Source organism: Lissotriton helveticus, chromosome 1_2, assembly GCF_964261635.1.
Source record: "Lissotriton helveticus chromosome 1_2, aLisHel1.1, whole genome shotgun sequence".
Classification (NCBI taxonomy): domain Eukaryota; kingdom Metazoa; phylum Chordata; class Amphibia; order Caudata; family Salamandridae; genus Lissotriton; species Lissotriton helveticus.
In genome coordinates, this window is record NC_136058.1 from 73,314,394 (window position 1) to 73,891,109 (window position 576,716).

General features: G+C 44.4%; 1 protein-coding gene and 1 pseudogene across 1 annotated transcript; both read left to right on the forward strand.

Moving 5' to 3' along the window:
- The first annotated feature begins 73,028 nt into the window (after nt 1-73,028).
- On the forward strand, nt 73,029-75,369 carry LOC144801687 (uncharacterized; annotated as a pseudogene).
- A 53,066-nt stretch (nt 75,370-128,435) lies between these two features.
- On the forward strand, nt 128,436-426,997 carry WLS (Wnt ligand secretion mediator). Its single transcript, XM_078668822.1, has 12 exons — nt 128,436-128,762; nt 230,538-230,810; nt 240,465-240,589; nt 252,589-252,750; nt 298,782-298,918; nt 304,236-304,404; nt 307,665-307,762; nt 334,620-334,683; nt 348,348-348,491; nt 387,745-387,828; nt 424,563-424,716; nt 425,489-426,997. The coding sequence occupies exons 1-12, from the start codon at nt 128,657-128,659 to the stop codon at nt 425,596-425,598; spliced, it is 1,626 nt and encodes a 541-aa protein (XP_078524948.1). The 5' UTR covers nt 128,436-128,656; the 3' UTR covers nt 425,599-426,997.
- The last annotated feature ends 149,719 nt before the right edge of the window (nt 426,998-576,716 follow it).

Below are 576,716 nucleotides of genomic sequence, written 5' to 3' on the forward strand. Positions count from 1 at the left end.
TCTGACCCAAATACAGCCATCCTTAGATACACTAATTGGCTGGATAACGCAATTTCTAAGAACCGGTCTTTTCCTTCGGCACCCTGGTTCACTGATTCGTTCAGGGAAAAAAAACAAAGATGTAGGAATTGTGAAAGACACTGGCGAAAATCCTACGCCAATGAACTAAAAGTTCGCTTTAAGGAAGAACTGGCCAAATATAAAATGATGATTGTGCAGGAAAAAAGAAAATTCTACACAACCCAAATTGAATTGGCCAAAAACTCAAGTAAACAACTATTTGAAGTAGTTAACAAGTTAGCTGGGCAACCACCTGTGGTCACCCCGGTTCCATCGCAATCCTTGTGCAACTCTTTAGCCGATTATTTCTATGAGAAAGTCAACACAATTTACTCGGAATTCTCAACTAATAAAAATCGCAATATACAGTTGTCTTACACAAATCCCCTACATCACTACTTCGCGCAATTCGACACATTTACTGAGCAACAAATTGCTGAGATAATGAATACCATAAAATCAGGATCAGCCACAGATCCTTGTCCACCGAAAGTGCTCGCTCCTGTTACGGATCTAATAGCCACAGTACTAGCGCAAATCTGTAACTCCATGTTTACAGCTGGAATTTACCCTAATTCACTGAAAAGTATTTTCCTTAAACCACTTTAAAAAAAAAACACCTGAATCCAGAGGACACTAAGAACTATAGGCCTATAGCTAGCAAACCTTTTCTGGCTTAGGTGGTGGAGAAGGCAATGAATTCACAACTTTCCGAATATATTGAGGATCACCAACTATTGGACGATACTCAATTTGGGTTCCGTAAATTACATGGTACTGAGACGGCTTTAATTAAAGCCTCTGAAGATATAAGAACTATCAGGGACAAGAGGCCTCGACAGCGTTTCACAAACTTAGATTGATTAAGAAAATTCTTCCATATCTCCCCGAAACGGCAGGAAAAACTTTGGTCAGCATTCTGGTAATGTCATCTTTGGATTATTGCAATGGGTTGTTTGCTAACGCACAAAGCAGGGTAATCAACAAACTGCAAACGGTTCAAAATGCAGCCGCCAGAATGTTGTCAGGGACCCCTAAATTTAAATCGGTATCTCACGTGATTAAAAACTACCATTGGCTGGCAGTAAGGAATCGCATAAAATTTAAGGCGTTATGCATTGCCTTTAAAGCCTCACGTAAATTAGGCCCCCAGTTCCTGATCAACCAGTTATCCTCATACTGCCCCAATAGACAACTTCGTTCTTCTGCTGCATACCAGCTACATGTACCACATACAAAGACTGTGTCCTGGGGAGACAGGCGTTTTGTTGTGACAGCTGCAAGATTGTGGAACACTCTGCCGTTGTAGATTCGTTCCTGCCAGTCATTGCTACACTTCCGCAAAATGATGAAAACATGTTTGTTTAACCAATAAGCTGGCCTCTGATTCTGCTTAGTCCACAGCGCATTTGTTGCGCTTTACAAATTTCAAAAATAAATAAATAATTAATTTAAATGGTGAATGTATAAGCATTAGATAGAACGGAGTTACACCTAAAGACTAATGAGGGCTACACAACAAAACGGGGTGGAACGAGTATATGTATGCTCATTGTAAACCTTTATAAAACACAACCGGCGCACTTTGGGGGTAATGTTTGACGAATTGACATGCAGAAACAATGATTAACACACTGTATAACAGTTATGGATTACTTAATGTTTGATGTGTATTTATTACGGCATGACACAATGTTAATGTAAGGGATAGTGATTGTTTTATTGTTTATTTTTTAGCAACCCCTGACGAAGGGCGCGAGTCGCCCGAAATGCATTGGGCCTTTTAATTCAATAAACGCTGCTTCATACGATGTTTGCTTCAATCGTGTTCTTTGAGAAGGTCCGGATGGACACTGAATGAGCATCAGAAACCTGAAAACATGGCAGTTCTCTTTCCGCGTGTGGACAGACAATACTATTGATTAAAATTGAGTGACAAAGAAGAGAATAATTGGAATATATTGGAATACTATGGTTAAAATAGTTGTTAGAGAATGAAAGCCAAGGGAGGCTTCATAAAAGCTGTGCGATTGTTTGGGGGTGAGAATTCGCCCCCCATTTGGAATGACTTTTGTACTCTGGCGCCATGTGGGCAGAGCGCCATTGCAATCTGCACGCAATCATGACATAAAAGGAAATAAAAGTATGTGTAAAGAAGAATACGGAGGTGTGCATCCCACTCTCACTAAAGAATGTATAAGTGTGGCATGTGAAATATTACCACAAGTTAAATCATGCTTCAATGCAAATGACAAGAGGTGTGTTCTCAAATATTTATTTATCTAGGGGAAATAAACTAGGTGTACAGTTTCCAAAACACTGTCCATGATGAAATTATAAGTAACAACTATGTTCGACCCTATCATTCATCCCTGTGGGTTTCAGGGTTTCCAGTCTATATATCCAATGGTTTTCTCTTTCCAATAAGAGTTTGTTGTTGTCCATTCCTTCTCTTTTTTGGACGATTTCCAATATTGTGAATCTCAGTTGACTGATATTATGAGATGCTTCCAAGAAGTGACTAGCTACCGTGGATTTCATCATTTTGTTGCGTGTGTTCGATTTGTGCTCATTTAATCTGGTTTGTATTTTCCGTTCAGTCTTCCCCATGTATCCTTGGCTGCAGAGGCATTTCAGAAGGTAAACCACATTCATGGTGTCGCAAGTCGCAGTCACTCTTAACTTGATTTTGTATCCTTTGCTAGGATGTGTGATCGAAGTACCTTTAATAATGTTAGTACAATGACTGCAATTACGGCATGGCATAGTGTCCCGGTATGTTTCTTCCATGTTCGAGTGCTTAGTTTTCAGTATCTTTCCCAAATTGTTTGCTCTTTGATAGGCAAAGATAGGTTCTTCGTTGAAGATGTTGTTAAATTCTTGTTCCTGTGATAATATAGACCAATGTCTTTTGATTATCTGTTTGAAAGTGTTGCTTTTACTTGAGTATTTAGACACAAGTACTACCCGAGTATTTTCTTTTTTAGGAGTTCTTTCCAATAAATCGTGTCTCTTCTTTTGTGCACATCTCAATATAGCCTGGTCTAATACATGTTGAGGGTACCCTCTTTTTTGGAATCTTTTTTCCATTTCAGAAATGCGAAGGTTAGTCTTTTCTGGTGAATATACAATCCTCTTTACTCGAAGCATTTGTGAATATGTAAGTTTTTTTTAGGGTCTCCTGGTGAAAACTGTGGTAATGCAGAAGGTTCTTTTGCTTTACGATATATGTCTGTTTCGAAACATGTTTCTTTTCTCGTATCTTCGACATCCAAGAAGGTGATCTTCGAGGCATGGATTTCACATGTGAATCGGATTCGTTCGTCCTTTTTATTCAACTCTTCGATGGCTTCCTGTAGAGTTAATTTGGTTCCTCTCCATATGATGAACACGTCATTGATGTATCTTAAAATGAGTTTGATGTTTGTTTTCCATGGTTCTTGTGTCAAGATATATTCTTCCTCAAATCTTTCCATGTAAAGATTTGCGTAGGCTGGTGCTGCCGGATTTCCTATGGAAGTTCCCGATTGTTGCAAGAAATGTTGTTCCTTCCATTTAAAATAACTGTGGAATAGGGTAAAACAAAGAAGTTCCATCAAGAAAACTTTCATTTCCATGTCCAATTCCGTTTGCAGTAATGCACATTCAATTGCTTCAATTCCTTCCTTTTGGGGTATGGAGGTATAGAGCGATTTGACATCCATAGTGCAGAGGAGGATAGGTTCATCTGGTGTTATTTTAATGTCCTTCAGTTTTTTAATGAAGTAAGTGGTGTCCTCAAGGTATGTTCTCATCCTCATCACACTGAGTTGTAGGTATTTGTCTAATAGTTGGCCAATCGGTTGGTGAATGCTTCCCCTAGTGGACACTATCGGCCGGAAAGGTGGTTTCAATCGATCTTTGTGAATCTTTGGGAGCATGTATATTGTAGGGCTTTTGAGGTGAGTTGTTGTCAGAAATTTCTTGATTCTGTCATTGATGACCCCTTTGTCATATGCATCATTCACTATCATTTGTAGTTGTTTAGCAAACTGTTCGGTTGGATTCATATCTAATGGTTGATAGACCATTTCATCTGACAAATGTAGTTTAACCTCATGTTCATAATGTGTAGTGTTATGGATCACTATGGCGACCACTTTGTCAGCCTTTTTGCATATGATGTTCGGGTTTTGCGCAATTCGTTGTAAAATACCCTTTTCTTTTTCTGTGAGGTTGTGCCGTCTCTTTTTTTTTTTGAGTAATTCAATTTCGATAACTCTATCTTAATAAGGTTTTCAAAGATGTCTAGTGTTTTTTGGCTGGTAGGTGCCATGTACGTGCTATGATGTGTTAGGCCGCGTAGTTTGTCTTCCATGGTCGATCCTCTATCTGCTATTACATTATCAAAGAAATGTCTAAGACGGAGTTTCCTCATAAGTTTGTATAGACTTATGTCTAAATCCAATATGTCAGTATCCGTTGTTGGTACATATGATATCCCTTTTTGTAAAGTTTCAAGTTCCACCCTGTTCAATTGTTCATCCGAAATATTGATCTCTAGGTTGTGGGAACTCAGTTCTTCTTGGTCTTGTCTTTTTTTAACCCGATGTTGTGCTCCTCGTGTTGGGTGTTTCCTTTTCTTTTTCTTTGGCTCCTCCTGGTTCTACCTTTTCTAAGTGGCCTGATTCTAAAAAAGGCTCCACTGTGTCCTGCTGTTGGATGTGACCTTGGGGTTGGCTTGAGGTTTGTGGGTGCTCTGAGGATATTGGGTGTCTCTGTGTTTTAGGTTTGTTATAATCTCTGGGCCGGTTTGATGTATCACTGCCTGATGATGATGTCTCAGTTTGTTGACTGTCAGGTCTGTTCTGTCGGCGGCGGGCATACACCTCTGCCCAGGTGTAAACCTCCCCGAGTTTGTAATCCACGTGTCACGGCGTAGTTTTCTGATTTTTCTATCATTAACCTCTTGTGAGTGTCTTGTAAGTTGTGAGTTAATGTCTTCTAATACCTTTGACCAGTCTTCTGAAGACATAGAATTGGTTAATTAATTAGTTACTGTGACTATCTCTTTAGACAGTTCCTCTAGGATATTGGATAATTCCTCTATAATTAAGAGAATGTGGTCTAAGGAGCATTTGCTGAGGATAGCATACCACTTATCCTTAAACTTTTGGGAATTCTTGCAAAGTGATGGTTTAAGTGCTATTCTTAGACCCCCTCGGAATGCGTTGTGCCCGATGGTATTTCACTAGTGTGCTTGCGTGCAGCCTCTGGTTAATCTCCCTTTTTGATAAATATAATAATTGTCTTATGTTTTGCTCTTTGTTTCTGTGTGAAGTTGGTTCTGAAGTGTCCTCATGAATTAGAGCATAAATTCTTGATGCTTCCTCATTTGAAAAGGCAAATGTATCCGCTCTTAGGTCAGTAATATTCGTGCAGTATACAGAACATAAGAGGGACCCTGAACCTAAAAAGGATAAAGGGGAACAACCCACCAGGGAAGTAATTAATTAGAACAACATTAAAGGGCAGTTCCCAATAATGTAAAGAACTAAAGAGTTCCAAAAATGCAAAATGCCCACAGAACAGCTAATAATATTAATTTATTTTTTTGTCATTTTAATTTATAAAAAATTCTTTCAAAAGTGCAAAGTACAAAAATATAATTCACGTGACATCAGCCAAGGAACAAGAAGAACAATAAAATGAGGTGCATACATCACTCACTCATACTCCCAAAAACATACTCACTCACAAACCATTCATGTTGACTCAAGCAACTAGACCCGCTAATCAACCAGACAAAAGAAGCGCCGACGCGCGTTTCGGAATGGTGCCACATTAGGGAATTCCTTCATCAGGGCGCAATTCATCACAGTAATTTAGGAAGGGCATTGAGTTCCAAGTATTCAGGTCAGTCAGATAAGCTCCCGTTCAGAATTTCTGGGCAGGCAAAAGCATATCAGACAGAGAAGTCCCCAGAAGGCTGGAACGAAGTAATAATGGGCGGACAGCCTTACCAAATGAGGTGTTCAATATCGGATACACAGGGGACTTTCAAAGAAGTCTGAATAGTCAGAGTCATATTCGTGCACCTAGCAAGAGGGCTTCTTAGACCTGCACTTTTAGGAAACATGTTTATCCAATTGTGCAGCATGAACCTACCCAAAACGGTGAGTAATCGCTACCAAGTTTACAAAAGTGATTCGTACAATGACAAAGATAGGATGGATCGGGCAGCCTGTGGATTCCTACTTCTACATGAATAGTGCCCTCACAACGATAATAAGGAAGGAGATATTCCCGTGCTTTAAAATAGAAATATGCAACTCAGGCAAGGCTCGATGCGGGCTCTTGCCACGCTCGACCACTGTCCCATAGAGAATGGCGAGCCAAAACAGATTAGAATTTCTTAACCTTGAACTTGGTGTGGAATAGCTGCCAGCCGCAAAATTCACCAAGAGACTTAAGCACGCAGTTTGAGGCACGCATGTCACCCCTAAAACCTGCTAAAATGCCATAGGTTAAGAAGGGGCACTTATGAAATATTTCAAAACTTTCATTCATGGTGCGTTAAACAAGCCTCTGAGACCCTCCCCTCGAGAGCCCGGGGTTATCATCCCTTCTCAAGACAACACTGAAATACTCTGGTATAACAGGGACTTTTTCAGCACAATTTCTGTTAACAATTGGCCTAAAAGCCACAGGTATTGGAGACAGTTAAAAAAAGAATGGTCATGCAGATTCACGTTTCATCATGTCACAAAATGTACAAATCATGTTTAGGTTTCGCTTACCTGACAGCCATTGGCTTGTTATTTAACTTTTTTTCTTTGAGATAATGTTATCATCCTCATTGATTTTTATTTGAGATCGATGCATTCCTCATTATTTTGCAGAGGTACTAATCCAGTCTCCCCTTCAGTTGCTGTATAGGTCCTTTTAATTTGCCTTAGCTCAATGACTAGTCCCTGCAGCACAGATGGCAAAGTACTGATCTAGACTAGGGAGGTAGGAACAGTTTTCCAATGCCCTTTGCTCTTCCCCTTGCCCAACTAACTAAATTATTTAATTCTTCTATCCTATTATCAGTGGCCACTATCTAAGTGTCCACAGTCTGTAGGAGTTCAACCTGAATTTCCATCTTGTTAGACTACAGTGCTGAAGCCAATGCCTTCTCATTCATAAGAGGACCCACCTCGGAACATGCTACTCAGGTGCTACTTAAAGTCAGTCGTGCAGGTAAGAGCAGTAGGGCAGGGGGAAGTCAACAGACGTCATAGGGAAATTAAAATAAAAAAAAATCGAAAGCCACTTACCTTGCGCTCGCCGCATCGGAGATTCGGTGAGCGCAAGGTAAGTAGTTTTATTTATTTTTTAATTGTATTTTCCCAATTCTGTCGTATATCGACTCTCCCCCCGCCCACCGCTCTTACCTGCACCGGCCGCGCCTGCTCACAGTGCTTAATATTCTTGTATCTAGGTTGCAATAAATCCATAAAATTATATTCTGTACAATTAGCAGCACCGCCCCAGGACTGTGTTGCTCCAGTTCTTATAAGGGTTTTTGCATGAGCAGAATAGGAGCTGGTAATGACCGCAATAGAGGGGCTTAAGGGCACAGTCCTACTTTGCTCTTTCAAAGTTAGCAGATGCAAAACAACCTTCTCCGCAAAACACAGTCCCTGTGTCACATAATTCTCTGATGTAAGACCAAATGGTGTTCTAGGATTCTCTCCATGAGGATGTTTCCTTTTCCTGCTAGTAGCCCTGAAAAAAAGAAGTCATTTTGTGTTGCAAACAAGGTGGCATTGCAGACAATGTCATTGGCTGTCTCAACTGTGGTGGGGACAAAAGGTGAAACTAAACTACATCTGATTTTCCTAGGTTTTTTAAAGCTCTCCCACAGTGATAAATCCTGTTTAAAGGTAAGTGTTACTCATGAAAATGTATAAACTGATAGCCTGGCTAGCCTCCTGACTTCAGGCCATCCAACCATATGGCATTATGGCAAGGCAGTTGTCACATTTTTTGCAAAACATGCGCTTTGGCACACCGTTTCACCACTCCAGAGTGCGATATTTTTAAATTGCTGAGGGACAATCAAAACAAGGCCTCTGGTTATGACTGTCACTATCTTATCTATCTGCACTGACTTGCACACCTCTGCATTGCATTGTCTGAATTAGTTAGACGTACCCAGAGCAGGAAAGACCCCAATAGCAGCAACACGGAAAGTGCATTTGTGCGCCACTCCGGAGCTGATGTTTTTCAAAATGCTGAGGGCCAAACAAAATGAGTCCTCTGGTGTCGACTCCACCCCCCTTGTCTGTCCTCACTGTCCCATCCATCTCAGCAGGAAATGGTCATGGTCATGAGGGGTTGTCATGCCTGCTGACATCCGTATTCTGGATGCGGCGGGGCGAAGCCTACCTAACATAAATCGGGCACTGATGGACAGGAAGCTACCTGGCGTTCTAATCATTCCCTGCCTGCAGCTTCCTGCCGTCAGTCAGTTTCACTTACCTTGCTTCTGGGTTCCCTCGTGCTGCTTTTATGTTCTGGGTGGTTCCTCATTGTGTCTCCCTCTCGGTGCGTTTTCTCGTGCGCTTCATTGGATTCCTCTCTCAAATGCTTCTGCCCCAAAGTCCGGGGTAACCTGCAAAACAAAAAAAGAAAATAAACATTTAAAGCATCAACGGTCTGCAATTCCAAGTCGGGGGCAATGCGCTCTATGCGCTCATATATTTGAATTGTGATATCTAAACAAAATACTTATCTGCTATTGCATCTTGTCTGTGGATTCTTTATCTTGAACTCAAGTCTCTGATGACCATACCTATGGACAAATGATATAATTAATGAATGTACTTGTTTCTGTTGGACAGAAATAAGTTTCACATTGTTCACTCATTAGTGCACTTATTTTAAGGCTTTATATTTTTTCCATTTTTGACCTTTTGACTTCTGTCTAGAACTGAAACACATGTAGGAATGCATGCACTCTCTTTTGCTTCATTGTCTAATTTTGTAGTCCGTAATTTTGAGTCTACTTATGACAAGAATAGTAAAACATGAGGTTTGCTTTACTAGAGGAATTACATGTGGTAATCTGACCAGTTACTCTTTAACTATATATACATGTACTCTCTTTTTTTGAGATATACCAAATCATCATTAGCTTTTTTCCTATTGATAATTGGAAGAGGGGAATTGTCCAGGTATATAGTTATGCATAAAGAAGCATATGTAGATTGACACTCATTTGGAATCACAACATCACTGATTCCCTCTTTCTCTTCTATTTTACATCTAAGAGGAGTCTTGACTAGCCCAGGTTGACACTTGCACAACAGCACAGTCTCCATGGGAAACTTGTTTTTTCTATTCCCTTCGCTCTTCGCCGTCGATCTTGGTTGGCTTTGACTACTGTTGGGCTACCTTGGTCAAAGGTGAAGATGGGAGCCAGCATTGTGGCTTCCTCTTGCTCCTGCGGAAAACAGGGTGAGGTTATGACAGAACACCAAGCGCACATCAAATTTCTGCCTGAGGGATATGGAAGCATGAGACGTTACCTTAGCAGCCCTTACACACATGATTGGTGACCTACAAAAGGAGACACAGGCACTAACACAGAGAGTTAACACATTACAACACATCAGTACGCTAATCTAACACCAGGGACCAGTATAGTGGCCTTGGGTTGCACGTTTCCCACGGTCACAACTTAAGGGGCTGAGACGACTCCGGGGGCTCCAGTAATATACGTTACTACTCCTCCTTCAATTCCTTTGGCACCACCCGAAAGGTTCACAGCGGATCTGTACAAATTGCATGTTTATAAACCAATGTCAATTTTATTTCATGTGCAAAGCATCTTGCTTTTCTACTGAGCAGTCAAAGGTAGCTTTTGTATTGCCGCCTGGTCCATTCCATTAGTGGAACGTAACAATCCTTTGCTGTATAATTATAATGCTTCCAAATCTGAGCTGAAGAGAATTTTTGATCGTCATTATTTTATGCAGCCAATAGATTCAGAATTACTGAATTTACTACAAGGTCTGATGACATACATTTCTAATTTCAACTGACTAGTCACAGAAGAAAGATAGCCAGAAGCAAAATGCAGTTCTTTGTTTTATAGAGGACTAAAAGATGAGTTGAAAGATCTTCTGAATCATAGACTTAATGAAAGGCGTAGAGATAGAGTGTGTTCAGATGCTAGGGTTTTCATGTACAAAGAAAGAAAACCAGAAAAGACTACAGAGGAACCAGAACCTATGCAAATAGGTAGTGTACAAGAACCCTTAAATGAAGAAGAGTGACAAAGACGTCATGATATGAAACTCTGTTTATATTGCAGAAGAAGAGTTATTCTCTACATGACTGTGCTTTGAAACCAAAGAAAAAAAGGGGAGTCGGGAATCTAGTGTCCCGAAGCCTACTGAGACAAGTGTTTCAGGTAGTTCTGCTCTAATAGGCTTAAAAACTTTGACACAGATCACTTCTTTAGAAGCTCCTCAGAAGTTTTTTTATTCACGCTCATATATCAAGGGAATAACATTCCACTGATATACACATCATGATTGATTCCGGTGCTACTGGGAATTTGTATGGATTTATTGTTGGCCAATCCCTTGCCCAAAGATATTGTAGGTGAAGTAAAAATAATTGATGGAAATGCCATCAAGTCCGTTCTTATCACTCATTCCACTATGGGTCTCTGTTTGATCATGCAGGATTTCCATAAGAAATTTGTGCAGTTTTATTTAATCCAAGCACCTCCGTTTCAGGCCTTACTGGGCATGGTGAACAACCATTACAACGCAACTATTACAACGACATACCATTACCACGCAACTATTACAACGCAAGTCATTACAACGACTTGCGCTGGGGGCGCTCTAGGATAGGGAATAGTTTAATTTACTATCCAACACCTTCCCTACTATGCACGGGGACTGGAGTTGGAATAGTAAATTAAACTATTCACTATCCAGCACCCCCCAACAGAAGTCGTTGTAACGACTTGCGTTGTAAAACTTGCGTGGTAAAGGCATGCGTTGTGAAAGCATGCGTTGTAATGACATACATCCCTGGGCATACCTTGGCTCACAAAACATAACCCAGATACTGATTGGGTTAAAAACACCATTACCTTCCGCTCTGATCTCTGTACTACACGTTGTAGGCAGACTACTGATGCTCAAAAGGAAGTACTGGCAACAGTGGATATCACTTCTCCAACTTTACCTTCCTTTTACCATGACCTTTCAGAAGTATTCAATAAAACAAAAGCTACCGCCCTTCCTCCTTACGGACCCTATGATTATTGGATTGACTTGGTGCCTGGGGCTCACATTCCTTGTAGCAGGATGTATGCCTCAACAGAGAAAGAAAATAAATATCTCCGAGAATATCTTGATGACATGCTCAGCATAGGTTTCATTTGGCCTTCATGTTCTCCAGTCTCCTCGCCTTTATTTTTGGTACCCAAGAAGGAAGGAGGTCTTTGTTTTTGCGTAGACTACAGAGCCCTCAACAATGTTACGATACAAAAATCATTATCCCTTACCTCTGATACATTCATTGCTCACTCAAGTTGAAAGTGCCAACATTTTCACCAAGCTAGACTTAAGAAGGGCATATCACATGGTGCAGGTTAAGTATAGTAAGTAAGGGGACGAATGGAAAACCGCCTTTTGTGCCAAATTTGGACTATATGAGCACCTAGTTATGCCCTTCGGCTTCAGTCATGCTGCAGCTGCCTGTCAATTCTTTATAAATGATGTTCTGAGAACAAATCTGGATATTTGTGTCATTGAATATTTTGATGACATCTTGATCTACTCCTCTTGTGTCTCAGACATAAAAACATGTCAAAGCTATTTTGGAAAGACTGAAGGAAAATAAGCTATTTGTCAAGTTAGAAAAATGTGAATTCTATGTCCATTCTGTCTCCTTTCTGGGGTATGTGTTATCAACACAGGAGGTAGCATGGACCCACAGAAAGTAATGGCTGTTACTCAAGGGAAATCTCCCCAGTCAGGTAAGCAAGTACAAAGCTTCCTGGGCTTTGCTAACTTTTAGCGTCACTTCATTAATGATTTTTCTACATTAGCTTCTCCCATGACTTGGTTGCTGCATAAGGTATGAAGTTCCAATGAACTGAGGAAGCACAAAGGCTTTTAAACAACTTAAGGCAGCTTTCACTAGCACTCCTATTCTACAACATCCAGACCGCACCCAACCTTTAATTCTAGCAGCAGATGCATCTCTGATTGCAGTGGGGGGAGTGTTATCAAAAAGAGATAAAGATTCTGGTACCTTGCACCCTGTTGCTATCTTTTCCCACATATTGAGTACTGCAGAAGTAAATTACTCAGCTGGGGATAGGGATTTGTTGTCTATAACAAAGTCCTTTGATGAGTGGCGTCATTTGTTGGATGCTCTACATACTGTTACTGACTTGACTGATAACAGAAATCTAAAATTTTTGAAGTCCGCATGTGCCTTGTATATGAGACAATTGCACTGGACGCAATTCTCTAATAATTTATATTTCGTTATTCAGTTCCAATCCGGTAGCGAACATGGAAAGGCCTATGCTTTCTCACGTTTGGGGTCTGCGATACTTGAACAACAAACAAACATCCACCCATAATTCTAGGTGATTGGCTTTATACTCAGAAGAACAGTTCACTCATGAAGTATTACAGGCACAGAAATCCAAAGAAGCAGAAGCCGTTGCTCACATACATGATGGACAAAAGGTACATATCCAGGGGGATTTGTTTATTTCCAATGTCCCATTGCAACAACAAAACTTAGAATTGTGTCACTCACATATACTCACAGGACATCTAGGTGAAAAGAAAACTATAGACCTGCTTAGGAGATACCACTGAACAGTACATACAGAAATGCCGCACGTGCACAAAGCAAAAGCTCTCATCAAGCACCCACAGGGTTATTAAGACCTTTATCCACTCCTCCTGCCCATCGGCATACTATTTCTATGGATTTTATTGTAGAATTGCCAAAAACCAAGCAAGGGTTTTCCACTGTTTTAGTTGTTGTGAATCTTTTGACCAAAATGTCCAATTTTATCCACATGAAAGGGTTACCTACCTCGAAAGAGCTGTCTACTGTTTTTTCTACAGCACACTGTATGCCTTCATGGCCTTCCATCTGTCATAATTTCCGACCGGGGTTCTCAATTTGTCTCTAAATTTTGGAGAGGGTTAGGTGACATGTTACAGATCGACATTTGTTTGTCGTCCGATCATCACCTGCAGACAGATAGCCAAACGGAAAGGGTGAATCAATGCCCTGAACAATTCCTACATTGCCAGTTATTGCACACTGCTGCTGATTGGGATATTTATTTGTGGGGTGCTGAATTAACTTTTAACAATGGCTTGCACAATTCTTTGAAATTTCACCTTTCTATTGTAATTATGATTTTCATCCTTGTCTTTTGCTCCTTCCTTCATCTCTCACACCTACAATTTCTGCTGCACAGGAATTAGTGGCTCACTTACACGACGAACGGGGGAACCTAGATAAAGGCATGGAAGTCTACAAGAAATATGCTGATCATCATCGTCGACCTGGTCCTGATTACACTATCGGGGACAGGGTATGGTTATCCACTGAAAAAACATTGCCTTGAAATGGTCAAGCAAACTCAAGCCCAGTTTCATTGGTCCCTACAAAATCATTAAAAAGAGCAGCCCTGTTGTGATGAAACTGGATTTGCCTTCTACATTGCAGATTCATCCAGTGTTTGACATCTCGCTGCTGAAACCTTTTGCGGCTGGTACTCGGTGTCCAGTGAAACCTTAGCCCGTGGTGGTGGATGATGGACCTGAGTTTGATGTGGATGCTATCCTGGACTCCAGAAGGGTTTGGTGTAGGCTACAATATCTCATTCATTGGAAGTGCTATGGTCCTGAAGACCGTACAAGGGAACCAGCAGTTCATCTCCGCGCCTCCTGTTTGCTACGGCTGTTCAATTGACGGTATCCTGACAAACCGTAGCTGATTGGAGGTGCTATTGGGGGGGTGTAATATTATGCCTGTCGCGATCCGTATTCCGGATGTGGTAGGGGCGGAGCACGCCTAACATTAATTAGGTGCTGACAGACAGGAAGCTGGCTGGCATTCTTGTTGTTCCCTGCCTGCAGCTTCCGCCGTCAGTTTCACTTACCTTGCTTCCAGGTTCCCTCAGCCTGCTTCAGCATTCTCGGGGGCTCCTCATCAGGTCTTCCTCGCAGTGTGTTTTCTCTTGCCCGCATTGTTGGATTCCTCGCTCTGATTTTTTTTGTTTACAGTTTTTATTGAGATTTGTATTTTCATGGTACATCATTGTATTACGCTGGTAACATACATAATGTCGCGTGAACTCAGGCAGCATATACATCAAAAAAAGAAACATACATTATGGAGCATCCATCTCATCGTGTGCCTCATAGGCCCAATTTGAAACATTCAAAGATTGTATATTCAGTGGGCTGAAGTCATCTTCGGTATGTCGATCAATGTCATGTGCCTGTGTGTGTGAGTTTCCGCGAGCGTGTGGGTTTATATAAAGTCCCCCACTCTGTCCCCGTCTATCACTTTGGTCGATGGCCATGTTTACGTTCCAATGTATAGTAGCCAATTTTGCTATGCTATTGGAGGAGCTTGAAACAATGAACTATGGGAGGGGTAGAGGGAACTGGGGGGGAGGGGCCTGAGGAGTTCACATTCAGAGGGCCGTGTAGTCGGTGTCTGTCGCGCGGATGGTGTCAGTTCGTCTACAAGATGTTTGTAGGTTTGGAATCGGAAGTGGGGGGCTGAGGATGGCTATGGTGGATTATGTCTCCTGCCGTAGGCCGGGGTGTTAATGTAGTGGGCCCTCTCTCTGGGCCGGATCTCCATCTGATATGGTTACTGGGGGTACATATTTGCTCTCACTATCGGGGACAGGGGCGGAGTCTGAAATTGGGATGGCGTAGCACCGGGTGAGTCGTCTTGTGTTGTCTGTCGCGTTAACTGAAACAGGAGTTGTGCCCATTCCATAGAGATAGGGTGTTTACAAATCCCTTTCACCTCCTCCTCCCGCAACAGTGTTTCCTCCACTGCCACCCACTTTTTAACTGCCCCTATCCAGGCTGCCTCAGGGGGACCTGCCGGCACCCTCCAATGCATGGCTATGCCTCGTTTCGCCAGGAGTATGGCTAAGGATGCAAACCTGCTCTGCACTGGATTCCTCGCTCTGATGCTACCACTCTTAGTACTGGATAACCTACAAAACATAAGAAGAAAAGAAACATTTAAAGCATTGATGCTCTGCACTTCCAAGCCGGGGCTAACGTGCTCTGTGTGCTCACACATTTGAATTGTGATATCTAAACAAATTTGTATCTGCTATTGCATTTTGCCTGGGGATTCTGTATCTTGTACTCTAGTCTCTAATGACCATACCTATGGACAAATGATGACGGTAATTGTTTCTAAGGGACAGAAATAAGTTTCACATAGTTTACTTATTAGTGCACTTATTTTAAGGTTATATCAGGCACATGCATCAAAGGATTTTGCGATCGCAAACGGTGCGAATCACAAAAATCCGCCATTTGCGATCGCAAAATCTGCTTTTGGAATGCATGAAGGGTCAAGGCCCTCGCAATTTTAGAATTTGCAAATATTTGCGAATTCTCAAATTGCGATTGCATTTAAGGAATCGCAATTTGCGATTCCTTAAATGCAATGCATGAAACTTTTAAAAATTGCGATTTCGCAATTAAGGGGAGCAAATTACCATGAGGTTGAACCTCATGGTAATTTGCGAAAACTTTGAAAAATGCACTTTTGTGCATTTTTCAAAGTTTCATGTTGTGCACACACATGCCCTAAGGGCATGTGTGTGCACAACATATGTGCACAGATTGATTTCAGGGGTGCAACAGGGTGTCCTTTGGACACCCCTGCACCCTTGAAATTGCATTCTCAATTTGCGATTCGCTAATTGCGAATCGCAAATTGAGAATGTCTCCCCATTGATTCCTATGGGCCTCCAGGCCCATAGGAATGAATGGGGAGAGATTCCTTAATTGCGAGTCGCAATTAAGGAATATTAAGAAATCGCAATTTTGTTGGCAATTTCTTGATGCATTGCATTTTGCAATTCCTTAATTGCGATTCCTTATTTTTCGCAATTAAGGAATCGCAAAATGCAATATTGATGCATGTGCCTGTATATTTTTTCAATTTTTGGCCTTTTGACTTATGACTAGAAATTAAATACATGTAGGAATGCATGCACTCTCTTTTTCTTCATTTGTTTCCTTTGTCTAATTTTCTAGTCAGTATTTTTGAGCCTTCTTACAAGAACAGTAAAACATGAGGTATGCTTTACTATAGGAAGTATATGTGCTAAATTCACCAGTTGCTCCTTTACTATATATACATGCACTCTCTTTTTTCCTTTAGATATAACAAATCAGCATTTTCTTTTTCCTACAGATAATTGTAAGAGGGGAATTGTCCAGGTATATATTTATGCATAAAGAGGCATATGTAAATTGACACTCACGTGAAATCACGATGTCATTGATTCCCCCTGTCTCTTGTATTTTACATTTATGAGGAGTCTTGGCTAGCCCGGGTAGACACTTGCACCACTGCACAGTCTCTGTGGGACACTTGTTCTTTCTCTTCCCTTCCCCTCTCCCCCCCCTTCCCCGTCGAACTTGGTTGGCTTTGACTATTATTGGGCTACATTGGTCGAGGGTGTAGTAGGGAGCTAGCATTGGGGCTTCCTCTCGCTGCTGAGGAAAACAAGGTGAGATTCTGACAGGTGTGCCGAGAACAGGTAACATCCAGAGCACAAGTAAGATTGCCACCTTTTCCAGAGAAAAATACTGGACATCTGATCACATTTTATCATTCTGCAAAGGCCCAGACATAATTATTTTTTTAAATCCTTGGTATTATTTTTTATTCTGCCTTTCAGTCTTTCTTTAATTTAATTATCAGTCAGAGATCATTAGAGCTGTTGTAGAACACATTTTAAAGTGCTCTCTTGTCACATTTACTGTTTAAATTATGTACTGGTTAAGGGAAAAAATACAGTCTTTAGGTGATATTTCTAATTATTGTATCGGCCAGGACATTAAAATACAGGTCATGCCGGAGTAAAACCGGCCAGGTGACCTCCCTAGTCACAAGCCCAGGGTGGACGTGGATAGGGGGAATCACGTCACTATTTTTAGAGCGAGGACCCTGTTCCCCTTACCGGAGAGTGAAGGAGGCTGCGAAGTGTCACCTTGTGCCCCAGCACTTGCAGCTGTTTCCATTTATAAGTTCTGTATGTGTGTATCCTGGCCATAAGGTGTATTTAAACCTCTGCCTTTCCCACTGGTAGCATCCCATTGTGAGAGAGGCCCAATGAGGGTTTATCTTTGTATATCTTATCTGATGAGTCACAGTGAACTTCACACCATTAAACATTATATGGCTTCATGAGCTGTAAATGTGTATGCTTTTTTTGCTGGCTAAAGAACAACAGCAGAAATCAAACATGAATTAACACCAGGGTTTAATGTTAAAAAATATAACCAACAGCTTGTATTTACCCCCTAAATGCGGTTTAAAAAGATTTTAAACCAAATCTCACACACCTGTTTAAAAACAGTGACCCTTTCATCCATTTAGGAGCTCAATTGCACATTGATATGTGCAAATCTACTTGCGATTTATAAAAAGTAAAACAAGCTAAATAATTATTGTTTCACTTTTCTGTGTAGTTACGTTTATTTTTTTTTGTAAATAAGGCCTGCTCAATTGTAAGTAATGCCTAATTCCATCTGAACCAAACTAGCCCATTGATGACAATTGTCATATTTTGGTCTATGAAAAAGATGCTATCATTACCCTAATTTCATTATATCAAGTGGCAGCATGACTGGGTGAATTCTTTCATTCCAACGCATGCTTATTTTCTCTAACAGTTTCAAAGAACAACCTCCACTTTTCACTGTGTTGGATTGTGGGATAATTGTAGGGAAATGGGTGGCAGTCTGCTCCAAAGAATGATGACTTCCTCTGCAAAGACTGTCTCAATTATTTTATGTTTTATAAAATGTTTCCCAATAGTCCGAACAACAACAATTGTGACAACGCTGATAGGATTCCATAAATAAACTATAATTTAACTTCTGTAACCCATAGCATCGGCCCATGAATCCGTACCTGGAAACCTAGTGGAATATGTCGACTATTAACTAAAAAGTAAATGCAATCCATTGCATCACTAATTAAAGGTACAATAGGAATAGAATCCGTCTTACCCATTTGTGATATGGTAGGCATGGCCACTGTTAAATGAACGATTCACTGGCCTCCAAATCGCAATGCTCCTTTTGGATTCATGTTGAAATTACTTAATGTCTCCAGTACCTTAAATATTTTTTTCTTGGACCATTTTCATCTTCTGACAGCAGGGCCAGCCGTGGGTAGCAACATGATGTGGAATGGACATATCTATATACATAGGGGCTGATTTAGATCTCGACGGATGGATTACTCCGTCATAATGGTGATGAATAACCCCTCTGTCGAAACATAAATCCCATAGGATATAATTGGATTTATAATTTGGCAGGCGGGATATCCGTCACTGTTGTGATGTAGTAGCCTGTCTGCTGAGGTCTAAATCAGAACCATCATTTCTAATTGGACCATGTTAAATAACATATATAATGGAGTTCTAAAATACTCTGACCAATCAATCAATCAAAGTAATTTGTACAACGTGCGGCTACCTCAGTAGAGACGTCCCGGCGCCCAAAGTAAGACTGAAGAACCAATCAGTCAATCAGGGGTTTGTAGAACACGACTACTCACCCAAAAGGGTCTCAAGGCGCTGATGGGGGTGGGGTGTGGGGGAGCATCCAGCTCCTGCATGTTCACGGTGATTCATCGAAGAGCCAGGTCTTGAGGTCCTTCAAGAACTTGGAGAGTGTTGGTGTCTGTAGTAGGTGGGGAGGTAGGGTGTTCCATGCCTTGACCGCGAGGAGGGAGAAGGAGCTTCCTCCTGTTCTGGTCTTCTTGATGCGTGGTACCATTGTAAGAGAGACCTGGGCTGAGGGAAGGGATCTTTGGGGTGCGTGGAACGAGAGGTGGGGGTTCATGTAGGCGGGCCCGGTGTTGTGGAGGGCTTGTGGACGTGAGTGAGAAGCTTGAAAGTGATTCTCTTCTCAACGGGGAGCCAGTGTAGAGTCTGTAGGTGTTGGCTGATGTGGCAGTTGCGCGGTAAGTCAAGGACTAGTCTGGCGGCGGTGTTCTGGAGTTCAAGGGTGGGGTTCTTGTTGATCCCAGCGTAGAGTGTGTTGCCGTAGTCCAGTCTGCAGCTGATGAGGGTGTGGATGATGGTTTTCCTGAGTTCGAGGGGAATCCAGTTGAAGAACAGGATCGGCCATTACTTTCTAAACTCGATTGAACAGCCAGGTTTCTTTCCTGGAACAGTGTTTGGACTCTGCCATGCGGACAGAGATGGGCTAGGTGTTCCAAAGCTTGGATGCCAGTACCGAGAAAGACCTGCCGCCTCGACAAACCTTATCAAACCTTGGGATTCACAGGAGTCTCAGGTGATTAGATATCAAGGCTTTCTCCTGATGGTACAGGCTTAGCCTATTCCTAAGGTATTGTGGACCTTTGCCCCTAATGGCTCTGAATGCAAATGTCAGGGCTTTGAACTCAAACCTTTTGGCAATGGAAGCAATGAAGCTGCTTCAAATGACGGGTGATGTGAGGACGAAAGGGGACCTGTCGATTCAGCCTGGCTGCCACATTGTGTATCATCTGAGGTTGGAAGGCCCAGATATAAGCTTTTAGCGTAATCCAAATGCGATGTCATCAACACATGGATTATGATCTTTCTGGTCTCTTCTGGAAGGAAAAACAATAGCTTTCTGACAGATCTTAGCTTCAAAAAAGCAGGATGATAAAATCTACCTAATTTGGGACACAAAGGAGAGGTGAGAGTCACAAATGATCCCTAAATATTTAGCTGAAGTTACCAGTCTCGGTGTGCGATTCAATTCAGAGGGCCACCAGAGGATAGATGGAGGGGGGCTACCAGACTGACTCAGTTTTGTCCTTATTCAGTTTCAAAAAGTTGGCGTCCGTCCAGTTTGCAATATCTTTTAAACACTCTTTGAAATTGAGAAAATTGCATCTGAATGTTCTCTAAACGAATACACATGTTGGTGTCATCTGCATGCGAAACAACCTATACTCCCGAGGTCTCAAATAAAGGATGAAAAGCCGTGGACTGAGAACAGAACCCTGTGGCACCTCACAAACCAAAGGTTTGGGCAAAGATGAAATTGGACGAAGGAAGACCTGTTGAGACCAATCTTCTAAAAAAAAGATATTATCCATGATAGCACCATACCTTGAAAGCAAACATTGCTTGGGCTACTCTGTTAAATGCTGCGGATAGATCAAGCATCACTATCATGGCGGTGGCACTGCCATCCAGAGGCCCTCTAACAATTTCAGACACTTCCAGTAGAGTGCTATCCATGCTGTAGCCAGCACAGAAGCCAGATTGAGTGTCATTAGTTTAAACAAAGGAAGACAAATGGCGATATACCAGCTTTTCTAAGATCTTCGCCAGTGCATGTAGCAATGAGATGGGTCTAAAATTGCTAAGCACCACAGGGTACGCATTGGGATTTTTTAGCAGCAGCAATAGGAATGCCGTTTTCCATAAAGCAGGAAAAATGCCATATTTCAAGGAGGCATTCCAGATCCTGTTGAGAACAGGATTTGCACTGAGGGCAGCCAGTTTAATAAATTAAGGTGGACAGGGATCATTTGGGAAACCAGAATTACATTTCAATACCTCCTCAAGTGAGTCCTTTTCAGGAATTAGGCAAAATTCCGATAGAGCAAATACTGGGCTATCGTACGATGGTAGTGTTATACAAGTAACTTGGTTGTTATTTGGGCAGGAACAGTTGGGGAATTAAAAAAGTTTGAAAAATATATTCATAATGCAATCAAATTATCATGGCAGAAACTAGGAAAGAGATTACCCAACAGAAATCCTGGAGACAGTCACAATTTGAATAGTCACGAAAGAAGATTCACAAAAAGTCCAAAAATTAAATATCAAAGAATGGGAAAGGATATTAAGGTATTTTGTTATTGATTATGTACAACACATATTTCCCTTTACTTACTAGAATACCCTTATTAAAAAATGTATGTGGGTCAGAAATCATATCCAATCAAAGTTTGGATCAGATTTATGAATCACTATCATATATCGATTTTTCATCTTAAACAGTAGCAATAATCACTTGTACTGCTGCACTTTGTCGAAAATCACCACACTACAGCACAAATATGATTTCAAGACTATGAAGCTGTATAACAACCCGCTGGAAGTGGAAATATGTCAGTTATCCTCCAGCATGATTGTTCGATCACTTTAATGGAAACCTTTAGCCCAATAGCCCTTAATGAGAAATTTGACTTGCTTTTCGTGAAGTTTAAAAATCATGAAAGAGTTTTGATTAGGTGAACAGCTGCAATCTGAATAGGGATGATTAAATTAATCTCGATATTGTCTTTTTTAATTTTTTTTTATTTTTTATTGTTTGCAGGCGTACAATGAATAAGTACAATAAAGCATGAATAATTAGTTTTAACATACATAGATTATTTCCATATAAAGCATAAACAAATGCAGTTAAATCATGAAGAGTTACTAGGAAGTAGATTAAAAGAAAAGAGGGCAAAGAAAAGGAAAGGAAGAAAATAGATGAGCAAGAAGATAATATCAGTTTCTTTTCAACACTAGTGCAAATTGTATAATTCGACCCATTTTCTGCACCCCTCCCCTATGTCACAAAAAAAAAAAAAAAAAAGGGGAAGGAGAAAAATAGGGTGAAACATTATCGATCTATAAAGGTACCCCAAATTTTTTCGTGCTTTTTCAATGTTTGTAAGCCCCTGATCTTTGCTAAAGCTGATTCCATTGAGTGTATCTCGGTTACCAGGGCCCACCAGTCCCAGACCTTAGGTGTTTCTGAGCTGATCCAAGCTCTGGCCAGCGTTAGCTTAGCACAGGACATTAATATCGTGGCTAATGCGGCTTGTGGAAAAGATACTGAGTATGTGTCTAACAAAACAGAAGTGGCCGTAAGTGTAGGCAGCTGGATATATTTCAGTTTAAGGATTTTTTCAATGTCATTCCAAAAAGTCTTAAGATTCGGACAGGAAAATAAGATATGTGCTAAGTCAGCTGCTTCGGTAGAGCATTTGGGGCATTTTGTATGATCGCTGTGGGTGTTATTAGGTGACCATTTAGTGATTCTTTCCGGGGTGTAGTATAGCATACAGGTTGTTCTAAATTGTTGTAATCTAAGACTTGATGATCGTACTCGTTTGTTGATGTTTATTAAAGAGTTCTCTATCTGTTTCGGTGTTATATTTGAGCCCAGCATTCTGCTCCATTTATCAGCCAGTTTAATACAATCATTTGGTTTAAATCCAGCAAGAAGCCTGTATGCTTTGCTTATTGTGGATTTATTTTTGGATGAGTAAAGACATGTCCAGATATCGCATTCAGTAACCTCCAATATTTGTTTTTTATTAATAAAGTAGTTGTGTATCTGTAGATGTTTATATCTCATATTTTCCGATAGATTATATAATAGCTTGAGGGTGTTAAAATCTAGAAAACCTTGTGTACCATATAAATCCCCTAGAACCGTGATACCTGATCTTAGCCAACAGCTAGTATTGCTGTCGTTAAAAATATTTGGTAGGCCCGGGTTGCCCCAAAGCGGGAGCTTGGGGTGAAAAAAGCTGGTGTTGCAAAAAGAAAGTATGTTACCCCAGATCTTTGTTAGGTCTCTTACAGTTTTAAATCTAACCCTTTTGTAGTAGTTGGGGTCGTTAGTTCGGAACAAAAACATATTCGAGTCGGATTTTAGCATAAAAGAGTGAAAAAACAAAGTCCTTCTTTCATTTAATAAGGAACGAAGGCGGATAACAAAAGCAGACAAGTATAATTTAAAATCAGGGAAATTAAGTCCGCCATGGTTCGTATTATTTTTCATAAGAGCCAGTGATCTTCTTGCCTTTTTATACCCCCAAATGAAACTGCTAAGTATTCCGTCAAGTTTTTTAAAAAATTGATTATTTAGCACTAGTGGTATAGACCGAAATAAGTATACGAATTTGGGCAAAACCTTCATCTTGATTAGGTTAATTCTGCCCGTTAAGTTCAGAGGTAATCTGTGCCATTTTTTTAACAATAGGCTAGTTGATTTAATTAATTCATTATAGTTTAAATTATTGATTTCTTGTAGTTTAGCCGTAATTTTAACCCCAAGATATGTGGCAGTGTGGCAGATCTCCGGCACAGCCACTGCTGGTGTATAATTAGCTATTACTTGTGTTTTTAGTAAATTGAGTTTATAACCCGCCACCTTGCCATATTTCCCGGCTTCTAATGCTATTCCCTTTAGTGCTTCTACGACATCTTCAGTATAAATCGCGATGTCATCTGCATATGCCGTTATTTTTAGTTCTTGTGTTCCTGATGTAAAGGGTACAATTTGATTTTGGAGTTGAAGGGCGGACAAAAAAGGCTCCAATGAAAGGGCAAATAAAAGAGGAGATAGGGGGCAGCCCTGACGGGTACCTCGTAAGATTGGAAAGTCTGATGATATCAGTCCCCCATAACTGATATATGCTGATGGTTTATCATACAGTGCTTGTATGCTCCGCAAAAATTGTCCTTTAAACCCTATCTTAGACAATATGCACCAGAGAAAGTCCCACCCCACTCGATCAAAAGCTTTTTCAGCATCTAATAAGATCATGCCAAGTGGGGTGGATTCTGTCTCTGCTACATCAAATGCAGTTATTGCCATATTAACATGTATAGTAGTATCCCTGCCAGTTATAAAACCATGTTGTTGTGGGTTAATGATTTGGGGCATAATAGGAGCCAATCTTAATGCTAAAATTTTAGCAAACATTTTTGCATCTGTATTTATTAAGGAGATGGGGCGATATGACCCTCTCTCTTCCTTTGGTTTATCTTTTTTCAAAAAGAATATTATTTTTGCCCTATTCCATGACTTAGGTGTCTTTCCTTCTAGGCCTACAAATCGTATGACTTTCAGCAATAATAGTTCAAGCTCTTCTAGGCAAAGTTTATATATTTCTATGGGTATAGTATCCTCACCCGCCGCTTTTCCTGCGGGTAATAAAGCTATCGCTAAATGCAATTCAGCCATTGTTATGTCTTCAGAGAGTAAGTCTATCTCTGGGCAATTCTGAGTATTCCCAGTATGCTCTTCCACATATTTATATATGTCGTCTAAGTTATGGTCCACTTCTGGGGTATATAGATTTCTATAGAAGTCGGCGAATTGTTCTAGAATGTCTTGAGGTTGGGTATAAATTTTATTGCCAGCCCCTCGTATGCTTGTAATAGTAGAGTTAGCTCTGTCCTCAGCGACTTTATAGGCCAAAATGTTCCCAATTTTATCGGCCCCCTCATATTGTGTTATTTTAAATTTATGCAAGCTATTTGTGCTTTTCTGAATAAATTTTGATTTCATTTTATTTTTAATTGAGCAGAGTTCAAGTCCAATTTCTATGCTTTTTGTTACATTATGCCGGAATGCTGATGATAGTTGTTCTTCTAAAGCAGTTATTTTTGCCAACAATTGGTCGTTATATTTTCTGTTTTCAAGGAGGGAGTGAGGATCTGCTGTGAGCGGGATCCAGGATGGCGGAGTGAGGATCTGCTGTGAGCAGCTCGTCCAGGGGCTCCTCTAACTATCCCTGCTGAGTGACTCGATATGGCGCTCATGACCGGGCGGTAGCGTTACAGGCGGTACATTTCGAAGAAGAGAACGGACAGCAAGTACAGAATCTAAGCGCGAAGGAGGGAAGCGAGACGCTCTGTCTGAAAACGCACCTTACAGCGCAGTCTATGAGGTTCATTGCGAGCCGCACTGCTGATGTTTACCGTCATTGCCGCTGCTGAACTTTTCCGGCGGACGATTTGCAGTCTGCTTAGGGAGTCCGGGCTCGGCTGGTCGGGGCTTTACCTTCGAATTGCGGACACCTGGTGGAGGAAAGGGATGTCTCCAAAGAGGTTCCCGCGGACTACACGAAACAGCAGACATCCAGCTGGAGACGCGGGTGCTGCGGGAGCTTTACCTCTCCTTCCGGCTGTGGCTGTGGCTCCCCCCTCGGCCGCACAAATACTTAAAATTAATGCCCAAACACCTGTAGTTTCCAGCACCCTAACGACTTCGGATATCCCAGGGATCGTCTCACTGGGGAATACACTTTCTACTGCTAAAGGAGGCACGGCGAAAGAAGGCAGTGTGGGGAAAAAAAGCGTAATCCGGCTACCTGCTATTGTCGAAGCGTCTACAGCTGCTCCTGTGCTGCCAGGTGATCAACTACAGGACAATATGGACCTAGACTCTGAGAACCAGGTACAGAACTCCCTTAACCTACCCCCTGACGTGCCCCTAAAAAAGCTAACCAGAGCGCTGCTAGGATGCTGACTAAAACTAAGCTATTGGCAACAGGAGGGGGAGCTGGGGGGGGAAACCCTATAAGCGCAAACCTGGGCCCAGAGACTGAGAACAGGAACGAGGCTGTCAGTGCAGAGGGGCTGAGCGACAGCACATCTATGTCTAAAAAATCAGCACATCCAGCGAATAATAAATTATCTGCCTCTATAAGGAAGGACAGAGCAGATGGGTCTCAGCTTAATCAGAGCATAGAAGGTCGGATCCTCTCTAGCGACACTATGGCTCCAACCCCCCTCGCCAAACTGAACACTGTTGCTTTGATGGATATGGCAGAGGCAGAGGCAGAAGCAGGGGTGGAATCTGAAGGGCAAGTGGAGGCAGGGGGGGTTGCGGATCAGACAGAGCAAGGCTCTTTCGAAGATATTGAAGATATTGGTGCAGAAACTGAAGATGAATTGGGAGAGAAGGGTGAAAAGGAGGTCTATCTGAACAACGTAATAAAAGCGCGTACCAGAAAAGGGCAAAAACAGAAAATAAAACCGAAAGCAAAGAAATGCGGCAAAGGTGGTGGTACATTAAACAAATATGCGATAAATAATTGTCAGACTTCGATTAAAGCTCTACAGAATCAAAGCCCATTAAGAAGATGGATCGAAGCAAAGGGACTAGTTAAAAATATGACTCAGAGACTCTCAGGGGGCAGCCCTATAGAATCCATACCTAACAAAGAGATTTTACCTGACAACGCTAGATCCTTTAATTTAGATTCCTGCCCTTCAGATACTACATTAAACTTACCATCTAGTACACTTAATACACTTTACACACCACCGCCCGTCTCTGCACCTTTGATGATGTCTGAATTCGAGCCTATTGCAGTATTACCTACAGAAGAAGCTGATATGGTACAACCTACTGCAAACTCTTTTGTAGTAACAGCTGCCCCCACCACCCTTCCTTCCTCAGAACCTTCTTCTTCTCATACTAATGTGGAGATAAATAGACATACAAATATCTCTAAACATAGCTTAAGTCAAGAATCAGCCGATCCCACCTCTCTAGATGTAATATTACAACTATTGAGCAACCAACGGGCAGAAGCACAGGAATACTATTTGCAACTAAGGGAAGACAATAGCAAAGTTCAATCTACTCTACAAGAACTTACTACTAAATTTAGGGGGTTCTCGCAAGATATAGAGGAACTACAACAACGGGTGGTCTCGCTGGAAGAAACTAATTTAGAGACAACATCTGCAACTGATAAACATGAAACTCAGCTTGCTATACTTCAACAAAAGGTTGAGGATTTGGAGAATCGCCAGAGACGCTCTAATCTTAAACTTTTTGGAGTGCCGGAGGGCGCAGAAGGCTCTGATCCGAGGGCGTATCTAGTAGGTCTATTCCAGAAAGCCTTCCCTGACTTAGCAGATTGGGACTGGGATTCACAAATCCAGCTAGCCCATCGCCTCCCTCTGATACAGAGAAATAGGGAGAGCCGATTCCCACGCCCCTTTCTAATCTTCTTTGGAAATTTCCTATTACGCCAGGCCATATGGCAGAGAGCCCGCCCTAATACTCCTGTAGCCATTGGAGAGTTTTCAATCTTTGCCCGCTCCGACCTCAGTAAAGAAACAATGGACAGACGATGGATGCTTCGAAAGTTAATAGATCCGATAAAATCTTGCGGAGGTCAGGCATTTCTCCAAGAACCAGTACGGCTCAAAGTTATTAAAGACGGCCACACACACTTCTTTCTTGAAGTCAAAGAGGCAGAGGCTTATCTAGCCAACATTGACATGGGCAAGAACAAGAATAAGAATAAGACTAAGAATTAGCCTAGTGCAATTTACTCACTTCATCTACTTTCTTTTTGTAGCCTAACAATTATTAGAAATTGCCAATATTTAGTATTTGGGCTGTAGGGGGGATGACTCAATTGACTCAATTTGCTCAAATCGACTAATTTTGCTTATTTTTTCTTCTTTTTTTTTGTAACTTTTTTGTAACTTTTAAGTAGTCAAATGTCAAATGCCCAGGTTATCTTCTGTATATACCCGACGACAAATTCTTAACAGTACAAGTAGGGGATGGTAGAGACCTCTCTGGGCGACTTGCCACGTAAGCTGCCCTTACAGCGGCAGCAGATGCAGAGGGATGGTTCTTCCCCGGCTGGGGTAAGAACTAGGGGGGTGGGGGGTGGGAAGGTGGGAGTCTCCGCACCATGGGGGGATGAGGGTGGGAGGGGAAAAACTATAAAAACTTGTTTGCAGGCTGAGGGGGATGAGGGGATGGTTACATACTATGAAGTCAGAATTTTTTTGTACATAAACAACATTAAGAATATGCCATATATGGGGCTATGTGGATATTATGAAATTTACTTTGGACAATTCAAGATATGCTTAAAATCTAAGGAATTAATCTTTTCATTTTTTAGATGTATGAAATAAAATGCTTAGCCTGGAACGTAGCCGGGCTTAATAGTAAGAACAAAAGATGCCTGGTTAAAGAGGAATTGAAAATGCATAACCCCCATATTATTTTATTATCTGAAACACACATTGCGGGGAAGGATAAAAAACTTCTTAAACATCTGGGGTATGACATCATAGTTTGCTCTGCTTTTGGACAATCTACAAGAGGGGTTGCTATACTCAAAGATATGCGATTCAGGGCCGAGACAATACAGACTTTTTGTGGCAAAGATGGCAGATGGGCAATAGCGCAGATAAGCTACGAAAATGTTAAATACGTGTTATGTGTGGTTTATGGTTGCAATATAGATGAGCCTAGCCTCTTCGACCATTTGAATGTTAAACTTTTGGGTTTGGAGGGAGAACTTATCATCATGGGGGATTTTAATTGCGTCATGGATTATAGAATTGATACAACCAGCTCTGGGCGATATCAAAGGATGCACAAAACTAGATCGTCTATCCTCGACTTATGCCGCGTACACAATATTAAAGACGTTTGGCGACATCTATATGCTAATAATCCTGGATATACATAGTATTCTGCCCCTCATAAAATATGCTCTAGGCTCGACATGGCATTAGCAAGCGAAAACATATTGAAAAACAGCTCTATGGCTTTATGTCCCCGAATATCATCTGACCATAATGCAATATTATTGATAATCAAAACAATAAATACTAGAACTATCCCCAGACCATTCTCCTTTCCGAGACATTTGATTTCAGATACATCCTTTATGACGCAATTAAAATCACACCTTATTGAATTTATAGGCATAAACATCAATTCAGCTTCACCCGATATGGTATGGGACGCCTGTAAGGCAAGTATTAGGGGCTTCACTCAGGCTTATATAATTAGGCAAAATTTTGAAAACAGGTAATCTCGATATTGTCAAGAAGAAAAACTTTGATTATAATAATGACAGAGTACTGAGGGTAGTGTACATCATGGAAACAGTGTGTGCAGTTGTGTGCACCTCACGGCACACGAGATTATGAAATTGTTCTACCAGGTAATTGTTTTGTTGGGACATGAATGACCTTTGCACAGTATACGGGTGGGTTCCCTTGCTCTGAGTGCCTGACTGGATGTGTGTCTGGAATCCTAACTTTTATTTTGATCCCACTGTCATTATAATCTAGGAGTGAGCACAAAGGCATGTCGCTGACTTTAAAAGGTACTGGACCTGTCCTGTGACCAGGAAGGGCGCACTAAACATGCCCTCATAATGCTCAGAGGACTACCGTCTCTGTCCTGAGTATATCACATAAAGCTGTGGTGGCAGCATAGCATGTTTTGAGATTGATAGTGTTACCAGAGATCCTGTGATCTGTGACACAAAGTGTGTGGCCAACAGCTCTCTCTTGCATTACGTTCTTCTGTTGTGTGAGTGCCCAGAACCTTGCACTGACATACTGCATCTATCTTCAGTGCCTGTGCATGTCGTTTGTGCACGCAGCACATATGCACTAAGATAACTCTCTGTGTGAGTAAGTTTGAGTAATGAAGCCTCTGGCATCTCAATAGCCAGAAGGGGAAGTAATATTCTGCCCCGCGTCTGCACGGAAGCACCAGGGCTGCCAATCCATGCTGGACTGAATCTAGGTGACTTCATGACAAAAGATGCACACTGTCCTTAGCAACTTCCAAGGATTGCCTCCAACTACTGCAAGCCCCCATCTGCGAGGCAAAGTCCAAGCCTCTGGATCTGTGGTGATCAGGCACAAGAGACAAAGGGCCATATGTATCAAGCAAATTCGCATTCGCAAAGGCCGAAATTCGCAGAATTTCAGCCTTTGCGAATGCAAATTTGCTAAATGGTATGTATAAAGCAAAATCTGGTGCAAAACAAGGAATCACAAAATTTGCGATTCCTTATTTTGCAATTGCATTTAATGAATCGCAAATTTTGCGATTCCTTAAATGCAATGTATGAAGCAAAAAAAATTGCAAAATGTCCTTAAGGAATCGCAAATTACCACCAACTTCTAGTTGGTGGTAAGTTGCGAATTCCTTGAAAAATGCACATTTTTGCATTTTTCAAAGTGCCATGTGACGCACATACATGCCCTTAGGGCATGTATATGCGCCACATGTGCACCCATGCATATTTCAGGGGTGCAAAGGGTGTCCTTTGGACACCCCTGCACCCTTGAAATTATTCTCAACTTGCGATTAGCAAATTGCGAATCGCAAAATGAGAATAACTTCCCATTCATTCCTATGGGCCTCCTGGCCCATAGAAATGAATGGGAAAGTATTCCTTAATTGCGATTCGCAATTTGCAAATCGCAATTAAGGAATTTTAAGAAATAGCAAAAAAATGCAATTTTGTACATACATACCTATTTGCGATTCTCAAATAGCGATTTCTTAAAAAACACTATTTGAGAATCGCAAATCAGGTTGATGATACATATGGCCCAAAGAGACTAACTTTCTACCCACCACACCACCAGGGGTAAGAACACACAATACACACAAACTAATTGCACATTTGACTTGTGAGGCAATCGGAAAAGCTATTGCTTTTATTAGATTGTCGACATTTTCCAAAATTGTCTCACTTTATAAATTGTATAAGGCATTTTAAAAAATCGAAATATCATTTGCAAAATCTTTATTTTAAATATGTTTGTAATAAAAATTTATATTTTATAAACTGTAGTGGTCAATTTACAGCAATACAAATGATGGCTTTTCTACTTTGTTCAAATGTGTGTCCTTGTTCTATTGACTGCATTATAAGGATATCAGAATGAATGCCTCTTGACCTTGTTTTGCGCTTGGGCTGCTGTGCTATTCATTTTGGAATTCCTTGATGAATTCTGCCTTTTTTGGCAGGCTGTGTTAATTCTGTTAACCGATATCAAGGTCGTGCTGCGCCTCGAAAATTGGATTAAATCTGCTTTTTTTTCTTTGCAGTAAGTCTCTGGCAGAGCCGCTGCCTAACTTCTTAATGCGAGTGCAGCTCTGCCAACCCAGGGAAAGGTCTGAAAAATTGATAACATGGTTTAAATTTAGAAGCATTTGCAAAGCAGCGCTCAATGCCACACTTAAGGCGGTTTGCAATCTATATTAGATTTCTCAGGTTCAAAGCCACGCCAGGAACAAAGAAAGCAGCGAAGGAACGAAAATAAAGTGTAAATTAAGCCCTCTAGTGCATTGTCTGTAACAAGCCAGATAGATGACCAATATACGTTTTATGATTGTGAATGAAGAGAAATGTTTATTGTGGCATTTTAAAGCGTTGCATAGTCCACCTGCCCCACCAATTGTTAAAGTTAAACGTTCATTCTGCATTTTTTAAACCACCTTTTTCATAAAGATGTATATGCACCTATTCCTTTTATGTAACGTTGTTTTCTCTTGTATCTAAAAGGGCATCACTGATTGTGGCCGAATATCAGGAAAAATTACTATCAGTGTGCTATTTTAATTTAAGCCCTTTTTGGGTCTTGCCTAGAGATAACATCAACTATTCACCATTCTCATCTTTAAAAAAATACAAAAATATGTAAATATGAAGAGGGGATTTTTGTGAATCCTTTTCTCTCATGGTCTATTCATGTGCTATCACATTTTCATTTTGCCCACCAGAGCATAGGGCATGAGGCAAAGGATCAGCCAGTGCTTAATTTGTGAAAGAATAGTGCCGGTGCCCAAGGCCCTGCTCAAAAGCCTTCTGTCATTCCTACTAAACACCGGCAAGCCCGAGTACCAATGCTACTTTGTCTTGAATCTACCTCACGCCTATCTAATCCACTATCATACACTCCCTGTCCCTTTATCTCCCTCCATCGTTCTTTTTGGTGATTTTTTTTTTGCTCAGGGGCAATGTGCAGTGAGGGAAAATAAGTTCCCGGTCTTAGAAATGAGTCCTGGAGGGCCCCTCTGGCAACCGCCGATTCAAATTAAGCACTGACAGCCCACATTGTCTACTGGTTGACTTGCACTATGAGTGATGAAAGTCTTCTTCATCATGGCTGCCTAAAAAGAAATGCCTTTTAGTGCCAGGGAGGGTGTTCCAGGAGTCCTGGGCCACTCCTTTATTTTGATATTTTTTACCATTTTTCGCACATGGTACTGTTTCGATTAAAAGATGGTTGCAAATGACAGGCATAATGTTTTGTATTTGAATTGGATTTGGTTAGTCCTGACAATATCATGGACGTCAATTCACCAAAATTCCAGGGGTAGTAGAAATGAAATCACAAGCCATATGACCCTCACTTTCACACTTCCATACACTCTCCATGTAAACACACTCTCACCCGGGAGCACACATTCAATAGACATTTAAAAGCATTTTGTTACTTACCTCAGCTCCAAGGGAGGTCATATTCCACCAAGTTGTACTCCATGTTGTATTACACAAATAGTGGCTAATGAAATATTATTCACTATTAGCGTAATAAAAAATGACTGAAAACAAAGTGAGTGGAGCCCCAACCAACCTATGTAAGGACAAGCTGTCACTGTATTTATGGCACTTATTTTGTCACCTCTAATGCCTTGCGTCACATAGGAAGGGCCAGGGGTCACAAGGGGCAAACAAGGGGCCCCATCTGCGACCCCTAAGTGACATCCATGGACAATATTGGCTTTGTCAATGCTCTTATCTATTTTTCTCATTATTCTTGGTTTTGCATATAACTACCAGTGACCATTGCAATTAATAGGGTGTAAGTTCACAAATCAAGGAGGGCAATGTGTGCATAGAGAGTTAGGGGCTCTTGAAAGAATATTGCCTTTTGACTTATTATTTTACTCCCAAGAGACTGTTGCAAGTGCTTAATTCCGTCTTCATTGCATTTTAGTACTCGTTGCTTAGGGCCATGGTATAGTATACACTTTGAGCCTAGAAGGGTCTTTCTGTGTCCCCATAGAGCCCCTTCAGGACACGATTCAGTCTCCTCCTGGCCCTAATCTCCTATTTTCGAAGCTAGGAATGGCCCTGATTTGGCCTATTACATCATGATCTTGATCACCAACTGGAGCTCCCCAATCTCTACAAATAAACTAAACTGTAGATGTTTCACCGTGAGTGCTTACAGCTTCCACCCCATTTGATCCCCAAGAACCTGGCCACTGTGAGGCCCACCAGCTCTATGAAGAGAAATAAAAATTGAGTGCTCAGATGCAGGTTAAGTTGCTCCCATTCAGATCTTCCACAATGCACCATCCACAGAAGGTCCAATTCACGCTTGTAAATTTAATTTGTATGCCATTATTACATGTATAAAGCCATGCTTCTGATTCACAACTCGCGGCATGTACGGAGTGTGAATGCCCTGTAAGTTTGGGAAAGCCCACAATTGTCATGGCTGATTTCCACCCTGGGAAAGGTTGGAGATTTCATTCTATGAAGGGTAGATGTAAATCTGTATCCACAGTGGGATAGGAAGAGAACAACTCCAGAATGGGTGGTGGTGCAGAGGAAGGGGTTTCTTCAAAGAGAAAATTGATTTATCTGTGGAGAATATAAAGGTACACAGTTTAATTGCACTTATACAAAGTGTCCCCTTTTGTACATGTATGTATAGATATATGGATGTTGAAATACCGTTGCATGTCAGCGTACACAAATTCGCAAACTTTTTTCAAGACTACTCCTGGAGACCTGTGACTTGCATACTCCAGACAACATTTGTGAATTAATAAAAATCGAAAATTGTCCGCAAATGTGAGTACATTTCCTATTGTTATTTTGAGCATCAGGTCCTAGGCTCTGCTTGAGCTTTTTTGACATCATGCAGAGGGATATGTCCTCCTGAAAGCACATCCTCATGAGTTCTTCAGTACAGGGGGCTTGGCGGAGACAGTCTTCTTCTGGCACTTTAGAGCATTATGGAGCCGTCCAAGACACAGTTCAGGCTGGATTCTTGGGAGTCTGTTTTCACAGTGAATTCTTTACATTCTCACACTGAATTCACCACGTAGGCAATTTGTGGCCATTTGCGATGTTTTGTATAGTTTGTCTCATTTAGCTGCGTGGCATTTGATGGCCAGTGGTACATTTTTTTGTTTTCAGGCATTACAGTGGATGCATTTAAAAATAAAATCATGTTAGACTTCTTTTCGATAATTTTTTGTCGCTGCAATGAACTTTATTCCGTTTATTATTACATTCTATTGTTCGTGGAAACTTTGTACTCGGCTTGTTAGCTCAATATATGCAGTTTCATAACTTTTGAAGAGACTGTTCAGCTATTGTGCGGTCTGTCTGTACCTGCCTGACATTTGGTGTGCGTTATAGTCAGGGCCACAGGAATTAGGTGGCAGGGAAGGAAAAAGTTATGCGACACGGTTGACTAAATTAACCGGAAAGAAAGGTAAAATATGCAGCGTAATGCTGCCCATTTGTTTTTTTTTTATAATTAATCTTTTTATTTAACAGTCTCGACATAAAGCTACAAATCACAGAATCATTTTGGTTTATAGTAGCATCAGGTAATACACAGTATTGCAACTCAGTTCATTGAAATTCACGGGGAGGGGGAGTCATCTTCAGCAGCATCACGTGGGGGTACACAAATATCCCCCCGATAGGCGTTCCAGGGGGCCCACACTTTAGACCATTTGCGGGGACAGCCCCGAGCCACATAGACTGTCTTCTCCCTCAACATACACCAGTCTAGATCCACTGTGAAATATTTCTCTAGGCAATCATGCATCCAAGTGTGACCCATTTCGTTGTTTAGGCAGTGAGGTCGGTAGGTTCCCAGATATTTAGGAGACACCTAGGTGCTTCCGGTTGAAGGTCTACCCCTACCACTTCACTCATGATCATATGAATATTGCGCCAATATTCTAGGATTTGGTCACAATGCCATGAGATGTGTATGAATGTGCCTAATTGTGTGCATCCTCTCCTACAAGAGCCGTCTGTCAGCCCACCCATGTGCATCAGTTGGGGACCGGTTATATAAGTTCTGTGAAGGATCTTTAGTTGCACCAGCAGAAGTCTTGATGGGATAGCAACTATCTTTGGAGAGGAGACCGCTTCTTGCCAGGTTTCATCATCTAATTCTATTCCGTCCTCCGTCCATTTGTCTCGTAGCCTGAGGAGAGAGTTGTCAATGTTATTGATAAGCTTCCGATATGTTAGGGAAATTGCCTTATCCGGTAGATAGCCATCCAGTAGCCTGTCCTCCAGTGGGGAAATGTCTGGTACATCAGAGTCCTCAGGGATAGCTGCTTGCAGCGAGTGTCTGATTTGTAAGTAGCGATAGTATTCTGAATCTGCCAGGGCATATTGAGATTGCAGAGTGCCAAAGGGTTTGCACACCAAAGGTCTTTGATATAGGAAATCCCTATCAGGTCCCATTTGTCAAATCCTTTTGAATTTCCCTTGTATCCTAGTTTTTGTGAGTCCCACAAAGGTGTGGCCATCGTCAATTTATTTTGCCAACCAATTGATTTAGTGGCCGAGTGCCAGATTTTGACCGTATGGGCTGTGGGTCCGGTGAGTGGATATTTATTAATGCTGCACATTTTTTGTTAGTATCAACTCATTCTTTTATTTTTACACATGTTAACACTTTCTGGGCAAATATTTCACGTCATTTCTACCATGTTGACACCCAAGCACAGAAATGAGGAACGGAGAGGTGATCAGTCAACCTTTGTGAAAGGTCTATCACTGCGCAGTGCGTGACAACTTGTGTTGCTGCTTTTTAGTAGATTTCGATCCATTTGATCTAGAAATTTTTTGGGGGAAATCTGCAGATTATGAAGCAGATAGTGGATTTTTCGGCAAGTCCAGAAAATCCAAAAATATGCGGAAAACTCTGAAAGACCCAGATTGAAGGCATGGGTGAAAGGGGTGGATGCCAGTGTGGATTCCACTCTAGTGCTACAGAAGTTCTAACCTTTCACCAATGTGTGCTGTCTTCCATGCTGAAGTGATCACCGGAGGAAGATGGAGTGGGCACAATGTCCCCTTGGCAGGGACCAACGAACATCCTTGAGCCATCCTTAGGCATCAGTAAGCCATGGCTCGGGAACTTTCCGGCGTACTCTCCATCACTGCAGCAAGTGACAGCTTGTTACCTGAATGCCCTTTTTGCTCTGTGTCCAGAGAGAGCCTCCAAGTCTTGGCAGGCCACAGGCTTCTGCTACACTTCTCTGCTCTCTCACGTTAGGACCTGCTCTTTCTTATTATCTTCCCTTGATTTTTCATAAATTTTCGCTTTTCATTCTCAGGGTCTCCGTGAGGGCCATATATAAAGATAGATCAATTGAAAAAATTTCACCTGACTAGCAAGCAATGTACCTAATGCCATTTTGTTGCACGAGCCTGATGTCCGTTCACATGTACTTTTCCTTGACTAATGCGTCAGCCTTTTTTAATTTCCATTATCTTCTCCGTTTCCTTTTGTTACTCATCTTTCTTTTTTATTTCCCACTGTCCTTTTACATGTACCCATGTTAATTGTTCTGTGAAGAAGCGGAGTGGGCTGCTCCAACGTACGCAACTCCAGCGTAAGACTATAAATAATTAGCCTACGCCTTGGGCGTGGTTCACTTCTGCTAAGAGAAAAGACTCTGCCACAGCAAAGGTCCTCACCCTGCCATGTGGCTGCCGCCATGACCACGTACCTCCTCGATACAGGCCCATTGCAAACTCAGCGCCACAGCACCGCATACTTATGTCTGGATCGACTACTGCCTTCGATCTACACTGCGGACAGCAGGGTTCACAACTTGAATTCAGCTTTGGATCTACACTACGCACAGCATTGAAGTTAGCCTTGATTTATGTAAGGCAGAGCCAATTGTACTCTATGTTCTCAGACTTTGTTAAAATAAGTGACAACAATTTTTCATCGATATCTGTGCTGAGTACTGCCTTCGATCTACAGTGCAGTCAGTAGAGTTCACATCTTGATACCAGTTTGGCATCAGCATTACATACAACATTGAATTCAGTCTCGATTTATTTAAGGCAGAGACAATTGTACTAAGTCCTCAGATTTTCTTAAAGTATGTGTCAAAAAGCATTCCTCGAAGTTTGTGTCGACTACTGCCTTACATCTACACTGCGGACTGCAGGGTTCACAACTTAAATTCAGCATTGCATCTTCACAATGGACAGCATTGAAGTTAGCCTTGATTTATGTAAGGCAGAGACAATTTTGTTAAAGATGCAACCAAAAACATTCTTCAATGTCTGTACTGACTACTGCCTTCAAATATACCCTGCGATCAACAGAGCTTACTACTTGATACCAGTTGCGCATCAGCACTACAGACAACATTGAATTCAGTCTCAATTTATTTAAGGCAGAGACAATTGTACTGTGTCCTCAGATTTTGTTAAAGTATGTGACAAAAAAGCATCCCTCGATGTCTGTGTCAACTACTGCCTTCGATCTACACTGCGGACAACAGGGTTCACAACTTGAATTCAGCCAGTAGGTAATACATATATATGTATGTATGTATGTGTGTATGTATATATATATATATATATATATATATATATATATTGAACAAGGAACTTCTGCAGCAGCAAGAAGATGAGGCCACACAGGGGAGTCTGTGGAGGTATCCTTTATTACAAATAGAACCAAAGTCCAGGCGAATGCATTTCGGCTCCGTTTGAGCCTTCCTCAGCGCGACGTGGTTCACAGCAGCATCAGGAAGAAGTAACCGGTGAGTATCCCGGGTCCCGACCTGCCAGGTGAAAAAGGAGTCCGCCCCCAGCAGCTAGAATTTCATTGGCCGCCGGTAACATGTGTCTCGCCCAAGTTATTGGGATTCCAGGAGCCCACCACTGGAAGTGGTATGAAAAACGGCAGTGTTTGGAGTAACTTTGCTTCACCTCGGGCACCGGATCACTGATCCCGCCCCTGTCCTATGGACTATCGTTTCTGAGTGGTTGGTGCAGTATAGGGGAGTGGAGGTGACCCTTGCAAGACATTCTATAGGTTTAAGCAGTCCGTGAACATTTGTTTCCATCTGATGCGGTGCTGGACCAGCGCACTGCATCCTGGTAGTGGTAGTCCAGATGCACTGGACGTCCTACCACATGTTACCGGTGGCCAATGAAATTCTAGCTGCTGGGGGCGGACTCCTTTTTCACCTGGCAGGTCGGGACCCGGGATACTCACCGGTTACTTCTTCCTGATGCTGCTGTGAACCACGTCGCGCTGAGGAAGGCTCAAACGGAGCCGAAATGCATTCGCCTGGACTTTGGTTCTATTTGTAATAAAGGATACCCCCACAGACTCCCCTGTGTGGCCTCATCTTCTTGCTGCTGCAGAAGTTCCTTGTTCATTAATTAGCGCGCATGCCAGTATCACGCTGAATGAGGCCCCTGCACCGGAAAGAGGCTCCTGGCAGCTGGGATCTGCTCTTTTGGAGATCGTGTATCGCCCAAGTTATTGGGATTCCAGGAGCCCACCACTGGAAGCGGTATGAAAAACGGCAGTGTTTGGAGTAACTTTGCTTCACCTCGGGCACCGGATCACTGATCCCGCCCCTGTCCTATGGACTATCGTTTCTGAGTGGTTGGTGCAGTATAGGGGAGTGGAGGTGGCCCTTGCAAGACATTCTATAGGTTTAAGCAGTCCGTGAACATTTGTTTCCATCTGATGCGGTGCTGGACCAGCGCACTGCATCCTGGTAGTGGTAGTCCAGATGCACTGGACGTCCTACTACATGTTACCGGCGGCCAATGAAATTCTAGCTGCTGGGGGCGGACTCCTTTTTCACCTGGCAGGTCGGGACCCGGGATACTCACCGGTTACTTCTTCCTGATGCTGCTGTGAACCACGTCGCGCTGAGGAAGGCTCAAACGGAGCCGAAATGCATTCGCCTGGACTTTGGTTCTATTTGTAATAAAGGATACCTCCACAGACTCCCCTGTGTGGCCTCATCTTCTTGCTGCTGCAGAAGTTCCTTGTTCATATATATATATATATATATTCACTGAAAAAACCATAGGTTATAGACCATATATAGTTAGGAATTAGCATTTACAAAACCTTGAAAATTCACTGAAAAAACCATAGGTTATAGACCATATATAGTTAGGAATTAGCATTTAAAAAACCTTATTTTACTCACACAAAACCATTGAAATTCCATATATAGTTAGTTGCACTAACTATATATCGCGCACCCGCAATCCACTGCTGATGATGTCACATATTACATCATTCATGACATGGTCAGTGACATCACTGATGACATCACTGATGACATCTCAAATGACATCACTGATGACATCACTGATGACAACATCCAGTGACTATGTTTCTGTAAAGTTAAAATATGTCTTACATATTGAAGAATGAGTGGATGTATAAGTGTCTGAATGAAGGTTTTAGTAGGTGCGTGATTGACTGTATGAGTGAGTGATTAAATGCGTCTTACTGAATGCACGGGTTAGTGACTAAACTGTCTGAAAGTGTGCATCAGTATGTCTGTTGTTGTGCAAGCTGCTGCATGTGTTGATCAGTAGCTATATAAGTAGCTATATGGGTTATTGATTGGTTGCACAAGTATTTGTATGGGAGACTGAGTGTGTGTATGGCTGGCTGGGAGGTGTGTGACTCTGTGCAGATCAATGTGTACTTGTATCAGTGATTCTATAAGAGAGTAACTATGTGTTAGTATATGTTTCAAAAATGTAAGGTGTTCTGTGTTTAACTGTATAGATGAGAAAATGGAAGTGTGATTGATTCTTTTCAGGACTGACTAGGTGTGTGAGTAACTCCATGGATGAGTGGCAGAGTGTGAGTGTCTGTATAGGTGTATGAGTGCATATGATAGTGTTGTAAAGATGAGTGATTGTATGTATGAATGATTGTATGAGTGAATGTGTGTGTAGACATAGGAATCAGTGAGTGCGTATGTAGTAACTAGTATTGGTGTGTCAATGGTTTCAAAAATGATACTCTCTATTTAACACTGGGTGTAACGGAGGTTATATTACAGTGTGAGGAGATGCATTGTATTATCACATGAATGATATCATCAGTGATGTGATCATTGATGTCAAGTGAGATGTCATCAGTGATGTCATTTGAGATGTCATCAGTGATGTCATCAGTGATGTCATTTGAGATGTCATCAGTGATGTCATCAGTGATGTCACTGACCATGTCATGAATGATGTAATATGTGACATCATCAGCAGTGGATTGCGGGTGCGCGATATATAGTTAGTGCAACTAACTATATATGGAATTTCAATGGTTTTGTGTGAGTAAAATAAGGTTTTTAAAATGCTAATTCCTAACTATATATGGTCTATAACCTGTGGTTTTTTCAGTGAATTTCATTGGTTTTTTAACAGCTAATATCTGTAGCTGTAAAATGTATTCTTCTTTAAATCCAAAAATATATTTTATATGTTTATTAATAACTTTTTTTTTAAATATTTTTTTTTCTTCGTTCCCGCTTCGCGAATCGGGAAGCTTCCCGTTAGCTGACCTTGATGCCGCGAAATAGACCGCGAGCCGGTAAACGTTTCTTTACCGCAACTGCCGTGTTAGAAAACAACATCGTGACGCCTCCCGTCCGCATGACGTTTCGCGTTGTCGCGTGATACGTCATATGACGTGCTACGTTAGCGAACTCGTACGCTTACCGAGTCGCAAAGCACAGGTTTCTGGAAGCAAACCGGGAGGCCCTGCAAAGCGCGTAACATACACACAGCAGGTCATGTGACTTGGTAATAACACTTTTCATTGGTTCATTTCACTTTCGGTTTCCTAATGATGTAAGACTAGGTCATATGATCTAAAATGAACACTTTTCATTGGTTGAGAACTATTTTTTTTCCCAAATGGTGAAAATCCCTCCTTCTTTCCTCACTCTGACTTTCATCATTGTGAGAGAAAGACCCTTTGTTACCAGTGAGCAATGGCTTCTTTACTAGCTTCAGCTGGTGCTTCCCCACCACCTCCACCACATCCAAGGAAGAGTGGACCACCTGCTAAAGTTATAATTCAGCAAGAAGACGAAGAAGAGGAACAGGACGACCTAGATAATCTCCCTATTATGGCCAGAAGATCTGTTGTACCGGAAGTAACGGGACCAGAGGGCAGGGAGATGGTGCCAAATATACAAACGAGATTTCGTGAAGTAAAACAAGTCTGCCTACATTGCAGTGGATTCATTTGCTACGCAGAAAGTAGCATCACTCTGATCAACAGAGCTATTGACAATCATGCTCATGTTTGTCCGAAACTCCCCAAACAATAAATTCTTTTTTTTTGTTTTCTTGCTCCTGTTGAGCCCTTTACAATGAATCGTTTTCGTTGCCCCTCCGAAAAAAAAACAAAAAAATTATAAAACTGTTCAGAAAAATTCAAAAAAAGTAAAAAAATGTTCAGAAAAATAATAAAAAAAATATAAAACAACAAAAACAATTTTAAAAAAAGTTCTTTTCAGAACTACCTCCCCGTTATTAAAAAATTGGTACAATATTTGCAACTGTGCCAACCTCTATTTCTCTTAGTTCGCTTCCCAGTTCGCTCCCCGGTACGCGAACCGGAAGCGAACCCAAAATTTTTTTTTTAAAAAAAGAACAGTAAGTATAAGGGAAGGAAACAGACACTTATGTTAAAAGAAAGACAGCTATAAGGGAGTAAACTAGAGATACTATTACCCGTAATCCACTGCTGATGATGTCACATATTACATCATTCATGACATGCTCAGTGACATCATCAGCAGAGGATTGCGGGTAACAGTATCCCTAGTTTATTCCCTATAGCTGTGTTTCTTTTAACATAACTGTCTGTTTCCTTCCCTTATACTTACTGTTCTTTTTAAAAAAAAATTTTTAGATCAGTCAGAAACAGTGAAAGTAATGAAATATAAAAGACTACGTAGAATATGAGGACTGTATGCAACAACTTTGACACTTACAGAAGCCTCACCTTCTCCATGCCTCCTACACAGTTCTACATGTACATCATAAATGCAAACAGAACAGAATTAATTATACATGTTAAATGGTTTATTTTTGCTGTTCTCAGAATGTATCAAATTTCACTAAAACAGTGACTTGAAGGTATTCATCATATAACAGCGGGGAAAAAAAAAACACAATCAAAATGATTGTGTTTAAAAAACCCATACAACATTAGAAATCAGAATTCAGAACTCCTTAAAGTTAACTTACTTTCCATGACGGCCAAGGATGTCCTATGAACAGCTTACACTCTGTTGTGCTGTTATTACTTTCAACCCGCCACTTTCTGAAAGAAAACCTCCATCGTTTTCAAAAACATGTTACATACAATAAATGACTTCTTGCTCTCTACCACAAGATTCCACAAGGCCAAATCTTGTCAGAGCCATGTATAACTCTTGGATTTCTTGTTAGCCAATCCCGTCTTTTCGCATTTCCACAACTTTCAGAATTAAAATGTTGAAGATCATTTACACAATCCTGGACTAGTAATATCTTCCCCTTCTTCCTCAATCATGTTCTACATTTCCTATCACACTGATACTGCTTACTATGAAGCAGACTTACACTACCTTTATGACTAGTACAATTATTTAATTCTCTACATCACTTTTAATCACAAAGCAATGTAAAACAGTAGACAGCATTGCAGACTTACATTCCCTCTACTCCATGTTTTGATTGGCTGCTTCAATTAGCTTATAAAAAGAAACAGTTTTTCTGAACTCATTCAAAGTGCACGTATTTCTCCATAAAGTCCAGTGTTATGGTAAGAAGTTATGTCTCTGTACTACACTTATCCTCAAGGCCAAATCGTGTAGGAGCCATGAGAACTTCTTGAAATTCCTCAGAGCACATCCCGAGATTCTTTCCCTAAAATTTTGGTTTTAAAAACACCAGGTAAGAGTTTTTAAGGTCAAACGGCAATTTTTTTTGAAAATTAAAACAGAATCATTGCAGAATGACCAGCCATTTCTACACTTTAAATAAGCTGTATAATGTCCTGATGTTATTGAAGGACCATCATGATATATAATTGCTACAGTTACAAAAGTCCTTCCTGATATTGACAACTGTGAAGCCACAACATTTTTAATTAAAGTTGTCAATTTTGTTCCATCAGGCCTACATTGTTGGAACATTAAAATGACATACTGGCCATATGTTCGTATAAATAATGTGGACATCATTTCAGATTTACATTGGCTACACTCCATGTTGTGATCAGCTGCTTTTACTAGCTTATTAAAAGAGACTGATTTACTGTCTGGCAAAGTTAAATATATAAATCTTTCTGAGTCTACACTAGTAGTACTTGATACCCTACAGTTCTCGCAGTCATGCTGCCATTGATAAGAAAGCCCAAACAGGTGATCTACATCTACACCTTCATCATGCAATACATCAAGCATGTACATTAAAAACTCCTGACAATCTTGCTGACTATTTTGAGAGAATTGTGTTTGGCCTGAACATCTGTCTAACAGATTTCGAATTTCAGACACACTTTCTATGTTTGTTCTATCAGTGCTACATTTCTCTAACACAGAATTTAACAAACTGCAAAATCTTTGATCAGAATTGACCACAATCTCTTCTTTTACATTTTCTAGAGAAAACAAAACATTAACTACTACATTAGCATAGCAGTTGACACCAGAACTGTTTTCAAATTGAAAACCAACAACATCTTCAACAGAATCCTTTTTGTTTCTGCTTGTAATTTCAGGTTCATCGACTTTTCGTCTTTTTGCTACAACCTCCCCAGTATTGGTCACATTTCTTCGTTTCCGGCCTACCACACGTTTCTCAAACAAAGGATACTGAGGCAAATGTGGCGCATACTCTCTTCTCAACTTATTGTATTCCTTAACACAATCTAGATCCGCACAAATGTTTGTGACATCACACTCAATCAAGTACAATCCCGATAAAGTCCTAACTCGTGACAATGCCACATATGCCATACCCTCCTTGAACACAGAACTGCCAATATTCACCAATGCACAGTCTACACTTAAACCTTGCGATTTATGAATTGTCACCGCATATGCCAAGCAAACAGGAAACTGCTTACGACGAACATATAAGTCTTTTACAAGCAAAAATCTAGCAGAACAACGAGCAATTAGCTGTACTTCCTCAATGCCATCAAATTTAATTTTTAAAAATTCAATTCCATCTCTATTTCTGTATTTCACAAAATCAACAACATTACCCATTGATCCATTTACCAGACCTCTTTCAACATGTAAATTCCTTCTTAAAATTATACGGCAGTTCAAGCACACATTCAGAGTCTTTTCAAAACCCGCAGTTTTAGATATACTCTTCTCTAATGAATCCAATTTTGTTTTCAGATTCTCAGACAAAATAATTGTTGATCCCATATGCTCTACTCTGTCAATAGCTTCCAATTTCACAATCTCTTGCTTTTCTAAATGCAACATTTTGTTGTTGAATTTGGCACATTCTGCAAGAGTTGGCATCAAACATATTCCAGATTTTTTCTCAGTAACTTTCTGAAAAATATTCTCAGGCACAACATCTTCGTCTGGATATAAATTTGTCAGTAATCGTGCATGTAAAGCTTCTTTCCCATGCTCGGTCACTTTTCCAATTCTAACATCTTGTAGAATAGTCTTGTAAACTTCATCCTTTGCCTGACGCATATTTTCATGCAGTTCAGCATAATTGAAGTTTAACCATATATTGACGTTGCCAATACTCCCTAAGCACTTCCTGGTATCTTCATGCGTGAGCATTTTGAACACAGGTTGCCCTTTCACTGGTGTCAGCTGCAGAAGATCTCCGAAAACAATGATGTGTTTGCCACCAAATAACACATCATACTCTGTTTTGAGAACTTCTTGCATTCTCAAATGCACAAAGGCAAGCATGACATTGGAAACCATGCTTACTTCGTCAATGATAAGAAGTTTCATTTTCCTCAAGACTCTTGAAACTTCAAAACAAGCATCTCCAGATAGCTTGTGATATTCTAATTTGTTGTCATGCTCCACTGGCAGCATCAGTAAACGATGTAAAGTAATCCCTTTAATGTTATGTGCTGCCAGTCCAGTTGGAGCGGTGACAACACAAGACAGCGATGACTCTGTCCTTTCCTGCAAATAACATGAAATTGCTTTAATAAGGAAACTTTTTCCAGTTCCCGCTTCTCCACTCACGTACAGTCGGACAGGCTTCAACGACGTACATGAGCACTCTTTCTTGTCATGACTTAATCCATGATAAATTTGCATGGTAAGTTCGTCATATATTTTCCTCTGCTCAACGTTGAGTTGTCTTTCCAACTCTTCTAAGTTAACCGCATCCTCCTGAGCATGTGCCATGGCTCTTTCCACTTCATTCATAGCAGTGGCAGCTTCATTTTCGATAAGAGGTCCTCCTAGTGGATCCTGACTCAATGAAGCAGAACTCTGACTGTCCTGAGAACTGTCTCTGGCAATCTCGGCTGCAATCGTTGCTTCCTGCTCAATTTCCACATTCAACATTTCTACATATTTGGGAAAAGCAGGACATTCTATGGTCTCCTTGGCAGCATTGAATGAGTCTTCGTAACAAAGGAAATCTCCAAGCAGTTCCTCTTCTGCACGCCAAGGCTTAAAAAGTTGCAAAAGTGCTAAATAGAAAAACTCCTTTTTTTCAGGAGATTCGCCACTCAATTTTCGATGGTTTATCAAGTGGCATTTTCTTTGCTTGACCAGACATCCCTCACTTCCTATTACAGCATACACTCCTTTCTCAGTATCTTCTTTGATGTTCCTCTTGAATATGTAATTTTGCAGAACCTCATACAGACAAACATTCTCGAGGTGACTGCTTCGATTTGGATAATATGTATCCAACATGTTGCTCTTCAAAATGTCGGTACTGTTTGGCTCCTTTTCCGCCAAATACTCAATTTCCCGCACAGGTTTCAGAACTCGATTACACGTTGCAGCAAGACCAACACTCGCCCAAACAATACTCCTGGACTTGGCATAGAGACTTGCTGAAGACAACCGGTCAGAACATTCGTAAGCTCCGATTTCTCGATGCGACAACATCTTCAGACTGAAACTGTACAACTTCTTGCTGAGGCTCTTTTCATGGGAAATGTCCTCCCACATATCCTTCAATTCTGTCTTCTCTTTTTTGGTGATGTAAGATGTCACATACCGAGCCACAGCCATACAGTTATCAGCCACAAACTGTATATCCATGTTAGCATTCCACATGGACAAAATCACCGGGTTGTAGTCGTTAATGTACTTAGACTCTTCGTTCCTCTTCAAATTGTATGTGTTTTTAGGTGATTTCTTCATCACATTATGTCGCAGCGAAGACATCAAACTGTTCACTCTTCCTTTAGAAATCACCGGTCGTGGAAAGCCGAAACGACATTTGGTGTAGAACTTGTCTTTGTTCCGGAATTTACGACGACAGTACTTTCCACATCGATGGCTTTGGAAACGTAGAACTTTTTCTCGTAGGCTTTTTTTCTCCTTTGCGTTTGGAACAGCACACGTAGAATACTGTTCTATGAAACTCATCACTGAGTCTTCTGCATCCGTTCCAAATTTAGGTGCATCCTTGATCCACAGCAACATATGTATATGAGGAGCACCTCTTGCTTGGTACTCCTTCCTCCAGAAGAAATCCAACACCTCTCCAAGAGGTGGATTCTTCTTATTCATGATGAAAGACATCATACCTTCAAATCTATGATTGAAGTACCTACATACATTGACTGGATCCAAAGAGCACAGTTCTCCGGGTGTCTTGAATTCGATGTTTTCTACGTTAGCATTTGCCTCTCGTAGAAATTCAAGTAAGTCTTCCCAGCCATACTCAGCACAGCTCAAAGTGAGGAACCATGTGGGAGTTCCTAAGTTCCTTAGCATACATTTTAAATCACCATGACGACGGTACCAGTACTCATTAGTACCACGCTGACACGCCATGAGATTAATCAGGTGAGAATCCAAAATACTGTCTTGGACATTGACTTTATCCATAAAGTCACTTGCCGAGATGTTTTGCATGTGTATACCACTTTTCAAGATGTGGTTCACTGCATATGACAGTCCAGACAGATCGCTTTCAAACAGGAGATGAAACAAATAAGGAATGCATTGTCGAAACCTAGGATCTCCTGCATACAATCGCAAAGTCCGGTATTCAGAAGCAGGAATTTGATGAGGTCGCTCATCATATCTTCCTCCCAGACCTGTTGGAAAAAGCTGTGGGAAACACCGAGCTTCCAAACTTTCCTCCCAAACACTAATGGGACTCCCTTTCGCTTGTTTCATTTGAAACAACTCAATAGCATTCCCCATGACTTCCTTGGAATGCAAAGGATGAACACTATAATGTTCATATATTTCTTCACTAGTACAGGGTTCTACTTTCTCAATTTGACCAGCACACAAATCGTTATCCTCTTCCTCACTTACTTCCTCTTCTGCAACATATACATTTTTATAGTACTTATTATATTTTTTCAAATACAATGTTGCCCTTTTGACTTTCCTAACATCTACTAAATCTTGCCATATTTTCTTATTCTTTGTCTGAACCCCATTAACTAAGATAACAAGAGGTTCCTCTTCCACTTTTTCTACTCCAATTGTGTTAATGTTTTTCTTCAAATCTAGAGGCAAATAAACAACTCTTCCCTTTAATCCTCTCTGTAAATCTGATGGAGGCAATTTCCCTGTCTTTGGCTCCATTCTTACAATAGCCTGAAAGGGATGGATACTTTGAATCAAAATAGATTCATAAGTATTTAAATCCTTCAATTCAGAAGGAATCTCAACCAATTCCAGATTATTATGAACTGCTCTAGCAGGCATCTGGTTTTGATTTAATTTGTTACAACAATAAGTACACACACGTTGATCCAATTCCAAATCAAAACAATTTTCTACCATCAAGTATGTTGTAAAATCCTTCCATTCACTATTATCCTTCCATTCACTATTATTTTCCCTTTCACTTTTTCCATATAAATCCACTAACTTAGTCTGATTCTTATAATAAGTGCGTCGACAACACACACAAGTGAAATTTGGCCTCTCACTTGATTTCACCTCAAACGTCGCAATTTCCCTCTGGAAATTATCTGTACTGGAAACCTGTACACTATCTTCCACATTACTCTCTTCTTCTTGGTCAATTTCAACATTCTCCTCTTTACTTCCAAAGTAACAAAACTCAATTTCTTCACATATATTCTTCACATCTATTTCAGAACCATGCAAAAGAGCAGCGCATAATTGTTTAAGCATAATTGCTGGACTCTTAGCATAATACAACATTCTAACTAATTTCCTCACTTTATTATGATGCACTGCTAGCATCCTGAAATGATGAAAAACACTCTGGCATACTCTCCTGGAAAGACAAGCCAGTGAATGACCATGCAAACCTATCACTTCTCTCACTCTGCAAGGATCTAATTCTTGCAACAACTTCATTTTCTGCTTCAAACTGTTCTTACTAAATGACCGTATAAAGTCACAAAGCAAATTGATGGAATCCTGTCGTACACTGCAAATACTACTACACTTCCAGGTGTACACAGGACCCTTAGGACGTCTCCCTAAAACCTCATTACCTAACACCTCTTCTATCTCTGTTGTCACAAGTTTTTCAACTGGACAACCATCTTTCACTTCATAAGCTCGACCACTGGTGTCAACTGCATGCACCAAATCATTATCCTGGAAATAACTCTCCTCATTAAAAAATGCCTCAGAGCTTGAACTATGCATCCATTCTCCAGAAAAAACTTCACAAAAATTACTACGATTAACTATTCTCTTCCATCTACTATTTCTTTTGAAATCATAAATTACCTTGTTTAGCTTCCGAATTCTATTGATTGTCAAAATAAATAACTTACGTTTAATTTCAAATGCCTGATCAATAACTTTCTCAACAATTTTTTTTCTCTTATAAAAAACCACTTTCTGCTGACCTTTCTTAATATTTTTTAACAAATTCCCAATTATCCTGTTGCGGAACATTCGTTTACGAATATCCCTAAACTCTTGTTTCCTTCTACTTTCATGCATAGAGTTATCTCTTACTCTAGCAGTAACATTTCTCATTGGCCTTTCCTTACCATTTGAATTCTGTCTCCTTTTCTGGACTGAAACATTTTCTGTAGTAATATTTTTTTTACTACACATATTTCTTATGACTGTTTTTCGACTCTTACCCGGTGCTTTCTTGGTGACTTGACAAATCTTTTTGTTAGAGGACTGCTGCATTCTTCCATGGTCCTGCTGTCTTTGACGTTTTGCAGCCTTTCTTACTCTTTCTTTGCTAGGCATCCTAAAATCTTGAAATAATCTGCAGTTGAATCTGTGGTAAAATATAATAAAAAATGTTATTAACCACTATTACCCAACAGTAAATTAATAACAGTCATCAAAAACTTAACACACTACTTAAGTATATAATATACTGAAGCCTATCTCCAATTTTTCACTGAACAGGACTCATCTCTTCTTAACCTTGGATAAACCTCACCTACTCTGTGTCCCCTGCACATAATTAAATGTAAAGGGGCAGATTTATATTAACTAGCACATCCCCAGGGATGCACCAGTTAACGTGCACCGCTGCTCTGCCACCCACGGTGTGCCGCATTTACAATCAGATAGGACAAAGCTACATCAAAACCCTGCGCCTGCTTGAAGCAGGCATAGATCTTGACGCAGGTAGGCTGAAAGCTAAAGCAACAACTAAGTATCGTGTGCAGAAGTTACAAAAAAGGAAAAATGGCGTTTAAACCAGTAATGAGCCCATGCTAACGTAACACAGTGTAAAAATATCCAGGATCTACATCAGTTTGGGGTTCACGAACCTGGCAGGTACAAGGCACTGAGGCTTTCCACCGTGCATGTCTCATCCCAAATCATATGTTGTTTGTGAATGAAACAATTTCCCAGACCAAATGCTTTGGATTGGCTACTTCTAAAAAATTAAACACCCCTACTATCCCGGAGTTAGAGGAATATGATGGTTGGAGTAATTTTACTCGTTGTCCATTAAAGATTTACAGGCCCTACTCCGTAATTCTTCCTTTAACATTTCCAGTATAAATCCAAAAGGTTCACTGCTTTGGCAACGTGCCTTATCCACGGTTTAATAACGCTGCCTTTTGCTTTATATAAGTTTTCAAATTGTATGAAATATATACCAATAGGTCGTTATTAACCTTTAGGTAGTGGTTTTCTTCATGAGGTCTGGTCGCTTCCATACACATACAGATTTTCAAAGATGATCAAGACCTTTATCTGAATGGAGAGGAATGCACTGAGACGCCAGATCATTCACTAATGTGTAGGCACATACAGTTACACGGTTCATGCAACAAACACCGACCAAATATGGCTTGCGTGTTGCAAGGCACGCCAGTTCCTGCTATCATCCCCACGTTCAAGTTCTTGGAAAATGGTAGTTATTTGATGCTCAATAATGAAGATTGTTCTGGGTTAATTAAAAGTATTCATTTTATCGTAACAGTAAATGAACGGGTTATTTGCTGCAGAAATGTTCTATTTCCTCCCACACATGAACATAGGGAGTTTTCAATCTGGTCACAAATACCAACCTTGGGAGCACATTTCAACAGCATGGCAAGAATAAGAGCTCTTTTGTCTCAGAGAGAGGTGGCCTTGAGTTCGGCCCGTGAAACTTTCGTGCTTCACATAGCGAACACCCGTACAGAGGTGCAGACCCTTTTAAATACAGATTCGACTTTGCATTTCAGCAAGATTACCCATTCATTTCCATGCAGCAGGAGGCCCATAGGAATGAAGGTGCAATTTGCGATTAGCAATTACCTCATCGCAAATTACGAATTTTTCCGACGGTGCAGGGGTGTCTCAAGAACACCCTGCTGCACCCCTGAAAAAAAAAATTGGGGTCATATGGCGCACATAAATTTTGAAAACATTCCTTTACCTCAAAAACGATTTTCAACTCATAATTTGAAAACACTGCACATGGGGAAATGACTTAAAATGTCCTTAAGACACATAAAAGCATTTTTTGATTGCCTTTGCAGCATGTTTCAGTCACCTTTAACATGCCTATGTAACGGAAACATTCAAAATCTAAATTTGCCATGCACAGGTGGGAGCATATTTACAAGCAATTTGCTCCACAGACAAACTTCTTACATTGAAATGGGAAAAATAACATCAGAGACTCTCAATTACCTTATAAAGAAGCAGACACCATTATGTCCTTCTCATCAATATTAAAACCATTGCTTTTTCTCAAAAATGATTTACAAGTCATAATTTGAAAACACTCCACAGCTCCTATGCACATAAAAGCCCTGTCAGTACTAATACTTCACATTTTCTCCAATTACAATTTCTCAAAGAAACAAAATCTATTTGATAAAAACACTTGAGACAAAGCAACATTTGAAAAACACAACTTTCTTCATAATTTTCTCCTTAAAGCACACTATTTTCTATCTAAATTAAAGAAATGTTTTCTCACCTTAGCAAATACTTTGAGTTTCAAAACAGTCTCAGAAACACACCAATTTGTCTTCAGCAGAGCAAAAGGTATGCACTCCAGAGTCTGCAGCTATCAAAAGCACAGAAATGCTGTAATTCCTCACACAGATCTCTCATGTCACCCAATCAAAACTCTTCCCTCACTTTTTTTCAAAGCAAAACCCTTCCCCCCTCTGCCCCCTCTCTGCTTTTTCTGCATAGCAACCACCTCTTGCAAGACCTCTCACACAACAATGTTGCAATTGAACTCTGAACTCTCAGTGCACCTGCATATCCAAAGCATTCTTTCATTTAATGATTTTTTCTTCGCCACTCAAAATACATCTTTCAACGAACTCATCCATGCACACTAACTTTCTGTTTTCAGCAATCAAAATCCACCAATCACTCCTACTGCTTCATTAACACAGAAACTCCTCAGTTTTTTTCATTTTACACTCTCATTTTTTCAACTGCCATTTCATTGCCACACTTCATCTGACTGCAGGAGAACCTTCTCTCGCCATGTTTTCTGTCTGGATTGTTGGACATAGCTACATCTATTGGGCTCAAAGGTACGCTGAAAACAGGAATTTACCTAACCTCAATTTACAAGATGTGGAAATTAAGTGGTTTGGCCACAGAGGATTAAAATGTCACCAATTGATACCATTGGTGAAAACCTTTATGCATTTGCCAAAACCTGACCTGTTAATTGTGCACTGTGGAGGTAATGATTTGGGCACTTTGACTGGGGTAGGTCTGGAAATGCTTTTAAAGGACACCTTTGAGCAATTGATGGCACTTTTTCCTCAGACTGCCTTGGTATATTCAAATATATGCCAAAGACAGAAATGGAGGTGGTCGAACCAATTTTGTCCACAAATTGAGAAATCGAGGAAGCATGTAAACAAATCTGTTTCAGCTTACATGAGAGACCATGGAATGGGCTCCCTGTACAACAATAACTTGCGTTACTACATGCAAGATATCTACAGAGCAGATGGAGTTCACTTCTCAGATGAGGGCAACAGAGTTTTCACTCTGAATTTAAGACTGTGCATTGGTACCTACTTATAAGTACCTAAATGTACCATAAACCCAAAAGCTCTTCTCAGAGCTACCCTACATCTGATCACTCACAATTATTATTTTACTCTAACTTTTTTCACTAATTTTCAAGAAAGTATGCTCCCCAGACCGCTTCCCGGTTCGCGAACCGGGCGCACTCCACGCAAAAAAACTAAAAAAACTGTATATTTTTTTTTTGCCCTGCGAGACCCTTTCAAAGCCTCCACATCAAACCTAGGGGGTCAGGGAGGATCTACTATGCCCCCTTATGGTCATTTGCCCCTTCGCTTTGGCCTCCTCTTGTCTCTCGATCCTACCGAGAGACAAGATGGCGGCCGCTACGGACTGTTTGGAATGTTTACAGACGCCGAAAAACCAATCAGCTTCGCAAACCTCCGTAACGCGAAAAGTACGAGAAGCGGAGCGCTGTTACAGATATATATATTTTTTTGAACGTTAATTTCTCAAAATCCACTAGAGCACATATATTGAGACCTAGCAAAGGCACATTGGGCTACCAGTCCCTACAATTTTGCCAAGTTTCGTGCAAATCCATTCAGCCGTTCGATTATTATTATTATTATTTTTTTTGCCCCGCGGGGCCCTTTTAAAACCTCCACATCAAACGTAGGGGGTCACCGACGATCTACTATTCCCCCTTATGGTCATTTGCCCCTTCGCTTTGGCCTCCTCTTGTCTCTTGATCCTACCGAGAGACAAGATGGCGGCCGCTACGGACTGTTTGGAATGTTTACAGACGCCGGAGAGCCAATCAGCTTCGCTTCGCAAAGCTCCGTAACGCGAAAAGTACGCGAAGCGGTGCGCTGTTACAGATATATATCTTTTTTTGAACGTTAATTTCTCAAAATCCACTAGAGCACATATATTGAGATCTAGCAAAGGCACATCGGGCTACCAGTCCCTACAATTTTGCCAACTTTCGTGCAAATCCATTCAGCTGTTCGATTATTATTATTTTTATTTTTTTTTGCCCCGCGTGGCCCTTTTAAAACCTCCACATCAAACCTAGGGGGTGAGCGACAATGTACTATGCCCCCTTATGGTCATTTGCCCCTTCGCTTCGGCCTCCTCTTGTCTCTCGATCCTACCGAGAGACAAGATGGCGGCCGCTACGGACTGTTTGGAATGTTGACAGACGCCGGAGAACCAATCAGCTTCGCTTCACAAAGCTCCGTTGCGCGAAAAGTCCGCGAACCAGAGCGCTGCCCGGTCCGCTGTTACAGATATATATCTTTTTTTAAACGTTAATTTCTCAAAATCCACTGGAGCACATATATTGAGACCTACAAAAGGCACATCGGGCTACCAGTCCCTACAATTTTGCCAAGTTTCGTGCAAATCCATTTAGCCGTTCGGGCTAAAAGTGAGGCCAACCGCCCTATGGAAAACTCAATGTTAAAAACACGTTTTGGGACCCCCCTTTTTTCTCGGCCCCCCCTTGACGAACCCCCCCAAAATTTTCAGGGGCTGCTCAGAAACAAAATGTGCCATTTTCCTGAAAATTTCAGCCAATTCCGTCCACAAACGCCAAAGTTATTAGACATAGAATTTTCAAAAAACCCATAGAGAAAAAATCCTAACTATATATACCTACTGGCGACCGCCAGTAGGTAATATATATATATATATATATATATATATATATATATATATATATATATATATATATATCAGGAAAAACTGTGCCAGTTGCTTGGAGCACACTCAAAATCAGGCGGGCTCCTTTTGATTTTAAAAGAGTCCTTTTTCGCAGCAGGTCAGCATGCCTCAAAATCCATTACAAATGCCCGACGCGTTTCGAAGCTAACTTGCTTCTTGTTCACAGGCTGTTGTGCAAATGAGGCGGAGATTACGTGTAGGAGCAATCAGTCCTTATTAATGCTTTTTCCGCCCCCTGGTGAGCTTGCTCAGGTGCATTAAGGAAAAGCCTTCTGGGACTTCGAGTTCCTGCTCGTGTATTGCTGTCTTTGGTGAAGTCTGCCTTTTTGCATCCATTTCATTTGGGAGACAAGCAGACCTCGTTCAGCTCTTTCCCTGTCATTCTGCCAATTGTTAGATTCCGGTATCTCAAGGCAGTTCACAACTGTTTCTGTGACGTTGCATTCCACGACCATTGGCAGGCCGTAAAACTTCAGGAAAAACTGTGCCTGTTTCTTGGAACACACTCAATAACATGTCGGGCTCCTTTTGATTTTAAAAGAGTCCTTTATTGCAGCAGGTCAGCATGCCTCAAAATCTATTACAAATGCCCGACGCGTTTCGAAGCTAACTTGTTTCTTGTTCACAGGGTGTTGTGCAAATGAGGCGGAGATTACGTGCAGGAGCAATCAGTCCTTATTAATGCTTTTTCTGCCCCCTAGTGGGCTTGCTCAGGTGCATTAAGGAAAAGCCTTCTGGGACTTCGAGTTCCTGCTCGTGTATTGCTGTCTTTGGTGAAGTCTGCCTTTTTGCATCCATTTCATTTGGGAGACAAGCAGACCTCGTTCAGCTCTTTCCCTGTCATTCTGCCAATTGTTAGATTCCAGTATCTCAAGGCAGCTCACAACTGTTTCTGTGACAGTGCATTCCACGACCATTGGCAGGCCGTAATACTTCAGGAAAAACTGTGCCAGTTGCTTGGAACGCACTCAATAACAGGTCGGGCTCCTTTTGATTTTAAGAGAGTCCTTTATTGCAGCAGGTCAGCATGCCTCAAAATCCATTACAAATGCCCGACGCGTTTCGAAGCTAACTTGCTTCTTGTTCAGGCTGTTGTGCAAATGAGGAGGAGATTACGTGCAGGAGAAACCAGTCCTTATTAATGCTTTTTCCGCCCCCTGGTGGGCTTGCTCTGGTGCATTAAGGAAAAGCCTTCTGGGACTTCGAGTTCCTGCTTGTGTATTGTAAGTTCCAGAATGCTTTTCCAAAATGCACCTGAGCAAGCCCACCAGGGGGGCGGGAAAAAGCAATTTTAATGACTGACGGCTCCAGCTCGTAATCACTGCCTCATTTGCATACCAGCCCGTGAACAAGAAGCATGTTAGCTTCGAAACGCGTCGGGCGTTTTTAATGGGAATTCAGGAATACTGACCTGCTGGAATAAAGGACGCTTTTAAAATACAGAGGAGTCCGGCTTGTCATTGTGTGCGTTCCAAGCAAGTGGCACACCCTTTTTTTGAAGTATTACAGCCAGTCCATGGTCGTGGAATTGCACCGTCACAGGAAGATTGTGAGCTGCCTTGAGATACCCGAACCTCAAACCGGCAGAATGACAAGACTGAACAGCTGAATTGGGTCCGTCTTTCTCCCAATACCCACTGGAGGGTGAGAAGCAAAATCAATTAAATGGATGCAAAAAAGCAGGCGGACCCAACCAGAGGGAGAAAACACACGAGTAGGAACTCGAAGTTCCAGAATGCTTTTCCACAATGCACCTGAGCAAGCCCACCAAGGAGTGGGAATAAGCAATTATAATGACTGACGGCTCCAGCTCGTAATCACTGCCTCATTTGCATACCATCCCGTGAACAAAAAGCATGTTAGCTTCGAAACGCGTCAGGCGTTTTTAATGGGAATTCAGGAATACTGACCTGCTGGAATAAAGGACGCTTTTAAAATACAGAGGAGTCCGGCTAGTCATTGTGTGCGTTCCAAGCAAGTGGCACACACTTTTTTTGAAGTATTACGGCCAGTCCATGGTCGTGGAATTGCACCGTCACAGGAAGAATGTGAGCTGCCTTGAGATACCCGAACCTCAAACCGGCAGAAAGACAGAACAGCTGAATTGGGTCCGTCTTTCTCCCAATACCCACTGGAGAGTGAGAAGCAAAATCAATGAAATGGATGCAAAAAAGCAGGCAGACCCAACCAGAGGGAGAAAACACACGAGTAGGAACTCGAAGTTCCAGAATGCTTTTCCACAATGCACCTGAGCAAGCCCACCAGGGGGCAGGAAAAAGCAATTATAATGACTGACGGCTCCAGCTCGTAATCACTGCCTCATTTGCATATAAGCCCGTGAACAAGAAGCATGTTAGCTTCAAAACGCGTCTGGCGTTTTTAATGGGAATTCAGGAATACTGACCTGCTGGAATAAAGGACGCTTTTAAAATACAGAGGAGTCCGGCTTGTTATTGTGTGCGTTCCAAGCAATACTCAGTTGACTAATCAATAACTAATATAGACTTTCACATAGCTAGTAACCAACTGTAGAATCAGTTTACACAACAACTGACAAAGTAAAACAGATATTCACACAGTTTAGTCACTATCCACTATATTTAGTGAGACATTATAAATTGGTCAAGTAAACAGTCAATTACACTGCTACTAAATCCTCCATCCAAATATTTATTTATATATATCCACTCATTCTTCAATGTAAATTGCTATATATATATAATGCATATTTAAATAACGAAGCAAACCACATTCACTGGATGATGTCATCAGTGATGTCATCAGTGATGTCATTTGAGATGTCATCAGTGATGTCACTGACCATGTCATGAATGATCTAATATGTGACATCATCAGCAGTGGATTACGGGTGCGCGAAATATAGTTAGTACAACTAACTATATAGGAGCAATTTCATTGGTTTTGTATGAGTAAAATGTCCAGCTAACTATAACACCTCTAAAACTTATAGTTTTTTGAGTGAATTTCAAAGGTTTTTTTTAAAACTAATTCCTAACTATAAAACTCCTGAAACCTATGGTTTTTTCAGTGAATTTCAAAGGTTTTTTTAAATGCTAATTCCTAACTATATAAGGCCTGAAACCTATGGTTTTTTCAGTGAATTTCAAAGGTTTTTTAAATGCTGATTCCTAACTATATAAGGCCTGAAACCTATGGTTTTTTCAGTGAATTTCAAAGGTTTTTTAAATGCTAATTCCTAACTATATAAGGCCTGAAACCTATGGTGTTTTCAGTGTTTTAAAAAAAAAATGATTGGTTAACTGGCTTATTAAGTGTATCTTAGTGAATACATATATTAGCGAGTAATGTTTAAATATTTAAATATATGCATGAGTGATGTAATATGTGACGTCATCAGCAGTGCATTGCAGACGTGCAAGTTATAGTGAGTCCAACTAACTATAATGTGGGAATTTCAATGGTTTTATGCGAGTAAAATTTCCAGCTAACTATAACTGGTGTGAAACCTATGGTTTTTTCAGTGAATTTCAAAGGTTTTTTAAATGCTAATTCCTAACTATAACTGGTGTGTAACCTATGGTTTTTTCTATATATATATAAAATTTCTATGGCAAAATGAAACCCCTCATTTTGTTCCTTTTCAAATTAAATGTATTAAGTGTTACCACTTTATTCCAATCAAGATGACTCCAGGTGTGCCATACTTTTGTCATAAGTAAGACTGTTAGCGTTCTAGTTGTTCTTTAGAACACTCTGGGACATTCTGTCTTTGGGCTATAGTTGGGCTACATCTGGCTGATATTTGGGCTACATTTGGGCTCTTTTGTCTCTGGTGGCCATCTTGGGAGACTGCATATCAGAATTTTTTTCATGAAAAATAAGAGGATTTGAGAAGTCACTCAAAATGTGCCCTAATTTTTCTTTCTTCAGCACTAATCATAATTTCTATGGCAAAATGAACCCCCTCATTTTGTTCCTTTGCAAATTAAATGTTTTAAGTGTTAACACTTTATTCCAATCATGATGACTTCAGGTGTGCCATACTTTTGTCATAAGTAAGACTGTTAGCGCTCTAGTTGTTCTTTAGAACACTCTGGGACATTCTGTCATTGGGCTATAGTTGGGCTACATCTGGCTGATATTTGGGCTACATTTGTTTTTTTTTGTCTCTGGTGGCCATCTTTGGGCTACATTGGGCTACATTGGGCTACATTTGGGCTCTAACATATATATACCCTAATGTAGCCCAATATATATTTTTTCAAAGTTAATTTTCATAAAAACCACTGGAGCACATATCTTGAGGCATAGCAAAGGCACATCGGGCTACCAGTCCCTACAATTTTGCCAAGTTTGGTGGAAAACCATTCAGCCGTTCTGGCTAAAAGTGAGTCCAACCGCCCTATGGAAATTAACATGGGGAAAACACGTTTTGGGACCCCCCTTTTATCTCGGCCCCCGCTTGACGAATCCCCCCCAAACTTTTAGGGAAGGAGCGGAGCGCCGCGAGGCAAAGTTAAGGAAAATTTCAGGAAGATTCCTCAATCGGTGCTAAAGTTATTCCCAATAGAATGTTGCAATTTCCCTATGGAAAACAATCCTAACTATATATACCTACTGGCTATCGCCAGTAGGTAATAAAATTTCTATGGCAAAATGAAACCCCTCATTTTGTTCCTTTTCAAATTAAATGTATTAAGTGTTATCACTTTATTCCAATCAAGATGACTTCAGGTGTGCCATACTTTTGTCATAAGTAAGACTGTTAGCGTTCTAGTTGTTCTTTAGAACACTCTGGGACATTCTGTCATTGGGCTATAGTTGGGCTACATCTGGCTGATATTTGGGCTACATTTGGGCTCTTTTGTCTCTGGTGGCCATCTTGGGAGACTGCATATCAGAATTGTTTTAATGAAATATAAGAGGATTTGAGAAGTCACTCAAAATGTGCCCTAATTTTTCTTTCTTCAGCACTAATCATAATTTCTATGGCAAAATGAACCCCCTCATTTTGTTCCGTTGCAAATTAAATGTTTTAAGTGTTAACACTTTATTCCAATCAAGATGTGGGTGTACTTGTAAAGCGCACTGTTACTCTACCCGAGTGTCCTGGCGCTGTAGACCGCTGGGGAGCCCGTCCTGGTTTTCCCAGTGAGATGGTCCCTTTCTGGGTATCTCCAAGGTGAAGCCAGGCATCCCCGGCGTCTGTGGGGGGCCGTTGTAGAGATGAGGCAAGCTTAATGCCCAGAGTTGCCGAGTGTGTTCCCTGGTTAGAGTAGGCACCGAGGCGAGAATTATCGAGTCCGTTTTGACCCTGGTCCACGACCCTGCCGCGTCAGGAATTGAACCCTGGTCCCGGGCCGTTCTCTGCTTACAGGTCTGCCACCTCTAACCAGTGAGCCACACCACTCTTCACTTCAGGTGTGCCATACTTTTGTCATAAGTAAGACTGTTAGCGCTCTAGTTGTTCTTTAGAACACTCTGGGACATTCTGTCATTGGGCTATAGTTGGGCTACATCTGGCTGATATTTGGGCTACATTTGTTTTTTTTGTCTCTGGTGGCCCTCTTTGGGCTACATTGGGCTACATTTGGGCTCTAACATATATATAGCCCAATGTAGCCCAATATATATTTTTTCAAAGTTAATTTTCGTAAAAACCACTGGAGCACATATCTTGAGATATAGCAAAGGCACATCGGGCTACCAGTCCGTACAATTTTGCCAAGTTTGGTGGAAAACCATTCAGCCGTTCGGGCTAAAAGTGAGTCCAACCGCCCTATGGAAATTAACATGGGGAAAACACGTTTTGGGACCCCCCTTTTATCTCGGCCCCCGCTTGACGAATCCCCCCCAAACTTTTAAGGAAGGAGCGGAGCGCCGCGAGGCAAAGTTAAGGAACGTTTCAGGAAGATTCCTCAACCGGCGCCAAAGTTATTCCCAATAGAATGTTGCGATTTCCCTATGGAAAACAATCCTAACTATATATACCTACTGGCTATCGCCAGTAGGTAATATATATATATATATATATATATATATATATATATATATATATATATATATATATATATATATATATTGAGTTAGAACTAGTGGATATATACATATATTGAAATCAGAGTTAAAATCTAATAATGTAATTATATAATACAATGATAAAATTGAAGAAATACATCTGTTTTATACCAGATTAATAATACTTTTATTTAATAGAATTTTAATGTAATATTTTACTCTACCATTCTGAACATATGAAACTGAAACATACCAGACTGAAAACTTACTTGGGATGTGAAATCCCCCGATGTAACTCCCAGAATGTGATGACTTCCCATATAGTGCAATTTGACGTAAATGTAACATGCCATAAATGACATAGGAGTTCTTCTGGGAGAAAACCAGTAAACACAATATTCATGGACTAGCATTGGTGGTAGAGGCAACCAGACTTTAGATGATTAAATGTGGAAACGGAGATGGTTATCACTCAAGAGAAATATAGTTGATGTTTTCCCTCACTTCTTATAAATAGATGTCTAATCAGGACAACACTGGAGCCTCACGGACATTTATCAAAACCAAAATGGTGAAGCTCTTTTATTTAATCATAAATTATTGAAGGACAATCATGGTAGTGAAGCCAGTGAAATCATCTCCCAGACCATGACTAGATGGAGTTTATTTCTCGCATCTTCATAAATAGAGCAACCACTTAATAACGAGCAAATGGCAGATGGTCATATCGGAGAAGTAATATCCTGATGGTTGATCAGACATCTTCATCTAGTCATAATGCTCCATACAACAATGTGTAGAAGAATCATCCAAAAGGTGGGAATAGCAAGCGCCATTTGATGCAGAGAAACGTTAGACAAACAATCGAATATTTTTTGGGAATGGCATGGATTTGACATTCTAGGAAGCTGCTAACCTATTCTTTTCATCAGTTCTACGGACCTGTGCATACAATTCATTGTGTTTTGTATTGGGCGCTTTCTTGACCATGCAACATATTCTTTCATACTCCAGCGGTTGCCACATGTGTATCTCTAGCTGGTGATGGCCACATTGAGTATATAGAATCCTTCCCGATGTGTACAGCACCCGAAATTAAGGCAGAATAAGAACTGAAACGACTTCATCATCTCAGCTATCTTTAAACTATGTCATTGTATCTTTCAGCCTGTGCATTCAGATATCGTTTGCCTTTTCAATTAATTTTCTTTTTATAGCATTTGTTATAAACCCTTTTGCTGCCACATTATGAAGGCAAATTTTCTATTGTACTTTATTTGTATGTTTTTATATTTATTCCAGGTATCACAAGGCAAACTGCACCTTGACACAAACTACCATGACACAAGACATGTGGGGCAACGTCCTCTTATAAAAGTAAGATGTGCTCTAGTCTCCTAAAGGTCAGCAGATTAGGCACGCGCCAAACTTACTGGAGAGGTCTCCCTCACTAGAATTTCTTTTATGTAATGTGCAGCACATAAGAGGGCAATCAGACTGCTGGATGTGGGGGCAGAGATTCATACACAACTCAGCTTTGCCAAGATCTTTTTCTTTAGTCATACTAATGAAGCGCAAATGCATTTTCTCTACTAGGAGTATGGCAAAAGGGGCACAAGTAGCGTGCCGGCACACATCCCCAAACTAGCAACTAGGCTTGGAAATGTTGGTACAGCCGGCCTCTTAAGCATTTACCTAGTTAGGTTCCAAATCTATCCGACCCTGTGATTACTTACATATTGTCTGATTTTCTCCATTGGATACCATGGTGCAACTCCTTTGAGTCATTTCAGGAAAAAAGTATAGGATTCTGAAGATCCTTTGGCGACCAATGCTGACTGCATCATAGAGAAGTGTGAGACTGGCTTTATTTTCATGAGACCAGGCACTAGCAGTGCTGTCTCATTCTGAATATATTACAAATGGTGGGTAAGATAGACTGGGAGCCCTGTGTACAATACAGTGCTGTTCTCCAGGTGCAACTTGATCACTAGTACAACAATCAGCTGATGTAAGCTGCTTTCTCTTGAATAGATGCCTTGAATCAAAGATCTAACCTGAATCTTTATGTTAGATCAATGTCCGAGATAATCCTAAGGGTTTTAACACGGTATCATACACAGTCTGAAAAGAAGGAGGGGCCAACGATGATTCAAAGCTATTTTGTAAATTTGGCATCTCTAGAAGTATAGATTTAGTTTTTCTAGCATTGATCTTGAGACCACTTTGCTGCAACTGCTCTAAAACCTCCTGACAGGGCTGTCTGAACAGCATTATAGGCCCCGGGGCAAAGCAGTGCACTGGGCCCTGCCAACACAATCATTCACAAAAATAAAAATGTTTAACAGAAAATTAGTGTTAAATTCTGGTCTGCATTGGGGCCCCCAGGCAACTGCCGGCGTGTCCATGCGTTAAGACTGCACTGCCTCCTGAATATTCGGAGCTGTCTTAAAACAACTATTATTTGAGCTGGTGACACACATACTTTTGGACATCATCAGCGTATGTACAGTTTCCACCTTGTAAATTAGTATCTTCTGCTTTGACAGGTCATTGACTTGTCATGATTTGGGCCACAATTGTGGTTGCAAACCATTGATACAATGAATTTTGAACTGGAAGGAGGAGGGGGACACCCCTTCCCTGCACATCTGCCTTCTGATTTTCAATGAACTGCAAAGTGAGCCTGCTAGTCGTAAAACCATTTTAGATTTGCAAAGTACCTTTTGTACATTGCGACTTGCTGCTTTGTGGTCGGAAACCATATGATTCTGCAAATGCAGGATTTGTGCCGGCAATCCAGTTTAGTATATGTGTACAAATAATAATCCATCTTATATTCAATAATGTTTTATATAAATGATGTACAGGAGAGGAAGGCCTTAAACTCAGTGTGGTCCATGATGCAATATACTGCTGCGAGGTGCTGCATTATTTTGTAACTTCCATGGCTGTGACCTGCAGTGGAGCAAGATTAGAGAGTGATCGTGCTCCACCAATAAAACTGGGTCATGTCTGCCAACTTTTCCACTACCACAGTTAGTGGTTGAGCAGTCATTGATTGACTGTCTATTATTTAACCATGGATGATATAGTGACTATCATGTTTCTGTCTCTTATATTTAGATCCTATAAGAAGTTAGGTACCCACTAGTGTCAATAAACCATCTAATGGATGTATGTCGTTACAACGCATGCTTTTTCCACGCATGCCTTTACAACGCAGGTTTTACAACGCAAGTCGTTACAACGACTTGCGTTGGGGGCGCTGGATAGTGGAATAGTTTAATTTACTATTCCAACTCCAGTCCCCGTGGATAGTAGGGAAGGTTTTGGATAGTAAATTAAACTATTCCCTATCCTACAGCGCCCTCCAGCGCAAGTCGTTGTAACGACTTGTGTTGTAATACCTGCGTTGTAAAGGTACTGCGTGGAAAAAGTTTTGTTGTAAAGGATGTTTACCCCATCCAATGGATGGCAGAGCCTCCAGCTCACACAGTGCCATTGTGTGTCACATCATATCTTCTCCCTTCTCGCGATCTGTTAGCGAAGCGCTGATATCACACAGTGGAACATGGTTGGTGTTCAGCTCTTGTCCAAGATCCATTTTAAGCTCCATAACTCCTGCCCACTCCTAAGGCTGTTGCCTGCAGTCTCAGATGCTTTTGTTTTTTCTTAAATGGGGAGGGTGATGGGAGGTTAGAAGTGCATCAGGCTGTGGTCAGTGCAAAGCCCTGCCCCTCAAATCCCCATCTCCTACTCTCGTATGGTGGAAAGTTGTTGCAAGTTGCCGGGTCTAGAATGCTATTTCTGGCAGCGTTGTGCTGTGTGATTGTACAAATGCAAAATAATGTGTAAATAATATTTGAAGTTGCCATACATCCAAGATTTTTCCCTGGTCATTAGTTATGGTAACAGGAGAACAACGACTTCTCCTGAAAAATCAGTTGGTAACTTTAAATCTATTATGCCACATTGAAGTCTGTCTACTATACATGACGGTTATGCGTCTCTTCGCAAGGTAAAACAGTTGCCTTACGATGGATGTCACCAGCAAGCCTCAGCACAGGGTACCACATTGCAGCTGGGAGCTGGAAATGTAATATTTTTGACGGGGGAGAGAAGAGATAGGGGACGATAAACCTTGCATCATTTTTGGAGATTCACTTGATTTCATTATAGTTAGTCCTTTCTCATGAGCCAAGATATTGGATTCAAACATGAAAACATTATTTTAAAAGCATTAGAATCTTAACGAATGTATGACCTAGAAAGTCTATGTTTACATGCCGTTGGGATAATAACGATGTAGGGCCTGGATGTTTGTTCCTGTTGATGGAGAGTGATCTAAAGGTTTTCAGTGTTTACAAATGTAATGTGCGAAAAGAAAAGGAACAGCCAAAAAAGCTCTGACTGAGGAGTAAAATTCTTTTGAAACCAGCAGACTAATAAAACCAGATATTTCCCTTTTCCTGGAATAGTCAAGAAACAAACAACACCCATTTCCTGTGTTATGCATCATGTCCTATCCTATTGTGCTTTGGATGAACACGGCGAGCCCATTAAGAAGACTAGACCGGATTAATTAGCAGAGAAGTGAACACAATTAACAAAAGTGTATTCGCAGGACTTCAAGAGCCCCCAGTCTCTGCGATACCGCCAATACTTGTAATCCCTACATAAACCCCCCCACGTGACTTAGAAGAGTCACTTACACTCGAACAGCAATTCTAGTAAATGTATTTATTACTTTAACAAGTTTAAATTAATGGTTAATTAACGATTGGCTCAGTTTAAAGCGCACAAAGACGAAAACTAATTGTAGTTGGCAATAAAATCAGGATCAATAAACTATCCTTCGCTCACTCGCCCATTAAAGATGAATAATATTTTAATACTAGCCAAGGAAACCCCTCCACTGTAGACTTGGTAATAAGACTTAACTGCCCATCCTCCGTAGAGCACTTACTAAGAGGAGTTTAAATAAGTAGTCTGGGAAGGAGTTGCAGATAATGACAGGTGCGTGACCAGTGACATGTCCTACACAGAAGCTGGAATGGTGCTCTGTGGGGAGGCATACTTCTCTTTCCTTCATTAAATTTGCTTTAATTTTGTGGAAGGCTTTGGATAAAGGCAGCAGAATGGGTTGTGCACGTAGAGTGATGGATTTGAAACAGCCTGTGGTTGTGTGGCTGGATATGGCAGTGATTGGAGAGTAGTAAAGAAGTGGAGACCATGTAAGAAGTCAACATGGAAGACAGAATGGTGGATATTTGTTTACAATCAAACTGAATCTGTGCAATAGAGCAGTGCTCTGCCAGGGAGGATGGCCAGAGCGTAGAACAGAGGCATGCACATGAGTATTCCAAGGGTCTAATTCCACTTTGCAATATCTGTCTGAAAGGTTTCAGGCTGACTTTCCCGTCTACCAAGTAAATTCACAACTGAGTTAGTGCAGTGTTGATAGTGGTTGCTGCTCTCTTCATATCTTGCAGGTCCTATTTAACTAGGAATATTGGGGACGGAAACCTGCAGAAACTGAAGGATCTTTTACATTAGGGCTATTTGAGGGGTGTTTTGACTGGCCACAGTAGAGCCATTTCACTTACATTGTAGGTTTAAGTGGCTGCCTCTACCCATGCTCGTATCGTCCTCTTATCTGTCATCACGCTTAATTTGCATTGTATTTATGGTCTTTTAGTAATTACAGTCCTTTTCTGTTTTGTTTCTTTATCAGAGGAGAGGCCAATAGTATTTAGCCCCCAACAGCGTAAAACAGCCCCTGCCTGCCAGTACAGATGTTGGAACACCAGCAGATTCTGCATGAGAAAGTTCTTGGCATTGACTTCACAAGTTGCATGGAACATCACATTACAAAATATTTAAGTACTGTCAGTACTGTATCAGCTTGTTAGAAACATAACTTTATCGAGGTCGTTTTTGAGCTATCGGAAGCTATTGACCATAATATGAACTTTCTTTCAATGCCACCCAATGTATGGAGAACACTGTCAATCCTCTGTGCACTTTTTGTTTACAAATCATTGTTGTACGGTGTGTTAGTCCAGTCGGTTGGATTTAAGCAAACCTGATAACGTCCAAGAATGTACAGATTTGTGAAATGCTTGTTGAGAATTAGATGGATGATGTCTGTCCGACATGGAGTACGATGACAACCCTGACATTTTGAACCCATCTATTGCTATGTTACAGTTTGTTGGCACTCACCAATGGTTCAGGTCAGTTACTTGGCTGGGATATGTTTAGGAATTCACTGGTCAGTGTGTGCATCAAGCTGATCATGATAGTGCATCATTTACTTTAGCATTGCATATAGGTCCATGGGGAAAATAGATGGTGGTTGGTAGTTGCCGGCTCCTCGGATGGTGGTGATCCAGCAGCAAAAGACGTATTAATTTTTGGATCATGGGATACATATTTTCTTCCAAGGCGGTACTGCCAAGCAGCCTTGCGACTAACAATAGACCTTTTACTTCTGGGATATGACAGAAAGATTCAACATGCCTTCCCAGGGGTCTTGTGAGTCGTAACCATACATATATTTCTGTTTCTCTGATATATTTTGACATTCTTAGGCAATATGTATGCCTTCATGAATTTTACTATTTTCAACTATCTTCCTTTTAACTTCCACTGGAGATGATTGGTTCTTTGAAAATGCTCATATTTTACAGTGTGTTTCACTTTTTTGCCCAAACCCATATCTCCTTGATGTTGACTTTGTTAGAGGATTTTTTGTCCAGATTTTCTGCAATAATGAGTATTATGGGGGTTTTGGTATTGGCTGCTCCTTGATTGCTGCTTCCAAGAATCGTCACTTAATCTTGGAAGAAAGTGAGCTGGATGATGCTCCGCGACTCAAAGACTAAATTTCAGTTAGTGAAAAACACTTATAGATATCTGTCTACTTGTATTCTTCACAATTTCATGAATACGTTACAAATTGCAGATGTAGTAGTCAACAGTGCATACAAGACTCCATTACCTTCAGTGCTCGCTGCATCATGTCCATACTTCATTAAATGCTTGGGATGCTTTTTTTATGGACATATTCTGCAATTAGAAAAAGAGAACACTAAGAATGAAATCAAGCAATTTAGGGGCTATACTGACAAGTTTGTGCACAACAGGAGGACATTGAAAACCAGTATTCAAGAATCCACATGGCTCTGGTTTTATATGTCCTACTTTATAACTTGGGCTCCCATTTGTTTGGTATTTTTTTAACATTTCTATCTATATTTATCCATATTTACTTCTGCCATCTTATAGGTATTTATACATATTTACTTTGTTGTTGGAGAATAAATAAAGTTGTAAAAAGGTATATTTCGCCATTTATTTAATTCATTAGCATGCACTCATACTTTGTGGTTTGTTTTAGCAAATGAAGCAGCCAAATATAACAAAACACTTTAAATACGGGTACATCCTAGTAATATACCACAAATATATGTTAACATATGTCTGTATTTAAGGAACTCTCATCCTTTTTCTAACATCATATGCTGTCTATCCGCTCATGTGTTTGGACCTCGGTTGATTATCAGATCGCCGTTTCCGCCGTTTCTGCCGTACGCGGTGAGGAGTACAGAATATGGAATAAACGGACGTTTGGGTGCATAGCACTTGGAATACTTGGAGATTAGGACGCTTTTATTTAACCCCTCCTCTAAACATTGGATAACTCGCCAATAAAGCCATAATGACAAGGATCACAGAATAAACACTGAATCTTGGATGATTGCCTATCTACATACAAGAACGTGGAATTTTATATTCCACTTTAGCCCTGAGGAAGCCCTTGAGGGTGTAACACTTTGTGGTTCAAGAATAAAGAAGATTTTCTACGAATACAAGTCTCCACAAAATATTTGTGTGATTTGTGTGCATACTGTATGCTGTTTAATATGTGCTTCTCTGAGCCAGTATAGGATATAGTTTGAGTTTAGTTCTTGTGGCAGTGGACCTACAGAGGTGGGCACAATTTAGATTGATCTGTGTGGATACTTACAGTGATAGAAGAGCAAGTGCGGCTGTAATTAAGTTCCCTCGCTGCCATTAGCCTTTTTTTAATATCTGCTCAGTTGTTGGCCTGCAATTCATGAAAGACAGCATGGAGAGTCACTCACAAGAATCCCAATTTTCTGTATCTGTCTACTTTTAAAAAGTAAAAACAGGAAACACGTGGTTGTCTGCCTGTAATTATCTTTATAAATCAGTCAAAACTGAAAACTGGAAGCCTTACTTATAACCTATTCATCTTTTTATATTATGCATATTGACTTTTAGTTGCATATCTTTGCAATGAATACATTTGACTTCCACCAGCCTTTGTACCAATGATTGCTTTAGAGTATGTCTCTTCCACCACCAAGCCCATTCAGTAGACAAAAGTAATTTCATATGACCTAAAACCATTCAAGTATCAGCTACTCAAATATTAAGAGCTCCAACCGTGTTACTGGGATTCACCAACAAATTAAGAAAGAAGAATAAAGATTCTCCAACTTCTGAGAAAGTTCTACAAATGTCTGGATTTGTGTACACGCGTATACTGTTACTGCTCTTAATCATGAGCTCGCCTACACAAATACGATTTGTTACAGTGCCATTTCTAGAAATAAAATCTGTAGGATAGGATACATTTAGATTGAAAAAGAAAATACATTTCAAGAGAGGAGAACTCAGAAACATGAAACAAAGTCACTCATAATATCCATCCTATATCTTGACAATATGGAATTAGACCAACACTTTAACACAAACAAAACAAGCAGTAAAAGTGGGGCTTTGGGAATAAGACATTGCAACTCAGAATTAAACACAGGAGACCTGTCATGGCAAGAAAGGGTATTATCATACTTAGAGATCAGATAGGAATTAAGCAATACATTTTCATGAACTTCCAAGTCTACACCTCCCCCTCCACCCCTTGTTATGAAGTGGTATATTCTTACCAGAGACCTGAGAGAGGACAGCAAAGTCCATTGTCTAGTGACCTCTTTGAGGAGGTGCAGAGAAAGTAACGGAATGAAGCAAATCATATAACTGAAGAGCAGAATTCAGCAGGACCCAAAGTTTAAAGCCAGAATAGTATCCTTATATGGGAACACAAACATTAAAAACAAATAAAGTTGTAGAATATAAGGTCTGTCTGGGATTAGATGTTCCTAACTAGGCAAAAACAGTTTAAGCCACTACTTAAGCTGACTCAATCATTGTTAACCTAGAAGTGTTTTGTTCTGTACAGTGTCCCATTTGGGAACCATTTCAATATGGGTGCCTTGAATATCTTTGAATGGCTTTTTTTCTGCCCTTTAACGTACACCTACACTCGGTTTGCCAGCCTGAAATAAGGACCTCAAATTCAGAGGCCCTGAACAGTGAGATCCTCATAACAGCTGTGACAGGGACTCAACTTCAAGATGTCACTATTCTATAATAGTGCTTTCGTGCCCAACTATAGGAGGTGTGTGGGGACCTTTCTGATGTTGGATTATGTTTGCTGACTTTGTGGCATATCCCTTCATCAGCTTCAGAATTTGCCTTTCATTCAAGAACTGTTTTGAGCGTGTTTATGGTTCCTTACATTTAGTCCATTTAGTCAAACCGAACATTCATATCTTGAATATTGGTTTCAATTATTTATTAATGAATGATATTTTAAGTAATGATCTCTACTTTTAAGATTGAAGCTGAAATGGTGGTTGGTGTATCATTCCCAATCGAAGATCATGTACATATAGAGAGAGTCACATTCTAAGCTACAATAAGCATAAATTAGAATGTGGTGGCCATATTTGAACACTACCATACTAAGGCACTTGTTAGACCTGTCAGCCTTATGATGGTCTTGCCCCAAATGGTTTGCCTACTTACCTCCACTTTTTACTGATTCTCTTTAGTGACCTTAGGACTTAGACCACTTTACCACTGCTGCCCAGTGCTAAAGTGCATGTGGTTCTCCCCGAAATATGGCTACATTTGATATATCCACAATTAGGAAATGTAATTTATCTGTAAGTCTCAAGTGGAGTGCACTACCTGTGCCCAGAGGCTGTAAATTAAAAGCTACTAGTGAGGCTGCAGCACTGATTGCGACACCCATACAAGCAGCCCATTAAGCATGTCTCAGACCTGCCATTGCATAGCCTATGTGTGCAGTTTTACTGACACTTCGACTTGGCATTTAAAACACTTTTCCAAACCTTAAACTCCTCTTTTATTACACATACATTTCCCTAAGGTATTCCCTAGGTAGCCCATAGGGCAGGGTCCTGTGTAAGTAAAAGGCAGGACATGTACTTCTAAGTTTTGCATGTCGGTTAGTGAAAACATCTAAAGTCGTTTTTCACTAATGTGAAGCCTTCTACTCTCATAGGCTAACATTGGGAATTGCTTATTACACGTTTAATTGGAATGGTAATGATAATTCCACTTTACTGGTAAAGTTGGATTTACCATTATTATTTTAGAAATGCAGTTTTAGAAAGTCGTCATTAGTTTTAGAAAGTTGTCATTTCTCTGCTCTTAAAGCTTTGTGTGACTGCAGCCTGTCTCCAATACATATGGGGTGGGTGACAACCTGACTTTGTGCATCCCCTTTAGACAGCCACACACAAAGGAAGATTAGGTGTGTCCGAGTGCCCTTCTGCATCCAGATGGCTGAGGGCCCCCCTGGAGTGAGTCTGGAGCCAGGGCTACAAAGAAAGGATCTCTGTGCACTTTAAAGACCCTTCTTTGAAGTCACCCCCACTTCAAAGGCACAACTGGGTTTAAGTACTGGGTCTCTGACCTCACCAACTCAGACACTTCTAGACCTGTAAAGAACGTCTTTTAGAAGAACTGCTGTACTGTTATAAGGACTGTCACTCTGCTGGACTGCTACTCTGGAAGAACTGATTTTCTGCTGTGCTGCCCTGCTGCTTTCCGATGCTGCTGAGAGGGAGCTGGACTCTGCCCAGAGTGGTCGCTAAGAACTTGTTAACTTACCTCCAGTTTCTACAATCTCAAGGATATCAAAGATTTTCCCCTGCAACCTACAAACAGCACCTGGGCTTTTCTGCTGTGAGTCCTACCCTGCCAAGTGGGGCCAAATCAGTCCTGGGCCCTTGGAGGTGGGTTTAAAGTTCTGCACCTGAAAAAATCCACACATGGATGACATTGTGCCAATATGAACCAACCCATCGTCCTCAACTCCAACACATCACCACTGCTGCACGGACTGTGCCCTCGCATACTTGATTTCTGTCTGCTCACTTCTTGCTGAGTTTGAAGACTGAACTGTTCTGCCATCATCTCTGGAGTGTCCTCTTTGCGATATCAGCTGAATTTCTTCAGGTGACCTGACTGAGGTTGGAATGCCACCATCTGCATTTGTATGGACTTTTCTTCAGAGGCAGAATTGTTTCATGACTGATTCTATTGTACTAAAGTGATGCCTTTGTCTGCAGAGTGACAATCTCCAATTTCTTGTAATTAGTTTAAATTGAATAGAAGTGACTTAATTTTGCTTTCTGAATGTATTATAAACTATATTCAATATTAATTAAGGTAGTTAAGGAACTAGGTTCAGGGTGCACATCACCGCAGAGGTGTTAGGCTTTAGACTAACAATTCACATTATATGTTGCAGGCGAGCCGATTATATTCACAGGCATATGGAGATGCAGAGTATCTATCCAAATCTAAAAGCTACATCATACACAATATTTGGAATTGCATGAGATAGTTCAGTTAAGAAGATTATGTAGTAAATATGGTTTGTCTAGTCCCTCAGGACCACAGTCGTAGCCATGGGGGCTGGTTATAGAGGGGAGAGGGTGGCAGGCACTCAAAAAAATAATGATTGCCCCCTTCATTATGCAACTGGCAGCATTCAAGGTAGAGTACTTTATAAATACTGAGAAATGTGTAATGTTTTTCAAAATCTCGTTATATTATATTGTTCCTTTTTTTAAAGATATTATTGGCAGGAACCACATCCCTATCCATCCCGAGACCATTTATATGCTTTAGTTATTCTTTGGTGCTAGTCCCCCCAAAACATCTATGGCCCTGTTTAGAACTCAAATCCATGAGATAAGTCCATTCGAAGTCCAAGACAGGGTCTATGCAGTGATGTGCATCTTTTCCAACTCCCCTTTTTTTTACTGTGTTCTGGCTTTTTATGTATTTATTTATTTATTTATTTATTTATTACATTTCTAAAGGGCGCTATCACCTAGAGAAGGCATCCTGGCGCTGGCAGACTCATATCGGAGGGGGGCCAAACTAATGACAGGCTAGGGCTTCGGGAAAAGCCATGTTTTTAAACTCCTCCTTAGAGTACAATGTGGGGGAGCAGCCTCGAAGTCCAGACATCTCTACAATTGAACTGTGAGTCTGACTTTCTCTCTCCTTCTCATGTAATTGTTCTTCAAAATTAAGGGAAGAAACAGAGATATTCCCTGACATGGTGGCAATTTTTTCTGTGGCTGCATATCTTACGTATGTTGATCACCTCATCTTATACCATTAGAAGATATAGTCTATAGGAATACAACTTTGTAGCTATATGTGTTAGGTATTATGTTTGCCTTTGTTTACTTTTGTGTTTTTTCTTAAACATATTAAAATATATTGTAAATGTTTTACATTTTTTGAACAAATTTTGTGTTTATATTTTCTCATACATAAACAGCGGGGATGAAAAAATGCAACCTTGTCCTGATTGGCATCAGCAAGACTAAAGGGCCACAGTTTGGACAGAAAAGACTGGCTCCAGGATGAATGCTGGTCTATTCTGGACATGAGGGAGAGAACGCTCGACACACTCAGGAAGTAGCACAATTGCTAACTCTAGCAGCCCATCGAGCCCTTATTGCATGGCAAGCCCACGGTCCCAGAATCATCAACGTGACCTTCCACACAAAGAAAAAGAAAACCAACATGATTGGTATTCAGTTCTATGTACCTACAAATGACAGCAACGGACAAGAAAAAGAACAGCTTTACACCAGACCTTCGTCCACCCTGGAGAAATACCTTGCTGATGGGGGACCTCAATGCAGAGATTGGAAGCAACAACACTGCATACAAAGAAGTCATGGGCAACCATGGCCTTGGTGAAAGGAACAAGAATGGTGAAAGGCTTACAGATCTCTGTGCCCTGAACAGTCTGGTGATAGGCGGTAGTGTATTCCCACACAAAAGAACACACAAGGCAACATGGCTGTCAGCAGAACACTCAAATGGGAATCAGATGATCGGACATGTCTGCATTGCCAAGAAGAAGCAGAGGTCCCGGCAGGATGTGAGAGTGATGAGAGGAGCAGACGTAGCATCAGACCATCACCTTAGCTTGGCTAGAATAAAGTTAAAGCTGAAGAAAGCATGGATGGAACCGACTGACCAACGCCAGCAATATAACACCACCCTCCTCAAAGATGCACAGACAAGGAGTGAATACTCATTCACCCTCAGTAACAAGTTTCAAATTCTGGAAGAACTAGAGCACAACAGAGACCCAGTAGAAAGTCATTGAGAGAATATCAAATAAACAGTGAGATCAACCTGCCAGGAAGTACTGGGTCTCAATGAACACCAGCATTAAGAATGGATCTCCACTAACCCTCTGAACAAAATCCAAGAAAGAAAGAAAAAGAAAGCTGTAGTCAACAACAGCAGAACAAGAGTAGAAAAAGTGAAAGCTCAAGGTGAATACACCAAAACCAACAAGGAAGCAAAGGAAAGCTTAAGAGCAGACAAGCTGAGATTCATCGATGTTCTTGCCACTGAAGCCCAGGGAGCAGCAAGCAATGGAAACTTGAAAAAACTCTACGACATCACAAGGAAGCCCTGTGACAGATACAGCAAGCCAGAAAGACCTGTTAAAGACACAGCTGGGAAGACAATCATGGGTAAAGGCCAACAAGGAAGATGATTCAAGCACTTTGAAGAACTGCTGAACCAGCCTGTGATGCAGTCTCCACCAGACATACATCAACCTGACAAGTACTTGCCAATTGACTGCAGCAGACCAACCAAGGAAGAAATACAGCAAGCCAGCAAACATCTGAGAAATGGGAAGGCAGCAGGACCTGACAACATTCCTGTAAAGGCACTGAAGGCAGACATTGAAACCTCAGTAGACATGCTATACCCCATGTTTGGAAGGATCTGGGAAGAGGAAAAGGTGCCATCAGACTGGAAGGTGGGATATCCCATAAATATCCCCAAGAAAATTGTTCAACAGAGTCACCCTCAACAGAATGAAGGAACAAGTCGATGCTCAGTTGCAAGATCAGCAAGCTGTGTTACTCAAAGATAGATCCTGCACAGGCCAGATAGCAACACTGTGCATCATCATTGAGCAGTCGAGGGAATGGAACTCCCCCCATGCCAACTTCATCGACTATGAGAAGGTATTTAACAGCGTGGACAAAGAGACCCTTTGGAATCTTCTCCTCCACTATGACATGCAGATAAACTTGTAAGAATCATCAGGAACTCTCACAAGGTAATGTGCTGTAGGATATTCCATGGAGGACAACTCACGGAATCCTTCCAAGTGAGGACCTTAGTCTGCCAGGGTTGTTTGCTTTTGCCTTTTCTCTTCCTTCTGGCCATAAACTGGATCATGAAGGTATCCACAGCATGGAGATGAAATGGCATTCAGTGGACACCTTGGACACTGCTCGACTACTTGGACTTTGAAGATCACCTGGCCCTACTCTCCCCTACCCATCTTCAGATGCAAGAGAAGACCGACAATGTGGCAGCCACATCAGCACAACTTGGTCTCAAAATCCACAGGGGAAAAAACACGATCTTGAAGGCTAACACAGCCAGCACAACTGCAGGCACTCTTGAATGCGATACACTGGAAGAGGTTGAGGCCTTCACCTACCGGGGCAGGGTTATAGACAAGCAGGGTAGCACAGGTGTTGATGTCAAGGCAAAAATTGGCAAAGCAAGGGCTGCCTTCATTCAGCTAAAGATCTGGAGATTCAATGACCTAACACTGCAAACAAAAACACCAATGTAAAATCAGTCTTTCGTATGGTGCAGAAGCATGAAAGACAACAGTGACCACCACCAACACAGCCCAGACCATCTTCAAGACCTGTCTGAGGAAAATCCTCCAGATCTGCTTGCCAAAGACCATCAGCAAAAACGACCTACAGTAGTAGAATTTTCTACTCCCTTCTGATTAGGAAATCATGAAAAGGCATTGGGGCTGGATAGGTCAAACCCTCCACAAGCCCACATCAAGCACCACTAGGCAAGCTCTGACCTGGAACCCTCAAGGAATAAGGAAAAGAGGAAGGTTAAGAAAGACCGTTCACCGAGACATTGAGGCTGACTGCAAAGAGATGTATTACACCTGGAGTCAAATTGCAAGAATAGAAAGAAAATGTCTGGAAAGAGATGACTGGAGAGTCCTGGTTGAAGGCCTATGCCCAAGAGGAGTATTAGGTATAAGTAAGTAAGTAAATAATAACTGAATTAGATCATTTCTTGTAGAAAGGTTTCAGACATTGGCAAGTCCCCATCTTACTTTGGAGAAGAAAAAGTGGACTTCAGAAGTCCCACAAGGCTCCCTCCTGTTTCTCTTCCTGTTCAACATGTACATGTAACTCCTTGCCATACTGCTTCAACAGAAGGATGTAAGTAGATGATCACTGGCACTTCATCAAAGCTCTTAGACTCTAACTGGCAACCCACTCACTCCAGGATTATTGTTCATAAGGTCATTCACCAAAAGGCCTCATGCTTTCTATCCACTAAATTCGAGCCACACTGCCCTGCCTGTGAGCTTCGCTATGCAAATTATCTTCTGCGTGTCCCACCTAAAGCAAGAACAGTAATGTTTGGAGATATATCTTTTCCATCGCTGAATCCAAACTTTGGGACTCTGACCATACAGCAAGCCAATCTGGTGTTTCTGGAAAATGCTAAACACTATGGGTTTTTAATCAGTATTTTTGTCATCTTTCTGAAATGTATTTTTCTCTCTCGATCCTGCATCTTAGAATAAACCTAGCATAGTTATTTTTTTTAGTGCTAATATGTTTCCCATACATGCACTTAAAAATACATTTACGTAACATAACAAGCCAGTGTATTATTTCAAAATGCAACTGACATATTTCACGGAATAAAGATGCTTTCCTAAGACAAAATTCATTAACTGATTAATATATCTGATTGCTTTACATCTTGGTACTGTTTATACCCAGGTCTGCTGACAAAATGTAATTAAAACAGTGTTCATGCTATATCTGCCTGTGTACTGAATTGTTATGTTAACAGTGGAAATGATTTGGGGTGATGATGATGGGGTTCCTCTAGACTTACTTAAAAGTAATCTTCAATGATGTGCACCTCTCCTACTTAATGTTTTTAAAGGGGTAAAAGTTGGCCACATTCCATCATCATGGAAGGAAGCAGTGGTAGTACCAATTTTAAAAAAAAGAAACAGGAATGACCCCACATGCTTCAGGCCAATTTCCTTAATAGATGCCACTTGTAAAGACATGGGGAGAGTGAATTTGGCCCGATTGGAGTCATGGGCAAATGCCTCTGGTTTGATAGCCAATACCCAATATGGTTTTAGAAAGGGGATGGGAACAAATGAACAGTGTCTTAATTTGTCCCTGAATATTGGCAAGTACATGAGGGCCAGGGGGATTTCGATTCACCTGGCCTTCATGAACTTGTCCAGTGCTTTTGACACTGTTAGTAGGGAGAAGCTATGGTTGTTGATGGGGGAAATGCTTTTTTTTGTGTTATAATTTTTTATTAGCATTTCATAAATACAGTACAATAAATATATGAAAACATTGTATATCTTAAAATACGTTATAGTAGAGAAAAAAAATGAATATATTTGGAAATATAAAAGCAAATGTATCAATACAAACATCATTAAATATTAAAAAGTGAATATAAAATAGTAAAGCATTAAACCATTAACTTGACAACAAATCAATAAAAGCAGAAAATGATAGAATGTCAAGCTAGTAAAACATAAGTTACATATTTCAATAAAAGAATTCATTTGGAATATTATAAGGGAATGCATTATAAAGAATACAGAATCACAACAGTAGTAAGTATAAATATGATAGTAAAAGGTTGACTATTTGAAGACAATACAGCATAGTCATAACTCAGTGAACTAACAGTGCTCAAAAGTAAATACAATATAATGAACAAAATAATCTAAGAAGTAAGGTTAGCAACAGGTATCTTTTACCTGCAGGAAAGGATCCCATACCTGTAAAAACAACTCAGTTTGATCTTGAATGTTATAAATGACTCTCTCATGTGAGGCAATTTGGATCATTGATGCTAGCCAAGTCTCTTGTGATGGTGGAGATGAAGATTTCCATTGTCTGAGTATACAAATTTTAGCAGTAGCTAATGTAGTGTGAACTAGACGTCATTGCGGTTTGGTATGGGTAGGGGAATCTGTAAATCATGCAGTAAAATTGTTGCTGGCGAGAGTGGTAAATGTAAGGGGACGGTGTTACGCAAAAATCAACCTATATATAACCAGTAAGGTTTCACCATGGGACAATATGTACAATGTCACTACCAGAGGCATTACATCTCCAACAATTAGTATGCGGTAATAGGCCTACTTTATGTAATTTTACCCGAGGTTGCATGAGTCTACTTCTGTAGCGGTTCGTTTTGGACCAGGAGGAGAGAAGACCAGGCTGATTGCCTCCACAGAGGGGGTTAACCAGGGTTGTATCCTGGTCCCCTTTCTATTTCTTATATATGCAAATGGTTTGAAGCATTCCTGATTAACCCCTTCGCTGCTAGGCCATTTCCCCCCTGTGCTAAGCCTTTTTTGGGCTATTTGGGGTAGTTCGCGCTTAGGCCCCTGTAACTGTTTGACCACATATGGTATCCACTCCAGATTTGCATTCTTTTCTTCCAACATCAAGGGGATTCTGAAGGTACCCAGAGTTTGTCGATTCCCCTGGAGGGGACCCAGAAATAAGCCAAAATACAGCTAAATTTTAGTTTTTTGGTGAAAATGGGAAAAAAGTGCTGCAAATGAAAGTGTCTGGGTTTTTCCCTGCAAATGGTATCAAAAAATAGTTTGTGGGGCTGAAATCAGAATTTTCCCAGCTTTTATGGAATGACAGAATTTTGTCGGAAAACCAACACTATTTACACAGTTTTGGCAATTTTCTGGGACATAGCCTATTTTTGCTATTTTTGTGCTCTCAACCTCCTTCCAGTTATTGGTAGAAATGGGTATGAAAGCAATAATGGATCCTGAAAAGCTATACATTTTTGAAAGGTAGACATAATTCTAAATTCAGCAAGGGGTCATTTGTGTAGATCTTTCAAGGTTTCTTAATAGAAATAACAGTTAAATAAAGTAGAAATAGAAAATTAGTTAAAAAAACAGCTTTTTGTGTCAACGTTTTCACTTGTAACTTCTTTTAATAATGATGACTCTTTGAAAGCAATATACAGTTACATCTGCGGGACTTTACTGGTTGTGGGGATATATAGGACTTGTAGGTTCACCAAGAACCCGGCAAACCAGAGCCAAAAACTGAGCAGCAACTTGCAATGGTTTTTTATTATGTAGCGGGTATATAGCAATTACTCTGGGAAAATGTATACATGGAAAAATTGGTATGGAAGACACCTATGTATTTCTGAAATGAGAACAAAATATAGAGTTTAGAAACAGTAGATATTTGCACATTTCCGAAATTGGAAACAGTCATACTAGCATGAGAATTATCGGTCCTTTTTCAAAATGACTTCTTTTTTACACATTGCATTTCATTTGAAAGGCAGAAATGCTTTGAAAGTCGAGAGGTAATAACAGTTGTTTTAAAAATCTGAATTACCCTAAGTCTCTCGATAAAAATGGTACCTCACTTGTGTGGGTAGGCATAGTGCCAATGACAGGAAAAAGGCTCAAAAAGCAACGTGAACACCCCACATTTTCACAATCAAAAATTACACTTTTTTTGCAATGTGCCTAGCTGTAGTTTTTGAACCCAAGGTCTGCTGGCACCTAGGGAAACCTAGCAAACCTATACATTTTTTCAAACTAGACACCCAGGGGAACACAGGATGGGGTGACTTGACTGGCTCTCACCAGGTTCTGTTACCCAGAATCCTTTGCAAACCTAAACAAATTGCCAAAAAACACATTTTCCTCACATTTCTGTTGTGGGAAGTTCTGGAATCTGCATGGATCCACAAATTTCTACCCACCTCGTATTTCCCAAAGTCTTCCGAGAAAAATGGTACCTCACTTGCATGGGTAGGCCTAATGCCCATGACAGGAAACGGCGCAAAATGCAACGTGGACACACCACAATTTCACAGTGAAAAATGACCCTTTTTCTACAAAGTGCCTAGCGGTAGTTTGTAACCCTAGCTCTGCCGACACCTAAGGAAACCTAGCAAATCTATACATTTTTTAAAACTATACACCCAAGGGAATCCAGGATGGACTGTCTTGACTGCCTCCCACCAGGTTCTGTTACACAGAATCCCTTGCAAACCTAAAACATTGACAAAAAAGACACATTTTCCTCACATTTCAGTGGTGGAAAGTTCTGGAATCTGTGTGGATCCTCAAATTTCCACCCATTCTGCATCCCCCAAAGTCTTTTGAGAAAAATGATACCTCACTTGCATGGGTAGGCCTAGTTCCGGCCATATGAATTGGTGCAAAAAGCAACGTGGACACACCACAATTTCACAGTGAAAAATGACCCGTTTTTTGGCAAAGTGCCTAGCTGTAGTTTTTGAACTCTAGCTCTGCTGGCACCTAGGGAAACCTAGCGAACCCATACATTTTTGAAAGCTAGACACCCAGGGGAATCCAGGATGGGGTGACTTGGCTGCCTCCCACCAGGTTCTGTTACCCAGAATCCCTTGCAAACCTAAATAATTATACAAAAAAACACATTTTCCTCACATTTCTGTGGTGGAAAGTTCTGGAATCTGATTGGATCTACACATTTCCACTCACCCCTCATTTCCCAAAGTCTTCTGAGAAAAATGGTACCTCACTTGCGTGGGTAGGCCTAGTGCCCGCGGCTTGAAACGGCGCAAAACGCAACGTGGACACACCTCAATTTCACTGTGAAAGTGCCTAGCTGTAGTTTTTGAACCCTAGCTCTGCCGGCACCTAGGGAAACCTATCAAACCTATACATTTTTTAAACCTAGACACTCAGGGAAATCCAGGATGGGGTGACTTGACTGGCTCCCACCATGTTCTGCTACCCAGAATCCCTTTCAAACCTAAATAAAATATCCAAAAAAACACTTTGTCCTCACATTTCTGTGGTGGAATGTTCTGGAATCTGCGTGGATCCACAAACTTCCACTCACCCCGCGTTCCCCAAAGTCGTCAAAGAAAAATAGTACTCACTTGTGTGGGTAGGCCTAGTGCCGCGACAGGAAACAGCGCGAAACTCAACATGGATACACCACAATTTCACAGTGAAAAATGACCCTTTTGTGGCAAACTGCCTAGCTGTAGTTTTTGAACCCTAGCTCTGCCGGCACTTAGGGACACCTAGCAAACCTATACATTTTTTAAAACTAGACACCCAGGGAAATCCAGGATGGGGTGACTCGACTGCCTTTCACCAGGTTCTGTTACCCAGAATCCCTTACAAACCTAAAACTTTTTTTTTAAACACACATTTTCCTCACGTTTCTGTGGTGGGAAGTTCTGGAATCTGCGTGGATCCATACATTTCAACCCACCCCACATCCCCTAAGTCTTCCAAGAAAAATGGTACCTCATTCGTGTGGGTAGGCCTATTGGCCGCAACAGGAAACGGTCTAAAACGCAATGTGGACACAGCACAATTTCACAGTGAAAAATTACCCTTTTTTGGCAAAGTGCCTAGCTGTAGTTTTTAAACACTATCTCTGCTGGCACCTAGGGAAACCTAGAAAACCTATACATTTCTGAAAACTAGACACCCAGGGAAATCCAGGATGGGGTGCCTCGACTGCCTCCCACCAGGTTCTGTTACCCAGAATCCCTTGCAAACCTAACAAAATGCCAAATAAAACACATTTTCCTCACATTTCTGTGGTTGAAAGTTCTGGAATTTGCGTGGATCCACACATTTCAACCCACCCCGCGTTCTCCAAAGTCTTCCAAGAAAAATGGTACCTCACTTGTGTGGCTAAGCCTAGTGCCGGCGACAGGAAACGGCGCAAAACGCAACTTGGACACACCACAACTTAACAGGGAAAATTGACCCTTTTTGACAAAGTGCCTCGCTGTAGTTCTTGAACCCTAGCTCTGCCGGCACCTGGGGAAACCTACCAAACCCACACATTTCTGAAAACTATACACCCGGGAATTCCAGGGAGGTATGGCTTGCGTCGATCCCCCAACGTTTCCTTGCCCAGAATCCCCTGCAAACCTCAAATTTAGTTGAAAAGAATCACTTTTTTCACATATTTTTATGTGGGAAAATTGTGGCATCACCGGGATGACACAAATTTCCTACCACCCAGCACTCACGTGTGGAAGGATCACAGGCATTGCAGACTCGCTGACACTGTTACTGGGGCCTTCTTGAGGATTTGTGGAGATGCGGGACCCGCTCTACGGGTGTGCCGCTACCGCAACCACTGATTCTCCTACTACCGCTGCGGGACTGCGAGGTATAGAACACACCTGCAGCCTCTTCCCGCAGCGGCCACGCCCCCCGCGACTACAACTGTTCGCAGCACCCGCTTCGCGGGTGCCACTCACCGTGTGGAAGGATCACAGGCATTGCAGACTCGCTGACACTGTTACTGGGGCCTTCTTGAGGATTTGTGGAGACGCGGGACCCGCTCTACGGGTGTGCCGCTACCGCAACCACTGATTCTCCTACTACCGCTGCGGGACTGCGAGGCATAGAACACACCTGCAGCCTCTTCCCGCAGCGGCCACGCCCCCCGCCTGCCGCAACTACAACTGTTCGCAGCACCCGCTTCGCGGGTGCCACTCACCATGTGGAAGGATCACAGGCATTGCAGACTCGCTGACACTGTTACTGGGGCCTTCTTGAGGATTTGTGGAGACGCGGGACCCGCTCTATGGGTGTGCCGCTACCGCAACCACTGATTCTCCTACTACCGCTGTGGGTCTGCGAGGCATAGAACACACCTGCAGCCTCTTCCCGCAGCGGCCACGCCCCCCCGCCTGCCGCGATTACAACTGTTCGCAGCACCCGCTTTGCGGGTGCCACTCACCGTGTGGAAGGATCACAGGCATTGCAGACTCGCTGACACTGTTACTGGGGCCTTCTTGAGGATTTGTGGAGACGCGGGACCCGCTCTACGGGTGTGCCGCTACTGCAACCACTGATTCTCCTACTACCGCTGCGGGACTGCGAGGCATAGAACACACCTGCAGCCTCTTCCCGCAGCGGCCACGCCCCCTCGCCTCGAGACTTACAAGAGTAGCCCGGGCCCTCCACGAAGCGGGACACGCGCGGGACGGAGCGCGGGGCGAAGCCCGGGCAAAGGGCGGGCCGTTTGAGGCCGTTTGAGGACGCGAGAGACTGGACCGGGCCATCTCTCCAACTCCCACCTCTTGTAATCTACATCGAAACGTATGTACTGAAAAATCACTGACTCTGCACCTGCGAGCTCTGAAATACTTTGTCCCACAGTCCTTTTGTCTATGTACGATCCTATTATCCTGATTTGGTCTAACAGGAATAATGGTGTTAACTAGAGGAAACAAAACTACGGTAGCGGGGGGTGTGGGCAAACTATTAGGCCCTATGGACGACTTCATCACCAAGGCAAACTCATTTTTTTTTTTTTTTATTTTTATTTTTTTTTAAAAACCTATATTGAGACAAAAATAGGAGATACATGCGCAAGCCCACAACCATCACGGCCGGCCGCAAAGATAGGCGAGAAAAAAACAGGAGAAAAGTACGTCAATACACAATCAGGATATTGCGAAGTACGTCAGAAGTGACTACGGGGTGCGCAACACAGGAGAGGAGGTTTTCGTTTTAAATTAGATGAAGCGAGGGGGCTGCAACAGGAAGGACTACACACCTTACATAAAGGGACACAAAAGAAACGCAGCAAGAGGGGCGTACCCCATTCACAATCGAAATTAGGCTATAAGTACAGCAGCTATACAGGCTAAGCAACCGCAACAATGAGACCGGATAATAAGCAGCATTACAAGAAAACAACAGTTCCACGCGTAATCCCAGAAAGCCCACCCCCAAGAACAGGAAACAAAGATGTATTGAAACACAGGAAGAGAAAAGGCGCAAGACCCAGAAACAGCCAACCCTACAAAGAGGAAAGAACCCTCCCAAAGCCGGAAAAGAGCGATAGGGACCATAGAACAAAACAAACTAAAATAACAAACCCCCCCCCACACCCACCACCCCGCACTCCTGTAATGGCTACGGCCAAACCCACTAACAGCGTGCCTGTCGCCCCGGAACTGCCCCATAGTAGGGAAAATATAAAGATATAAAGATATAAAGAGTGGAGGAGGAGAGAAACAGACCCGCACCCGGCATGGAATATTCGGGCCACCCATCCCTAGACCCCGCCACCGATACAAAATGAACGTACAGTATCCCCGGCTCACCATCAGCATCCCAGCATTACGAGCAACAACAATCCTGACATGAGAGGAGACACCCTCAACCCCCCCCCCCGCGGCCCGGCGTAGCGACAAAGTCCAACTTCATAGTAGCGTCCACCCCCTGCAGCCCCGACAGTATACGCTACCAAAGTCATTGATAGGGGGAGCTCAGCCCTGGCCCTTGCGATCGGGAATATCGACGTGGTTCAGCTGCACCGTAGCCATCTTGAATGGGACAAACAAGCAAAGTGACCCCAGCAGAGCACAGCACCGTCCAACAAAGTCTGTCCATTCCAATGTCATGTGTGCGACAGCGACATAAAGATGGACATCGCACTGTAACAGTCCGCCAGGGCAGTAGCAGCAGCTGCAGAACAACGTAGGAAGCGTCTCCGATAATCCACAAAGGAGTATCCAAACATGGCGTCCGAGGACGAGACCCCATATAATGAACAAGCACGCAGACATCAGACCGCTGCATCTCCATCGCAGACAGCACCTCGGGAACATCGGGAGCACATACCTCCAGCACCTCCGGGCACCCCCGGGCAGGCAGTCCACAGAAGTCGGACACAAGATGTGGCTCAGCGTCCCGCAATCGTGAATGTGCTCGGTCAAGCAAGGGCACAGCAGCGAGAACAGCATCCAGACGGTGCCCCAGGTCACAGGCGTCACCACATAAAGCAAATCGAAAAAGATCCAGGGCTCTCAGAATGTCCGCAATCCGGACCGGTGCCTTAGGAGGGGAGGATGTAGCAGATCCCTGCACACGGGGCTCGGAAATTCGTTGCAGCCCACAAGACTGGTCATCCACGTCGCCATCACAAAGCTGAGCACCACGCCGGTGAACTGTAGAGCACCACCTGTCCGGGGGCACAAGGGGAACACAGACCATGCTGCACCATGCAGGAGTAAACGTAGCGACCGCAGTGGCCATGTCACAAGTTGCAGCCCGGGATCGTGAAAAACAAGGTCCAGTTGCTCGGCCTTTAAAATGGCGCCCGCCTCATCACGGAGCGAGACAAGAAGCAAACAAAGGCATACACAAGCCTGGGCGGTGACACATTGTTGCACTCTCAGCCGATATGCCTTCCGTGTAGAGATGAGTAGAGCGGACAGAATGTAAACACCCAATTCAGCCGCTGCGAGCCGTCGGCCGGCTCGACTCCGTCCACCGCGGCCGCTGTTATCGTGGGCGAAGGCAGCCAGAGTCGAAGAACAAAGACCCGTCAGCGCCGGGCAGCGTCCGGGAGAAGGCGAGAACGTCCCACCGCTTCCACCGCAGGGAGCGCTTAAGAAAACACACCATTGGAGTCGGGGTCACCTCCCGAACCTGAAAATATAACTCAGGAGCAGGATTGATGCCAGGATTGGTCCCGGGACGGGAGGAAAGCGAAAGGGTCGGCGGAGCCGAAGGATTAGGCGGCCATCATGGTTGCAGGCTAGGCTCCTCCTCCGCAAACTCATTTATTGACCATAGTATATCTTTGATGGAAGATAGGGTCTCTTTGGACTTAGCGTTCGCTAAGAGATCCTCTATGGGTACCTTGGCAGACGCTAGAACCCCTGTATTAGTTAATAACTCCGGCCAACGGACACTCTGTGAGGGTAGGCGTAGCCTACCAAACAATGAGGACCTGTCGGCTTCCCAGCTTTCTGACTTCCAGATAAGCTCAGATTTAGAAAGAACACCAGAGCTGTTACCCCAAACTACACCAGAGGAAAGTAGGCAAGCAAGAGGGAGGAGGGAGGGTGCCATAAGAAAACGAAAGAATGATCCCAAAAATCCCACCCCCAATGTGATCGGCGAAACGCCCTACATGATAGAGAACGCACCCCCTAGAGCAGATCAGCTAGTAGTTTCTGCAATTATTCACCAGCCCGCACACGATACTCCCGTCCCCATTAGTTTGGAATCCCCTATTCTCTTATCCTGTAGCAAGGAAATTACCGATAGTAATAACTCACAGCTGCTAAACAAGATCGCAGACCTACTGAAATTATTTCTTGGACCAGTAGAAGCAAGATTACTGAAGATAGAGAATCAGCTAGCTAAGATCACAAACCTCACACAATCCAAGCAAGTGCCGGTGGCCCAAAAAACGGGGGGAAACACACAGAAAAAACAGACCTTCCCCAAGCCCGCAGTCACACAAAAGAATGTATTTACACCCTCAGATGTAACACCTAACATAACACTCCCTGAAACACTAAATAATAACACAACAGTAAATCCTTCCACTAATGTTGCCATAACTTTACCACAGGGAAATCCCCTGTCAATAATAACACCTGCACCTAAGACATCGGCGCCAAAGAAATTGGTACCTAAAACTCCGGCTTCCAAAACTCCAGCCTCTAAAACTCCGGCCCCGAAAATCTCGGCCCTAGCATCCAACAGAGGTGGCCCTAAGGGACCGCCAGAGGTTAGATTTCCTGTCGATATGCCACTGGAAGCATGCCCCTTTGTAGTGGTAATGACAGGTGTGCCCGAGCTAGTGGATCACAACGCAGAATCGTTGTGGTCATTGAAAAATAAGACCCAACACTGGCTAAATATCAATCGCCCCATTCCACCATCTTGGCAATGTAGAATTTCGACGGTACGCAGGACTCCATGGGTGGGAAATGGCAGAAAAACAATTGCGGGAGACTGCGTCGTGATTACGTTCGAAGACCCCCGAGTAGTAGATTATATTTGCTCCTGGGACTACTCGAGTGTAAATGGAGGTATAGGCACCAAACCACTTTCCTTTTTTTACCCCTCAAGACATCGCAATGGTCCTTTTAACGATCATGACACCCCTTGGGCTGCAGCACCCCCCCGTCACTTTGAATATGGTAACACAAGGCAAGTAGGGGGCCCTCGCCACTATGACTATGACAGTTCTTGGCACACAGTGGGGCCACGTTATCAGGGAGGAGGATGGGGTGACTGGGGTTTGCACACACAGAGGACGGCTCATAGAGAGCCACCTCGCTGGGATGCTTGGTTCAGCATCCCGACGAGGAATAGATTTAGGGGCCTCGAAATGGTCGATTGACCACTAACGGAGACCAAATCTATTAATCCTAACCTACCCCAGATAACGCCTAAAATAAAAACACTTTGTTCAGTAAATAAAGCTGTGGCGGTTAATCCAGAATCACAGCCCCTACCTATCCTCTTCTGGAATGTTGCGGGTTTACGCCCTAAAATTGAGGATGGGACTGCCATGTACTTCCTGGAGCCAGGTAAAATTATATGCCTCCAGGAGACATGGTCCATGAAGGAACTCCACCTCCTGGGCTATAAAACATACTTTATCCCAGCCCTGGGCAGTAGTGTAGGTAGACCTAAGGGAGGGCTAACCACATATATTGCAAACACCGTGAACCAGTTAAAAGTGTCCATAGTCGACTCTGACCCAAATTTTCAATTACTGTCTCTTTCCTTTAAGAACAAGGAGTCCATCCTCTTGATTAACCTCTATAATAACTTAGAGGATGACCAATTCCTGACCCTTCTCTCTAACATCCAAGAGAGACTAACTCAGTTTTACCAATCTAAGGCAGGAAAAGGTGCGATTCATCTTCTATGGGGAGGGGATTTCAATCTACACCCATGCCGACAAGCTGAGAATAATCGCTGCGGGATAGTGGATGAACATGATGCTCCACTCATGCACTTTGCCCATACTAAGGCGGGTATCGCCATGAATAATCGATTATCTGACCTAGATCTCGCAATAGCCAATAGATCAAGCTCAGACTCAAAGAGCCTGCATCCAACATATGTGGGTAGGGGACACCAAACGACAGTCGATTACATCCTCCTGTCGTCTGGATTGCTACGTATAGTTAGATCATTTCAGGTTCTGACCAACGTATTAAGTGATCACTCCGCTTTGAGGATGGATCTTTATTTGACTGATCTCAAACCTCTAACTACAGTTATAGTGAAAACCCTTGCTCAGAACAAATTGGAGTTAGGCAAACAAAATGGTTATACATTAAAATGGGCGAAAATAAATCCAGCCGAAATCACCCAAAAATTGGTAAACGTGGCATACCCAAACATAATTAAATGTCTGGATTTATCAGAAACAGATGAAGAAGTCATAAATAATTTTACCCAAATATTAGAGAAAACTAAGCCTGATTCCCGCTCTGCTCTACGCAGAAGATGCTGTCATTCTGGCGCCTACTCTGCGTGAATTGCAGAAATTCCTGAATAGGTATACGGATTTCATGGGTGAATTGGACCTACATGTGAACGTTAAAAAACGTTTGTCATGGTTGCAGGCAGTGGGAAAAAACGAGCAAAGGACATCTATCTCAATAACCAAAAACTTGAGGTAACTGCCCAATACCCGTATTTGGGTATCATGATTGACGAAAGGCTGAAGTGGAGACCAGCAGTCGAGGCAAGGTGCCATCTTTTTAAAAGAGCCATAGTGGCTCTGATGAGCTTCTCTCAGAGATTGGGGAGGAGAGCACCAGTGGAATTACTAAAAATGTATAGTGCCAAGTGTCAGGCTATTGCACTGTATGGGGCGGGAGTCTGGGGACACGTAGGCGTTAGCGCCCTTCAGGTGGCAGAAAACACCTTCCTCAGATTCCTCCTAGCAACACCAAGACGTACTTCAATCTACGCATCTCATTTGGAACTTGGAATCCCCTACTTGGAGGACTTTTTTAAAGATTCAGCCATTATTGCTTTGGCGGCGCTTATGGACCTCTGATAAAAATGCGCTGACACAGGCAATTCTAGTAGACTCAATGGCCCTTGACCAATCTTCAAAAATAACATGGCTTCGGTACATCAGAAACTTCCTCAAAGATCTTGGCTTGGAGAAGTATTATCTTCAACCTGAAGGTATCATTGATCTTCCAAAGAGAGCGTTGAAAGAACTGGCCCTGAGACACTTAGAGTCCTTGAGGTTGACTTCTGACTCGACAAAACCCTCGGTCCTTCATGCCAACTTGATTCAGTTCACATACTCCATCCAGCCGTATTTAACATTACAGACTAGTACCCATGATAGAATGTTACTGACAAGATTCAGATTAGATTTTTTTCATAGATTAGTAGCCTTTCCCGAGAGAAATAGATGGGACCTAATTCTCCCTGTTTGTCCCTGTGATGAGGAACCTGCACAGACTAATTTACACACAATATTGTTTTGCAAATTCCATCATCCACACTGGAAAATTTGGCTACTACCACTATTATGGCATTGGGCACTTAGACAGTGTCGCCCCGCAATGCTACGCCTCCAACTGCTAGAATCGGAACTTGTTTGTTATCTTGTCCTTAATTTTCTAAAATGCGTTATGAAGCATAGGAAAAATCTGTAAAATTCATGCCGGATCTCGCTTCAGATGACGTAATGAAATAATTTCGATGTTCTTTTTTAAACATATTACTTTGTCTCTGTCTGAATTTTATCCTGTAATATAATCTTTCGTCTAACACAAAATTGTATTATTAAATGTTGCTTTTATGGTTTTCCAATGTGTAAAGCCGAATAAAGAAAGAATTATTATTATTACCACCCAGCATTCCCCCGGGTCTCTCGATAAAAACAGTGCCTCACTTGTGTGGGAGGCCCAAGTACCCGCAACAGGCAAGGGCTCAAAACGTAGTGAGGTGACATCAAAATTGCCTATCTCAAAACAACCTGGTTTTCAAGGGGGGTCACCTGGCTTTTTGGCCCGGTGCTCGGCGGCCACCTAAGGAAAACTACCAAACCCACACATTTCTGAAAACTAAACACCCGGGGGATTACAGGGAGGTATGGCTTCCGTGGATCCCCCAACGTTTCCTTGCCCAGAATCCCCTGCAAACCTTAATTTTAGCTGAAAAAATCACCTTTTTCACACATTTTTGTGTGGGAAAGTTGTGGCATCACCGGGCTGACACAAATTTCCTTCCACCCAACGCTTCCCCGAGTCTCCCAATAAAAGTGGTGTCTCACTCGTGTGGGAGGCACAAGTACCCACGACAAGCAAGGGCCAAAACGAAGTGAGGCGACATCAATATTGCCTATCTCAAAACGACCTGGTTTTGCAAGGGGGTCCACTGGATTTTTGGGCAAGGGCCAGTCCATGCACACCACCACCCAAGCACCAGTCTATGTACAATGCCAGCCAAGCGCCAATCCATGCACACCTCCAGCCAATCGCCAATCCACGCACACTGCCAGCCAAGCACCAATCCACGCACACTGCCAGCCAAGTGCCAGTCAACGCACACCGCCAGCCAAGCGCCAGTCCACGCATACCACCAGCCAAGCGCCAGTCCACGCACACCACCAGCCAAACACCAGTCCACGCACACCACCAGCCAAGCACCAGCCTTCACACACCGCTATCACATTTAAGGATTTTTTTGTACAAAAAGAAAACACAAACAAATTGCAAATAGATACAAATCTACTAACACAAAATATGAAACTAAAGACATTGCACTAATGCCAGCCTTGAAACAGAACAAAAATGTTTAAACAATACAGACCAGGCAGTTCACTTTACCACTCATGGATGCTCCCAATAATTCTTTTGCGTGCGGTACGTTTTAAAACAAGCAGGCACACACAGCCCAGGGTTAGAAAGACACTCGGGCAGTACATACGAGTCTTCTTCTGCGTATCTCTTCGCCAACAGACTCTCCATCTCCAATGGGAAAGCCTTTCGACGGTGGGGGAGTAATGTGATCAGGAAAGTGGCAATCTTTCAACCAAGCCACATCCTCCACCACTCCAACTCTAGGAACACTTGTTTGTTCCACAACAACAAGGCTGTCTATGCCAGACTACTGAAACTGAACAAAAGTCAACTTTAATGCAGGAGAACACTCCTGGAACACATCAAAAGCATCAAAAGTTGCTAAATTGAAGAGATGGATGGCCAACTTCTTATACCAAATGTAAGCCTTACGAATAGCAGTGTAAGGTTCCAACCTCGGATCTACTCTATCAACACCACCCATGTGCTTATTGTAGTCTAACATGCACACAGGTTTGCGCACTTCAGCAATCTGACTCCAAAGAGGAACAGGTGAAGTACTCTTATCATGGATGGTAGTCAGCATGTAAACGTCCCTCCTGTCCACAAATTTCACAGCTAGTAGTTCATCACTATGCAAGGAACTGCTCTGTCCCCTCTAAAGTTTTTTTCCAAATAAGCTCTTTTGGTTAATCTTTACGGTTAGAGCGGATTGTGCCACAAGAAAAAGTGACCACTTTGAACAATTCCTTAAACAATTGCACAGCAGTGTAGAAGTTATCAAGGTACAAATGGTTGTCTCTATTAAACAATCCTCTACCAAGATCCCACACATTTTTCTCTGAAACTCCAAAAGTGGACGGACAACCAGGGGGGTCAATAGTGGAATCCCAACCAGTGTACACACGGAAATTAAAAACATATACTGTCCTACTCTCAGACAACATATACAGCTTAATTCCATAGTGTGCCCTCTTGCTAGGAATGAACTGCCTAAAAACCATATGGGCCTTGAACAGGACCAAAGGCTCATTAATAGATATTTCTTTCCCTGGAGTATAGATCTCTGAAAAGTGATCTACAAGGTGATCAAGATCAGGCCGAATCTTAAAAAGACGGTCACAGTCAGGGTGATCTTGTGGCAACGCCAAAGCATTATCAACAAAATGCAGCATCCGAAGCAAAAGTAAATACCGATCACGAATCATAACTGCAGGAAATATTGCCATTGCCATCAAGGGACTGGTAGACCAATATGAAGCCATTGACAGCTTCCTTATCAAACCCATCAATAAAGTTAAACCTAAAAACTTCTTCACCTCTTCCAGATTTGTGGGAGTCCACCAGGTAGCTCTAGAGTGGGGCTTAAGTTTGTCACTGTTATCCCTCAAAAACTGTTGAGCATACAAATTAGTCTGCTCAACAATCTCACCCCAAAATACATCATCCATAAACAACTGAAAAAACTGTATAGGCAAAAAAATTTCACAATCTATTCTATACCTTGCATCACCACTAAAGGCAGGCAACACCGGCTGCAACATGTTAGGATCAACCCGTAGTCCAGCACTTCCAGTAGGAAGCCTAGCTGCCTCAGGCTGCAATCCAGATGCCTCTTGCACCATCGGCACCGCGTTATCCTCCTCTAAAACAGGCACTTCATCCGCACTGAGTGTAGCTTGATCCACACCGAGAGTAGCTTCATCCGCACTGAGAGTATCTTCATCATCCGATGATTCCATGTGGAGAGAAAACTCACTGCCTGAATCTTCCCCTCCCCCCCCTCCCTCAGATGCACTGTCAGTCTCATAATCCTGCTCAGAGGAAGATTCAAGAAGCATACCAATCACCTGCTGAGCAGTCAAGTTCAAGTTCATAAGCTTTTATTCGATTTGCACATACAAATCATACAAGCGTAATAAAATACATAATTTTATAATATTAATACACAATAATCACACGGATAATACAAAAAAAGGAGAGGGAGAGTAGGAAACATATGAAAGTGCTAGTGGGCAACAGTTAAAAAACAACTGATTAATACAACAATATAAAACGTTCATATGTGTACAGACAGGAAATCAGAGAATTTGTCATAACGAGTAAGGTTTCCTGGCAGCTGTACATTCCGACATAAAAATCCGGGCCGCTTGGACTTGCATAAAAGGGTAAATTTTGGAGTATAAAAAATGGACCATACGATTCATACTGTAGACATCAACATATAAAAGTTAATCCTTATTTACGAAACTATTATAAAACTTTTATGTACAGACAGGGATGTGTAAGGTAATAGCAACACTATACAATTCCTGGCAGCTGTACATCACAGGTACAGACAGGTAGGTATAAGAAGATTTACAGTACTATACTTTTCCTGGCAGCTGTACATTTCAAAATATAGGTGGCCAAAAAGAAACAAATATCCACGTTCTCCAATGAGGATAGTAATGTCAGTGCAGCCTTTGTGGAACGAGTATTATACTTTATAAAAATGGGCTTGAGGTATTTTACCCTAAGAAAGTGAAAAAATCTACAAAAAAGTAAAAAATGGCAACAACTCTGGCGTGAAGTATTGTCACACGGGCAGGGTGACTCAGATCTAAGTTTCTGGTTTGGGAACGCAACAAGATGGTGAACGATACCCAGTCTGACACGAGTTAATACAAATTGATGCGAGGGACGGGTCACGTTCACAAGGTAAGGTTGAAGCCCCGGAGTTAGTTTCAGGTCCTTATAGAACTTAACGGTGGCTAGCTTACCATATACTTTATCTCGCTCTGCCTTTTTAAAGTTTAAGAACGTTGACTTGATTTCTTTCTTAGGAATAGAAACTGCCTGCTCGGGATCAAGTGACACATCGATGTTAAATAAAAAGTGATACCAGAAGTGAATGTATCTCAACCACTGGATACGTGATGAGTGGTCCAAACCTATACAATCAAGGATAATATCTTGAGTGAATCGAGTCTCTGGCTTAGCCCAAATAGAACGCCACAGTAAGAGTGGCCGAACGACTGCTAAGTCAGATATAAACTCGATCCCAACCTCATCATGAATCAATTGAACAGAGGCGGAAGGAGGGACACATAACAATCTCTTTAAAAACTTATTTTCATCCAATTGGAGGGATGGGCCTTCATTGTGGCCCCATACACCAGCCCCATACAGTGCAGAAGAGACACAACGAACGTTATATATGTTAATCATATCTGGAATGCTTCTTGATCCAAGTTTAGTTGCAAATCGAAATATGCTGCTGGTGGTCCGCAGCATTTTCGATCTGATGGTATCAAATTCAGAAATCCAAGTCCCACTGCTGTTATATGTGATTCCCAGATAGCAAAAAGTTTTGACATGTGTCATTTTATCTTTATCCAGGAAGAAAGTATACTTCATCTTTTTTGCTGCCTGGCCGCATGACATAACGTACGTCTTGGATTTATTCACACAGAGCCTTCTGTTTTGAATAAACAACATAAAGCTGTCAATTAGACGCTGGAGGCCAATCTGTGTGCGAGATAAAAGAACAGCGTCATCCGCATAAAGTAAAAGTGGGACAGGTTTTCCTCCAATCAAAGGGGCATCTGCTGGAGTGTCAACCAAAATACGGTCAACACCATTGATGAACAGGGAAAATAAAAGAGGGGCCAAAACACATCCCTGGCGAATGCCCCGTGAGACTTTGAAAAAAGGAGTACATTCGCCTAGGGTGCCGTAGCGGACGTTACAGGAAAGTTTTTCATAAAGTCTGGCTAAAAAATAAACAATTTCCCTCGGTGCCCCAGATTCTAACAAAACCTCCCAAAGAATAACATGATTAACTAAATCAAATGCGCTGCTCAAATCAGCAAAGCATAAAAAAAGGTTGCCATTTTTGGCCACAGTGTATTTGTTAATTAAAAGGTCCAAATTTACACATTGTTCCAAGGTGCCCATACCTTTCCGGAAACCATATTGAACTCTAGTTAAAATGTTCGATTCAGTTGCCCAGGTTTCTAACCTTTTAAGCAGAATCCTACTCATAACCTTTACTGAGGCATCCAACAGAGAAATCGGCCGGTAGTTAGAGGCCTCAGATTTGCTACCTTTCTTGTGTAAGGGAATAATAACCGATTGGCCCCAAGAGGGGGGGAAGTTATCTTCTGCTGCACAATTAAAGGTCCTCACCAGAATGGGGACCCACAAATGCGGTTCGTCTTTTAATAGATCAAGCGGGACCCCATCAGGGCCTGGAGCTTTTCCCCCTTTACTATTGGAAAGCCCTTCATGGCCTTCTTCTAGTGTTACTCCCAAAGGGAGGCGTGGCCAACATGTACTCTCAAGGGACGGTACCTCAAGGGGTAACCCTTCTGGGTTGAAGATGTTGGAAAAGTGAGTAATCCAGTCGTTGCATGCAACATAAGATGTTAATTCCGGAATGCCGTCTTTGTTGAGAAAAGGACTATTAATCGTTTCCCAGTATAGTTTGCAGTTTTTAGTCTCGGCTGCTTCCTTTAGCTTGTCCCAAGCCTCACTCTGTAAGACCTTTTTCCTGTTGTTAATTACCATTTTGTAGTTGGATCTAAGGTGTTTTATTCCCTCCCTATCGCGTGGTTTGGAACCCAATGCCTTCTTAAGTTCCCGGAGGGCAAGTATACAGGGTTTGTCAAACCACCCCTGCATCGGACCTCTATTGGATGCCGTGGCCCTAGTAAAAATACCTTCAATAGTACTATTGATGGTAATAAAATGTGACAATAGGGAACCAGGGTTAATTTCATTGTTTACACAGGAACTAATTTGAGTTTTACAGCTAGTTATAACCTCCTTCTGTTTGGCCTTGGAGTTAGAACCAGACCATCTGATCCTTAGACCATTCGGTCTGATAGGTACTAGATCTGTAGAACAGTGTTCACCTGACACTGATAAAGTACCATGCCCTAGGAGGGTAATACAAATACTGTTATGGTCACTGAGACTTTCTTCTTTAACATATAAATTGGAAAAGTCTCCACTACTAGACAACAAAATATGATCTATAAATGACCCCGCATCCCTTCCAGTAAAGGTAGGGCACGTAACTGCCTGGATGTTTTTATTACAGTTTAACAGGGTCAGGTCTAGCATAGTTAACATATTGTTTAATGTAGAGCCATAATTACAGTGTGGAAAGTGGAGGAAGTCCTCCCTCTCTCCCGGTCCCCCCCATTGGTTAAGCATAGCTGTTCCAAGACCACAGGGGTTCCCATTGGATAAATAACAAGGCTGTAGGTTAAAGTCCCCTGCCCAAATAACCTCTACCTTTCTTTTCGAAATTCCCATGACCCTAACAATTTCTTTTTCAAGAGGTAGTAGAATATCTCCTCTGGAGGCATCAAAAATATTGTTGTAAAAGTTTACTATAACCAGATCAATACCTTTTCTGCACTCAACCCTCACTACCTGGCTGTGGGTGCCAACTGTCGTACTGCTTCTAACTATACAGTTACTCAACTTGTTAGACAGGAGCAACAGGAGGCCTCCCTTGGCCCTGCCTGAGCTGGATTTAGTAGCTTTAAGGCAATGCGAAGAATAACCTTCAATATTAATATGGTCCGCACACCAGGTTTCCTGGAGGAGGATTAAATCAAATCCTTCCCCAATAAACCTGGACCAAAAGGGTGAGTCTATTTTTCTGGCGATGCCAGCGATGTTCCAGGAAATAAGGGTAAGACCAACAGGCTTACTTGTGTCGACAGTAGCCGTCTCCGGCTGGGTAACACAAGATAAGGTTGGACCAACCTCCTGGATGCTCACAACTGGGCCTGGTCTTGGGGCGACAATAGATGTACTCACATCGGGAGTGTTATAATGGGCTTCAATACAAGAATGAGCAATTGGAGTGATACTAGTAGAGTTATATAATGGGGAGGAATTTATGGGGCTTCCCTCTTTTTCCATAACATATCGTCTACCCTCCATATCAGCAATCGGTATGCAGGCCGGCGTACAGAATACTAAAGCTCTATCATTAGCGGATGACTTGCGATCATGGGGCAACCCAAGCTGCTTGGAAACAAACTGACTAGGGGGTAAAGGAGCACTATGTCAGTCGACCATCTCCAGGCAGTCATACCTGTTGCTAGTGTGGATGCCTTGCAATCCATTCCCCATAGGTTGACCTTTATTGGGATACCAGGGACGCGATGGCCAGTCCCTATTCCTGTTCTTTTGTGTCAACCAGGGGCCTCCATAATTCCAAGGTTGTTCATGAGGGATAACCCAATTGGGAGCTAATATTGGAGCATGAAAATTTAGTACTGGTGGATAGAAAAACGAGAGCCTCTGGGTATCAATTCCTCCTTTCTTCTCCAGGTCTGGCCAGGAACAGATATGATTCACTGAGGATGCATCTACACAAGTGACAATGACGCAATCCCCCTGAATACTCTTAGGACTCGCCCCCACCCATGGAACCCTACGGACAGAAGATATTCTACAAGTATTAGCAGGCTGTAGTGGCCTGTTAATGCTAAGCCATTGAAGGATTTTATTCAAAAGGGACCAGGAAGGTTCATCGGTACCTGCTGGGAGTTCCGGGACTCCCGTTAGGATTACCGTGAATGGAGAAACCTCCGGTGGAAGATGTACCGGACGTTTAGGCCTGGGCCCCCTCTTGGCATCTGTGTGATGTAGTTTTTGAGTAACCACGGGTTTATCTTGGGACGGCTGCAGTGATCCCTGTGCTGTGGTGGCATTAGCATCAGGGGGTATAGCTGCAGGGGAAGGTCGAATAGGGTTTTGTTGGCTTATTGTATGTGATTGGGATATAGACTGTGGTATGGGTGTAGCATTAGATTTAGAAGGTACACACTTATTCAAGGCAGGGACTAAAGTAGTGGTTGTAGACTCATTGGTCTTTGCCTGTGCTTTGGGTGGGGCCAGCGGTCTGGTTGAATTAACTGGAGTAGACCCTAAGCTAGTTGTAGTTGGTACCCCTCCTGTTTTAGTGATACCCACTCCGAGCTGATTAGGTATTTTAGAGAGGAGAATGGCAAGTTGCTTTTCTATTGCCATGATACTCTACTCTAAAGGTTGAAGATGGTGTTTTAATAAATCCCCAAAACTAGCAAGAAGTTGTGATGTATCACTATCTGGCGGGCTAGATTCACCTTCCAAAACATTAACCAAATTAGAACCTTGTATAGTAGGTAGGTCCGATACTACGAAGTTATTACTATGGGAGACAGATTTAGGTGGTGGGGCACTAGGCCCATTATTAGTACTAATGATGATATTGGGGTTTGATTTAGTACTCCCCTTCTTATACTCATCCGGCTGCTTCGGGACAGCGCCTTCTCTGACCCCTCTTAGCTTATTGGCCTGCGCTAGATCCTGAGCCGGATCTTCAGATAGAATATGCTCGAGATCAGGGGTTATCTCAAGGTTCTCCGTTAGGTCCATTTCCGATGACAGGTTAGTTGCTGATAAGTCTACTGCACTAGGGATGGAATGTACTTGTGCAGTAGTGCCAGATTGAATTAAAATAGGAATTGGGGTAACGGATGGCAATGGTGTTAAAGCAGTCGCTATAAGGCCCAGAGAGGATCTCCGGGCTATCGCAAGGTCCTGTGAGACCCTTCGTTCTAATACAGCGATATTCTGGTTAATGGCCTCAGTTGTTTTAGAGATGAATAAATCAATAGGGCCAGTAAATGAAGCAGCTTTGGAGGCAGTTTTACTTCTTGAACCCCTAGTCATGATTATAACAATTTGGATTTCCCTGTTGGACAGTCAAATGACCAAAGTCAATAAATGAAGAACAGTACCTTTGGGGCACAGCCCGGGGGATGAAGTGTAATGTAAGGGGGGTGGCCCAGCCCAGCCTGGTTCGGTCTGGAACGGGCTGAAACGGGCCCGCCCTTGGCCCGGGCTTAGCTCCGCGCTTGGCCCCGCGCGCGTCCCGCGTTGCGCGTCACTGTTCTTGCTAATGAACTCCCGGGTAGAGGGGGGGCGTGGCACTGGGAGGGGGCGCGGCTCCCCCGGGAAGAGGACACAGCTGAGGATGTTAAAGGCTGTTCCTCGCAGTCCCGGGGCCGCGCCTCTCACCTCCTCTGCGGCCTCGCGCTGCAAACTCCTTACTCCGGCAGAAAACACAGGGCCAAAACAGGTTGCTGCTACTCCAGTAGCACAAGCAGAATTGTGGCACAGACAAACTCCTCCAGGCGAGCGGCTCCCGCGAAGCGGGGGCCGCGAGGAGTGAAGAGCACTTCGGTGGGGGCGGGCACTGGGAGGGGGCGCGGCTCCCCCGGGAAGAGGACACAGCTGAGGATGTTAAAGGCTGTTCCTCGCAGTCCCGGGGCCGCGCCTCTCACCTCCTCTGCGGCCTCGCGCTGCAAACTCCTTACTCCGGCAGAAAACACAGGGCCAAAACAGGTTGCTGCTACTCCAGTAGCACAAGCAGAATTGTGGCACAGACAAACTCCTCCAGGTGAGCAGTCATTCTACGGCTAGCCATAATGCTTACTAATAAAGGTTACTTGTCAAATAAGTCAACAAAAAACCCTTTGTAAAAAAAGAAATAAACAAAATTTAGCTTTATCACAAAGACCTATATACTCCAACACTATACCACTCACTTGACAGAAGCAGCTAGACTCACCACCACCTACTCTGTACAGACACAGTAAGGATCAACAATATCCCACTAAAAAAAGAAAAAGAAAAAGAAATTACATATAAGAGAATGCAAAACATATCGCAAAGAATTTCATGCTCTGAACACTAACAAATATGCTGCGATTATGACACCACTTACAAAATAATTCATTCCTTCATGACAATAATACTCATTTGGAGTAAAGACAACAAAAATGTTTTTCTTACCAAATAAATGCAATTACGCAAAACTGCAGAACAACAACTGCCAAAACCGCAAACAGGAATCAAAAGCTTTACACTAGAACAAAAAGGAGAAAATAAACCATTACAATCACATATTCAAATAATGCACCAGTCCACATACAATCCACCAGCTAAGCTATGGGCTAGGTGGGCCTAAGAGTATAAATAAAATATTCACCCCTGAAAAGGGGAGCAACTCTTGCCCTTCAAGCCACTCCCCAATTCAAAAATGTTGAAACCCCTGTTGTCTAGTGGCTTCTAGCCCTCTAAGGGCAGATGGGCCTAAAAAACATACTGCTAATCTGCCACCCAAAGAGGACAGAAATGGCCACAATCATCCTCCCATAATGAGGAGCGACCCTTGCCAAAGGGGTCACTCTCCCCCCCAAAAATCCCTGGTGGCCTTGGGGGTTCCTAGATAAGAAAAAGGCGAGATCTGCTCCCCCCCCTTCAATGGGGGCAGACAGCCAAAAACATAGCCCCCAAAGGGGAGTGACTCTTGCCCATGGGGCCCAATCCCCACAAAGTATTCAATGGTGGTCCAGTGGGCCACTATAAAAAATGACAAAATCTGGCCCGGGGGGGAGGGGCGCAGACAAAGCCAAAAAACATTGCCCCCATAAGGGGAGCGACCCTTGCCCAAGGGGCCACTCCCCACAAACAAATCCCTGGTGGTCTAGTGGGCCAAACATGGGGAGACACAGCCTCCAAAGGAGAGCGACCCTTGCCCAAGGGGTCACTCTCCCAAAAACAATTTCCTGGTGGCCTAGTGGGCCCTAGAGAAACAAGCATTTACAATGCAACGGTCTCGCCTTTGTCAAAGGTAGAGCTATTGGCATTGTAAATGACAAAATTTGTATTTATGTGTTGGTTTTGAAAACAGATAAATAAATGGCATTGTCATTTACAATGTCAATAGCTTAATCTCTCGCAAATGTGAGACCTATTGCATTTGCACCCACACACGCACACACACAGACTCACAAACACAGACTCACACACACAGAGCCACACACACAGAGCCCCCCACACAGAGCCCCCACACACACACACAGAGCCCCCCACACACAGAGCCCCCCACACACACAGAGCCCCCCCCAAACACACACAGAGCCCCCCACACACACCACACAGAGCCGCCACACACACACAGAGCCCCCCACACAGAGCCCCCCACACACACAGAGCCCCCCCCACACACAGGGCCCCCCATACACACAGAGCCCCCCCACACACACACAGAGCCCCCCACACACACACAGAGCCCCCCACACAGAGCCCCCCACACACACAGAGCCCCACACACAGAGAGCCCCACACACACACACACACACAGAGGCCCACACACACACACACACAGAGCCCCCCACACACACAGAGCCCCACACACACAATCAGAGCCACACACACACAAAGAGAGCCCCCCACACACACAGAGAGCCCCCCACACACACAGAGAGCCCCCCACACACACACAGAGACCCCCCCCCACACACACACACAGAGCCCCACACACACACACAGAGCCCCATACACACAGAGAGCCCTACACACACACAAAGAGCCCCCCACCACACAGAGCCCCCCACACACACAGAGCCCCCCCCACACACAGAGCCCCCCACACACACACACACACAGAGCCCCCCCCACACACAGAGAGCCCCCCACACACACAGAGAGCCCCCCCCACACACAGAGCCCCCCACACACACAGAGAGACCCCCACATACACAGAGCCCCCCACACACACAGAGAGCCCCCCACACACACAGAGAGCCCCCACACACACAGAGAGCCCCCCCACACACACACAGAGCCCAGAGAGCCCCACACGCACACAGAGAGCCCCACACACAGAAAAGCACGTAGAATGAGGGAAGGGGGGCAGAAAAGGACGCACAACAAGGGAACGGGGGGGCAGAAAAGCACACACAACGAGGGAACAATGGGGGGCAGAAAAGCACGCACAACGAGGGAACGGGGGCAGAAAAGCACACACAATGAGGGAACGGGGGGCAGAAAAGCACGCACAATGAGGGAACAGGGGGGCAGAAAAGCACGCGCAATGAGGGAACAGGGGGGGCAGAAAAGCATATTGGGCACCTGGGTCTCATGTAAACCCTGTCCCATGGTGGGCTCTATGATGGCACAGCCACCGTTATGCTGCTGGGTTCCCCTTTCCTACCCTCCTCCCAGCTAGTTGATGCATCTGGCCCCTCCTACCACTGAATTCCTCTGTGCTTCTCTTTAAATCACTTTGGCCTCCGCACCCTGGACTTCCTTGCACCCACTCTACCTGGGGAGGCCAGATGCATGCTCTGTACGTGCCACGCTGCCTCTGAAAGCAATGGGGCCTCCCCTGGACAACAAGCCTCGCTGCATGCTGTTAGCGCGAGCCATGCAGGTGTACAACAGCCCACCCCATGCACTCCCGGGGCCGCTCACCGCACTAGGAGCAGCCCCGCCTGGTTACCGCATCTCTCGCTCTACATTGTGGTGTGGTGGTGCACACGCCAGCCTAGCTACTTCCACACCATTGGAGGCACATAGTATTGGGTGGCCTCTCGACACTGCTCCCGCACATAACAAATCAGTGTGCTCCTCCCTCTCTGGCAACCGCAAACACCACCTTATCCTCTGCGATTCTGACAAATAGCAAACACCGCACAACCTCAATTACTACAAAACACAAAATTCTCACAAACCCTACACCAGGCACGGTGTCACCTAAGACAAAATGGTGACCAGTGAGCAAAATGGCCTTGAGGGAACGGGGGGGGCAGAAAAGCACGCATAACGAGGGAACGGGGGCAGAAAAGCACGCACAGCGAGGGAACAGGGGGCCAGAAAAGCAAGCACAATGAGGGAACGGGGGGGGGCAGAAAAGCACGCACTCATCGGCTGGGGCGGAGGTCTCGGCAGGCTCTCTACTTCTTCCGGCGGCGGTCCAGCAGAAATGGCTGTCCGAAAAGCCCCGACACTTTCCGACTGGGGGCGTGTTTTTCTTTCTCTCCTCTTCCCATTGGCTGGAAGGTAAAATTCCAGCCAATGTGAAGAGGACAGAAAGAAAAGAGAAAGAAAGTAAAAAACACCCCCCCCCCGAATCCGGCTTAAACGGAGTGACGCCTGTCTCCTCCAATGGCTGGCCTCCATTTAGGAAGCCAGCCAATGGAGAAGAGGGGCGGGTTCAAGCCCCACTCTGTAAAACATAAGATCTCCCCAGCCTTCGCTAGGCGGAGACCTAAAAAAAGGCAAGATCTACCCCCCAAGGGGACAGACAGCCTAAAACATAGCCCCCGAAGGCGCGTGACCCTTACCCAAGGGGCCACTCCCCACAAAGGATTCACTGGTGGTCCAGTGGGCCACATTAAAAAAAAGAAAGTGAAATCTGCCCCACAGAGGGGCAGACAAAGCCAAAATACATTGCACCATAAGGGGAGTGGCCCTTTAGGCAACAAATCCCTGGTGGGCTAGTGGGCCAAATATGGGGAGAGACAGCCCCAAGGGAGAGCGACCCTTGCCCAAGGGGTCACGCTCCCAAAAAAAAAACCCTGGTGGCCTAGTGGGCTCTAGAAAGGCTAGATCCCCCCCCCCATGGGGGCAGACAGCCATAAACATAACCCAAAAGGGAGTGACCTTTGCCTAAGGGGCCATTCCCCACACAAAACGTACTCTTGGTCCAATGGGCCAATTTTTTTTTTATTAGGCAAAAATCTGCCCCCCAGAGGGGCAGACAAAGTTAATTTATTATGCCCCCAATAAGGGGAGCAACCCTTGCCTAAGGGGCCGCTCCCCGCACGCAGTATTGCCATTTAATTGATTTTTTTTAATCCCTAGCGCTAGTGGGCATTCCTGCTGCACGATCGCATAATCGTGCAGCAGGAATGCACAAAAAAGGCATCGGGGAAAGGAAAAACCAGGGGAAAGGAAAACCCTTTCCTTTCCCCCGATGCCTCTTTTGGAGAAATCCCCCCTCCCAGCGTCAAAACTTACCTGTTTGTTCCCCGATGTGCTGGAAGCAAATGGAGGAAAACCTCCAATGACGTCAGCGTGCCTCGCGCGCTGACGTCACTGATGATGCGGAGAGGCGGCGGGGGAGGCAGGAGAAGGGCATCTCCTGCCTTCCTCGGTAGAAACGCGATCATTGGCATCCCACGGGGGGAGCGCCAGCGCTTCACCCGTGGGTGAGTGCCATGACGGCCTAGAGACATCATGAGCACACGCCCACTGTGCATCATGATGGCTCCAGGCCGTCAAGAGCACCGAACGGGTTAAACAGCAACTGGATTTCCCAAAAATAAATGGCAAACTGGTGCTCTTGCTATCATATGCCGATGATATAGTATTAATGACTTTGATGGCCAATAGCCTACAAAAAGCCCTGACCGCCTTCACTGATTTAATGTTAGCCGTGGACCTCAAAGTAAATTTTAGCAAATCATTCGTCATGGTCTGCGTCCCAAAGAAAACTAAAACCAGGAAATTTATGGTGAAGGGAAAAATTATCGAGCAGGTGCACAGTTTTACTTACTTAGGTAGTGTTTTTAACAATAAATTAAACTGGGATGACCTCGTTATGGTAAGGGCCCAACAGACTAGTAGATTAATAGAGGGGCTTTTCCGTTTTGCCTGCAAATTGGGACACAAGCCGCTAGCACAGATGATAACTTTATATAAATCAAAATGTTTATCTGTAGCCACCTTCGGGGCTGGAGTATGGGGTTATCATAAGAGCTACCAGATTCAGATTTTAGAAAATATATTTTTTAAAAGATTATAATGATTCCTAGTAGCTCACCAACATTATTTGCCATCCTGAGGTGGGCCTGGAATTTTGTGAAAGACAGGATAAATATTGGCCCACTCATCCTATGGGGGAAAATCTGGTCCTCAGAAGACCTAATATTCTCTAGGAATATACTTAGGGATTGTATGAACATGGACAATGCAATGTCACTCACTTGGTTATCATATGTTAAGAACACCTTGCGTAAGATTGGACTAGAAGATTATTATAATAACCCAGAAATTATTCAGAACAACGGGAAAATGGTTATTAAAAATGCATACCTTATTGAAATAAGTATGTCTAACCAGGAGCAGGAAATGTTGGATGGAGGGACGCTAAATCATCAGCAATTTTACCTGTCTTTTACTTTGTACGTACAATGGGGTTAACTGATGACTAGACTAAGGCTTGGCACATTGCACTTTTTAGTCGCCTATCCTAAACAGGTTTGTTGATGTGAGAGACTAACCCCCTGTCCATGGAATAATTTGGCCAACCAGAGCACAATGCACTCTATGTTGTTTTGTTCATTGTATGCAGTCCCTAGAGCACGCTTTATTAAGCCCTTATTGAAAGGCATTCGGCCTTGTTCCTAAAATGGAGGGCTTTTATAATTTGAGATCATAATCTACAGATGCAATCTGTAGTGCAGTCTTTAGAATAGCACTTTCAATCCGAAAACGCTATGAACTGTGAAAGGAATCAAAATGTTATATTTATTGTAGGTCCTTTTAAGAATCAATTAAATGTATAAATTGTGTTGTCAAAGTTTGGGATAATTGTAAAACTGAGTTTTGCTGGTATATTAATAATAATTGATTAGAATATGTTAATTTCTTATAAATGTTTTTAACTGTATTTTTTTTATATATATCTTGTATACATGCGATCGTACATACCCCCATTGTACGATCGGTGTACGAGCCGTACCCCCATTGTACCCCCATTGTACAAAGGGGGTACGGCTTGTACACCGATCGTACAATGGGGTACGGCTCATACACCGATCGTACAATGGGGTAGGGCTCGTACACAGACTGTACGGTGTGTATGTGTTTGTGTGCTTTTCCGTACGACTCGCCCTTACCTGACGTGGACCGTACGAATCGCGTCCTCAAACCCTGGTTCCGATCATACTCGTCGGGTCGTACGGCATGTGTACGAGTCATACGGTATGTGTACGAGTCGTACGGTTCACGGTTTCAGCCTTGCAATACGTACGGATCGCGACGATTCGGACGGATTCACGGAATATGGATCGTACTTCGCGACTCGGACGGACGGGTACGATTCGTACGGAGAGGGCTCCGGATACAAATCGTACGGGCGTTTTTTTCCCGAATCGGAATCGACCCCTTGGTGTTGCCTGATCCAAAATGTAGGAATGCTTAATTCATTGACTTCAAATGCTTACAGAAAATCATAGAATGTAGCAATACTTTCTGGATGCTATACTGTTTTGAAAACCAGGTTTCCTCTAAACAATAGTTCATATGTTGGTGGAACAGATATTTTGTGCCCTTAATGAACTAATAAAACAGACTACTGCTAATCATGTTTAAAAAACACTCCTCTAATTTAAAAGTTTTGTTTTTGTTTCTGAAAATAGGAATGTCGAAAGAGAAAGCATATATTTCTTCTTAGGAGATTTGTTAATCAAAGGTTTTAAGTCAAGGTATGGATGGGGATAAGAATCTAAGGAGCAGCACTGTAATCATGAAATAAAAGAATCCAGCTTATCGTCAATCCATTTCAAGCTGCCTTCAGGAAAGAGCAATGACCCGAGTCAGACCAGCGTGTGGTAACATATGACATCGAGGAGACATGATATGGACACCGTGTTGGCCAGCATTATCGTATTCAATCTATCTTGGAGGCTTTTGACACTCCCAGTCATACCAGTCTGTCAGAGATGGGATAACATGGTCTATAACAAGCATTTGCAATGCAATAGGTCTTGCATTTGCGAGAGTTTGAGCAATTGGCTTTGTAATGACAATGCCTTTTATTTATGTTTTTACAAAAAGCGGTGTTAAACCTTTCCATGCGTCGGACGACCCCCAGCCCTCCGACGTCATGTTGGGCGTGTGTGTCGGACGGCCAGGGGCCGTCCAAATTGCGCACGCGTGGAATTCGCCAGCACCACGGGGTAATTCCATGCGCGTTCAAGGGTTTAAACATCGCTTGCAGGTTTTGTAAAAACATTAATAAAACCTCTTGCCGATTTTGTAAACACATAAATAAAAGCGAGAGCTTAACCAATTGTGGCCTTCGCGCTTTAGCTTAGGATGTTGAAAGCTAAAGCGTAGGTGCCGCAATTGCTTCAACAGTAAAGAAATTTAATTTTTCTATTTCTTTAATTTTAAAGCAATTGTGGCATCCACGCTTTAGCTTTCAACATCCTTGGCTAAAGCACGGGTGCCGCTATTGCTTCAAAAGTAAAGAAAAGGAAAATAATGTTTCTTTCTATTTCTTTACTTTTGAAGCAATCGCGGGACCCATGCTTTAGCTTAAGATGTTGAAAGCTAAAGCGCGGATGCTGCAATTGTAACAAAAGTAAACAAATAGAAAAAAATGGCAGCTGCACACTTTTTTTCTATTTATTTACTTTTGTTACGATGGTGGCACCCGAGCTTTAGCTTTGAACATCTTAAGCTACAGCGCAGGTACCGGAATTGCTTCAAAAGTCAACAAATAGAGAGAAAAATACTTGCTTGTTTACTTTTAAAGCAATCGTGGCAGCCGGGCTTTAGCTTAAAATGTTTACAGCTAAAGTGCAGGTGCCACCATTGCAAGAAACCCTAAAAATAAACTGAAAAAGAAAGGCGTGTAGCTGCATTCAGCCAGCATATAGCAAAAAAAAAAGCTCCAGCTATTTTTCTTGCTGAGGCGTGCCGTACTAAATAAATGATTAAAAAAAGAATGCATTGAGGCAGGACAAACCTATTTAAGAAAAAATTGCTCGGAGGTTAAAGCCTACCGAGTAACAACACTTGTGACGGGGTGTCCTCAGGGGAGGTTACAAGCAGAACAAGCACTAGCATAGATAATAGGTCTCACCTTTGGGTCCTTATAAGTGTTCAGTTGAGGCTGGAGGCAGTGCGAGTTTCTCACAGCGCCCTTCAGTGGGTCATAAAGGAGTTAAGAATACATGCTCATCCAATCATTGGTATCTCTGCAGATCGCACACAGGAATGGTCATGTGGCCCAACTGGAATTGTGATATTATGCGAAATCGTGGGAAAGAGGTACACAGCAGCTGAAACACTGACACTGCGAAAATAAAAGAAAATGAATTGCAAACAGGGGAGTGAGTGTCTGTAATGTGTGGGGACGGTGAGGTGAAGGATATAAAAGGAAGTAAATGCAGGAGCGGGTGAAAAGAGGGTGGTGAAGAAGAAATAGAGGAGGTGTGAGCTATGCAAATGGAGCATTTCTCATAGATGTGGGGTGTAGGCAGGGCTTCAAGTGGGTCGGGTCCTTCTGTGTCTCAAATCCGGTAGTGATTTAAAACGGACATTAAAATGGGTCTCGGGCCCTGTATTTTATGTCCTTAACCTTCAATGCAAATTGGCGCCGGTCACAGATCTGGGAAGGAAGCTCTCCTACGAGGGCCTTGGTCCGGCAAGCTGAAAGCCGGGTGTGGCTCTCACCAACGTGAAGCTAAACTGTCCTGATCCTAGTAGAATGGAGGCACGTATGCCCCTCCTGCTCCGGACGAGCGGCGTTGTATGCCTCTACCACATCTTACCTGGATCATGTTGTTTGGGAGGTGAGTAGCGGTCCCTGACCTGAGTGGGGAGCCATCACTGGGACAGTACTGAAGCACTGCTGAGACCCCCCTCGAGAAGTGACCACCAGCAGAGGACCGCAACAGTCCATGGCGACGCGATTCTGTCTGACGAAACGGCAAGAAAAAGGCAATCCCTGCAGGGGTTTGCGGACCATGCCGACCTTAGAGATGGGAAAGCAAGTTCACCCATCGGTGTCGGATCAACACCCACTGTCCCAGAAAGTGAAAATGGCCTTGTGGAATATAGCATGCACAGGTTTCTGGCAATAAGAATCTGGAGCACCTGAGCGGAGAGAGGCTCAGCTCAGAAAGGCCAAGAAGTGGAGGTACACGTGGGAGAGAGCTTCGCTCACGAGGTGCCCTGACTCGACTTTACCTATCGCTTGGGGGACAACAACTGGGAAGGTAGGATGGTATAAGCCTTATCGAAAGGAGGCATTGAATCTGGTCGTTTATAGCCCCCCACTAGGCAGATGCACTTCGCATGTCCCTTATTTGTTGAACATGGCCCAACCGTTAACATCTGGGGAGGATCAGGTTGTGCTAAGTATAGAGCTGACTTATTAAATGCAGGAGGCATGTTCGATCCGCTTCCCCCAGCAACAATGTGATATGCTGCAGTTTGGGATGCTGTTGTTGCCATGTTATGTGGAGTTGTAAGGCAGCAGCCGACAGCAGCCTTAAAGAAGCACCGATTTTGTACTCATTGTTTCTGCGAAGAGGGGAACGTGTATGGCATTTGTAAATGTTATGTTATGTTATGTTATGCTAAAATAGCTTATATAGCGCTCAGCTGCCCCAGCAAAGGGGCGTCCCGGCACTTTGTAGCAGATAGATAACTGACTCCGGTGAGATTCAGCAGGGCATAATTCCAGAAAAGCTTAGTTTAGGGGGAAGAGGTGGGTTTTGATTGCTTTTCTGAAGTCCAACAGGCCTTCCCGCTCTCGGATGTGGGCTGGTAATGAGTTCCACAATTTTGCTGCTAAATAGCGGAAGGAGCGTCCTCCCGCTCAGCAGCGCTTAATCTGGGGTACCCTGACCAGATGTTGACCTGCAGAGCGTAATAACATACGTTGGAACATACGGGGTCAAAAGGTTGCAGAGCATTTGAGGAGTAGCAAGTTTTAAGATTTTAAAAGAAAGGCATAGTGTCTTAAACTTGAATTCGCTGAGCCATAGGGAGCCAATGAAGCCTCCGGATGGTATCAGAGATGGAGCAAAATCGGGGAAGGCCTACTAAGGCTCTGGGAGCCGCATTTTGGGTGCGCTGCATCCAAGAGATCTCAGCTTGATTGGCTCCCAGAAGCAAGGAACAAGCATAGTCCAATCAGGAAAGAACCGTTGACTGGACTATCAGCTGCCTTGTAGATGAGTCAAAGAACTTTAAAATAGGTCTTAGACCTTGTAAAATGCCACAGCATGTAGCACCGACTTTTTTTGTATGTAAGCAAAAACTAAGGGAGGAGTCCAGCAACACCCCCAAGTTTTTGACTTCTGTTTTGGGTTCTGGGGCTTTACTCAGAGCATTGGGCCACCAGTGATCGCCCCATAGGTCTACCTTCTTTTCCAACCAGTAGCATCTCTGTCTTGTTTGCATTTAGTTGCAGACAGTTAGATGTCATCCAGTCTGCCACTGCAGTAAGGCCGCTTTTAAACCTGGAGACATTTGGTGGCCGATCCTTTAGTTAGGGCAACCACTAGCTGTGTGTCGTCAGCATATGAGACGATGGTGAGGTTCCATTGTCTGGCGACATCAGCTAGCGGCTGAACATAAAGATTAAACAATGTGGGGCTCAATGCCGAGCCTTGGGGGATGCCCTGCTCAATAAGATGTGCCTGAGATAGGAAAGGAGGGGTGGAAACACGAAAGGAACTCTCGGTCAGAAAGGATCTGAACCAAGCAAGGGCCAGATCAGTGATCCCTGCCTCCTCAAGACGGTGGAGCAGAATCTTGTGGGAAACAGTGTCAAAGGCGGCACTGAGATCTAACAGGATCAGTGCCGCCATTGGACTATGGTCAAGGATAATCCGCAGGTGTTCTGTCATGTGATTCTGCCACCTTCGCTACCCAGGGAAGAAGAGAGATAGACCTGAAATTTTCAGGCTTCATAGGGTCTAAACTAGATTTTTTAAGGATGGGAGAGACCCACGCCTGTTTCCATTTCACCGGAACAATGGCGGATGAGAAAGAGGCATTAATCAGCTGGTGTAGCGGGGCCATGGAGGGCAGAGAGGATTCTCTGAACTGAGCAGGTTTGAGTGGGTCAGCCGGAGAGCCGGACTTAATTTTCACAGTCAATTTGCTAAATTCTTCCCAGGAAATCTCGGGGATAGCCGTCAGATTAGAGGCTAAGGCTGGTCTAATGAAAAGAGATGGACTGGGCATAGTCATGGAAGGAAAAGATTGATAAATAGCCCGTATTTTCTCCACTAAGAAGGAGGCCAATTCTTCACATTGGGGTTCTGACGTAGGAATAGGCGCTGGAGATTTTTTGGCACTGAGATCTTTGAGAATTTTGAAGATGACTTTAGCGGGGTTGGAGCTCAATTTAATCTCAGAAGCATAGTACTCCTCTTGAGCCATGCATACAGCTCTATGATATGTTTTAAGTTCGGCGAGATAGTAAGCTTTTTTTTCAGGAGCATAGTCTTTCCTCCACTCGCGCTCATACCTTTTACATGCCTTCTTCAGAGGAGTCAAGGTGTCATTATACCAGGGGTTAGAATCCTGCGTGCGACCCTTAATCCAGGTTGCCGGGATAAGAGTGTCAAAGTGCCCGGGTGATCCAGGCACAAAATGAATCATATCCTGTCCCAACATTACTAAAAGGGCCTTAAGGGTCCACTCCTAAAAGTGCGTGGAAATCTTCAAGTCAAAACTAACGCCACGGTCTTTTATATACCGAACGTTGAGTATTGTTGTGTGAAGATGTAGGTGTGGGAGTGGTCATTTCGACTAGGAGTTGGTCGGACCAGGCCATAGGAGTAGGGGTAGTCGCTGTGGCCATCCCAATGTTGGTAAATTTGGGATCTAACAGATGACCTCCTTTATGTGTAGGGCTTTTTACTATTTGATGGAGCTGAAATGCGGATAAATCGGCAAGCATAGTGCGAATAGTCTGATCCTGGTCCAGATCAAAGTGGAGGTTAAGATCGCCAAAAATGCTAAAATTAGCCGATTCCACAGCAAAGGCTCCAACTGTCTCTAAGAGAGCATTGTTAAAACCGGTGGCAGGTCCGGGAGGCCGATATATTAATAGACCGGAAAGGGTAAAATGAGTGCTCACAGAGATACTAAAGTGAACACATTCTCCTCCCTCCATGTTAACTTTATCAAAAAGACAGGAGTAGCTAGACCTGGTAATCACAGCGATACCGCCTCCCCTAGTCGCTCTGTTCACCAAAGAAATCGAGTATTCAGGGGGTAGTGCCAAATTCGGTGCGGCCGTCATACCATCACTAAGCCAAGTCTCGGTCAGAAAGAAAATATCAGGAGCTTCATCAATGATAAGGTCGTATATTTCCGCATGATGTTTAGCTAATGACCTTACATTTAACTGCAGTATTTTTATCCGATGTTGAGGGGTATGACAGGAGATACGGATAAAGGCATAGGTTTAGAAAGTACAAACGTGCCGCACGGACAGCATGACAGGCCACTAAGGGGATAAATGGGGGAATGCTACAATGTTGAGATGGAGGACGCAGATTTAATAAAACCTCTCTGGAGTAAAGAAAGCTACCTGGCAGATTTTGGCCAGCGTTTCTGGCGAGAGGGGACGTACCGGCGCGGACGGGTGCAGACGGGCTTGCCTTTGGCGCGCCGCCGGCACGCGTCCGCTGCGGTCACGCGCCATATTGGATTAAAATAGTTGGCAGGGGGCGCGTACCAACTAGAGAGCCGACCAAAATGGCGTGCTACCAAAAGTGAATGGTTCTGGTCTTTGCTCTTGTCTATGCCCTCCATATCAATCAGCCACAGGGCTGCGGTGGACCGGGGCGCAAGAGTGTGTAATAAGTCAGGTAGGTGTTCAGGGTTATTCAAGCTTTTTTAAAAACAATGACGAAGTAAAATGGATCTTCCCCCCACCCACTGAACCTGAAGCCTAAATGCAGGAAATAGCCCTAGCGATGTTTCCCCGTGTTAGCAGGATCGGAAAACTGCACAAACTTAAGATATTGGCAACAAATAAATACATAAAAAATGAAGCTCAGCAGTTAAATTGAAAGTGAGGCATGCCATTGCAGTTTTCGGTTAAGCACGCGTTGTGGGCTGTGCCATTGTTTAAACACTGAAAGAAGGAGCTAATCTGCATAAGCATAATTTAAGGTATTGGGTTTGCATGCCTTTACTTAAACTCAAAGGCAGGTAAGAAGAATATCTTGTGCTGTGTCATGATTTCTCGCCCTCTGAAAATGGCGCATGTTGGAATCCGTCCCTTACTACGGGCAAGCAGCCCATAACTTCTAGTGGGGCCAATCCATCTCCTTTAATGGGCACTAAATCCCCATTCAATAAAAGTAAGTATTGTAATAGCTCAGTGATAAAAAGGTAGAGAAATTATGACGATGCGTAAACCATTTTCATAAATCCCCGCTCAAAATTTCAGGGCAGGAATACTGGTGCAGTTACCGAAGGTTTCTCGCTTGCTGCAGTAACCTAAAGTCATGTACGCCATAAGCTACACCCTACCCCTTAAATTGCTTTCCAATGCACCAGCTGTTCATGGCCAATAATGATGTTCTGCCGCTCGCTGCCTCTGTCAAGTGGCCTATACCGTCATGAGACATCCTGAACTCTGTACCCCTTAAATGTCTGTGCTGTATATTCCACCGCCATCAGGGGCCCCTAATCAGTGGTCAGATAGGGCCTCGCATAGGAATCAGCATCCTAGGTGGTGTGCATATGAGAAGCATGGCTAGGGGAAACATGGTGCTACCCCCGTGAGTCAACAAATGCACATGCCCTTGGTTTCAGGGCTTGAAATTACTGTCCGACATTGACCCTGGGGAACGGAGTTCGAGTCTCTACATCCCCTCTCCCTCCTTATGCCGTCAAAACACACGTTTTCAGCCGGTGAGGGGAGGTGGTAATAAAAAACACATGATAGAAACACAGGGCCCTCAATTCAGGGCCCTCTGGCCGGCGCACAGCGTACCCGTTATACTGTGGCCCGCTCTTCCCAGCAATATTTGCGTGCCTAAAGGCAAGGTCGAAAAACTCCTTGGGTGGGGAGACGGGTCTTATCCGGGTAGCTGGGATTGCTGCCTCCTCTAATGCATGTAGATTAGCCTGCAGCCAAAGGGTGGCGAGAAGCTGGTTAGTGTGGCGATGTTGTAGCACAGGCTAGAGCATCCGATAAAAAAAAAGGAAAAGGATATATGTGCGAACCTGAGAGCCTGATGTCTGGAGACACTTTGGTCCAGTGGTTAAGGTCGCTAACTCTCACACCTTAGGTTATGTTTTTTCAAATCCTGGTGTTTCAGAGGGTGTGGTTCTGAGGTAACATTACCCATGATTCGTAATTGAGCATGCTGGGATGTAAGGGAACTGGTATTCAAGTAAAGCGCTCCACGTTTGCGCTAGCCAAAACACTAGTCTCACGCCTGTGCCTTGTTAAGTGTTCTGGCGGCCCTGTGAATTTACATCACAAACTGTTAATAGGCTCTGTGCATTATCAGTTCCGTTCATGTGGCCAGGCTCCTTCAAGCTTGTGGTAATATACAAACAGAATGTGCACAGGTTCAATGGTACAATGACGGAGGTGTCACCATTCAGCGTGATAACCTCATGTAAGCATATGATTGCTAGGTTACCTGTGCTCCAGCTGTTATCGTCTCCTTACGACCGAGGAGAATGCATGAGAGACAAAATCTGGCGTTGTTTGCAGCACTGTCCGTGCTTACAGTAGCTCGCAGCAAGCTTTCAGGATTTAAAGAGGGCTGTATCAGCCTTCAGCGGCTTGCTACCCTCACCCTGAGCCGAATTCGAAGCGGTGGCTTGCAAACTGCACACCAAAATATCCTTCACAGGCATTCATCTACTGGTTTACATCACTATCTGTGTAAACAAGAGAGAGATGAGAGGTAAATGCTGAGGAAGGGGGCGAAAACATACCAAACTAGCAGGACAGGGCGACGACCGCGAACACGCTAATTGGAAACATAATCCGAAACAGATGGCGCCGCGGCTCGCTTCCGCAAGCAGTAGGCCATGGGCAGATACATTTACGGGGAAAGGTGGGACATGCACCCGCCTTTACCCAATTGTGTGCTGTCTTTTTAGAAAGACACACCCAAAGCCCAATAGAAATCATCCTGAATAATGCTGTAAAATAAGTCACACGCACGAGCATGTGAAAAGTCCAGAGTGATTGCAAGAGGCCCTCTCCATGAGTAACGCATGCACGCAGCGCTAGGCGAGACCTAAATAAAGAAGTAATAAGGAGGGTTTACTAAGCCTATTGACAAATGAAAAGCCACGTTTACAGATGGCATGGACAAGAGCCAATTAAAAAGATGGGCCGAAAGTGAGCAGAGATACATGCCCTTAAACTGAATACAAACAGAACCATTGATGGACAGAATGCAGAACAATGTCGTAAATTCACCTCAGTACAGAGATCTGGGCCTATATCCATTGTTTTTTTTGGTTCCCGTGCCATTCCAGTGTAAACCCACCCATATGCAAATCAGTCTTGACCCTGCGCCCAATGGGAACAGTCCAGCCCGAACTGCCAGGCCAGGTCCTCCCTGGATTTGAAACAAGCATTTTAGGATCGGTTTCGGTATTTTCTTTTACCCTAATTCCACATAGAGAGAAACTTCGTTTTTTTTGTTTTTTTTAATGAAGGCCTATCATTTACACCCTGAATAGAGGCAATTGCATAATCTTTTCAAGGTTAGCTCTGCATTGTATGACAAATATGGCCTTTGCTGCCGATTATGTAGCACTATTTGGTGACCAGTCACAATATTTAATCTAAACTGCATTACAGCAATGGCATGATGTTAGCTCTTCTAATGTATGTTGATGCAAACGCTGACAATCGCCAACATATCAGCTCTGTTGTTGACCATCCCCGTCGTGAAGCATTGGCTTGAATGCTTACCCTTGCTCTATTACTGCAGAGTAGATAAGCTTGTTTTTGGTAATTTGGGAGCTATGAAAAAAATCAATACTTACAGCTCTAAATATAAATTATTATAGCCTAAACATTTAAATGTAATTGGGCAACGAATATATGAGGCATAATCACATATGGTAAATACATTTAGCACAGTTTCAATCAACAAGGTTAATGTAAATTAATAATATATTACCATTGCAACCAAGATATTCAAATGAGCAGCTCGTGAATAAATTACTTTACTATTTGGTAAGAGTCTTTGGCTTGGTTTTACAAGGACCTTCTCAATTCCAATAGACCAGTAACAGTAATTTCTGGGTAAAGATCTGGGGGAGTGGGAGGACTGGGGCACCTGGCATTGATATCTGTAAAGGACAGACTTGAGTGCGCCAAATATGGGCAATCATAATGAGGCCTTTTTGTGTGTTCAGCTAAACCAGTTTCTTTCTATCCTATAAATATTTTTCAAAAATGAAACTGCTTTTTCATTTTAAAAAAACGCTCAATAGCCTAGCATAGCAAAACTAAAGGGGATCAAGAACATTAGCTATTGTCCAAAAGCATTTGCTATTTAAAGCTAATCTGTTTGTTGGCACAACTTTAGAATTGGTTTTACTCTGTGACTACGGCATTAAATAAATAGCTGACAGCAGCTTGGAATGCGTTCATCATTCATAAAAATTAAAACAGATCTCTTTGTTGTGGTCTTTAGCTTCCGTGTGTGACTTAGAAGGAATGGAACCTATAGCCCTAATGCTGGAGATTGCCTATTTATTGGATGTCGAAGATCCCATGGGCCAGAAGCCCACTTGGGCGGGGGAGGTAGCAAGGGTCCAGACTGCCAGTCTCCATGGGGGGGGGGGGAAATGCATCCCTGCTCACCAGGTGGTAGGGACAGTAGGGTCTGGGTGGTGCGCACTGGAAAAAGGAAAGGAAAGGACCCCGTGGAACCATGCCAGTGCGTTCTGTGGCTCACCTTCGAGAGAGGAAGAATGGGTTCCCCGCGAGAGTGCGTGGAGGGTGATGGTGATTGCGGCGGTGAATACCCACATCGAAGGGGTCCGCGTACCTGTCCACATACATGCGTGTCATGGGGGAAGGAGAGAGAGGATTGGGGAGGAGGAGAAGCGGACAAAGCGGGGGAGTGGGACATTGTACTTGTTTTAAACTACACCAAATGAATTTCTAAGTGAATCCTTATTTCGCAGCACCAAAAAAAAAGTTGGAATATAATTTTGCTTTGCTACAACTGCACATTCATTTGAAAAATATATGTTTCTTTATGAAAAACGGAATTCAGGGAACTTTAGAAATTGTGTACACTTCAGTAAGCATTCCCAGGAAAGTGAATATCTACTTTTTCCACATTGTACATGCATTTTAAAGATATTGATGATGTCATGCATGCTACAATTAGTTACTCGTTCACCAGCACAGCAAATGTAAAGCATTATGAATGGTGCACAGGGTCTGTATTGGGGTTACTTACCTTCTTCTGTAAACAACAGTTTTAACTACAACCCTATCAGAGAACTGTAATTAGAGATAGGAGTTGGCTAAGGATCTGTCCATTATGAAAAGTTAGTACTGTATCCTGTTCAGTCGTCTCCCTCACCAACCTGATCAGATCCATTGAATTTGACATAGTCTCCTCTTACACATGATACCCAAATGATTGTGTCTATTTTAGATAACTTTTCAGACACACTAACCAAATTCCGTTCTTGTGTGGTTTTTATTGGTTTATGGATAAAGTCCAACAATCTAAAACTGAACTGAGATAAGTATGACAACACTTTAAACATCCAATTATGATTTTTAAGGCTAAGATACTGGCCACATCTGTATATGGGATGGAAAATGTTTCCCATGCATCATGGTATTAGCTAAACAAAGTTGAGGAGAACAATTCACGCAGATAATTACTGTCCTGGTCCAAGCTCTCTGCTTGGATTTAGGTCTGAGTGGACCTTATACGCTGTAACACTCCACAGTAGTGCCTAGCTAAAGCAAAGTAGTATGGTACCTCTGCCACATTCTGTGCCATTAAAAAGATTACAAACCTCAACTGTTTGCACACTAAAAACACAGATTTCCTGACTGTGCTTTTTAAAGATAACGCTTCACAACAGCAGAATAACAATATGTGTCTCAGTGGATCAATGTACAGACGTGAAACCTTTGACATGAAAAAGCATCAACTTTAATATACACTGGTTTTAGTGAGATTTTAGTGACATCATTTGTTTATCACCTATTTACTCCTATAAATCAATCAAAGACTATGATTGATAACAAAAGGAAAACACGCAAGAGGATGGACGGAATGTTGCACATTGGCAAAACATTCACCCCCAGTCACAGATCTGGGTTTAATCCATTGTTATGTTGCTCACCACGCCACCCCAATTCAGACATGGCCATATGCAAATCAGTCTTGACCCTGTGACTCATGGGAACAGTCCAGCCCGAACTGCCAAGCCATGTCTTCCCTGGACCGGAATCCCTGCCGGAATCAAGCATCCTAGGACTGGTCTCTGGCTATCAGCCGTCATCAGCCAGGATAGCTTGACTCCAGTGGCGTAGTGAGCACGGGACCGACGTCTGGGCTTAACCTTCCCACATAGGGTGAACAGCAAAACACACAAGATGATGGACGGAATGTTGCACAAAACAAAAGGAGACAGCCACCAGGATGTGTTTGCACTACAATGTTTACTAGCTTTCCATTGGCAAGGGTGCATGCAGGCTATTGGTTAACTTTACATGCTTACCATTTTTATTGCTCTTAGGAGTATTGCTCTAAATGCTAATTGCTCTAAACTCTGCAAAACAAATGGTGCACATATAGGGTCGCTGGTTAAAATTTAAATTAAAAAAATGGTGCACAAATAGGGTCACTGGTTAAAATTTTACTTTCTGTAAAAACGTGAAAGGTATAAACAGTCAATCTGTTAAAAAAAAACTAGTGATAATGCATGTGTTACTCTCCAAAGCAGACAGTTCTTATTTAGTTTTACAATGCTTCTTTTACTCTATAATGATCGTAACATGGTAGACATAAGTAAAATATGCAAAGTAAGTTGTCAAATTTGCACCACTTGTAGCACATGTAAGTTGGAAAGCAGGCCATAATAAACTGCTTTAGGTAACTAAAAAAAGTATCCCACGGTTTAAATTGCTCTTAATGTTTATGCTGCCACTGTATTTTGGTTTCTTTAAAGGTTGTGCTTTTGCCACTTAGCATAGAGAGGTGGACGGGCGCAGTGGGGTGGGGTGGAAGCTGGGCGGGGGGACGGGAAGTCAACAGGTGACAGAATAGGTGAAATAACATGGAAAAAAATAAAATCACTTACCATGCACTCGCCGCAGCAAAGAGCCAGCATTGCGCTGGCCACATCGTCGAGTTGGATATGCGGCGAGCGCAAGGTAAGTGTTTTAATTCTTTTTAATTTTATTTGACCAAATCTGTTGTCTGTCGACTCCCCCCCCCTGCTCAAATGTCCCACCGCTCTTACCTGACTGGCCGTCCCTTGTGGTGGACACCCTTAGACGGTCACCCATCCGCATCACAATAAACAACACCACACTTGTTTGTTTGGAAGAGTAAAGGCTGCAGGTAATTGGCTACTCTTTTTATGTTCAAAATGTTTTATTGAAGATATTTTTCATAGATATGAAACACAATACAAAAAATAATACCGAACCATATAGTATAGGAACATATTACAATATATAAAAAAATAGAACACCTATAGCTTCATTACATATTAGTACATACAAGATATAAACAATAATATAAACATAAAAAGGCTACGGTAAGCAAAGATTAATTAATGCATATTGAAATAAGTTTTCTAAATTGTAGAACATGTATTGAGGGCTTTTCAGACTGTGAGCATCCTCACAGAAACACTGTATTGGGATGGAGTGAGAAATCAAGGACATCAGAAACTCTAGAGCATGTCTTGTACTTTGCTTGACCATTTATGGTACTTTAAAAATTGTAATGATCATGGATTTTAATAAATTGATGCAGCTGATTGCAGTATGAAATTAGTGAGCCAGCACATTTGCAAAGATAAAATAGCAGGTGTATAGTATTTATGTGTAAAGTAATGGAAATATTTTTAGTATATGTTTATATATTATAAAAGTCTAGTGTGCACCCTGAAATTGTAATCCAGAATATCGAGGCATGTGGTATTCAGGACAAAATATTTAATACAAAATATTGAAAGTTAAGTTAAGTAAGTATAGAATTTCTATTTCTAACTCCACATATGTGTACTGTGTTGATGTAAACATCTACAATGTATATAGATGTGGTGCTAAAAAAGTAAACCTATTCTTCCCTGTATGCAATTACCTTTGGACATTTTGTCCCCCGATATTTTGTTAACGATATTCTTGTATATTGATATTCGTGGACGCATAATTCAGTACAATACGAACCAGAAACAACAAATATTTTTGACTTGACATTGGCAAACATATTTGAACCAGTTCTGACTGGAAGGAGGCCATAGCGTAAGTTGTTATTCTGCAATGAAGATTAATTGAATCCTGCGAGGAGAGCAGGACAAGCCAGTAAATTCATAGGGAAAGCAGAGACATTGCCAAGCCAGAGCCCTAACACAGCCCTAAGAGCCCCAGCATGAATCAAGCATTGGAAAGCATGATCATGTAAATTACACTAAAGACAAGTGTAAACTACAATGCCTCTTAAAAATAAAGAACCAATACATTTTTAATATTTGTAAACATGTGAATTAACTACATTGTATTAAGTAGCTGCATCGAGCTACATTAAAATGAATATAGTCAAAATATACATTTTTTAAGATTTAAGAACACTCCTTCCCCTTAAAGGCCTGAAGCTGGTGTCATGGGTGCGCCAACAGACAATTCAGTGTGGATTGTGCGCCAATAAATGGTTAATATAGTCATTATTATTTATGGAATGTATAGTGCATTCTGCAGTGAGTTATGTTTAGGGGTCTGATTACAAGTGCTGTGATAAATTGCGATCCCTGCACAATTGCAATTGTAAGTGATGGGATGTTTATCACACCCGGTAATTTCCAGAGCCTTCTCTGTTAATTGTTTGCATGTCAAACCTGCTGGACTTTAATAAGCACCAAAATCTGCACGTGAAGCCTGATTAAAGGGAATATACTAAATAAAACGCTTTTTATCGTACCTGATAAATTCTAAAAGGCAGGTGTTGAATGTTATTGTGTGAATTAAATGCCATTTATCCTGCACAGCACTGCATTCAGGACATAAGTGTCCAAAATTCCCTGTCGAAAAAGTGATGTAAAGTGATCTGCCTAGATCACGCAATTTGTGAAGTTGTGAAGCCTGGATTTGGAACTACGGTCAGACTGTCTGCAAATGAGCCATTTATCATTATCTCCTTAATTCAATTTAAACCCGTCAAAGAATGCATTGTGCATGATTAGAGTTCACTATGCAAATAACACACTGTACTGCTTAGAGTAAGAAAACGATATGGGCAAAATAGCAACACAGTATACAAATTCTTCCTAGAAACAAGTTGGGCAATCTGAGGATGATTCAGCCTCGAGAAAGGACGAACATTGGCAACACGTGAGTAAGGCAATGCGGCAAACTGCTAGGGTTACAAATGAATCTGTTTTGTGTTCTGTGTAGCAAAGTCAAATGTAAAGAGGTCAGAGCACTCTTTTGTGAATGTCACTGTCTCCCCATGTATTATCAAACACAACTATTACAGGAGAAATCTTACATTCCAATGTGGACAAGGAAATAAATATCAGAACAATAATGTCAAATAGGTTCAATGCTATTGAACTATGTAATGGAATATGTTATCCGGAAAATCATCTCCTCCTCTATATGGATTTTGTATGTGTAAGTTGTATTTTATGTATCTTTTATGGCTCTATTGTGCCGAAATAAAGATTATAAATGAAATGAAATGTAATGGAATATCCGAACAATGATATCAAAGAGGTTCAATGTTACCTGGACAATGCGTGGAATATCAGAACAGTGACATCACAGTGGTTCAAAGTTACTCGGACAATGCAGTGAAATATCAGAACAATAACATCATTTGAACGATGTAATGTAATATCCAAACAATTATGTTACTTTGACAAGGCAGTGAAATATCCAAACAATGACATCACAGATGTTCAATGTGACGTGACCAATGCAGTAGACTAACAGAACAATGACATCATAGAGGTTCAGTGAGACCTACCAGCTGACTGCATACGTAACAACAGAGACAAGAGTCATGAACCACATACATATTTTGTAAGGGTAAAGGACACTTGAATATAGGTCCTGAAGAAGATCATCAGTTGCTTATGCCACCGAAATGTGCATTGATTGTCATTGAGTACCCTGGCTAAGACAGAACGATGGAAGTCTAAAAAAATAATGGTCTCCATGCTGGGTTGTTGGGAAGATTTCTGGGTGAGGAGGGAGGTTTGTCATAAGTGTGTGTGATCTTGGGTGCTTGGTATTAATAAAGATGTGGGCGGTTGTAATGATTAAAAATTTGCTTTTATCAAAACATACTGTAAATCTTTAAAAAGTCAAAAATGTTCAAAGCATTTTTATAGTAGATGAAATACAATGTGTAGAAGATATTGGTGGGTCGGTGTTCATTGAGGCTTAATTCCATGTAAGAATTATACATGGTATGCTGGAATTAATTCTGATATTACCACTGCAAGACACCAACATGTTTGGAAGCAGCTGGTAGGCCATGTTGAAAGGCTAAACCAATCATAAAATATGCCAAACCCATTGAATTATGGTTGCATGTGTTTTCACATGGGCAGCCACCTTTCAACAGTTTTGCAATCCATTATCATTGGCTTAGAATACCACAAGGGTGATGCCTTTAAAAGCAATGAGTTAGATTGTTTAGCTGGTAAAGCAATAATAAAGTATAGGTAAACAATTGGACGATGGCTGATCTTTAAAAGAGTGCAGGAGTGGAATGTAGAGTACTAAAAGTTGCAGTGGGGGAAGTGAGAAACGAAGTAGCAGTATGTGGACACCCTTCGGGTCCTTGCCAATAAACAAAAATATTGGCACAGGCAAAAAAATGTATTGCCCATACTCAAATTAAATGAATATATAAATTAAAGGAGCACTGCCATCAGCAGTAGGAGAAGTAAGTTGCCCATTAGAGTGTGTGGGTAGTTGCAGTGTCCTTGCCAAAAAAATATACTGGCAAAGCCAACAAAAAGAAACATTGTCAAAGCCAATAGGCCTAGTTTGCATCCTTAGGTAATCTTTAAGCAACCCCACTGAAGTAAAACAAATCAAAAACAAGTATTTGCTATTGCATCTATGAGATATAGTATTTAAAATGTCTTTGCATTTGAGAAGTAAATTAGTTCCACAAGCTTTTCAATAAAAGCAGTCCATAGAACTAAAATGATACACAAAACACCTACTAGCATGAAGTGAGAGGGAAATACTCCCCTTGGGCAAAGCCAATGTTTAATCTATGTGCATTGTAAAGAAATTGTAACAATGGGTATTGCAGATAGATGCGCTGGCAAGCCAGACCTAAAAAGCATTGCCAAAGTCAACATTTAAAAAAAAAAAATAGTAATATAGGAGATATTGGCCCACAAGCCTAGGCATTGAAATTGCACTATTTTCTTAGTGGATGCGGTCATGTGCACAGGTGAATTGCAGTCACTCACAGTGAGGACAGCCAGTGTCTTAAGTGGGCTAACCTATTACCCCTTGCTGTATTGTGTGGAGAATGCAACTTAAAAGTAACTGACAATTCCAGAGTGATTAAAGATTGAAGATTGCTTACCAAAAGCCCTCTATGTTCTCTCATTGATATACATATGATACAACCCAAAAATTCTTCACACACTTAACTTTGTTGGTCTTCAACGACTTACTACTACCAGTCACTGAACTTGAGTATATGGTGTCACAATACTCAGGGCACAAGTCCTAAAAAAAGAAGTGTGGGGACTTACCTAGTTAGGCACTATGCAAGTGACATAACCGCACGCGACATCACCGCCATTACCTCACGGCACACAACATCACACATGGCATCACAGGAATTTACATCATATAAAGTGGCATCACAAGCCACGACTTTACAGGGAGTGGCATCACAAGAAGTGACATCAGATCTAAAGCCCTCACATATATATTTAGCAGGTCTATCATGTGTACGTTTGAATGCATTGCAAGAGTATAGTAGCACAGTGAGCTATGGAAGATATGTGACTTCTACACCTTGGAATCCGCCAGTTTTATGCCAGACATCCTTTACATTCATTTACAAACTTATATTATTTATTGTACATGTAATATGCACATGTTGATTTAAAGCGCTTTGACACCCTGCATTGGAATGAGTAGGGCGATATGGGAAAAAATAGTAGTACTTAAAATATTTCAACTCCTCCTCAGGGGAAGTACGCTCTATATAAATACAATTTGCTTTGTGTAAATACTGGGAAAGACCAACAGATCTGACATTCTTACAGTGCATGCATATCTCCTAAACAGGGAATGAACAGAGTGATAAGCTGCCTCTCTTAAGTAAGTGTGAAGAGCTAACAAGGTTTGAGCAGTTGTTTCCCCTCCGCTTCATTTGCATCAGGTGTGAGGCTCCAGACTGCTCCCAGCCAAGAGACTCGAGCATAAGGAGGCCTGATGACTCCTCAAATTTGGCCTTTGTTATGGGCCCAGCAGGAGTCTTGTAGGAAGATGGCTCTGTATATTCTATACCAAAATGAGGTATAGTGTGCACAGAGTCCAGTGGAACCCCAAAGGTAGACAGAGGTAGAGTTAGATAGCACCTCACTCTCTATTTGTGGTAGTGTGGTTGAGCAGTAAGGTAGTATCAGAGGACAGTGTTAGGTATTTGTTGTATCCATTCAATCAGCAAATTATTTCACACACTCAAACACTGAATTTCAGACCAATTGGGTTTGTATAAAAAATATTCTTTTAGTTATTTTATTTCCTAGAACCAAGCAAGCCTGGCACAGGTAAGTTGTTAAATACTTTGCAGTAAATATACAGGTTGAAATGCAGTTGTAAATGTACTTTGAAATGGTTACAGTTTGAATTACTGGAAATGCAATACTGTGGCATACTGTACATATACTTTGTATCGATTTTGCAGTAAAAACTACAGGTAAGTTACTTTTGTGTTACTTTTTAATTACTTTTTCTACTTAGTGTGATATGCCTAGATATCACACTGGGACATTTCATAGAGAAAAGGTAAGTCAAGTCAGTTTTGCACAATTGTTATTTTTCAGGTTTCCATACAAATCAACTCCACACTTAGAACATTTTTCAGAGAAAAACAGTCAATAGGTTCCTATGGAGAGAAATTAAGTTAACCGTTACCAGGTAAGTAATCGGTGTTTGGAGTTGAGCTTCTGGGGTTAGAACAAGAGTTCCCCAGGGTCAAAGATTACACTCTCAGCGGCACTAGGGCAGCTGGGTGAAGAGTGCTGAGGCCCAATGTTATCCAATGGGTAATAGGGGGCCTCCAGTTGGTTGGTGGCTGCTGACGAGCAGGTCACTTGGTTGTGGGAGCAAAGCTCCTGGACTTTAGCTCAGGGCAAATGGGGAAACAAAGTAGCACCAAAGGTGCACCCTCAGCGGCACTGGGGCGGCCGGGTGGAAGGTGCAGTTTCAACAGTGGGCGCCCTGTTGTTTGCTATGGGGAACCTCCGGTTTGCAAAGGCACGGCAGGCTTGGGGGTGAAGGTATTCTGGGTGGGACCACCACTTTGAGAGATAAGTTGGGAAGTTGAGGGTTGGCTAGGCACGGTCGGTTTGGCCACCTAAGGCCGTGGGGCGTCGGGTGCAGGGGTGCCTTTTGGGGTCAGATCTTCTTACCAGCTCCTAGTCGCTGTTGGGGGGGACCTTCCAGATTTAGGCTGCAGGCATCGGCTGGAGGCTTGGCAGGTCAGGGGTCGCCAGATCTTGGGTCAGGATTGCCAGGGGGACCTCCTTGTGGTGTTTGCCCACTCGAGCTCGGGCCGTGGACGGTGGGTGCAGAGTGGTGCGGACCCAGTGGGGACCAGTTGCTGAAAGCAGCATGTAGCCTGGGGAAGCTAAAAAAGGCAGCAAGCCTTTGAAGCGTCCCCTTCGTGAACCCAGCCCATCCTGGGGAAGGAGGCTTTGCACCTTGTCTCAGGATGTGCATTGTTTCAAGCCCCAGAGGGCAGTGGGCTCTTGACCCAGGGGTCCAGAAACATGTCTGATGGTAGCAGCTGAAAGCAGCCACTCAGCCTGGACACTAGTGGTGGGTTTAGTTTTCAGGGGGCATCTCTAAGACGCCCTCTGTGTGCATTTTTCATTAAATCTCACACTGGCATCAATGTGGGATCATGTGCTGATAAGTTTGATACCACACTTGTCAGTTTTTAGTGTAGCCATTATGGTGCTGTGGAGTTCGTAATGACAAGCTCCCAGCACCATATACACTTAATGGCACCACTGCACTTACAATGTCTAAGAATGGACTTAGACACTGTGTGGGTACAGGGTTCATGCACCTGTACCCTCACCCCTGGTATAGGGCACCCAGCTACAGGGGTGACTGATCTATGGCAGGGTGTGTGTTGTAGGCATGGCACACAGAGAGTTGGCAGGGTATGCCCAGACATGCGTCCATTGCTCACTTTGCCACTGGATTCAAGCTAGCCTGGCTGATGAAGGGTGCTACCCAGAAATTGGTTCCAGGATGCTTGTTTCCGGTTCAGGGAAGACCTGGCTTGGCAGTTCGGGCTGGACTGTTACCATGAGGCACAGGGTCAAGACTAATTTGCATATAGTTTCATGTGAACTGAGGTGGCGAAGTGAGCTAAAGAATGATGATGGATTCAACCCAGATCTGTGACTGGGGGTGAGTGTCTGAAAAGTTTCAGCGCTCCGTCCATCATCTCCTTGTGTTTGCTTTGTTCGCCCTAAGTTGGCAGGGTATACCCAGACGTGGGTCCCTTGCTCACTTTGCCACTGGGTTCAAGCCAGCTTGGCTGATGAAGGGTGCTACCCAGAAACCGGTCCCAGAATGCTTGTTTCCAGTTCAGGGAAGACCTAGCTTGGCAGTTCGGGCTGAACTGTTCCCATGAGGCAAAGGGTCAAGACTGATTTACATATAGCTGGGAGTGAACTGAGGTGGCGAAGTGAGCTAAAGAATGGTGATGGATTCAACCCAGATCTGTGACTGGGGGTGAAAATCTTAAAGGTTTCAGCGCTCCGTCCATTATCTTCTTGTGTTTTCTTTGTTCGCCCTAAGTTGGCAGGGTATGCCCAGATGTGGGTCCCTTGCTCACTTTGCCACTGGATTCAAGCTAGCCTGGCTGATGAAGGGTGCTACCGAGATACTGGTCCCAGGGTGCTTGTTTCCAGTTCAGGGAAGACCTGGCTTGGCAGTTCGGGCTGGACTGTTCCCATGAGGCACAGGTTCAAGAATTATTTGCATAAAACTGGGTGTGAACTGAGGTGGCAAAGTGAGCTAAAGAATGATGATGGATTCAACCCAGATCTATGACTGGGGGCGAGTTTCTGAAAAGTTTTAGCACTCCGTCCATCATCTCCTTCTGTTTACAAAGAGATGTGTGCCATGTCGACTCTTCACTTTGTTCTGCACCAAAACACACAGCTGACAAAGGCAGTGTGTTTGTGTAAAGGTACAGGGCCCCTGAGGGTGGCGCAATAAGTGCTGCAGCCCTTAGAGGCCTTCACTGGTCACAGTGCCCTGGGTACCTGTGGTACCATTTACCAGGGGCTGACCTGTGGCTTGAGACGCCAATTGGGTTAGTTTTGGGGAAAGAGCACAGGCCCTGGGAACCTGATTAGCAGGGACCCAGGGCACAACAAGTCAAAGTTCAGCAGCAGTCTAGCAAAAACTGGGGGGGGGGGGTTACTGCAACAGAAACACACTTTCCTACAAGTCTTAATTAAGAAAGCCCCGTCCCTGCCTGCACGTTGTTGCTTGTTGCAGATGGAAAGCAGACAACGTGCAGGCGCTGCGGTAAGTGTCCCGGTGTTTGGAAATTACACGGGGACAAGTTCAGCACATTATTCAGTGGGGCCCAAATTCTTGCCATGGTGGACGGCGTTCACCCTGTGAAAAACGTGGGTGGATGCCATCTACCTGCGTGTACCCCCGACATGTGCCCTGACAATACTCCTCTTAGTTTTCTACAAAGAGTATAACTCTCTAATTTTATAAACTCTATACTTTCGGGATTCCCACTGCCCAGGGACCTTCCTCACGTCCGCTGCAATACTACTCGAAGCCTGGCTATGCCCTACAGAACTCTATGTAACCTGACGACTTTTCAGGATCCAGGTTATCACCATCTCCTTGCCTTTGTGGAATTTACTATCCAAGCCTAACTGTAAATCATTCATTGTAACTTAGATTGCTATTATTTTTGCTGATTGTTTTTGGGAGTTTCTCGAGAGTTCTCTGCTTGTTCTTTTCCATAGGTTCTGTTCTAGGCTCCTCTGTAACACAGTACTATTATATGTCAGATCGCAGAATACAAAGGCTACCGAATTTTGAATCCACCTCATACCTCATTAATTCACCACCACGCCCTCCGGGTCCCTTTAGCTCACTCTTGCCGGTTCCTTTTTTTCTCCCTTAGTGACTCTGTTTTCTGTCTTTCTTTCCCAGTGTGGGTTTTTCCCTCTCTTACTCTCTGGAAATGTCTGAAGAGGTAAACTATGAGCTGGTCCCCAAACAAGTGTGCTGGTGGCCCACACGGACACAAATTAAGCACTGCTGTTACATCACATTGTATCAACCATACTCAACCCAGCTCGCGATCCCCTTACTCGTTTGACTTTATGCTTCTTATGGACCTTGTACCACACCTGGGCACATTTTGGCTATGATGTGGCTTAACAACCAGCGGTGCCGACTTTGGAACTGGGGAACCAGTTCCGAGTCTTGGCGTCGGCTCAGCATCATGTTTGATTCTGGGCAAAGCACTTAATATCCCTGTGTCTGCAAACAAGGTGAATATGCCCTTGTGTAATGTAACTGTTGCTTATGTAAATCGCTCCGATACTTTGAGTTCTCTCTCTGTCTTTCTCTCTCTATATCTATATATAGCATAGAAATACCATTTACATTCATACATACATACCTTAACATGCCTCTGTTTTATCACCTTGTATGTAAAGGCCGAGACGCTCTGAGACCTGGTAAAAAAACGCAAATAAATAAATAAAAGTATTACAAGAAAATTTAGGGCTGTTCTATTAAATATTGGCTCGGTTGAAAATGGATGCGATGCCTCTTTTAGCTCATTTTGCAGATAAAAAGATGATGAATTAAAGTGAAACGTCCCGGACGGTGCTGGGGAGACAGAGTGCCGGAGTGCCGGCTGGACGCCGAGGGAGCGGACTGGCGTCATGTGCTTCTGCCGCTGCGGTGCTACGGCCCCTTTAAAGCTGGAGGCGAGGTAGAGCCGTCCACACGCCCGGCTCTGGAGAGACAGCAGGAGTCACCGCAGCAGTGTGGTGTCGGCTCTGGGGGAACTCTGCCTTCATCGCACTCCGGGTTGTTTTCAAGCAGTGCGTGGCGAGTGTAAGAGGCAACAATGGCTGGAGCAATCATAGAAAACATGAGCACCAAGAAGCTCTGCATCGTCGGGGTGATTTTGCTCATTTTCCAAGTGCTGGCGTTTCTGGTAGGAGGCTTAATTGGTGAGTGAAAAGTTTTCCTTCGCCGTCCGATCCGGGTTTCTTTCATTTGTTTGACTTGTTGCAGCATCGGTGGTCGGCTGCTGTGATACTATGATTTACTTAGTGCGTCTATTGTTTGCACAAGGCGGTCACCCCGGGCTCTTTGAGGGGGCCGGAGATTTGGTCGAGTGGGTGGAAGTAAGAGGGTAAAAGTTCTGGCCTGGTTTTGGTATCTACTTGAGGAAGGAGCCCAGGGGAAAAAACCTTAAGCATGGCGACTGATCTTGCAAGGTTACTTTTCACAGTCTGCGTGCTCCTTCGCCGGTCTGGACTGAAGCAGCACGACTCTCCCAACTTACGAAGCTGCGACTTCTTAACTTTTTAATTATTTTGGTTTGTTTATTTGTAAGAGTGGAGCCCGGACGCATTGTGTTTGCTGCGCTGTAAAGTACCCGCTGTGGTTTCCCTCTGGGAGGGAGGGGAGGCGCGATTGAGCTTGTGAGTAAACTGTTTAAAAAAAAAAAAAATGAGTCGGATGTATCCTCCAAACTCAGACGGGTGGTCGTCTCCTCTGCTGAACGTATACGGATATATTGAGAAACAGACCATACTTTAAAAGCTGAGGAATGTTTTTTATGTACAGTACACTCCTGTAGTGGGCACCGGGCTTGTTCCTGGTGCGCCGGAAGGGTAGGGTCGGTTTTGTTACTGGGGGCCAGCTATGCAGCCGTGCTGCAATATGGGCCCACCCCCCTGTAACTAAAGCGGCAGTATTGACACTAGTATTCCTCCCATCCTCTCGGCCCGCAGCTTCCCAGTAACCATCAAGGAGCCGGTCTTTTCCCTGTCCGGTGTGAGTGTTTGTAGAGCGTCCTTATGGTATTTTATAGGTTGTCGGGGACCTTTCTTGTGTTTAAAAAAAAAAAAAATAATATATATATATATATATATATATATATATCCACATTGTGCAGTCTTAAGTTGGCCTAAACTCGTTTAAAACCGCAAGGTTGTTTTTCATTCCTTGCCTGCATTTCGTTGTATTTCATTGGCTCCGCTTCCTGTACTTTTTGTATTGCTGTCTTTTTAAATGCGGTGCGGTACGGTTTGAGCAGTGTCTCTGGTTGTGTTTGCACAGTTATGGAATGGAACCGTGTTTTCCTGTCTGAACATCCACATACAAGATGCCAACGCAACTCTTCATTATACCCCCGAATATGTTACCTGTCTCCAACCACCAGATTTAATTCCCCCCCCCCCCACTTTATTATAAAATGCCACCCCTGACGAAACGAGGAAGAGTTTATTCTTCTCCCCTGCAACGGGCTGTAGAAATCCAGAGTGGCGCGTGCATGTCCAGAGTACATTTGCTCCCTGGAAACCTCTGAGTGCTGCTGCACTTCCCGGTGCTCTGAGAGTTTTCACAAACATCACATCCTTTACGCCAAGATGGATCCCGCCGGGCCCTGAGGGGTGGGGGAGAGGGTGCACAGAGCTTCACGGAACAAAAGGCTGGCCTTTGGAGCCGGGTCTGTTGTGTCTGCGAAACGTGTTGATCAGAAATCACTGCTGTGTTCAGGCAATTGTGTTCTTTGTTTGTCGGCATTGGCACCTTTGAAGAGGGGGAGGAGTTGGTATGTTTAAGGCAGGGATTGCCCCACCTCCTCCCCCTTCTCGTGCATGTTCATGCAGGAATGTCTGCTGGGCACCAGGTCTGTAGAAGTTTTGAGAACAGTGTCGTCCATGGCTCTCTGCTGCGAAAAGGGAATATTTACTTTTTTGGCTACCTCGGAATTCAAACACTGTCACTCAGCCTGTGTGATGCTGATGAGATTTGATTCACAACTTCTTCTGCTTTCCACAAATGTAAACACTTGCTGCCATGTTTGACGAGCGTAGCTTGAAGGTGCACTTCCTTTAAAAGCGTGTCCATTTCATTCTTGTGATCCGAGGCAGCAAACTTTCTGTCATTTAAATTATACTACAGGGATCTAAAGTTATTGAAAGGCGGAGGTATAATTATTCAGTATTTTTGCTAAACTACCTTACAATAGTGCACATTAAGGCCGAAATAGGTTCGCAAACACACGCACCTGAAAATGCAATTACAGGCTGTTGAAGCAACCAGCAGTAGTACATGCGCGTATTTACCGGAAAAAAAGAGCACCTGTACAACCGATGGAATGAGTAAGGACTTTGGCACAGCTCACTGTCATCGGCCTGAAAAACCTAACCTGAAACTGACAAACACTGACTTCTTCCTTCCACAAAACTGAGTGGCGCTCTGCAGTGGCGTAAAACAACTTGATGGAGGCGCTGTAAAGTGCATGGAGGGGGCTTTCCGCCCTGGCCACCATCTAGCATTTTTGCTGAGGGGGAGAGGGGCTCTTGGAGCTCGGCCCCGAGGCTTACGTTACGCCACTGGGGCCCCGGTCTGCGTTGGAGGCGTTTACCGCACTACCAGAAGACCCACGCTGCTGTATCCTACTAATTAATGGTAGATTAAACTCCACAAACGTACTAAAGAAGAACAAATATTCCACAGTCAACAAATATTTCTTAGTGCCTCAGAGAGGCAGTAGAAGACGGGAGAATGTGTAGGAGCCAGCAGTGTAGCGATTTGTGGGAGGTGCGTGCAAGAGTATATGTTGGCTTACTGCGATACCATTTTGTATTGGGTAGGTTTCTTCCTGTGAGCCCTTGTACCCGTATGCATTTCTCTCTTGGTGTCAGTTACTCATTGTTTTGAAACGCACTTGATTTGAGTTCACTTTCCCAACTTTCAAATAACGTTATTTGTAGAGCGCAACTAATCACCCGGGAGGTATCCAGGCGCTGTGCTGCAGGCATCATTCAAAATCCAGGTGTTTATGTTTTTGTTTTAGCACTTGCTCTTCATCTCCTTGGTGTCTCGGACCAGCATCTCTCCTCAACCAGTCACGCGCAAGTGCAACTTTGACACTGTTGTCACTGGGTCACATAGCAATCAAGGTGATTTACGAGTCTGAGTGTTTCTCCACCTGTATAGCAATGTTTTAAGGGTTAGGGGTGGGCGCGTTCTTGTGGTGGGTGAATGAGAAGGGTATTTTGAGCCAAACACTGATTTACTGTTTTGTAGGGGTTGAAATTCAGTTGGTAGGGAATTGTTACTTTGGTCTTAAGCGGGTATGGAGTCTGGTGTCTGCTCCGTATCCGTGCTTAATTTGTTAAAAAAAACCAGAAGTTACAGGGCAGTCCCCATGCCCTAGGTACTCGGGAACCATATACTAGGGACTTACAGGGGGCCTAAAAGTCCAATTGGGGTAGTTTAAGGGAAAGAACACTAGTACTGGGAACCTGGACAACGTACTCTACAGTCAAAATTGCATAAAAAATCCAAGCAAAGTGTGTGTGTGTGAGGGGGGGAGGGGGTGTCCGGCAACATAACGCCATTTTAGCTCCCCTGTCACTTTACTTACAATTGGCTGGCTCCTACTCACTCTAGGTTTCCTAACTGGTCAGTGCTTCTTCCTCGCTTTTGATTTCCTCCTCGGCTTCAAGTCTTTTTCCTGCTGTAGAGCCTGGACCAAGTACTGCTTCCGGCAGGGGCGTAACACAGGCCCCTGCGGTGCGGGGCCCCAAAGCTCCAGGAGGCCCCCTCTGCACAGCTGTCTGGCTGCAGAGCTCCTGATCGAGCCTGGAGGGGGCCACTCCACTTGCATGGCAGGGAGGCCACCTCAGGTTTTGTTACACCAATGGCTTGGGAGGGAGGGGTGGGGGGGAGTGAGCAGACCAAGAGACCAAGTAGAGTGTGAAAAAGGCCGCTTTAATGAAACAGGTGCACATTTACACAACGAATCCTCGGCAAACGCCTAACAATCTAAAACCTTACCAATTGTTTGAATTGTTTTTCCAACCCCCAAAACACCCACCCCCGCCCCTCACCCTCAGTCAAACCCGCCCCCACCCGTACATACCCCATCACATATTAAAACCATATAACAGCCCCATTACAACATTATAACTTCAACAGGCCCCAAAACCATATCTCCAAACCCCACTTACAGCCAAAGCCCGACCAGATCCCCCAGCCTATGCCTCCAAACCCGAATTCCACCTGCACAACTTCCCCTGACAAAATCCACGTTCCAAAATCTCAACTCCCCTCGTGCCCAAAATTTGGCAAATCAAAATATTCCGCACCGCACCTGTTCCAAGCGACAATAAAAGAACAATAACAAATAACCCCCATGTCCACCTGTACCAAAAAGCTGCGCCAAACAAAAAGAAAAAAGAAGGGGCAAAATAGCAAGCGTCAGAAAAACCCATGAGATGAAACCAAAGAAAAGGAAGAAAAAACCATGAGGGAGGGAGGGAGGGACAAAAAACTCGCTATGCAACACACCCGGCCACCAGGTCACCTAAGCCTAAAATGGTGGCCGGGAGGAGGAGCCCAAGCCCCTTATAGGCTGGGCTCCTCCACAACCAAAAAATAGCCCAAAACTAGCCCAAACCCCTGGCCTGCTTCAAAATGGCCCCCACCCGACCCTCCCAAACAGCCCGGGGGGGGGGACCTCCCAGGGGTCGGCTGCCCCCCCCCAAGCCCCCCTTGGGAGGGAGGGGTGGGGGGGAGTGAGCAGACCAAGAGACCAAGTAGAGTGTGAAAAAGGCCGCTTTAATGAAACAGGTGCACATTTACACAACGAATCCTCGGCAAACGCCTAACAATCTAAAACCTTACCAATTGTTTGAATTGTTTTTCCAACCCCCAAAACACCCACCCCCGCCCCTCACCCTCAGTCAAACCCGCCCCCACCCGTACATACCCCATCACATATTAAAACCATATAACAGCCCCATTACAACATTATAACTTCAACAGGCCCCAAAACCATATCTCCAAACCCCACTTACAGCCAAAGCCCGACCAGATCCCCCAGCCTATGCCTCCAAACCCGAATTCCACCTGCACAACTTCCCCTGACAAAATCCACGTTCCAAAATCTCAACTCCCCTCGTGCCCAAAATTTGGCAAATCAAAATATTCCGCCACCCAGAAAGCAGTGGGAGAGGACAACGAAAACCACCTTTCTGCCCCCCCAAACAGACAACAAATCCCGTGAAAACAAGGGGCAAAAGATTACACTAAACCAACGCATTTCTGACCGTCAAACAGCGGGACAAAACCTCCCGAATCTCCAAAAGATACAAGTCCATCCCCATCCGGGATAAATGAACCCCGTCACTGTGGAAAAAAGGCACAGCATCATACCGGATGTCACTATGAACAATCCGGCCAAACCCCAAGTCCCTACAAAACCGAGACACCTCAAGATTAACTTTCCTGCGGGACTTGTCAATAGCTTTAGGCTTTACAGCATTGCGCCAGCACCTCCTCGGGATCAATTCAGTCCACAGGACGTGGCACCCAGCCCATTGCTGATGTAACAAAGAAAGATCCTTTTTCATGGTCCGAAGAAGAACAACACCCTTAACTGAACACAGGTCATTCTCTCCAAGATGTAAAACCAAAATATCCGGACACACCCCTCCCACCAACCACGAATTAAGAGCTGGAATAAGATCCTTCCACAACATACCCCCCCGACCCTTCCAAACAACATTAAATAGACGTTCATTAAAGCCCAGCATAGCACCAAAGTAACTCAAACGGGCTTGAAGCTGAGCTCTTTTAACGAAGGAGTGCCCCACAATCCATATCGTCAGGACAGCGGAACGAGGACCAGCCACAGAACCTGCAAGAAAAAGAAGTATCAGAAAGGCAAAACAGGAGAAGACGCAGGCGCATCCCCAACCGCACCTCGGACATAGCGCTGAAAGCAGTTTGAAGTCCAGCGCCCCAAATGCATAATGTCCTCCCGTGACCAACCCCTGTGATAGGCCTCAGTGGCAGCTCCAATTCGAAAAGAATGAGTGCCATAACTAGACTCATCCAAGCCAAGATGACGCAGCGCTTTTCGCAACACCATGCGCAGTTGGTATGTAGTGACCACAGAACCATCTAAGTGCTGAAAAACATTATGTTCTAAAACACCACCCGAAAGATCCCACCAGCAGCGCGCCCAGCGCAAAGGGCAAGTCTCCACGGAAGAAACAGCTTCCAGCCAAATACCCTTGCCTTTCTGTCTCTGATCCGTTTTTGAATGAGAAAGCCAAATATGAACTCCTCTACCAGACAAACGAACATCACCCCACAGAACTCCCTTGGAACACCGATTACCCAACAACTCGGACACCCTAAAGGCGCCAAAAAACATCCAAACCATCAAGGTGGCAAACAGGCAAGCTTCCGCCCTGTCCCTACACACTTCCGGCAAGATCGACACCACACTAGCCAACCTCTGCCATGACAAAGGAGACCTCACCGCCGGAACACCACCCCGCTCCCGAGCCCACCCTTCCAACATTCTCCTGCCCAATTCCCCCGCAGATGGTGAGTAACCCCAAAACAACTTACCCATAAAGGAAACGCCCGCCAACTTCCCAGCAATAGTAACTCTAGATAAACCCCTGTCCATTAAACCCAACATAAACTGAACCACATCCTCTGATCTTTGCCACGACAGGTCCCTTTTGACAGCTCCAGAAGCCAAAAATTCTTTCCACGCCAGCTCATACGCCGTTCTCGTGGAAGTCGCCAAGGACCCTACCACCAGCTGAAAGACCCTGTGTTGCCTACCGTCCACAGATGTTCCGGCATGGGAGTCGGCGTCTCGTCTGCCTCCAAAGCTAGCCCACGGAATCTCTCCCACTGTGAACGAGACAAAGCATCCGCAATGTCATTGTCCACACCAGGAATGTGTAGGGCCCTAAAGCAAATATCAAATCTAAGGCATCCTAACACAAAGACCCTGAGCAGCTTCAGAACTTGGACGTCCTTGGCAGATTGTCTATTGATCACCTGAACCACAGCCAAATTGTCAATCCTGAAAAGAACCTTCTTGTGAGCCAAATCCTGGCCCCACAACGTTACTGCCACAACAACCGGGAACAGTTCCAAAAAGGCAATGCTCCGGCCACCATTCCTCCAAGCCTCGGGCCACCGCTGAGCACACCATTTCCCTTGCCAATACAGGCCAAAACCATCACTACCAGCTGCATCAGAAAAGATCTGCACATCCCACATCCAATCCACTTCCCTATGTAGAGGAACTCCATTGAAAGAATGTAGAAAGGTGACCCACATACGCAAATCCTCTTTGACACCCGCCGACAGCCGAACCCGATGATGTGGCAAGTAACGACCAGACAGAGCCCTGCCTAGTCGCCTACAGAAAGTCCTGCCCGCCCTGACCACCCGACATGCAAAATTAAGGTGACCCAGTAAGACTTGCACTTCCCGCACCATGACTTTCTTTTTAGGCAACATTTGTTCAACCAACTCCAACATGTTCCTTTTCTTATCAAGGGGTAAACGAGCCTGCATGGACTGAGAGTCAAGTTCAATGCCCAAAAAAGACATGGTCGCGCAAGGACCCATGGTCTTCTCCGGAGCCAAAGGAACACCCAAATGAACCATAAGGGACTGGAACTGAACCAAAGCATTCTGGCAGTCTAAAGAATCAGCAGCACCCACAAAAAAGAAATCGTCCAGATAGTGAGTGACCAAAGTGTGACCAGATTGCTGTGTGAAGAACCATTGTAAGAACGTACTGAACGTTTCAAACAACGCACATGACATGGAACAGCCCATTGGCAGTGCTTTGTCCACGTACCACTTCCCAAGGAATTGGATACCCAGAAGAGGCCAATCTTCAGGATGGACTGGAAGCAGTCGAAATGCGGATTTAATATCGCATTTTGCCATTAGAGCCGAAGGGCCCGCAGCCACTACCAAAGACATGGCCACATCGACGGAAGAGTATGAAACAGAAGCTGCTTCATCATCAATAAAGTCATTCACAGAACTACCCTCAGGCCACGACAAGTGTTGGATAAGTCGAAATTGCCCCGGGTCTTTCTTGGGAACCACCCCAATTGGTGAAATAATTAACTCTTCCAGAGGCCAATCATCAAAAGGACCCGCCATTCTGCCTTCACACACCTCCTTGTTCAACTTCTCCTGGACTATATCCTTGTGTTCATCCGCTGACTTAAGATTCTTCGACCACCTCCTCACACGAGGTCCCACATAACCCAGATGAAAACCATCTCTGAAACCAGACACCAAAAACTCTCTCAACTCAGCAGACCCATACCCGTGTAGCGCCTCAGACAAATGTAGCACATTAACCGGCGTATGAGCCTTTGGGCCCAACACCTGATGAACCTCTCCCTCCCCTGGAAGCCGGAGGTGGCTGTGAAATGGCCTGATGTGTGGAACCCTGCTGTGACCACTGTTGCCCACCCGGAGGTCTGAGTCCCCAACATCTAGAAAGCGGGTGGCTCTTTTTCCCACACTGTGAACATTCGTGTCGGAACTTACAAAACTCTCTAGTGCAAGTCCCTCTATTGAAGTCCCAGCAGGTCCCAACATTAGCCTGTGCTGATGTACCTGACCCCACCCCTCCCCGGGTGGGTCGCGCTTGAAAGGGGCGGTAAAGTAAAGGCAAACCACTGGCCGTAAAGATCGTTTTACCACTAGAAGCCGCTCCCATGGTGTGTTGCCAAAGGTCTGTGTCTAATTCCCCCCATTTCGCCTCAGGGTCCCAAGCCATACGGGCCCTAAACTCCTCATCATACTGCGCCCAAGCAAAGTCATTTCTAGTGATTTGAGCTTTACGAATCACATCCATGTATTTGAACAACGAAACGCAGCGCTCAGGAAACTTCTCACAGTAGACACTGGCGTATATTAAAAACGCTGCCGTCCAATTTTCGATGGTCAAGGGGACTTTAGGCCGCTTAGCCAATTCGTATTCCTCTTCCTTGGAACCCTCCTTGGCACGTACTTCCCTATGTAACAACTTTAGGAGTTCCACAAACTCACCATTCCAAATTTTCTCCTTAGTGCTCAACATTAGATGAGCTCCCAATGGTTTAGTGACGCCCATATAGGGCAACTTCTTGATTTTCAACTCCTTACTATGTACAACCTTACCTGTATCAGTTCCGACAGTAGAAGTCCCACTGTCAACCTTAGCCTCCACCCCCTTGTCAACCCCATCGGTACCAACACCCTGATCTTTAACATAGCGACCCTTGTGTAACCTACCCCCAGACCCCGTGGAGACTAAATCTTCCCCAGACCCCACAGACACCATTTTAACCTGAGGCTGCACAGTCTCACCTGGGCGTAACAAAGGAGGCTGGCTTGGCTCCGTTCTCCACTCCACATGGGAAACATCATCCGCCGTTCGAGGAGCCCTCACTGAGGGGCCGAGCGCTCGTGGCCTGGACCGTTCAGCTCTCCCACGCACCACCGGTGCCTGTAAAGAACTAAAAGACACATGAGACTGCCCCCCCTTAGCCACATTATCCCGCACTTCGCCCTCCTCAGGGCTATCCTCATCATAGTCAAGAATTAACGATTCCTCCAACTGAGAGGGGGCAGGCAACACCACTTCCTTCTGGACCCCTTCAAGGGTCAGTGAACGATCACGGGCCTTACCAACCCTGACATGCGAGCGAGGCGGGGAGGCAGACTGTACGCGCCTGTATGCCCCACCATCATTACCAATCCCAACACCTGTCACCGGCAAAAAATTTTGAAGACCTTGTGGAGCAAAAGCAGTCGCGCCGGACCTGCTCTTGGAAACTGCGCTGTAATCCCTCGGTGGAGCCAGTGAGATCGCACGTGACCTGCTAAAACCAGCTGCGCTGACATCCCTCGTTGGGGCCACTGAGGTCGCGCTTAACCTGCTTGTAGTGGCCACGACGGGATCCCTCGTTGTGACGGGACGTGCCGCGCAAGGCTCCACCCTCTTTTCACCTTGGCGCAAATGGGCTGCCTTCCGCCCTACCAAGTCCGCTGCTCCCGACTGCTCCCTATCCTGAAAAGAAAAAGGCCGGACTGATGTGCCAGGGTCTAAACCACCTAAAGAACCAGCAGCTGGGAACACGTCCCCTGTTGCCCTACCAAAAACCTGTCTGCCCCCCTGAAAATCAACTGGAACCGGCCGCTTACTCTTAAGAGCCGCGCTCAAACGAAGCGGAGGGGGAGAAGGGGCACAAACTTCTTCATCACTACTGCATTCAAACATTGCCAGAATTATATCGGACGCCGTACCCTGGACCTGAGAACCCAAAGCCACGCTGTCCTGGTGTGCCCCCTCCGAAAAGCCCGACGCCCTATTCTGCCCACCAACCTGTAAACCCGGAAAATGCACCACACCAGACCTCGAACCCACCTCACCCTGAGCTACACCAGTACCAATCTGAGCAGCATCACGCAGCCCCTCGGCCCAAGAGGGGAAGACATCCAGACCCCCAAAAGACCGAACCCTAACCCCCGAGGAAGCCCCACCCACATCGCCCCCCACTGTAGAGGATCCCACCATCCCCTTATCTGCAGACCCAGAAAAAGAAGAAACCTGAGGAAAAACAAATTCCCCACCACCCACTCCTGATCGCAAATTGGGAGAAACATCATGCCCCCCAGTCTGTGCCCACTCACCCTCCCCCACAGAACCACTGCAAACCGAAAAAACTTCCCCCCCAACAGATACAGGGGGAGAAAACAATAAAGGGCTAAAAGGCACCCTAATGGAACCTGCCCCACCACCTCCCTCCAAAGGGGAACAAACCTCCTGAGCATGAGTAAGGGAAACTGTATGAGACCTAGGGGCATGGAAGGAAAGCCCTCCCCTTGACACCCCCGGCGCTAGTAAAACATCCTGGGTAAGCCCCTCCTGAAACGAAACTACAGAGTCATGCCTCTCTCTGACACCCTCGCTCTGAAGAGGCATAATACACAGCGCCTCGCGCTCCGAAAAGGCCTCCGCCCCTCCCCCCACAGTGACGTCACCAACCGCCACTGCAGAGGTTGAGGCAGAGCGCCGAGTACCACCACGTTGTCTAGAGGCCCGACGACCCTGCTGGGATGGAGCAGAAGCCGCCCTCTCCCGAAAGGATGACACCGGTAACTCGACCGGCTCTGCCTGCATGCCGTCCCTAACCGCCAGCTCACCCGCAGCAAAGGCGCCTGCACCCACGAGGTCAGAGAGCCCCGAGCCCCTCCCCCGCTGTGCTTTTACAGCCGGGGCCGCTCTGCGGGAACGCGAGCGGCCCCTTTCACTTACCGCCTCATTTCGCCGACGTTTGGGGGACACACACGCCGCCACCACGGCGGACACTCCCGCCGATGCACGACGCTGGGGACGCGGCTGCTCGACCTGCCGCTCCCCAATTACCAAATCCAAGCGGCCCGCCTCGCTAAGGAGGCGGATCGCTTCAAGGACGCGATAGTCTTCGGCCGCCATCAGTAAAGACTATGAAAACCCGACTATGCTCACACAAAAAACTCGCTATGCAACACACCCGGCCACCAGGTCACCTAAGCCTAAAATGGTGGCCGGGAGGAGGAGCCCAAGCCCCTTATAGGCTGGGCTCCTCCACAACCAAAAAATAGCCCAAAACTAGCCCAAACCCCTGGCCTGCTTCAAAATGGCCCCCACCCGACCCTCCCAAACAGCCCGGGGGGGGGGACCTCCCAGGGGTCGGCTGCCCCCCCCCAAGCCCCCCTTCCGGTGGCCAGTGTCCTTTTACTGCATGTTCCTGCAGGAACTTTATAAAAAGCGTTTTGACCTGCACTCTTAATGTTAAGTGCATGTCTCTGCCGCCCCTCTCCTTCACCCCTGCCTTTTACGTTTTTGCACAAATCTCTTTAACCCATTCTTTTAAGACATTTTTTTTTAATTTATTGCAGGTTTATAGTGTTAGTTCAACCCAAAAGTATTGGAGCTTTTTACATGAGCATTACTTGCATTACACAAGGACACATTCATATTTTGTTTGTTTATACATGGGGGGGATTAAGTGATCTGTTCACATTGCTGATCAGCGTGCAAGACAAGCATTGAGATGACCCTATGTTCCTGCGGATATGCTATGGGCTGATACCAACAGTCGTGTCTGATGTGGAGCTAGTGCAAGCAAAAGGGGTTCGTAGTCTAACACTTTTTTTTTTTTTTGTTTTTTGGGTGTGAATTTCGAGGATGCACAATCCTATTTTCTTTGATTATTTCATTTGGGCGTTCCGACATGGCATCACTGCTTGACCCCACCAGGGAGGTGGACACGTTGTTCAGTCTATTTATTTTCTCTTTGTGAGGGAGGGTGGTGAGAAACTCCAGTTCAACAAATGTGCTAATGCAGCTCTCAGTTAAAATTGGCATAGGTATAGTGCCCCCATTTTAAGTATAAGTTTATTAGTTAATAAAAACCAAAAACAAGAGCGAAATGGATCAAAGTAACTTAACCAATCTGAAAAACCGCAAAAACTCAAGATATAAACCATTTGATCATAGCAGCAAATGGGGAACACAGTGCATAGTGCTTAAGACTAGGCATATTGAATACATCGTGTGAGTACCTTCTCCCCCTATCATTTACATCAATGCAACAAAAAAAACTACATGTAGCCACACAGATATTATACTATATAGTGACGTGCATGGCATAAAACTGCATACGTCCTGCCCTCTTGGACTCTCAAATCCCCATAGCAGCAAGATGTGAACACAGTGCCTAGGTCTGAGCATTCAAAAGTGTTATATGGATATCTTCACCCCCCCCTCCCTCCCCAATCAAATCAGCCAATAATATGTGGGACTTAACCAAACCACATAGGTGTTGAACTATAAAGTGTATGAAGCTTACCAAAATCTCTAAATACAACCTTTTTCCTTGTCCCTCATCTTCTTGACCCACAGTATCTAGGCAGGGACTCACACAATGTCTCAACATATTGACTTAATCAGGTGTATACAATGGAAAAAAACATGTAAAAAAAAAACCATAGCAACAGGTGGTGTACCAAGGGTATAAAACCCTGATTTAAAAAAAAAAATCATGGCAGCATGTGATGCACAAAGGGCATCATTTTATCCTGCAAAGGCGCCAAAGGAAACACTCTCCCCACCTAGACTGTGTATTTATTAGACTGTAAAGTAAATAGTGGGTAAGGTGCGCAGCGCGCCCTATTCCCCTCCTGGGATACGGGCTTCTTAAACTAGCCCACCTGTTACTTCCTGGAGGCGAGGGAGGTGTATGGCATTAAAACTCTCTCATGGGTCTTTCGGTCCCCTTGATGGGTTAGAAGGTGTGGTCGCGATCGAACTAGGGGTGGGGCAAAGCATGCATTCATCACTCAAATCTCACCTTACAACAATCTCTGTTCTTCGCTATCCTCCTGTGAACAACTGGTCACTGAAATCTGGAATAAAGAACAGAAGGTTTGTGTACTGCCCTCATCTATCATCCACAGGGTGACAATCTGGTCTTCATAGCGTAAATCATGGAGGTCATTAGCTCGAATCGATTCTGCCACATCTTCCTCGGTGACTTTAGCCTTCACTGGAATGATGCAAATGATCCTATAGTCTGCTCCTTCAAGTGTTTCCTCTCTGACCTTAACCTCGCACAGCTATGCAAAGGCCCAACACACATTAAGGGCGCCAGTCTCTGCCTGAAAATTGATAAAGACAATAGTATACAAGTAGGTGACATCTTACCCTGTGACTGGTCGGATCATCATCCAATTCCCTTCCTCATCTTGGCAAAGGGCCTGGGTAGACTGGGACAACCGCACAAAGCTGAACAACTGACTCGTAATATGAGAGACCTCAACATCAATACGCTAACCTCAATCACCAAAATAGTCTACAACGCGCCCCCCCCTCCAACATGACCAACCTGGACAATCTCTCTAATTAGTACATTAACACGGTGTCTAACATTCTTGATACTATTGCGCCGAAGCAACTCAAAAGGATTCCCATCAAACAATCCATAACCTGGTTTAATGGTGCCCTAAATGATGAGCGGCATAATCTTAGACTCGCAGAGAGACTCTGGAGAAACACGCTCTCCACCACTAGTCTCACTTAACTTAGGAAAGTGAGAAGTACTTACAACAAACACATCTGCATGGCTAAAATAGACCTTCAGGACTCCGCTGGATGGAGCTAAAAATAGACCTAAAACTTTTCTCTTTTTTTTTTTTTCTTTTTTTTTTTTTAAATTAAGAAACAAGCTAACCGTTCTTCCAACCCTATCACTTCGGTTTCCTTGCCTCCTAGCGGCAATGACTTCTTCACTATTCATTTCTCTGAAAAAAAACAGGGAAATCGAGCTGGAGGTACATCCTATCTCTCCAACTCTGAGGCCTCCGAAACCATCCACTTTTCCAGTTGAGCTGGTAGAATCCTCGACAATATCCTCGCCCTTAGGATGTTCTCTCATGAATAACTTCTCTTGGAATTCCTTTCTCCTCACTGATGTCGAGGAGCTTCTACACAACATGGCATCCCTTAAACCCTCCAACCATTTTAGTGATCCTTTACCTGCCAAGCTTTTTAAAGAGCTAAACTCTGCCGTTCTCCCACTTTAGTCAAGGATCATTCATGAATCCCCCTTACAGGGAAAGATACCGGACTGCCTCAAGGTTGGGCAAGTTACTCCCATCACTAAGAAACCCAGTGTGGACCTTTTGGATTCTAACCACTTAAGACCTTTATCACCTGCATTATGACACTAGCTAAGATACTCGAAAAATGTGTCCACTTTCAGCTATGCAATCACATAGAGAAAAATCAACTCCTTGAGCCCCATCAGTCGGGTTTCAGATCAGGCCACAGTACTGAAACTGCACTAACCCACATTGTAGATGACGCCTTGAGATCCTTGACCAAAATGTCTCTTATCTCCTGATCCCTCTGGACCCGTCTTCAGCCTTTGATACTGTCAAACATGAGAACCTGATTGATCTTCATCATAGCATGGGTCTCTCGGGCCCGGTCCTAAATTGGTTCGCCTCTTTGCTGCATAACCACACACAAAGGAACAAAATCAATGACTCCCTTGCTTCCAGTCTCCCTGTCACGATAGGAGTGCCTCAAGGATCCGCGCCCTCATCCACTCTCTTCAACCTTTTTATGAAACCATCATCATCCATCATTCTGAACCTTGTTAACATTCCGTATCACATGTACGTGGATGACAAGCAATTGTACCTGAAGATCTCCTCTCAAGAGGACCTCTAAAAGCTGCACTTGCACCCCCCCCCCCCCCCCCCCAAGACCTCAAGCTGGCTGTTCAATCCATGGTTCTCTAGGTTGCCGTATGATCTGGTGACCCTTGCTGGACTTCCCAAAGCTAGCTTGGCTCCACACCGAGCTACCCTGAACGCATTGGCTAGACTCTTCACGGGCTCCAGAAAGCATGACTAAATCTCCCTTGACCTTTTGCAACTAAATTGGCTATCTATTGAAGCCAGAATCTGATTCAAGATAGCTTGCCTGACCCATAAAGCCATACTTTGTAACACTCCGATCTACTTGGCAAATAAGCTTAAATTCTTGGGCTCTGGAGGGAACCTTAGAAGTACGTCCACTCTACTCTTGAAACCACCAAGATTAAAAAAGAAAAGATCCTACAATCGTACTTTCTCTGGTTTGGCCCCAAGAATCTGAACTCCCTGCCTTCAGAGATCAGAAACTTGTCAAAAGGCTACTCTTGAACGTGCATTAACTGGCTCTAATGCTCTTGTTTTTGTTATTATTTTGATTCTAATTGTAATCCAAGAGTTCGCTTTATTGTATGTTAAACTGTTTTCTTGCGCTAGGACACCTAATACCCCCAACTCTTAACTTTCTCTGTTTCCAACTCTTTTAAACCTCACTTACTGTCCCATTGAATGTGTTACCCTTGTTTTTGCCATATCTGTACAGCGCTCTGATACCCGTATGGGTCTTGTTCGTACTTTATAAAACTTTTCAAATAAATGAAATAATAAAAATCCATAAGTCCATTTGGTTGCCTCTAGCAAGTGGAGACGTGTGATCTTTAAATCTCAGTATCTCCAGAACTGTAAACAGTCGAAGGTTGGTTCAGATGGTTCTGGTTGGGGCATATAACGGCAATGTATACAAACACACTGCACTCAGTCTATGCATTTCACCGTAAAATCTCTTGTAAAACAGATTTTTAGGTCTGGCATTCGACTTGCTTTAAAAAACACATGCATAAAGCACAGACTTTTTGGTCAGCAGGCTTCATCCACCGATCTTTTAGCTGTTGAAATTTTGCTTATACCCACCCTGGTATAGTGTGTGTGGCAAGAATCATCCCACCTTACCTATTGGCTCCCTTCAATTTGAGCGAAACAAAGCATGTGTTCAATGTTCACATCCTCTGACAAATAGTTTTTTTCTACAGTGGCAAAGCTGATCCAAAATGTGCATTAGAGGTTTCTTATCTCTAAATATCCACAATCCTAATTTTACTGCACTTCAGGTGGCGTATTTTACGTCGTGTGTGTGTGGGTTTTTTTTTTTTTTTTTGCCGAAGCCTCCAGAGAGTGCAGCTGCCTGGTTTGCTAACAACTTTGGGGAAATTCGGAAAGCTTTCTTGGGAATGCAGACCACACTACACATTGCTCACCATTGGCTTTGTAACAAACAATTTTTGTTTGTTTTCTGTTTGCAGACTTTATTTGTTTTTGGGCTGCCCAGCTTGATTTCATCCCTTCCTTGCCCAATCCCTTTTTTAGGTCTCGGCCTGCCAATGCGCTTGCGCATTGCTGGCGGAGATTATAGTAAGGGCAAAAGAACAGTCTACCAATGGCGGATTTGCCACAGTTCATGTGATCTATGCGCGTGCACAAACCAGCCACGTCACAAACCACCATTTGTCTGTGCCTCATCACACTTCAAAGGCTCTGCTCCCTGCCCCCACGTGCACATCGCACTCTCCTACTTCCCCCTCCCACCTCCCACGGCCGCTCTTCCCATTTACGCGCTCTTCAGGTCACCATTTGCCAGCATGCGGCCGCTAGCGCTTTCATCCCTATCACTCCCCCCTCTCCTACTTCCCCTCCCACCTCCCAAACAGCATCTAGCCGCGAAGACTTGTTTTCGCTAGTTACAGCATACTCTTTCCTTGATGACCGCCTGGAAATAACCCCAGTTGCATCGGAGCGGTAATGGTCTCACATGAGCTTTCGCTAGTTATGGCACTCTCCATGCTTGACAACTCTCATGTGCCACACTGAAGAACTACAAGTCCGTTATTAAGATTAACCTTTGGAACACTCACTCATTGCACTGCATGTTCCAGTTAGATGCCCTGCTTCCCATAATTGGCAGCTCTGACTAGGTTATCTTGCCCCACAGATCCCAGAGGCCCCTAGGCTTCGTACGTTTCACAACAGGGTGCCTCCGCCCCCCCGTGCTCCTCTTGGCAGACAGCACCTCCGCCAACTGGCACAAATGTACACCAAGAAGTGCCTCAAGCATGACTGCTACATCCCCCCTCCCCACCAGACCCCCTCCCCCCCCCCCCCCCCCCCCCCCCAATCACCCCTTCGAGGGTCTTGGGCGCTGGCCCTAGCCCAGGCACTGGCCCTAGCCCAGGCACAGCAAAGGCAGCTCCATTTATTGTCTCTTATCGTACCCTCCGCGGGACACAATCAGTAAGTGCCCCTTCTTGTGCATGTCACCCATCCAATGCTTCCCCTGTTAAACTACAAAACCCAGCACAACGCTTATCTTACAATAAGGGCCTTGTTTTAGTTTGATATAATATCCATCTTAAATATTTTTGCAGGCAGTTGTCTAGCATCCATTTTCACCCTGTTCCTTATAATTATTGGCAGTTTTCTGTACTTGATTCCTAGAGAGGAGTTTTGATGCAGACATATACTGCACTCGACAAGTGCTTCTCTCCACTACTCGAACTTGCAGGTAATTGGTGGGCACGCGGTGCATTGGTGTTACACCAGTGCACCGTGTGTCCACCCTTTACCTGCGTGATGTTTCTTTCAGGCCATGTGTGTGCGGCTCATGTCTCCTTCTTTCGGAAACACAGACTCTTTACCAGCAAACGTTCCCCCCCGTACTTCCTGCTCCGGCTGCTCTCAGTCCTATGACAGCCCCACAAAGCCCCTCGGACATTAAACGCGATTTTCAATGGCGCTGCTACAAATCACATGCCAATGTAGGAAACCACATGCCTCTCAATCACAGAGATGCTTATGGGAGACAGGACAGTAATTGAGTTTGTACCCGCCATCCGCCTGATCTCCAACTCCGCCCTCCAAATCCACCCCCCAACTCCACCCTCCATCACTCTGGGGCACCACCACGTCACTCAGCCCAACCACATCATCACTCAGCACCACAACAGCACTGTCCTTGCTTGCTACCATCAAGTATTGCCATAGCCAATAGGACTTGCATTAGGGAAGTGCAAGCTATTGGCTTTGTGAATAACAATGCTATTAATTTATATATTTTCAAAGCAAACGCATATTAAAAAAATGTCTCATTTACAATACCAATAGCTCTTACACTTTCCTAATGCGAGACCTATTGCATTGGAAATGCTTGTTTACTGTATTTTTCCACCAGTACTGAATGTCTGTAAACGGGTCTTTTAATCTTGTTCTAATCTTGTCACATTTGCTGTGCATTCAAAGACTGAGGTCAAATGTCAGGCTCTGTCTTCCCTGGAGCTTGGTGTTTACTTTTCTTTCCCTTACTTCAAAGTGAGAAGATTTATGTGACTATTATGCTGGCTACTTTGGGCGTGCTGTACGATGTTGTTTGTTACAATGTTGTGGTTTTTTTTTCTTAGCACAAAATGTAAATGTCTGTAAATTTAAGTACAGATATTTCACAATATGGAAAGCACAAATAAAGCACATTTTATCTCTGAAACAATCTACTGTACGTCGTTACACTCTGCGCCACTACACTCTTTGCTATTGCACTCTACACCACTTCAATCTACTTTGCACCACTCTATACCAATGAACTCTACACCACTTTACTCAAAACCAATGCACTGTATTCAATCTACTCTTCACCACTGTACTTTACGCCACTCTAGTCACCTATAACACTCCATGATACTCCACTCTGATGCTCGATGCCACTCTACAACACTAATCTCCTCTATGGCCCTCTACACAACTCCCTCTACACCACTTTATTCTACTTTACAACACATTACTACACTGCTTCACTCTACGCCTTTCCACTGACACTCAATCGCACTGTACTCTGCGCTACTCAACTCTACAACACTCTACTCCGCCATTTTACTCTTTTACAGTACTCCCCTCTATGCCAGTTCACTCTACCACAATCTACTCCACTGTGCATCACTCTACTATACACTAATGTACTCCACTCAACACCCTTTGTTGTAAAGTTGAGTGTCCGAGTGGTGTAGAGCAGAGTGAAGTGACACTCTACTCCCTCCATAGCAATCAACACTACTCCACTCTATGCCACTCCACTCAACTCTTTTCTACATCACTCCACAACTCTCTACGCTTCTCCATAATGCTCCACTCTGGCAAGATATATTGGCTTTGCCAATGCTAATCTCTGCTTGCTTTTACAAAACGTGTGACGTCCCAGCATTTTAGCTGCCTGCTATTTGAGTGGCTGGTTAAATCTTTTTCTTTCTTCGGTCTTCTTAAATATTATACTCTAGAGCATAATGGAATGATTTCTCTTTACAAAATCACTAGTAAAACGGCCACTTCAGTGAATGTTTGTTCAGTTTTGCAATTTATTGCAAGCGTGTGGTGAGCACATTTAGGCGGCATCGTCTTTTCTTTTCATGGTATATGCTGTAATAAAAAAAATGCAACTTTTTTTTTTCTTCTCCCACCTCCCCTTTTACGTTATCTAACTAGAACATCAGACTGAAGCAACATGCGTTCTGCTGGCTAGATTGTGTAATAAGGTATTTAGCACAGTTTGAAGTCCCTTTAAAAACCTTGGACATTATCATGTGTCTAGGTCTTGTCGTTGTGTGAGTGAATTCTGTAATTGCTGGAAGAAGGGGCCCCTTAGTCATTCAACACTATTAATTGTAGTAGGGTAGTGGTTTATTGAATCTGAATAGGGCTTGTGCGCGAGCAAGCCTACCATGGCTCTCCACTTCTTGGGGAATCAAACACTTTGCAGTTCATTCACGGTCTGGTTCCGGAGCGTGGTCCACCTCCTAATCCTTGGAAGATATTGAAACTTGCCTTGTAGGAGGCAGGAAGACGAGGGCTGTTGACTCCAGTGTTCATTCGCTCAAGCAATATCGAACTTGTGAGAAAGGGCTGCGGAGATGGTAGACTACTTCAAGTGCCACTTCTGTTGTATTATGTTAATCTAATCTAACATGTTGCTGGAAAAGGACTGGTTTCCTGATTAAGGGCCATCAACACCAGGATCTTTGATCACAGCTATTTTATGGAAACTGCAGGAAGCACACTTATTCCGAAAGGTGGGTAAGCAAATCATAAAGGGGTGCTCAAATTTGCATCCTCCAAATGTTTCCATTTCATCCCATGCTTATATCATGTGTTCACCAGTCTGCTTAAGAAAATGCAAGCAGTGCATCAGGCTACTAAATTAACTGTAAAGCTAAGCATCATCGCACCTCCCTGACCGTTCTTTTTATATGACCTTGAAATAGATGTTTTTTTTTTTTTCTCTTCCTCAGAGCTCCCTCTTCGATGTGTTCTCCAATATCGATGCATCAGATGATGCAACTCCAGAAATGTTCACATTGGATTCACTAGTCTTACCTAGAATGGATAATACAAAGGAAGGGCTAGATATTGAGGAGTGGGACCGAAGGAAGCCCTGAATACGATTGCTCACAAAAGAGCAGGGCCGTGCTGTACTTGTGTGCTCTAATTTTAGGTCTTGTGAACAGACCACTTTTTTTTTTTCCGGTTTGTTTTAGATACCTTGTGGAACATATAGATACTTGTAGTAGGCTTTGAGTCTACTTATTTCTCACTGTTGGTAGGAATTTTGTCAATCTTATTTGCTTGCTTTTTATTTGATCGCTTTCTTTCATCCTTGTTTGTCCCTATCCGAAACTTCTTTGTGATCCCTTTGATTTGAAGACTTGTATCCTTCCACTTCTTGAATTCAGGGAAACTACCTTTTCGCTATTTCTGTCAGAACGAGTGCTTTCTTGCTATTTGTGTTGTGTTGAGCTCTTGCTCAAATCCTTGCATCCTGCAAAGTGCGTTGCTCTTTAATCCTCCAGCTCACCCTTTGCTTTCCTCCATTCCCCCCCTTTTTTCCTTATATTTATTTTTACATCAGCCCATCTAGCTCTTCCACTGTTCTAATTCCCCCAACTTTCCTGCTGATGCTCGTCTGTACTTACTTCCAGTCCCCTCTGGATGTTCTACTACAACGTTCCTTCCCCCCGCCCCCCACACAGTTTCACAGGTTATTCTCCATATGTTGGGTTCCTTTTTTTTTTTTTTGCCCGGCTTGGTAGCTGCAATTTGCTGCTGAATAGCTCCATTTGGTGTAGATGGCGGTTAAAGCTTTTTACTTTTTTTTTTTTTTTTTTTTTTTTTTAAATGTAGTAGTTTAAAAAAAAAAAAAAAAAGTTTAAAAAATATTTTTATTTATTGCCCCTAGTTTGAGGAGTTGCTATCTTGGAAAAGGGAGTTAAAACTAAAAACACAATGGCCATCATGTAATGACCCATGTGTGGTATTACTGCCTACAACCGCTGCAGCATCATAACACATGTGAGTGGTATGGCACAGCAGCCGGATCGGCTGAGCGCGGGGCTCGTGGTTCGTGGTTCGAAGGCTAGTGGCAGCTCTGCTACATGTCCTGTGACTCTGGTTAATAGCTCACTTAGGGCCACATGTATCAAAGCCTTTTGCGATTGCAAACGGTGCGATTTGCTTTTCAGATGCATCAGGAATCGCATTTAGTGATTCCTTAAATGCAATGCATGAAATTTAAAAAAATCTGCGATTTCGCAAATAGGGGGAGCAAATTACCTTTAAGTTCAACTTCATGGTAATTTGCAAAAACTTTGAAAAATGCACTTTTGTGCATTTTTCAAAGTTTCATGTTGCGCACACACATGCCCAAAGGGCATGTGTGTGTGCAACATATGTGCAAAGATCAATTTCAGGGGGTGCAACAGGGTGTCCTTTGGACACCCCTGCACCCTTGAAATTGCATTCTCAATTTGCTAATCTCTAATTGAGAATCGCAAATTGAGAATGTCTTCCCATTCATTCCTATGGGCCTCTAGGCCCATAGGAATGAATGGGGGGGGGAATTCCTTAATTGCGACTCGCTTTTTGCGAGGCACAATTAAGGAATATTTAGAAATCGCAATTTTTTTAAAGCGATTTCTTCATGCATAGCCTTTTGCTATTCCTTATTAGCGAATCCTTATTTTTCGCTAATAAGGAATCGCAAATGCCATTGTTGATGGATGTGGGCCTTAATCTCTCTGACAGCCCCCAGCGCCCTGAGACCCTTAGGGGTGATTAGTTTGCCCTTTACAAATACTGGATTTAATTTAATGCGCAATAATGCATACATTTTTTTGCTGATTCTGAACAGCATTGGTTGAAAAAAGTAATGACCAAGCCAAAAGGCAAGGCATATTGGCTTTACCAGTACTTGTTTTGCATTTCTTCTTTCCAGTGAGGTGATCATTGATTGTAACAAATGAAGAATTACAGGAATGAGCAGAGGGAAAAATCAGCTTCCTTTCCAGAGTTTTGCAAATCATTTGTGCTAGGGTATTGGGTAATGATTAAAGTCGCCCCCTCATTGAGAGACTGAATTTTGTTAGTAGGCGAAGTTCAGGTCTTTCACACATAATGGGAACATGATGTTTGACTGAAAATGCATTAGTCAAGACAGATGAGTCACAGGTGAATCACACCAGTTCTGGGGGTGATCTCGGTAATGTGCTGAGGACAAAACCTAAAACTAGATCCATGCATTCAGTAAATCAGTAGTAGCAAACCTTCATGAGTCCTAAGTTCTCCCTCAATATTTTCCTGCACCCAACTTGTAAGCTCGCTGATGTTTATTATTCTTCTTTAAACTCCTTCCAAGTGTGCCTTTTCAGGAGGTAAAAAAATTGTGCACTATATTACAAGATCTAGCTCATGAGATGTTCTTATTCCTTAAAAGGCCATTGAAATTTATGGTGCATTAAGATAAAAGGGAACATCCAGTGGTTGTTTCTTTTGTTGGAACTTCCCCCCCCTTTTTTTTTTTTTTTTTTACAGTCATTGGCTCCGAAGAAATACATTCAGGATCTCTGGTTCTCTCCCAAAGCGTTGCTCCTGTGGAGGGTCGGCAAAAGACCAAACCTGTGCCTTTCTTGGCAGCTCATCAAATTATCCTTCTTGTATTATGCATTTGTTCATTTCCATATAGTTTATTAACTTATTTGACATTTTTTAATCTGTTTAAAAAAAAAAAAATGACAATGCCGAGTGTCAGAGCAAAATGAACAAAGCTACCAACCTATACCCTAGGACAACAAGAGGTCTATACCGGGGGCCTCTGGATAATTGACCATGCTTCGTATACCTCGTTGTTTGAGTAGTTGTGTATAAAAGAAGGGCTCAAACCTGGTCAGGATCACAACAAAACAGGTATAAGATACTTGCGTTTCTTAGATGCCTTGGTTTAACATGGGTTAGATACTCTTGTCACGCAAGTCGGCTTGCACCATCGGCTGCATTTTGGATCAATCTGTGTGATTGTTAAAAATAAAACACATTTGGCAGGAAGCCTAATGTCCCAATAGGGTTTAATGCAAAAATGCAGGCAGAAATTCAAAAGATCAATGACCATTGTCCTTTTAACTGACAATGGCTCTGGCTAGAAATCAGACAGTTGAAACTAAGAGCTATAATTCATGTAAAATCAGCCAAGTATGTATACACTTTCTCTCAATACATATCAATGCAGTAAGACCACATGACAGTTAATGTATGAATTATTACTGGACCGAGAGATTTACTCTTATAGCCTGAAGGGTGAACGAATCCGACAGCTTGAACGAATATGTAAATGCCTGGAGTGCCTGTACCCTCCGGCATCAACCCACAGTACTGTGTGCGGTTGCTGCCTTTTTAGTGGCTTTTGCAGGAAAATGAGTATATTTGAACCCCCTTCGCCCCTCCACCAACATCTGCACTGTGCTCAACAGTGACCTCTGGTCACTAATTGCATCTTTTCCTTGGCACCCTGCTGCAACTGAGGGTTTTCAGATTATCCTAACTGCAAGCCGCAGTTGCAATGGTCCACACTAGGGGTGTCAATGAACACTTTGGCCTCTTTCCTCACAACTCTGAAGCCCCCCCCCCACGCCCCCCAATGGGCAAGAGGGGAGAACACCTTGGGTGGGGGGGGGGGGGGAGGATGAGGTGGGGTATATTTGATCACTGCATTTTGTTGGCCTTGCAGCGAGCTATGTCATTAGAATTACCAAAATTATATACTTAGTACATGTACCTACTTTATTTGCATTCTTGTGGTACACATATATGCATTTGTCTTCCAGTAATAGCTTTTAGTATTATAATTTGTATTATTTTTTACAGTAAGCTTTTGCCAGAGAATTGGGTTGGGGTCATGACAATTATACTATAATATTCTCACTGGAGTGAGTCAGAGGCGATCAGTGGGCACCAGAGAAACCGAGGAACTAAAATGTAATACTTAATGGAAATAAACTGTTGTATCTATTTAACAGTTGTTAAATTGAAAGTAAGTGGTAGGCTAGGTGAAACTATGTACTGACTTACAACCAACCTTCAACCACTTTTAGGCGCCTCCTTGAAAGTCAAAGCCTAAAGGTGGTACTTGGCAATTCACTGAGATTTCAACGGATGTTAGCTTGCGACTGTAGTTCCAGAGACAACAGCAAACAAGTCACAAAGATTGCTTAGTTGCCCTAGATTACCCACTCCTTGAAGAATTGGCCAACTACAGCTAAATTCATTTCTTTACTTCAGCCTTACCCCTGTTTATCAGTGCAAAGAATGGGATTTGGAGGACATGCCAAGCCTGTTGCTGTCCCCTCACTGGCTTTCTCTGTCAAATGTAGGGTCTAGAGCAGCAGTTCTTAACCTTTTGACTTATGGAGATCTCCATTGAATGAATGACTTTTGAACAACGGGGACTTCAACATCGCTATTTCTACGATTTGAACATCATGGCTATTCACCAAACTAGAGAAACTGATGCACATTAAATAAATGTTATGAAATATTTTCTTTTAGTATACCAACAGAAGATGTAAAAATTGAAATTTTTAGTCGAAGGTTGGAGCGTTTCAAAATTTGGATCCATTCTAAAAGACAAAGTGGCAGGCTCTAGCACGTTGCTTTGTCAGCTTTTTATGTTTTATTTGTTCCGAACGTCTGCTCTCTTATTGCCGGTGCATGCTGGTCCTTTAATTGAGGTTGCCAGTTGCACATACTACTGTTTGCTCTACTTGAGCTGCTCCCACAAATCAAGCTACGGTTACCAACTTAATTCTTTTTGCTTCCAATGTACAATTCCTTCACATTTACAGAACACTTTAAAATTTTATATTGATCTTTTTATGTACTATACTTTTGAGGAATGGTGGTTTATTATATGGTGAGGCTGTGCAACCTTGCCCTGGAATGTACTCACAAAACCAACTTTGGTTCAGTCCGGCTCATTTGTTAAATCTTAGCTCACCTTGGGTGGCTGTGACTTTGACCAGTCTTGCTTAAACAAAGGAACAAGTGTAAAGCATTAAGAAGTACCAAAACAATGTAAAGGTCATGCAACACAAAAAAAATCTGACGCCAATTTATAAATATAGATTTTGTTTTTTAAATGAAGTTTTTAGACCCCAAAACGAACCCAATCTACTGTAGGGTTCTAGAGATACAGATTATGAAGTAAAAAGTTAATCTCTGCTTTTCACTCAAACGTGAACATGAACCAGTATTCTCAAAGTTTAGAAACGTGGTAAAACTTTTAAGTTTTGTTTGGCTACTCTGGCCTTCTTTCGGGGACCAAATCCGACAGGACGAAGGTCCGGGGGACCAATGAGGAGTAGTGACCGTTACCTTGGCACCTAATCAGTTTCAAGTCCTGTTCCAGGCTCTGGCACACTGCCATAGACTTCAATTCAGTGGTCCTGATGCAAGGGACGCAGGATGCAGAAGATGCTCTGCAGTCGAAGGAGGTTTTCCTGGGGCTACTCCTCAGTCCAAGTGGGGTGTCTTTTGCCACTCGGGTTGATGTGCCGCAAAGTTCTCTTTAGTCCCTTGTAATCCTCTTTATTCCAGCAATGGTCCAGTTGCCACTGGACTACTGGTCTTCAGTCACAGTGAAGCTAGCAGTTTTTTTGAAGGCTAGTGTCTGTCTTGGACGACAAAACTACGCTTCGATGACACTCCCAGGTTCATCAGTCTTAGGATCAACTTTTGAGCATTGGGTCTTGGTCATCCAGTCCGGTCTTTACTTTGGTGATCAGTGGCGACCAGGCGATTGTGGCTACTGACTGGCCAGACCGGGCTTCTTCAGCTTTTGTGATCCTGTTGCTGTAAAATTGTCAGCCAACTAATTCTTGGAGTTCTCCTGACTGGGCTCGAAAGCGACTATTCCATGAGCCATACACTACCGGCTTAGTCCATTCTTTGCTTGCCCAAGAATCTGAAGGTGCAGCCCAGTCTTCAGTGTAGCCTCTCTTTGACAGGGATCAGCATGGCAGTCTGTCTTCGATGCTCTCTCCAGTCAAGATGTGATCTGAGGTCTTGATGCTAGGTGTACCATTTATGCCCAGATAGTACCCTGGGGAGGATGGGGCAGTTACTGGCCAATGGGCGACGAAGACTCTCCCTGCCTGGCGCCCACTTCCTGTGAAGAGTAGCATTTAGCTATCCCAGTGTACACCACTTTGCCCACTCCCAACATATCGGGACCCCTATCTCTGGTGAGTGGTGCTTGGTGGCCCACCTTAGGTGTGGCACCCGGAGAGCTACATTCCCATGGAAAAAACTGTTTGACTACTGGTTTCCCTGCTCTGACCCCTGATGACAACTCGTGTACCTCTACAAAAGACAGCCACTCTTCTGTGTGTTCACCATTTGTCCTACAAAGGCAGCTTCTCCTTTGAAGCCCGCCTTTTGGGTGCACACCTTGTGTGGTTTCCAAGTCAGGCCTCTATTGGTTGTACTCCTTATAGTCATTCACACTTTTTCCCAGGAGTGTAGAAGTATGTCTTGCTGCCAAGATCTGCAAGTGGCCACAGGAAGACCTGGGCAAAAGAGTGGTAACTTTCTAGAAGTTGCAGTTCTCAAAAAGTTACATTAGACTTTGACATCAAGTCTGGTTTAATTAGATGACCATTTTGATACCTTGAAGGATCGACTTTATTTGTCCCATCAAAAGCTAGCACAGCTGAGTGGTGATTTTCCTGTAAAGACCTAAAAATACACGCTCTATCTTTTAACTTTCAACACCCTGTGTTAGGACTCAATAGGCCTGTTGTAAAGGTGACTTATTTATTTCGAGGAGGGAGGTTTGGACTTTGCCATTAGTTTAAAATGGCAAAGTTAACTTGGCAGCTTAAAACTGTTTTGTCAGTCTGCAGTGGCAGGCTGGGAGACATGTTTGCACGTTGTCACATCCAGGGTGGCACAGTAGGTGCTGCAGCCTTGGTGTGACACTTTAGATTACAGGCCTGGATATTACTGTCACCATATACTAGGGATTTATAATAAGTAAAGTAGTACCAATTAGGTGTTAACCAATCCAACATATACTTTTTAGGGGGGGGGGTCAGAAAACTGGCTCTGAGGTCTGGTTAGCGGGCCTCTCTATTCGCTGAGTCGAAAAACCAGCACCATCAGTCCAACTTTGGGGGCGATCATACAGAATGAGACCTTTCCTTACGTTACTTTATTAATCTTTAATTTTTGGTCGCAGACACCCCCTAAGCAGTTGTCGCAGACCCGAGGTTAAGAACCACTGGTCATAGAGGGACAATGCTGTGCTAGAGATCCACAAAGTGCATTTCACACAAAGCAGACCTCATTATGATGCTGGGTTGCCCTCCTTGATCTGTGTTGAACAAGCCAATGCCCTATAGGCATGCACTGAAGTCCGAGGTTAAATGATGCAACCTCTTCTATTGAGGACATGTGGATAGATCTGTTTGTCCCTGAAAAGTGAGGAAAACAACTTAGTTTTCGTAGCGCTTCTTGCCACACGTCTAAGGTGCTTGAATAAGTAGTTTTACTAATTCCTAATGTGTAACTGAATTTGCTGACCCTGGTTAGGATGGAGTCTGCGTTCTTTGTTCAAGACGCTGAATAGTATGCTCTGTGTGTTGCCGACGCTGATGGACGTATTTAAAAGAACCTTTCAAGTGACCATTGTTTTTGCATCTCCAGACCAAACAATTCCGCTCAGACCATAGCTGTTTAAGCTTCCACTGAGTCATTTGTAAGGGCTGGTTCATGTATCCTTTTATGTAGCAGTCTGAGCTTGTCCTTTTTATGCCGCAGCATCCGGTGAAGCCCCAGCCCACTCGATTTAGTAATAAGAGAATAACCCTGGCATGACAAAGATGGCCCCAGGCCTACATGTTTTGCTTTAATGTATTTTTGGAGACTTCAGAACAAAATGACTCACTCTCAGAACAAAGTTGTTCGCTAAGGCGATGCGCTGTTCCATATGCGAGATTTCCGAGTAGTGCTAAGAAGCCCGTTCTGCACCAGGCCAAAATATCTCCTTGACTGTACCACTTGCACACAGTAGGTGTTCTGGGAAAATACAACTTAGCTTTCACCTTACTGTATGTAGGTGCTGTACAAACTAGTCTGCCAACTGTATCTCTTTCCAGGCTCTAGAATCGTCTAAAACCAAAGTAATCTAATTACATCTTTCTTAAAGGATGTATAATCCGTTTTTGTATACCTGTTTTATTTTTCTTTGACTTTGAAATGGTTAGTATTGGTGTTAGCCCAAGATCTGACCTTCTGTTATACTTAAGGTTTTGATTGCCTCACCCAGAACTAGCCCCCCCCACTTTCCTCTGGGTGCTTTGGTACAAAGAGGTGAAGTCTAAGTGGGAAATGGGTTTATGGGTGTGGGTATATTACTGAAAAGTGGTCGGTAATACTGATTTCTTAACAACCTTTCCGGGTGCGACCTGGACTACTGTGGTAATACCGCATATCGGAGTGCAATGTCCTCGATTGTGGCTGAAGGAATACCCTATTGGTATTCCGCCACCACTGAATGAAGCCTAGTTTTTTTTATCCCCTCCACCCCAGATAAGGAAGCGAGGGACCACCATTATGTGAACAAACTGTATGTTTTTGGCATTTACTAGCCATCTGTTTATTATTAGACTTTTTGCCTGCTGTTTTAGCAGCGGGGGCACTTTGTAACAACAAAAGAGCATTATTAAGTGAATGTTTAATTATTTTCAGCTGCACTTCCGTAGACGTGCTTACATGGAAATAACTAATTGATGGTTTTTAAACCAGTCTTCCAAAGAAGAGTATCGCACTAGTCTTATGTTTTAAATACTCCGTTTCATGTTCAGTTTATCTTTTTTTTTTTTCCCCCAGGAAATCTTTTTGGAGTGGGTATTTAATATTTTCCTTTTTTATTTTTTTTTTATTTTAATTTTTTATACTTGGTTATTTCTTTTTAGCATATGCTTGTTGTCTGTTGCCTTGCCAGCACATTGTTGTTTTTATTTGAAAGGGTGCATGTGAGGATTTGGGTGTATTGTATAATATGGCTGTGGGGCCTTATTGTGGAATACACTTGCAAAAACTGTCTTGGGTCCAGTCAGCCTTATTTGTAAACCTTCAGCTCCTCCCTGTGTAGCTGTGTCTTCGAGCAGCAAGGCGTGACAGTCACTTGGTGTAAAGCATTTAACAGCAGCACCAAATAACAAAGAGTTTCAGAACAACAATGTATAAAAAAAAAAAGAGCAAATTGTAATGAATTATAGAGACCTTTATGACCAAAGTCCACCAGAGGGTTCTGGAGATGAAAATATTTGAACTTGTAAATATTTTTAAATGGAACCGCAAACAAGAATTGGTCAACCAAAAGTTTTTCTAAACTTTTGAGAAGTTTGAAAGAGTTATTTCTACAACTGTGGCCCAGCTTGGGTAACCAAATCCAATAGGATAGAGTTCTAGGGAGCCTAGAATGAATACTTTGGACAGTTACGTAGCCAGCAGAGTTTTTAGGGCCGGCTCCAAACTTTACAGGATGAACGCTATAAACTACAATGGAGTGAGCCTCATGCTGAGGATGCAGGCTAATGATGCTCAAAGGATGCTATGGTTGAGGTTTTGTTGACTAGGTGTCTTTGTGGTTGTCCCTCGGTCCACAGGTGGGGAAGAGTGACTCTGGCCACAGCGATTGAAGTTCTCTACGTTGCAGTAGCAGGTCAGCTGATGCTGGGATCCTCGTTTCATTGCACCATAGTTTGGGTGAAATCCTTAGGTGGGGTAGTGTCCCTTTGGTATGATAAATCCAGACTCTGGGTGCAACTTTTGACTATTTTGTATTTTTCCCTTTATGCGTTTGGCAACTGGTAGTGGCAAATCTTCTGTGGTGGCTACCAACTTGTCGATTTTTGGGCTCTTTCAGCACTTGTGTTCCTGAAGCTGGCTCTGCCACTTGATCATTAGAGTCACTGAAGTGAGATGAAGAAGGAAATCAACCTTTCCCTGTCATGAGCCGCAGACTCGGTGAAACTTCACTAGCATAAAATGAAGCCGGTGCAGTCCCTCCAACAGTGCAGCCTCTCTCCTTGCAGATTCAAGGGCAGTCCTTATTCAGTCTTCTCTTAAAGTCAAACGTCATCTGTGAGCAGGGTGCCATGTTTATTTACCAGGAAAGTGCCATGAGGGGACCATGCAGTCACTAGCCAATGGGCTACTGGGTCCCCTCCCGCCTAGTGACCTGTTTCCTTCGAAGTGTGGCAGATGGCTATCCCAGAGTGCACTATTTTAGCCACACCCAAAATGCCAGGACCTGAGATCGGAGTGTGATGCATGATGGCGGCTGTGAGCACGGTTGTGCGAGCTTGAGCTCCCAGAGAACCCCCCCCCCCCCTGGTCCCACCCCCCCCCCCTGCTCCACCTACCACGCTGCCGAAGAGAGGTCGGCTAGACTGGTGTGTCCCATGTTGGTCCCGAGGTGAGGTGAATTGGAGTGACGAGCCAGCATGCTGTGGAGTGCCTGCTTGGTCTTCCGTGTGGTTGTTTCCCGGCTCCTGGGTGTAGAGAGCGTATGGTGCTGCTGAAGGGACGGTGCAACGCTGGAGAGAATGCCGCTGCAGTGCCTCGGAAGGCTGGACGTGGCAAGGCACAAAATAACATGGATGTTATTGACCGTATGGCAGGGCGAGAGGCAGAGGGCAAAAAACTGACACCAAATTTTGGGAAAAAGGACCGCACTTGTGTGGAGGGCAGTAAGAGATCTGTCCCTGCTTGTTTTTGACAGGGAAAGTAAGAAAACAACATTCCTCCCACTCCTGTCAACCCCGAACTTGCTTTGAAGATGGGTGAAGTTATATAGGGGGAGAATTCACCTTTGGACTCTTTAGCTAATCAGGAGGGACTGCAGTTGGCACCCCCAGTGGTTCATTAAAAGAGTGGGAGAATAGAGAAAAAAAATGCAGAAACGGCTGTAGAAGGGGACATGTCCCGGGGGCGCATCAAATACGGCAGAACAGGGTGGAAATATTGCACAATCATCCCCAGAGAGGGGATATGGTAACAAAAAAAAGAGAATGTTCGAACAAGACTTAATGACAGAGCGATTCTGGGGACCTTCCCTTTTACTCGATGTCTGATCCCTCTGATACATCTGGGGAGAAATCTGACCAGGATAAATGCAAGGGAATTGACTCTCCGGAGAGCAGTCCAAAAACAGTGCGCAAGCGGGGGGGATGTAGGTGTGGGTGCAGGCTTCCAATTGGCTGAGAGCAGATTCCTTTCAATGGGGTTATTCGTTTATGGCGGAGACTGAAATGACCAGTGGGTTACAGCCTAATTATGATGTTATTGAGAAACATGAGGACATCTCCACGGCTGTTGTCTATCAGAGCATAATGGCCCATAGGGAGGAGACACGCACAGAAAGCCAGCGCACACAAGGGGCTTGTTGCAAACTCCAGAATTTGGTACGGAGGATTGCGAAATTATGTTCTGAGTTTGCCGACCGGTTCAACGAGGCTGAAACCCGCATATCAAACCTGGAGGATGAACTTGCTGAACAGAGGCAAAAACAAGTCCTACGCTCTGCCAAGGACAATACCCTCTGGACAATCACTGATCTGGAAAACCACTGATCTTCGGCGCAACTATCTTCGAGTGTTGGGCATTCCTGAGGGAGCCGAGGGTCAGGATGCATGGAAATTCATCATCAAACTTTTTTTTCTGAAGCCTTCCCTGGGTTAATCCAATGGGATTGCAGCTGTATGATCCAGAGGGCACATAGATTTCCATTTGTTCAGCACAATAGACCAGGCCAGAACTCTGCTAGACCTAGGGCGATTTAAATTTCAGGAAATAATTTCCTGGCGAGAGAAGCAATATATGATCTGGCGCGACCACATCGAAAGAAGACTGGGAAGGGGATAGTTTTTTTTTTTTTTTTGTATGCCCTGATTATTTCCCTCTGACCGTAGAAAAGAGATGGTAATTACGTCCGCTCATCACTCCATTTTGGGACAAAGGTGCACAAGCCTTTTTGCTGAACCCTGCCAAGCTTAAAATCATTCATAATGAGCATGTGCGGTTCTTTACAGCATAATTAGCCTCTAAAGATCATTTGCAATAACAGACTCGTAGTTTTTACGATTTTCCCACTCGTACTGCCGGTAATATCAAAATGCATTACATTAACTACATTGAATCTCATCTAAAATAAATACGGTGAGTTGTGGAATAAATATTCCTTGCTTGTCGCAAGTATTTTACAAGGTAAAAGACAGAAACCCTTAATCCCGATTTCTGTCTGCCAATAAAGTTTAAAAGCTTCAAAACTTTATCGTTCCAACCCGACTGACACTCCCCTTAACAATCTCAGGTAGTGCTCCACTCTTACTCCAACCCCAGTGGGTATTGCATTAAATCTCTTCAACTCTCATATCTTTTATAATCGGCAGTACATATAGCTCAAATCTTGCCCAAGGGGGCGAAAATTACAAATTCAAAACTACAGTCTCCTCTAGTCATATTTATCAAAATGCATCATGTGTAATAATATAAATCCAAATATTACCAAAAGAAATAGCTAAAACCTAATTCATGAGGCATACTCATATCCTTAACCATTACATTTGTTATCATTTCCTAACAGTGTACCTTTACACAGCTTTATAAATGTGTGATAAGATCTTCATCCACGTTTAAGCCCATAGGGGCTTGTGTATTATGTTCAATAATATAACAGGACTCTAGTCTCCTAAGTTTCTTTTCGCGATTGCCTCCCCGGATGTTAGATGGGACGCAATCTATCACAAAATAATTTGGACCGTGAGTACTTTTGTCGTGGTGAGCTTCAAAGTGGCGTACTACTAGATAGGCCTTATCACCATTTCGAATGGACCTCAGATGTTGCAACACCCTCTTATTGACAGGATGAATTGTGCTGCCCATGTACTGCAAGCCACAAGGGCACTGCAGCATGTAGACCGCATACTCTGTCCTGCAAGAGAGAAACCCCTTAATCTTTTTCTCTCTTTTGGATAGACCAGGTGTATACGTATGCATATTCTTCCCATGCCCACAGGCTTTACACTTCATACACTTGATGAAGCCTTTTTTTTTCTTTAACCAGGTGTTTGTGAGCTTTGTTGCTGAGGGATCATATTGCTGACTAACATTTGCTTGAAGGACCGTGCCCTGCGGAATGTTATAGCTGTTCTTTTTTACATTAGCTTTCCTAACAGTGGGTTGTTTCGTATAAGTTGCCAGTGTTTGTTTAAGATGTTCCTGACTTGTCCATGTTGGCGGTTGAATGAGGTAATCATTCTAACTTGATTGCCTTGTGAACTTTTGGTTTTGGTCTTCCTCTTACTCTTGCTAAACAGAATAGCCTCCCTGCTTCTCTCTTTGGCTTTATTAATTGAAGCTTGGATATTCTCATTCCTATAACCACGGATTTTAAACCGTGTTTGTAGGGTTTCCAATTCCTTTTCTTGGACTTCTCGGTCACTACAGTTCCTAATGGTTCGTAAACACTCACCATAGGGAATGCTTCTAATCAAATTTTAGGGGTGGTAACTTGTTGCGTGTAGCAACGTGTTCCCCGCTGTTGGTTTTCTGGAAGGTTTTGTGTGTAGCTTGGAGTCTTTGACATATACAATTAAATCTAAAAAGTTTACTTCACTCCTGCTGACTGAACTAGTGAATTTTATATTCAAAGAATTTTGCTGTATTTTCTTGAGGAAACTTCAGTCCTCCGTCCCTCTCCATACAATGAAAATGCAGTCGAAGCGACTCCAATGTAAAATGTTCTCTTCCCATTCCTTGTGGAACTCTACTCGGATCACCTGCTCCTCCCACCAGCCCATATGCAAATTAGCATAGCTGTGGGCGAAGCAGGTGCCCATCGCGGTTCCACAAGTTTGATGATACACATCATTATTGAAGAGAAAATAATTGTTCTTTAAACAAACCATCATAAGTAGCATTTGTGTGTGTGACCAGAGACCAATTGGCCGTTCACTTAAAAAATGTTTGATTGCCTGCAACCCTTCATGCATAAAGTTGGTATATAACGTGGTCACATCAATGGTAACTAGCAGCATGTCTTCCTCCCAAGGCAGGTCGTATATCTTTTTAAGAAAATCTCCAGAGTCTTGAATGTGTGGGGGGAGTAACTTCACTAATGGGCATAGGAACGAATCAATATATTTGGAGGTATTCTCCAATGCTCCGCCTATAGCGGAGGTGATTGGACGCCCAGTGGGACATTCAATGTTTTTATGAAGCTTTGAGAATCCAAAATAACACTTGTGTGGTAGGGTTAGAAATTTTTAAAAATTGCAACTCTTCCCTCGTGATTAAACATTGGTTATACCAAGCATCAAGTTGCCCATTGTAGATCCTGAAACTATTCTGCATTGTTGCCTCTGTTATCTTAACATAGTTGGACCTATTGTTAAGTTGCTTGTAAGCTTTACTCAGGTATTTAGATCTATCCCATAGGACAACATTCCCACCCTTATCTGTGTTTCTCACAATACAATTGCATTTAGCTTTCAATTTAGTGATTAATGCATAATACTTTTTCATGTTGGGTGAGTTTTTTATGTTTAACACTGGTGCATTTTTCAAGATTTTTCAGATAATTTATGACTAGTTACTTAAAAATGTCCACCGAGTCTCTTGTGGTCATAGGAGAGAACCTAGATGTTGGCCTAAAGGTGGTTGGAGCATTGATCCAAATCTCCACTTCCTGTTCTCTTGGCACTTCCAAAGCCTGGCTGTTTGACACCAATATCGATTCTTCCTGTGTGCCAGGTCCTGATTCCCCTTCAATGTCAACATTACTGGCCGCTTGTTGATCGTTCTCAAGTTCAACATCAAATCCATGTCTGCTACTGAGAGCGTATTTGCTTGCACTGCAGGGAAGGTGAATACTGCATCAGGACCTGGCACACAGGTGGAGATTGGGATTAATGCTCCAACCACCTTCAGGCCAACATCTAGATTCTCTCCTATGACCGCAAGAGACTCGGTGGACATTGCCTCAATGTGGCTCCAGAAAGATGCACCACCATTTGAATTATAGAGGGCTAGATTTTTAACCATGTATAATTTAGAACATAGTCTATGTACTAAAAGGTGCCCGAAAAAGGAAACTAGGCATGGAGATTTGGGGGCTGGTTGGGTCCTATATGGATGAGCGATGTGATATGCCGGGATACATATTGATGGCCTAAGCACTTACACTTTAAGAAATTGTCATATATCTTAGATTTGTAACGCAACTGTATGCAATGTTAACAGTTTTTTTTTTTTTTATTAAACTGAGGTGCGACTTGTTTTAAACAATTGAATATTTTAATGCATTGCAATGTATTTTAACTATCATTGATTAATTAAAAAAAAAAAGAGAAAAATGCCAGGTCCCTTCCTCAGGTCTTTTTTAGGAGCTTGGTAGCCCTTCCTAGAGGTGTGGCTAACTGTGGGCTACATGCCCTCAGGAAAACTGGTTTGCGGTTTTCCTCTGTTTTTGTCTGCTGGAACAAAAGGCATCCCGCTCAGGAGTATTGTTGCAGGTGGACCTTTATAGTACTTTGTGTTCCCTCTGCGCCTTGGGTCAAGCTTTGTGTTGATATTGTGGATATTTATTATTCCCTGCCGGGTGGTGCCAGGTACACGATTGTCTTAGTGGATTATGGGTCAAAATGGCCTGAGCTCAAGATGGTTAGAGAGCCAACTATGAGTGTCCATAGTAAAATTTCTCAGGGAAATGTATGAGAGGGAGATTCCCTGAATTTTTTTTTTTTTTTTTTTGTTTCAGAAAATGGCATATCATTTACAAGTAATGAGCTGCAGGTTTTTCTTGAATCTTTTGGGGTCAAACATCTAAGAAATCTCTTATACCACGAAGAGACTGATGATCTTGTGGCGAGGATGAACCATATGGTGTGTTAATGTATCCAGTGGGCCAAAAGAGCGAACCATGATGTTGTGAAGTCTGTGCGTATCATGTTATGGTTCTACAGAACGACACCACTAGAATTTCTCCTTTTGAACTGTTGAGGGACAGGAAGGCCAATACGAGCTTCAGACCTGCATGGATGTCTAAATGACTCGAGTGAGTCAAACTCAGGAGAAGCAGAAAGGCTGGTATGATAAAAAGAAGTGTCAAATTCGTCCCACTTAAGGTTGGTGACCTGGTTCACATTAAGTCTTCTGTCCATGTGCAAAAAGGTAGACGCAAGTTTAGTGACCCCATTAGAGTGGAAAAGATCTGTGGTGATGCCATTCAAGTTGATGGTGGAAACTAGCAAAAGTTGTTGAGGTGGAAATTCCATGTGAGTATGTTCGGCATAATCCTATGAGGTGGAAATTCCATGCGAGTTTGTTCGGCATAATCCTATGTCCAACATGCATTGCGATTGTAATAGTCAGCAACCACAGGAAATTCGTGTTGACTCTGGGGAAATCCCGGACTAAGGTTCGGAAAAAAAGTTTAGGTAATAATTACTCCCAGCAGGTTTCGTACCGGATGTATTTTTTTTTCTCCTTTGTATTATTTGTTCTTTTGTGTGTTTGTGGTTAAGGGTTATTTTGTGTGCTCTGGGTTTGGTTTGTTTATGCGTGTGTTGTAGGAAGAAGGGAAGATGTGTAGTACTTTGTGTGGGTTTGCTTACTTTATGAAACTTTACTGGGTGAATAGTCTATATGACAATGTTATGATGTAAAGGGATGTGGAATGTTGATCTATGAATAGTGACAGTTGGTGACTTACAGTGGAGGTGCTCCTGCGTGAATGTCCTGTGACCGCATAGCTTTTTTTATAGTAATTAGCCTACCTGTCAATGCCACATGTCTCCATTCTGCTTACTACACCCTTCAAAGGCGACTTCCCCATTGAAGCTTGTCTTTTGGACTAACACCCAAAGTGGCCTTCCTGGGTGAGTAAGTAATGCCTCACTCTGCGGCAACTGCCTTTGTTCCTTAGCTTGGGAGTTGTTCACACATCTCCCCTGGCGTGCAGAATATTGTCTGTGTGCTAAGGCCTTTGTGAGATTATTGGACTAGCTTGACACAGAGTGGCAACTTTCTAACAGTTGCTTAACTTTAAAAGTGACCTAAAACTCTGCCTGAGCATCATGTCTGATTTAAAGCCACAATTTAGTTTGATACAATTCGTAGGTCCATTCAGAAGCTAAGCAGGCTGGGATACCAGCCAGTGCCCCAGTGTTAGCCAATAGGGCTACTAACGTTTCCTCAGGAAAACAACAATTTCAATGTTGCTGTTTAAGACATAATAACAAAAATACAAGTCTTACTTTACAGAATACGGCTCCCTGCCATAGGACTTCATAGGGGAGCCTTGCATATAATGTTAAGGGACTAGTGGCTTTGCCATTGGTTTGAATGGCAAAATTGAACAAGCAGTGTACACACTGCCCTTCCTGTCTGCAGTGACGGGACGTGAGCCATTGTGTCCTTTATCACACTCCGGGTGGCCCAACCAGTGCTGTAGTCTGTGTGGACACTCTGCCTTACATGTCCTCGGTACCATATATATATATATTGATATAGATATAGATATAGATATATATATATCTATATCTATATCTATTAGTGTGATCATCAATGTATCGGGTAATGGATGGGTATATTAAGGAACCAAAAAGGAATCTAGGAAGGACTGCCATCTTTATTTTGACTATTCTTTAAAACAATTGACAAATGGCTTCTGAAGAATATCTGTCGTTTGAAGATTAAGGTGCTTGCTTTGCTGCGAGAAAGCCCCCCCCCCCCCCACACACACACACACACACACACACACACACACACACAACCTTTTCAAGGTTGTTGCAAACAACCAAGATGAGGTTACAGATGAAGACTGCTGTGATCCCAGTATGTAAGCCAGCAAAGTAAAAGCTGCAATGGAAGCTAACTAAAAGCCAGAAGTATTATTGCCTTGATTGTGAGACTTTTTAAAAAAGCATTCTTTTTTGGGTTTCGCCTGCCGAAGGCTGCGCTCTGCGCAGCTCTTCAGCGCAGGTGAAATCCTATGTCGTCAATAAGGACTCCTGGAACGTCCCCCGGCTCTCATTGGTTAGCTCCATAAATGGAGGCTAGCCATTGAGTGCCGGATCTGTCCATCAAGGCTGGACCAGATTCGGGGGCGTTCCGGAGATTTTTTCCCAGGGAGGAGTTACGTTTTTTCCCGTTCCCTCCCCTTTCACTGAAAGTGAATTCAGATGCGCTGTCCATTCCCGCCCCCTCCGTGTGCCTTTCCGCCCCCCTTGCTGTCCTGTGCACGTTTCCCGCCGTCCGTGTCCTCTCCCGCCCCCTCCCGCCGTCCGTGTCCTCTCCCGCCCCCTCCCGCCATCCGTGTCCTCTCCCGCCCTCTCCCGCCGTCCGTGTCCACTCCCGCCCCCTCCCGCCGTCCATGTCCCCTCCCGCCGTCCGTGTACACTCCCGCCCCCTCCCGCCGTCCGTGTCCTCTCCCGCCCCCCCCCACCCCCGCTGCTGAATCAGAAAAGCCCATTGGTCACTGCTCGATTGTCCTATTGGCTAATCCGACTCTGCCCCATAGAATTCTACAGCGTACAGCCTCATAACCGAGAGTATGCCGCCTGGCCGCAGGGACTGACATATTATGCGGTGCTCCCTCCTCCAGTTACGGCCTCAGTGACTGCCTGCTAAAACCTGGGCCACTAGATGGGAGGGCACCCTCTCCGACTTCGGGAAGCGAGATGCAGTAAATGCACTCCAGGTTCTTTGACCTGTAAGGTTATTGAGCGGCTGCTATGTAGATGATGTATTGAGTCCATTTGTGCCAGTCCTTTGCGAGACACTGTTGCCAGGGCTGGTGTGGTCTCTTCATCCACGTGGGCACTGAAGGTGCGTGGGGGCAGTACCAGTGCAGCAGGGACGCAAGTCCTTTTCCACCTCAGCGCTCATTGGGGGCGGGGCCACCACATGCAGGTTACTTGGCACTGCTTGTCGTGTATGGGTCTACAGCAGCCTTCGTAGCACTGCGGGCCGTGACTTCCTTGCGGGCTCTGTGTGCAAGGCCGCAGTGGGGGTGACATTAATGCTGGCTGCAGCAGGTCTGATCTACACTCACCTCTCCTGCAGGCACTGCAGGAGGGAGGTGGCTTCTCTCCTTTCGCAGTGAGGATCGACAACATGGAAGCACCTCAAGCGCGGTGTTGGCTGTGACGCTTCATCCCCTTTTATTGCTCTCAGTGGCTGTAGTGCTAGGAGCAGGTGTGGGGTACCCTTGACACAGGCTACACTTCTCCCCATGAGGAACAGCAGACTGTAATTTGATCCATCACTTCCAAACCAAACCCTGAGAGTTCGGTAAATTATTTCCTTGCGATGTTACCAGGCAGTTTACAAGCTCCCAAAAAAATAACTGTAAACGTGAAGCCGCCCTCGGGTGTCGTCAAACGCCCCCACCCCCCATCCAGACTCTGGTAAAAAGAAAACCTTGCTAACACTAATCACACCTACGCTATTAGGGGCCCCAGGGCCCCTAGAGAGGTCTGGTCTATGCCCCTCCTCCAACCTGAAGCGCTCTATAGCGCCTCGTTCCCTGCTCCTCCTTCTCTGCGCACAGAAACCCCCTGATACCACCGCCCTAAGGGGGCCGCCCTCTTTACCTCGGTCCCTTCCCCGTCTCCCTGTCTTCGCCTCTGAAAGTGCCTTGAACGTGGGCATCGAGGCACTACAGACACATCATGAATAGACTTACATGAGGTGGGCGCCGCCGCTGCGCGGGCCGGGCCCCCGGGTCTGCTCGCCCATCCGTCCCAGGTGAGAACGGCAGGAGGTCCCTCTGGGTCCGGGGCTGGTGGCAGCTGACTGCCAGCATCCGATGCCAGCCCTGGCAGGCGGCACCTGGCTCAGGTGTCCCCGCTGCATTATTCATGCGCACGACTGTCTGTGGTCCCGGGGGGGGGGGGGGCCTTGTGCGGGCAGGGAGGGGCGATGAGCGCCTGCAGAACACACCTTCACAGCAGCAGGACCCGGGGACACCGGGGCACAGATTTATGGGCACTTTGTGATGGGTTTGTGTCACAAAAGTGCAAAGTGTTGCTTTGGTATTTACTGGAAGGTAGCGCTATGTTCTGCTTTACCTCAAGGGGGCGCACCCCGGGTGGTACACAGCCGTTCCCATGCAACTACCCGGGATTTTTCACTCAAATCGCTTTCTACAAGAAAAGGGGAAAACAGGCATTTGCGTCAAAATTCACCTACCTCCAGGAAGGGGTGACGTTTTCTCACACCGTTTTTTAAGATTGTATGTGCTCTGTAAAGTGCTACACACATTAAACGTTAGAATAACTTGTTCCTATGTCTTACTATTTTGTACGGGAGCAGGGCCCAATGCAAAGGCTAGTCTAGACATCACGCACAACGGTCAGGGGCGGTGGAAGTACCACAGGAGGGGGGGGGGCTGTACATATAGAATCCTTGGAATGTTGGTGTAAACACAGAAACAAAGGACATGGACTCATCAAGTCTCTCTGATGCCTTTGCGATCCCATCTGTGTGTGCATGGACAAATATAAACCAACATTACCAAATCAGGTCAAGCATCACACCTTCCTAAAAGGATCCTAAATAATCCAATCTCGTGCAGCTAGTAACTGCACAGAAAATGATCATTTTGCACTAAATCAGTGTGCTGCATGGCCAACTACAGCAGCAGAAATCTGTTCTCATCCGAATCATGACGCACACTGAGCTGGGCATTCAAAACCAGAGTTTACCTCTGTGTAATAAATTGCCCAAGGGGTGACCAGCATGCAGCTGGGTGAGCTCTTCTGATGTGACTGGATGGCCACTGTGATATTTGTGCACATCGCCACTGCTTGACCCAGCCGAGGTTTTACACAATTAAAACTTTGTGATGGATGCTTGAGGTCTGGATATTCTGGTATAAAACAGAACTGGCTGCAAATTGTATTTATATCACACTTACCACAGACAAGGCTTTGAAGCACTTTGCGGCATGTAGGATGCTACTCTGGAACTCAAAGCTGGAGGTAAATAGATAGAGGACTAGTAATAGGCGCTTCCTTTTCCTTGTAGGATTAGTTGCTTTAAGTTTGTGTTCTCGGGGGTCTCATGATTTTAATTTTGTGTTAAAAAAGCGGATAGGGTAAGTGAAGTGGATTAGTAATGGGAAGAGGTTTTTGGGAGTGGTGGGCATGCATGATTGCTAGTTGGATGGACTGAGGAATGTGGTGACCTTTTGACAAAGCCAATGATCTGCTTTATGTATAGTGATGTGGTGACTCCTCCCACCCTCGACAATGCCAACAGGCCTGCTTTTATAGACTGATGTTTGGACATTTGACAAAGCCAGGATGTGTGCCGCATTTAAAAGCATGGATCCCAGTTGCCTGTTTGCTACGAACAAGTTATGATTTCTCACGAGTGAACAGTGACTCAGACTGTTGCCAATTAAATGAGAGGCACCAGCGACTTTTCTTAAATGCATGGACTATTTCACATGCAACAGGAGAGACTAGTTACGATTTGATTTGTCACGAGAGTAAGAGAACAAGTGTCCAAGGCCCAGAGAACACCACAGACCTCAGAGAGAAAGAAAGAGCAAGGGAGAATGAAAAGGGAAGAAAGAAAAAGAGAAAGAAAGCAAAGTAGTAGAAGAAACACCGGCCTCCACTAATCATCTAGCACAGTAAGCAAGTAAGGACACCGTGGGCTTCTATAGACAGGCAATGAAGAACAAACAAGACAAACACCACAGTGTAAATGCTACATGCAATCAAATGGGCATCTAGTACCATACAGAATGTGTTAAATTACAAAATGAAGAGAAACTCTACTATTAAAATTTAATTCTCAGAGTTGTAGATGCCAATTCCACATTTCAAATCCAATGAAGATTCACAGCTAAGATCACAACGATGTCCAGTAATCATAAACCTTTAGACCTAAAAGCATTTTCCACCAAAATCTCCTAAAAATCATCCAACATTATATAATCTCCAGAAAGTTCTAGTCATATATAATCTCCAGAAAGTTCTAGTCACAACCTATCAAGACTTTTTTGCTCTGAGAGTATGGATCCTACAGAGTACGCCAAAGCATACAATGTACAAAACAAATGGAGACATTGATGCTCAACAGTCATCTGATATGGTCCATTCTGTGCACATGCCAGTACACAATCCCAAATTCCAACATGTGACCTCTTTAAATGGTAAACAACGCAGACACTGCAGCAGTGTTGAAGGACTCTACACAAATTGACCTCCAGTTGCAACTGTGAAACACCACATTTTGGGCGCATTGCCAGCTAAACATTTGCAGCGGTGATTTAAGTGAAATAAAACAAATACTTTTCACATACGTGCACTTTCCGTAACAAATTAGAGCCCAACTTATGTTTCAACAAATATAAACAAATACTATGGAGAATTGTAGAACAGAGCCAAATTAGGTCAAAACAATTGCAGGACCAACACCAGAAGTGCCCATTGTATAGGGTAATTGAGGACCTTCACTGGAAGCAGCTAAAGTCAACCACTTCTTTCATCCCATTAGGTTGTGTACAATCCAAATGGTCCACACAGAACACTACAAAAGGTAAGAATAGGACTGACCCGCCATTCTCTGTTGCACACCGCGCTTCCAACATTACATCATGGAATTACACAGCACAAACGCCTCAGGTCTGTGGTACACAGTCCATAAAACAAGCATTAAAGAACTAAATAACCCACAATCCTTGGTCAGTGCAACATCCCCAAGTCTCACTGGGAAAGACAAAGAACTGATAGATGCAATGTTTGAATTAATCTCAGCCACTAGTAATTGCTCTTTACAATGCAATGGTTTTGCCTTTGTTAAAGTTAGAGCTATTGGCATTGCTCTTGACATTATTTTTATTAGGTCTCGCCTGTCGATGCGCATGCGCATCGAGCAAGGCGAGAGTATTGGGACTTATCCGCTCTTTATCCACACTGCAAGGAATCGTGGCGATTCCTTGCAGTGCCCGTGACTTTTAAGCTCAATGCGCATGTGCATTGAGCTTAAAAGCGCGTGCACGTCCGTCTTTGTTTACCCGCTCCGCCCCCTCCCCGCCGTCTCGCATTTCCCCTGTCGCACTTCTCCTCCCCCCTCCCCTCTCTTCCCTCCGTCTTGTTTATCTTGTTTTCCTCTCCCCGCCTGTCTCTGCAGTCGCATGTATTCTTGTTTTCCTCTCCCCGCCGCCTCACTTTCTCCTCGCTCTCAACTCCGACACACACTCCCAGGATGATGCTGAATTTGAAAGACCGGTTTCTAGATGACACCCAGAAGATTGTTGCCAGCCTCGTTTAACCCATCACAATTTATTTGTGTTTAATACGTTTCTTCGGAACTTGGTTAGCTCATGCTTTATCAAAATGAATAGCGCTATCAGATTGTCTTATTTTATCATGCTCCATTACATAGCGCTTCATAGTGATTCATATAGCGCTTCCTATTAATGGCGAGGCGCCGAAGCGCGTTCGGAGGGCGAATAGCTTGATCAGATTGCCTTATTTGATCATCTTCAGTTACATAGCGCTTCGTAGTGCTTCATACAACTCTTCGCATCGAGGCACTGTAGCGCCTTCCATGGGCTGCTCCTCTTTTGAAATACACAATTGACTTTGCACATGCGAGGGATTACGTTGGGCGGCGGAAACATATTTAAGTGTCCCATCACAATTTATTTGTGTTTAATACGTTTCTTCGGAACTTGGTTAGCTCATGCTTTATCAAAATGAATAGCGCTATCAGATTGTCTTATTTTATCATGCTCCATTACATAGCGCTTCATAGTGATTCATATAGCGCTTCCTATTACTGGCGAGGCGCCGAAGCGCGTTCGGAGGGCGAAGCGCGTTTGGAGGGCGAATAGCTTGATCAGATTGCCTTATTTGATCATCTTCAGTTACATAGCGCTTCGTAGTGCTTCATACAACTCTTCGCATCGAGGCACTGTAGCGTCTTCCATGGGCTGCTCCTCTTTTGAAATACACTATTGACTTTGCACATGCGAGGGATTACGTTGGGCGGCGGAAACATATTTAAGTGTGCCTTCATCACTCTTGCCCTAATGCACTGCAGATGATTATGAAACAGAAGTACTCCTTACAGCGAAGCCATTCTTAATGCTTCTTCACAACATCGAGCCTCGAGCCCTCACTTTTGTGTCTAAATGCAAAATATTCCAGAGCGCAGAGAGCCTAGAAGAGCTCAGATGCTCTTTTTAATTGAGAGTTACAACAAGGAGGTCCTCACCTCACTCTGCATTTGCTGCACTTTCTCGTAGTGCATTTACGGGATTGTAGCATGTTTAGACATATTTGATTGTGTGTGGTGAAAACACTGCTTTTCACCCATTAAAAGTTGCATGGAATGGCCCACGCATTCTTTTTGCAGCTATATAAGTTGGTCAAACACACTGTCCCGGCATTAGTGCTCTCTCCTCCCCCCCCCCTCTCTGTTGGTGTCTCCTTGAATCTGTGTGCCACACCATTTGTTGTCTGAGCCTCGGCATCAAAGGGTCCGCTCCCCCGCCCCATCAGGACCCACCCCCCTCCCTCGGTGTCACCTCTCATTTGCAATGCAATCGCGGGCCGCGGCACTCGTGCTTTAGCTGTAAACATGTCAAGTTACAGCTCGGTGCCGCGATTGCATTCAAATGCTTGTTTCATGTACTTCCTTTCATGTTCCTATTCTTTTTCCCCTTCAGGCAACTTTTCCCTTTCTTCTTTCTTCACCTCTCGTCATCATCTTCCTTCCCTCGTAGTTCATTCCTTTTCTCCCCTTTCCTTCCCTTCTGAGTTGTCGCTTCTTCTCCCATCCTTTCCCTCTGCTTATGAATATCTAAGCTCTTCTTTCCCTCTCTCTCATTTTCCTGTTCCCCTGTGACCTTTCTCTTCGTCCTTCTTCTTCAAGATCATTTCTCCTTTCTTTTCCCCTTAATTCTGCTGTCCTTCTGAACCCCTTCGTCTTTCCACTCGCTCTCTTCCTATTGTCTTTCCTTTAGCTCTTTTCTCTTTCCTGTCTCTCTCTCGCTCCTTTCATCGCTCTTTCTTTTCTATACTCAGCAGCATTCCACCGGGGGCTGCTGCATCCCCCACATCTCTGCTGAGAATGCCAAGCAGACAAAGCTCGCCGTGTCTCTAAATATTAAACCACAAAATGTTTACCACACATTTTGGACCAGAAACAAAATACCTCTTTCTAAATATCTCTAGTTTTTTTTTTCAGACCGGGCTCCCATCCCTGTAATGCCAGTCACGGATTGGCTCTGGGTTACCCCGACCCTACATGCCTTCGGCGCTGCCCTCTTTTAAGCCTTGTTTTTTTCATGGCGTGTGATTTATTTTACAACTTGGCAGGGAATGTTTGCATCTGTACACTGCTTAAATCACATGTAATACATTTTTGCTAACACGAGCAATTGAAATTCGCATGCGGTTATAGAGTGTTATTTTTGTTGCTAACATGAACAATTAAAATTTCCATGCGGTTATACAGTGTAATTTTTGTTTGAAAAGTAGGGTACATATTTTTGTTTAGTTGATTGTGTGTGGTGAAAACGCAGCTTTTCACCCATTAAAAGTTGCGTGGAATGGCCCACGCGTTCTTCTCGCAGCTATATAAGTCGGTCAAACACAAACCCTGAGCACACCAACAAGAAAACAATGTACTTTAACACTAGAATGTTTGTTGAGCGGATGATTTTCCTTCATAAATTGTCATATGCAAAACCATGAGTTAACACAACTGTATAACTTAATAGGAAAACTATAACTCTGATTTCAAACTCATTTGCTCCTTTTGCCAGGGGTGTAGCTTGGTCTGTAAAAATTGGGGAGAGTGGGAGGGGATCAGCTTCACATTTACCAACAATCACATTGGCATGCCTTTCTCCTTATTGCCGTTGCGCGTCGTTATTTTCCTTGCACCTTGCTTCTTTCAATTTTTATGTTTTTTTTTTAAACAAGCACGGCACAATTTCATTTTAGCAGCCGCGCACCTTCAGTTTCTTTTTTTCCAGCATTGCAGCTTGCTCCTCATTGTGTCCCGTGTCATTCCGCTCCAGCATCCATGCTTGTGGTTCCCTGATCTTTTGTGTGTCTCACTGTTTCTTGGGTCACTTTATATCACTGTCACAGCATTAGTGCTCTCTCTCCCCCCCCCCCCCTCTCTCTGTTGGTGTCTACTTGAATCTGTGTGTCTGAGTCTTAGTGTATGTGTCTTCCTGTGCCAATGGCTCCCTGTCTCACTGTTGGTGTCTCAGTATTAATGTGTCCTACTCCATGTTGATATCGCCTACTCTGTGTCTCCCTATCTTCATATCAGTGTCTCCCTCTCCTATTACAGTTGGTGTCTTCCTATCTTAGTGTGTCCCTGTCTTCTTGTCTCAGTGTCCATATGTCCTTGTCTAGGTCTCCCTGCTCCAATGTCTGCTCTCGGTATCTCATCGTCTCAGAGTCTGTACCTTCCCTCTCTTTGCCAGTGTCTCCTTATCTCAATTTTTCCCTGTCTCAGCGTTGTTTTCTCCGCCTCAATGTTTTCTCCCTATCTCCATGTTGGTGTCTCCCTCTCTGTGCCGTTTTTCCCTGCCTCAGTGTCCGTGTCTCCCTGTCTTAATGTTGGTGTCTCCTTCTCTGTGTATTAGCGTCTCTCTGTCTCAATGTCAATGTCACCCTCAGTGTCTGTCTCCTTCGCTCTGTCAGTGTGTCTCTCTCTCTGTTTTCCCTTTGTGTTATTTTCTCCCTCTCTTTCTCAATGTCTCCCTGTTTCAGTGTTTGTGTCTCAGTGTCCGTGTCTCCCTGGCTCACTCAGCGCAACCACAGCATCACTCAGCGCAACCACAGCATCACTCAGCGCAACCACAGCATCACTCAGCGCAAGCACAGCATCACTCAGCGCAACCACAGCATCACTCAGCGCAAGCACAGCATCACTCAGCGCAACCACTGCATCACTCAACGCAACCACAGCATCACTCAGCGCAACCACAGTATCACTCCGCACCACCACAGCATCACTGGTTCAAATATGTTCTTTCAATCTTTCAAGCTGTTTTCAAGCTTTCAAGCTTTATTACAAATCACAAAAAGATGTTAATATTTCACTTCTGTTCTTGGATTTTCGTCACAATAAAAAACACTGAACATAATCTTCACAAAAGTTATTTACAAAAGTTTAAGCTATTGACATTACAAATTAAATAAATTATTTAAGTATTAATTATGTAAAAAATTAAAAGCCATTGTATTTGTAATATCAATACATCTAAGTCACGTAAATACAAAACATGTAGCATTACAAATGCTATAGGTGTCACATTTGCGAAAGTTATAACTATTGGCATTGTAAATGATAAAGCTATTAATTTAGCTATTTTAAAAAACAACATAAAATAAAAAAAAATGTCATTTATAAGACCAATAGCTCAAACTTTCCTAATGCGAGACCTATTGCATTTCCAATGCTTGTTTTATTTATGTTTTGTTTTAACATAAATACATGGCATTGTCATTTACAATGCCACTAGCTTTATCTCTCGCAAATGACAGACAAAAACACCCACACAATGCCCTTCCACACACACAGCCCCCCCCACACACAGCCACACACAGCCCCCCCCACACACAGCCCCCCACACACAGCCACACAAAGCCCCCCCCACACACAGCCACACAAAGCCCCCCCCACACACAGCCACACAAAGCCCCCCCCACACACAGCCACACACAGCCCCACACACACACAGCCACACAAAGCCCCCCACACACACCCACACAGAGCACTCTACACACACTTACACAGCACAAGCAGGCAACAGGGGCACACGGAGGCACAAGCAGGCAACAGGGTCACGAAAACGGAGGCACAAGCAGGAGACAGGGGCACGAAAACGGAGGCACAAGCAGGCAACAGGGGCACGAAAAAGGAGGCACAAGCAGGCGACAAGGGCACGAAAACGGAGGCACAAGCAGGCAACAGGGGCACACGGAGGCACAAGCAGGCAACAGGGGCACGAAAACGGAGGCACAAGCAGGCACACGGAGGCACAAGCAGGCAACAGGGGCACACAGAGGCACAAGCAGGCAACAGGGGCACACAGAGGCACAAGCAGGCAACAGGGGCACACAGAGGCGCAAGCAACAGGGGCACACGGAGGCAACTGCAGGCAGGACACTACCGGGCTGTGCCTTGGGACTGAGGACGCCGTGAAAATGGGGCATGTTATAGCGCCATAATTCTGTGAGTACTGACCCCCATCCTTAAGGTGTGGAGCTCTCGGCACTGACCACTCGGCCGCCCGTAGCACAGGACACTGGTGGGCGTCATCACTGTACCAGCCCTCTCTTGGAAACTGGGAGCCCCGGCTCGTGCTGCTCTGCGGGGACAGGGTAGGTGGACAAATTCTGTCCGGGCAGCGGACGAGGGTGCGGCGGGCCTGCTGTTGCCCGGATCCTCCTGCTGAATACTGTGAGGAGCGAGGGAGCTCCGAGTGTGTGTGTGCGGCTGGCTGTGTGTGTGTGTGTGTGTGTGTGCGTGCGTGGTCGGCTGTGTGTGTGTGCGTGGTCGGCTGTGTGTGTGTGTGCGCGCGGCTGGCTGTGTGTGTGCGCACGGCTGGCTGTGTGTGTGCGCACGGCTGGCTGTGTGTGTGCGCACGGCTGGCTGTGTGTGTGCGCACGGCTGGCTGTGTGTGTGCGCACGGCTGGCTCTGTGTGTGTGCGCGGCTGGCTCTGTGTGTGTGCGCGGCTGGCTCTGTGTGTGTGGGTGGCTGGCTCTGTGTGTGTGTGTGTGTGTGTGTGTGTGTGGCTGGCTCTGTGAGTGTGTGTGTGTGTGTGTGCGCGGCTGGCTCTGTGTGTGTGACTGTGTGTATGTGTGGGTGCAAATGCAATAGGTCTCACATTTGCGAGAGATTAAGCTATTGCCATTGTATATGACAATGACATTTATTTATCTGTTTCCAAAACCAACACATAAATACAAATGTTGTCATTTACAATGCCAATAGCTCTAACTTTTCCAAAGGCGAAACCATTGCATTGTAAATGCTTGTTTATTTTCGTTGTCTAATGTGAGGAGAGTCTGCATTGTCTTATCCCTTAGCCTTATGGTGCCCGGAGCTGTTGAACCATTATTACAGCTGGTTCTATTGCACTAGCTGTCCAGTTGATGGAACTATCCTTTTCGTCCTTAAAGTTGCAGACAAATTAGGTTTTGCAGTTCCTACTGGTGCCGAACATTTGAGTCAGCTTACCTTTGTAATATGTGCAACATTCTGGGTCCAGTGGCTACCCCAGTCTCTGCATCAGCCACTGGAATATTTTGACCATCACTAGTATATTTTCATCATAATCTATAAAATTCGGTAGCACTAATGATCTGTACGTTGTGTTCCTTCTCGGCAACGTGTTGGTAACTTGCCTGTTTGACCCTGGTCTACGCAAGGGCTGTAGCCTCTATCAGTTAACAGCCCTTGTTTACCTGTTAATTAGCAACTTTAGACTTCAAGCAAAAGCAGTCTGTACCACTTCACAAGATTTTGAGTGGAACCATACTCCTTGTTTGTGATGTTTTGAGTGCAGGACATTTGTGGAGTATTTAGGTCGATGCTAGCATCAGGGTCTTAAACCCACAGAGTTATTTGCCTTAAACGGAGTAATCAAAGATGCACCATTACAGAGGGCCAAAAATATGTTGGTCAAATCAGTGCATTGTAGATTTTTTCTGGCAATATTTAGTGACTTTTTTTTTTTCTTTTCTCAAATTGAAAAAAATATATTTTGACTTGGTAATGGCCTACTTCAGTTTCCATGTTCTTGCATTCTGTACTACTTTGCAGTGATTACCTTGGGACACTTAATGATTCTGTTGGGTTTCTGTGTGCAGGAGGAAGGCCATGCACCTGTTTTTGACAGACGTACGTAGCCTACAGTGCTCAGTTACCCCATGACTTGGTACATGAAACTTCACTTCTCTACTCTTGCAGGGGTTAAAGATAGAATCATTTATTAAATGTTTTTACTTCGTGAGTGTTAGAAATGGGGGTCTCTAGTTGGCAATGGCTGGTGCCACTTTCAAATATGGACCCTTCTTCCTAAGTCGGGGCAAGAGGGCCACCCCCTTTGATACCCCTGCTCAACCCTGTGGTAACATAGCACGAGCAGTTAGGCCTATCTCAGAGGCAGTGTGTGAAGCGTTTATGACAATGTACAATAAGGCAGTAATGACGCCACAAAAGGACACAACTCAGGTAAGCATTGAAAAATAATATCTGTATCTAACAGTTTAACTCCAAACTCTCAAAGCGTTTCAACAACTACAATTCACGTCCACCCGTAGGGACTCCAACAGAAAGACAATAACGTATTCACCAATACGTGACACTGACTGAGTTGCGCAGCAGATGACACGAGACCCAGAAACCTGTAGATGAAAGGGGACACAGCACGCAGCTTCTTGAAAAAGTAGAGATGGTGACCGGAGAGCTCCCAGTGACCCCAAGTTTTGAGATCCATCATTCACCTTGCCAGGCACGGCCCTGCACTGATCAGTCATCCCTCCCCATGCTCTAAATATCTTGCTCTATCTTTTTCTTTTCCCCCTCTCTTTCCCCCCCTCTCTTTCCCCCCCTCTCTTTCCCCCCCTCTCTTTCCCCCCCTCTCTTTCCCCCCCTCTCTTTCCCCCCCTCTCTTCCCCCCCCTCTCTTTCCCCCCCTCTCTTTCCCCCCCTCTCTTTCCCCCCCTCTCTTTCCCCCCTCTCTTTCCCCCCCTCTCTTTCCCCCCCTCTCTTTCCCCCCCCTCTCTTGTCCCCCCCCTCTCTTGTCCCCCCCTCTCTTGTCCCCCCCCTCTCTTGTCCCCCCCCTCTCTTGTCCCCCCCCTCTCTTGTCCCCCCCCTCTTTTGTCCCCCCCCTCTTTTGTCCCCCCCCTCTTTTGTCCCCCCCCTCTTTTGTCCCCCCCTCTTTTGTGTCCCCCCTCTTTTGTGTCCCCCCTCTTTTGTGTCCCCCCTCTTTTGTGTCCCCCCTCTTTTGTGTCCCCCCTCTTTTGTGTCCCCCCTCTTTTGTGTCCCCCCTCTTTTGTGTCCCCCCTCTTTTGTGTCCCCCCTCTTTTGTGTCCCCCCTCTTTTGTGTCCCCCTCTTTTGTGTCCCCCTCTTTTGTGTCCCCCTCTTTTGTGCCCCCCTCTTTTGTGTCCCCCCTCTTTTGTCCCCCCCCTCTTTTGTCCCCCCCCTCTTTTGTCCCCCCCCTCTTTTGTCCCCCCCCTCTTTTGTCCCCCCCCTCTTTTGTCCCCCCCCTCTTTTGTCCCCCCCCTCTTTTGTCTCCCCCCTCTTTTGTCTCCCCCCTCTTTTGTCTCCCCCCTCTTTTGTCTCCCCCCTCTTTTGTCTCCCCCCTCTTTTGTCTCCCCCCTCTTTTGTCTCCCCCCTCTTTTGTCTCCCCCCTCTTTTGTCTCCCCCCTCTTTTGTCCCCCCTCTTTTGTCCCCCCCTCTTTTGTCCCCCCCTCTTTTGTCCCCCCCTCTTTTGTCCCCCCCCTCTTTTGTCCCCCCCTCTTTTGTCCCCCCCTCTTTTGTCCCCCCCTCTTTTGTCCCCCCCTCTTTTGTCCCCCCCTCTTTTGTCCCCCCCTCTTTTGTCCCCCCCTCTTTTGTCCCCCCCCTCTTTTGTCCCCCCTCTTTTGTCTCCCCCCTCTTTTGTCCCCCCCTTTTTTGTCCCCCTCTTTTTTTGTCCCCCTCTTTTTTTGTCCCCCTCTTTTTTTGTCCCCCTCTTTTTTTGTCCCCCTCTTTTTTTGTCCCCCTCTTTTTTTGTCCCCCTCTTTTGTGTCCCCCCTCTCTGATAGAAAGTAATCCTTAACGAACAGGCTACACAGATGTAGGCATTAGAGTTGGCCTTATTCCCACAGTCATTTATATACAGGGAGCATTCACACTGGGGCACTGATTAGCAGTGGCACGCCGCCCAGAACATCTACATACAGCAAACATACCAGACAGGAAGAGTAGAGGGGAAGGGAGACCACACCAATGATACCAGGTCTAACAGTACGCATATAAGAAGAAAGTGTCAGCATGATCAGACTCCAGTAGAAGTTCAAAAGAAACCAGTGTTTGGCATGAAGCTTCACACTCTCAAGAATGAAGGAAGAGGAGAGGTCTGGACCTCTTCAAATCTAAGGAATTTGCCCTGACTCCTAACCGTGTGAACACTAGGACAAACGCAAACTCCAGCAACATTTGTATCTCTTCCCACAACACCAGGAACGAATCCTCTCACTTCTCATGGTGTGCATTCGCAACATCTCCAGAGTTTCCCATCCCACCGAACTTTGATAGCTACTGCCGACTGGAGAATACCCCCCCCCATTCCTGATACCCAATGAATAGGAGGCTCCATCGTTTCATTGGGTCTTCTATTACTTGCCAAGATTTCTCTACTCGGAACTTACTATCAATAAACTAATATGTACAACAATACTAATTTCTCTAGCTAATAACCTTAAATGCACTTGTAAAAAGAACATACTGACCAAGCAAAGTACATTTCAAAATAAAGGCTTTTAGTCAGGCTAACTTTAACTAGACATTTAATGATTATACATGCACACATAACTTTTCAAAATAAAGGCAAACCTGAAATAAACAAGCATTTGCAATGCAATAGGTCTGGCATTTACTTGAGTTTGAGCTATTGGAATTGTAAATAACAATTTGTTTTAAAAGCCAAAACCTAAATAAAAGGCATTGTTATTTACAATGCCAATAGCTCAAACTCAAGTAAATGCGAGACCTATTGCATTTCAAATGCTTGTTATCCTTTAATTACAATGCTGCAATTGTTCATTATATACAATAAAATTAGACTACCAGCCCACAAAATAATTCATCAATACAAGTCTACAAATGTGCTTACATTACTTTACGCTTTCACATTACAGCTTCTTAATGCAGGTTCCCACTGTTACCCCTTATCCCTCCGCCCCCCTTATTTACTCCACCATTCACCCATAGAATGCTCCTTCAGACACACAATACTTTTTTAAAAAGTTTAAAGCATTCTACCTTTTTAGCTCTGCGTTCTAACAAACATTTGTGTTACATTCTGCCAATAACACTTTTTAAATACCCATTGCAGTTGCACACTAACAAACCGCATTCCTTTATAGTACGGTATATGCCATTTTTTAACGTTTGCGGCACAACAGCAACCAATGTTTCTTGTACCAATGCTGCTAAATGTTGCATAATTTTACCCCGCAGCTACCTATGCACAGTGCCATAAGCACCATATGTGCTAGCTTGACAGCTATTGAAAAAAGTATATACAAGACTTATAATATTCACCCGACTCTGGTCCACTGCAGCTCAAGCTCCAGAAAGTTCCATATCTGTATTAAACTGGCCTGGCACTCACAATCTGCCTAAACATTCACCGTTACAGGTAGGCCTCCTGCTCCCGAACAGCGGTAACCCAGCCAACTCCCTTGCCGGGCCTCCCATCTGCCGGCGAACTCTTGCTGCTCTGCACCACAATCAGGCAGTCCAAGCCGCCACACTAACTGATGTCACAAGTCTATCGGACCCGCAGTAACACATCTTCCGCAAGCACAGGAGAAGAACTCAGCTGCACATTAAGCACAAGTCCCAAGACTTTGCCCGCCATGGGGCCATACACTCACTTCCTACTGTTGTGCAGGGCCTTGCCTTTTTAACTGCTCCTTCACTGCTGATCAACTCCCCGCCAGGCACGATCCCCTCTGCTCACCTCACATCCGGTTGTGACAGTGCAAACAGCCCACGATGTTACACATGTACCCCCAAAATGCTCTTGTGACCACCACCTGCCAAAGCTCGCCAGGTGGATCAGGTGTGCCAAATGCAACCCAACCCCCCACCCCCCCCACCCCCACCCCCACCCTGGGAATTCGTTAGCTCTAGCAAATCTTCAAAAAGCTGACTCCGGGGCCCCCTTTCACCCCATAGCATCCCTGCTACCCAGGGGGCTGCCGATAACTGGAGAGACTCAGCAGGGGCTGATCAGGTTGTCTCAAAGCATCTCCTCCTCACTCAGTAGCCATGGCTGCACCCTCCCTCCCCCCTCCCCCTCGGGCTGCATTAACCATGCGTTTTATCGTAAACTCACCGGCATAGTGGGGCACCGCCCTCTCGTACTATTCTAAACATCCATATATTGGTGTACGGTTTATTATCCTATATATGAAAACATTCAACTAATAGCCAGGCATCGCGCAATCTGAAAAGTAATAAACTTTTTCTCCACCAGTAAGCTGGCTCATTGTTTCGCAAACTTACGTACTTATAACTGACGGCACATGTCTATCGGACCATCAGCAACACCGCTTCCGCAGACACAGAAAAACAAACATGCAGTGGGAGCGTGTGAGGCAGAGGAGACGCCATGCGCGTGCACATGGTTTGTCTCCCTTCAGCACCAAAGCGACAGCACTAGAGGCTCGCCAAGCGAACCCGCGTATGCGCTGCATTCGCTACGCGAAGACCTAAAAATGCACACTTACGCATGCAAATATAACTTGAAATGTGAATCGTGTATGATGAATACATATAAGCAATTTAAATGACTTATAATTTGACACACATTTATACTGTTAGATGCACGTATATAGCTGCACTTCTGTGATTAGCAAGGGTAGTGCTTAAAATATGCTGCATCAAACCGGTCTAAAACATCCTTTTTGGTGTATTAATAAAACTGATATGGCCTGCTATTTCCATTAATTGCCAATAAATGAATGTGTTTGGTACGCTAAACAACCATTTATGTTTATACAAACCTTACAACCATTTATGTTATACACACCTTTTTTTAAATAAGCTTGTTTTTTCTCTCTCCAAATTACAATGTGTACCTATAAAATTGCAAATATAAATGTTCTTTTAATATTCTTGCCTTTGCAATTCTTTTTATTGCAAGGGAACCTTTAAATCTCGGTGGAAGTAAACCATGCCGATTGGTAGGTTAGTGCAGCGGCTGAATTAATGCCTCACCCTTTAAACTTGAAATGGCCCCAATACCAGTGCTTAAAGTGAGTGGGGAGGGCCATTGGAACTTATTTTTCTGCATCAGACATTTGAGAGGGAAAGAGGAAAAACCAAGCAAACCATAAGATGAAGTGAGGGAAAGATTGAAAAAACGTCAAAGGAGGGCAGGGAGCAGGAATCTGCAAGAGTGATATAAAAGAGCAGGGAGCGTCTGAAAGTAGATTAGAGGCACAAGTAGGAATAGACTGCACTGCAACATTTTATTGCGCTGGCCGCGGTCTTCTGAGCAGAGCTTTTGGCTCCGGCACACCTTCTGTAAGCAAGTAAGCCCTGCCTAATACTGAATCTCATGCCAAATGTGATGCATGTTCCTGCTTCACTTGTTTCCTATCTAAATTGGATTTCTGCCTGCTAGCCCCAACAAAGACTTCTGCAGATACTAAATGAGACAGAGCACAAGATGAAGTCATCCCTAAAGCATTTTGCTTGCATTCCTCTCTCTCTCTCTCCTGCAGTCAACCATTAACTATGGCATTCCAGAAACACATGTGTCTAGAGATTTACAGCACTAACCTGCACCAACTTTGGTGAACCACTACAGCTAAAATTCAAGTAAGAAATCACTGTGCACTGCATTTACCACAATGCTAAGGGGTGAACTGTGCTGGGAGGTGAGGCAGTGTGCTCCCATCCCACTTCAACTATGGCATTCCTTTTCGTACATGTCGAAAGGTTTCACAGCCTTGATCTGATGTCGGTAAAGCAAACCTAATATGCACAAGCAAAGCCAGCAGATTTGTATTTTGCATGCACACATTGGCATACATGCAAATATGCAGACAAAGCAGCATACCTGTATACATCGATGCTTGACACCTGAGGTGCGGCAAGTTATATTGGTTGCATATAGACTGAGTTATACTGCACTAAACCCTTCTTACAGTGCTGAATGGGCAATCATTAATGAGGGAGCAGCTTTGTGAACCAACAGATCTTTTCCCCAAGTGGAATTTTAGTGTGGATCTGACTTAAAGCATCTGTTGAAAAGGAAGAAACATGAAAGGAAAGTAGGCGGTTACCTATGGGGAGGGTTGGGCGAGCGAAACATGGGGGTGGGGACCCTAAACCAGTTCTGGGAATCTAGGCCTGACCAAGGGCATGGAATGGAAGACTGTTAAAGATGCATAACCTTTTGAAAGGCAGACTGCAAACATACAGCCCATATGACTCCATTACGGAGATTGTCAAAAGGATGATGTGTGAATGCAGACCTCATGTCTATTTAGTTAGCTGCTGAAACCTAACCTAATTAGAGCTAGAAAAATATTGGCCTGTGTGTTCCTAACTCTGGGCCTGTTCCTTTTTTTTTTTTTTTTTTTTTGGGGGGGTATTGCTATAAAGTCAATATGCACATGCTATCCTGTTGCTCCCTTTTTTTTTTTTTTTTGGGAATAATTGCATGTGCGTAACAATGGAGCGCTTTCTGTACGCTAATTTGTTAATTGTTAGGTCTTGTCTAGGCAGTGCAAGCGATGTCGTTTCGAGACATGCATCTTCTCTGTGGGCTTCAAGCATGCCCATTGTTTTTTCTTTCGTTCGTTCAGTGGTTCATTGATTTTATTTGGCCCTCCTTTTGGGGTTTGATTCCCTCCTATGGAGCCTGGCCCTATTACATGTAGTCATTCTTTCCTGTCCATTTATGTTAGTTTTGCCGCACAATATTAATTATTTTTTTTGGTCTTGTTTCGTGTTTTCTGAATGCTATGGTTTTTTTTTTCGATCTAAATGCGCTCTGCTGACGTATTTTCGTTTTCCAAACACACACTATTAAAATGTTTGAGATCGGCATTTCTCTCTATATATAACTTTTTTTCTTGGCACGGAGAGAGCACACCGAGCCTTTAACCCGGTTCCCATATGGACAGTTCTGGAATTTATGCTATGTTTTTTCCCCCCCAAAATTGGCTTTTTTTGCATCCCAACATTCTAATGTTTTACAGAACCTACAAGAGACAGTCTTGCAAAGGAACATTTGCCCTCCACATCTGATGCTGCGTTGCAGATTCCGGTAGTCGGCTGGCTACCCCGAGTTGGTGAACTGGTCTGAGAAAAGGTCGGTAACAAGAAGGAATTCGGACCCTCCTATCGAGCTCCAGTTCCTGTGCTTGGCGTGCAGGGTACAAGAACAGTCATTTTACCTCCTCTTCCTGGGCGAAAGGGGAACTGGTACATCTCCATTGACAATGTCAAACTACACAGGGTGGCCGATTCTTCTTAGTATGACACATGCGATCTCGTGTCCAGCAATGATGCGAAACTCTGTTTTGGCCCCGGATCCTGCCATCGGGCTTGACGTTGCCATTGAGATGAATATAGTTGCGAATCCCTTATTGAATCCACCTGCTTGTGATCCTCTAAATGATACTGAATATACTTACCCCACTGATTTGTCTATGCCTGATTTGGAGACCCGTGTGGCGAATCAATCCCGTTTTTCATTTGACACTGGCTCTACCACATCAAAGTCTCCTTTAAAAAGTTTTGATTTTTGCTGCTTGGTTTAAAAAAACATTTTTTCATTCCCCCTTGGACTTGCATATGGCTGGTGCTTTAAAAATCTTTTTTTTTTTTTATTCATGTCCATTGGATTTGTGATGTGTTTTTTATTTTTTATTTTTTATTTTTAGTTTTGTGAATGGTCACTACATTCAAGTAAGAACTATAATAAGACTAATTAATGGAACTTTGGCTCGGCACTCCTCATCTCATATAATGAAGAGGGGCCAAACATTTGTGAACATAACTGCTTGGCACGTTTTAATTGGGATTGTATGGGATGCTGTAAAATTCCAGATTCATGATCCCACAGAGGTTATTAATGTCCCCAATGTACTTCGTGTTTCTATGGGGGATGTGGTTAAATAAAATATTCGCTCTGACTGGACGTCCAGGCCGTAGAAGCTCTATTTTCTAATTTGAAATATTATGCTGCAGATTGGCATCTAGATTCTGCTAATTATGGCAATTTATGTGTTACCAGCACTATGGAAGTCCCTTTCTGTATAAAGTAAACACATTTAGAAATGTGGCAAATTACACTCTGTGGGAACATTGTCCCGCATCTGTTGAAGGCAGCTCTAAAACTCTTTTTTAAAAGTTTTCTTACTTTACTGATTTTGATCAATCCAACCCAGATGCATTTTATTTTAGGATGACTGAGAAGTCCTCTTCCAAGGTTAGACTTACCCACACGAAATTACTGTACTCAAAGTCCTTTTTTGACCAGTTGGCTGTTGGGGGCTATGAGCTGTGGAAGTATACTGTGGATCTTAAATCTGTTTGGGGTTCTAAAAGTTGGCAAGTGCAAGGCACCGAGGCTTTGCATCGTGCATACCTCATCCCGAACCATATGTTTCTGAATGCTTCTATTTCTCAAACCACATGCTTTGGATTGGCTACTTATAAGAAATTAAATGCTCCTTCATTTCAAGATTTGGGTGAATATCCCCATTGGAATAATTACACCAGTACTTCACTTAGTGATTTTCCAGCCCTTTTGAGAAATTCCTCTTTGAATGTTTCCAGCATGAATCACGATGGATGGTTGCTGTGGCAAAAAAGTGCAGATTCATGCCAGCACCGTTTTCTGGGTCTGACCCCTGGCTGTCCAGAGGTTCGAGTCGATCCCTGATTTCAGAGTCCGCATTCGGTCACCACCTATTCTGTAGGCAAGTTGTGTCAGAGTGGGCTCAAAACACTCTACCTTAGCGTCAGTTAAGTTGCATTTGTCTAAACTGATTGACACTGTTGATTTGAATGATTTTGTAAAAGGTCCTGCAGCAGGCAGATCGAAAAGATGGATAGATGCTGTTTACAACGAGGTTTGGAAACTGTCCCAGATTGATGCTGCTTCTAGGCTCAGGGCTATTGATCAGGCCAAGTTAGAAAAAGTGCTTGCCGTTGTACATAATAGCATTAACACCCTTTCTTCCCGTATTTACACGTTCGATAATATTTTTTCATCTGTCGTTGATATTGTACAAGATGTTGCAGTTCTGTACCATGGACAAAATCAATTGCGTTCTATTATGCAGTTTGCATGGACTCCTCAAAAGTTAGTCTAGGAAGGTGCCTTAGGATTACATGACCACGATTTCGCTATTTCTGCCTTATAATTTGACCGTTAACCAACAACTTATGGCAATGAAAGATGCCCCGTTTTCCCTGGTATATTTTGAAAAGTTAGAACCATTACCATTTTCTATGGCCAAAACTAATTTGGCAGTTTGTCTTATCCATGGGTTAATAACTCTACCTTTCCCTCTGTTAAAATTTGAATCGTGCATGAAACACTATGCCATAGGCAGATTTGAGCCTTTAGGTACCGCTTTTCTCCATGAAGTGTGAAATCCCCCATCTACATATAGGTGCTTTAGGGAAGGAAAAGAAGTGTATTTAAAAGGTGAAGACTGAACTTCCCCACCAGATCACTCTTTAGTCTGTAGAAATTTGCAATTACATGATTTGTGTAATGTAATGGCATCGAATCTTGCATGCGTTTTGAAAGGCACCCCAACCCCGGCTAGTACACCAACTTTCACGTTGCTTGCAAATAGTAGTTATTTGTTATTAAATAATGAAGATTGCTCTGGTAAAAATGTACGGTTTCCTCCTCCACATGGGAGGCACGATGTTTCCATCTGGCCTTCTATTCCAACCTTGAAAGCAGAGTTCAAAAAGATAAGTCGAATAAGGGCATTTTTGTCCCAGAAGGAAGTCGCCCTTACATCTGCGCATGAAACATTTGTCATTCACGTTGCTAACACTCGTACTGAGGTACATGCCTTTATTAAATACAGATCTGCCCCTGCATTTCGGTGCTTTGATTCACACCATCTTTAATGCCTCTTCTACCACGGGACTGGCACACTTTTTTAAGTAGTAAGTTCTGGCCTTGTGACCTCATTCCAAGCTATATTTGGTGTGATACCAGCATTTTGTCATTCAATTTTTTCGAGTGTCTTTGGCGTTTTCCCGTTAAGTCTCGCTTTGGGAGCAGGCGTACTGCGGTTAATTTGCTTACTCCAAAATGGAAGCACATTCTGTGCCCCACGACGGTCTGCCCCGGCTGCTCCAGCTTCGTAACCGGATGCTTGAATACTATGGATCGCTACCTCTGGGGACTCAGTGTGGCGTATGGGTTCTCTTTCAGGTTCTCTTACTTTACTTGCGCACAGCCTGTTTTCCATTGCCTGGATTGCGGATTTGAATGGGCCCTGGATTTGTGTGTCTGCAACACTGTCTCCTTACCCGGATTTTAATCTACTAATGAGTCCCTTAGTTGCTCATGAGCATGATTGTTCTGGTTTCGGGATTAGAGCCTGGGCAGCGGCTCATGGGTTCCTGGGCAATTGGAACATATGGACTGCGGCCCATGACTTTCTGGCACGCAGTGATCTCGAAGAAAGCCTGAGTTGTCCTCTGATGGTGCTAGAGGCTCCGGCTATTGAAGAACATGTATGTTCGTTTCCATTACTGATTTGGATGGCTGAAATGTTCACGGATGATAACGACTTCCTTTTGGAGGCGGTTGCAACACATAATGTGCCTGTACGCTGTTAGAATGAAGTGAGACTTTTTGCTTCAAAGACACGTACTGGACTCTGGATTTTTTTTCAATGATGTCTTAAATTTTTCTACTTCTTTTGAAATCTTATTCACACCATGGCCACCCATGAATATTTTAATAAATTGGATACTTTTTAATTCTGATTTTTACTCCCAATTATCCATGTTTGGCAACATTTCTGAACTTGGTTCTGTCTCATTCGGACTTGAACTCTGCGTTCTATAAATATTGCCCCCTTTATTGTGCATTCTCAAATCAAGGGAGACCCTAGTCTGCACAGTGAGTGCTGAAGCTGTTCAGGTTATCATAACATGGTAGCTGTTGTTTGAACTGATCGGCTAACGTTTTCTAGACGCAACAAATGGCAGCTGCGACCTAACTGAAATCCTGGCGCCTTTATTATTACACTGCAGCCAAGATTTCACACACTAGGAAGATTTTCCGTTGCCAGGGATGCAGAGAGCTTTTGCTGATCCTGATGTGATTTACTCGTGCTGAGCTGAGAGGTAATGGGGTCCCCCATACAAGCCTAAGAGACATAGTTTCTAGATTGGGAGGGTGTTATTACTAGGCACTATATGACCTGTTTTCACCATCATTGTAATATGATTTCTCCATTTGTGTTTTATGGAATTGTAACAATGCTGACTGGGGGTCTCTAGTTGGCAGAGTTAGGTACCACTGTCCAAATAGGGACCCTTGCTTCTAGTCGGGGTAAGGAGGAAACACTCTTCAGATAGCCCCTGCTCACCCCCTTGGTAGCATGGCGCGGATAGTCTGGCTTATTGAAGGCAATGTGCAAAGTATTTGTACCAGCACTCACAGTAACACAGTGAAAACACCACAAACTGACTTCACAACAGTTTAGAAAAATAAAGGTATTTAATCTAAACTACACGACAAAAATCCAACGTACCCAGTTCAAGAATATGGTTTCAAAAGAGTTCTTAAGGCTGCGTTAAAATTGTTTACAGTTGTGTCCCGCTTTAGCCAATAGTACCTTTAGTTGTGACAAAAGTTCCAAGTGAAAAGCTGTAGCGGTGAAAAGCAAGAAATCCGTCACTCCTGAGACCCTGGGGAGGCGATGCGACAACCCCACTGGACGTAGCGGGCTTGTTGCGGTGACTCCGGTCTGTATGGGGAGGAATGCAATACCTTACGTAGATTCCGGTGCATAGGTTTCGGTGGAAGCGGCTCGCAGAAGGTACGATGCGACGATCTTCGGGGCGGCGACTATGAACGGCTCAGCCTCTATCTTCTACTCTGGCAGCCCCTCGATGCGATGGCTCTGCGATGACTCTCGCAGTGACGTGATGCGGTCAGCAAGCAAGCGGTGCGGCGATCTCACCCAGTGATGACAGGCTCTGTGACGATACTCGCAGAGATGGTAATCTTCCCGCATCGGACTGGTGCGTCCCGCAAACGAAGGATGTGACCACTCTGGCAGCGGCAACAGGCGCTGCAATGATCTCTCCCTTCGCAGCGGCGGGAATTTCCTCGCACTGACAGGGATGAACTCCGCAAACTAGCAATGCGATAAAACTTGCAGAAAGTTCTTTAAATCTTGGTTTCCAGCTTCCCAACACAGGTACAACTTCCAGAGGCACCACAACTGGCCCAATCACTCTAGGAAGGTCAGAACTCTCTCAGAGTTCAGGGAAGCTGGGGGTGAAGTCCTTTTGTTCCTGGAACTTCTAAACAGGGAGCCAGCTCTTCTCAGGCCCTTGGAGATTCCTTCAAGCAAGGGGACACTCATAAAGCAAAGTCCTTCCCCTCTCCTTGGCAGCAAAGCAACTGCAGGTCAGTCCACAAGCATACAGCAGGACAGTCTTCCTTCTTCAGTCTTCCAGCTTTCTCCTTGGCAAAGGTTCCTTCTTGATTCCAGGATCTAATTTTCTGTAGTCTGGGGTCCTGTACTAATACCGCAAAAAGTCTGTGTTCCCTTTGTGCAGGAGGGCTCTGAGCCCGGTCCAAACCAGTTCTGGAGCACTCTGTTTACATTACTCCTTCTTTCCTTTCACAGTGCAGAGCAGAAACCTCAGACGTCCCACAGGAGGTGGAGCCAGCATCGTGGAGGGCAGGCACAGTCCTTATCAGGTCCCAGGTGCAACTCTTCCCTCCCATCTAGATGCAGATCTCTCTATTTACCACTGGGCGGACTCATTCCGTCTCCTGGACAGACCGTCACTTCACAAACAGGCCAAGGCACACAAAGGTCAGACAAGAGAACAGCCACTTTCTAAAAGTGATGATCTCAAACACAGGATTTAAAAAACACCTTTCCTAAAAGATGTGTTATTTAATTTGGAGTTCAGGGATACTAGACCGTTGTCCTATCTTGCTCCTATGGGAAGATATGCAGGTAACCACTGTAGCCAGTATTCCCCATGATAGCCTTACCATAGTGAAAAACGAAAATGGCTGGAATTCACTACCAGAGCATGTCACCTGCACTAGTACATGCTCTACCTTTCACATACCTTGCACCCTGCCCAGGGGAGTACCTTGGGCCTTCCATAGTGGTGACCAATGTGTACAGAAAGGGATGGGTTAGGCCTGGTTAGTGGGGACACTGGCCAGGTTGACATGGCAGTTCACAGACTGCACACAGGCACTGTGGTGGCAGGCCTGAGACACCATTTTAGGGATACTCATGTGGGTGGCACAATCAGTGCTGCAGGCACACTAGTAGCATTTGAATCAATCACCAGCCCTGTCACACCCAGTGCACTTCACTAGGGACTTCTTGGTGATATAAATATGCCAATCCTGGATGACCAATTGCAATAACAATTTACACAGAGCATATGCACTTTAGCACTGATCAGCAGTGGTAAAGTGCCCAGAGTCCTATTGCCAACAACCCCGGGTCAGTAAAAATAAGGGAGGAAGAAGCAAAAAGTTTGGGGATAATCCTGCAAAAAGGGCCATTTCCAACACTGACTATATTCTTTCTGATCATGTCTGCTTATGTTGGCAAAGATACTGCACCTAAGAGCACGTTGTTAAAATAAATATTTTAACCTCACCCGGGTCTCTTATTTACTCCTGTTGTGGACTGGTATGAGAGTATAACAAGAGTGTTCTCCCTTCCCACCATTCCTGAGTTGGTCCTAAGTCACATGTTCTAGGTTGTCTAATCATTGGTTACCTTGTTATAGGACGAAGAGCTAATGTGACACTGATGCTAGCTGGTTGGGGTTTTCTAGGTACCGAGGTGAGTTTCTGGTACACCACAATTCACTGATGTCCTGAGTCTCTGTGCACAGTTCTGTGTAGGAGCAGGATCCTTGCAACAGAAGAGCAGTCAACGCCTGCTCTACAAGAGGCTGCAAGAAGCCACACATCTGTGTGTTTTGTTGGGGGGTGGGGGGCATATTGCACAAGCTATGTACTTTTTTGTTTTCACAGTTCATTTTTGATAGTTTCCATTTTCAAAAATTGACAAAACCCTGACAAATTAAAAAATGTGCAAAAAACAAACTGTTTAAAAACAAAAAAAACAATTGTTCTAGTTGGAACCACATGTTCTGGTTTTAAAGAAAAAACTGTTACACACATTCAGACATTCACTAAACACCTATGTGTCAGTTTGACTGGGTGTTTCAGTGTTTATATGGCTGTGAGCATTTATAGAGGTATAAATATGTACGTTTCTAAGTTGTTCTATGGGTATGGAAGTTGCTGAATGGGTGAGTGAGTGGCTGTGTGGAATAGTGATTGGCTGCATGAGTGGCTGTATGGGGGAGCGGCTGTGTAAGTGACTGTTTGAATAAGTGAGTATGTTTCTGAGTGGCTGTATGGGTGAGTAAGTGCGTGTAGGGGTGAGTAAGTGCCTGTGTGAGTCTGTAAGGGTATGTGGGTGGGTGTGTGAGTCGTTGCATAGGAGTGTAAGTGACCACCTAAATTTGTAAGCAGGTATTTTTTTATTGTAGTTTGGAGCAGCCTGAAAATGTAATGTTATGGAACAACACTAAAAGAACAAATTAGTAAACTACATTACTCCAATAGATATTGCCATTGAGTTGTATAAAAAAGAGAAATGAATTAGTACTCAAACAAAAAATTCAACAATGCATAACGTCATAATTCAAAGAAATCGGCAGACCTTTGTCATGCTTGTAAAGGTATGCTATAATGAAATAAGCATTTCATTTTCCATGTTTTTACTGTTGTCCAGGTTCCACACTTTACACCATAAATGATGTACTGTACAAAGCATTATCCTTGAACAGTTAAAAAAAGAAAAAACAATCCTATAGATTGTAGGAAAAGAACCTAGAATTACACAGTCGCTGCAAATGAGCAACAGTGGGCATTGCACATGCTACAATTCTTTTAAACAATTGTTTTACCAATACTTTCACAACTTATTTAAGAAATCTTATGCTGAGAATGAGACCTTCGTTATCAGAACTACTAATAGATATGTAAAGAACATCAGCATATGGTAAGTCTTATAGAGAAATCACTCCTGGTAGGCTGAATGTCATAAATACTAGTAATAGATCTAGAACAAATGCACTATACCACTTTTACAACTGAAATCTTACTTAGTACTTTGGTTCCAGAAAGAAAATATAAGAATTTGTTACCTTGTAAGGCAATCTTTCCTTGAATTGTATGTTGCTATTACATTCTGCCCATCCACTTTTCTTTGCAGATAGATAATGTAATGACCAGATGTAATACTTGGTCCTTTATGAAATATGACCGCAATAGTACTATGTTTTTGCAGAAATGGATATTTGTCCTGCTTTAAAGTTTGTAATCTAGGTTTCCAATTTATTGCCATCTTTTGTACATAGTTGTTGCAATAAAATATTATACTTGCCACTTCTTTGCTCATGTATTATTGACACAAGACCTGTTAGACAATTTGAACATGTATTGATTTGTGAGGCTTGTTTCAACAATCTGATAATATAAATAAATCACTTAATATATTTCTGTACTTGATGTGCATGAACAGTCTTCACACTCATGGTTCCATGAGTAAGTAAGTCCAAATAACTCCTCAATAGATATTTTCCCTTCCTCTAAAACTCCAAACATCATCATTAGAAACTCCTGTGCATCCTGGAGTGTTTGGAGTAAACTGTACTGATCTACTACATATATCTACAAGGGCTCGAATGTGTGAAGCACAATGGATTATAGTCCTATCACTACGCAAACCTTGCAACATAGCAGACATTGGCCAGAACACAATTTCTTCTCTTGTTTCTATGCAGTTGCATACACCAAATGAGCTAATTGAAAGAGTACGTTTCGAAAAACATTAGCATAGGGTTTGAGTACTGGTAACCAAGAATATCTCCCTTTTTGCCTATTTTGTTTCTTAAGTACTTGTTCTTTCATTTCCTTCTTTCCAACAACATCACTACACTACTTTAAAGGTTTTTGCCTTGAACTGATGGCGCATTTTTCATAACTAGGATGCTGTCCGAAATGAAGAGCAAGAAGACTTCTTAATCCGTTGTATTCATTAACACTACTTGCTTCTGCACATGCTTTGCTGTCATCAAATGCAACTAGATGCAAACAGGGCACGAGTCCTAAAAAAAGTGGGGGGGACTAACCTAGATAATCAGTATGCAAGTGGCATCGCAGCTCGTGACATCACAGCATGTGACATCACAGGAACTGGCATCACAAGAAGTGACATCAGATCTTAAGCCCTCACATATGTTTAGCAGGTGTATCCTGAGTTCATTTGAGCTCATTTCATGTATACTTGCAAACCCTCCTGATTTCGGCAGAAGATTCACACTTTTGTGCGCCACAAATAAACAATGTTGCCTTATTTCAGCGTAAAGCTTCCTCTACCCATAGTGTGATGGCGAATGAGTGATGCTGTGGCGTTCAGTGATTCTGTGGTAGCGCATAGTGATGTTGTGGTGCCCCTGAGTGATGATGTGGTGGTGCGGAGTGATGCTGTATGCTATCCTATGTTTTGTTTTGCTATGCTATGTTTTGCTATCCTATGCTTTGATTTGGGATGTATGACGGTACAACGCGTACCATTTCAATGCGTGCCTTTACAATGCGTCTTTAACAACGCAAGTCGTTACGCGGATAGTGAATAGTATAATTTAGTATAATTTATTATTCTAACACCAGTCCCCGTGGATAGTAGGGAAGGTGTTGGAATAGTAAATATATTATTCTTTATCCTTTAGCGCCCTCCAGCGCAAGTCGTGGTTACGACTTGCGTTGTAAAGGACGCGTCGTATAAAGCACTGCGGGGTAACATCCGCGTTGAAAAGGATGTTACCCTTTGATTTGTTATGCTATGTATTGTTGCGCTATGTATTGTTACGCTATGTATTGTTACGCTATGTATTGTTACGCTATGTATTGTTACGCTATGTATTGTTACGCTATGTATTGTTACGCTATGTATTGTTACGCTATGTATTGTTACGCTATGTATTACGCTATGCTGGAGAGGGGGTGAGAGGGGGTGAGAAGGGGTGTGAGGGGGTGTGAGTTTTATTCATTTACTGAAGTTCTTAGTCCGTTGGGCCAAATGAATGCAAAAGAATGTGTTTTTATTGTGTTCTGTAGACCTTCTACCATCCACATCCCACTGTTTCAATATAATTAGGGAAGTGCTCTCTTCATTCAATCCATCTCAACAATAGTTCTGAATGTCTGCAGAGGACTCCATGAAAATGTTTGCTGGGTCATTCGGACAAGTATTAGTGGAAACCCATAACAATACTTGTATATTATGTGTAATTGTTAAGTGTATGGTGGTATAAAGTAAGCCCCGTCTGTTCTTCCTCACATAATAAATTCACGTCTTTTTTAAAATAAATGTACAATTTTCTATTTTCACCGTAGAACACGTAGAAACACCTGAAATAAGGTGTAAAGTATTGCCACAATGAGGAAAACGAGCCACTCGCTTCATAGAATGTCTTCCAATGGTAACTAGGTCCCAACTAGAGCTAGACAGTGGCAACCGCCACTATGTAAAATATATATATTACGCTCATTTATGGTTGCATTTAATTACAACACCTTAATGTCGCTGTATTATACTAAATCTTTATCATTTTTCCAGGAGCTGGAAGGAAATGATAATAGTCCAACACTGATCTGACCATGCAGCCATTAGGTTCATAACAGAATGTTAATATCCTGCACCAGTAAGCTCATATGTCATTGTAGATTGGAAGGTAGTGAACAGAAGGAAAACCCAGTGTGTAGGAGAGGGTGAGAGGAGGTGAAGCATTCTTTGTGGTGACAGATTAGGACAAATAAAGTATGCAACATTAAAAAAACAAGCATTTACAATGCAACGGTTTCGCCTTTGGAAAAGTTAGAGCGATTGGCAATGTAAAGGACAATGCCATTTATTTATCTGTTTTCAACTTCTTAACAGAAGACTATACAATGTACTATAGCATTCACTAGTTTTACAATGCTTCAACCCAAGTTACCTGCAATGCTAGAGCGCTCAATTGTACCACCAGCTCCTTACGTGACTATCTCACGCAGTCCGGTGTTTTACTTTACATCCTGGAACTTCTAGTCCTGTTTATCGCAATGGCAAAACGTGCACTACAAGTCCCAGATTGCAAAGCAAAAACACAATGAAAGCGCTAATCTTGCATAGAACTGGAAACTTGTGAGTTTTAAACAGCGCCCTGCAGAACTGCCTAGGGTCAGCTAGTGTGTTCTGATTTAATAACGGGAGTCACACAAGATCGCAACACAACAGGGACAATACAATCAGCATATGGAGTGGCTCTGACATCTTAAAATAGGTGTGGTTCCCACTTCAACTAAGCCTGACCCCAATCCTGCCGGAGCCGGATGCATGCACACAATACAATCCCTCAGGGACACAGTAAAAAAATATAAATTTTGGATCCGTTCATTTTGTGCATTCTGAATCTCACAAGCAATTAATTACAAGAGAGAGGAAATCTTTTAGATACCGGTCACAAGTATGAAAGTTCCGTAATGGGAGAGGCAGGAGTACCAGACAAACTACGTAGAGTAAAAAGCAAGGTGTAATAAAAAAGGCAGTCATGGTGATGGGAAGTACTAGGTCATGAGACACATTCCTGAAAGTCTACAGGAAAGGGGATCTCCGAATTTTAACACACCCACGTCTCGGGTGGTTACGCTGAAATAAAAAGATGCTGTGCAGTGACGGATCTAATCTAAGAAACTGACACGCACTGGTGGGAAGCACCAGAGGGTATTTGACATACAGTCAAGCAGTCTGAAAATTAGTGTCTTACTTCTTAATCCAAGTTGGCAAGACATCTTGCACACAACGGACACTGGGTGGCTCAAGTATCTGGCAGGTAAAGCAAGTTGCGGTGTCCTTAATCTAGCAGAAAAAAACAGACTGGGGCATCCAAATGCCCTACGAAAAAGAAGACATTGTATTACTTTTCACAGCAGGCAGTGCAGTATGGTGGTGCACAAAACTGTTAAGTGTTGGAGATTTCCTGGATGCTGCAGGGAGTGTAGAGAAATGAGGTTCCTGGAAGGGAATATCCTGCAGCAGGGGAGTTCCCTGGAACTGTCAGACACTGCAGGCTGGGAAGGTCCCATGGATCTGCGAAGTAATACTGTCTGCACCTGCTGGCCCCTCTTACCTGCGCAAGACCGGGTCTTCCATATCTTGAGCAGAAGGATGATAATAGCCGCCAGGTGAGACAGATCTCCAGTAAGTCTGAAGACGTTCATGATGAGGGGGTTGCTGCGACCAGGGCCCTGGTGAAATAACGCTGACTGACTGCACACCTGGCAATGAAAGGGCCCGGTTCCGTACTGCAGCTGGGGTAGGTCTGAAAATGGCGAGCGACGAGCGACGTGGCCCGGGGACGTGGCCAAACATAGGAAGGTGGAGAGAGGACTCTTGGAGCGCACCGCCCCCTCGGGACGCACAGCAGCATAGCGGACATCTTGAAACGGATCACATTGGCAAAAGCAGTGTCCCAATGAGGTTTCAAGAGTGACTAAATCACCGCATATAACATGTAAACTATGAGGTATTTATGACTAACGTTTGCTGGAGTCAATTTGTTTCAGCATCACTTGACAAGGAAATAACATATGACTATAACTGTATTACTTATCAATATCAAGAAAGCAATACTGTTAGAAAACGGCAATTATTTAAGGAACGAGTAAGTATTAGGAGCGTGTTTTGTTATTGATTAATTATTGATTCTTTGTGTATGTTTTATTTAAATTACCACTTATGCAGACCCTACTTCTGTTTCATAATGGCCACTTTATTACGCAGACCTGTTGTCTGGTTGCCTAGGCATTTACCAAGCGTGCTTTCTTTTCGATCGGAGTTACAGGAGCGGCCATCTTGCACTGTCAAGGATTTTCACAAATATATATTGTTTTAAAAAAATCCCATTTGAAACTTAGTCTTATTTTGATTGTTTGCCAAACACCACATTTAATTAATAGTTTCCAATAGCGGTTTCACAATTAAATTACTATTGTATCCCTTATACTCATTTTGTAATCATCTCGTTAGTATTTTCAATGTTAGCAATCATTATTAGGGCGGGAGTGGACACGGACGGCGGGAGGGGGCGGGAGAGGACACGGACGGCGGGAGGGGGCGGGAGAGGACACGGACGGCGGGAAACGTGCACAGGACAGCGAGGGGGGGGCGGAAAGGCACACGGAGGGGGCGGGAATGGACAGACTTTAAGTGAAAGGGGAGGGAACGGGAAAAAACGTAACTCCGCCCTGGGAAAAAATCTCAGGAACGCCCCCGAATCTGGTCCGGCCTTGACGGACAGATCTCTGTTCCAATGGCTAGCCTCCATTTATGGAGCTAGCCAATGGGACAGGGGGGCGTATTCCATTTTCCTTACTGGAATCAAGAGATTTCTCTGGAGGCGGAGCTAAGAGCTCCGCCCTCCAGCGAAACCTAATAAATCCTTTTTCCTAGAAGGAGAAAAACTGGAATCTGTTAATAGTTTTTGCTATCTAGGAATCACCTTTTCGGGAAATGGGAAATGGATTAATGAACAAAATAGTGTCCTTTTTAAAATGGCCCGGAATACAAACTGTATTTTTAGATTTGCTGCTAAATTAGGGGATCGCAGAATTCGTGAAATGTTAACCCTTTTTAATGCTAGATGCATCTCCTCAGCTATATACGGAGCTGGAATATGGGGGTATGATACACAGTGTACCAAATCTATCCAGGTGAGGGAGAATGTGTTTTTAAAAAGATTAATCAGTGTTCCAGTCACGGCTTCAACTGAGCTAATACACAAGGAATTAGATATGTACTATATCAATGATCTAATTGCCCTTCGTCCTCTATCCTTGTGGCGCTCAATATGGGCGAAAGAGGAAACCAAGTTTACGCAGGACGTAATAACAGATTGTATTAAACTTGATCGCCGTTCGAACATTCCCTGGCTGAAGCATATACATCACTGGTATAAAACTTTATATGGATTGGACATTTATAATGAATTAATAATGGACCCCATTTTATCAAAGCGGGAGCTGAAGGTCTCGTTTATGAAATTTACAGAAGAGACCAGGATGGAAAAATATACTAAACAGAGTACATTCAATTTTTACCAACAATATAATATGAATGTAGGCTTCCAATCTTATTTTGTAGCAGTTAGTATTCCCTCCCATCCATTTGTTTTAACCCGCCTCCGCCTAGGAATTGTGCATCATCTTGTGGCTTTTCCTGAGCCTAAAAAACCTGGAACCTGTGTATGCCCATGTGATGGCAAATCGAAACAGGGCACGTGTCACTTTATGCTGTCTTGTACTTTTTATACTTTTTTAAGGAAATATTACTTGAAACCCATCTTTTTAAAATACAATACGCATCATCTACAAACAGCAATGCCACTAGTGTTTAACCTAGAGTCCCCAGATGTATGCTTTTATGTGGCTACTTATATTTTAAAATGTATCTCTGCAAGAAAATCAATTATTATATGAGTTCCTTTAGCTGCTACATGTACCATGCACTTTAAAATTGATGCTGCTGTATCACGTATTTGTATTTTGCACACATATGTTTGTTGGACTAATTGCTGCCACTATTATATTTCTCATAGGGTTGGCTTATTACATGTATTTTATCATTGTTTTAGTTAATGGTTAGACTATGTGCTGCTATTCGCATATGCACTTTAGAATTGCCAATTTGCACATTTACTAAATCTAGAGACAATATTTAGCACTTTAAATTGCATATTTGTACATAACTAACGGTTGTAGGATTGCCAAAATCTTAAGCCAATAATTGAACGACCCAATGACTATGCTCTATTGATACTGCTAAAATGTCCTATCATGAGCGCTATTATGTAAGATTGTATTTCTTTTATTTCTTTTGGATAGCCTAATTTAGTATTGTGTCAAATTTCTTTTAAATGTATGTTGCTATATGGTTGTATTTCTTTACAAACCGAATAAAGCATCTTTGAATTTGAATTTGACTTTCAAATATACACAGCATCTCATAACATGGCCCTACAATGTAAAATAAACTTTATTCCTGCACCCTGCAGGTGATTAAGTTTCTTTTCTACGTTAACTGCTTCTTCATACAGCAGCATAGTTTGCTGTCACAAAGTCCATATTACAGTGTGCATAGTAATTTCTTAGCAAGTGTCTTCCCTATAGGCCCAAACCAGACAGATAAAACAAATGTTTTATCCCAGTTCTTTCTTGGGCTCAAGAAAAGAGCAGGACTGACTGATTCGTGCTTGCAATAACTAAGCACCGAGCACCCCACTATAAATATCTTCTGCCCTAAGTAGAAAATATTTGTTCAACAAATCTGCCCCATTTTCGCTGACGAACAGAGCAGTGTTAAATGCCCACCGTTAAATTTGGATCTACAACAAACACATCTGTAAATATATCTACATTCATGCACATCTTTGACATGAAGTTGGGGAATGGACTGCTGGAAAGAGGAACTGGGGTACTGAGAAACTAGACAGGCAGTAAGTTCAACGAAATAATGAAAAGTTACTCGAAAGAGCGAATTAAATGAAAGGGTACAAAGAAGGACGTCAGGAGCAGGACAGGAGGTAGGAAAAAATCTAATTTCTTTATAACCATGGCAAAAACTCCACACCGTAATTGTGTACAGACAAACACAAAGAAACACTGATATTACTTTTTTTTAAAGTTTGGAAATACCGAAAAAAAAACACTGAAATGTATAACAAATAGAAACTGAAAACTGGAAAGCATAGTTATAATGTAACATCTGTGAGTCCTGTCTATGCAACAGAAAAACTCATTCATGAAAGATATCATAGCAGTGTGCACCAGATAGCGCACGTTCATATTGTTTAGCAACTACAGCATTCAGTGATCGTTACTGGGTATGAGACAACAGTACATCGAACAGAAGAGCTATACAGTGCGGCACACATGACAAAATATGCAACTCGCTTCTTAGAGAGCAGAGGAAACACACCAATGAGTATGGAGAGACTAAACAATTTTAAAGACAGATGCACAATAACTGGGGGCTAAAGACAAGAATTGTGGAGTCGTGATCTAGGGCTGTCAGTCAGTGGGTCCACAGGTAGGCACATTTGAGAGGTGGAGCGGCTACAAGACTTATATAAATGTTTATTATGTTATTGATGTTACTAAGAAGCCATGAGATTGGATGAGATGAAGGCCTGTAACTAAAAAGACACCGGGCCTTTCGTACCCATGGACTGGGTAAACGTTCAACTTCATTAGGCTGCTTGCTGATCTTGCTGTTTTAAAATGTGTTAGTGTGGATTCCACAGGTTTCAATGTCCCAAGCACTGTGTGGCATTTACTGCAGCTCTCGTTTCCAGACTACTGCAGGAAAGGAGGAGGCACTCAGTTGTAGACCTTCAGTGCATCAACTGATACTATAGGGCTCGCTCAGCTACAGAAACCTTAGCCATTAATCTGGGCGCACCAATGAAAAAGTACCACCAGTGAGTTGGGAGCGCTGATTACAGTCTTATAGAGTTGAGTGCGCGAGGAAGGGTCTGCTCCTGTCAAGCATGATTTGATCTGCACAGACGAGAATTCATGCAAACCTCAACTTTTGAATCACACCCATCATCATCCTCCAGTTGAAAGTAACTGTGGGCCCCTGTTTACCCTCTCTGGACATAACCCTGGCTGTCAATGTGCACAAGCCACATGGCACATTGAGGTTTACCGCATGCATTCTAACATGTCATTGGATGCACCCATTTATTTGCCTAATTAATTATCGGAGCTGCATAAGCAAGTCCATAAATACATGATGTACGGTATCAACAGTACACAATGCGTAAGAAACATTCTGACTGCGCAAGTTAGATTGTCTCCTGGAAAGTAAACAGAGCGAGCCCCTAAGGCACAGACAATTAATGTTCATATATACACATCATATATCCATATTTACAAAAAAGGAGTTCAGGGAGAAAAAAATGGGGCAGTCAGATGTGGTTGCTTTTGGTGTTTAGGTGTGTCGTCACAGGAGTACTGATGGTCAAACGGAAGCTGAGAGAAAGGAAGAGCAGGGAGTATGACAAAGTGGGCAGTCAGATGTGGTTGCTTTTGGTGTTTAGGTGTGTCGTCACAGGAGTACTGATAGTCAAACGGAAGCTGATGGGACACGGGGACCTGAAAGGAATGGATCCCAGTGGTCGGGCCGAGTACATTAAACGTGATGTAGAGCATGGGGTTTAAATCAGCACAGCGAAGGTCACTCAGAGGCACATATCGAATTAACAGATTAGGGGGTGGCAGCAGAGCGAAGGTCACGTAGCGACAGTTAATGGATTGGCACATGCCATAGGGAGGGAATGGACTGTTTTGGTTTACACGGGCCACCTTGCCTTTCGACACTTTTTACGGGCCTCGCCTTATTGCCCACTGACAGCTCTAGCAACCCTTGTTTATTGCCACCAGACATCGTGGCTGTCCACATGCACAAAAAACTCACTCTGGGTGCTCTCGTATACTGCTTACATTCGTTTAAAGTATACATTACACATAAATTAACAGGTCCCCCTCTCTTCTCTCACCAATCTCAGCCTCCAACTCTCCTCCCCCACATACCGCTCTCTACCCCTTTTTATTTTTTTTATTTCACTTTTTACTCTGTAAATATGTGATATATACTTGTCCAAGCCGAATCGCTGGTAAAATGGAATCCTGAGAAAATCTACTATTTGTATACATATGTACATAGAGCTAACTTTAACCACTAGTATATGTAGTAAACCTTTGTACTCACTACCATTCTTATGTGATTCTTAGAGTTTATCCATTTGTATCTCTTCCTTGAGTGACTTTACAACTTGTATATTTGCAATTTTTTTCCCGTTTGTATCTTTTATGTAACTCATGTAATCCTAAATCCTTATGTGTCGCAATTGGTTCTTCTGTAAAGCGCTCTGACACCTTCGGGTAATGTTCGCACTATAGAAAATCGCATTAACTAAATAAATAAATAAATACAACTCTGGCTGTCCATGCAGCAGTGTGTTTACTGCCCACGGGCCTACACGAGTAACCCGACTGGGTCAATTTACTGCCACCCTGGCTAGCCCTGGCGATCGTGTGTACTTCCCCGTGTAAGTGCGGCAGCCGAGAGGCACCGCGCGCAGCCTGTCAGTGAACCCCGACCATTGAAGCTGATGTGCGTGAGGAGCGTGTGGGGCAACGGAGTCGCACACTCACCGCTCTCGTAGCAGAGCCGGGCCGGACTCGGAGGGCTCGGGCAGAGGTGGAGGAAGCCGTGGGCCGGGAGTCGCGGAGATCGGACACAGCGGTGACGGGCGACGGTACCCGGGGCGGGCGAGGGTCTGGCACCGGACAGGGGACACTCGGGGAGCAGCAGATGATGAGCTCCTGACGACGGTACGAGTCGGGTGGCTCTCGGCTGGGGGATGCCAGCAGAGTGCTGCGCGAGCCGGAATCCAGTCACGCAGAAGCCTGCCCACTTACCAGCAATGCTCCGGTCCTCGCAGGCTCACGGGTGTCTCGAGGCTGGCTGCGGGCAGGGCTCACTCGGACGGACAGGCAGCCTGGGCTCCGGGCCGCAGGTATCTAAAACAACCGCCGCATTCACTTAGAAAAGAGTCAACATCTCGGCTGTGACGTCTCTGGAGTCCGCCCAGCGGCCGGAGGCGGCGCGTGCAGCAGCTAGATTACCGCGCGCCAGGGCCACACACTGTACCTACAGATGCCTCTTTCGCCCCCTCGCCAGTGGTTGGACACGGGCTGTCTCAGAATCCTCAGGGCCAATAAGCGACTGACGGAAGTTCCCACAGCCAAGGTAGCCAATATCAGAATAAAGGGATTCATTCGAGGGCCCCATTTGTTTTTATTAACCTCTATGAACGTTTCGGTTTACAGTTTAACAATCACAAACTCGGGCTGGCTGAGTATATTCCTATTTGCAGGGTGCTCCCGCAATGTAACTGGTGCTCAGGTAAAGCATTCCAATACCTTCGGCTCAAGTTCGCGCTATATAAAACTGCAACAAAAAACAAGTCAGGTCCCGGGCCGGCAGCCAATCAGAGCGCGGCCCGGGAATGACGTCACGGGGGTGTCCCGGGCCGGCAGCCAATCGCAGCGCGGCCCGGGACAAAGGGGCGGGGCTTAAAAAAAGCACCAGAAACGCCCCCGAATCGCGTTTTCGAGAGAAAGCGCGATTGACAGCCTCTGCCTCCCAATGGCTAGCCTCCATTTATGGAGCTAGCCAATGAGAGGCAGAGGCGGTGCCCACATCCCTACTGTAGACAATAGTTTTCGATCTGGGAGTGGCACTTCGTGCCCCTCGCCAGGTCGAAACCTAAAAAAATATATATATATATATATATATATATATATATATATATATATATATATTTAAATCCTTTTGCATACAGTAATAATAGTACCGGTTCATACAATGTGATGCATAAGTAACCAGAAGCATAGGCATTGGATTCGATAAACACTCCTTACAAGCAATATGGCCATCATCGAGCACTGATTACACTTATCTCTCCCTCACTGAGGCCACATTTCGACATCCAGGTGGGTATCCTAGAAAGAAGGTCATCAGGAGCACAAAGGTAGCAACAATTTGGACAGTATTAATCATAGCAACAGTGTGTGGTTTTTCCACCAACCGGTACTCGCCACAGGAGTAGATCTCCGATAGAATACATCAACAATTGTCATAAACAGCAATCTTATCACATTTATAAATACGGGCTAGAAGTTCAGAACGTCCCCCTTCCTCCTTGCATTACAGGCTCAGCAGACTCTTCCCCCTCCTTGATTAGCAAGTAGCTCTGCAAGGGCCCCCATATATCCTTCAGTCTAGAGGACCGCAGCACCAACTCTGCATATACAGAAGCTTGCTCCTGGCAATAAACAAGATCACGTATCCATTCTTTAAACTTCGGAGCCCTCCCCCATCGGCAAGCCACTCTGTTTTGCCAGTAATAAAGCAATATCCAAAAACTTTCTACTGTTTGGGTATGTGTGCAGTATATCCCAGTAACATCATCACGGGTTCCTGTCCATTGTGATGCCCAACATTTGCTCCAATGCCTCATGTATCTGCATCCAGTACTTCCCCAATAGCTGGACAGTCCCAAGCCAGATGTAGGAAGCCTGCCCCTTCTCTCTGACACCTCTCACATCTATCATTATCCGAGAGTTGAAATCGAAATGTTCTGGCTGGTGTGTAATACACACGCTGCAGAAATTTGTAATGTATTACCTTAAATCTGCAGCTAGATGACACATTACCCGTAACATTACAACAGTATTGCCATTGATCATCCGATATATCTTGACCCAAGTCTTCCACCCAATGTGTATGAGCCACGCTAGCTACCCCCCTCCTCTGCTCGTATGGTGCGGTACAGGCCCGACACTTAAGTGTTTCCCATCAGGTGAGCTAAGAATGAAGTGCAAGGGAGCAAATATTTCCGGGTCATGTGGAAAGTCCGAAGTAACTTCCTCATAGCAACCTGACATATAAAAAATGCTCCAATGGTGTGGGTTGGGTATCCTGAAAGAACTGTTCTAACGTTTTAAACCTTCCATCTCAAAACATATCCCCCCATGTTGTGACCCCCAGCCTCGTACACATAGTATGGAAGCCCGCTTCCTGTAGAAGTACCACTTCTGGATGGTATGTAAGCGGAAGTCGTGGCGAATATAGAATGTGTTCCCAGCAATCGTGCTATACGCCTCCAAGCGTCAATCGTACAACTGACCATTGTAAAAGGCATCTCCACAGCAGTGAGAGGCCCATGGATAATGCCATTCAGGGGAATAGGTCTAGCCACCCAATCTTCAACAGCTATTTGTGGCATACCTGGCATAGGCACCACCCAATGATAAGCGTAGTGCGCTTGAGCACTAAGATAATAGATCTCTAAATCAGGAATATCAAAGCCCCCCCTTATCATAGGGCTGTACAAGGACTGACCATTTGAGTGGAAGCCCATTCGCTACAGCACTTTGAACAAATAACTCCACTCCACAGAGTCAAACGCCTTAGAGGCATCTAAAAAAACAACGGCAATCAGAAAGTCTGGCACCACTGTCTGTATCATGGAAAACAATGTGCGCAGGTTGTGAGTGGTGGCCCTACCGGGGACAAATCCCGATGGATCAGGAAGGACAATCTTATCCATAAGGAGCGATAGATGGGTAGCCTTCGCCACTATTTTAGTGTCGCAGTTAATTAGCGACAGGGGTCTGTAGGACTCCGGCTTCTTGGGGGGGTTTATCTTGTTTTAACAAGGATATAATGACCACTTCCCGCATCGTGGAGGGTAATACTCCAATTTCAAAGGATTCCTCAAATATTTCCCACAGAGCCGGCGCCATAATATCAATCGAACCTTTATAAAATTCTGCTGGCAACCCATCTAACCCCGATGCCTTCCCATTGTGTAGTGACATTATGGCCTCCTTGATCTCATCAAGTTCTAGCGGAGCACTTAGGTATTGTCTATGGACATCACTTAGCCAACAGAGTGCCACATCGCCTAAGAAGTCATCTAGTTCCACTTCACCTGTTCTCTGTGTAGTATACAAAGCAGTGTAGTGTGCCTTAAATGTGTCCAGGATGCCATCCGTATCATGTTGGAGCGTTCCTTGCTGTGTTTCTATCTCCGAAACAGTGTTAGTGAATCTCGGGCATCGTGTGATATCCACCAACACTCTCCCCGGACGCTCCCCTTCTCCATACCTACGCGCCACCCAGTGTCTCCCTCTAAATTTGCCTTCTCTTGCAGCTTCTTCCTCATATGCTGATAATTTAAGCCTAAACTCCCTCTGCGCCGTTCCAATCTCTCCTTCCACCATTCTTTCTTCGAGACGCTTCATATCCTGTTCCAGAGTTTTTAGTGTATTTTGAATCTCTCTCAGAACCCCGAAGCTCCTGGATATGCAATAGCCGTGTATTGTGACCTTGAAGGCCTCCCATATATTCTCTATGCTATTCACTGACCCTTTATTCCTTATGAAGAAGTCTTTTATTTCCTCCTCTAATTCTGTCCTAAACACTAGGTCAAGCAAGGCGTTCGGCTGCATCCTCGACGACGGCCTCGGCCTATCATACCCATGCATAGTGATCACGATATTCACTAAGCAATGGTCGGAATATGTTCTCGGGAGATGGGCAGCATGCCGAAGACCCGTGCCTAATCCTTTAGACAATAAACAATAGTCTAACCTGGCCCACGTCCCCGTGTGTGAGGTATAGTGCGTCCCTTCCTTCTGCCCCGGGTGTAGTCTCCTCCATCCATCCATCCACCAGGTTCCCATCTTCCGTTATCTCCTGCGACTTGTTGTGATATATCATTGTACCAACCGTCCTAGCTAGTGCAGGGACCAGCGCCACATTAAAGTCACCCCCCATATCACATGCATAGAGCCTATATTTACTATACGTCCCCATAGGTTGTCAAAAAAAACAGGGGTATCCATATTAGGAGTATAACACTTTGCGAATGTTACAGTGTCCCTGCACCTCCTGCCCCATAATATAACATAGCGTCCTTGAGGGTCTAATATGGTGCCCAGCAGCGCAAATGGGGACCTGTTTTTGATTAGGATGGCAGTCCCCCTTGCGTACGAGGAGTAAGAAGAGAATACTCGGACGGACGCCCATTTAGCAGCAAATGTGTTATGGGACTGTGGCTGTATATGTGTCTCCTGCAGCATTGCCACCTGAGCCTGCTGTCTGTTCAAATACGCCAGTACCTGCTTACATTTGCGGGCATCATTTAAACCCCTGATGTTCCAAGACAAAATTCTCAAATCTGAATAATCACCCTCCCCGTCATATTGTCTGCAGCCTCCATATCGATATTCCAGCCTCTTGGGATACATCTCACATCGAATCCGCACATACAATATCTTCACCTATAAAAACCTATATTGGCATCAATATTACAACCCCTTATCCCCCATCCCCCCCACCCACTGAAGCATCCCAAACATGCCAGCAGCCCTCTTCCCACCCCCACAATAATGAAACACAACTAAGTGGGGGCGCACCCATGTGGGGAAACCCTCCAGGTGGCTCACGTGTTCCTCGCTCCGGTACAGGAGACTGATGGCATCTCTGCCTACTCCTTGTAGGTAGCTAGGGTGTCCGGCTTGTCTCTGCTATAGTGTCCTGCTCAGTAACCGTTCAATCAAGTATCCACAACAGTCATGGAGCAATACAAAAAGAGGTTTCATAAATTTCCTCTGTTCTACAGACTTTCTCTCGTAGTACAGCAATCCAGCATTTTGCGCCACCAGGGCTATATTCTTCTACATCCGAGAGATGTGCCTCACAGCCATCATCTTGCTCCGTAGCTGCCTCCTTCCGCCTTTTCAGTTTCTTTAGGAAATCTTCCACTTGCTGTGGCTTCGTATAGATAATTTGCTTTCCTCGATAGGTAATTCGCAATAGCGCCGGGTACAATAGGGCATAGTCCACTTGTGCTTGTCTCAATTTTTGTTTCACCGCATTAAACTTACGTCTTTCTTCCTGCACAAGTGGTGTGAAGTCTGGATAAATAGTGAAGGCCAAACCATCATATTGTAGTTGACGTTTCTCTCTGGCCACTCGCAATGCTGCATCCCTATCCCTATGGTTAAGGAGGCGTACTATGATGGGCCTAGGTGTGCTACCAGGTGGAGGCCGCGGGCCAAGGGATCGGTGTGCCCTTTCAACAACAAATTGGGGGGATAATACATCCTTGCCAAGCACTGCTTCTAACATTTTCTCTACATATCCCTCCAACCTGCCAGTATTTGTACTCTCCGGCCCGCCCAAAATACGCATGTTATTTCTTCGGCTGCGGGCTTCTATGTCCTCATTTGTTTGCATTAATTATTTTCATCAGTTTGTTTTTAACTGTGTAGTGACCTCTTCTGTATCCGAAATCCGTTGCTCCGCTTCTTTAGACGCGCATCCTGTCCTTCCAACTTGTGAGCAATGGCGTCCATGCGTGTTGTGATGCTATCCATTTTGTCCACCATTGTCGCAAACCCCTGGCGCATCTCAAAGAGGAGTGTGCGCATGTCACCCGACATGTCAGCATCTGTCTCGTTGAAGTTTCCTCTGCAGTATGCTCCGATTCCGCAGGGGGCGTGCGCCTGACCTTCTTGGTTTCAAATGTAAGGCGCGGCTGACGCGGATCAGTCCGTCCCATCTTGCACAGTTCAACCGCACTACCCTTTCGTATTGCCTTTGTATGCCAAACCACTCAGCACAGCACCTCTTGCAGCCACCCTTCTTTACAGTATGTCTCGCCAGCAAAAGGTGGAAGTGCCTCTAATAAATCCTGCAGACAGTTATTATCTATCGCCCTCAGTATCCTGACCTCTTTCCTTGGGCGCAGTGGCGGTACAGACAGGGCACTCCCTCCAGTATCTCAGAATCACCAGCCAACAGTTAATCATATAGAGATATCCGGCCTCTGGTTCTCACCTTGGATGTACCAGCTCCTGGCACTATAGCCCTGTACAATTTTCCCCAAATGTGCTCCTAGAAGTACGACTCCGTAGGCTATGCACCCTGCATACAGGCCATTTCTAGTTCCTCAAACAGTAGTGCAGTGAGTGCTGCGTTTCAAGGTCACAGCTCCGTCCGACACCACCTCTCTCTGCGTCCTCCCAGATCTATTTTTCCACCATCAGGTACTTTGGCCCTCCTTTAGGTCTCCAGCTCTCCACCGCTATTCCAAATGTCGTTCTACTACTGCCCGCTATCCACTGCCAGTACACTACAGGCCTCCTCTGCCAGTCTTCAGCAAGCCGCCATTTTGTGCCCAGCCACGCTATGCAGGGTCAAATAACTCTTCAGTAACTCTTCAGTTACTCTGAGGATGCCACAATGGACAGGGCCTCCGTCCAATCCACCGCCCACACCTCTGCCTGCCAGCCCGCATTCAAGGCACTCACTGTGTCCGTCCTGACGGCTCCGATCAGTTGCAAGATCCGCCTTGCAGCCTAGGCACCTCGTGGCCGCCGCGGCACTCGCGTTGGTGCTCAGCTCCAGGACATTCCCTGGGTCTCACCGCTCTTCCTATGGCAGCGGCTGGGAGTCGAAAGCCGCCGCACTGCACCCCGCATTATCCGCACCTCTGCTGCTTTTAGAATCCGTTGCGGTTGTTTTAAAAATACTGCCGTGCAGGAACACAGGATAAATTTAGGGTAACGGCGCCGAACGATGGGAGCCTTACAGAAGTGCGGCCATTCGTACATGCGCCACCTAGCACCCCAAGTATGCAACATTTCACGTAGGTCGAAGAAGGGAGGGGAGAATGTTTGTGGGTCATGATCTAGAAGGATACTACTTAAGACTGCTGAGAGGCATTCCAGCGGCGTCTGTGGATAAGAACTTGATGTAGAGTGACTTTGCCACAAGTTAATGCGACTACTGTGATACAAGGAACGTGTATCATCCAAACTCATGACAGCAGCTTCATGCAGTGCCAGGTGTTTTCCCAACTGGGGTAGACACGGTGGGAGGAGCAGGGAGTGGTATAATGCCAGAATGCAAAAAGAATAGATCTTCTAGTCCTGTATTCCATCTCTTTTTAAGTCATTCGGGTTTCATGAAAGGGAGAAGGTGGAGGAAGGGTTGTGACATGAGTCTGAAATGTAACCACAAGCCCTAGAATGGTACTGGACAAAGTTTTTTGTAGTGTAGTGTAGTGGTTGGCCTAGCTTCGGGGTGGAATTTCTTATATAATGTAAGTTAAAAACAAATCTCTTGAGTGGACTTAAACACAGTCAAAGTGCAGGTATGGTTACAAAATAACTTCGAAATGACCCTGTTATTGTTAGTTCCTGCCATGGAAACCAACTTGCACACCAAATGCAATACATTCAACAACCCGGTGGGCCCCAAATGCTGCACCATGCGCTGCTCAGGACCTCGAACATTACATCACTCATGACCTGTTAAATGACATAGTTGATATGCATGATGAGGTGCAAATTATAGGTAGTTTATTAGACTAAAATTGGTATTTTTTTGCAGCGTTTGTTCATGTTACATTCCAATTCTTAACCTCAACCTGATGGTTAGATATAAATGATATTATATATCTATGTATCGATCTTTCTATAATATAAAATTCCTTTATATATTTTAAATTGTTATTTAAACTGAATTCTGGAATTGGGTTGGTTAAAGCTTCATGTTCTCTGAATTAGCTTGTTAATTTCAACCATGCTGCTGCTTAGTTTAATGAAGCAGAGATCCTTTGTGGTTGCTCGTTGGGCAGTGGTGGCTCCTCAGATTTGTATAATTGATTTGATGAGAAGAATGTGGTCTGAGCATGGGACAAGTTAACTGCATGTTCAGTCACATGGCTTCACATTGTAATCAATGTTGACAGCCATAGAATGAAACCCACGCAGGCTTTGTTTTCGGTGTACGGCCAGGGGTCAGTGCTGAGTTTTGAATTGTTACAATAGACTCTACTTGAGTTAATAGTATTAAACACGGCCCGGCCACCAATGGGATGTTAGCTGTGTAATGCATTAGTGTGGCATTGGAAAACCAATTTTGAAATACAGGCACGTTTGTGTTAAGTGAAAGAAATGAAAGCTCACGTTGTTCTACCTCTTACTAGTGTGCACTAAATGGAAAAACTAACAATTAAATGAATATACCACTGCACTCTCCCTGGAAACAGCACTTTGGGTCTTTTGGCCATATCTTCTTTTTTAGTAGTAACAGGTTTGTAACCCCCCATGCTGTCCTTTTTTTTTATGACCTCAAGAACAATACTTTGTACCCTCAGGCAGAGCTAACCACATCATCCTCACAACTATTTATTTAATATTTATAAATGGATACAAAACCCCATCTTCTTTATCTGTTCACTAAAAAGGAAGGTATCTTCATAAGACAATTACCGGGTATGCATTCCTTCCTGCTCCCCCTCATTAATGCTCGACCCTCACCACTGCCTACGATGCAGACTCAACAGCCGAACAAAAGGAATGAGTAAATGCACCTTGGTTGCCAGACGTTTTGGTGGACATTGGTCATGTATTACTTCGTAGTGTGACCCTTACCTTGTGATCGCTGAGTGGCCAATTGCTTTGCAACCATTCTCTTCTAATAAGCTGGCCATCTTCCACCCCTGTTTCCCACATTGCTCCTCTGATAATGCCTGCATCATGCAGCTTGCCCTACTACTTTGCCTTACTATTTTACATTTTCACTAAACCATGGAGATATATATTGTGGAGAAGTGTGGCTCACTGGTTAGAGGAGGCAGATCCTGAAGCAGAGGTCAGACCCGGGACCAGGGTTCAATTCCCGACGCGGCAGGGTCTTGGGCCCAAATATCCACGGACTCGATAATTCTCGTTTCGGTGCCTACTCGAATCATGGGTTCACACTCTGCAGCTCTGGGCATTAGCCTGCTTAATCTCCACTACGGCCCCCCCGCGGCGGGATGCCTGGCTTTCACCTTGGGGGAAGCCAGGACGGGTTCCCAAGGCAAGCGCCGAGATGCCTACGGGTAATCGAGCGCTATATAAGAACGCATAATAATAATAATAATAATATTCACATTCACTGAAAAAAACATAGGTTTCACACCAGTTATAGTTAGCTGGAAATTTTACTGGCATAAAACCAATGAAATTCCCACGTTAGTTAGTTGGACTCACTATAACTTGCGCGTGTAATGCACTGCTGATGACGTCACATATTACATCACTCATGACATGGTCAGTGACATCACTCATGACCTCACTGATGACACCATCCTTGTGACAGAGTGACAGACCTCCTTTCACTATAATGTAACCCTTGAAACACATATTCAAAAATAGAAACTAAAATTTACAAAAAAATGGAGATATCCATACCAGTTACAACAACCAATTCAGTAATTCCACCATCTATATACACATCCACTCATTCACCAACAGTTCTATGTAGTCACTCATACATATACTCACTCATCATATGTAGTGATACACCTATACATCCTGTTACACACCGACAGTCATCCAAAAGATACTCTCACACATACTCACACATGCAAATAAACTATTGAACATCCATTTATTTGCATGTACAGCTATACACACACTACCACCTTACTTCTAAGGAACCTTACACATACTTACTCTCTTAAACAATCACTTATAGAAACACATACTTATTTAAACAGGAACTCTTACAATCCCTTACTCTCACATATAGTCACTTATATACATCAAAATTCACATATACTACAGTAAAACATATGTAGTTACTGATAAAGACACTAGTGAGACAGTCATTCACTCACTAACATACACATATACACACTCATCCACCCATACAGTCCTGCACATGTGCTGTATTCAAAACACATACAAACAGAGAGTCAGTCATTCATGCATCTATGTGCTAAGTAATACCCCCACCAAACCATACAAACACTTATACTGATACTAAGAAAAACATCTAATAACCCATATACCTTCACATGTAGCTACTCACCAACCCATGCAGCCACTTATACACAAAGTGAAACATTAATACATATATTTAAATATTTAAACATTACTCACTATTATTTATTTTTCAGAAAGACACACATTCACTGGATGGTGTCATCAGTGATGTCATGAGTGATGTCACTGACCATGTCATGAGTGATGTAATATGTGACGTCATCAGCAGTGCATTGCACGCGCAAGTTATAGTGAGTCCAACTAACTATAACGTGGGAATTTCAATGGTGTTATGCGAGTAAAACTTCCAGCTAACTATAACTGATGTAAAACCTATAGTTTTTTCAGTGAATTTAATAGGGTTTTTAAATGCTAATTCCTAACTATAACTGGTGTAAAACCTATGGTTTTTTTCAGTGAATTTCATCGTTTTTAGGTCTCGCCTGTCGATGCGCATGCGCATCGAGCAAGCGAGACTATGGGGGCTCATCCACTCTTTATCCAACTTGCAAGGAATCGTGGCGATTCCTTGCAGTGCCCGTGACTTTTAAGCTCAATGCGCATGCGCATTGAGCTTAAAAGCGCGTGCACATGCCCCCAGCCGCCTGCCTTGCCTACTCTCCCGCCCCCACACTCCTCCCACACCCCCGCTCCGCCCCCTCCCCTGCCTGCCATGTCGCGTCGCATTTCTCCTCCCCCCTCCCCCCAGCCGCCTGCCTTGCCTACTCTCCCGCCCCCTCACTTCTTGATTGCACGGCCGCTAGGCCGTGCCTCCCCTACTCTCCTCCTCCTACTCTCCTCCCCTCGCCGTCTGTTCGATAGCCATTGTTTTGTATTTCCTATTTGACATTTTTTTTTTTACCAAGCCGGTTTGGGGCGTTAGAACATAAAATCAACCTGGCAATGTTTGCGCACTTTACAAAAAGGCGTTCAATAATCCCGATTGCAAAGTCTACCTCGTAACCCCCAAATCTCTGAGGTTGACGCCCTCCTCGCGCCCCGGCTTGCTCCTGGTGAAGAAGGTATGTCTCCCGCACCTTTCATGGGCTCCAAGCAGACTGGTAGCACGTGCATGGCTTTTGGCACGGCAGTCTGCTAAGTGACTCAATGCAACACTTGTTTGAAATCCGCAGGAACTTGGCACCAAGAGTGTTGTTTATGTGCGCGATTTGCTCGACTTGAGGAATCGAGCGGCTGAGCTCTCACTGTTTCACTTGTGTCCTGGGCGGAAAGCAAGAACGGTTATATAATTCAGCAGATGGTTTAAACTTTCATAACGTTTCTTCCTTTTGGTTTTTCCATGTCCCCCTTTCTCTAATGAGAACAGATCGGAAAAAAAGGCTTCTTGCTATGCGGCTGGTTCCTCTTGCCCGTGTTTTGAAATGTATGCTTTCTGAAGAGATTTCTGGAGGCCATGGGGTTCCATTATGAAGCAATCATTTCTCAATTGTTAGCAAACTACACATAACTAGAGCAGCCCTTCTGCCAGTAGGAACCGGGACATATAATATATAAAACAATGGTTTAGCCTCCCCTACTCTCCTCCTCCTACTCTCCTCCCCTCGCCCTCTGTTCCCGCACTCCTCCCACACATTAGAAATGCAATAGCCAGTCAACTAGCCCTTTCAGCGTCATGTGACCAGCGCGCCCCATTCAGCTTTGCTGGTGTCGTATCACATGACCCAGGCATGGCCAGTCGTCAGGTTGCACCGCCCTTTGGTTCCCGAGCATGCTGTTCTCAGCCTTCTCCAACATTAACCAAATCGGCAGCGGCCTCCTCGACCGCCCACTCATTCCCGGCCATTCAGCTCAGCTGTTTACATTGCCAAATGTCTTCACAACATCTGCAGCAGCTCGGCTAAAAAAAGCAGGAAAAATCCACAACACCCCCTTCGCCAACCAACTAAATACATCGCAACACCTGGCAAACCTTTTTCTGTACCCTGCTGCTTAACACCCTCTCCCCCGCTCCGCCCCCTCCCCGCCATGTCGCATTTCTCCTCCCCCTCCCCACAGCAATGCCCTCCTAACAACACACAGTGCTCCCTGATGCAACGTAATTATCCGTCATATTAGGAGTACTTTGTTAGCTAACAAGATGGTTGTACTGAACCCCTCACCCTCACTCACCCTCACTCACCCTCACTCACCCTCACTCACCCTCACTCACCCTCACTCACCCTCACTCACCCTCACTCACCCTCACTCACCCTCACTCACCCTCAACCCCTCACCCTCACCCTCACTCACCCTCAACCCCTCACCCTCAACCCCTCACTCATCCTCACTCACCCTCAACCACTCACCCTCACCCTCACTCACCCTCACCCACCCTCAACACCTCATCCACCCTCAACACCTCATCCTCACTCACCCTCACTCACCCTCAACCCCTCACCCTCACTCACCCTCACCCTCACTCACCCTCACCCTCAACCCCTCACCCTCAACCCCTCACCCTCAACCCCTCACCCTCAACCCCTCACCCTCACCCTCACCCTCACCCTCACCCTCACCCTCACCCTCACCCCCTCACCCTCAACCCCTCACCCTCAACCCCTCACCCTCAACCCCTCACCCTCAACCCCTCACCCTCAACCCCTCACCCTCACTCACCCTCAACCCCTCACCCTCAACCCCTCACTCTCACTCATCCTCACTCACCCTCAACCACTCACCCTCACCCTCACTCACCCTCACCCACCCTCAACACCTCATCCACCCTCAACACCTCATCCTCACTCACCCTCACTCACCCTCAACCCCTCACCCTCACTCACCCTCACCCTCACTCACCCTCACTCACCCTCAACCCCTCACCCTCAACCCCTCACCCTCACCCTCCACCCCTCACCCTCACCCTCACCCCCTCACCCTCACCCCCTCACCCTCAACCCCTCACCCTCACTCACCCTCACTCACCCTCACCCTCAACCCCTCACCCTCACCCTCACCCTCAACCCCTCACCCTCACTCACCCTCACCCTCACTCACCCTCACTCACCCTCACCCTCAACCCCTCACCCTCACCCTCACCCTCAACCCCTCACCCTCACTCACCCTCACCCTCACTCACCCTCACTCACCCTCACTCACCCTCACTCACCCTCACTCACCCTCACTCACCCTCACTCACCCTCACTCACCCTCACTCACCCTCACTCACCCTCAACCCCTCACCCTCACCCTCACTCACCCTCAACCCCTCACCCTCAACCCCTCACTCATCCTCACTCACCCTCAACCACTCACCCTCACCCTCACTCACCCTCACCCACCCTCAACACCTCATCCACCCTCAACACCTCATCCTCACTCACCCTCACTCACCCTCAACCCCTCACCCTCACTCACCCTCACCCTCACTCACCCTCACCCTCAACCCCTCACCCTCAACCCCTCACCCTCACCCTCACCCTCACCCTCACCCTCACCCTCAACCCCTCACCCTCACTCACCCTCACCCTCACTCACCCTCACTCACCCTCACTCACCCTCACCCTCACCCTCAACCCCTCACCCTCACCCTCACCCTCAACCCCTCACCCTCACCCTCACCCTCAACCCCTCACCCTCCCCCTCACCCTCAACCCCTCACCCTCAACCCCTCACCCTCAACCCCTCACCCTCAACCCCTCACCCTCAACCCCTCACCCTCAACCCCTCACCCTCAACCCCTCACCCTCAACCCCTCACCCTCAACCCCTCACCCTCAACCCCTCACCCTCAACCCCTCACCCTCAACCCCTCACCCTCAACCCCTCACCCTCACTCACCCTCACCCTCACCCTCACTCACCCTCACCCTCACCCTCACTCACCCTCAACCCCTCACCCTCACTCACCCTCAACCCCTCACCCTCACTCACCCTCAACCCCTCACCCTCACTCACCCTCAACCCCTCACCCTCACTCACCCTCAACCCCTCACCCTCACTCACCCTCAACCCCTCACCCTCACTCACCCTCAACCCCTCACCCTCACTCACCCTCAACCCCTCACCCTCACTCACCCTCAACCCCTCACCCTCACTCACCCTCAACCCCTCACCCTCACTCACCCTCAACCCCTCACCCTCACTCACCCTCAACCCCTCCCCCTCACTCACCCTCAACCCCTCCCCCTCACTCCCCCTCACTCCCCCTCACTCCCCCTCACTCCCCCTCACTCCCCCTCACTCCCCCTCACTCCCCCTCGCTCCCCCTCGCTCACCCTCGCTCACCCTCGCTCACCCTCGCTCACCCTCAACCCCTCACCCTCAACCCCTCACTCATCCTCACTCACCCTCACCCTCAACCCCTCACCCTCACCCTCAACCCCTCACCCTCACCCTCAACCCCTCACCCTCACCCTCACCCTCAACCCCTCACCCTCACCCTCACCCTCAACCCCTCACCCTCAACCCCTCACCCTCAACCCCTCACCCTCAACCCCTCACCCTCAACCCCTCACCCTCAACCCCTCACCCTCAACCCCTCACCCTCAACCCCTCACCCTCAACCCCTCACCCTCAACCCCTCACCCTCAACCCCTCACCCTCAACCCCTCACCCTCAACCCCTCACCCTCAACCCCTCACCCTCAACCCCTCACCCCCAACCCCTCACCCTCAACCCCTCACCCTCAACCCCTCACCCTCAACCCCTCACCCTCAACCCCTCACCCTCAACCCCTCACCCTCAACCCCTCACCCTCAACCCCTCACCCTCAACCCCTCACCCTCAACCCCTCACCCTCAACCCCTCACCCTCAACCCCTCACCCTCAACCCCTCACCCTCAACCCCTCACCCTCAACCCCTCACCCTCAACCCCTCACCCTCAACCCCTCACCCTCAACCCCTCACCCTCAACCCCTCACCCCTCACCCTCACTCACCCTCAACCCCTCACCCCTCACCCTCACTCACCCTCAACCCCTCACCCTCACTCACCCTCAACCCCTCACCCTCAACCCCTCACCCTCAACCCCTCACCCCTCACCCTCACTCACCCTCAACCCCTCACCCTCACTCACCCTCAACCCCTCACCCTCACTCACCCTCAACCCCTCACCCTCACTCACCCTCAACCCCTCACCCTCACTCACCCTCAACCCTCACCCTCACTCACCCTCAACCCCTCACCCTCACTCACCCTCAACCCTCACCCTCACTCACCCTCAACCCCTCACCCTCACTCACCCTCAACCCCTCACCCTCACTCACCCTCAACCCCTCACCCTCACTCACCCTCAACCCCTCACCCACCCACCCTGACCCTCACTCCCCCTCACTCCCCCTCACTCCCCCTCACTCCCCCTCACTCCCCCTCACTCCCCCTCACTCCCCCTCACTCAGCGCAACCACAGCATCATTTAATAAACTTTACGCTATTGGCAATATAAAATAAAATCCACGTATTAATTATTAATTGTTTTTTAAAGCCATTGATTTTTTTTATATCAACACATATAAGTCACATATAAGTCCCGTTAATACAAAACATGTTGCTTTACAAATGCTAGAGGTGTCACATTTACAAAAATTATAACTATTGGCTTTGTAAAGAAGAAAGCTATTAATTTAGCTATTTAGAAAAAACAACACATAAATACAAAAAAAATAAAATAAATAACACCTATAGCTCAAACTTTACTACTGCGAGACCTATTGCATTTCCAATGCTTGTTTTAATAGCAAATCTCTATAGGTATGAAATAATATTTTTTATAATGAATTTTTTTATTGTATAAATATGTAATTTTTTTTTTTTAATTATATATATATATATATATATATATTTTTTTTTTGCCTGTGGCGCTCCCGGGGTGCGTACCGGGGAGTGCCCCGTTAGCGCTATTCCTGCGAACGAAAACAACATTGTGACGTATCGCGTAGCCGCGTGATGCGTCATATGACGCACTGCGCAAGCGCACCCGGAAGCACGCGATCGCATACGATCGCGCAACGTAGGCACCCCGACGCGCTTACGCTACGCGCCCCAGGGCGCGTAGCGTAAGCGCGTCAAGCCATGTGACTTTAAAATAACACTTTTCATTGGTTCAGAATTTTTTTTTTTTTCTTCAAAATATTGAGAAACCCACCCATTTCTCTCACTATTGCTTTGTACTTTGAGAAGCAGATAATGCAAAGAACACCTCTTGCTCTCTCCAAGTTTCCTGATCTACAGCAATGGCTGCAAGGGAGTCATCCAGCAGTGATTCTGATGGTTTTTTGCGTGAGGACCCTCCTCACCACAAAACAAAGGACCACTTCATTTGGAAATTTCATGACATCCCTGAAGGAAAAAAAAAGGTTAATGCTGCTAAGGTAACCTGCAAGATATGTGGCAGTATTTTATCCAGAGGCAATCCTAATAAAAAATATAGCTTTGGAAATGCCAATTTAATTAGGCATGTCCAGAGAAGACACCCAAAAAACTATGCCAGAGAGAGTGTGAGGGACCTGGCACGGAAATTACCAAGAGATGGCAGCAGCACCTCCACTGGTGGAGCAACACCTTCAGGAACACCACGTGGAAGAATGATCCCTAACGTGCAGCCGGTGTTTGCAGGCATAAAATTTCTATGCGTGGACTGTGATGAACTGCTCTGTTATGGGGAGCAGAGCGTTGAACTCATTGCTATAAAGAGACAGGAACACCGCTGCCCTCCCCGTCCCTAATTTTTCACAATTTTTTGCTCCTGTTGAGCAGTTTTGGAATCCCTGTTTTTGTTTTTCCCCTGAAAAAAATCCCAAAAAATATAAAATAGTTTTAAAAAAATATTTTAAAAAAAAAGTTCTTTTCAGAACTACCTCCAATTTATAAAAAAGTGCTACATTTTTTTAAAACTCTGTCATTCTTTTTTCTCCATAGTACGCTCCCCGGTGCGCGTACCGGGCGCTCCCCCTGTGAAAATTGAAAAAAAATAACTTTTTTTTTGTCCCGCGGGACCCTTTTATGGCCCCCCACATTAAACCTAGTGGGTCAGGGGGGGGGTGTACCCTACCCCCTTTTGGTCATTTCCCCCTTTTATTTTTAGCCACCTCTTGTGTCTCGGTCCTACCGAGACACAAGATGGCGGCCGCTCCGGACTGTTTCGAATGTTTACAGACACCCGAGAGCCAATCAGCTTCTCGTGCGCAAGTCGCGTGGCGCGCCCGGAGCGCTCCCCGGTGCGCGTACCGGGGCACGGCTCTAGATATATAAATGTTTTTGAACCTAAATTACTCAAAATCCTCTGGAGCACATATCTTGAGACATAGCAAAGGCACATCGGGCTACCAGTCCCTAAAATTTTGCCAAGTTTGGTGAAAATCCATTCAGCCGTTCGAGCTAAAAGTGCGACCGACCGCCCTATGGAAATTAACATGGGGAAAACACATTTTGGGACCCCCCTTTTATCTCGCCCCCACTTGACGAATCCCCCCCAAACTTTCACAGAAGGAGCAGAGCGCCGCGAGGCAAAGTTGCTGAAAAATTCAGGCCGAATCCTCAACCGGCGCCAAAGTTATTCCAAATAGAATGTTGCGATTTTCCCTATGGAAATCAATCCGAACTATAACTACCTACTGGCAACCGCCAGTTGGTAATATATACTACACAAGTATTTCAAAATCAGGACTCATTTGAAAACCAGCAAAAAGCCAGTAGCAAGACTTACAACAACAGATAGCCTTACCGTTAACGATCTTACAGGAATTGAAACACTGGAAGAACTTAGAAATGAAGTGACGACAGATGAATTAAATAGCCAAGAAATAGTGCAACGAGCAATGGATGTCGGTATTGAGCAGGACAGGGAAGAAAGTCCTTACAAACCACGCTCTACCTTCAACCCGCAAATGCCATTTGATGCCCTGGACACATTCTCTGATGCAATGATCAAAGATCTGCAACAGTTTTGTAAGAAACAGAAGGCCGAGAAAGGTGGACTTAATCTATCCCAGGAAGAGAAATTGGCTTTAACAAAATTGGCTAATGACCAAACTGTCATCATAAAGCCCTCCGATAAAGGGGGTAAATGTGGTGGTGCAAACTAGGGAGTAATATCATCAAGAGGCAATGAGGCAGTTATCGGATGTAAGCTGTTATGAAGAAACCACTTTTAAAGCATATCAACAAAGTATCCAAGCGTATGATGAACTGATAAATAAGTGGTACAAGAAAGGAATGCTTGGAGATGAAGAACATTTATATCTACGCAGCTCTAATCCCATTTGCCCGACTTTTTATCATATCCCTAAGCTACACAAAGACCATTTGCACCCCCCAGGAAGGCCTATTGTTTCTTCAGTTCATGGGCTGACGGAACATGTTTCTAAATTTCTTGATTTTTACTTGGCAAGCTTAGTAAGAAATCTGACCTCCTACGTGAAAGATACCAAGGACTTTCTAACAAAAATCCAAAATGTGCAATGGCAATCTGACTATTTATTGGTTGTCCTAGACATAACAAGTCTATATACTTGTATTGAACATTCAAAGGGAATTGAGGCGGTTAATGTATATCTGAAGAAAAGACAACTAAGATATGCTCAACATAACTGCATGTTAATTGAGTTCTTGCAATTTTGTTTGAATAATAACATCTTCCTCTTTGAAACTACATACTACAAACAGATATCTGGTACGGCGATGGGCACCTGCTTCGCTCCCAGCTATGCGAACTTGTTCGTTGGCTGGTGGGAGGAGCAGGTGCCCAGAACCTACAGGGACGACATGTCAAGTGGTAGAGTGATAAAATGGCATCAATACATCGATCATTTTATCATTTGGCAAGGTACTGAAGAAACTGCCCACAATTACATCACACTCTTGAACAATAACAATCTAAATCTGCATTTTACAGGAACCATTAGCCCATGTTCTGTGGACTATTTGGACCTTAGAGTGCAGATTATTGGGGGTCGGATTGAAACATCTTTGTATCGAAAAATTACGGCTGGAAATTCGATACTGCATGCAACCAGCAGTCACCCACCAAAACTAGTGCAAAGCATCCCCTACGGGGAGCTATTAAGATTAAGGAGAAATTGCACGCGTGATTGTGATTTTTATGAGGCAGCTACTGATTGTATGGCCAGATTTGTCATCCGTGGGTATAATCCCACTTCATTGAATAAAACACTGCGCAAGGTGAAAGCGATGACCAGGGAGAACCTGCTAGATGAAAAGAAAGAGAAAAAAACTGAAACAGGCAAATTTAGACTAATCACCCCATACTCAGCAGAAGCTAATCATCTGAAACAGATGCTGAGGAGAAATTGGCATATTCTAAAAGCTGATAATGTTATAGGTGAGGATGTCCCGAATTTTCCCCTGGTCACATTTAGGAAAGCCAGGTCTATTTGTGACCAATTGGTACGTAGCCACCTAGAGAAAATACCTCCCAAAGAGAACACCTTAAGAAACATGAGAGGTTTCTTTCCTTGTCACAAGTGTAAGGCTTGTAGGAATAGCAAAAGGGTTCTCACATATACCATAAAAGATACAGGCATGGTGAAGAAAATCGGCAAGTTTATTACTTGTAGCACACCGTACGTGGTATATTGTTTGGTGTGTCCATGCGGGCTCCAGTATATTGGCAGTACAGTACATCCATTCAAAATCAGGATACTGGAGCACATGAGAGCAATTGACAAGGTGGACCAAGCGTACCCTGTTGCAAGACATTTTGCAGAAAAGCATAAGAGTGACCGTAATCAGTTACTATGTTATGGTCTAGACTCGGTCCCCGATAACATCAGAGGGGGGGGACAGACTTAAGAAACTGCGTAGGTTGGAGTCTAGATATATCCTCGACCTCCACACAAAAACACCATGGGGTATTAACAGTGGCGAGGACATGATGGTACACATTGGTATATGAATAAGTTGTAATCTGCAAACTGTAACTGTAATTGAAAGGTAGATCGTAATCTGAAGATCTGTGGATAGGAGTGTATACATGTATATATGTACATAGAGACTATCAGAAGTGGAACTTTCCGAAATGAAATTGGCACCTTGTTTGTTCGTTTGCGTATATATCTTCACTTTGGATTGAAGTTTAATGATTGGTATGAAGGCATAAGAGAAATGCAGTCATGAATAACCCTGGTGGTCCTCTATTTGCAATATTATGAAATTGATGAATTCGATTTAAAGATTTGTGGCAACGATAAAATATTAGTTAAAAAAATGAACAAAATGTATAAAAATGTATAGTAATTGTAAATAATGTATGGTTGATTTTGTTTATGTTTAGGATAAACAGACTTGAATATAGGTGGGGAAGGAGAATTGCCGATACACGGCTTATTTTTTTCTTAATGGCAAAATGTTAATCGACAACAAGTACAAAAAGTGCGCATGTGATGCAGTTACAATCTGTGTACAATCACTTCTCGATAATACTTATGCCAAGGGTGGTTAAGCATGTTTTAAATAATATAGAATGTGCTTGTAAGTTGATTACATCACTGTAAATATTCACCACTCTAAAATGGCGCTGGCTATAGTTAGCCAGCCGGTAGTCCTTACTCTACCTTAAGGTGTGTTTAAAAACATGACGATGTCTTAGGGTCATTGACATTGAGAAAGGCTGAATGCCGAAACGCAAGGGCGTCTGTCTTGTCTAAAATAAAGCAACCTTTTTGAAAATATACCCCGGGAGTGCGGAGAATTCTTTGTTTGACAATGGAAGAATTTGAGCTGATATATATATATATATATATATATATATATATATATATATATATATATATATATATATATATATATATATATATACACACACATTGCATTCTCTCTAAAATCAGATCAATACACTCCTGTTCTTGTAGCCCCACCTGCAATCTCCCTAAAATCATGGTCACATTATGCACTTCATATCTCGCCCTCTTTCCCTAACCTCACAGGCCCTTATCACTCTGCATGGCAAACTTTCATTTTGACCTTGTGATGTCTTTCCTGTCCATAAGGGTCTCATTGCCATCCTGACTGCTTAAGAGAATGACAAGCATCCTTTCCCCATGACTCCTTACAACTAGCACCATTAAAAATATGCGAACATTGTCTGGGAATATGTCGGAGTCTAGAAAATACCTTCCCCTTATTATTTTTGAAATAATCTAACAACGCCTTGTTCTTCAAAAATTAATCTAGCAAATCCATTAAACTGGCATGGTTAGGACAAAAAGAAATTCATACTAGTGTTCCAATCATGACTTTTTTTTTTCCTTTTTTTTTTTCTTTTACAAAACCACATACTCCATTGATTGTTTTTCATTATTTTTTTACTTTTCCCTAGGATTTTTGATTATGGCTGGCTTCTTGACTAATCTCTATACTCCTTTCTAGTAAGAACTTTGTGTCCGTCATGAGGCCTGTTTTCTGGTAACCGGTGGTTTGCACATGTGGATAATTAGCAATTAAAGGGATTTGCCAGTATTCTCCGGCAATTCTCTGATTGTCCCCTGTAGAACTTTAAGAACTCCCTTCATGCTGAATCCACTCCACATAGATTCTAATTCACCATACCCTACACTGCTTAATAAATGTGAGTACATTTCCAGATGTTAATTTCTCTCCTGTCCCCCACAGGAATTACCGAGAGCTGTGCTCCCTAGGCCAGTTTATTGACTCCTCTAATTACCTAGCATCTATGTGATGTGATATCCATTAGCCCAAACGGTTTCCTTAAATCGTAAAAGAATGTTCCATACTAAGTTTTGATTCATATAATCTTAAATTCCTTCAATTTAGTGATTTTCTTTAGCACAGTAAAAAAAAAAAAAAAACGCCCGTCAAATGACCTCCCTCACTCTTGGGTGCTAGGAAATCACTGCTGCTGCTTAGTCACCTGTAACTATGTGATGGAGTAAGTTCAGTGAGATATCAGTACATACAACCTCTTGCCATCTGCTTTATTGCATGTTTTAAATTTGTGGTCGGGCTAGTGCCTAAAGTGCCACAGTTAAGAATCTCTTACGGTCTCAAGAAGGAAGAGGATCTTCTTGGGGGAGTTGTGATGCTATCTGTAATTGACTCTGCTCTGGCTTCTGCTGTAGCATTATCAGCCAGATGAGATTGGTTATTCCACCAAGTATAAGAGAGCTGCTATGATGTAGGTGATGCAGCTGTACTTGTAAGTAGTTTGGTGAGCTTGTGGAGAACGTCTGTCAATATCCCATTTTTCTTTGTATATGTATGGTGCACTTGTTTACTGAGTTCTTGAGTGCACCATGGTGCTGAGGCCTTTTGCTTTGACAAAGATGTTTTCATGGCTACAATGTATGAATGTTATTGCTTGTGCTAGGGGTTCTATATACAAGCATGAAGGAGGCTGTCTAACCTGCTGAGAGTGATCAATGACAGGCGAGTCACTCTTTATTCCTTGGACTTTGCGGAGTACTATGAGTGCATTGCCATATAGGTTTGAGGATGATGCATGCCATCCTCCTGTCTTGTGTGTGCAGTTCATGTATTGACTGTTCTAGTCTGCAGGGATGCATGTGTGTGTGTGTGTGTGTGTGTGTGTGTAGAAGAGGTGTGCAAGCCATGTTTCTTTTAAGAATAGTGCATCAGGTTTGTTCTGTGAAATATCTGATTTTGCTTGCCAGTATGACCACAGAGTGTACTTTAAGCATGAACTGGAGAGTTTAGTCTGTGACTAAAGTGTGGCTGTTGGTGAGAGGAATATGGGTGAGATTTCTTTTTCTTAATTTGCTGGTATGGTAATTGCAATTGTGTGGCTTGGGTGCTAGTGTGATGCATGGTGTTGAGAAACATGGTGAGGCTGTCTTACTTGAATAGTAGGGGTTTTGACTTTAGGCTCTTCCAAGCCCAAACCTGTGATAATCTTGACTGTCCACCATTCTCTGTAGACACACCGACAAGGAGTTGTCCTGAATTGCAAAAAGATAAAGAGCATGACTAGTGTGTTCTGTGGCTTTTGTGGTATCAGATCTCTAGTCTGGAGACCTTAAGGATATTCCCTTGTAAGTGATGCAGCAAATCTCAAAGTTGACGGGAGTTTGGAGTGGACTGTAGTGCATGCCCACAAGGGTGGAAGTAATCTTGTCCTTATTCTTAGTTATTTGATTTGGGCACAATTGTACAATGCATTCTCTTTTTCAAAATCTAGAGTGCAGTATGAGATGCCAGCAGTTTGGCATTGCCACCAACTAGATGGTAGATGTGTTACGGTCTATATCTGCGATAGGGTTCGATGGTGAATTCCTAGCAGGGAGAACATGTGAAAGTCCATTAGTGTTTCCTTGGTGATCCCCCCCCCCCCCCCCCCAATGTTCAAGGGAATGTTGCATACAACGATGAATCTAGAGTTTTGTCTTTGAATAATTTCACACCCCAAAACTGTGTTTTAATTTTTTTTTGAGAGCCAGTCCTGGGGCTTATTAATTGCTGGTGCTGATAAGATTCTGCGTCACAGTGTACTTGTAAAGCTTGACCCAAGGAATTGTATGTTGGCAGTGGCTTGAAAAGTAGTAGAGGGTCAAGGAGCTAATCTCCAAAGGAACATACTAGATAATCTGTGGACCATTACTTTTAAGAGCGGCACATGTGAATGATGATGGATATATTTTTGTGTCTACTTAGTCAAGGTCCCCTGGCTCATGATTGGCTGGGTGGATGAGTGGTGCCTGAGCAAAAGGCTCAGTCTTTTGGTAGTGGGGAAGGAACGAAGTGCATACTGGGACAAAAGCTGATCAATAAGAGACCATCTCGTTTTATTTTGGCGTCTTGCTGTGACAAACTTTCGCTCTTGTAGCTTCATAGAAGCAGTTCTGTGAACCATCAATATTCGTATTCTACCAAGTTAATCCGTTACATTTTTTTTCACGTATCAAAAATAGCATTTTCGTTTGAATTATTATCGGATCATTGTTTGCTGATTGGAAAATGGCAGGGTTTCTGCAAGTAACACCAGCACTTCTTTATTTGCAGCTGTTAAATCATCCTAGCACTGTCTTTTGCGTAGGCAATTTTTTGGTGTGTGCGGTGCGCACCAAGAAAAGACTCACGGAGAATGAGAGATTGGCAACATTGTTGTGAAGTTTTTGCACCTCGCACTTTATTAGATAAATACGATCATATATTAGGAATTTGGTTGATGGCGGTATGACGATGATTTTTAAACATTTTATGACATATCTTTTTATGAAATTAATGATGATCTTAAAAAAATGTTGTTGTTTTTTTGCATTGTTTTTATAAAATTTTGATATGTGGTTTTTATATTCAAAAATGCTGATTTTTAACAATGTATAATGTGTGTATTCTTTTCATGTACCGTGCCTTTTTTGATATTGATTTATCGAAGTTTTCAAGGAATTCCATGATGTACAAAGTAATCAAGTGGCCTCTAGGATACATAGATGTATATGCTAAAATATTTCCCACACTGAGGCGCATGCCGCAGGATTTTCTGTCACGGTCCTCGAGGCTAATGCTTGGAACAACCTTTGTAAAATTCAAAGATTTTGTGTTGAGGAAGGCCCTTCAGTCCAGGCAGGTCCTGTTAAAGCCTTGTATAGGTCCAAGGCTTAGTGCGTACACCTATCCATTGCACAAGATAAACATTTGTGCCACTGTAAAGGCGAGGCCTTACTAATTCTAATGAATAATGATGGTCAGGGGAACATACTATAGCACAGACTTGTGTAGTTTAAATCTTCAAAAAGAACACCAATGCCAAACACAAGCCAGAACAGGCTCTCCGCTTGAAAATTTGTATTACTGCAGCATTATCGGGAGGTTCTTTATTGGAAATATATCCACCAATAAGATTTTTTTCTTGCCTGGATTGGTTCATACTAAGGACTTCCCCCTGGCATACACAGTGAGTTGTCTGTCTTCCCCTGCTACCTGTACGAAAATAGAACTTGTATCTCTAGAGGAGTATTTCTCCATTCTGGATGCCCTGAAGAAGCCTGCCACGGGTGAAACGCGTTGGCTGTATTGGCCTTTCTCTTAAACATTTGACAAAGGATCAAAAAATTCTGACTTCCTCTCATCCTAAGTGCTTGTGTTTGGCATTTGTGCTGTTCATACTTTAAATGCTTGTTTATGTTGCCTCTTAGAGTTGTTTTTTTTTTTGACCTTACTAATTCTATTGAGGTCATGCTTCAGCCTACTATGTACATTGTTTAGGTAACCATGTCATAGATATTAAAGTCTAATACAAAAAACCTGAGCTTTGAGTGTCTATTTTGGGATATTTGACATTCTTTAAAGTACCACCTAAGCACTGTGCATCTTGATTTATAACCCACATGCTTCCCATTGTTGTACTAATATACATGTTTGTTCAGAAGTGTTTTCTTCTGTACTGTTCTCAGACTAATTATCTTCAGGCAGGTACTGCTCAAGTATTTTTAAAGTTCTTTCGCTTGCAAATATTTAATCATGTTTATCTGTACTTCTAGTCTTTCTAAATTACATTTTAGTACTTTATGGTTTTGTGAAAATTCCGTAACACTTGGAATCCAGTTGATAATGAGTCTAATGCACTTACCTTTTCTTGTTTTTGTAGCTCCAGGGCCCACAACCGCAATCGACATCTTGTCTGTGAAATGCGTTGACCTAAGAAAAAAACATCACAGCTTGAGCTGGTTCATGCCATGGGGTGAAAACCAGTGTGAGAAGATTAGAGATTCAGAAGAAGCAATCAACAGGCACATAGAGGCCAATGATATTGTATTTTCGGCTCACATTCCCTACATCGGCAATGAAATGACTCCCTGGTTCCAGTTCTTGCTTTTAATTCTGCAGCTTGATATTGTGTACAAGGAGAAGAACTATATAGGTAAGTCATTCTAAAGGTTGGGCAGAACCTGAGACTAATGAGAAAAGTAATCCACAGCACGGCCATTTGAATTGACAGACCTGTAGAGCTCTACAGAGTACATTCCTTGTAATATTTAAAGATCCAAAATTCACGTCGCAAATCTTTTTTTCTTTTCTTTTTTTTCTTTTCTTTCTACCTTCCACACTGTTTAGGAGTTATTTCCCATAGTGATTCCTAGCTGGGATGCGGACAAGAAAAGATAAAAATCTCCACAAAATGGAAATTGTTGGCATGGGATATTAAAAATGGCAGCATGTGGCTGATTGTGGGAGGATGCAGGAAGACCTGCCAATGAGCAGCCGCACTGTGTAGATGGAAAAAGAAAGCTGATGTGCAAGTTTGACAATACTAACTCTAATCTTAAAGTGGAGGAATAAGATCGTTTTTGCCTTTGATCGGAGGATTTCTGGTGCCGACTGCTGTCTCTTGACCTGGGGGTTGCTAGTTCTTCTCGCTACTACCTCCAACGGATTCCACCCTTCATCTTGTATTGTCCATGCCTCACAGCTGCGGCTGCTGGGCAGCAGTCTCCGTGTTTTTTCTGTTGACTTTGGATCTTTGGCTGTTGTCTGCTGGACTGTTTTCCTGAGGGGTGACTAGGATGGCCTCTTAAGTAGGATGGGCTCTAATGGCATCTGGGGTGTGTTCTCTGGCCCGACAGTGGTCACAAGCGGCCAGTGCTTGATTAGATGCTGTGGTGGGCCTGCCTGGTGTAAATGTGGGTGTTCTGGGAGAGATCCTGCGACCTGCTTAAACCAACAACCATACTGAATTGGCAAGCAAAGGAAGCCTGTCTTTTGCAGAGGACTCCAGCTTTGAGGTGCCATTAACATATGGTGGTTTACTACCTTGCCCTCCCTATCAGATTGCACAGGAACCCCCCCCCCCCCGCCCCAAGAAGAAACAAAAATGTTTTTTCCCCTTCCAAATTAGTGGTGCTGTTGATCCAAAGAATGGATCTGGGACAATAAGGTGACTGGCAAAGGGTATTACCAGTTTTGGGGTCTGAATTGGAAGTTACTTGTGAAACACTTGCTACCTCAGCCTGGCTATTTGGTCTTTCTGGGGTTGATGGTCTTAATGTGGAAAACTGTCAGTGGTGCTACACATGAAGCTGTGGGCAAGGGACTCGATACTTATATTCTGCAATTCCTGATTCAGAAAGTTTGGGATTGCGAAAAGGGGTTAGTGGCCTAGCTTTTATACTCCCTGGCAGTACAGTGAATACAGTTAAGAATCCTTCTCTAAATAATGTTGTTCAATCTGCAGGTAGTCCCATGATCTTTTCAGACTATGAATCAGAAGTCGCGACAATACAGAGCCAAGATTTGCAAGGCTCACCAACACGACATTGTCACAGCATAGCACCATGACCGACGACACCTAAAAAGCAAACAAATGGGATCTGGAGGTGGCGCTGAAAGGATTATTCTCACGGCTGAGCAAACAAAAGAACTAGTCGCACAGATCTAAAATTCTGGAGAACTATGGAGACTATGAGCAAAGTATTAAATGTCCTACCCCCCAGTCAACCCCTGCTCTGAAAACTACCTCCTCTAAGCCACAGACGTGCATCCTGGGTTCTGCAGATCAGACCGTCTATTTAGGCAACTCAAACCCAAGTGGAGGTTCATCATAAGAAGTATTAACTCCACGCTGAAGGATATAAAGAACTGTATCGGACAATTTACAGGTGCTAGGGATTACTGAAGGATATGAAGGAGACTATGCTGAGGTTTTTGTTGTCTAACTGTTTAGACAAGCTTTTCCTAAATTTGCGGATTGGGACATGGACTCCCTCATTCAGAGAGCTCATAGATTTCCATTTCAGTAGACTCCTAAAGAAAGATCACTGCAGTGTCCACAGCCATACTAATTTATTCTGGGAAATGTATCCTCAGACAGGATAAATTGTTAGGTCCGATTATTTGCCATGAGATGGTGTAGCTCTGTTTTTGGCTCCGGGAACTTGTAATTGTACTTCAGAAAGGTGAGTCAGCAGTTTTATTGCTTGAACCTGCAAATTTACACATTCACTATAGGGATCATAATCTTTACTGTCCCGATCTGGCTAAAGTGTAGGACCTACTTGGACAGTGGCAGTTTACTGAGAAAAGTGTTCAGGGCAGTCTGAGTAATACTCCTTAAGACTAAAAGGTGTTCTCGATTAAGTGATGCCACTCTCATACCATGTCTGTGTGTGGTTAAGGACGGATGCTCAAGTGAATTACTGTATAGTTATTTACTAATTTTATGTGTTCTCTTTTAGGAAATAGGCATTCATTTAATTTTATTGGCTTTTTGCTGCTAGCATGGGTGGGGCCTTGCATTTGCCAAAGGATGAATTTACTAAATCCATCAAGTGATACTACTTTCTTTTTGGGTTTTTCTTTTTCTCTGAGGTCTTAACTTTTATGTCAAGAGAATATCAGGGGGGTAGGGATAATAGTACCGCGGCTATTGGCTCTTTGGATGGGAATACTTTAACTGGTTAATGTTTGAGTTATGGGAAGTGGTAGGTTTGAGGAAGGGGCAAGATTTTTAGGGTCAAGCCTGCGGGAGCAAGTGCCTGGATTGTGAGACGCTATTATTAAAAAAAAAAAAAAAAAAAAAAAAAAAAAAAAAAAAAGGGCTTGAATCGGGCCCATTTTTTACCATTTGTCTGCTTTAGCGTCACTCTTCTTTACAGCCATCGTAATTGGCATTGCAGCAGAAACATCACTTCTGATGCTTGCTGTGGAGCATGGACCAAGTACGGATTGATTCAACTTAATCTGTGCCCATCCCCTGCTCCTAACGTGATTCAGGTACGATTTCTACCCCCCGCCCCCTCCCAAATCTCTCTCCCTGCCCGTTGCTCCCTCCATTTTTATTCTTGTTTAATTTGGTGTTTGCAGTCTGCCTTCTACAGTCTGTCGAGTGCGACTTCCATCGCCTTAGTTCGCAGGCCAATTCCTCTCCTTCCCATCTTTGCGGTTTACACCCCATCTTCCCTCCTTTTGTCATCACTTGATTTACCTTCCTTTCGCCATCATTGCTTGTTTTGCCAAGGCATACCCGTGCACTGGTCCCTGGTGGATTTTAAACGCCTCCTGGGCTATGTTTTGCTAATTTGCCTGCATTCAGGCATTGTTGGCACAATTCTGACTTATAATCCAGTTCAAACCCTTCTGCAAGCAAGGGCATAGCTTGAATTGATGCAGGAGGAGAAGTGACATTGGGGCCTAGAGGCCTCCGGGGCCCAATAAAAGCGGATCATTGTATTTCAGACTTCAAACTGCGTCCAGTATAGGGTCTGTGACACACTGGCTACGCCACTATCTGGTGGCAGAGTTCTGTAGGCTGTGAAGACCATCTACCTAAAAGGTCTGTTTTTACTTCAGTTAGGCTCTGCGTCATGTATCACGCGAATTTTCGGTAATGACACAAACCCCGCCTGTTAGTTATCTTCCCTATTGAAGGTCTGCCAAGTAAAACAGGTTGCCAGCATCCCAAGAGTCTTGCCAGAATTTTCAGCACAGACTTCTTTTAATCAAGGCACTTTGCATAGCTTAACTGGGCCCGAATCATCACCAACTGCCCTTGAGTTATGACATTAGCGTTCTAACGTATCCCTTGTGTTCATTTAATGAGTAGAATCACAGTTGGGGGAGAGGGGACTGGACTTTTCAGAAATCAGCCAGTTTTCATACCACAAAAATGTTATGCTTTAAGTGGACATCATGTCTCCTGGTTTTAATTTTTTGTGTAAATTGCATAAAAAAATGTGCTTTTGGTCGAAGGAACATTCACGTTTCTACTTGAAATAGAAAATGTGGACTTTTTGAAGCAATAAATGGGATTTGAATGTCTGTAAAGTTAAACTGCGGGCTAAACTTCAGTTCACGTTTTCCTTGCCTGGAATAGGTAAGGAAATATGACCTGTTTACGTTTCTCAGCCTGGGAAGGTGGTGGGAGAGAAGGCCTCTTACTTGCATGGCTGTATACTCTGCCTGTAAACAGTGACCACTGCCTTCCCTGCTTCACCAAATGCGCCAGAGCGAAAGAAAGCTTACCGGCTTTGCCAATGTCTTTTACACCTGTTGTACAGCAGCATGGCTACAAGTAAAGTTAAAGAAATGTGCTGACTGTTTAATATTTCTAACTTTACCTTTAGCTGTGCTGCACAGCCACTCTGCTGTACATAGCTAAAAGATCTTGGCAAAGTTAATAGCTTTCCAATGGGCGATACCAATTGGCTTTGCTAATGCTTGTTTAGGTATGTAAGGGTGTCGCTGTGAGTTCACAAAGGTTGGGATGTTGCAATAGGGGGGTAACAATTAAAAGCCGGAAAGTTGCAAGTCTTCTGCTTGTTAGTTGGGTCATAAATGCAATCAACACTTTACCTAATATGTCACATCATAGTTGGTAAGCTATTCGTGGCCTAAGTTGGATTGTAAATGCAATGAGGTCCTTGACTCATTAAGTAGCCGCTTCCTATTCTCAGACCTCAAATTATGTTTACAGGTGACTCTTATTTCCATCCTAGAGTCCGGTAAGCGTAGGAATTTGGGGTGTGAGATATTTGCAGCATCTGGCAAGGAGGCTTTCCCATCGCTGAGATACCCTTTTGGTTCAGGGGAGAGAATGGTAGGCCAGTGATGTGAAAACTGATAATTTTAGGTGATGAATTATTGCTTTGATTATGATAGGGGAGTTTCAACGACTGTTTGCTCTTTCTTTGTTGCTATTCAACTTAATCTGGGGAGTGTTATTCAGCCTGGTCTTAGTTCACCTTTCTGCTTCCAAATCTATAGCAGTTGAATTAAGAAATCTAGAGGTTCCCTGAAGCCTGTGCTTTAATGGATGTCTGGCACTCTGTCTCCAAAACCAGCATTACATTTGTCTTTGCACCTTATCTTTTATATTTCCAGATTGATATGATCTTTGCTAGTCAGGTGGTCCTTCCGTACTTGGGGATAAAACGAGTCACCAGTCATAATGCATAATCCCTTTAAGTGAATCTGAGCTATTTTCATATACCTCCGGCTCCACCCAGATGGACATTTGATCACAATCTTCTAGTAGACACCTCTTCCATCAAGTTTATTAAAGGAGTACATTGAGGGAATTTGATGGTGTCCATGCTGTGTCAGCAACCTTTACTGTGGTGTGGGATTGCCTAAAGATGTTTATACAGCGACATATTTTAAGTTGCGCCATAGGGCAAGGCCAGGTTGAGCTAGCAAATGAGGTACATTTACGTTCTAAACTTCTTGAATTGGTGATTGATTAGGAAGTTAGTGTTTGTAGGCTATTATGTCTACTACACCTTTTCATTTTTTAACTAAGTGCCTTTCAAATGTTGCTGAGACGCTTTGGGATGGAGCCAATAACCGACTATGTGCCCATTAGCACCTATTTCTTGAGAATACCAACGAAATAATCAAATATAAGAATACTATAAATTCTATTTACAATACAATGGCATTTATTAAGCTGTCGCCTACTCCAGAGGGTCCGTCCTGCGCTAATGACAAGACTGCCACAGAGAACAGATTAGCATACTAGACCATCGATTTAAGCATTTAACATGTGGTTCTTCAAGCCCTTCCTAAATGTCCTTTACGAAGAAGCAAAAGAAAGGATGGATAGAAATGAATTCCAAAGTTTTGCTCTCGGAAAGGTAAGGGATCTCCCACTGCGCCTAGACCGGTGGACTCTCAAGGTGTGTAGGGACCTTTGGGAATTAGCCCTGAGGAGATAATCAACACTGGTCAGGACTGCATTCAATGCAATTCTAGAAAGTATTTTCTGTAGACCCGATTTTTCTTTTTTAGGTCTCGCCTGAGCTAGCACGCATGCGCTGTCTGCGAGACTTTTAAGTAAGGGCTTTTCGACTCTAAACACATGCTCGTGCATGAGTTTTTTTTTTTTTTTTTTTTTCCCCACCTGCTATAGGCCTTAAGACATATAAGACAGCACGCAAAAGGCCCAAGGCGGCTGCATGTCCTGCCTTCTGTGTACTGTGGCCTAGGCCGCTTGGGAGCGAGCGTTAATGCCATCTGTTTCCAATGTTCACGTTAATTGGAAACAGATGGCCCGATGGCGGTCAGCGATGGTCGTGCAGGGTTTCTCCTGAAGCGGCAGGCACAAGCACGCTCGCGCACCACTTCCGGGCTTGTTTGCAGAAGTTAGATGCCCAAAAGCAGCCCTCCTGGACGAAAGCTAAACAAGTGTCATACATACAAGGGCGACTTCATACCTCCAATAATATTTGATAATTCGGAATCTTCTTTTCAGTCGCTGTGATTTCTACCTCCTAATAATAAAGGGAGGCGAGCAGGAAGCTTGCAACAAGTGTCTGCTGCAGGGAGTGTGGTGCCAGACCGAGGGAGCCTCTGCAATGCTCGGTGCACAACCAGATGCTTCGGGGAGAGGGCAGACTGGAGGAGAGCGGCTGCAGACGAAGCGGAATTCTGGCTGGCCTGCAGACAGGCACCGTGCACGGATGGGCGTGGAGGACATGCCGCCTCCCCAAAAATTAATCTCGAGTTCACACATTTACATGCAGCTCTCGAACTGCTAACGCTGTGAACGGGCGCCCTCTGACATGGACCCGCGGGTCCACTCCGGCATAAACCTGCATTGGTCTGGATTTAGAAAAACAGTAAATGAGAATCATCAGACCCACCTACCAGGTGTCTCCCGTCAAATATGTGCTGTGTCTGAACTGTTAGTGCAGAGATGTAAATTCGAATCCAGATGCCCCCTACCCCCATTGTGTCATCAGTTTCGTTTTCTTTTCCCCCTTGGGGTCCCAGCAATGCAACTGTTTTGTGGGAAGTTGTCTACTCTGAGCGAGGGAGATGATCTACTTGAAGCATCATAGTCACCCCCTCCTCCCCTTAGATGACTAGCGCCCGGAGGAGAGGCTGGGGCCTGCCGAACCTCCCGCCACCCAGCCCGCGGGGACTGTGGAAGGGCCGGACTGGGCACCATCCGAGGCAGGAAGTCAGCCTCCAGTCACCTGTCCCTATTTCCCGCAGCTGCCGGTGTGTGCCATGCACGCACCCCTTGGCGTCCCCATGCTGCTGCCTCCAGCCTCCCCCCCCCCCCCCCCCCCTTAACAGTCATGCATAGAGCACTGCCGGGGTGAGGGTCAGAGTCTCTGCGGGCTGGCGGCGTGGTCGGCTGGCTCCCCGCGGGGCATGCATGGGGTGAATCCAGGGCACGGAGTGCGCTGCCACTCCTACGCTTCTCCCAACGGTTATGGTAATTATGGGTTTTAGCCGAGCAGCCAGCGTGTGAAACCAGTAAATCCTGTTTTACATTTCCCTCTGGATTTAATAGGAGAGATTTCAGTATGCCCCCTGGGTTCGAAAGTGAATGACAACTGCATTTCTTTCCCTCTCTGAGCTCCACACACTGCTGCCTTCCCTTCCATGGGATGCCACCCCCTGGCCCCCTCCCCACCAGCTCCCTCCACCCCCCCTCCCTGCTCCCCACATAATTAAACACTACTCAATGCAACTTAAATACACTCCACATATTACAACTCAGTGCCACATAATTACACGCTTCATATTTACACTCAACTCAATGCATACACTCCACGTAATACCACTCGGTACCATATAATACACGTTACATAATTACTCAATTCAAAACATACACTCCACATATCGCCACTCAGTGCCACATAATTATGCTACATAATTACACTGCACTTAATGCCACATACACTCCAAATAATACCAGTCCACATATTACCACTCACTGCCACATAATTACACGCCACATAATTGAGCTCTAGTCAATGCAACATAAATACACTCCACATAAATACACTCTATACCACATACCACCAATCAACATAATGCACTCCACACCATAACCCAATTTCACTAAGCATAATTTCACTCCACACCACAGTTCCAGGACAAACAATTCAACTCCACACATTTTGAATACACAACGCATATTTACACACCAAACATATTTCAAATCCACAACGAACCTCCAATCCTGGAGCTGAGGTAACTAGTACTGCTAAATTGTTATGCTTTTGTATGAGTGGAATGTCAGCCTAAATATAATGTCCCTGTAACCTCCCCCCCACCCCCCAGTGAATTGCTATTTAAAAAAAAAAATCTATTCCCTAACTATAATGTCCCTTTAACCTATGGTTTTGTTAAATGAATTTCTAAGGCTTTTCAAATTCTATTTCCTAACTGTAATGTCCCTGTAACCTGTACTTCCATAGCTCTGTATTTACTTGGTTGGATTAATAACTGTAGATTTTTTTCCTAGGTTTTTTAAAAATCTTCCTGATTAGTCGCAGTGACGTGTATGATCGCGATTACATCACAAACTCACAAAAAAAAGCAGACATTCAATGGTCAACAGCAGAATCATAATTTCTAACTAAAAAATGTATTCTAATCATCACACTAAATATATTACTATATGTAGATCAGTCTCTAAAAAATGTTTAAAGTCCTGTGTTTTGTTGTTGTTTTTTTTGTCAATATCTGTAAAAAGTCTTTAAAATCTATATTCTGTTTTTGCGAAGACTCCGGGAGTTGTGGTTATGTTGGTAACCACATGATCTTTCCTTTTTTTTTTTTAAGTGTGAAATGCATATATACACACTTTTTAAAAATGTTGGACACCAGGGGTTTATTACTATATTGTATAAACTTGTCTTTTTACTCAGTTTCTCTAAACACCTTTAAAAGCTATTTTCTATTTTCATGGTGATTCTGGGCATCGCAATGACGACGTTATCCGCACTGATTGCAAATAAGTTTCGAAAATGCAAAACAAAAGCGTACATTCCATAGCTATCTACACATTCAAAATTGTTAACTATATAATTGATTCGAACTATCACACTAGATACATCAATATATTCTCTAAAAACATTTACCCCGAAACTTGCCATGCACAACAAGACCTACTGTGACACTTTTTGGGGCGGAGAAATGTTGTGAATATTTTTGAACCAGCGCCAAAGAAATGGGCAAGTCAAACCGCTTTTCTTATGGAAACTAGGTCCTAAGTAGAGCTACCTACTGGACACCGATGGAAGCTAGACCGGCAACTGTCTGTTGGTGTATGGTGATATAGTCTATATCATTTGGAGTAGTTTCTAGGCAACTTGAAGAGCCAACTGAATGAATTTACTCAAGACCGGTGCCAGTGTGGGATCGGGAATCTTTCAGTATGAGGACAACTACTTGCTTGCTATTCAGGCATGGTGAACTGTGTTCATCTGAGGTTTAATGTTTAATCACAAGACTCCATTGAGCCAACCAAGATGGTCCCCTCGTCTGAGAATGTACCACGCAGCTGGGGGAGCGCTGAACTGTAAACCAGTTTATGACTTAAGGATGTTTGCTGCATTATGGCTTCCACAAAATCTCTATGGTAAATGAATATTTTGTGATGCTGCTTCATGATGCTTTGTAGCCATTTTGCACATTAACATGCATAGATAAAGTGCACCTCATGTAACTCGTGATTATGCATGTCCCTGTGGTAGTTTTACCCTTCGTGATCCAAAGGGCGTTGTAAATGCAATCACTTTGTTTATGCCATTTTTCTTACTGTTTGTCTGTTATATTACAGAAGAAAATGCTATGATTACTTTGGACGTATCTATGGGTTATCGTGATAGCCTCAGTGAAGACTGGACCTTGATTGCGCACTCAAAAGAGCAGCGTAAATTAAAATGTGATGCTCAGTTTGAAAAGGTAGGGCATGATTGCATTTTATGTTCACATTTATACTATCTACTTTGCTTGACCCTCTTTTTTATTAATTTGTGAGACTTTCTTTTTTGGAGGCTCATACCATAGTTCAGACGCAAAACTGCAAATGGGTCTAATTTATGCACGCCATTGGCTAATTACGAGCGTTGATCAATCCTAACCTAAATAAATTACGCTACACGCTGAAGTTTAGTGCTGAGTGTAACCATTCTCTAAGTGCTATTCAGGGATCTGTTGAGCAGTGCAGGCCAGGTGTACACACTTCTTGAACTGAGGAACATCTCGTCACATGATTACCAACCACCCATAAAGAGTTCCTCTGCTCCCTTGGCATACTTTGAGCCTTCCATAAGCCTGACACCATCAGGCTTTCCCTTCTTCTGGTCAACTTATTATAAAACCTACCACTACCTTCAACTGTAACCAGGTTTGCACAGTATCACTTAAACATATACTAAACAATTTCTGCTGAAAGAAGTTCAGCTTTCCATGCTGTAATGAGTTTTTTTTCTTTCTTGATGGTCTACAGCTGGGCATTCGAGAGGGGAGATTCTGGAGCATTTTCTTTGTGGTTGTGGAAAGTTTAAGTAAACCATTTGTGTCCCAGGTCTTCCACCCTCCCCTGGGGTAAGCAAAAGGAACAGTCTGGCGTACTATGGAATTAATATTGTGCATACAAACTGATTAAGCTTCTGGAGGTGACCCTGTTCTTCTTGGATCTAGTATACATGACCAATATACAGACCTCTCACGAGTGTGTCAGTGGTACATCTGCACATTGTGTGAGGGCTGCAGTCACCACAGACCAGTAGGCATTGAGAGGTGCAGGACCATAACCTATGTAGGAGATCTGCATTTATGTGTTTACATCGCAGGCACACAGAAGTGGTGGTATTAAAATACCTATTTATTTTGTCCGGCAAGAGATGTGCCCTCTGTATTATGTACGTTTATATGAGTTTAAATTTCGAGCTCCTTGGTATGTATGAGGGGCTGGCGAGTATTCTGTCCCATTCCTTCTCTGTCCATGGTTGCCCTCTGTCTGTTTCCCACCTGTCCCGTAGGCTCGACATGGGTTTGAGTGCATGTGTGAGTAGAGCCTCTACTAGCCAGTGTACTATATGCGAGCCTGCACCCATGATATGCAAGTACTGCAGCAGAAAGTGTGTTTCTGGCTCAGTCGTTATGTCTCCCCATGCTACTGTCAAGGACCTCACAATGAAGTTTTGTAGAAGGAATTGTCCTGCCGGTAAATCATAGTCCGCCGCCAGTGTCTTGAAAGAGCAGGGAGCCGTCGGAGTAAAGATCTCCCAGTGTCTCTAGGCCTGCCCTGTGCCAGTGCCCCATCGGACGTGCCCATTCTCCCCCGGGGCTTCCTCGTGAGCGGGATCAGTGGGGGGGAATCACACCCCAGATAAGGTTTAGACCTCTTCTAGCACCTATGCGCCAGCGCCAGGTATATCTGGGATGGGCGTGGGAGACTAGCAGTGGGGTGAAACAAGTGGTAAATCTGAGATTTAGACCACGGCTGCTGCATGTCCGCCGTGTCATCCAACCCCGCCCTGCTTAACCATCTAGTTACCCACTGTAGCTGGGCCGCTATATAATCCAGTTCCATATTTAGAACTGCCAGCCCTCCATGGCTGGCGGGGGCATATCATTTCCACAGCGCAACCCGGGGCCTGCCCTTATTCCAGATTAGGTCACGAACCAGGCATCCCAATTCTCGAAATATTTTGGCCGGTACAATGACCGGGAGGTTTGAAAAAATAGTATAGCAGTTTTGGTAGTATTATCATTTTTGTCAGTGTAATGCGGCCCATGAAACTTATCGGAAGGATCTTCCAAAAGTGCACCTGAGCTCTAACCACAGAGATTGCTCTAATTAGGTTTCCTTACAATATATCGGTGGGGGACAAGGGTGTAGTTATTTATAGACATGTTTATTTCCACCGTACTGTCGGTAAGCTCCCGATTCAGCCCAGTTTAGCCAGTGTCACGACATTTTCTCAAAGACCCTGAGGGTATCTGTTATTGTCGTGGGGATGGTGTGTAGGTCTCTTACGTACAACAGTAGGTCGTCTGCATATAATGAGATGGTATGTATTCCGTCTCCCAACTGTATGCCCCATTCGCCACTAGCCTGTCGGAGTCTCATCACCTGTGGCTCCATGGCTAAGGAGAAAAGTAATGGGGACAGGCGGCGACCCTGTTGCATGCCCCTTCTCACCTGAATAGTGTTTGAAATAAGCCATCCTGTCTGAACTCTGAGAGTGGGGCGTCGATTTACCAACGGGGCTAGGCGTTTGGCTATTATTGACGCGAAGATTTTATAATCCGTGTTTAAGAGGGCTAGTGGACAATAGGATCCTAGGGATTCAGGGTCTCTACCGGGTTTGGGGAGAGAGATCAGCAGCGCTGCATTTTGTGTGTCAGTAAGAGTAGAGTTGTCTACAGAAGCTTCATATACCTTCAGCAACAGTGGTGCTAATATGTGTGCATAGGCCTTGTAAAACTCTCCCAGTAGGCCATCCGGTCCCGGCGTCTTATAGTTCGACAACGAAAATATGCTCTCCCTAACTTCCTCTAGGAGAATAGGATCATTCAGTTCTACTGTTTGCGAGTGGGGTGAGGTAGGGCTATCTTGCGAGGTAGGCCTGCACGTCAGTTGAAGTGGCCTGCAAGTGAGACTTGTATAATGCTGCGTAGTGCATTGTGAACTTGCGGTGTATGTCCTGCTGTCTGTATACTGTAACACCCTGTGGAGTGCATAGTGATGTCACAGGCAATGCCTCCTCATCTTGGCGTATCAGCCATGTCAGTAATTTGCCCGCTTTGTCCCCCATGTGGTGTGTCCATGCTGAGTGCGCTGCATAATTGAGGTATTAGAGCCGTTCTAACAATCGAGCATGTTCCTCCCTATTCCGCGTTAGCAATGCAGTGGAGCCCTCGACCGCCTCCCTCTCACTAGCTACTAGTTTCCTGTCTAGGGTTGTAAGATCTTTTACTAGCTGTACGCGCATTCCTGCCTGTGTTCCTAAGCAGTGTCCCCTTGTGACCACCTTGAAAGCGTCCCACTCTAGTAATGCCGTCTAAGCCGTGGCTGCGTTTTCATCAAAGTACTGTGCTATTGTAGTTGCTATTAGTTCACGGAATGGTGCATCAAGCAGGGTGTCCGACACCAGATGGCAATCGGTGGTGTGCTGCCCACCCACTCTAGTCCCAGCACATGTGGGTTATAGTCTGAATGTGTCCGTCCCAGATAATGCGACGCAGAGACATTAGATAACTGGTCGTCCTAGACCATGAATCGATCTAAGCGTTCTAAGGTCATGTGCTTCCGAATAGTATGAGTGTATTCTATCTTGTGGATTTCTGTCGCCATGCATCTTTCAAGTGCTATTGCGTTGCCCAGTTATTTAGTTTCGGAAGAGGTGTGGCGCCGCGGCTAGGGCGACTGACTCCGGAATCTGGGGATCACGGTTCGATCCCCGGCACAGGCGGCAGATTAGCCCAGCACCATGTGACTCTGGGCAATAGCTTGCTTAATCTTCCCAACGGCCCCCGGCGCCTAGAGACCCTTACGGGTGATTGTGCGCTTTACAAATTTGGATTATATTCTATATTATAGTGCTTTCATTGCGGCATGTGTGGTTGTGCCCGGTAGGGGGGGAGGAACACTCTGGTGAAACCTCCAGGACGCTATTGTAGACGCCTCCCAACACCATGGGGGTCTTGTGCCAGGCGGCCAGCTTGTGTGACATGGTTTCGAAAAATGAGGCCTGGTCGGAGTTTGGCGCATATAATGACGTTATGACCACCAGCCTGCCATCCATTATGCCTTTCACTACCACATAGCGACCCTCTGCATCTATTAAGGAATCCATGATTCGAAAGGGAGTCCCTGGCCGCACCCATATCAAGACTCCTCTAGCAAACGCTAAGTAGCCTGTAGCATATAGCTGCCCTCTCCATCTCCTGTGCAGCTGCATCACCTCTGACTTAGGCAAGTGTGTCTCTTGGAGGAGGGCTATGTGATATCTTTTGAGGTATGAGTGAACGAGATACCTGCCCGACCATTCCACGTTCCTATTCTAATTGGGGCCATGGTATTCAGTTAATGTTATTGTATAAAGCTGTTTTAAGCCAACAGCCATGGAAAGTTAGAGCATTTTAGCTGAAGACAGCTCGATGGAGATACGGCGACCGCAACCAAGTCTCCAATTAACACATCCCAGCTTGTGAAAGATGGCATAACAAACATAAACCGCATACAAGAATGCCAAAAGGGCGCTGTGCAACAGGCAATCATCCAATCAGTTAGTGGGAGTAACATTTAACTAATGCCGACGGGGGTGGGGGGTGTTACTGTACGCAACAAGCTGTAAAGGTCGGGCTATAGGGATTGTGCCGCAGCAGTATCCCACCCTCCAGTCAGGTATGTGTGAATCAGGCCTTTATTACTTAACTCAGATATGATGTTCTCTTTGGGAGGAGGGGGGGGGGAAGAGAAAGCAGATGTCCCTTGTATGTTAACACTTCGGTTCATTTTGGCTGTGGCTCCCGCTTCCCACTTCGGTCTGTACCTTCGGCTGCAGTACAACATTTCTTCATTCTTCAGCAAATAATTCTACAATGTGGCCTTGGGCAAACATGTGATACTTGCATGCATGACGTCGCGGCTCTATCTTTGCCAGACAGGGGAGTCCAAAAGAAAGATGGAGAAAGCGGGACTAAAGAATGTCATCAGAGGTCTGCGGGATGACCTGAGTTAGTTCGCATGAGTCCCGTGAGGCTGGGAAACCAACTGAGCGTTTGTTGTCGTTGGCCTGTCTGTGTTGGCTAGAAGTCGAGGCGGTTTCATCTTCTTGTATCCTGCTGATGACCGCGGCTGCCTGGAGAGCCCTGCGTTGGTCGCTTAAAATCTGGCCTGAGCGTTTGAGAGGCTTGGAATCATTTCCGTTTCTTCTCCCTGCGACGGCGGCCCGACGGGGGCAGTTTCTCTCATGCCCGTGTGGAGTCCTACTTGTCGAGCCAGTCCTCCGCCTCCTGAATTATTAAAGAAGTAAGCCTTTCCGCTTGCAGCTACTCAGTTTCACAGGGAACATCAAGTAATACTTGTACTTGTAGCGTGTAATCTGGGAAAAACATGACTTTGATTGCCGGTCTGTATGTCCTGCAATTTTTAAGTTTCTTGAAGTATAGCGTCCCTGTCTCTATAGTTCAGAAAGCGGATTAGGAGCGGTCTTGGATTTGAACCCGGAGGCGGGGGCCTCGCCGGCACTCTGTGCGCTCTTTCGATGACTAAGTACGGAGAGTGTGTGTCCTCAGGCGTGCGGAGTCAGGACTACACATGGGCCACTGGGTCTCTACCTTCCGTCCCCTCCGGCAGGCCCACCACTCGGACGTTGTTACGACCGGCCCGGCCTTCGGCGTCCTCTGCCTTATCTTCCAAGTACTCCACACGATTCAGCAGGCCTTGAATGTGCTTATCCGCCGCATCTGCTTGCGGGGAAATGTCAGCAAAAGTGGTGGTGGGATCTGTGAACTGTCAGATCCGCATGGAGTAAAGTTAGGTCGTGGCCACCTTGTGAATCCTTTTTTAAAAATTCTTTTTATTTATTTTTATTTCCTCATTCCCATCCAACTCCAGACCACTAGAAGACTAGGAAGTCGCTGATAATCTTGTCTGCCAGAGAAGTGCGGGTTTGGTTCAATGCTTCACCCAGTTTCTCCACCGCTGCCAGCACAGCGTCTAGCTTGCTGGACAATGGGTCAGGCGATCCCGCCTCCGCCATCTTGTCCGCTTGGGCTTGGGTCTGCAGGGGTGGGGCTGGTGTGCCCCCAGTACCAGACTTTAAGCTGCTTCCGGGTGACAGGAGTCTCAGGGTGTCTGAGCGTAAGGTCCGGCAGCGGGCAGGGCAACATCGTGGATGTCGGACGCTCCAGTGACTTCTATGCCTCCCTACCACTATGGTCCTGCACATGAGGCCCCTCAGGTCTCAGTGTGGCAGTTTAGGGGTTTTGTGCCAGTCCACGGCTGGGCCTTCCTGAGGGGTGCTTTATTTCTGCCCCTTCGTCTTCACCAGTGCCGATTCTTCCCTTCGCCAGGCGCCCCCTACTTTCTTTAGAAGCACCGCTGTACATCTTGTCCAGTCATGAGTGATATCACTCCTCTCACCCATGGGCCACTCTGTCCAAGCGGCACGTGAGGCAAGAGCGCTGAATTTGTAGCAAGCCGGCAGGCGTGTGACTGTGCAAGCAAGCAGGTGTTCCAAAGTAATGATCCGCCTCACAGTGACACTGCACCACGAGGAGCCCTCCGGTCGTCAGCAGATGAATTGTGACCAGGTTTGGCGATGGCAGGAGATTCCGGCGTTTCTGCAACTATCTAAGCTACTGTGCAAGGCCTAGTGGGTGGGGCCTGCCTGCAGACTTACGTAATAATCTTCCCTGAAGCGGCAGTGACCTGCTGGGCGTCTCCGAAGCTTGTGTAGTGCAGCGAGGAAATCTTCATCCGTCGCCCCCACAACTTTCAACAGGGCATCTGGTTCATCTCGGGTGTTAACAAAGGCACCCGGTCCCAGCAGATGCATATCGACTGAGATATGCAGCTGGAGAGGAGAGCCGCCGACTGAGCTCTACTCGAACACATTTGTCTCCATTGCTGCATAGCGACGCCCCCTTTCCATGTGCTTAGTCTGTTGAGGCGAGTTTTTCCCTTCTTCTTCCTGACTCCACAAGGAAAACTCTCATCCAGACATTCGTATTAGGCAGACTGGATTACTGCAACGCCCTGTTGGTCTCGGCTAATTATTCCTCGCTGGACCAGTTGCAGGTAGTCTAGAACACCACAGCCTGTTTAGTCCTAAATGTTCCTTGTAGAACTGCCTCCCTTCCACTTCTCCAACAGCTTCATTGGCTTCCGGTGTGCAAACGCTTTAAGTTAAAAATGTGTTGCACTGTCCATAAAGCTGTTTATGGGAGAGGCCCCGCTTAGCTCGCCGTGAATTTTAAGCGCTACACCCCTATCAGGGATTTTCGCTCCGGAACCAAATCCCTTCTTGTAGTTCCTCAGATAAAGAAGGCGAGTATGGGTGCTGACGCTTTTCCTTCTCTCAATCCCATGTACTGGACTCCCTAACCCGCTGAGGCAATGTCCGGACCATCTTCAATTTAGAAGGCTTCTTAAAACTGCTCTGTTTTAGACTTGATGGTGTCAGCTTCCCTGTATATCCGCAGCGCAGAGATACCCCTGCGGGGGTGATTTAGGCTCTATACAAAATATAAATAAATAGCTGAATTATCTTTATCTTTCCTGTCCTTATACATTTACTTCTCATCCTGCTCCTCTTTCTCGCTTCATTATATCTCTCTATAGTTCTCTGCCTCTCATTTTCTTTGCATATCTACCTCTCTTCTCTTTCTAATTTATCTCCACACTGTCTAGGCTTCATTTCCCTGTCCTCCCTTTGCACTAGCTCTTTCTACCTCATTCTAAAATGTTACATCACACTATACCTTTCTTTCCTGACCAAACTTCTTTTTTTATTTCCCATCTCTGTACCTATGTGGATAGCTTAAACCTTTCTCTTTACTCACCTCCTTAGCTCACCTTGATCTCTATCTTATACCTATCACGCTCTACTACAAATTTCTATATTCTTTACTTCAATGCCCTTTTTAGGTCTTGGACTGACGTAAGCAGCGCATGCACTGCTCTCGTCATACGAGGCCTCTTGGAATCGCTAGGATTCCAGAAGCTGTGTCCCAGCTCCGCCATCAGTTTTCATTTGTGCGCGTCGTTTGGCATCACAAATTATGCTAAATGCAGTGCAATGATTGCACTGAAGGCATGTCAATCGCTGCTTGTTGCCACCCTGACTCCTTTTAGCCACGCTCCCTGGGATTTGATCTTTTACTGGCGGCGCAACACTCTTCATTAATGGTTGTAGGCATTTTTTTTTCATTAAGCAGAAAGCTTTTCCGCAATGGTGACAGCTTGTTTTAAAGTGCTTGTTTGAAAGTGTGTTTTCTTCAGATAGCGAATCGTGTTTTTGCCTCTGTGACTGCATTAACAGCTTTATTTTGCGAACGCAGGCATTTGTTTTTGGGCGAGTGCCTTTTGCAACAGCAGGGAGGCGGCGGTTGGAATAGGTTTATTATTGGGGGAGGTCTGCAAACGGGGAACATCTCACATGGTGCAAATGTATTCACATTAGTGCCCAGGCTCCTAGCCAGGTGTGGGTTGCTTAGGTCTCACTGCCATCGGATCACCTAAGCTGTGCTTTACTGAGGTTCAACCAGGCTGAAAGTTTTCTCCTGGGTAGCTTGTGTTGCTGTAAAGAGGGGAAGTGGCTTAGCAATAAGTTCCCTTTTCGGGGTGGGCCACAGCTAATTTGCTGGTGCTTGATCTCGGTCTTTAGTGACACAGGGAGCAAAAACATGGACTGAAAAGTGGACCATACTGAGCTGAGGTTAATGCAATATTTTTTTCAGAAGAAGATATTTTATTTATTTATTTGACTTTTATATAGAACCGGAGGTATCAGAGCGCTTTACATAGGGTTCCACAAAGTTACAAAATTAGATCAGTTGCTAGAAAAAACATTTCAAGAGCATAAAGACGAGATAAATGGATTTTTAGGAGGGAGAGGGGGTATTGTAAAGGTGTAGGAGGGAAATAGAGTGGAGAGACGAGGGAGAGTCTGCCCAAAGTCCGGCTGGGTAGGTGAGGGCCGAGGGGGAAGTCCACAGCCCATCTCCTATATAGCTATCGGGTAGCTCCACCGGGCATCGGCAAAATAGCAAGGTCTCAACTGGAAAACATTTAAAAAGCATAGGGGACGAAAAAATGGAGCATAGAGAGAGAAAAAAGGGTAGGGTAGAGATGTGGGAGGGAGAATGAGAAGGTGAGACGAAGAAAGGTCTGCCCAAAGTCCGGCTGGGTAGGGGACGGCCATGGGGGCATCTTCTCTATAGTGATCAGGTAGTTCCAACGGGCATCGGCCAAAAGACTAGGTCTGGCGCTTAACATAAGGAAACATTGTGTTACAAATTACAAAAAGTTTCACATTAATTACAGAGAGGTTACAAATTCAATACAGGAGTTATTGGCGACCATGAAAAACAAGATCCACAGAAAAGTGAAGGGGAAAAAAGAAAGAGCAGGGAGTTCACGGGAGGGAGTCCGCAGCGGAGAAAGATATGAGACCTAAGTCCGAGGTCCGGCTGGGTAGGTGACTGCCATAGCCGTGTGCCAGAGCCCGTCTCCCCTATAGCTGTTGGGGCAGCTCCACCAGGAATCGGTCATACATTTTGGACTCCGCCGGAACAAGATCAGCAAGGGACCAAAAGTCTAGAGTCCAGGGACCGGCTGGTGGATCTGGTGAGGGTGGTAGGTAAGAAAGGGGAGTGCAGCTTGGCAACCATCTTAAGGTCAGCAAATAGAGTCTGTTGATCTCAAACTGTGTAGGTGGTGTTGTCTCTAGATCTTAGGATTCTTTCCTCAGCTAAGCCCATCGGACTCCCTTGTCAGATGGGACACCTTTCCATACCGATGAAAATGCATTGGTGGGCACCATTTTTCAACTGTGCCATCTCTACAACTTACTTCAGCTCATTTGCCTGACTTCTTATTGCTAAAAACATTTGACCTTTTCAGAACCTTGTAACTGTTTCAGCGAGGGATCACTTTTCTGATTTATTATTGTAATATGATCTCAGAATAATTGGGTTCTCAACCACATTCATTGTGATCAAGAATACAAAAAGTTTACCCTATTTCACATAAGAATCGAACAGGTTATACATTTTGGAGATTTATTAAATCTAGCTGTAATATCCTGCCATTAATGTCTTCTGTACCAAATTATCAGACTTTTTAAAATCAAATTTAGTTTTTATTAGCCTAAATGGTTATGATGAGATTACTAATCCTCATTCTATTTAGGGTGCTTTTTCTTGTACCTTCCCTGACTCTTGTGGCATGCCTAGATCAGAAGACTGTCGCAGTATATTTTTATTCCATCTCTTCCTGCCCTCCCCTCTAGGGAGAGCCAACCACACTTTCTGTGCAGCAGCAAGATGTTATCCTACCCAATCCTGTCCGATTACATCCTGGACAATAAAAAGCATTCCTGGTGTAAAGGGGGATTAGCAAAACACACAAGATGATGGACGGAATGTTGCACAATGGCAAAACATTCATCCCCAGTCACAGATCTGGGTTTAATCCACCGTTATTTTGCTCACCAAGACACCCCAGTTCAGACATGGCCATATGCAAATCAGTCTTGACCCTGTGCCTCATGGGAACAGTCCAGCCCGAACTGCTAAGCCATGTCTTCCCTGGACCGGAATCAAGCATCCTAGGACCGGTTTCTGGCATTTCATCCTTCTTCAGCCCGGCTTGCTTGAATCCAGTGGCAAAGTGAGCAAGGGACTCACGTCTGAGCATACCCTGCCAACTTATGGCGAACAAAGCGGTACAAAAGGGGGTGGTGATGGACGAGCCCGAACTGCTAAGCCATGTCTTCCCTGGACCGGAATCGAGCATCCTAGGACCGGTTTCTGGCTATCAGCCGTCTTCAGGGGGATTACCAATTGGTACCTCTGCCTGTAACTTCACACAGTCATTTCTTTATTTTTCTGATCCTGTTCATTACAAGCAGTTATCAAACCTTGAATGTGGCATCAAGAAGAAACAAATCACTTAAGTCAAAAGGTGTTGCACGTGAGATTTATTACATTTACTCGGTGATAACCCCATTTAAAAGCCAGTTATTTGCATTAGAATGTCCTACAACCGTGGTGAGCTGCTATGCTATTACTTGTAGTTTGTATTGATCTATAAAGGTTAATGTAGCTGCTCTGTTAATGCTGATTGGAACAAACCGGCAGCTTCCTCCCGGGTTGCCCCAGTTATTTTTGTTGGTCTTTGCAGATTCTTAGGCAATCTCCTCCCTCCCCCACAATCTGTGGGTATTTATAAAGTTTTTAGAATTAAGTGTTCCAATCTACTGTTTCTACCTCAGGAAGGAACTCTAATCCATCTAGTCGACTGAGCCAAAATTGACAGTGCCTCATGTCCATTTGTCAAATGCAGGAGTACATTCCGCTCAATGCCCAGAAAAGCAAATTCCTAAACATCTGTGGCCCCAGTTCAGGGCTCTGATATCAACTTCCTTGAAGTAATTGGATAGCATTTCTCTCCACTGCTTTAGCTTGGAAGATTATTCCAACGGTTTCGAGATCATGGTGACTTCCTATAGCCGATGCAATCTCTCAAAATGTCACATACCTAAGGAACCAACCTATTTGGCGATCTTCTTCAGAGGTGGAGAGCAGGCAGGAGCTTAGGTGCTAACAATGGTTTGTAACCATCAATACCATTTCTAAAATATGCCTGCAATCTACTTGCTGGGTGTCTAATTCACAAAGATTTTGCTCTGAGTATGTATGACTTACTCGTGCAGTACTCCTTGCATACTTGTGAATTCCTGCGCTGGAATGCAGGAGTAAGCAAGGAATAAAACCGACGCAAGTTACAACACAAATTTTGTTAAATGGACCCTACATCCTTGCATCAATGTTGTATGAACCGAACTACTGAGATCATGTATTAAATAAATCGAGCATGAGTAAATCACATCATGATTGAAAGAAAGTGTACTACGGGGCACCTTGGGCATTGTTAAAGCTAACAAGGTGAGTTGTTTGTTACAATAATTATGCTGATGGTCAATAGCAGAAAAGTTGGCAAAATGAGAAGGGGGGATTGAATGGATTTCAGCTCTCTAGAATGGAGCTGAAGGTCCAAGTAGCAGATTGAATTCAATATTAGAACAAGATGGATCAAATATTACACATAAAGGAGATCCTTTTTCAGTATGTTGCTTTGTGCCAATTGCAATAATTAATATAAATATTATCTTCCAGTGATATCTTTTTTTTCTCTCTCCATTTTATTCCATTTGTAGACTCCCGAGAATGAAGGTCGTCAATATGAATGTGATGTACTACCACTTATAGAACTTGGGAGTGTAGCTCACAAATATTATCTAGTCAATATCCGAATCCCTGTCAATGAAAGGAAAAAAGTTAATCTTGGCATTGGGGATTTGAAAGACGTCCGGATTGTGGTGAGTTCGTTTGTATGTGCATTCATCTGTTCCTTCAGTGAGCTCAAAATATAGATTGACTGAAAAGGTACAGCAAATGGAAAAGAGATACAATTTAACTTTTTGGAATAAAGTGAAGAATCTTTGAGATTCATGACCAACACTCGTAGTTCAAGGTCAATTAGATTGTGGTAGTTTAATACATCTATTGTATCTGCATTTGTAAGACATGGTAGGTTTGGAATATATGTAGATTTAGGTGTGTACATGAAAATGAGAAAAGTACAGTGTGATGCCTAGATCAGTATTTCACCTTTCTATGGGTAGGTAGTAGAAGTGGCTATTATTTGTGTGTTGCTACATGGAAAGATGTATGGGAAGTAGTACGACTTGCTGTTTAGTGCTGCCCTGGCAATTTGAGAGAGAGAGGGGGGGGGGGGGTGCGGAGTAGTGAAGGCTGAGGACAGGGATGGAATTCATGCAGGCTAATATAAAATGTGCGAGCATTGGTAGCAGTGTTGACAATCAGGCTGGGCCTATTCTGAGGCTACTTGGATTGTGGTTAGTAAGGTACAGAGCAAGCTGCACCCAAGCTTCTTAAGGCCCACTTTGTGGCATTGTCTAACTATATATGCTTGCTAAACTAAACTAGTAAGGGGCGAAGGTCTGTCTTTCTATCTGTGTAGGTCATGTTTGGAAAGGAGGTGACTGAGTTTGCCGACCATGATAAGACTTCTGCTTATTGGAGACTCCTAGCTCCATCAGCGGAACTCTGCAAACAACCTTCAATTCCTTGGTTTCACCTGCGTACACAATACACAGTGCATCTGACTGCAACAACCACCCACCACATTGACTGCTTGGGGCTTTGGTTTGTGGATTGCCGAAGCACTCACATATGAGTAATCAATGTCCAGTTACAATTTAACAAATTTACAAACACCAAGTATGACAGAAGTGACAAGATATCCAAAAGATGAGTGAATCTTGGAGTCTTTAATGAAGATTACAGCCAGCCGACACGTGTTTCATCGCCTTCGCGATTCATCAGGGCTGAAACAAACAAATGAGTGGCGTCTAGCATATTCTGTGAGCAAGAAACATTTATATACAGGGCCATAATGTCTGGCCATTATGTTACATGCACTAAAGCTTCCTCCTGCAGTGGACATATAGTGAGTGCAACATTTCACAAGTATTGACTCACTCGTGCTACCACAACATATCCGTGTCGAAATTTTAGTGTATACTACCGACTATACATAATGACGTGCCTATATGTGATGGTGATGGTATTTGGACATGTGCGGTGACGAGATCACCATTGTTTCTCTAAGAAACACGCAATGACACATGCTCTATATTGATGGCTATGGTGTCCTAATCGTGAACGGCTCTTGCATCCTCCATGCTGGTTCTTGAGTGAAAGTCGTGAGAGACAAGTGTCATTTTCAAAAGACATACCTAGATATCGATACGGCCTTCTACGGCCTTTCACTCAAGAACCAGCATGGAGGATGCAAGAGCCGTTCACGATTAGGACACCATAGCCATCAATATAGAGCATGTGTCATTGCGTGTTTCTTAGAGAAACAATGGTGATCTCGTCACCGCACATGTCCAAATACCATCACCATCACATATAGGCACGTCATTATGTATAGTCGGTAGTATACACTAAAATTTCGACACGGATATGTTGTGGTAGCACGAGTGAGTCAATACTTGTGAAATGTTGCACTCACTATATGTCCACTGCAGGAGGAAGCTTTAGTGCATGTAACATAATGGCCAGACATTATGGCCCTGTATATAAATGTTTCTTGCTCACAGAATATGCTAGACGCCACTCATTTGTTTGTTTCAGCCCTGATGAATCGCGAAGGCGATGAAACACGTGTCGGCTGGCTGTAATCTTCATTAAAGACTCCAAGATTCACTCATCTTTTGGATATCTTGTCACTTCTGTCATACTTGGTGTTTGTAAATTTGTTAAATTGTAACTGGACATTGATTACTCATATGTGAGTGCTTCGGCAATCCACAAAGCAATTAGCAGTAGTTTGCTCTACTCTAGAGAGTGGTTTAGGTTTGTCCACTCGCCGTGAAGCACCATAGACTTTTAAGGAGCAGAAATAAATGCGTATAAACTGGCAGTGCACCCAACTTCAACTGTTTAAAAACCTTCCTGTTGTTCCAATTAGCCTTCAGTTGAGGGTGGCCGCCACGCAACTATACTACTTGTGAGATTATTCTAGTATTACATTGCTAGATCACACCATATTTTACCAATATGGATAGAACCAAAATGGCAGAAGAGCTCTTTGAAAATTTAGCGAAAGGGATGTCAACCCAAAGCGCTTCCACCAGCACTAATCCCCCTCGTACAGAGGGACTCAGAGACAAATTTGTTAAATTAGAACGCCTTAAGAAAATGGAGAATTCGAAATGGTGGGATGGCGCGACCCTCAAACAGTATTTGAGATTAAAACGCGTTCCTAGAGGTCTTAGAGGCCAAATCTTTCCCACCTACGATGACCTAGATGCCGATCTCATGATCAAATGGGAAGAATCTCTCTCTATCAATTCCACTACCCTTATGGAGATATTAATTGTTAGTGCGGAACGCAAGGGGGCTAAATTACAAGCAGAAATAGCTGTCATTGAACAAGAAATCAAGGATCTAAATAGACCAGAGAGCACTGTTAAAAATTACACCATCCTGGATGAAATCATATTGAAACACCAATCAGAAATTAAAAATAGGAAAGCCAGGCAACTAAGAAGGGATGAGTTGGATTACACCTGTGGTCGAATTTTTACTTTTGATAAAAAATATGATTCCCTGATCCCAAATAGCTCAAAGAACATGTACAAGAAATCTCAGGGTCCGGAACCCACCTCTGTCTCTTCCAGCAACTCCTCACTTAATTCCATCAGTACCACAGGAGGGGAATCAGACAACCAAGACAGACAAGGCATGCCACCTTTTTTTCAAGAGGTTTTACGGATCAGGAAGGGCAACAGATACCCTACAGCAAGAAACCAATCCGATCCAAAACCAGGAGGGGCAGGGGACGGAAACACAGAGGACTACAGAAAGAAGCTGAGATCAGGGACCAACAGGAATTAGATGGTGCAAACACGGGAGATGTGCAGGTCATCAACCTCTCTAAAATAAACCTTACTCCAGATATGGTTTCCTTGTTAAGTAAAGGTCTTAGTTTCAACCCGTTTGCAACGGGGGATATTTGCAAATTGAAAATTGATCTGTTTAAATTTATAAGGAACCTGAAATTGAAAAAGCATTTCTATGGTATGGAGAAAAAGGGTAGAGGGGCTGTCAACCCACCTGCTACTAGCACCACTGAATCCTTATCAATAAATGATGTACATGCAACTCATCTTCTCTTATCATTGACTGACATGGAGGATTCTCCTCTAGAGATGGACAGACTGCTAGAGGAGTTGGATATAGAATCTGACTTTAGCATTGTTAGTGGACTAAAGTCCAAATCTAAATGGATCCCTACACTACCTGGTGGCAATGCCATAGATAATTTTCATAAGCGGGTGGTGGAGGATCTCGACAAACTGAACCATCTACACAAGGACAGAATGTTCAAATATAAGGACAACCTTAGTAAGGGACAAAGGATAGCACTCAATACACTAATGAGCGATAATACTATCATCATACGAGAGGCAGACAAAGGGGGAAACGTAGTGATTATGGATCGCATAGATTACCAATCAGAAATTAGTCAACAATTACAAAATGAAATATGCTACGAACGCCTCACATATAACCCCATTGGTCCCTTAACAATAGAAATTAACTCACATTTGTTAAAGTGGAAACAATCAGGTTTATTAAACGAGGAGGAATACTTATATTTGAAAGTGTTTAGACCCACCTATCCATGGCTGTACACCTTGCCTAAAGTTCACAAGGAACTCCCATTTCCACCGGGGAGACCCATTGTTTCGGGCATAGGGGGCCCAACAGAGAGGCTAGCGGAATACGCGGATCTGTATCTGGGTCCGCTAGTCAAAAACTTGCCGTCCTACATACAGGATTCCAAACACATTCTTAGTACACTAGCAGATATGGAATGGCAAGATGATTTTCTTTTGGTAACACTAGACGTGGTGTCCCTTTACACCAGCATTGACACACAGCTGGGTTTAGAGGCCATTAACAAAATCCTGTATAACAGATCAGCCACACTATGGAAACATACCGAGATGCTATCGATAATGATAGAATTGGTCCTTAAGAATAACTTCTTTATGTGTGACAAAAACTGGTACCGACAGAAACAAGGTGTAGCCATGGGCTCTAAAATATCACCCTCGTTTGCTAATCTATTTATGGGGGCACTGGAAGCAGATCTGATTTGGGGCACAAAGGGTGCACAATATATCGACTCCATAATTTTTTGGGGTCGATATATTGACGACTGCATCCTCATTTGGGCAGGCTCAGAGGAGCTTTTACACAATTTCTTCAAATACTTGAATGACAATACATGGAAGATCAACTTCACCATGAAGTGGAGCAAAACGAATATAGAGTTCTTAGATATTGAGTTCTATATCTCTTCCAACTGTCTGCACAGTAGATTGTTCAGAAAGTCGACAGCGTGCAATGCAATCTTGCATGCTTCGAGCTCACACCCCTCACACCAGATTAACGCCATACCCTTTGGCGAATTTATTCGGGCGAGAAGGAACTGTAGTGAGGACTGTGAATTCAGGAGATGCATTGAAAGCATGAAAGAAAGATTCCTTACAAGGGGTTATGCCTACAACTCCATTAGGAAAGCTGAAAAAAGGATTAAAAGGGTGAGGAGAATAGACACTCTCACCACCAAACAAAAGTCTAACTCAGATAATAAAGAGCACATAAGAATGGTTACGGATTTCAACTCACTCCATCTGGACTTAAGAAAAAGTTTAACCAAACATTGGAGCCTGTTGAAATCCGAAAAAACATTGACTAAGTACATCACAGAGAGGCCACAGATCTCATTTAGAAGAGGTAACACACTGAGAAACAAGTTGAGTCCCACAGTACCCCGTGATATGAGGAGTACCAATTGGTTGACACAACGAGGTCTGGGTTTTCACAAATGCGGGTTCTGCAGTATGTGTAAATGGGCCAAACATGGAACTACGAATTTCACAGGCCCTGATGACGTCTGTTATACTATCAAGAGCAACATTAATTGTACTACGAAATTTGTTGTCTACATTATTGAATGTGAATGTGGCAAGCATTACGTAGGTAGCACGATCAGGCCATTGAAGGAAAGAATGATGGAACATATAAGAGCGATTGTAAACTGTGACCCTAAATATCCAGTGGCTTTGCATGTAGCCTCGTGCCAAAAAGATCGACAGAACAAAAATGTACAATTTTTTGGAATTGAAACCATACCAGTGGCAATAAGAGGTGGTAACCGAGAATTGAAATTAAGACGCACTGAGGCAACTTGGATTATGCGTTTGCAATCGGTACAGTCAGGATTAAATTACGACCAGGAGATGCAATTTTTTCTGGGGGACTAATAATAGATACTGCTTGAACTGCATAATCTGAATTATTTCCAAGATATAAGAACACTGTAACTCACTGTAGACCTGTAAGATTTCGTCTATACCTCAATCTCTCCAAATGCTTAGATGTTTTTCTCCTGTACAATGAAATAATGTTATGACAACTGAGGGAAATAATTAAATGTAAACTGCTAACATGTTAGAAAGTAAATAAGTCACGGTATGACTGGGTTTCTCACGGATCTATTCAGTTGTATCATTCACGGTGAGCACTCCACCAGTTCTAATCATTCTTAGACTGATGTCACGGTATATACTGACGTTAGTCCACAAATATGGGAATTTCGAATTTTCACAGAGACCATACGCATTCTCATATGTGAGCGTTGATGGACACTATTGTTCTTAGACGTGATGGTCATATTTTTCGTTTTTTTCGTTGCGATCCACTTATCGCGATTGTTTTGTTTTTTCGTGGTTTTTTCGTCTGTTGCTACATTTTAGAGATCGCAATGAATACCGTTATCATTAATCTACATGAAGAATTAGACAAACAAGAGAGCGTGCAACATGGTCGGCAGAGACGAGCACCGAACGCGCTCTAGTCTATCAATTACGTCATAGGGGAGTACCCATATACGTCGCTTCGCACTCAATCACGTGTCCAAACAGGAACTGAGCGCGAAGGAGGTGAACCCGCCACACTCGCAGAGGACGCCGAACACGGGTAAGTCAGGGGCGCGATGGTCTTCGGATTCACAGATACGTGGTATAACTTTGAAACTAAGAAATTTCATTACTCGTTCCCCTCTAGCTTGAAACACACCACAATTTTGGAACCGCAACAGGTATCCGTGAAATAAAAGGAAATAGGTAATTCTTGTATCTACAGTGGTATAACGATGAATAACATCTTGATGATTTGTGTGAGATAGTAACGTATGTATCATTGTTATTCCTTTAACAGTAATATCTTTTGATATCGACAACCTCAAACCGGAACAAGTATATCGGGTCACCTCCGAACACATTAGTTTGTATATTAATGTAAGTGGATTAACAATAGGTGAATTCTGCGTATCACGTTAGACAGTGATAGCGCGTGGGATCTAATGTTTTGACGTAGTAGTAAAGGATCAAATCTCGAATAACAAATACCAGAACTCCAGTGAGAATGCATGTGACATCTGAGTTACAAATAATGGACAATGTTTCCTTACAATGAATAAAACATAAATTATTTGACTTGATTATAGATACAGAAGTATTGATCACTGCTGGATGAATCACCGCCAGTAGTATTAGTCACGGGCCCGGCTGGGTCGGAATTATCACCAGCTGAGCGGTAAGCTGGCGTGCAAGTAGTGGCTTACAGTCTCATTTGGTGACCTTTTGCCTGAATATTACCGAAATCGCAGATAGTGATGAGATTTTTCGGTTTTTTCTTTCTTTTCTTGGATATATATAGACCTTGTGATATCGATACGGCCTTCTAGGTATGTCTTTTGAAAATGACACTTGTCTCTCACGACTTTCACTCAAGAACCAGCATGGAGGATGCAAGAGCCGTTCACGATTAGGACACCATAGCCATCAATATAGAGCATGTGTCATTGCGTGTTTCTTAGAGAAACAATGGTGATCTCGTCACCGCACATGTCCAAATACCATCACCATCACATATAGGCACGTCATTATGTATAGTCGGTAGTATACACTAAAATTTCGACACGGATATGTTGTGGTAGCACGAGTGAGTCAATACTTGTGAAATGTTGCACTCACTATATGTCCACTGCAGGAGGAAGCTTTAGTGCATGTAACATAATGGCCAGACATTATGGCCCTGTATATAAATGTTTCTTGCTCACAGAATATGCTAGACGCCACTCATTTGTTTGTTTCAGCCCTGATGAATCGCGAAGGCGATGAAACACGTGTCGGCTGGCTGTAATCTTCATTAAAGACTCCAAGATTCACTCATCTTTTGGATATCTTGTCACTTCTGTCATACTTGGTGTTTGTAAATTTGTTAAATTGTAACTGGACATTGATTACTCATATGTGAGTGCTTCGGCAATCCACAAAGCAATTAGCAGTAGTTTGCTCTACTCTAGAGAGTGGTTTAGGTTTGTCCACTCGCCGTGAAGCACCATAGACTTTTAAGGAGCAGAAATAAATGCGTATAAACTGGCAGTGCACCCAACTTCAACTGTTTAAAAACCTTCCTGTTGTTCCAATTTGCTTGGGGCTTTGGGTTATGTTTCAATATAGCTTGACAGCGTTACGCTTAAAGGACTTGTGACCCCTTCAAACCTGCTAGTATTTTAGTGGATGGCCATGCAGCAGTAAGCTCTAAGGCTGTGAACGGTGTGCCTGCCTTGAGAACTTACTAATGGAGAACAACAGACTATTAACTCGGCCAACAGATGAGAAGCCCCCCTCACAATGTGACAGGCACCGAGTGAGCAGTGTGCATTAGCAGGCACATAGACACAGAGGTAGGTCCGGTATCGGAATTCTTAGCGGTACCGTGAAGCAGCCAGTCTATGTCACAACAGCAGCTTTATTGCCCCAGCCATTTTGTTCTCAAAACTGCCCCTTCAGGCTGCCCAGACAGTCCACCCTCGAAAATGTCAGCACCTTGAAATGGCTATGGAAAGAGGACTGAACAATAGAAACAAACAAGGGTTCACAGCTGTACCCCAGCCAGGCTTGATCAGCAATGGTAACAGAAAGAGGACTGCACCTTCTCAACAAACAAGGGCCCATAACTGCACCCTGAGCCATGCTCGCCCAGGTGGTGGCCATCTTGAAAGGCACTGATCTGCTATAGCAATCTATAAAAACCGGTTGGTCATTGGAAAGCTCCAGGAATTTCGTCTCACTTACGACCCAGCCAAACTCTTGGGTTACTATCCCAATGACTACGGACATAAGGATTTCTGCTGATTACCAACCCAGGTCGCTGCTTTAGTGCCCAATCCTTGTCAACATGGTTGGTCCTGGCATGACTGCTACTGGGGAAAACACATACACCCTGGTTTACCCCTCTACCCTCTCCAAAACCGCTGCAAAAAATTTCAAGCACCTCACCATGAAAAATCACCCCGAGACTCTGATCTCTGACCTACGCTTCAGTGTGGACAACTATTACAAAAAACAAGGGTCCTCAATATAGTTCATAGGATAAAGCATTTAGTAAATTTATAGACAACACTGTGTACTACAAGTAAACTCGTCCAGCCGGACAAAATTTAATCAATTGTCAGAATTTCAGAAAATTGGGTGAACAAATATACAGTGGGATACAGTCCTGTATCCAGTACATATAACATAAAGGGATACACCAAAAACATAACACAAAAGGGTACACCAAAAACATAACACAAAAGGGTAATTTGCAGGCAATTCTAAGGTAGGGGGACGCTGGTAATGAGTTAAATTTTAACCAAGCTGACCGCATGTAGTAAACACAGTTGGGTAACACAATGGGAAACTAGCGTGAGAACTACATAAACTGTCGCCGGCGTTTCGATCCTATGCAAAATAAAGGATCATCATCAGGACTAAAAATGCATTGCCTGGAGGTTTTTAGTCCTGATGATGATCCTTTATTTTGCATAGTTATATGTACTGGATACAGGACTGTATCCCACTGTATATTTGTTCACCCAATTTTCGGAAATTCTGACAAATGATTACATTTTGTCTGGCTGGACGAGTTTACTTATAGTACACAGTATTGTCTATAAATTTACTAAATGCTTTATCCTATGAACTATATTAAGGACCCTTGTTTTTTGTAATAACTGTTACCCCTGGTCCTTGATTACCTAGAGGGTTCCCTTGTTGGTTTGAAATAGTTCAGTGCTGAAAATGGCACAGTCATCAACGACCTTTGTTTTCTACTCAAGAAGAACCCCCGCTTGGCGCAATACCTTTTGAGCACCGCCTTAATGTACGCTCAACCAGGAACATTCCCTACGGCACTACTCACAATCGCGTCCTCCGCAGCCCTGCGAGCCGACCCTACCATCACCCTTTACAAAAGCGGCATTGTAATGGTCCAAGCCTCAACAAAAAACTTAATAAATTTGCGGACCTTTTCACCCTCCTCAGAAACCATGTGCATGACACTAGCAGGGCGACCAACACCCGCCTCGAGGATCTACCAACCTGCCCGCCCCGTATATCTAACCTCCCACAAACCCCCTCTCTAAGGTTCTCCAACACTACTCCTCCCAACCCCTCCAGTTCGTTTACCGGCCCTGCCAACACTACCGCATGAGACCCCTGGTCCCCTCCCCTCTTTCTCTCCGTATGGTCTCGGAGGCCTTGAACACAGGTCACCCTAACCCCCTCAGCTAATCTACCGGCCCTGCTAACTCAATCGACCCCGAAACCCCTGGTCTCCTCCCGTCTAGCTCCCCACTTTGACTCTGAGACCGGTAAGCCTCCAATGACCTATGAAGCAGGTCAAGCTAACCCTGCTAGCCCACAGACCACCCCTACTGCTCCCAATACAGCCTATCCTAAGCCCTCCTAGCACCCCTATTGAGCCTGCTCCCATCACAGCCCATCCTAACCCTCCTGCACCCTTATCGCGCCTGATCCCAACACAGCCCATTCTAACCCTACTAGCACCCCTACCGCGCCCCCCTTATATGGATATCGATGCTCTGCACTCCAGAGCCACCCAAAAAATCCAGAGCATCCATTTCTCCATCCTGGATCGAACTAACCTCCTCCACCTTGCTGAACTCTCCTTCGCCAGCCTCAAGCCCCTGTTGAACTCCACTTCCCCACCTATTACAGAGCTACCCAAACACCCTCTACCTCCATCCCTGAGGCACCTTCGCCCTCGCAAGCACCCTTGCCACCTATAGGAGGAAGAAACTCTAGCTCTCGCCCTCTCCTATAACCCTTTCCTCGCCTCACCAAATCCACTAGATCTCACTGAGAAAGAAATCCTCACCATTCTACAGGACCACAATGCAGCCCCAGTCACCCCTTGTCTATCAGACGTTAGTGAAGAACATCCCATCAGCACGGTCACTTTCAACTCCTGCAGAACTGCTACCCTCTGAAACAGAAGTGTGACCAGAAGCAATCTAACGCCTGTACTTCTGTCTGCCCCAGCACCCCACCCCCCCACCCCGATGGCTCCCTTACTGATCTCTTAATCAACTGCCGATCGGCAGTAAAGCACACCGCTGATGTTGCTGCTCTCATCATGAACAGTAGCAATTCTAACAGAATCATGGCTAAACGATTCCTCATCCCCATGCCTGGACCTCTTAGTCCCTCCCAACTATAACATTGCGCGGCTGGACAGACAACATAGCAAGGAAGGAGGGGGCATCGCCTGCCTCTATTGCTCCAACCTTCATGTCACGGAAATTCTGGCGAATACCACTGACTCTGCGAATACCTCGCCCTCTCAATTTGCAAGAACTCCACCCAACTATGCAACCTCCACATCTTTTACCACCCCCCAGGCATGAACGACTCCTTCACTGATCTCCTCACAGCAAAGAGTTCCTCCAACGCTAAAGACATCTTCCTCGGTGATTTCAACTTACACTGGAACGACCTCAAGGATCCCCATGTCAACGCCATTAACAACATCCTGACCGATCAAGCCCTGTCCCAATCTTGTTTACTCCCTACTTGACTGGATCATCGCTAAGGAAACAACTGTCAAGCTTATCTCAATGGACCCCTGTGACTGATCTGACCACCATGCCATTGCCTTCCTACTACCTGGCACCCTCAAGACAAGGGCACCACAGCCGGTGCTTCCTTAAACGATGGGTCAGAGACACTGACAACCTAGACCACAAGCAACTCTAGGCTCGGTGCAAATCTGTCCTCCCTCACCACCCCTCCCCTCTGCATATCACAACGGTCAGTGACCTCAACAGTCACTATTCTGCAACTATGTCCAACATTCTGGATTACCTAGCACCACTAAAAAGAACTCCAATCAAAGATCGAAACCCCTGGTTCACTGGATCCCTCAACATTGAGAGGAGATCCCTCTGGCAATCCAAAAGAATCTGGAGACCGCACCCCTCTGCCGCTCACCTAAAACTTCTCCACCAGGCCAGAAATGCATACAACAAGAACATCAACTCAAAAAAAGAATTCTTAAGATCGGAACTGGGGAGCGCTCAGAACAGGCCCAGCAAACTCTTTGAACTGGTCAAACACCAATCCAACAAATTGGCCTAAACATCGAAAGAAAACCCCAAGTCTCTAATTTCATCCGAGGAATTCTCCTCGTTTTTTGCGGACAAAATTAAAACCTTAGGTAATGAACTTAGTTCCGCCCCATACTCTCTACCCCCTCCTGACCTGCCTCCTCCACCCACGCTGCCCCAACAGGCTTCACCCAAGAACCAAGCACACTGAACTGACTTCACTCTACGACGAAGACTCTGTCTCCAAAATCCTATCTACCTTAAATCTGAACAACCACTTCAACGACCCGCTCCCCTCTAACTGCATAGCGCCCGTCGCCCAATCCATTATTCCTAGCTGGACTATGATAATTAATGCCTCCCTCCAGCAGGGATCAATTCCTGACTCCCTGAAAGTGGGCCAAGTCCTCCCCATTCTGAAAAAGCCGTCTCTGGTACAGCCTCACCTGACAATTTCAGACCTATATCCAACATCCCTCTATTAGCTGCAGTTGCACACACACTTCTCCAGCACTTTAGTTAAGTCGTCACATCAACAACTTCCACCTACTCGATGACTTCCAATCTGGATTCAGGCCGTGACACAGCACTGAAACCACCATGCTCCACATGTCTATGATGCTCTCCAAGCCCTTGACCAAGGCAAAACCTGTCTCCTAATCCTCCTAGATTTAACCATGGGAAGCTTCTCGAACGTCAAACTCAGGATGGGACTAGATGGCACCGTCCTTGAATGGTTTAGATCCTTCCTCCAAAACCGATCTCAGAGATTCCTAATCCACTGCATCCTGTCCGCTACCTCTAAGGTCACGGATGGAGTCCCTCAAGGCTCAACGCTGTCCCTCACCCTCTTCGACCTTTATCTAGAACCACTTGCCTAAGTCCTTAGCACCCCAAATATCTCGTACAATATGTACGCTGATGACACTCAGATCTACATCAAAATATCATCTCTCGAGGAGGTTCTCTCCCTGAATGAAGCCCTGAAGCATACCGTTCAATGGCTCGCCTCCAATCAACTCAAACTCCACGCAAAGAAAACTGAATTTCTTCAAATTTCCCCTCCTAAAACCGACCCAGAGATTCAGACTTGAATTAAGGCCATCACAGCCTTAAACTGTCCACCGACCATTGTGAACTCTGCCAAATCGCTGGAAATAACCTTGGACTACAACTTGAACATGCGAGACCACATCAGCTCAATGGCCAAATCTGCCAGATTCCACCTGAGCTACCTATGGAAACGGAAACCCTTCCTTGACGCTCCCGACCTAAAAATAGCAGTCCAAGCACTAGTCTTTTCCGGATTGGAATATGGCTGTTCCACCCTCACTGGTTTACCCAAGATCTCTCTAGCACCCTTAAAAGCCTGCCTCAATGCGGCCGCCAGACTACTCACTGGCACAAGGAAATTTGATCACATTTCTCCACACCTGAAAATGCTGAACTGGCTTCCCCTCGAGGCCAGAATACAGCTTAAGCTGGCATGCATCACGCACAAGGCCTTATACTCAAACTCCCCTGCATATCTGGCACAGAAACATGTGTTATCTGGAGGAATCAGAATCTCACGGTCCTCCAGAGACCTCCTACTCCAGCCCGCACGCTTTCGAAAAAAAATAACTTATAATCGGGCGTTCGTTGGGGCTGCGCCAAGAATATGGAACTCCCTCCCACCCGCCATCAGAAAAATCCTCTCTTGCACGTTTCAGTAAGGAGGCCAAATTCTTCCTCATGAGTAAATTCCCCATCTAAACCCTGTCCCACAACCCCAACAGAGACTATTGCCTCCTTCCGTCGACCTTTCGCCCACCAAGAAACCCGGGGCCTGTCTTCAGCAACTATAATGTTAACTGTACCTTGTATCCTTCCATCCCTCCTGTGTCCTCAGCAACAGTAATGCTAACTGTATCTTCGGTTTCTTCCATCCCCCTTGTACTCAAGATTCCATGCCTTTTGTACAACTCTTTGACTATGTAAAGCGCTCTGATACCCTAATGGGTCAAGTTTGCGCTCTATAAAACACAAAAATCAAAGGAACAAAAGACAACTTGAATCGGAGATTGCTGCGATTTTACAAAAGAAAAGAAGACTTCAAAGCATCCATTACTAGATTTTGAATCCCTTTGAAGGTCTCTGGAAAACTGATCCAGGAAAGGACAAAGGGGGCGAGTTAGACCGCCTGCCGCACCAGAGCTGCAAGAAGAACAGGAAATCTTTGAGGATGAAGAGATCGACGAGGGCCAAAGATTATTACCAGATGTCGAAAGCTTTGGGGGCCAAAGGCAAGACCTCGCACTGACACACCGAAGGAGGGAGCCCACTCCTACCTCATTGAGGTCTTCCCCTCCAGACGACATTCCCATGTATAACTCTGTGGTTAAAAGGGCAGCAGACTGGCATGGAAAGCAATTTGAGGAAGAGACGGCACGGGCATGCTTTCTCCTTGTTACTCTCGTACCCTTGCAAAGCAGAAACCAATACCTCCCTATGTTCCCCAGAATTCTGGATTGGTGAAGAGAGGCTCTCGGAGAGCCAGCAACCTGCTAGACTGTAACCCAGAGGGTCAAAAAGAAATTTAAATGCTTCTCCAAAAACTCACTATACACCCCGGGAAATGCCATGGCCGATTCCATAATCCTGGCCACAGCAAGGAAGAGAGCCAGTATTCCCACCTTCAATAGCCTACTCCTGGAGAAAGAGAGTGGAAATGGTGGGGAGTAATATAGAGAGGTTCAGAAATCCAGTGGAGGATTGCAAACTCCAACACCCTCCCAAATGGATAAACCCACTAACACTGGGAAGAAATGGGAGAGTTGATGAAATATCTCCCAGAGCAGTTCCAAAGGTGGGCAGCCGCACTACTGCAAGAGGGGAAGACATCACCAACACATGCCTGAAGTCTGCCCTTGACACAGCAGACTCTGCCAGCAGACAGATGGTTACCAGTACAGCCCTGAGGAGCCATGCCTGGCTTCAGGTGTCCCAGGATGCTTCTTTCCGGTCCAGGGAGGACCTGCCTTGGCAGTTTGGGCTGGACTGTTCCCATAAGGAACAGAGTCAAGACTGATTTGCGTATGACTGGGTCTAAACTGGGGTGGCATGGTGAGCAAAAGAACAATGGATTTAACCCAGATCCCTTGACTGGGGGTGAATGTATGATTTAGTCCGCATCCTGGGACCAGTTTCTGGGTGCCCAGACATGGTTCCCTTGCTCACTTTGACACTGGAATCAAGCTAGCCTGGCTGATAAGGGGTGTTACCCCCAAAACTGGTCCCAGGATGCTTGTTTCCTGTTTAGGGAAGACCTGGCTTGGCAGTTCGGGCTGGACTGTTCCCATGAGGCACAGGGTCAACACTGATTTGCATATAGCTGGGTCTGTTCTGAGGTGGCGAAGTGACCAAAAGAACGATGATTGAATCAACCCAGATCTGTGACTGGGGGGTGAGTATCTGAAAAGTTGCAGCGCTCCATCCATCATCTCCTTGTGTTTGCTTTGTACAACCCAGGGCCAGTCATTTCAGGGATGCGGAAGAGGACAGCCCTCCAGAGGAGCCAGCCTCTCAACCAAGTTAATCCGGTATCAACCGCCCCACCACATACCACCAGTTGGGGGCGGGTGGGCACATGCATTCCAAATAAACTACTCTGCATATTTCCTCATCCCAAATACGTCAAAACTCAAAGATCAATTCTGGACCTTTGTCTGATAAAGTTACTAAAAATGTCAAAAAATCAAGATGCTGCAGGAGTTCATCCCTTGAGAAAAGGACTACTTGGCAACCATAGACCTAAAGGAGGCCTGCCTACACATCTTTATGAACTGCAAGCGCAAAAGGTACCCACATGTCATTGTCAACTAAAGCCAGTATCTATTTAGAGTGCTTCCTTTCTGAAAGCATTCAGGATTTTCACAAAGTGCCATGCCACAGGGGCGGCCACGTAAGAAGGAAGTGTATCCATATATATCCATATCTAGATGACTGGCTAGTCCAAGCAAGCTGCTTCTAGCAAAGCAAGAGGCGCAATGACCATCATAGACACTCTTCACGGACTTGGAATTACAATCAACCTAGAAAAGTAGTCTAAAGAGCTAGAGAGAGGAAAAAATGTTTCTGGGAACAAGCCTCAATTCAGTCGAGGCAAGAGCCTTCCCTACCTTCAAGAGTATTCAGGCACTCGCAGAACAGACTCGTTACAACTGTAGGGGTCAGTCTGACAGTGAGGACTATGGCTAAAATGATAGGCATTATTCCCTTGAGCATTCCCCTGATACAACATGCAAAACTACACAAGACCAATCCAAAATCAATGGTCACATGCAGCGAGGAGCTGAGAGGATCTAGTGGTTGTAAAGAAGACCATGCAGGAAGAGATGGCATGGTGGAACGTGGACGACATAACAGTTGGCAGACCTTTCCCACAACCAAGCCCAACTGTGACAGTCACAATGGATGCATATCACATGGGCTGGGGAGCCACAGTGGGGAGAAATAAAGATCAGAGGGCTTTGGAAAGTGGAAGAAGCAATCCAGTACATACATTTCCTGGAACTAAAAACTGTCTTCCTGGCCCTGAAGGGCTTTCAGACACAGATGAGAGGAAAGACAATGCAATTTTAGATTGACAACATGACCTCCTTCCTAGTTGCAAACACATCACTGTGCAGGGTGAGTGAACTACAGTCTCTAATCACCCAAGTGCCCTACCTGCAATTGCACAAGGACAGGCTAGTCATGTGAACCCACCCACCCTTCCGCCTTAAGATCATATTGCAGTTTCTCATTAACCAAACAATCCAGCTTTTAGGCTTCTTCCAACAACCGAAATCCGAAGCCGAAAGAACTCTACGTACATGGGACGTCCACAGGGCTGTGAGGTACTACCTAGAGAGGACAAAGACCAGAAAGAGGAGGCAGTTCTTCACCTCTTGCACAGACTCAAAGGATCACTAGTGGTGAACCGCTCCATCGCAAGATGGATGGTGTAAACAGTCCAGTTAGGATAACCAAAAACAGGCATGCGCTTAGTGGCAAGTCTGAGAGCCCATTTCACAGGGGAAAAAGGGAGCCACCTTGGCATTCCTAGCAAACGTCCCAATAAGCGACATGTATGGCTGCCACATGGTCATCAGCCCACACTGTTACAAAACACTGTGTGGACATCTAAGTGAACAAAGAGTCACAAGTGGGACAGAGTTCTGAAGAATCTGTTTGCAAACACAAGCTCATTTTAATTCCACTTCTAAGAGTGACCAGAGACACTGCTACAAAATCCATGCACAGCATGTGAATCCAGAAAAGTATTCATGCTGCAAAACGGAATGGTTACTTACCAGGCGAAGTAGTTATGGAGCTTGAAGAATTTTCGTGATTCACAAGCAACCCTCCACCTCCTTGTAACCTTAAACAAAGAAGTCAAGAAAGACGAGAAGGTCGCCAAAGCAGAAATTTTGAATCTATAGAGCACCCATGCAAAAGGGCTTCCGAGTCACACATCTGCCATCAGAGGAGGATTAATTTAGCACCAAATGGCCACAGACTATGCCCTGCAAAACAAAAAAAGCATTTGCAATGCAATAGGTCTCGCATTTGTGAAAGCTAGAGCTATTGCTGTTGTAAATGTCTTTTGCCTATTTGGTTTGGAATGTAGTGGATGTATGAATAGAGACGCAGCTGCAGCACTGCCTAGAAGACTAAGAATGAGGAATTATCACTGGGAGCAGAGAAGCAGCTAGTAGCACTGCCTAGAAGGCTTAGAATTAAGAATTCTCAACAGCCTCAGACTAGCAGCTACCGGCAGTGTCTATAGCACTTAAAATTTTGGAATTACTGACAGGCCAGAAAAGCAGCTGCAGCACTGTCTAGAGGACTTGGAATGAGGAATTACCGATGGAACCAGAGTAGCACCTAGCAGCATTACCTAGAGGGCTAAGAATGAGGAATTTCCAGTAGGAACAGAGAGACCGCTGCAGCACTACCTAAAGGATTTAAATGTGGGAATTATCACTTGGACCAGAGAAGCTAATTTAATTCTTGAATATTCGGAAGGTAAGGCAATAACTTCCACCCACTTTAACTTGTAGTTTTTGCCTTTTCCAGGGCTGGCTTTGTTTTTAGGCTGGCTTTGTCAAAGTGGATTTGATTTTGACTGTAACTGTTTGGCAAATTGTGATTTCAGAGACCTCTGACCTGCCTCAATTGACCCCTATTGTAATAAACCATGGTGGTTTATGCCGTTCATAATAAAAATGTAATTTCTTTCTATGTTCTATGAATTAGACACATTTTTGTGCTAACCTTGAGTAAGTCGTCCAGGCGAAACACCAGCTGTGTTTGTTGGTACTGCCCCATATAATGCTGATTCGGGTGCAAACAAGAGTTTGCTTCAGAATCCGCATCTGTATCTGTAATGAGGCCCTAACTGCCAACCACACAACACTTGCATATACAAATCCTACCACAATAAACACAGCTCCAGCACTATATGCAATATCACCTCAGCTTTCAAAGCAAACCGCACGCAACACCCATCCTGCCTTAAAAATAAAAACACACTGAACACAAAACTATTGCGTATGTGCTGTGGATGGCATGCTTCAAAGATTGTTTTACCATGAACTAGACTAATGTGAACCAATTGTAGTGGCGGCTGCCACAAACAAATGGTGGTCGGGGGGAAGTGGGGGCACATGGGGTTGCAACATGAGAGGGTTGTGGTCATGCGGAAGGTGTCTTAGTAAAAATATATTGAAAAATACCTTGCCTGAAGCCGCCGGCTGCCTCCTGTGTCATGCCTCCAGTCCTCTTCCTGGTCTCAGCAGCTGCTGGGACAGACTTTCATCCGATCCTCATGCTGTGGCACAGCGCAGGGATTGGCCTGAATGGACTGGAAAGACGCTCTGCTCAGACCAGGGAGTCTGTGGGGTTTTTTCAGACTGGCTGTTCAATGCACTGATGCTAATTGCTCCACAGTGGGTGAGACCAACCTTGTTTTCAGAGCTAATGGAAATAGCACAAAGGAACAATCTCAAATTACCAACGCAACAATACTTGTTATCATTGGGAGAAGGAAGGATCCTACTCCCAGAACAAGATGGCTAAATGTAAGAGATAGTCTCTATGGTGTCCTAAAGGGTTTATTAAGGAAGAACGTGAAAGATGCAATGTTTTTTAAATATCTAAAACATCTTATAGAGTGCAAGTTAACAAATGTAACTTTTTAAATTACACTTCGCTGCAATAGTGGCCTACATAAGACCTCTCATAGGAAGAAGCTACTCCACAGCCCCAGTAACAAAGAGGTTTTTGGAAGGGGAAAAATGATTTCACCACCAAAAGAGGTACATGCAACCATTTAATCTGAATGGTGTACTAGCACAATAAATGAAGGCACATTTTGAACTGCACAAGGCAACAATAGAAATGCTCACCCTAAAGTCAGCATTTCTGTTCACAAGGGTGCACAAGGACAGGATCATCATCAGGACAGATGCATTTTTTTTTTTACCCAAAGTAGTTTCACTCTTCAGTATTTATAAAGCAATCGAAATTCCAAGATCTTTCCAAAAACCAAAGACTCTCGCAGAGAGAGCAGTACACACCCTGGACACAAGACTCTCCACATTGTATTACATTGAAAAGACAAAGCAACTATTGGTCTCCTTTGCAGACAACAATATAAGAAACCCAGTAACTAAGGGCACATTTGCCAAATGGCACACAAACTATTCAGCTGTGCCAGGCAAGTGCATGGCAGAAACTCGCCTCAATCCAAAGGGCCCATTCAACAAGGAAAAAAAAGTAACCATTGCCTTTCTAGCGAAAACACCCTTACAGGAGATATGTAGGGCAGCAACTTGGTCATCTGTACACACGTTCACAAAACACTACTGTATAGACATTCAAATGAACAAGGAAGCTCAAGTGAGACAAAAGGTCTTACATCTGTTTACAAATTAAAGCTCAACTCCAATCTAACCATCAAAACTGCTACAGAATCTAAGCACAGCACGTGAATCCAGAAAAGATTTAATCTGTAAAATGTATTGTTTCTTACTAGTGGGTGTAGCTTTGCAGCTTGCATTATTTTCTGGATTCACAAGTGACCCACCTCCACCAAGGTGGTGGAAGGAGAGAACAGACCAGAAAAAAAATATCTGAAGATGGCAACCAAAAGTGGGAGCTTCTAGGGGAGGGCGTACAACATCATAAGAAGCACTAAATTTGGTATCACCGAATAAAAACGACAAGCATTGGTATAGCCAATAGGTCTCGCCTTTGGGACCTTATGTGTTTAACCTGAACTTTTGGCTATGTTGTAGAGCATTGTGTGCATCATGTTGAAAAGTTATAATAAAAAGTGTTAAGCATTTTTGTTACGAAAGAGTGCGTGAGAGGGAGCGGGAGAAAGGGTGCGCAAGTACAAGACAGAGAGAGCAAGAAGGGTAAAGACATTGAGCTGAAGGGAGAAAGAGAGTTCACAATAAAATTGTGTGTGTGTTTTGACAAGATTATAGCCATTGTGAAAGCCGATACACAGAGCAACCATCTATACTTGAGGACAGCATTGGCAGTTGGACACAATCCAGAGTGGGCACCTAAATGGAGGAGACTGGTGCCTGTTGGCCCGGGGTCCTGGAGCCACAGATTAATTCTCTAGCTTCTGAAGCCACATCGGAGGAGGCTTAAGTTGCACTGGGATTTGAGGCAGAGATGGGTCCAATAGGATCTGTGTGGCCTTCTACTTTGAACTCCAGCCTCCCAGAATAATTAAATTATGTAAGAGGCAAATCCAGCAGGAAGACCTAAGGGTGGCTGGTAGTGGTGTGGCTAAACATGGTCCAGCAGCTCCTGGTCTGAAGGATCGAATCAATATAATCTTTTCATTATGGCACATGTGGGGACAAGTCCGTAGGCAAATCCTGACTGTTCCAGAGAAATTAGTACAAGCACTGAAGTCTAACAACGAAGCTTGTGGCAGGTTTCACGTTGTTCAGATGGTGCTCTTCCAAAGCTATTGAGCACCCAGACTCCAGGTATTCTTCCAAAAGGACAAGGGGTTTGCACCGCAGAAGTCAAATGCATCCTGGTCAGATGGGAGCCCTGGTGTGGTCTGATACTAGGGGAGGCTTGTCTTCTGTGCTTCTTCCTGCACCAAGCCACTCAACTGAATGGGTGATTCCAAGCAGTTCACCCTAATAGGGTAGGTGCCATGCTCAACTACAAGAGTGGAAGAGGATTGAGGAGAAGAGCATACTCTATGAAGTTGGTCCTGTGAATTAAACCACCAAGAGAAGGGATTTGGCTCTACTCCCCATAGCAACTTTTTGGAGTGAATGGAATGGGTGAAACCTGGATCCTAGTCTGTTCAGGCAGGTAGATAGATGCAACCTTGTGATGCAATGGAATTGCAGCATTGAACCCAGAAGCAGATACTGGTGTAACTTCTCTGTGGTGGCTCAGTAGCAGCAGCTAGAAAGGTCTGCACCCAGAGAAGGTGCTGGGATCTACTTAAATGTGCAACATGTCTCTGGAACAGGTCTCGACACCAAAAGGTTCTCTGCTCTAGGGCTTTGCATACTCTTCTGGAATGTGGCACTAAGACCAAGTGGGACAAGTGTTCAAATGTAGAGAATAGCTGGTCTTTTAATCAAGTAATTTTACCTTCACAAGGATTACACATACTTGTAGAGCTAATGAAGGTGACCTCCACAAAGAAGGTGGTGGCTCCCTTCTGGAGGTTCGCCTCTCTACCTCCCAGAAGGAAAAGTGCTTGGTATCACACCCCGTGCCCGAGCTTGCCTCTTGCCTCCGATTTGAAAGACTGAAAAAATATGGTAGCCTGCTGGCTACAAATGACAGTGTACACCACATGAGCAATCCATAGATTCACCAGGACAAATGTATTAACGTACAACATTGTCCTACTAGGTTACCAAGTGAAATGTTCCCCTTCTGTGGAAAAGTAAATTTTGCCATGTTCTGTGTCCCTACGCTTCATCCATCATATGTTATGTGTGCATGACCAATATGCATATGTTATTCCCCATGTCTGATTAATGACGCAATCCCAGTTGTGTCCACCTCTAGTATGCTATTTTCCAGTCTTCGTGAATACTACGAATATCAGGCTTATGTAAAGTAATGTTGCCACGTTTCTCAGTATGCACGTTATTCCATTATAAAATCCCCGTTTCCAGGCCTCAAAAGGGCCCGGACCCTGGATTCAGCTCCTGTCTCCTGAAGCCTCGCTAAGGAGCGATACAGCCCCCACCTGTATCCTCGACCCTTCACTCACTTCCTGCCTCGCAGTGCCCGGTGCAGCTTGGCTCTGCCTCTGAGTCTGCCAAAAGTATGTTATAGTTCCAGTTATCAGTTCAGTCCTCCTCCCCTGCATTCCTAAGCTACTGAACTGCATCAATAGTTTCCGTCATTGTCTAGCCTATTCGGCTCCACATTAGAGAAATACTGTATTTAATGGTCATTTAGTATTCTTCATCACGCACTACATGTAGAATAATGCATGGTCCAGTCTTAGAATCAAGTTAGCTTTTCCCCTCATGACTTCTAGTTTATATCAACATGTTCCCTAAACATCAGATACCAGATAGGGTTTAGGTACATGTCGCTCCGACCCTTCAGACTCTAGTCTCTGCTCCTAGCACAGAGTTCATAGCCCCCAGCTTCTCCTAGTAACACGTCATTGCCAGTTTTCGCGCACCATTAGGTTAGAGGTCCCGGCTCCTTAGGTAGCCCCCTCCAAAGTTTCCGCCCATTCATGACATATTCTGTTACGTTTGCACCACATGTCTATGTATACGCCCAGTTACACCTCTTTTTACTGTTATCTCTCGCGACTGCTACGCGTCACGCCTTCTGCTCCACCCACTGCTACGCCTACTGTAATGTAATGCTATGTGTTTGCGCTATGTATATAAATCAATGTTTTGTTATTGAATGTTAGCGCGCTCATCCCAGACCCAGCCCCGGCAGCTGCCGGGCCTTATTGTCCTATTCCCATGCAGGTTGTCCTGATCCTGTCCTTATGCTGTAATAAACCTGCAGAAACTCCTACTACCTCGAATCTTGACTCTTATTTTATTGAGCTATCCGTTATGCTATAAGTCTAGTCAAAAATAGGGTATTATTTATTTATTTACCACATAATGGCGCCCGAATAGGGACTTGCCCTTTCCCCACGCGTCGGTGAAGCCACGCCGACCCCCTGACCCTCTGCAGTCGTGACGGAACCATACCGTGCACTGGCAGATATTTCTGCTCCAAGTATCCCTCAGGCCCACGGAGGAGACGGAGGAGGCGGTCCAGCATCCAAACGAGACGGTGGAGGAACGCGGCGAGTCCCGACCAGAGCCCAAGCCGAGAGTCCAAGGTCCGAGGTATCCGGAGGCCCACCTGTAACTGAAGTCCGAAGTCCGAAGTTCGTCGTCCGTCGTCCAGTCCAGTCCGAGGCCTTCCGTTCCGTGCTGCCCGGTGAGTACCATTGCTGGGGTAGTATCTAGACAGGACCAATCTAAATTGACTCCTGGTCCGTGGGTTGGTGGTACCCAAGCCCACAAACGAAGTGTTCACCTAGGTGGATACGGGTCTTGATGCGTTCCTTTATGGGACCGGTATGTTCCGTACTGTTACAGCAGTGCATTCAGTGACTCTAGTCTGTTCCGTTCTCGAGAAAATCTGTTCTATTTCTGTTCTCAGTATTCCAGGTAATATTCTGTTCGAACTGTTGTTTATAATGTTCTTCATGTAATTTACTGTTGTGGTATGAGTGCGATGTGATTTCGTGTTTTTATTGTGTATTGTATTCTTGTCCAGATTACAGTTCAGTCATGCCTATATTTTCCAAGTTACGTCAGTTAAAAACTAGAAAAGGTTTATTAGAGGAAGCAGTTCCTGTCCCGCCTAGGGACAGTCCAGGTCATTTTATGTATCAGAAACATGGCATAAGCGCCATAATGTATCTAGATTTATGGGTAGAGTATACCAAACAGTTAGAAGAAAAGTATAGATGGCCCGTATCGGGTACATGGGATGCCGAATGTATCATGCGAGTAGAAGAAGCATTATGGAAAAAGAAAGCCAGACAGTCACAGAAAGATGCCATCGAGTTATGGCGCAAGGAAGCTCATAAAAGAACGGAAAAGGAAGTCAGAAAGTCAGAGTTAAGCAGAGAATCCCAAGAACGAGCCCAAGAAAGAGAATTAATCGAGATAGGTGAACAAGTCAAAGCAGAACAGTCAGACAGACAGAGGCATGCCCTTATTAAGGGTATGTATCCTCTCCTTGCCGAAGGTTTGCCAAAAGCGACCCCAGAGGCACCCAGTAATTTCCCGCCGCCATTGATTCCGACCAAGCTACGTCACAAACCGACCGCAGCTGATATTTTTATTTCGTCCTATCTGGACGACACAGTCCCCGAATATGCAAATCCTGTCCGCGCTCCGCCAGTCCCTGTAAACCAGGTAATTCATGCTTCTCCAGACACCGGAGTACCTGTTACGGTACCCCCGGTCCAGCCTACAGTTCCATTTCCCACTCTGCCAGGACGTAGAGCCTCAGTAGACGACTCTAGTCTAGGGGCCGCAGGGGGAGGTTTTCCTCAAACCCCGCCGCCACACAAGCGTTTATCAGCACTCGAATTACATGCTCAAGCATCACAGCGTACTCCTAAAAGTAATAAGTCTGTTACAGAAATCAGACAAGCCCTTAACGAATGTGTCTATGACGCAGTCCCAGGCGAGTATAATATGGTTTTATATTCCGTACGTGTAAGGAGGGTGACCGAGTATCTAGTCACCTTACCGAATATGAAAGAAGATCTAGACAGAATATATCGTTTCATCCGTACAGGGGATGATCCAGAAAGTATTGGCGAGATTATGTCTCAAAGGAAAGCCGAGATTCAGCTCATGATATTAAAGTTCCTGATCAATTGTTTAATAAGAGAACAAGATTACCCGTCTAAAGATCCCGCCGAAATGAGAATCTTGACAAGGTGGAGTGATAATATAGCCGAGGGTAAGCACAAGACCGTCAGTGCCATGGAGAGTATGTACAAGAAAATTCGTAAAGAAATAATAAGGTTACACGACCAGCGTAAAGCAGCACAAGTAAGCGAGAAAGAAAGTATCTCTGATCCTGAAGAGGAAGAGAACGAGAATCCCGCCAGAATAGCGTATGTAGGAAAATCCAGATTTCCAGATCGCCATTTACGTCTAGAACCCAAGTCTATTTTTCAACATCTAGCACCAGAACAAGGTTCCCTAGAACAAGTATTTCAAGCTACCGATCACATTCTGAAATCACGAGTCGGTTACAGTGAATTAAGTACCATGCATGAACAAGAACTAGCCCGATCAGCAGTCCGATGGATTACTGATTCTACCACTTTTCCAGACGAAATAGTGGCACAAGTGTTTCTGAAATTGCCCCCAGCCGAGCAACGACTGGTGGGTATGTATATGATCCAGCACCTCATTACCTTGTATGAGGGTCAACATTCTGATCCAGGTCCGTTACACGATATCCTGAACGAGTTACTCCAGTATAGATGGAGAGGTCTAGGTACCGATTTAGTTAGTGTCATTCTAGAACAGCGTCACAAGTATAGAACGTTTTTGAACCCGCATTTTGTTCATGTCTCACCCCCAGAAAGTAAATCATTCTACATAGACAGACAGAATCCGTTACGAGAAGTCCACCCAGTCCAAGGGGCGGGTGGCGTAATGCAACGAGTGTTTGTATACACTCCAATATCAAAGATGGAACTTCTTGAAATGAAGAAACTAATTCCCTGTCATGACAAAGATCCAGCAGGGTTCCATAGAGAATTAAAAGACATGCTCCGTATGGGAGAATACACTTACCCAGATATCATTAAAATGTTAAAGGTCCTGTTACCCGCAGGGGTGTATGAAAAATTAAAGGAAAAAGAATGGGAGGTGGGAGAGAAAAAGATCGATTGGGCAGCTCTAGAAGCTGAAGACAAGGCACGAGTACCAGGTACCGGTCTTGGAGATAAATGTAAAGATTTACCAGAACTATTGATTCAAGTTTTACCCAGATTATTGACAACTAGGAAAGAAGACTGGGATGCAATCTCAGCCTGTAAACAGAAGCAAGACGAGGATGTTAGTGATTTTTATTCTAGATTTGAAAAATGTTTCAGTATCAACAGTGGTCTCAAGACAAGTAGTGAGTCATACCCTCATCTTTTCGTCACCAAATTAGTCGAGAATTCAAGTCCACAAATTAAAAATCGAGTTTTGAAAGTCGAAAGCACCTGGCAAGCAAATACCCCGTCCCAGATGCTCCAGATGCTCCAGTACCACCAGAATAGAATCAGGGAAGAGCAAGAACACGAGAGAAAACGTATGAAAGACACGAAAATGAAAGTGCTAGTTGCACAATCTGTTCCTCAAGACAGTCAGAAGAGGGGTCCGAATCAAGCCAGTCATCCTGCAGCTCCCGTTAAAGGGAACTGCAATTATTGTAAACAGCCAGGTCATTTTATAAACGAGTGTGCAGTTCTGAAACATAACATAGCTACTGGTAAGACTAAAGAAAGACCACGTCCGCCGAGACAAGAACAAGTTTCACAGACTCCTCAGCTACAGAATACACAACAGACAGTTTCCGCACCGCAGCCTATTGCTGCAACACAGCACGTTACATCACAGATGTACCAGTATGCACAGTCCGAGTATCCAGAGTACCAGTCATATTCATGAAACAGCCTAGAGAGGGAGGTAGGCTTGCCTCTCATCGAGATACCTGTAGATCAAGAAGGTCCCTATGTTCACAGTCAAGTATTAGGGAAAGACAGAAAGTTTTTGATCGATACAGGGGCAAGTAGGACCACAATAAGTCACGCCGAAGTTCCAGGGGCTCCGCTCTCAGGCTCAAGAAATGTTTCCCTTGGATTTTCAGGAAAACCCATCGTTAATGAGATATCTAAGCCAGTTACTCTAGAAGTAGGTCCATTGTCCCGCACTACTGATCTGTTACTTACTAAGTCATGTCCAGAAAATCTATTAGGTATTAAGACACTGAAAGAGTTAGGTGCAGTTATTTGCTGTTCCCCAGAGGGAATACGTCTGTTCCTACGTGACTTTAAGGGTCACTATGTGTTACGAGATTTTGATTCAAGATTGTCTAATGTTCCACAGCATTTATGGGCGCAAGGTCCAACTGATGTAGGTTACATGCAAATCACACCCCATCGTGTGACTCTCAAACCAGGTGTAGTGTTACCCCGAATCAGACAGTACAGATTGCCACCTGAGGCTGTAGCAGCCTTATCCAAAATTATTGACGAGCTCATAGCTCAAGGAGTAGTTGTAGAAACTGACTCCAATGTATGCAATTCTCCGATCATTCCAGTCATGAAACGTACTGATCCGAATGCACCCCCAGTATATCGATTAGTGATTGATTTACGAGAGCTTAATAAATGTATCATTCCTCAGTACCCAGTTGTCCCAGATATTTCTTCCCTGTTAACTGCTATTGATTCCGAAGCCATGTTTTTCACTGTCATAGACCTCAAGAATGCATTTTTTAGTGTTCCAATTCATCCAGACAGCCAGTTTCTTTTCGGATTCTGTTTAAATGGAAGGAGCTATATGTTTACACGCGCTCCTCAAGGTTTCACGGAAAGCCCTAGTATTTACAGTCAAGCACTCAAGAGACAGCTAGACAACATTCACATGCCAACTGACACTGCCCTGCTCCAGTATGTCGATGATCTACTGATCACAGCCCGTTCTGAACGTGCTTGCGAGCGAGCATCACTTACAGTTCTGTATTTTCTAGCCGAGATGGGGCACAAGGTGTCACCTTCGAAGCTTCAATTCTGTGTCCAGCAAGTGGTATACTTAGGACACTTGCTGTCCAAGAGGGGTAGGCAGTTGACACCCGACCGTATCCAGTTAATAGCGAGTCTTCCCCGGCCCAGAACCCAGAAGGAGGTACGTGCCTTTATCGGCCTTACTTCTTATTGTAGACAATGGATTCCCCAGTATGCATTTCTAGCCAAGCCACTGATACAGTTAACGACACAGGAGGCAGCCGTATCGACTGTCCTCCCTTGGACATCTGACCATACACTTAGTTTTAACGAATTAAAGAAAGCCCTATGTCAAGCTCCAGTTCTAGCTACACCGAACTACAGTAAGCCTTTTACACTTTTCGTTACTGAACGGGAAGGTACAGCATTATCTGTTCTCACACAAGATCAAGCAGGTCAATACAAGCCCTGTGCTTATTTTTCTAGCACATTAGATCCAGTCGCCCAGGCGTTGCCTGCGTGCCTCAAGTCAGTTGCAGCCACAGCACTAGCTATCAGACAAAGTGATTCCATAGTTTTAGGACATTCCTTGACAGTACAAGTCCCACATTCAGTAGAAGTTCTTTTAAACCGAACACAAACTCAGCACTTGACAATTGCACGTTGAACAGGTTATGAATTGACACTGTTCCAGCCACACATAGAAATCAGACGCTGCAACGTTCTGAATCCTGCTACACTGTTACCATCAGTTAATTCAAATCCAGACCCACATGACTGTGTGGAAGTAGTTAACATTACGACAAAGCCAAGACAAGACCTGACAGACATTCCGTTACCAGATCCTGACCTGACACTTTATGTAGATGGTTCATGTATGAGAACTAGTACAGGAGAACTAGTCGCCGCGTATGCAGTGACTACTGACACTGAAGTTATCCAGACACACCGTATTGACACCCTGTCCGCTCAAGCAGCAGAGCTAGTCGCTCTGACACAAGCCTGTATACATGCCAAGAACCTGAAAGTTAATGTTTACACAGATTCACGTTACGCATTCGGAGTTGTACACGACTTCGGAGTGCTCTGGCAGGAGAGAGGTTTCATGACTTCTCATGGAACCAAGATTCAGCATGGTCTCCTTATTCAAGCCCTGTTAGATGCCATACATTTACCGACATCTATTGCTATCATGAAATGCAAAGCACATACGAAAGTCACTGACATTATTTCCCAAGGTAATGATCTAGCAGACCGCACAGCCAAGCTTACAGCACAGACTCCAGACATTCCAGTTAATCAGACACATACTTCAGATCCGATTACATGCATGACAGTTAAGGACCCTACTCAAGATGTCGTAGATATACAGTTACATGCTACCCCCGATGAAATCAAGAAATGGTCTGAACAAGGAGGGGTCCAGACAGATCAAGGATGGTTAACGAAGGGTAGAGCCACATGGTTTCTCCCCGATTCTATGGTTCAAGTCATTATCAATACCGCACATAGTCCAGCCCATTTAGGAGAAAAAGCTATGTTAGACAGTATCCAGAACATTTGGTTCAACAAGCATTTACGAGCTGCAGCCAAGCAGAAAGTCCGTACCTGTATGATATGTTGTCAGTTTAATCCAGGTAAAAGTGTCCCGGTGGAACAAGGTGGTTTCCAACCCCCTGACCACCCTTTTGAGGTCCTCCAGATGGATTATATTCAGATGGAGCGATGTCGAGGTTTCAAGTATGTCCTTGTAGTTGTATGCGCTTTGTCCAGGTGGACAGAAGCATATCCAGTCCCAGATTACACAGCCGCGACCACTGCCAAGCAGTTGGTTCGTGAATTTTTCCCTAGATACGGACTCCCTAGAGTCGTATATTCTGATAACGGCCAGCCATTCTCATCTGAACTCATGAAACACGTTTCCCTGTTGTTGGGGTACCAGTGGAAGTTTCATTGTGTACGCCATCCAGAAGCAGCTGGACTAGTCGAAAGGCATAATCAGACTCTGAAAATCCGCATTGCAAAAGTCTGTAAGGACAAAGGTGTGGACTGGTTAATAGCTCTGCCAGTCGCTTTATTTTATATGCGCATGGTCGCACATTCCAGATCAGGTCTGTCCCCGTACGAGGTCGTATTCGGCCGCCCCCCTAACATGTGGGGTACTCCTAGACCCCGAAGTATTACCGATGTTTCATGTAATATGCTGACAGATTACCTAGCTTCCTTGATGTCTGCCCTCAACTCATGTCGTTCACAGGTTGCCGCCGCATTTCCAGACAATACCGAGGTGGCACCGCACGAGATCGTTCCAGGCTCCCTTGTGATGATCAGAAATTTTGACAGATCAAGTCCGCTGGAACCACGTTGGAAAGAGCCACGCCAGGTCCTCTTGACCACCCGAACTGCCGTCAAGTTGGAAGGCAGGAAGGGGTGGGTCCACCTTTCTCATGTAAAACTTTTCAATCCATTGAAATCAGTCTCCAAAAACATTTCCAAGGATTTCCAGGATTCAAAGGACTGCCAGAACATTGTTTTAAAGGACTGTCCCGCACAAGACATTATTACAACCCCTCCTTTGTTAGAGAAAACCCCGCAACAGGAGTATAAGTTGAAGCTCAGGTCTAGTAAAATAAGTCAGTCAGTTTGATTGTATAAGTCCTCCCCTAGGTGAAACGGTTAAATTGTTTCTGACATGTATAAAATAGACCCCCATAGTGAGAGAGTCAGTCGAAGTTCACTTCAATGTATCGTTTTTCTGAGTTTCATATTGTTTCTCAGCATAATGATTTCTTGCACCAGCTACGCACTTTTCCTGTGTTTTCCAGTTCCTCATGTAAATATGTCTACTAATGCTACAGTAGAGCACACGTTTAGTGATCTGCCTCCTCACGAATATTCTTACCGCCTCGCTATGCGCAACAACACATTCATCCGTATGTTACATCATTCACACCAGACCAGCAATGCCACTAATTGTTGGGTGTGTGGTCGACTCCCCCCTTTCCAGACACCGAAGGGAGTTCTGCCACTGTTTCCTTATCCATTCTCACATAATGGTTCGTGTGGAGCATGGTCCACGTTAACGTCATCCTCAACAGATATGTCTTTTCTTAACAGTACATGTTTTCCAGACAAGCAAGGTCTCCCCCACAGAACAGGTTTAGATCTAGAAAATGAAGGTTATAATTTAGGTAATTATTCGTCGAATTTCATGGTCCTGAATGTTCAGTCTGATACTACTCCAGACTTACCTGCTATTTCAGTACTACCAGTCAAAGGCGAATTATGTGTCCGTAGTTATGGTTCTGTACACATAGGTCATAGTGAATGTACTACTGTTATCAAGTATAGTGACAGTGGGAAATCTATTTTCAAAGCTTCACGTCATTCTTATTTTATTTGTGGTCAAACTGCATATGTCCGTCTGCCCCTCGATTGGGAGGGAACCTGTTACATTGCTTTCCTACTGCCACCTGTTTTCCTAGCCCCACCTGACTATCATAGGAATTCCTTCCTAGTACATACCAGACACAAGAGAAATCTCCCGATTGTCGATTATACTGAAACTGCTGCAGAGCAATTCATTGATATTGATAAAGGTGTGTTCCCTTATTTAGGCACAGTTGTAAACAGTAAGCTAATCCGTAGGTTAACAAGAACCCTTGAAGCAGTAGTAGATGAGACTGCCTCCGCTCTAGGTAATTTAACCGAAGAGCAATCTGCTATGAGATTTGTCGTTTTGCAAAATCGTCTCGTCCTTGACGTCATACTGGCCGATAGGGGCGGGGCCTGTAGAGTCATCGGATCTAGTTGCTGCATTTTCATTCCAAATAACGCGCCGTCTGTTTATTCAGCTATAACCAGACTCCATAAGATTGCCCATCTGTTACATCAAGATCCAGGCACCTGGACATGGTCCGGTTGGTTCTGGAATGTAATTTCCGCATGGGGATGGAAAGTCCTGTCCCTTCTAGGTATCGCAGTAGCGATCATATTAAGCTGCTGCCTCTGTATACAATGTGGCCCTGCGATTTGCGGCATGTGTGCTACCTCTTGTATTCCTAGTCCCAAGCCCCGTTCTAAATCCCGTTCCAAGACAATTCGAGACGAGCAAATGATACTGTATGAAATGATAGATGGTATCATGAAAATTGATGTTTCCTGATGGAAACGTAGTGACAAGGAGGGAATGTGGAAAAGTAAATTTTGCCATGTTCTGTGTCCCTACGCTTCATCCATCATATGTTATGTGTGCATGACCAATATGCATATGTTATTCCCCATGTCTGATTAATGACGCAATCCCAGTTGTGTCCACCTCTAGTATGCTATTTTCCAGTCTTCGTGAATACTACGAATATCAGGCTTATGTAAAGTAATGTTGCCACGTTTCTCAGTATGCACGTTATTCCATTATAAAATCCCCGTTTCCAGGCCTCAAAAGGGCCCGGACCCTGGATTCAGCTCCTGTCTCCTGAAGCCTCGCTAAGGAGCGATACAGCCCCCACCTGTATCCTCGACCCTTCACTCACTTCCTGCCTCGCAGTGCCCGGTGCAGCTTGGCTCTGCCTCTGAGTCTGCCAAAAGTATGTTATAGTTCCAGTTATCAGTTCAGTCCTCCTCCCCTGCATTCCTAAGCTACTGAACTGCATCAATAGTTTCCGTCATTGTCTAGCCTATTCGGCTCCACATTAGAGAAATACTGTATTTAATGGTCATTTAGTATTCTTCATCACGCACTACATGTAGAATAATGCATGGTCCAGTCTTAGAATCAAGTTAGCTTTTCCCCTCATGACTTCTAGTTTATATCAACATGTTCCCTAAACATCAGATACCAGATAGGGTTTAGGTACATGTCGCTCCGACCCTTCAGACTCTAGTCTCTGCTCCTAGCACAGAGTTCATAGCCCCCAGCTTCTCCTAGTAACACGTCATTGCCAGTTTTCGCGCACCATTAGGTTAGAGGTCCCGGCTCCTTAGGTAGCCCCCTCCAAAGTTTCCGCCCATTCATGACATATTCTGTTACGTTTGCACCACATGTCTATGTATACGCCCAGTTACACCTCTTTTTACTGTTATCTCTCGCGACTGCTACGCGTCACGCCTTCTGCTCCACCCACTGCTACGCCTACTGTAATGTAATGCTATGTGTTTGCGCTATGTATATAAATCAATGTTTTGTTATTGAATGTTAGCGCGCTCATCCCAGACCCAGCCCCGGCAGCTGCCGGGCCTTATTGTCCTATTCCCATGCAGGTTGTCCTGATCCTGTCCTTATGCTGTAATAAACCTGCAGAAACTCCTACTACCTCGAATCTTGACTCTTATTTTATTGAGCTATCCGTTATGCTATAAGTCTAGTCAAAAATAGGGTATTATTTATTTATTTACCACACTTCTATCAATACTTTGATCCCTTCTGGATTACGGACTCTGCACTTACTATTGGCGTAACACTTCCAGCTCTTTCCGTTATTCATGTTTTCATTGTGATCACTTTTTTTGTGTTGCCCACACAACTGAACGTAATAACATTGTAGCTTTCAGAAAACAGTGCAAACAAAGTTTACAAAAGTGCCACAGCATGTAAACCTGTAAAATCTCATCCCCCCACCACCACCAGTCTACTCTTGCCACATGCAAGACCCACGTTGACGCAAACGCACACATGTTAACATGCAGCCGAGCTGCAAGTGAACCCAATAAACAAAGGTGCGAGTGCCCTGCACCCGCTTCGCGGATGTTTCTCAACAGGGTTGGAAGTAGTTGGCAGGTATGAAAACTTAGTCATTGAGGGCGCGCGGCTGCACTGAGCCCAAGGGAGTTCCTAAGCCACTCTCTGAGAGGAAGCAGACACACACAAGCCCGCCTGCAACCCCGTGATAATGCGGTGTGTGTGTGCAGGGAGGGCAGAGGGGGAGCACCGCTCTACATGCAACCCAGGAGCAAATTCAATTCAACCTGTAACACACAGCGGCAGCCTTTCCAAATTAAAATAATGAAACCGGAGATGTTAAAATGAAAGCAGGCTTGTAGTTCTCCAAATTAAAATAATGAAACCTGCGATGTTTAAATGAAAGCTGGCTTTTAGTTTGTAGTGTAGTTCCTATATTCCCAATAGGCTCTGCGCATTGGAATAACATAAACCGCAGTTTAGACGTAGGACTGAGGTCATCTAGGTCTCTAATGACTATGTTAGATTTAATTAGGTTTGCCAGCTAGTCACTAGAAACTTTCTCGAATGTTCAGGAAGGAGTTAACTTTCCCAATTAGACAAGAAGGGATTAGTTTCTGACAACCGCATAAACATGACAACTTTGCTCCCTCAGAATAAAGAGTATATCTCTAGAGTCGTGTGAAAACAATAGACCGCTATTTCACTCAGTCAATCGTGCATGCTTAATTTCACCAGTGCAGAGACATAGAGAGACTGGCGTTTTCAATAAAAGGTGTTATTTATTGAGCAGTCCTCTTTCTCATGCAAGAGAAGTGAGTTGCCACACTTGCAATACTTATCATGAAGTAAAGTGCATACAGTAAAAGTAGTATTATGAAATAATACTGTAAAAGCATTTATATGGTTTCTGAGCCATATGATACTTTAAAACGGATAAAATATATACATACATAAAATCCTTGACTAAACGTACTCAACTGGTGCTTCTAAGATACGCCTACCCCGGTGTACCTGACCTAAGTCTAATACGTGGGAAGGAGTAAGTAAGTTGAAGGTTAAGTTGGTGTTTGCCAAGAATCTGAGTCAAGAATTCTCTTAAGGTTTTAATCAGCTCCGTACCTTGGTTCTAGAATGAAGGAGGTCTTGTATCTCTCTCTCAGGACTCGATCTCCCAGCAACCCGCAAGGTTGACTGGAAACACCGGAGCTGGATTTCTCGGCAGGAGAAAAGACAGCGTCTCTCTCAGTGCGTCAATGGGAGGGTCGGCTTCGTCCGGCACTCGCATCAGCTGGGCGTCGGGTAAGTAGATAGCCGCTCTGCTCCAAACCACCGTGTGTTTGCTTAAGGCAACGCTGGTATATTTATACCTGGAAGGTGCCGGGTTTTAAGTAAGGTTGGACATAAGACGTCACTAAGAACTTACAGTTCTTTCTGGACTCCAGGAGTTCTTGTGCAAATCAAAACAAAAGCAGGGGGAATTCCCGGGCTGCTGGAGGCTTGGTTTGTTTAAAGAACGCGTTGTACTTTCTAGGAGTCTATGGGAGTAGCCTTGCCGTATTTGGACTGCAATGGCTATGACTAAATATGGAAATGATTCTTATGCCTTTATAAGGATATGTTTTGTTATAACCACATAAGGGCATGAATGGGGAATATTTAATTAGGGTCCTAAATACATTCACAACACCCACTCCACGTGTTAATGTCCATCATTACTAAATACTAAGCAATACTAAACATATAACGATGCATGTGTGTTTTCCAACCCACCCCAAAATACATAGATTGCATTTGAAATGCTGTATGGTATATACACGAAAATGAGCATTTATACTGTACGTTTTTCAAGCAGTGGTATCATTCAGATAATGCATATATGAATATTGGCTGAATGAATTGCGAAAACTACATTCATGAAATGGCTCTTAATACAGAAAAGAAGGGCGAGACCATTTCATCACATATTTACAAAATACTGTACATGTGCTAGAGGCTGAGGTAAAATATTGTCTCTAGTGTCTCCAAAAATATAAGTTCTGTGATTTTGGCTGACATTACTAAATCTGACATCATATTATTAATATTTTCAAAGTCCCAATCATCAGAGAAAGTACTTGGTGTCACAAAGTCACTTAAGGAAACCTTGAATTGATGTGGATATTTCAAGAGCTCAATCGGGCCATAGATTTCATAATCCGTTTTGTCCCATGCTACCCCACCGGGTATTGGATTGACTGTGATGTTCACTGATGACAGTTCTCTTTTCTCGATGTGAGTGGATCTGTGAGGCTTTAGGACCAAGTTGATGATCTGACTTGCTGTGTCCATTGTACTATATTTTCCATCTATAAATCTACCCAAACATAAGACCATGATGAGCCAAAGCAGGAGGAAAAGTACACCCAACACAATCCAAAATTCAATCCATGGTGAAATCAGATATGTTTCTTTTAGTTGATGAAAGAGTTCAGTTACTTTTTCTTTGAAAGTTTTTGTTGCTGGCGTTTCTTCATGTTCACTTGGATCATCGGAAAAGTCATCGAAATTGGTGAAGTAGCCAGATGCAGTACTGTCAATTATTGGAATTGCTTCCAGATTTTCTTTAGTCTTTGGATTTTTCTTTGTTTCATTAGCATAGTCTGAGGCTACATCGCTGTAGACGGTGTTTCCTGACGAACTGTTGCAATTTGGGTTTCAAGAGGCACAAGTTCCATGGCTTTGTTGCATAGTCCTTTTTTTTTATTCACTGCAGGTTTATCAAAAGTGATTAGTCTCTCAGTTTGAACCTCTTGGATTGTAGCAAGGTTTGGTCTTCTGCTACTTCTTGGGAGTCCACTGGGCCTACTACTTATTATTGGCCACATGATTGTGGTTTTACCAGGTCGATGGATTCAACTCTGTTCTCCTTTTTACCAGCAAGGGGGGGTAGTACTACTGATCTTGTTCCGCTGACAGGTACTGCTTTTCTGTAAGAAGGCCCAAATTCCTTCTTCACCGCGATCTTCTCTCTGACTAGATCCCCAATCTTTGGAATCCAGACAGGTCTTGCTGGGACAGGTGGTTTCTCTTCAGTGGTTGGTGGCTTTAACTTTGTTACTTAGACTTCTTCTTGTTTCATTTAAGTCCTGTAAAACAGCCAAACGATCTTTGATATCAAAGGCGTTTTCTTTTACCACTGAAGTCTGACAATCTAAGTCCTGGATTTTCTTTCTAGTGCCGAACAAAAGTTCGTATGGAGTGATACACTTTAGAGAATTTCTTGGCAGATTGTTAAGACTACTTTGGACACTTGTTAGATGTTTGACCCACCCATCACCCGAACCTAATACCCTCGCCGTTATAGATTGCTTTATGTCACAGTTTTTTCTTTCCACTACCGCATTTCCCTCAGGATGGAAGGGAGAAGAGTACCGCAATGCAATGCCCATGCTGGTCATAGCCTCTTTGTAAGCTCGAGAGCTAAACGCAGGACTCTGGTCAGAATGTAGCATGCCAATTGCGTATGTGCCGATAAAGACTCGCAAATCTTTTATAACCGTTCTGGCGTCAGCCGAGCGCTTGGGCCTACATCTAAATGAATCTCGTCTTAATAATTATGGGATCGCCTTTTTCCTTCTGGATTTTTGCGTATAGATCACCTAGTGCTTTCTAATAAAGGTATCTGGGCTGGTGTCTCATTTGGTTCACCACTGCAATCTCTATTGCAGTTCTGACAATTCGTAAATTTGCACGTTCATCCCTGGCCACCAGTATTGTGATTCTAATTCTATTACAGATTTCAAGATCTCTTGGTGCCTCAGACCCTGTCCCATATGTGCTTCTTGAATCAAGTAAGCCCTCCGGTTTGTGTTTGGAATTACTCTATCCCCCACTCCAGGGATTTGAGCAAAAGGAACGGAGTTTGCATCAATTATGTATTTATTTCCGAGTGGATAATTTAGAGGTAACGCCACATAGTTGCCTTTCATTGAGGCTTTTACTGCTAGTAGCGTTTCACCGTCTATTTGTTTTTTAGTACACTTTTTTTTGTAGCTACGGAAGCCGGTTTGACCGCTGCCGCTGTGGCTCTGTTAGCCAAAGGATTCCCTGCAACGTGAACGCCATCACGTTGATGACTCAGTTTATGTATCACGTGAGTCTTTTGTAGTTTTTTCTGTAAAAACTACTTGTTCCCAAAGTTTTTTATGCTTTATTGTGGCACTAGTCTCATCTTTGTAACCGTTTTTGATGCATGTCATTATTGTAAGACTTGACGCAGTAATGCGATCTCACACTAATAGTGTGGGGAATTGGTGATCGGCATTTTCAAGCGCCATCTTTAAAGATCTTAGTTCAGCTCGCTGAGCTGTACAGTTTCTGAGTGATTCAGTTTTGGTGATTATCGGTCTGAATTTACCTAAGCACCAGCGACCTTTAACAATCGCGCACGCTGCATTGTAGGACTTCTTATCCACAACGTAGTGTTGTGCAAAACGGTCCGCGTATATTACGTAGCTGTATTGTTCGAGAGGCAGAATTTCGATTGACAGAGGACATTCCCTTTCGTATTCTAGATCTTCTAGTCCTTTCATTTTTGGATCAAAATCGTGTTTCACGTCTTCTGCAGCAAGAGAATTTTCCCATTGTATCCATTTTGGATCTAATGCCACAGCATTTGGAATGTGTGATCTTGTCACTGCCTCGATGGCTGATACTGCTGTTAAAACAAATATACTCTTGCCTTGGGCTAGGGCTCTTTCTTTTGCTACAGCAGTTTGAACCGCTGTTAGAATTTTTTCAATAGAACTGAATTTCATTTCAGCTTGTGTGTACAAGTGTGATTTGTAAGCTATTGGTACCGTTTCTCCCTCATTAGAGGTCAGGTACATGAATCCGCATCTTCCTGGGATGACTCTGATTACAAGGTTGCGTTCATTTGCGAGTGTTTGCAGTTTTGTTTTAGTTAACATGTCTGTTTGTAATGATCCTAATATCTCTGTATGTATCGGAGTCCAATTAATTGGTTTGAAATTGGGTTTTATTAATTCGTAGAGAGGTTAACCCTCTCTGTATAATTTAGAATGTATGTTCTTCTGAAATTCAGGAAACCTAGTATTGATTGTAAATTCTTCAGCGTTTTTGGTTCTTGGAGTACTGCACATTTCTCTAAGAAGTTGTCTGCTAGGCTTTTGCCTTCACTTGATAATTCATATCCTAAAAACAGGACAGTTAGATGGGCAATTCGTGACTTCTTAAAGTTGAATTTATACCCTTCAGCTGCGAACCCAAGTATTATGGTGTTCACTCTTTTCAAGTGTGTCTCCAGTTCGTCGTCTGTAAGATAGATGTCATCGACATATGATGATGAGGCATTATCATACATTTGTAGTAAATCTGTTACCCTTGCTGAGAATAATCCTGGGCTATTCTTGAATCCCTGTGGGAGTCGACAGAATTGTTTTTGCGCTCCCATTGTTGAGAAAGCGGTCAAATACCTGCTTTCAGGTGCAATGTTTTGACAAAAGAAACCATTTGAGATATCTAATGTTGTTTTATATTTTTTGTGCACAATGTTATTCATTAGTGCTGCACTGTGTGAGTTTTGTACTGCAAATGTTTTACAGTAAGAGTTTAGGTGTCTGTAGTCCAAAACTAGATGATATGAATTGTCTGGCTTGGAGACAGGAAACAAAGGATTGTTCATTTGTGAGGTGCATGTTTCAATCACTCCCAGATATTCAAGTTGATCTAAGATCTCCCTGACTTGCTTTTTAGCTTCTTGCTTAACAGGATACTGCCTTTGGGCAGTAGGTTGATTTTTTTTAACTGTATTTTATGGTGAGGAGAATCCTCATCCCATCTTACATGATTTTTATATAATGCAGGGGCTTGGGCTACTGCCCATTTTCTTGCAAATGTGTATTTTTTATGAATTGGAATTTGATTTGAGAAGGCAGGCATAATCATTTCTTCGCCATGAGGGCACTCCCTGACAAACTCTGGTGGCCAGTCATTCTCAGCTAGAAGGATGTCATAGCCTTTCGAAAGGTTATCCCAAAAGACCCCTTATTTTCCTAGTCTTGTCCCCCTCTATACGTAATGTTATTTCATATAATTTATGGGGTTTGCTAACTCTGGTGTCTGCAGTTTCCACTTGAATGTGTTCATTTGTGTCCATTGTCTCCAGAAGATTAATCAGGATCTTGCGAGCTATGGTTACTTCTGCTGCGCTGTCTAGCATTGTCTGGGCCCACTCTCCGTTTTTCAGTTGTGTCCTCAGAATCCTCGGCATGTTTTTATTTTAATACTGGCTACCTTCTTTTTAGGAAATTGTAATTTTTTACTTTGATGAGCAGGTTCCTTGTCTTTGGACTTGACGTGCTCTTCCTTGTGTTCTGACCGTCCTCTTCTCTCCGATTTCTGTGAGGAAGTCTTAATAGATTGAGGGACGTGTATCAATATCTTGATCTGTCAGGTTTTCTCAATTTATCCCTATCTCTAAGGTTGTATCTTTTCTCAGAGGGCTCCCTCTGGAGAGACTTGCTTCCTCGTTCTGGAGATCTATCTCTTCGTTGAGGAGACCTTCCTCTGGACTGAAACCGTTTTTCTCTTTTTTGGAGTGTTGAGATTATTCTTAAATTTTTTCAGGATTTTCAATTAGTTGTGGTTTTAGTGGTTTCCCACCCAAACTATCTCTACCTAGTTCTTCATAGGATTTTGCTATGATTCTGGCAAGTTCAAAAGGTTGTTCTGCTATATCTGTTTCTTTCAGTTTCTGCGGGTATGTTATATCATCAATTGCCAATTGAACTAATTCTCTATATGCCTTCGTTAATTCTTTTAGTTTAACTAAGAGTTCTTTGCTTGACATTTTTCCAATGTCGGAATGTGGTGTGTAGCTGGCTAGAACCGGCCGTGTGGCTCCTGGTCTACCTAGTGGACCGAGCCTGGTGATGTGATTTTGATGTTTTAGGGCACCATTAAACCAGAGCAGGTGCTCTTGGTATGTAAGTGGAATTTCAACGTCCTCGAAAGGAGCGTATTCCTCTGGAGGTTCCCCTATTTTGTAATTATGTAAAATCTGTGTCACAGCGGGTGCTGCTGGAAAATGTATACATGAATAGAATACCTCTGTCTGCAGATATTCATGGGCCTCTACCACAAATATGACTGTACCACCTCTGGGTGATAGTCCATTTTCTATAAGTTTAATAATTATAGTTCTTCTTACGTTTACCGGAATGATTATAGCATTCGGGTCTTCATCTCGGAGACTTGTGTCATCCGCTAAAAGTTGAGCTGCTATTCTAGCTCTCTCTCTCTCTCTTTCGTCTTCACTTTCTCCCATTTTACTGAAAGAAAGTTTTGTTGCAGATCAAGTTTCGAGGAAATAAAGATTAGGCGCATAATATTTTGGAACACTGTATCCTTCAACGTTGACTAAACCAAAAACGAATACATAGGAATCTCTTCCTACTAAGTTCCGGCGGATATTAATCTTTTACCCACTCCAGACGTCAATTGGAATTTTTAATGGAAAAAGGGGTCTGTGTGAAAAGCACGACTGAGTTTTGCAGCGTGAATCTTTCTGGATTCACTATGCTGTGCATTGTTGTTGTTGGGTCCGGATTCGTAGTCCTTTTTTTTTTTTTTTCGTAGCCCAGGTGGGCGTCGGCGTCACACCTCCTTGGGTGTATTTCCGGTGACGTCGGCATGGGCGCCATCTTCAGATTCTTTTTTTCCGCGGTCGGGTCTGGATCGTTCCCGTTTGGGCTCCAGACATTTTTGGAGAAAGAAGAATACAGAAATTGGAAGGAAAACATCTCAGAAGACTCCAGGAGACTTCATCAACCAAGGGCCATCGAAGAAGAAGGAGAAATCTTCGAGAACTTCGACGCCCGTCGACTAACGCACGACCAGGGGGGCCCTGAGCGCTCAGATGGACAACACGCCGTTCAAGTTCTGCCGTAACTGCCGCCACAAGTACGCGCAGAAGGACCAGCACCCGGTTTGCAACCTTTGCCTACCGGTAGATCACGAAAGCAAGGACTGCAACGCCTGCTCCGCCTTCACCCCCGAAGATCCTTCGTGTGAGAGAGAGGCAGAGGGTAGCGCACGCCACCCTGCAGGGAAAATCCCCGACTCATCCCTTTACGAGCTGGGGATGTCTTCCGAGGAAGAGGACAACGCTGCCGCTGAAGACATCAGCTACACGGTCGTAGAGACCGATTACACCTAGACTTCTGATAAGGTAGGAGACTCTACGGCCCCTTATTATTATTATTATTATTATTATTATTATTATTATTATTATTAAGCAACTTGTATCGCGCAAACTAAACCCGAAGGTGTCAAGGCCTAACAGCACGAGAGACCCTGAGTCTCGAAAGAACGAGGGCAAGGCCTCAAGCGCCGGTGCCAAAATCTTCGGCGCCCGCAGCTACACCCAGGCCCAGCGGATCCTCTGAGAAGGAGTCCCTGGCGCCGAGAGCTGTTGAACAGCAAAAGCCGTCGAAAATCGTACCCGAAAAGGATCGATCGACGTCGAGGGAGAAGGACCCTAAAGCACCAACGCCGAAACACGGTTCGACGTCAAACTTCGGCGCCGAAGACCAGCTCGGCGCCGAGCCAACCACCGCAAAGGGCGGCCGAACCATCCGACGCGGAACACGCAGCCGAGATGGAGAAAAAGAAAAGGCGCCTCGAGGCCGAAATGGAAAATATCTTGCAGCGGAAGAAGGAATTCGACGCCAAGATGAAGGCCTTCACGATTCCCCACAAGACAAAGCCACAGGTGGTGGAGGTTGTCGAGGAGGAAGACGATGACGCCTATGAACAGGCACCGGACGTCGAGGAGATCGACGTCCAGGAAAACTAAGAGAGTCCCTACTATAGTTACGACTATGAGGAGGAAGAGGACAACAGGACGGACGCTGGGTCGGCTCCCTCCGACTCACTGGAGGTGGATTATCTGGAGGTCGACACCCTAAGCCCAGAGGAGGCGGTCGACTCATATCCCTCGAGGCCCTCGCCGCCGGACGACATCGGAGCCTACAACTCGGTGATAAAAACTGCCGCAGCAGCATTCAGGCTCAAGCTCGACGAAGAGAAGCAGAAAGCGGACTTCCTTCTGGAGACATTGCTCCCCACTCAAACAAAGGGCCAGTACCTGCTCATGCTCGACAGTGTCTTGGCCCAGGGAAGGGAAGCATTCAAGGAGCCCTCAACATGGAAGGCGGTCACTCACAGAACGGAGAAAAAATACAAACATTCCTCAAAAGACCCACCCTACATTCAGGGCACGGTCTCAGCAGACTCCATCACAGCCACAGCAAGAAAGAGGGCTAACGTGCCCACTACTTCTGGGCCGCCCCCAGATAAGGAGAGCAAGAGGATGGACCTGGTGGGCAGAAGGATTGAACGGAATGCCGCAACACAATGGCGCATGGCAAATTCCAACACCCTGATCAACAGGCACATGTACCAGATCATGGAGGAACTGGGTCAGTTGGTGAAAGACCTGCCCCAGGAGGCCAAGCAAAAGGCCGAAAGACTGGTGGAGGAGGGGAAGAACGCGGCAAATTCTTGCCTCAAGACGGCCCTGGATGGGGCAGACGCCTCCAGCAGGCTCATGATGATGGGCATCACAGAGAGGAGACACGCCTGGCTCAGAGTTTCAGGCTTTAAACGAGAAGTGAACACACCGTTCAACGGCGAAACACTGTTTGGAACAACAGTTGATGAGAAGCTCAGTCAACTGAAAAAGGATAACGAAACTGCGAGATCCATGGGAGCATTGCAGTTCAGAGGTAGCAAAAGGGGTGCCATGTCACGGAGGCCCGGAGGCAGAGGTGGAAACCAGCCGGGTACATCACACCAGGTTTTCCAACAAACGCACCAGACAGACTCACAAGCACAGCAGGGTCAGCATAAGCAGTCCTGGCAATACCAGCCAAGAGGCCAGTCCTTTCGAGGGAGAGGAAATGGACGTGGACAGAATAAAAGAGGGGGTCAGCAGCCCGCCTCTAAGTGACTTCGCAAAACCCCGTGTGCCCGCCCACAGGAAAGATCCCAGGGGGCAACAGGTACGGAGGGATCAGGTGTTACACAAACTAGACACCTACGACCACATGACACCAGTGGGAGGAAGATTACGATTTTACCTTCAAGAATGGAGAGAAATCACATCAGACAAGTGGATTCTCAACATCATCCAATTCGGATACTGCATAGAGTTGGAGGGGATGCCAACAAGCAGAAAACCAAAAAGACCACTAGCAAACAAACCGCTAGAGCGCCTTCAGGAAGAAGCAAAGGAGCTCCTGCAGAAGCAGGCCATAGAACCGGTCCCTTTCAGGGAAAGGAACAAGGGGGTATATTCAACGTACTTCCTGGTACCAAAAGTAGACGAAACAATGAGACCCATTCTGGACCTAAGGTTCCTGAACAAATTCATAAGAACGCAAAAGTTCAAAATGACCTCCCTACAAGAGGTGCTCCCACAGTTGCAAATCGGGGATTTCATGGTCACGATAGACCTCAAAGACGCCTACCTGCACATCCCAATGAACAGAAAGCACAAGCATATGCTCAGGTTCACCATCGGAGAAAACCACTACCAGTTCATAACACTAGCCTTCGGACTAAAGTCAGCACCAAGGGTCTTCACAAAGTGCTTCGCAGCAGTCGCAGTGCACCTACGAAGGCAAGGAATACACGTATACCCTTACCTGGACGACTGGCTAGTGAAAGCAAAGTCATACCAGAAATGCAAGCGGGACGCACACACAGTGACGACCACACTCATAAACCTGGGGTTCTCCATCCATTGGAAGAAATAATCAATGGAGCCGGAACAAGTGAAAATCTTCCTGGGAGCACAGATCAACACCTTACAGGGCAAGGTGGTCCCCAGCGAGAAGAGGGCGAGAGCGCTGGTGAAGGAAACTCGCCTCTACCAGAAGGGGCAAGCTCGGACAGTGAGGACTGCGAGCAAGATCATGGGCATGATGGCATCATGCATCCACCTAGTACCAAATGTACGACTCCACATGAGACCCATTCAAGAATGGCTACAGGAGCAATGGTCACAAGCTACAGGTAGTTGCGAGGATCTAGTGGTTGTAACGCACTCAGTGCAGAAGGAAATGACATGGTGGAACATGGAGAACATAACAAGGGGAAAGCCTCTAACGCCCCCAACACCAACAGTGACCATCACCACAGACTCATCCCTCACATGGAGGAACTCAAAGTGAGAGGTCTCTGGACACCCGCGGATGCGACAAAGCACATCAATTACCTGGAATTGAAGACAATCTTCCTTGCACTGAAAGCTTTCCAGACGAGACTGTACAAGCACAAGGTATTGCTACAAACAGACAACACCACAGCGATGTTCTACATCAACAAGCAGGGTGGGACACAGTCAACCATGCTTTCATCGCTAGCGCAGGAGATATGGAGATGGGCCATCCCACTCAGGATAGACCTGCTGGCCATACACCTACCAGGGAAGGACAACATACAAGCAGACTGGCTCAGCAGACGGACATCGGCATCCCACGAATGGGAGCTCAATGCCCAAGAGACAAGGTGGTTGTTCGACAGATGGGGAACGCCATCAGTGGACCTTTTGCCACACGCCAGAATGCAAAATGCCAAAACTTCGCATCCAGACAGCCCGAGGAGGGATCCCTGGGGAATGCCCTATGGATAGATTGGTCTGGGACATTTGCTTACGCTTTTCCCCCGATACCACTGATGCACAGAGTGCTGAGCAAATGCAGAGCGAGCAACATGACTCTGATACTGGTCGCGACGAAGTGGGCCAGACAGACATGTACTCGCAGATAATGGAGATGAGACAGTGTGCACCCCACAGATTCGGCAAAAGGAAAGACCTGCTCTCCATGCAGAACGGGGAGGTGCTGCACCCAGAGCCAGAGAGCATGAGCCTGGTGGCATGGCTCCTGAGGACCTAGATTTTGCACACTTGAAACTACCAGAAAGTACCCTAAGGGTTCTTCGGGAGGCACGAAAACCCAGCACTCGAAAGTGCTATGTGGCAAAGTGGAAAAGGTTCACAATGTGGTGCAGAAGAGAAAAACTTCACAATAAAATGAAGGACTCCACGGTTGGCTTTCACTTTCGTCCAGAAACAAGCTCTCGGCATTGCTGTGGCGGGGGGAGGGGAGGGTGGGTTGGGGGGGGAGCGGGAGCGCATTCCTTTGAAGTCTGATGCGGAGGTACAGACAAATGGTGGCTGGCGATGGTGTATACGCGCATGGATCACATTAACTGTATGCGATCCTCAGCCGTTTTGGTAGACTTTTCTTTTCCGCTTACTATAATCTCGCCGGAGCAATGCACAAGCGCATTGGCTCAGGCGAGACCTAAAAATGGGAGGACTACAGATGAATGGAAAATTCCAGTTCAACCACTAAATGACAGAATAATGCACAGCATGTGAATCCAGAAAATTCTTCAAACTGCAAAACTACACCTACAGGTAAGCAACTACATTCTCACTTGGGTGCTAGCTTTGCCAGTGTACCTTTTAGTTGTAGTTATTGAGATTTGACTGCACTTGCACCAACATACTTTATGTTTGCCACACTGGAGTCTAAAAAACCATCGCTCTTGAGAGTTGAGCATTAGATGGTCATGTATGCTGTTACATATGTGCATTACACATCTTAACGATCTAGGCAGCATGGTGTCTTGTAGCATTGGCGGCTATGCCCGCAGAGTTTCTTCTGGAAGTGTAAGACAGCAGCACCTGGTAAAACAGTTTTTTTTCTTTCTTTTCTTCCAGACCATTTTTCAAAATGGAGGTTTTACAAAGGTGTGGTTTGCCATGAAAACATTTCTTACTCCCAGTATAATTATTATCATGGTTTGGTATTGGAGACGAATCACCATGATGACTAGAGCTCCAGTCCTACTTGAAAAGTAAGTGAAATATGAAGCTTTTCTATGGAAATGGCATCCAAAAATGTGCATAATGTAGTATTGTTTTAGCACTAGAATCAAATGTGAAGAAATGTGTAATGGACTCTGGCATAAAACTGACAATATGTTGAGCGGCAGAGTAGTTTGCCTCTGTGACAGACAACCTTGGAAAGGTTGGCTAAATGGAGAAAGGTTTACTTTTCTTTGAAAGGTTGTATACTTCCTGTTGCTCAGATCTCTGTAGGACTTTTTTTTTAACAAAGGGGACAAACAGAGATTAGACCCCAAAATACTGTATGCAGATATTATAGACTGTCATGTAACTTTCTTTTGCTTCTTTCTCCGGCAAGCTTACAGTTATGCTTATGTTTTTTTTTCATTCAAAATTGTCATCCTATTTTGTGCAGTTTTCTCAGTTTCCTCCTGTATGTCATTAAAAATCTTGCAAGATAACATGAAATCCCCTGCAGAATTTACTCCTATGTATGAGGTAGAAAATGCAAACCTCGCCCTACCAGAGTAAGGATGGTTTTGTCTTCAGGTCTACATATACACAACAAACTATGTCTGTGGATCAAGAAAAAGTGTGGTTCTACTGTGTAACCAAGCATATGACGGAACTGAAGCAGACTAACAAGTGACAAGTGCAAAGTTTTTAACAGAACACACTAAAATCCTTAATTAGGAAAAAAGTGCCCATCAGTTCCCGTTAGGTACCGCCCTATTCATCATCTGGGCTCTCCTTGCCCAGGAGAAAATATGGTCTGTCACGAGATATTTTATGTGGCAGACAGAAATTGTGTATGAAGGTGGAACCTAAAGAATAATAAGTACACTAGGGTAACTGGATTGCAGTGCATGAATGTGAAGTGAAAAAAGAAAATGTGTTATAAAATTGAGTAGAGTAGGAATGAACAATTTTAATGAAGTCTCTCCAGTCTCCCAATATTAAAAATATCAATAACTGACCGATTTGACAAAATATCTGTCTGCATGTAGGGTCGACATGTTTCGGCAGATGTGGCTAGAATTACGCCACTGCCTTCTTCAGGACCAGATATTGAACAGCTACTGCAAAAATAGTAAAGATGTCACCTGTATGATATGCAGGTCTTGCTCAATCCTCTCCAAAAGCTGAAGAGCAAGTGTGCGCCAAGCAGGGAAAACACACGTAGAACCACAAAGACAAAGAGAAGAAACATTAGTGTGCTATTCAACCCTAAAGTGCCGTTAGCAAATCAATTCAAAATGAATATGGAGAATAGTTCCATTAGCCAAAATTACCCCGACTTACCTATTTGGTAGGAGGAAATTACCTCACCCCACCTGGCTGCAGCTCAGGTGTGTGGAGCATCGCTCTGGTGAGAAACAGAACAAACAAGACAGACTCACATTTAGACAATCACAGGCATATCATTGAGGAATCATGGTAGGTGTAGAAAACAATCCTTAGTGCTCACATCATCTGCACACGCCCTTCTCATCTCTCAATATGTTAGAAAACTAAAATATCCATTCATCGTTGCTCACCATAATGTCAAGTGTAGCCTGGCAACGTTTGATTGAACCATCATGGTACAGCGCAATCTTAGCAGGCATTTAAACAGGGTCGCAATTGTCCACCTAGCTGTCCGTGTTGACAGAAGAAAAAACAATGATGCCACTAGTGCTCTATAAATGCCAAGAAATTCAACAATCCTCATGTGCACCATAATATCGAGTGGTATCTGATAAAGCTATTGTTAAAAGCGCGATCTTAAGCAAGCGCTTCAATAAAGCTTAGAAAGTATAGCATGCTCCTTAAGTTCACCATAACTGATCAATGGTGCCGCTGGTACGTGAACACTGCCAAAAACAAAGCCTACTTAAACCCGCTATAAGTGGCATAACTATCATGAAAACTTTCCATAGTTGTGCCAGTGTCAAGGACCTTTCGTAGTAATCTCAAAAGACAGTACTATATCTAAGCGAGTATGGACCCTCCGCGTGTACGAAAAAGGCACCAACCTCTCCGTCGGTACACCGGACGTCCCTCTGAGCAATCTGGGGGGGCGAAGGTGTACTGCCGTAGTTTGTATTTAGCTTTTCGGCAATGTGGTCATGTAACCGCCCACGTGACCGGAACTTTTCGGGTTTCCGAGAATCTTGGGATATGTGGTTAACCCATATCAGCGGAGCTAGATTATAATCTCGTTTTTTTTTTTTTTGCAGCGCTTGGAAGAGACATTACTACGCGTCTCTTCCGTCAGTAGTATTAGTTGTCCCGAGTCAGCTCCGGCGTGGTAGTACACGTGCCGAAGACCGTCTTAATGATGGGAATTGTAGTTTGATGGTAACACTACCAAGCCCCCTGTAATGATGGGGATTGTAGTTTGCTACACATGTAAATGGCACGGAGTTTGAGATTCCTCTGAGCAAGTGATTTCTATAGGATTGTTAAATCAGATGGATGATTATTAAAAAATGTATAAACATGCCAAGTGTAAACCCATATTACTTGTTAAAGCCAGGCATCCACGTACGATGAGGAGTCTGCTTCAACCCTCATCGTTTAGGCAAATTACTCAACGGTTTATATAGATGTTAACGCTATGTTAGTACTACGTTACAGCGCTAGAATTTCTATTGAAGTAGTTAGAAATGGGATATAGTTAATAGAGCTGTCAAGATGAAAGCACCAAGCAGATAGTTATAACCAGAGACCATGGTGGGAAGATGTTCGTCTGGACAGAGGGAAATACCATATCTGTTGGTTGGTTGAACCTTATAAAGCACATAGCGCATATTCAAGTCACCAGGCAGATTTCATAGGTTAATATGTTTAAGGAGCAGTTAACGGCACTAAGTCTGAAGATGGCAAGGACACATATAAAATGTACCTCAATCTCTCCTTATTTAAGTGTGTATAATATGACCGCAGTGTGGTGTACTGCACCTTCAGCAAAAAAAGGGGCCAAGCAAGGAGAATGTTCAAAATAGTTTCTACTGTCGAGGTGTATTAATCAACAGTATACTTGTTCATCCAACTTATTGGAGGTGTACTGGCCATCAGGTCCACATTAATTTCAAAAGGAAACACATGTGACAACCGTTGAATCTATCTGAATAATACACTTGGCGGCATGGACATTTTCACTGAAAGTGCTACGTAAAATAGTAAAACGTTACTTCAACTGTGACAAATACAGTAACTATTGCCGTTTCTCTGAGTTTGTTTCTGACCAGATTTCCCTGCATACCTTATGTATCTTTACAACACCAGTACATCATTTTATTATTATTATTATTATTGGGCATTTATTAAGCGCCTGATTACGCCACTGGCGTGTCTCCGCGCTATGACAAGTGGTGTGGCTGTCCCCCCCTCCTCCCAACCAAGCTATCTACTGAAACAGGTGCGTTTTAAGTTTTTTTCTAAACTGGACTTCGCAGGGTTCCAACCGAAGTTCCAGTGGCAGATTGTTCCAGCGCTTGGGAGCAAGGTATCTGAAAGATCTGCCTCCCATGCGAGCTTTAAATATTCTTGGGACTTTTAACAGCCCGGTCTGCGAAGACCGGAGACTGCGTGCAGGCTCATAATGGGCTATAAGGCTCTGGAGCGGGAGAGGTGCTTTGTGTGTGTGCATTTTGGTTTAGATTTGGCTCTATAAAAGGATCTTGTAATTGTTTTTGTTTCGAAATGTTGGAGAGACGAAGGCTCTGTTGGACAATGGAATACCTGTTCTCGTCCAGCTCTTTGTGAGCATGAGGGCAGTGGTGGGTAAAGCATTTTCAGGCTTTTGATTAAATACTACTGTGAAGATTTTTGTCGAGTATGCGCTAAATGCCCCCATACTTTTTGGGGCAGTTGTATGTACCACACTATGTACTTCGGGCATGATAGTGTCTTAATATGGCCACCTTTATCCCTAGTGTGGGCAAGGAGAATACTCCAAGAGCCACTGTTTGGTTATAAAAGTCCACTACAACTAGGGTAAAATGGGGTCCCCTGGCATGCTCGCATACAGGAGCCGCTGTGGTAAGGAGAGCTCCCACCCTTGGTCATAAGCTCTGATCTGTAATTACTGTGCAGATTTCCAACTTGATGTTTGATAGATTACAAGGCACGGGACCTGGATGAAATAAATATTTGTCTTTTTTTTATGGCATTTGAAAAGATCGCTGTTCACCCTTGTTCTCCGCACTGTACTTCACTTATGAACTGACTAAGTGCCACAGATACTCTGTGATACTGATCTTGAGCATTGCAAATCCATTCCTGTTTCTGTAGAGTTTATCCCGTATTCATCAATAGGCATTTCATTTTTTGATAAGTTTGAATTGTCACTTTGCGTTTCTCCATATAGAACATTCGTTGATTAATCAAAAATCTCTAACAATATAAGCACCCTCTTTTTCTTGTATATCTCGATGTGTTTGAGAAGTCTCATTGAGTCTTCAAACTCCCTTCTAGCAGCCATTGATATCCAGAAAATAGTTTGAATAGCTTCCCCAATGCTTGATCCAATTTGGTAAATATATTTTTGCCCGTTTGAAACCATATCAAGGTTTATCCTCGTATGAAAGGAGAATTCTACCACTCCTTCACCCCAAAAACATGTTTCTTCTTCATAAAGCAGGAACTTTAACTAGAGTATTGGTCAAGTTGGATGTTTCCCAACTTCAGAACTGGCCCATGGCAGCAAAGTTGGTGTGGAACAATTTTGGTACCTATGTCGAGAAGCTCCATGGGTATGGCCTTGCTCCCGTGTGCTTTTCTTATTTGAAGTTGCATCTGCAACTGGCAACGCACTGGCTCAAGTTACTTGTGCCATGCCTAGGATTTTTTTTTAAAAACCTAAGGTTTTCGAGGGAATGTGCCATGTGAAAGGATAAATTTACTCCACATTATGGTGTCCTATAGCTGCAGCTACAGTTTGCTTCTTAAATAATGAAATTACCTTTTTATTTTTTGGGGGGGGGAGGGCATAAGTCCCACACACTCCATGGTCCTACGGAAATTGCACCTATATTGTTTCAACCAGGTACTTGTTCCATCGCATGCCCTTCACCCGTAAAACTTTATTGCCTTAGTGCAATAACTATAAATTCATTGTGCACATGAATAGGAAACACTCAATCATTAGTATCTGTGTGCTCAAAGTTTCCCATGCAATGACAGTTTATACATGTTAATTTTTGGTAATTGTATTGAAATCTGCTCGAAGTACATTTTTGCGAGATAATCTAAGTCTGCAAGTGAATTTCAAACTAAATTCAACTATGATAAAACCATAAATGCTCATTGATTCTGTCTAAATATTTGTTTTCTCTGCAGAGTTATCTTCGCACTTGGATTCTCCATGACATTTATTAATCTGCCCGTTGAGTGGTTTTCCATTGGATTTAACTGGACCTGGATGTTGTTGTTTGGAGACATCAGGCAGGGGATATTCTATGCAATGCTCCTATCTTTTTGGATCATCTTTTGTGGAGAGCATATGATGGTGGGTGTTGTTGACGTTGCACAAGGATTGCTCCAAAGGCTTTTTATTGTTTCACAGATAGATGACTGGAATATTATTGATTTGAGTACTTGATGTATATTGTACCATGGAAAAGCACCACTCAAATTAATTTATTCCCAAAGCTTGCTGTATTCTATTTACCAAATTCTTGTTTATCTGTATTTTTCAGTGTCTTTTTCTCTGTCGTTGTGTTCTGATATGTTACCAACATGATTACTTTGTGGTGAGTTTTCCAGGCTTCATTTTATGTTCTGAATAATTGTTGCATTAATTTGCTGCGATATCCTTCTGAGTAACCCTAAATGTACTCGGAGGGATCTTTGTGCCACTCATTGTATCAAATGGTAATGTTAATTAAGCACATTAATCCAATCTTAAATCGTGAAACACAGACCATAAAAGCAGCATGGCTGTAACTTCTACTGTGAGTATTAAGTACCGGAAGAAATTGAGCAACTCAACATGCTTCTTTAACAATTCAGGAAACCGTGCAGCCCTCTAGGATTGGTCCTGTTCCAGACTGGGTTATGGGTCTGGATCAAGTTTGAGTGAAGTGTACGATTGTGCTGCAGTGAGTTCCATTATTCTTTCCAATATTTAACAAAGTCCTGCTTTTGATGTCTTTTATAAAGTACTGTGCCATATTCAATGATACATCAATGCTCTTATCTTTATTCCTCTAGAGCTTTACCCTTACAAGACCTGGGTATTTATATGTGTGTGACAGATCTCGCTTAGGGGAGCATAAGAATGATTCACCCCTTTGGAACCCTATTTAGCGACCCACACACAAATTCCCCAAAGACTGCCATTGCAAGCGGTGTGATACGGTGCAAACCATGAGCGAAAACATGACCTAAGACACTCCTGTGTGCCAAGCCAAAGTTAATGCATCTAATATATGCAAGTCATCCCTTCTGCAGGCCTTTGAGCCCTATGGCAGGGTGCATTATTTTTTCTGTGAGGACCTATCTGCGTGAGCGAATATGCCTGTGTTATCTGGTTCTATTACTAGATATTACAAGTGAGCAGGGAAGTCCTCTTAAGGTGTGTACTTGGTACTGCTCAAAATAAGTTCCCCCAACTAAATAATGGCTATCAAACGCCTCTGCTTAATAATTCAACACTGATTCCAGTGATGGGTTTATTAATGCATGCACCCAGAGGGTACCTTGGCCCCCCTGAAACTTACCAGCCATCTAGTGTGCTGGCTGACTGGTCCAGTCCAGCCTGCCCCCACAGATGAGTTTCTGACCCTCAGGAGTCAGAGTCCACGCTCTCCGGAGATCAGGAACAAGGCCTACTCTGGAGGGAGATGTTTTACACCTCCTCCAGGAAGGCTGGTAAATTAGCAATCGAAGGCAGGGAGCTTCAAAGAGCCCACCGCCTTTGGAAAGCGAATCAAGCTTCTCTGAGGTGAGGGGATACCAACTCCCCCTGGCCTGGGCTCATTTGGCACCAGGACAGGTGGGATAATTAGTAGTTAGAGGGGCATGTCCAGACTCGTGCTAGTTCCACCCCTAAGGTGGGCTACATGATGAGGATACCAAATTTAAAAGTCTACCATCTTAGTGACGGCAGATTAGGAACTCTGGGACAGGGTAATGCCCACTTCCCACAGGAAGTTGTCATATAGGGGGCTTAGTGACCTCAGGGGTAAGTAGGTCACTGGCTACTAGCCTAAATTCCTCTAGCACCCATAAATCTAGTATTTAGGGGAGCCCCTGGCGCTAGGAAATCAAGTTTCTGCGGGCCTTGGAAGAAAGACACCAAAGAGTTGCGAGAAACAAGGATTGTGTAGAACTGACTTGGTGCCAACCCTGCCAGCATGTCTGCTGTTCCTGCAGATTGCGGAAAAGTTGTCTTGTCCTGTAGCTGTTGTTCCTCCAAAAGATATTAAGCTAGGGAGAGGTGTGGCGCTGCGTCCAGGGCGACTGACGCTGGAATCTGGGGACCACGGTTCGATCCCCGGCTCCGGCGGCAGGTTAGCCCAGCACCATGTGACTCTGGGCAATAGCTTGCTTAATCTTCCCGACGGCCCCCAGCGCCTAGAGACCCTTACGGGTGATTGTGCGCTTTACAAATGTGGACTTTACTTTACTTTACATATTATTTTTATAAATTTGTGTTGGATTTATTTGAGTGGGTGTCTCACTTATTGCCCTTTTGTGTGCAGTAAATGCTTCGCGCTACCCTCTGATCTGCCCAACTGTTCGACCACAGGAGCACAAAAGAGCATTTGAGGTGTCATTTGTGCATCTGTAATTCCTATTGGGTACGTCTCTTTACACAATGTGCCTTTCTTTGGTCCACTATATAAAGAGTCAGCTTTCTACAAAAAAGAAAACTAGTCAATAGGTATTGCAAAAAAGTTCCAGTGTTTTGCTCATGCTTTACACTCCCGTACTGTATGTGTATGTGTATATATGTATATATTCAATCTTCTTTTTAATATCTTAAAATGGGGTATTTCAAGGGATAAAGACCATTTCAATTAGTAAAGAGTATGGTACTTTAGCATTATGAACAGTCAGTTAAAATATGAAGCAGAGAAGATTCAAGTTCTTAATTATAGGTACATTTTTGATACTTCGGATACTGCATTGCTTGTGGAATACTGATGGCGGGTCAGATTTTCGTTTGTACCACATCCTTTGAGGAGAGTCTACTTTCATTCAGTTTTTGTATCCTAATTCCATTCCTTCCTTTTTCCTTGAACTGAATGCCTTTTGCCCAAAAATGTGCTAAAACATCCTGTCACAAACTTTCTATTTGCTTCGAAGAGGACACATTTGCCCCTTGACCCACAGATGCTGATAAAAGATTGCAATGTTCACCTCTCCTTTGTCCCATCATCCACCTCTCTATTCCAATGTGCACTGCACCCATATGCCTCCCACATTGTATACAACTTTTTTCTGTCTTTGTGTGGGCTACATAAGTCACATAGATGGATCTAGTCATACATGCAAAGATGCATACCAGTGCTAACAGAAGGCCTATATTGCCTCCCTTTTTGAGCGTTAATTCCTTCCTTTTCCAGTTATTTTGACCAGTGCTCAGGGGGATCAGTCTGTACACCTAGTCTCCTTCTAGCAATAGTTCAAACACAGTTTAGAAAGACTTTGTGGGCTCTGAAGGTGAGCATTGTTTATTTATTATAGCAATTTCTCATCGGTTTTGTAAAAAATGGCAAGTGAACTACATCCCCCAGTAAAGTGTTTTTTTTCATTTTTTAGGATCAGAACGAAAGGAATCGTCTGGCTGGATACTGGAAGCAAGTTGGACCCATTGCATTCGGATCCTGCTGCCTATTCATATTTGATATGTGTGAGCGGTAAGCATCATTATAAACTAAAGTGTCCACTCTGAAAATTTCTTTGATGTGAAACGGTATGCAGTTTAGTGCAAAGTGTGCAATACAAGCTTGTATCTTGAAATTATACGTCTTTTACCTTGTATCCAAAGAACTCCTCTCACCAAGAACTTCTACTGGTGATAAATGCGCTATCAAGCAATAGCTGCCTCTCGCAGAGATGCTTTCCAGGATCCATACAGAATCTGAAAATATAGCTGTCTGGCAAAGGATGGCTACCCAAAAACAAAAAACATGAAACCCTGCTGGGGCACTTCTGTTGAGACATTATAGTAGTAGAAATGTGGAATACAAGCACTGAAGTGATAAAATCTATATCGTTAATTTATATTATGAGCATGGACATGACCCTTAGCATTCATACAGATCTGTTTATGACCATGACATAATTTTTAATTATTGCAGATGACTGTGAATTCTTTGAGCCAAACTTTCAAATGAAAAACACAAGCTTCTATTAATTGTATCCGTAATGAAATGTACATTTGGAACTAGCTGATATGTAAAGCAATCCTGAACAGTTGTTTAACATTTTGATAAAGCACAGCCTAACCATAGTAATATGGATATGCTTTACATTAATTAAGACTAAGCCAGGCAGAACCCACCACTCTAGTCAGGGCAATGGAGTTAGACACTGAAGATAACCCCTGCTCACCCCTGTGGTAGCTTGGCAGAGCGGTCAGGCTTACCCCAGAGGCAATGTGTAAAGCATTTGCGCAATACATTCACATGCCAGTGACACACTGGGCACCCCACAAAAGATATACACGGTTATATAAAAATATCCGTTGTAGTATACAAAAACACTTTCTCATACATTATATAATCAGATAGAGCTACATTTCAAAATATTGTGGTGTATAACAATTTCAATGCCATAAAGGTGAATGAACATAAACGGTAACCCTCCCCAATAAGAAGGATTTATCACTACTATTCCAAACATACCAAACATGGTCACGCTACCCCTCTCAGATCAGAAATTACCACTGAAGCACAAATCAGGGAATCCCCAATGCAATGAGAGGACAGCCTCACAGCAGTGAGCAACCAAATAGGCTGGCCGTCACTACCACGACATGCCACACAGTTAAGGCACATGTCCTACCTTTTACCTACACCGCACCATGCCCATAGGGCTACCAAGGGCCTCTCTTAGAAGCGACTTATATGTAGTTAAAGGGGAGTTTGGACGGGGCAACCACTTTACATTTCATAACATTTTGGCAGTAAACTGCGTGCGCAGGCCCTGCAGTGGCAGAGGCCTGAAACCGGTTTGAAAGGCTACTTCGGTGGGTGGCGCAAGCAGCGCTGCAAGCCCACCAGTTGTATTTAATTTACAGGACCTGGGTATACGGGATACCACTGTACAAGGGACTTAAGGTAAATTAAATATGCCAAATGGGTGTAGACCAATCTTACCAAGTTTACCAGAGATGGCACATTCACTTCAGCACTGAACAGCAGTGGTAAAGTGCCCAGAGTCCTAAAACCACTAACGGGTCGCAGAAAATACAGGAGGTAGGCATAATTCTGGGATGACCCTGCAAAAAGGGCCAAGTCTAACAAAGATGCTATAATAGAAACACAAACTGGATTATTGAACAAATACATGCATACTGAATTCTTACTTGAATGTGAAGAGATAAGCCTGGAGAAGTAAATTGTGCGAAGAGGATAGGAAAAGTAAGTCCGAATATATGAAGGGACAGACACCTGGGTACCTAGCCTGCCCCTTGCCTGTGGCCCACAGTTTCTGCTGGTTCCAGTCTAATCCAGTGACACTGCAACTTCATGGGTTTTCCCTCACTGTTCTTTCCACCTACAGAAGCCCCACCCATACTAGGACCTACTTAATGCAGGCTGCAACATGACTGTGCCACTGGTGTGCCAAAGGCAACCCCATCTTCCCAGCACCATGACCTCTGGCCCTCCAACGCCCTACAGATATACCATCACCATGCTCTACACCCTTGACTCCCTCCACGCCCGACGCCACAACATACTGCCTCTGTCCCGAACCACGGTGCACTGGAGGACTTCTCACCTGCACTCACTGCCACTCCCTTGCCACAAAGAGAACACCAAAACTGTGAATACGGATAATCAATTCAACCCTGATGCAAAGCGGCGCAAGAGCAATACATCAATCCGAACCGCCACTAATTAATAGATTTATATTTTCAAAACATGATTTTGTTCACTTTTTTTTTTTAGCAAATTCCTTTATGTACAAAAATCACAAGACACCACGGACAATTACATTTGTTATTTTAGAAAAAAATGCCATGACGACTAGCCACCAATTTGGGTTATCTCACCAATCACATTCATACCTATTGAGCCATATACCATTCCACATTCAGGGGGGGGCGTGGCCTGGAGCCGTCGATGGTGGACGTGTAGTTCCCCAGCTCCGTCCTTAGCCCTGTAACACTAGCTAATTATCCTGCATTTCCCTACCTGCAGCCCACCTGATCCCTACCTGGATTGTCTCCGGGGGCGTGCGGCGTGGAGCGGTGCGGCTCTCCACCTGGCAGTCCGCTCCTCAAGCGAGTTCTAACGACGGAGCCTGTTGCGGCCTGTGGAGCGCCGTGAAGCCCCGGCCTCGCGTGACTGGCCTGGCCAGCCTACCCCCTGCCCTCTTCGCGGTCCAGTCGGAACCCGGGCTTGGACTCCTGCATTGTTCCTGGCCGGGGCTGCGGTGAGTGGGGTGGTCCCCTGCGTGGTCCTGGGACCCTACTGCCCTCTGGCCCGGCTGCTTTGCAGTGGCCTGACTGCCTGCTGCGGTGACCTGCGGGACGCGGGAAAACTCCTGGGCTGTCCTCCCCCCGCCCGCAGAGATAACGGGACCCCGGCGTTCCACCACGGGGCCGAAAACTGAAGGGCGGACAACCCGTGTGATATACTGCCGCCACCAGGAGTCCAGCTCCGTCCATAGCGGGCTTTCCGACATTCATTACCAGGCCGGCCTGACAACATTGAGGTCCTGCGCCATCTTGTCTACGGCGAGTCCCCCCTGGAACATAGCGCTCTTGCCTTGCCTGCCCCTGAACCACCGGCCGGAGACCCTGGGCGTCCGGCTCAGAGTGGCGCGCACGGCCACCACGCAGTCCTCAAGTACAGAGGTCAGAAGTGGAGAAGTACGCACAGCGCTTTGACGCCTTTACAGAGCGCTACAGCCCTGACTCTTACCACGCTGCCAGCGGATGCGGCTAGCTCTACAGTGCACTGGACCCCACCATTTCTCCCACACCACTGGCTCGGTGGCACTGGGGCAATAACTGTTTGAGGGACTACCGAGGCGCACCTGCCCATCCCCGGCGTTGTGACACTGAGTTGTTAATCAGTACTGCGACTACCAGCCCTGAGGTCTTTGCTACTTCCACCTCGGTCCAACACGTGGTGGTCCCTCCATAACCACTACTAGACACCTGACAGGACTGCAGCGGACTGCTGCACACACTACAGCGCCACCCTGCTCACGAGATCCATGGGCAAGCACAGGGACAAGCCCAGGGCGCACAGATGGACGCGCAATCAACGGGCTCTGACGACCCACTGGCCTCCTCCAACATGGAAGTCAGTCCGCCGACTGGTAAGGGATCACAGGACGCCAAGCTGGATCTGATCCTGAATGAAATACGCGCGACGCGAGAAGCGCTAGAAACGCGCATGGATACCATGGCGACTGGGCTGTCTCTACTGAAGGCTGATCACAACAAGTTGGCGGACAGGGTGGCAGAGCACAAAATAGCGCTCGACGACCTACTCCCGCAGCAGACGGAACATTCCACAAAATTGGAAAAGTGGAGAAACAGCTGAAGAGACTCTGGGATAGGGTGGACGATGCAGAAGGACGTGCCCGCCGCAACAACGTCCGCATCCTGGGCATTCCGGAGAGAAGCGAGGGAAGGGACCCCACGCGATTCGTGGAAGATTGGCTGCGGAAGCTGGTGGGCCAGAGAGACCTCACCGCCCTCTACAGTGTGGAACGGGCTCACAGAGTGCCATCGAAGCCCCCGCAGCCGGGGGCGCCTCCTCGCCCCCTGATCGCTCGTCTCCTCCACTTCAGGGACCGTGACACAGTACTCCGAGCGGCCAGGGAGGAAGCACCGATACGCTTCGAGGATACGAATATATCGGTCTACCCTGATTTCACTCCCACTGTGCAGCGGGCCAGGTCCGACTTCCTCGGGGTGAAACGCAATTTACGGGACAGGAACATGAAATATGCCCTTTTGTTCCCTGCTCGGCTCAAAATCCTGCATAACAACAGGTCCCACTTCTTCGACTCGCCAGAGGAGGCAGCGGAATGGATGGAGGTCACCCTGTCCCCGCTGACGTCGCAGGACCCACTCACAGGCCGCCGAGGGGACACCCGCAGGGGCTCGCCGGGACGACGGAACACCACTCGCAGTCCCGACCACCATTCCTCCCATGGAACATCGACGGTGGTGCATCCCCTTGGGCACACAGCCGTGGACCACTCTTCGACTTCGCCGCAACAACGTCTCACTGAGGCAGCGCTGGCCGCCCACGACGCGGGAGCACCCGGAGACAGACTCACCGACACCACCGACACCCGCACTGAGGTATCTGGCTCAGTTGACAGCTTACAGCTCTACCCAAAGATCACAGCCCAGATGGCAGCGGAGTTCTGAGCCACGAAGCGATTGATCCTCTCCGGGTGGTAACGTATGACTATTCCCCCCTCCTTCACGTATGGTGGGTTGCATGTGTGGGGGCCCATAATCTTGTGGGCTTTCAAACTCACGCAGTCCGTTCAGTGACGTACGACGGAGGCCTACCACCCCCGGTATGCACACGAACTTGACTGACTTGTGCCCACGTTGGGCATCATGGTTTGGCTCCTGGGTACGTTGGCTCAGGGACCCTTTTGTTCAGGGGTTAAATGTTTGCGAGACACTCATTTTTAAGTACAACAAGACATGTGGGGTCACCCAAGGGATTCGCATTGCTGCACCACACGAAGGGTAATGGGGCCTCTTAACAATTACCAATTGTGCACCTGGAATGTGCGGGGCATGGGATCAGTGCACAAGCGACACCGGATCCTAGCACAGCTCAACCGCAGGGGGACGCAGATTGCTTGTTTACAAGAGACACATTTGAACGCTGCTGAAGCGGTGAAGCTGCGAAAGAAATGGAGAGGGCAACTTTTTTTCCACCTTATATTCTGCATTCTCAAGGGGGGCGGCGATTTGGCTACGTGGCTCACTTCCATTCCAGATGTTGGAGCAACGGATTGATCGGGAGGGTCGCTATGTGTTTGTACGGGGACTATTGGATGGGGAGGCGGTTGTCATTGGATGTGTGTACTCACCTAACATAAACCAGTCGGAATTCTTGCAAACTGTAAATGAGGTGATTGAGGGTTGGGCTGATCTTCGCTGGTTCATCGGGGGCGATTTCAATGCTGTTCTTGATGTCGGGCTAGATAGGTCACATCCCCCATTACAGGCTACCGAGAGCAGGAAACAGGCAGACGCGCTTGCGAGTTGGGCTGAGGGCTGGGATTTAGCGGATGTGTGGCGAAGCGTACACCCTATGGACAGGGAATACACCTTTTACTCCCCCCCCCCCCCCCCCCCCCCCCCCTCAGCTTCATACTAGAATAGACCATGTTTTTTGCTCCCGCTCCCTTATGACATTAATTGTACAGACCCAACACATGGGAAAAACCCTATCGGACCACAACCCCGTGGAGGTTATATGGCAGTGGGGTAGACAACTGGCTCCCATCCCGACTTGGCGACTGTCTCCTGATCTCCTCGAGGATTCGGTCTTCCGGTCCTCCCTATCCGATACTATTGACACCTTTTTCTCCACAAATGCACACACAGCCAGCTCCCGACAGATAGAATGGGACACTTTCAAAGTCTGTCTTAGGGGGGCTGCCATGGCCACTAGAGTGGGGAGGAGAAGTGAGGTGTGGCCAACTGAAAAAGGTGGAGGGCTCACTTGCGTCCCTGGAGAATGAGGCAGCGGGCACCAATGTTCCCTTTACACCACTGCAAGAAGCACATATTAGACACGCGGAGCTATTGGAAGACCTGCGGCTCATATACTACAGGGAATACACAAATAGGCAACACTCACAGGCAGACCGGGCCGGCCCCCTGTTGGCCCGCCTATTGCGGGACTCCCCGGTCAGCCAACCCATTTTGAGGGTCCTGGACCAATCTGGCCGCCCAGCTACCACCCAAATAGGGATTAATACGGCATTCAAGGAGTATTACACCTCACTGTACGATCCCCCGCAGCCCATGTCGGCACCCGCCCTTGAGGCCTTCATGGAAGGTTTGGCCCTACCACGACTTACTGCCACCCAGCAAGACGACTTGAAACGTGCTGTTTCAGTGGCGGAAATTAGGCAGGCGATACGTGCCCTTCCGAGGGGTAAGACCCCCGGCACGGATGGCCTCCCGGCTGAATTTTACGCGACATTTATTGAAGTCCTGGCGCCCCGATTACACACTGTTTATTCGGAGGCCCTGCGTACATCCTCACTACCGCAATCATCCATGCAGGCGTTGATCACGTCCCTCCTGAAACCAGCCAAGGATGGTCTACAGCTGGCCGATTACAGACCCCTGTCCCTTCTCAATACTGACTCTAAAATATTGAGCAAGGTACTAGCGTCCCGGCTCGTTCAGTATGTGCCTCAGCTGGTCCACCCGGATCAGTGTGGTTTTGTAACTGGCCGCAATACGGCCATGAACCTTAGGCCCCTGGCCCAGCTCATGCTCGGAGAGAATGTGAACATGGACTCCGAGGGCTGCATATCTCTGGACTTAAAACAAGCGTTCGACTCATTGAGGTGGGACTATATGTTCTCCACCCTGGCAAGCTTCGGAATACCGCCAGAATTTCTTGCTTGGGTCAGATTGCTGTATACCATCCCCACGGCCAGAGTACGCACCTCCCATCAAATTTCAGGCCCCATAGCTATAGCGAGAGGCACCAGACAGGGATGCCCGCTCTCTCCTCTCCTCTTCGTCCTTGCCCTAGAACCGTTGCTTTGTAGACTTCGGTTGATGGCCCCCCACTATGGTATACGACGGCATGGTACGGATCACATAGTATCTGCATATGCGGATGACCTTATATTATATCTTAGGAACCTGAGAGGAGACTTGAGTCCGGTTTCCCGGGTTTTTGAGGATTTTAGAGAAATCTCTGGCCTCACCATCAGCGAATCTAAGTCCTATGGGTTCACCTTTACAGCAGTGGACGGTTCGGCCCCCCTACCTTTTGCCCCCCCATACCTTCCAGATGGCGGACACCACCTTCCGATATCTTGGGATACAAATTTATAGAGAGGCGGGCATGATGATAGATGGCAATTTAGGGAGGGCTATCAGGACGTTGAAATCGCAAATTCAGTTCTGGCTGACATTGCCGCTCTCAATTCCCGGCATGGTGGCTATATCCAAGATGGTGATGCTACCCCGCCTCATCTATTACTTCACCAATCTGCCATTCCAGATCCCGGCGGTGACGTTTCGGACCCTCGACTCTCTCCTCACCGAACTTGTGTGGGGTCATGGCCGTCGGCGCATAGGTCTGGCCAAGTTACAGCTTCCCTCTGATTCCGGCGGTATGAGCTTGCCAGACTTCAGGGCGTATAATTATGCATGCCAGCTACAATGGCTCGCTTACTGGGTGGCGGGCCGTAATCTTCATGAGATTGATGTTTCGAAGGATGATCACGCTAAGGGGAAAGTGCACACCTTGCTACTACCTGGCTCGGATCTACCTAGAAATGCCCCGCCGCTTCTCAAACTGGCGGTTACGTACTGGCGGAAAGCAGTAAAATACACGTCCCCCGGGACACCTTATGCCCCCACAGTACCTCTGTTGGGAATACCTCTGGGCCTGGGCACACTTAAGATGACCCTACTGGGGCCCTGGCATGACGCAGGTGCCACACATGTGGGAGACCTCTATGCAGAGGGACACCTGTTATCGTTTGAGGACTTCCGGACCAAGCAGGGCATCCCCGACGGCTCCTTTCTTCTACACGCCGGTCTCCGCCATTATCTTACGCGCAAATGGTCGCCGGACGGACAGGAACCTGGTACGAACCCTCTCGTCGCAATGCTCTACCTCATGGGAACGGGTGGCCATCTGACCAGGTGGCTCACGGCTAGCATAAAGGCGGGAAGGGCACTTACACTAATACCACTGAAGACGGCGTGGGAAACAGACATAGGGAGGCCGTTGCGGGACATTGAGTGGAGGCGCATACTTCAGTTCCCCAAAAAAGTAGCTAGGAACCCCAAATACAAATTCATCCAACTAATGCTACTGCACAGAGCTTACCTGACGCCACACCGCCTCCATGTGATGTTCCCTGCATCCAAGAGCAACTGCCCCAGATGTGACACAGATGATGCAAACCTGGTACATATGTTATGGCAATGCCCTAAACTAGGGTATTTCTGGTCCACTGTAAATACCTCCCTTGAGCAGGCTGGTGCTCTATCCAGGTCCCCTACACTAGAACATACAATACTGGGGCTGGGGCCATCAACACGCACCAGGTCCGTGGCGACGCGCTTCTCAGATTTGGCTCTGTTACTGGCGAAGCGCGCTATCACGATCAGATGGAAATCGTCTAAACCACCTGACCCCGACCTGTGGAGGGCGGAAGTTATACGCTGGGGTAAGGCGGAGGGTGAGGCCCTACAGAGGGAAGAACGTAGGGGGCACAGGAGGACTCCGATCTCCTTGGATTGGTTCGCCATGGTGGGGGCATTTGAGGCTGACAATGCCGACGATGAAGAGGACGCGAGTGAGTAGACACTTGAGATATGGCTGAGCCCTACTTCACTCTTCCATGCACGGATACAACCCACGGTGCACTATGTTGGGGTACGAGAGACCCTGACCCATCGTACACGCTACCACACCTTATCTGTGTGTACAAATTCTAATGTGTTCATGCATTGGGCGTCGCCCACTTGTCGATCTTTACATGATGTACCTGTTAAGAGAGTGTCGGGTGGGATTTCATGTGGGTGGAGGGAGGGACCGGGTATAGTTGGGACTGTTCGTTTGAGGCAGAATGAAAATGAAAAATCGATTACACTATGTTTTTTTTCTATGATCTGAGCAAAGCACACAGGTACCACCAAGATTGTTAATATGCTCGTATATATATGGAATTGTATGCATGTTGCTGCTCGAAATACTATGCTAATAAACAGATTTTCAAAAAAATACCATTCCACATTCAGAGCCAAGTCACATCCGACAAACATTCACATACCCACTCCTTGGTTATCTAAACACCTATTTTTCTTAAATTAACAGACAAAGGATCCTACACCAAACCAAGAACAATTTTAGATCAAGAATTGATCATAACATATAATGTTGGTAATTTTTCTATTTGCACACAATTTTAGAAATGCACAACACTATCAAACATTTGTACCTTTTGAAAAAGTCTTGTTTAACAGTATAAGGTCTACGGGTTTCAAACCCCCTTCTTTCTGAGGTTCTCTTCAGGACCAGAACAATGTTTCCTTAATCCACCAATGAATGGAATTCTGAAGTTATTGCGATGACGCCGTGGAGGCTCGTGATTGTATTTATCAAAAAAATGCCTATGATGCGAAACTGATGGGTTGCGAGTGCCGGAGCGAAAACTTCTAATCCCTCACAGTGTTACATCGATCACTTCAAGAGGTGTGTCCAAAGCTTTAAGCGTCTTCACATTGTATTCCAGCTTATTCAACGCCAGCTTGGTGTGTCTCTTTGTTAAGCGTGGTCCTGCTCGAGACAACGCTTTCTTTTGTTAGGAAGGATACTCAGCAGTAACCCGTTGAAACCAGCCAAAGGTCACAGCACACACAAGCCCACCGACCCGCCCTAATCCGAACACACCACAAAAAAACACCAAATCGCATACACCCTTCTCAACACATGCTCACTATGCAAACACTACCAACATTTAGTACCTCATCTTCACCCTAACTCCTGATGTCCTCTTCTCTCTAAGACCTGGCTCAACTCTACATCCATGCCCGCAATATCAGAAGGATTCAAGATCACCCACTGCAACCGCATCACAAAACCTGGCGGAGGGATCGCCATCAAACACAAGGAATCCATCCAAAGCATAACCATAAATGACGACATCGCCCGGCCATGCGACACCTTTGCTTCCGACTCCAACCAGACAGCAAAAAAAATATCGGAGAACACATTTGCCTCCCGTCCTCCAGGGCCACATCTGGCCACCTTCAGCTTCGTTGACTTAATCGCCCCTCTCTCCCCCCTCTCCATAGACTCTAACAAGTGTTTTCCTCAGCAACCACGATGACATCAACACGAACAACCTCCTGGACTGTTTGAACAGCATCGGACTCACCCGACTAATCCACAAACCCACTCATACTGCAGGCCACAATCTAGACCCAATCGTCGCCTCCAGAGACCACATCCGGTACAGACACACCAAGATACTCACCTAGACCGACCACTCCATTGTCCACTTCAACATTCCCCCATTTCAGACCTCTGCGCCCAGACTATCCAACGCCCCCCATCACTGCTGAAGCAAAGTTTCAAAGGACACATGGATCAGTGCCCTCAACACCACCCACCCAATCTCCTTCAAAAACCTAGACCAGAACATCAAACTTTAACATTTGGATTATCAACTGTGCCGACAGGGTCACTCCTATCAGCAAAAACACCCACAGAAGGTACACCAAGCAGGCTCCCTGGCACATTGATAACCTTTAGAACCACCTAACAACACTGTAAACAACTAGACAGAGCTTGTGCACCAGCAAGGACACGACAGTCAGGACCGCCTTCAAGACAGCCCTCCGCTTCTACCACAAACAGCTGAGAGAATTGAAGAAAGAGGCCTGAGCTGAGCCCCGAGCATCGAATCCAGCTCCAAAAACAGCAAAGAACTCTTCAACATCATCAAAGAATTCTCCAACCCCTGCAACAAACATTACTCCACAACAACTTTGCATATTTCTTTCATGACTAGATCACCAACTTCTACAGAAACTTCAAGCCCAAGGCCACTGGCTTCTACAAGCTATGCAACTTTCCAGCTACCACTCCAGGCATGGTACTAACTGAATGCAGCCAGCCCCCCCCACAAGACACCGCCTCCATTATGAACACTGTTCACTCAGGGGGCCCAACTGGCCCTTGCCACATATTCAACTTGGGCAAAGCCAGAATCCACCAGGTGCGGGCCACCTTGTGCAACACTGCAATTGCCATAGCTCCTTCCCTGAGGACTAGAAACATGTAGAAGTCCATGCCCTACTAAACAAACCATTGGCAGACCCCAGCGAACTCAACAACTACCAACCAATCTCCCTGCTCTTGCTCTTGGCCAAAGTATTAGAACAAGCCATCAACTCTACTCACATCTGGAACAGAGCCTCCTACTCCACTTAATCCAGATTCCACCGAGACAGCCACTGACGACATCCGAGGCCTCTCAGCATACTTTGATTCGGCCCCCCACCAAACACTTATCACAAAGCTGCACAACATAAGAACCCAAGGAGCCACACACAGATCGATCGGCGCTTTCCTCACTGGAAGAATGCAAAATGTCCACCCCGCATCACCTCTGAACCCAAGGTAATCATCTGTAGAGTACCCCTAGGATCCCCGCTCAGCCCCATATTCTTCAACATTTATGCCCTCTCTGGCCAGCATCACCAAAACCCACTGACTCCCCTCCTAGCCAACGCCGAAGTCTCCCATCTCATCCTCCCCCTCTCCGAAGATACAACCAAGACCAACTTATACATCTGCATGACGGTCGTTGTCAACTACCGTCTACGTATACCCTCCTTGCCCTCATCGCCAAACAGGCAGCCCAACAGCCACAGAATCGAGCCACCAGGCACCGGAACACAATACCCAACTGAAGCTAACAGATCGGAATCAGCAGTGCCACCAGTCGCTATGCAGCCTCCTGTGATCATGAGGTAGTGCTAAACCCCCAGTACCACATCAAAGGCCCATTGAACATCCTTCGCTTATTCAAACACATACCATCCATGGCTCTCATTCACTCAGATGACCTTCTATGGGTTAGATTCCCAAATCTCCCCGGGGACCCCCACGGTGAATACACTCTGGTGGGACTTCGCCAACAGCAGCACCAACCCTTAGTACTTGAAGCACCCCAGCTAGCAGAATGGAGTATAGATATTCAGCCCCTCCGCTTGAAGAAATGCCTGCATTTCCTTTATTCCCCCCCTGACCCCCCCCCACACACACACACGGTAGAAGTGGGCCCTTTCTGCTTTGTGCTGCACAAATAGTAACAGCAGCAATAGAAACTATCAAACCTGGCCCAAGGCTTCTAATATCCACTGAATAACTTTCACCAACAACAAAAGAACAGCGTACACCCGGACACTCATGGCAGACCTTGCAGTGGGTCAATTGTATTTATCCAAACAAGCTGTTAGCAGAAAGTGATCCCCCTCCTTTTCTGCTGTTTCGTTAGTTATAGTACTGCCTTCGGGGTGGATCAGGGCAGGTTATAGGTGAAGCTAGCCACACTTGCTCCTTAAGGCAATTGCATCTTTATATCTGGTGACCTGGGTCTGGGTAACAACCAGCCCCACCACAGCCACCGCCAGATTGCCCACCAAGAATGGGCTCAAACAGGGCTGTGTGCTGACCCTCCTCCTCTTTAACCTCTAACCTCTAGACCTGGGAGCTCCCTTGGAGGGTATCTGTCACACCAAGGCTGGGAAGAGTGCGCCTCCCCATCTTGCAGTATTCAGATGACACTGCAATCATGGAACATACCAGAGCCGGTCTTCAGAGAGCACTCTAAGCCCTCCGTCACTACAATCAGGAGAACAAATTGCATGTGAACCAAAGCAAAACCAAGGTCTAAATTTCAGACCAGTATCCCCACAAAAAAATGAATCCATTGTCGGCTTGGAGACTTACAAATAACAGCTCCAGCTTATGACTACCTTAGAGTCTAGTTTTCGGAATGGGCCAACCTGGCTGTGCACCTAAGGCACCTCAGAACCACATCCACCTGTGTCCTCTATAAAGTGAAGCGTCTAAGCAGCTGCCTACAAAACTGAACGGTACAAAAGGGGGTGGTGATGGACGGAGCATCTGAATCAATCAATCAAACACTCACACCCAGTCAAAAGACCTGGGCTTAATCCATCACCGTTCTTTAGCCCATTCTGACACCCCAGTTTAGACCTGGCTATATGCAAATCAGTCTGACCCTGTGCCTCATGGGAACAGTCCAGCCCGAACTGCCAAGCCATGTCTTCCCTGGACCGAAAACAAGCTTCCGAGGACCGGTTTCTGGCATTCCAGCCGTATGGATTAAACCCAGATCTTTTGACTGGGTGTGAGTGTTTGATTGATTCAGATGCTCTGTCCATCACCACCCCCTTTTGTACCACAAAACTGAACTGCCGAGCCCATGCTGACCTACTTGAGAGCAAGACTGAACCTGGCTCTCAACTACAGCCACTTGGTCTTTACTGGTGCCCTCGACCTGTTTCTAACGAGCTCCCAGATTAAGCCGTATTAGAATGTCCATCTTGCCCCTCGGCAAGCCAGAAGAACAAGGCTGACATTGGAACTGGGCCCTCTGGTTCCCAGACCTAGTGTGTCAGGGGGACTTTATAAAGTATTATCCCAGGGTCCTGTGGGACCCAGAGACTTCACTCAAATACCATACGAAAGCAATCTTCGAAGAGGAGGGCTCTCCTTGGCAAACACGGCTAGCAACAGACATCAGCAGATAGCCTGCATTCCCAAGAAATTCCATTCTCAGACTGGAAAAAATCTGTGAGCAGGTGATAGAGCGTTTTATAAATAAATAAAAAAACTTATTAGCCTTCTTTTGAATTTTAATTCTCCTTTTCTCTGCCATGTTCAGGAACATCTTTTCCTGCTCACGCAAAGAACAAGTCAAGTTATCTCTGTGTGCGTCTGCTATGTCAATGTTACCTATAGTCAGAAAGTAGTCTCCCATATATCTTATGGTGTCAGTTTTGGTATGTACAGGATTCAAGTTCCCACGTATAGGAAGTTCAGAAAAGATCACGTCATTGTTAGAGTAATAGTACTGTAACGGTCCTCTTTTATAGAATAAACTAGCTAAAATGCTACAGGAGATTCCATATGTCAATGGCAGATGATGGTATGTCACGCCCTCAGCCACCGAAGTAGGTAGCTTCATGCAGACATAGCAATCTTCAATTTCCATAGTCTCTACATAGTGTATTAACAAGTTTGCGAAAACATTTAAGTGTGTCCTGTTCTTCATTCCATGATAATGTAGTCCTCCCTCATCTGATGCTTCTAAGTTCTGTTTTGTTTGTCTCAAAGCTCTCTCATGTCGTGCTACACTCTGTGTTGTTAGCTCCTCATTGTTGGTATTTACAACTTCAGTAGGGACAATGTTAGTATCTTTACTTACAGCAAAGGGAATGAAAATTGTTAATCCTATCCAGATAACTATCAGTACTACTACACTACATATACACACCTTGCAACACGTCTTAAAACTGCTGCAACTAGGTCTACCATTCACTGTTGAATCAGACATTTTGGCTCAGAAGGAGTCTCTCAAACCCCTCTTTTTGGCTTCACACAATTAGCTTACTTTGTGCAAATTCACGGTGGTTCGTCTTCCTCTTCAGCTGAGTACTCTGGGACGGGTTCTCCGTCGCTCACGTCAGTTATATCAAGATCTTCAAGTTCCTCCAAAACCAGTGTCCATTCAGGAGACTTGTACTTTTTGTTTTGTCTTTTTATTCGCTCACTCCTTCTTTTGGAAGAGTCTTCTTCTTGCTCTGCTATTCGAGCACTTCTTCTTGCTTCTGCCCGTTTTTCTTCCACTGTCTTTATCCTTAGTCTCAATCTTTTTACAAACCTAGGCTCAAGGTTGTTTCTTTTCTTTAGTCTCTTAGTTGGTACTTGGACTTCACTTTCTTTTCTTATTCTCTTGTTCTCTTTATCTTGTGGTAATTCTTCTCCACTTTCTTCTCCTACTTCCCTTATCTGGCTAGTTCCAGGGCTAGCATCAAATTCTTCTGCCTGGTTGCTAATCTGGCCTTGTTCAGGAATATTTTGTTTTTGGCTTTCGATTGTCTCTGTTTCTGTTTCGGTTTCCTGAACCCGTTCTTTTAACCCTCTCTGATCCTGTTCAAGCACTTCGATCTCTTGATTTTCTTCTGCTCGAACTATCACTCTATTTCTAGTCTCTCCCTTATCTGCATCAGGTGTTAGCGGTGGTGTATCGAATACCTGCTCTGTCCCTGTCTGACCTTCTCCTTCCTCAGTTTTGATGTGAATCTCAAGCGGCTGAGGTTCTTCGCCTGTGCCTTGCTTTTCCTGACTAGTCCACTCTCTACCTTCACTAAGTCGTTCTCTTGTTCTGATAGGATCTTCGGTCAGATCAATCATCGGTATCCATTCTTCTGGCCATATGCTTGGCAGCTCGTCTTCAGCTACACCTGGCTCAGTTTCCTGGACCCCTTCAGCAGGCTGGATTCTTGGCAGTTCGTAGTCAACTACTCCTGGGCCAACGTCTGCTGTTCCTGCAACCTGACTGGTGCTGGGCTGCTCGTTGTCAGTTGCTTCTGGTCTGGCTCCTTCAGGGTCCTCTGCTGGTTGCCCTTCTTCTTCAAATCCTTTGTCTGGCAATACCTTCTGGGTGTGTCCAGCGTGGATCCACTGAGGAACACCTGCGACCTTCACTGCAGTGGTTGTTACCAGGATTACTTGGCGTTTCTTTCCCCACCTTGGTGCCAGACAGCTTGATCGAGTGTGCTTCTTTATTTTGACCCAGTCTCCTGGAACCAAGCTGTGGAGAGGAGTCGTTGGATTGAGGATGCCGTCGTCTCCAATCTGGCGAGAGATAGAACGCACTTGGTCACCCAATCTTCTGCAGTATTCAAGCACCAAATCATCAGTAATACTCAACAGTTTGCTTCCTGGCACCCATGCTTGCCTCATCACTCTTCCCATAATGATTTCATGGGGACTTAGGCCTGTCTTGCGGTCAGGAACACTTCTCAGTCCCATCAGGGGCAGGGCCTTCACCCAGGTCATGCCAGTAGCATCTGTCAGCTTTGCTAGTCTGTTTTTGATAGTTCCATTTACTTCCACTATTCCAGAAGCCTCTGGGTGGTATGCACAATGGAGTTTCTGCCTTATTCCAAAGGCCTTACACAGTTCAGCCAGTATTTCATTCTGGAAATGTCCACCCTTATCTGATTCAATAATGTATGGTATTCCGAATCTAGGTATCAGTTCTTTTAGTAAACACTTCGCTACTGTCAGTGCGTCACTTTGAGGAGTAGGGTAAGCTTCTACCCATTTTGAAAATACGCAAACAATGACAAGGACATATCGTTTCCCTTCACAACGGGGCATGGTGATGAAATCAATCTGTATCCTTATAAAGGGACCCCCTGATCTCCCAATCCTGCTCAGTTCAACCATTGTCCTCTTGCCTGGGTTCATCTGTTGACATGACAGGCACCTCTGGCAGAGGGACTCTGCTACCTTCCTGAACTTTTTACTGTACCAAGTCTGTTGAAATACCAGAATCATGGCATCCCTACCAATGTGTGATCCTTCATGTATTAATCTTGCCATTGTGCCAAGCAAGTGTCGGGGTAACACAGGCATACCAGTTGGGCCCAAAATCACACCATCCACACGTCTCGGTCTACACCCATCCTCCTTCCATTTCTCTCTTTCTTGCCAAGGAGCCGATTCCTGCCACTCTCTCACTTCATCCCACGTAGGCACTTCTTCAAACACCTGAAGCTGGCAGCTGGTTCCTGGCCCCCCTCGTTTTGGATTTACAATATACCGATCTTTGGCACACCATTGGGCCACTCGATCAGCATAATCGTTTCCCAGTGATACTCTGTCCATGCTCCTTTGATGAGCAGCACATTTTACCACTGCCAGTTCTTTGGGCAACTGGATGGCCTCTAAAAGGTCATGAACAACCTTTGCATTCCGAATGGGAGTACCTGAGGAAGTCATGAATTCCCTTTGTAGCCATAATTGGCCAAAGTCATGCACAACTCCATAACAGTACTGACTGTCAGTATACACTGTTATGCGTAAGTCCTTCCCAATTTTGCAAGCCTTTATCATGGCTATCAATTCGGCTACTTGTGCAGACTTGATGTTATATAGGTAACCTGCCTCTTCAATTTTGGTGAAAGACACTACTGCATAAGCAGCACTCAAGCCTCCTAGTTCATGTCTTAGACAGGAACCATCCACAAATAGTTCTTTATCATGCTCAGGCAATGGTACTTCCTTTATGTCTGGGCGTGGCTTAGTACTGAACTCTGTCAGGTCAATACAATCATGTTCATCATCATCCCCACCTTCTATTTCCAAGGGGTCGGGGAGTAAGGTGGCAGGATTCAGAATACCGCACCTAACAATGCTTACATTTGCTGCACCCACAAGAATCCTCTCGTATTTAGTCAGCCGACTAGGGGTGAGATACTGTGTTTTAGTTCTGGTCAATAGAATTACCACTCCATGTGAAACATACACGGTCACAGGATGTCCCATGACAATGGACTCACTCTGTTCCAAACTTGCACAGGTAGCAGCTACTGCTTTCAGACAGCCTGGTAACCCAGCAGCTACTGGGTCCAATGTGGCAGAGAAATAAGCCACAGGCCTTCTGGTCGTGCCATGTTCTTGAGTCAGGACTGACAATGCGCAATTATCGCGAGTGTCACAGAAAAGGGCAAACTCTTTGGAATAATCTGGCATTCCCAACGCAGGGGCTGTACACAGACAGTTTTTCAGTCTTGTGAAAGCCATTAGACTTTCATCGTCCCACTCTACAACATCTGGCATTCCTCTCGTGGTCATTTTTATCAAGGGCCTGGCTAAGGCTGCAAATCCCAGAATCCACTGTCTGCAGTACCCTAATACCCCCAGGAACATTCTGACATCTTTTTGAGTACGGGGCAACTGCATCTTTTGAATTATTCTCACTCTTTCTGATGTGACTTTTCTGACACCCTTTTCTATCTGGTGTCCTAGATATTTTACTGATTTCGCACAGAACTGTAGTTTGTCAGGGGCCACTTTATGCCCTTTCTCACACAGATGATTTAGGAGGGCAATGGTGTCAACTACACAGTCCCTGTGACTTTTAGACGCCAGTAGAAGGTCGTCTATGTACTGTACTAACACAGAGTTCCCAGGTAAGATCAAAGTCTCTAGACATTTTTTCAAGATCTGATTAAAGATAGAGGGGCTCTCTGTATACCCTTGAGGGACCCGGTTCCAACAATACACGTGACCCTCGAAGGCAAATGAGAAAAGAAATTTGCTGTCGGGGTGCAGGGGTATCGAAAAGAATGCATGACATAAATCAATCACAGTGAACCATTCAGCATCCCAAGGGATCTGGTACAATATCACTGCAGGGTTTGGGACAATAGGGCAGCAAGGAACTACAATTTTGTTAACCTTTCTCAGGTCCCTATACTTGCCACTAGGCTTTTTGATGCCCATAATCGGTGAGTTGCATGGGCTGCTCATCACTTCCTGTATGATGTCTCCTTCTAATAATTTTTGTATTTCCAGAGTGACACCTGCTTTCACTTCAGCATTCATTCGGTAGGGCCTAGTGTTAGGATATACTGCATTGTCCTTGATGGCTATCTGTATGGGGTCCACATCTTTCATCAACCCCACATCCTTTCCAGTGAAATCCCACACCTCTGGCTTTACGGCTTCCTGTAGTTCTTGGGGCAAGTCCTGCAGGGTCAATCTTTTAATTTCTGAGTCAGGTCTAAGCAACAATAATTTATAAATGCCGTCTTCATCTGGGGTCTGTATTTCAACACCCTTTGGTGTGCAAAAGATGGTACAGTTCATTTTGCACAGCAAATCACGACCCAGTAGATTCACTGGACTGGTGTCACAGACGACAAATCTATGCATCTGTTTAAAATTTCCAATTGAAATCTCCATTGGTTCGGTAACAGGAGTACTAATCAATTGATTAGATACACCCACTACTTGGATATTTTCTCCCGAGAGGGGTAGGTTTGGAACGTCCACTGTTCTTACAGTAGAACGGGTAGCGCCAGTGTCCAACAGAAAGGTGACATCATTTCCGTCAACCTTTCCTTCAATATATGGTCCAGACTGGTCTACCGGCAAGGAAGCGCCAAGTACGCACTCCTCGTCCTCCCCTCTCAGGCCCCGTCAGTCCTGATCATTACAAAGGAAGGTATCATTCAGCAGATACTGCGAAGTTGCTGTATTTCTGTTCTCCCCGCTTTCCCAAACCTCTATCTCTTCATCTTCTGCCTGTCTTCCCCTGTATACCTGCTTGGGTGCTCGAGGCACCTGAACTGTTTTTACCTGGGGTTGAGTCTTTCTTGGTCTTTCTTTCTGCGTCTGTGGAGTTAAATCAGGAGTTTTTTCATTAATATCTACTAATTGGGGACACTCGTTTCGCCAGTGTCCAATTTCGCCGCACTGATGGCAGGGAAATTTCTTCATAGCCTCTTCCCTGCTAAATTTGGGCCGGGGCTTTCCTCCACCCCCTCCCCCAGGACCTTTGTTCTCAGCATTTTTAACCATGTTACTCAATTGTTTTTCCTGCTGTTCTGCGAGCTTCACCTGAGCCCACATCACCTTTTCCTTAAGGGCCTTTTTCTTCTCTGCCATCTCATCCTCGCAGTACTTAGCGTACCGCAGGACCTCATCCATTTTTTTTGTATGCCAACAGATTTTATTATCTTTTATCCACTGACAAATTTCAGGTCTTAAACCATTTACAAACCTGTAAATAAAGTGCGTCATATCCTTCAGGTCGATGTTATCAATACCACTGTATGTTTTAAATACCTGCAATAACCTCTCATAGAAGGAGTGCACTGTCTCGTCCCTTTCCTGTGTTGTTCTATCTATTTTTGTCCAATCAGTTTCCTTTGCGGGCACCTTTTCTTTCAAATGCTGAATTACCTGCTCATATTTTCGCATGACATCCTTTGATGGCTCTCCAGTTTCCTTGTTTCTGGGGTACTCCTCACTCGGCCAGTCTATGTTTATTTTACACTGGGTCCATAAATCTACTGGAACCACAATGTCGAAAAACCCATCCAGGTCTTTCCACAGACATTTCTGTACCTTCACGAACCTTTCCACCTGCCTGTACCAGTCAACTGGTTTCTCTCGTAATTTTGGGAAATCGTTCGTGAAGGACACAATATCCTGCCTAGACCAGGGGACATGCACATATTTCCCTCCTGGAACTTCGCGCATGGGGCATAACTGCTCAGGTTTTTCTACCTCTCTTAAAGCAAACTCGGGAGTCACTTGTCGGGAGCGAACCTCTTCCCTCTTTTTCGCCCACCTGCTTCTCCATCTTTCCACATCTCCCCATTTCTGCAGTACCCCCATTAATTCTTTAATCTGCAACTTCTTCCCTGCCACATTCAGGTGTTCTATATCTTTGTCTGAGAAGTCTGCTCTGTACGGTTTCTGTAAGGGCTTGGATTTTGAGATATCTACCCCCATACTAACTGCTGTTTCGGTCAGTTTTTCGTGGAGCACTCTGGTGTTCCTTGTAAAGCTTTTACATATGAACGACAATTCTTCTTCAGAGTAGGTATTCAATCGATCCAACCCCACATTTCCTGCCATTAATTCTTCTATTTCAACCCTCAGCTTGTAGAGGTCTAAAGGTTTTGTTTGCGGAGTCTGCTTCTCTAATTCACGACTCCAACTCTCAATTTCATCCGGAGTTACCAGAGAGACATTCCTAGTACCTGTTGCTGTCTCTAATTTAATTTCTTTTGTATTAAAAGGGTTATGCCTCTGCTGTATTCCTTTTCCAGTCTGTTTGTTTGGCAATTCCAAAAACGCAACTTCAGACTCGCACTCACTGGACTGATCATCTATGATGATCGGTTCCTGTCTCGGGGTTGCCATGACTGGGGTCATAACTGGAGTAATCGGATTTCCCTGACCATTTCCGTATAACGGGACCACCGGTCCAATAGTTACTGGAATAGTCAATGCCTCAGGACTGGTATTTAACTGGGAGATTTTCTGAATTATTTCTGTCCTTTGTCTAGCTAGAGCCTCTTGCTCCTTTTCCACTAGTACCCTTCTTAAAGTTGTGTCATGTAATATCTGTGGGGTCAACGGAGGAGTAAAACTCGGGGCAGTAGGATGCGTTTCACTTGGTCCTCCCCCATAATTTGGTTTCGGGAATAAAGTTCCAGTATTAAAGGACCTGCGCTCTTCCCCATATGGAGGTTGAACAAAAGGCAGTCCTGAATTCGATGGTTTCTCTTCGTTTTCATACAAGGGTCTGGGAAAAAAGATTTTCGTACGTGAATATTTTTCTTCCTGGCTTGCGGGCACTTTGGGATATATATCCCTTGTTTCCGTCGGTTCGGGTTTTTCAGGATAGGGCAATACTTGACCACCCCCTCCCAGTCCCAGGGACCTGTCTTCTTCCTTTAGGAAGTGGCGTCGGGGAACATCTCCTACACTGGAAGGTCGGGTTCCCTCATTGTAAGGTGGCGGACTTCTGGTACAGATGTCATCTATTAGTTCATCATCTGAATCCCCCAGGGCCCCCCAATGCTTACATTTTTCAGTACTTTTCTCACCCGCTCCAATGTTATGACATGCCGGCATCATGGGAAACAGACCCTCAACAATCATGCTCTGTCTCCACTGTTTCATCCTTTTATCCCTGGACTCCTGTTTCTGCCTGGGGTACCACTTGGTCAAACCCTTGTCCATTCGGGGTCTTTCTCTTTCAAAAGCCTCAATCTCCCATTCCTCTAATGCCTCATACTGCGTTAGTCTCGGTCTGGGATGCAGTTCATTCATTCGGGTTCTTAAATTAAATAAGATCCTACCATTGAAAGTACCATCTAACGGAAAAGCCAATACTCCGTCATCTTTTGTGTACTTCACCCAATTCTCCAACCACACACAGGTATTGTACCCTCTGTCAAACATCATGAATGAGGCAGGAGTATTAGGCGATGGGACAAGAACACCTTCCCTAGATTTAATCGGTTTGTCCGTTTTAAAATAATTTTTCACCTTTACTTATAAGGGACATTTTTCTCTTTGTTCCGTACATAATATCGTATCTATTAGTCTTCCACTGATCCCTTTCAAACCCTAGGTGCCTTGGATCAGGTCGAGTTCCTGTAGTCTGCGAGTGCCACATACGACTTCTGCGCTAACTTTGTTTACAAACTACCTCCAATCAGAACGCGCCTCAGAAATTCGTGCAACCAATGGGTGCGCGACACTAAATAAGCTCCGCCAATGGGTGCGCGGCCCCTTCGTGAGACAGTTCCCACGCTCCGGCGCTCACCCCTCCTTTACAATTCCAGCTCCGCTACCCGCCCGCTGCTTCTACCAATCCTAGCGCGGCACAGAGTGACGTCAGAGGCGCTTCGCGACTGACTCCCTCCCTTCACAAGGTAACGGAAACTTTCTTTCTTTTAAAGTGCTTAGTGCTTGGTTATTTTACAACAAATACACATTCGCCACAGTGCTCAAGTGTCTAGACAGAGAAAGAATTGTTTTACTGCAAGTAAACTACTTCCATTTACTTTTCACGCGCTGCGGGCAGATCTCTTCCGCCTACCCTTCACTCTAGCATCGGTGAACCTGTTATTCCCCTAAACTCATCCACTTCTTTCCGGGATATATTCCGAGTTTAAGGTTTCTCAGCGGACCCCTCTGCTTTCACGCTAGCTCCGAGGAACCTGCTACTCTTCCGATGTGACCCTTACTAGGTTACGCCACTATGGGAATTTTGCCAATGAACCCCGTTACTGTCATTTATTCACACATGTATTCAGAAAACCCTAGTTAGTGCTTCCCGGTTATCCTAACCTGCACCTAACTTTCCTCGAACCTGTGACCTCAGGACAATGGATTCTATTCACCACTTGCCCTTTCAATTCCCCGGGGAGTTCGGACAACATACAACTAGACGATTGACAATTGCATGGATTAGTACATATAACAATATAAGAACAAGAATAATGGCAATACAGTAATTCATGAATTTCAGCAGCGTATTCACAAGAGAGTGATCAGTTCCCTCAGAACAGCCGCTCTTATAGCAGCATTAATATAATAGCAGCTTCCGACTTAACTAGTCCAACTAATCCCTGCCTTACTCTCAACTAGTCCCTAACCATCCTCTAGCTACCAGAAAACTGATAGAGCGCGCGAGGCCACCCGACCAATAGTTTCGCCGTTTCCGGCTTCAGGGCCCATATACTTTTCAAATCACCATATACATCGATCAGGTGACTTCACGAGCTCTACCAAGTTGGTGTGTGTGTGTTCCCTGCTACCAATTTTCGGTGCACCCGACTTACCATCCACCGATGCGGGTGTCTAATGACCACAATGAATCAGGGAGCTAGCTGTAAAGAAAAGGCAGCAAATACAAACCCAACCAATAACATTCAAATACTGTTTAAATGACCACGGACAACTGGAAGTTTTAAAATGTTTATCTAAAGTTCATTATTTTCTTGCATGAGGTACAATAAAATAAGGCAATCAATAACCAAGATAACGTAAATTATATATGCATAAAGAAATAATGACAGAGTAATCATCAAAGTACTAATAAAATGTAACGAGAAAAGATACTATGCAAGTCAGTATTATCTAAACAGGGATAGCCTAAGTGTGAGTGACTATAGGAGAGCTTATAATGAATGACACGCTTCACTTAAGGTGAAGGGGCCTTTGAACAATCTAGGCAACGAAGTTCTAGACCATATCAGGAAATGACACACTGCTATGCAAAATATAATTTCTAACAAATGAGAAGACATAGGAATAAACTTAGGGAAAATATAAATGACTTTCAATAGTTGCAGAAAGGCATGGAAAATATCACATATGCAATGTTGAACTTTATTAAAGCAAAAGTTAGGAATTCAGAAGGTGCAAGAATTTCAAGAGGTTCAGAGCAATATTTACCTAGAAAGGTGTGGAAACCAAACCCTGGCCACGGGTCAGTTAAGGACAGGAAACCCTCAAGGAAGGATACCCCTCAAGGACAGCAGGTGCAGAATGGACACCCAGGACAGGACAGGATACCCTCGGAATAGGAATCAGGACAGGACCCTCAGGACAGGACAGCAAACCCTCAGGACAGGACCCTCTTCAGGACAGGACCGGAACCCACAGTTCGGAAGCAACGCCTGCGCTCCACCCGCTCTGCAGCTATCGATCAAGACCCCGATTGGGTCAGCGAACTCCCAGCTAAGTGCCTTGCCAGTACTTTAAGGTTCAGTAGAACCTCAGTCTATGGTCAAATTCGGACAGAGTGCTTCGCAGCGCTCTGTATCTTCAGTCACCTATTGAGTGCGTTGGGTCAGTGACAGGTCAGCTAAACCAGACAAGTCGGACGGTTCACTAGGTGAACCCAGGGTAGATATACAGTTTGGGGACAGTGTACCACCCCCCAATGTTGCAAAGTGTCAGAATCCCTCAATTTCGATTGGTCCTAAGGTAGGATTTGGGTAACACACCAATCACAATACACGATTTGAAGCCTTCATTAACATATTTGGGTACCGCCTAGCAGGTTTGGGGTTCTCATGAGAACTGTGCAGGAAATTAACATTGTAACACATGAGGAGCAACATTCGCCGTTCTCGTAGCGCAGAGGTGGCTTTCCCAGGCGCATCTTGACTGTGGCTGCCAGCTGGCTGAGTTCCACTGTCCAAAGTGGCCACTTTTCAATGCTCCCTGGTCATGCGCAGAAGAGACCGTCAATATGGCTCCCAATCAGTTTGGACCCCCATTCCCCGCGGTACATGAAAAGTAAGCGAAAGCAAATTAATACATAATAATGTCATTATGAAAACACATCACAGGGTTTGTACTTTTAACTCATCATCAAGAAATAAACTTATTGCATCTAAATGTTAGCTACATTGATACGGGCACAAGAGCAGTGGCACGAGCAGTACCACATGATAAGCACAGCTATGAATTACGCATGCGCATAACTTTCCCTCCACTTCTGCAGACGCGTCAGGACACGTGAGTGTGGCTGACGCATGCGCAGTAACTAAAATACAAGCGGCGGCCATATTAGAGGACACGGATTAAATTCATTAGAAATACACATAGGCAAGCTTCGGGAACTTTGCCTAAACAAAATAAATGTTAGTAAAACATACGCTTTTGTTACCTTATTACACATAAACGAGGTTCTTGACTTCGGCAAGCCGCAAAATATGCGAAGCTTTGCTTCATCACAGGCAGGTAAGTTTACCTCATTTGAAAGAGACCCGGATACTATGAGCCAGCCCCACTACCGAGATGCTGGATTCCGGGGAGAGCACCGTCCTACTTTTAACTAAACCTTCTCAGTCCAGGCTCACAGGAAGATCCTCTACTAGAGGCTCATCGCTCTTCCAATCTCTGACTTTAATCCTGTCTGGGCCGTTTGTAAGGAGGTAATCATGCAGGCTGTGTCACTACCACAAAGAATCCTGGCTTCACCTTTTGTGCTGCTGACCCAAACTGGCTGATGAGCGATTATTTCAGCTCCTCCATTTGTTTTAGTCTAAAAGAAAAAAGTAAGATTTCTGTCTAATTTACCACTTTGAATGTAGCAGTCATCTCAGTGTGTTAACTTGGTTCTTAATTTACTATTCCAAGCTAGCACACAGTATCTTGGAATGCTAAAAAACATTGACTGATTGTTTGTCTTTGGCAGTGCTTGACTCCATAGCCACTGCTATTCAAACTAGCTTTCTTGTTCCAGCCAAGTGTGGCAACGTGTCTCTGATTTAATTTGTGTAAATTGTTTATATCCTTCTCAGTTGGGTTGCGCTTTAATATGAAAAAATAAATAAAATCCAGTTCATGGTACAAACCGAACCCTCCACTGCATGTGGGAATTTAAACTTTTAAACTTTCTGTGCTGGGATAAGTTAGACATGAAGATGTCAGTGAGGGGATCCACTATTTCACTATCTTCCAATTTTCTCTGGTTAATTGCCTTTTGTGGCTGTGGAACACTTTATTCCTTTTTGCTTTCTTGCCAATTCCTGTTATGAGCAAACACCAACTGGCACACTCTGCCTGCCTCCTCAGTAATGTTATAGGTGCAATACAGAGGAGTCATGCAGTCTTGGATGTTTTCATCATCTGCTTATTCATAGCCTTTTCAGGGCTTGTGCATGATATATTCATTCTGGGTGTCTGCTGGATCCTTGAGAGAAATGGTGCGTCTGAAGGAAAGAATGGGCCCCTACACCTATAGATCTTGGCACAGTACATTGGCAGCCTGAGTAGTACTTGGTACTAATCCCTATATGATTGCCTAAGATGTTATAATGGACAGTGAATCACATTTCTAGAACTGTAATCGCCAAGAACAACTCTAAAATGTTTAGTGACTGGTCATTAAGTTACAAAAATACTTCATTAATTTGTGCAAGCACTTGCACTATTTTAACACTGCATGAACTACATGAAGGGATTTTGAAACATTAATGATGTAACCTGCACTAAATTGTGTCTTAAAGACCTAAACACGGAATGTCCATTAGTTACACAAACTGTAAGCCACCAGGTGTTCGTCTGGAGAATTTACACGGACAAAGTTCAATTTATTTAATCCTCAATTGGGAAATATGAAAAATGTTCAACGTCCCACTAAGAGTTTGACCTGATCTACTGCTTTAAATATGTCTGTTCTTCTTTGCAGAGGTGTACAGCTGAGCAATCCGTTCTACAGCATATGGGCCACAGATGTTGGGGCTGAACTGGCTGTATCCTTCAAACATTAGTAAGGAGTGTAAATTGGTTAAATTACTGGGAAAGCTTACATCATAGCTAATCTTTTTGGCCTAGAGGTGTGTTAATGATTGCCGTTTCACCATAAAACTAGGAATCATTCTCTTTGCTCCCGTTAGGTGTGGTTTTTGATCCACTGATTGCTCATAAATCCTAAGAAAGGTGTGTCGTAGTTCTGTGGATTCACAAGGCAAACTCTAAATTGCTAGAGTTTTAAAAACTGTGTATTCATCAGTTTTTCATCTTTGATACGATGACTTATCAATCTTAACTGGTCAGATGGGAAGAGTGTTTTTCTCTAATACAAGTAATTTAAAAAAAAAAATCTTTAATATATGTATATCGTCAATAATCCACACCTCCTAGTCCTCCCCTGTGTAGCATGTTTGAAAGATATTTTCGGTTAAGTCTTGGTGAATCGCTTATAGTTATAAAAATTCCAGTTTAAATGTCATCAGTTACTACCTAGTATATAGTTACGAAATTTGAATGTAAACTATTTCCTTCTTAAATCTGCATTAAGGTTACTCATCATTAGGAACAGGAAGCGGTATAAGTGTGGAAAAGGACCACATATGGAGAATCTTAAATAGGCTTGGAGATTCTAAGATGGTGTTGACCAGGAATGCTGTATTATGCCATGCTTCAAAAGGGGCATCCCAAGCTGCTGGTTTACCTGCCTGAGTCAAAGCAGACTCTTTGCTTTTACTCACAACACTTGGGTACACTGTGCTAGGTTTGTGCCACTCATTCAGCTACAAGCCGGTGAGGGAGAAACAGTGGAGCTATCGGGCATCATTTCAGAAGCTGACAAGATGATGGCAGTCCTCTTCATGGCTATGCAAGAGTTTGATTTTTCAAGGAGCCTGAAGCTGAGAAGGCAACTCGCCTGAATCCTCTTGAGGGGCTGAAGGGCAGAGCATGCTCATGACCTGGTGTGGCACCAGTAAAAAGCTGCTGGAGGAGGCGGAGGAAAGTGCAACTCTGTGCCTCCCCCAGGAGAAGGCAGCGAAGAGTGTGGTGAAAGCACTGAACTTAAAGGATAGAAATGGGAATGGCTGATTGAGGAAAATTATTGAGGGCGGCCTTAATTGGAGGGTTGAAGAAAGAGGCAAAGTGAGACATGCGCTTTGCCGTAGCTGATGAGCAAGAGCCATTCATGCAGACTTCCTGGAGTCCATATTTAACTTTATGTACATCCTGAGACCTTGACGGATCTCCTACTTATATGCAACAGCAGGGCAACACCCAAGGGATTGAAGAGCAAACTTGAGGCAGTGAGTTTAGCTGATGTTTGGTGAATTACACATTCAAAGTAAAGGGACTTAGTTTTGCTCCCACATGCTCTGCTTACACATCTGTTGACTGCATACTGACGAGCCTCACTACTGTAAGTGGGCTTAATATAAGCTGAAATTGTCGCACACTATGAATAAAATGATGCTGTGATGATGGTGCCTCCAGAAATCCTGACTAAAAAGACCCTTCCAAGTAAATGGTTGTAATGGAGCCTTTTGCTGGGATCTACGTACTCCAAAAGAGCAGAGAGGTGATAAGTACTTTGAAGACATCATGGTAAGGAGGGGGGGGGGGTAAGGAGTGGCAGCCTTGGGGATGCAATGTCATAGAATCAGAGTTGAAGATGCTGAAAGGGAAGTCTGTGTTAAAGAAGCAGCACAAGGAATTGGGATATTAATAGTGGTGTATTATAATTTTTAAGCAGTGAGGGCTCAGCAAACCGTGCTAAAATTGTTGCTATGAGCCTAGCAGGTTTTCTATAAAGAGATCAACAAGACGCACAAAACGGTGACAGCCGAACAGTGTACAAACAAAATAAGGCTAGCACAATTCAGCTCCAGAATAGAACTGGTAAAGTCGTGCACTTGGAGTAGGTGAAGATGGGCCTGTTTGAAATGTGTAAAGATATCTCCCAACAATGGAATCCCCTTGAGAGGGTGATAAAGAGTATGACTGTATCAGAAGACCCCATTAGTGCTGCCTGATCACACACAAACGTTATTTGAGGCCCTAATAACTGGGAATTAGATTTCAGATGTCAATGGGTCTGAGTTATGGGGAAGCATGAGAACCAGATCTATTTACATACAAAATGTGAACCAGTAGTTCCAGCCTTGGCAGTTACATAAGCATATCACCCCTAACAGTTTAATGCCATCTAAACCACAGAACTACTCGCTCTGTTCAATAGCTCAAATCACTATGAACACAGATGTACACCAGAATATTGACCTCTTGCCTGAAGGTTATTGTCCCATTTCCAATTAACACCGATATAGTGGAATTCTGCACAGGCATCCATGTTACAATACTGTTATGATGGCATGATAGATTTATATAGTATTTGTATTTGTGCAGAGGGGGCCTCGCAGTGCTGGCCTCCTTGTATGCCAGAAAAGCATTTGACAATGTAGAGTAGTTCTTGAGTTACTGGAGATGATTGATCTCGGATCATAGATTGTGGGGGTGGATGCTGCCAGAGTTTGTGGATGCTGCCAAAGTATGTGGCCCAATGAACATCTTCTTTGAACATCTTTACTAAGCGGCAAGCCCACAAAGAAGATGAGTCATAAAGCAGGTATTTATAGAGTTGCTTTTATTGTGCATGATGATATTGGTGCCTCTGGCAGCAAATATTCGATCCGCTGACCACATAAAGTTTACAGTTGTTTGAGGGGATGAGCATATGTTGGACATGGCATGCGTCTATCATTGGGGGTCCCCAGAACACTACTCCCAGCCGTGATCTAAAGGTTCTCCAAGAACTTTGGTTTCAAGACAAACCTGGGGCTGTTTAACCTACTGGACCTCTTGCTCATCTCAGGTAATATGGCAATGTTGTATAGGATATCCCTACTCTTGTGGGCCTTGCAGGTTTCGAAGTATCCAATTGTCAGTTTGGCTAAAATGATTTGCATTGTGTACAAATTCCATTATACTCGCCTCTTAAAGTTATAAGTGCTAAACGGGAAAGGTGGAGGGTCACTATATTTCATCCAGAGTCACAATAGCTGTGGTTTAAATGGTTTCCCTTCCATGGCTACATATAATCTAAACCCTGTTTTTGGATGCCCTAAGACGTAAATTGTTAATTGTTAATTGCAAATTGCAAAGCGTTTTGGATGGTAATCCGGTAAGGTTGAGTATGGGAACATAAATGGTGCCTGGGAGAAAGGATGGTTAGGCGGCTGGCACCAGGAACATTTCTGTAATGCAGCTCCGGGACTAGAGTTCTCTAGAATCTGAAAGTCAATGTTTCTTTACTGAGCAATCCATAGTCTCTCATCCATTATTGAAAACCCTGTGACTGCCCAAAAGGGAGGCCGATGGCCCTGTGTTTTGATCAAATAGCAGACACGTTTTTCAAATCCTGGGACATGATTGCATGGACCATGTGCCTTACGACGTTTCTTGTGGTTTGAGTCTGCCATTTATTGCAGTATTACCCTTTTACCTGTGTTTGGTACTCTTTTGTAACATGCACACGTCACTTTTCTCTTGTAACACACTGTTTACTACCTCTTACATTTTGTTTGCTTACAATACTTGCACAAGTGCCACCATTGCCTACGTAACGTTTGTTCTTGTGTTTGAGCGTCCTCCAATTATTGCAGTATGATTCCTCTACTTATACTTTGTACGCTTTTGTAACCTGCACACAGGTCACTTTTTCCTCCTGTAATGCACCGTTTGCTACCTCGTGTATTTTGTTTGCTCACGATTGTCACTTTTGCCTCATGTAATGTAACGTTTGCTTTTGTAATTTGTTCTCTTGTAATGTTATCAAGTATCAGTTCTGTTCCTATTGTGAAGCGCTCTGACACCTTCGGGTAAAGTCCGCGCTATGTAAAAACGCATAAATAAATAAATTGCACATGAACCCTCACTTTACACCAGCTGCAGGTAGCGTCACAGTTCGAAAATGGATGGCGGGGGATGTTGAATTCTTAAAGGTACGCTTAAGAGGGGCAGATCCAATGTTTCAAGACTTGTGTGGTATTGGTAGAGCTGAGAGTGACAGACTGCAATACTGCACACTATTTGATGCAAGAGGAAATAATCCCAACAGTGCCCACTTTTGAGAGACTTATGAAAAACTTTACAGGGACCAGGGGCCTGATTTTAATCCTATGTGCACACTAGATGGGCTGGCAGATTGACTTTGGCAGAGGCCTAACGTAGTAAGAGTGGAAAAGCATGCATGGGCGACTTTTGTATGTCTAAACCTACTGCACAGGTGATGTTCCACACCCATCCGGATGTAGATGATCGTTCTTTATCAGTTAGGTCCTGGTGCAGTGCGACAGCTAGATCTTCTCAACATAGGCTGGTCTTATCCCAGAATACAACCCTTTTGGTGCCAATTGCAAAATACCGGTCAAAACATGTGGGACTACTGTTTCGGATGAGCCAAACAATTCTCTACTTGGGGATTTGAAGGAGATCTCTCTTCCCATGCTGGAGATGAGGGGAATTCTTGGTACCCAGATATCTGCGATGATGGTGATCGCATCTTTGAGGGAATAAGAAAAAACTCTTTCCAATTCAATGCATGTGATCCAAATGCATAACATATTACTGATGGAGCACATTATCTATACCTTCAGAGTAAACGGGGGTCGTTTGCCACACATTCTCCAAAAGCCCCCTTTTATGAACTAAGGACAACACCAGCTTAATATGTCAGATCAGTTCTCGAATATTGTGAATGTTTTCTTCCATCAGCTCTCTTCCTTCATTGAAGCTTCCCAATAACATCTGCTAGCTGTGCTGGAATTTGTGCTGGTCATTATTTTCCTCCTTTTTGTAAACTGGACTGTAGGGACAACACTGAGGTGTTGGGAGTTGTTTTATGGTTTCTTTGTTTCCAGGCATAAGATTTGGGGAGCAGATTTAATTGTCTTGAGAATGTTTGTTTATTAAAACGTTTCGATCACAAAAACTAATAGTATAAACTGCCTCGTTCATTTTAGGAAAATGGCCTACACTGTAGTGCATGTAACTAGTGACCAACTAGGCAAATGTTAGCCCTTAGACTGTTCTCTTTGTTTAAGGTGGCTCGGAAATCCAGCCCAAAGTCCTACTTCTTACTCTGCGGTCTGTTAAGGTGGTGGAACTGTGTGATATGTGGTGACTTAAGCCCTGTTTGACTTAAAAAATAAAATAATATTCTGCAATTCGAAAAAAGAGGAGAATTTCCTGTAACCATGACACTTGGAAAAACGTCATATCTAGCACTTGTGACTCCTTGTCTCTGAAAAGACCTTGGTTCTATTGTTTACTTACCTGCCCTCTATTCTGATGCCCTGATTGACTACTACATTGTTGTGCACCTGTGAACTCCAGCCTTACCATGCTATTCCCACATATCTCAACAAATGTTCTTTTCCTACAACTGTACCCTACCTACCCTAAACATGAAGCGCTCTGATACCCTCTATACAAAACTTTATAAATAAAGAAGTCACTGAAAATTGTCTCAGAAGTCATATCCCTGACATCCTTGGTTCCCATAACACTCCCCCATTCCCCGCCCCCCACCAACCCCAGAGCATGCCTTTTCGGTTTGGTATTCTGGAGTATTTAGATGAATTGTTTTTTCATGAATTGCTTTTTTTGGATATCTTGAGGTTGAGTATAAATTTTATTGCCGGCCCCCCGTATGCTTGTAATTTTCTCTGTCCTCAGCAACTTTGTAGGCCAAGATTGCTGACTTCTATAGAAATCTATATACCCCAGAAGTGGACCACAACCCAGACGACATACACAAGTATGTGGAAGAACATACTGGGGATATCCAGAATTGTCCAGAGATAGATTTATTGTCCGATGACATAACAATGGCTGAACTACATCTAGCGATAGCCTCATTACCCGCAGGGAAAGGGGCGGGCGAGGATACCATACCCCTAGAAATATATAAACTTTGCCTAGAAGAGCTCGAACAACTATTGCTGAAAGTCATACAATTTGTAGGCCTAGAAGGAAAGACACCCAAGTCTTGGAATAGGGCAAAAATAATATTCTTTTTGAAAAAAGACAAACCAAAGGAAGAGAGAGGGTCATATCGCCCACATTTCTTTAATAAATACAGATGCAAAAATTTTTGCTAAAATTTTAGCATTAAGACTGGCTCCTATTATGCCCCAAATCATTAACCCACAACAACATGGCTTCATAACTGGCAGAGATACCACTATACATGTTAATATGGAAATAACTGCATTTGATGTAGCAGAGACAGAATCCACCCCACTTGGCATGATTTTATTAGACGCTGAAAAAGCTTTTGATCGAGTGGGGTGGGACTTTCTCTGGTGCATACTGTCTAGGTTGGGGTTCAGGGGACAATTCTTGCGGAACATACAAGCGCTGTATGATAATCCAGTAGCATATACTAGCTATGGGGGACTGATATCTTCAGATTTTTCAATCTTACGAGGTACCCGTCAGGGCTGTCCCCTATCTCCTCTTTTATTTGCCCTCTCATTGGAGCCTTTTTTGTCCGCCCTTCAACTTCAAAATCAGATTGTACCTTTTAGATCAGGAACACAAGAACTAAAAATAACTGCATATGCAGATGACATCGCGATCTATACTGAAGATGTCGTCGAAGCATTAAAGGGAATAACATTAGAAGCCGGAAAATATGGCAAGGTGGCGGGCTACAAACTAAATTTACTAAAAACGCAAGTAATAGCTAATTATACACCAGCAGTGGCTGTGCCTGAGATCTGCCATACTGCCACATATCTCGGGGTTAAAATAACGGCTAAACTACAAGAAATCAATAACTTAAATTACAATGAATTAACTAAATCAACTAGCCTACTGTTTAAAAAAAAAATGGCATAGATTACCTCTGAACCTAACTGGCAGAATTAACTTAATTAAGATGAAGGTTTTGCCCAAATATGTGTACTTATTCCGGTCTATACCACTAGCGTTAAATAATCAATTTTTTAAAAAACTTGACGGAATACTCAGTAGCTTCATTTGGGGATATAAAAAGGCAAGAAGATCATTGGCTCTTATGAAAAATAATACGAATCTTGGCGGGCTCAATTTTCCTGATTTCAAATTGTACTTCTGGTCTGCTTTTGTTATCCGCCTCCGCTCCTTATTAAATGAAAGAAAGACTTTGTTTTTTCACTCCTTTATGCTAAAATCCGACTCGAATATGTTTTTGTTCCGAACTAACGACCCCAACTACTACAAAAGGGTTAGATTTAAAACTGTAAGAGACCTAACAAAGATTTGGGGTAACATACTTTCTTTTTGCAACACCAGCTTTTTTCACCCTAAGCTCCCGCTATGGGGCAATCCGGGCCTTCCAAACATTTTTAACGACAGCAACACTCGCTGTTGGCTAAGATCAGGTATTATGGTTCTAGGGGATTTATATGGCATACAAGGTTTTTTAGATTTCAACACCCTCAAATTATTGTATGACTTATCGGAAAATATGAGATATAAACATCTACAGATACATAACTATTTGATTAATAAAAAACAAATACTGGAGGTTACTGAATGCGATATCTGGACATGTCTATACTCATCCAAAAATAAATCCACAATAAGCGAAGCATCCAGGCTGCTTGCTTGGCTGATAAATGGAGCAGAATGTTGGGCTCAAATATAACACCGAAACAGATAGAGAACTCTTTAACAAATATCAATAAACGAGTACGATCATCAAGCCTCAGATTACAACAATTTAGAACAACCTGTATGCTATACTACACCCCGGAAAGAATCTCAAAATGGTCATCTAATAACACTCACAACGATCGCACAAAATGCCCCAAATGCGCTACAGAAGCAGCTGATTTAGTACATATCTTATTTTCTTGTCCGAATCTTAAGACTTTTTGGCGTGACATTGAAAAAGTTCTTAAATTGAAATATATTCAGCTGCCCACATTTACGGCCACTTCTGTCTTGTTAGACATATACTCTGTATCTTTTCCACAGGCCGCTTTGGTCACGATATTAATGTCCTGTGCTAAGCTAACTCTGGCCAGAGCTTGGATTAGCTCAGAAACACCTAAGGTCTGGGACTGGTGGGCTTTGGTAACCGAGATACACTCAATGGAATCAGCTTTAGCAAACATCAGGGGCTTACAAACATTGAAAAAGCACAAAAAAATGTGGGTACCTTTTTAGATTGATAATGCTCTATCCTATTTTTCTTTTTCTTTTTTCTTTTTGTGAAATAGGGGAGGGGTGTAGGAAACTGGTCGAACTATATAATTTGTATTAGTGTTGAAAAGAAATTGACATTATCTTCTTGCTCAATTGTTCTCTTCCTTTCCTTTTTTCTTCTTATCCACCCTCTAATAACACTTCATGATTTATGTGCTTTTGTTTATGCTTTATATGGAAAAAAAATGTGTATGTTAAAACTAATTATTTATGCCTTAATGTACTCATTCCTTGTACGCCTGCAAACAATAAAAACATTTAAAAAAAAAAAAAAAAAAAGAATTGCTTTTTTTGGACGCGTTTGGTCCCATCTTAAGTGCTTTAAGCATTTATCGCAAGGGAAGAGATAAGCTGATGTGATTGGTTCTGCTTTCACCGAGTAATAATTCTCCTCCCGGCTTCTTACAATTTTCCAGTGGTTGATTACTTTTAAGGTCTCTGTTGAACTGTCGCTCTTGACACTAGCAAGTCACGTCCTTTCTGCATGTACTGGGAAAGAAGGGATGGGGGCAGGCTCGAGACTGTTGAGATTCCAAAACAAATGCATGTTTTAAAATAACAAGGTCATAAACCTATCTCGTGAATTTAAACGTTAATACCAAGTGGCCAATCGCTGCCGCAGAAAATAAGTCTGGGTTTAATGTGGGAACTGAGGTGGGGAGTGCCAGCACTTGGGTGGCAGTGGAAGGCCACATCCAGACAGCCAGTAGCTTTAGGCCAGAGATGAATTCACCACTGAGCCGATATGTGATTGACGGTCTCGAACCAATGACTAAAAGAGGGAAGGTTAAAGAAAGCCAGTGTCTGAAAGGGGCAGACCCAAAGCTCATTTGATGCATATTGTTCGCAATCGATACGTTTGACAGCTGCACTTTTAAAACACAAACCTATGCGATATATGTTTTAAGTTCAGTTGTTTATATTATGCTATTGTATACATTTAATAAATATGAATGTATATATTGAACAGTAGTGTCCTATTAATTGCATGGGGTAAAATTGGGTAGATGGGGGGCCTTAGGCATCTACTACACCAAATGAATACTGACACTAGGGTGTAGGGTAACTAATGTTAATGGTAAATGTACATGTACATGTATTTATATAGCGCAAATCACCGACACGGTATCTAAGCGCTTGCTTAGGGAACCCGTCCTGGTATTCCCCTGTGAGATACCCCGGCAGGGTATCCACAAGGTGAAAGCCAGGCATCCCGCCGCGAGGGGCCGTAGTGGAGATTAAGCAAGCTATTGCCCAGAGTCGCAGAGTGTGACCCTGTGAGTCGAGTAGGCACCGGAGCGAGAATTATCGAGTACGTGGAATTTTAGAGCCTGAGACCCGCCGAGGCGGGGAATCGAACCCTGGTCCACGGCCGATCTCAGCTTCCGGGTCTGCCGCCTCTAACCACTGAGCCACACTTCTCCACTCCTTTCCCCCATTCCTTGTTTGTTTTGGACAAACGAGACCTAACCTGCGCAGTTGGGTGCTTACAGCATCGAATTTCGCATGTGCTGGAAAATGCCTGGCATTTACTGACTATTTGAAAACCTGCTGAAAATTACCGGGGGGAAATAGTTGTGTTGCGATAATGACCGAATATTTCCGATTTATTTATAAAGTTTTGTATAGAGGGTATTGGAGCACTTCACATTTAGGGTAGGCAGGGTACAGTTGTAGGAAAAGAACACTTGTTACATATATGGGAATAGCATGGTAAAGCTGGAGTTCAGTTGCACAACAATGTAGTGATCAATCAGGGCATCAGAATAGAGGGCAGGTAAGTAAACAATAGATTTGGCAACCAAAGTTAATGCACATATTGGAATTTAAAACCCCATGCTGAATCTGGGCTAAAATAGCAAAGTAAAGTAATGAGCCATGGAGGATCAGAGCATCTGGACAGACGAAGAAATGACAGACTAGATGGGCTGAAGATCAAAGGCTATTCAGGAAGCTGGATGACTCATCGGGAAAGGCAGGGAAGCCTTTTTTCCTCTTAAAAGTTAGTTTTAGGTTTTCTAACTTTTTCGTAATGAACAGATTAAACCTTTCTAGTCCATCATCTCTGGGGCTGATGGAAAGGAAGGGGAAATAACCTCCTGCAAGTGTAGGATTGTGAAGACTTTTCCTGGGATTCTGGGGGAGAGGGTTGTTACTCAGCAGGATCCTCTAAGAGTGCTGTTTACCACTGGTACAAAGGACACTTCTAACTCCAATTGGCTACCCAAGTTACTCCTTTATAGCACTTGACTCTCTTATGGTATATTACCACAGTACCTCCTTTGGGGTTAGTATGGACATCTCCTAGTTAGCCTTCAGAATACACGCCTTGTTTCACTGTTCCAGTGTCAGTAATAATTTGCCTGTTGGTGGGTCATAACATATACAAGTATGTGTCCCCATATGATGCTACTTCAAAGTTGCCTATTTTGATGTCTCTACAGGTCTTCTCCCCTCCCCAGCGTCCATAGCAATTCTTCTATCACCTTGGGAAATAGGAGCAGTGCTAGTGGGCATCCCTAACTGGGGCTCTATTACACCTAGGGCACACGTTTCCTGTTTGCGCCATGGTGCACCTTCAAACAGGTATGTTATACGCAAACAGGGAAAGTGTGTCCTATTGGGTTGAATGCGCTACCCTCAGGGCAGCCGCAAACTTGTGCTGACCTGGGGGCAGCACATTCAAGTGAAATATGGACGGCTGCTTCAAAGCCGCTCTGTTTCACAGTGTAGGTGGCAGCCCGCCTGCACTTTAAAGAGGAGAGAGAGATCTCCTTGCAGGCGGGTGCAGTGAATGACTACACTCTTGATGAAACTCAAATCTTCATTCTCAGGGGTCTCACTAATGCAAAAGAAGAATCTGACACAGAAGCTGGAATATAAAGAGAACATTTTTATTAAACTCAAATGAGTGAGACTAAGTCACATAGAAGCCTTAGCAACTGAATGAGGCAGTCTGCTAGAATGGTCTTACTTCACATATTATATACTCTTTATCCTGCCCCAGGCATGTAAGGGAGTTGTACCAATTACATTCCTAAACATATGGAAAATCTGGAGGGTCAGCAGGTGAGTAGCCTTTTGGAGTTTTAGCAGGATATGGGCAAAACATTATAATTACATAGTTCACAAAGGTTAATCTGATTTAGATGGCACTGCAGGGCATGGCATGATTACATGTACAGTATCCCAACCCAAAAGTTAATCATTAGGAATGTCCCAAATTCAATCTCCAAAAGCCGGACAAACCTATAATTGAAAGCATAACCCATGTAATGTCAGAGCATAAAGGAAACAGTAATAGATGCTGAACAAGATAAAACATGTGCAAGGAAACAAAGTTAACGATGTCCTGAACATTGATTGGCAATCTCAGACAAAGATCGATCAGGGAAATTGGCTTTGCGAGGTCAGTTTCAGGTGAAGAGGTCAGTTTCTTACAGTTCATTCCAGAGCCAGAAAGAAACCGAGTTAATGTATACATGAACTCAGAAGGCCAGGCCACTTGTTCGCCAGGCTACCTTCACAGGCCTACGTAAGGGCAACACAAAATGGTGGCACAATATAAAATGGAGTCAGTCTCGAGAATTACAGAACCTCACTCTCCTGCAAGGGGATGTCTGGGGGTTTGAGATCCACTTGGTCCCCTTCAGAGGGCGGCCATCAGGGGACACACTGATCGCTCACCTCCCTACAGCTTCTTTGCCTTTGAGCCCGGATCTATAGTATGTTGCCGGTGCAGAGGTAAAGAGATTTGCTCATTTGCATGGGTCACGACCCCATGCAAATGAGGGAACACCCTTTCGAGATGGCACTGGTGCAGAAGGGGTCGCACAAGCGTCTGTGGCCCTTTCTCTAATACCAAGTTCCTTTGGGGTACACAAACCGGGTGCAAACACCTGTTGTGCCTCCGGGGCTCTTCTGTAATACAGCCTCTGGTCTCGCTGTTTTGTTTATATCTCTCAATTATAGGAGAATTCATCTGAATGTGAGCCATTCGTTCTTAATAGAGTAACATGTGCCATTTAATGAATGTGGGCCTGAAGTTCATATACTGGAGGGTTTAAACTGGACTTCCAAACCTATAGATTAAAAGCTTTCTCAGTGCCAAGAGAGGCCATAGCGAAGTCCTTTTTCATGACGTGTGTGAGACATCTCTGCTTAAGAGCGGTCCTCCAAATTGTCCTTTTTGCATCATAGCTAGAATTACTGTAGCGTATTTGCCAATACGGTGGCAAATGTTTGTGTCTGCGTTCATCTGTAAAGGGCAGTGGGCCTTGAAGTGCAGAGCATCTTTTTCTGGCTACACACTCTCCGTCTTCCGTCAAAACAAGTGATGACAGTTTGTCAATCAGGTGGTTTCCAAATATTGAATAACTATTGCCACGTTGACAGTCACTCCTGGGTATTTTCCCTGCGTTGACCCTTTCTAATAGACTGGGCACTTCCTCTCTGTACAGTTTAACTTCCAAAGTTTCTCTGTGTGGTTCCGAGTTCTGACGGGCATGACATTTGAGCAGCATTTGTGACTGCAACTTAGTCGCCCACTTTGGAGATCAGAGGTGGAGGAAAAAAAGGGCCTTTACTTTGATCCCTTCTTGAGTGTACTTATGTGCTTTGGTATTGTTAGATGTCCGGTGTAACTAGGGATCTCCTTTTGCAGGAACCAAAGTAAGTAAGTATTGCATGCCTGCCTCCCCTGTTTATTCACTGCCTGCATGTTTTACGACTGATTCTGTCCAGTTTTTCCAATGAACAGCGTGCGTTTATGTTTTATAGCAATCTCTCATCCCACGAAGGCCCTTCGTGGCCCATTAATCTTCAATTCGACAGTATTTCCGCCCTTGGATTTGCTATTACTGTGAGCCACGGTAATTTTGTGTGTGTGTATGTGTTGGGGGGGGGGGGGAGGAAAGGCATTACAAAATATTTGCTAGTAACCTGTGGGAATCTGTGTTCCTGTGTCAATTCCCACTGTTTCCTTTGAGTTTTAGGAAGATTCTACCGAAATCTGCGTGAAATGTAACTCTGTTTCGATGAGCGCGGCAACTCCTGTTACCGTAATCCCTGGAATTAGTGAGCCACTCCTAAGGAGGGTCTAAGTTTTTTTTCTAGCTGAATGTCTTTTTTTTTTTTTTTTTTGCCCTGTTCTGTCTAACTGCAGGGATTTTCTGGCTCCCTTTAGTTCTAGCCCTCTATTTACCCATTTCATTAACTCATATTTGACCTCTCTGATGGTGCCCGAACTTTTATTGAGCTCATAGAAGTTTCAGTTAATCTGTCTGGTTGTGGTCTGCAGGACACCTGTGCGTGTGGCTTTAAGACCGCATCTGTATCGAAAGAAATGCCTGCATAGAAATAAAAATGTTTACAGAAAAATCTTTCCAGTTTCCTTGACATTCACCCCCTTCAGATGGCTTTCATTATTGTAGCAGGAGTCTGCGCCTGCCTTTACTTCCTTTTCTTGTGCTTCATGGTGTTCCAGGTTTTCAGAAACATCAGTGGGAAGAGATCAGCTCTGCCAGCAATGAACAAGGCTCGAAGACTTCACTATGAGGTAACTATGGCATTGCTGCTAACGGGGTTCTGCAGCCCGGAAGGATCATGTCTTCGGTGGTGCAAAAATTACAGATTTTCAGCCTTGACTGTTGTCTAGTGCAGGCTAGTCGGGGACACCATTCTAGATAGTACGCAGGTAGTATTGTAGTTTTTCATTGCAAAATATTTATTTGAACTCTTTCTTTGTTTAAAATCCTAACCAATACGTTGTTTCCTTTTACTGGCTTCCTGCTATCGGCCAATGCCCTCCTCTTTCAAAGGACTTTCCTTATTTTTAGGTGTCCATTTTGACATCAATCTTTTTGCGTGTCCCCACCCCGCCATTTGCAGCTAAAGACTGCATCCACTGGGCCTACCAAATAGTATAAAATGTAAACTTTGGTGTACTTTGGCTACCACACTGTAGTGGTGACACGTTTAGTTTGGTTAGATTTAAAGCGCTTGCTTTGCTGCCGAGGAACGAAAAAAATGTTCCAAATTGTTTTGAGGACCAGTCATCACATTCTGGTCATTAATGCTCGTATTCGGTTCCTTATGGAATATAATGTAACACCATGCTGCTGTCAGCCCCCTGAAATGATTAAAACTGCCTCAATTGATTCAAAATGCACTTGGTCGATAGATAGTGATGACTTGCATATTTTACTATGGTGCAACTGAAAGTTAGAGATACAGTGTATGTCAGTAGATCTTGACGGAGGTCTTGTAGATATATATATATATTTTTTTTGCGAACACTGACATTCCTCTGTTTCAGTATGTACTAAAAATATACAGTTCTTTTTTTCATTTGCAGATCCACAAAATGTCAATTTTCGTGTCACAAAGCCTACTTTGAGTACCGTTTGATTGAGTTAAGATTAGTAAACCTGCATTTCAATGCATTCGATGGGGAGGCGAGCTGGGGGAGGGTGATGGAGGCTGATCTGGTTTTGTGGCGTTGCTGGTCGATGTGTGATGTAATTCCCACAGCATTCTAAATCGTGGCTTACACCCTTAAAGGTGTGAGGAATTACAGACTCACGTGACAACAACAAACCATAATACCGGAACCAGGGAAAATGCAGGGTTTTTCGGCAATCAAGACTCTGTAGTTATGGTTCAGTTGGCTAGACCAGGGATACAAATGCAATTTCATCTTTGTAAGCATTTGGCAAATTTGCACTAAGTTAATTTGAAAACTGTATACATGCACGTCAAATGGAGCCATTTAAAAGTGGACCTATTTGGAACTGAGAGGGACAAGGAAATGAGCTGTAGGAATTGACCCAAGGTTGCACTTGTTATAAAAGCCTTGTAGGAATGCTTTCTTTCTGTAAGATCAAAAACAGCAGGGCTGCCTAGATCTCAGTTGACAAGAAGATTAAGGTTCGTCTAACATCATCTCTTTACTTGGTCTGCGTAAATGTTACAGTTCTCAACACCCCAAACTTGCTTGAACAATCTATTGGTTTAATGAGGGGCCCATCTCTCACCCGTCCCTCCGGCCCCTGAGCCATTTCGCGGCTCGCAAACTGGCAATCCCCATTTTGAATAAACAAACTTCACGTATTTGTCTAACCTTTAAAATTGGTTTGCAATGAATTGCACATGATTGTATTGTTAGGTTTGGCAGAGGGGATTGAATGGTCACAGACCCTGCAGAGGTCTGATGACGTTATTGAGACAGAATATGTACTGCTCCAAGATCGGAGTCCTGAAGTCCATTGTGATGTTAACCCAGGCTGTCAGTGGGTTTGAGTCTTTCTTTTCTCAACCACAAAGTGATCAATGGCAATCGTGGCTGAGGCAAATCGAAGAAGGGATACCAAGACTGAATGAATGACCATTTCTGGATGAATGCAGCTGGGTAACCGTCGAAGGTATAATGCATAATCTGAAGGTTTGTGTCCTATTGTGTGTTGTGGTGTATTCAAGGGTATCTTATGTTTATGTTAGTTTTTCTATCCGTTTCTAAAGTGTCATGGGTGATGGTGGATATCTGAAAGTCCAAATATGGGTTCTCGAGGTGTTGGATATATATTGCAAGGGCTGTCAATGTATTGGTTCTGGGCTTTTGCGTTCATTTCGTGTTGGATGGTTCGCGTAGTCTGAGAAAACAAACACTCTTCAGAACCAGAGTTGGTTGTATATATGAATGAGATATTCCATAGTGCGTTCTAAGGAACAGTAGCCGTGGTTGTCTTGTGAAAGAAAAGCACAAGGCAAGGAATGAAATCTAAACAGACACACAGCAGCAGCCTCTCCATTAGAGCAGAGGAGTGTCACCCCCCCTGCTGCCCACGCCGGAGCAGAGGAGAAAAATAAAATACATTTATTACAATTTTATTTTTCGCCTTTCCCCAGCCGAGCCTTGTTTTGGGGGAGAGGGGGGCCACCGCTGCTGACTGGCAGCAGGGGAGCGGTGCTCACTCCACCCGTTTACACTGCGCAGGTAGTTTTGGGCGGCTGTCTTGCGATGTCCAGCATGACTTGCGCAGTGTGAACCTCTCCACCCAGGTGTCTGACAGCTAGGTGAAGAGCAAACCTGCCCCCTTTGCCTCCGAGCACCGAGACAGCCTGCTCTAGGCAATCCTGGCGCTGCTTTATGCTGTTCATGTGTCACATGAAAGCAGCGTCGGGATTTGTTAGACTTCCACTGCTGCAGTCAGAGCACCGAGGGGCACGGGGGGAGGTTCGGATGAACCAAGCCAGCGGGGGGAAGTGCATTTTTATTTTTCATTTCAATTTACTTTTTGCCTCATTTCTAACTTCAGAGCTGTCAGTAGTGGTCCATTATAAACCCTGTTTCTAACGAGCGTTGACTAACCGCCACATGTGGCTGGTTCTCTAAGTATTTGGGTGATTGCCCTACCAAATGTTTAGGGGACCAGCCGCCACTGGAGACACATTCTGCAGCACTCGTGAAATAGTAGGAGTAATCATATTAGTCTGGTTTTAGGCTTCTGGTTAATCTGAGGATGTGACATTGCTTGGGGACTACCTGGCAGCTATTAGTTGCTACTTTTGTTGCAAATGTTATGCGTGTGCGACTTGCTTACACTGCTGCTGCCTTTGCCTTAACTCCTGCTGCACAGGCTGTGCCTCCCTTTATGTAAGGGAAGCTTACTTGTCGCTTGGTCTAACATTTGTGTTGTGCGGAATATGGTTGCGAATTTTTCACTCTTGCCACCCATGAGCTTCCTGTTCTGTGTGAGAACCTTCCATGATGGTTTTCACTGAACCTTGAGAAAACCTTCACTATACAAGAGCTAAACGAAAGACCTGGTCAGTGGTTATTTCTAAACTATTTAACCACCTTATACTGTCAGTGCCTGTGGTAGTGTGTGCAATTACTCTCTGTTAATAAATAGTTGTTTAAGTTCTCAGTTTTTTTTAAAATTAGTTACTGACAAAATTTGACGTTTTCTGCAAACCATTTTTACGTTTCCACATTTGGTGAAAAAGGACCAACCCGGAATTTCAATTAAATAATGCACATGTTTACTGTAAACTAATCTGTCATGTAGTGCCTCTGAGGCCTTCAAGAACTCGCGTTCTAAGTGTTTTTTCATGTTTTAAACATTTCGAATGACAGACGATGGCTTTTTATGAGCAGGATTTTCCTTTTCATTTCTCATTTGCTGCTCCATAATTTATCACTGTGGGAATGGTCACATTTCATTTCTGAATTACTGGACTATTAATAGTGGTACATCTTCATATTCTATTTATTAGCCAACGTTGTAGTTTTTGCTGGGAGTACATGTAGCACAGTCTTATTACCATATCATGTTGCATCAGATTTGTATAAATATTTTTTTGTGTGTGTGTGAACTATGAGCTGTAGTTCTAACGCTGTAGGTCTTCTGGGAATGTTCGATACGTGGCTCTCCTTTTCAATTTGAAGTCTTGTCTCTGGGAGTTTCCATACATTTATCGTTAAAGTTTGCCTCGAACCCCAATTGAAGTGTTTTTTTTAGGTCTGGCTTGACAGTGCAGCAGACAAAAACGTCTTCTTGCTAATTCTTTATTCTTTAAATTATACATAGATTGGGCTTAAGCTGTAGCTGGGGGAGTATCCGCCTCTCACTATGTGTTATTGGCTGTTTGGTGCATCTTTCTGCCTTCTTATACATTTCGATGTGACTGTGGCCCCAAGCCTTGTCGAACATTCCCTTGTCAGACCTTTATTTGCTTTGACACCTTGAATCTGTAATTCTCTAATCTGCTTTGTGGCATTTACTGACACATGCATAACTATGGACACTACAAGGCATTGGCATCTGACGAAGAGTGAACCCTTGGCAGAAAGTGACCAATCCTATATAACAGCCCTTGTTCATCAATGCATGCATGTACTCTTTTGCAGGACAACCGCATAATGCAACAATGCATATCGGTGAAAGGGGGTGCACGATTCCAAATATACCACTGGACGCATCCACATGTAAAGCAACATCCGCACGCCTGTCGTCTAGCTCATAGGTGCCCGGCTTTGTATTTGTAGTTTTAATAAAGTGGTGATGGTCAAACTGGTAAGGCTCAAACTTTCCCATCCCTATGCATCAGGCATATTACAGGTACCCAGAGATTTGTGGTAAATGTAACATTCTCAATTTAAATCTTGCTGTTTAGAGTAACAGCTCTACGAGTATTGATCATTTATCTGATTATAGTGCCCGTGCATTTGTGGTGCAGCCAAATTAATGTGTTTGAATACCTGGAAGATTGGCTGGAAAAGGGGACAAGTTATGCACGATGGATGACCCACACTCAACAAGTTATTCTTATCCACACATTAGGCTACAAAATAAGTGCCAAAAAATCGCACCATTGCTCACAACAAACCCAAAGCTTTCTTGGTGCAGTATTTCATGCACTCAAAAGGAAGGCCTACCGCAGAAACGAGCAAGTAATGGCATTTCAGAGGCTGCTTCCCGTACACCAGACATTGCATTCTCTGACAGTGAGAATAATAATGAAGTTGTTGGGAACGATGTCATGCAGTATCGCTCAAGTCCAGAATGCAAGATTACACATGTCCTGCAGGGGTGTTAAGCCAACAATAGTGACAATTGACTGGGGATTGTTGGATCCCAGTGGCCTGCATAAAATGCAATGAACTTACTGTGTCAATTGTTTCTCGACCCTCCACTGGAAGTTACATCAACATAGATATGTCTATTACAGATCGGAGAATGACACTGGCAACATCATGATGTGGGTCATTGGTCTCTAAAACAGCTTTACCAATGTGGTGGAGCTCTTGGCAGTGCAGTTGCCCCTCTGGCATTCCAAAAAGCACTTCACTGCAAAGTTGTCCTTATTCCAATAGACAGTATGACTACAATATTCTATGTACCAAAGCAAGAGAGTAAGTATGTAATGTACCCAACTGTCAACACTTCCCAGCATGTTTTGGCTTTGAGTTTACCTTCATCAAATATACATGCTGGCAGAACATCTACCAGAGGTGGGCAATGGCTGGGCCACATTCCTCAGCAGGGCGCATCAGGAAATGCATGAATGTGGGATCATCTTCAAAGTTCTGGGTCAATACATCTGCCATTGAAGGGTGCCAGCATTAGACTTGTTCACTGCACTCAAGAATGCAAAATGCTAAAGCTTCACCTCCAGGTACCCACACCTGTGATCCCTGAGCAATTCAATCTAGATAGGTATGTTCTTGTTAACTTATACATTGCACGTGCGCCAAATTGTCTTGGAGTTAGGATTACCTGAACCTTACTTAACCTGATGCCAAATTCATTGGAGAACAGAAAGGTTTTCAATTGACTTCTGGACTGCATAGCAGATGGCTTTGATTGGATTGATACAGTTCCATTCTTGCGAAAGCTGCGGAGAAAGCATGGTCCCCAAATGTGGCATTCTGATTCTAGGGACCCTAAAGATAAATGGGTTGTTAGACCAGGCTCAAACTATGGAAGGCCTTATTGCATTCAAATTTGGCAGCCATGAAATCAGGAAATTTGAAGAAACTCCATTATCTGTAACCATTACTTAAAACAATTATCGGCTGATGAACTGGAAGCCATTGTAATTGCTTCAAAAAAGAGCAAAATATATATATAATATATTCACCCAAGATTCCTCGAACTTAAGGATGCCACTCCGCAGGTGGGTAGTTTACAAAACTTCTTTATTAGGAAGCTGTGCATCAAGCCTGTATTTTCAAAAGTCCCCGACGCGTTTCGAAGCTTCTTGCTTCTTCCTCATGGGGGAACAGAAGGCACATCACGGATAACTGCAGCCCTTCATGTAACCAATGCGCATGTACTCTCCAGTGAGTTGCATGCTGGTGGATGCAGTTGTCTTTAATTTTTCAGCCCTCCAGTGGGCTCCAGGCATAATATCCAGCCTCCATCCCTGGCTCGCAGATAATATGTGGCAGCCTCAGCCGTAGAGGATGCACCGCCCGTTGGAAATGTGGTAACGGGGCTGCTGGAATGCACTGTTCAACCCGATTAGCAGCGCGAGTGAGCCAGGGAAGGAGGCTGGATATTACGCCTGGAGCCCACTGGAGGGCTGAAAAATTGTAAAGTTAAAGACAACTGCATCCACCAGCATGCAACTCACTGGAGAGTACATGCGCATTGGTTAAATAAAGGGCTGCAGTTATCCGTGATGCTTCTTCCTCATGGGGCAGCAGAAGGCACAAGAAGCTTCGAAACGCGTCGGGGAGTTGAGACAGGAGGCTAGAGCAGCAAATTAGAAGTTGCTGAGCCGGTTTGTGTCAACAGCAGTTTGGTCTTGGCTGGATTACATTTTGGATAGCTCGAGACCTTCATCAGCACACCATATGTAAGGTTTAAAAGAGGAGTGAGTCAAAACCTCCTTTGAAGAAACAAAACCTATGATGTTTTGAGCCCAAAACTACATGAGTGTGCACAGCATGCGACCCTGCAGCACTACAGGCTGCTACCAGATTGTTACAGGTAAGTTACTTTTTCCTGTTTGTACTTATAATACGACTCGTAAGAGGGAAAGCCTTAATCTGTGAAACAGCATTTGTAAATCGCAATCTGGTTGCTGTGTCTCCGTTGAAGAGCCAGATCTGGAGTCTTTCTGAAGTCTGCCAGCCAAGGGGGCTGTATGGAGCTGGTGGGGAAGGTTGTTCCATGTCTTTGCAGCTATGTAGGAGAAGGAGCGGCCAGCGCTGCTGCTGTGACTATTGCAGGGGGTGTGTGCAAGGGCGATTGGGTTATTTGATCTCTCTCTATTCTTAGCAGTGATCACAAATTGAATATTACTCTCTGTGCATCTGCATACATGCTTTAAGCCAAGCACTTTTTTTAAGCATTAGTTATAAACACTGGCATTTCAGCAGTATCAAAGTGCAATCACTTTAGATATGCTCTTTAGTGGGAGCAGTAACCATCGTAGAGCATGACAAGCCATAAGATCTAGCAAAAGCTCTACTATGCTAGTAAAAATGATTTGACGTTTGCCCAGTAGTAATACATGACTGAATCTGTATTTATTAATGCATGGTTTATAGGGTACGATTTATTTTCAGTCTCATGATATGGCTTTTCAGTTTAATAATATATATCATGATGCATTACACTGGCACACAGTGTAGTTCTAGTTGGGTTTAAGTATGAAGAGGCAAGGCAATTTTTGTTTTCTTAACTTTGATACCATGTGAAACTTTCTAAAAAGTTAAGTTTGTCCCCTTTGGGTCCTTCATGGCAAGTTTTGTGTTGACCTGTCAAGCTGGGGACAGTACAAAGAGGGCGAGGCATTTTCTGTTTTAGTTCCAAAGGATGCTTTGCTCTCCAATATAGATAAAACAACTGAACACAATTGCACTGAATTTGGCACAAAAGTAGAACCTTATTCAAGGAGGTGCCGTGAAATTAATGTTTGAAGAGGTGCTTCCACTGGGCACAAAGGTGTTAAACAGATGGAGCTATGTGGATCGTTGGGATTCTTGGAGAACCCATGGATCCAAAATTTTAAAAAGAAAACAAAGACATCCTATTTTCTGACGGTGCTTTTGCTCTAGTTGGCCATTTTGGATCTCAAGGGATCCCATTTGCTGGTTGCAATACCAGGAGTACATGTTGTGTGGTTGCCCTTGCAGGACTCTGAGATTTGGAAAAAAGTGAAGGGCTTGTAAGGTGGCAGGTTGAACACACCGTGACCCCCAGGTTATGTGGCGGGTGGGGTCGGGTCTTATAAAAAATTCCTCTGATCACAAATATTAAAGTAAAATTTTGTCACCGGATCTGTAGAACCAATTCCTGGATTTGTGGATCCCAACAAAGCCCTTCCATGTGAATATGGGGATCTCAGTGGTCTAGCGTCCATCCCTTGTTGCCATAGTCCTGACCAGCCTTCATTTGATGGTATCTGGTCTTGGACAACAGATTCCCCCAGTCCACCCCTTCACCATCTCCCAAAAATAAAGGTTCTGAACATAGAGCAGACAGTGTGGCCAGCCCCTGTTTAGGAGAATCTGTAAAGCGGGTTTGGCGGCCCTCTGGGGGTTGGGTGCAAGGCCTAGCCAAACATTGGCCATAAATGGAGGTCAGGTCCCAAACAAAGTCAATTTCCCAGGGGGGTGGGGGGGTAGAGGTTAAAGTGACTTAGTTCGGTTTGGTAAGAATATCAGAGCATATGCTATATCACGAAGCTGTCTGCTTGCAAATTATCCACGCGGCAGGGTGGTTCTTTCACTCTCCTCACTCTCCTTTACCTAAAATGGCGGGGCCATATACCGGAGCCATAAATCGCCTCCACTGCCCACCAGATGACCATGAGGCTACATACCAACGTGGTCACAGGTCACCAGAACAGAGATAAGTCTCCCTCCTCGCCTCCAAGCAGCATAGAATCTAATCTTTCCCCTCCCCACCAAACAACACAGAGGATGGAGTAACTCGACCTGCCTCAGAGCAGAAAGGGAAACTATTTCTCTAAGATACTTCAACAACAGAGAAAGGACTACTACTTTTGTCTCCCTATATGCTACCCTGGTGGCCATCTTTGACTAGTCCTCCACTGGGGCGGCCATCTTAGCCTAGTCATCCTCACCTACTGTCCATACTTAAGACTTCTTAGACTTATAGCCCTGCAACCGCACAAACTCACCCACGTACACCCCCCTCTTCTACCTACGCCTCTCCCACCATGGAACGCATGGGCGAGCACACTTACAAAATCATCTACCCACCCGAGCTATCCAAAAAAAACGCCAAACGCTACAAACACAACTTCCTGAAGGCACACCCTGAAACTCCGTGTGTGGACACCTACTTTTCACTGATCAATGGAGCCACGAACACCGATATCATCTTCTACACTCTGCGTAGAACACAATGGAGGAAAGCGCTCCTCTCCATTCTCACTATCTCCTCCACCAGTAAATCCGCTCATGGCCTAACGCTTTCTATCACACCATCCCAAGTTTTCCCAGGTAGAGCCACCGTCACCATCTACAACAACGGGAACATTCTATTCCAAGCCACTGATAGGAGCCTCGACCGACTCGACAACCTATTCTCTACCTTCTTAGAACACATCGCCAAACGGCGGACCTCCACTCCGCACACATCAAGCTGCACAACACCCCCCAACCCCAATCCTCAATATAACCTGCCTTGCCCATCGCAACAGCGGAATGACACACCTCTCCCATCCCCCCAGTGCTATAGTTAGTCACACACCAGACGTAACCCCCCCACACCCCGCATTCACTGACAAAGATCATTCCCCCTCACACATCCCCCATACCCCCACCCTCCCTTCCCTCACCTCACACCGCCTACGAGTCTTGCTGAACCCACCCCCGCCGGGAGCATATCTCCCCCCCCCTTCCCCGCGGCAGATCCTTCTCCCACCCTATCTCCCCCCCCACTCTCACTCCCCACCCCCCAACCCTCCCAACTAGACCCTCAGAACACGCCACCCCCATACCTTAACATCCCCCCTCTCTACCCCCCCATACTCAGCCCCCACTACCTCCCTGCCACCCCTATTGTCTTCAGCCTTCACTCCTCCCTCAATTCACCGGCACCGCCTCCCATCGATGATCCCACCTTTACCTCCCACCCTCCCCCTACCTCACCCACACCCCTCACCCACAAATTCTCTCACCCATCGAATGCCACCCCAACCTCTATTACCGCAGAGCCCTCCACTACCACTAACGCTAGCGTATCCCACCCCTCCGTCCCCAGTTCGCTTTCCAGCTCCCTACTCAACCGCCCGCCCACGTCCCTCATCACCAACACTAGCCCCAATCCACCTCTGGACCTGATTTTATCCACACTCCTACAAGTCAAAGACGAGCTCCACGCCATCAAAGAACTTCTTTACACCCACCCCAGACAACCCCGACCTACAACGACACCTCTATATCCAACAAACGCCACACCCTCCCCACAGGCCCTCGCATACAACTCTCTCCGCGTTGGCCCACTATCCCCGCTCGCAACAACACCCACCGCCCCCGGCGCGCCCTTAACTCCCTGTCGGACCATGACTTAGGCACCCTCCTGCGCTCTTTTGGCCCAGGTCCGGTAAAACACACAACCTCCACACACCTCCTCATACCCACAATTCTCACAAATCCCCTTAGGCACCCAACTCTAAGTAACAGAAGCTCCGTCCCCAACAACCTCAGAAAAGTCCCCCTATCTCTAGAACATTCGACCACCCTCCTCTCCCCCAGACTCAAATGCATCCTACTCAACTGCAGATCGGCCCAGAGACACTCCTCCGACATTGCAGATCTCGTCACATCAATGGATCTTGACCTAACCATTTTGACTGAAACGTGGCTAACTGAAGCTTCTACGCCTATTATGGACATTCTAGTTCCCCCCAATTACCCCATCATTAGACTCGACAGGCCCGGCAAGACGGGCGGGGGGATCGCATGCATTTTTAGGAGCAACCTCTCCGTTACTAAAGTCACCTCCCCCTCCCTCACTTCCTGTAAACTCTTCTGCCTCTATCTCCAGTGAGGGCAAACCAGTATGTGCCTTTCATCTCATCTATCACCCGCCTGGGGACAACCTCACCTTCACCCAACAACTCATGGACACGATCACTTCCAACACTGGTCGGCAGATCACTCAAATCTACCTGGGTGACTTTAATCTCCACTGGAACGATCAGAAAGACGCAGTGGTGAACAGTCTCAAAACTTTCCTTAATGCGCTTGACCTCACCCAAATATGCAACAGCCCAACACACGATAAAGGCGCGATACTCGATCTCATCATCGCCAAAGAGGACTCTACCCAACTGGGGGCAATCCAACCTTGTGACTGGTCAGACCACCACATTATCACCTTTTTTATCAATGAAAAAGTCAAACCTACCCCGGCTCAACCCACCAAATCCAAGATCTGGAAAAGGGACATGAAGAATCTTAACCCCCAACTCCCTGCCTCCCCACACCTACAGTCTCCTCCTTCCCCCTTCAAGCGCCTCTGATGTTCAATCACTGACCGACCTCTACCTCGACTCTATGAACTCAATAATCAACGAAGTCGCCCCACTGCAACTAAAGAGTCTCCACCAAGAACTCGAACCCTTGGTACCTCAATGAAGATAGGCGTGCTATGCGATTGGCAGAGTGCACTTGGAGATCTGACCCCTCATCACTGCATTGCAAAACGCTTAGGAACAAGAGAAATGCCTACTTTAGGAAAATCAAGCGTGCGAAATCTGACTTCTTTAGCCTCCAGCTGGACCAAGCAAAAAACCGACCAAGAAAACTGTTCGAACTAGTCAAAACCCAAACCAAGACGCAATCCTTACAACCAAACAACACAACAAGCGATATCCCACACTGTGAAGACTTTTCTGCTTTCTTTAAGCTAAAGACCGACAACATAAGAACTGACCTCCTCAATGATGTAAGCCGATACCCTAGCCACATCAGAATGTCTAACACTCAACCTAAAAATAACGCATCATGGACGACCTTCGACACCTACTCTGAAGAAGCAATACACAAACTGCTCGGCACCTTGAAGCCCTCTAATCACCTCTCAGACCCCCTACCTGCTAATGCTGTAAAAGACTTCACCCCCTTGCTCCTCCCACTCTGGACCAAAATAATTAACAGCTCCCTTCAACAAGGTCTCATCCCTGACTCCCTCAAGGTGGGGCAAGTCACGCCCATACTCAAGAAACCTACAGCTGATCCGTCTGACCTAAACAATTACCGCCCTATCACCAATATCCCCACCTTGGCCAAACTGTTGGAAAAATGTGTACAACTCCAACTAACAAAACACATTGACCAGTCTGACCTCCTCAACCCTCATCAATCAGGCTTCCGAGCGAAACACAGCACGGAAACGGCCATGACACACATAATTGATGACGCCCTCCAAATCCTTGACCGGAATGATTCATGCCTCCTCATCCTTCTTGACCTCTCCTCAGCATTTGACACGGTCAAACACGAGAACCTACTGGAGCTGCTAAACACTAGAATGGGTTTATCCGGGACTGTTCTCAAATGGTTCACTTCCTTCCTACATAACCGGTCTCAGAAGTTCAAGATCAACAATGTGCTGTCCTCACCTGTGCCAGTAGATTTAGGCGTCCCACAAGGATCCTCCCTTTCACCCACACTGTTCAACCTCATCATGGAACCACTCGCCACCTTGCTCCAAGCATCCAATGTACACTTCCATATGTATGCTGATGACACTCCACTTTACCTAAAGGTTCAATCCCCGGAAGATATCAAACTTCTGCACTATACACTTAGAAACACCCAATCGTGGTTGGCCGATAATCACCTCAAACTAAATGCTCTGAAAGCTGAGTTCCTTCTGATATCACCCCCTGCGAAAATTACCACCACCCAAATCTGGCTCAATCACCTAACAGCACTCAATGTCCGACCCTCCATCGTGGACTCTGCGAAATCCTTAGGCATCACACTTGACGCAAAGCTCAACATGCAACAGCACATTAGCAAAGCAACGAAAGGAGCTAATTTCTAAATCAACACATTGAGGAAACTTAAACCCTTCCTCCCAGTCAAAGACTTCCAAACTGCTGTACAAGCCCTAATCATCCCCCGCATAGACTATGGAATTGTGGCCCTCAGCGGACTCCCTCTATCAACAACCGCACCCCTAAGAGCCTCCTTGAACGCTGCCGCGAGACTCATTACTGGCTCAAGAAAACTCTCCTATATCCCCCTGACTTGAAATCCCTGAAATGGCTGCCCTTTGAAGCCAGAATACAGCTGAAAATTGCCGTTATGACACACTCGGCCGTACACCACAAGGCACCCAACTACCTCACTCAAAAGTTGACTATATCAGGAGGTTCGAGATCCAATAGAAATACAAAAAATCTACTCCTGAAACCTCGCAGATTCCGGAAGGAAAAAACGTACAAACGCTCCTTCTCAGGAATGGCACCCAGGATCTGGAATGCACTTCCCCCTGAAACCAGGCTTATCTCCTCCACTGCATTCTTCAAGAAAGAGGTGAAAGCCATCCTTATGGCCAAGTTCACCTGAACTTTATTGTTGTTGGATCAGAGACTTTGCACCGCTTTTGTATCACTGGCTACTTGACTGTTTAATGTTTAATGTTATCATATTCTTATTTGATTACGATCCTATTATGTTACTCATTCACTACCTATTACTATACTGTACACGTTAGTTTGTTGAATCACCCCCTTGATATCCCTACCCCTTGTTCTCTGTAACGCTAAGAAAGTGGTATATGCCGTCCTTATAGCCTAAGCTCTCCTGATATCTATCGTAGTTGGATCAAAGACTTTGCAACGTCCTATATTATTGCTTACCTGATTGTCTATTGGTATTTTATCAGCACATGACTGCTATCCGATCATGCTTTTGACTATTATACTGTACCCAATAATGGGTTTAGTCACCCTCCTGTTGCCATCACCCCCTGTTTCTGTGAAGCGCTCTGATATCTGCAAAGATCTTGTTCGCGCTATATAAAACTTTGAATAAATAAATAAATAAATATGCTAAAGAAATACTGAAATTCAATGAAAAACAAAATGCAGTATTGGCTGCAAAACCTAAAAAAATTACATTTGCTAGTTATAGTATAGTGAAGTAACTATAATATGCACCCCACCATATACAGCTTGTGACCTCACATATAATTCATGACACGTTAAAAGACTTAACTGTTGGCATTTCAAATCGCATAATTGATGACCTCTACGATACTGTATTCACATCACTCCATAAATCCTTACATCCTTAAAAAAAACAGAATTTGATAGTAAACTGACTATAATCATATACTGCATGAAATTACTGTGTGTACTTGTGTGAATGGAGAGAATGGTCATAGGGTATACCCTAAGGCCAGGTGTGGTTGTGAATGGCAAAAGTTAAATTGTGCGATGTTTATCTACCCGTAAATATTTGGGTGCTTGCTGAAGTTCATGTTAAACAAGGGAAAGACTGAACACACCTGGTGTGGGTTGCAGGGCATGTTTTAAAGTAGGTTCTGGCTTAAAGCCAAACATGTTGCCAAAGGTTGAGAAAAGCCAACACTTCTGTTCACAATAGATTATCCACCTGTGGCTGTTGGGGCACATGCCAGTGTTAAATAGATGTTGTACTGTGCTCAGCCTCCAAAAATATCCTTCATCCTAGGGGAGTTATCCTATAGTCATTGGTGCACAAGCTTTTAACACTTTCAAGTATTTGTATCTGTTTATGCATACCTAAAGAAATGCCACAACTGAAAGTGCAACTTTCTGAACCTACAATTCTGAAAAACGCCACCTTTGGCAGCCTGGACAAAACCAAGAGCCAATCGGTTGCTTTGTGCTTCCAGTTGGTCTGAGATCAACCAAAGGATTACCGCAGCTGCATTTGCTACCTTTTCTGGTACATTTGCCTAATTTCATTGATGGGCAGTCCTATTCTATAGATAATAAACAATCGCAAAGAAACAGGCAGGTTCTGAATTTCACAATGCTTTACATACCACAAACTCCGCCTAAAATCACACATTATCGTTCCATTTTTGTAATGTAGACTTCCGGATTACACAAAAGTCTTTATGCCCAGCATTCCCCCACTTGTTCCGATAAAAATAATTCTTGAGTCCACAACAGGGAAAGCGCCAAAATGTAATTTTTAAACATCAACATTTCCTGTTAAAAAAACTAACCTGATTTGGCAATAGGGGTTGTTGCATTAACTGGGGCCTGGCTTGGCTGCCACCTAGGAAAACCTACTAAAAACATACATTTCTGAAAAGTAGACCGACAGGTAAGGGATTCCATGAGGATTTCTTATCCATAATGCCCTGCTTACCTCAAACTTTGCCTAAAAGCACAACTTTTCCTTGCATTTCTGTGATGGGAATTACTGGAATCCAGAGGAATGCAAAAAATTCCTACCACCCAGCGTTGCCTCACTGGTGCCGAAAAAAAACGCTGCACCACTTGCGTGGCTGTGCCTAGTGGCCATGACTGGAATGGATAAAACAGAGGTCAATGGAAGTCCCCTTGCAAGGGCCCACAATAACCTTGGTTTGCCTGTGATTCGTAGGTTTGTGTGGGTGTTGCCACAGCACAGCACTAAATACAGCGGCTGCCACTATTGCTTATCTATATATTTATCGCTTTAGCATCTTTTGTGTTATGATCTCTTGGGCCACAAACACACGTGTAGTACCATTCCTATCTGGGGACCTGTTGCAGATCAAGTAGGAGATTTGTAGCTCCTGCAGATGTAAGAACTTTCCATCACAGAAATGTGTGGAAAATGCTTTCCTTAGCCAGTTTGTGGTTTGCAAGGGATTCCGGGTATAAAAACCTGGTAAGAGCAATGCAAGTCATGCCAACCTGGATTCATACCCGGTGGATGTATTTGAAAAATGTGCACGGTTTCTAGGCTTCCCTTGTTGGCAGCTGAGCTAGGGCCCAAAAGCCACAGCTCTCGACTTTGCAAAAAACGGGTCAGTTTTGAGTGGAAAAATGTGATGCATCCATGTTGCCTTTTGAGACGTTTCCTGTCAAGTCCACTAGGCCTACCCACACAAGTAAGGTACCATTTTTATCGAAAGACATGTGGGAGCATAGAATAGTAGAACATTTAATATTGCCATTTGGATTTCACTGAATCTGTGCCTTCCAAATGTAAGCCAGTGTGTAAGAAAGAAGAAATGTAGAAAAAGACCCTCTAAATCATATGCTCGTGCTGGTATCCACAAATTCAGAGATGTACAAATAGCCACTGCTCCTAAACTCAATATCTTGTGCCCATTTCACAAATATATAGTTTTTTTTTTTTTTTACACCTATTTTTTACTCGACGTATTTTACCATATGAATTGGTCTATATTTTGTACACATATAAACCATTATACGGTGCACCTCTGATGTTTCTGGGCACCTTGGGTCCTTGGAGAACCTCCAAACCCTTTATATCCCCACAACCTGAAGGGTCTAACTGATGTAATGGTATGCTGCTTTTGTACATCGGACATTGTGACAAAACGTTACAGATGCAATAGTTGTCCCAATTGGCCGTTTTTTCCTATTCGTTTTCGATAGATCTTTTTTTCAGAGGTTAGTTTCTTTGGGGAAACCTTGAGGGATCTGCACATATGACCCATTGCTGAATTCAGAAGTTTGTAGTCTTTTCAGAAATATGTTGCCTTCCTGGATCACCCATGGGGGGGTTCACGCTTGTTTCCTCCACAAACTGTAAGTAGTGTGACAGCACAAAAATTGGAAAAATGGCTACCTCTTTGAAAAATGCCAAAACTGCGCTCGTTTTTTGTTCGGCTCTGCTTGTTCCAGAAAACTGGGAAGATGGTGACTTTAGCACAGCAACCCGATCTTTGATGACATTTTTTTAGAGAGAAACTACAGACCCTATTATGTGGAGCACCATTTTCTTATTTTTTTTTCCCCAAAAAACAAAAATGTGGCTATATTTTGCTTATTTTCATGGTTCCTTCCAGGGAAATCCACAAACCCTGGGTACTTTTAGAATCCTCATCATATTGGGCGGAAAAAGACACATTTGGTATGGATACCTTATGTGGGTTGGGAAAGGGTATTCAGCTCGGCTGCTGCATAGTGCCAGTTACTAGTCAGTAATGTACGGTGTAGCCGGCTAGAAGACGGTATTATCCCCTTTCAACGTGTGTATTTACGTCTACACGTTCTTAAGGTAAGATATTTTCTTTACGCACGGGAATCTTCATACGTTCACCTTAGGCTCTTCGTTAGCACTTCCTGTCTATCGCTTCATTGCATTTGTTCTTTTCCGCTAGAATTCTCGGCAAGAACTAAGAGTCCAAACTTCCACCTATATATATGATATACAGTATATTCGAGCATCTTTGAATCATAATCTTCTGGGTCTGGTTAGCGGTAAGCATTCAACCATCTCCTTTCATGCTGCACTCTTGTTACCTTCTTACCTGTACTTTATTTAAGGGGGCACATCAGGACTTCCTGTTCGGTTTTATTTTATTCCTTCTGTAGAGAGCCACAGTAGACTGGACCATCTGTCGTCAATATCTGGCCCTGATTGAACCCTAATAAAACAGGTAATCTAGATGGGGAGAACCATGAGTACCCACATGCACCCTGACTTGTAACACATTTCCCCTTAATTTTTCATGTTACATCTCTGTACTTTGGTTATATACATCTAGGTTCGAGGCATGTGGGCTGCTGAATTCATATCTATAGCATAGATCGCCGCCTAGTGTTGGGTCCGGATGATTGCACATTGTTGTCCTGGAAGAGTCTTCGAAGTATCATGAGATAGGTGGCTCCTCCCCTGGACTACAGTGCGCATGGGCATCGACTCCATCCTCAGATTGTTTTTTTCCGCCATTGGGTTCGGATGTACTTTCGTTATCTCCAGTTCGGAATCGACAAACTTTTTCGAGGCCAAAAGGCCTTTTTCGTACCGTCGGTATTGTCCCCACGTCAGTCATCGACGCCAATCCTCTTCACATTGCCGCCGAAGGTGGCACCGAAGGCCTTCGCACCACTGTCGGTGCCCGCAGCGAACTTGCAGGGTTGTGCGGGGGTCGAAGCCTCCTCACCCGGCTGGGGGCCTGAAGCATCGACCACCATTGGTAGAGGAGCAGTCTGAGCGTTTCATCGATGCCGACACCGGGAAGCTTGCGCTTTACAAACGGAAAATTACGACGCCTTTGGAGTCATACACAATTCCTCTAAAGTGTAAAAAGCCTGCTTCGGATTCACCGGTCTTGGTAGAACCACTGGCTCCTCGGACTCAAAGAGTTGCCACACCCTCACCAACTTATTCGGATGTTGAGGATGCTGGGGATGAGGACGAGGAATACAACTTTCCTGCCAACACAGATCCTGATGAACAACAGGACTCATGGTGTGGTTCTGAAAATCTGGACCCTATTGTTATCCCAATATCGAGGTCCAATACCCGTGTCACAAAATATCAACGTACCATGACGAATTTAGTGTCCATGAACCGATAATGATTAGGACATCATTCCTATGTATTTGCGTGACAATCGAGGGTAGCCAACACCCCTAAATCGTAGTTTCCGTCCCAATCCCTTAGACTCCATTTTGTGAACGGCATCCATCTTACGTCTTGCCCTCATGTTAAGTCAATTAAAGGTCGAGCTTGATCCAAAAGGACACGTCCACCTTCCCTGACTTCCCCCTGACCTGTCCAAACTGACTCCATTGCCTTAAGCCAAACCTGTTTGGGCGGCTCCCCGCCCAGTGGCCGAATACGATACTATCGACACATAACATTCCACAAACCATTCACCCCATACAGAACATGCTTTCTACAAACATGCACCTGTCCATACTTCTTCTTTATGGCCAGTTTTATGACTGGGTGGTACCTGCCTATATTGGTGTTTCATCGATATCTGATGGGAGTCCCGGATCTTGCTGGGTAATCTGTCACGAACTGGACATCTAAAATGTGGGTTTGCTTACGTGACGCCGCACTTTGTATTATTACAGAAATATGCTTACAGCCATATCATAAACTCAAGAATTCTTGCTTGAAGCCATTATTTCTGTATAAAAGGGGAAGACTGGTTCTGTAAAAACGAACACGTACAGTCTCCTGAGAATACATGACCCGTGTTTGTCGTGCCTCTAGGACACGTGTTACTTGGTAGCTACCAATAAAAACTTGATCTCTGACTGCGACTAGAAGACTCATTGTTTCTGTGGTCCGGAACAAGGGAGAACTCAGAGGTCCTCGGGTGTTGTCCCCTGGCACCACCGGGTTCCTAAAAACCCGGCACCTCAATGGGTGGAGGCAGGAGACCAAGGGGATCAGCAACCCGCCCTTGACCCTCAGGTCTACAACATCAAGACCTCTTCCTCTGAGGATTCTGCCGCATTCAATGCCTTGATCGAGAGGGCGGCAAAAAACCACGACGTTGAGCTGCATGCTGACCCTGTGGAGGTGGACTTCCTCTTTGACACTTTTTCAACAGCTGAAAAGACTGTGAAAACTCTCCCAATGCTAAAGGGGGTCCTGAAACATGCTGCGGACATCTTTAAGGAACCCACGCGGTCAAGGGTAGTCAACCCTAGAATTGAAAAAAAATACCGACCGGCACCTGGCGATCCAACCTACATCAAGGGCCAGTTGCCATTGGACTCCCTGGTCGTTTCTAATGCCCGCAAAAGGTCGAATTCGCAGACCACTGGTGAAGCTCCTCCCCCGGACAAAGAATCCAAAGTGCTGGAGGCATCAGGGAAAAGAGTAGCAGCTCAGGCGGCCAATATCTGGCGTATCTCTAACACGCAGGCACTCTTGGCTCGGTACGACAGGGCACACTACGACACACTAGAGACCCTGTTGCAACATCTCCCAGACCAATATAAAGAGGCAGCGGAGATGCTTATCCAGGAAGGGAAGCTCATCTCCAACGCTTCAATTAAGTGTGCACTAGACGTTGCGGACACTGCAGCCAGGGCAATTAACACCAGTGTGATGTTGAGACGTCAGGCATGGCTCAGAATCTCCGGGTTTAAGCCTGAGATCCAAACTACCATCCTCAACCAGCCGGTAAACCCTGACAGATTATTTGGTCCTGAGGTGGATACCACCTTGGAAAAAATAAAGAAGGATACCGAGACTGCTAAGTCCATGGGGGCTCTCCAGTCCCAACAGTTTAGGGGGAGCACTTTTCGTCGCTCAAGCAAGAGGTGTTTCCAGAGGCCAGATGTCCCAGCAAACACAATTCAATAAAGGTGGGGCGCAATCCTCTTACCCCAAGCAAAGTAGAGGAGGTTATCGGGGCAACAGCGCCAAGGGCAGAGGCAGGGGCAACAACAACTCCCGTTCCTCCGCCTCCAACAAACAGTGACGCCCTGTCACTGCCCCCCGACCATTCCACAACTCTCGGGGGAGACTCCAGCAGTTCCTGCCAGTCTGGAAATCCATCACCACAGACAGGTGGGTCAGGAAACTTATCTAGTTCGGTTATTGTTTGGAGCTCACATCCACCCAGCATACCACCAAAACACCGTCCTATGTCCACAGAGCATTTGCACTTATTGCAGCAGGAAGTTCTTGTCATGCTGCAAAAAGGCGCTATAGAGCTCGTGCCAGTGAAGGAAGAAGGCACAGGAGTGTACTCCCTGTACTTCTTAATCCCGAAGAAGGACGGGTCCCTCAGGCCTATTCTGGACCTCAGGCCCCTAAACCAGTACATTCTCTCAGAACACTTCCACATGCTAACGCTGCAGAAAGTTCTTCCGCTACTCAATCAGGGAGACTTCCTCGCAACCTTGGACCTCAAGGATGCTTACTTCCACATTCCACTCCATCCATCACACAAATACCTCAGATTCACCATTCAGAATCGGCATTATCAATTCACGGTCCTTCCTTTCGGAGTGACCACGGCCCCCAGAGTGTTCACCAAATGTCTGGCGACAGTGGCGGCGCACCTCAGGAGACAGAACGTACATGTCTACCCTTATCTGGACGACTGGCTGGTTCAGGCAAAGTCGGCCCGGCAGTGCGCCGCCGACATGTCCCACACCATTCACCTTCTTCACGGTCTGGGCTTCTCTCTAAACTATCCAAATTCGCACCTTCAGCCGGCCCATGTGCGGCAGTATCTGGGCGCGACGATAGATACCCTGGCGGCCACGGCTCAGCCAACTTCAGTGAGGATCAACAACACCCAGTCGCTAATCCAAAAGTTCAGACCGCAACACTCGCTTCCTACGAGAGTGTTCATGCAGTTGATAGGCATGATGGCCTCCTGCATCTTCATAGTCCCGCACGCGAGGTTACATATGCGTCCGCTCCAAGAATGCTTGGCGCATCAGTGGACTCAGGCTCAGGGACAGTTGAAAGACCTAGTGTTGGTGACCGGTCGGGCATACAACTCTCTGCATTGGTGGAATCCACACAACCTTTGCAAGGGGCGACCGTTCCAGGAGCCTGTGCCACAGATTATCCTGACGACGGACGCATCTCTCCAGGGATGGGGAGCTCATGTACTCCACTACACGGTGCAGGGACTATGGACAACGCAGCAAAGGAAGATGCACATCAACTACCTAGAACTGATGGCAATCTTCATGGCGCTGAAGGCATTCAGAGTACATCTGTGCAACAAGGTCGTGTTGATCCGGACGGACAACAGGATAGCCATGTACTACATCCAAAAGCAGGGAGGTACACACTCTCCACAGTTGTCTCATCTGGCTCAAAGCATGTGGAAGTGGGCCATTCAGAGGAACATCTTCCTCATGGCAGAACACCTCCCAGGCACGGACAATCAGATGGCGGACCTGCTCAGCAGGTACAGCCACCAAATGCACGAGTGGTAGATACATCCATCAGTACTCCACCTGTACTTCCAGCAGTGGGGTCATCCAGAGATAGACCTGTTCGCCACGAGGGTCACCGCAAAATGCCAAAGCTTTGCCGCCAGGTTCCCTCACCCACAGTCGCAGGGCAATGCGATATGGATGAACTGGTCAGGCAGATTTGCGTACGCTTTTCCCCCAGCACCTCTCATACTGCTGGTGGCAAGAAAGCTGATGCAACACTCGATGACACTCATCCTGGTTCCTCCAACGTGGGCACCCCAGCCATGGTACACCACGTTTCTAGAACTCTCCGTGGTACCGCATCAACGGCTGCACCTCCCACCCAGGCTTTTGACGCAGAACCATGGCGACATTCAGCATCCAGATCCGCAACAGCTCAATCTGGCAATCTGGCTCCTGAGGTCTTAGAGTTTGGCTACCTTAACTTGCCTCCTGAATGCATGGATATCATTCGGAAGGCGAGAAAGCCCACCACTAGAGTCTGCTATGCAGCAAAATGGAAGCGGTTTGTCATTTACTGTACTGAACGCCACATCAACCCGCTTGATGCGTCCATTCCCAACATCATATGTTATTTGTTGCATCTTTACAAATGCAATCTTGCATATGCTTCCATTCGGATACACTTATCCGCCATAGCGGCTTATCTCCAAAACAGGCAGCATCTCTCCGTTTTCAGAGTGCCTGCCATTAAAGCCTTCCTAGAAGGGCTGAAGCGGGTCATCCCTCCCAGGACCCCGCCAGCTCCTGTTTGGAACCTCAATGTGGTCCTCACCAGGTTGATGGGCCCACCTTTTGAGCCTCTACATTCATGTGAGATTCAGTTCTTAACGTGGAAAGTGGCTTTTCTCATTGCTATTACGTCTCTACGACGTGTTAGTGAGCTGCAGGCGCTCACTGTACAAGAGCCATTCATACAGATTCACTCAAACAGGGTGGTGCTGCGCACTAACCCTAAATTTCTTCCTAAAGTGGTTTCGCAGTTCCATGTCAATCAGACAATTGAACTGCCCGCTTTCTTTCAAAACCCAGAGACAGTGGCCGAAAGAATGCTCCACCCTCTTGATGTCAAACGAGCTTTGATGTACTACATCGATAGGACCAAAGACTTTAGAAAAACACAACAACTCTTTGTTGCCTTTTCAGCCCAGCACAAAGGCAACCCCATTTCCAAAGCAGGTATAGCCAGGTGGATCGTTAAGTGCATTCAGATTTGCTATCACAAGGCTAAGCGCACTTTGACGGTCCCTCCCAGAGCCCACTCCACTCGCAAGTTGGGGGCCTCTATGGCTTTCCTTGGTAATATCCCTTTGGAAGATATTTGTAGAGCAGCCACATGGTCTACACCACACACATTTACTAAACATTACTGTGTAGATGTGCACTCCAAGCAGCAGGCAGCTGTAGCGCAGGCTGTTCTTAAAACACTTTTTCAGACTTCTGCAGCTGGCACAGGCGGCCGCCGTTAATGGAGGGACTGCTATGTATTCTATGCTATAGATATGAATTCAGCAGCCCACATGCCTCGAACTGAATATGCTACTTACCAGTATGCATCTGTTCTTGGCATGCAGGGCTGATGACATTCATATCGCCCGCCCGGCGCCTGTAGCGGCTGCAGACTTTTTTACACTTACTCTTAGCATGGCCATCGCTTACACAGTTACACTCCATCTTTGCCACAATGGCTAAAAACAATCTGAGGATGGAGTCGATGCCCATGCGCACTGTAGTCCAGGGGAGGAGCCACCTATCTCGTGATACTTCGAAGACTCTTCCAGGACAACAATGTGCAATCATCCGGACCCAACACTAGGCGGCGATCTATGCTATAGATATGAATGTCAGCAGCCCTACATGCCAAGAACAGATGCATACTGGTAAGTAGCATATTCAATCCAATACTCCATTAGTTCCTTGCCCTATATATTGCCACCTAAACTCTGGCAACCGTAATACCTACAAGGATAACCACTCGAGACATGCCCCCATAGACTGTTGGGCGATCTGTATATACAGGCCTAGTCACCATCTTCCTTAACTTTAGTCTCTCTTTTCAGGCCTCTGGGTTTTAGCATACTTACATCCTAAAGGCTTTAAAGACATAATAGGATCCAAACATATACCCTGGCGATTGCAGCTTTTTATACTATAAACTAGAAAGCGAGATTACCAATATGCCTCTTCATTTATGTGTCATTTTCCCATTTTTTAGTTTATACCAAATTTCAAGCAGGGCCCTCCTTGACTATTCATCGTAGAATCTCTAGGATCACAGACCAGGTATGAACGGCACATCATATAAATACGAGGCTTAACTTCGATTCTATATACTGTAGACTTGCACAGTATAATCTTTGGTACATGTTGGATCTTTTATCCTTTCTTTAAATAAGCTACTGCATGACAGACAACCCCCATTATCACATCCTTGTTGGCTTTGATTCTTACATTTCTTCCCTTTTTCCTTTTTTATATTCACGTTATCATCTGGTGGTGGTCCTATACCATATTCACTGTACCTACTGCTCATTTCAAATACATTTCTTTTTGTGGCTTGCAACAAATGTTTTATTCCCTTCTAGTATTTAAGCATGTAACCTTTTGCTTTCCCATTTTTTATTAAATCACGTAGGACCGCTCCTGTTATAGTCCTACATTAATTTGTGATATATGCATCAGAGTCTGTTTCTTTCATTCATCGCTTAGGTTACATTTTTTCGTGAAAACGTGGCTTCCTGATGAAGGCACCCAGCTGAAACGCGCGTAGGAACGGTTTTTTCTAGCCATGCCTAAAATTGTACCTTCTAATACGACAACTATGTGTCTTAAGAAATTTAAATAACTGAATGGTTATGTTTTTGCATATTTGGATGTAAACAAATTGAATTATATTGTGTCTATTAATGCTATTGTCTTACACCTATGGATGAATTTTATTGAAAACAAACTGTTAATTATTTTTTGATTATTCTGTATTTATTGCACTCTATATATTTATAAAAATTCAAATAAAAAGATATCAAAACATCATTGGTTGACAGACGCATTTGATGAAATGTCTCCAACATGTATCTATACCTAGGTCCACTTTTAAATTTCGTTCCTTAATGATGATATTCACAATTTAGATATTTTCCCTGATTTAGGAACCTGTTTCAGGGGTACCCCTATTCTAACACAAGTTGTCTCCACAGCCTATCTGTGCAGGGTTTTTGCTGCTCCACTGTTCTTAAATCTTTCTTTACATTTGTTGACAAGCTCTTATTCTAGTCTTCTAATTCACTTTACTTTTTACTCCTTTTCAACACTCTTATCTTAAGTGTCTGGGGTTTTTGATATTTTTGACCATTTTTCCATACAACACTAGGCTAACCTGTATCGGAACTTATCCATTTCAGACACATAGTGCTATAATGGACAAATTACAAACATTTGGTTTTACAGATGAGGATTTTGCCTCATTAATAGGTCAAAGCAGTGCAGACACTAATTTCACATCAACCATTGGACAGGACAATGGTGATATACACAAACGTATTGCGTTGAAGAAAAAGAGTAAACGCATAGAGTTGCATGGGAGGTTCATGCTTGATTACCTTAGAGCGGGAGTCATCCCACAAGGTTTGAGAGTACGCAGTATACCGGGTCTATTCGTTCATCTTCGTAAATTCCTGGAAAGATGGACTCTCATAGCGAATAGATGCTCCCGCGACCTTATGATTCTAATTATCAAAACTGCAAAGGAGGTGGTACAGACCCTCTTACAAGAAATCTTAGAACTAGAATCAAAAATGAAAGCCTCCCAGGCTGTGGAGGAAGCAATCGAGAAATTAGAAGATGTTCAGAAAGATATTGATTCTTACAATGAATATGTATTCAAAAGAAAAACAGATAAATTCAAAAGATCTTAGATATTTCAGTCAGGAAAAGGTCTACCCCTACCTGGCGGATAGCTTTTTTCAACCAGAACCCACTGGGGAAACACAAGACTCCTCAAACTATAATAGACCCTCTAGAAAAGTCACCACCTTTTCCGACTCTTCGGACTCGGATGGTGACAGTAATAGCCATTATCAAGACCCAGGCCCAGGTAGAGGGATGGCGGGAACTCCTATATTCAACTGTCCCCCTTTTTTAGCCAGGCGTGGGAACTACCAACCCCGCTGGCGGACAAGATATCAACCCAAATTCAGGGGCAATTATAAACAACAGCAGAACAGGGGAGAGGAGTTGGCCTAACGGCTAAGGCGCTCGACCTCGGACCTGGGGATCTGGGTTAGAGTCTCGGTAACGACGCCAAAAACTCCTGTGATTCTGGGCAAATCACTTAATCTCCCCGTGCCTAAAATGGAAGTGTGTCCTCATGTAACGTAACTGGTGCTATGTAAAGCGCTCTGATACCTGATTCGGTTCGGGTCTAGTTCGCGCTATATAAAACTCTGCAAAAAAAGAAAAAAACAGCTATACCCTCCACCTCCCGACTACCAGCAGGGCCAATCCATGTATCACAACCAGGACCAATACTTAGTCACAAGGAATGCACAGTATTAGCGGGACTGAAGGAGATTCCCATCTTCAACCTCAGTAGCCATACACTAGATGACGACACTGAACATCTTCTAACCAAGGGCCTCTCCTTTGTGCCGCATAACACCATCAATAGGTTTGAAATCTTTAAAGATCTTATGATTTTTTTTCCGCAAAATTCGTCTTCCAGACTTTTTCGCTGGACAAGACATTGTCATTGACACCAATGACAAGAAGTCAGGTCTCAAACAGATATCGACATTTTTACCAAATCTAGAACAGGTTGCACCAGAAATAGCAACCTTTGAACATGTGGTATTTAACAAACTTGCTGAAGCCACGAAATGTATCCCTCCACCCAAATATAACTTGTCCCGTAATGAATATCAAGACTTAAAAAGCCTAATGACCAACACAGACCTCACGGTCAACCCCTGTGACAAGGGTGGGGGCATAGTCATCCTAGATAGTGACCAATATATCTTGAAAATGGGAGAGATGTTGAAGGACTCCTGGCATTACATCCCCATTCGCAAGAATCCAACCAAATTGGTCCAAAAATTGGTATTCCAAGTTACCACCAAAGCCCTGGAAGAACACTTGATATGTGAAAAGGAGTGGCTATTACTAAACATCAAGCAGCTGAAAATGGCGGCTATCTATGGGGTCCCCAAAATACACAAGCATGCCATGGACCCCGCTTTCAGACCAATAGTCACTACTATTGGCTCTGTGACAGAGCCACTTTCCAAATACGTAGACACTATACTACGGCCCTATGTCTCAGATTCCATCCTACGTCAGTGACACTCGAGATATCCTCAATAGGGTTGAAAATCTCCCCTTTAATCCTGCTTCTAACACTATGGTCACTATGGATATAGAGGCTCAATACTCCAATATATCCCAGACAGAAGCCATTGAGGCAGTCAGATGGTTTATGGATAGTTAGAACATCGATTGCCCCAGACTGTTCATTATTGACTGCTTACAGATCATTCTGACAGAAAATACCTTTGAATTTAATGGGCTACTCTATAAACAAACCAAAGGAGTAAGTGTGGGGGCTTCGTGTGCGCCCACGATAGCGAATATCTACATGGCACTGTATGAAACCCGCTTTATCTACAACGAGGTCACCCCCTTTAGTGAATCTATGTATCTGTGGTCCAGATATATAGATTGTGTTCTTTATTTGGACAGCCTGCATTGAGGACATCTCCCAGTTTGTATCCTGGCTCAATCTCTGCGATACTAACATAACGTTTACAGAGACCTGTAGCAACATCAAAGTTGAATTTTTGGATATTGTCATTAAAACCAAAGACAACTTTCTAGAAGTGGACATCTTTGTGAAGCCCACAGCTCGCAACACTCTGTTGCACTTCGAGAGTTTTCATCCTCTTATGTAGAAATCCAGCATCCCCTTTGGGCAGTTGCTGCGTTTACGCAGGAATTGCACCAATGTTATGGATTATGATATCCGAGCTACTGAAATGAAGGACAAATTCCTAGCCAGTGGATACCCATAGAGACTGGTACGCAACTCCTATAAACGAGCGCGGTTCTTTGATAGACAACATCTGCTCACTCCTCAAGCCAAGAAGACCAACTCAAGGTTAATGTTTGTCACTAGACACTCCACCTTGAATGATAAGATTCGACATGCCATTAATTCCAATTGGCACATATTGAATGCTGTGAAAACCAAAGAAGCTCTCCTACCTAAACCTCTTTTTGCTTATAGGAAGAGTAAAAATCTTAAAGACCTCATGGTACAATCCCGCATGCCTAACCCAACCACCCAGTACATTCAAACATCTATTTTGGGCAATAAATTCCCTATGGGCAATTTCAAATGCATGTCCTGTACAGCATGTCAATTTGCCGTTGAGACACAGGAATTCTGTTTTAATGGGGTCAACATCCCCCTACATGGCCTGACGAATTGCAAGACGACGAACATAATCTATCTTCTTCTGTGCCCGTGCAATCAAGGCTATGTGGGAGAAACATCACGCACCATGGTTACCAGATTAACAGAACATAGATCGGCGATTCGCATGCGTAAAACACAGGCACCTTTAGTGCAACATTAGATGGACCAACAACATACTTCGGACGAGATACATTGGTTCATTGTAGAAAAAATTGAGCTAATACTAACCCACAAAGTACCAACATACGCAAATGCCGAGAGCTATTTTGGATATTCACTCTGGATACGTACCTTCACGGAATGAACAGTGAGATCCCATGGGATCAAGTCATCAAACATAATCCAGGATAGTTTCCATCTGTTGGACCTGACCCACTTATATATAGATCACTCTCGTTTTTTCTACATGAAGAGCCTTACTATACTTATTTCACACTTCCCTATGACCCCAGAGGTTATTTTTTCATAGTACCTTATACAAAATATACAATGTGATTTTTGGTATAATTTTTATTGCAGAAATAGTCCCTTGTCTAGAATACCTTTTTATACTTAACACTTATTGCAGAAAGGACCCAAATCGTTTCCATATCGATTCTGCCTTGCAATTTATTTAATGTGTTATGTTATACATATTATTGAGCATCTTCAGATACTCTAAGATGGCGCCCAGCCCGCAATCTGTATAAGCACTGTTGTCTTACTCTCACTTTCGTTTTTCGGCAATCACAATTTTCGCCTTAGCGTCAATTATCTTAGCCATGGGTAGGGACTGCTTATTTACACATGGTGCACAGCGAAGTATTGCTTTCAGAGATCGTACAGTCCTATTTTTTATCTCTGCTCCTCTTCATGAAGGCACATGCTACGTCACCAAGCGATATGTGATTCAGCAGGTGGGGTGCGAAAACGTCTGGCGTTCGGTAGCCGCGGCGTATTTAAATAGACCCCTTTTTTTGCCCACTGGCTTCCAGATACATCATTCCCCTTTACACCATCGGATGGTCGAGGACGGTGCTGTCGGAACGTTCTGTCATGGCGTGCTCCTATTGCTGACTGTGGACTCGGCTGCTGCATAGGTAAGACACCCTCTGGTGCTATCCCATGTTAATTTTGTCTCCCGGTCTCGTTATTCTCAGAATTTAGAATTTTTTCACTTGTTTTCACAGTGCCAGTTACTAGCCAGTAATGTACTGTGTAGCCAGCTAGAAGACGGTATTATCCCCTTTCAACGTGTGTATTTATGTCTACACGTTCTTTAGGTAAGATATTTTCTTTACGCACGGGAATCTTCATACCTTCATCTTAGGCTCTCCGTTAGCACTTCCTGTCTAACGCTTCATTACATTTGTTCTTTTCCGCTAGAATTCTCGGCAAGAACTAAGAGTCCAAACTTCCACCTATATATATGATATACAGTATATTCGAGCATCTTTGAATCATAATCTTCTGGGTCTGGTTAGCGGTAAGCATTCAACCATCTCCTTTCATGCTGCACTCTTGTTACCTTGTTACCTGTACTTTATTTAAGGGGCCACATCAGGACTTCCTGTTCTGTTTTATTTTATTCCTTCTGTAGAGAGCCACAGTAGACTGGACCATCGGTCATCGATATCTCGCCCTGATTGAACCCTAATAAAACAGGTAATCTAGATGGGGAGAACCATGAGTACCCACATGCACCCCGACTTGTAACACATTTCCCCTTAATTTTTCATGTTACATCTCTGTACTTTGGTTATATACATCTAGATCCAATTCTCCATTAGTTCCTTGCCCTATATATTGCCACCTAAAGTCTGGCAACCGTAATAACTACTAGGATAACCACTCGAGGCATGCCCCCATAGACTGGTTGGTGATCTGTATATACTGGCCTAGTCACCATCTTCCTTAACTTTAGTCTCTTTTTTCAGGCCCCATGGTTTTTAGCATACTTACATCCTAAAGGCTTTAAAGACATAATAGGATCCAAACATATACCCAGGCGATTGCAGCTTTTTATACTATAAACTAGAAAGCGAGATTACCAATATGCCTCGACATTTATGAGTCATTTTCCCATTTTTTAGATTATACCACATTTCAAGCAGGGCCCTCCTTGACTATTCATCGTAGAATCTCTAGGATCACAGACAAGGTATGAACAGCACATCGTATAAATACATGGCTTAACTTCGATTCTTTATACTGTAGACTTGCACAGTATAATCTTTGGTACATGTTGGAACTTTTATCCTTTATTTAAACACGCTACTGCATGACAGACACCCCGCCATTATCACATCATTGTTGGCTTTGATTCTTAAATTTCTTCCCTTTTTCCTTTTTTATATTGACGTTATCATCTGGTGGTGGTCCTATACCATATTCACGGTACCTACTGCTCATTTCAAATAAATTTCTTTTTGTGGCTTGCAACAAATGCTTTTATTCCCTTCTAGTGTTTAAGCATGTAACATATTTTGCTTTCCCATTTTTTATTAAATCACGTAGGACCGCTCCTGTTATAGTCATACATTAATTTGTGATACATGCATTAGAGTCTGTTTCTTTCATTCATCGCTTAGGTTACATTTTTTCGTGAAAACATGGCTTCCTGATGAAGGCACCCAGCCGAAACGCGCGTAGGAACGTATTTCCTAGCCATGCCTAAAATTGTACCTTATAATACGACAACTATGTGTCTTAAGAAATTTGAATAACTGAATGGTTATGTTTTTGCATATTTGGATGTAAACAAATTGAATTATATTGTGTCTATTAACGCTATTGTCTAACACCTATGGATACATTTTTATTGAAAACAAACTGTTAATTATTTTTTGATTATTCTGTATTCATTGCACTCTATATATATATATATATATATATATATATATATATATATATATATATATATATATATATATATATATATATATATTTATAAAAACTCAAATGAAAAGATATCAAAACATCATTGGTTGACACAGACTCATTTGATGACATGTATCTAACATGTAGTATCTATACCTAGGCCCACTTTTAAATTTCGTTCCTAAATGATAATATTCACAATTCAGCTCCAAACAGCCATATAGCCAAAAATGGCTTGGCACTGGAGGGGGCAAGGGGATTGGGAAGAAAGATTAAAATCAATTCCAGAATTACTACAGGAATGTATTTTATTTTATTTTCAGGGACTATGGAGGTTGGCAGCAGTCTCTGTGTTGTCAATTGTCATGATACTACCTCCACACAGTCACACAGTGATCGAACCATCAAGACTCACAGCAAAGAGGACCAGTCCGTCCCATTGATGGGACAGATAGCTAGGAGAATTCACAGTTCGCGGGGGAGGGGGTGGGGTACATGCCATTGTTGTGAGAATCAGTAGGGTCTTGATGGTAATGAGATCTGTACCACTAAGTGGCAGCAACAGGAACACTTCAAATGTGCAAGCAAGTGTAAAGCAAACATCTGTGGCAGCAGGAGACTGTGCAGCAAGTTGCAGAACCTCCTTGGCTGGCAGGAACAGATGCAGGTGTAACTACTCTGCGGGTCCAGAGTCTTGTTTTGGTCGTCTGCTTGCAGGGTAATGTGTGACTCCAGACAAGCAGTCCTTGGTACTTTACTGTGGTGGTGGTGGTGGTAGTGGAGTTGGTGGTGAGTAGGACATAAGGACCTCGCCAACAGGGTAGGAGAACCAGCATTCACTGATGGATCTTTATATAGACTCCATTAGGGGGCTGCATTCCATGGCATGCTTCGGACAGGTGGGCAACCGCTTGTACTTCACAGAAGCTTGTAGTACTTGCAATACTGCATTCTCATATGATAGTTTGTGTGCAAAACAAAGGAAGCTAGAGGCAACGGCAGCGTAAAAGCCAGCACCATAGGGTGAGGCATAACCATTCCATACGGGCTTAGCTTTTTGTTTAGTGAGTTGCAGTCAGCCCATGTAAGCCCCTTTCCACTACAAATCTTGGCTATCTTGTTCTTTAAAGCGCCATTAAACCTTTTCGGAGGACTGTGGGTGGTAAGCCCAGTGGAAGTGTTTGATTCGCAAAGGCTTACATTGTTCTTGGATCATAGGCAACACAAAACGATAGCAGTTTCTTGGCTATAGAAATGTCGTCCACTCTGCCACATGGGTAGTCTTCAATCCATCCACAGAACATGCACACTAAAACCAGAACATAAACATAAAAGCAACATCGAGACATTTGAATAAAATCAATTTGAAGGTGGACACAGAAGGTCCCTATGGAAGTGGATTGGCAGTGGGGGTGGTATATACCTCCTTCCAAATATTGTGGACTGAAATAGTGGCACAAGAATGACAATACTTGTGGGTAATGAAGGGGGTAAACCAGTGTGGCTTTGTGGTAAAGATCATACCGTCTCTGCTTACGTGGGCAAAATCATGGTACATTTGCGCAAGATTTGAAAGAAGCACCTTGGAGACAACATTTGCTTGTCTTTCCGCACAGAGTCTCTTTTGCAGTTCTGTTTTGACCAGACACTCTTCTGCATCAGACATATATTCTTGTGGTTCAGCAAATCTTAGAGCATGAGGGATTCAGCAATATGATGCATTCAAAATAACTTCAGAATTGGGAGACACCAGTCTGTCAGCCTTGTCAGTTGGGGCATTTCTTCTAGACACTTGCGTAGATCTTAAGCAGACTGATGCAGCATGCATTTCACAATAAAAAGTTTAGAATTTAGTTGAAGAGAATCAGATCAGGTAAACGCTTTACATAGGGCCCACTTTTAATTGGAACAGCAGATGTGAGGAATCTCCATCAACTCCACAGAATCCAAAATTCATGAACAACCCCCAAAGCAATACTTTGAATCAGTGAAAATAGTTTTTTGTCATTGATTAAAAAGCCTGCATAAGAGTAACCAATTTGGTAACTTGTGCAGAGTGAACTTTGGGTAAATTGCTGTAAATAACATCCTATCGAGAACATATGGCATAGATTGCTTTTATCATCTGTGAGACCTGAATCATCAACCTAAACAACAAGATCTCAGTTTAGTAAAAATGCATCAGTGAAACCACTGCTAAGCTTGATTAGGTGGACTGTGGAGAAGGTTCTATCATTAGCCTCTTTATCGAGGGTTGTAGAAAATACACTGAATTCAGCAAAGGACCTTTGAGATAGATGTAAACAATATATTTTGTATCTTAACATGGATAGATGTTGAGATTTAGCAGCTAGTAATGCTGATGTGCGATGCGGTACAACAGGGACCCTAACGCAATGTTTTCAGAAGCCTCCACTTAGTAGAAGGACACTGAGGCATCCAGCTGCACCAGCATCAAGACAAAACAAATAGGCAATCTGCTTATTTTATCACCATGATCCTGAAGCGGAACCCTCTTTCTCATGGCTATATAATGTAAAAGGTGATGAGAAATCTGGTAAGTCTAAGGCAGGTGCCAAAGACCATGCTTCTTTCTGAGATATAAATGCTTGCTCTACCTCCATAAGCCAAGGGTAAGGTTCTGGATGTTCTTAATACACAATCTGGCAATGGTTTGACAGTGGTAACCCAAAACCCATTGCCTGTATACCTGGGTGCTGATAATGGAATTTAGTAGCATACTGATAGCTTTGACTCTGTGTATAGAAAGGTGATGCTCCCCATTGAGATGTTGTGATCTAAATATGGACACCGGGTAAACAAACCCGTAATATCTCTTTAGACACCGGTTTCGTCTTACCTAATTCAGTGAGCTGATACAGGGAGACAACCTTGCATTGTATGAGAATAAAGAACTTAACGGCGGACTCCAATTGCTTCACTTTCCTCAATGTGATCCCCTAGTAATAAAGTACTTATATGGTGGAAATTGTTGTGCACACTCAGCTCCTGCACCCGCCGTTGTGGGATGCCATCTGCCAGGCAGAGTACAGAACTTTAAGAAAAATGAAGCGTTGCAATACCAAGTCAATATCTCATCAATAAAGAAGCTTGATCAGTGTCTTCGTTGCAAAAACATATCAATCTTTATTTTCAACAAGCCATTGGATTTGTAAAAACATCAGCCAACGTGTTTCGTTCAGAAAATGAACTTCATCAGGGCAAGCGTAGTGGAAGAATTAAATGATGACTAATAAGTAGGAAAACCGGGGGGTTCAACTGGCCTAACCTGATTCGCACCCTCTTCTGAAATATCAATGGTACTCAGTCAGATAGCTGTAAGAAGTTGTGTAGGCCTCTTTGATAAGCACCAATGAGGTATTCCTCCTAAGTCAATAACGGCGTTTCGGCTCACGGAACAGCATCCTTGCATTGTACCAATGAGCAAGAAGCAATCCACAAATCCTCAGCATATTGAACAGGAAGTTGAAGGTATTCAGATCTTTCTTGAGAGCCTATTGGATGGCTAATGATTCAGTATAAATATAGGAATTTGGACCGTGTGATTTGAGGATATGTTGGCAAAAAGGTCCTGACTTTCAGGATGTATTGGCATGGACAAAAACCAAAACATAAGTCTACAACAGTAAAGTGTGTGTGTGCACACTTCAAATAATTTCAAAATCCCCTGTTCTGAAACTTGGCATAATTTCAGTCGGGTCCTTGTTTTCGATTTCTTAACAATTGACATTCTTTATCTTTGTTAAATTGATCAAATCCTTTTCCTTTTGAGAAGCTGTTGGGCAGGTTGGCATTAGGCGGTAAGTGTCTCTCAGCAGACACTGGTATTATTTCCAAGTTAAAAGTTTGAAACCAGTCAAGGCAAATGTCTTTCATCCTTCTGTGGTAGATACATTGTGTACCATTTTATTTGCAATAAAAACATTTACTGAATGAAACAATTGTGAGAGTATCCTGTAAAAAAACAGGCATTGATAGATATTATGTTTTTCCTACCACCAGTTCATTACGCACACTGATTTCTGTCCTGGGTGTTGCAATCTTGTTTTGTTCATTTTGTTTGGTTTAAAAAATATACTTTTACTGAGTTACAATTGTGCCATCATAATTAAAGACTTGATACATTTATACAGAAATACTAATCAAAACCTAATATAATATAGCAGAACCGCTTTCGAATCAATAAGAGGGAAAAAAACAGAGCAGAGAGACAAAGTTACATTTTCATTCATTCATCAATTAAAAAGCTGGTGCAGGTGTCCATGAGGCACCAGCGGCCGTTCACCCCTTTTGTCCTGAGTATGGGCGCTTCCAATTAATGGATTTGACAAAACATAGACCATCATTCTAAAACAGACTGAACTGTAGGATCGATCCAGGCTCTGGCAATGTAGAGTTGAGCCGTGATAATCACGATTGCAACCACTGCTGAGTCTCTAGGGTTCATCGAACATTTACATGCTTCTTAGATGAATGCAAGTCATACCACAGATGGGACGTAAGATTCAGCGAGATTGAGGTCCAAAAGTTCTTTAACATTTGACATCCAACAAACAGGTGGACAATGTCAGAGGAGTAAGTGCCACCATTTTGGCAGCTTGCCTTATTATTGAGAGTTGTCCCAGCCCATTTGCACATCTTCTCTGGATTATAATAAAGCATGAATATAGTTTTAAATTGTTGCATTTTCAGATTTACTGAAAACACTCAGTAGTTGATGATATCAAATGTTTCCATAATGCCATCGGCTGAAATAGCCATGTCAAGCTGACTGCTCCACTTTGCACAAGCAAGGGCCGGTCATCATCCTGAAAGGCACACATCATTTCATAAATAATTATTCTGATAGATAACATACCTAAGATTGAAAAAAGTGTTACTGTCTATGTAAAATATAGTCACGAATTTGTGAATATTTAAAGAAAGATTGTTGTGGAAGGCCATAACGATCGTGAAGAGCAGAGCAGGTACACAAACTGGACGTATGAAAAAGCTGCCCCAGGGTTTTTAAGTACAGTGTGAGCCACCTCCTAACCATGGCATTGTGAAAGATGGGCAGGAAATCGGGATTGCCCAGCAATTGTGTAAACTAATGTGTAGATGACACAGCACATTTAATACAGATTTCCCCCCAAACCCGGTGAATATCCTAAATGATCTTAAACTGCACCCACTTAAAGTAATTCTGGTCAAACTGCCTACAAAGAAGCCTAGACTCCGGTTCCAAAGACAATTTAGTCTTTGGAACCGAAGTGCAAGGGAATCGGGGTCATGATTTGCAAGTAAGTTCCAAATACACAATCTAAAAGCTTAGAAATGTAGCTTAATACCAGGAAGTTTAATACCATTTTGACCTGTAGTTTCAAGTAGGGTATTGCCCACCCAGCTCTTTTTGATCCACATGAAACTGCCAATGATCCCCTTCAGTCGCTTAAAGAATGAGTCCGGGACTCGTAATGGGATCGCCCAAAACAAATAAAGAAATTTGGGTAGATTATTAATTTTGTTGATGATGCGCTGCTCTATTAGACTAAGAGGAAGATGGCACCATGAGCACAGTTTAAGGTTAATAGATTTTAAGAGACTCCTAGTTCAGCCTTACAGCTCAATTTATATTACCTCTGATCTCAACCCAAAGGACATTCAGCATGGTAGCTAAGCAAAACCGAGGAAACCGATCAGCCAAGTGTTGGCTTTCCAGATTGCCGAAAAGAGGCATAAGAATGCTATTAAATGTTTTAAGGATAAGGAAGGTACCCTGCATTATGGCACACAAGCCATAGGCAGTCAGTTCTGTGACTTATAAAGACATTTATGGTCAGTCCATACAAACTGCAAAGTCCTCTATTAATTAATATGTACAGAAGGCCTGTCTGCCCTATTTGGATCCACATCTGGCCATGGGTCTGGACGAGATATTGCTACTCTAACTTGAGTTTTGATCAAATCACTACCTTAAAGCAGTAGGGGAAGATTCTATTAACCCGGAGTTCTATAAGGTATTTAGCGAAACACTTCTTCCCCTGTTTGAGGCTGGTGCCTTACATTGATAGCGGGGGAGCAGCTCTGGAGTCCTCAATCTACTAGCATAGCAGTTTTCCTTAAGGATAAGCCTCCTCAGAAGAGGGGATCAAATTGACCTATTTCCCTATTCATTCTGACGCAAAAATATTTCCTACAGCAGCATGGATTCATCCCAGGTAGGTACACCACCAGCCCTACGAATTCCACAGTTGCCATGTTCAATGTTGCTAGAACTACCGGCAGAATTGTAGGCATGATATTTTTTAACTCCGAAAAGGCATTCAAACGGGTCTCGTGGGTTTTGCTTTGGTCAGTTGGAACCGGATCACAATTTCTACCCTGGGCTAGGTCTCTGTACTAGAATCCTGTGGCCAGATTAATCTTGGATGGCTACAATTCACTACCTTTCCGCATATATAAGTGCACGAACCAGGGTACCAGCTATGCCCACTTTTGTTCGCCCATTATATCGAACATTATATTCAACTGAATATTTCTAATCCTCTGATCCAGCCGGTCGTCCTTAATGGGACACAGCGTCGGATTGGTAACGCGGGCATTCGGGCAAAGCCCGAGGGGCCGGTGTCTGAGTTCCTGCTGTGGGCTGCTTTTTTGAGGAGCCTGGGGGGCAGATTTGGGCGCTGTCTTTATTGTTCGAACAGCCAGCGGCCCGGTGGGTGTCTGAGTGGCCTTTCTATAGGAAGATGGGCGCTCACGGGCAGAGGTATCACTATCACTCCCTTTGTCTCGCTGGCTGGTCCATCAACGTGTGCACATACTGAGTGGGGGGGGAGGCAGGGGGCATGAGTAGAAGTGGCCGCACTTGTTTCCAGGTGTGTTTCAGCAGTGTAAACTAACGTATGCATTTTTATTTTACCCCCGTTCTTTTTTTTTTTTTTTTTTTTTTTTTTGCGTGCCCGGGGCGATTTTCAATCCCAATTCAACCCTGATGGGCCAGAATTGAAACTTAGTGCATATGCAGACAAAGTGACCGTATATTCATCCGGTCCCACTGAAGCTATTGGTCAAATCTTAGCTGAGGCAGGTGGGCTTGGAGGGGACTCTGGGTACAAAAGTAACCTAACGAAGACTCCGATTTAAAAACAAAAAAAAAAATGTATTTATTTATTTTTTGCTTTGCTTCCATTGAACTATTTAGACTAACACACTTGAAACCAATGATTTGTAGGTGAAACTTTTTAGAATGGGAGAAAGTGTCTAATGACTTGGAATGAGCTGGTCACTGAATGGGCTGGTTACCTTAAAGGAAATCCTCTCTTACCTTGACAGACCATCAATATTCACTAATTTAGATCGATCTTTGCTGGAATAAGAGTCATTGGAGTACAGCTGGGATCACAGTCTGTCACAAATGGCCCAACCCGAAATGTTTTTAAAGCCTATCACATTTTGTCTTTGCCATGATTACTCCTGGAGAAAATTGCTGCATCTATTTATGAGTAGACAATAGGAAGCATGGGATGAGGTTTTTCAAATACATTGAATTGAGGTTGCCACATAATGTTCCCAAAAGTTTTATATCCTTAAACATGTTATTGTCCATTTTGGTTACTGCACACTAATTCTGTGCATGCTTGATGTGTTTTAGTTGAGTATTGCATTTCATATCACTCCTAGATGCTAAAGAAAATGGAAATTTTAAATGTATTTACAAGTTTACTAATTCACTGTTTGTGAAGCTTTCTTTACAAGTGTTTTTTTGCCTTGGTTTAGCAAATCAAATGTTTGGTACATAGTAGGAGGTGCTGCGTAAATTGTAAATCAATGAGCTGGCAGAGGGACTGATCAATCTGAAGCATCTAAACTGTCTGAGCTTTGACATTTTTAAGCTTTCTGTGCTGTATAATAAAGATACTCTCACAATGTTAACTATTGCTAAAAGCAGCTCTGGAAAGGTTCTGCTTCAACAGTATCTACCTGAATCTGAGGTCTCTGTGAATAGATCTTGTATGGTGAAATTACTGTAGGACCTACTTTGTCGGGGCTGACAGTTTTAATTTGTTTGCACTTTGTTTTCTTTGAACAGGGACTCATTTTTAGGTTTAAGTTCTTGATGCTCATCACCTTGGCCTGTGCTGCTTTAACCGTTATCTTTTTTATTACAAGTCAGGTAAGTGATTTAGGGTTATTTTTTTAAGCTTGACTTGAACTGTTCTGGCAATCAACAATACATTAATTTTATCTGCTATTTCAATTCCCTATATGGTTCAATTTGTTCTTACATTTTTTCAAAATGTTTTGTTTTTAAAATTGAGCTAAATGAAATATTAACTCTCAGTGATAGCTTCCTTTTGTATGTTGCGACTTTTACTTGTGTATTTAACAGCGCTTGCTTTTGAGGATCTGTAAATTACAAAACAATAACTTGGAGCTACACTTAAGGTTACGTTCTAAGTGATTACGGCTATTTTAGCGGATTCATAATCTGACCTTAAAGCTAATCAATGTCAGGAAGCTAACGGGGCTCAATATACAGTCCTTGTTCTGATGCATCCAGTCTTACAGGCATTTTATCCCCCAGTGTGACACTCCTCTTTCTTTTTCTTCTCTCACTCCCTGACCTTTCAGCATTTTTCACTTGTGCCTGGTCTTCCCAGTTTCAAACATGCATTGTCGGTGATTGCCACTATCTCCCTTGTACTCTTTTCTTCAGAATTAATTCCCAATCTTATTTCCTATCCTGTGCTCGGTCAGGTTATGTTTTTACTGTCTACACTCACTCGTCTTCCTTGCATAACATCTCTAGTCAGTTGGTTTCTTTGTCTCCCGTCATCTCTGCATCCGAATTGGGAAAAGAGGGGGTGGTGACCATTTTGCCCATGGCCTGATTCTCATTCAAATGAATAGTGATAGCCAGCTGATTTTTAATGTGGTCCACTGTATCTTCCCTAGCCATCCTGCACAGGGCAGAGATGCCTTTTCTCAATGTTGCCATATGGTAATATGACTCTGGAAATCTTTGGGAGGGGCGGGGTGGACAATGGTACTGATAAATTCCACTGTGTAGGATGTTTGTAGTGCTAGATTAGTGCTACAACATGCTATTCACAAACCTACATGCGGAAGCCTCTGCTTCTCCTGTCTTTATTTTTGTAGATTTGCACCCAACTGCTTTGAACTCCCTACATGTAGGTTGATGTTTTAGTAGTAAATGTTGGAGGGATAGGAGAGTGGCTGCAAAATGTAAAGTCTTTGACTAAAGTGGAGGGGCTATGGAAGGAGTAAGGTGTAAGGGATGGTTAGGGAGGGACATGCACCAATTCACAAAAGAGTAAGCCCTTCCTATTCACAAACTGCACTTCTAAAGTTACTGCAGGGAAAAAGACCCATAACAATTTTCAGTGTATTCAAACTCCGAGCTGGAGTCGAACAATTTAGGCTGTTTTACGCTAATCTAAACAGTAGCACGGTTGTCCGGACGAGCAGATCGTCTTGGATTATTTGCCGGAATGTCAGATGTCAATCTTGTGTCCGTTATCAGAGTCATTGGATGAAGATATCGATGCAAGCGAAGTGGAGGAAGCTATAAATGCCTTGCCAGCTGGTAAAGCAGTCGGCGAGGATAAGATTCCATTGGAATTCTTTAAAACCTTTAAAGATATACTGCTTCCCATCTTCCTTAAGTTATCTAACTCTATTACCCAGGGAGAAGAGGTTCCTCCTTCTTAGAACGATTCAAACAATGTCGTTTTTCCCAAAAAGGAGAAGCTCATTGACGATATGAGTTCATATCGACCAATAGCGTTGATTAATGCCGACGCTAAGCTTTTTTCCAAAATTCTTGCGCTTCATCTGGCTTCGGTAATCCATACAGTAGTTTCAGAGCAGCAACACAGTTTTGTCCCCGGAAGAGACACCGCCGTCCACATTAACACTGCAATTGCAGCATTAGATGTCTCTGGTCAGATAGGCTAACAGACGGAGATGCTGATGTTAGACGCCGAGAAGGCCTTTGACCGGGTGGCATGGGAAGCACTATGGATATCTAGGTCTCAAATGGGCCTTGGCCAAAGGCTTATCTCTGAGGTACAGAAACTATATAACCATCCAACAGCTGCAATTAAACTCAGTGGGCTTTCCTCCTTTTCTTTTTCAGTTCAAAGGGCGACTGGCAGGGTTGTTCTTTATCTCTATTGTTTGCTATTTATATCGAGCCCTTTATTCAGCATTTAATTACCAATGGAAATATTGATCGAGTTATTCCAAACGGGACGAACTTAAAATTAACCGCATACGCGGATGACATGGCGATTTTCTCGGCTAACCCGGTCAAAGCCATGGGCGCGATTGCGTACGAGGCACATCGATTCAGATTTTTTTCTGGCTATAAGTTAAATGTGCATAAAAAACAGACCATATTACATTTTCAATTAGATGCTCCCCCAGTAATTCTTGGGGTTACGAGTATGGCTACTTATCTGGGGGTATGTCAAGTTAATGAAATCATCCCACTCAACAACGATCTGCTGCTGAAGAAAGTGGCGGCGAAGTTGGCACCGGCTACCTCTCAGTATTTATGGGTGATGCAATGTGGTGAAAATGAATATTTTACCAAAGTTTCTATATCTTTTCCGTACAATTCCATTAAAAGTACCATCTTCCTTTTTCAAATGTCCAGATAGTGTCCTGGGCAGCTTTATCTGGGGATACCAACGGGCTAGAAGAGCTATTCGATATCTAAAACTATCATACATGCAGGGCAGATTTAACCTCCCTGATGAGTTCTACTTTTGGGCAGTATTTATCGGGTGGATACAGAGTCTACTTGGAGGAACTGATACAAATCCCATTTGGTTTTTATATCAGCTGGCTTGTGGACCGAATGCTGGGTTTTGCAGCGTGAATCTTTCTGGATTCACTATGCTGTGCATTATTCCGCGGTCTTGTGGTTGGGTCCGGATTCGTAGTCTTTTCTCTGTTTTTTTTTTTTTTTTTGTAGCCCAGGTGGGCGTCGGCGTCACACCCCTTTGGGTGTATTTCGGGTGACGTCGGCATGCTTCCTGCGGAAGCTCCCACTCTTGGGCGCCATCTTCAGATTCTTTTTTTCCGCGGTCAGGTCTGGATCGTTCCCGTTTGGGCTCCAGACATTTTTGGAGAAAGAAGAAAGAAAATACAGAAAAGACGAGGAGAAGTCATCTGAAGACTCCAGGGGACTTCATCGACGAACAGTCAGCAAGGAGAAGGCGTTTTTCATCGAGATCCTCGACGACCGTTGACGAACAGGCGACCAGGGAGGCCCTGGACGCTCGATGATGGTCAACACGCCGTTCAAGTTCTGCCGTAACTGCCACCACAAGTACGCGCAGAAGGACCAGCACCCGGTATGCAACCTTTGCCTACCGGTGAACCACGAAAGCGGAGACTGCAACGCCTGTTCCGCCTTCGCCCCGAAGACCCTTCGTGTGAGAGAGAGGCAGAGGGTAGCACACGCCACCCTGCAGGGGAAGGCCCCGACTCCGTCCCTCTACGAGCTGGGGATGTCCTCCGAGGAAGAAGACAACGCTGCCGCCGAAGACGACCGCTACACGGTCGTAGAGACCGATTACACGAAGACTTCTGACAAGGTAGGAGACTCTTCGGCCCCCAAGAACCCGAGAGACTCTGAGTCTAGAAAAATCGAGGGCAAGACCCCGAAAGCGCCGACGCCAACAAAGGCGGCGTCCGCGACTACTCCCAGGCCCAGCGGATCCTCCGAGAAGGAGTCCCCGGCGCCGAGAGCTGCTGATCAGCAGAAAATGACGAAAATCGTCCCCGAAAAGGATCGATCGACGCGGAGGGAGAAAGACCCAAAACTGACGACGACGACCAGAGACCCAAAATCCGGTTCGACGTCAAACTTGGACACCGAAAGGCACGGTGCCGAGCCATCCGCCGAAAAGAACGGCCGACACATCCGACGCGGAACACGCGGCCGAGATGGAGAAGAAGAGAAGGCGCCTCGAGGCCGAAATGGAGAACATCATGCAGCGGAAGAAAGATTTCGACGCAAAGATAAAAGCCTTCACGATCCCTCACAAGACCAAGCCACCGGTGGTGGAGGCGGTCAAGGAGGAAGAAGAGATCGCCGAAGTCGCCGAGGAACAAGACCAGGACGTCGAGGTGGTTGACGACCAGGAGGAGTACGAGAATCCCTACGATAGTTACAACTATGGGGAGGAAGAGGAAAGCAGGACGGACACAGAGTCGGCACCCTCTGACCTACAGGAGGTAGATTACATAGATGTCGACACCGACAGCCCGGAGGAGGTGGTCGACACTTGCCCCTCGAGGCCCTCGCCGCCGGACGACATCGGGGCCTACAACTCGGTGATACAATCTGCCGCAGCAGCTTTCAAGCTCAAGCTCGACGAAGAGAATCAGAAAGCAGACTTCCTTCTAGAGACATTGCTCCCAACACAAACGAGGAGCCAGTTCCTTCCAATGCTCGAAAGCGTCTTGGCTCAGGGGAAGGAAGCATTCAGGGAACTCGCAACATGCAAGGCAGTAACTCCCAGAACTGAGAAGAAGTACAAACATTCCACAAAGGACCCGGCCTACATTCAGGGCACGGTCTCCGCAGACTCCATTATCACGGCCACAGCAAGGAGGAGGGCTAACGTACCCACTACCTCTGGTCCGCCACCGGATAAGGAGAGCAAAAGGATGGATCTGGTGGGCAGAAGGATCGAAAGGAATGCCGCGACCCACTGGCGCATGGCTAATTCCAACGCCCTGATAAACAGGCACATGTACCAGATCATGGAAGGGCTGGGGCAGTTGGTGAAGGACCTGCCCCAGGATGCCAGGCAGAAGGCCGAAAAGATGGTTGAAGGAAAAAACGCGGCAAATTCTTGCCTTAAGACGGCCCTGGATGGGGCAGACACCGCCAGCAGGCTCATGATGATGGGTGTCACGGAAAGGAGGCACGCCTGGCTCAGGATCTCAGGTTTCAAACCGGAGGTGCAACACAGCATCCTGAACACACCGTTCAACGGCAACACGCTTTTCGGAACAACAGTTGATGAAACGCTCAGTCAACTGAAAAAAGATAACGAAACAGCAAGATCCATGAGAGCATTGCAGTTCAGAGGGAACAAGAGGGGCACCCCGTCACGGAGGCCCGGCGGGAGAGGCGCAAACCAGCCAGGTACATCACACCAGGCTTTCCAGCAAACGCACCAGGCAGACTCGCAGGCTCAGCATGGTCAGCAGAAGCAGTCCTGGCAGTACCAACAAAGAGGCCAGTCCTTTCGAGGGAGAAATGGACGGGGACAAAATAGAAGAGGGGGGCAGCAGCCCGCCTCTAAGTGACTTCAAAAAACTACGTGTGCCCGCCCACAGAAAAGATCCCAAGGGGCAGCACATACTGAGGGGTCAGGACAAAATAGACACCTACGACCACATAACACCAGTGGGAGGAAGATTAAGATTTTACCTCCGAGAGTGGAGAGAAATCACATCAGACAAATGGATCCTCAACATTATCCAATTCGGATACTGCATAGAGTTGGAGGGAGGCCAACAAGCGGAAAACCAAAAAGAAAAACACTAGCAAGCAAGCAGCTGCAGTGTCTTCAGGAGGAGGCAAAGGAACTCCTGCGGAAGCAGGCCATAGAACGGGTACCCTTCAAGGAAAGAGACACAGGAATATACTCAACGTACTTCTGGTACCAAAGGTAGACGAGTCAATGAGACCCATTCTGGACTTACGGTTCCTGAACAAATTCATAAGAACGCAAAAATTCAAAATGACCTCCCTGCAAGAGGTGCTCCCACAATTGCAGACCGGGGACTTCATGGTCACAATAGACCCCAAAGACGCCTACCTGCACATCCCAATGAACAGAAAGCACAAACACATGCTCAGGTTCACCATTGGAGAAAGCCACTACCAGTTCACGACACTGGCCTTCGGACTAAAATCAGCACCAAGAGTTTTCACAAAGTGCCTCGCAGCAGTCGCAGCGCACCTACGAAGGCAAGGGATACACGTGTACCCTTACCTGGGCGACTGGCTGGTGAAAGCAAATTCATACCAGAAATGCAAGCAGCACGCACATGCAGTGACGAGCACGCTCATAAGCCTGGGGTTCTCCATCCATTGGAAGAAATCATCAATGGAGCCGGAACAAGTCAAGATCTTCCTGGGAGCACAGATCAACACCTTACAGGGCAAGGTGTTCCCCAGCGAGAAGAGGGCGAGGGCGCTGGTGAAGGAAACTCTCCTCTACCGGAAGGGACAAGCTCAGACAGTGAGGACTGCGAGCAAGATCATGGGCATGATGGCATCATGCATCCACCTGGTACCAGATGTACGACTCCACATGAGACCCATTCAAGAATGGCTACAGGAGCAATGGTCACAAGCTACAGGCGGTTGGGAGGATCTAGTGGTTGTAACGCACGCAGTGCAGAAGGAGATGGCATGGTGGACCATGAAAAACATAACAAGGGGAAAGCCTCTAACGCCCCCAACGCCAACAGTGACCATCACCACAGACGCATCCTTGAAGGGATGGGGCGCTCACATGGAGGAACTCAAGGTGAGGGGACTGTGGACGCCAACAGATGCGGCAAAGCACATCAATTACCTAGAACTGAAGACAATCTTCCTTGCACTGAAAGCCTTTCAAACAAGACTGTACAAACACAAGGTGTTGATACAAACAGACAACACCACTGCGATGTTCTACATCAACAAGCAGGGGGCACACAGTCAGCCCCGCTTTTAACGCTGGCGCAGGAGATATGGAGATGGGCCATCCCTCTCAAGATAGACCTGCTAGCCATACACCTACCAGGGAAGGACAACATACAAGCCGATTGGCTCAGCAGGCAGACATCGGCATCCCACGAGTGGGAGCTCAATGCTCAGGAGACAAGGTACCTGTTCGACAGATGGGGGACACCATCGGTGGACCTGTTTGCCACACGCCAGAATGCAAAATGCCAAAGCTTCGCATCCAGGCAGCCCGAGGAGGGGTCACTGGGGAATGCCCTATGGATAGATTGGTCAAGGACATTTGCTTACGCCTTTCCCCCGATACCACTGATGCACAGAGTGCTGAGCAAGTGCAGAGCGAGCAACATGACGCTGATACTGGTCGCACCACAGTGGGCGAGGCAGACATGGTACTCGCAGATCATGGAGATGACACAGTGTGCACCCCACAGATTCAGCAGGAGGAAAGACCTACTCTCCATGCAGAACGGAGAGGTACTACATCCAGAGCCAGCGAGCATGAGCCTAGTAGCGTGGCTCCTGAGGACATAGAGTTCGCACATTTGAGACTGCCAGAAAGCACCCAGAGGGTCCTTCGGGAGGCACGAAGGCCCAGCATTTGGAAGTGCTACGTTGCGAAATGGAAAAGATTCACAATATGATGCAGACAGGAAAGACTTCACAATAAAATGAAGAGGGACTCCACAGTGCTAAGGTACCTGACGCACTTGCTGGAGAAGAACCTTAGCTCATCCTCGTTAAGAGTTCACTTGGCAGCGATAGTCGCCTACACAAGGGGAGAAACGTGCAGGAGCTTCTTCACATCACAGATGGTGAAGAAATTCCTGGAAGGAGCGAAAAGGATCGCACCACCCAAGCGGGTGCCGCCACCTGCATGGAACTTGAACACAGTCCTAACGGAACTCATGAAAGAGCCCTTTGAACCACTTCACAAGGCCTCCCTAAAGATGCTAACTATGAAAACAGCCTTCCTGGTTGCAATAACGTCCTTACGCAGAGTAAGCGAGCTTCAAGCGCTGATGCTACAAGAACCCTACATATAAATACACAATGATAGGGTTGTGATGAGGACTGACCCACACTTCATGCCGAAGGTGGTATCCAAATTTCACATGAACCAGTCTATACAGATACCGAGTTTTTTCCAAAAACCAACAACTAGCGCAGAGCGAGCTCTGCACACCCTGGATGCCAGAAGGGCAGTCATGCACTACATTGAGAGGACGAAGGGACACAGGAAAACAAAACAGTTCTTTGTGTCATTCGCAAACCGCTTCATGGGGAAAGCAGTAACCAAAAAGACGATTGCACGATGGATCGCACAGACAATTCAACTCTGCCACAAGCGTGCAGGTCAAGAGCTGGCAGAGGGGACACGTGCCCACTCCACTAGGAAGAAGGGCGCTACAATAGCCTTCCTGGCTAACACACCCATAGAGGAAATATGCCTGGCGGCAACATGGGCTTCGGTGCACACGTTCACGAAGCACTACTGTGTGGACATACAAATGAAAAAGGAAGCTCAAGTTGGACAGAAGGTGCTACAGCACATATTCAACACCCAACGCCCATCTTCCACCCAGCCGCCACAGAGAGGAGAAACCGCTACAAAATCTATGCACAGCATAGTGAATCCAGAAAGATTCACGCTGCAAAACGAATAGTTTTCTAACCTGTCGGTGTAGTTTTGCAGCTTGAAGATCTTTCTGGATTCACTAGCGAACCCACCCGCCTCCGCCAGAAAGATGAGGCTGGAGAGAGAAGAGGTGGTTAACAAAAGAAAGGACTTTTAAAAGTACAAAGCGGTAAAATACCAACTAAATAGAACATTGCCATTACTTCGGAAACGAAAAAAAAAAAAAAAACACGGGAAAAAAAGAACCCGAAGATGGCGCCCAAGAGTGGGAGCTTCCGCAGGAAGCATGCCGACGTCACCGGAAATACACCCAAAGGGGTGTGACGCCGACGCCCACCTGGGCTACAAAAAAAAAACAAAAAACAGAGAAAAGACTACGAATCCGGACCCAACCACAAGACCGCGGAATAATGCACAGCATAGTGAATCCAGAAAGATCTTCAAGCTGCAAAACTACACCGACAGGTAAGAAAACTATTCGTTTCTACTATATAGAACATCTGACCCCAATTATTTTAAGCGAGTACGCTTCAAGGTATTTAGAGATATCACCAACATATGGCGCGAAACCTCCAAAACGTATGCAATATCTGATTTACACTATTACATGGTACTATGAGGGAATTCTTTGTTTCCTAATATATTTCATGACCAGATTGGGAAAGAATGGCAACTCAAAGGCATAATGTGGGTGGGTCAGCTATACGATGAGGGTTTTCAAACTTTTTTATCTCTAAAAGAGGAATTTGATCTTCCACAAACCTACTTCTTTAAATACCTACAAGTTAGGGACCATTTTATTCGTGGCAGGGGATTATTAGAGTTGTCTAATCTATCAGAATTCCTGTCCACACTTGTTGGCATTAGATGGCGAGGAGCCATAGGCAAAATATATCATAAATTCATTGGGGCGGTGAGTGATGCTGGTGTACAAATTGCAGCTAAGCTAAGTCGGATTTTTTGCTCTATTTCAAAGGAGGAAATACAAGAATCTCTTCAAACTATTAATTTAGTCATAACATCTGTCAGTTTAAAACTACAACAGCATAGAATTATTTGTATGCTCTATTATACCCCTGAGTGAATTTCCAAATGGGCCAACAACTTAACTACTGCTAAAACAAACTGCCAGAAATGTCAGGAATATGCTGCCGACTTACACCACATGTTCTTCACATGCCCTAGGCTGAAAGACTTCTGGTCTATTATCACTCTGATTTTAGCAACCTGGGTTGGCTGCCACAGTCCGGTTTCTGGGAAAGAGCTGCTGTTGGGGCTATTCTCAAAGTCTGGGTGCCTTATGAAACCTTTAGCCTCTATCATCGCTTCCTGTGCTAGTCTGTATCACCCGCTCTTTGATTCACACCACCCCTCCTAGCATTAATGAATTCTGGTCTCTGCTGAGGGAACTTTTTAAAATGGAAACTGCATTAGCTAAAGCTAGAGGCCTCCGACCCCTGCTTAAACTCCGCAGGGTTTGGTCCTGTCTTCAATGGGATTACGGATTGAATGCATCAGTCTTCTTCCCTTTTTTTTTTTTTTCTTTTCTTTCAATTGACCGGTTTGCTTTGATTTACATATGTTATTGTGTGCAAGTAGCTATTGCTATTTGTGGTCATTCCTGTCCTGAATGATCCTTCTGTTCCCTTTTTCTCTTCTTTTCTTTCTTTTATAATGCTCCTCTGTGCTCTGCAAATGCTTACCGATTAATTATTATTGGAACATGCTTACGTAATTATCTTCTTCTTTTGGTGCAATAAAAAAAAGTAATATTACAAAGGTGGATTAACTCCTGTATAAAGTTACCTTTGTGAATAATCCCTTTGTGTTGGTTGGGGCAAAGACTGGTATTTTAGTTTCCTGGTTGTTCACAGGCCTGAGAATTTCTTCCTGGACATAGAAAAAAAAGACCGCTGGCTGGGCATGGGTGTGGAGTATAGTTTGCCAAAGCTACCATTACCGTGACGGAGCAGGGGCAAAGGCTATCTGAGGTACTGCACCGGTTACTCAGGAGCAACGCTGCATGCTGGTTAAGCTGATCTTGCTGGTGACCTGGAGGAATAGGGCTCATGGCCATTGCACTATCCTCCGTTTCCTTTGGTAGAGAAGCAGAAATTGACCGCCTGTTTCATCAGCAAGTTTCATGATTCTTTGCTGAGCAATCCATGAAGCTGTCTCTGACTTACCTGTCCATTTCCCCCTTCTCTGATTTTATGTGATGGCATAGTGGTGTGCTAGCCAGGAGTGATAAACAGGAGTGCCAAGCAGAATCCTGTGGAACCTAATGTTCAGGTTTATCCTACTCCTTATAAAGGAATGTCCTTCCAGTTTTTCTCCCCTTTCTTTCCACCACACCTATATAACCTAATGTAGAGAAACCATCATTATAAAACCACATTAAATCAGGTCAAGAGAAGGTTGAATTAAAGGTGGAGGCTGTTCATGGGTAAGGGCAGTATGTCACTCTGGCGCATGACCATCACTGTGACACAAGACTGTCAGGTTGGCGAAATGATGGAATGATCTTGTACAGGTCTTTTGGGGGAGATGTGGCAGGGTATGGACCGATTCATGGTAATTTCTTTAGCAGCTGGATTAGTGATATGCTTGTGGGCTGACTCTCAAGAGAATGTGGGGAGGAATGTCCAGTTGAGTAAAGGAGGAGGCCTGCATACTTAGTCACCTCATGATAAAGACCAGTCCCAAATCTGGTCCGACATTTTGTGATTCATCCCTTCCAAAGAAAATGCTTTGTCCACCAACCTCCTTGAGCGAGAGCACATTAAGGAGCTGTGGATTGTACTCCTATGCCATGTTCAGGAGGTTTTGGAAAACATTAGTAAATAAGCATGACCACAGAGTGATCACCACATTTAACAATCTGACCTCAGGCTAAGAAGGTAATGATCATCCTGTACCTTTCCATACTGCTTGACCAAGCTGGAGCAACATTTCAGGGAGAAGGATTGTGCACTCCCTTTCACCAGATCTAACTTCTTACCCTTTACATGTGTCACAGTATGTTGATACTACACATAAATAATTACATGGCTCTGCAGGTGACACGGACCATGTTAGTCTGATGCCACTGACACACATTGGGTACCCCCAATGCCCCACAACTTATATACAGCAACATCGTCAACTGGTCCATCCATAAACACCAGTGTAACCCTCTCTTCTAGCCAGTTGTGGTGATGGAATTTGATGCTACGGAGGTAGTCATAACTCAACTGCAGCCTGAAGCTATTGTATAGATGATCCCAGGGAACACAAGGGATTATGAAGGTATCATCTCCGTATCCCAGTCAAGCAACTGCACTGAAAGCTGAACCAGAAGACCAAAATTCTCCAGTGACCCATACAACCTCATCAGTTTCAGGGGGGTTGGCTTCAGTCACCCGCAGTGTGTTGCTTTAGAGGAGCTTAGTCATTGAGTACTCTGGAGAGTGGCATTGGTGTAAATTTCATTAGACCCTGCAAACTTCTCCCACATCTGTACTGAAATATAAATAAAACAAAAAGATAAAGGACGGAATGCTGAACATTGTCAAACATTCACCCCCAGTACAGAGATCTGGGCCTAAATCCATAGTTTTTTTTTTTTTTATATCAACATGTCATTCCAGTTTGGACTCAGTCGGATACAAATCCGTGTTGACCCTGCACCCTATGGGAACAGACCTTCCAAGCCAGGTCCTCCACAGACTGTGAACAAGCATCCTGGGACCGGTTTCGAGGGATCACCCCTCATCAACCAGGCTAACTTGAATCCAATGGCCTAGTGAGCATGGGACCTACTGAAGGGTAGGCCCAGCTTGATATTGGAGTTTCTCAGTCCAGCACCCCCAGATATCCACAGTTTGCAAATTGTGCTGTTTACCACACGTTTTACTAAAACCTTTAAACTTCAAATCTCCAGTTCTACTGATTGGATTTGTGTCACTTTGGCCTTGTTTTATTTATTAAAAACTGCTCTATACTTCAAACCTGGTGTGGGATCCTTTTGTGAGGTGTTTTCACTGTGTTACTGTTTAAAGTGTTGCACAAATACTTTACACATTGCCTCTTAGTTTAGCCTGACTGCTCTGTGCCAAGCTACCTGAGGGTTGAGCACAGGTTAATTTTGGATTTGCTTGTGACTTCACCCTGGCAAGAATTGTGTTTTCTGTTTGGGTATGGTCTCCCTTCCTGGCCCCCCCCCAGCCATCCATCTAATTTCTTACACCTGACTTATCACACACCATTTAAACATCGAAGATATGCTGCATTTTGTGGTCACTTTAACCTCCCAGGGCTTTAGAAATTAGTTTTACAAGTAGTCTACCATCCCCAATTGCATTTAGAAACAAGCATTTGCAATGCAATAGGTCTCATATTTACACGAGTTTGAGCTATTGACATTGCAAATAACAATGCCTTTTATTTTTGTTTTTAAAACATAAATAAAAGGCATTGTCATTTACAATGTTAATATCTTAAACTTGCGTAAATGCGAGACCTATTGCATTGCAAATGCTTGTTAAATACAGTTCTTTATTGGCATTTCATATCGGTTATGGTCAGGTCAATTATAATGTATTAAAATACAAATATATGGATAGCAAATAGTTCGTATTCGCCGATATATTGAGGCTATGACAGCATTTTAGTTCAATATAGGAAAATATAAGCTCTGGTAGGTCATTTATCAATATTACTATTTGTTAGATAATTCTACATTTACAATATTAGAAGACAGGGCTTTAAGTGGGATGAAAAAACTGTGGGGTCCCTCAAAGGGGCGTGGCCAATGTAATTAAGGGTGTAAGCTTAAAATCTGTGCTAAGCAGTGTGCCGCCCGACTTGTATTATGCTGTTTCGGTTATTGCGTCGAGATATGATACAACAAGTAACATCATACCTATAACAGGTCAGGACTATTGGCTTTGTCAATGGTTGTTAGATGCATACTGTTGGACCCGGCCTCGTGGCGTGGTCCTCCTTGACCCATAGTAATCCCTCCTGACCCGTACAGTACCCCATGGCCCGGATTCCCCCGACCATTCCCTCCATGACCCACATCCCCGACACTGGGCTCCCCGTCCTCTCCCTCCATTTCCCTGGTACCCGAGGCCGATGCCCATGTCCCTGTACCTAAGATGGCTGCCCCGGCCCCAGCCCGACCTCTGCCTTCGGCGCCGTGAACGAGAGAGGGAGGAGTAGCTCGATCACACCTCCCACCTCCCCTCGAGAGATGAGTTTCGATCACCCATCCGGCCTCCCTGAGGGCTGGCTCAAGGCCTGCTAGGTGTCTGGGATCCCTCCAGACCCAACTTGAAAGGATGAAAGGAGCCGCCGAGGCGGAACCCCCAACAACCGGCTCCCAGGTGCTAAGACCCCTGCCTGCGAGGACTCCGGACATCAAAGGCGAGGAGTCCTATATCAAGGGTTGCTCTGAGATGATCAAGTCGGTTGTATCCTGGACTACGTGGGCCCTGCTGACCTCGTTGCGACTCCTACCGAGCAGCGAAGGACTTCTACTCGAGAACCACCTGAGCCCTGCTGGCGCTGTCGCGGCTCCCCTGCAACCTGAAGAACCACCTGAGCCCTGCTGACGCTGTCGCGGCTCTTACCTGGCAGAGAAGGGCTTCTGCCCGAGACCACCTGAGCCCTGCTGACGCTGTCGCGGCTCCTACCTGGCAGAGAAGGACTTCTGCCCGAGACCACCTGAGCCCTGCTGACGCTGTCGCGGCTCCCCTGCCACCTTGAGACTCCTGAGCCCTGCTGATCTGATCGCGGTTCCCTAAGACCATAAGAACTGCTGCCTCCTTGTTCGAGCCCTGCTGATTCGATCACGGCTCAGAGATTATCCTGGTCTGGCTGGACCCAAGATCCCCCCCCCCCCGTATCCCCCGGCTCGAGGATTGAGAGCTGTGCGCCAGATACGCACCCGCAAGTGACTTTGAACCTTGAGACTGTCCCGCTACCCTGCCCCTACTGAGACTCTTTGAGCCCTTACTCGCCTGTACATAAGAATCTGCGGATCATAAAGATCCATTTTACTTGAAGATATAAAGCATACGTTCTCTTTATCCTACGGTGTGGTGTCCCTTTGTCGAGTGGTGCTAGCGCAGCGCGTATGATCCAAGATTCGAGGTCCTCTCCCTGAGGATCTCTCGCCATTGCTCCGCTGTGTTCCTAGGAGAGGTGGGTCACAGGGTGGTCAGGGACAGAGTCTGTCCTCCCCTGGGATGGCCCCTCTAACACATACGATAAATAAGCAGCAACTATGGCTTGTATATAAGAAAAAGCTTCCACGTAAAGGCCTGGTGGCGCCACAACAATAGTGCTGCTCCTGAGTTCCTAAAATAGAAGGGAAACCCAGAGAAAAAAATGACTCGAGGATTTTCCTGCCCCTACAAGCTCAACTGGCATGATGTCATGCCGTAGCCCCTCCACTAGTGCAGTGTGAGCATGCACACATCTATGTGCCTGCTGTCACTGCAGTCTGGAGAAAAAACGACCCGCCTGTGCCAGGGCACAAAACAGAGCCCGAAAGTGACCTGTTTCGAGGCCCCCTTTAAAAAAACACCAGTGCTCAGAACCGGCCCACTTAAAGCCCTGCTAGTAAAATAACACTGTCTCTGGTGTGTGATTCCTGTTGGGATGGGTCAGTTTTAAAGTACAACTAAAACATTAATAGCCAATAATTAGTAATCGAGTGCCAAACAGACATTTTGACAGCATCACCAAATTTAAGAGTGACATGCTAAAGTGTAATCCACAGTTTGCCATTAATCCGCATTTGCTCTTCGTTGAGTAACTCATGTGTAGCACTGGAGGGCGAGTGTGATGTCTATTGTGTGGTGTCAGCAGGTTAGCCGGAAGTACCTCTGAATCTGTTCCTGGTCACTCAAATATACTGACGGGGGCTCTCCGGATGACAAGAGAGGTGCACCTGATGGTGAACGTGTCAATACATTGGGTTTAATCAGAGTTTAACAAAGTTAACGAAGACTCTTACCACTGCACGCACATTCCCGACGGAATCTATATGTGAAATGTGATTTAGTTTGGATTATAAATTCTCAAATGCATGATATTATTTAAATAAGTGTTTGGGACTCCTTCCCCTGCCATGCCCCTACTTCCACATCTTTTGGAAATTTCTGAACGTGTGTTTACTAATTTAAAAAATGCATAACGTGTTTCTTTATCTTTAAAAATGGCAGACGCATGATCTTAGACGAACATAGACTGTTAGCTGTGTATGAACGCGCTTGCCTCATTTACATAGCATTAGGGTTGATTCTGATCGCAGGAGCATTCGACGGTTTGACAAGAAGCACACGAGTTGGTTGCGTGGAATCCGGGATTATTGTCCCTGCAGGCCTTCACGGACTACAAATCGTAATCACTGAACCCATTTATTACCTACCAACACCCACCCACAACACGCACGAAGTCCGGTGACATATTTCAGATTTGAAATGGTCTTCTCCGGGTTCAGTACAAAACTGTAACTTCAGTTCATGTCCCACAAAGACACATTGCTCACCCCTTGAGATCGCATTACAGCTAGCTGTATATATACCACATCGTACCTCTGTAACAGGAGTTGATTGTGGGTGTATATCTCCGCGCCTGTGTTTTCTTTCTAATTGTTTCTTTAAAGCGGTCAGTGGCTGTGACAGTGTTCATTCGGGAAAGTCAAAAGTACGTAATGTAGGTGGTACACTAAAACAAGCTGGCTCCGTGGAGCAACGGGGGGAGGGAAACTGAAGGCGCGCGAAGCGCGCGCTGGCAGCCGCCAGGGACAGGAGATGTCCATGCGTATGGAGTGCACATCTCCTGTCCGGGCGCGTGCCACCTCCTTTCTCCCTTCGGGACAGAAAGCGGCAGCAATATCTCGCAAGCGAAACCGCGCATGCGCTGCGTTCGCACGCGAGACCTAAAAATAGTATCGCATAAAATGTGGTCTTCATCGTATTGACGTTTTGAAAATCCATTGCTGAATAATGTTGACCAGCACATCACATTCTCAATGTGACCATAGTCTTGGTCAGCGTTTTTGTAGGTTGGGCTGTGTTAACTCTTGTACCCTGGCCCTTGTATGCTCCAATTAGCCAGTTGCCATGAAAAATCAGTATTACAGGTAATTTTGGAAGTGATGATCATGCAGCCTGCTGATGTCCTATAGCCTATCGTAGGAATCCAGTGGCCAACATTGTTATGCTTTGGCTCGAAGTTCATTTGGAACATTCAATTCCTGGCACTGTAGTGATCAAAGGATGGTTTGAGATGTTGTCCTGGTAAGCTTGGTTCTTTTCTAGAGATTGATAAAGGACTTGCTAGTTGTGCAACCTGGTTCCCTTTCTTCTGCAGCAATGCACGTCTTTCTTTCATCTGGAAGAGACGTAATATCAGAAAACACGAGGCATACTAGGCAGGCTCCGTACATGCTTATCGTTGTGTTTGTAGAAGCTGTTTTCATAGCGTTAGAAATATGACCACAAAATCTGGTAGGTTATATGCATTTTATTCTTTGGTTTGTGGTTGGTGTGATTATAGCGCTGTATTGGCATGCTCCTATTTTAACAGTATATTGTTAGGTCTCGCAGACCTAGCTCGCATGCGCTCATCGCTCTGCGAGGCTTATTGGCATCGAGAACATTTCAGAAGGGGACTTGAAGCCCTACCCATCATTCCCATTGGCTGGCGTCAGGATTTATGCTAAACGCTGGCCTCCGATTGAAAACGAGAATTTTTTATTACCACCCTGTCTCCTTGTCGGACGGCCCATCTAGACTCGATCGTGTACTGGCAGCGTTAGAAGGTTTCCTTTAAGTAGAGGGTAAGAACTTTTTTTTTTAATTACAACCATACACTGCTTAGCAGCAGCACGGATTAGTACATCGGTGGCCACACACGCATACCGGCTGTAGGTACGCTCGTTGTCTGGGGTTTGGCAAAGTTTGACCTCCGCGTCTGTTTCTTTTTACATGTTTATTTTTATTTGAGTTGTGCGTGCAACAGACTGGGTTCGGCTGTAGGGCTTCTGATCATCATCTGAATTTGAGTAATGGAGGTTACGTGGCCGTTGCAGCTTACTGTGACCATCACCCTTTAAATGTTAATGGCTTCGCATCCGAGATCAACACACATTTATTTTTCAAAAACTTTTCCATTTATATCTTTCTGTTTGGCAGTTCATTCCCGTGTCCTCCCCTGCATTAGAGTGCAAAGTCTGATATTCAAAACCTGGGATCGCATAAGTGCCTGCTGAGTGTCCTGCCTACCATATAATTAGCAGCGTAGCCATTTCTAACCCAAATAGCCTCATGAAAGCACCTAATGATGACCAATGTACATTGGTGTAGGTCCTTTCCACGCGTGTTTCGAGATGCTATGACATCATTATTTCTCTGAAGCTTTTTTATTCAGCTAATCGTTGAAAGCACAGATGCATTTATTTATTTTTTTACTACACGGGTTTAGCAGGATCTTGTATAGTGAGGATGGATAATCCAGAAGGAATGTTGGTAGTACCTCAATGTTTTCTGACGAAAGTGACTAGTGTAGGAACACGTGCGAGGTCTAATTTAAAGTGTGTCTGATGAGACTTGTGGCCGAACTATAATCTAAGAGCTGATTTATTTTTTTAATGGCACGAGGTGATCTCTTTTCTGCTTTGATTTTAAATATGATTTGGTCCTTCTACAACTAAATCACAAAAGCTTAAGAGAAGTGGCAAGCCGTCCTGAGTAATCAATGAGTTTCACTGACTGAATTAAAATGTGCCAAACATGACTCGAGTGTCGCAATAAAAAAAGCATTGCAATGCAATAGGTCTCGCATTTACGCGGGTTTGAGCTATTGACATTGCAAATAACAATGCCTTTTATTTTTGTTTTCGTTTTAAAAACCTAAATAAAAGGCATTGTCATTTACAATGCCAATAGCTTAAACCTGCGTAACTGCGAGACCTATTGCATTGCAAATGCCTGATAATATTGGTTTGCGTACTTTAGGTCTCCAATTTGTTTGAAATTGTGTTTTTGCATGTTTTGGAAAGTTTTCTAATTCGTACACATTTTTGTTTGGAAATAGGCAAGCTCAGAATTTGGGTTATTTGCGAGGTGGGGATCCCTACCAACTTACTAAATACATACTGGTTAGGTCAAAACGTAGCAATTGGAGAACCTCTGTTCAACCAGTGTTAGCTTTGGCACAAGTGGCAGACAATCCTTAGAGAAATGCAAGTTGAGTTAAAGCTGTACCAACAATTTTAAAGTAAAGAACACAACACTATAATTTTCCTAAAGTAATTTAGAAAAATAGAGATTTAATTAGCAGAAAGACACAAAGATCCTTTACATAGGGTAAGGGGAACAGATACTAATTTTTTTTTTTTTTTTTTATTTAAAAAGCTTTTATTGGCATCCGCACGAATATACAAAAACATACAAAAATATATATATAGGTGGAGTGTACATTAGCGTTTTTTTTTTTTTGTATCTACAGTCCATTTGTGGATGCGCGCTCCTTTCGTTTGTTTTCCCTCAGTTACGAGGAGGGAGAAAAAAAGGAAGAGAAAGAGGGGGAGAGAGAGAGAAGGGGGGGGGTGGGGGGGTGGGTCCTTTACTGGAGTTTCCTCAGGTGGTCGTCGAGTGGGCCCCACATGTGTAATTTGGCGTTGTGTTCTTTCGAGAAGTTGCCTGTGATGTTGTCTGCCCCTCTGAGGAAGGTGACCCAATTAATCCATGTTTTAAAGTTTGCTTTGGCTGTGTTCTTCCAGTTAGTCAGGATTATTTTAAGGGCTGCTGTGAGGAGTAGGTCTAGTAGTTCTCTCTCTTCTCTACTTTTTAGGTTCGCGGTCATGTGTTCTGTCGCCAGGCTTACGAAGCTGATAGTTAGGTCGGCTTTGAGCATATCGTTTATGAAGGTGTTGATCTGTGTCCAGAACCTCTTGACTTTTACACAGGTGAAGATGAGGTGTTCGAGGGTGCCTTCTTCTTTCTGGCAGTTCCAGCAGTTGCCTGATTCTGCAATGCCGACCTTGTGGAGCCTGGATGGTGTCCAGTAGGCCCTGTGGAGCAGCCAATACTTTGTTTGCGCTAGTTGTGGGGTGACTTTGTTTGTTGTCGCTGAGCTCCACATTTTTGCCCGTTCTATTTCATTCAGTTGCCTGCCCAGGAGCATCTCCCATGCGTTGGTGGCCTTCTTGTTCTGCGCCAGCGTGGAGGGGCTTAGGAGCTTGTAGATCTTTGCAGTTGGTGACCTGCTGAGTTGAGGACTTGCAGGTACTTGATGATGCTTGGCTCCTCTCTGTGTAGGTTCGCTTTCGTTATGGCTGTCTTGATCTTTAGGAAGTTGTAGAGCTCTTGGTTTGGGAGGTTGTGTAGCTGCTGTAGGTTCTGGAACGTCAGTGGTCCGTGCTTGGTTTCCGTCTGGTTAGGAAGGCTGATGCCTTTCTCGATCCATGTGTCGTTGTGCAATGTCGCTCCATGATAGGTTACTTTTGTGTTGAACCAGATAGACTCCCATGTTGTGCCTTTCAGCTTCTGTGCCATGCGTCTGTCTACTTTCATCAGTGCTTCTCTCGTGTGTTTCAGTATGGCGTTAGTTTTTTGTGGGTGTCTGTTTGCTGTTAGGAGGGCTATTGGCTTGAGCCCTCCCAGGATGTCTTGTTCAACCTCAAGCCATACTGGTTTGTAAGTTTGTGTATCGTCTATCCAGGCAATACCCTGTCTCGCCAGGCATGTCGTTTGGTATATTTTGAAGTTTGCCAGGTTGAGGCCTCCAAGGTCCCTTGTCAGTCTTAGTTTTTGTAGGCTTATCCTGGGTTTTTTGTTTTTCCATAGGAAGATGTTTATGAGTTGGTCTAATTTTTTGTGGAATGTTTCTGTCACTGGGAGTGGTAGCATTGTTAGCGTGTAGTTTATCGCTGGGGTTATCATTTTGATGGTTTCTATTCTTCCCCACCAGCTTATGTATTTTGGCGACCATAGTTCCAGCCTTTCTTTTATTTTTTTCAGTGTAAGGTCCTCGTTGTGTTGTAGCGTTGATGTGAGGTCTCTTCCAAAGTGGAGTCCTAGGTATTTTAGTGGTTTCGTCTGCCATGCCAGTCCGGAGTCGCCTAGGACCTCTCTTGTGGTGTGGACATTCATTGGCTTGCACTCCGATTTCTCCTTGTTGAGTTTGTAGCCTGAGGCTTCCGCGTACTCTCCTATTGTGGCCATGAGCGCTTTTATTGACGGGGAGGGGTTTGCTGTTGTGATTAGGATGTCGTCTGCATACGCCGCTAGTTTGACTGTCTTCTCTTTGATCTTGACGCCTGTTATACCTGTGTTGTCTCTTATTCTGGCTAGAAGGGGTTCTAAAGAGAGCAAGAAGAGGCCGGGGGAGAGGGGGCATCCTTGTCTGGTGCCTCTTCCCAGCGTGAGCGTTTCGGATGCGCTCCCGTTTACCACTATTTTTGCTTTCGGTTTGTTGTAGAGGGCCATAACCATTGCCGTGTATTTTTCCCCCAGTCCGAAACTCCCCATACAGTTCCTCAGGAAGGGCCACGAGACTCTGTCAAAGGCTTTTTCCGCATCCAGCGCTATCATGACTGCTTGTTCATTGCTCCTTGCTGTGTGGTTGATCAGATGGCACAGTAGCCTTGTGTTGTCCTGCGATAGCCTGTTTTTGATGTATCCCACTTGTGAGGTGTGGATGATGTCTGGCAGAACTCTGTTTAGTCTATTGGCCAAGACCTTTGCGTAGACTTTGCAGTCGACATTTATTAGCGAGATTGGTCTGTAGTTCTGGGGGTATTGTGGGTCTTTCCCCTCCTTGGGGATTATGGTGATATTGGCCTCGCACATGGACTCCGTCATCTTCCCGTTCTGGATGCATGTCGAGTACGTTTGTGCCATTAGCGTTTTAATGTGTTCGCCGAAGGTTTTGTAGAACGCTGTGGAGTATCCATCTGGTCCTGGCGCTTTGTTCTGTTTTAGCTGGCTTATGGCTGTTTCAATCTCTTTTTCCGTTATGTCGGCTTCGAGCGACTCCCTCTCCTCCTCCTTGAGTTTTGGCAGATTGGTGTCATTGAGCAGAGTTAGTCCTGCATCCTTGTTCAGGTTCTTATCCTCGGTGTATAGCTCTTGGTAGAATTGTCTGAAGACTTCTAGTATTCCTTTGTTCGTTGTTTGGGACTTGTTCGTTTGATCTGTTATTGCTGCTATCGTGTGCTGCCTCTGTTTTGCCTTTAGGTAGGATGCCAGCTGTTTCCCTGCTTTGTTTGCTGCGCATAAGTTGACTGATTTGAACTTTGTTAGCCAGGACCCTGCCCTCTCGCTTAAGATCTTGTTCAGTTCATATTTCTTTTTTGTGAGCAGGGTGAGCGTGTTCTTGTCTGTTATGTTTGCGCAGTGACCTCTCTCCAGTGCTGTTATCTCCTCCTCAAGCTCAGAGATTTTCTTGTTTCTGCTTCTGTTCATCCTGGATTTGATGTTTATTAGTTTCCCCCTTAGTGTTGTTTGAGGGCGTCCCATATGATGTCCTTCCCTACTTCGCCATTATCATTGTGCTTGAGGTACTCTTTAATTGTGGCTTCAATTTCTTTCACGTTCTCTCTGTTCTGGAGGATGTCGTCGTTAAGCCTCCATCTCCTCGTTGGGCTTTCGTTGTGCTTGCCACTTAGAGTGAGTGTTATGTGAGCGTGGTCCGAGATGGTTATTGGAGCTATCTCCGTTTCTTCTATAAGGTGCGTGTGAGTGTTGGACATCAGTATGTAGTCAATCCTGCTGTAGGAGTTGCGTGGGTGTGAGTAGAAGGTGTACTCACGCGCTGTTGGGTGCTGTAGCCTCCATGGGTCTGCTAGATGCTGTTTGATGCACAGGTCTTTCAGGGTGTTGTTGTTGTTGTTGGAGTTATGGCTTGGTCTGTTTGGGTGCCTGTCCGTTGCCTGGTCCATTGTCCTGTTCATGTCCCCGGCTATGATCAGGAGGTCTTCTTGGGGCAGGCCGGATAGTTTGCTGTCCACTTCCTGCCAGAATTGTTTATTTTCAGAGTTGGGGCCGTATATGTTGACCACGTGTATTCTGTCGCTCCCTCTCTGGACGCTCGTTATTAGCATGTGGCCGTCCTCGTCTGCGTCCGTTGTTTGTGTTGTTAGGTTGGCCCTCTTGCTCAGGATCGTTATTACTCCTCTTTTCTTCCCTTTTGCTGGTGAGCAGAGTACTTCCCCTATCCATCTAGCCTTGAGTTGCTTTGCTTCTTCTTCTGAGAGTTTGGTCTCTTGCAGCATGTATACGTCTCCCTTTAGTTTGGCCAGGTGTTCTAATATTTTCCTTCGTTTGACCGGGTGGTTCAGTCCTTTAACGTTCATGGATACTATCTTTAGGTCAGTAGACAGGCCAGCTTTTGTTGGGTCTGTCATGGTGGTCTGGTGTTGTCGCTGATGCCTTGCGTTTTGCGGCCCCCCCCCAGGGGTTTGGATGGGAATAGAAAGAGGGAAAAAGTAAAGGATGTATGTAGAAAAAAGAAAGAGTAAAGGGATTTTGTTCATTACACAGAGGGTGACTGTATCATGTACTGTCTTGTCCACCTGCCCCACTTCCCCCCCCTGCCCGCCCCCCTCCCCCTCTCCACCCTCCCCCCGTCAGTAGCAACTCGGGTGTGCGACAGCAAGGGTCCTCACACCCCCCCCCCCCCCCCCCCCCCCAAGTCCTTGCTAAGTCTCTGCTGTTGGGCTGGCCCCCAGCCCTAAGGGTCTCTTCGTTCGATCAGGTGATAGCTAAAAAGGATATGGTTGTTGTTGTTGTTCTCCCCCTTCTTTCCGTGGCTGCGGTGGCACTGCTGAGGTAGCTACGGTTGCTCTTGTTGTGCGATTGTCTGAGGTAGATTTGTTCGTTTAAGTTCAGAGTTCCAGTTCAAAGTTGCGCGTGCATGTTACACAAACATTCCCTTTCCTATTCCCCCCCTTCGTGTGTTTCATCCGAGGATGCTCTTCGCTTCGCCCCCGGGCTTGGTAGCTCCATTTCTTCTGGTACCGGGCCTTGTAGGTATCTGTGTAGGTCGTTGGGGTCGTCGAAGATTCTGCTTCCGTGCCTGTCTGTCACTCTCATTTTGGACGGGCCCGCAAAAGTGAAGGCGATGTTCTTTTTCCGCAGGTGGTCCCTCTGGGCTAGGAAGCCTTTCCTCACCTCAACTGTTAGTTTGGAGAAATCTTGGGTGATTGTTACTTTGCTTCCGTTTACCAGCATCGGACGGCCCTTCCTGGTGACGAAAAAGATCGCGTCGGTATGATTTTCTCTTAGCGGTTTACATATTATAGGCCTAGGGGCGTTGCTATTCGCTTGCTTTCTGGCCGGTATGCGATACGCTTTGGTGATTTCGAGCGGTTTGTCGAAACTGAGTCCGGTGAGCTTGGGTATTAGAGACTCCAGCATTAGGGCGCATGCCCCCGGTGTGTCTTCCTCCTCCTCGGGCACTCCCAAGAGTCGTATGTTGCCTTTGCGGCTCCTGTCCTCCTGCTCCGCCATGGCCTTTTGTAGCGCCGTGGTTCTCTTTATCACCAGCCCCAGGTCTTTGTGTGTTATGTTGGCATTGTCCTCCAGCAGGCCTATCCTTTTCTCTGCCTCGTCTATTCTGCCATTGGCTTTGCTTTGCTCTGCTCTGATCGCTATTAGCTCCATCTGGATGCTATCCACTGTCTTTTTCGTGGCCTTTGCCAACTCGTTCCCCTCTGTTATTTTCTTCAGGAGAGTGTCTAGTGTGATGGTTCCGTCACCCTGGCCGCTGCGCTCCTTGCTCGGGGAGGCTGGAGTTTCATTCTTGCTCTTTTTCAAGTCGTTTGTGCCTTGTTTCCCGTCTCTCCCTGCCATGGCGTCGGTGCCTCCTCTGGCCTGGTTAGTCTTGGGTTTCCCTTCTATTGGCGGTTGTCTTGTGGCGGCTTTGTTTCCCCCCTTTCCTTCCTTGTTCCTCAGGGTGCTTATTGCTGTTAGGGGGTTGTCTCTGAACCTGGGTGGCCACTTGACCACTCTAGTTTTTGTCCTGTACTCCGCCAGCCTCTTGCGGTTCTACCCCTTGTCCTGCCTTCTTGCGCTCTCTCAGGCTTTAAATCTCGTAGCTCTGCACCCTCTACTGCTTCTGTTGCGGGTTGGTTTGGGATGTAGGCTTGGCTGTGGTTTTCGCACCTTGCTTCTGCGCGTGCGTGCTTGCTGCTCCGCGTCTGCTGTCTGCCCACTGCCTCCGCCGTTTGGGGGGGTTGGTCGCTCTCTGGGGGTGGTTCCGGGCCGCGTTGGTGTCTCCCCCTGCTGCTCCGGGTGCTCGTGTGGCGCTTCCGTGAGTGCTCCTCGCTTCGCCTTCGCCAAAATGGCCGCTTGCTCGCTTCAGCACCTCTCCCAAGATGGCCGCCCCTCTTTTGTACCTCCGCCTCGTGGTTGTACTGAGCGTTTTCTCTTCGGGTTCTATTGTTATTTATTTATTTCCCCCTCTGCCGGGTTGGTGTCGGGTTGGTGTTTCCCCCTGCTGCCCCGGATGCTCGTGTGGCGCTTCTGTGAGTGCTCCTCACTTCACCTTCACCAAAATGGCCGCTTGCTCGCTTCAGCGCCTCTCCCAAGATGGCCGCCCCCTTTTGTACCTCTGCTTCGTGGTTGCACTGAGCGTTTCCTCTTCGGGCTCTATTGTCTATTTATTTTTATTTCCCCCTCTGCCGCCGGCGCTTACCTTCAACTGGCGGGTTCGGCCCCGGGCGCTTCTCCCGGGCGGCTTGGTGGCGGGCTCCGCGCCTCCCGGCTGCCGCTACCCCTTTGGCTTTTTCCGCCCCCTGTTCGCGCTAGTCTCTGCTGACCGCGCTCTTACTTTGCGGTCTTCCCTCGCGCCCTGGAGCGCTCCGCTTGGGGGAAGAGCCTTCCTTGCGGTGTGGTCGCCCCTCGCTTTTTCCCACACCAAGATGGCCGCCTCGATTCCTCGTCTGTGGGCAGGGGGGGTTGGGGGGGTATTTCTGCTCGCTGCCTTACATACGTATTGGCGGGTCCTTCTCCCTTCTATGGGCCTCGGGGGGGTCTGCGCCTGAGGTCGGGTGCTTCTTACTTGGTGTCTCGGCGGTCCGTTCACTTCCTCTCCGAGGTGTCCGCCATCTTGCCTTCTCCTTCTCCTCTTGACTGGCTTCTTTTTTTCCGCTTTTTTCCCTGCTTCTGGTGGCAGCACCTCAACTTGGCTCGGCTCTCGTGGTGCCCCTTTCGTTCATACACCTCCTTTCTCGGTTGTTGTAGCGCTTCTTCGCGTTTTGTCTGTCTTGCTCGCCGTTCTTTGACTCGGGGGGTCGGGAGCTCCGGACTTAGGTCTTCTTCCCCCTTGCCATCCAAGCCACGCCCCAACAGATACTAATTTTAAAAGGGGAAAAGTGCGGTGAAAAATTAAAGCAAAACACCACCTTGTGGTTGGCTGGTACACAGGTACGATTTCAGTCTATGGAGCAGCGAATGGATACATCCAGTGAATCATCCTGGTCAAAGATTTTACCACTGGACTTAAAATGCAAGTCAAAATCCTTCGGCGAGCCAGGGCCCTAGCCTCAGGCCAGTGTTGGTCCCTCGAAGTCAGATATGCTGTTGTTTGAGCTCCTATTGAAGCCAGCAACTTTTCCAAGCAGGACCAAGCTGGGTTTGTTTTAGCCACCAAAGTTGCTTCATGGGTGGCTAGATTTGCCACCTCTGTGTGGTCCAATGTTTTACCTTCAGACTGAAGTCCCCAGAGGGCAATGCTGGAAGCTGTAGCCAAGCAGTAGCCTTTTTAAAGGGCAACGCAGGCTCTTTATGAAAGCAGAGGTATGAAGCAAGCAGAATCGAACTGAAAAATGGGTGGACCACAACAAAAATGTCATTCCTGACCTATATAATTTCTAATGTATCACTTGTTTGTGATTGTAAAGACATTGTTAGTATTTTCACCTGCTACTGTTAATGAAGATTGTAATCTATTCTAAACCGTGCCTGCATTTCTTTTGTCTACTCTTAAATGGCATGCAGTAAAACTGCATGTGCTAGTTACATGTGGGCCTTGGAATACTCGGGCAGCTTCACTGGGAGGTATTGCCATTACTATATTTAAATGACTGTCTCCAGAATTGTAATTCTAATGTGCTAAGCCTTTGCCCAAAGTCTCTGGTCCCTGTGCCATTCGAAGTGCTTAATATAGTGTGATGCCTCTTCTTGTTGTACATTTGTGATACTTTCTGCAGTGTCAATCTACGTGAGATGGTAGTAGCTTAGGGCTGATCCTCACGTCTTCAACTTCCCCTCCAGTAAAGTTGGCATCTGTGCTGTCCACCTTTTTGATTGGCTGGATAGGACTCAGATGTGTGTTCGCTGTCCCTGTATAGAATTTATGGTCATCAACTCGCAGATTCCTAGAACAGGAAAGGGCTATATTCAGGGTTATCGTACTTTACAAAGTAATTGCAATAAGTCTGCTTTCTGCCTAGGAGACACAGATCTGCTGCCTTGTGCATGCATGCCTTTAATACCTAACTCGCAGTGAACAGCGCCACACTGTGGCATGACTCTGGGTTTTCAGCCCAGAAATCGGTTCGCATGAAACTTTTTGTTCCTTGATGTACCCTTCCACTTTCGTGAAACATTTATCTGCACTCTGGGAAGAATTTAAACATTGTAAATTTCCCTCTTGACAATTTCTTAGTTCTAGTAAAACTTGAATACTTTTCTGTAGCTTTTGTGTTTCCGATTCATATTTTTTTTTTACCGTAAAGTTCGATGACCTGTTAAGTTGAAAAAATAAGATGTCGGACAATGTAAATCTTCAAAATTACAATAAGCAATGCGTTTAAGGTTAGACCTAATAAATAATGGCCTCGAATCATAAATGTCCTTCTTGTAAGGGCTCGGTTCCTGCCATCTGATCGTTTCACGACTTCACATTAAGAGACATGGGGTAGTAAATCCAGTTTTGTCAAACTGACTATGGTGTGATCTGCTGTTTTAATTGCGTTTCATAAAGGACCAGTCTTATTCATATAATAGAACTCCTCGTGGGTAGAAACTATGACTGACGTAGTCTTGGCGAAGAAGCCCCCCCCCCCTCCCCCGAACTACTGTCAAAATAGTGTTTTTTCAGGGGAGTTCCTGGTGGTGACAAGATTTCTATCCTAAAACTGTCCTTCCCTCGTCCGCTTTGCAAAGTGTACACAGTGACCTTCCGATTTAAACAAAAAAAAAAAGAAGTCCCATGTAATATGCCCATTTTACTATCTAGTGCAATAGCAAATTAGACTCCGACTTGACGTTCCAGTATAACTTGCTGCAACCCTATTTCTCCTTGTTATTTCTCTAGTGCATTGAGTATTCCAGTGCAAAACAAACCAGGGACTTGGACCAGATGTACAAGGTTAGGCCAGTGTAGTGTACAACTTGGCAGGCAGGCCCTCGCTTACAATCCAAGTGTCCGCTATAGACTTCTCCCTAGGGTCCATCCAACTCTTTCCATGCAGGCCCGGCGGTGCTACGTTTTACTGCCCCCTACACCCTCCAGGGCCTCCTGGGACTGAGTGTCTCTGCAGCCTCAGGGTTTCTAGAGTCGGGCTGCTAACAGCTAGTTCTGATTTCCCACAAATGAGCAAGGAGGCCGAGGGCGATGACTGACTGAGGATCCAAAACGGGATGCATATCGGTGTGTGAAATTACATTTCACTCTGGTGACTGCGAGGGCAGGTGAGTGCGGCCGCGCTCTTCACAGCTGCGGCCTAATTGCTGGTGAAGTGATGCAGATGCCCTGCAAGCCTGAGGCGGCGCGGGATAAGTGGTGTCTCGAAACCTGGCTTGGGGGGTGCATGCTCCTGCCACGTGCTCTTCCAGACAAGTGTCAATAACCAGCACGGCTTCAGCAGCAGGGCTCCAATATGCCAGTGTGATAATACTTGCTAATGCTTTACAATAGCTTTTGTCCTCCCGATCGCAACCTGCACTCTCTAATCCCCGCCGCTTTTCTGCATTTCCTAGTTCCGGACGTGACGGCATTGCCACGGCCGGCACCTTCGGATTTAATCCCGGCCCCCTGGTGCCCCACAGAGTGATTGACAGCTCTGAGCTGCTGCCTGCAGTATCGAGAGAGGAGCCCGCCCCCCCGTGCAGACACTGTGAGGAGACAGAGTAGCCGCGCCGACGCCGCACTATGTATTTCGCACATTCTGTTTCCAGGACAACAGGAGTCTCCGAGTCGGACAGCAGGCAGCTCCTGAAAGAGACTAAAATACATTGTAGCGCGCCGCTCTCAGCTACACAGAGCTGAGAGCTGCAGTCTCAGTCAACTGTTAGGCACTCGGGCTCTCTCTGAACAGCAGAGAGAGCCCGGGCACAGGAGCGCCGCTGGCGCACGTGGCACAGGACGAAAATGCGTGACAATGCATTTCAGTGCGGTAATGCGGATCACCGCACTGAAATGCGTGAGTGTCACACCTGTTGCGTGACGCTTGGCAGGACTGACAACGCATTTTTGAGGTCGCAAATTCACTGGATCTGGCAGTTTGCAATCTCCATTTTTTTGTTTTTGTTTAATGTACAAACCACAAATAGCAATTCGGTAACAAGTTACCAAATTTCAGTTCGAGTTTTGTGACCCAATACCAATTCGGTATTTGGAATGGTATTTAAGGCATTTCTTCCCATACCAAATAGTTGTGCTATGTATTATAGTTTTGCTACTGAATTCCATTTCCAAAGGAGGTGGTAACCCATTTGCAAATGGGAAGTGGTCAAGTGGTCCCATGCTAATAGAAATAAATTTAAAAGCAAGCAGTGGTCCCACAAACTACTAAATATTTAAATAAAATAAAAAAATAAAAAAAAATTAAACGAACTTTTGATTTTGTTTTTGAAACCCAACCCATTTTCCTTCAAGGAAAACTGGCTTTATTTGAAAAGAAACGATTGCTTTATTAAATGATCACCGACCTGGTCTGCTGACCCTCAGCAGGTACCCATCACTGTGAATGCTGTGATTCCTGGTGATTCACAAATTGCGACCTACCGCATTAATATTCATGACATAGGTCAATTGCAACCTCTCTAGGAATCGCTATAATACAAATAAGTCTTTAGATATTCAGAATGGTGACTTCCAAATTGAGATTTGGTAAGAATTACAATTTGGAAATCTCAATTCCTAATTTTTGCACATCTGGTCCTAGGTGCCACAGAGCGGGATTATTGATGGGTTAAGCAGCGTAAATAATCAAATTACACGAGAAAACCTACGTGGCATTATTCACTTTTGCTAATAAATTATATACAACTTCTGGAGGGAGACATGCACAGTAAAATATTGTTGTACACCTGCTTGTGCTTTCAGATGAGAGCTTGCTAAATAGAGAACTAAATAACATCTCAAATAACAGTCAGAGCTGCCAACGTTCGAGCTTGGGAACCAGGTTCTAGTCTCAACATCGGCTCTATATCCTGTGATTCTGGGCAAATCACTTCATCTTCCTGTGCCTACAAAAAAAAATGTGCCCTTGTGTAATGTAAGTGGTGCTCGTGTAAAGTGTTCCAGTTCCTTCGGGTCTAGTTTGTGCTTATAAAACTGGAAACATAAATATATAATTGTACCGTATTTGTAGAAAATAAAGTAAGCTCAGTTTAAAACTCCAAGTTTACAGCTAGGGAAGTGGTTATTATACCCATTGCCCCTGTATAGTCGCTTAGTCCTGTGCTCAGTGCCTGTAAAGGTAATGGAATACTAGTACGCCACTTTAAAGTTAAATGTGTATGTACCACATCTCAGTATGCTCTTTTGCATTTTTTTCAACTGGAGCCCATGAACTGAGCAATATATATATCTGTTCAACGCCCTGTAATCGGGCAGATACCCCCAATATAATCAATTAGGGGGTCACAGATGTGCAAAGCTGTAATCAAGCTTCCACCTGCACCTTTCTAGAATGTGTCTTGGTCTTTGATCTCTGCGATCGGCAAGTATGTGGCACAGGAAAATGCACTTCTTTTCATGTTCCCTAATCGGAGGAAGGCAAGAGGTGAAAAACATCTTTTATTTTTTATTCATTTGAGGCTACAAATAAAGCATAAAGTAAATATCCCTGGGTAAAGTTAAAAATACTTCGATTACTCAACCACTTAAAAATTCCCTTCACGAATGTAAATTAGGTTTTTAATCTAAAAAATCAATCCCCTACTAAGAGAGCTGTGCCAAAATGGGTTTTCTACTTCGTACTAGCAAATGTATATGTCCAGGCAATTAAACTACTAATTTGGGACTTCCTCCAAACATTTCTTCAATTCAGCAATTAACATTCTGCTACTGAATGTTCTATACGGTGGTGGGGAGATGGCTAGCTTGCTGCCTTGGTGTTCCCACACTGATCAAAGAGAACCCCCCCTTTCAGAATTGATGTTTTCCAGTAACCCCTTACTCTGCACAGCCAGGGTTCATGTGTCTGCATGGAAGGTGAAAGGGTGGGATTGCAGGCCAAGGGGTGTGTACAAAATTTGCTGCAACCATTCTGTAATCTAGAAAAGCATCCCCTTTTCAGAGCGCCGGTGCTGCCAGTTAGGTTTACATTTTAAAAATGCCACCTCATACGTTAATACATTGCATCTAACTTTAAAATGTATGTAGCTAGCTATCTTAAAGTCACGAGTGGCAACAACCCTTCAGTCGCTTGGCCAGTCCTTCATTTCTTACAAGCTGGGTTTACCATCGGTTCATCAGTAACAACCTTCTGGCAGCAGCAGGTAGTCTTTAAGGCTTTCATGGAACCCTGTTTGGTATTAAATGAAGGAAGGACATTTGCCTCCATGCTGCTGCTTTGCTTCTCACTGGCCAGAACTTGGAAGGTTGGGAGCTCAGTTGAAGACTGCAGCACGGTACAGAGCCAGTAATGGCTGGTATGTCCCTTCTGCTTCAACATTTCAGCGTTTCTTTTTGTTTCTCCATTTTGATTTTTGTACTTTCTATGGTCAGTGGGTGGAATGTTGTAATACCATTATTGCCCTTCTGCCTCTGGTTCTACCAGTCATTAAGGGTCCTCTGTCATTATCGGCCCTTGCCTGTGGCTTGGATCTATAACTCTGGTTCTGGTCCTTTAACTGGCGCTGTCCTTCACAACGGACTGCAGTGATAGATGCACCAATTGATGCTCTTGCCAAAACAGTAGTAAGATAAGTGTATATGTGAAGAAAAACTTACTTAAATTAACCCAAAATGTTTTAATGACTGATAAATGAGTAAAATGTGAGGTAACTGATTGAGACTTATTAAAGTCGAAGATGTTTGTTTCGAGGGCCAACAAGAAGGGCCTTCCATTTGCCCCTAAGATGATTAGTTCCTCATCCAAAGCTGCATATCCAAGTGAGAGCGTTCCACTTCAGTATTTTGCAAAAAACAGATGTAGAGCTACGTATCCTCAGTGTAGCCTTAACATACCATTTGACTGCCACATGTTAGGCCAAATAAAAGTCACAAAAAGAAGGTAGAAAGCCTTGGAGCACAGCACATCTCAACAGGACACCCAATTTGGAGGAACTGGTTCAGTAGAAAAGGGCAGAGTTTAACATGCTGCGTCCAGTTAGTATGTTAGGACTGAAACCACCTAGTGTTTTTACAGCGAGCATGGGCAGTGTGTGCTGCTCTGCGAGGCATGCAGTATTCGGGTAGGGACTTGAAACCCCGCCCACTCTCCACCCATAATTTTCATTGGTTTGTGTAATTGTCCTTTGCTTTGTAAACTGTGGCTTTTAAATGGTCTTTAGGCTTAGTAGTCGCTCCTTAGTACTGCCTTGTCCTATCTTATAATTTTACCTCTATAAAAAAAAAAAACAACACTGGACCCAGAGTTGACCTCCAATTACAGGTAAATATCTCCGCTCCCTTTCTTCTCTAAAGCCCTAGAAAAAGCGGTGAACAACGCCACTACCGCTTTTGTCGAGACTAACTCACTACTACAGCAGAGTCAGTCCTGATTTAAGGCTAATTCCAGCATGGAGATAGCACTGCTGGAAATCCCTGAAGTCGTAAAGGAGGTCATGGACAGGGGTTGCAAGGCCGTACTCTTATTGCTGGATTTATCTGCGGCCTTTGACACCGTCCCCCATGATCGACTCCTGCTGAGACTTCGGGAGTGCAGGTTTCGGGGTACGGTGTTCAATTGGTTTGCATCCTTTCTAAAAGACCGCCAGCAAACAGTATGGTCCCCTCCTTTCGCTGCCCCTATCCCTTCTCTAGAGGTGGGTGTGCCTCAGGGCTCCATTTTGAGCCCTATTCTTTTTAATATATATATATGACACCCTTAGCAACTCCAGCAAAGGAACAAGGAGCAAAAATCGTATCCTATGTGGATGATACGCAGTTGCTATTCATCTGCAACAAAGATATGGATTTTAATGGAGACCGGATTAACAGCTGTCTTACAAAAGTGTTCTCTTGGCTCCAGTGTAACCAGCTTAAATGCAACCATGGGAAGTCGGAGATCATCTTCTTTGGCCACCGCCCCAGCAATGTCTGGCGCAGTTGGTGGCCATTTGACATGTTCCTCCTACAACATCTGTAAAATCTGGGGGTGAAGCTGGATGAGGACCTCTCCATGCAGACACAGATTCAGACAGTGGTCGGCACATGTTTCGGCATCCTTAAGATGCTGAAGCAGTTTCTGCCTCTCTTGCCTATCACCCACAGAAAAACAGTAGTCCAAGCCTTGATAATCTACAGTTTAGACTACGTGAATGCACTTTACCTAGAGCTACCAGAGTATCTACGACCAGACTGCAGGTGGCCCAGAACGCAGTAGCCAGAGCACTACTTATGCTTGGCCCTAGAGTCTGCATAACGTCACAATTTAGATCCTTGCATTGGCTCCCAGTCCGCAAGAGGGTCCAATTTAAGGCCTTGGTTCTTGCTTTTAAGGCTCTCCATGGTAGTGGTGCCGGGTACATTGTGAAGAGTTCAATTTGATCACCCTCAACGCATACTTAGATCTTCAGCACTTCAACTGGCATGAACACCCAGATATCTTCGAGCTCGAATTGGGGGTCGTTCCTTCAGGTGCAAGCTGTGAGACTGTGGAATAATTTGCCGGTGGAATTAAGGATGATGCCGGATCTCCTGGCATTTAGCAAATCACTGAAAACGTGGCTGTTTCAGCTTTAAAGCCCAGTTCAGCAGTCACTGTGGCACATCGATTTCAATCATCAAGTCTAGCGCCGGGACACTCAACTGAGTAGCTGCGCGCTCTACAAAACCAATTTGACATAACATCTTGTAACCTTCCATAAGGACTGGCTCTCTTACTTGTGTTGTTACTCAGTGCTAAAAGAATGTAATTAAAGCCTACCATTTCTTTTTGCCTGCCTGCTGTTGCAGCCAAGACAAGCTCTCTTAACATTTAAAAATAAAAAAAAATAAAAAAAATTGACGCACAGCACAGTGGTGGCCACACCTTTGTTCTATTTGTGGTGCCGAACGCAGCCGCATTAAAAAAAAAAAATCCTATTAACTTTTTTTGTTTTGTTTAGAAGCACCACATGCTGTGCTTTCATGTTAATGGAGGCCGTGCCCCTTTCTTTAGACGAACTGCATCTAAAAGGTCCGTGGTCGCTATTAAAGTGAAACCGCAGCATAGGATGCTTTTACAAAAAAAAGCATTTATTTGTCAACTTCAGACAAATGCTTTTTTTTTGTAAAAGCATAACATACTGTGCTTTCACTTTAATGGCAGCCACAGACATTTCTTTAGAGGCGGCTTGTCTAAAGAAAAGGGGTGTGGCTTCCATTAACATGAAAGCGCAGCACGGGCCCTTTTCCAAAAAAAGTATTTGTTATGCAAAAGGTCTCGCATTTTCGAGAGTTTAAGCTATTGGCATTTACAATGCCAATAGCTTAAACTCTCGTAAATGCAAGACCTTTTGCATTGCAAATGCTTGTTTTAAAGGCATCCAACATGATGTAGAAAGACCTCAAACGCATAGGATGATCTACAGTGTCAAGCGCTGCAGAGTTACACCATCATAGGACCAGACTGACTGTAGCAGGCACCGGGCATTTTCCACGATGTGCCTGTGGGAGCTGGTTTTATCACTGGGGGCCAGTTTTGCAGCAGTGCTGCAATATCTTCCCCATGTAACTAAAGTGGAAGCAGTGCTTCTTGCTAGCACCCCCTCCCTATACCCATACTCGCCCTCCCCGCTCCCAGGGCTGGATGAGCAGCAATCTGCCAGGGCTGATTGCTGTTCCCAGTCGGGCCCTCCTCTCTCGTCAATGAAATAAGGCTCAACTTTCTTTTTCATTTCTGAGGCTATTTTGGCTATTCGGATGGAAATCCTAGATAAGTTTCCTGATCTTTTGAGGAAAATCTCCTTGATCTAGTACATTCAATGCATTTGCTTACATGTTTGCCACCATGCACACCATTCACCCACAGGCTATTGCCAAGCAGCATAAGAATGCTTTGTTGTTCCTCTGGGAAACGACAAAGGAATATTTTGGAGTTTCTTCTGATGTTTAGAGCCATTACCATGAAACTTGCAGATGTTTTCATTTGCCATTGTTTCTATAGTTGGATAGATTGTAGATACAGTTCCAAACCTAACCCAGCCTAATGTTTTTATTCTAATTGACCTGTCGCAGCTTCACTCACCCCATTCACTGACCAGTGTTCTTTTAAGGTCTTCAACCTACCAACAGGAAAGATCAATCTATACCTTGCAATTTTCAGTTTGACAGGCGTGCATTTTACATTTGAATCGTAATGTAATAGAACCATTTGTGTGGCTCGAAATTCCTTTCCCACCATTAGACAAATGAAATGAAATGAAATGTGGGTTTTTGTAGAGCGCGTGTTTGCCGTGGCGTCTTAGCGCTTGCTGCCATAGGGTGCAGTCGGAGAATCAGCCCACCGGTTAGGTACAAGTAACTAACCAGGTTTTAAGATCTTTCCTGAACTGAAGTAGGTTGCTTTGGGTTCTAAGATGCAAGGGCATGGAGTTCCATAGCCTTGGGGCTAAGTGTCGGAAGCTTCTGCCGCCCCATTTCAGCATCTTTACCCTTGGAACTACAAGCAGGGACGCCGATGCAGAGCGGAGACATCTCTGTGGGGCATAGCGCTCGAAATATGGGTTAATCTGTCCGGGTCCCTACCCGTGCAATGTCTTGTGTAGAATACACATGGATTTGACCTGAATCCTAGCTGAAATAGACAGCCAGTGCAGCTGTTCTCGAATAAAACCTGACTAATGGGACACAATTTAGGTAGTTTCAGTTATAGCCGTGCGGTAGCATTTTGCAGAATCTGCAGTTTAAGTACCACAATCTTTTTTTGTATCCAAGGTAGAGTGAGTTACAGTAATCGATTTTTGACAGAATCAGGGACGTAACAACCATTTTATAAAGGGGCATAGGAATGAAAGGGAGGATTTTCCGGAGGATTTTCAAGGTATAGAAGCAGGACGAGGTGATGCTATTGACCTGGTCTGATATGGCGAGATGATCATCGATTAGAACTGCAAGTTTTTTTTTAACCTTCTTTACGGGTTGGGGGCAGGGCCCTGCTGTCCCAGGCCACCAATCGGAGTTCCAGAGTGACATGTCCCTTCCAAACAGGACTACTTCCGTCTTCCCGGTGTTCAATTTTTCTGCATCCAGCTAATAATATGGCTCATGCAAAGGTTAAACCGTGCTGCCACGATCTCTGGTTTGGCAGCTAGTGAGACAATTTGCGTGTCGTCAGTATAGCCAAAGGAGCGAGTACGTTTAGCCAGTGGGGTGACGTATACGTTGAACAGGGTAGGTGAGAGTGCTGAACCCTAAGGCACCCCACATGGCATGACAAAAGAGGGAGATTTGTGCTCATCTAACATCACAGCTTGTTGTCTATTAGTTAAATAAAGACCGAAGATGGGCTGGCAAGCATTGCCCTTACCTGTGTACTGAAGATTCATCAATGTTGATTTAGCATAAGTAATTATAGAATTTTGACCAGGGGGTGTGGCGCATGGCTTGGTCCGGCCGCGGAAGGGCGCAGACGGGCTTGCCTTTGGCGCGCCGGTGGTGTGCCCGCTGCGCGGCCGTGAGAGCATGCCTACTTAAAGAATTGCGTGGAGGGAAAAGTGCTCAACTACTAGAGCGCTGACCTCCCGAAATGGCGGCACGCCCAAGAATTGTGGAACTGTCAGGAAGTGGACGTCGCACGTGGCGTGAAGCTCTTGGGCCGTGAGCCCCAGGTGAAATACAATTTATTTTTAACACAATAATTCCCAAATATAAAAATAATAGGTTTGAAAATTCTCAATGTTCAAATTGCAACCAGTCACATACAAAGTTATCGCTCCGTTTTTAAAAGGATTTTAAGTCTAGCAGAGTAATAAAATGGTTTCAGAAATGAAAGGTAACGGGCTCTTTCACTCACATTTTGTAGATTCCTCGAAAGGTATATACAAATGGGATGAAATGTTTGTATCCGGTTATAATAAACATCTTTTTTTGTCATTGACAGGTGAGTGAAGGCCATTTTAAGTGGGGTGACTTAACGGTTCAAGCAAACAGTGCCTTTTTTACTGGCATCTATGGAATGTGGAACCTCTACGTTTTTGCACTAATGTTCCTCTACGCCCCTTCACATAAAAACTACGGAGACAATCAGTCCAATGGTAAGTGAAACTCTTGCTCAAGGGCATCACCTAACTCAGTGCTGCGTAAGATGAATGCATATTTTGGCCTAAAATCTTGTGTGTAAGTGTTTTACAGTATTTGTGATTAGTTGGTGGAATGTTGTAATACCATTATTGATACTTTATCACTAGGGTTCACTTGATCTTATGCGGGGCCACTGGAATTATGTGCAGGTTAGGACCAAATTATGGGGCAGGGTTGATTAAAATATGCAGAAAGAAAATGCTAATTGTGTGGCATCATGAAGCACCTTTTGTGACAATATTTCTGCATTATCTTGTAATTTTACTCCTGGTAACGCTGTCTGGGCAAACATTTCACTTGATTAGATCCAGTTTAACACCCATTTACAGCAATACGCAACTGAAAGGTGATCAGTCAACTTTTGGGAAGGGCCTTTCACTGTGTGGAACACATGGTGCAACTTTTTTAGTAACTTCTGATCTGTTTCAGCTATAAGCTGTTTTTTGTTAAACTCTGCGGATTATGAAACAGTTGATAGATAATATGGCAAATCCATAATTATTAGGAAGTGGCCTTGCTCATATCATTGTAACTTAACATGTGATGAATTTGTTGTTGCGGTGTGTTATCCAATACCACTTCCTGAATAGACTTCTGTAAAAGGGGTGTTTGATTTTGGTTTAATATTCTGTTGAAATGAAGTTGTCCATGTTTAATTTCAAACGGCTCCTGTGGACACGAGTGAATATTTATTTTTTATTTTGAAGTAATCCCTTTATTTTTCAGGTGACCTAGGAATGGGCAGTGGAGAGGAACTGCAACTGACCACCACTATCACCCACGTGGATGGACCAACTGAGGTGTACAGGCTCGCTGGCAAAGAGTCTCAGGAGTGATCCTCCTACCTTCAAACTGTACAAGCCTGCGATTCTGCACATATGTAGTTTACAAACCCTGTCCACTTTAAAATATGTATAAAATAGCATACTCTCAAATACCCAGTATTTATAGCTCTATTTCCTCTCTTTCATAGAGAGCAGTGTCAGCAAATATGTTTGGACGTTGCTATTGCACGGTGGCTTAGGGATGTATTGTTACTATTGAGAATAGTCACTTTATATTTTGTAATAGAATAGAATACACTGCGCACATCTGCTGGAGAAACAGGTCATGACAATTATGGCGGCCACGCTAATTTGTTGTTACAAATAAAATTCATAGATTCCTCCTTCAGACTTTTACATTGACAAAGAAAACTCTTTCCCACAATGCAACTTTAGCAACTATTTTTCTTCCTCTATGGAGCGTGTCAAAACTCAGTGGGATTACTGGTATGGAAATCTTGCTGGTACATAATCTTGGGGTCAATTATTTTTGATCATTCAGTGTTTTAGAAACATGCACGTTTTTACGCTCTCTATTTGGCATCACACATTTTTCAGGCACTGGCGCTTGTTTTGCTGGTGTATGATTTTTAAAGGAAATAAATTTTTCGGGGGCGTGTCACTCCTTCGTAGGTTTTAGAGCTGCTTGTTAAGTCAAGGACTCTTACCTTGCCAACTAAATGGATGTCTGGCCGTGAAGTCGTTTTTTTTTTTTTTTTTTTTTTGGCTGATCTAGATCTTAAAAGAAAACAAAATTATAGATTCCTTAACAATTTTTTCAAAGTAATTAAAACATAATTGATCACTTAGGACATGCGTTTGCTTGTCTGTTCCTACACCTAGAGTGTAGGTCTTATGGCAGTTGTTTCCTGACCAACCACATTTTGGGTCCTCCATTTTTTTCTCCTGAAGGCACTCGTACATTTATGGTGTGTGTGTTAAGGAGATGTTGGTGTTCAGTTACTTTAGGTTGCTCTGCAGTAATGACTGAATTAAAATACGGACAGTTGTTGTTCAGGCCTTGCCTTCCCCATGTAAACGGGATCATTATTATGTAGATTTTAATTTAAGAGGAATTTACTTCGTATATTTGTACCCTAATAAACTACACTTTAACATATTCTAGAAGACAAGTTTTTATTTCTCTGTTGGATACATTCTTTTATGTGATGAAATCGGATCTGGTAAATACATGTCGGTGTTAGTTTTCTTTTCAGCTTGCAAACCAATTTTTTTTATATACAACACCCTAACTCTTCCATATATTATGATGTAGATATGTTTTAAATATCCGGCAAACTACGTACATAGTGCTCCTTTTTACTCTGTTTCCTGATATGTTATATTTGTTCATTTCTAAAAGCAATAAAACATCTCGTACAGGTCATTTAAATAAAAGTGACATTTGTTACATCAGCCTCTTGTCCATATTATGTTGTATGCATTTTAACCTTTGTTCTGTCATTAATATGCGCGCTTCATTTTGAATTGATGTATGATTTAATTAATATTTTCCAGGACTTTACCCAATTCAGGGGTAACTACACTCTTCCATGCTTTTCTTTTTAAAACAAGGACAGAGTTAGACCTTCTGACCTCCGCCTTACTAAAAATACTTTCCCTGTTTTCTGGCTCGGTTTCCAATCCGTGGTGCCCCTTTTGGCACAAGTAAACCGGCAGAATACCTATTGACCTCACTAACTCTCGCCACTCATTTATTAATCCCAGAAATGAGCTAGCACCACTGTAGCTTTTACTCTACAGCTGAATACACCAATTTTTTGTTTTTTTGTTTTTACTTATTTGTTTCGAAACTAAGCACGGATGTAAAACTAATAAGTGCCAAGGCCCTAAATATTGCTTAGGATGTAACGACAGCTTGCACCACTGACCACTCTCTGGGCTCCAAAATGTCAGTACCAATGGCATGGATGAGCTGCTATTATTTTTTATATGTATATTAAATTCCTAAATAGATGTGATCTGCTGAAAATAAGCAGACATTGTCATTATGTAGAAAGTGCTAGTGTTAAGAATGAAGTGCACGGGCTGAGCACCAGCAAGCACGACACAAATTAAGCACCTTTTATACATGCAGTAAATAAGGCAGTTAGTAGCTCTTACCTTCAATGACCTCCTGAAGTTGTATTGATTACCAAAAAGCTGCTCCCAATGGCCTAATTTTAACCATCTAACTTTACTCCCTTTGAATATTTTGATATTAAGTGGGATAGGTTTACCCAGGTTAAGAGTGGTCAGAATAGTCTGAATCGATATGTCCTCTGCCAGAAGTTCGTACTCTAAAGGAGTAGACTGTACATCAGTGGAACTCTCTTCCCAAAGATCTTCGTTGCAACCCTTCCTACCCTCTCTTCAAAAAAAGCCTCAAGCTGCTTCTTCTCATCAAATATTGGGGTCCTTAATTATACTTAACGCACTGTCCATTTACTCATTGCACTCCTCTATTCACCCCTCCTACTTCCTTTTCCTATATTCTCGATCTACCCCTCTCTATCTACTTATGCAACAGTCCTCTTCCCCGTTACTTGATCTCTGAATTACCTTTTCCTCTCGTTAGATTCAAATGCCTTATCCTATGTTAACAAATTGCCCTATGTTGATCTGTTTCTTGATGTGTAACTTATCCTGTAAAGCGCTCTGATACTCTTGGGCCCAGTAGCGCTATATAAAACCTTTTAAATAAGTAAGTGTGCAGCTCTCGTGTTGGGAAGAAAAACATAGGACTACAATAAGGCATGTTCAAGCTATGCACCGAAAAGCAAACTTGTGCTGAACCAGCAGGTCAAAATCGGGTCTGCCTCAACTGCTTTATAGGCGCCCGGGCAAAGCAGTGCATTGGGTTCTGCCTAAACAACTACTCACAGGAATAAAAATGTTTAACGGAAAATGAGTGTTAAATTCTGGTCTGCATGGGGCCCCTATGCTCGTGGGGCCACCGGGCAACTGCCCAGCATGTCCATGCATTGACGGCACTGGTCAAAATGGATAATAAGTCAATGTAAATCTACAATAAATACAGTGTCTGGTTTATGCAGTCCATAAACTCATACGTTTGTTTACATGCTTCATTTACAGGATGCACATTTGTACTTTGATCATACCTGTATGATGACAAAGAATGTTCAGCACGTTTGTTTTTTTGAGTCTGTAGTCGGAGCTCTCAAGTTTCAGGTTGAGGCGCGATTAGCTCATCCAGACCAGTTTTATTTTCTTTGTATTTTGGGATTAGTAGTTGTATGTATTCAGTTCTAAAATGAGTCCCACAATGCCAAAAATAAACCTGGACTGGATGAGCTGCTCTGCTTACACATGGATCTGGGAAACCTGAGAGGGCTAAACATTACAGCATGGACATGTGCAAGAAGACTGAGATAGAGGCTCCAGCATTGGGAGCACAACTAACTTCCCATACTCGACTCTGAAGTGACACGAAGAAGTTCGGATAATATTTCACTCAGGTTTCATAAAGTACAATATATCAAAATGACATCAACTGCAGAGGAGAGTTGGTTATCCAAAGCATGTTTGGAAGTTTGTTTAGCTAAATTGCAAACAAGTGCGAATTGTTCTAAGAATTCCTTTGCATTGGATTGAATGTATCTACAGGAAAGAACATCCCCTGCAGAACAACTAGAATATCAAGCTTTCCCCAATCCCCCGCTAGCCCCCAAGCTCACATGGGTTTATTCATAATGAATCCTGGGAAAGTTTTAGTCAGTAAGGCTTATGCATTTTTTATGAGATCTTATATCTACCTTAACAGTTGGGAAGGAATTACCTTTCATATGTAACAAAAGGAATTAAATTGACTAGCGTAATCTCATTCAAGATGGGAAAGGAAGGTCCGGATATATTGAAACACTAAAATAGACAATAGTGATAGATTACCTATTGGATTCAAAGATTTTTGTTAGTCCAGTTCTTCATACTTTGGCAGCAATATGGCACAACTGGTGCTGTGAAATCCCACATTGGGACGCAGTTCACCATTGAATCCTGGGGCTATAATAAGTAGATTCCTGCTACCCTGGTCTACACTGATCTTTAGGTAGGTGTAAACTAGGACAGTGCATCCTAGTACAAATAATGCACTGTCCACAATGCAGCCATGAACTCACGCCTGCCTTTGGGGCCGCTCATTACTGAAAGGCAGACCGACTACAATCAGGTCTGCGTTCTGAAGGAGGGCAAAAATCCACCTTCTCTGTAGGTGTGGGCTGTGAGTGACTACACTTGCCTGCAGGGCGATTTCTGGGGACCATAGAACCTGAGGAGGTTCACTAATTAAGGTAGTGCCTGGCAACAGCTTCTTTGCCTTTGTGCCCATGCCATACCATAAACGTGGAACAGACGGCGTTTCCTCATTTTGCATGACCATGCCCCATACAAATGAGAACCCACCCCCTCCCCTGTGTTTATGAGGATGCTTCATGTGCACCAGTGAGACCTGTAATATAAAAGGGGCAATGCAGTGTCTGCGGCCCCTTATGAAATATCCAAGTGACCTAGGGGAGCTGAAAGCACGCTCAGAAGCCTGTTGTGCCCCCGGGGCACATTTGTGTAATACTGCACCTGGTGTTCTATTTATATGTCCATATTCTTAAGGAAAGCCCAAGCATTGCTGCCCTGCAAAGAGCTCAAAGGTGCAGGCTACCCGAGCTAATCCGATCACAATGATCTATGTCCAAACACCTATACTCTTTGGCCTCAGGGTGGGTGCTTTGGACCCACTCAGCATAGCAGGTGAAAAACTGTGATTGCATTATGTGGCGCACAGAGGCCTGGACTGTCAGACCTGGGGTTGTTTTATGGAAAGGGAGCACTGCCCTGTTGTCTGTTGCGAGTTCCTCAGGAGCAGTACCTTCCAATGCCCACCTTCTGGCAGCACCGACTCTGTGAATATGCTATATACCAGATGTTCGGAGTGGCCGTATGAGGGGAAGGGTTTTAGGGAACGTACTGTGGGCAGGGAGACTTGGAACAGCGAAGGCTGGTGATAAATCCTTGTGTATAAAACAGAAAGCAACTTCTTTGTATCAAATAGGTGTGTTACTCTCACTCTGGCACAACCTACAGGCATTAGTGCTGATATTCATAAAGTGCACACTGTACACTCTTCATGCTTTAAGATCTTGACTAGTTCTTGTCAGTGTTCCACACTCACAGTTTGTCTAGTATTGTATTCTCTCAACCAGTTGTCTTCACTGCTCAAGAGTTCACTTCACACATTTATCATGCCTATTGTATTTTAGACTTTCAACTTGAGAAAACATTTGGATCAGAGTTCGTATTCCAGCAACTGTGATAGTTGTAGGCTGAGTTTGGATCATTTATTCATCTGAAAGCACTTTTCAATTGGCTGACCTTGTGCTATGATTCAGAATCTAGGAGCTTTGGATGCACTGTTCAATCAACTGCTGTTTTACCTCCGATGGTTCTTTCATGTGCGCTCTTACTGAGACGTACCCATTTTCCAAATCACACGAACATGATCTTTTTCGTTGTCAAATGCAGTGTGATGACACAATCATTAACTGATGATAAAAAAGTCACTTTTCTGAATTAACAAGAACATAGACATCCTACAGTGATTCAGATAACGAGAACCGACTGCTGAAAGGAAACTGTGCCGATAACAACCGCTCATCATTGGGTGGGGCTTGTTTTTATATGTGGCCTCACCCAATATGGCAGCCGCACGTTGGACGCAAGGCGTGGCAGCATATTGCTGCATCAAGATTGAAAACAATATTGTCGATCTCTGCAGTACCCATTCACGTGCTCACGTAGCTGCTACCTCTCAGACCAGTTCTGGGTTACAATTAGTCACTAGTACTGCTTGGCACTGCATATTGGTCTTTGTTGTTAGATTTTGTACAGGGTTGCTTTTTGCACACCACATACTGGTTTCTGCAGTGAGTGTCTTGCACATCTATTATAGTTGTTCCAGCGCTACCCAACAATACCTGTTACACAAGGAGTGCCATACACATGATTTCCTTACAATTAACTTGTTGTGGATCGCATTCAAGCAAGTACAATCCGGTGTAGGGAAGGACACCTGAGAGAGGGGCCGTAGTAATCATGACTGCACCCCCTCCCACAAAGCCCATCACAAGTGTGGACTCAGGGTGCTGGTTGTGTGGCATAGAATCGTTGCAGAAGCCGTGGGGTGTATCTAGAGTCCAAGAGGTCCACAGAATCTTCCTCTGGCCATATCCTTTACAGGATAAGAGATACCACAACTTGCCTTTGCAGCATCACATTCCCTTGACAGCCTGAAACTTGAATTCCTGGTGATTCCCTACCATAATTGGCAGCGAGTGGAAATGCAAATTGGCTGTTGATAATTTTAGGAGTGAGGAATGGAACACCGAGTGTTTATTCGTGGATTGGGGAAGCACAAGTCTGACTTACTGGATTGATAATGTCACTTACTTCAAATGGACCAATAAAGTTGGGTTCCAATTTGTTAGTGCTTGAACCTCAGATGTTTAAAAAGGCGAAGTGGGTTGTATTTTGTGATCAGCAAATGTCTTACTAGCTCCTTCTTTACACATATTTTCTCGTAGTCTGGAAGCCAATGATGCAAAATGTTTTTACTGTTGTGAGGGTAGGTCCTTATCCACTTGTGGTGTTAGGAAAGGCAGAAAATGTGAATGATATCCATAATTGGCAAACAATTGAGACGTTTGTGTGGATGAGTGTCGTGGGTTATTGTATGCAAATTTGGCCTCCCACAGGAGAGAAACACAAGAGGTTGGGGAATTTGACAAATAACATTGTAGATATTGTTTTAAATCCTGATTGACTCTTTCAGTCTGTCCATCCATCTCGGGATGGAAGCTGGTAGACAGGTGACTTTGGATTTGTAATGCTAAGCACCAAGCTTTCCAAATCATAGAGGTAAGTTGTGGTTCTCATCAGATACAATGGTCTTTGGCAATCCATGGAGGTGAACGATTTCAGTAATAAGCATATTAACCACTGCGGCAGCTGTTGGAGTTCCAGAACAAGCAATGAAATGTGCCATGTTTGTTAGTTGATCCACTACAACCAGAATGGCATAGTTTTCCTTGATCTTTGGGGAGAGGAATGATTAAATCGAGGGATATGGCTTCCCACATTCGCTGAGGGATAGGAAGCGATTGTAATAGACCCCCTTTTTAGGTTTCGCCTCTCCGAAAGGCTGCACAGCAGACTTTCTGCGCAAGGCGAAAGCTTATGTCTAGAGATGTGTACTCATGTCCCGCCCCTCTGTTCCATTGGCTAGCTCCATAAATGGAGGCTAGCCATTGGAACAGAGATCTGTCCGTCAATTGCGGAGCAGATTCGGGGGCGTTCCGGCAATTTTTACTCATCCTGCCCCTTTGACAACGTCATTGAGGTGGTGGGCGGTTCCTATTTTTTTTGGGGGGGGGAAAGGTTTGTTTTGGTCATTGCAGGCCGACAGCCGCCGGAAGAAGTCCAGGTGAGTGCTTTTTCTTGCCGTTTCCGCCCCCCCTCCCGCTGTCCGTGCCTTTCCTGCCCCCCTCCCGCTGTCCGTGCCTTTCCTGCCCCCCTCCCGCTGTCCGTGGCTTTCCTGTCCCCCCCTCCTTGCCTATGTGTAAAACAACCAGCTTCCAGCAGTAACGTTAATTATTTCAAGGTGAAAGACTGGTATTTTTGCTTTTCTCCAGCTAGTTGTGTACGGAATTACGACTATGCCGCCTGCATTTCATTCAATGAATGCATTCACCTCCCCACCCATTGATTCATTTATTCATCGCAGACATCAGCGGGATGTTGGTGTCTACGAGGGGTAATGAACACATTTGCCGTCCATGTGAAATTTTTCAGGGAAGTAGGGAATTGAACACTTGCCAGTTGATCGCGCTGTTTTCAGCCGTGGTCTCACAAGATTCTGGATTTTATTCTTTTCACAAGATTCTGGAGTTTATTATTTTTAAGTACATTCTTTACAGCGCTTGAAACTCCCAGGCGGAAGCTTCGAAGCGATGCTGCGGTCACGGGAACGTGAACGGAGGGGACCGCAGAGAGGTACAAACGGTACCACAGGTCCGGGATCACCAGTGGAAGCTGCAGATAAAATACATTTTGGCTACTACGAGATGCCAAGTGGCAATCAGAGCGAATTGTTTGATTTGTTGCACCTCGCAGGAGCGGCACACACCATAGTGATGTCAAAGTCTGTTCGCGCAGATAGAACCCTGGTAACAGAAATGTACGGACCCTTGTAGCTGTGGGGACAGAGGCGGCTTAACACTGCAGGAATGTGTTTTATGTCCACCCTGCAACAATTAAAACCGGTGGCCGGCTCCTGCAGTCTAAAATATACAGTAAGCCTGAGGAACAGTGGGGGATTCAGATCGGCAGAAATCGGCTGTTTGGGGTCGACATGACATCGGAATATTAAATGCATTAAACAAATAATAGAAACACAGAAAGGTGCTGTCCATTGAAAATATGCCACACAAAAAATCAATAAACAAAGTTGTTGTGAGACTTTGGGGAGCGTTGATGAATTGTTAAAAAGGAAAATGATAGTTCGAAAAATATAATAAAAGGGAAGCCAACTGTGTAGATAAGGTGCTGTCTGGGGGAAGTGGGTGTGCCCTGAGCTGTTATTTCGCTAGCAATGTGTTAATTGGCCTTCTGTTTTAGTGGTTGGATGTCCTACAGTTACGCTAGGAAACATGAAAGACCCAGCTCTGAAGAGAAAAAATACTGTCACCCTGAACATAAGTGATTAAAACGTGATTTTGCCATGCGCCTATCTTCTCTGGGTGTGAGGGTGTTTGCTGGGGGAGGAGGGGGATAATCGTTCCCTTGTAGTGGGATCAGTAAATTAGCGAGGGGGAGAGGGGAGCTGAACGGATTTCTTTAGCCATAAAGGGAATCCCTGTGATGGGGAAGGGGGAGCCTTGTATGAGCCCCACTCCCAACAGTAAACGTCCCCCTCTGTGAGGAGTATGGGTGCCCTCGCATTAAGATGTATACATGCTCTCAATGTTAGATATACTTGTGCTCTCTAGTGACTAGGTTTAGGTGTGGTGCACAAGAGACGTGTGCTCTCATTATGACGAGCATAAGTATGCTCACTGTCTCATGCCTGGACTGGTACATGTTCTCTCGCCGTAAGGTGTCTAGGGGGTGTCCTTATAAGATGCACGTGTGCTCTCAAAGTGTGGGTGCCTTCTCACTTTGAAATGTATATACTCCCTCACTGAGTTGTATAGATGATGTGGCTGTAAGGTGCCTGTGTTCTCTTTATAAAGTATGCATATCTTCGCGCTGTGAGGTGTGTATGTTTGATCATTATGAGTTGTGTAGGCGGTGTTGTTATAAGATCAGTGCATGCTTCCGCAAGGTATGTAAATATACCTTGCCACTGGGCGTGTAAGGTCGAGCTCATGTATGCTGTCTCACTCAAGCGTATAGCATGGTCTGGACAGGAGATACATGTTTGCTCTCGCTATATGGCGTTTGGGTGTAATATTGACAAGTGCTCTCGATATAAGGTGCACTTGCACCCTCACTATAAGGTGAGTATGTGCCCTCACTGCGAGGTGCACTTGTACCCTCAGTGTAAGGTGCATGTGTGCCCATACTGTGAGAGGCCCCTGTGCTCCCAGTGTAAGGTGTAGATTTGCCCTCAATGTGAGATGCCCTCGAGCTCTCACTATAAGTTATTTATGTGCCCTCACTGTGCTCTCATTTTAGGCTGCGTGTGTGCCCTCACTGTGAGATGTGCGCGTCCGTGAGCACCTCACAGTGCACCCTCTTTCACATCTAAGTGTTGTCACGCTAAGGTGCATAAATATGCCCTTGTTGTGTAAGGCGCACGTTCTCTCAATGTACGGTGTTGGCGTGCCCATACTGTGAGAGGACCCTCTGCTTCCAGTGTAAGGTCCCTTCACTGTGAGAGGCACGCGTGTTCTCATTATAAGGGGCACACGTGTCCTCATTGTGAGAATCACATGTTCTCTCACTATAATAAGGTGTACATCTGTTTGATGTGCACGCCTACATGGACACTTCACAGTGTGCGCTACATCGGGTGTACTTGTGCTGTCATTATACGGTGCATAGCTGCTATCACGGTGAGAGGTGCACAGTACATTATACATTGGGTCAGATGTAGATGCTCTCACTAAAAGCTGCATGCGTGTCACTACTGTGAGATCTCCCCATACATGTGCCCTTTGTCAGATGAATGTGTGCTATCACGAAAAGGTGTCCATGAGCCATCAGTGTGAGAGGTTCATGTACCCGGACACTTTACTTTGGATACTTTGTCAAACGCACGTGCTCTCACTGTACACCCGCCTTCATTGGGGCATGTGTGTGTACTCACTATGAGGTGTGTGTGTGTGCGTTTACTGTGAGGTGTGTGTGTGTGTGTGTGTGTGTGTGTGTATATATATAAATATATATCCTCAGTATAAGCATCTTTCTTTCAGTCAGCACTCTGATAGATGTATGTTCGCACTGCAAGATGACCGTTCTCTCCCTGCACAGTGTAACTGTGTCTTCAGCATAAGATACTTATCCCACTCTATGCATGACACGTGCCTCCGTTGTGAGATGTGCCAACACACACGGCCTCTTCATAGCGAGGACTGCATTGCAAATGCTATAGGTCTCGCATTTGCGAGAGATTAAGCTATTGGCATTTTAAATGACAATGCCATTTATTTATTTTCAAAACCAACACATTAATAAAAATTGTCATTTACAATGCCAATAGCTCAAACTTTTCAAAAGGCGAAACTATTGCATTGTAAATGCTTGTTTTTGTTCTGTCAGTCTTTGAGCGGATGCAAGTATCACAATCAAGATCTTAGTTTATGGTGTCTTTCCTCCAACTTGTCCACCAGAAATTTCTATTGACCAATTCCAGAGTTTGCCCTGGATGTCCAGCCATAGCACTTGTTTTTGTAATTTCTTTGTGGGTATATAGAGCTTGATTCCTTTAAAAGTTAAGCCGTCTCTGATTTTCCTAGTGTGTTCTTGTTAATGTCATTGACTCATTCGGGAGGGAGACATGATCTACTTTATTGTGTCAAAGAAATGATCGGTTGTGGTTGCACCAATAATCTGGACTAGGGAAATCTTTTACGCTGGTTGTCTCAGCTTTTGGAGTTACAAGGTTTTGTTGAGAAAGGGAAACTGCTTTATTGTTGGTGCTTCCTGGATGGAAAGTAATGATGTAATTAAACTCTGCAAAGGCAGCATCCAGTGTAGAGGTCTGGGAGTCTAGGCTTGTGTACACCACTAGAATTGTATGTTGCAGTGGTCTGTGAATGCAGAAATAGGATGTCTTACCCCTAACAAATGGTGACCCCATTCTTTAAATGCTAAGCGGATAGCTAGCAGGTCTATTTCTGTGATGGAGCTGCTTAGTTCTGCAGGAATCCTCTTTTTGGATGTGTACGCTACTGGGTGTAATTGTCCTGTATCCACATCTTGTTGAGATCAATATTGCACCATCACAAGCATCCGCTTCCACAAGAACATGTGGTGTCTGGGTTTCTCAACACTGGAGCTGTAATGAAGGCCCCTTTAAGACGTTGAAAGGCTTCATTCGTTTCTGGTGTCCACTGGAAGGTGTCCCTCTTGCGCAGTAATTTGGTCAGAGGAGTTGAATAGAGAAAAAAATAATCTATAAATCTGTGATAAAGGTTCGCAAACCCTAAAACATCGCTGAATGTCTTTAACATTTTGGGGAACAGGCCAATCTTTAATAGCCTGGACCTTTCTTTCTGCCATGTTAATTCCTTGGGGTATAAAATGGAACTCACACTAGGTGAGCTTACTAAATAACCCATACTGTCACAGTGTGGTCAAGATGGTTTGTGCATGTCATGTGTTCTACTTGCAAAGAGGAATAGATCAGGATATCCTCAATATGTGCGATCACATAACTATCCAAGAATGCTTGTAAGACATAATTGATTAAAAAAAAGAAACACTGCAGGGGCATTGCAGAGACCACCTACTACACAACGAGACCTAGACTATGAAAGCACATGTAGAAATTCCACCCTTATTTAGGATATTTTGCTTGTTGCTCTTTGTTAGCAAACCTTACTCCCCTTCTTAAATATTAAATGGGGTAGCCGAAATACCGGAGGGTAGTGCTATATTCAAACAATTGCCTGATTCACCAATAAAATACAGTTGTGAGACCAATCATACCACACTTAATCTCGTGTCCAACATATATAGTGCTAAACCGAAAAAAAGTGTGCAAGAGCGAGATGGCGCCTCACGGGCGCACCACCAAACGGGGACCTGACTGGTACTCGCCAGGACAGCCCTGTTGTCATCATCGGTACCATCAAGCTCAGAACAGAAAATAGTGTCCAAATACACAAAAGATTTGTGAAAAAGGTGCAGTGAGCATAAAGCAAAAAAGTGACCACTACAGTATCAATCAAAACATTAAAACACTCATAACACAACACAGACAGTACAATTTTATTCAGTTTCTTGTGTTGTGTATGGAAGAATAAAAGGAAAAAGTAGATGTGGTTATCACCTATTTAACCACTCATACTTTTACTTGCCGACATGTTTCATTGCCTTTTAACTTGTAGGCAATTTCATCAGGGCGTCATGTGTATTAAAGCCACTGCAGATGGACCCACACGTCTTCACAACTGTAAAAACATAAAATCCGCACCAATGTAGTTAACCCAAGCACTTAGCCCGTGTCTACTCTGTATGCCACACAATTGACCTCCTGATAGTTACCCTCATATGGCCATAGGTGCTCCTACCAGCCGGATGGAACACGGTTGTTAATTAAAAGACAGGGAAATCGCCAGAAGTCGATTATTCACTCCTCCCCTTCGAATTGCTAGAAACGATAGGGAAAGTGCACTCATTCGGCAAATTACAAGGATGCATATCTATGCATGTTGCTCTTATGTAACTAGATGGCCCTGCAAGTTATTAAACGGACACTCTGCACAACATCCACCCGGTTTAGGCACTCGTAATGCTTCCCAAGGTCAGAGGGCAATTTTTTCAGCGTGCTCGGTGTGTCTCTTACCACAAACACGAGCTATGGAAAACGCCTCCTGTCCCCTGCCGTTTGAACAACCCTATGCCTTACCCGACGGTGGAGAAGCGGCCGCTGTATCTCAGCCCGTGCATTCTTGCCGTTTGGACAAGGGGAAGTACTTGTAATGCCTTGCGTGGTCTCGCGTAAAAACGCGTCGGCCATCTTGGATTGGGCATATTCCTATTTTCCTCAATGGAGAGTGCTAGATGAGATCTAGATCACGCGAGACTTTCGCTCGTGATCTCGATCTCTTTTTTAGAGAAAAACAATCCAAACTTTATGCACATTTATGTAGATAGTCCAGTTTCGTTTACAGTTTTCAATGGACCAATGTGCATATAAGAATCACATATTAATTGTATAGTTATCTATTACTCATGGTCCCAACAATTTATTCTCATTAAATTATTGGAAAGGAAGCAACAAATAGTCATATTCTGGATCATTTAAAATTGAGCGTTAATATCTAGTGGGTAGAATACAGTTTTTGCCCGCATTAAAAATCAATGTATATATACACCATATATATATATATATATATACACCAAAGAGAGGAGCCAATGTTTGTATATATACTCATAGGTACCTGTTTACATACACCCACCGGGAATATATCATACCATATTTAGAGTATATATGTACCCTCATACGAATGCCAATACAGACTCATTTCTGATGGACGGTTCAATGTATCTTATTCCACTCCAATAAATCGTTCAGCCCTACCTTATCAGATTTCTCTTGAAAAATCCATTTTGCTTCTTTCCTAGCTAACAGACGTTCCACTGAATGTGTGTCTCCTGTGTCTCCTGTCACTTTCTCCAGCACTAACCACTTAAATGCATGTTTATTCGTGTGGCAGTGTTGCACTAGTTTCGTCGTCAGCGTTCCAGATTTTATACCCGAGTTTGTACCAGAGTATGAACCAATTTGTCTTTTAAATTGCTGGTACGTTTAAAAGCAAATGTACCCTGCTGGAGTTTCTGAATTGGCTTAATTGCCAAGATCAAAGCCTAAGATTCACTTGGTCCTACAGCAGGGATTCTGCTGTGTATTTAGATCTGGATATTACAGTGAAAGACAAAACTTTGACCACGAGCGTTCACCAAAAACCCACGGATAAGAATTCATTATTATCTTACCAGTCTTACCACCCACGGGCTCTCAGGGACAATCTCCCGGTGGGCCAGTTCCTCCGTTACAGGAGAAATTGCTCTAGCACCGAGAGCTTTGTGGAACAGTCGCAGGTATTAGGAGAGAAACTTCTACAAAGACAATATCCTGCAAGAACTATCAAAACTGCTAAAAAGAGAGCTCTAAATACACCACGCAGTGCTCTGTTAGAAGTCAATAAAAAAGAAAGAAAGGACTTCCTACCTGTAGTCATGACTTTCAACCCATTGGCCTCTAAAATTAGACAGTCAATACGTAAACACTGGGCGATTCTTTCCAACAAAGACTTCAAAATGCCACAGCCTACATTTGCTTTTAAACGTACCAGCAATTTAAAAGACAAATTGGTTCATACTCGGGTACAAACAGCAAGAGCAAACAGTAAACCACACCTCACAGGGCACCATCCCTGTGGCACTTGCTCTGTGTGCCACCTCAAGGAAAAAACAACTCGTGTCACCTTACAGTCAGGCAGAGAATGGGAGCTAAGACAATTCAGCAATTGCAACACCACAAGTGTGGTGTATAAACTCAACTGTGAATGCGGCCTTCAGTATATAGGCCTCACGACACGTAAAATAAAAACACGCATTCAAGAACACCTTAGCACTATAAAATCTGGAAAGCTGACGACGAAACTAGTGCAACACTGCCACACGAATAAACATGCATTTAAGTGGTTAGTGCTGGAGAAAGTGACAGGAGACACACATTCAGTGGAACGTCTGTTAGCTAGGAAAGAAGCAAAATGGATTTTTCAAGAGAAATCTGATAAGGTAGGGCTGAACGATTTATTGGAGTGGAATAAGATACATTGAACCTTCCATCAGAAATGAGTCTGTATTGGCATTCGTATGAGGGTACATATATACTCTAAATATGGTATGATATATTCCCGGTGGGTGTATGTAAACAGGTACCTATGAGTATATATACAAACATTGGCTCCTCTCTTTGGTGTATATATATATGGTGTATATATACATTGATTTTTAATGCGGGCAAAAACTGTATTCTACCCACTAGATATTAACGCTCAATTTTAAATGATCCAGAATATGACTTTATTTGTTGCTTCTTTTCCAATAATTTAATGAGAATAAATTGTTGGGACCATGAGTAATAGATAACTATACAATTAATATGTGATTCTTATATGCACATTGGTCCCTTGAAAACTGTAAACGAAACTGGACTATCTACATAAATGTGCATAAAGTTTGGATTGTTTTTCTCTGAAAAAGAGAGATCGAGATCACGAGCGAAAGTCTCGCGTGATCTAGATCTCATCTAGCACTCTCCATTGAGGAAAATAGGAATATGCCCAATCCAAGATGGCCGACGCGTTTTTACGCGAGACCACGCAAGGCATTACAAGTACTTCCCCTTGTCCAAACGGCAAGAATGCACGGGCTGAGATACAGCGGCCGCTTCTCCACCGTCGGGTAAGGCATAGGGTTGTTCAAACGGCAGGGGACAGGAGGCGTTTTCCATAGCTCGTGTTTGTGGTAAGAGACACACCGAGCACGCTGAAAAAATCGCCCTCTGACCTTGGGAAGCATTACGAGTGCCTAAACCGGGTGGATGTTGTGCAGAGTGTCCGTTTAATAACTTGCAGGGCCATCTAGTTACATAAGAGCAACATGCATAGATATGCATCCTTGTAATTTGCCTAATGAGTGCACTTTCCCTATCGTTTCTAGCAATTCGAAGGGGAGGAGTGAATAATCGACTTCTGGCGATTTCCCTGTCTTTTAATTAACAACCGTGTTCCATCCGGCTGGTAGGAGCACCTATGGCCATATGAGGGTAACTATCAGGAGGTCAATTGTGTGGCATACAGAGTAGACACGGGCTAAGTGCTTGGGTTAACTACATTGGTGCGGATTTTATGTTTTTACAGTTGTGAAGACGTGTGGGTCCATCTGCAGTGGCTTTAATACACATGACGCCCTGATGAAATTGCCTACAAGTTAAAAGGCAATGAAACATGTCGGCAAGTAAAAGTATGAGTGGTTAAATAGGTGATAACCACATCTACTTTTTCCTTTTATTCTTCCATACACAACACAAGAAACTGAATAAAATTGTACTGTCTGTGTTGTGTTATGAGTGTTTTAATGTTTTGATTGATACTGTAGTGGTCACTTTTTTGCTTTATGCTCACTGCACCTTTTTCACAAATCTTTTGTGTATTTGGACACTATTTTCTGTTTTGAGCTTGATGGTACCGATGATGACAACAGGGCTGTCCTGGCGAGTACCAGTCAGGTCCCCGTTTGGTGGTGCGCCCGTGAGGCGCCATCTCGCTCTTGCACACTTTTTTTCGTTTTTTTTTCGGTTTAGCACTATATATGTTGGACACGAGATTAAGTGTGGTATGATTGGTCTCACAACTGTATTTTATTGGTGAATGAGAATCAGGCAATTGTTTGAATATAGCACTACCCTCCGGTATTTCGGCTACCCCATTTAATATTTAAGAAGGGGAGTAAGGTTTACTAACAAAGAGCAACAAGCGAAATATCCTAAATAAGGGTGGAATTTCTACATGTGCTTTCATAGTCTAGGTCTCGTTGTGTAGTAGTTGCATATTGAGTGGAGGGCGACCTATTGACTAGCTTTACCCTCTAAAGCTCCTTTTTTCTTTAACTGCATTGCAGAGACCAACAGAATTCACACAGTACTCTAATAGCCCATATAGAGTGCAAAACGCACTTTTCCACACCTCTCCAGGTTGGGCACATATCGGATGGTAAGCACCAGGGATTTCTAGTTTGGTGTGGGTTGTGGCTGACCGTACTTGACCTAAGAGGACTAGGATGAGTGGGAGTAGGTATTTTTTCTTTTTTAAGAACAGATTTTATTTGTCAAATAACAAATCTAGTGCAGAGCACTGTAACCCAGCAACTTGTGCATACAAAATGTACATTGAATTGACTTTGACAATTTAAATAGCAAAATAGGACAACTGAAGAGCAAGGCACATGAAATATTAACCAAACAAAAACCTCAGAAATCCACCCCCCCCCCATCGCACTCGCACCTACCCCAGAGCAGCACCACAAGAGAACAGTCTTTTCTACCAAGGCATGATTCAGCAGTACCCAAGGGGCAATATTGCATGTTGATTAGAGTGTGAAGGAAGCCTGGTCAGGGGACATGGCAATGGAAACGGGTTCCAGCTCTAAGCCACGGCACTCTGCTCAAAGCTTCCAGATTTTATAATGCTTAAGCGGGCACCCCTTGGACACAAAGATGGGAATCTCCAGACCCATACAGAAATACATGCCCTTTTTCCAAGGATATACCGAGGACGCCCTTGGAGCCTTTCAGGATCTGGCGATATCTCTCTTGACCAAAGTGAACCCTAGTAGATGGCGGTTGTATATGTTACCTCCTATGTCATTCATAACATGTAGCAGGACCAGCTTCGGGGAGCTGGGGAGGTCCAAACCCTGTGCTTCGGAGAGTCACGACATAAGGGCCTGCCAAAATTGTGCTAATGCGGAGCAGTGCCAGACAGTATGGAGCAGAGTACCTTCTTCATGTTTGTATTAAAGACTCACCGGGGAGGCCACCAATCCCGCCCTCCTGAGTCTGACCCTAGTGAAATTGACCCGGTGGAGATACTTAAACTGGATAAGGCGTAGGCTTACGGCTATGGCTGACCCCTGCCGGGAGGCAAAGGCCTCCGTCCAATCCTCCTCCAATGGGCCTATGTCTCCCTCCCAGGCCTCCCTAAGGCGTTGCAGTGTGGGGGAGCTGTGAGTGACCAGGGACTGATACATTTTGGTGATCATGGAGATCCCCCAAGTCTCTGGCAGGCACCAGGCGGGGGTTTTTGGATCAGTGCCCTGTGAGCACGCTCCACCACAAAACATTTGGACTGTGACCCCGGAAGGATCCAACTCTCAAGCCACTGGGTAAGGAACTGCTCCATGCCACCCTCCTCACATCCTTCTGGGAATCCTACGAAGCGAAGGTTTTTGCGCCGGGCACTCCCTTCAGCGTCCTCCACCCGGGATGCCAGACCATGTTGGATCGACTCCAGGGAGGCTACTCACTTCTGCAAGGTATCAGCCACGTCTTTTACCTCAGAGACCCTCATCTCAGTCTCCGTAATGCGTGCCACTGCGTTACGTAGGTCCTGGCGTAGCAACATGATGTCGGAGCCAACTGCCCCAATCTTGGCATCCATGCGGCCAGACCGACTGACAAAGCGAGCAGGCTGCTCCACAGGGGGGGGGGGAGGAGGGAGGAAGGTGGTTGCTCAGTCCCTCACTGGGGGCCCCACGATATCACAGGAGGTGCCCGGTCCAAGCTGCACAGATGGGGGCCTCGAATATGGCCCCACAATTCCACAGGCCACCATCATAGGTCCCTCATGTAGCGGGAGGGAGATAGGCTCGGGGAAGGCCTCCCACCTGGCACTGGAAGGACCACGGTCTCCCGCCAGTATAATGGCTGCCGCTCCTTCAAGCAAATGGCTTCCACAGATGACACTCCCCCCCCCCCCCTCCCCCCACACCAGCTCAACACAGCCACCAATCGCCGATTTACTGTTCCTAAGGGGGCAGCAGGAGGGCGCACTCCGGTCACCAGGGAATGCCCCCAGGGGGGCCACCACTCCCGCAATCCTCCACCGGTGGCAACGCGGCTCGATAGACAGCCTTAATTGTGAGCCCCTTTCACCACAGAGGGAAGGAGCGAACAGCAGGACCTCTGACTCGGAGGAGCCGATATCTCCGCCCCGGATCAATCTCGGTATGGTGATTCTCGGCCTCCAGCTCTTCCCCGAGCGACCCGATATGGCCACTGAGTCGACCAACTGCACTCAATGTACTCGCCGCACTACAGCGGGTGATGGGGGGGGGGGGGCGGGGCAGCAATCCATCTCCCGTGGGTACGAAGCAGGTCCGGAAGTGCCAGCTGTGTCCCAGATGGCCCCGGGGCAGACCCCACCGCTGAGGCAGCACACTAACTCTCGGCAATGGCAAGGCCCAGCCCAATCCAGCACTCTGGCCTCTGCCTCAGGCCGCCTGGTTCTGCTAATACGGGCTCGATCTAAGGCCTCCGCCGATGGCGCCCGCTCCGAGACACGGATCGAGCTGGAACTCGGCAGGTATATATATTTCCGGTTCATTACGCCTTCTAAAGCACAGCCTGGGCGTCAAAGTGGACCAGGGAAGCATGATAATGTAGGATATTAATGCTGACTGGACGGAGATGCAGGTTTTCTTGTTCGATGAGAGCGTAAATACTACTGCATGGAATTTTTGCTTCCTTTACTAGGTTGAACTGGCAATTGTAATTGTGATAAGGTGGTAGAGTTTGCACAGTTGACACTGAAGACATCTATGAACTCTGCATATTCCCTAGGAAGTTAGGAGTCTTGTTTTGTAGTGACTGCAGCAGCTTTGTTAGAGGAACTTGAGTGAACATCAGTAGCAGAAGCTATGAGGTGGCTAGGGTCTGGGTTCTTTTTTCAATTACTTTTGAAACCGAGACATGTCTGAGAACATCATTCCAAGTCAATGGTTATGCTCATTTTGGCCCAATCGATCCGAGGAATGTCTGTGGTACCCCAAGGCATGCCTAATACTATTCCAAAAATGAGGTGCCGCTATCACATCAACACTGATTTGTTCCTGGTGTATGACGTGTTCCTGAAGGCATGTCAATGTCACCATACTCCTATGGTGCGTGATGAGGCCTGAAGTTAGCCCAGTTCCATCTACTGCTCATACATTTTCTGGTTTTGCCTTCTCTTCTATGGATATGCATAATTTAGCACAGTAATCGGTATCAATTAAATTACCTGTTGCTCCAAAGTCTATCATTAATACAACATCTTCAGTTCTGGAGTCCATGGTAACCTGTGCATTCAAAATTAAGTGAGGAGCTGAAGACTAAAGTGTTAGCTGCTAATTTTTCCAATTCTGTAGGAGGATTTTTACACTCTGGGAAACCACCTGTACATTCATCAATCCTTTTAGTTTCCCGCTTCTTTCGTTGGCATTTGTAAAGGTTTTTGGACGAATTGGGCATTCATAGACAAAATGCCTTTTTTCTGCAATAGATGCTTAGTTCTCCCTTGCACCTTGCCTATTTTTCTACTTGGGTAAGAGTTTTTTTTAATTCCACAGATTTTCATTGGTTCACTTGAGTCCTGGGCTACTGTGGGTCCTTTTTCTTTTGTACATACATAAGCGTGCAAGTCCGGTCTCTTTCTCTAACCTTTGCGGTCTGATCGTCTATGATCTAGTCATAAGGGGACAGCTATTAAATCATCGCACGTTCTATCGGGTCTTTTAATTTGTCTTGCAAACCTTCATAGTATAGGGCCACTTGTTTGCCTCAGGTCAGTTTGTTTCATAGATCTGGCGATAAAAACGTGTTACATACATGACAAGGTCTGTAGTGCCCTGTCTTAATTCCAGAAGTTCAATATTCGCAGATCCGGTGACTGTTCATCGATCAAATATTTGCTGCCCCAAAGCAGTTTGCAAAGTTATGCCTATCTTGGGCGCAGCTTATTTGTAAAAGGCAGACTAGCTGTTTGAATCACCCGATCTGATTTTCACTGTGTAAGCGGTACAAAAAGGGGGTGGTGATGGACGGAGCATCTGAATCAATCAAACACTCACACCCAGTCAAAAGATCTGGGTTTAATCCATCACCGTTCTTTAGCCCACTCTGCCACCCCAGTTCAGACATGGCTATATGCAAATCAGTCTGACCCTGTGCCTCATGGGAACAGTCCAGCCCGAACTGTCCAGCCATGTCTTCCCTGGACCGCAAACAAGCTTCCGAGGAACGGTTTCTGGCATTCCAGCCGTCTTCAGCCCGGCTTGCTTGAATCCAGTGGCAAAGTGAGCAAGGGACTCACGTCTGAGCATACCCTGCCACACTTATGGTGGCCAAAAGTGGTACAAAAAGGGGGTGGTGGTGGATGGAGCATCTGAATCAATCAAACACTCACACCCAGTCAAAAGATCTGGGTTTAATCCATCACCGTTCTTTAGCCCACTCTGCCACCCCAGTTCAGACATGGCTATATGCAAATCAGTCTGACCCTGTGCCTCATGGGAACACTCCAGCCCGAGATGCCAAGCCATGTCTTCCCTGGACCGGAAACAAGCTTCCGAGGACTGGGGTGGCAGAGTGGGCTAAAGAACGGTGATGGATCAAACCCAGATCTTTTGACTGGGTGTGAGTGTTTGATTGGTTCAGATGCTCCGTCCATCACCACCCCCTTTTGTACCGCTTTGGCCGCCATAAGTGTGGCAGGGTATGCTCAGGCGTGAGTACCTTGCTCACTTTGCCACTTGATTCAAGCAAGCCGGGCTGAAGACGGCTGGAATGCCAGAAACCGGTCCTCGGAAGCTTGTTTCCGGTCCAGGGAAGGCATGGCTTGGCAGTTCGGGCTGGACTGTTCCCATGAGGCACAGGGTCAGACTGATTTGCATATAGCCATGTCTGAACTGGGGTGGCAGAGTGGGCTAAAGAACGGTGATGGATCAAACCCAGATCTTTTGACTGGGTGTGAGTGTTTGATTGGTTCAGATGCTTCGTCCATCACCACCCCCTTTTGTACCGCTTTGGCTGCCATAAGTGTGGCAGGGTATGCTCAGACGTGAGTCCCTTGCTCACTTTGCCACTGGATTCAAGCAAGCCGGGCTGAAGACGGCTGGAATGCCAGAAACCGGTCCTCGGAAGATTGTTTCCGGTCCAGGGAAGGCATGGCTTGGCAGTTCGGGCTGGACTGTTCCCATGAGGCACAGGGTTAGACTGATTTGCATATAGCCATGTCTGAACTAGGGTGGCAGAGTGGGCTAAAGAACGGTGATGGATCAAACCCAGATCTTTTGACTGGGTGTGAGTGTTTGATTGGTTCAGATGCTCCGTCCATCACCACCCCCTTTTGTACCGCTTTCACTGTGTAAGCGGCACCAGGCTTGCACTTCAAATGGGTACAAGAATCCACCCTACAGGCAGGTGCTGCGAATAACTGCACCTGCCTATAGGGGACTGTCTTTGCTCCTGCTTCTATAATCCGGCACCTATAAAATGGTGTGGGCTTAGAGGTGATAGCATGGACTGGCCACACCCAAAAAATGCATCTTAAACAGTTTAATTAAATGGGTCAATTGTTTATTTATCCATGATTTGCTGGGTTAGGCTCAGTTTCCGCACTAGGCCCTTTTCTCTTCTTGTGATGGGCCTTTTTATGAATCAAGAAGCAATTCAGGCATTACCAAGTTAAATCGTATTAGCAGTTTTAAGTTCAGTCAATGATGAGAGTTTGAATACGTTTCTAAAACCTTTATTCTCATGAAGAGATTAGTAAAGGTTTTTTTCTCCCTTTTATTTCAATTAGTCCATAAATCAAATAAGTTTACAGAAATCTCAAAAAAGCATGGTTAGAATAAATAATCAAATAATGCATCAAGCATGCTGCATAAAAGAATAATTCCCTTATCTAAAGATTAGGATCAAGAGTTTTAGATCAGTTAAACCCATGAAGAGTTCAAATTTAAGGAAAAGAGTGAGATAAGAGGAGCATAATGCTCAAAGCCAAATTAAAGCAGCTTAACTTCCCATAAAGAGTAGTTAATGAGACTCACCCGTGTCTCAGTAGTCCAAATAAATCAGCACACAGTTGCAATCTGTGAAATTAAGCCGCAAAATGGAGTGAAGAAATAAAATAATACCGAAGCAGCAGTAGCCACAACAGTCAAGGGAGATGGGTCTGGGAAAAAGAGTGCAGGGAAAATCATTGAAGTGAACTAGGAACACGAAATATGAAAGACATGAGTACGTGTTGCAGACATTGTAGCAGGGGGCTTCCAACATGGACCAATCAGAAGGCATACCTCGTCATTGAGCAGGTTCAGCTCTTCCGTTCCCACAAAAATACATGCAACTTGCCTCTGTTCCCACGAAAATACATGCAACATGTAGAGTTGATCAAAAAGTTAGCTACAAATATTCTTGTGTAGTTAGATTCTGGAAACGTACACCTTAATTTCCATTGGCATTTGAGCACAGGCCGGCCTTCTACATCACATTAGTTTCACTGCAAAAACAATTAACTATACTGAGAAACAAAATCACTGTTGGGTAAAGCATTCCCTGTAAAACGAACAAGAATTATTGTTTGTAATGTACAACTAATTCTAGCAAAGCACTATATGAGACTAGAGGAAATAGGAACTTAACATTTCTGAATAAACGTTTGCATTTAAAGTATAACCTTTGTTAAACTGGAACATTCTGCAGTTATGATGAGCATTTGTAAGCAGGTCGTCTTAAGTTCAAGCTTCTAGTACAAGCTGTTCACATTTCAGCAATATTTGGTTTGTTTTTAGTTAAGGAAATTTGCTTCTTAGCTTTTATACGGACTATAGAGATAACTATGACAACCTATCTGCACATTTTAAATTCGTGTAATTTCGGATTTTATTGCTCATTCAGCCGCTGAACTAAAATATAATTTAGCATGTTAATGTATGGACTCTATCAGAGGCAAAGGGATCTCATTTGCATGGACCTATGCAAATGAGGTAACATGTGAGATGATATGCACAAGCGCCTGCAGCCTCTGTAATACCGAACTACCCTATGGGAGCAGAAAGCGAGGGTACAGGCCTTTTGTGTCCCTGCAGCACTTTGTGTCATGTGGCCCTAGGTGCCGCTCTTCACAGAACAGCTCATGCCTACCTCGAGTTAAAGAATCTACTTAATTGCTGAATAAAAATGATGGCCATATCCGTATTTTGATGTATTTTCCCCTCCCCTACATGCTGCTGTTAACATGTTACACTGAGTTTAACCAGTACCACTGTAGAACATAATTTTAGCCAGCAACCTTTCACTTAATATGTAATTTGTTAAGATCATATGAAGGGCCCTTATATTTCCTTTTTCAACTGTCTAGAACAAATATTCAAAGATATGAAAATGTAACCCTGTTTTCTTCCCGTTTTGTAAATGCTCAGTTTAGTTTACACTTTAAGATATTTGGACAGCATACCATACATTTTATTTTTTGAATATTTCTTTATTTGTGATTTGACAACTATAAGGGAGATTCAGCTGAGAATTTAATAGTGTACAAGATGTTGCTTGCTTCTTACTTGTGACAGGTTTATCACAGTATATAGTATTTGCACCTTGTCTATTGCTGCATAATTTGCTTATCTACATAAACGCTGAAACAAAACATTACCATTGTTCGTATCACATTACCAGAAATACCCAGAACCTTTACCATGTATAAGAAATAAGGGTGACCTCAACTTGGTGCTGTATAACGCCGGGGATTATGTGTGGTGTGGAGAAGAAAATTGTAAAATCAAAAAGTATTCCTTCGACATCCAACTTCACCATAGGTCACATTCATTAAAGTTTCAAATAACATACAATCTCGAACTCCATCACAACTCATACAAACAATCCCCACAATCAAAAATAGTTCCACAGGATTGCTAACTAGCCATAGAATAAACCCATGAGAGAAGATGAATTGGTGGAATGTGAAGAGGTTTATTCGCAATTGGTTTATTCACAATGGTGTTATGAGTGGTAGTTTAAATATATGGATGAAGTTAGTTGTTTAGTTGATATATGAAGTTTGATTTTAAAAGTATACATATATCTGAATAATAGTTGAATGCACAGAGTTTGAATGCATACATGTTAGATAAGTAGCAGTGCAACATGATTGTATATTGTTGAACCCCAAAATAGGAGTGATAGTGCCACAGTACATACATGATTAATTTTAGACTGGTATTATATTGAAATAATTGTTTAACAATTTTTCATATATATAAATGTCGTATAAATTATGTTTTAGGTATTGAATATTGATGGACAATTGATCATTTTAGTATTTGTATATTCGTATACAGGTGCCAATGTTAAATATTGATAAGAGATATAGTTGTGGTCTTGAAGAAGGTGGTTTGAATTTATTGGATACCACCATGATGCATCAACGCATGCATGAGGCTAAATTTGTGGAACATGCCGGCCTACTAGATGAGAATTCTGTATCGATCGTGTGCCTGTATTGATTATTTGCGCAAAATAGCAGATGAATTTATGACAGTTTATTTTGTGTGTTCTCTCTTCTTTGTGGTGTTTTTTCAATTATGGTGAAACAGTTTACTAATATTTTAAGGAATATGGGGCACTTGCATCATTAGAAATTGCATTCGCAAAAGGTGCGAATCGCAAAATTCGGCCGTTTGCGAATGCAATTTCTGGTTTTGGGATGCATGTTTTTTTTGCATTTTTCGCAATTTAAGGAATCGGTAAACATTTTGCGATTCCTTAAATTCGCAAAAAGAAGGAATCGCAAATTTAGTGAAAAAAAAGTACATGCATGAAAATTCGCTATTTGCGATTCCCCAAAAAATCGCAAATATGAATTCTTAAATTTAGAAGAAGTCAGACCAGGTGGTAAATTAGGGGGAAAAAAACTAAACAGGTGGACATCATTTTGATGGTATTTAAGGCATCCTTGACTGACTCCAAACATTTTCCCACAATGGCAGCACTATTTCTTGCGGCAAGGAGGCTGAGGCTGAGAGCTGCAGCAAGGAGGAGAAGGTGGATACATGATAGGATATTTAGACTACGCGTCACCTTACTTGGGCAGACAGAAACAGAAATATATGATAAGTATAGACTCAATGCTGATGCAATTTTGGATTTGATACATGAATTAGACCCAATCTTGCAGAGACAGACACGCAGGACACAAGCCATACCAACCCATGTACAGGTCTTGTGTTCACTACACCTCCTTGCGTCAGGGTCCTTCCAAGGTGTCATAGCGACAGCTGGAGGTGTGTCCCAGAGTTCCCTATCGCGTTTCTTTATTGCTCTCCTCAATGCAATGTTGCAAAGGATTAGGCATTACATTTCATTTCCCAATACACAACAGTAATTGCTGCAAACAAAATTAGATTTCTACCACATGGCACATTTTCCACATGTGATTGGCTGTGTAGATGGCACACATGTCCCCATGTGTCCTCCATCAGAAAATGAGTACATTTACCGCAACAGGAAATGCTACCATTCTCTAAACATTCAGGTAATTTGCAATTCAAAGACTATCATCACTGACTTAGTTGCAAGTTACCTTGGTAGTGCCCATGATTCTTACATTTTTAGGCATAGTGCCATACATGCACGACTGCTTGCTGGAGAATTTGGAGATGGCTATTTACTTGGTAAATATATTCTCCTTAAAATATCATACATCTCAAAACCTTGTTGCCACATTGTACTCGTAATGTGTATCTTCCATTTAATTTTCTAGGTGACAGTGCATTCGCTATAAGGTCATACATCCTCACACCCTTTTTGAATCCAGCAACACGGAAAGAACAGCACTACAACCATGCCCACATTTCATCCCGCAACGTCATTGAGAGAACATTTGGTGTTCTTAAATCCAGGTTTCGTATACTACACAAAACTGGTGGTGCTTTACAATATCGTCCAGACATTTGTGGTAAAATAGTTGCCACATGTGCCATGTTGCATAACTTGGCCACTCGAAGAGGCATAGATTTGGAAGAAGAGGATGTACTACCTTACAATGATAACCAGCCTCAACAACCTCAACCAGGACTACATGGACCAGACGCAGCAGAGGGGAGAAGGAGAAGGGCTGAGATAACTCAACATTATTTTTAATTGAGGTAAGAATTACACAACACATCTTTGTTCTTAACAAAAAAGTTTAATTGTTAAATGTTTATGTTAAATTAAATGGCATTTACTGTTCATAATCTTTGCAATGCTTTTTCAGCAGATGTATCATTGACAAAAGCTTTGTATGGAATAAAGTCATTTCCTATTTCTTGCATGCACGCACCCCTAATGCCTTAGCAGAATTTTTTGGATCAGACAAATTAGGCTTCTCATTAATTTCTAGACTTCGGGTGCTTCGTCGTACCCCAGTTACACAAGGATCATTCTGGCTACTTGAATTTGAGCCACCTACAATTCCAACAACATCTACTAGGCTCCCACTTGAAGTTTCACTTTGCATGCCCTCCACAACTTTCATGAGTGTCATCATTCCCCTGGCAACTTCACCACAACATTGTGAGAGTTGCATTTGCATGGCAACTGTTTGTTTTGAAAGTTGAGATGTAGTGTTGCAAAGACGTTGCATTGCCCTGCTATACCCTTGCATGCTCAACATTGCCCTATGATGTCTGCGGTCACTAGCTAATTGCTGGGCATGTATTGTTGTGCACATTGTCTTATTTGCTGTTGCAACACTGTCAAGTTTCTGGGATGTCGCTTTCTGTCTATGCTTAAAGACATTTGACATTTTCTGAATGCAGTTGTGTATGCCACCAATGTCTTGACTCATTTTGATAATTTTGCCCTTTATGACACGCATGTCTTTTCCTTGCAGGCGCTGAACTTTAAGGATGTTCACCTCAACATCACTGGCATTCATATCATGCTCTCCTGGTCTTTGGTTCTGTGATGGTCGTGGTCTGCGCCTATAAAACTGTTGCAGCCTACTACGCCTGTTCTGCTGTATGTTTATGGTTGCTGGAGTTTGAGCAGCCTGTGGTTGTTGGACAGATACATTGACATCATCTTCACTCTCTGAGTGTTGTAGTTGGCGCACTCTGCTTGTTTGTCTCCTACGTGCAATTGTGGGGGAAGATGTGGCTGCATTAGAATCATCTGTTTCTTGCAAGTCCTGACTCTGGAACCCAGACCATACATGTTCATTTCTATTCAGTTCTGTATCTATGATTGAAAAAGTGCAAACAGTCTGTTATTTTTTTGTTTTGCACTTAACAATGTTTAATCACAACTAATTGCAACAATAAACCTACATATTGCATTACATGTGTCCTAATTTTTCATTTGTAGTTTTAAAAATTTCCAGTTCCAGACTTTGCAATATCACTTCTGACCATATTATTAAAATGACTGCAACTCCCATGATGCACTGGTGTAGTAATAGTAAGTATTAGTAATTACTGCACTTGCATACATATTAAGTTCTGTATTGAGAATACTACTTGCTCAAAACTAAAACTAACTTTGGGTTCTCAATCACTCACTTTCACATGCAACCCACATGTTGTTTCCTTACCTTTAGATGTATGGGCATGCTCAGAGGTGTCAATATCTATTACGCCAACAACTGCCTCTGGAGTAAGGGTGCCTTCCACCAAGTCCTCAAGGGGGGTATTAGGCCTGTCCTTGGGTGTTCCTCCGCCAGTTTTCTTAGCTGCCTTCATCCTATTGGCAAACCTTTCCTTGGCACGACTGCGCAGGTCATACCATTGCTTTTGTAAATTTGTGATGTCGCGGTGTGCACCCCAACAGCGTTCACTTTTGCTTGAATTGCAAGCCACAGTTTTCTTTTTCCAGCTTCAGGAACCTTCAAAGATTGCTTCCCAAAAAAATGCTCCTGCCTCTGAGTAACTTCCTCAATTAAGATTTCCAATTATTTGTCACTGAATTTAATCTTTCTTTTTCTGGCTTGTAATTCTTCTCCTGCATTTTCAGAAGCCATTTCCCCTTCTGCTTCAGGCTCACAGTCAGCTCCAGTTCCTCCTAGCTGAGCACCAACTGCCAACTGCCTCTACAACACCACTCCAAAGAACCAGGTGTGGGCAATCAGTAGCTTGCTTCCTGGTTGTGATGTCATGGAATTGAGCATCATGGGAAAATCGCAATTTGCGAATTAGCTATTTGCGAATTAGCAAATAAGAATTCGCAAGAACAGTACGATTCAGTGAAAATTGCAATTTTTAGTGAATCGCAAAAAAATAGCGATTTTCGTGATGAATTTCATTTTGCGATTACTTAATTGCGATTTCTTAAAATTCGCAATTAAGAAATCGTAAAATGAAACAATGATGCATGTGCCCCTAGGTTTTTACTTTCCCATGAACTGTATTTTACACATAAGAATAACAAGATTATATTAGTTGTGTCTTGATCTTTTGTAATATACTTAAATTAAATATTTGATAGTCAGCAATCCTGTGGCACTATATTTGATTGTGAGTGTTGTTTGTATGAGTTGTGACTCTGTTTGAGATCGTATGTAATTTGAAACTTTAGTGCATGTGACCTATGGTGGGGTTGGATGCCAAGGGAACATTTTTTGATTTTACAGTTTAATACAGAGCCCTGTCCCTTTAGTCTAAGGGGCCCCTCTCAAACTATTCATTGTGGAGAAGAAAATTGACAGACACTGAACCATTAAGGAGGACTAGTGCATTGTGGGCAGAGGGGAGGTGCTGGAGGGGCGTTCCGTTCCACCGACCAGATGCAGCCTGGGCAATCTGAGCAGCTCCCCAGTTTGTGTGAGCCCCAGTATATTCTGCCATTCAGGAATGATCACCCATTAGTCTAGTCTCAATCACCGTCAGGTATGTCTTATAGTATGAGGGTTGGGTGTGACTAAGTGCACTAGCACTGCACAATGCACTATCTATGTTTCGGTTATAATACCATTACGTAAGTCGGTGAGCCATAATTGGATTCGAGGTGCTACCGGTGACTTCCAACTCATGGCTATCCTGCATTTGGATACCACTAGTGCCAGGTCTAGTTACTTGTTGAGGGCCTTACGCACTGCCATTTGGAAGGTAATCCCCAAGAGAAAATGCGGAATCTCCAATGGTACAGTGTTACCCACAGCCACAGATAGAACTGCTGCCATCACCATACAATAAAATGCCCACCAACATGACCATATCATATGGGTAAAATTGGCTTCAGAATTATGTCAGCACGGACAGGAGTCAGGAGAGCCTTGGTACATCTGTGCAATTCTGTGGGGTGTAAGGCATGTGTGATTAATATAATTTAAAATAGGTATACTTAAGCTGGGCGTTTATATACACATTTCGGTAACCCCAGACACTGCGCCCACTGTTTATTGGTGAACGTTGTAGAAAGCTCCCCTTCCAATAAGCACGGAGCGTGGTAAGGGGGACATCCCTGTACATACAATTGCATAACATTGTTATAGCACGATGGCCTGTCCCATGTGTAAGTATGGTTTAGAGGATTCTAGATGTTTCGTGTTCCTAATGTGTTTTACCCCAATCGGATAAGTGAAGCGCACTAGAGAAAGGAGCCCGGCAGTATCCCATGATCATCCACCAGGCTCTCAAATGTGCAAAGAATCTTATCAGAGAAAAGGTCTCACCAAGATGTGAGGCCCGCATTGGTCCAGGCTGTCACTTCTGGCCTAGAACCTAGGTCTATACAACCTGGCATCACCCAAAGGGTGATCTCTGGAGCGTAAGGGGAAAAGGGCAGCTTCTTTTGCAAGTAAGTACTCCAACAAGAGCGGGCCATGAACATAGGAATGTTCCCTACCTTCTTTGGGATTGTACCTTCTGATCCGAGTAGCCATTCCAGCACCCTAGACTGGTGTGTCTGTCGTTCAGAATCCCAGTTCTGTTACATTTTGGCTGGCTAACCCACGCATTGGCCATTGTAAGTTTGTGGCTGCATTATAATATCAATAATTCGGAGCACCCAAGCCACTACCCATCAGGGGAGCATATAATTTCATAAGAGACACTCTTTCTACCTTTACCCTATATTAAAGCAACTAAAAATGTCCTTAAGTCCCTAAAAAAATTCTGGGGGATTAGAGTGAGAAGAGCAGCAAAAACAATAGCAATCTGGGGAGCACCAGCATCTTGAAGATACCTATGCGGCCCATAGGGGAAGCAGTAGCTCGGTCCAAAATGATAGAGGGGGCCTGGCATTGACCACTGCCCTATCCAAATTGCCATCCAAAAGATCTGTTGACGAGTGATATACTCAGACTCCCAGATATTTGAAGGAATCAAAAAATCACAGGAGTGGATTGGCCGGGAGTGCCCTCCTTAGTTCGGGGGGCAGTTCACCTTCAAGCCTGATGCTTGGCCGAACCGATCCAGCAATACCATAAGATCCGGGAGTATCTCTGCGTCGTCCTGCAAATACATCGGTGCATCGTCTGCATACATAGATATTATGTGCTAATGGTTATTTACTCTAATCCCCCATCTCATGGCACGATGTCTGAGTGTGCAGGCAGGTGGCTCCATCACCAGTGCAAAGATAATCGGGGATGGGGTCAACCCTGCCGTTTGCCCCGTTCTATGGCAAAGGGGTCAGAAATGGTGGTTCCCGTTTTAACGCTCGCCACTGGTGAGTTATACAGTAACAAGATCCTTTTGAGGAAAAAGGGGCCCATATCAAACTTACTAAGCACCTCCTTCAGGTAATGCCATCCCTGGGTGTCAAAGTCCTTGTTGTTGTTGAGGGAGACGACCCATGGGCGTCCACCATTCTCATGTGCCCAATCCATTAACATAAAGAGCCTACGCTGGCTTAGGATGGTGTTCCTGCCGAGTACGAACCCATTCTGGTCATAATGCACTACATTTTGAACTACCGAGATCAGTCTGTTGGCCAGCTCCCTACAAGTATTTTAAAATTTGAGGTCAGAAGAGATAGGGGTCGATAGGACCCCAAAAGCAATGGGTCTCTGTCAGGTTTGGCCAAGAACACCAACACCCCTTCTCTGAGGGAAGGTGGTAACTCCCTTAGCAAATACTTCAGTATAAATTTGCAGCAGGTGGGGAACCAATTTGCATTGTAAGTAGAGTAAAATTCCAAGGGCAGGACAGCCATCTGTTCCGGGAGTCCTGTCCTGCGACATTTGCTTAATAGCGTCTGTTATCTCAGTTGCGGTAACTGGGGATTCCAGCTTCTCACGTTCAAGAGCCAAATGCCGGGGAGAGCAACTCCCTCTAAAAAGGACTGGGCTGCGGCCGGCTTTGTACAGGGAAGAATATGATGAGTGAAAGGCAGGTTGATTCCTTCCTGTGTATTAATCTCATGCCCCGTGCCATCCCTTGTAGCAGTTATCGGGTTCCTAGGTGAATCCGATTGAAGCAGCCACACCAAATGTCTACCAGCCTCCTCACCCTCAGCGTGTCATCTAGCCAAGTGTTCCTTGCGATCTACAGCTCCCAGCTTTTCTAGAGTGGTTTTATATGTTTGCTTGTCCTGTGCCAGTGGAGTTGCTACCAACTGGTCATTAGGGGACAACTACTCGTATCAGGATATATCAATCTCCAGGGTACTGAGCTCCCTGCGAAGGGTTAACTTTGTAACATAAATCACTTTGATCATGTGATTGAGGAGCACGACCTTAAATGCATCCCACTCAACCCTGGCTCCTAAAGCAGAGCCTTCGTTGTCTTGAAAGTAAAAAGTGAAGTTATCTGAGAGAGTAGAGCAGAGCAGGATGTCACAGAGTGCCTCCAGGGGCAAACACCATGTTGGGAGTTTAGGTTTACTTCTCCCCCAGGTCAATTACAATTGTAAAGGAAAGTGTTCTGAGAAGGTGCGCCCAAGATATCCTCCCTGTGACACCCTAGCGAGGAAATCTTGTGAGCAGTAAACTAGGTAATTTCTGGTGTGTAAATCATGCAGCCCTCAATAGAATGACTATCCCTTAGTGTCTGGATGCAGACCGCACCAAGCGTCCTGTACCTGATTATTCGCTACCCATTTCTGCAAATGTTGTGAGAGAGATATTGACTGCGCTCCTGCAGTAGGAGCAGGGAGCAGTCTTTGTCAAGCTCCAGACTGCTGTTAAAGTCCCCCGCAATAATTTGGAGCCAATACATTCTGCAGGAGTGTTGGGGTCATAAATTGCAAATGGGGAGCTTGGTTAGCATTAGGCGTGTAAAGTGAAATTAATGAAAGCAGGAGACCATCAAGCAATTCTTCCAGCACAGCATAACAGCCCTCCGGGCCATTTTGAGTATGCAGAACCTCTAGAGGCACCCCGGGAGCTACCCTAATCAACTCCCCCCTGGCGTAACTTGAGTATGTGGATCCTATCAACACCCCTCTTCAACACCTGCACATAGTCTAGTGTTTGAGATGTAAAATGTGTCTCCTGGAGAAGTGCGATTTGGATCTTACGTCTGCACAGATATTGGTACAGTCATGCCTAGCATAACCTGCCAGGCCACGGACATTCTAGATCAGTAACAAGACTGAGGATCCCTGCCTATTAACATTAAGATCCATTGTATTGCATATAGGGTCACTCTCCCCAACAATACCACCTCCCAGGTACACCACACACACAACACATCACATCCTCCATCAAAAGATAAAAGAATTCCACATGGTGAATAACATAGAAATAACAATATTAACAACCAACTCCCATTCCATGGCCAGTTCACCAATGGGCGGCCAACCATTAGCACTGTAATGCAATACTAACCTCTAAATAATAGTCTTTACCAGTGGTACTTTGTGAGGGGGTAGTACCCAATGACAGCGGTAGGCACGCATGATAGTAGCCTCAGCCTGTGGCCTTCTGTTTGTGCCACTTGTTAAGTCATATGCCCAGGAACACAAACCTAGCACCCACCCACTTGGGTCCCTGCCAAACCCGGAATGAGTAGATTACAAGTCCTCTACTGTCTGCAGTGTAACAGACGGGCCGCCTCCCAGTAGTGCGGCAACCTGTGATTCAGTCATTGCCGGTGAGTCAATGTGCCTGCTCTCTGCCCGAGGCCAAGGGAGAGGGGGCAGCCGCACATTTCTTCACGTCCTCCACCACACAAGCCTTGTCCTTAGCGGCTTGCTCTTTAGTGGAGCCCCATGGTCAGTCTGTTATGTGGTTTACGTTGTCACTGTACTTGCCAGGAAGTAGAGGGGTCCATTTTGCCGCCTGATGAGGGGTGTGAGATCCATGTGTACTAGCCAGGACCAGGCGTCCTCTGGAGTCGCACATGAAGTGGTACCCTCATGTAGCACCCGTAAGGTTGCAGGGAACAGCATGGTCCCAGAGTCCTTTCTTTACCTCCAGAAAGGAAGATCTGCGTTGCTGGACTTCCAGGGTATAGTCTGGATAAATGTGTACTTGGACATTCTCAATATTCAATGGTCCCCTGGCTTTCGTCGCCTACCGAATCTGGTCCATATAGTTGAACAGATGGGCAACCACCTGCCGCGGAGGGGCGCCTGGGCGAGAAGGTCTTGTACGGACTCTGTGTGCCCTCTCAATGGAAAAAAGGTTGATTGTTTACCTGGAAGAATCGTGTTCACGAACCAGTACGCATGGTCGGTCCTTCTGCCTGCTCCGGATGGTCCTCAATTTGCACATTATTCCTCCTCGATCTACCTTCCTGATCCTCCACTCATCCACACAAATTTTCGAACTCATACTGCATAGCTCGAAGACATTTATCAGTATTTTCCACTGTGGGTCGCAGGGCAGCCAGTGTGGATTCTGTATTTTCGTCTTGGTCTTTCAATTTTCTGTGGTTCTGGGAGGATGCCCTTGTTGATACATAAAGAGTCCAGTTTAGGTTCAAGAGTGAATTTAATATCCATAATTGCAGATAGGAGTCCGTAGAATCAACAAGAATGATCCGATAGTGTGGTTGCCAATGCTGTATCTGCTGGCTCATTGGAATTTATGCGTTCCTCGTTCTGCGGAAGATACTGCCTCTACTTCCACTCCAGGCGCGCGCTCATGTGGTCAGGTGTACGATCCTTAGTAGGCTTGACTATTGTAATTCCTTACTATTGGAGTCTCCTGGCTTTTTGCTAGATAGGCTCCAGAGAATGCAATCAGCAGCTGCGAGGTTGGCTTTGGGGCTTCCCAGAAGAGCACATGCGCCGGCAGCCTTGGCAGAACTTCACTGGCTCCCCTTGAGACAAAGGGTACAATTCAAGGCCTTATGTCTGGTTTTTAAAGCTCTTCATGGAATGGGCCCCTTGTCCTTGCAATCTAAATTTGCCTGGCATGCTCCGATTAGATTGTTTCGCTCTTCATCGGCTAGACTGGTGAAAGTGCCTCGGTTTAGGAAGGTTCGTTCGGGGGGCAGATCCTTTGAGGTGGCTGCGGCCAAATGATGGAATCTGCTCCCGCAAGAGATCAGGCACACTACGGAGCTTCTCCCCTTTAGGAGAAAAGTTAAAACCTGGTTGTTTCCCAAGTAACGTAGTCTGGTCGACCTGCTCTGACACTCTTCCACTCTCTTTTAAATTACTAACGCCAGGATGCCTGCTAGCTGATAGTGCGCTTTATAAGACCAACAAATAAATAATAATAAATAAATAAATAATAAACCTAGTCTCATTACCACAGGAGGAACGGTGGCCACGGCGTTTTAATCCATGGTGTTATTATGTGGACTGAGAGGCAGGAGAGGGTGACCAGTGTCGAACTGGTCGGTGTCAAACGTTTGTCACCTCAGGAGTACCTAACTAGGTTTAACAGCACCGGGATATCGAATAGGTTACTGTGGTGTAATTAATTCATAATAGGTGATATGAGTCACTAAGGGGGTCCCCTTGTCATCCCGCCACTAGTCGGGCGCCACTCAATTATCAAGTGCACCACAGTGGGCCACCCTGTTCCAAAATTAGACCACTACGCCAGATGCCAGTCCTTACCGTTGAGCATCTATAAGAGAGCAGAGCTATTTGTTAAAGCCTTGTTTATGCATGGTAGAATGTGGCTCCAATAATGTCAGCAGTGCAACAGCTAGGCTATTTACTTTATTCTTGCCCCCAAATATGTTGGCTCACCTTCCTACTTCAGAGTCTGTCACAGATAAATGAAGTTGGGAAGCCAAGCCGGGCCCCAGCACTGCACATTTCCAGCCAGTTCTTATCCGTGTATCTGATCCCCCCCGGTGCATGAGGATGACTCAGCCTGGGGGATAACCTACCGCCAGGGTGAAGCACCACTTCAATGACACCTCAGAGAGGGTGGGGGAGGGTAGGGCTTCCGGGCCACCGCAGGGGGAGATGCACCACTTGAGGCCAGGAACCAAACAATGCCGGGTGTGCAGTCCGTTCCTCCGTGCTTCAATAGAGGACACGGGCCTGCATTGCCTTGGGAGTGCCAACGTAAAGGACACACTCCCCAGAAAACAGCCTACGGTTTGCCCCAGGGTTAGTCCACTCTGCAGGATTCCCGGTGCGGGACACAGTGATAATTCAAAGCCTGCGTACTCTGTAGTCTGGGCCACAAACGGCCCATGGCACACTGCAAGGCTGAGCGCAGTCCCCAACCACACAGCCGTTGGTGGTCGAGCCGCCAGTCAAGTGCGATCCGCCGGGCCTCGGTTCTCATGCGCTGGGATTAGATCCTGCAGCTCCTTCCGCCCAGTGTGCAGCCGCTTATGTCCACCTGGCTCCAGGAACACTGCTTTCCCATGACAAGAGGCTGGTTGTGATAGGATTAACAGGATATTTTGCGGGCCTGGCACGAAGCTCTTCACTGTGTGTCTGACCCAGCCGCTATCTTGGCCACACCTCCAACTGCGTAACCTACATAAAGCCGCAAACCACTCTCGCCCCATATTTTTAATTGGCTTGTATCATTGTCTTTTGTAAATGCTGCCTTCAAATTCGTTAATAGGCTTGTTAGTCCCTCCTTAGTACAGTCATCATTTGGACCCTCCCAAGGCGACTGGTCGTTTTACTCCAGTTGTTACACCGGACCTTTTATTTAGACTGTAAGCACTATTTACTTTATTGAGTTTCTCTTACTGCAGGCCGGATATGTGCTGCTTCAGCTGAAACCGCTTGTGTTTCTTTAAACGGCACAGCTGCCTCGTAACACGGGCGACTGCTTTCAATCACGTTAACCCGGCATTATCTCGTGTCTGTTTCAACCCCCCAAGTAAAATGGATTTACCAATGATTAGCGAATTAAGTCATGTTAATTACAGGTAGCACATAATCCTGTGCTAATGGGCTGAAGCTGACAACAGTGCATCTGTGTTGCATGTCATCTGTACTAAAGCCACCTGATGGGTTGTTTTCAAAAGCCTGTTTTATTACCACCACCAACACAATACCAAAACCTCTACCAAGGCCACCAATGCCACCACCAATATCGCCAGCAATACCACTACCACGATCAATACCACCACCACCATCAATACCACCACTATCAATACCACCACCAACACCATGCAAACACTACCACCACCCCCACCAACACGACTGCAAAAACCAGCACCCATACCACCACCAATACCACCACCAATACCACGAATACAACCACAAATACCACCACCAATGCCGGTACCAATACCAATACAACTACCACCACCAATACCAACACCACCAATACCACTACCAATACCACCACCACCAATACTAATACCACCACCAATAGCAACACCACAAATACTACCACCAATACTAATACCACCACCAATACCACCACCTATACCACTACCACCAATACCAATAATACCACCACCACCAATGCCACCTCCACCACCAATACCACCTCCAATACCAGCACCACCAATACCAGCACCAATACCATCACCACCAATACCACCACCACCACAGCCAAGACCACCATTCCAATACCACCACCATTACGGACTATCACGCTAGCAAGACTTAGCTGGTGAGACAAACGAAAGCGGCACTACCTAATCGCATATCGCTGAATTTATTTTTAGCTCGCCCTGTGACTTATTTATTTGGGGCACACCTTTTTAACTATTTGGAGGTTTCCTTCCCCCACTCTTTGGTCCCCCATGGGATTCTTTCCAATTGTTTGGAGAGAGCGTTGGGAGGCGAAGAGATGCTGTTCATTCTGGTACACCACACAGTGACTGTCTAGTGGTCCGCGCTCCTCGCAGTATTTAACAAAAATGCCATATCTGATGCTCAGCACACAACGCTAGCAAGACGTAGCTGGTGAGGCAAATGAAGGCGGTAATGCCTAGTCGCATATTGCTGAATTTATTTTTAACTCACCTTGTGACTGATTTTATTGGGGCCCACCTTTTTAACTCTTTGGAGGTTTCCTTTCCCTGCTCTTTGGTCCACCACGGGATTTTACCCGATTGTTGAGGAGAGAGAGTCGGGAGGGTAAGAGAGGCTGTCCACTTCGGGTACACCACAGGGTGATGGTCTAGTGCTCCGGGCTCCATGCAGTATTTAACCACATTGTCATCGCTTACGCGCAGTGACCACGCCACTGGCATGCCAAAGGCAAGCCTGTCTGCCCCCGTCTGCGCTCGGACCATGCTCAGCACCAGCCACTCTGCCACTTGTACTTCTAAACACCTGCAATACTCACAAGATGAGCTAACAGGATTTGTGGTGCCTGCACTTATTGCCCCAGCCCCACGTTAACACCTCTGCACCCTCTGACCTTGAGGTCCTGTCCTTATTGCCAACTCATGCTGACCAACCATAAATTTAAGGGTAAACCCCCCTCCATAACAACCCGTTTTCCACCAGGCCCAAAAGCTACAATCCTATATCTAAACCCTTCAGGGAATGGCGCAAGGCTCTTTAAAGCGAAACTTGTCAACACAAGATCACTGATAAAAAACGCATTGGCCTTCGCTGAATTTATAGATTTTCAGGATCAGAACCTGGCATTTGATACAGAAACCTGCTCAGACTCTGGGTGTGACCCAGACCTCATCATGACCACACCTCCGAGCTTCACCATCTCCGGACTAGACCGTCCTCGTAAAAAGGGCGTAGGACTAGCAATCATCTCACAGGAGCATCTGAAAGTCTCCTTTGAGCCAGTCCAAGATGTCCCTAACTGCGAAGCACTGGTCTTTAAGATTACTTTGACCAGTCAGTACTCCTTTAATGGAGTGCTACTTTACAGACTCCCAAGTCCTAGTGCAACATCGCTATACAACAGATAGCTGTTGGACATGAAAGTTATGTTTCCTGATTTCACCGTCTTAGGGGACTTCAACTTTCAGCTTGGAAACAATGCATCCAAAGACTCTGTTGATTTCACCAACCTTATTGGAAGTGTTGGCCTCATACAGCTAGGTGATAACCCTACTCGTAAGGCTGGCCATGCTTTGGATGGCATTTTCCCCGACAACCTGTATCTTAAATTCTCCTCAATCATCCCGTTAACATGGTCTGATCACTCAGCTGTGATGTTCAGCATTTGCCCTGGAGCGGCAAACGAGTTGGGGCCCCCTCTACTGCCCAAACTAGTGAAACACCCTTGGCACAAAGTCACCCCAGAAATTTTTACGAGCCACCTACAATACTCCAAACCTGGTTTCCCAGTGGACCTGGACGAGGACAAAAATACCACAACTGGATGACCTACAGTCTTGACATCATAGTGCCCCAAAAAACTACAGCCAATGAAAGGAGTTCCCCCTCTGAGCCCTGGTTTGACGATTGCCTGAGACAACAGAAGCAAGCCTGTCGAAGGCTGGAAAGGAAATGGAGCTCGAATTATGATCACGATGACAAGCTCACCTATAAAAACGCCATTACGGAATATAAAACAAAAATCTTAAACAAAAAACGCTACTACTCCTCTAAAATTAGCGCATCCCTTAATTCCACCAAAGAACTCTTTTCCACAGTTCAGAAACTGAGTAAACTTCCTGTTCAGATAAATACATGGGCAGATCAAGATTTCTGTAATCTGCTAGCAGAATCTTTCCAATCTAAAGTCAAAGTAGTGTCTGACTCATTTCTCTCCATCCATCAGGTGGCAGGAAGGTGACCCAATTCTATGTCACTACAGGAGGCTCCGATTATGCTAATGTCATTTCTTTATTAGAAATGTCCAGCAGCCAATAAAGTAAATAAAAAACCACAATACCCATGAACACTTCGGTAACAACCATAGAGTCTGCAGTATATAAGGCTAGATAGAGTGTCTCACTTCCTCTTTCTTTGCTGCTCCGCAGCCAGTTAAGTGCTTTTTGTCTTACCTAGGGATATTATTGCTCTTGCATATCTTGTCGCTTGCTGGCTTTGTTTTCGCGCTGTCGGCGCTGCGGTGTGTTGTTTCCCGGTGTGCTTCTGCACTACTTTCGCCATCTTGCAGCGCTGCGGTGTGCCCTTGGCGGCGACTGGTTCTGCCGTTTAGTTGTTGCTCTGAGAGCGCGTGTTCCACCTCTCTGACACCCGCGCGCGGCGCCCGAGTTTGTTCTTTCAATTGTGGAGCGGGAGACGGGGTTTTAGAGGACTCGTGCACTGCAGCGCGAGCTCCTCTCTTCACGCCTGGCATCCGTTTTTTTCCGCGCATGCACGGAGGACATTTCCTGATTCCTGCTCGCCTCAGAAGACCAGAGGTTTCTGAAGGACGTCTCTTGCAGCGTCAACGCCCACTGCTAGCGCGTTAACCCCTTCAGATGCCTATTGCTGGGATAAAGGCTTTAGGCTGTATATGTACAGCATAGGCTTTGCCTAGAGTGTGTTTTGGTGCGCAGCAAGCACTCCCTCCACGTTATATTTATTTTTGGCAGTTTTCTCTGCGTATTTTGGCCTGCTGTGGGGTTTTTACACTCCCCCCTGAATTTGCCATTGGCATTACATCTATCAGTCATCCTGTGGGCAATTATTACCTCACTCACTGTGAAACATGAGTGCTACTTATTATGGTGATGACTACTATGATGAGGAGGACGCCCCTGAATCCTTGGAATATGATTTGGTGGAGGCTCTTGATCAGGGAGTACAGCACTCCGTCAACAAAGCATTAGTAAGAGCCATTACGCCCCTAAAGCGGCATTTGACTCAATATGCGCAGCAACAAGGCTGGTGCCTGCCTCGCGCAAGTCCTCTGCCTCCCCAAACAATCCACATTCTTCTGATTTTCAACGTTTGGCAAAGTCTTTACATTCGGTCAGGTCCAAGTCCAATGTGTCCGCCTCTTCTGCTCTTTCCCCCACGGACACGGACGACCAGCATTCCTCCTCGTCCTCAGATCATGCAGACCCTCCTCCCAAAAAGAAGGTATGCAAGGAGCATTTTGTGGATGCTCCCACACATCCTCCAGTCCTTACATTTGAGCCCTCGGACATTGTCCATCCCAACTCATCGTCCTGGCTACCGTCCCCTGCCATGGCGGAATATGTGCAGACGCACATACGCCGGCCCTTCGACAAGGATGTGCGGGCTCGTCTTAGATCAGAATGTCCAAGACCTGATCTGGCTGATCACCTCGCAGACACCCCTGAGGTGGATCCCACGATGCTCACCTATCTTCGGAAGTATGCGAAAGACCCGAAGAAGGGTCTGGACCACTCTTGGCGTTCTTGCCAGGATAAGGTTCTGGATTTAATGGGTCCGCTCACTAAAATCCTGGACCTTGGATTTGTGGCCAAGGAGTCTTCAGTGATGGTAGATCCTGATGAACTCATAGAATGGGCTCAGAGGGCCATTTGCCAGCTCGGCAATGCGAATTGTGCCCTTTCTAGCGAGCGCCGTCGCTCGATTCTCGTGAAATTTGACCCGAAGCTTACTGAGCTTTGCACATCGGAATCGGGTCCAGAGGCGCAAGGTCTCCTCTTCTACCAGAAGTTCTTGAAGGAGCTGACCAAATATGTGAACACGTTCAGTGGTCTGGACAAGGCTCAAGCCTCGCTTCGGCGAGCCTTCCGGCTGATTTTCAGCAGGGCCGGGCGAAATAGGGGACGCTGGTCCGGCCGTGGTCAATCCACCTACAGGGGAAACCAGTCCCACAGGGGAAATCTACAAGATTCCGGACATTCCCAAAAATCATAATTCTATCCTTCCAAAAAAGGACGAGGACAATACCAGAAAGGTCGTTCAGGAGGCTCCTATGGTGGCTACCACGACTCCAATACATCAGGTGAGCCTAATTCCTGCATGCAGTGTGATTCTTGGGGGCAGGAGACAGTTTTTCCTAGACAATTGGCGATTAATCTCCAACGATGCATGGGTGCTGGAAACTGTTCAGGGATACAAAATCGAATTTTATCTACGCCCATGTCAGATCCGCCCTCCCTCTCCTCTTTGCTTTTCCCAACAGGAACAGGAATTAATTTCCGCGGAACTGGAATCTCTTCTTTTGAAGAAGGCGATTGTTCCGACCGTGCGCCATCCACAGGGGTTCGCCAGCACGGTTTTCCTGGTTGGAAAGAAAGAAGGAGGGTCCTACTTGGTTCTCAACCTAAGGGACTTCAACGGGGGAGTAGTTTACAGGCACTTCAAGATGGAGGGCATCCATCTGTTGAGGGATCTTCTACGGGAGAAAGACTGGATGGTTCGTCTGGATCTCAAGGACGCTTACTTGTCGGTCCTAATCTTCCTGCCTCATCGGCGCTTCCTTCAGTTCCAGTGGCTGGGGACATGGTACAAATACCAGGTTCTCCCAGGTTCTCCCGTTCGGCCTATCGTCAGCACCTTGGTGTTTCACGAAACTTCTGAGGCCGGTCGTGGAATCTTTACGAGCTCGGGGTGTTCGCCTGATTATTTATCTAGACGACATCCTCATTCTAGCGGACTCCCCATTTCGGTTACTGACCCACCTGGACTGGGCCATCGATCTCTTGCAATCCCTGGGGTTCCTTATGAACATCAAGAAGTCGGTTTTGGTCCCGACACAAATAATCGACTTCTTGGGTTTCCAGGTCAATCAGGCGATCTTCCCGGCACCTCTGCATTACAGGGCGCTACAGCGCCTGAAAATCCGTCATCTCCATAAAGGTCTTCGATACTCGGACTAGATTCCTCTCTCGGAGGAGGCAAAGTGGGAAATGCAGTGGTGGTTGGATCACATGGAGGCTTGGAATGGTCGAGCCCTGTTCGGCTCCTCGCCGGAGTTGGTGATCGATTCGGATGCCAGTCAATGGGGTTGGGGAGCCCGATGCGGCTCCGTCTCGACAGGGGGTCGGTGGTCTCCCCAGGAACTTTGTCTGCTCATCAACTGCCTGGAACTCCTGGCAGGATCCTTTGCGATAAAGTGCTTCTCTCCCCTTCAATTCCAATGCTGTATTCCCCTCCGCATGGACAACGTGTCAGCGGTCCGTTACATCAACAAGCTGGGCGGCACTCGCTCGAAGCTTCTGGCGGAGATTGCCAAGGATTTTTGGCACTTTTGTCTGCAACAGAAGATCACAGTTATTGCGGAATATCTTCCCGGCCGCGACAATCAGGTTGCGGATTGGCACTCCAGACACCTGAAAGATTTCAGCGATTGGAGGCTCCATCCCCGCGTGTTTCGCGCTCTTCTCCGGATTTGGGGTCAGTGTCAAATAGATCGGTTTGCCTCTCGCCTCAATTTTCAGCTCCCGCTGTTCTTCAGTTGGAGACCAGATGCGGAGGCCTTCGCCACGGATGCCTTTCTTCAGCCGTGGCCATTGACTCTGTGTTATGCCTTCCCTCCTTTCATGATGATACCCAGGGTTCTTGCTTACATGAAACGGTATCAATCGGAGTTGATCTTGATTGCTCCTCTGTGGAGGGCTCAGACGTGGTTCCCGGTTCTCATGGAGATGAGTTGTGCGGTGCCGCTCCTTCTTCCCCAGAAGTGGAATCTCTTGCTAGATCCTCTTCAGCATCCGCATCCCCTGATTCTGTCAGGCTCTCTCCTTCTGCTAGCGTGGCGGATTTCGGGGAACGCTGGTCGGTCCCAGGCCTTTCTGCAGACGCTTCCAGATTCATTAGTGACGCCTAGTCTTCCAGTACCCACAAACGCTACAGGGGATCCTGGAAACGTTGGTGTGACTGGTGTGTTCAACGGCAAGGCAAGTTGATCCCGCTTCAGCGGATGTCTCTGTGATGGTGAATTTTTTGGCCTCTCTGGCTTCGTCTGGTTTGGCCTATCGCACGGTGAACAATTTTCGTTCTGCAATTTCGGGCCATCTTCTGGTGGATGGTAAGCCTGCGGGTGAACACCCTCTGGTTTCTAAATTGCTCAAGGGTATTCGTCTGTCGAATCCTCCACGTCCTAAATAAGTCTCTTTATGGGACGTGTCAGTTGTGCTCCGTTTTCTGGAGGCCTGGCCTGGCCTATCAACTCTTTATTGTCACGTAAACAACTGTCGGCCAAATTAACCATGTTGTTGTGCCTGATCTCCTGCAAGCGGGTATCGGATGTCCGTGCCTTAGATTTAGCCGGTCGTAATTTTACGCCGGACGGCGTCACTTTTCGGCTCTCTAGCCGTACCAAGACGAATACTACGGTCATTACTTACCCTTCTTTCCCTGCTCGTCCCAATCTTTGTGTTGTTCAATGTCTCAAGGATTACGAAGTAAGTACTGCTTCTTTACGTTCTGACATGCAGGGTCAGTTATTGATCGCTTTGCAGAAGCCTTTTCGCCCTGTTACCCCGGCTACTCTGGCTAGATGGGTACGTTGGCTCATGGCGGAAGCTGGCATTGATGTTTCTGTGTTTGGGGCGCACTCCGCTAGAGGGGCTATGGCTTGTAAAGCTTTCTCTATGGGGCCACTTTGTTTGACATTATGAAGGCCGCTGATTGGTCTTCTGATTCTGTTTTCAAAGCGGTTTATTTTAAACCTATTGCTAATGTTGCTTCTGTGGATCAGCTTTAAACAAGCATAATCGGAGCCTCCTGTCCTGACATAGAATTCAAAATATGCAAACATACGTGACAAGAATTTTCAATTCTATTAAGGACAAGGAGGCGAGGATTATCCCACCCATTGTTTTATGCCTTTTCTTCCTGCTGTACAATTGTTCAATATATGATCATTGTGAATTTTATGCATATTCCTTGTTTTTCCCCCCCCCCCCTTATTTCTGAGCTCCAGTTTGCTTGGAATGTGTATTACGGCTCTATGTCTCTTTTCAGGATCTGATCCCAAATGAAGCCGTTTCGGAGATGCCTGGATCTTCTTGCCTGCTCATTCGTAGATTGTGGCTCCTGTGTTCTTCGCTGGTTTGCGTTCTGGATTTCTTTGACCGTCCTGGTTTGGCAATGGTGTTTTTTTCCTTCATTGACTTTCCATGTTGTATTTTCTGGTTACCTGAACTGTTTCTCACCAAAGAAAGAGGAAGTGAGACACTCTATCTAGCCTTATATACTGCAGACTCTATGGTTGTTACCCAAGTGTTCATGGGTATTGTGATTTTTTTATTTACTTTATTGGCTGCTGGGCATTTCTAATAAAGAAAAGAGATTAGCATAATCCTCGCCTCCTTGTTCTTAATAGAATTGAAAATTCTTGTCACGTATGTTTGCAAATTTTGAATTGACCCTCTTCCACTACGTTAGAGGTCTGAAGTGGTGAAGGCATCCCAGCAGCTACTATCCCTTGCCTTTATACCTTTAACACTATCTCAGAAACACAGGTCATGAGGATTCTCAGTCAGACGAGATCAGGTTCCCCCGTGGGACCCATGCCCCACTAAAATCCTCCACCTGGCCCCTGAGGTTATAACCAACTACCTTAAAGATATCTTCAACAGGATGTTCTCCAATGGATATTTTCCGATACCTTTGAAGAAGGCATCTATTCTCCAGCTGCTGGAAAAAATCAAATCTGGATAATACCGATCCCAATAACTACAAGCCTGTCTCTCGACTACCTCCTCTCCCAGCCAACATTGTAGAGAAGGCCATAAATATAGAACTCACCAAGTTTAGTGATGACAATAAACTGCTAGACAGCGCTCAAAATCGCTTTAGAAGTTAACATAGCATCGAGCTGGCCCTGATCAAGGAGTCGGAAGAAATAAGAGAGGTCTTGGACAAGGGTGGGAAATCGGCCCTGATCTTTCTAGACCTCTTGGCTGCTTTCGACACGGATGATCATGATCATCTAATAAGCGGACTCTTTTTAGTATGGATTATGGCTCTGGCTCTTCTGAAGTCCTTTCTCCGTGACAGAGAGCAACGTATGGAGCTTGGCAGACACAGGTCGTCCTCGTTCACCTTTCCCTGCGGAGTGCCGCAGAGCTACTTGCGGAGCCTGACACTTTTCAATCTTTACGTCACCCCTTCTGCTCTGTCATAAAGTTCTTTGGCTTTAAGATAGTGTCATATGCCGATGACATGCAAATCGTGGCGTCCTCCTCAGGGGATTCAACTAACACTGCACTGAGATTTCAAGACTGTCTGCGCGAAGTTTGACATTGGATGTCCCAAAATTGTCTGAAAATAAACACTGGGAAAACTGAGGTACTTCTATTTGAGCACAATACCTCTTTTTGGCAACAAAGCTGGTGGCCACAGGAAATGGGAGAAATGCCAACTCCGATCTCTAAGGTGAAAAACCTTGGAGCCTACTTTGACACCAAGCTGTCCGCCGAGGGGCAAATCAACAAAATCATCTCCACATGTTTCTACATGATCAAAACTATCAGGAAAGTTCTCCCTTTCATCCTGCTCGAACTCCAGAAAGTGGTGGTAATCGCTCTTATCTTGTCTAGACTAGATTATGGCAGTGGCCTGTCCCTCAACATACAATCACACCTCCTCAACAAAGTGCAGGTCATCCAAAATGCAGCAGCTCGCCTACTGGTCGCTATTTCAAAACATCAATCAGTGTCTCATGCCCTCCCAATATTACATTGGCTACCAGTTAAAAGAAGGATCGAATTTAAGGCCCTCTGCATCACCTTTAAAGCACTACATGGTCTTGGCCCCGACTACTTCGCAAAAAAGTTCAAGTGGTACACCCCAGAGAGGCAGCTCCACTCTGCAACATCCGCAAATCTGATCATTCCAAGGGTCAACACAGCCTCAGGGAGGAGGGGGGGCAGGAAGTGGGGGAGAGGTTTAATTGCAGGCACCGCCACGCACTTAAGGTGGAAAACAATCTCTAAGCATTTCGCAAACTTTTAAAAACTCGGTTCTTTTCCAACTAGCCCGATCACTCCTATCTAACACCACACTCTGGCTAGCAAATTATGGCAAGCTGCAGCACCTAGACACCAATACCACCACCATGAATACCACCACCTCAGCACCTCTCGCTCACTAGTAATAGCAGGGTCATTGTAGGAGGCCGGAGCTTCAGCCGAGACCATCCCTCCCTCTATGCCTTACATAAAGCACAGCCCGCCCTGCACCAGGAGATGAAGCCAGGGCCCTACTACAACTGCAGTGCTTTTTATTAGGCCAAAGATAGCAATGACATTATGCAATGCCACACTCAAATCACAGAGAGGGCAGGAAATAGCCTCCCCCCTCCTGCTCTTGCGCAAGCAAATGCTTGTTTTGTGAGAGTCATCAGCAGGCTTAGAGCAAGCATTAAGGGTCTCTCTTCATAAAGTCTAACTGCAATATGTGCATGCAGGTACTTGCCTGGCCTATTTATGGCAGAGTTCCTAAACTTTCAGTGTATTACTGTTTTTTTTGGCTTGGTGGAGAGTGTCCTTTTGTTATACTACAGAAGTAACATGGACAGTAGCTTTTTACCTGAGAGCAACTACTCTAAGCACTTATCCCCCTTGCATTTTAATTTACTTTTATGCTGTTGTTGGATTCGCATCTTAAACACCCAGTGCTGTTGCTGAGGACTTATGAAGATGTCACACAAACAGAACAGTACTATTACAACTTAGGCTGTGTTTTGTTGCTTTTTGTTCTATTCTCACCTCAAGAGTTTAGATGTTTTAAGCAGTCAAGTGTCAAATGTTATCCTTCTCATAGCGTTCCTCCTTAGTGTCCTGTAGACACCATAGGATTCTAAATTAAGGCTTACCTCGAGTATCAAGAATGTCGCAACATGACTTGGTATACAGAAATGCTTAAACTAAAAACATTTTTTTAAATGATTTTAAAAAAGCAAGATCTGTAGTGTACTTTTGTGTAATCTTCTGCTGTTTTCATTGTGTTACTGAAAACAAAATTAAGGCCAGATATACAGTGGGCTTTTATAACCAAAAATATGCACCACAAACCTGTGTTTTTTTAAAGTGTTCTTCAAGACAGCATAGCACGCTTTCTTTTGTATTCTAGCTAATATGAAAACATTGTTACTGATATTTGTATACCTTGAAAGCAATATGTTGCGTATTCACGTATAAAACAAGGACCCCTGGAACAATAGATAGATTAACTCCTAGGTCAGGGAAAAATACATATGAGAAAACAACAACCTAGGCAGTTATAATTACTTGTCTATTTAATAATAGAAGGGCAAGGGACCAATTCCGAGAAGGAGAACACAGTTTTTATGGTTAGTACATTGAAAAGAATCAATAAAAATCATTTATTACTATTAAAAATTAAAAAACATGAAAATCATACAAAAATTCACACACAATTATTACAAATTATGAAATAAATATATAACACAATAAAACAAGGAGTTTTTTATCGACTCACATTTCGGCGAACCAGCGCCTTCTTCAGGACAAACCACTTTATTACCTAAATACAAAACAACAACATATAAAGATCAATACAATATACATAAATTAACATTTTAATAAACAAACTAATCATTTTAATATTTCATATTTTCATGTACAGACCATTAAAATTACAATACAACAATTGGCATATAACACTTGTACATATACCAATGGAATAGATACCCAGGCCCTCCTATGAACAAGAAAGACTCGAAGAAGATATTAGTGGTTAAGTTCAAACTTTCGGACTCATTTCGATAGGAAACCAACTGATAAAGCTGTGCTTATTGCATAAAAACACAAAAAGACAAGGCACTAGGAAGACAAGGATTTGTGTAATCCACACCTAGAGAATAACAAACTAACAGGGGACTGATCGATAGTCTGTCATTAGAGTGGAACCCAAGATGTCCCATATATGCCTACCTACAAGAGAGTAACACTCAGATTAGATTCTCTCTTAAATAAAGTTCCTACAGTCTTACAAAGATACCAATTATGTGTACTTACTTCATGTATTGTAAGGATTCATGTAATACTGATCCTATCACTTCGCAGTAAGTGTCGACGTGAATTCTAGTAAGCTCATAATTATAAAAACGATGTCTAATAAACCAAAAGGGAAAGAAAAAACAAAGGATTAAAATACATCATGTATTGGATTTAAATATTGGGTTTAATAGTTAAAACCCAATTACATAATCTACTCGAACTGTGCGGTTCTAAATCGATATATTGCATATTCCGCACTTTATATAAATAACCCAGTATATTTCCCTTCTGTATGCATATGTATGCGTACTTTCACGCAATAAAGTTGGATCAGACAGTCTCACTTAACTAGGTAACACGAAGGAATTGTATGGTATTTACCCTAGTGTAAAAAAGTTGCCTGTTTGGTCTTATAGAGTCAGAAATTCTTTGTTTTGCGATCCGTTGATTATTCCCTCATTACACGTGTTCTCGTCAAAGAAAACGAGCACTACAAAGAATCAAAAACAGCAAGAAAAATGGCTATGGTTATGATGGACTTTTAATCAAGGGAGGCATGTGGTATGGCATTTATCCTAGTGATTAGGTACTTGACTTAAAAAGGAAACCTACCTATATGCAATCGACCATTCTTTTTTTTAAAAGGAAGACTTCGGGCAAATTGCGGTTCCGGATAAAATACTAAATATAATTTACGAATCAATACGTGGAAACAGGATCTGTAAACAACATAACAACAAAATAGTGATATAAATGGAAACAATAAGGCAAGATAAATCTTGGATGTTTAATGGGCTCAAGTTTAGAATTACCTAGTTCCAAACATAATCCCGCTTTACCTACGTGTCAGGTCATACACGTGATCTACGATTCACTATAGGGAAATGGCAAGAATGAAAAGGGGGGATGAGCAAGAATTTTTGCTATGGGCAGATAAGTAAATTACTCTAATAGCACGCCACTCAAACTCCCGAAGGCAGTTTAACAAAGCCGATAAGTAGACATACCTGTATTCATATTAGCTAGAATACAAAAGAAAGCATGCTATGCTGTCTTGAAGAACACTTTCAAAAAACACAGGTTTTTGGTGCATATTTTTGGTTATAAAAGCCCACTGTATATCGGGCATAGACATAGAAAGTAGTCTCATTTCTATGTCTATTACCGGAAACATACAGACACAACGGAGTCTTTTTACGTGATCGTAACTTTGGGCGGGCCTTGACTCCTTTCAGGATATTTAAGGGCTCATGAGCAATCTACCCGTTGATATCTTCCCGCCTGCACGTCCATTGTGACCCGGGTGTCTATCGTTGATGCAGTTAACCTCCGCATATATCTATCCCGATATTTGATCTCCGGTATGTCTACTTATCGGCTTTGTTAAACTGCCTTCGGGAGTTTGAGTGGCGTGCTATTAGAGTAATTTACTTATTTGCCCGTAGCAAAAATTCTTGCTCATCCCCCCTTTTCATTCTTGCCATTTCCCTATAGTGAATCATAGATCACGTGTATGACCTGATGCGGAGGTAAAGCGGGATTACGTTTGGAACTAGGTAATTCTAAACCTGAGCCCATTAAACATCCAAGATTTATCTTGCCTTATTGATCCACTTATATCACTATTTTGTTGTTATGTTGTTTACAGATCCTGTTTCCACGTATTGATTTGTAAATTATATTTTGTATTTTATCCGGAACCGCAATTTGCCCGAAGTCTTCCTTTTCAAAAAAAGAATGGTCGATTGCATATAGGTAGGTTTCCTTTTTAAGTCAAGTACCTAATCACTAGGATAAATGCCATAACACGTGCCTTCCTTGATTAAAAGTCCATCATAACCATAGCCATTTTTCTTGCTGTTTTTGATTCTTTGTAGTGCTAGTTTTCTTTGACGAGAACACATGTGTAATGAGGAAATAATCAACGGATCGCAACACGAAGAATTTCTGACTCTATAAGACCAAACAGGCAACTTTTTTACACTAGGGTAAATACCATACAATTCCTTCGTGTTACCTAGTTAAGTGAGACTGTCTGATCAAACTTTATTGCGTGAAAGTACGCATACATATGCATACAGAAGGGAAATATACTGGGTTATTTATATAAACTGCGGAATATGCAATATATCGATTTAGAACCGCACAGTTAGTCGATTATGTAATTGGGTTTTAACTATTAAACCCAATATTTAAATCCAATACGTGATGTATATTAATCCTTTGTTTTTTCTTTCCCTTTTGGTTTATTGGACATCGTTTTTATAATTATGAGCTTACTAGAATTCACGTCGGCACTTACTGCGAAGTGATAGGATCAGTGTTAAATGAATCCTTACAATACATGAAGTAAGTACACATAATTGGTATCTTTGTAAGACTGTAGGAACCTTATTTAAGAGAGAATCTAATCTGAGTGTTACTCTCTTGTAGGTAGGCATATATGGGACATCTTGTGTTCCACTCTAATGACAGACTATCTATCAGTCCCCTGTTAGTTTGTTATTCTCTAGGTGTGGATTACACAAATCTTTGTCTTCCTAGTGCCTTGTCTTTTTGTGTTATTATGCAATAAGCACAGCTTTATCAGTTGGTCTCCTATCGAAATGAGTACGGAAGTTTGAACTTAACCACTAATATCTTCTTCGAGTCTTTCTTGTTCATAAGAGGGCCTGGGTATCTATTCCATTGGTATATGTACAAGTGTTATATACCAATTGTTGTATTGTAATTTTAATGGTCTGTACATGAAAATATGAAATATTAAAATGATTAGTTTGTTTATTAAAATGTTAATTTATGTATATTGTATTGATCTTTATATTTTGTTGTTTTGTATTTAGGTAATAAAGTGGTTTGTCCTGAAGAAGGCGCTGGTTCGCCGAAACGCGCGTCGATAAAAGACTCCTCTTTTTATTGTTATATATTTATTTCAGAATTTGTAATAATTGTGTGTGAATTTTTGTATGATTTTCATGTTTTTTAATTTTTAATAGTAATAAATGATTTTTATTGATTCTTTTCAATGTACTGACAATAAAAACTGTGTTCTCCTTCTCGGAATTGGTCCCTTGCCCTTCTATTATTTAATAGACAAGTAATTATAACTGCCTAGGTTGTTGTTTTCTCATATGCTTATGTGGAGTATTAAATCAATGTATTATTTGATTTTGAATACTGGTATTTTTTTTTTAAATATAGAAAAGATTGCCCATTTCACTTTGCGTATGTTTTTCACGTATTTCTGACCATACATCTCCCTGCCTACGTCTTCCTATCTGTACATGCATCCACCTCAGGGCCGGCTATAGCCCTGTTGGTGCCTGGTGCGACAATAACTTTTGGCGCCCCCACGTCCCATGACCGCCTCCTCAGATTCACTCACTACCACCTGCAAAAGTGCCCCTCATCTCTCCTATCATAAGATATTGCTAAACACAGCACCCCGTGAGGTCACAGCGCCCCCCTCCACAGGTCAGCGCCCAGTGTGGCCACACCAGTCACACTGCCTTAAAGCCTGCCCTGATCCACCTCCACTCTTCCCACACGCCTCTCAGGCTGCATCTTTCACAGACTACACATCTCTCTCTTCAGTGTCAAGTGCAATTAAGAAGGTTTGGTAAGTATCTTACTCTTCTGGGATGTTCCCAAGAGGGTGTGTGTCGGCAGATTATAGCGACTTGATTCCCCGCTAGTTGCCAATGGGGACTCAAACGCTTGGGCCCAGTTTGTTAATTACACTTTGGAGTAATATACAAATAAAGCAATCTCCATTTTGAAGGACATTTGCCCGAAATACATTGAGGATTAGAAAATTAAGGGGAGTTAATGAAATGAGCAATGTCCTGAGAGTTTGTATTGAGAATTGTCAGCGTTTCATGGTTTGAAATTGCATGGAGAAATTAATTTCTTCCCAATAAACAAACTGGATTTGAATTAAATTAATGTAAGTTGGGTTGATTTTGTAAAGCATAATTTCTGTATCAGAAGTAGTGCATCTGAGTGGCTATACAGCCAACATGGACGTTAATGAATATTCGGACTCTGTAACCGAGGTACTTCCATATAGCAGGCTAAACAGTACTGAGTCATAGCAGCAAACTGATGGGTAGATAGATTTAATCAGAGGATGTGCACATGATGAACTACTTTCTAACATTGGTGGTTACTCCCTAGCAGACTCACCCATTGTAAACTGGGTGGTAAAATGAGCTTGAGCTGTAACCTCGAGCACCCACATTATACGGTCCTGCCTACCTGGCATCTGTTAGCTTTGTAAGAGAAAGCCTCTTGTGGACCATGCCATGAACTTTGATTCAAGCTAGCCTGTCTGATGAAGGGTGACATACCCTGAAACCGGTCCTAGGATGCTTGTTTCCGGTCCAAGAAGGACCTGGCCTGGCAGTTCGGTCTGGACTGTTCCCATGGGGCACAGGGTCAAGACTGATTTGCATATGGCTGGGTCCAAACTGGGGTGGCGTAGTGGGCAAAAGAACGATGGATTTAACCCAGATCTTTTGAATGGGGGAGAATGTTTGCATGGTCATCCTTCCGTCCATCATTTGTTTGCTGTATCTCTTTTCGCCCTAAGTGGGATGGGTATGCCCAGATGTGGGTCCCTTGCTCACTGTGCCACTGGATTCAAGCCAGCTTGTTTGCTGTGTCACTTTTCACCCTAAGGGGGATGAGTACGTCCAGACTTGGATCCCTTGCTCACTGTGCCACTGGATTCAAGCTAGCCTGGCTGATGAAGAGTGACATACCCTGAAACCGGTCCCAGGATGCTTGTTTCCGGTCTAGGAAGGACCTGTCCTGGCAGTTCGGTCTGGACTGTTCCCATGGGACACTGGGTCAAGATAGATTTGCATATGGCTGGGTCCAAACTGGGGTGGGGTAGTGGGCAAAATAAAGATGGATTTAACCCAGATATTTTGACTGGGGGAGAATGTTTGCATTGTCAGCATTCCGTCCATCATTTGTTTGCTGTATCACTTCTCGCCCTAAGTGGGATGGTTATGCCCAGACGTGGGTCCCTTGCTCACTGTGCCACTGGATTCAAGCTGTTACAAGGCACCTGCTAGCTTTGTGAGAGAAAGCCTATTGTGGACCATGCCATGAACCTTGATTCAAGCTAGCCTGGCTGATGAAGGGTTACATACCCTGAAACCAGTCCCATGATGCTTGTTTCCGATCCAGGAAGGACTTGACCTGGCATTTCGCCTGGACTGTTCCCATGGGGCACAGGGTCAAGAATGATTTGCATATGGCTGGGTCCAAACTTGGGTGGTGTAGTGAGCAAGAGAATAGTGTGCAAAAGAACGATGGATTTAACCCAGATCTTTTGACTGGGGGAGAATGTTTGCATTGTCAGCGTTCGGTCCTTCATTTGTTTGCTGCAGTATAAACTTGGATTGGGCATAGAACCCACACATTGTTTACCATTGGTTGCCAAAGAGGTATCTGTGGTTAGATAGTCCCTACCAGAAAGAGCGTTACCAAAGGTAATTAACTTGTTCTTTATTGTCGCTCTCATTTGCTTGCTTAGTATTTTATCACTTGTCTTCCTCTTCATGTGTTTGTCCTTTACTTGGAGCACAGCTTCTTTACCATCCTTTTTTGTTATCTGTCTGATCTGTATCCTTCCACAGTTTACTTTTAGGGAACTGCTTTTTTCTTTTTTGTTACACACTCAATGACTGCATGTATTTTTCTGCTGTCTCCCTCTTGAGCTTCTCCTCTACCAAATTCCTGCCCTAATGCTACTTTTTTTCTCTTGTGTGCTTCTCACTTTCTCATGTGCCATCCCCCACAAACTTACTCCACGCTCCATTCCTTTCCTTTCTCCCCACCAAATCCCCACGTTGCTCTGTGTTGATCTTTTTTCATGTGCTGCTTTACTCCTTCTTTATCCTTTCCATCCCAGCCCCTTGCAGACAGGTTTCTTTTTTGAATCCCAACCCGCTGCCAATTGCTTCCTTCCACCTTCTTGTCCATTGCTTGTCCACACCTCGTTGTCTTTTAATTTTGGGGACTGGTGAGGAGCAGCAGCAAGCCTCCAAAAGCCCCATTTTTGCAGAATGTTTGTGCAAGTCTCTGAGGAGGGATAATCAATGACCCATGGAGATGTGTTCTCTATAAATGGGTCTGAACTTCCGGGAATGGGCCTGGGTGTATTTTAACCCCTTACGTGTGGGGGTCATGGGGAGTTGCAAAGCAATATGGTGCTAAATTAGGAAATGTTAATTTCCTGAATATTCAAGTAGTAAAGCTTTATCAATAAAGAAATAGGTATAGTTTGATTGTGAATGACCACTACTCTAATTATTATACTAAAGCCAGTAGACTCGGAGAAATGATTGTGAATGGTTGCTGGCCCGACATTATCATTGCAAACACATGGACAAATTACATTATCATTGCAAGCACACTGACAAACAACAAAGATAATAGGCCTACCTTTGTTTTATAACATTTTATTGCTTTGTATGGTGTTCTGCTTTTCCCCTCTGGCACATATGGGCACTGTGGTTTTAGGGGTCAGTCTATTGGTGCATGAATGCTTGAAGGTGCTTTGAAACTACATGATGTTGTCTTGATTCAGGGGCTTAGTTGCTAACTTGGACCTTCCTGTAGTATATGCGATTTGCATTCTGAGTAGTTCTTGAGGACCTTATAGAAGGCATTCTAATTGCTATTTCCATTTCTCCACATGATATTTTGTACATAATTGTACTTTTGTCGGTAGTATTTAGCTATGTGTATATTAAAGCACTTTTATTTCCAAAATAAAAAGCATTGAATGGAAAAGGATTTATTGAGTGTTATTTTGTGCATTTTTGATTTCTGAGTTTCTTGCCTACAGCATCTACCTGAATGGGACTTCGAATATCCTCACGGAAACCTGGCTCAACTCCACATTGGCCCCATACATCACTGCGGTAATCCCAGAGGGCTACAAGCTCGCTCAACAGGACCACCTTCCCAAGCCAGGAGGAGGTGTTGTCGCCCTCTACAAGCACTCCAAGTACTCAACAATCACGGAGAGCACCACCCCATTCATGGAACATCTGCTCTTCAATCTGCAAATCTCTGAGAACTTAACCCTGAATGGAACCCTCACCTACCAACCATCTGGATAGCGAGCCACCTTCCCCAGCCTCATCACAGACTTCATCACCCCCCCCTCCCCCCCTTGACCATCAACTCTAGAGTATACATACTCATTGGCGACCTCAACTTCCACCTGGAAAACAGAACTGATCCCCTGCTCATTTGCTCTCCTTGAAAGCCTGAACAACATGACCAACACACATCGTAGGGCACACACAGGACCCCATCTTCACCACAAGCAAAAGCATCAAATACAGCTCCACCTTGCTTCTCGCATGGACCGACTACTCCATAATCCACTTCCAAATCAACACAGAAGTCAACACACCCACCAGCATCAGTTAACAGAGTCACAGAGGGGGCAAAATCTCAGAAGCAGACCGGCTCAACACCCTCAACATGGACCAACCCAACCCCATGGACGACATCAATGAGGACATCAACAACTTCAACAGCTGGAGCAAGAACGTTGTGGATCCCTCATACCCATCAACCCTACAAGCAAAGATGATCCAAAATGCGGGCCAGCTGGTACACAGTAGACCTTTGAGACACCAAACAACACAGGAAAGAGCTGTAGAGCTAGCCGTGAAACTACCAATAGAACCACCAACAAAACTGCATTCAGACGATACCACCTGCAACTGAGAGACACTAAGAAAAGAGGTCTAGCTGAACGCATGGAAGGGAGCTCCAACAGCAGAAAGGAGATCTTTTTTATTGTACGAGACTTTACCACACCCCCGGCCTCCATCCACATCATCAACCCTTCTCAAGAACTGTATGATGACCTTTATCACTTCTTCCACAGAAAAATCACAAACATCTACAGACACCTTACCCCATGTGATCTCAACGCCAGCCATCCCATCACCAACGAAAACACTTTCACGAATGGACAACCCTCAACAGAGATAAGACAGCATCAATCATGCGGATCATCCACTCTGAGGCCCCAACGGATCAATGCTCCCACCACTTCTACAACCTGGGACCATCACTGTATGGCACTGCTCTCACTCACATCACCACTTCCATCACATCTGCCACCTTACCGGAATCATGGAGAGGTCAATTCCCTCCTCAAGAAACCATTGGCAGACCCAAACCAACTGAGCAACTTTGACCCATCTCCCTGCTGCCATACATGTAGAAAGCTGGCTCTGTATATACTATACCAAAGTGGGGTATAGTGTGCATAGAGTCCAGTGGAACCCCAAAGATAAGTAGAGGTAAAGTTAGATAGCACCGAACTCTCTATTTATGGTAGTGTGGTCGAGCAGTAAGGCAGTATCAGAGGACAGTGTTAAGTATTTGTTGTACACACTCAGTCAGCTAATGAATTCACACACTCAAAGACTGAACTTCAGACCAATTGTTTTTGTATAAAACATATTCTTTTAGTTATTTTATTTTCTAGAACCAAGCAAACCTGGCACAGGTAAGTGATAAGTACTTTGCAGTAAATATACAGTTGTAATACAGTTTGGATTTGTAATAGTAAATGCACTTTGTTTTGACTTACAGTATGGTTTCAGAAAAATGCAATACTTTGCAAATACAGTACAAAGACTTGAGTGGGCTTCTCAGTACTCAGTAAAACTACGGGTAAGTTACTTTTGAGATTACTTTTCTTACTCAGAGTAGTAAGTCAGGATAGTTCTCTGGCACATTTCCTGTAAACAGGTAAGTAAAATTGTTTATGTTAGTGCAATTTTAAAGAATTTCTTTCTTTTCCAGGAAGAACAGTCACTGTTATCCTAAGGAGGTAAATAGTGTTATCGGTTTTAAGGTAAGTATTTGGTAGTAGGAGTTGAGGTTCTAGGGCTAGGCTCAAGGGTTCCCCAGGGTCAAGGATGAACTCTTGTTACACCCTCAGTGGCACTAGGGCGGTTGGGTGCAGAGTGACGAGGACCAATGTTATACAATGGGGAATAGAGGGCCTCCGGTTGTTGGATGCTGAGGAGCAGGCCACTTGAGTGTGGGGGCAAATCTCCTAGACTATAGCTCAGGCCAAATGGGAAACAAAGTAGCACCAAAGGTGTACGCTCAGCGGCACTTTGGCAGCTGGGTGCAGGGTGCTGTTTCGACGTCGGGCATCCTGTTGTTTTCAATAGGGAACCTCCGCTTTGTAAAAAGACACTTCAGGCTTGGGGACGAAGGTTTTCTGGGTGTGACATCACTTCAAAAGGTAAGTTGGGAAGTGAGGGGTTGGTTAGGCACCATCGGTTTGGCACACAAGGCCGTGGGGTGTCTGGTGCAGGGGGGCCTTTTGGGGTCGGATCTTCTTACCAGCTCCTGGTCGCGGTTGGGGAGACCTTCTGGATTTAGGCTGCAGGCGTCGGCTGGAGGCTTGAGGCAAGTCAGGGGTCGCTGGATCTTGGGTCAAGATCACCGGGGGTCCTCCTCATTGTGTTTGCCACTCTAGCTCGGCCCGTGGACGGAGGGTGCAGAGTGGTGCGGATTCGCAGTTTCTGGGCAGAGCCAGAGGTTGCAGATGAACAAATCCGGTGTTCACAGGAGACAAGTCTTTGGGGTTAAAGGCAGGCAGGTCCTCCTGGGCTTTTGAGGTTGCTGTCTGCAGGACACACAGGGATTTTACAGGAGCAGGTTCGAGGGGGAAACAGGCCAGTAGGGCTGGGCACAAGTCAGTGGGCGTCTTCCTCTTGTTAGCTGCTGCACGGCTGTTGGGTCCTTCATCTTCTTCTTGTAGTTTCTTCTTGTCTGAGGAAGCAAGATTCAAGGATGCCCCATAATACTAGATTTAGGGGCGTTACAGGTAGGTAAAAGGTAGGGACCAATGGGGCCCTTCCCTGGGGTGGGTATACCCTCTATAATGCCACCCTCCAGTGGGAGGGTGGCATGAGCCTGTCCTTGGTTGGCTGAGTCCTCCCATCCTCAAGATGGCGTGGACTGAGAGTTGTGCTTCACCTCGCCTCCCCCACCTGAGGGGTGGAGTTGGCAGAGGTGGGCACACCTCTCTTCCTCACTTGTTTTTCCTGCCGGTTCTCCCGCCCAAAGTGTGGGTCAGAACTTGTGGGGACCAGTTGCTGAGAGCAGCAAGTGGCCTGGGGAAGTTCACAAAGGTGACAAGCCTTTGAAGTTTCCTCTTCATGAACCCTGTCCATTCTGGGGAGGAGGCTTGGCACATCCTCCCAGCATGTGCATTGTTTCAGGCCCCAGAGAGCAGCAGGCTCCTGACCCAGGGGTCTAGAAACATGTCTGGTGGTGACAGCTGAAAGCAGCCACTCAGCCTGGACACTAGTGGCAAGTTAGTTTTCAGGGGGCATTTCTAAGATACCCTCTGTGTGCATTTTTCATTAAATCCCACACTGGCATCAGTGTGGGTTTAACGTGCTGAGAGGTTTGATACCAAACTTCTCAGTTTTCAGTGTATCCATTATTGTGCTGTGGAGTTCGTAATAACAAACTCATATTACCATATACTCTTAATGGCAGCACCGCACTTACAATGTCTAAGAATGGACTTAGACACTGTAGGGGCACAGGGCTCATGCACCGGTACCCTCATCACTGGTATAGTGCACCCAGCTAGAGGGGTGACTGACCTATGCCAGGACAGAGGGTTGTAGGCTTGGCACACAGAGATGTGTTCCATGTAGACTCTGCACGTTGTTCTGCACCAAAACACGCAGCCTGAAAAGGCAGTGTGTGTGTGTAAAGGTACAGGGCCTCTAAGGGTGGCACAATAAGTGCTGCAGCCCTTAGAGGTCTTCCCTGGTCACAGTGCCCTGGGTACCTGTGAGACCATTCACCAGGGGATGACCTGTGACTTGAGATGCCAATTGTGTTAGTGTTGGGGAAAGAACACAGGCCCTGGGAATCTGATTGGCAGGGACCCAGGGCACATCAAGTTAAAATGCATCAGTAGTCTGGCAAAAAGAGTGGGGGGGTTACTGCAACAGACACCCACAATACCTAGCCAAAGTAATTGAGCAAGCCATCAACAAGCAACTCGCATCCCACCTCGGGCTACACCACCAACTGACTACACTCAATCATGATTCTGAAAGTACTACAGTGCAGAAACAGCACTCTTCGCAGCCACCTCTGGACTGAGAAGAAACAGTGACCTTCATTCTGCTTGACCCCTCCATGGCATTCAACACAGTTGCCCGCCACACACTCATCAAAAGACTCCACTAGGTGGCCATCCAAGAGCCCACACTCAACTGGATCTGTTCCTTCCTCACAGAAAGAACACAAAGAGTTAGAATACCACCCATCACATCGGAGACCAAGAAATTGATCTGTGCAGTCCCCAGATTGTCGATCAGCTCTACTATGTTCAACATCTATATGACGTCGCTCGCCAACATCCTCTGATCCCAAGGCATCGCTTATGTTGATGACACCCAACTCATCTTACAAGTACAAACAATAGCAGTGAGGGCTCTACACAGGTGTGCACCGGTGTCTTATCTAGACAAGTCCGTAATCCCAACTACAACAAACTGGACAACCAACTCATCCTCACCTTGACTGGCAAGACAACCAACTGCGGGACCATGGTAGCAGAATGGATGAGAACAAACTTCTTGAAGCTCAACTCAGACAAAACTGAAGTACTGGTCTTTTGGAAAAAAAACTCCCCATGGGAAGCCACCTGGTGGCCAATGGAGCAGGGACCAACTCTCACCACCCATGCCTGAAATCTGGGTATCACCCTGGATGACAAGCTCAACATGACAAATGCAAAAACAACAGTAGATGGAGAGAATGCAGAACAATGTCATACATTCACCCCAGTACAGAGATCTGGGCCTAAATCCATATTTTTTTTGCTCTCCCTGCCATTCCAGTTTGAACCAGTTTTTTTTCCGGTTCAGGGAAGACCTGGCTTGGCAGTTCTGGCTGGACTGTTCCCATGAGGCACAGGGTCAAACCTGATTTGGATATAGCTGGGTCTGAACTGTGGTGGCGAAGTGAGCTAAAGAATGATGATAGATTCAACCCAGATCTGTGACTGGGGGTGAATGTCTGAAAAGTTTCAGCGCTCTGTCCCTCATCTCCTTGTGTATGCTTTGTTCACCCTAAGTTGGCAGGGTATGCCCAGATGTGGGCCCCTTGCTCACTTTGCCACTGGATTCAAGCTATACAGAAGAAGGGGTCCCAGAACAAAGGGAATGCACAATAGAGATAGCTTAATGTCAGAATAAAGAACAAATATATTCAAATTGGGTGTATGTTGTTATTTAATCAAAAAGTACTGACACACATATTTAAGCACAAGGCATGAGTTCACATAATAACAAATCGTAGTGCCCAACAGGTAGTGGGGAGGGAATTGAAAGTGATAGGAGGTAGTGCAGGGTAAGGTATGTGAAAAAGGTCAAGTGTACTTAGTCAAACAATACTCTTTAAAACTGGCTACAGACGAGAGCCAGACACAGATACAGTAGATGATCATACATTTAGGGTAACCAAACTAATAGAGTAAGCAGTACAATTCAAGCTAGGGATAGAAGTTGTCAGGAGAAACAGTTGTCGACGTTTCGACCCAAAAGAGCGTAGGGAAAGTGAACCCTTACAGGGGGGTCTTCCTCACGATGGGGGAAGGGCAGTGGGCAAGCTTCCGTGTAGGCGTAGTCTCCCACGGGGTTGTGGGCAATATTTGCAAACAAGTATTCATAGGCGAAACATATTCGAAGACGGTGCCCTCGAGTGAAGATCTGGCTTGGCAGTTCGGGCTGGACTGTTCCCATGAGGCACAGGATCAAGACAGATTTGCACATAGCTGGGTCTGAACTGAGGTGGCGAAGTGAGCTAAAGAATGATGATGGATTCAACCCAGATCTGTAACTGGGGGTGAGTTTCTGAAAAGTTTCAGCGTTCCGTCCATCACCTTGTGTTTGCTAAGCTCAACATAACGGCACAAGTCAACACAGTAAGTGCTGCCTGCTTCTACATCCTACGTGTAGCACGAAAGATCTTCAAGTGGCTGGCACAGAATACCAGTTGGACCATCACACGAGCACTCATCAAAAGCAGACTAGATAACTGAAGCACACTCTATGCCAGAATCTTCAAGTAGCTCCTAGACAGACTTCAGACCATCCAGAACGCTGCTGCAAGACTTCACTTGACGTCACATGGCGCACCTACATCTCGCCCTGCATCAGAGAACTCCACTGGCTCACCATTCACAAACGCAATCAATTCAAACTCCTCACACACATATACAAACCCTTACACAGCACAGGTCCAGCATAATCTGAACAACATCATACACTTTGAATGAATGAAAAGGAGATTTATAGAGTGCACAGCTACTCAGAAGAGTGTCCCATCACCGAGCCATGGGTAAAGACAAATAGTTTTGAGAAAAGAGCCATGTGTTCAACTTCTTTTAGAACTGCTATACAGATTAAGCTAGACTAAAGTCAAGGAAAAGCTTGTTCAAAGCCAGGGGCCCCAGGTAAGAAAGAGTGTTCCCCTGTTATAGAGAGCCAAATCCTGGGTACTAAAGCAAGTGCCCCATTGGAGTTATGTAGCTTCCTATTGTTGAGATATGTATGTATCCTGTATCCCGGACGTAAGGTAAGTAGGACCAGTGAGACACAAAGCTCTATAGGTAAGTAACAGTTTTAAACAAGATGTGTTCCTCATCGGAAGCCAGTGTTGAAAGTGCAGATGAGAGGAAATCTGAGCTCCAAGCAGAAGCTTAAGAGGCAGGTGAGCAGCAGCCTTTTGTACCACCTGTAACTTGTTTACTAAATATGGGAGAGGCCAAGATATAGTACATATGAACAGTCCAGCCTGGATGTAATAAGAGCGTGAATAACAGGTTTCATATCTGGAAGGGGGAAAAAATTGCAAAAACATTTTCACTGTTTGTAGCAGGCCAAAACAAGACCCAACCACAGAAATGACTTGGTGTTAAAATGAGAGCCAGCTATCAAGCTTAACTCCTACGTTTTGACCACTTCAGATTGCAGGCCTGAAGGAGGGGCAACATATGGCCTAAGTCTGCCCATCCGCAGATGAATTTTGGCTAAAGCATAGGACCTCTTTGTTATCTGCATTGCGTAGCTCACAAAGCAACTACGGTCAGCCTCACTCTTACACACACACCCTGCATTCACAAAAGCAGAACTGGAGGCGGCTCTTTCTCATGGAATGACCTCCCACAATGCATCAGAGCCTCCCCCTCATGTCTTGTGTTCTGCAAGAAGCTTTGAGTAACTCTGTGGGGACCACTTTCCTACACACCCATTCAAGTGCCTGGATGCCATCACAAGTGATTAGAGCGCTCTTCAAATTGGCATCCCGACGGGCCCCCTTGGTGCGATACAGCCTGCGAGCCTAGACCCACAGTTACACAGATCAGAACCCCCAGCGCTGTGTGCCTCATACACTGTCCACCCTACCTGCCTTTCACCTCCTCAACTTCCCCCCTCCCAATTCGTCTCTTGGTACTCATTGCTAACCAGTGCTCAGTACTGACTAGTACCTACTGGTAGTCGAACTCCCTGAGTGCACGGCTCCCTTACCCTCCTTCCCCCCCTTGCCTCTTCCCTCTCACCCCCTCTTTTTCCCTTTGTTTTCCTTTCCCTTCCGTTCTCCACCTTTTCCTCTCCCACCGACAGGCGCTGTGCCCAATCTCAACCTCTTCCTCACACCTACTCCCTTGCCTGCCCCCATTCCAGCTTCCCTGCCTGCCCACATCACTCGCCCGTCTGCACAGTCTCTGCACCGTAGAACACCCCCCAGCCTCACCTTCCCGCATTACCTGGTCCTCCCTCCCTATTCCCCCTTTGTGAGCATCTAGATGCCCCCCAGCCCTGCACATGGCTGCATCCACCCTCTATCCACTAAGCATCCTCTTGTTGAACGTCATTGGCCTCACGCATTACATTAAACAGGAGAAGGTGACCTCCTACATCCAGGCAAAGAAAGCAGATGTGGCCCTTCCTACAGGAGATGCACCTGGACACACTAGAATTTAACAAGCTATGCTGTAACTGGGTGGGCGAAGTGATCCACAGCAGCGTCTCGGCATCAGCAGCAGCTGAGAGTAGACAACCACAAAAATGCAGCATGGCGATACTGCTCCATAAATCACTACCCGCAATAGTCGTAAAAACGTGGTCCGACCAGGATGGCAGATATACATTTGCCAAATTGCAAGTGGGAGACCGATTTCTATATGTGGGCTTAATGTGTGCCCCGATACGGGCCAAATGTTCCTTCTTCATCCACCTGAACCGCCTACTCGTCGAGATCAGAGCCTCTTGGTACATCATCGTAGGAGATTGGAACCTCCCCCAGAATGCAGTACTGTACAGGATGGGACCCTTGGACAGGGGGACTGACGTGGAAAGAGTACAGGTGAGAGATATCGCTTCGGACAAGGGCCTCATGGATCACTGGCACCTCTGCCAACCGACGGACAGGGAATACACTTTCCTGTCCTTGGTCCATGTTACCCAATCCAGACTGGATTACTTCCTCATTTCTCACTCAGCAGTGGTGCACATATGTTTATGTTTTTATGTTTATGTTTACGTAATTTGTATTGCGCGACAAATACCCTAAGGTGTCTCGGCGCATTAAAGACTTCATGGGGCAAGAGCCAGTTGGTGGAATCATTGATCAAATAACCAGGTTTTCAAGGATCTGCGGAAGGCAATGAGAGTGGGACAGGTTTTGATGGCTATGGGCAGAGAGTTCCAGAGTCTGGGAGTTGCCACCAGGAAATGTCTGTCTCCCCAGGTAGAGGTTCTGGTGCGAGGGACAGATAGTAGGAAGGTGGAAGCTGAAAGCTGATCGCAGAGATTTTTTAGGGACATAGATCCGAAAGGCGTTTCTGAGTAAACTAGGTCCAATCTCATGTATACTTAATCCTGCTCCTGACTCGTAGCCAGTGGAGGTGGTGTATGGCCAAGGAGGTTGAGTGATGTTTAGGGATACCGAGCAGGACCCTGGCTGCCGCATTTTGAATAGACTGCAGCTTGTTTAAGATTTGTTCTTGTGAGTTGAGGAAGAGGGCGTTACTGTAATCAATTTTGGAGAAAACCTGGGTGGTGATCAGTGTTTTACCCGCTGAGGCTGGAAGGTATGGAAGCAGTTTTTTAATTTTCCTCAGCATGTAAAAAGAGGACGAGACCACTGTGTTCACGTGATGTTTAAAAGACAACCTGTTGTCAAACATGACTCCCAGGTTTCTGACCTTGGTTACAGGGCCTGGAGGGGGTCCCATTTGCTTTGGCCACCAAATGGGAGACCAGTCTGGAGAGAGGTTGCCAGAGGTCATCACCTCGGTCTTATCCGAGTTTAGTTTCAAGCTGTTCCTCGACATCCAGGAGCAGATGGCTAACATCCCCTCCTGGAATCTCGAGGCAACTGCTGGACCATCCCTGTGTACAGCCAGCACCAACTGAGTGTCATCTGCGTAGGTGGTTAGAGACAACCCGTGTGCCTTTATGACCCTCGCCAAGTCCGCTACATATATGTTAAATAATGTAGGGCTTAACGAGGAGCCCTGGGGCACCCCGCAGGGTAAGGTGAAGAAGGGTGAGTAGAATTCCCCCAACCTAACCGCCTGCGTACGGTTTGCCAGGAAGGATGTGAGGAGGTTTTTGGCCAGATGGTTAACCCCCAGGGATGCGACACGGTCGATCAATATAGAGTGATCGACCGTGTCGAAGGCAGCAGACAGATCTAGAAGTATAAGGACTGCCGCCCCACCTTGGTCTTAGATGGCCCTAATTTCATCAGAGGCCTTTATCGGGGAGGTTTCTGTGCCTTGGCCCTTCCTGAAACCAAATTGAGTGTCATCCAGGAGTTGATGCGTGTCGATGAACTCTGAAAGCTGCTGGTTCATAAGAGATTCAAAGATTTTGGCAGGGAAGGGAAGACAGGCGATGGGTCTGTAGTTGGCTGACTCTCCGGGGTCGAGAGAGTTTTTTTTTTTAGCAGTGGTTTAATAACTGCTCTTTTCCATATATCTGGGTAGATCCCTGTTTGGAAGATGGAATTACAGATGTCCGTCAGAGGAGGTGTGATGACCTCAGTGATAGAGTTGGATATGGAGGGTGGACATGGGTCCAAGGGAGAGCCTGACCTGATGGCAGTGGTGAGTTTACTGATTTGTTGTGCTGAGACCGCGTGGAAGACGGAGAAGGTAGGTCTCAATGAAAGAGACGGGGGATGGGGATGAGAAATTTCAGGACATTTGGGGGGAGAGAAGGTGGAGTATATTTTGGTAACCTTAGTTGCAAAGAAAGTGGCTACGGAATTACAAAGATCTTGAGTTGCCTCAATGGAGGGGCCTGTGGGGGGATTAGCGAGGGAGTTAACAACTTGGAACAGCTTCTTGGCTGAGTTCTGAGCAGATTCAATTTGAGATGAAAAGTAGGCTCTCTTGTGTGTAACGATAGATCTTTTGTATATCGCCAAGGCATTTTTTTTACGTAAGTTTATCTATGGGGGTATAGTGTTTTCGCCAATGTCTCTCGAGGTTCCTACAGTGCTGTCTGTGAAGTCTGAGGTCCTCGGTGAACCATGGCGCAGATGGCACTGCGTGATTAGGAGAAATACGTTTGGTCGGGACTAATTGATTAGCCGCCTCCAGGATCCATTCCTGGTACCTTTTGGACCCTAAACTAGGGTCGGAGGAGGTCTCATAGGGGGAATTGATAAGGGTGGTGGAGAGGAGTGGGATATCAAGGTTCTTCCAAACTCTGGTGTTCTTGGGAACGTGGGTTTTGGGCTGAGGAGGGTTAGGATTATGAGCTGGCATGGTATAGACAACTGCGAAGTGATCTGACCATGCTAGGGGGAGAACAGTAAGCAGCGAGATGTCCTGGTTGTTGGTGAATAAGCCATCGAGCGTGTGTCCTGCTTGATGGGTGGGGCCTGTGACTAATTGTTGAAGTCGAACTGACTGGAGATCGGTAATTAAATGGGTAGTGTCTTTGTCACCTGTGACTTCTAAGTGGAAATTAAGTATCCCAGAATACTATAATCAGGGGGTTCTAAAGATAGCTCTGTAAATTGGTCTAAAGAAGCAAGAAAGCGTGTGCGTGGACCAGGAGGACGATATAGCAGAATGCCTTTAAAGGCTTGGTTGTGGTTAAGGGATATAAGGGATATAGGGGACTCCCGCATCCTTGTGGCTGCACTCTCTGAACATTCGCCAGTACTGCTTTCCCTTGATGTAGGCTTGGCCTCCCCAAGTCACAAACCACAGCGCTTGAATGCGCAGAGATACTGTTCACCCAAGGCTAGACCCAGCTACAAGCCCACTTATCCACCTACCTTGTGGACAATAAGACATCCGTAGAATCCCACAGGATACTGTGTGCGGCCACAAAGGCAACTTTCTGTGGGCAGCTAATGAGAGATGACGCCGTGGCCAACAAACCAGTGTCCCTTCGCAGGACTGAGCATGAAGGTAAAATTACTTCCCTTACCACCTTTATTTGTCTCACCCCTCTATATCCAACCCTCGCTTCCTTGAACAGACCTGTATGGCCCTTAACAGCCTCTTCACCTCCAAAGCTGAATCCACCCCCTAATGTCTGAAAGGGAGGCATTATGAGCAGGGGGAAAAGTGGGCAGTTTCTAGTGGCACAACTGAGTTAATGGGTGGCTGCAATGGCTATCCCCGGACTCCGATCACCGGACGGAGAGATACTCGAATTTGCGTAATTTTACAAACCGCTTTATACCCCAGAGGTGCCGGCCAGCGCAGAACGGATATCCACTTTTCTCGAGGGGGTTGATCTTCCACTCTTGAGGGTCAAAGGCTGAGAAATTCTGGTGGGGACATCAGGAGGAAAGAGATTGCAGCGGCCATCTCCAAGCTGCCCCGGGAGAGGACACATTCCCCACAGAAATTCTACTAGGGGTCTGGGGAGGAGGCAATCAATACTCTCCATGCCACCTTACAGGAAGCAAAACAAATGGCTTCCCTGGGACCTCTCTCTAACAGGGCGGTGATCGTGGTCCTGCCCAAACCAGTGAAGACCTATTACTGTGCTGCTGCTACCATCCCATATCCCTCTTAAATGGAGATATTAAAATCCTTGCCAGCGTTTTGACAGCACGCCTGAGCAAGGTCATACCCCCCTCATTCACCACGTGCAGGTCGGCTTTGTTCAGGGCCTCTCCTCCAGGAACCGCTCCATACTATGGCTCACACCTTCTGGGCAGCTAAGGACTTACCAGAGGACGCGGTGCCCTCTCTATAGACGCCAAAAAGGCTTTCGACCGCATCGAATGGGGGTACCTCCTTGCCACTATGAAATGCTTCAACCTGGGAGATCAGGTGCGCTTACTTTACGATTACCCAGAGGCCCAGGAAAATTGCAATGGGTTCCTCTCAGATACCTTCCAGATCCAGAGAGACACCTATCAGGGCTGCACACTCTCACCCTTGATATTCCTCCTGGCCATGGAGCCCCTGAGCTCTGCCATCCGCCGCTCACCATCCATAGCAGACATACCCATCGTGGGAGGTCTTTCCAAAGTGTACCTATATGCTGATGACATTCTACTTACTCTCCAGGATCTCTAACACTCCTTGCCGGCGTTACAGGACGTCACTGACAACTTCGCGACCATGTCCAGGTACAAGGTGAAATGGGATAAAAGTGAGGACCTCTTGCTCTATCTGGGCACCAGGAAGACAGTAATCCATGGCTACCCCTTCCAATGGAAACCCTATTGGCTCAAATACTTGGGGGTCCTGGTTAGCAGAGGCCTGGAAGGGATGGTCATGGATAATCTGATACCTCTGAACACACAGATGAAAATGGACTTTGACAAATGGTCCCTCCTGGGATTCTCTATGTGGGGCAGAGTACAAGTAGCAAGTATGGTCACACTGCCACGCTTTACTCAACCATTGGGAACGCTACCCGTTATATGGCATTTGGCCACTCTCTGCCTCATCGACACGCAAATACGGACCTTTGTGTGAGGCTCCAACCAACCCCGCCTGGCCGCATCCAGACTTATGGCTCATCACTCCTGTGGGGACCAGGGCCATCCATCTGTGCAGCACTACTCCTTGGACCTCCATCTCTCCCAGCTCGCTTACTTGCTCCCGGGCAGGCCGGACCCCCCCACAGTGGGTTACAATGGAACGCTCGATCCTCACCTGCGACACCTGTCTTGGCCCCCCATATGGGGACCACATCCCATGATACAGGCCATGCGTAAAGCCTGGTGCTGTACCCATCACTTATTAGGCATGGGTCACTGATTACACATCAAGGTGCCAATATCACAGCATTCGTGTAAACAGACAGCCACTCCGCTGGCCACGATGGGAAGAAGCGGGCATATAGATCCTGGACTAAGTTTTACTGTGCAGCGATTTGAAACCTTTTGGCCACCTGTGAGACGAATTTGGGTTACACTCGCAACAGGCCTGGTAGTAGCTACAGCAGCACGTGGGGAGATGTCTCGGACCTCACCCTTGGGACCTGCGGTCCTCGCTGATTGTGGAATATCTGTCAATGGGGGCTGATACAGGGGGGCGATGTTGGGACTTTTCAGCACACTCATGAACCACCTCTTCTCCCAACCCCTCCTTCCCAGCCTCCACACTAAGTGGCATGCTCGCCTACAGATCATCATTGAGGAGGAAGACTGGGCTGAGGTTATTGAAGCCCTAGACAGAAAACATGCGACGCTTGGTTGAAATTCTGTCTTTTTAAGACACTTCATGTGTGGTACTGGACCCCGACAAAGCTACTCTGGTCCGGTCTCCTGCCCCTCTCGAGCTGTTGGAGATGCACAATTTTTATGACTGCCTCTCAATTCGGCCTTTCTGGTCTTATATTGGTGACACCTGGGAGTGTCCATGCCTCCCTCTCACCCCTGTTATCCTCCTACACAACACCAGAGATTCCCCGGACATATCTCGACCTCAACGCTGCCTTCTACACCCAGGGCTATCCACGGCCAAGCTGTGCATTCTCTAGAAATGGCGGTCACCCACACCCACTTCCCAGAAGAACTGAATGGTAGCGATTATTTAAACAGCGTCCCACAAGTGTGTTATCTAAGGGAATGCAGGACCTGGCGCAGGTTTTTGTACACACATGGGCGCCCTTACTGTGTGAGGCCCCTCACTAACGCCCTACTTAGCAGCCATCGGCAAGAATGCCCTGACCACGGCAAACACGGTTCAGTCCACCTCCTCCACCCACCCTTTTCCGCCCCTTGTAGCAGCCCCTGACTGCCCCATCCCCCCTTTTTACCCCTCCCCTCCTTCGTGCATCCCCCTTCCTCCTTCCTTCCCTCCTCTCACCTTACCCCCTTCCTCCGCCCCTTCACGCCCCATTCCCTCCAATGTTGCTCTTTGTCCTCCCCCTGCCTTCCCCTCTCCCTCCCTCCCCCACCCTCAACCCCCCTACCAGAGAGGCAGGCACAGGCATCCTCCACTCAGCACGGGCAATAGCCCTGGCGCACCTGCCACCCTGCATTCCACTCTCTCCCCTCAGGGACACTGCCCGTATCCTCCATAGGCACATGGCATCCCCACCCATACAAATCGGCATAACCTAACATAACAATGCTGTGCCTCGCTACACTGAGACTCAAGGTTGAGGGTCTGCTCTACAGGGGTCCTAGGCCACCAAAGGTGAAAGACCCAAATTGAGACAATTGGGGACCAGTAACTTCTGATTACCGTGGAACCTCATAAACTGTACTTCTCACAATGCCTACATCTTTTGTGCTTTGTTGGTGTCCAGCATGAAGCCTGTAGATTTTGTTTTCCGGGAGAGTCCTGTAAGCAGGCTTTCTTTTGATCACTGCCATAGGTCCATGTCTGACCTAGCTAGAAATTATCTACTTCTAGGGCTGAATATGTGGATGTAGTTGAAATTCAGCACACTATATCCTCTAGGTAACGGCATCCCACATCCACACATCCCACAAAGTACTGTGTAAATTAGTTTCATCTAGATTTAGGAACGCAGTTTTATTTCAAGTGGTCATGCTGGAGATCTGGCATGGATGTTTCCCGCCAGGGTCCTCCATTGGCAGCTCCTGCTCCAGGCACATCTATTATACTTTGCCAGTGTAATAGTTAAACTGAATACTAATCTCGACCATGGTATCTTCTAGTTACTCCACATGCTAAGTATTTGAAATGCGGAAGGATTCCAAGTATTACTGGAAAATAGCTTTTTTTTGTAGGTTTATCGGAATACCCATTTGCAGATTTGGGAATTCCTTATTCTGTGCATACAAAGCCAGTTCTACACCTGCTTTTTTCTGTTGTTTTTTTCTTCAAAGAGCCCGTTTTGTGGCTATGGAAATCCCCTTTGTGTACACACCGCCAATTTTTTTAGGGGTGTTATTTTCACATTCCAGCTTTGGGCAAAGGAAGTTAACCCTACGCTTGACAAACGTGAATCTTAATCAGAGAATTAGGGTTAGGGGTGGGGTGGGGATAAAAAGAGTTTTTGAATAGCCATAAACTGAGGTTGTGGGTGTTCCCAAACTTTAAAGGTCCTAGAACAACCAATAATCCCTGCCCAGAATTGTTCTCCAGCACCATGAAAGATGATCTAATCCCGCATATTGTTACACAATAGCGGAGTAATAATAATGTGCATGAATACATTACAAGTGTAAATTCCTCTTTTAAAAATAAAAAAAGTGATCCAACCACTTGCAAATGGATTTGTGAACTGGACACTAAAACTTAGAATGGGGTTAAAGATCCTAGCAAGCGGTAGGTAGGGAGATGCATGAACATAGAATGGGGGGTTTAAAGATCCTAGCAAGCAGGAGATAGGAAGATGAAATATTAAGTCTTTCAAACTGAACAATAATCATTGCACGGATCTGGTTTGGAACTTCATCTGGATTTCAAAATGTGATTTTAGCTAGTTCTAGAGATTTGAAGTGAGCCCTTGTGTGTGAAGCGAGGTCATTTTTTGCACGATGCCTGTGTTTTATCCGGTGTCATCCCAATGTGTTGGTCCATGCTGGAAATGTTGCTCATGACCTCCTTAATATCCACATTTGGCTCAAGTGGCAGATATGGCTTTTGAGGATTGAACGGATGTTCCATGCTGATACTTTATTGGATGGCAACCCTGCTTTTTAATAGCAACGCTTGTTCTATTGGCCACTGACTACAAGTGCCTCCCCAACCTGGGGAAACATCTGCAATGGCAAGGTCAGTGCATTACTCAGCAGCTGCTGCAAAGCACAACATCCAGGTGTTTAGGCGTTGCAGCCTGATACAGTGCTCTCATGTCTTGAATGCACACCACTGCTTCCACACAGTCCCAAATTCAATCAATCAATGTAATCTTTATTCGATCTTAAATAGATCATAAAAGCACAAGATAAAACCAGTGTTCAAGTAGATAACAACCAGATATCATAAATAAGCGCCCTTAATACATTCTCATTTCATTCATAAAAACATTAGAATCGAAGTTAATCCATTACACGAAACTTGCAGATTAAAAAGACATATAAAAACTGACCCCACGTTTACCACAGCCACCCTGCTGGCTCCCCGCCATTGATATTCTACTAAGAATGGCCATCTTGAGGAATCTGCACATACTAAACACATATCTGGGATCTTTAACATTTGAAGGTAGGTTGAAGCCAAATGCATGCACACCCTCCACAAAGGTCACTGGGTCAGAGGCATGCTATTCTAATAGCAACCGGATTGGCAATTCAGAAACTCTGCCTCGCGCTCAGGGAACCCCTCTGCTACACCCTGGCCCTGGTCACTTTGAGGCTCAGGTGTAGAAATGGCATGAGGTCGAATCCATGGGACAAATCGGCCACCTCCAGCATCATATGGCAGAACGACAAGGATACACCATTGTATGGCAGCGTCACACCAGCCTGGCACTCCCACCTCCTCGAAGAAGATCCACCCACTCTCCAGACGGGTTTAAAGTAGATGCTTCCGCTGCTGCTCCCTCCAGAACATCTGCACTCCATTAACAAAGCTGCAGTTTTTTTTTACTTATATATAAATAAAAATTGATGCCTCATTTGTTTCTTTTTTGCGCAGATGATGAATAGATAAAAGGGGAGAGTAAGTCAGAGAGTGGATGTATTGTATGAGGGATGAGCAAGTGCATGGATGGAGACAAATGAGTGGGTGAGCGGGCACATGGATGGATGAATGAGTGCGAGGAGTACCGAATAAGTAAATGATTAAGTAAGTGAGTGGAGGACTGGGTGGTTAATGGAAGGATGAATAGTTGGATGACTAGATGGTTATGTGGATGGATGCGGGTGCATGAACAGATGAGAAGTACAACATGGAAGGATGAGTGGGTAAGATGAGTGAGTGCATGGATGGCCGATGGTATTGTGCTGGCCTGCAGCCTCATGCATCTAAATGAATGCTCACTTCCTGTCACTGCTTTTCATCCATGCACCCAGTCAATCATGAACTCTTTCACCCATTACCATGTGTATTGCTTTGTCTACCTATGCACACAATTGTCTGCCAACTCATCTTCCCCGGACTCATTTTATTAGACAGCATGTGTGCTCTCGCATGCTAGAGAAATTGTATACAAGAAACTTGCAGTCCGCCCATTGCTTAACATTTGTTGGGTTCGTTGCCACTCTTATTTGCTGCCTTTTAATTGGCCTGCATGTGCTAGCTTCACTTCTTCTTTCGACTGGAGTATGGACCAAGGTCTCATTGCTTCAGCTTGATTGCTGTCCTTCTGCTGATCGTGCTATGATTGAGACACTACTTTTATCTTTTCTTCTTCCCAGTCATTCCTGTTAAACCGCTTGCCATTTGTTACTGTTTTACTATGCCACACACACACATACACAGACTACAAAGAAGCCCTTTTCTCCTTTGAAATGGATGTTTGTGATAACAGATTTTATTTGCTTTTATAGTGACAACAGATGTTATCAGCTTCCAAATGTATTTTCAGTAAGCCATGGGCGCAATTGCTTTTGTTATGTGATTTTGCCATTTTATTTTATTTTTCACGCATGGGGAGATTAACTGATTTGCTGTGAACCACAGAGGTGTTGTGCCAAGACTTCACAAACATTGGCAAAGTCAATAGGTCTCTCCTTTGAAATTATTAGGTCGAGCAGTCGAGACCTCTATAGTATATATTTATATGTGTATGTACTTTGTGGGCTCTGAAGATCTGCCCTAGGACTTGTCTGCTTCCGCTTAGGGACTATTTTTCTGTTCAACTGCCTGTATTTAACAGTCTTAATAGAAAATAACCAGCAGAGGCAAGTAAAATAGCAGAATTACTTTATCATTCTCTAGATTCCACTCCATAGAAATTGTCTTCCATGAGCACTCGTAGACAATAATATTTTTTTCAAATCTTGTATTTTCCGTGATATGACCACCAAAGGCTCTGATTTGATATTAAAACAGAGCTTTGGATTATACCATTTGCAGCTGAAAGGCAATATTTCTCTCCATGTGTTGCCATACCTGGCATGTCACACAATTTGATGCATGTTAAAGAAAAGTAGATGTTTCAGCACCCAGGCTAATGAGCTGCATAGCTAAATACATACAAGGCCCCAGAGGCAAGACCGATTGCATTGCAAATGCTTATTGTCTCTCTCATTGTCTTTAGTTCATGCTGTACTCCATGGGCATTGCTGACTCTGGCAATGATTTATAGCCATGCCATATAGCAGCTTGGCTAAAACTACTAATAAAAAAAGACCATGATGCATCCAGCACTAATTGACTTTGGAAAAAAAGAGCATTAGCCATGGGTCTGTCATAGCACTTTTTAAAATTGGTTTTAGCCACACTAGAAAGCATCCATGCTAATGTACAGCCTGGCTATAAAACATTACCAGAGCCAATAGCTCTCATAGGCGACAACTATTGGCTTTTCCAATAGTTGTTTGTATTTGCTCTGTCACTCATCTACACCCACAAATTTGCACATCGATGAAGGAGTTTGTTATACAAAAATTCCTGAACTATTGGTTTATCCATACATGTTATCAATTGTGGGTGACGTGCTCCTAACCACGGATGTGGAGCAGTGAAGAGTCATGTGAACATTAGTTACCCCGAAAGTGAATTTCCAGTGACTAGCAATATGATGATCAAAACACTTTCTTTGTATAAGTGAGACCGGATGTGGCGCTGATGGAGTGAGCAGCACAGGCTGCGAGCTCCGGTCGGCCAGCCAGTGCCATCCTGACTGCCAGGCTGTGACCAACCTCCCCGTGGCGAATCACCACCATCATTCAGAATAGGAGGTGCGGGCTGGGGAGGGTGAAAGCGCCTTCCCTGCCGAGAACAGACAGCTGTGAGCAGATTGGTGCCGCGGCTGCGAGGCATTCCAAAATGGCGGCTGTAGTAATGTGCTTAGTAATGTGCTTTATTTTTAGGCCTAAATCACATTGAATTCTTTTGAGCAACACCATGGTGATGGAACCTGGTGTTGCTGACATGCTCTGGTCTGAGTCAGTTGCACCTGGCACACCCTGCTTGATGGATGGGACCTGACAATGGTGTTCAGTTTGTCTCCAATGACATGGAAGAGTTTTTACAAAATTGTTCCATCAAACACAAACGCTGTTCCTTATATCATCCTGAGATGAATGGTATAGTGGAATGCTTTAACCGAGTTCTGAAGGAAACCATTGCCATGGTCAAACAGAACTGTTTACATTGGAAAGAAGAAGTAAACAAAAAGGTGGAGATTTATAGGATTTCTCCCCATGCCTACACTGGTCGCACTCCCTTACAGTTGCTCAAGGGAAGGACCCCAACACTTTAATTGCGCCTCATTGGGTCAAATGGAAGCTTAAGGAGACAAAAAAAGATTGGTGCTCGGAAAGTAACCTTTGACACGAGAAAAGCTCTCAAAGTTACACCCGTGAAAGTTGGTGATTGGGTTTTAGTCAGGGCACCTTTTGGAAGAAAGGCTTCCGGGCTTTTCCAGAGACCACACAGGGTGGTAAAACTGTTGACTAATGCTATAAGAACTGGAATCTCAACTGAGTGAAGGTTATTAAAAATTATGTTTTTATGCGTGATCAGTCCTTAGTCGCATCCCCAGAACGTCCCTTAACATCAGCATCATTCAATGGATTCAAGGTTCTTACACCCCCAAGAGCAAGCAGAGTGATCAAACAACCCACACAATTCAAAGACTGTCATGTAACAATTGTAGTGATGAAGTCTTTTCTATTTTAACATGCATTAACCTTTATTATTATTTCTTTTTTTTAAATTCTTTATTTTTATTGTTTTTCAGTGTTCGTACTTTTAGTATAAAGAGGGAAGGTGTGTAGTAATTAATGTGCTTAGTAATGTGCTTTATAATGTGCTTTATTGTATGGGCTTTGCTTAGGCTTAAATCACATTGTATTCTTTTGAGCAACACCATAGTGATAGAACCTGGTTTTGCTGACCTGCTCTGGTCTGAGTCAGTTGCACCTGGCACAGCCGGCTTGATGGATGGGACCTTTTCCTCCTAAGAATAAGCTTACGTCTTCTTCATCTTGCACCCTTGTGGTGAATGATTATCTTAATTTTACAGCGGCGCCCATGAAGAGGCAGCGACCCCGGCACTGAGGCCCCGTTTGCGGTGGCAGAAGTAGCATCAGAGCCCAGGGGCGGATTGGCACTGTGGGCATTCGGGAATTGGCCGAAGGGCCGTTGTCTCAGTGCCCTCTGTGGGCTGGTTATTTTCTCCCCTTTCCCAGTTCACAGAGAGTGCTATCTGCTTTCTGTGGACTGGGAAAGGGGAGAAAAAAAACGGCCCACAGAGGGCACGGAGACAGAGACAGAAATGAAAGCGCTTCACTGTGCGCCATATAGTGATTATTAGCTGTGGCCTCTACTTCACCCCCTGCCCCTTCAAAGCAATCACGCCAAGGGTGGGCTGGGGAGGTGTGATTGTTTGCGAAAATCGGCCTCCCTGGGGGCCAGGTGTTGCTCAGGCCTTGAGCCATTGCCCACGCAGCTGAGAAACAGTGTTAATCTTAACACCTCGCCCCCAGCCCCTCAGATTCAGGGCATAGTGGGCGAGGAAGAATGGGTCTGGCTGTGGGGGCTAGGTGATGTTTTGAACTCGCACCATCTTCACCTTAGCCCCCCCCCCTGGCTACCGTGGATGACCCAGCAGCTGTGTTTTGCGCTCCCCTGCCAGGACATTGCCCTGGGGCCTGGAGGGCTGATTAATTTACTAATTGCAGGGGCCATACTGCTGTTCATGTGCTCCTGAGCTAAAGGTCTGAAGAGGGCTGAGTAGGTTAGTAATAGCAGGGGCTTCCCTTCTTTTCAGGTGCTCCTGCACTGGAGGGCTCGAATAATTTTGTGACAGAAAGGGCCTTGCTGGTTTTTTACTTGCTCAGCATGTAGGCCATTGTTGGGCCTGTGTCCTGCACAAGAACAGTATCCTCCCACTTTTATTCCTTGTCTGTGCATAGGCATATGTGGCCTGATGCCAGAGTTGCAGAGATGGGGATTCAAGTTTGAATCCCAGCGTCTGCTCAACAGCCTGTGATTCTGGGCAGATCACTTCATCGCCCAGGCCCTTAAATAAAAAATCGGATTATGTGTACTGTAATTGGTACTCATAAATAGAACTCAAATAGCCTTTGTCTTGGGCTGAATTTACACTATATAAAACTGTCAAATGGTAAAACAACTATAAAAAATAACCATTTGTTCATGCTTTAGGATTCTGCAAAGGGACCATGATAATTAAAGAGGACATTTTATAAAAACATGTCCATATTTTTAACACAGTTTTTCCGATACAAAATGTCCATTTAATTCCCCTTAGTGCTTCACTGTCTGGTTTTCTTATGTTGTGGAGGCTGCGCTCTGACACCTAAGTCATTCGGCACCTCTTGTTGAGTGCACCATTCTACTTCTATGTTCTTTTTGTTATTCTGGGAGAGTCTAAGCTTGCCCTTAGATAACATTTCATAGTATTCATTATTTCCAGTGACTCCCTCCTCAATGGGGGATCTTGTTGGCTGATGTTTGTGGTAGCTGGTTAAAAAAGAGTATCCAACGACATTGTGCAGGGCGTTAAGACTGCAAGTAAGTATTCAGTTATCTGAACTGCAGTGCTCCTAGTCTTTACCAATGTTACTTGCTCTGTAAGCTTTAAAAGGCTTAATTTACTAAATATTTCTCTACAAATTAGACCTCAAAGAGTAACCAAATGGTGTTTCATGAAAGGGCACGCCCCTTGAAGGTGGGCCACGCCCCTTAAATGTAGGTCACGCCCCCTTAATGTGGGCCACTTTTTTCGTCAGTGCCCGGGCCAAATTGTGATCCCAATCCGACTCTGTTGACAGAGCCCCTGGGTCAGGAGGGGCTCCCTCCCTACCTCTACATGCCTCGTACTAGCCTGGGAGCACCCCATGGTGATCGTGGAGGCGGAAAGAAGCGACAGGTGCCAGCCTGCTAGCGGATTCACGTGGTCGTACACAGGACTGTGACTGAAGAGAAAACCGAGGCAGTGGCGCTGCTGCCCCCCGAGATGGTGGCCTCTAACTCCGGAAGATGAGCGCGCCTCTGTGGGCCCACCGGCGAAGGTGAGGACAACAGCTGGGGCTCAGGACTGGGTTCGGCCCCCACTGATGAGCTGAGCACTGGCCTAGCACCCTATATGGGAGAGAGAAGCAGTGAAAGAGTGGCTGATGCTGCCTTTCCTGGGGGAATTAGCCTGAGTTATAGCTGGGGAGGGGCACTGGGGCTGAGACCAGCATGCTGCTTCCACCCACCACCACCCGGCCTTCTACCCCTCCGGCCATCTCCACCTCCACCTCGGGGATCCCTACAGACCAAAAATCACCGCCCATAAGTGCAACACCACCTGAACGCCTGGCTGAATGAAGGCAAGAATGTCATGCTCGGTAAATATGTAATATATAATTGTCCAACCCTAATCACTTTTTAAACTGTAATCTTGAGTGATTTGCAACTTGAGTATATATATATATATATATATATATATATATATAACTCTAACCACCAGTATCTGTAGTAGATGTATATACTTACTACCATTCTTATGTGAATTTAGAGTTTTTCTGTTTGTATCTTTTCCTCAAGTAAATTTTCAACTTGTATATATGCAACTCTAACCACTAGTATCTGTAGTAGACTTATGTACTTACTACCATTCTTATGTGAATTTCAGTTTTTCTTTTTGTTTCTTTTCCTTGAGTGAATTTTCAACTTTTATATATGCAACTCTAAACACTAGTATCTGTAGTAGACGTATGTACTTACTACCATTCTTATGTGAATTTCAGTTTTTCTTTTTGTTTCTTTTCCTTGAGTGAATTTTCAACTTTTATATATGCAACTCTAAACACTAGTATCTGTAGTAGACGTATATACTTACTATCAGTCTTTTGTGAATTTAGAGTTTTTCTGTTTGTATCCTTTATGTAACTGGTGTACTCCGAAGTACTTTTATAATGCAAGTGGTCCTTTTGTAAAGCGCTCTGACACCTTTGAATAAAGTTCTCGCTTCAGAAAATCGCATTGAATAAATGAAAAAAAATAATAATATGAGTGGATGATTACGTTTTTTTTGCTGATGGATTGCTTTCTACAAATTCACCACCAGATGGCAGGAGAGTACTGTAGATGTGTCCTGGTTTAAAAAAAAAAACTAAAAAAAAACACGATTAGAAACTGAATTTACTCAACAACACCTTGCTTCATATTTTGAATGTCTGTAACACAACGGGTTCATACAAAATAGTTGCAATTGTGCCCAACTTCGCAACAACGCAAACTCTAGAGGAGGATGTGGCGCGAGGAGGTTCATATTATAATGCGTCTAACCACAGGTACAATGACTTGCATGAAGAAAAGCAGGGCTACCGCCAAACGTGACTGAAATCGGAAAATATGAATATGGAGCGTATGCGAGATAAAAACCACATGCAGTCGTGAAGGAATAGACCGTGGGACACTTTGAAGACTCGGAGATGTTCTTATGCTGCTAGAAGACTATTTGTAGACTGTCATCGTGTATTACTACAATTAAAGCTGTCGAAAAATAGACCTTGCTGCGTCCTGAAGGATGCGGAGGTCGATGCTTTAATTGTACTGGAGGTGCGTATGGGGCGTGTGGGAACTAGTGTGGAAAGACGGCCACCATGCTTCTCTAAACAATCTGAATTACAAATTCAGTTTGGTGAACTGGTATAAATTCATGTATAATGGCAAACTAATACTTGTTTCTTTTTATTCAGATTGCTTTAACCGCATAAAGAATAACCGGCAAGCCCAATAAAATTGTTGCTCGCATTTTACCACTGACAGGCAACAACTTCAGAATGTTTATAGGAAAAAACTTACATTCTCAATACACGAATTACGGGCAGAGAGGGAGCAGCCATAGGCAAACCAGCCCTGCATTCACCCTCTGCAGGGGTCGTCCCCAGTGAACAGGATACAAGACACAGCTGTGGTATTTGGTCTTTTATGGGTTCCATCAGTGATAGGTAGCTTGAGCCCTTGTGGCACCGCAAGCTTGGCACCCATGTCTAGAAACATCTGTAATAACAAAAACTAGATCAGACAAACATTGGCAAAGTTAATAGGTCTCACCCATGCAAGAGCTATTGGCTTTGCCAGTATGTTTTAGGAATGTTGTACACCAGCCTGGCAGCTCTTCAGCACAGCTATAAGTTAGTTGTGTAAAGGAGAGTGGTGTGGAGTAGAGTGGGGTGTTATGGAGTGGTGTACAGAGCCTTAGAGTGGCGTGGTGTAGAATAGAGTTAATGGGAGTGAGGTGGTCATGGAGTGGCATAGAGTGCAATGGAATAGTGTTGTGGAGTGCCATAGAGTGGAAGGGGGGTGGAGTATATTGTCGTAGAGCTGAGTGGTATAGAGTGTCAGAGTGGAGTGGCATGGAGTGTTGTGGTAGTGTAGCGCAGAGTAGAGTATCTTAAACTTGTTACATAGAGTGGAGTAAATAAAGTGGGGTGAAGTGGCATAGAGGGAGTTGCATAGAGCATCATAGAGTGGAGTAGAGGCATAGAGAAGAGTAGAGTGTTGTAAAGTGGAGTGGCACAGAGTGGAGCAGAGTTTAATGGAGTAGAGTGGTATAGAGTGGGGTGTTGTAGAGTGGCCTAGAGTGAAGTAGTGAAAAGTACTGTGGTGCACAGTAGATTGGCAAAGAGTGCATTGGTTTTGAGTAAAGTGGTGTAGAGTGCAGTGGTGTAAAGTTGAGTGGTGCATATTAGAGTGGTGTAGAGTAGGGTGGGGCAGCATAGATTGCAGTGGCATAGAGTGCAATGGCGTGGAGTGGCAAAGGGTGGAGTAGATTGGTGTCGAGTGCAGTGGCATAGGACAGTGGTGTAGAGTAAATTGTTTCAGAGTAGAGTGAAGTGGTGCCGGGTAAAGTGGAGTGGTGCCGGATAGAATAGAGTGGTGTAGAGTGCAGTTGTGTAGAGTGCAGTGGCATGGAGTGCTGTGGTGCAGAGTAGATTACATTGGCATGGAGTGCATTGGTATAGAGATGAGTGGTGCAGAGTAGCCTTGAGTGCAGTCTTTCAGAATAGATTGTCTTAGAGTGCAGTGGTGTAGAGTGTTGTAGAGAGCAGTGGCATACAGTACAGTGGTGCAGAGTAGAATAGAGTGGCATAGAAGGCAGTGACGTAGAGCACAATGGATCAGAGTGGCCTAGCAGATAGTGGTGTAAAGTGTTGCAGAGCAGTAGGCGTAGAGTGCATAGTGGTGTAGAGTACATTGGGTAGAGTGCAGTAGTTTAGAGTAGAGTGACTGAACATAGAGTAGAGTGGCATAGAGTGCAAGGCAGGGGGCGTACATAACTTGTTGGCAAAAGATCAAGAACGCCACCACAAACAGTCTAAGCCATCTACTGTGGCAGGAGCTTCAACAGAGAACAGCGGCTCCGGCATGCAAGCACTTATATCAGTGCCTAAAGAACACCGGCCTTGGTCAGGACTAGGAAATTCCGACCACACAAGTGGACTTGATAAAAATTGTGGGGAAGACAATAAGGAGTATGTTGCTTGTAGAAGACAAAGTTACCTTCGAGCAGAGAAAACACACTTGGATGACAATAACCGGTTATGTATCACTAAGGTCACAACCATATTTCAGTGCAGGGTATTCCAGGACCATCAAGGAGAATTTCCTGAAACATCGATTAGGAAAATTGCCAACTGCTCAGCATTTACCACCATGGCTGCGGTGTCAAAAGTCTCCAAATTACCACTTGTGTAGTAACAGTGTGGAGGACATGGCTCCCTTGATATGCACCTGCCACAGCCTAGGAAGAGAAAGATCATGTCTGCTCAAGTTTCATTTTAATCTGCGAGGGATCTGAACACGTAGACAAGCTGTGATAGCCTGCTTTAACTCAGACGACCCACAGATGAATTGTAAGCTTGTAAAATTCTTAGCATGGGTAGACAAGAAGCTTGGTAACAGTGGTTACACCACAGGCAAATGTTAGAACTTTGCTGCTCAGTAGAAAAGCGCATACGATTAACAAATTGTTACAAATCTTTGCACAAACCGGCTGAAGAATAAATCAAGCAAAGGCGCAAGAGGGTCAACCCTAGGACTCATGAACTTTGTCTAAACTGGGCCTGGCACTCTGCACAATAATATTTTTAATCATCAAATGTTTTTTTTCCTCTGGTTTTAATACCTTGTTTTAGTCACACACAAGCATCATTTTCACCCTCTTTTTTTATTGTAAATGTTATATCAGTTTTAATTAACTATATACAATAAACTTACTTACTCGTGGTGTAGAGTACATTGGGTAGAGTGCAGTAGTTTAGAGTAGAGTTACTGAGCATACAGTAGAGTGGCATAGAGTGTAGTGGTGTAGAGTAGATTGTTTCATGGTAGAGTAAAGTGGTGCAAGGGAGAGTGCGTGGCCTAGACTGGAGTGGTGTAGAGTGTAGTGACAAAAAGTGCATTGGTGCTCAGTAAAGTGGAGTGCACTGGCATAGAATAGAGTGGTGCAGTGGCACAGAGTACAGTGGCACAGAATTAAGTGGGGGAGAGTGCAGTGTTGTAGAGTAGAGTGGCTTAAAGTGCAGTGGATATAGTAAAGTAGCGTAGAGTGCATTGGCGTAGAGTGCAGTGGTGTAGAGAGGAGTGGCATAGAGTGGAATATTGTAGAGTGTAATACAGTGGTGTAGAGTGCAGTGGCATTGAGTAGAATAGAGAATCATAGAGTGCAGTGGTGCAGAATAGATTAAAGTGGAACGGCATAGAGTGAAGTGGTGCAGAGTAGAACAGAGAGGCCTAGAGTGCAGGGGCATAGTGTACAACGGGGTAGAGTACAGTGGCATAGAGTGTTGCAGAGTAGAGTATAGTTGCATAGACTGCAGTGATGCAGAGTAGCTTGGTGTAGAATGCAGTTGTGTAGAGTGCATTGTTTTTGAATAAAGTGGTGTAGAGTGCATTGTCATAGAGTGCAGTTGTTAAACTAGAGTACAGTGACTTAGAGTACAGTGGTGTAGAGTAGAGTGGCACATAGGTGAGTGGTGCAGTGTAGATTGCAGTGGTGTACAGTGGAGTGGCGCAGAGTAGATTGTTTCAGAGTAGCATGAAGTGGCATAGAGTAGAGTGGCACAGAGTGCAGTGCTGCAGAGTAGATTAGAGTGGATGGCATAGAGTACAGTGGTGTAGAATGGAGTGGTACAGAGTAGAGTGCATTCACGTAGATTGCAGTGGCATAAAGTGCAGGGTTGCAGAGTGGAGTGGCATATAGTGGAGTCGTGTAGAGTGGAGTGGTGGACAGTACAGTGGCGCATAGTAGAGGGGGGTAGAGTGCATTGGCATAGAGAGATGCAGATTAGAGAGGTGTAGACTCAGCAGTGGCCCGTCCAAATGGACAGGGGTGCCATGCTTGCAACTTTTGAACATAAAGAGTGTCTATCAGGCTGAGCAATGGTCAGCCTGATGGACACTTTTTATTTCCAAGTCAGGCAGCCAGGAGCTAGACATGTGCTAAATGGGCAGGTGAGGAGAAAATGGTGCCTTACAAGTGTAAGGAAAGAAACTTGAGCCGCCTGTATGCAAAATAATTGCTGCTGTATTAATAAAATTCAAATGTCCAAACGTAATATGGCTGAGTATTCAATGTTTTAATCAGTCCGTAATTGGAGTCATATTACTTCATATGTTCCAAGTAGGACTTCGGAAATAAACAAATCCAAAGTAGTTGTGCAAATGCATTAATTAGGATCACTAAAGTAGCATGACATTGTACGAGTCACCCCCATGCATTTTGAGCCTGGGCTCTTCTTCAGGGGGAAAGCGTCTAAGGAGGAAAAGCAAATAACGATTTTTAGAACAAGAGCTCGAGATAAATACTGGGAAATAGAAAAAGTCATAGAGTGGAAAGCAAACATAATGTGCCCGACGGCTGAAAAATGTGGAGGCCAGAAGAGCCGCTGAATGCTGGCTAGAAAAGGGCTGTGAAGGGAGTGCTAACGTGTATGGGATAGTGCCAATGGTCTAAATGGACAAACATGGTGATTTAAATACATGCGGTGAAGTAGTGCCCAAATAAATATCAGTGCAGCATTAGTCACGAAGGACACCAAAAGAACTTACTAGCTCGAATTTTGAAAAGCGTGAATATGAAAAACCAGTGGAGCCACTGTTACTGACTAGAAAAGAAATAAGAAGGTAGTGCTAACGATTGTAAAATGATGCTGGTGGTCTAAACAAACAGACATTGTGATGTAAATCAATACGGTCAATTGGTGCCAAAGTAGATGCCGGTACGGCATTAGTCACGAAAGAGCCGAATACACATGTTGACCCGGATTTAGTACGTGCATATGAAATAAGTGCCAGTGTAAGGGTTATCGTAAATTAAAGCGTGCTGTGAAGCGCTTACCATGCCTCAGTAAAACGAGTAACTCTGATATCAACTACGTGTGGCGTTCAAACTCTCAGAGGAGAAGTGTTACTAATACGCGAGCATGCGTGTTAAGTGCTGCGGTAGTAGATGTAGAGAGAGGACTGTGGAGTGTAAATAAAGAGCGATGCGAAGGACAGGAAAAAAAAAGGAAAAATGACTACTATGGTGTTTTAGTAATGCTAAGACCCAAACTTTAAGGAAAAAAAGAAGAGTATCACAATAAAAAATAATAAGTACTGCGGATGTACTCAAAACCAGATGGAGTGTGTGGGAGACATGAGAGTGCAACAGAACAATGGCCAATGGTCGAGCTAGATGCAGGGAAATTGAACCGGAGGATGCAGGTGGACAATAACGAAAGCAGTGAAAGTCGTGTCAAAATGAGTGTATGTGCTAGGAGACTAGTCAAAATTGTGGGTCAAGCCCAAACTAGGGACAAACAAAAGTGAGAAAGTGGAGAATGGAAGGGCGAGAATGAATAGGACAGATAAAAGCATGGTGAGGGAAGAACCAAAAGTGAGGAAGGAGAAGGGTGAATACTTGGAAAAGAGAGCATTTAGAAATATATACAAATGACACAAGAGAAAGAAGAAAAGAGGAAGAGGGGTACACTAAAGTCAGAGAGAGCAATAACGAGACATTGGCAATGTATGGAAGGATCAAAGTAAAATAAGGCTTTAAATCAAAGAAAACTACTGTATTCAAGTCTCTCATTGAGGCCCGTCGGATGAATGAAGCGAAGTCTGTGCATCCAGTAAAGTAAACGTTGCAACAAGAATTTTTTGGGGTCCAACCCACGTGGTCCTCTCACCACCTCCAAGATCTGAAAGCAGATTTGACTTATGTTATGACTGTTTTTCAAGTAGTGTGCCGCAACACATGATTTTAAGTTCTTGGTTCTGATGTTGCTGCGGTGTTCTGTGAGTCGTATTTTCATTTTGCGCTCGGTTTTCTCGACATAGAGTAAGCCGCAAGGACATTTCAAAAGATATACGACATTTGTGGTGTCACATGTAGCGTTGACTTTAAGATGGATGGGGGTGCCTTGAGTCGAATGGGTCACTACATTGCCTGGAATGATACAGTTGCAATTAGCACAGTTGTGACATGGGATTGTTCCTTTATATATTGTGGGTTCAATGGGTCTTGGTTTTAACATCTGTTGCAGATTGCGTGAACGTTGATATGCAAATATTGGTTGATTTTGAAAAATTTGTTTGAAATCTGTTTCCAATTGCAAAAGTTGCCAGTGTTTTTTAATGGATTGTTTGATGAGTTTGCTATGTGTCGAATATTTGGAAACGAATACAGTTCGAGTCTCTGAAGAATCTCGTGAAATTTTTTGGTTGAGTAAAGTGGTGCGGTCCATTTCTTCAACTCTGTTTATGGGTGCGTTAATGATGTGGTTGGGATAACCTCTCTGTATGAATTTGTTGATAATGGTTTGACTGTCCGATTTGTAAGCTGCTTGGGTTGAGGCAATTTGCTTGGCTCGTAGGTAGTTGAGAGAATGGTAAGTGGCGCTTTAGACTCATTTGGTGGAAACTTGAGCAATGTAAATAATTATTGCGGTTAGTTGGCTTGCTGTAGATGGATGTTTCCAACTTGGATTGCATGATCTTAATGTCAACATCTAAGAACAAGATTCTTGATGCGTTGATGGTGTAGGTGAATTGGATTCGCTCGTTGATTTCATTGAGGTTATGTTATGTTATGTTAGGCTCATTTATTAAGCGCACAGATGCTCCAGCGAAGGAGCGTCCTGGCGCCCGACAAGGTAGCAACACAACACAACTGGACTGAACAGAGCAGGGAAAATTTAAGGAAACAAAAAAGTTTTTACTGCTCGACGGAAAGAAAGCAGATCCCTAAGGACGCGAATCACCGGGGGAAGAGAGTTCCACAACACTGCGGCGCGAACTTGAAAAGAGCGTCCGCCTGCCCTGCAACGCTTAAAGTGGGGGACGACCGCAAGTTCTAGGTCGGAAGATCTTAAAGCCCGGACCGGAACATAGCGGGACAGAAGATTGGAAAGGATCATAGCAGGGGATCCCTTGAGAATTTTGTAGGCTACACAAAGGGTCTTGAACTGGATTCTTTGCGCAATCGGAAGCCAATGCAGCGTACGCAAGGTGTTAACAATTGGGCAAGATCTGGGTAGTCCCACAACAGCTCTCGCTGCGGCATTCTGGATGCGCTGCAGGCGGGTGATTTCCGATTGATTTAATCCCGCTAGAAGGGAACTGGCGTAATCAAGCCTAGAGATCACGGTTGCTTGAATCACAAGTTGCCTGGTGGTGGCATCAAACATTTTTAGTACAGGACGTAGTCCACGCAAAATGCCAAAGCAGCAGGCCGCCGTGCGTTTGGTATGGCAGACAAAGGTGAGAGTTGGGTCGAGCCATACCCCAAGGTTTTTTAACTCAGCGACCGGGGTTGGCGTAGGACCCAGATCCGACGGCCACCACCTGTCTCCCCAGAGTTCCGTTTGTTTGCCAAAGATCATGACCTCCGCCTTGCTTGCGTCCAGCTGGCGACCGCCTGAAGTCCTTTCTGGAATCTGGGGGCATCCACATCCGCATCCCCGCTGATCGTGACCGCCGGTGGATGATAGCTGAGATTAATTCCTGTACAGAACCTGACCACGTCAGGAATATATCATCGATATATCGGTAGTATGTTTTGAGGTGCTGTTGCCATTCTGGATTCATTAGGATGTGTTCTGTCTCGTATTCATGCATGAATAGATTAGCATATGCCGGAGCGGCACAATTACCCATCGCTACTCCTGATAGTTGGATAAAAAATGTGTCTGAATATTTAAAGTAGCTGTGTAGTAAGGTGAATTGCATCAGTTCCATAAGGAAAATTTGTAAGTCTGTGGGTTTCTTGGTCTGAAGGAAAGCAGATTCTATGGCCTGAAGGCTAAGGTTGTGTGGAATAGAGATGTATAATGAATTAACATCAATGGTACAGAGAAGGATAGGTGAATGATCGTCAATGAGTATATCTTTGGTTTTCAGCAGGAAATCGGTGGTGTCTCTGATGTAACTAGACTTGCTGGTAACACTGGCTTGCAGATGTCTGTCAAGGTAAGTTCCTATTGGCTCATGTATGGAGTTCTGTGTTCTCACGATGGGTCTGGATGGAGGTCGGGACGGGTGCTTGTGAATTTTGGGAACCATATACAGGTAAGGTATTTGAGGATGTTCTTTAAGCAGGTATCTCTTGTCCCTTTCTGTAATTGTGCCTTGTTGGATTGCTTTATCAATGAGCGAATGGAGTACAGTAGTGTATTCAAGAGTAGGGTCCGAATTAATTTCCCTGTACACATTAGTATCTTGTAGATCTGTGGTTAAACTGTCTTTGTAAAATGTGGCATCCAGGATAACGAGGGCTCCGCCCTTGTCCGCTTTACAGATGGTGATGTCTTCATTCATGGCTAGCTGTGCTAGCGCTTGTCTGTCACTTTTAGTTAAGTTCATTTTTGCTTTGTATGGAGTCTTGAATATGGTCTGCAAATCCTTCTGTACTAGAGATTCAAACATGTCAAGTGTTTTGTGACTTATAGGAGCGAGGAAATAACTTTTTGGTCTCAAATCCATTAGAGTGCTATTATCTTCTCTTGTTTGTGGTTCACAAATGTTGGTGAAGAAGTGTTTCAATCTCAAGACACACATAAATTTGTAAAAGCAAACTTGGGTGTCAAGTTCATTAGCGGTGTAAGTGGGAAGCAAAGAGATGCCTTTTTGAAGAACTTTGGTCTGTGCGGTACTGATAGCGGTTTGTGAAATATTGATAACTAGGTTTTGTGGCTCTGTGTTGATTTGGCGATGGACTGCTGTAGCTCTGTTAAACTTGGCCCTCCTGGATCGCCGGTTTGGGCGGTGCCTACTCCTAAAAAAGGAATCGATGGTGAGGTTGATGTAGTAGGTATGCCTTCAGCAGGAACATTGAGTTGATGAACTGATTGACGGTGAGGTTGACGTTGGTCCGGTCTGTTCTGCTGGGTACGAGATGAACCATCCGAGGAAGAAGTTTCGCCATCCGTGGATTTGTTGAAGTGAGTGCATTGTTGTCTCCTAGCAGCATAAATTCCTGCCCAATTATAAACTTCACCGAGTTTATAATCCACGGTATCTCTTTTAAATTTTCTTAATTTACGTTTGTTGATTTCTTTAGTGTATTGTTCAAGTTGTGATTCAACATGTTCAAGTATTTTGCTGAGTTCTTCGGAGGTCAATTTGCTGCTCAATTCCTGTTTGAGCTGGGTAACTTCAGTATTTAATTCCTCAAGCATTTTTGAAAGCTCTTCAACAATAAGAAGTATAAGATCGAGGAAAATTTGTTCAGAATTCCACACCATTTTTCGGTAAATCCGGCATTATTTTTACAGAGAGTGGATTTGAGTGGAATGCGTAAGCCTCTGGGTATTCTTTGGACTCTGTGATAACGGATAAGGGTGCTTGCATGAAGCCGTTGGTTGATCTCTCTCTTGGCTGCAAATAGTAATTTTCGGATGTTAGATTGCACGGAACCCGTGCTAGATGAAAGACACTCAGGCTCTTGGATGAGTGAATATATACGGTCTGTATCTTCTGTGGTAAACTCGAAAGTATCAGCTTTGTTGCTGGTCAGATTAGCAATGTCCACGTATGACATAGTTAGAGTGGGTGCAAAACGGTATGGGCAGAAAGGGAATAAATCAAAGTCAATGTGAACCGCTGCACTCCAGTTTTGTAACAAGGTAAATCGGATAATCAAGCTTCAAAAGATGAGGGTGCTCAGGAAGGTCGCCATCTGCCCGTTGAAGGCGCGAGGATATTTGAGGAAAAAATGGTGCCTTACAAGTGTAAGGAAAGAAACTTGAGCACGCCTGTATGCAAAATCAGTTGCTGCTGTATTAATAAAATTCAAATGTCCAAACGTAATATGGCTGAGTATTCAATGTTTTAATCAGTCCGTAATTGGAGTCATATTACTTCATATGTTCCAAGTAAGAATTCGGAAATAAACAAATCCAAAGTAGTTGTGCAAATGCATTAATTAGGATCACTACAGTAGCATGACGTTGTAAGAGTCACCCCGATGCATTTCGAGCCTGGGCTCTTCTTCAGGGGGAAAGCGTCTAAGAAGGAAAAGCAAATAACGATTTTTAGAACAAGAGCCCGAGATAAATACTGGGAAATAGAAAAAGTCATAGAGTGGAAAGCAAACATACTGTGCCCGACGGCTGCAAAACGTGGAGGCCAGAAGAGCCGCTGAATGCTGGCTAGAAAAGGGCTGTGAAGGGAGTGCTAACGTGTATGGGACAGTGCCAATGGTCTAAATGGACTAACATGGTGATTTAAATACATGCGGTGATCTAGTGCCCAAATAAATATCAGCGCAGCGTTAGTCACAAAGGAAACCAAAAGAACTTACTAGCTCGAATTTTGAAAAGTGTGAATATGAAAAACCAGTGGAGCCGCTGTTACTGACTGATCTGAGTCAAAAAGGAGAGATCCTCCTGAGCACTCGACCCCACAGCCATTTTCATACATTAATCAGAAAGGCTACATATGCAGCTGTATAAAAGGTGGGAGAGTGGTTGAAAAGCACTTGTTGACCTGACTGGCCATCTTCTATAATACTCCGAGCACAACCTAACACTGGATGTGTGATGTATCTGTGCAGTAGAGTGATGCTGATTTGCACACCGCTCTATTTCTTCCCTGACTAAACGTACTGGTATTCTGTCTATGGTACAGAGGAACTGCTAAGGAGTTCCCAGTGCATGTGCTCTGACCAAAACCTACAGAAAGATTGTTTTACCCTAATTTCCCTTCCTAAATTTTAGGAAATGCCGCAGTACAGCGGGGTAGAAATAGCCCCAGTGGCATTGAAGTTAGATGTTGGATTTAAGAGTCAGTGTGGATTTACACCAGCCAAGTGAATGACTTGAAAATCATAATATGGGGACTGCCACTGCAGCTCTGAACAAGGCTGGAGCAGACATATGTCAAAGAAATCAGTTTTTTCTTTATAAAAGCCTACTTTTGACATTAGGCATGTCACTCATAATTAGTGCCTTGAAGCTCACAAGGTATGAGTGCATATTACGCAAAAGTAGGACATGACTAAAACTTAGATTTATATGCATCCATAGAGAAAGGTTAGAAACACTATTTTTCACTCCATTGATTGTAGTAGTATTTTCCAATGATCGAAGTCTACTTGTTGATTGTCCTATTTTCCCATAAATAAAGTTTGGACTTGACTACAGAGATCATTTGCACTCTGTTTTATTATTTATTATTTTATGTTAAATATGCTGCAAAGATATTATAAAAATTTTCTTTTCTTTATTCGAAAGCCTGGACAGTAAGTATTTTTTTTCTGCCAAGCTCTCCCTTCTTCAATGGCAATAATTATCTCTTTGATGTTGTCATAAATACTTGCCCTGTCAGAGTAGGATTGTCAGGAAGCTATGAAGAGGTAAGTATAGGCTATTCACCTGTAATTATCTTAGAATGTGGGAGAGTGGTGTGACTAGATGTAAATGTAAATGTCATGGTACTTATAGAGCGCACTGTCACCAGACGGTCACCTTGCGGTGTCGCCTATGCGGTTTCCTGGCGCTCATACTCATACCGCTGTGGAACCCCTCCTGGCTTTCCCTGTGAAGTGTCCACTCCTGGGCACCCCCAGGGTGAAGCCAGGCATCCTTAGCGCTGTTGGGGCCGGTGAGGAGGCTAAGCAAGCTATTGCCCAGAGTTGCAGCATGGGGCCCGTGATTAGAATAGGCACCAAGGCGAGAATTAACAGTTCCGAGGAAATTGAGCCCGAGACCCCGCAGAGGTGGGAATCGAACCCTGGTCCGTGGCCAGAACTCTGCATCAGGGTCTGTCGCTCTAACCATTGAGCCACACTCCTCCACTCCACTAGATGGGTGGAACCTTCCAGAGCAGAAGGGGTTTTGGTAAATAATGCTACATTATCAGCGGTCCCATTGAAAAGTGAATATCTGAAGGCATGACATCAAAGGCCACAACGTCTTGCCTTGCTCATTGGAGTGTTAGGAGCTCAATAAAAAAGGTTAAGTCAAAAGGAAAATTGTTGAGCATTGACCCCCACTAGGCTTAACTGACCATGGCCCGACATAGTTAGCATGGAGTGAAGCCTATGTCCCCGTCAACCGGATGCTTTGCAGTTTATTGATTCTTGTTGACATAACATTTTCAAAATAGATGTCTCTGGTTCCCGTAATCCAACTCTATCTAAGTTTTCTTAGTAGATTCTTCAAATTTTCCATGTATTTTGTTGGTTTGTTTCTCGAATTTAAAGTTGGTTTGGTGCCACTTAAATACTTAAAATGCTTTGTTTTCTGCGACAATATTTGCTACTTTGTGCTATTGCTACCAGGGGATACGCCCAGATTCTCTCATTAAAATGGGAATTTGTCATAGCAAGATACTAGACAATTTATTTGATGGAACCCCTCCCCATATTAGTGATCCAGAATCGATGGTTGATCGGGGGAAGTGCTCTTGGAGTAGGGTGACCAGACATCTCAGATTTCCCCAGACAGTTGCAGTTTTCAGAGGACTTTCCTGGCGTTCCGACACTTTTCTTCATTTCCAATCAATGTCTCTGTTTTTGGGGCAAAGGTCAAGTCAATCCGTCAAGTCAATCTGCAAAGCAGAATTGAAATTCTGCTCTCCTTTCAGCAGGCATCTCTAGTGTCTGTTGTGAATTTAAGTCTTTGAGGAGATTACTCATGACCAAGTGGCTCCTCCCACTGTGCACTCAGTACGCTGCTGCAATGCTCGTACCTGCTGAACTTGCCGAAACCTGTGTTAACGATGTTCAAGAGGTGCTCTAGCACCACTTCCCAAGCTCTCTGACTTCTCCAATTTCAGTTCTTCAGGGAATTGGCAGGACAGGATGGGACGACTTGAGGCCAGTAAGCCGGGACCATTCAAGCCGGTGGATACCTCTGCAGTAACTCTGGTCTCTGTCTCTTTTGCCTATTTTCCTGCCGCACTGGTTAGTTGGAAGAGCAGTGAGGGGGAACTGATAAAATCCCATGGCCCACAGGCCACCATGGCCATGGACCTTTTGGCAACGAGCCCAAAGTTGCCTTCAAGTGGTAGGGTTGTTGGCCACTCAATCCCCAGGTCCTTTTACCTTAATTGAGCCGTCTTTCCTCTGCCAGTGTGCATCTGGATCCCACAGCAGCCTGCCACCACTGTGCTCATTCCAGTGGGGAGCTGCAGGGACGAGTGTGTGGCAGGGCAAGCGTGCTTCTTGGGGAGACTGGCACAAGGCACAATTAACAGTGTTCTGCTGTTCAGAGGCTCATCCACATGGGCCGGTCTGTGGTACTGATACCTAGATCCTTGGAACAAAAAAGGTACAGCAAGAAGCGTACAACATGCCAAAGCAACCAATGTAACCAATGGTGGAGAAGAGCGATTGAGATATCCCCAAGTTGGGTTTGTCTATAGCCGTGTAGGGTTTCTATGTCTTTGTAACCTGGTGGTTGGTGGAGGCGGTGGCAGCGGGAAGGTTAGGGAGGGAGAAGGTAAATGAAGATGTTTGTTGGTGTATCTGCCAAGTCATTACAGTGGATTGTGCAGGATAATCAGTAGTGCCCTTATGAATACTGCCATGTCATAGTAGGAAGATTCAAAATAAATTTGGTTTCTCCTAGTAAGTGACGATCCAGGATTTGTACCTGGATACCCACTTTATCACAAGGTCTCAGAGACTTGCCAGAAGCTGCCATTCAACTGCACGTAGCGTGTTAAACCATGGATTGTTTCCCACTGTCTTTGTTGCAGTAGTGGCCCATCGCCTACCAAAGTTGCGGGCGGGTCGGGCAGGAGGCGGGTGGGGGGAGTCAGGACAACATTTTTTTTTAAATAAAGGAAAAAAAGTACCTTGCTGCCGTCTTCCTCCGCATCGCGCTCTTCCCGATTCTGGGCACAGGCTCCCAAAATGCACTGCGACCAATCCTGATGCTTAATGAAAGCAGAGTCAGAATTGGCCTGAGTGACGGCAACTTGTGCCCCCAGGCAAACTGGGAGCCCGTGCCTGCTCTCTCCATCCCCAGCAACGCAGCTTGTGCTGGAGTGAGCTTCACTGCACATGAGGGTTTAGCCTGCCTGAGACGGCCAGACAAACCCTCATGCACAGTGAAGGGAGTGCCCTCCACTCCCCCACTAGCAGTCTCATCCCGTGGACCCACCCCCAAGATTCATCAGACACTTTGGAAATTAATTTTGGCTGACATGAACTCTGAAATTGGTGGTCACTTGCTCAGAAATTGAAGGACAAGGACATTACCGTTGTTCTGTAATAGGAAATATGGGAACCCAGTTACATGGGGATGAAGGATTTCACTACTTATAATGTTACTGGGGTAAAAGGGCAATTTGGTAGGACATCAGGGGGTCTCTTAACACTAATATCCACAAAAAGAGATGTAAGGTTGCGAAGAGTATGTAAGAAATTTACGGATTTTCAAACAGTTTTAATAACAGTGCCAAATCTGAAGGTTCCTTTTAAAACTATTGGGGATAAAGATTGTATTGTTATAAATACATACTTCATGCCAACTAGCCACCAGGGTAAGCAAATCAAACAATTGTAATTCCTTCTAGATAAGAAAAATATAATATACACCCAGTGCACAGTATTGCAATTTGGAGATTTTAATGCTAAAATCCCTAATCATGATCTGTGTTAGGATGAATTTCAAGTGGAAAGGGAGGCAAGCATACATATTCCATCTCAGAATTTATCAAATAAAACTAGCGACGTCAAAGGTAAGAAAATTGTGGATATTTAAATGTATTTAGTTTGATAGTTATTAACCTTTTTAATTGACAATATGTCCATTGTTGAAGTAAATTTTTGTAATTATTTGGGAGTCCTTTTCATGAGCAATGGTTGTTGGGCCCAACCGGTTATCAATGCTAAAATAAAAATGGTTAGAAACACAAATGGAATCTTTAAGTTCTCATGTAAGTCGGGGAGCGGGCCAATCCAAGAAATGGTAAAGATTTACAAGGCCGGTGGGGTGGCGACGGCTGCTTATGGGGCTGGCTTTTGGGGATATCGTTTACTCTGTGTCCCCTCCTCTGCTTCCAATTATATTGCTCACCAAGAGCTTGCATTACAATATTTAGAAGACTTACTCTTGGTCAAACTTTACTCCTTTGGTTTTCGCTCTGGTCCAAAGTGGAGACCAGTTTTACTAAATCATTAATTTTTGACTGCCTACAAATGGATAACACTTTTTGAATTCCATGGCTGTTGTATATTAGTTCATCTTTTAGTACCCTTTTTAAATTGTCAGTACAGAGTGACTCTTTAATGGTCCTGAAAGTCACCAAGAATTTGATTAAAGTTGCCTTTTTTAGGCATAGGGCAGATCTGAGGATAGATTCAGAAAAAGATTAAATCTACAGTCCCCATGTATATGTCTTTCTTTGGAGGAGGGTTATCAATATTATTTGTCTTGTGTCACTAATAATCAACACCGATATGTACTGGCTAGTTTTCGACCCGGTATCATACGCCACTTGGTAGCATTTCTTTTATGAAGGTATGTCCCTCAAAATCGACCCCTTCCTCATGTAACGGAGTGAGCAAGCAGAGCTCAAAGCACTTTATGCTATTCTGTAGCTTTTACTCAGAATACCAGGGGACTATGTGAGGCCCATTTTTGTTGCACAGGGTATTAGGACCTATGATGTGGCCTTGCGGTTTTTTGCTACTTTTAAAGGACCCTCTAGTATGTTTTAAAGCTGCTACTTTTATTTTGAAGGAAATGAATTAAGGAAGAGTGTTGTGTACTAGATGTTACTAGCTGTGGATCAATAAAAAATGTATTATGTTGGATTGTGGATCTTATGTATTATCTGGAACTATGCATTTTATCTCCTTTTATGCTATATCTTGATGTTTTATATATGTATGCACTTTTATGGCTGTGAACTAGCCGAATAAAGTTGAATTGATTTATAGTTATTAAAGGAAGATGTACATGAGATCACCCAGGCAAACCCACTATTGATAATGGCAAAATGGCTTCACTGATTGACTATGCAACAATATTTATTGACACATTTTGTCTAGTTGAGGATTTGGTTGTGAGGTAATTAGCTGGCAGTGATCACTGGCCTCTCCTATTGAAACTTGACTGTGTGACTCAAGAAAGAGAGAGATGCTGGAACTCCACATTTGTCCAGTGTAAAAATGGCCGTAAAAGAATATGGTTTGCAAAAATGAAGAATAGTGTAAAACCACTGGTGCAGCAACATTTAATTCAGCACAGTGGAAATCAAGATCATAATATATGGTTGAAATATGAAAAATTGATAAAAGATATTCTCCAAATATCTGCCAAGTTTTACAATATCAATAAAAAGAGAGAAGCTAAATCAGGGCCTGCGGCCAAAAACATGAAAGCAAAGGTAGCTTTTTTGTAAAAAATATTTTATTGCCATTTTATTATAAAAAGGCACAAAACACAGAGCAAAGTAATAAGGGAGATACGAAATTTAAAGAGTGATCACCAATATCAAGGCATGTACATCAATACAAGCGCAGGATTATGTCAATTGCTATTTGCTTGAAGGTATGTCAGAGGGAGTGTTGCATAAAATTAAAAGGTAATGTATGAAAGAGGGGTGCGCCGGTAAATGCTAGAGGATGTGGGTGAGTCTTAGGGGGTGCCTGGTAGTAGCAATTGTATATTGTACATGTTATCATAAGTGTGATTAGATTAATGTCTGAGTTGGATAGGAAGTGAGTGGGGGCAGGAGGAGGGATGGTGGGATGGAGGGAGGAGGGAGGAGGGATGGTGCCATGTGAATTAATAGGAGAAGAGTTCCATTTAAGGCAGTGTTGATGATGTAGAAGGCCTATGGGCAGGAGGTGTTGGTATGGAAGGATTTCCCATGAAGGGGATAGGTTGCGAATAAAGAGGTCTAGTGTTTCCCAAATACGTTGGGACATCACAGGATAGGCTTGGTTACTAGATTGAGCGATGAGTGTACTACTTAAATAGGTTACCCAGGCCCACCATGTATGGTATGAAACATTGTTGTAAGTCTTCAAATCTATCAGTATTACTTTGATGACAATGGTGAGTAAGAGATCAAGAAGGAAGAGGTCAATGTCAGGGAGGTCGATTGGGGTATCTGCTAGGTGTGGTCACAGTTTAATAGGTGGGAAGGATAAGGGTATAGTAATTTTGAATTTTTTTTTGTTTTGTAGTTGTGCGGATATGTCCCAGTATAATAAGTGGAAAGGATAAGGGTATAGTCATTTTGAATATTTTTTGTAGTTGTGTGGATATGTCATGCCAGTAGGAGAGTAAGTGAGGGCGAGCGAAAAACATGTGTTCTTCGTTACCAGGTGATGAGACACCTGACCAGCATGTGTTGGTGTCTGAGTTTTAATTGGAACAATTTTGCTGGGGTCCAGAACATACAGTGTGCTGCAACGAATTTGGTCTGGGTTAGTGAGGGTATTAATTTATGTTTGAATAAGTGTGACTCTATCTTAGCCCAAGTATCCTCATTAGGGGGAATAAGGTCTTTAAATGGAAAAAAGGTTGCCCATTTCTGTGCCAAAGTTGGGTGGAGTGGAATTTTGGTAGTGGTGAGTATTTTGTAGAATTTTGAGGCAGCATGGAAACCCATGAGAATTGATTGAATTTTCAGTAATATGGAGGAATTTTAGATATCTTGGCCTTGATTTGGAGGAAGTCATTAAAGTCCATGTTTGAAACATAGTGTTTATGTAGTAATGAGGCGAATGAGAGCAGTTCAGATAGCATTAAGATCCCTTTGAACGCCCATATCATGCCGATAGATGATGAGTTAGCATTTTGTATTTTCTTATTCCATAAACATGTGAAAGATGATTTATAAATATTAGTCGCAAGAACTGGATCTAAGGACAAAATAACAGATGTTGTATCCTTTATGATTGTTTGTGATTGTTTATAGGGACAGTGTGTCATCATGAGGTTTGAAAGTAGTGAAAAGGGGTGGCAAATGGAGGATTCCACATAAAACTAGAGAATAGTAGTATCAGTAGATTAGTTTCAAAACATCATGCACCTTGGATTGCGAAGTAGACAGTTTGGTAAGTAATCCAATTAGGAAAGTTGCACCCTCCTACTTTCGTCGCTATCCTCAGTTTTTCAAGACTAATTCTAGGCTTTTTGTTCTCCCATAGAAAGTTGGAAACAGTGCTGTCAATTTTAAGGAATAATTCTGTGAAGAGATGAGTTGGGAGAATTCTGGCTAAGAAGTTAATTAAAGGTGAAACCATCATCTTAACCCTTTCACTGCGGGGCTGTTTCCCCCCGCTGTGCTGGGGGGCGCGCACAGCGCCCCGGTGCTCATGACGAGGTCAGCTCGTCATGAGCCACGGTGCTCCGGTGCACATGACGATCTGAGCTCGTCATGACCATGCCCGTTCCTATGGAACGCTCAGCACAGCAGGGGAATCAGCCCAGCATGCGAGCGTTCCATTTAACGGGCACGGACATGACGAGCACCGGAGCGCCGTGGCTCATGACGAGTTGACCTCGTCATGAGCACAGGAGGGATGAGCAGAGCCCCTCTGTATTTCAAAAAAGGGGAGGGGGGACCAGAAGCCGTTATTTAAACCAGGTCCTGCACATAGGGCTTCAATAGGACTATGTTTATGAAAGGGATGTGCAGTTCCTAATGAGGGGACAAGGGGAAGGGGAGGTATTTCTTCGTGATGCCCTCACACACCCCGGAGGATGTCATGCTTCATCATTGGGCTCTGCTTCTCGTTGGGCCGGTGCTACAATGCCTGATGGGCTCCCGCGAATGGAGCTCTTTGGCGGAGATCTTTTGAAGAAGCCGTAGGGTGCGTGCGAGTATGAGGGCAAAATTAGGGTAGTGCACAGGTGGTGAATTTTAAAATAAGTCTGGAGCAGTCCTCTTCAGAAATATTTTATTAGTTAAGGTAGTTCCAGCTTGGTTAAAAAATGTGTGGGAGCCCTACATGGATGTAATGTTCCTAAAGGGCTTTCACAGTGTAATGGGTCACCATGTTTTGTGCCCTTGTCGCTCCTAACGGGTCGTATGGCACTTCATCAGGACCTAAGTGAGTGAATGGTGCACTACTAAAGGTCTGGTTCCTTAGCTGTGGTGTGGTAGCCAGACACAATAGCGTGGAACCCTAGTAGACTTATACTGGGTTGCTGTAGATCCCCAGTATAGTAGTCTACAGCCTTACGGGGACGTTTTTTCTTTAGAAAAGCGACCGTTAATAAACCCAGAATTGGTAGGGTGAACCAGTTTGGAGATAGGATGGGCAACATAGTTAGCTAGCATTTTTGCGTACATTTTTGCCTTCATATTAGTGAGGGATATAGGTCTGACATTTTTAGGATCAAAGTGATCCTTCCCATCTTTGGGGATGACTTAGATGATAGCTTTGAAGGCGGACCCTGTGACTGAGCCAGATGTAGCAAAGTGGGAAAGAGTCATCTCGAGTGTTTCAACAATTGAATGGGTGGAGATTTTGTAAAATTTGTTTGGGAAACCATACGGTTCCGGGGCTTTTCCAGATGTTATGCTTTTGATGGTGCAAATGATCTCCTCTCAAGTAATTAGACTGGCTCATGACTTTCAGGCGGAGTTGGAGATCTGCTTAATCGGTAACGACTTCAGAAAATCTGAGCTAGCAACAAGGGGAGTGTTAACTGAGGGTGTGTAGAATTTAGTGTAAAAACGTTATGCCCTAAGTATCTCCCCGTTAGAGGTTTGGAATTTGTTTTGGTTCTCTTTAATCAATTTAATAAGGTTGGTGTTTCATTTGAAACTTAGGTAGGCCACCATGGTGTTTCATTTGAACTTTAGTTAGGCAACCATGGATTTACCAGAATCTGCTATTACTATACCGTTGTTTCATGGAAGGCCTGGTGGTGTGGGAAACCATGTATTATGTGGTGGCCAGAAAGGGTTTATTCAGGTCAAATGATACAAGGTAAGAACAAGACAAGAGAACACAGGTGGTGTTAGGGAAAGTGTTGGGGAGCATGGGTAGGGCGAACATTCTCCAAAGGTGAGAAAAAGTCTTGAGAGACGAGGTGTAGAGTACTGGGCAGTGGGTATCGCTTGCAAGATGCAACCAAGATGCAAACAGCACAAAGTAGAGCGTAAAGGAGGACATTGGCATGCCTCAACATTTACTTTGACAAAATATAAACTGGAAGTCCCTGATGGGCAAGAGATGCTTACAATAACCATTGAAATCTTAATACAACTTGTCATAATCGCATTGTTGATACAAATAACATTTGCATTCATGAATGATTGCAGACAAACATATAGATGTGCGATAACCCTTTGTCGTAGTAAAATTATCAAAGCATGTAACATTTGCAGTAATTAGTGTAAAGAAAGGTGCACACAGGCACTCAACATTTTGTGGAATTATCGTGAAGAGTCATGTAACCTTGACATGCAAGGCATAATGATGTGGACAGGCATATTATAGCATTAAAAAATATAAGGATGGAGAAGGAAGGAGGAAGGAGGAAGGGTAAGTTCTAGAGTAATGAGTATGTTGCAGCAGGACATCTGACTCATTACGAGCGGCAGCAAACGTGTCTATGATAGGATGAAGTGGATCAAGTTCAATCCTAGTTTGAGATTAGGCTGTGTGTTTCTCATATTACTGAACAAAATTCCAAGAAAGATGTATAGTGATATAATGCGTAGGGTGTAGTACTGGTATATTAGACTGTCTTAGGAGGGGAATGTATGGGATATAAAATGAGACCAAGGTATATAGATTACATAGGCTGTAGGCAGAATGTGACATGTTGGTCATGGAAGACCTAAGATTGCAGAAACACACAGCCCGCATGCAGCTTTGTGGACATGTGTGAATGCATATGTGAACATGAGTTGGGATGTATGAGCATGCTGGTCCTGAAAAACAAAAACTTCTGAGAACATATGTGAACATGTGTGAACATGAGTAGTCATGTATAAACATGCTGGAACTGAAAAACAAAATGTTAGGAGAATTGGAGGCCTTAAATGTATTAAACATGCTCTGGAGTGGTAAGTAACAAAATAATGATACTGTATAATGTTCCGAAGAAAAATACAGCAACCTAAAAAGTGATATACAGCATCCTAAGAGGTCATAGGGCAATTTTGCCAATGTATGATATTATGGAGTAAAACAAAGGTTTTAGGTGGTTTGAGCTGGGTAAACCTTTGCTTGTCTATTATCTTCTTCTGGGACCATTCGTAGTGTCCTTCATAGGGATCTCAGTAGTGTTGTAAAGGAACACGCAAATCACTTGGTTCAGACAACACATGAGTCTTGCCATGATAGATAATCTTAAATTTGGCTGGGCCAATGAAGGAATGCTGGATTGTCCTGTCTGATAGTGGGCGTTTGAGAGCTAGGAATCCTTTCCTTATGATAACTGTGTCTCTAGCATACTCCTGGGAAATGTTGATTCTTGAGCATTGCCAGCTAAGAGACTTTTTTCAATTGCTTTTTTGTACAGTGCATACATACAAACTTACAAAACAAGAACATTTCGGGTATAAAAGTAGAATCAGTTGGTCAGTACAGTATTTTTACATCAGTTCACGGTGTGATTGGTCTTCTAACAATAGTTCAGTCTTTTGGTGACATAGTTACATCTTGATGAGTTCGAAGGTAATCAGTTAGCGTTACCCAGAAGCCCCTAGGCCTAGAGCGAGAAGGCAGTTCTTCCTCATAGGTCTGCAGCATATCTTTGCAGTATGTCATATCTCGAAGGCATTTTTTGGTATTAGGATAGCTCTTGTGTCCCCAATGCATGGAGACTCTTATTTTAGCTAAGAGTAATGCAATCACCCAAAACTTGCGTTTAAGGGATTTTAAATTGTGCACCAATCCCAGGAGACAGACCCTGATTATACATTCTATCTGCGTCGCAAGTATTGTACCAAGTAGAGTTGTGACACTTCCCCAGTATGCTCCATGCTAGGCGGGGAAATCTGCATTATCAGTACCACAACTTTGGCAGTGCGCATTTTGTCGAAGCGCAAATCTATGTAGCTTTTGTGGGGTATAGTATGTTTGATGCAGATATTTTATAATGTATAACTTGTAAGTTACCATTTGAGGTGAGCATATCAGCCAGGGAACAGCAGGTATGCCATTCCTTCTCAGTAATATGTGTATTCAGTTGGTATTCATCCTGTCTAGTGCTTTAGCTGCATTTCCCCCAATATCTGCCTGAAGCAAGATGTACAGTTTCTTAACAAGGTGTATATTGTGTGGGTTTTGGATGATCATTTGTAAAGCTTGTAGGGTGGCTGGTTCTTGTGGGTATTAGGGGTATCATTGTTTGATAGTGCCTTGTAATCTAAGGTATGTGAATGTAAAATGCTGTGTTGGATTACTTATATTGTCGAGCTTACCAAGGTCTATGAATACGCCATTGTCATATAGGTTGTCCATCGTATCTATCCACACTTTTTGTAATTGTTCCATTCCCACCTTTTCTTCCGTGACAGATAAGTCTGCATAGTGTTGCAGTGGTAGTGCAGGTGCGTATAGCAGCAATTTATTCACAAGTTTACCCATCCTCTGCCAGGCTAGGTTTGTGGTAGGAATTGTGTTGATCTCATTTTTGCAAACCTGCGTGCGTGAGTGTGGTAGTATGCTGCGTAGTGGTATCAGGTGTGCGTCGCCATGGTCAACCGCTGTATGCGGTAGATACCTGATCAGATGGTACCAGTAGTGTGCATAATGTGCCTGAGCACACAGGTACTACAATGGAAAATCAGGAACTTTGTAGCCGCCTTCTGAATAGGGCAAAGTCAGTGTATAGAGGTCAATACACGCTTGTTTACCAGCCCATATAAGTCGAGTGATCATGGTGGAGCTCCTACGAAATATGGCCGTCGGAGGTGTAACGGGAATGTTGCTAAAGAGGTAGAGAAGTTTAGGGAAGATAACCATCTTACCAACTGCCATGCGATCTGCCAATGAGAGTGGAAGTTTAATCCACCGCTCCACTTTATCTTCTATCTTACTAATAACTGCGCCATAATTTTCGCGTAGAAACCACCTCCGTATTGCAATGATACCATATTCCCAAGTATTTAATGGAGTCTGCTTGCCATTCTAGGGGGAACTCCGTTGGGCAGAATCTAGTAGTGTCAGTTAAAGGTAGGATGGTGATATGCTCCAGTTTATTTGGAGTCCTGATTGTCCCCCAAATTTAATGTACTCCCTAATTAGGGGGGATAGATTGAGAGCTGGATCACGGACATACAGCACCATATCATCTGCATATAGCGACATGTTCAGGGGATGCTGCGGAAATTGCAAGGCTGTGTTCTCATGGCATTGCCTTATTTTACATGCTAAGGGCTCCAATGCAATAGCAAATAGTAGCGGCGATAATGGGCATCCCTGCCGGGTGCCCCTTGTAATGCATATCTTATCTGATACATTTTGATTTACCCGTATCCTAGCTATAGGCTGTGTGTATAATATTTTGATCCATTGTAGAAAGATGGGGGGTAGTCCCATTTTCTGCAATACTGTAAATAGGTAATTCCATTCAATTAAATCAAAAGTTTTTGCTGCATCCAATAATACAGAAGCAGCTTGCGGATCAGGGTTAAGTTGATGGGATAAGGCGAATAGGGTGCAAATGTTGTGGGTGGTAGAGCGGTGGGATATGAACCCTGGCAATACTATGTTAGGCATCAGGGGTTGGAGTCTGGTGGCAATCAATTTAGCCAAAATGCTTGTGTCTGTGTTAATCAGCGACAATGGCCTGTAGGAATCACAATATGCGGGGTCCTTATCAGGCTTTAACAGGGCTATGATCATAGCCTCTCATAAAGTAGGTGGCAGAATCTGCTTTTCATGTGCATCACCATACATCTCAACCAAATGAGGGGCTATCAAGTCAACGTATGCTTTGTAAAATTCATTGGTGAAGCCATCGGGCCGGAGCTTTGCCATTAGGTAGTGATTTTATTATGGTCGTAACCTCTTCTACCGTAACAGCTTGGGAGAGGTATTTCCGATGGGAGTCTGAAGGCCAGGTTATGGCCACATCTTCGAGGTATTGTGGGATGTCAGGGAATGTAGCTACCTTTCAGGAGTTATATAGATCACCGTATGTATCCATGAATGCTCTTAATATACCCACTGTGTCATAATGTGTGGGGTCTTGGCGATCTATACTTTTAGTCACTGTATGTGAGGTGCATCTGGTGAAAATGTTATAAGCCAATGTTCATCCTGGTCTACCTCCCTCCCCATATAGGATCTGGCCACACCACGTTTGGTGATATATTTAAGTTCTTTTGTTTCGTTTGTGTGGTTCCCTAGTAGCTCCTGAACTATCGACTTCCTCTACAAGTGAAAGGTTAACATCTCCGCCCCATAATAGTTCCAAGTCAGGCAACTCTCTAAGGGTGCGCCATATATTGCAGAAGAACTCGGGGTCATCTATATTGGGACTATATGTATTAATTAGACCCATTCGGTGCCCTTGCAGATGTCCCTTAACAATAATGTAGCGGCCCTGCTCGTCAGTTATGGTGTGTTCTATGATGAAGTGGACGCCCTTTTGTACTAATAGGATGACTCCTCTTGAATAAGAAGACCATGAAGATGATAGAACAGTTTCAGCCCATTTACTGCCCAAAGGGCATTTGGTATCTTGCCCAGGTGGAACTCTTGCATACTTGTCGTATTTATTTAGGGTTATTTAAGCCCCTAACGTTCCAGGTAAAGAATCCAATCTGTGATGATTTTAATTTAACTTCAGTAGGTTCGCCCGGGATCTGAGAGATGTAGAATCAGATAGTTATCACTTATGCGTTGATGTGGTGTAACATACATAAATATTACAATTATATCAAACCATGTAAGCATTGTAATAGCTTTTGCGGTGTACTTCAATAGTATAAGCCCGGATAAAAACAATAACTGCCCCACAAACCCCCCACCCACTTTGGCATCCCAATCATGCCAAAGCCATACCCATATAACCACAGTGCCATTGCACTAACCAATAAGGGGAGCACCCTCGGGGGGGCTGAGTGCTCGTCACAACATCTGTAAGAAAACGGATGTGGTCGGGCTATATTCATTTCGTTTAGTGTACTGTCTAACTACATCAACATCATAATAAACTATGGGGTGAGTTTTAGTGTCATGTCCCACATATTACAACAGTGTTATAGGTGGACTTTCAGTTTAGTATATACATCATTGTATTGCATGAAAGAAACAGAGTACACAAAAACTCTTAGCATAGACTGCATTATAATCAGTTATCCACTTCAGAGCAGTCAGGGTTAAGTGTGCAATAGTTGGATGATATATATCAATTAGACTTGCCATACATTTGGTAGGTTGTTTTAACTTAGCAAGGCGTGTAACATAGCCGCCCTATGCTGTAAACATCATGAACAGAGGAGAAGGTCAGAATATAGCAGTAATCTATCCTGTGAAAAATCTCACCTACACACCCAGTGTGCAGGGGCCACTGTAAAGCGCAGTGAGTGGGAACCACCAGCCGTGTAGTCTCTGGTCGTTAAGTACCTTAGTCAGAACAATTCAGTGTATAACTAGGGGACCATCCCAGTTGCAGAACATAACAAGTCAGATGAGGATATGTACCTACATTGTGCGAATTGCCAATTGCAGAGCACATGAAATACATTACCACCCAATACAAGGAAATCAGTCTGAGTCTGGATCGGATGTTGCTGTACGATCAGAGAGAGTCTTTTTGATAAAGTCTTGTGCTGCTTTGGGTGTTGTGAGAATTTTCGAGCGTCCATCTTGTGTGACGCATAGTCTCGCTGGGTACAGCATCGCATATTCGATTCCCAGTTCTCTCAGTTTCTTTTTGATTGAGGTAAACTCTTTGTGGGCCATCTGCACTGCCATCATGAAGTTTGGGTAAAAGGAAATGTCATTGCCCTTGTAGTTTATCTGTTGTTTCTCTCTTGCCATGCGTAAGATCGCGTCTCTGTCTCTATAGTTTAGTACATGTGCAATGATGGATCTTGGTGGGTTCCCTGGTATAGGAGGGGGCGCAAGAGATCTTTGGGCTCGTTCAATAACGAGTAGGTTAGACAAGTTTTCAGTTCCAAAGATGTCACGCAACATGTCCTCTACGTATGTTTCCAGCCTACCCGTGTTGGTACTCTCCGGTATCCCAATTGTGCGCACATTATTTTGGCGGAACCGAGCTTCCCAATCTTCATTTTTCTGTTATATGACTGCCCGTATTTTGTCCATCTACGTGCATTTGCACGTCGTCGCGCTCGTTTGATCCTCGACTGCAGATATGCATACCTCTGACTCTGTCAGTCTCTCGCCTTGCTTGTGGAGTTTAGACCCCATGTTATCCACTCACTGTGTGAGGGAGTCGAGTTTGCTATTGATAGCTTAGAGGATCTGTTGAATGGCCTGTAGGGCAGCATCCATCTTGGATGGCTGTGTATGGTCCGTATCTAGTTCGGTGTCCGAGTGTGCCATCGTCTGCATGTTGGAGCAATTGTGTTCAGAGGTCACCTTCGGCTGTTGTCTGTCTGGTTTTCCCATTATAACGGCGTCCATTTTTTTTGTGGTGATTTTTGTTCCCCGCAGATTGAGAGGAAGTCGCAGCAGAGTGCGCACAGTTGAAGAGTGGGTATCTGCTTGTCTGTATCGTAGAGACCGTTAGTAAGGCTGGGAAGCAAAGGTGCAAGATGCAGCCCTTTCGAATCCAGACAGTTCCACAAAATGCGGGCCTCTGTGCCAGTTCACGTTTAGCCGCACTTGCAGGCGAGGGTGGCCCCATTGTAGTGGCTATGTGGGATATCCGCTCAGGGCACTCTTCGCGTTCCAGATAGCGGGATATTAACCAGCCTCCACGTGTTGCCGTCCACAGAGCGTCTTATCGTTGAGGCCTGGCTGTGTGATAAGCTGTAACCAAGCCACTGGGAAATTCCGTAGTACACCACACGTTATGGATCCCCTGCACACAGAATGGTTAGGCTATGGTGATATACGCGCACATAGTATAGATTGCTTTTCCAGGTCTCGCGACCGCCGGTCCATTTCCTTGGGCCGATGTAGGGGTCGCGCACAGCGCGCAGTTAAGGGTGCAGGTCGTAGCCTGTGACACCGGATGGAGACACGATGCGGCAGCTAACCGCTACAATCTTCACAATTTGGCCAGTGTTGTCCTACGCCAAAGGCATGGGCTTCGTATGTCTATGAGCAGGAAGTTACGGGGGTATATCGCCGATTATGGCACATACCGTGCAATTGCTGAATGTCCTGTCAGGTTCTAGGACCGCTATGTAGGTATCGTTTTGCCAGCATGTCGCCCTGGAATGCCGCCCTTCGTCCTCAGCGTAGACAGTATAGTGCTTCTTGCAGGATCGAGTCATTTGTTGGGAGAAAGCCCCGCCGTGCAGGTCTCAATGGCGTTGTTCTCTCTCTCAGATCCATGCCGCCATTTCATACTATGTACTCCATCAATGTTACCGCTGTCGCTGCCAACTTGTGGATGTGTAAGTAACCGGGGGGGTCCTGACTTTTAAGTCAAAATTCTCCGCAGTGACATTGTCCCCCACACATCAGAGGGCAGTATTATGGAGCCAAAAGGTTCCGATTTGTCCTCCAATGGTTCATTTTCGGCGAGGTACAATAATAATGGCAGTTTTCTGCAGGTTCGTGTCCCCGACCCGCGGAGCGGCACTAACGTGCAGCCATTCTGTAGCGTGCCCTCTAGCGCCCCCCCTAGCTAAGAGACTTAACTTTCTTCTTGAGCCAAATGATGAGTTTAGAATGCTGGTAGTGAAAGGGTTGAAAAATGTGTGCCCGTTGAGCTGTCATGTCCTTGGGTTTATAAGAGGGGGCTCTATGGGCTCGTTCAGTTTCAAATTATTTGTTGACTGTAAGGCCCACGGTTGATGGAACCCATGTTTTGAGGAAGGCAATTACATACGGTGACTTACCATCTATTCCTTCTGGAAGACCAAAAATCCTGAGGTTCTCTCTCCTATTGCGGTCTTCCAATTCAATTACTTCATGCTTGAGAGTCAATAGGATGTCGTCATTCTTGAGAAGATTGTTGGCTTGTGCTGCCAAGTGGTTCACTAACATGCTTATGTGGTTTTCAGTGTTTCTTACCCTCAGGTTTATTTCCTTGTGGTCTTTTCTGATTGCAGCAACCTTGTTTGTACCATATCAGTATTAACCCAGAATGTAGTGGTCGTAGCGTGGCTACGCGGAGGTCTGCTGAGGTCCACGGAGTTGCAAGCAAACTCCGTGGAACTCCTCTCTATTACGCTATACCACCCACCTCCACCACCCTAATAGTAATAATTAATTTACTTAAAATTAAATTAAAACCACTTAAGTGGCATGCTGTGTCCTCGGGCTGTCCTCCTCCTCTTCCAGGCTGTCTGGATAATTCTTTGAGAAAGCTGTGCATGCGCGAATGCCTGCGCATGCCCATTTCTTGTGAGAAAAGTGCATGGGCTGGCCAACTCCGCTCCGCCGCGGAGTGTTTAGAGATTTGACTTCTCCGCTGGCGGAGCGGCGGTCTCCGCCTGGGGTAAATCAGTATTGGTCTTTGTGTTTTGGGCAAAATCGTGAACGTCATTACGTTTTTAAAGAATCATTGCAAGGGTTGACTGGCTCTCGTGTTTCTCCTTGATGGGAGAGTCAGAGTTGAGAGCTTCATGTCTTGACCTTTTAAGGCCAGTTTTGCTTTTTTTGTCCTTGAATGACTTATTGTCCCTCTAGTTGGCCTATTTGCAATTAGACTGGTGGGTTTTGATGTGGTAGTAAATTGGGAAAATTACACCAACCTAGTGTGGGGTAAGGTGAGACTGAGGTTTATCAGGATGAGATTTACCAGTTAAGCGGCTGTGGCTGAGGTTGAGTATTAGGTGAATAGTCATCAGCATTTGGAATCAGAAGAGGTTTGTTATGAATAAGTTATTAAGTCTCAGGTCAGATGTGCCTATCCAATCATGAGCCTGTGTACACTTTGTAGTGCTTTGCAGAAAAGGATTGTGTCACTCAGTGTGTAAATAAAATGACTCACTTGATATATTATGGGGTTGCGTCAATAAATGAGACAGATTATATCAATATGCAGCACAACAGTGGTGCTGAAGATCCACAAAGTGCAAGCAAGACCCGTAGGGCCGCAATCCAACAGAATATGTCAGACAGATGGCAGTAGATTTATGATTTTATGCCTTATGTAGTACACAAGGGTCAGGGCTCGTAGTGTGCAGGTGATCAAGCAGTCAGCTATTATCTGTGGGAGATCAGGCACTATCTGCAGGTTAGGGACCAAGAGGTCCAGTGTTGATCTTTCTTGAGAGTAAAAGGGATCAGAGAGTTTCAGCTACGACAGTGAATTAGAGCAGGGATCAGAGAGTCTCAGCTGCAGCAGTGAACACCTCACAAGGCCTAGACACCACAAAGCCCATGCTCTGAACAAACCTAGGGGCCGGATCCAATATACATGAAGTGCACCGTACCAAGAATGCAGAGGTTCTGACTGCAATTAGTGGCCGGATGGGCGGGTGCCACAGAGATTACTGAATTGGGGCCTGGGGTGAAGGCCTCGAGGACTGCCCATCGGTGCATGGTGGAGGAGCCGGGGAAGCAGGTAGGAGAGCACTCTCTAGAGGGTAGGGAAATGAGGCCTCACCGCATTGTAGAAACCTTGCTGCTGAACGCAGTGGGAAGCGTCATCTGATGTTAGCCTCTGATAGCCTTCGATGCGGAATCGAGTCGAGGGCTGAGATCGGACCCACACGATCAGTGCCCTGATCGCAGAGATATTGCCGCCATTTTATGAGCCACGCTGGTTGTGTGTGATGGAGTGAGGAGAAAACCTCAGCAGGGTCCAGGCTTCTTAGGGCACTCTAGCTGGTTACACCTCCATAGTGTGGTATTTGGTCTCACCACAAGCTGATGGGAAGATGTCTAAGGCCAGGCAATAAAGGTGTTAGAGCAGCAGGCTCAGCAGAGCTCAAATGGGAGCTGCCATCTTGCGTGGGCGCTAGCCACACCTTCAAAGCATATACACTGGACACTGAAATCAGATATTGGCAGCTTTAGAATGTGTAGAAGACATTTTAGTAAGGAAATAAGAAAGATTGTTTGGGTTGAGAAGGAGTCTTTATGGGCGAAAGCCATCTCAGCCCTTCGCTGTTGGGGGCTATAAAAAGACCTAAAGCCTATTCGGTAGATGAAAGTCAGTGGGTTAAGTATATCACGGACCATTATGACATTAAGAAATAATGCAATAACGTAAAGGAAATACAGAAATATTTGGGAAGTTGTTTGTACGCTCCGAATATAAGTAGGGAGGAGATTAATTTAATACCCTCCATAAAGGTGATGACAGCTTTAATAAAGAACTTATAGAGTTTGCGTGCCAAGGGACCTGACAGATTATCAGCCAACATATTAAAATTGAATCCTGACTTGTGGGCTCAAGTGCTCACACCCCTGTTTGCTAATATAGTTTGCTCAAATAGAGTTTTAGATTCTTGGCAGGAGGGTGTCCGAGTCCTAGTTTTTTAAGAGATCCCAGAGAAATCCCCAATCATTATAGAATTATAAACCTATTGGATATTCCAAGTAGAATCTATGCAAAGCACCTGCTGCAGGCCACAGAAGCATGGGTTGAGGAAGAAGATATCCTCTCAAAAGTCCAGATAGATTTTAGAAGGAATCATTCAACTGTGGACGGGTGTCTTGCATTAAAAGTATTGGTGGAAGATTAGTTCATGAAAAGAAATGAAGCAATTTATGTAGTATACAGAGATTTATCTTTGGGAACAACTAACGAATTGGAATATACCCCCGGGTTTAAGAAAGGTGGTTGTAAAGTACAGTGATGGTGCTTGGACCCAAATAGAACTGGGACGCAGCAGAGCCTTAACAAGGAAAATATACTCTCCAAATGGGTTACGCCATGATGGTATATTGCTTTTGTTTCCTAATATGTATCAGATATACTGGCAAATGTATACCCCAGACCAGTGGTTCCCAAACTTTTTTCACTCGTGGCTCCCCTGACCTAATTGGCAGTTGGCCGTTGCTCCCCACCATTTTTTTACCAGTGGGCGGGTAGGAGGGATGTAAGCACGACCTCGGGAATACTTCCTGTTGGCTTCCTAAATGAATTGGGATGGCAGAGCCCACTAGTCTAATCATTTTCAAACTATCACACATGAAAGGCTAGTCTGGCTGCTAGTTGTAACAATAGCCGAGGGGCATCAGTGGATGCTACAGATGTGGGGGTATGAAGGGTGGAACAAAAGAAATACAGAAGTTGTGCAGCAGGAGAGGTCACAAGCAAGATGAACAGACAGTAGAGCCAGGAATTGCAGGAAGGAGGCTGGAGCAAACAAACCAACGGTACAACTTTATATCAAACTAGCCGCCCGTCCCGACGTTGTCCGGTATGAAATAGAATGTGTGTAATGTGTGTATTTGGCAAGGGCAATTTATTTTAAAATCTCGTGGTAGACAACATTTTTTTGTTTCATTAGAATAGGGATGGAGAAGGCCCAGCTGCAGCCCTGGTTGATGTTAGCAGGCGCGTGTAATTGGTGTAGTGATCCGCTGCCTGAGCCCCGCTACAGCCCTGGTTGATGTTAGCAGGCGCGTGTAATGTCGTTGAATGAGAGAGTTATCAGCCCCGGGTAAATCCGTTTAATGAGAGAGTTGAGTGACAGCGAGTAGGAGAGGCTGCAGTAATTGTCCCGCAGACACGCTCATTTGCGTGTTCCCCCACTTGAGGCCCAGATGCAGGCCTGTTTGATGTTAGCAGGCGGGTGTTCCCCCGCTTGAGGCCCAGCTGCAGCCCTGGTTGATGTTATCAGGCGCGTGTAATTAGTGTACTGATCCGCTGCCTGAGCCCGACTAGAGCCCTGGTTGATGGTAGCAGGCGCGTGTAATTTCGTTGAATGAGAGAGTTCAGTAACAGCGCGCAGGAGAGGCTGCAGTAACGTTACTTACCAGGCCTCCAGGTGAACGCGTTTGTCACGCCCCCAGCACACGGCCACAGCAGACGATCTTCTGATTATTATACAACCCACATGGCATGAAGGGCGGAACGTAGAGGTGTGGCGCCGCGGCCAGGGCGACTGACGCTGGAATCTGGAGACCACGGTTCGATCCCCAGCTCTGGCGGCAGGTTAGCCCAGCACCATGTGACTCTGGGCAATAGCTCGCTTAATCTTCCCGACGGCCCCCAGCGCCTAGAGACCCTTACGGGTGATTGTGCGCTTTACAAATGTGGACTTTACTTTACTTTACCCCCAGCGTTTCCCACGCCCCCAGCGTGTCCCTTGATGCGGCGCAATTGCGTTCACATGGCATGAAGGCCAGACACACGCCCTCAGTGTTTCTCACACCCCCAGCGTGCCCCTTGATGCTGCACAGCAACATAATTGGCGCTTGTATGTATGACTCACATGGCATGAAGGGCGGACATACACCCCCAGCGTTTGTCACGCCCACAGCGTTTGTCACGCCCCCAGCACACACCCACAGCCCTCGATGTGATGGGCGTACCACACGCCCCCAGCGTTGGTCACGCCCCCAGCCCACTCCCACAGCACAACGCAGACACGCCCACAAGGGACTACTTTGCTGGCATGGTTCTTTTACCTTTTAAAAGTATAAAGGAGTTGGCCTAACGGCTAAGGTGCTCGACCTCGGACCTGGGGATCTGGGTTTGATTCTTGGTAACGACGCCGTGGTTACTGAGATTACCCGCCTCAAAGGAGGAGCGGGAGCTGCAGCACAAATCGCAAAAATAAGAAATATTGCAGGTGTACAGGGAGAGATACTCTCTATGAATTAATGAAAGGGCATTTGTAAGGGATCATCATGGTCATAAAACTGTCAGAGAAGAGGAGTGGAACTTCCACCTGTAGTTCTAGCATTTATCTCTATTGAGCAAGGCAGACAAAGACTGCAGTATCCATGGTAGATCGCAAAATAAAGCTACCAGCACCCCTTGCTCCATTTTTATGACAAGAAACGAATGAACTTGAAAAAGATTTCCTTCTTTTGAATACTGCTGTGAATGCTACCAATGCGTTGTGTGCTATTTCTGGATGCACTGCTTATGCATTGCCGTGCTGGGAAGGAAAGGTTTGATGATGGAAAGGGTTCTGCAGCTAGCAGTAGTGACACAAGGCCCAGTGGGGACAGAGTTTTGAACCTCATCCCAGGAAGCCCGTTCAAAGTTCGACTCAAGTCATGCAAAAAGCTGTACTTCCCTGCTGAAAACAGAATCAATTTACTTTTGAACTAATTGTAATTTGGAGCCGTAGCCTTTGTGAATGGGATGAGAGCTGCCTGGCACCCTGAAGTTCATATTAATAGTCACAGATGAATATCAAAGCAGACTGCAAGCCCGCGTCCTGCTGCTCATCCCGTCTCCCTACTCCCCCCACCCGGCAGGCGGCACTTCGAAGAGACCTGTAGCCCGCCGCCCCCTGTTCGCAGGACACCAAGCCTGAGATCACATCTCTGAGAGAATTTATATCCACTTTCCATATCTGAAAAAAAATTAGGTGACGTGCCATGTTTTGCCTCCGAAAACATTGTGTACATTATGTTTCTAGCAACAAAAGTTACAGTTCCATAACATCATGGGACCTTCGGGATATAAAGACTACTGTGAAAATATTATATCTGGCCTTCGAGAATTAGTCTTTCGCAACTGCCTTTCAAACTGATGTCTAATGAACCCAAGCGCATAGTCACAGTGTGAGTGCAGTGGGTAGAATTTCCAATGTATGAAGCCTAGATAGACTGTAGTTCAAAGGAGGTGTTCTTCTATATATCGTTTTTTATCTAGAATCTTTCTTGCATATCTCTTTTTATTTCATGAGGTATCCCAAAAACACGCAGTACACTTTTTTCATTTGCACGCCTGACAAAATGACTTTTGTCTACATTGAAGGCCCTTCAAATAAAACAGAATTATACATAATCATTCTGCTCAGATGAGATGTATTGACTTCAGTAATAGCAGCGAGGCGATTCATAATGTTTGTGACAACTGATTGATTCCGGTCTCCCCATGTAGGAAAAGAAAGAAAATGGGGCTTGGCTTGATAGAAAGAGTGTGTGTGATCATGTGTTTGTTTTTATAGCACACTATTACTCTGGAGTTCTGGCGATCTGCACTTCTGACATCGCTGCACATTTTTAGTCTAAAAGTCAAAAGCACTTGGCAAGGGCTCTCGGAGAAGGACATGTCGGAGAAGAGACATGTAGGTCGTAAAGGGGGGAGGCCGCACGCGCAGCATGTTAGCAGTGTATGATGGCGGAGGTGCCCAGATGGTAAAACCTGGTCTCTTTGGTCAGACAGAGGAAGGCTAGGGTAGAGGAATTATCATACATATTATTATTTTCTATGTCTTGCCTGCACATACCTGTTTGTAACTTCTGAAGAGGGTCCCACGAGGCACGGCAATAACAGGGCGGGCGAGCTGCGTCTGCCACTAATGGCTAGAGGCTACATCTGCGAAAACACGTACATACACATGTACGTACGCTCTTGGGCCGAACCATTGTACCTGCATTAAACAGGTGGCATTTGTAACTCCCCCGTACTTTGCTAAGCTTGCGGTAAGCTGCAATACATTCCTCCTGCATTCAGGCCCTGGTAGGGCCTAAAAAAGACGCATGATATTTACTGCCTACACACGGCCAGACACTTTCTTTCCCACATCGTGCGCGGCACCCCTGGCTACTGATAACGGCACACCAGGGCGCCGCGGCGCACAGGTTGGGAACCACTGCACCAACTGGTACTTCTCTCATTGGACACGCCCTTTCAACCTGTTCGGTTTCTTTCATGGGAAACATAGACGCTCCTTTAATAGCTGCTTCTTCCTTCTTTTTTGTCCACCTATTTTTCCAGCGGTCTACATCTCCCCAGATCTTGAAAAATATAAATTATTTCCTTTATCTGCAACCTTTTTTCAGACACATTCAAACTTGCTATATCCTTGTCAGTGAATGCCAACCTGTCCAATTTCTGTTACACCTTCGACTTTTCTATGTCAATTCCGTACTCACTAGCAGCTTCAGATATTTTCTCATGTAAATTCTTTGCTCTCCAGGTAATGCTTTTACATAAAAACAACAGTTCATCCTCTCGATAAGTTCCTAATCTGTCTGGACTTATTATTATTATTTTTTTTACTTTTTATTGAAAGAAAGAGAAACAAAGTACAAGGCAAAAAGAAAACAGTGTACATGGACATGTGTTCACATAGGAGGACACCTAGGCACGAAATTACACAACAGATCAATAATACATATTGTGGGGAGGGGGCCAGCGGGGAAACAAATTGAAGGATAACAAAAAAAAACACACAAGACATGGAATGCCGGATCAGGGGGACAGAGGGACTTCGGGGCCGTCCACAAACAGAGGCGCACATAGATTTCCACGGTACGCGTTCCATTGGCCCCAGATACTATTCCATTTTCTGGGTGTGCCCCGCGCCACATACACAGTCTTCTCTCTGAACATACACCAGTCCATATTCTCCTTCCACACCGATACCGTGGGCGGGCGCTGGGAACCCCACAACTGCGCTACATCTCTTTTGGCAATCATATTCCCCAAGGTCGCCCACTGCGTCTGGGCCACACTATAATCATTCGGCTCCCACACATTCAACAGGCACCGCCTAGCTTCGGGCTGTAGCACCACCCCCGTGACTCTACCCATCACAGTATGCACATTCGTCCAGAACCGCACCACCTCCGGACACTCCCAAAGTATGTGGAGGAAAGTACCAAGCATCCCACAACCACGCTTACATAACCCGTCCGAGGAATAACCCATGCGAATCAAGTGCGGACCAGTGATATATACACGATGTAAGATCTTGAGCTGAACGACACGGAGACGGGCAGGGATCGCGACTTCCTTAGGCGAGGATAATGCAGCCTGCCAATCCTCGTCGTCCAGCTCCAAACCATCGCCGGTCCAGACCTCCCTAAGACGCACTAACAGATCCACTCGGGTGTTGATCAACTTCTTATATATCAGGGAAATGGTACTATCGGGGACGTGGCCGTCAAGGAGCCTATCTTCAAGGGGGGAGGACTCGGGGATGACAGTACCTGCAGGGAGAACCGAACTCAAGGCATGGTGAATCTGTGTGTATCGGAAGAATTCCCTGTCACTCAAGTCATATTCTGACTGTAGTGCCGCAAAGGTCTTGATTTTGCCCTTGACCCAAAGATCGCCCACGCAGCTAATACCAATCATATCCCATTTGTCAAACCCTTTCGTCTTCCAGAGACATCCCAACCTTTCAGTAGCATACAAGGGGGTCGCACGAGTCAATCGACCTTCCCAACCCACAGATGCATTCGCAGCATGCCACGCTCGTAGAGCAACCTTGGTAGGTCCAGATAAATCCTTGCACGCCACCTTGGAGTAGAGTGCCCTCCTGTAGTCCCCGCCCGGTAGCAAGTACTTATCCATCTCAAACGCCGGGTTAGGAGCAGGCGCGTATGTTGCGTGATTGATCGCACTCAGTTGCGAGGCCCAATAGTAACGCCTAATATCCGGCAACGCTATACCCCCATCATACCAGGGAAGAGTAAGTTTAGCGAGGGAAACACGCGAACGCCCATCCCAAATTAACCGTCTCTGCAGGCTTTCAACCTCCCTAAAGTAGCTCGCCGGAATAATATTGAACGTATTCTGCAGCACGTACAAAAACCTCGGCAGAGCCATCATTTTAAAAAGGGCAGCGCACCCGAGTGGCGAAAGCGGCAATCCGCGCCAGCGCTCAACGTCGAGTCTCAATCGTTGAGGGGGGGGAGCAGATTATGCGCGTAGCGAGCCGCAGGGTCTAAAGTTATAAAGATCCCCAGGTATTTAAAGCCCGTCGCAGAGATCCGAATGGTGCATCTGCGAGGCAGGGGAGGAGGACCGCCCGAGAGCACGTATACACAGGATTTAGCCCAGTTGATAACAAGGCCCGAATTGTTCCCAAACGAAGTGAGCACATCGAACAAAACATTGAGAGATTTTCGAGGGGACGTAGGTACAATAAGATATCATCCGCATAAAGCGAGACGCGATCCTCAAAGTCTGGGGACAACCGGATCCCCTTAAGCGAGGACTCCCAGTGCAACCAGGCAGCCAGCGACTCAAGGGCGAGAGCGAAAAGCAGTGGTGACAATGGGCAGCCCTGTCGCGTGCCCCTCCCGAGAACAAAAGACGCTGAGACCCGACCATTCACAACCACCTGCGCCAGGGGCTCCGCATACAAAAGTTTCACCCAGCCGAAGAACTCGGGGCCGAATCCGAATTTCACAAGAGCGGCCCAGAGATAAGGCCACTCAAGAGTATCAAAGGCCATCGTGGCATCCAAAAAAGCCAAGATGGCCGGTTCATGGAGCGACGCCACCCTCGCGAGAACACCGTGCAAGCGCCGCAGGTTAACTAAAACCTTAGCCAGAATTTTCGGTTCAGCATTTAGAAGCGAGATCGGTCTATAAGAAGAACAGCGATCCCGCGGCTTCCCTTCCTTGTGGATCACTACGATAGTAGCGAGACGCTGGTCACGTGTAAGGGAGCCAAAGTCACGGGACTCTAGAAACATATCACAGAGATATGGAGCTAGTGTGTCCGGGCACAGTTTATACAGTTCAATGGGCAGACCATTAGGGCCCAAGGCCTTACCAGAGCTGATTGAACGAATGGCAGTAGCCACCTCATCAGCCGACAGCACCGCGTCCATCAGGTCTCTGTCAGCCGCAGACAGGCAGGGCAAAGTAATATCGCGAAGCAACAAATGAGGGTCAGCTTCTGGTCTGTCAGAGACCGGAGCATACACGGTTCGGAAGTGTTTCGCAAAGCATTCAACAATCGCAACCGGGTCAGTCACGCACACTCCATCAAGGCTCTCAATCACAGGGACTACACGACTCGCCCTCTCTTTCTTGTCCAGCCACGCAATCAATTTACCCGCCTTGTCCCCAACATCATACAGTCTGCCCTGCTGTTCCCTGCCCATGACCTTCGCAGCATCAGTAACCAGGGCCTTATAATCTAAGTGTTTGAGGCTGAGGGAATGAAGTTTGGCACGGGACACACCGCGCTCCAAGTCACTCTCCAGTGCGGTTATCTCCGCCTCCAGACGGACCACCTCTTCATGCTTACTTTTCTTGGCGGTGGCGATCAAAGACAGGACCTGCCCACGTATCACAGTCTTAAACGCCTCCCACAACGATACAGAAGATGACACAGATCCCACATTTTCTACAAAATAATGATCAAGGAATTTCACCAATTCGGAACGGGTCTTGGGATTGCAAAGAAACCAGGGGTTGATAGGTGCGACCCGTCCCTCATTACTCATGGTAGTATCCATGCTAAGCCAGACTGGGGAGTGGTCGCATATGCCCCGGGCGAGGTGCCTCACCTCCCCAACGGAGGAGGACAGCGCCGCTGGTAACAGAATATAGTCGAGTCTGGACATACTGCCATGGGCTCCAGAGTGAAAGGTGTATTGCGCCTGATTCGGGTGCAGCAACCTCCAACAGTCCACCAGACCAAGTGTCTCCAGGAACCCACTTAACCAGGATTGCGACTTGGGGAGATCCCTGGGGGGATAGCGATCCATGTCACCGGAGACTACCGAATTGAAGTCTCCGCCTATCACCAAAATACCCTCAGGGAGCCCCAGCACTACACGCCCAAGATCAGCAAAAGTCGAGGTCTGTAGACCCGGTGGAACATAGACAGTGACAAATGAGACCGTCCGCCCCTCCCACCTACCAGTGAGAGCGGCATAGCGCCCCCTATCGTCAAGAAGCACAGCCTCAATTGCCAAGGGGAGGGAGGACCTGACGAGGATACCCACACCCCTAGTACCAGAGGTGAAGCAAGAATGTGCCACCAGACGATACCCTCTCCGATTCATGGCATGGCACGTGTTCCCAACCAAATGCGTTTCCTGCAACAACACAATATCGGGGGAGAGGCGCCGCAGAAGCAGCAACACCACACCCCGTTTTATCCTGTCTCCCAACCCATTGACATTCCAACACAGTAGTTTCAACCCACTAACCCCATCCCAAAAAGATGTGCAGAGCCCACCCCACAACGAACACAATGACCCAATCAAGCAGAAATACGATACGGTGCCTTGAAAAAACCCCACAAACACCCAAGAACCCCCCACCACCCCCCAACGAGAACCCGTTACAACGCCCCCCACCCTGCACCCCTGCGTTAGACTCAAAGGCCACCCCAACTTGCAGTGTGCCTGTCGCCCCATTATTAAACTAGTCTACGAAAAGAAACCCCAGAGGAGGAAAGAGTCCCACTCCCCCCGCCACCCCCGGGTACATAGCAATAGGACACAGTAAGAGGAGAAACATCGAACCCAGCTGAATAGTATGTGAATGTTCAGAAATCAGGAAACAGAATGTCACTCTCGTTCCGATACGCCGCCCTCGGCTCCACCCGGATGCCCGGTTGAGTCAGTCTGTTTGGGTAGGGTGTCCAGCCAGTCACTAACTCCGTCAGGACGATCAAAGAAGAAAGTCCGGTCTTCATATTCGACACGCAGCCTGGTCGGAAAAAGCATTGCATATTTCAGGCCCAAGTCTCTCAGCCTTCGTTTCACTCCCTGAAACTCCATCCTTTGTCTCTGGACAAGCTGCGTGAAGTCCGGGTAGAAACTCACCGTCGTATTCTCAAATTTGACGGGGCCACTTACTCTGGAGGCCTGAAGAAAAGTGTCTCTGTCCCTAAAATTGAAGATCCTGGCGATGATAGGTCTCGGCGTGGCGCCCGACTTCGGTTTTCCGCCCGGCACTCGATGAGCACGCTCCACAGCAAAGAACTTACTCAGGCCTGTGGGGGCCAGATGATTCAAGACGATGTCCTCCACTAGCAGATCAGTTGCCGAGGCACCAGAGGACTCAGGAACCCCAACAAGGCGTATGTTGTTGCGCCGGGCCCTATTTTCAAAATCCTCCAGGCGATGGACCATGAGTTCGTTGGAGGAGCGCAAACGTCCAACTTCCGTCTGCAGATCAGAGGCATCGGTCGTGAGGCTAGAAGTCTTCAGGTCCAAAGACTTGACCCTCTCATTGGTCTTCGACAAATCAGCTCTGATCAAAGTAACATCAACAGCCACAGTGTCTATTTTGAGAGCGAGAGCCTCATATTGCTGACCAATGGAAGTCTGCATGTTGGCAATGGCGCCCATGACGTCCTGCAAGGTCAATTCGGTCATCGTAGGTGGATCGTCAGTGGGGCCCTCAGAAGCTTGACTGGCACCACCGGGGGAACCCCTTGGGTTGGGTATAGCGATCCATGACGTTGGTTTGAATCGGTCCCCTGCGTAGAGGCGTTTTAGTCTTCCGCTTCTCGTTTGTCAGGCCTGGTGGTCATGTTGAATGGTGAGCCCCGAGGGGGCCCGCGAGACCTGGTGAAAATGGCCGCCCCCCCACCGACCACCGCAAATAACGAAAGTGGGCCGAAAGGGCAGAAGCAGCAGCTCAGCCCAACACCCGGACCCTCAGAACAGTTGGTGCATAGTCAGGCAGCAAAGTTAGGTTGGACCCCGATGGAGGAGCGAGGCAATCACGCAGTCGGAGAAGGCAGTGGCTCAAAAACGAAACCGAAAGTCAACTCAGGGCAACAGAGGAAACCCCTCAGGCCGCTGTTGTTCAATTACTCCCCGGCGTCTTGGTGTGCCAGCTCCCGGTGTCGCCGTGGGGCGGGCCTCCAAAACTTCGGTCGGCGTATCTGCGGTTCCCGAAGTCCAAATGAAATTTTGAAAACAGCTTAGGTATCAGCTGAGGTACATCTGCAAGAACCCGTAGTCAAAATCAGTATATCGTTCAGGATATAAGCGGAGGGCAGCGAGGGACCCGGGAGCCCTGTGCCTACGCGGCCATCCTGGATGCGCACGTAGCTCCTCCCCCTGTCTGGACTTATTGTACCAATAATCATTTGTTTCAAATCTACTTTCAACTGACTCACATTTATACTCTGTGGTTGAGGTTTTGGCTTTGTCATTTCTTTTATCCAATTATTTAATTATTCTGTTGAAGGACCTGCTGAACTCCCTGCTATTGGAGTGATATTTGGCCCTATTCTCCTCGGGTCTAATTGTATACCTCTTTATGGGGTCTCTGTTATCAGATCTAACAATGTATTATTCACATTAGCTTGTTTCTCCTCATTCCCACCACTCCTGATACTACTTCCTGGTACAGCCAATGTATGCACTTTAGACACATTCTGTCTATCTCCATACAACGGAACTACAGGACCAATTGTTACTGGTATCGTCAATGCTTCTGCATTCAAACTCAACTGATTCAATTTCTGGACCTGTTTCAACCTGGCCTTATTCAACAGTTTTGCATCATTTTCCTTCATTACTTTAGCTATATCTGAGACTTATGGAGTCACTGGGGTTCCCATTTGTGGTGCACTTGGAGTCACCACCCCTAGATTCTCTTCATAAGGCAGAGGTCTTTTGTTCATAATAACCTCCATCAATTCATCGTCATCAGACTCATTCATATCACCCCTTACACCTAGAGTCTCTATATGGTTCCTTTTCTCCTTACATTTACCTCTAGCTTGCTCATCAACTCTTAACACTGGGTACAATCCTTCCGTTACCACAGCTCTCCTCCATCTCTTCAGTTTCACTTCCCTACTCTCAAATGGGTATCTAAAAATCATACTCCTGTAACCTCTCTTACCAATTCTGTACTTTTCTCTCTCAAATGCCTCAAATTCCCATTCTTCCAAGGCTTCGTACTGAGTCAATCTAGGATTTAGAACTAATTCATTCATTCAGTTTCTCTAATTTTGCAATAACTCACATTAAGTGTACCATGTTGTGGAAAAGCTACAACACCATCATCCTTTGTATACTCTATCCAATTTTCTAACCACATATATGTGTGATATCCTCATTCCAACATCATAAAAGAAGCAGTCATCTTTGGAGGTGGGATCGGAATTCCTCCCTAGTCACAATTGGTTCGTCCTTTTTAAAGAAATTCTTTATTTTCTGCATCCACTTCATTTTCTGACTCCTTCCGCCAATGGGTCTTATCATGAATAAACAAAAACAAACTTCCATAATTTCACTTATTCTATTGGTCAACTTTCGTCTTCTACTAGCTCGACTCACACCAACCGTCCAATTACGGCTCTCACGTATCTGTTATCTAAACCTATACCAGCGCAGCTCACACCAACCAACCAATCAGAGCTCAGTACACGCCCGCTGCCAGACCAATGCCAGTGCAGCTTTTTCTGACGCCAGTATTACTCCTTCTACTGACCCTCCCTTTACAAAATATTAGGGCAATATTTTTCTGAGTTTTCTTAAATCAAAATTCAGTTAGTAACGACTCAAAACAATGCTACCTATTGGCTTCACTTAATAAAGAGATAGTCTTTAGCTTTTCAACAAGATTGCCTTACACCGCAAGTAATAATAACACCCTGCCTTATCGCACTTCTCTGACAAGCTCCGGGAGGACCTGTTACTCCTCTAGGGATAAGGTTAAAATTTCACAAGAGGACGTTTTGGTGTGAAAAGAGGTCTTGTTACTCTCCTGAGGATAAGGCTAGAGTTTTGGAAGTGAACCCTTCGCTATTTCAAACACTCTACTTTCATACGAAAATTCCCTACTGTAACACCTACAGCCCTCCGTAGCTTTTAGGTATTATTACAACAGACAGTACTTCTGCAGTATGGCTTCTCTACCGCACTCTTCTTCTGCCTACTTCAGGCAAAATTCCATTCCCGGGATTCCTCAGGTATCTCCGTACCTGTACTTCTAGACAACATAGAACATGACACTAACTTTTTGTGTTAAGAACATATCAAAAATCATTACCAAACTAATCAATATCACATTACAATGGCCCATACACATTCACCCAGAATCCTTGATGCGCTGGGGTCAATTTATACGTAAGTTCAATTCTTTCCTCATAGATTCAAATGAGACATCTTTTAATAACTAATCCTTTACATCAACTTTCCTTCCACTTGGTCGATGGATCAATTAGTTGAATAGTTGATGGCAATGATAACTACTAACTTACTAATCATTTAGTCAATTAAATTATCACAGATTCTTGGTAAAGTTAATATTACATTTTATCTCAAATATAAAGGGTTGATGCTCAACTGCATTTGGTCACAAATAAGCATGGGCGTAAAATCCGTTCCGCTCGCGGATTTTGCGGATTTTCGGCAAATTCGCAATCCGCGAACTCTCGCGAACTTGCCGGAAATTCGTAAAATCCGTGCGAAGCGGATTTTTTGCTTGGTCGCACTTGCCAACTAGAATACTATACAATTTCGCGGGAGTAAACACTTGCGAACACGTAGATGCGGCGGGCAGCAACAATCTCGCAATTGCAAAATTTGCAATTTTGCACAAGAAATCCACCAGCAGGCAGCATAAACCTTGAAAATTATGATTTTTATCAGAATAACTCCTCAGGTTGACATTTGCCTGCAGTTTTTCTTTGCAAGGAGTCCATTTTGGGGGGTGGGGGGTGGGGGGGGGGTGGGAGGAAGGAAGTGCCCCACAGTCTCCAACTTCCTGTTCCTGTCCAGCTGGCTCCTCCCAGTGCTTTCTTCATGTGCTGGTCACTTTGATTTGGATCTTGACCTGGAAGGGTTACTTTTTGTGGATGCTGCTGGATATTTGGATTTTTGCAAAACTGAAAGCACTCAGCAGGTGCAAAAGTTCAATCTTATCATTAGTAACCTTTCCCTGTAGTGCTTCCTGAGGGGCCCCTTCAGAGTTCATTTGCCTACTTGCAACTATTCTATGACCCTGCTCTGACCCTCACAGCAGGCTCAGAGAATAGCTACAAGTATACAACAAAGGTCCTGTTAAAAAAATTACACTGCAACAGAAAGCAATTACAGAAAAAACTGAAAGCACTCAGCAGGTGCAAAAGTTCAATCTTATCATTAGTAACCATTCCCTGTAGTGCTTCCTGAGGGGCCCCTTCAGAGTTCAGTTGCCTACTTGCAACTATTCTATGACCCTGCTCTGACCCTCACAGCAGGCTCAGAGAATAGCTACAAGTAGGCCACAAAGGTCCTGTGAAAAAAAATTGCACTGCAACAGAAAGCAAATTACAGATAAGGAAGCAGGTGCCAGCCAGACTGGAAGTTTAAATTCAGTGACACATTAATAAACCCCAAATTAATTCATGTCAGTTGAAGCAGGGCAGGTGTGCTTGCTTTTTTTCACCCCCATAATCTACAGTGATAAACCAACCAGAGGATGGCAGTGATGTACCAGAGGGTGGCATGGGTGTACCAGAGGGTGGCAGTGGTGAAACAGAGGGTGCTGTGAACCTGTGATGATGAACCAGACGTAGAAACAACATAGTCGCCGCCGTTGCGAGCCGACAAGTAAGTTCGCAAATGCGAACTGGTACACAACCCTCGCGAACTGGCAGAAACCCTTGCGAACACAAAAAACCAAAAAAATCCGCAAATTCGCGAGAGTTCGTGGATTTTGCGGATTGCGAATCCGTAAATACGCAAGTTCGCGGATTGCCAATTCGCAAAATCCGCCCATGCTTAGTCACAAAATACAAACACTGAATCTCACGAAAGAAGAAATTATATATGCAAACTTAAATGAAGACAAACTCATCCAACAAAATAATGACTTTATACAATGAAGCAGTGGAGGTGAGTATTTGACCTACGAGTGCACGATCTTGCTCCTAGCTCGCTTGGAAATTGCACTGGCCTATCGTTTTGTTGTCTGTACTTAGCTCCTTTAAATAGTAACCTGCCGTTTTTACTCAATTCGTTTTTAATATCTTTCAATATTATAGCGCTGACATTGTGTGAGCATTTTTGACTTATATTGTTAGGATTCGATTTCTGTTACACCCCCATAGTGAGAACCTCTTCCTACCTTTTTGATCCCTCTTTTGTTTCTCCTCCCTGGCACTTTGCACTTTGGTAGCTTTTACATATGCCTCCGCCCTTAGCGTTCGGCCCCAGCGGTCCCCGGAAGTGAGGCGGGGCCGCATTGCACAGGGGTTGACGCTCTAGCCTTTTGCTCGCCCGCCCGTATTAAACGTCATGATGAGGCGTGCGCGCAGCGGACGTGCGCAGCGCGCGCGCCGCCTGCGCGCCGAAGGAGCGCCAAAGGAGGGCCTGTCTGTGCCCGTCCGTGCACCGGCCGGGCACAGGGCCATGACTTCTGGCAGTTTTCCCCCAAATTCTGCCCCTCCTGGAGTACTCCGGTACTCATCTGCAGAGCTAAGGACTCTAAATGTCCCCGCTTGTGAGGCTGCGCATACCTGGGTCGTTTTGGATAGTCGGTTCAGAGTTTGCTCTTGTTGTAACTACCAACTCAACAGTCCTGAACCCCTGCCCACCCAACCCGGCCATGAAATCAAAAGCATTCAGGCGGGCTTAATCAATGCCAGATCAATGGTGTGCCACACGGCTGAGGTCTTTGACCTACTAGCAGAAAATGATTTTGACCTGCTTTTTGTCACCGAGACCTGGATGACTGACTCCTGCGCGCCAGTAGTTGAGTTGGCTATTCCCCGTGGTTTTAGGATCTGCCGTGCAGACCGCCAACAGGGAAGAGGTGGAGGGGTTGCTGTGATCTATCGGGATCATTGGACCTTCACCTGTGAACACCTGGATGAGCTGGTGGAGGCAGAACTTCTCCACTTTTGCTTGGAGCTCAGCCCGCATTTTACCTTAGGTGGCACGCTAATTTACCGTCCCCCAGGTTATGTTGGAAACTTTATTGGAACCCTGGAGGAGGTCATCGTGCCACGAGCTTTACGGTTCCCCCGCTTCCTACTGCTGGGCGACTTTAACATTCATGAGGATTCCGGGAATACCACTGCAGCTACTCGTCTTAGCGAGACTTTTAGTATGGCTCACCTCACTCAATGGGTGGACGCTCCTACACATGTGGGAGGTCACGTCCTTGATTTGGTTTGCACCAACTTTGACATCAGTATGTCCCCCCCCATGCCTATGTTGTGGTCCGACCATTGTTTGATTAAGTTCGCTTGGCAGTTAGATAAGGATCTGAGAAAAATTCCTTCTCTGGTACATAGGCCACGAATTAATCTGGTGTCATTATCTGAGACCCTTTCTGGCACCCGTCCGGATCCAATGACGAAAACGGAAGCGGCGGTTGATGCATTCAATATTTGGATTGCGAATGGTTCCGCTGCCTCTATTAATGTGGGGGGTATCCGTCGGATGCGATCAAGACCCTCTCAACCATGGTTCACGCATGCTCTGCGGGAACAGAAGCTGGTCTGTAAGAAACTAGAGAGAGCCTGGAGACATGCCTACCTGCCAGCCGATAAGAAGACTTTACGGGTAGCTCAAAAGGAATATTATGCTGCGATTAAGACAGCTAAAAGCAGATATTACTCGGACAGAATCGAGAAGGCGGATAACAACAGCAAAGAGATCTTCTCGATTGTCCAAAATTTCTTATCCCCATGTGCCGCCCAATCCCTGCTCCCTTCTTCCGCTCAATGGTGTGAAGAATTGTCTTGTTACTTTACGGACAAAATTAAAAAAATCCAACTGGACCTGGAAGTGGCTCAAAAGACCTCTGCGATCTCATCTGTCCTTTCATTATCTGATAGACGATGTCTAGAGGCTCAGTTTGCTGCTTTCCGGCCGGCTTCGGAATCTGACATACGGCAAATCCTGGTGGCCTTAAAGTCCGGATCCCCATCGGATCCCTGCCCTGCCAGGGTTTTGGGAGGGATAGTGGATATCATTAATCAAGAGGTGACTCAGATCGTCAACCTCTCCCTTTCCACTGCCTCGATTCCGAGAAGCTGGAAGGAGGCAAAACTGCTCCCGCTGTTAAAAAATGGCTGGTCTAGATCCATCAACACCATCGAGCTATCGGCCCATCTCACTGCTGCCAGCTTTGGCGAAGGTGTGTGAGAAGGTGGCTTTCAAACAGCTGGATAGTTTCATCGAGTCCTCTCACGCCCTACATCCTGCCCAGTCAGGGTTTAGGGCGGCCTACAGTACCGAGACGGCACTGGTTGAGATCTCAGAGGCAGTTCGGGAGTGCTTGGACGGGGGCGGCAGAGCGGTCCTGATTCTACTGGACCTCTCTGCTGCCTTCGATACGGTGCCCCATGCCTTGCTTATTGCAAGACTGGGAGCCGTTGGCATCTCAGGGCTGGCCCTCGACTGGCTATCATCGTTTTTGAGCGATAGAACTCAGCAGGTTTGGATGCCCCCCTACTCTTCGGCCCCAAAGAGACTGACAACTGGAGTTCCGCAGGGGTCTACGTTGAGCCCTTTACTGTTTAACGTTTACATGACCCCCCTACTCTACCTGGCGGAACAGCTGGGAGCCAAAATAATGGCCTACGCTGACGAAACACAGCTGCTTTTCACCTGGCCTAAGGGTGTGTTGGATCCATCAACAATCCAGCACTGTCTGTCGGAAGTCTTTCGGTGGCTTGCACAAGTCCAACTTAAGTGCAACGAAGACAAGTCTGAGGTTCTGTTTTTTGGTTCCTTCCCTGTCAACTTCAAGGACCAGATTTGGCCCTCAGACCTGCCCTGCCCTAGTGCGATGGGAGGCCTAGCTAAGAACTTGGGGGTATGGTTCGGCCAGGACCTGAAGTTTTCGGACCATGTCAAAAAATTGACTGGCATCTGCTTTGGTATTCTGCGAGCCCTGAGAAGATTTTTCCCTCTCCTCCCCAGGGCAGCTAAGGAAACTGTTCTTCGAGCCCTGATTTTGTCTCGGCTCGATTATGCTAACGCCTTATTTAGCGGCCTGCCTGGGTACATGATTCATCGCCTTCAGGTGATACAAAATGCTGCAGTACGTCTGCTTTTCTTGCTCCCCAGGAGGTCGAGCGTGCGGAGCCACTTACGTAGCCTGCATTGGCTCCCAGTACCACACCGAATTTTGTTTAAAATTCTTGTGCTGGCATTTAGAGCAGCTCATGGCCAGGGACCGACGTATTTGCAGAAACGATTCTCCTTCTACATTCCCAATCGTGCCCTGCGATTGGCCAACCAATGCCAATTGATCATTCCCAAATATAGATACGCTCGACTGGGTGGCCAATCTATTTCAGTTAAGGCAGCTTATGCTTGGAATGCCCTCCCCCTATCCCTTAGAGCCTCTTCAACCATTACTGTTTTTAAGAAAGAACTCAAGACTCACCTGTTTAACGCCCCACTTTAACAGACTTGCTCCCGATCTATCACTCCTGATGTTAAACTACTCACCGCGCCAGGATACCCCGTGGTAATAGAGCGCGCTATAAAAGTTTTAATAATAATAATAATAATAATAATAATAGAGTAAGAGTCAAAAAGTTCCAGCAAAATATCATATGCGAAACATAATACACCTAACGGAGGGGATAGATGAAGAGACAATATTTTCATCTAAATAATACATATCAATTTTTGACAGGGTGGATAGGTAAAAAGACAAAAGTTTCAGAGACAAAATACATCAATAAGAAAAATTCTGAGAACGAGTTAAGTTAACCTATCAGTCTGTAGGAAAACCTCCCCCTTGGCCTAGGAGATGGTGGGGGTTCCCCAAAATAGGATCAGGGAACAAAGGGCAAAAAGGACAGGAACAGGACAGGTCAGGATCAGCTGGCTTCTCTGCAAACCGACGGACAGCGACACATCTCCCCTCTTCTCTACTGCCAGCCTAAGCTTCAAACCACACCCCTAAAGGCACCCCACTTATATCCTAAAACTAACAAGTCCGTCCCACAATTGTTGACATTTTTCATATATCTCGCAAAGGGATTGGTGGGCTTGGGAGGTGGCGTTGTCACACCACTGTGACTTCACCTCAAATTCAACTAAATTATTGTTCTATATTATTTCCCATGGTTTGGGTCTTTGTTTGTTCTCAGGTTTTATAAACATGTTACAATTTGACAGTCTTTCATTCATGATTTTTAACAATATCCGCAGAACGGGTCTCTGGTCTCACGGCTGGGCACTTCACTTGGCAGTCGTTCGACATTCTGGCCTTCAACCTTCCCATGTCATCTGTGGTGCACAGCACATTCTGTTTTGCTTCTGACAGAGCGGACTCACTCCTCGTATTACCCCTTCCCACTTTAGCCAACTTTAGGAAGATGGCGGATTCATCCAGCACACTACAGTAAATGGAAATGAACATTTATTAATTATATAATAATGAAACCTTCACTGTTTACAACCCTCCTTGCACTATTCCCCATTATGTTACCTGGCATAAGCTTTGTGCAAAAAGCGCCAGTAATTATTATTTCAAAGCAGGATGCAACTTTCAATCACTTATGCACATGCGGCCTAGTCATGCAATATTTCTTGTTTCTTCCAAAACACAAAGGTTATTACAAAATGTAGCTCTTTCATATACTATTTCATGTTAGTTCATGCATGCGCAAAGCAATTTCCCCTGTGTTCATGTTGGGTCTACGTTAGTTTTTCTTCAACTAATTATTGTTAGTGCGTATTATAGAGGTATCAATTTGAGCAGGTTTCTTTTTGCGAAACCCTGCTCCATCACCTGCATAGGATGGGAAAGTGAAATACTTATCAAGTAAACCTATCCGGGGAATACTTAGCTCCTATCCTCAGAGGGAGAGATCCAAAATGTGGACCACCCTCCAAACTTCCCTATCTCTGACCCTCACCACATACAGAAAAACTTTGAAACTAGGGACTGACATTGATGACTCAAGGAGAATCAGGCACGCCTACCAATCAACGTCCAGCATCAGTCAGTTCACGGATGACGTCAGCGTTCAACACATTCTTACACTTTCTATGACAGTCTTCATAGGCAGTCAAAAGCCATCAGATGAAGCTCAAGTGCTCTTTGCATAATATCTGGGTTTTACAAGAATGTACCAATTAGCATCTTACAATGCTCATACTTCACAAAGGCAAAATATGAATGTATATTCATTCACATGTGGTGGGAAGGTGGCGGTGAGAATGACGTAGCTCCTCCAATCTTAGTGGTTGTCTGTAGCGGTCTGCTTGTGTGTGCATTTAATGTACTCATTAGCACTCATTCATTCCATTACTCACTCATTTCTTCGTGTAGGCTGTTTGTGGTTTATTTAAAAACTGCCTGTATGGTATGATTCACAGACCAGACAGCCTTTTGCAAAATAAAGATACGATTTCTTAGATGAAGGGCGAGTATTTAACAATGACCCCGTTTACATCATACTGGGTTAGTAACCTGGAATTATAGTAAAGTTTAATATTGCAAATGTTAGGTTAGCCACGCATGGATTACGAAAAATACATCTTCATGAAGAAAACATTAGCCTAGGATTAGAGATTTCCTAAGAAATACGTGGAGTAGATGTTGTAAGAGAAAAACAAATCGCAGACACTGCTATTTCTTGAAAAAAGTGTAATATAGGAAGTTTTGTGTCTTCATAGAGAAAGAACATTTTGAACATAAATTGTAATTAGTTGCCTAGCTACCACTATAATGAGTTAAAATTAAAAGCAGCAAATTACTTGTCAGCTGGCTACTTATTATCTTCCCATGCGTATATAAATAGAACTTTAAAATAACCTTCATCCAGACATCTATGCTGACCGAACAGTTTGTAAAAGCATGCACTAAATAGAGCATCAGAGCAAATGGAAGAACTAGCCGCCAGCCACTCCAAAACAGAATCTTACAAAAATGGCTGGAAGCAGCAGCAAAGTGTCAGTGGTTTATCCAAACTATTTAACTGCAACAACCTTTAATACTTCACATCCTCCAAAACATATCATCTTGGTTACTAGGCAATATGGTACTGGACATTTTGTGAAACTTAATGACCTTTTGTTTTTACAGAAGTTAGATCTATGATTTGCCATAATTGAGTTTTAGGTTCAATGTTCGGTGTTATAGGGAAGAAGGAAAATAGGTGTAGACTCATATTGGGCTTGAAAGTGCTTTAGAATCCTGTAACCAGATATCCCTCCGCTCACCATTCGAAGTCCTGCTTCTGGGCGCTAGAAAGAAGTGAGGGGGGGGAAAGCACAGTAGGACACAGCCACCCTGTTCCCTTGGGCGTACTTACCAACTTCAACAGTTCCATTTTGGAAAAGAATATCCTGCTTTTATTTGAGTGAAAATGCTGCTATTCCATTACTGCTTACACCTATCGCTCTTGCTTCCATCAACACACTAACTTCTGAGGCTCTTCCTGAGGTCATTTCCCAAAAGGCTTCAGGTTGCTTTGTGCATATTGAAAGTAACCACTCTAGTAAATGATCTCTTCCAAGAAAGGGGGGGCAGATTTTGAGAAGCAGAAACCGGGACAGGTCAGACATAAAAGCAAAACTAAAGTCTTTCGTGTTACATTTATGTCTGGCCTGTCCCGGATTTTGCTTGCCTCCCGAATGTGTGTGTATATGTATCAATGTGTTTATATATGTATATATGTTCCAACAACTGCAAAGGACTTCAATAGGCATCTACTTTGTCTCCAGTTATGCGAATTTGCATATGGGCTGGTGGGAGGAGCAGGTGCTCCACAGTAGTGGATTGCACGATTGGTCATCTAATGTCATAAAATGGCTTAGGTATGTTGATGACCTCTTCCTATTGTGGAAAGGGGACCAGAAATCGGGTAATGAATTTGCTATGCAGATCAACAATAATGATTTGAATCTTTCCTTTACCAGCTTTATTAGCAACAGTACTATGGGGTGTTTGGATGTCAAACTGGAAGTAATAGAATTGACTGTTACATCCACAGTATTCAGAAAAGAAACTACAGGTAAAATGATGCTACATGCCACAATATCACATCAATTTGCCCTTTTTAAGGAGAATACCATATGGAGACCTATTAAGAGCTAGGAGGATTTACAGTTCACAGACTCTTTTTAGACAGACAGAAGTTGAGATGACCAATAGATTGCTTGAAAGAGGCTACAGTGAGTCAACTCTAAGACAAGCCAGATCAAGGGTTGCTACACAAACAAGAGCAAATTTGCTTTTTAAGAAACCTGAACAAAAAATTGCAAAAGGAGAATGAGTGTAGATTTATTATGACATAAAATAAGTTATACAACAAAGACAAGCTATACAGAGGCACTGGCACTTGATCCAACAAGGCCCAGTGGTTGAATCAGAATCTGATAGGAAACTATCTATTCCGTACAGAAAATCCCTATCCATTAGAGACACTCTGGTTAAGATTCAGATCAACACTCAAGGCTACTAGTTTCAACCTAAGAATGGGTTTATAAAATGTAGTAAATGTAAGATTTTACTGAAGAGGGAGAACACCACAGAGATCCATACAGATATGGTGAAAGAATAGCAATTAAGAAACCACTCAATTGCAAATCGACATTTGCAATATTTATGCTAACATGCGCCTGCAACAAGAGGTACAGTAGCACCATACTGCAGGTATATAAACATATTTTACATGCACATAGGGGCTATAAGAAATGCTGATAAAACATATCCTGTAGCAAGACATTTCAAAGAGTACCATGCAGGTAATTCTAATCTTCTAACCAATAGCGTAATTGATCAGGTAGCAAAATCCCCTCAGGTGGTAGAGAAAGAACACTTCGACAGCTAGAATGCAGGTACATTTTACGATTAGGTACTGAGGAACCGACAAGACTGAACATGGATATACATATCTTTAAGGACAGCCAAGTGAACGAGTCTTAGCCTCAGATAAATTGAATCAGATGTTTTTTTTTAAACTTGTATTTTAATTTTGCACAGTAGAGGCACTATTAGAGTGATTAGATAACATAACTGAACTGAGAGGTCTTTTTGTTTACAGATCTAATGATAGATATTTATATTTTTTTATTCAAATCTTTTTTATTGTTTTTTCTGATGCACAGAATAAACAGTACAGATGCGTAAAGTACAGGTGCAAAATAAGTAAATCCACAGTCAGCGTACAATGGCGCACATGAAAAGGGGATTCAAAGGTAGGGATAATAGGAGGCTGTGTAAGATTTGATTTGAAGACATAAAAGCTCTGTAGATAATTGGGTTTTAAAGGCAATAATCACATAATGTAGGTTATGCAAGTCTTAAGATACATTTTGAGATCGGTCATCATGATAGTACGCCACAGTAATCATAAATTAGTAATGAAGACATCTTGGTAACCACTTTTTTCATAAACATATAGAGCAGGTCATGTAAGTTTAAGGTACATAATGAATATAATCATAAGACTATTACATCACAGTAATTTATTGAGGATGTCTTAGTGACTTAATGAAAGAATCACTAGTGGTTGATATACAAGCTTTAATCTGGATATGAGTAGACCCTTAATCAAACACAGTAGAATGCAAATTACCAAAGTCTTGTGTGAGTTTTGAAGGAATCAAGGTAGAGTATGTGTTGCAAGGTAGTTCGGTTGTGAAAGAGTGTGTTTTAAGAGAGGGTAACACTTTCCTGTGGGAATTGATTACAGAGGATTGTGGCAAAGTAGTTTGGAGTCCAGTGAATGCCAGATAGGTATGTGAGGAGAGCTCCAGGGAGAGATTTGTAGTGATACATTATAAGCGCCTCTAAATGTGACAGAGTTAAAGTTGTGCCCTGCGTGCAACATGGGCAGAGATCCTCCATTTGGTTGTCTACCTTGGAGCTCCCAGCTCTGTATTTGCATGTTATAAATGATGGCACTTGACCCATTCTCAGTTTCAACATCGGATATTGTGGACATTTATATCTTTTAAATACTGTTGTAACCTGCCTTTATAATCTGAGTGTAATAAGTAGTACAACTTGTGGTCTCTTTCTGCAATCCTTAATGTCCGCTTGTAGAGAGTAATTTATTAGCAACATTTTTAACATTATTCTTACTAGTGCTCAACTGCAATTCCTTATGGTGGATATGTTCATGTTCCATGGTCAAGACAGGGTTTATTATCTTTTACGAATGATTTTCCCAGATTGAGAGATAAACCAGATGAATGGTATAAACTAGTAGAAAGGTTTGTGAAGATCTTGAAGGTTCTGGTAAAAGATTTAGATGGGTTGTTTGAGATTGTCGTTGCAGCTGATTTATGGACAGAGTGTAAGATCACTGTTGATTAGCCAAAATATGGATATCCTAGAGACGCTAAAACAGGTGCACCATCGGAGGAGGTGATGAAAAATTGCAATCAGGTAATCACGTTTCTGAAAGGGAAAATTCCCCCAAAGGAAACAGATTGGGTTAAAATTGACAGAACTACCCAGGAACCGAAGGAGTTGGTACTTGCCTACTATGAAAAGTTGTTGTAGGTATTTACAGTATCGTGGATTTAAAAACATTGGAGACAAAGATATGGGAAATTTCGTGTATCGTTTTGTGTTTGGACTAAAACCAGAAATTAGTAATATGATTCAACAGCATTTGATTTGCTGGCAGAGCAAAACGATAGATGAACTTTTGAGGTATGCAAAGTATTGCAGTGATGACATTGAATCAAGACGTCAAAACTTAAAAGAGAAAATAAAGTAGGCACAAGTGAAAGTGGCAGAACAACAAGAGGTGAATAATAATCCTCAAACGAGTAATCAGGCGGGTGGACAGAGTCAAAATGGACAGAATTACAGTAGAGGTAAAGGAAGGGGTAAATTGAGCAGGGAAGAAGCTCTGAAGAAATGCCCTTGTCATGTGTGCGGAAAGCATGGACATTGGAAGAACGAGTGTAGAGTTGCTAAAAAGAGTAATGGGGCAAATCAAAATTTAATTCCACAGATGCTGAATGAGGTGGGTGTAAATCAACAGCAGCAGCAGCAGCAGATAGTTACTCAACAGTTACAGGTTCCTCAAGCTCCAATGCCAAATAATGTGAATGCTCAGGAGCAGAGGTACAGTAAGAGCACTGGCAGAGGTGACCAGATTGGTAAGAATCAAGGTGTGATTCCGCAGTATTGATGTAGTGTGATGGGAGTGATTCAGACTCATCTCAATGACGGTGCCTGAGGGGGGAGGAAGAGTGCGTACTTGGCGCATCCTTGGCGGTAGGGCATTCAGGTCCATTTGTTGATGGAAAGGTGGAAGATAATGATATTACATTCATAGTAGATACTGGTGCTACCCGCTCTACTGTGAGAGCAGCAGAAATTCTAAACCTACCCCTCTAGGGAGAAACTATCCAAGTTGTAGGAGTCTCGAATAAACATATTAGAACGCCAGTCACAAATTCAATAGAAGTTGATATTGGAACCTTCAAAGACATGAATCAGTTTGTGGTATGTGACTCGAGCCCAGTGAATCTCTTAGGAAGGGATTTACTATGTAAAATTAACTGTACCATCCATTGTACACCAGATGGTATTGCATTTCAGTGACCGGATGAGAATGTCGAATATATGAGTTGTTTTCATTTCTCACAGAAGAGAATCTGCCTGAAGAATTGAAAATGCAATTAGTTCAATTGTGTGGGATTTTTTACAGGAAAAGAAATTGGTCTAATGACAAATGTAGATCCGATTCAGGTAATAATGAAGGATGGTGCTGTATATCCGAACACACCTGAGTACAAAATGAGTCTAGAAGTGATTGCAGGAGTTGCTCCTGTCATTGACCAAATGTTTGAACAAGGAATTATAAAAGAAGTAATGAGCAGTCCTTGTAATTTGCCTAGCATTGTAATTAAAAAGCACGGTGGGAAAAAAAGCCCAGTGGGAAATACCGGATAGTGCAGGATTTGGGTAAAATTAATAAAATTGTAGTCCCATGTTGTCCAGTAGTACCAAATCCAGCAGTGATTCTTTATCAAATTCCTTCTGATGCTGAATGGTACACAGTAATTGATTCGTGCCAAGCATTTTGCTTGATTCCTTTGTATCCTGAAAGCCAGTCTTTGTTTGCATCCCAGTTTGGAGACCATCTCTTGGCATGGTGCCAAGTTCCTCATGGGTATACAGAGAGTCCATCAATCTTTAATCAGATCTTGAAAAAATGTCTTGAGACCTTCGTTATGCCAGGTAATATGGTTTTGGTTCAATATATTGATGACCTATTGGTGGCATCAAAGACACAAGAGGCATGTTTGATAGACACAGTTGCCTTATTGAACCATTTGGCAGAAGTAGGACAAAAAGTGTCCCCAGCAAAATTACAGTTTTGTAAACAGGAAGTACAGTACCTTGGACACAAAACAGAAAAGGTAGTTTGAAAAGTAACTCCAGAAAATCAGTGTGATCAAACAGATGAGTCCGCCCTAAACTCAGAAAGCAGTAAGAAGGTTTTTGGGGATGGTTGGATAGTGTCGACAGTGGATCTGTGGTTTCTCACTGATTGCAAAACCTCTACAGAGGTTAACTCGAAAAGATGTGAAAGATCAATTGTCCTGGATGATGAAAGTATAGATGCTTTTACAAAATTGAGAAGCAGTCTTCTCCTGCATTGGGAATGTCAGATTTTACAAAAGATTTTGTGTTGTACTGTTGTAAGAGAGATGGATGTGCACTTTCGGTTCTAACCCAGAAACATTGAATGGCACGACATCCAGTAGCATATTTTTCTGCTTCTCTGGATTCAGTGGCTGCAGCGTTGCCAGGATTTATGAAAGAAGTAGCAGCTACTTGCATGAGTCTGGAACAGAGTGAACTGATTGCGATGGGTTTTCCCAGTCAAAGAGTATGTGTCACATTCTGTTGAGATTCTTCTGACTCATACCAGGACCCAATACCTTTTTAAATTTTTTTTATTTATAACTTCACAGCAGCAAGATATCACATATCGATATACAATAAGCAGCAATGAACATAAAGATAAAAAACATAGACATACAGATAAATAATTCAACCCTCAAAATAGTCACGAAAAGATCCCAGATATTAATACCAATCTGGCATTTTTTAAGCCCTTTAACAGAAAATAAACTCCATTCTAATTTATATAGATTATACATTTTTGCCCGCCAGAGTTTAAATGGTGGGGGATCTTTCTGCAGCCACTCCCCAGCAATACAGAGACGGACAACAGTTATAGAGAAAAATACCAGCTGTTGATGGTGGTGTATTACATTCAGGTGACTACTGGCAGGCAACTTCCCTAGTAACATCATAGTGGGAGTAATAGTCAAGCGAAAATTCATAACCAAGGACAAAACATTTCCTATGTCAGTGATAAATCTTGACAACTGTACAAGACTTTAAACCATGTTCGTTTGAAATAACTTCCTTCCACTTCTTTAAATAAGCATTGTCTGGCATTTGGACCCCTGAGAGTTAAAAAAATTGTAGGTACAGTGGCACTATTCACAGCTCCTTCCCCAGTGATTAAAACCCGCATTTTTAACAGAAAGAATGTGTAAAAATATAAAGCAAAATCAGGTACCGCTAAGCCTCCTCTCTCAACAGGTAACGTCATAAAGCGCATCGCATGTCTAGGCCGACCAGGACTCCAAATAAATTTCCCACAAATCGATTGATGATGTTGTAATCTAGCATTTGTCACTTCCAAAAGCAGTGACCGAAATAGATATAGGACCTTGGGTAGGACATTCATTTTAATAATATTGCTACACCCTATCAAAGTAAAATGGAGACACCCCCATCTTTCCAAAGAATCTTTAACATTGCGAATCAATAAATTCCAATTCACATCCATCACTTCAGGCATAGAGGATCGTATTTGGATACCCAAATATGTCACCTCTTTAACTACCCTCTCATCAGTCCATACAATATTATCTGAACACAAAATTTGCGTTTTTGCCACATTGACCTTGTACCCAGCAATTGATCCGAATTCTGTCACTAGCCACTCAATCTCATCAATCGCAAGAGAGGGATCCACAGTGGTCGTGGCTATGTCATCCACGTAAGCAAAAACGGAACACTGGTAATCGTGACACAGAAATCGGAGGATACGAGCATTGTGAGATAATTGTTCTATAAAAGGATTAATATAAAGAGCAAATAAAAGGGGGATCAGGGGCAACCTTGCCTGGTGCCCTGAGTTATAAACACTGTCTCCAATAAAAGACCCATTGCAGAGATTTTAGCAGTAGGGGCATTATACAAGGCTTGCAAGCTATAATAAATGTGTTACCAAAGCCACTTCGATCCAACAATTACCACAAATAGTCCCATTCCACACGATCAAACGCTTTCTCTGCGTCCAATAAAATCAAAGCTAAGTTCCTCTTTTCTGTACCAGCAATATCAAATATTGTTATAACTTTATTCACATGTGCAACAGTTCCACGTTGAGGAATAAAGCCATGTTGATTTAAAGAAACCAAAGAGGTAATAACTTTAGATAATCGACTGGCCAGGATTTTAGAATAAATTTTGTTATCACAATATAATAGCGAAATTGGGCGATAGGATCCCACCAACTCTGGTGATTTGCCCTTTTTACAAAACACCGCAATTGGGGCATCTAACCAAGGTTTAGTCAGATGGCCTAATTGTGCTGTATGAAAAACCTTCAACATCTCATCCTTAATTAGATGAAGAAACAACCTATAAACCTCAGCAGGAATCCTATCGGGTCCTGCCGCTTTCCCTAAGGCTAAACTATTTACTGCACTTTCTAGTTCAGTCATAGAGATCGGGGAGTCAAGTTGCTCCGCAGGAAGAGGGTCTAGTTGTACCAATCCCTCCTGTAAGAATACACATTCACCCCCAACCAATCCCCCCTGCTGAGTATAGAGAGTAGTGTAAAACTGATGGAAAATAGAAAGTGTCTGTTGAGGATCAGAGTGCAATACACCACCCTGATCCTTCAATGCCTGAATAGTTCGAGCGGATTCTTTCAAACGAAGTCGCAAAGCCAGCCGTCTTCCACTAGTTTCCCCAAATTCATGGATTTGCTGTTTAAATATTAAATATTTTCTAACATTCTCGACATTCCAAAACCCCAAAACATTTGTGCGGTGTTTAGCAACATTATTTTCTAATCCAGAAACATCATTCTTACATGTAGCAATCCCTGTAGTTAAGGCGCCTTCCGCCTCTTACAAATCCTCATAATGTCGAGATAGATCCAACTTACATTTCTTTTGTTGGTATAAGCTAAAACTAAGAACTTCCCCCCGAAAACAAGCCTTAAAGGTATCCCAAATGCTAGTAGTATGAGCTAACAAATTATTATTTATAAAAAAAATCCTTAATCCAACGGTTCATATATTCCTTAAATTCTTCATTTAAACAAAGCTTCTGATCAAATGAGAAAGATTTAAACAGAGTCCTTCTCCTGGATATAGCGAATTCTAAAACAATAGGGGCATGATCCGATGAAATCCTCGGATACACCTGAATAGATGCATCAGATAACAAAGAAGTAGGAGCAAACAAATAATCCAATCTAACTAATTTTTTATGTGGATGGGAATAAAAAGTAAAACCTATGTTGTATTCCTTTAATTTGCCCCAAACATCCACTAAACCATGATCGCAGATTAAATTATAAAGTGCTTTAAAAACTTTTGGTTTTCGTCCATTATATTTCTGGGGACCCTCCTGTAATGCTTGATTGGTTAAATTAATATTAATATTACCACAGATTACCAAAGGATGTTTCCATGTAGCTAATTCAGTATTTAATTCCACTAAAATCCCAGGATCATCAAGATTAGACCCATATATATTACAAAGCGTAATCTTATATCCATCGAACCCAAATTCGGTTATGACCCACCGCCCATATTTATCTGCCATGATACGTCCGGTAGTGACAAAATCACATCTAGCTAAGATGGCTACACCTCGAGTCATACCTGTTTGTTGAGAGGCAGATATTAATGAAAATGCCAGATCTTTCATAATATCACGCTTAACCCAAGGTATATGGGTCTCCTGTATACAAAGTAAATCTGGCTGAATCTGTCATAGTCCGCAGCCACTTTCTGTCGCTTCGCCCAGTTATTAAGACCCAATACATTTAGTGAACAGATTTTTATTCCTTTATGTGCCATTATTATGATATAGTGGACCTTCTAAAACAGACAGTACTGACCCTAAAGAAACTGACCCAATGCATACACACTTAGGGGTCAATTATGATGGCGGATGGACCTGCGTCCGTCCGCCACCCCGAGGTGGAGGGACCGTCCGCAGGGGCAGCGGCGTTCCCTCTTTTGGAATTAGGATGTGACCGCCACCCTGGCGGTCACATCCCGTATATTTAACATTGCGGCGGGTGCTGCTTTACGCAGCACCCGCCGCAAAGTTAAAAATGCATGCTGAGCATTTGCATGCACAAGCGGCAGGCACCGTGCGGTGCCTCCTGCATTGTGCATGCAAATGCAGGGGGGTACCATAGGTACCCCCCATGTGCGCACCCCCACACCTCCCTTCACCCTGGGGTCCCACAGCGGGCCCCCAAAGCAAGGACTGTATGCCTTTTTGTGGCAGCATTGCCGCCACGGAAATGCATAGCCCCGAGCACATCCTAATATGGCTGGCGGTGTCTGATAGACACCGCCACCATATTAGAGCTTTTCCACCGCGGTCGCAAGGCGACCGCGGCGGAAATGCAGCGTACGGTCTTCCCTTCCGCCACGGTCCCCCCGCCATTGTAATATGGTGGGGGGGGAAATAGGTGGCGGACGGGCAAGGATGGCGGACGGATCGCCACCGCCTGCATGGCGGTGGCGATCCGTCCGCCATCCTAATTGACTCCATAATCAGCTTGAAACATTCATCTGCCCTTTGGTACTAAAATGCTGTCTTCTTTTGATCCTTAGGATTTAAACAATTGCTTGCTGCTGTGAATTTTTTGCCTTTTACCAGGACCCAATACCTAACGTCTAGTCAGCTGATTAAGTACAAAAGAGTGATTCTGGGCGCTGAAAATGTGACTGTGGTAAGGTGCACTGCTGTGAATCAGGCTACTCTATTGCCTAATTCTCGTTGTGAGGAACTAAGGGAGGAAGCAGATCATGATTGTTTGGATGTGACAGAGTTATGCACCAAACCAAGGCCTGATATTGAAGAAAGTCCATTGGAAGAATCAGATTGTGAGATGTTTGTTGATGGATCATGTTTGAGAAATGAAAGAGGTGAATTATGCACTGCCTATGCTGTTTGCACCATGAAGGAGTTCTTGAAACATCCTGTCTAAAAGGAGTAAACTCCGCCCAAATAGCTGATTAATAGCTCTGATTAGAGCATGCAAAATTGCCAAAAACCTGAAAGTAACAATATTCACAGACAGCCAATATGGATTTGGAATTGTTCACGATTTTGGCCACCTATGTAAGCGAAGGGGATTTCTGACTTCTTCAGGTTCCCCTATTAGAAACTGTAAAACTGTAAAAGAACTATTGGATGCCTTGCAATTGCCCAAAAGAATTGCAGTGGTCAAATGTGCTGCACATAAATCAGGAGATGAATATGTGATGAAGGGCAACAGATATGCCGACCAAATAGCAAGTGACTGTGCACAAAATACAATGGCTCTAAACAGATCAATTGAAAGAGGAAATACCAAAGAACATCTTATGTTCACAACCACATTTGAAACTTGGGTTGAAGTTAGGCAGATGTAAGAAGAGGCATGTGATGAGGAAAAGGAAAATTTGATACATTTAGGCTGTAGAAAGAGAGCAGAAGATGAATTGTGGGTTTATCTTGATGAAAGACCAGTTCTACCAGACTCTTTACTTTCGCACATGCCCAGGGTTTACCATGGACTTACACACATTGGAAGAGATGCAATGATTAGACTCTTCAAGCAGTCATGGTATGATCTGAAGTTCAGGGTCATTGTAGAGAGCCTTTGTCAGCGGTGTGTAATCTGTCAGCAGCAAAATCCAGGCAGAAAGACAGTTGTTAGTTGGGGACGAATTGGAGGAGCAGGAGGTCCGTTTACCCGACTCCAGCTTGATTTTATTGAGCTTCCCCCTTGTAATTTGCTGAAATATGTACTAGTCATTTTCTGTTTGTAATCTTGCTGGTTGGAGGCCTATCCCACGAGAAGGAATGACAGCCCCACGGTAGCGAAACTACTTTTGAGAGAACTGATTCCTAGATTCGGAATTTCTGTCACTTAGGAGACAGATATGTAGTGTAGTTCCTATATTCCCAATAGGTTCTGCGCATTGGAATAGTGTATCCTGTAGTTTAGACGTAGGACTGAAGTCGACTAGGTCTCTACCGAATATACTAAACTTAATTGTGTGTGTGCCAGCTAGCTCAGAGGTCACTAGAAACTTTCTCGAATGAACAAGAAGTGATTAGTTTCTGACAACCGCTTAAAACATGACAACTTTGTTCCCCAAGAATAAGAAATATATCTCTAGAGTCGCGGAAACAATAGATAGTTATTTCACTCAGTCAATCGTGCATGCTTCGTTTCACCAGAGGTGAAGAGAAAATAGAGAGACAGGCGTTTTTAATAAAAAGGTATTTATTGAACAGTCTTCTTTCTCAGGCATAAGAAATTAACTGCTGCAATTGTAATACATGCTGTAAAGTACAAAGCGTACAATACGAAGAGTATTATAAAATAATACTGTAAAAGCATGATATGGTTTCTAAGCCATAAAATACCTACAATGCATAAAATACATACAGTGATAAATAATGACTGAAAGTACTCAACTGGTGCTTCTAAAATATGCCTACCCCGGTGTACCTAACCTAGGTCTAGTACAAGGGAAGAAGTAAGTAAGGTGTAGCCTAGTTTTAGTATTCTTTGCCAAGAATCTAATCCAAGAATTCTCTTAGGGTCTAATCGGCTCCGTATCTTTGTTTTTAGAATGTAGGAGGTCTGGTATCTCTCTCTCAGGACTCAATTTCCCAGCAACCCGCAATGGTAGCCTGGAAACACTGGAGCTGGATTTCTCAGCAGGAGAAAGTACAGCGTCTCTCAGTGCGTCAGCTGGAGGGTCGGCTTCCTTTGGCACTTGCTGCAGCAGGGCGCGTCAGGGAAGTAGATAGTCGAACTGCTCCAAAGCACTGTGTGTTTGTTTGGACAAGTGTGGGCATATTTATACCTTGAAGGTGCCGCGTTTGGCGTAAGATTCAACATAATAACGTCATTAGAAACTTAATTCTCTGAAAACTCCATGAGTTCTTGGATAAATTAATATTCATGCAGGGGAAGTCCCTGACTGCTGAAGGCGGGTTTTTCCAAGAAATCGTTGTAGATTTTCGGAACTAGTGGAAGTAGCCAAGCCATATTAGGACTACTTGAGCTATGTCTTAATATGGTTATGATTTCTATGCCTATAAAAAGGATACGATATTTTATACCTATATAAGGGCATGAATCGGGTAAATTACACTAGGGTCCTAAAACTCTGTACAACAGATAGAGGAATCCATTTTAACAATGAGGTAATTCAGCTGATTTGTATGGCATTTAAAATTGAGCAGAAGCTGCATTGTGCCTATCGACCGGACCATCTGGAGTAGGTGAGCGAATCAATGGCACTATAAAATCCAGGTTAGGGAAAGTGTGTGTATTCACATCACTGAAACGTTCTCACGCTTTCCCGTTGTGTTAATGTGTCTAAGAACAATACCTGACAAAAAGACTGGACTGAGTCTCTATGAAATTCACATGGGAAGAGCAATGAGACAAGCATATATAACAGCAAACAAACTGATGAGTATATCTGATGATCTAGTACTTGACTATTGCAGAGGATTGGCTGAACTGGTACGTTCTGTGTCTCACCGGGTTGGAGAAGATGCCACAACAATACATCGGAATCAAGCTCATGATCTGAGTCCTGGTGAATGGGTTTAAATCAAGAAGCACGTAAGAAAATCGTGTTTAGAACCCAGGTGGCACGGACCTTATCAAATCATACTGGTGTCGACAACAGCAGTAAAGTGTGCAGGCTTGCCAAATTGGATTCATACGAGCCATCACAAACGAACCCTAGATCCACCTGAAAGACCAAAGGAGCACCAACTGGTAAATCAAACAAAGACCAGTGGCTGAAGTGTGTGAAGCTAATGAATCTAGAGTGACAGATTCTGATGAACCAACAGATGGTGAACAGCCGAGCACAATTTGAGTAGAGTGGGCACCAGAATCTAGGATTCAAGAGACTGCCGCTGAGCCAGAAAGAAGTGAGATTCTACGTGCTCTAGGCACTGTGTCTAGTCAAGTCGTGGTTCTTATACCACTTTCTTAATATATGGTTTGGTCCCCCCAGTGGCCCAGTGTATATTGTGCTATTTACTGAAGTTCTATTGTATTTAATTTGTGTACCTTGCTCTGTAATCTCATAAAGAGATTACTAGAGAGTGTTTAGTAATAAATACATACATTATATATATATACCTTGTGTGGTTCTCTTTTCATTTAGGCATTCAAGAGGTTATAATCTGGTAAACCAAGCTGCTTTACACTCCTTCAAGACTTAGCCTGAAGGCTGCTCTCCATAGCTACCACTAGGATAGCTTTCAATAAAGGTAGTCTTTAAACCTATCATCAATAAGGGTTGTTTGGACTGGTGCAAGGTGCCCACTAGAACTAGTGGACAACATATGCCAGGCCAACTTCTCACAGGTATCACCATGAGATTTTAGAGAAGGAAATTATGAGAAAGGCGAAAAATACACTGCAATGTCTCTGGACTGGTCACAGAAGGGAACAATATGTTTGCTTAGAATGAAAACTAACTATAATAATTATTTTATTGGTTCTAGTGAATGTGAGCATACTTTTCAAATTACTGGAGGTTGGGGTTTGAAAGGTGGAATTGATCTTGTCTTTCCAGGAGTCTATTATGTGTGTGGTAAGAAAGCCTACTATGGGTTGCCTGCACATTGGTATGGAAGTTGTTATTTTGCTATTGTCTTTCCTAAAGTTTACCACATGGACCGAAGCAGCCACAAACTGAATGAAGTAAAGCAAGGACTAATACGTAACAAAGGAGCAAGATTCTCAGAAATAGTAGGCGATATTTTTAGTGCACTGATACCCTCAGTTGGAGTCATTCTGAATTGACACAAAATTCGAAAATTGTCCACACTGGTTGATCGTCTATCTACAGATACTGCTGGTGGGTTCTTGATGATTGACACAGAAATGGTTGCAATCATATCAATGATTTTGTAAACTCGACTTACCCTTGATATTTTATTGGCAAAAGAGGGTGGAGTCTGTGGTATGTTGAAAGTCCAACATTGCTGCACATATATCCCTGATAAGAGTAAAAGAATAGAGGGATATATAAAGAATATTACAAAATTACATGAAGACTTAACCCAGCTGGAGGTTGATGGTGTTTGGGAGAGGCTTGGTAAGTTTCTCCTCTATAGGTAAATGTTTTTCTACCTCTGGAAGTAGTTTATTAGGAAAAATAATAATGGCAATTGTTTCTGTAGCCACAGTAGTCCTGGTGATAATAACAACATATAAGTGTTGTAAGTTTAAAGGTGAAAAAAAAAACAGACAAAAATAAAGACTCAACGAAGAGGAAGAAAGAGAAAAAGAGAAGAGATAGAATTAGAGGAAATGAAAGGAGAATACTATGACTTGGTGAAAGATTTAGATGAGGGTGCCATAAAAACAGACAAGAGTACTGAGTTTTTAAATATTTAAAGATGGCACTTGGTATGGTAGGTATTTTATGATGGCTACTAAAAGCCATCAGAGGGGGGAATTGATGGAGCAGGGGTTTGCGAAAAGAAACCTGCTCGAATTGATAACCCTATAATACGCACTAACAATAATTAGTTGTAGAAAAACTAACATACACGCAACATGAACACAGGGATGCATGTGCATCAGTGATTGCATGTTGCATCCTGCTCTGGATTAATAATTAATGTTGATTTGCACAAAGCGTATGCTAGGTAACATTATTGTGGAATAGTGCAAGGCGGGTGGTAAACAGTGAAGGTTTCATTATCATATAATTAATAAATGTTAATTTCCATTTACTTTAGTGTTCCTAAAGGTGGCTAAAGTGGGAGGGGGTAATACGAGGAGTGAGTCCGCTCAGTCAGAAACAAAACAGAATGTGCTGTGCACCATAGATGACATGGGAAGGTTGAAGGCCACAATGGCGAACGACTGCCAAGTGAAGTGCCTAGCCATGAGACTGGAGACCCGTTCTAGGGATAATGTTAAAAATCATGAATGAAAGACTGCCAAATTGTAACATATTTAGAAAACATGGGAACAAACTAAGACCCAAACCCTGGTAACTAATATAGAACAATAATGTAGTTAAATTTGAGGTAAAGTCACAGTTGTGTGACAACGCCAACTCCCAAGTCTACCAATTCCTTTGTGAGATTTAAGAAAATTTGAACAATTATGGGACGGACATGTTAGTCTTAGGGGTATAGTTGGGGTGCCTTTAGGGGTGTGGTTTAAAGCTTAGGCTGGCAGGAAAGTAGAGGGGAGATGCGTCGCTGTCCATCGGTTTGCCGAGAGGAATAGCTGATCCTATCCTGTTCCTGTCCTTTCTACCCTTTGTTCCCTGATCCTATTTCAGGGAACCCCCACCAACTCCTAGGCCTAGGGGGTGCTTTTTCTACAGACCAATAGGTTTGTATTTAGCTTAACTCGTTCTCAGAATTTCTTATTGATGTATTTTGTCTCTGAAACTTTTGTCTCTTTACCCATCCACTCCGTCAACAATATATTGATATGTATTATTTAGATGAAACTATTGTCTCTTCATCTGTCTCCTCAGTTAGGTGTATTATGTTTAGCATACGCTATTTTGTTGAAACTTTTGGTCTCTTACTTTATCCACTCCTTCATTGTATAAAATCATTGTTTTGTTGGATGAGTTGACATACATTTAAGTTTGCATATATAAGTTCTCCTTTCGTGTGATTTAGTGTTTGTATTTTGTGACCAAATGCAGTTGAGCATTAACCCTTTATATTTGAGATGAAATGCATTATTAACTTTACCAAGAGTCTGCGATCATTTAATTGAATAAATGATTAGTAAGTTAGTAGTTATCATTGCCATCAACTATTAAACTAATTGGTCCATCAACCAAGTGGAAGGAAAGTTGATGTAAAGGATTAGTTATTAAAAGATGTCTCATTTGAATCTATGAAAAGGAAAGAATTGAACGTACATATAAATTGACCCCAGTGCATCAGGGAGTGCGGGTGACTGTGTATGGGCCATTGTAATATGATGTTATTGAGTACTGATCCCTGATCAATTATTGGTGTCGTGCTGGATTACAGCCTTGAAGCAATTAAGGCACTAGCTGCTTGTCCTATTTTTGTCTCGTTTACCCTAGCAGGCAGAACTTTGCTCTTTTCCTATTTCCCCAAGTATGGACTGTCCCTTCCAAAGACCTAAAAGTGAGGAAGATGAATTTCCCCCTCAAAAGTCCAGAGATGGTTTTGCCTAGACTCTGGACATGAGGTCTTGTCTGGTCTGCCTATTTATTGCTTTGACTTTTTAACTGGAGAGATATTTTTACTTCGCCAAGCACTCGCTCCATTATAGGCGGGTGAATTATCTTTACACTTTACGGCAATTTTCGGCTAGTTTAGCCATTTTCTAGGCTTGTGTCTTTGATACCAGTCATCAGGACTTTTTAACCATTTAAATACCCCTCCTTTAACTTTCAATACTGGAATGGAAAACCCTTTCCTTTCACTTTCCCTTTAGACAGTTGATACAATCAAGTGAGCACGTTGTGGATGACACATATTCTTCTTTATGTCATCCTCTCCAGGTTTCTACTTGGCGGAAGCAGGCACACATTAGACTAGATCAACTATATGGACATCTAGCAGCGTAGATAGTTTCCCTTTTTGGTCCTGAAGAATTGCTGAGTATCACTTTGAACTAAATAGCATGAAACATGTCGACCACTTTGTTAGAGTAGGTTTTTGCTTTCACGGACCTTAGAGCCTGACAAAGCAGCCACTCTCCTTGTTTTTAGCAAGGTGGGTTACCACTTCATTAACCGCATCGTTGCGGCGCATTTTCCCCTGCTGCGCTGAGTTTTTTAAAAACCCATTATTCATGACGAGCTGGGCTCGTCATGAGCGTGCTGGGAGGCTACCTCATGACGAGCCCAGCTCGTCATGAGCATCGAAGGGGTTAAAATTTCTTTGTGGACTACCCAACCTTTTATAAATATCACTTCAACACATCTACACCACCCACTACCACTCCCTAGGGCCCTCACACCCACAGCACCATACAGCAGGAACAAAAGATCTCCGCCAAAGAGCCCCTTTATGGGTGCCCGTCGGGTATTGCACCGCCGACCCGATGAGGGGCAAGGCCATATGATGAAGCATGACACCTAGCTTGCTGGGTGTGTGAGGTCTCTAGTTCCGAAAAGGAGGATCCCTCTCCTGTGTGCCTTCACTCACTTTTACTTTTTCAACTGTCTCATCCAAGGTTTTGAATCTATGGGGAACGGTGCATTCCTTCTTTTGACACTGTCCTTAAGAGTGGAGTCATATCATGGATTTTAAGTGTCCCGTGCACATGTAATAAATCGACAAATGGATTTAAGGAGATTAATGCGCTGGGATGCCGACGGGTAACCATGCGCAATATAAGTGTATATTCCATTCCATTCCATTCCATTGTCTTTTAGTTCATTAGAAAATGTTTTAATAGAAATTCAATTCCACCTATGTTTAAACAGATATCTTCATCCTATAATTTAATTTCTGCTTCCTCAATGGCACCCTTAGTATTCCATCACAGCTCCAACATCATCTTCATTTGCAATTATTACTATTACATCTATTTTTACTGCTATGGGTTTGTATGATGACATTCTTTGTAGCTGGATTTAAATTCATAATCTCACAAGATTTTTTTTTTATAAAATAATGTCCGGAATTAAACTCTATCACATCCAAAGTAAAAGTGGTTACCTGAGGATGAAACATATTTTCCCTAAAATCCCTTAAACTCTTTATATTGTTGTCCTTGTCCACAACTTGGATATTATCTTTGTACAAAGAGTACTTGTAGACCGAAATTGCAAAGAAAATTAAACTTTTTTTGCTGACCAAAATACATTTATTTAAGATATTGATGTCAAACAATTTCCACAATGTGATGATGACCAGTCGGTCCAGTGTATTACATGTTCATTATAGCCTATAGTACTTATAATAAGGCAGAAGGTATAGTTGCCATGTTTTGACAGATAATCTTAAACACCAAACTCTAAATAATGCCCTACATTTTCTTTATATGCCTTGACTGTGTTTCTATTCTTTTTTATGACATCTAGCTTTATGTTTTTTCTGTTGTTTAAGGAGAGTTTCAAAAAGAATTTAAGTTGTTTAGTTTACAGATCTATCTTATTCCAGGCCTCAGTAACAATAGATTAAAAAAAAGCTATGCCTCAGATCCTTTTGAGAGATCTTGGGCTGAATTAGAGACAGTGTCCTGGGACCACCACTTGTTGTTTGTGCTCCTGGGGTACCTTGGTATTACAGAAAGGGCCACATAGACTGGCACTGCTCCATTTGTAAAATGGATCACGCTGGCACACATTGTGCACCCATGCAACCCCAAGAGGTTAATCCGTCATTTACCTAGGGGAATGGCCTCATGCCAATGAGACGATGCCTTTGCTGTTGTTCCCGCACTGTATTACTGATGCTGGTGGAAGGGAAAACAGGTCATCATGAGGTGCGGTTTGTGTACCACATAGGAAGTGGCATTCAGTCAGTCAGGTGCTGTCAGGTATTAGCACTGTATGAAGACGTTAACCAGTAAACATGGACGAGGACAGGTTGCAAAGGCTAACAAGAGCAGATGGCATTAGCAGGTGTTGTACAGGACCTGTTGTCCTTCTCTATTACTTGTTGATAGCAGATATCAGCACCACAAACCATTATATTATTAAGAGGTCCCAAAGTATTCCCAATCAGATATGGCAGCCATAACCTTACACGATTTAGTAGTTTTATGACATTTTATTAAAATTCCTGTCCGGTGGCATTTTGTATGCCTCCAGTACATAAGGAAGTGCCCAGCATCATGCCCGATGGCGCGGGATTACCAGTTCAGTTGATCATACTCACCTGGGCCCATAAACATTTACTCTTTGAACCAGTAATCCAATTTTAACTTCCTACCTATCAGAGTTTTATTAATCTTAGGACTTATACCTGTACACCATGACTTACCAACCCTTGTCACTTGTGCTCTAAGTCCTACATCTAAGGATCAAGGGAGTTAGAATAATAGGTAATAATATAATATTTTACCTTTTCATAAATAACCACAGACTCTGGAAAAGTTTAAACACTTTATCTATGCAATATTTTGTGAGTCAGAATCCAGTGCAGACTGTTCAAAAGTTTCTCAAGAATAAGGATAATTATCAAAGCAAAAAATCTTTGGAGACTTAAGTAAGACTTTAGACATTGGTACCTGGAAGGGTGAGAAAGGTACAAGGACATACCACACATATTATATTTACCTAGAATGGTGCGAGGACCAACCCTGGCCAAGGGCTGGGACAAAAGAGGGCTCCCGACTAATCAGGTGCCAACAGGACAGGACAGGTACAGAACAGGACAGGTAGCCTCCGCTAGTGCAACACTAGCGTTACACCCCTCTCTACAGCTACTCTCGGACTCCGCTTCTCCCTCAGCAAACTCCCGATTCTTCTGTCAAAGTGCTCGACCAGCACTTGGCTCTCGATTCTCCTCCAGCATATGTTGGGTCAGTGACAGGTCTGTGACAAGTCGGACAATCTAACTAACTAAGCCTACCTTAGTTATACCATTTCAGGGAGTGTACCACCCCCTTAATGTTGCAGATTCTATGTTTTCCCTTCATGTGATTGGTCAGAAAGACGAGGTAAGGTCATCACACCCTACTAAGAAGAGGTCATTTCCATTCGATATAGTTGATCAATGTTCCCACCCAGCGATATTATTACATTTAATATACAATGTTTAACAAATTTGCAAGTTGTCTCCCTTTTCCCAGGTCATGGGGTAAGTTCCCAGGTGCATTGTGGGTAAGACAGTCTTTGGCAAGTTTTCAATGCCACTGCTCGACGTCTTTCAGTGCTCCCAGCACATGCGCAGAGGGATTTCAATATGGCGATTCCAGTCACCCTTCAGGCCCAATCACGCGCTATTAATAAAGACAAAGAGAGA

Bases quoted from the DNA above. Each gene is read 5' to 3' on its own strand.
- WLS (XM_078668822.1), top strand. From the start codon at position 128,657: ATGGCTGGAGCAATCATAGAAAACATGAGCACCAAGAAGCTCTGCATC. The intron at 240,590-252,588 runs GTAGGGCATGAT...TTCCATTTGTAG, and splicing joins GTGATGCTCAGTTTGAAAAG to ACTCCCGAGAATGAAGGTCG. The intron at 304,405-307,664 runs GTGGGTGTTGTT...TTCATTTTTTAG, and splicing joins TTTGTGGAGAGCATATGATG to GATCAGAACGAAAGGAATCG.